The sequence below is a fragment of the Sus scrofa genome, chromosome 9 (genome assembly GCF_054392235.1).
Source record: "Sus scrofa isolate SSC_HxYL_T2T_F1_AM1 chromosome 9, Sscrofa_HxYL_maternal_Yorkshire_Landrace_v2.0, whole genome shotgun sequence".
Lineage (NCBI taxonomy): Eukaryota > Metazoa > Chordata > Mammalia > Artiodactyla > Suidae > Sus > Sus scrofa.
The window spans coordinates 32,392,015-32,824,540 of NC_139391.1; the positions used below are offsets into that span (position 1 = coordinate 32,392,015).

General features: G+C 36.6%; 3 protein-coding genes, 1 long non-coding RNA gene and 1 other non-coding gene across 47 annotated transcripts; 2 read left to right on the forward strand and 3 right to left on the reverse strand.

The window, feature by feature from the left end:
- Positions 1-13,785: 13,785 nt before the first annotated feature.
- On the reverse strand, positions 13,786-120,540 carry TRPC6 (transient receptor potential cation channel subfamily C member 6). 4 transcript variants are annotated; one of them, XR_014815128.1, is made up of 13 exons: positions 120,010-120,540; positions 58,455-59,229; positions 46,801-46,983; positions 44,616-44,780; positions 39,348-39,564; positions 35,141-35,374; positions 32,607-32,871; positions 30,792-30,987; positions 29,566-29,769; positions 27,389-27,460; positions 17,428-17,515; positions 16,105-16,180; positions 13,786-15,383 (listed from the first exon to the last, which is right to left on the reverse strand). XR_014815128.1 is itself a non-coding variant. In XM_003357256.6 (13 exons), exons 1-13 carry the CDS (start codon positions 120,177-120,179, stop codon positions 15,232-15,234), a joined length of 2,796 nt encoding a protein of 931 aa, XP_003357304.4. In that variant the 5' UTR covers positions 120,180-120,540; the 3' UTR covers positions 13,786-15,231. The 4 variants fall into 4 exon arrangements, 3 of the variants coding, with proteins under 3 accessions (XP_003357304.4, XP_084831951.1, XP_084831950.1); XM_003357256.6 differs by having other exon boundaries at positions 17,428-17,511; positions 27,386-27,460; XM_084975825.1 differs by having other exon boundaries at positions 17,428-17,511; positions 27,386-27,460; positions 43,183-44,780.
- Positions 119,709-289,605, forward strand: LOC110255424 (uncharacterized). Of its 2 annotated transcripts, none has more exons than XR_014815131.1 (3): positions 119,709-120,086; positions 121,816-121,924; positions 289,422-289,605. It is a non-coding gene; the product is annotated as an uncharacterized LOC110255424 (long non-coding RNA). The 2 variants fall into 2 exon arrangements; XR_014815130.1 differs by lacking the exon at positions 289,422-289,605 and adding an exon at positions 246,038-246,134.
- Positions 275,873-275,968, reverse strand: MIR9833 (microRNA mir-9833). Its single transcript, NR_128520.1, has one exon. It is a non-coding gene; the product is annotated as a microRNA mir-9833 (primary transcript).
- A 1,422-nt stretch (positions 289,606-291,027) lies between the features above and the next one.
- Positions 291,028-308,427, reverse strand: ANGPTL5 (angiopoietin like 5). Of its 2 annotated transcripts, none has more exons than XM_003129804.5 (8): positions 308,174-308,427; positions 306,337-306,481; positions 303,684-303,787; positions 302,714-302,807; positions 300,205-300,305; positions 297,742-297,862; positions 295,409-295,594; positions 291,028-291,858 (listed from the first exon to the last, which is right to left on the reverse strand). In XM_003129804.5, exons 1-8 carry the CDS (start codon positions 308,267-308,269, stop codon positions 291,539-291,541), a joined length of 1,167 nt encoding a protein of 388 aa, XP_003129852.1. In that variant the 5' UTR covers positions 308,270-308,427; the 3' UTR covers positions 291,028-291,538. The 2 variants fall into 2 exon arrangements, with proteins under 2 accessions (XP_003129852.1, XP_084831960.1); XM_084975834.1 differs by lacking the exon at positions 291,028-291,858 and adding an exon at positions 294,931-295,060 and having other exon boundaries at positions 308,174-308,356.
- A 4,473-nt stretch (positions 308,428-312,900) lies between these two features.
- CEP126 (centrosomal protein 126) lies at positions 312,901-419,253 on the forward strand. Of its 38 annotated transcripts, none has more exons than XR_014815113.1 (13): positions 312,901-313,262; positions 316,884-317,003; positions 336,064-336,209; positions 341,241-341,352; positions 358,361-358,559; positions 362,899-365,047; positions 374,654-374,766; positions 377,662-377,737; positions 386,393-386,457; positions 391,822-391,907; positions 396,067-396,179; positions 399,602-399,670; positions 418,536-419,253. XR_014815113.1 is itself a non-coding variant. In XM_084975805.1 (12 exons), exons 1-11 carry the CDS (start codon positions 313,135-313,137, stop codon positions 391,882-391,884), a joined length of 3,381 nt encoding a protein of 1,126 aa, XP_084831931.1. In that variant the 5' UTR covers positions 312,901-313,134; the 3' UTR covers positions 391,885-391,907; positions 396,067-396,487. The 38 variants fall into 38 exon arrangements, 17 of the variants coding, with proteins under 17 accessions (XP_084831931.1, XP_003129853.3, XP_084831935.1 ...); XR_014815111.1 differs by lacking the exons at positions 396,067-396,179; positions 399,602-399,670; positions 418,536-419,253 and adding exons at positions 379,621-379,830; positions 382,183-382,389; positions 383,312-383,453; XR_014815108.1 differs by lacking the exons at positions 391,822-391,907; positions 399,602-399,670; positions 418,536-419,253 and adding exons at positions 379,621-379,830; positions 383,312-383,453 and having other exon boundaries at positions 396,067-396,487.
- Positions 419,254-432,526: the final 13,273 nt, after the last annotated feature.

Sequence of the window (432,526 nt, forward strand, 5' to 3'; positions counted from 1 at the left end):
TCAAAATTGGACAGTTGATATGAGGAGGGCTCGGTTGGGGTTTAACAGGCAGGTAGGGGGAGGGCTTGTGAAGGGGGGGTTGGTGGAAGGTGGGGTTAGGAAAGGATTGGGGGAAATGAGGACAGGCTTCAGCAGCAGGTAAAGAACAACTTGAAGATGTCAGGAAACCCTGTGTTTGACTCAAGTATCAAATTTAATTATATGCATTCGCCTTGTGGCAACTTCATGCAGTTTGACGGGGCCCTTTTCTTCCTTGAAACACTGGCACTTCTTGTAAAAGACAAGAACCCTCCAGCTGAATACATTTTCGAGGATCTTTCTCTTTTAGGTTTAAAGGGAATAAAACAAAGATCACAGTTTTGTAGGAGAAAAAAAAAATCATGACATAAAGTTAGGTGCACACAGACCCAGGCACCACCATGGGGGTGCAAGTAGGACAGAGGCCTGGGGAGCAGCCTGAGCAAGGAGGCTCACCCCTTGGCCTGAAAGGGAGGACGGAGGTTGGGGACATGGCGGAAGGAACTTAGAGCACGTTCACCTATCAGCTCTCTTCTTTTTTTTTTTTTTTTCTTTTGAGGCCACACCTGAGGCATATAAAGGTTCCCAAGCTAAGGATTGAAGAGGAGCTACAGCTGCCTGCCAACACCACAGCCACAGCAAGGCGAGATCCTTAACCCTCTGTTCGAGGCCAGGCATAGAACCTGCATCCTCATGGATCCTATTCAGGTTCGTTAACTGCTGAGCCACGATGGGAACGCCTCAGCTCTTTTCTAATCAGTTTACAGGAGGGGGACATGAGGATTATATGTAGGAAGGCCTTCTGCATTCCTTAGTGCGGTGTTCTCAACGGCCATGAACTGAGAGGTTTTCTATAATTCTCTTTATCTATAGCAATAGAGTAAATCACTCCCTTACCTGTACTGCATCTTGCAGCTTTCATGCACGGATCTATTGTCATGCTTACCACCCTCTACGATCCCTCATCGGCCTTCTGTATTAAACCGGTCCCGGAGGCGCAGTATTGCGCCACGCTGACCTCACTTCCTCAGCGCCCAGCACAGTGCGAGGCTGATGTTTGTTATCCTTAATTGACTAGAAGGTGGGGGTGGAGAGGGGAGAGAGAGAGAGGTACAAAACTGACTTTCTTTTCATGCTCAGGAGGAAATTAAGAACAGAGCTCTTAGAATCATTAAGTTTCATTTTCCCTCTTGCAGCCCGAAATCTGTTAACTTCAGTTAAGTTTGCACAGACATACAAGTATTAACCACAACCCTACCTCCTCTATAGCCCAGATTGAAAACCAAGGCTCTATCTCCGTAGTTCATAGCCTACACAAGCCAATCTGGGTTTGTACCAGCCACCAGCTGCTCCTTGTCCTTGTCAGACAGAAAAATAGATACATGACCTATACCTGTCACAAATTACAGTGCTCATGCTACCCAGAATAGTACAAGCTGTTCTTTCTTTTCTCAACAGTCAATCAACCTAGATGTGGAAAGCCCATTAGGGCATCTTTGCTGTGCTTCTTCTGTCTCTCTCATCCTCTCATTGCATCCCTGTAAGACGGCCTCCAGGCCCAGCTATTTCTTTTTCTAAGTTAATTAAGGTGGAGGACAGCCACTGCTACTGATGGGAGGTGATTACCCACAGAAGCAGTTTTACCATTACTCTGTCCCACTTAAACTGTTCCATCTTCAGTTTGCCAGGGCTCAGTTTCATCTATTACTCTGAATTTGAGCCAGCTCTTACCTACTCAATTCATCAGGTATTTATGAAGTATTGGCCAGAAGCAGGAGTTGGGTCTGTAACCGCTGGCCAGAAAAGGACAAATCTAAATGTCATCTGTGCTCTTATGTTCACCGTATCACTATGATAGTATAAGGTGGACAGTTCAAGACCAAGGTGGGAGGAGTAGCTAGGGCTGGTCACGGTCACCGGTCACCTGGTTACTGTTGGGAGTATTTAAGCAGAGATTTTCATTGTTCAATCATTTTTTCAACTGGCTGTATTAAGTGCTTACTGGGGGCAGAAGTCCCAGTATTATCCACTGTTTTCCTTCCATGTCCAGTCAGGTGGCTAGATGAGAATTTAGAATTGATGGTGGTGATTGGGGAATGGGGTTAGAGATCATTTGCTATCAAAGTTTAAGCCCTCTGACTCTCCGACAAAACTGGGCAGAGCTGATTATTCGCAAACGAATCCTCCCTGCCGAAAAAAGGAAATTTATTTCAAGAAAGACAGCTTGAGCTATTGTTCTCCTCCTGGGTCTCATTTAGTCATTTAAAAAATATGTTTTAGTGATTTAAAAAATTCTTTTGAAGACTGTTTCAAAGATGTCAAGTTATTCGTATCCACAAAGTTACACTCCCAACATGTTTAAAGGTAAATTTTATTACTGATCTTATGAATTCTGTGGAAAGCGGTTGCAGGGAGTGTCTCTCTGCCTATCTATCTATCCATCGATCCTCAGAAGTTTGGGGACCTCTCAGCTGGACCTCTTCCTGAGGGCAGTTGGGCTAACATCCTAGGAGTGCCCTTCCCAAATGTGCATAGAGGGACAATGGCACCCTCTAGTGGCCGACTTTTGTCAAGATGCTTTCTGTGGCTCTCTTTGCCTGGTAAATTGAAAGACAATTTGTTCTTTACCAGACTTCACCGCTGATGGGTGGGAGCAACTTGACCTGAGTTTGACGACTGCTTCAACACTCTTCCTCTGGAAGACAGTCTCTTCTTTTATTGTTATGTAAAATGCAGGCATAAAGCACCAGCCTTGGCGTTAAAAGGTCTGGAATTAGAATCAGGCTCTCAAGCAAGAGAAATACTCACTCCTTCTTTTCTCTAAACCTCAATATATGGGGACTGTTGTAAAGATTGAAATGAGAAAATGGGTAAGGTATCACATGAAGCACACCCAGAGAAAAATAATACACATTATTAAACAGGGATTATCTAAGGGTACTGCTCACCTATTTTTTCAAATATCAAAGGATCAGAAATCCAACTTTAATAGTCAAATAAGATCTAAACATATAAACATGACCAGAGGGGCACAGTGATTCTTAATAAATCATTTAGTCATCTTTGTAGAGCATTGAGTTAAATGCTCTGCTAGGAGAATTAAACAAAATTTATTCTGTATCCTTATCAGAACCTCCTCTGTGTATATTTTATCAGCTGCAGGGCTCAGCCTCCAAGTTCTTTCTACTGTGGAGTGGGGTTTGTTTTAACCCATATGATAAAGGAATGGAAGAGCATTCTAATCGGAGCATCAGAAAAACCACTCTTTGTTAGCTTCATGTTTGGGGGCCTTTGGAACCAACCAAGGTAAGTATTTCGTCTGTGATCTCGGCACATGGCAATGCAGAGTGAGCGCTGTGGTGGCCTGGGGCTCTGCAGACAATGTTCTCGGGGGCTGTGCTAGCGTGTGGGGTGGAGGCTGAAGTGGGAGCTGAGACATGTTCTTCCATTTGTGCCACACTCTTACGCTCCCTCTGCAGCACCCTTAAACATGTGCAAACTGCCCTCCATCTTCAGGAGCCACCATCAGTCTGTGAACCACAGGCATCTTAACTCCCAACACCTGTGCCACTTCCACAGCCCTGCAGGTTTTACAGACGCTGTGGCTGTGCTATAGGCCTCAGCTACAGCTGCAATTCAACCCTGAGCCCAGGAACTTCCACATGCCACAGGTACAGCCTTTTTCCTCTGAAAAAGAAAAAGAAAGAGCACCCATATGTTAAAAGCACATTATATGTGAAGTTAGGAGGGGAAACTTAGGATCCAGATGCACCGAAGCATAGACAAGATGGATATGTGTGCTTTACTCTGTCTCTGGACCACGCTCCTCCCCCAGCTCCCTGGCAAAGGTCAGCTCATGTCTCAGCCTGGTCTTTGTGAGCCCAGATGCCCGTCCTGATGCCCGTCTTGGAATTATTTTACAGGCATCTCAAAAGTGAGTTGGGTTTCTGGGGAAGACTTCAGGAAGGAAAGGCTGTGGATATCACACCATGACGGACGGAGATGCTCACTCCTAAGACCCTCGAAGATGAAGGGCTGCTTGTACGTGTTCCTATTTAATCCTCACACTGACTTCATGAGGGAGGTGGTTTTCAACAGCTGAGGAAAATGAGCCTCAAGAGACTTCAGCGTTTCTCCACGCTCACATGGGAGGCGGTAAGTGGCCGTGTGGGGTGTCTCGCCACACTGTCTCTGGAGCTCTGTGGGTTTCTCTGAAACACTCTGCCACATATCGGTGCCAGCAGGCTGGGGCTGTTCTCCCTGGTTCTTCATGGGTCCTATCGCCAGCCTGCCTGCACCGTGTCAGTGTGACCTCCTGGGTCTGGATAGAATACCTTGTGGTTTGGCCAGCAGCTGGGCGTAATGGGAACAAAAAAGCCCAAGTCAGATGTAATGTACAAAATGGCAATTAGAGCTAATAATGCTGTATTGTATATTCAAAAGTTGCTAAGAGAAGAGATCTCAATAGTTCTCTTGTCACAAGAAAAAAATGTGTAAGTATTTGTGGTGACGGATGTTAACCAGACTTATCACGGTCATCATTTCACAACATATACAAATACAGAATCATTATGCTGTACACCTGAAACTAACATAATGTGATAAGTCAATTACATCTCAATTTTAAGAAAAAGAATGAAAGAGGAATTTAGAGAGGAAAAAGCCAGAGTAGTCACAGGGTTCCACGGACCCAGAGAATAGCTCCTTCCAGGAAACCGGTCAAGGGCTAATATTTGCTCTCTTCCCCTTAATTGTCAATGAGCTTTCAGTTAGGAAAGTCTTGATTATTCCAAGCAAATGAGAACCCTTAACGTGTGGGATGCTGTCACTGAGGTTGTGTTCAGAGAAGCAGCCTTGCTCTGTGGAGCAATTTAAACACACACACACACACACACACACACACACACATATATATGGGGGGGGGGGTGTTTGGCACCTCACCACAATCTCAATGTCAAGTGTACTTCTCTCCTCCTCACCATAATATCAGAATGTCAAGACTTCTCCCCCCACTCTTTTTCTTTCCTTCTTTTTGTTTCTTTTTAGGGCCACACCTGCAGCCTATGGAAGTTCCCAGGCTAGGATTCAAATCAAAGCTGCAGCTGCGGGCCTATGACACAGCCATAGCAATGCCAGATCCAAGCTTCATCTAAGACCTATGCTGCAGCTTGTGGCAACCCTGGATCATTAATCCACTGAGCGAGGCCGGTAATTGAACCTGCATCCTCAAGAATACTAGTCAAGTCCTTAACCCACAACAGGAACTCCCCTCCCTTCCTCTTATGATAAAGAAACCGAGGCAGCAGAGATAAGGGATGTTTCCTGCTGCTCCTTCCTCCGCAGCAGTTCTGAGAACACTGTGTCACCCAGGAGGGGGTCTTCTCATCTCTAATGTCTTTTCCTGAGGGGATGAAAGGTAATACCCAGACATTTGGGACTAGAATAAAGTCCTCAAAAAGTGAGGGAGAAAAAGAGCCCAAGTCAAGCCAGATGTATCTATTCTCTTACAGGTAGATCCCTATGGTGGCCAGGCAGAGCCCCACTGCATTAGAATCCCGGGTCCCTCACTAGACCCTCAGTGCTGACTCAGCCTGTGGAAGGTTGCTGGTCACTCACATCAAAGTGTTTGGCCAGCAAGTCTTGAGAGGGTCTCCTCTCAAGAACAGGTCTGCCTAAGGCCTGTTCTCTTTGTCCCAGGGTATAGCAAGCCCAGCTGGTGTAGCAAGTGGCACCAAATACATTCATCCAACAAATGGAGTGGATGCTGTCAGTGCTTGTCCACGTGGCAGCTGACCCCTTTACAGCGTATCCCTCTCTGAGGTCTGCGTGCTTTGAAATGCCTGTACTGGATATGCTTTCTGGAGGGCTGCCCTCTAGCCACTGCAGCCTGGCTGAAAGTGCCTGGGAGTTTGCATCTCCCTGGGGCCACCCTTAGCCAAAGACTGGTGGGCCAGCATATGAAAGTCAAGGCAGGACTTCAGAATTCGTCTGCAGGACCAGGTGGGAGTCACACTTAGCAGGCTTTTGCCTGCATCACACAGTTCTGTGGTTTTTCTCCCTCCCTGTCCCATTTTCCCTAACACTTCATCAGTTTGTCCTGGGCCTGGTAGTCGTTTCTTCATAAATCCCTTGCACAGATTCCTTCCAAGTCTTCTGGGGAACGTTCTCTAAGATAGGCTACATTAAAGCAAGCTGTGTGCCAAGCCACAGGTAGATGTCCAATACCAGGTTCCCAGGAAGTGGAAGGAACAATGCTTCAGCCTAAGGGTCAGCTTTTCTGAAATGTATGTTACTTCCACCCAGAAGCCTCTTTGAACGGAAGTGATGTACTCCCCCCGCCCCCACCCTGACTGACGCTCCCCTGGGGGTTTTTCACGGCCTGGAACAGGCAACATGTCTCACTCCTGTGTCTGACTAAGAACTCCTTGAGGGCAGAAACTCTTTCCTGATTATTATTTGAATTCTAAGCAAAACAACTGAATAAACCATCTATTGCTGACACCCACAAAGTCCCAGGAGCCCCTCTGGGCATGAAGAAGCATAAATGGCACAGGAATGAAAACGGCATTAGATGATCCTCTTGTAAAGCACAGGTCAAAACACACTGGCAAGTGAGTCCCAGCTTCATTTCCTGCTTTGCAGTTGGTAAAGAGTTTCAAGATGAATAAATTAAAATAGGCCTCATCAAACTATTGATTAAAAATCAATTATTTATATTGTGGTCCTAGTACTGCTATTGGCAATGGGCATCCAGCACATTGCAATGAATAGAATAGGTTTTAAATTAAAGTCTTATGAGTGGGATTGAATACAATACCCTCCCTAAACCATTTGATGATATTATAAAATGATACAACATTATTAAAATGAGAAGTAGTAAATATATGCCCTGAAATTTTCTTAATATTATTCAACTATGATTCCTTTGCTCAAGGGTGGCAAACATGTGGCATGAGGGCCAATTTTGCACATGTATGGCAAGCAGTGTTAAGTGTCTGTGTTCTTTTTTCCTCCTGATCTCAACAGAGGACTCAGATTCCTTCTTAGCACAATGCTCCAGATACTCTGTACCAACTGTTCAGAGATATGAATTGAAACCTAAATTTCATAAGATTTTATGAGGTTTAAAGGGAGGGATTTAAGACAGGGTAGAAAAAGGAATTTGAAAGCCACATCCCTTCTTTACAATTGCTAACACTGACTAAATGCTTACATGTGCCAGATATGATTTTCTGAGTCTAAGCTGTATTCACTCATTTCATCCTCACAGAAACTTTATGCAGGACATGATTTAGTTGTTGTTGTTGTTGTTGTTGTTGTAGTTGTTTTAATCTGTAGAATTTGGGCAATGAGACTCAGAAAGTTTAAGCAACTTAGAGAAGAGGGCACAGCTGGTAATTGTCAGACCTGGGATTCAAGCCCATATGTTCTGACTCTAGATCCTATTCTCTGAGCTACTAGGCTTAAAAAGAACTAGGAAAAAGGTAGGTAATATATAAAGACCAGGGGAAAAGTTGAAGTCATTGAAAGAAGAAAGAAAGAAAGGAAGGAAGAAAGAGGTGAGAAAAGAAAAACAAAATCCAAATTTGTAAGATTTTTTTCCAGAATCTTAACTCTGCTTTGAAAAATGTTTTTGATCATATATACATGCATATATAGTATATATTCATTATGTAATCATATACAATCATGACAAACTCTATCTATGTATACTGCGTGTGTGTGTCCTTCTATGTATTAATAGTAGCAATATCAGAACATGTTAACATTTTTTGAAATATAAGGAAACACTGAAATTTGATCGTTTCCAATTATTCTGAAGGATAGTCTATTTTCTGAGGAAGAGTGAAGGGTAAATGTCAGATGACTGAATCACAAAACACTGAAAAGGTTAAGGCAAAAGCAGAGCATTGCCATAGTACTTTTAGTCTCAGACATGATAATTAGTAAACAATTTATTCTGAGACTCTTCTGGTGATGATTTGAAAGTCTATTTTCAAGGACAATGATGAGAAAAAGGCAGGGCAGTGAAGATCAAGATTCTCCTCTCGAATGTCATCATCAAGGTTTCCTTAATGATTTAGGAAAAAAATTAGTAATGTTCTGTACATTTACTAGAGGACATGCCTGTCTGTCTACTTTTTACACACTGTCCCTACAGTTTATCAGTCGACAATGACAGAAGTCTAGGGCTTACAGGGTGGGCATTAGAAAAAAAAAGACAAGTTAAACCTTCTTAGATTCTGTATACACCAATATTTCTCTTTGTTTTTACTTCTGTGTCTTAGATAACATTACATATACTTAGGGAATGCTATGACTACTATGAATTTGAAAAACTATTTTAATACTATGACTCATCAGATCTCCTTAGTATGTATAGTTCCCCTTACTATTGAGTAAGTTGGCTATGTGATCAATATCCACTTACGTTGGATTGATTATCCATTTAAAAGCACTAATATTTTGAAAAATCTATCATATAGTTAGTCAGTGTCTCTAGCTATTTACTCAGTTATACAAAGATATCAGCAAAAACTGATTCTAAAATGAAAGCTTTTTTTAGACTTGTGAATAGGTGATATCATCAAATTCATCATCTGAAAATGTTTTTGTTTTTTTGTTTTTTTTTTAATTTTCCCACTGTACAGCAAGGGGATCAAGTTATCCTTACATGTATACATTACATTTTTCCCCCACCCTTTGTTCTGTTGCAACATGAGTATCTAGACAAAGTTCTCAATGCTACTCAGCAGGATCTCCTTGAAAATCTATTCTAAATTGTGTCTGATAAGCCCAAGCTCCCGATCCCTCCCACTCCCTCCCTCTCCCATCAGGCAGCCACAAGTCTCTTCTCCAAGCCCATGATTTTCTTTTCTGAGGAGATATTCATTTGTGCTGGATATTAGATTCCAGTTATAAGTGATATTTGTCTTTGTCTTTCTGGCTCATTTCACTCAGTATGAGATTCGCTAGTTCCATCCATGTTGCTGCAAATGGCATGATGTCATCCTTTTTTATGGCTGAGTAGTGTTCCATTGTGTATATATACCACATCTTCCGAATCCAATCATCTGTCGATGGACATTTGGGTTGTTTCCATGTCCTGGCTATTGTGAATAGTGCTGCAGTGAACATGCGGGTGCATGTGTCTCTTTTAAGTAGAGCTTTGTCTGGATAGATGCCCAAGAGTGGGATTGCAGGGTCATATGGAAGTTCTATGTATAGATTTCTAAGGTATCTCCAAACTGTTCTCCATAGTGGCTGTACCAGTTTACATTCCCACCAGCAGTGCAGGAGGGTTCCCTTTTCTCCACAGCCCCTCCAGCACTTGTTATTTGTGGATTTATGAATGATGGCCATTCTGACTGGTGTGAGGTGGTATCTCATGGTAGTTTTGATTTGCATTTCTCTTATAATCAACGATGTTGAGCATTTTTTCATGTGTTTGTTGGCCATCTGTATATCTTCTTTGGAGAAATGTCTATTCCGGTCTTTTGCCCATTTTTCCATTGATTGATTGGCTTTTTTGCTGTTGGGTTGTATAAGTTGCTTATATATTCTAGAGATTAAGCCCTTGTCAGTTGCATCATTTGAAACTATTTTCTCCCATTCTGTAAGTTGTCTTTTTGTTTTCTTTTGGGTTTCCTTTGCTGTGCAAAAGCTTTTCAGTTTGATGAGGTCCCATGGGTTTATTTTTGCTCTAATTTCTATTGCTTTGGGAGACTGACCTGAGAAAATATTCATGATGTTGATGTCAGAGAGTGTTTTGCCTATGTTTTCTTCTAGGAGTTTGATGGTGTCCTGTCGTATATTTAAGTCTTTCAGCCATTTGGAGTTTATTTTTGTGCATGGTGTGAGGGTGTGTTCTAGTTTCATTGCTTTGCATGCAGCTGTCCAGGTTTCCCAGCAATGCTTGCTGAATAGACTTTCTTTTTCCCATTTTATGTTCTTGCCTCCCTTGTCAAAGATTAATTGACCATAGGTGTCAGGGTTTATTTCCGGGTTCTCTATTCTGTTCCATTGGTCTGTCTGTCTGTTTTGGTACCAATACCACACTGTTTTGATGACTGTGGCTTTGTAGTATTTCTTGAAGTCTGGGAGAGTTATGCCTCCTGCTTGGTTTTTGTTTCTCAGGATTGCTTTGGCGACTCTGGGTCTTTTGTGGTTCCATATAAATGTTTGGATTGTTTGTTCTAGTTCTGTGAAAAATGTCATGGGTCATTTGATAGGGATTGCATTGAATCTGTGGATTGCTTTGGGTAGTATGGCCATTTTTACAATATTGATTTTCCGAATCCAGGAACATGGAGTATCTTTCCATTTCTTTACATCTTCTTTGATTTCTTTGATTAAAGTTTTATAGTTCTTGGCATATAGGTCCTTTACCTCTTTGGTCAGGTGTATTCCGAGGTATTTGATTTTGTGAGGTACAATTTTAAAAGGTATGGTATTTTTGTATTCCTTTTCTAATGTTTCATTGCTGGTATACAGAAATGCAACTGACTTCTGAATGTTAATCTTATATCCTGCTACTTTGCTGAATTTATCAATCAGTTCAAGTAGTTTTGGGGTTGAGTCCTTAGGGTTTTCTATGTATAGTATCATGTCATCTGCATACAGTGACAGTTTAATCTCTTCTCTTCCTATATGGATGCCTTTTATTTCTTTTGTTTGTCTAATTGCTGTGGCTAGGACTTCCAAAACTATGTTGAAGAGCAGTGGTGAGAGTGGGCATCCCTGTCTTGTTCCAGATTTGAGTGAGAAGGTTTTCAGTTTTTCCCCATTGAATATTATATTTGCTGTGGGTTTATCATAAATGGCTTTGATTATATTCAGGAATGTTCCCTCTATACCCACTTTGGCGAGGGTCTTGATCATGAATGGGTGTTGGACTTTGTCAAATGCTTTTTCTGCATCTATTGAGATGATAATTATGATTTTTTATTTTTCTTTTGTTAATGTGGTGTATGATGTTGATTGATTTATGTATGTTGAACCATCCTTGTGAACCCAACCTGGTCATGGTGTATAATTTTTTTGATATGTTGTTGGATTCGGTTGGTTAAGATTTTGTTGAGAATTTTTGGACCTATATTCATCAATGATATTGGGCAATAGTTTTCTTTTTTGGTAGTATCTCTGTCTGGTTTTGGAATTAGGGTGATGGTGGCATCATAGAATGTCTTTAGGAGTATTCCTTCTTCAACCGTTTGAAAGAGTTTAAGGAGGATGGGCACCAATTCCTCTTTATATGTTTGATAGAATTCGCCTGTGAAGCCATCTGGTCCTGGACTTTTATTTGTAGGGAGTGTTTTTATGACTTCTTCAATTTCATTTTTGAAAGTGTCCACAGAAACGTATATGGTTGTTGCTGTAAATACAGAGTAACGAAGAAACTTCAGTCAATCATTCTACATTCTAATGATTTAAGAAAAAAAATGCACTTTCCTTAATGTGCTATCTTTCACAGAGTTCATGGTGAATCTCTAACCTCAGCTACTCACATATAAAAGACTCAGAATATAGTCAGCGTTTTGTATGAAAACAGATGTTTAGCTGAACTTTCAACTTTCATCCCTAGTCGGATACTGAGCTGTACTCCAACACAACTGTTGATGAACTTGCTCACTTGGAAAACTGCTTAGATACGTATAATGCAAAGGTCTGGGTCAGGAATTCATATCCTTTTCTGCTTCTCTCATGACTCCACCTGCACACTCTACATCAAAGGGAGGAGATTTAACTACAATGCAGACCTCACATCCAGAGGTAGGCTGCCATGACTTTCATAAACCCTGCCCGGAACAGGATGACAAAGGATGGTTTCAGAGTGAACACGGAGGCTGTGCTTGTTAGAATCAGATGCAAACCATACTTAGAAGGTGGCACCAGAAGAAACATCTCTGCCTTGGCCTGAAGCTGGAAATTGGGCTAGTGGGTCTATCAGGCATGTGTAAGCCAAGCTGGCTGGTTGGCAAATACTACCTCATAGTCTCTCCCTTTTCATTGAAAACTTACTTTTTTTTGTTTGTTTAAGTTTTTTTTACTATTCACACAGTGATAAGATTCTTTCATACTGGAATAGGGTGGGATAGAGTGTCCAAATAAAGTCAGTCTGTTCTCCTTGCCATGTCACAGCACTGACTTCACTGTTTATCCATTAGTGTCCCATACTCATGCCCAGCTCTTGGCCTTGCTCACACTACCCCCACCTCTTGATCCGCATCTCCATCTTTTATTCTTTTTTTAAATATCTGCAATCCTTTAGTGATTTTTTTTCCATTATAGCTGGTTTACAGTGTTATGTCAATTTTCTACTGTACAGCAAGGTGACCCAGTCACACATACATATATACACTCTTTTTTCTCACATATCATGCTCCATCATAAGTGACTAGATATAGTTCCCATCACCATACAGCAGGATCTCATTGCTTATCCAATATATCTGCAATCCTTTTGAAGCCAAATCTTCTCTTTGCCCATAGCCTTCTTTGACTAATGAGATTGTGTGTCCCTGGACTGGATATATAATGGAAATTTTTTTTTCAGGTACAGCACATTTTCCCTCACCTAGAAGTTGTAATATGAGACAACCACACTCCAAAATAGCCAGTCAAGATCCCAAGTAAGTTCAAGGCCTCCACTGTGAGGCAGGCCTAGGTTTCCTTCAAGGTTCTGAAACTTACCCTATATGCAAGTTATTTTGCCACCAAGAGCCAATGTTTTCTCATTTCTAAAATGAGGATAATAATAATAGTTCCCTCATATAGCTGTTATAAGCATTAAATTAGATCAAATTATATAGCACATGGAAAGCATTTATCACAGTAGCTGGCACATGCTAGGTGCATGATAAACACTTCTTATAGTTGTATTAAGTCCCATTTCTTTACGTGGTTGAAGGATCCTTGAGGACAGACTCATTTGCTATTCCTTTCAATCCCTGGTAAAGTTTTAAGCCAACAGTAGAATGGGTTCATTTTATATGCCTAGTAAAATCATATTGAATTTGTGCTATTTCTCAGCTTCAGGGTAAGGAGAACAGCGGGGAGTAAAACTAGGTAGTAATGTATAAAACCAAGGCTTCATTTTGGTCACTGGTGGTGGGTCTGCCATGAGGAGTGGGCAGGGCTTAGCTCTCAGGGAGTGGCTATATGGTCAGAGCATCACACATCATTGTTCTGTCCTGCTTATGGTACCCAAACTTCCAGAATGTGCCAAATCTCAGAGAAGAAATAGGAGAGAGAGTAGTTTGGATAAACATTTAAACTTCTTAATCACCTAATTTTAAAAAGGTTAAGCTGACCCAACATAAATGCAGAATTTAAAGGCATTGGTCTTGAGACTTTTGAAGGATGGCTCTGCTTTGACCATCCTTTGCCAACATGCCTTGAATTAAGTTCTTACTGGAATTTTTAAAGCCTTTCTTAGAAAATACTCTTGGTTTCTTTTTCCATCTTTCAGTTAAAAGGAAATTAGAAGAGATGTCAGTTCATCTACACTTTGAGGAAAATATGTTGACTTCAGGACATACTCATTTTAAACAACAACAGGTGACACTTGACTAAGTGCCTTTTACTGAGGCAGCCATAGTCATGCATTTTGCATTTCCTAAAACATATCTTGTCAAGTCATCCCACTCAAAAGACACTGGGAAATCTAAACATCTTTTCTAGAATCTTCTGGACTCGGGCCCATTTTGCTGTCATAAAGTGCTCCTTGGCATGGTGGTCAGTCTCTTGCAGGGCACAACACACACACTTTGTGTATTTAGATTATTTTAATTTGCAAATAGTACATAGGGTATGAGGTTGACTTTTACAATTTCTGAATCAAATATCATCACAAAACATTTGAAAACAGACCTTCTCTGTATCACTAAATAACTTCTCCATAAGTAGTACCCATAAATACAAAATCACTGAATATAAAATCTCAGCTATATTTTATCTGGTTACATAAAGGTGTTTCTGATTTAAACTCAGTTGAAGTTGGGGCTAAACAGATTCTCTGACCATTTTATCCAAAATGAAATTAAACATTTGCATTTGAAGCCTCTCTTTTAAAGCAGCAATTCCAATCCATGCCTGGCATCATCTCAATGTTGACAGTCTTTGGGTGGCTGAATGGTGAACCTTCATTTTTTCCTTTTAGTTATTTTAGATATTGTCTTACATTATCAATAAGTAATGGCAACCTCTTGGTAAATGCTCATGAATGCAAATTCCTATTTTCTATATTCTGAGATGAGGGTAGGACATCCTGAGAATAACACGTAAATATTAGCAAATTCCCTCAGCACTTTTTTCCCTTTACATTTGATGCCAAATGTGGGAATTCACCTGTAAAGTCCCTTGGAAATGGCACAATATTGTGCTATAACTGGACCAAATAACCACAATTGTTTGTGGCTTTAATACTTCTCCAATTATGTGGCCAATAATTTTTGTCATGATAAAAAGTACAACATAAAGAGCACTTTTGAGTTCCTATATTGGCTGCAAGAGAAAACAGGACAAGCATTTCACATGTACATTTGCGCGTGCACGCGCACACACACACACACACACACACACACACACACTCTTGAATTATGCTTCCAGAGTTTGGTAAAGGAAGCACTTTTTCATTGATAAGTGCAGTATTTTCAAAGAGATGAATCAGAAAATTTAGGAAGGATTTAACCCCATTTTATATAGACATTATCAATTATATTCTGTGGGGGCTCACTAGGGGAGATGATTAAACAGTGTTCTCTAAATGGCAAGAAATTATTTTTCTCTAGAATTCAAGTCTAGACGTCACCATCAAGGGATCCACAAAGCAGAAAATGCCTGAAATGCCTGAAATCACCATCACAGGAAGTACCACTGTCTGTGTGTCTACCCCAGCCAGCTGAAACGATTCCCAGGCAGACATTACATGGCGACACATCATCACAATAGTCATACCCAAAAAAGCAGTTTACAAAACAAGCACCAAACAACTGTGCATACTTTTCATCATAAACTGCAATCTTTAGCCTGAATGATGAAATTTAATCACCAAAAATATTAAATAGTAGTCCCAAAGGATAGGATGACCCAAGTTATCTTTGAACTTTCTCTTGTTTAAAAGGTGGTTACACTGGCACTTAAAAAAATAAATCAGAAAATAATATGGCTTCAAGTGGACAAATAAATATGAATTTTTAAGAAAGTCTTTGCATTATCTATTGCTTTCCTCTTGATTTGGCCTCATTGATAATTTCTCCCCAAGTTTTCTAATAAGTTCTGCCAGGTCCTCTGAATTCTGAGATTTTTCTTCAAGGAGTTCATAGCGGAGACTTGAGATGTCTTGTTTAATTTCCTTCAGTTCCCCTTTGAAAAACAAGAGTGATAAGAAGTCAACTGTAAATATTTAGTAATATAGAGAAACTAGTGATTCTGGGATAGATTAAAAGCAGTCTTAATTCCATACATATCTGTATTTTGAATCCTTTCAAAGGGAAACACTTTTTAACAGGGCAGGTTTCTGTTTTTCTCAGCTAAGTATTTTGGTCAAAGAAAAGATTCATAGAGAAAACTTAGAAAAAACATCTTCCTTAAGTAAGTGAAAGGGAAACAGGTGGCAAATGTTACAGGGCTTGGGAGCAATGGCCCTCACCAACCCCAACCACTTCCTTCTCCCTCCAAGCCCCCCACAGAAATAACACAATCCGATCATTCTCCCTATCTGCGGGTTTTGCATCTGCGAATACAGAGGGTGGACTGTAGTACTTGGGACTACAAGGGACTTGGCATCTGTGGATTTTGGTATCTGCACAGGTCTTGGAATCAATCTCCCTGCAAAAAATGAGGGATGACTATAGTTGCTTATCTAGCGAGCAGCACCTGTCCCCAACAGTGGAGAAAGAGTCTATTTCCCCAGCATGTAGCAGTATTGATGGTTGGCGAGATCCTGTCTTCTCATACCCTTGAAACTCGCCCTTCCCACGCCCATCTCTCCTCTCCAGCAGTCCCTCAGCTCTGTGGCAGCTCTGCATCAGGCCCCAGGTCCTGGCTCAGGCTCCGGGGCTGCTTGTCCCTGTGTTCAACTCACCTTCATTCACTTCGTCACTCTCCTTATCTATCTGGGCTTGTAATACATATCTTTTAATGAGCCTCTTCATTATTTTCTAGACAGAGAAAGGAGAAATCCATCTTAGTTTTATGTTAACAATAAATCTCTCATTTGGAATAAGTTTCCAAGTCTTTCTCTCTTCAGTAAGCACTTTAGAAGGGACAGCTATGAAAGAATAAGATGATTTATCCAGAGGGGAATGCATTCTATCTCCAGATTTTAAAAAGGAATTTTCACATCACCAGAGCTAAGGACTCAAAAGTTAGCTCTTGAGAAAAGAGTAAGTTTTAGAGTAAACATCTACCTCTCTATGTTCATTGCTTGTATTTTTACTTGAACAATATTCAATCAAGACACAGCCTTTAAGCTGGGCCGGGTCAAAATTGTACAGTTCTGCACATGGAAATGGAAAATTAAGCAAATGCACCCTCATTTATGGTTTTTCCTCTCCATTATCGAGAAATGCAGACAGTTTTGAATTTATACTTTCTAATAATTTAGTTTCAATGTAACAGTAGTTCTCCAGTATCTGGGCTTCTACCATAAAGATGTTGCTTTTTCTACATACTTTTCATGAAAAGTAAGAAGCTTAGCACATATGCTGGGGGTCCTGGGTGGATACATAGCTAATCAAATCTTACTACCTAAGCCCCAAATTAAATGGTAAACAGTAAAATCCCACTTTCAAGAACTTACTCTAAGAATGGTACATAGATAAGTATGTTCATAGTAGTACTACTTGTAATAGTAAAAAAAAAAAAAAAAGTCCATCAATAGGTGATTATTTGTACAAAAGAATATTATAGATCCATCAAAATTGATATGAATATATATTTTATGAGGAGAAAAAATTATTAATCATTATATAAGTATTATTAACTCATCATATAATATTACATATACATTTCTATAATAATATTAAAATATATATAAATTTATATACATACATATAATCATCTGGTAGAATATTCACCAAAAGTAAATAATCTTTATTTCTCAGTGGTGGGGTTTGAGGTGATTTTCAGTCTCTTTATGTTTTTTGTAAGATAGACTTTTTACAATGAACATGCATATTCTAAATTCCATGATGGCAAAACTTCAATCCGTTTTGTTTACTTACATAGCTCTAGTACTTACAAAGTGCCTGGTACATGGTAGTTACTCAATATATATTTTTTGAATTAGTGTACTTTTTGATAGTGAACAAATATCATAATAGGTCATTTGCATTTAGAGAATCACAGTTGGAGTTCCTAATTATTACTGATAACTAGACTCATGTCTTTAAAATTTCATGCTTACCTGATATTGTCTTGGAGGATTATTGAAACTATTTAAATGGAAATCTTCCGAGCTCCTTATACTTGATTGTTTACTGTGCCCAAACTGTAATTTGAAAAGAATTTGACATTGATTCTTATTTAATTTTTAAATAATGTGATGGTATTTTATTGGTTACATATGTGAACAAGTAAGGCCTCATATATATAAATAATCTTATCTAAATATAGTGCCATTTTAACTTAGTTTGCTTGATATTCTGTATTCCAAGGCAAAACATAGACACTCTGGGTGTATTCCACCTCTGAGTAGCTCCTAGAGGTTGTTTAAGGACTCAGACTGTGTGGCTGTCAATTATGTTGACATGAGAGTCATGTTTTAACACTTTCACATATACACCCTTGGAGGTGGAAGAGCCAAACAGGCTGGGAAAATAATGATGGTGATCTCAGAAGTCCACTGATGAGGGATCTCAGAAGTCCATGGATGGTGCCAGCATAACTGATGGCACCATCCACACCTGCAGTAGACTGTGACAAAAAACCTGAAGAAACACCAGGGTACGGCTTTGTTGGGGCGTGGGACTCAGGTGCCAAGAAAGCGTGAATAAATCCATTTGAATTTTAGGATCTGTATAGTATCCTATTTGGGGAGCACTTTTCAAATAATATATTTTCTTGGATAGGCAAATAACAAAGTTAAAGCAATCTGCAAGAGAGGTGGTAAAGTACCATATTAGCATGCTAAGAAGAGGACTAAAAAACTCTTTAAGGCATTTTCTAAAAGGAAAAATGGATTTACAAAGAAATAAATAGAAGAAACTTAGCAAAACATGGCATCTACAAATGTATTGGGGGGGGGATGCACAATGTTTTCCAAGGAAAAAGAAAATTTTAAAGTATTTACGAAGACAGCCATGATTTATATTTCTCAATGATATCTAAGTGGTTGCAGGGAAAGCTCAATGAGACTCAATAAAATCCTTAACTTTAATGCTGTGATGCTTTAGATGGCCACCTGTTGAATTAAAACAGCTATACACACATTCATCCACCAAACAGGTATGTATTGAGTGTCCTCTATATGTAAGGTGCTGTGCTATGTTCTGGGTATTTAATGAAGGTATTTTATGATCTGCTTGAGTTATAATAATAGAAAAATATGACAAGGCCTATAAGATTCAAAAAAGCAATATATAATTATAAAGGTACTGTTTATATAGCATCACTTATTTTTTATTAGGGTATAGTTGATTTACAGTGTTATGTCAATTTCTGCCGTACAGCATAGTGACCCAGTTATACACACACACACACACACACACACACACACACACATGTTCCTTTTTCACACCATATTTCATCACATTCTAGCCCAAGAGATTGGACATAGTTACCTGTGCTGTATAGTAGGACCCCAATGTTTATTCATTCCAAATGTAGTAGTTTGCATCGCCAAACTCCAAACTCCCTGTCCATCCCACTTCCTCCACCCCTCCCTCCTTGGCAACCACATGTCCACTCTCCCTGTCCATGATCTGTTTCTGTTTTGTAGATAGGATCATTGGTTACATATTTTATATTCCACTCATAAGTTATATTATATGGTATTTGTCTTCTTCGTTCTGACTTACTTCACTCAGTATGAGAATCTCTGGTTGCATCCATGTTGCCACAAATGTTGGTATAAAGTGGTACAACCACTTTGAAAAGTATGAGGTTCCTCAAAAAACTAAATATAGAACTACTATATGCTCCAGCAATCCCACTCTTGGCATATATCCAGACAAAACTTTCATTCAAAAAGATGCTTGCACCCCTATGTTCATTGTAGAGCTATTCACAATAGCCAAGACATGGAAACAACCTAAATGTCCATTGACAGATGACAGGATTAAGAAGATGTGGTACATATACAATGAAATAATATTTCCCAGACATAAAAAGGACTAGAGAGTGTCCTTTTTCTTGTAGCTATTTCCATTTTTCTTTCACCCTCTCTACAAAGGTCAGCAAAATGTCCAGGTTTTTTTACATTAACTTTTAAAAATTAAGATAAAACTATACGAGTGACCAAATCAACCAGAGAGGCAGCTTGGATTCTCTAGACGAGCACTGGACTGCTCAAATCTGGCTCTGACACAAGTTAGCTATGAAACACTAGGACTCGGGGAGAAGCTGAAACTCTGTAATCTCTTCTGACAAGGAAAGGAGTGTTCTCTTGACCCCTACGATCCTTCAAATCCTACTTACTAATTTATGTATTTGTGCCACAAATGCAAATATCTTTTTAATAATATTTTTAGTATTTAATTGATCTTAAAATAACATAATTATTCATTTTATTATGACATTATAAAATACAATGATGTTATATCAGATATTATTCCTGGATTTCAAACTATGATTTATACTGTAAAGACATTATTAAACATGATGACCAGAGTCAAGCTCACTTTCATCTTACAGTTTTTATTTATTTTTGGCCATGCCCTCAGCATGTGGAAGTTCCTGGGCCAGGGGTTAAACCCACACTACAGCAGTGACAATGCAGGATCCTTAACCACTAGGTCGCCAGGGAACTCCCATCCCCCAGTTTTTTATGATAAAGGATGGAGGGTGAAGACAGATTCATAATCGGAGAGACAAGCTCTAGACAAAGGACTCTTTGTGCATTACGTCCCTCTATTCGTAAACACACAGCCTCAAGGTTGCAAATCATTAATTTGATGTCCTCTTCTTTCATTAGAGGCCACTAACACATCCAAATGGTGTTCATGGCAATAAGAAAGTGAAAAATTATATTTCTTTGGGATTTTTTCTTTTTTGGACATACCCTTGGCATACGGAAATTTGTAGGCCAGAAATCGAATATGAGTCACAGCCATGACCTACATATGTACTTTTCCAGATTATTTTCCCTTATAGGTTATTACAAAATACTGAGTATAGTTCCCTGTGCTATACAGTAGGTCCCTGCTGGTTATCTATTTTATATATAGTAGTGTGTACAAGTGAGTCCCAAACTCCTAATCTATCCCTCCCTCCCCTTTCCCTCACTTTCCCTTTCCCTTTGGTAACTTTAAGTTTGTTTTCTATGTCTGTGTGGGTCTATTTCTGTTTTGTAAATAAGTTTACTTGTGTCATTTTTTAGATTCTACATGTAAGCAATATCCTATGCTGTTTTCCTTTGTCTGGGTTGCTTCACTTGGTAATTCTTTATTGTGGGGGATTCTATCCTTCTACAATGTTTGCCAGATTCCCTGGCCTCGACCCCCTTGATGCCAATAACAGCTCCTCTCTCTAGTTATGACAGCCAAGAATGTCCCTGGGTATTAGAAATTTACCACAGACCGCTGGTAGTGTGAATTCAAAATCACCTGTCACTGGGAACCACCAGTAGAGACAAATGGTATAGGTCTAAACAGTTATAAATTCATTTGTATCATTTTTATGTGGCTAAAGAAATATGAACTTGGGAGTTCCTGTCGTTCGTTGCACAGCGGAAATTAATCTGACTAGGAAACATGAGGTTGTGGGTTTGAGCCCTGGCATTGCTCAGCAGATTAAGGATCCGGCGTTCCCGTGAGCTGTGGTGTACGTCACAGACTCGGTTCGGATCCCGCATTGCTGTGGCTGTGGTGTAGGCAAAGCAGCTGTAGCTCCGATTGGATCCCTAGCCTGGGAACCTCCATATGTCGTGGATGCGACCCTAAAAATCAAAAAAAAAAAAAAAAAAAAAAAAAGAGAGAAAGAAATATGAATTTTGGTGCAAAAATAACATTTGTTCAGCAGAAGTTTTCTAATAGTTTCTAATGTGTGGTAGGTATTCAACAAATACATGTTTAAAAATTGAGTAATACACAAAAAATAGTATGTAAAAAGAAACTTAACCAAAGGTGCAAGGAAGCATTATTGCCACTTGGTGGCAGAAAATTCTAATTTATATTTGTTTGATGCACAGCTACTAAAATAGATTGGGAGGTCAAGGGAATTCAGTTGGCAATATGAATATCATTTAAATATTAGTGATTTGGATATTCATAGATGGTACTGACATGTATGATGCAATGAGAGTGGGAAAGGGGAGCTTGTCGAGTGGAAGCAGGAAGAATTGGGTGTAAGCTTTGTTTCTAATATGCAAATAATCCTCCAATTCTGAATGAAGAACCACCTGTCCTTTTTTTCCCTCATATATCCTGCATTCTTTATGTTTGCTTCTTTCACTTCCTAGTGATTAGTTTAATATTAGCATCTCTCATCTTGCTGCAGCTTTACTATAGGACTGGAGTTAGGAATACTAAAAACTTGTTTGTTATTCATTAAAAGAACAGGTAAGCCTCAGTCTTCGGAGTTTTTTATGTTGTTGGACATAGTAACAGTTCTGGGAGTCTCCCGTTCCCCACAAGCCTTGAATGGCCTGAGGTGGGATCAAAGCAAGGACCTCAAGAGGTACAGGCGATATGATCAGTCAGCACGTGATACCATGCGGTACAGTGCTGGCGGAGGAGTAAGAGTGGTCGTGCTCACCTTTTCCCACAAACACATCAAAAAAACATGTCTACATGTAAAACGACTTGCACAGAATATCTCTCGAATGCTGGCAGAAGAACTTAAACCTCCAAAGAGGGCAAGAAACTCTTGACATAACTGGGTAGAAAAAAAGCTTTCACTTTGGAATCAAGCAGATGTGGATTTGAATACTGGCTCTGTCATTGTCTGAAATGGGACTTGGAGAAAGTCACTTCACCTCTTTTATCCTCTGGTTTCTCCTGTATAAAATAGGGGGAAAGAAAATTACCTACTTCCTAGAGCTAGCATGAGGATTAAAGAGAGAAGGTGTGTAGAATGGGAGAATGGGTAGCTTGACTTACAGTTGGTTTGGTACAAGTGTCAAGAGCTCTTATTACTATAAGGAAGGGCAAATATCTACCTGTGGCTTTAGGTCTATTTTATGGTTAGTTTTAACCTGTTCTGTTTTTCTTTTCTTTTCTTTTCTTTCTTTTTCTTCTTTCTTTTTAGGGCCGTATCTGCGGCATATGGAGGTTCCCAGGCTAGGGGTGGAATCAGAGCATAGCCACCGGGCTGTACCACAGCCACAGCAACACCAGATCCAAGCAGTGTCTGGAACCTATACCACAGCCCACTGATGTGAGCAATGCGAGATCCTTAACCCACTGAGTGAGGCCAGGAAGGAACCTGCATCCTCATGGATACTAGTTAGATTCATTTCCACTGAGCCATGACGGGAACTCCTAAGCTGTTCTGTTTTTTTCTAGAGATATTTTGCTAAATATTGCTTTTAACTAATGTGTCCATGTTCATGACTAAGTCATTCAGAGAATGAAATAGTCAGTGATTCCTATACCAGATGAGCATTAGAATCCTTTTTTTTTTTTTTTTTTTGGATATTTAGGGTTGCATCTGTGGCACACAGAGGTTCCCAGGCTAGGGGTCTAATTGGAGCTACAGCTGCCAGCCTACGCCAGAGCCACAGCAACGTGGGATCTGAGCTGCTTCTGCAACCTACACCACAGCTTACAGAAACACCAGATCCTTAACCCACTGAGTGAGGCCAGGGATCAAACCTGCAACCTCATGGTATCTAGTTGGATTCGTTTCCACTGTGCTATGACAGGAACTCCTAGAATCTTTTAAGGACTTACTAATAATACACACTTCCAGGCCCCAATACAGAGATTTTTAATTCGATAGACCTCGAGAAGAGGATAGGCAATCTGTACAAAATCATCAGGAGAAGTGGCTCTGGTGATAGTCACAAACTGGAACCACTAAATGTATAATTGCTTCATCAGATACAATGATGACCTGACTGACCTAATTAAAAGTTAACGGGTATAGATCCTGGATATGTAATTGATTTAAAAAACCCTTCACATCTCATTCAATCCAGGGCAAAATGGACCCAAAGTACTAAAATGATATGTTGATGCTCCATGTTGGTCTACTGACTGGGGTGTAAAACCCGCTCTGAAACTGGCAACACGAAGTTGATCTCTTCTAGAGCTGGAACAACACAAATATTCAAGAAGTTCTTTGGCATTTTCAGGTTTATACACACAATGCAGTATGGCAAAAGCTGACTATTACATTATGCCATCTTTTCAGACTGTATACCTTATTTTAAATTTTTAAAAAATTTTTGGCCACCCCATGGCACATGGAGTTCCTCAGCCAGGGATCAGACACAAGCTGAAGTTGTGACCTACACTGCAGCTGTGGCAACACTGGAACCTTTAACCCACTGTGCTGGGCCAGGGATGGAACTGCATCTTGGTGCTACAGAGAGGCTGCTGATCCCACCGTGCCACTCAGGAACTCTCAGACTGTATACCTTAAAAGCTAAAGCTAGCAACCACCTAAGTCAGTGACCTTTGGAGCTGAGGGATATTACAGAAAATAATTTTTAAAAAGGTCTGCTTACTTTGTTTCAAAAAAGTATTTTTATGTGGCTCACCTGAATGATTGCTCTAGGGTAAATGGAACAGATGTGAAGGAGGCAGTTGTGAAGAAAGTTTTATGCAACCTAACCACTTCAAGGAGTCAGAAGATCCCAGTGAAACAGAAACTAAACTGTGTTATTTTACTTTTGACTATACCTATGGCATGTGGAAATTCTGGTGCCAAGAATCGAACCCATGCCACAGCAGCAACCGAAGCCACAGCAGTGAAAACACAGAGTTCTTAACCTGCTGAGCCACCAGGGAACTCCCAAACTGTCATTTTAGATGTAAACTTTATAAAAAAGAATGAGCAAGAGCCATGCAAATTGGGTAAAGAAAAAAACACACCATGACAGTTTTTCTGAGTACATATCAATGTCGAACCTCTTCCAGGAAACCATCCCAGCAACAACAGGCAAAGATGATTGGAAATGATTGCTTTAAAAAACATTTTCACAGAAATACAGTTAATGCATCAAGCAAAAGCAGAAGATGTGAAATGTGCCGCAATTCTGTTCATTGCAAACTTAGATGGCAAAGGAAAATAGACACTTGTGATGATTTGGTCCTCTAGAAATCAAATGCCAAGACAAAGTTAGAAGTATGAAATGTATTCAGAATCATGCCTCTGAAAGATAATGGGAAGTGGGAGCAGAAGGCAGAAAAGGCTTACAGACTGTGAGGCTTGGCTCACCTATGAAAGAGGAAAAGGAAAGAAGATTGAGAAAGTCAGCCAGCCCAAACGGGAGCTCCAGCACAGGCTGCCTGCCCCAGGAGGGGTCCTGCATTGGCCAGGACCTAAAGAGCATGGACATGGCGGTGTCAGTGCAAAAATGTTGCCTGCCATATAAGTAAATAAAGGATGCTGCAGCCATCAAGTCATCGCATCACGCCACCCCAACAGTAAACTCAGAGGGGGCTCAGGATGGAAACAGGATTCCTGCCATCCAGCAGTCAGCCACTAGCACCTCTTCCACTGATGCACCCTCAGGAGACTGGCGATGAGAAAGCATAGGATTCTGGCCCCAGATAGCTGAGGTGCATATTGAAGGACGATTTCAATGGGCCCTGACTTTTGCATCTTCCCATACATAGAAAAGTGCTCAATTCCTTAACTTGAGAAATCTGGTTTCCTTTAAGTAACAGTAAGCTTTTCTTTCTTTCTTTTTTTTTTTTTTTTTTTTTTTTTTTTTTTTTTTTTTTAGGGCTGCACCCAAGGCATATGGAAGTTCCCAGGCTAGGGGTGGAATCGGAGCTACAGGTGCTGGCCTACACCACAGCCACAGCCACAGCCACAGCCACAGCCACGCAGGATCCAAGACTCGTCTGCGACCTACACCACAGCTCACCAACCCACTGAGTGAGGCCAGGGATTGAACCTGCAGCCTCATGGATACTAGTCAGATTCATTTCTTCTGTGCCACGATGTGGATTCCCTAGGTAACAGTAATCTTTTGACTTTCTGACTCCCTGGTCTTTTGTTGCAAAAACTCTCACATATCCTGGATCCTCCCTTACCTCTTGGGAGCAGTACCTCAGAGCTATCTGAGAGCCCGGTGCCCTGGGCTCAAGTCCTTGGTTTGGTCTACCAAATAAAACGAAATTCTCACCTTTTAGGTTGTGCATTTTTCAGCCAGCAGAGGGAGAGCTAAGGGGACTCCCAAAGATACTTGCAACTGGAGGCTGTCCACTGACTAAACCCCTTGAAGCAGGCTCTTTCTTGAAAGAAAATATGAGCCATGCATCTCTGTGGCTATTATAATTAATAGTCATTCAAAAGGGTCTCCAGAAGGTTCAACTGACATTGGAATCAACATTTTATTGATCTAGCACAGAGGTCAGATACTGCGGGCTTAATATTGCTCTTTAAGAGTTTGTTTTAATCTGAGGTTGAAATAAATGCTACTAGAAAGTGTAAAGTAACCCAAGTCTTGTTTAAAAGATATGTATTTTTCATAGAATTAAAACATTTTATTTTCTACATTTTTGGAGAAACTACAAAGAAAATAAAATTACTTGATTTGAAAGATACTGTAGTTTCTATCCTAAAGAAAAAAAGGCATTTTGATCCCACTTGAATTTTTTTTTAATGTTTGTCCAGTGTTTATAGTTATGCACTCATCATGTTTTCAGCACAAATAATTTCTTACTGGAAACTATAAAACCCAACTTACACTGACCTATTTTAGAAAAAAAATTGATTTATAGTCAAGTAACAAAAAGCTGCTTCTCTATAATGAATACTCACATCTGTATAACAGTGTTTGTAATTTACAAAACATCAGCTGAATTCTCCCAAACAATCTTGTGTGATGGGCTGTACACCTTGATCTTGCCTACTCTGTAGATGACGAAATTAAGATTCAGGGAAGTTGCTAAAGTGGTAGAGGTGAGATGAAATACCAGTCTTCTGACTACTTAGTTGAATACTCTTACTATATCAATACGATATCAATACTTAAGAGCATTCCTATTTTGTTGGAGGAGATAAAACTACTTAGCTTAAAAAAACAAAGCAAAACAAAACAGCATCTCTCCTTGGCACTTGTGTCCCACGAGGTGGCCCTGGAGCAGAGTTCTGGCTAATGAGATAGAATAACAGAAATTACTGGAAGGCATCTCTGAAGATGGTGGCACACTGAGCTGGCAGCCCACTTTTCCTTTGCCCCATCCCTTCTTCATGCCCTGAGAAGTGGGTATGATGTCTGGAGGTGTCATCTTGCATCTGACTATGACCAAAATCCAGGAGACTCAGACTCCCCCCTAACTGGCCCTTTACTGCCAACTCTGGAGAGTTAAATGAGAAGGGGAAAAACAACTGTCTTGTTTATACCACCATGAATATTATTTGTTGTGGTTTTTTGTTTTGTTTTGTTTTTTTACTATAGGCAACTGAATGCAAATCCCACCGGATGCATTGCCCTTCTAATCAATTCACTCATAATTTCTCTCAGCAATAAGCATTTATTGGGCCCCTCCTATATGCCTGCTATAAGGATAAAGCAAAAGTCCTCTTCATCCAGGATTTTACCACTCCCAATTAGGGAGCTGATGCAGCTCCAGGGCACATTGCTCATTATAAGCTGTGCTGACTCCAGTAGCCACTGAATTCTCAGGGTGCCCTTTTTGACAGCTTCTTGATTACTGACAAGTAAGGAGGCCCTGCTAAGTGCGAATAGTCTCCACAGCGGCCAAGAATTAAGTTCAGGTCCTTGACAGATCCCTCTATTATTTTAATTTTTCCTTCTTTATCTTATAAGTCCTAAATTCCATTACCCATAAGTATCCCAAAATATGTGTTTAATATCTGTCTTAAACACCTATATAATTCTTTTTACTGATGATTTGGACAGAGGCTTACTTTCACCTCTCAATAATCCTTTGAGCATGGTTAAAATCGTTAATTTTTTTAATGTAGCTACTGTTTCTTGAATTTGCTTCTGAACATTTGATCTCTTCTCGGAGAAGATAAGCCTGATCAGATGCGTGGCTTCATACTTTCAAACGTGATCTTACCTGTTTTTTGTCAAGTGATAGTTTTGAAAGGTCTTCATGACTTCCCAAAATTCCAAATTTCTTTTCTTCATTTCTCTTTTAAAGAGAGAAAGTAAAATGAGTACCATTGCTAATTGTATATTTGGAATTATAAAACGAATTTTACTCTATTCTATATTTTAAAAGCCATCTGGTCTAATTCTCCATCAAGTTTCAATGAGAGAAACATACTCTTTTAGGAGCCTTCCCTTTGGGAAGAACTTAGACATTTCCTTTGGACATGAATTGTCTTAGGTTGCAGTTCCACCCACACTTGTAAACTACACACTTAATAATATTAAGTGAGGGAAATTTTTGCCACTCAACCCACTAAGTTTTGTAAGTTATACATCTGGGAGAGCACCAAAGATGGCATATTTTGCCAAAACTACTGTATAAAATAATCCTAATAACTTTAAAAAGGGCATTTTTACATATATATCTGATTTGATTTTCACAATGTGGATGTAATTTTTATTCCCATATTACAATTGAGGAAATTGGAGCTCAGGGAGCTTAACTTGAAAGTCCCAGGTAGGAAGCAGCAAATACAGCAGGAATTACAACATTTCCCTTTTATTCAATAATAGAATATCATAATTCCAAGGAACCTTTATAATCATTTGGCTCAAGTGTCCACCCAGTGTAGGAAAATCTATAAATTCCTAAAGTTGGTCATCCAGCATTTACTGATTACTCACTAGGATGGGAAGCTCACTATTTCCTACGACAGCCCACCACTTGGTTGAGCAGATCTTGTTGTTACAAATTGGTTTTTTAGGTAGAACTAAAATTTAACCACCTGCAACTTTTTCCCATTGCCTCCCTTCCTATTTTTGAAGAGAGGGAAAAAAAAAGGCAAATGTGTTTCCTTATCTAGATTGGCAATTATAAAGATATTCATTTTATTACGCTTCAGTCCTGCTACTGATGAAGCAGCCAGCCCCTTCACATCCCCACCATGAGACACCACATCGTACCTGTCCCCTTCCGGCCCCCTCCTCTAGAGGCATCTAGTCTTGCAGAGCTACTCGAGGATGAAGAATTCTGACCCCTGCAGAGCTGCTTGCAGGGAGTAGCCTCCCCACCCTCCTCTATTCCACACAGCATTCCATACGTACTCCACACACTTCTGTTTTTTTGGTCTTTTTTTGTCTTTTTAGGGCCGCAGGTGCAGCATAGGAGGTTCCCAGGGTAGGGGTCGAATCAGAGCTGCAGCTGCCAGCCTGTGCCACAGCCACAGCCACTCCAGATCTGAGCCACCACGTCTGTGACCTGCACCACAGCTCATGGCAATGCCAGATCCCTAACCCACTGAAAGAGGCCTGGGATCAAACCTGTGTCCTCATGGATGCTAGTCAGATTCCTTTCTGCTGAGTCATGATGGGAACTCCCTAGATTTTTTTTTTTTTTCCTTGAACTACTTAAGGCCATGCCTGGTCTCCCACAGTACATGTGAGCAATTGATTTCTGAACTTTTCGATGTTTCTTTTTAAATTTATTTTTATTTAAGAGTCTACCAGGTCAAGTCCTAATCAGCTAGCTGTATAAACTGAAGGTACACAATACTGAAACTATAAATTGAGATATTATAAATATACTTAGTAGTATAAATTGGAGGTGAAGTGAGGGACATGTAGCAACAACAGCAAAAATGGGGGTCCAGAATAGCTCTGCCTTCCAGTGCCTATCCAACTTGCACAAAGCATTATTTTAGTTATATTTCATGAATGCTTCCTAAGTTTTTAAGTAGAAAATGTCCAGTTTGCTCCTAATAAAGACATAAGCCAAATGACTTCTGCGCTAAGTGAATACAGTTGGGAATGGATGGACATACCATCACAGATTGCTTCTTTATAAAGGAATGTGGTATAGTGGTTATAATGATCTCAGTGTTTAAAAATAGGAGTTCCCATCGTGGCTCAGCAGGTTCAGGACCTGACACAGTGTTTTATGAGGATGCCTCACTCAGTGAGTTAAGGATCCAGCATTCCCACAAGCTGCAGCTGTTGTCACTGTGGCTGTGGCATAGGCCAGCAGCTGCAGCTCCTATTTGACCCCTAGCCTGGGAACTTCTATATGCTGCAGGTATGGTCATAAAAAGAAAAAAAATCTATCTATTGATCTATCAAATAAAATTTTAAATTATCATGTCAAGTCACCTTGTTCATTTCTGCATCCTCCTGGAAACCCTTTTTATGGCCCTGGAACAACTCGGAAATCCATTTTTTAAGCCTCAGTAAGAGATAAAACAGGGACTTTGGACTTGGCACCAGGTTGAAGGGAACAGGAAGAGTTCTTCCTTCCTCAAAGTAGGAGAACCAAAGTTTGGCCCTTGCAAATTTCCATTCCACATCAGCGTCATCCTACGCAAATAAACATGACAGTTCAGCAAGGAAATGCATACACAGAGTTACTGGGATGCTCAGACCCCAAAGACAGCTCAAAGATTTTTCAAGAATATTAAGGTAGTACCCCCACTCTTTTGCTAAATCTGCCTAAAATTTTACCAGGCTTAGAGAACTACAGATCTTAAAACCTGCATGTGTTTATAAATACACTGAAGTATAAATGTATTTTCCCATATTCTGAAAAACTCTATGAAAAATTATTCACTCTTTTTATTCTTCAGCAGACCACTACTTAGATATCTAACTTGGGACACAAATCAAAATTTCTGGAATAAAAATTTATCACTGTAAATTTGAGAAAGGGTCAAGTTTGACCATCACTCAAAATAAGATTTGGAGAACAGTGATATTTGTAAGTAATAACCTTTTGAAATAAATATAAATTCATGCTGATATAGTATTTCTAAAGGGTTTTAAAATAGCAATAACGAATCACACAACATTTCTCCTTCTTATACCTTAGTATCCCCCACACCACAAGATGTTGTGTTCAGAAGCAATGCATTAAAATTTTCACTAGATTGGAGTTCCCATCGTGGCGCAGTGGAAACAAATCCGACTAGGAACTGTGAGGTTGCGGATTCGATCCCTGGCCTTGCTCAGTGGGTTAAGGATGTAGCATTGCCGTGAGCTGTGGTGTAGGTTGCAGATGTGGCTCGGATCTGGTGTTGCTGTGGCTCTGGCATAGGCTGGCAGCTGTAGCTCCTGTTAGACTCCTAGCCTGGGAACCTCCATATGCCGTGGGTGCAGCCCTACAAGGACAAAAGACAACAACAAAAAGATTTTTACTCGATTACCACATATAAAGTATGTAAAAAGTACAGATATTCTATAGTGTATGTAAAGTTTATAAAGAAGTATAGAAAAAAGGAAAAGAAGAAAGAGAAAACAGTATCCTTTCACTACCATTGCTGAGTTGATCCCTGGAATAGTTAAAACATGTGGGCACACAGTATACAAATGCATAGAGCTTATACCTCTATTTCCTGGAACGAACTGTTGATCATTGCAATTAACATGTTTAGCAAAACAATGACCATCGTAACATTGTAGACTCCGTAAAGAACATAACCGATGTTTTCAATGAATTTGTGATTATAGTTGATGACCACTGATTTCACTTCAGAAAGTCCGAATATAGCCCAAAATAGTGTCTTAAAACTCTCCTCCACTCTGGGGGAAAAAAAAAAAAGTAGAGAAAGGAAACAATAAAGTATACAAATAAATGATAATGGTACCATGATAAAAGTGAGTTTATGGAGTGCTTTTGAAAATTACTAGATATCCATGAGCAAATTCTTAACTTTTCCTGAATCTCAGTTTTCTTTTCTGTAAAATGGATACAATAACTATTTCCAGGATTGTTGCAAGGATGAGGTAAAATTGTGTGCCTGAAACACATAGCTCACTATCTGGCAAGCAAGCACTCAATAAGCGCTACCATAACTTCATGACCACATATATTAACATTTAAATAATCCATGGATTTAAATAATCCATAACTTTGGCAATAGAAATGTTCAATGTATTCTTTAATAAAAACTGTGACATTTGTTAGAGTCCTTTTGGATTTTCTGCTCATCTATACTTCTGCTAATATCTAATACATAGAAAACAATAATATGGGTCTTAAGGTATTTTATGGAAAATATGACAATGTAAATCTAGTCAATGTTACCAAAATCACTGACATGTCTTAGGTAGGAATTTCAATGCTTTAGGCATAATTATTGACCAAAGCTAAGCCTCTCTGCTTAGCCTAGGTGGTTTCATTTCTCTCATAAACTGAACTTCACAGGAATATGGGTAATAATAGCTATACTTTGGTCAATATTTTTCATTATAACACCAAATATCTAATATTTGAGTAATCTATTCCAAACACACTTTATTAAAAAAACACCTGTTTCCATGGTGAACATAAGTCAAAACTCTTGACACTATTGAAAAGATCCAACAAATTGAATTAGGAAGCAGCTCTGGTCAGTGTCCCAGGAGTCTCTGGTAAGCACAAGGTTACAGCAGTTAAGAGCTCAGATGCTAGAGTCAATGGCTTTTCTCCATACTAGCAACTATGCAACATTCAACACATCACTTAACTTTCCTGAAATTCAGTTTCCTTTATTTTGTGAAACAGAGATCATAAAATGATGTGTGTGAGGTAGTTCCTCGCCCTAAAAATGTTAGCTATTATTGCCCAATATTAGGAAGGTGCCTACATTTTTTAATTCTTCTAACTCATTTTATTTTTGTTTTTTTTAATTATTAAAGTATACTTGATTTACAATGTTTCGTCAAGTTCTGCTACACAGCAAAATGACCCAATCACACACATTTCCCTGCGCTGTACAACTCATTTTAAAATCCTCCCACTTTGCTAAAGAGTTACAGAGAATTCTTTACCAAAAGTTTTTATTTTCTTTTTTTTTTTTTTTTTTTTTTTTTTTTTTTTGCTGTTTTTTGGGGGCTGTACCCACAGCATTTGGAAGCTCCCAGACTAGGGGTTGAATCAGAGCTACGGCTGCTGGCCTACACCACAGCCACAGTAATTGAGGATCTGAGCTGCATCTGAGACCTACACCATAGCTCATGGCAATTCCAGATCCCCAACCCATTGAGTGAGGCCAGGGATTGAACCTCATCCTCATGGATACTAGTCGGATTCATTTCTGCTACACCACAACAGGAACTCCCACAAAACATCATTTATCCTAAGGATGTATACGAACACGGCTAAGTTAACATTCAGTTAATCTACAATCTTTGTAATCAAAATATCTGAAAGCACATACGTTGTGAAGGCTTCATTTTGTTTTGCACCAATATAGTAGGAGTAGAGATTGAACATTCCAATCATAAAGGCCACAAATACCATGATGAATATGACCATGAACTTGAAGATGTCTTTTACTGTTCTTCCAAGAGATATCTGCAGAGGTCCAAAGCTTTCATTTGCTGGTAAAATGTAGGCTATTCTGGAGAAACTTAAAACTACAGCAATTGCATAAAGACCTTCAGATATAATTTGAGGATCAGAGGGGTCCCACTTTATCCTGGCTAGGAAAAAGCAAAGACAAGAGATATGGTGAGTTTATTTAAGTTTTTTATTTAGGTAACTTCTTTTGTGGGATTAACAATCCAGTTCTCAATGGAAGTCTCATATCTTAAAGGGCTTCTTTAAGTGTCATGTATATTTGAGCTTCTAAATTTATTGAGAAATGAATTACCTGGTTTGCTGGCAGAGTGTATCAGAATGGTTAAGATGTTCAAACTGTGGAATTCTCAGTATATACAAAAATGCCAGTATCTATCTATTTATTTATCTATCTAAAATCAGCTGGAAGAGGAGTTCCCAGTGTGGCTCTACAGCAGTAATGAACCTGACTAGTATCCAGGAGGATGCAGGTTCGATCCCTGGCCTCACTCAGTGGGTTAAGGATCTGGCATTGCCATGAGCCATGGTTTAGGTCACAGACACCGCTCGGATCTGAAGTTGCTGTAGTTGTGGCTTAGGCTGGCAGCTGCAGCTCCAATTCAACCCCTAGCCTGGGAACTTTCATATGCCACAGGTGTGGTCCTAAAAATAAAAATAAATTAATAAATAATAAAATCAACTGGAAGAACTGGGATAAGTTACTTAACTTTATTTTCTCATCTTAAAAATGAGATAGTATTGCTCCTGCCACTGTCATCTTTGGTAAGAATTCAGTATGTCAATGTATATTCAGTGTTTAAAAAGTGCTTGTCACTAAATAAATGGTAACATTTACTATCTAATCTTAAACTATAATAAAAAATAAGCCCCAAATAAATATCATTATTTAATCATAAACTATAATTACCCTATAATGTAATTTTGGGCTTGTGGAGTACTTGTAGTTATTTTAACTTACTGAAGTAATTTATATCACTCATTCAAGTCTATTTTTATCATAAAAATGTAGTAATTATTCATTTATGAATTTTTCTGGCATTATTACATCAGGTCATCAAAAACCTAATTTAAGAAACCATTATGAAGAAAAATGCAAAGTGTGTAATAAAGAGGAAAAATATAATTATGCATTTGTATTTGCTTATTTGCTGAGAAGTGGAATTAGGAAAGGATACAAGAAACTAATAAAAGCTGTTTCCTTTTTTGCTGTAATTTGAATATAAGTACGATATATAAATACATAGCTGTGACTTTAAAATTCTGCACATTAAAAAATTTTATTATAAAATAATGGCTATATTCCCTGAGCTGTACAGTATATCCTTGTAGAGAAGCCCTCCATTATGCACTAAAAAATATTAATATTAAAATAAATATTAAAATAAATAATAAAAAAGAAATCCCTATGTGAAATAGCCAAAAAAGCCCATAGAGATGTCAATTGAATGTTAACTGACGTCTCATCAGAGGATTCAAAATAAGTGTTCAAAGGGAGTCTATTTTCCTCATCCTAGGTTTATACAAGGAAAGATCTTCCCTAAGCAAAATAGCCGAAGTTCTTTCTATCCCTTTTAGTCACTTTCCACTTGGGGATGTGGAAAGACTTATCTGATTGCTAAACGGGAATGAATAACTGGTAACAGAGCATACTTGGTTCAGCTCTGCCCTCTTGAGAATTCTCCCCTGGTCCCCCAAGGAGGAGTCTCACATGATCAGACATTTTCTGCCATACCCCTCTTTGGGGAAGACTTCCTTGTCCATTGCTGTCTGGAAACTGGAAGATACGTCTGCCTAATCCTGGGGTTCAATATTACTATTGGCTAATAATAGACTCAGAATTATGTCATCCAGCCTATGATGATCTGGCCTCCACATTAGCTTTTTGTTTTATTTGTTGTTTTGTTCTCAAACAACAAACATAAATGTTTTTGCCTTTTTTTTTTTTTTTGGCTTTTTAGGGCTGAGCCTGAATGAGGAAGAGTGGTATTATTTATTGGGGGCCCTCCAAAGCCTCCAATGATTTCCTTGCTTCCAAATAGTTTATATGCCTTAAATGGAAATGGAACTTCAATGTGTACTACTTTTAATCAATGGGGAAAAAAATAAATCCAAGACATAATACAGGCATTCTCAATGAAGTTTGGTGGTTATTCAATTCATCCCAGAGATAAAGTGATATGATTCTTGGGACAAAAAGAGGTTTCCAGCCAGAAGAAATATCAAGGGAAGAAGGAGAAAGCATTTTTCTTCAGATACAGATACTCTGAAGAAGCTGGAAACTAATCAACAATTCTCTGAGAATGGAGTGGTGACCAAACTGCTGCTGATTGCATTTTTATAAGAAAATTCTTCATTTTATAAACTTCTATTGACTGTGTACTAAAAACTCACCCAAGTTGTAGTATTTCACATTGTCTCCCAATGTGACTTTTGTCAAATCCTTCAAAGTATCATTTGCATCAATGATGCTCTGGGCTTTGGAAGCATGCCAAAATGCCATGAATCTTGCAATGAATGATGCTGCAAAGATTGCCAACATTCCAAAATCAAGCATATTCCACAACTCAAACAAGTACTCCTTGGGGCCTTGAGTCCAAATTTCTTTACATTCTGCCCATATCATGCCTGCATGAAAAGGGGTTAACATATCAATTTAATTTCATTCCAGCCTTCACTCGTCAATAAAACAAAATAAATTTGAAGTCTCAGGTTGACATCTAAAACCCTTCAAAATTTGGCCTCATGCCCATCCAGCCATAATTCTCTTATCCCCACAAATCCTAGAGTCCAACAATATCAGTACATTACCTTGAGGCATTTGACAAAGTTCACTCAAACAAACATAAATGTTTTTGCCTTTTTTTTTTTGGCTTTTTAGGGCTGAGCCAGAAGCATATGGAAGTTCCCAGGCTAGGTGGAATCGGAGTTACAGCTGCTGGCCCACACCACAGCTACAGCAATGTGGGATCCAGGCTGCTTCTGTGATCTACACCACAACTCACTGAAACACTGGAGCCCCAACCCACTGAGCACCGCCAGGGATCGAACCCGCGTCCTCATGGATACTAGTCAGGTTCGTTAATGCTGAACCACGATGAGAACTCCATGAATGGTGGAATTATTAATAATGCTGCATAGTGTCTCTAAAACTTAGTGCACTGCTTAGGAGCATAAGTTTTGGAAGCTGATCAGCATGGATTTAAGACTCCGTTCTTCCACTTATTAGCTATGTAATCTTTGGAAAGTTCAACTTTCTAAAACTCGATTGGCAAAATGGGGATGATAGTAGGTTGTACCTACATCATAGGATTGTTAGGAGAATTAAATAATACATGAAAAATGCACGGCACAGTGTTTGGCACTTGAAAAGAATAGCATTTATTGAGCATTAAGCATTTTAAATTTTCTATCACTGGCTCATAGTTTCTTTTGACCCACTGTTGACTCTGAAGAAAGCATCCCTTCACTGTGGATCTGTTGTGCTATTTCTGCCTTCTAGAGAAGAGAATAAGTCTGCTCCTCTGCCTTGAAATTTCTTAAAACAAAACAACCCCCCCCCACCCAGTGTACACATTAAATCTATTCTATAGCAGGGACATATTTACCATTAAACTAATGAAATTTAAGCTTTAAGATACCTTCTTTGCCCAGGCTCCTCTGAGGGTTCTGTTTTGTCTTCTTTTTTACCTAAGTGGTCCAAATAACTAAACTTCTGGGTTCACAGTCCCTAGGTTCCACCCTACCCCACCCTCTAGAGTAAATTTCCCCAGTCCTCGCAAGTGCTGTTCCATGGAGAAGTCACTCACATTTCCGGTTGCTTTCAATTGGGAATGGTCCCTAGTCTGGTCTGCCAATTGTCTCCATGGGGCACACAGAGCCATTCAAAATCCTACAGATATGATCTGGCCAGAGCATGGAACAAGGATGTAATTACAGCCCTTGTCTGTAGTCCTCTCTGTTGGAGAGTCAACCCAGCATTGCTTTTGCTTCCTTAGCAGCTCATGCTGGTCACTAAGTTAAAAGGGCTGCTGAGCACCTTTTCACGTGAAGTGTCTATGGAGCATGTCTCCTCGGCCCTGTGTTCCTGCTACACTTCTCACTGGTTTGAGCTCACCATTCTGCCTTGTCGACATCTCCTGGAATGTCAGTTCCATCATTTAGGCTTTCAACTTTTGTCTACTAAAAGTTATATAAATTTGCTTTCTGTGACCAATCATGTCAGTCTTTTCTCTCAAGCCAACCAGGATCTGACTTAAGTAGGCCACTTCTTATTAATGTTTCCAGAAGGTACAACAACTTTCTTTCAAGAAAAACTTCAAAAAGAAAAATAAATACCAGTGTCAGAAATTGAACCAGGTGTCTAACATATGCTAGAAAGCATCAGCTATCTGTTCTGAATTGTTAGTTTTTTTGCTTTAAATGAATACTATGAGATCATCTCTGAATTTCAAATACAAAGGTTATCAGGCCAATTGTTGCAAGGAAATGCTTTTATTCATAAAATTAAAAGTTAATATTCTTGCCTTAGGTTTCAAGTGAAAAAGGTAGCACTTCCAATGTTTATAATAAAATATTAGTATGAGAAGAATGAGTTATGTTTGATAAAGAGCAAAATGAACAGTACATCTAATCCTTTACATAAAATTTAATGATTTCAAAGTTTAATCTTGAAGTCATATCTTCCTTAATATGTTTTCAGTAGGAAATAACAATTCCATGTAAAACATATAAACTCTTAATGAAGAGTGTCATAATAATAATTATCTGAAATTTGTTAAACACGTCCTATGTTCCAAGTGCTGTGTTACATACTTTACACATACTAACATATATATACATATAAAAAAACGACTAGCATATAGGCTTGCAGCTTGAGATAAAGGCAATGTCCAAATGATAGCTCTTATTTTAAATCAAAAATTCAGAGTGAAATGTAATTTATTTCTTATTTTTCAGGGCCACACCTGCAGCATATGGAGTGCCCGGGCTAGGGGTCAAACTGGAGCTGTAGCTGCCAGCCTACACCTCAATCACAGCAACACCAGATCCAAGCTGTGTCTGCGACCTACGCCAAAGCTCACTGCAGTGCCGGATCCTTAACCCACTGAGTGAGGCCAGGGATCGAACCTGTGTTCTCATGGATGCTAGTGAGATTCATTTCCACGGAGCCATGACAGGAACTCCCACCGTGACCTTTGTAAAATGTGATGGATCATATCAACAACAGATGAAAATTATCTTCTGGCCATGTCACCACCCTTATCTCTCACCACCCACATCCACAAATGAACCTGTGCTCAGGCTGGGCCTAACTCATAATTTTGCAGGTGTTGACGTAGTTTCATATCTTTGTGTCCAACATTCTGCATCCATGCTCTGCAGTGTTCTTACTCCCCCCTAAACACTAGGTGGGTTTAACATTTCTTTATCTTCAAAGTCTCAGACTGAACATACTGTCCAGGAGGCCTCCTCTGCCCTTCCTCATTCAGATTTAGACACTTAATCTGTGTATGTTCATAACCTTCAATTACAGTATTTGGCACATAGGTTTTATTGATTTACCTTTTTTTAATATGAAGATTATTTTCCACACTCCTTTATTTTTTTCTTCTTCAGCCACATCCATGGCATATAGAAGTTCCCAGGCTAGAGACTGAATCTGAGCCTCAGCTGTGACCTACACCACAGCTGCAGCAACGCTGGATCCTCAGCCCACTACACCCAGGCATGGATGGAACCGGTGCCTCCACAGAGCCAAGCCGGATCATTAACTTGCTACACCACAGCGGGAACTCATTTATTGATTTACTTATTGACCTACTCTCCCGAGACTTAACTTCCTTGACTATAACGACTGCATTTCATTCATTTCAGTATCCTTACTACCTAACAAGGGCACTTTGTTGGGTAACTATTAGGTTATGCAACCAATAGTTACATTATTTATTCATTCATAGATTTCTAATTTCAACATCTATTTCATTTATATTATACTTAATGACAAGCCATGTGGATGACTGATTCTAAAGACAAATAGCATAGTAATTAAGACTGCATTCCATTGGTTTCACTTACCATTTGGGAGATGTAAAGCAAATTACTTAATTCTCACATTAATGCTGTAGTACAGATGTTTTTATTATATTAACAATTAGAACACTAAGGCACAAAGAGATTGCTTTGAGTAGTTCTGGGCACATAACAAATGTTCAATGAATGTGTGTGTCTACTACCTTCAGCTCCTATTAAATCTCAACGTGAAATCATGTGATTGTTTTTAAAGTTGAAGTCACAGCTCCCCCAAAATATGAGGGCAGTTTTTCATCCCTAGTAGAGTTTGATTAATACTCTCCTGTTCATTCTCTTCCTGAGTTTTTCTTGTAAATCTAAAAAGAACCAGGGCGTGTAAGGAGACTGTGGCACTAATAATGAACCCAAGATGACTGTGCTTTAAAAACACACACATACAAAATCAAGCTGTGTAGAGCACTGTGCCATGCTGTATACATTTATATAACTGATGTGTGAGGGAATCAGTGTCATTCAGTCCTACTGCTAAGGCTGCAAAAATAAATGATGACAGAAAATCAGTCTTTACCTATTACCCAGGATATAATGAGCATCTCCATCCAAGAGAAGGAGGATGTTTTCATCCTGAACAGCTGTTTTGCATTATCTGTGCTGGTTTCATTAGGAAGGAGTTTGGTGCCTTCAAATCTGTCAGCTGCATTCATGACTAGCAGTCCCAGAAAAATGGTGAAGGAGGCGGCGTGTGCTACAAACTTCATGAATGGTCCACGCATTATCTTCCCCATCTGCCACAACACACATCAAAAGAAACCCTTAGGTTTGTTTTGTATGGTTTGCAAAACATACATGTGTATACACAAGAATAAACAGCTATGCAGTCCAGTGTTCTCCTAAGATAATTACATACATTGTATAATTAATAACAGGATAATAATTCTTTATGCTGGCATAAAATGTTCATCACATTTCTCATTTACATAAGCTGATACTCTTTTCTTTTCATTATAGTTGATTTACAATGTTGTGCCAATTTCTCCTGTACAGCAAAGTGACCAAGTCATACACACACACATTCCCTTTCTTATATTAATATGTTGTTATTCTGGATTGATAATTAAATAAATTTTCTATTAAATGATATTTAAGTTCTTAAAATATTAATATACAAAATAATAGTTTAATAGGATAATGACAAAAGACAGAGCATAGGATCAAGTTTACTCAGAAAAAGCGAACAAATTTAGACCTGAAGTATTGAGGAAACAGCAATGAAAATATTAAACTGTATCTACTTTCCAATGTATACACCTTTGGTTGGCATTTGCCTTGTCTGTTGTCCTCATGTGTATTTCCCTGACAAGGGTGCAAGTCAGGCTTCAAGTGCCGTTGCTATGTTGGTGATGTTGTACATGGAGTAAAAGTCAGGTGTAATAAGAAGAGAACTCCCAGCCGAGGAGAGGACAGCAGGGCAGTTCGCATCACTGTATTGGAAAGATGTCCTGGAACGACATTTAATTGAAAGCCCAACATTTTAAGTTCAGGTTCCAGTTTTGTTCCTTCATTAGCTGAGTGGCAATGAGTGAATTTCCGAAATTATGTGAAAATCAGATTCTTCATATGAATATGGAGACAATAAATGCTCTTGTCCGTCTGGAGTACAGGATTCATTTCCGTCTGAAATGCACAAATTCTAGGTAGGGTGGAAGAATGGTATGTACCCAGCATGTGTCTCTGTGCATTCTCTGGAATGGTAAACAAAATTCAACGCGTGTGTGCAAGAATTTTTTCTTAGAAAAAGGGCCATAGCTTTCACTAGCTTTTCAACTGAGTTTATTATAATAAAAATATATAAATTTATAGTGATACCACCAATATTTAGCCTGGACTTGTATGTGCCAAGTACTGTTTTAAATGCTTTACCTTGTTAATTTCATATAATCATTACAACAACCCAATGGGGAAGGTGCTTCCAAAATGCCCATCTTTTATGGATAAAGAAACTGAGGAAATGAGGTCCAGAGACTTGCTTAAAGGTCACACAGCTCATAAGGGGTAGAGCTGGAATATGAACCCAGACATACTTGTTTCAGGTTTAATGTTTCTATTTGGTTTACAAAACAATTTTATATTTTCTCATAAGGTAACATATGTAAATTCTTAGCGGGAAAAAAGTTTCTAAGATTTTAAAAAGCTAAATGCTATAATGGAAGGAAGGTAGTCAGTGGTCTCTGTTCCTATAAACTTTATCCGTCTATATGGTTTTCAAAATCATAAAAGTTAGAGCTAGAATCAATCACATAGTTTAGTCCCTTCTCTCTTGATATTTTGAATCGTAGCCCAGGCAAAATATCAACAGGTGTGTGCGTGTGTCTTTCTCTAGCTCAATCGCTCAGTTTATCTAGTTTTAAGCAATGGATTCATACATTTAAGTTAAAGTGCAGAGCCAATGCAAAGTTATTTTGTTAAAATTTGCTGTAAAAAGTCAAGTCTAAAAACCATCTTCTATAAATATGATTATTATATTGAGTCAGAGTATTTTTTGTGTTTTTTAAGGCCTTGTTTAAATAGAAGTTAAAACTTTAACTTTTAAATAAAGTTAAAACAAATGGCAGAGAAAGTAGATTTGATTTTTTTGCCTATTGGGCTTAGCTATGTTTTTTTTAAAATATGGACTGTTAAAAAATGAGTATAAATGAGTATTTTTTCATTATGTCATATATAACATTTTAATTCTATATTGTTTTATGATTTATCATAACCATGACTATTTAATCATGTTTTATATGATATTTAATTGTGAGTGTAAGATTTATTTAATCATTTATTGCAAATTTAAATATCTTCCTGGTAAGCAAAGCTATTTATTATAAAACTTAAACCAATTTTTTTTAAATTCACAATTTATCTGACTGTTGTGGAACACTGGGATTGGGACATCGATTGTTAGTAGTGAAATCCATGTTAAAATTATATATTCCCTGCCTTGTCCAGGAGCATCAGAGACAGCTTTCGAAATACAAAATTATCAAAAACTCAAGAGAATGAAAATTAAAATAGGAGAAGAAGAAAAGAAAGGGCTGGGGACAAAAAAAAAAAAAATGGGGTGAGAATAAAGTTGCCCACATTAGAGTGGGCTCCGCATCTGAGACTCAAACTTGAGTTTAACTCTCTGGATGCATCTGAAGCCAACATTCAGCTGTCAAGTCATGGAGTCTGCTCTGCGCCTCACACCTGACCTGGCTCACCTCCCTTCTTCACTGGGTTACTGGTCCTTATGACTCCTTCCTTTTATTCAGAAGGGAGAGAAGAGAATCAAATCAGGCATGCTTGTTGCTTACTAAATGTTCTGGTTTAAAGAAAAATAAACACATAAGCAGAAAACAAACACAAAGTTGGCTGAGAGGAAACTAAGATGGTGTCTGTGTTCGAATATTCACATCTCCTATTTCCTGTGTTTCTCTCTCTCTCTCTCTTTTTAAGGGCCGCACATGTGGCGTATGGAAGTTCCCAGGCTAGGGGTCGAATCAGGGCTGCAGCTGCTGACCTACACCACAGCTCACAGCAATTCCAGATCTTTAACCCACTGAGTGAGGCCAGGGATTGAACCCACATTCTCAGAGATATTAGATGGGTTTGTTTCTCCTTGAGCCACAGCGGAAACTCCTTGTGTTTCTCTTTAAACTAAAGGAGAACCTGGTACCACACAATGGACTTTAGGAGTGGAAGTGAGTTATTCGTTTTAGTAAAATTTGTCATCTACATATTCTGTGATGTAAGCAAACTTCCAAAAAATAACTATAAAGAAGGGGACTTCCCAACGGAACAAGGTGAACAACTAATCTACCTGGAAAATGACTGAAGGTGAGCACTGAAATACTTGTCTTTAAATATTGTTATCATACTCTTTTAAGTATTTATTGATGATCAACTATCTATCAAATTCCAATAGTAACAGAAAAGGCTGAAGTTAGCTTAAGCCAAAATGATTTGAAATTATGGCATGACCTAGTTTTATTGTAATGAGCATAAAACCTATTTGGGTTATGGTGGAAAAAGAGAACACGTAAGGACAGAATTTCTTAAAGAAAAGAACAGACTTGCGGAAAGGAAACCAAACTTTAAACAGAAACAGGGACTCTGTCAAGGTGCGTAAACCTGCAATTTGATCTGGCTTAATTTTCATGGATTCTTTTAATTTTTTTAAAAATAGCATTTTAAATAAAAGCATCAATATAGCTTGAGCAACCTCCCCCCATTAAAAAAAAATCAGTTCTGTAAACTGTAAATAATATTTACCTATACATATTACTAAAGGGAAAAAATGTAAAAGAGATTTTATCATCATGCTTCAAACACTAAATAACAGTCAGTAAAATAGATTTTAGATATGAGAAAAAAAATACCTTGACAGTGTCCTTTTAATTTGATTATTTGCCTCAGTGTTCATAAACGAGGATGGAAAACAGATGCCAGAAAGAAACATGGCCAGGGAAGAAGAAATAGTGAAGGAAATCAGGTTAATTAGAATTGAATCAAAATTTAAGAAATGTGCAACTCTAAGGACTGCCAAAAATAGTCTGTCAATACACCAATACACCAGAAGGCATTATGTTTTGAATCCACTGGATATGGGGAGGGATATTTACCCACAATTACCCACTTTTGAAAAGACATGAATTTAACTGATCACAGAGTAATCACAGGGATAATTCTAAAACTCCCCTCCCCCTACTTCTAATCCAGCCTACATCTCAGAAGACCCAGGAAATGTGAGTAGAAGCAGAACAGAGGCTGCATATATAGATGGAGCCTATGTTCTAGTTAAGGAGAATTTTTTTTTTTGAAGTGAAATCTGTCATTCCTATGAAAAAAAGAAAGAAAACTTCTAACTTTCTAGAAGATAATCCATGCTATAAATTTCTAATTCAAGTAAATCTCACTATTTGCATTTCATTTTCATCCTTTATATTTTATTTATAAGAGTCAACGTTTGGCCTTATATATTTAAGGGAAAATATATATGATGATCGATTTCACCCTCATGAGAAAATACCCAGTTTCCAGCAGTTCCATCATCACCACTGAAAGTAATTATGAAGTTCCCACTATGTAAAAAGAGCTTTGCATCAGCTTCCAACCAAAAGTCATTTAGAAACATTCCTATAAGGTCAAAGCACCAAATATGTGACTAAGTAATAAGAAGAAAATATGTCGGTCATCGTGATATATGTGTTTGCACCTAAATGTTACAAATGTCTGAAAATGAGTCACGCCCATGTAAACAGCAAGTGATTCAACTGGCCTATCTACAGGGCACATAAATAGATGGTTCAGCAGACATTCTAGCCACATAGCTTTAGAATTATTTCAGTCTGACTCTGAGTTGAAACTTAAACAGTTCCAGAAATGTGGCTTCAAAAACATGAGGAGTAAGATTGTTGGCAATGAAGGGCAGACAAATTTCTATGCCTGTTAACAGAATGGCATGACACCATTTTCCCAACTTGTTCTGTCTCACTAATGAAAGCCTAGGTCTGTTTGAACAAGTTAATTTCACCAATGTCTGGGCAGATAGATATGGGGGGAGCGGAAATCAGGCTATTTTACTGTCAGTTTACAAGGAACTCTGTCCCCAAAATAAATATTCTTCACTGAGACAAGCATTCTATTAGTATTTACACAATTATCCTTTATTTATATTAAGGTTTCCCTGGTCATATTAGCTGAAATAAACGCAAAATAAAATCTGTCATCTTGGATTTTGCCAGAGGAAAAATAACAAAAGGAAACATGTTCTTTTAGGATGTTATTTGAGGTCCAGGCTTCACAGACATACCTTGCTGCATGGAGCAAACCAGTAAATGAGAGCCAGGAAGGGCAGTCCGATGGCAACGGCGAGGACCACAAGGAACTTGACTGCCATGGTCTGCTGCCGCAAACCGGAAAGGTTCTCATACCATATGGAGAGAAGCTGCTGTTGACAGTTGGGGTGAGCTACAAACTGGCAGGGCAGTGACAAAACATTTAACAGCATGATTAAAAAAAGACCCAGCATAAACTCATTTCCTGTGTTCTCATGTTTTGTTCTGCTCTTTCCCATGAAAAAAATATTGTTAGAATTAAAGAACAAGTGTAAGATATTGAAATGATGGGCATCCAGCAAGATGGCAAGGGGTTCTAATATGCATTATATACATTAGAAGATTTCATTTTATCCAACTTTTCCTTTATGACTAATGGGCTTTCTTTCAAAGCATAGACAAATTTGGGGAATTGAATATTATAAAAAGAATTATCCATCTTTTACAAAGGGACTTTTACGATGTATTCTTTTTCATCTAGAAGTGATATAAAGGTCCTAGGAGTTCCTCTGTGGCTCAGTGGGTTAGGGATCCGGGGTTGTCACTGCAGCAGCTTGGTCATTGCTGTGGCCCAGGAACTTCCTTATGCTGAGGGCCCAGCCAAAACAAACAAACAAACAAACAAACAAACAAACAAAAAGATACCACTAGTCCAGGTCTAAATACATTTTTAAAAAATAGATAACCTTTTCTGCCCTGACCTAAAATGCTAAACTTATTTTATACTAACTTCCCATTTGTCTACAGGTCTGTTTCCTAACTAACTACTCTATTCCACTGATATTATCTTTTTTATTCATAACCTCTTTCAACTAAGGAAACTTTACAATTAAATTTCAATTTTTATTCTGCAGAATTTTTTATTCTCACATATTTATGCCTTACAAATGAACCCTACATATGACTAAGAGCATTATTTAGTATATAAAAAACAGTGACCTCAAATAACAATTGGCAAAGAATATTAAAATTTTAGACAAAGGGCAGAAAGGAACTACAAATGATTCTTAAGAATGGTTAACCACAAAGATAATTAAAACAAGATACAATGCTTGTCTTCTAGGAGTAAGATTTTAACACTCATTGTGAAAGGAAGAAATAAGCCCTCTCATACACTGCTGGCATGTGTGTAAATTGATGCACCTTTTCTGAAGGAAAATTCAGAATTTTTTTGGGGGGGCGGGGCTTTTTAGGGCTGCACACACGGCATATAGAGGTTCCCAGGCTAGGGGTCAAATTGGAGCTACAGCTGCCAGCCACAGCCACAGCCACAGCAAAGCAGGAGTCGAGCCGCATCTGTGACCTACACCACAGCTCATGGTAATGCCAGATGCCCAACCCACTGAGCAAAGCCAGGGATCGAACCCATATCCTCATGGATACTAGTCAGATTCGTCTCTGCTGTGCCACGAAGGGAATCCCTCAGCAAATGTTTTGAAATAACAAAAACCTAAAGGAAATGATAAACATCCTTAAATAATAAACTGATTAAATGAACCTAACAATTTAAATGAGCATGATAGGCACCCTTTGAAAAGATGAAGTGGCTATTAATTTATTTACTGATATGTGAAGATGCCCAAGATACAAACTTATGAAGAAAAATATAATTCTGATTAACTACTCTTACCATAAGACTATATTAGTTTTATTATAAAACCTATCTTTAAAAACTTTGTTGTTTTTAAGATGTATTACTTAACCTAAGAAAGTAGTCAAGGACAGGGGTTACTGCATGAGGACAGAGACTAAAAATATGCTACAAATAAAGATGCAGGAGATTCAAATGCACTAAAGAAGGAACTGAAGGCACTGGTCTGGAATTGGAACATATTAACAAATGGGAAAAGGGAGTTAAATAACGATGTTCCTACCCCATAACAAACGGCATATAGTTTGAACACACAATATCATTTCTTTATATCATTAGTTAAGTAAAGGAAAATGGCAATCACTGCATAAACAAGTCTAGATTTTAAAGATGTGCATCTCATGTAGGTTAAATACCTCGCAACCAGTGTCTTAGGATTCATTAGAGAACCTGCTTAGGGCACTTAATTAGAAAACCTAGTTCAATCTAATTATGCCAATTCTCATCCTTATTTAGCACCAATAAAAAAAATGGAAATAATGTAAAAGGGGCTTCATGCCTGACCTTACTTTTTTCACTTCATATTTAATGGCAAGTTTTAAACGGCTGAGATTGGGACGACCGTGATCTCCGCTGTGGCGTACTTCAACATCCCCATTCAGAATGGCCTCTACTTCTTCGGTATTTCTGCACAGATCAAGGAGTCCAACCACAAAATCTTTGCACTGCATTGATAGTTTTTTGTAGTCATTCTAGGAGAGACAAAGCAAAGCAAAAACAATAATGTAGAAGTAGCACATTTCACTATGTTACGCTGCAGAACTTATGAGTGACTTAATGGTCGGTAGAGAAAACCCAAAGAAACACTCCCGTTTTAAGTTTACTGGGGTTTTTTATATTATTTTATTTTAATTTTTTTGCCTTTTTTAGGGCTGCACCTGTGGCATATGAAGTTCTCAGGCTAGGGGTCAAATAGGAGCTGTGGCTGCTGGCCTACACCACAGCCACAGTAACACTAGATCCAAGCCACCTCTGCAACCTATACTACAGCTCATGGCAATGCCAGATTCTTAACCCACTGAGAGAGGCCAGGGATTGAACCTGCATCCTCATGGATCCTAGTTGGGTTCATTTCTGCTGAGACACAATGGAAACTCCTAGGTTTACTGGGTTTTTTTAGATGCTTCAATTGATGTTTGCTGAGTGGTCTCTGAAATATCTTAGAACTATAAAGATATTCCTTATATCCTAAAATGTCTCTAAAACATAAGCAAAGTTATCACAAAGTACTGTACTTGCCAAACTCACCTATTGATTCAAAGAGAAATATAAAGTAAGCAAGTCATACTATTTTGCAAACATCATACCTCTTATGTTCGTAACCTCATTACCTAGGCACATAATATGTATTTGCTAGCTCTCTGGAAGACTTTGCAAAACATGTTGGTAAATGTGAGAAACAGACTATTTGGACAGATTCCAGATAAAAGCAAACATATACCACATATCTATTCATTAAACTGTTATTGCAGCACTTTATGTGACAAAGGGTCAAAAGACGAGATCTAATATATGAAGTCTGCAAATTGAGATTCTTCTCTTTGGAGAAAAGAAAGTTTAATGAAAATACTTTCACTGTAATTTATTGCTGATGACCAAATAGTATTTTGTGAGAATGTAGAGAGTACAGATCTTATTTAAACATGAAAAACTCATTTCAAATTTTACATATACCAGGTATTCATGTCTTCATTCAAGTCTTTCTAATATTCCCTTCCTCTTTATGCTCTTAAATTGGAATATGGTCATTTGTAACCTACGGTAATAAAGAAAACCTGTTAGCTAGGACTTGTTGCTTTGGAAGTGGATCATATTATCTCATTTAATCTTCACAGTCATCTCAATCACTGGTTAATGTATCCAAGATCATGCAGCCACAAAGTGTCAAAATGAGTCTCTAAACCTAACCCTGTTTGGTTCTAAGCATTTGTAGAATGCTTTTCTGTTTTGATCTTTGAAGAACTGGGAGGCAAGCCAGGCAAATACTCATCCCATTTTGCATATCAGAAAACTAAGGTCCCCTGAGGTTACGGCTTCAGTGGTGGAGGGAGTTTACTCTTAAAGAAAGCTCTGCAGATTCAGAATTGTCTCCTCCTCCATCTTGATGGCATCGATGTGTTGTAGGATGAAAAGATCCCTTGCAGTGATCAAGAGAGGAGATATGGGCAAATATGAGAGGCTTTGGATGTGAGTCAGTAAGTTAATATTTGGGGGAGTCTACATGGAAAATAGCTTCATCCTGGGTGTGTGCAAAGCACCTACTTGGGCTCCTCCCTGTAAATCACACCAAGTGACCTTTTAATACAGTTTAGTAACTTCTTACCATGCTAGGCTTTGTTAACCGTAGGTTCAAACAGGTTCTATGGCTCAAACTACTTCTAAACAGGTATCCAGTCAGATAGTGGATAGTCAGAGTCACAAAGAAGTAGCTTTACCCCCTTCATGAAACAGTCAATCAAGGTCCTGGGGAAGAACTCTGTGGTGTGGAAATAAATGTCAATGTCCACAGTATATGTGGTGTGGGCATATATTGTCAATGCCCACTATTCTCTAGTAAAGTGGGCAGGAGCTTGGGCTTTTAGTGTTATATATACCTGTAATCAGATCCCAGCTCTTCCATTATTTATTCATATGAGTTCAGGTAAATTAAAATCACTCTATACAAGGTAGGTGCTATTATTATTCTCATTTTACGTATGACAAAACTGAGGCTTGGTGAGATTAAATAAGTGTTAGAGAAATCATACATGCAAAGCACACAGCATTGGGGTAAGCATTTAGCAAGCATTTGATAAAACATAACTACTTTTAACATCAAACGCAGGATCTGAAAACAGGCTGTTTCTTGACATTTGTAAGAACCCATGGAGCTATGACGAAATTTAATGCACCTAGCCTCTCTTGTCTGTAGATGTTTATAGTCCTTCTGGAGACAAAATAATGTTAGACTCAAACCCAATACTCTTTAGAATTCCAATTTCCAGATTAAAGTAGATATTTCAAAGGAGAGTATGATGCTTCAAGTGTAGGGTTAAGACTTTTTAGTTGAGACTACATGGACTGAAAAAGTAAAAGTATAGGAGCTCTGTGCTGTTTAATACCATGACTTAAAAATTATTTCCAATTCACTGCAATTCTCAAGACATATTCTAAGCAAAACAAAACAAACTAACAAACCAAAACCCATTCAAAAAATAAGACCTTGCTTTTGGAAATGCATGCTTTTTTTTCCAACTTGGGAATCCATTTACAAATATTTTCACATTTTAAGTTCTCTCAAGTGTAAATTCACTTAAAATGAGATGGTGGCAGTAGTTCATTAGCCAGATGTAGCACTGTGGCTTTTCGAAAGAAAAATTGAAGCTCGTAGGTTGATTTAATTCTGCCCTTGGCTCACACACACATACCATACATTAGTTAAGTAGAAGTGGGTGCTTGCCTATTAACCTTTGAGTTATAAAGAGATGACTGATTAGTGGGTTAATAGAACAAAGTTTAAAGATTATAAGAAATAAAAAGACCCTGTTAACCTCAAACTCCCAGTCCATCCCACTCCCTCTTCCTCCTCCTTAGAAAATTGACAGAACACTGTAAACCAGCTATAATGGAAAAAATAAAAATCATTATTAAAAAAAATTTAAAAGACCCTGTTAAAATTATCCTTTCAAAGGGTCATCTTATTTGGATTTTACATAATAGAAGGGGCCCAAGTCCTTCTGATCGAAGCCCAGCCTGTGAATGATGTGAAGCTGGTAGCAGTGTGTACTGCTCAATATAAAGAATTTTTTTTTTTTTTTGTCTTTTTGTTGTTGTTGTTGTTGCTATTTCTTGTGCCGCTCCCGCAGCATATGGAGGTTCCCAGGCTAGGGGTTGAATCGGAGCTGTAGCCACCGGCCTACGCCAGAGCCACAGCAACGCGGGATCCGAGCTGCGTCTGCAACCTACACCACAGCCCACGGCAATGCCGGATCGTTAACCCACTGAGCGAGGCCAGGAATTGAACCCGCAACCTCATGGTTCCTAGTCGGATTCGTTAACCACTGCGCCACGACGGGAACTCCAATATAAAGAATTTAATGGCTCTATAAAAAGAATAAAGTTTGCCTCCTAGAATTCAAGAGGAGGGAGGGGGAATGCATGCCTTAATTCTCACTTATCAGCCCTGTGGGCTTTGGAGAAGGGCAGATCTGGATTTGAAACTAGGCGCAGCCACTTACTAGCTGCATGACTTACTTAATCCCCTAAACCCTCAAAATTCTCATGTGTAAGATGGGGATACTATAAGTATCTACTTCCTAGGTTTGATGTGAAGTTTATGTAACACAACAGAGCCAATTTCTTGGCCCAGGGTTGTGTTGAATCAATGGTAATTATTACTGCTGTTATTATTATTATTGTTCTTTTCACTGTTCCATAACACCCAAGTATTCTCAGTACCTTGGCACAAAATTGTGCTAAAAAATATAAAGCCATGATGAGATTCCTGGTGATAAATTATATTTAAACACAGTGAGGTACGGGTAAGTCATTCTGGCTTATACATGAGTTAACTTGAATTTTATGCTAACTAGAATAGCCTGCTTATGACCTGTCAAACATACACTGTACATCTGTGTTAATTATTAAGAAAAGGGGAGTTCCTGTTGTGGCTCAGTAGGTTAAGGACCTAATGTTGTCTTCATAAAGATGTGGGTTCAATTCCTGGCCTCGCTCAGTGGGTTAAGGATCTGGCATTGCCGCAAGCTGCGGTAAAGGTTGCATTTGCTCCAATTTGTCTACTGGCTAGGGAACTTCCATATGCTGCAGGTGTGGTCATTAAAAGACAAAAAATAAAGAGAAAAGGCTGCGTTGACCATAAGTAAAGAATGTCCATGTTAAAAATACATATTTAATGCCTCTCTTCCTGGGATGCCAATGCTGGTACTCTTTCAATGATAAGACTCCCTTCCCGGATGCCAAGACCACACTGACTCCCTGTGCACATGCTAATCTTTTTTTTTTTTTTTTGAACTTGAAGGACTATATCCCTTACTTGTCTAATGTTCTTCATTCTGACAAGATATAAAACAGTGCTGAAAATCATGCAGTTCCCGAGCAGTTCCTCAGAATAATCTGACAGGCTGTCTTCTAGACTATAATCCTCAAGTTGGTTCAAATAAAATTCTTTTTGATTCCTAATGTGTATAGTTTATTAGTTTTGCATCAACACTGGGTATTACTTAAATGTATGGAAAATAAAACAATTATTCCTTCCTTCATTCATTCAACAAATATCCAGCAACCAGTGCTGTAATAAATACCTCTCTCTCACTGAGGCGGCCAATTTTGTAACATGAGATTGTACTTGAAGAGAAAAAAGTATGGAATATCATTATCTAGAGGTCGACTTAACCAGTCATGCTTCTTGGGACTATGACTAACTCTAGGACTTTTCTGCTCTTCAGAATAACTGTCACTAAATGGCATGATGAGCCCTGAGCCCTGTCATAGCCAATGTGAGGATGATTAACAAGCATTTATATGACACCTACTATGTGGGGTTGTGAGGGACATAAAAGGTAATCATACAGTATCTAAAGAAAAGGTAAAAAGGGGTGAGACACAATTTCAAACAGGAATTAAAGACAAACATTTTTCAAAATACATCCATGCTACTGACTTTTGCATTAATGGTTGTCACAGCAGTGGCTACTGATTTAACCTAATGCACTGTTTGATAACCAGTTTTTATTCTTCCCTGTGCATAGAAATTCTCAGGTCCCATGGCAGCTAGGAACCTTGAAAAGCAATGATGAAGGTAAACAGGCACTTCAGGGGCTAAGGCCTCTCAGCATGCAAACTGCTGCATGTAACTTCCCTCCCCAACTGCTGACTTGCCTTACTTAGATGGAAAATTTTTGCCAGAATAGCTTTTTCTCTGCCCATCTATTTAAACTGATAGGAAATTCAAAGGCAGGAACAAACAGACTCATACACTTTACTGCATTTGTTTATGCATCTGCCTCTCTTGAATAGACTCAAATACCCTTCAGAACAGGACTGTATCTTGCTCACCTTTGAGTCCTCACATCCAAGCACAACGTGTGGCACACAGTAGTAATCAAAACTTTTGTTGAATGATGATGAGAAAGGAACATGACTGGGTATAAAACATACCTTTGAACTCTTGCTCTGCTACTAAACAACGATGCTCTTGAAGGGGTCTTTATTTGCTGGCCTTTTGCTAATTTCTCCTAATTATGAAGGATGTAAATGCTGCTATATCATATAGTTAGAGTATAACTCACTACAAGGGAATTCTTATTGTTTGGTACATGCTTGAGATGGGGATAAGTAGTAGCCTTTCTGAAGTTTTTCCAGATCCTTCATGTCCTCCTCAGGGTTGGTAGCTAAACACCAGATGCCTCTGCCATTGGCTTTGAGAAAGGGGAGGATTCTCTCCTGTGTCTGTTTTCAAACTTTTTCTATGTTCTGACATTCAAGATGTTCAAAATTGCCTGGCATTGTTCGAAAAACAATTATATTCTAAGAAACCAACTGAGATAAAAATTGGTTTTTGTTACAGAAAGGCAGTATGACTGCTATCAGACCTTAGCATGGTGATAATGGTGTCACTTGTCTGCTAAGCAGCCTGCAGAAGCATAGGGCAGGGGTCCAGAGCAAAGGGGAAGGAGGAAATGTACTATTTTTGAGTTTTATGAATTATTCCAAATCACTTTTTCATGTATTTAAATGCAAGAAATTCTTTTAAATTATTCTTAATACTCACCTTTTGGATGTATTATTAGCTCGAAAGAAAGACGTCTTGAATGGGCAAGGCAGAAAAGGTTAGTGAGGATTATTCTTTCTAATGTGACTTGGAATGGTTTCTAGGACTCACACTTTTTCTAGGATATTGGCTAAAACACATGGATAAAAATTTTAATGTGTTTTCTTTCAGATTAAATGTGGGTAATTTATTAAGGCAGTTATCAAATCTCATCAGGAAACATTCCAACTATAATCAACTGTCTTTTAAATTTGTTCCATAAATTTTTTAATAATTTATATATCTTACCAAAAATTAAATAAATAATATGCTGGATGCTATTATTTTTACCAGGCTATAACTTTTTCTTTCACTAAATGCATAATAAAAGCATGAACATGATTAATTCCACTAAAAATTCATTTCCAATAAGAACTGTGTCATACATTTAAAATTTATTTTTCAAAATTCATATATATTTGTTATTTTGAAAAATTATGTTCAATTTTATGTGATTTTAAACAAATATACTGCTAATAAATGCAATGGTAACTCTTTCCAGAATATTTTGAATACCAAAATAGACAATTACAGGAAGTAAAATAAATTCTAGGATTTCACATATGCATGTATATGCATATGTTACAAATACATCATATAATATATATTATATATAATACATATGTAATAGGGTGATTTATAAGATATATTCAATAAAAAGCTCTTATATTAGGAATCACTTTTGTGGAGGAATCTGGAATGGAAACACAAGTTCAAGGAGAAAAAGAAAGATGTAGCTATTCTTAATGTTAAAAGAGGAGGTTGTTCACTTATTTTTAAAATAGGTGATGGGGAGCATAGAATCATAGTACTTAGAGGCCCGCAGATACATTTGAAGGAGCAATGTAAGAATTTTACTTTTAGATGATAATATTTACATCATGCAGAAATTATCTCTCTTAAAAACATTTCAACCTAAAAGTAAAAATTCTAGATGTCAATTTTAAAATGTGCAAATGAGCGCAGAAATTTTCAAATGTCTTTCAGGTGAAAAGTAAGCAAAAGAATTTGAAGACCATGAGCAGAGAGGATTGCTTGTGGCCAATACAATCTCTCAGGTCCCTGTGAGGCAGCCCAGGCCTCAGCTGGTCCAGCCTCTAATCTTTGTTTCCTGAGACTCTAAGAGGCTTGACTCCTAAAAATAGGACGTGAAGGATATGTGCTGGTGTGTTTGCAGTATCAGTGTTTATTTTTTTGTGGCAAACTTAGAAATTAATTTAAAAATTTCCTTTATTTTTATATTATTATTTCCTACATGATCATATACACTTGACTCTTGAACAATGTAGAGGTTTGAGGTGCTGATCCTCTGTGTAGCTGAAAATCAGCATGTAACTCTCCAGTGGGCCCTCGGTATCTGCAGTTCTGTAACTATGGATTCAACCAACCTGGGACCATATAGTGCTATAGTCAACATTTAGTGAAAATAAACTATATATAAGTGAACCTGCACACTTCAAACCCATGTTGTTGAAGGACCAACTGTACTCTTCTAAGAATATAAACTGGTACCACTGCTATGAAAAACAGTATGAAAGTTCTGCAGAAAACTAAATGTAGAACTAACATATCACTCAGCAATTACACTCCCAGGCATATATCCAGACAAAACTTTCATTCAAAAAGATACAGGCACCCCTATGTTTATCACAGCGCTATTCACAATAGCCAAGACATAGAAACAACCTAAACGCTCATTGACAGATGAATGGATTAAGAAGCTGTGGTATATATATGCAATGGAATACGACTCAGTCATAAAAATGAACAAAATAATATCATTTGTATCAACATGGATGCAACTAGAGATTCTCATACTAAATGAAGTAAGAAAAAAATTAAGGTATAAATAAAATCACATAATAGAAATATATAAAAAACATATATAAAAAAGACCATATAAAATCATGTATATATGGGATCTAAAATATGGCTCAATTGAACCTATCTACAAAACAGAAATACACTTATAAACACAGAGAATATACTTGTGGTTGCCAAGGAGGAGGGGGGAGGAATTGGGATGGGTGGCGAGTTTGTGGTTGGTAAATGCAAACAATTACATTTAGAATGGATAAGTAGTGAGGTCCTACAGTACAGCACAGGGAACTCTATCCAAATTCTTGGGAGATATGATGGAAGATAATATGAGAAAAATAATGTGTGTGTGTGTGTGTGTGTGTGTGTGTGTGTGTATATATGACTGGGTCACTCTGCTGTACAACAGAAATTGACACAACACTGTAAATCAACTATACTGTAGTAAAAATAAAATTAAAAAAACAAAAAATAAATCTTAAATGCAAAAAACTAAAGTAAGAAAAGAGAAGTTGTGTTTGAAGGGTAGATGAATAGGCTTAGGAAGAAATCCCACCCAAGACACCAATCTCTCTAGCCCTGTTGGGTCCCATCCTATTGTATACTGAGGGTGAGATGCTGGGAACAGGTTTAGCATCACAGCACATCGGTGGTGGGAGGATGTGCTTTCCCTGAGTTTGCACACAAAAGCAATGGCGGCTCATCCTCATATGAGGCTGTTCTTGCCTCTGAGGACCAAACTAGTCTGGAGAGTGAAATTTTTGTTTTACTGTATCATATCTAGTGGGAAAGAAAACATTATGACTTTTTGTTTTGTATTTGTCAACAACTTTTTTAAAAGACCTGCCGTATAGCGCAGGGAACTCTACCCAATATTCTGTGATGGTCTATGTGGGAAAAGAGTCTAAAAAAGGATGGGTATATGTACATCTATAACCAAATCACTGTGTTGTACAGAAGAAATTATAATGACATTGTAAATCAATTGTACTTCAACAAAACTTTAAAAAAATTAAAAGCCAAGAACTAGCCTTTCTCCTTGTGCAGTACAAAAGTATATTCTGAGACATACTTTTTTTAAACTGATACCCTCTTGATAGTAAACTAATTTAATTTGAAACTTATTTTTTAAAGATATTAGGAGTAACATACTATTAAAGAGATTTATGTTTTAAGAAAGATTTATTCTTTTTTTTCCTTTTAAACCATCACAGAGAAAAGGGCATTAACTAAGAAGTAAGCTGGAGTAGAGGCTCTAGGAAACTACTAAAGAGAATGGAACTACACAGAGCACGCGTAAATGGAGGAAAAGTGCCTAATCCATATACCTCACACATGTGAGCAGAAAAAAAAAGTGTGGTGAACAAAAAAAGCAATGTCTGGATCCCTAAATCCTAAAAATCCTAAAGGGAACTTCACATCTTGCAAGTCGTTAAGGGACAATGAAAATTTCATGTTCTGGTTAGATGTGAGTCTTCTTACCTTTGGCCCACTTGCCTCTGAGGACCAAACTAGTCATGCTTTATATCATACTTCCTACACACAGATCTAGATTATAAAATAACTGAGGGCAGGAGTACTGACTGAAATGTCTGTGTTTGTGCTTCATCTGCATCCTCATTCTCAACTCTCCCCGATATATTTGGTACAATTCAGGGGCTCAAAAGATGTAGGCGAGTGAATGAATGAACGAATAAAGAATGTAATATTCTTCAGTGGTTTGGAGAAGGGGGTGAGTAAAGAACGATGCCATAACTGAAATAGAAATGCTGAAGCCTAAGCAGTGAAATTTCATAAAATTTAAATACAATTTTGAATCAGACTTCAAAGAAATCTGAATATTAACCTTAAGTTAATATTTAAGAAATGTTAATCACATTTTGAAGAAACTTCTCTAATGTGAAGATAGCAGAGTCCTTTGATTCACTGATTCCCGGGAGTAGAGAAGTAGGAAAGAGTGAGACAGCACTGTAAGAGATGGTATGGCTGTCCTGCACCCCCAAATGCCAGGTAGTTAGAGGAAAGCCTCCATCCTTCATCCTGTGAGCCATTGGAGGGTTCCAGTCACCAGTTACCTTCCCCTTCCTGCCTGGATAGACAGGACTCCAGGACAGGTGGAAACATGCCAGGCTGGAGTTTTTTCAGTGACAGGTGAGCACCTAGAAACTGCACAGGAGAGATCCCCCCCAAGGCATGAAATGTAAAGACACACTTTCTAACAGCATAGAGAATAGAGAAAATAAAACTAATTGTTTATCTTTGTGAAGTGCTTTATTTGATGAATCAGACCTGATTCCGAGCAGCGTATGGCTGAGTAAAGGAGAAAGGTCCACCCTAAATAACAATAATGTACAGTAGAACATGATTGGCACTATAAGACAGGTCAGGTGACCCGTGGAGGGAATTTAAAGGGGTGTGTGTGTGTGTGTGAGAGAGAGAGAGAGAGAGAGAGAAAGAGAGAGAGAGAGAGAGAGCGAGAGAGAGAGAGAGAGAGAGAGAGAGAGAGAGAGAGACCCTGCACTGGGCATCTGAAATCTTATCCTCTCCAAATGTAGCACAAAGCATGCAGACAATGGCAGCATCTAACACTGTATCTTTTCACCTGCCTTTTATTCAGAGACTGATCAAAGTCCCCTCTAAGTGACTACTCCTTTCAAGTCTATAAGCTTTTGCTTTGGCTGTTATCTTGGCTGAAATACCATCTTACATGTAACTTCCTTGAAACCTACTCTGAATTAAATACCACTTTCTCTGGACTGCTATAGGACATTGCTTATAGCCCTGTTTAGTGGTTTCACTTCTCTTTATACCATATTTATTTGTGCATGTATCAAACACTGACTTCCTTTACCTTATTCATCTTTCTGACTTAAACAGCAGCTGTGAGTATAGCTGACCATGCCCTGAATACAGAAACAGTGTTTCACAGGAGAAAGAACCTGGTTCCTAGAGTACAGCATCCCTGGATTCTGATCCCAGCTCTGTCATTTACCAGTTACAGATCTTGGGCCTTACTTACCTTTCTATACCTCCATTTCTCCACCTGAAAAGGAATTAAGATCTTCTCAAGGTTATGATAAGGATTAGACAAAAATGTAAAATGTCTAGTGTACAGTAGATCATCTCCAAATGATAGCGATCACAATTTTTTACTATAAAGAGTGTGTGTTAAAAGACGTATAAGTTTGCCTACTGTCTACGATACCCAACAGAGTGTGAAGACGGTGGAAGCCTGTAAATACATCTTGGTTGTGACTTATTAAAGACCTCCCTACCTTGGGAGTTCCCAGTGTGGCTCAGCAAGTTTAAAACCCAACATAGTCTCTGTGAGGATGCAGTTTAGACCCCTGGCCTGGCTCAGTGGGTTAAGGATCTGGCATTGCCGCAAGTTGTGGTATAGGTGGCAGATGCAGCTCTGATCTGGTGTTGGGGACACTGAGATATAGCCCTCGACTGCAGCTCCACTTCAACCTCTAGACCAGAAACTTCCATATGCCACAGGTGTGACCTAAAAAGAAAAGGGAAAAAAAGACCTACCTTGAACTCTTTCTCAATGTTGGCCAGCACTGCCAGCTCATTGCTAAGCTCCAAAGCTGTCATGACTGGATCTTCACTAGACAATGACAGGTAAGCTGGGCTTGCCAGGCCTTTGTAGGCATTAATTCTAGATCTGGAGTGGCTGAAGGAGTCATGCTTCTGTTTCTGGTTGCATTCGCTGCACTTGCAGAAATAGTCATGAGGCCGTTCAATCCGAGCACCCTTCCGCAAGAGGGTGTGCACAATTTCAAACTCCTGGCAGTGGGCAGCCAGGATGATTGGAGTCACATCATGGGAGAACCGCGTTCCATCTTCATCATAGGCATAAAAATCATCTTGCTGGAGTTCAGACTGACTGGGGCTGGTTGCTAATCGCTTGCCTTCAGCAAAAGCTGGATGACTGAGAATGGCTTCCACAATCCGCACATAACCTTTACTAATAGCTAAAAGCAAAGCATCCCCAACCCGAGAGAGGTTTTCTTTCTTAAGGAGAAGCTCTGTAATTTCCAGATGCTCGTTGGCCACGGCCAGCTGCAGGGCGTTCTGGCCCATGTAATCCACACAGTTAACATTGAGTGAGAGGCATTCTTCTAACATCTTCCTCACCACTGGGATGTTGCCATATTCAGCTGCATCTAAAAAGCGTTCCTCCTCAATAGATAGGCTTGTTGAGTGATCATTAAACATGTATGCTGGGCCTCGGTTAGCTAGCCTTCTCCCTTTCTCACGGAGAACTGTCTGCCGCCGGTGCGCCAGTCTATTGTCACTGCCTCGGCTGTAATAAAATTGAAAGATTGTGAACAAATCATATTAAGGGCATTTTAGTGTGTCCAGTGACCTGCTACTCATCTAATGCAATCTTCAAGTATGTTAGATGTTGCCTCATCATCTCCAGACCAACTATAATACAAAGGAAGATGAATTTATTTGTTAATGGACTCCAAGAACTTTTCCTTTTAGAAAGCCAAGCACTTTGCAGATTTTGACATTTTAATTTGGGGTGGAGATTCTGACAATTCCTATCATCTTTCTGTGCCATTCACAGAGAGATTAACATGTGTCTTTCAAGCACAGATGGTGTAGATATAAGAAAGCCCCCAAATGTCACCATTATGACATAGAGTGTAAAAATATAAAAAAGGAGGAAAACAGCAAATCCATTCAAGTCAACATGTATTTATTGAGTCTCTCCTATGCCAGGGCCAGGCATTCTATAAGGTTTGGAAAAAACAATGGTTAGAAAAAGAGAATCCTTTCTGTCTTTATAAATCTTACTGTGCAAAGGGAGAAACAGGCAATTAGCACCTTACCTTGTTATCAGCTGTTGGGTTGTCATGAGAGACCTAAAGCAGAATATCTAACCTACCTTCTGGGAGAAGGTGACATGCTGAAAATGGAAGGATAGCAGGAGTCAGGCGAGAGTCTCTCTCTCTCTCTCTCTCTCTCTCTCTCTCTCTCACACACACACACACACACCATGCTTCATGGTCCCTTATCATTTCAGTATAGTTATAACTCTTGTTAGATAGCTATTTACATTCTGACAGTACATGTATTAGCCATAGCTATGATAAGCAGTATATATCATACTCTGGTATCTTTTCTGGTGCTGCTTCCCTGTGTCCTGAAACTCGGTCATTAAAAATCCTCTTTCTGTATCCATATGCTTAATGTTCTATGTACTTAGGACATTCAACAAAACTCTCTTCTCCATCAATACAAATATTCTCTAAACCTTCAACATATTACATGTTGTTTTTTAATCTTAGCTTCTTGAGGGATCTCTCTGTAACCTTCTATTCTGTTAAACTGGACCAGTTGCTGTGTAGACTTGGTGAACATAGGTTGTCTTTGAATCTTCCTCTTTGAATGATCCTTAGCATCATTCCAAGGATTCTCTTTGCTTTGCTTTTGTGTTGGATTCCTTGCTTTCTGTATCCAGATCTTCCTCTTAGTTTCCTCCCTAGAGAATGGAGCTCATGTCCCAGGAGCTGACTGAGAAAGCAGGCAAAGGAAATAAATTTCTTGAAATGTTTTATGTCTAAAAATGACTTTGTCCTACCTTCAAACTTAATTGGTAGCTTGGCTGGGTAGAGAATTTTAGTGTGACAATAATTTTGAAAGCCCTGTTCTGTTAGATTCTAGTTTTTGGTAGTAGCTCTCAAGGAGTGCAATTCTGGAAATTATCTTTGTCTCTGGGGCCCTAGAAGTACATGATGTTTTCTTTAATTGAAGGGACTCTCTTCTCCTCCATCATTCTGGGCACTCAGTAAACCTTTTAATGTGAAAGAGTATATCCCCCTTTTTTTGGAAGAATATTTTTGACTTATTTCTCTCATAATTTTTATTCTTGTTTACAGCATTCTTCATTTCTGGAACTCCTTCTTTTTGGATGTTGGACATTCTGGAATTATCCTTTAGTTTTCTTATCTTTTCTCTCTTATGTTCAATTATTTATCTTTCTGCATTATACCCTGGCATATTTCCTCTACTTTATCCTTGAGCTGTGGTACATATCTTTTGAAAAATCTTTTCTGCTATTACATCTTTAATTTTTAAGAACATCTTTTGTTCTTCAAATATTTCTTTTCATAATCCCTTGTCTGCTTTCAAAGACATAGTATCTTATCTACTTCTGGGGACATCAGTGATAAAAATTCTAACACAGATCAGAACACTTCAGAGAATTTACTCCTAAGTTGCTTTTTCATGTTGGTTTTTATTTTTTAATTTTTAAGTTTGTTTTATATTTTATATTCAATTTTTTTTCTCAAATAACTAGTGATCCTTAGTAGATATCCTTCTCCATTTAAAAAAATAAATATTACTTTTAATATCTTTTCAAAGAGAATATAATTTTCTCCTATAAGAATCAGCCAGAATCTACTGTTGATTTCGGCAAAAAGGTGACTCTTGACTTAGAGGTGAGTTTCTAGAAGAGCAGCATTATTTCTGAGTTAACAGGATGGATGAAGTGGAAGAGACAAGAGGTCATCAAGATTTGTTGCATGAGCAACCATCTATCATCTTCCTTCTGAAATCTTGACCCCTCTTCCCTTTTTCTGTCACTTTTCTGGCTTCTAATAACCTCATTAGCCTTTCACTTCCTTTCTTATCTTCTGAATATATAACCTTCCATAGTTTTTGGTGTAGATAAGAGGAAGTTCAAAGATTAGGGGGAGGGGAGACATCTGCTGAACATGGTAAATGATTTGAAAAAGAAAAACTGTAAAATTAAAGGAGATAAGGGCCAGGATCAGGGGGTTTATAAAAGTGAGGTGAAAGTACTGGGAGTACAAGAAGGATTTTTGTGTAACTAAAAAAAAAAAAAAAAAAAAAAAAAAAAGTTTTGTCCTAGCAAGCCACTAATCCTAAGGAGATATCCTATTTCCTTCTAAACTATTACGGCTTTCATACCTATACCTTCCATCCTTTTGAAGAACAGCAAAAATATTCAAAGAAAATGTTTTCTTCAATTTTAAAGCTTCCCCTGTCTTCATCCTTGATAGCACAAATTTTAATCAGATGCAGTGACATAAATTTCAGATATGTTTTTATAAAAAGGCCTGGATTGTCATCATCTCTTTAGCATGCTGTCAACAGCAAAGCCAGATACTGAATGTTTATAAAGGCATTTAAGACTGTTTTAGGAAGATAGCTATCACATGCTCAATGAAGGCAGTACTCCTTGTATGGGTAATGAGATAAAAGGAAAGCATTTGTACGTTGATAGAACAAAATGCATGTTTGCTGTTTCCTTGCCTTCCCCAACTGCTGCCAACTGCTGCCTAAAGAAGCAAAAAAAGGCTCTAGGTATAGTATTTTGTCACAAGTGGTGCTGCTTAATCCTTGGCTTTCAAACACAAAAGCAAAATGTGCCCAACAGCTTTTAAAATGACAAACATTTGAAGCCTTTCAAGAAAGATACTAGATGTTGCTAGATTATATTATATACCTGAGAATGGATTTTACAAGACTAGATTGTAGAATTGTACATTGACTGCAAATGTAAGCAAGAAAAATCATCTGTTAGAAAGAGGAACAATAGCCCAAAACACTATGTCAACAAAAGAGATACTTCCATTCCAGCTAAAGGGCATGCTTTCGCCAAGTGGGCTCTTGTATTTAAGAGAAATATTTATTAAGAGTTTTCTTCTCCCTTTAGCCATATTTAGCATGGCTGAATTTTTAGTAACCTACATTTTCAAGCCTGGATTTTTACAATTTGTTTTAACACACTACATAAATACTAGTTCTAGGAAAGAGTGTAACCAGCCACTGCCCCCTTGGTACTCAAACACTGATTGAGTTATAAAAGCAATAGTTTTTACATATCTCATTTTCCTGATTCTTTTTGTTGGCAAAATAGTGCCTGTTACCCCAGATAGTGAGAGATGGAATAATCCATCTCTATTGAAAATGCCAGCAACGCAAATTAGCTTCTGAGTCAAATAGACTGTGTGAGGCCAGAGCATGTGCAGTAATTTCCTCTACATCCTGTTCAGATATGATGTGCTTTTATCAAATGGAACTGCTCCTATACAAACTCAGCTCCATATTAGGTATCTAGCTATTCACTTTTATTTTTTGCTTCAAAAATCCTTAAAACATTTAAATAAAGCACAGTTCTACCAAAGCAAAATGTCAAAAACATAAATAGCATGTAACTATTCTAGGCAGCATGGAAGAGCCACAAGAGTAGATTTTAGATTCATCCCAGAAAGATGAAAATAAAGAAAATTCTAGAATGTATATTTTATTACATACACAATTATCCATGGGAAAAATTAGATGTGGTATTTAGAGATTTACAACCAATACAACTAGGAATTTTGCATACTACTTTAGGATGATGAATGATAAAAGTAATTTTATTCTAATTTTATAATGAGGCTGTTTTTTCTCTACTTCATCTCTAGCCATATTTCCCTGTTCCTTCCTTTGGGATTGAGGGATCAATTAACAATTAAGAGTGGTTTTCTTTCCTCCCATGAGAGCAGGGGATCTTTTGACTTATGCACCACAGGATTCCCAGTGCTTAGTGGAAAGGCTCACCATTAAGCACTCCGTACATAATGTCAGATGCATGAACCTCTCTTGTCAAAGGAATAAAAATCAAAGCCAGTTTGTTCTCTATTAAGCCAACAGCAAATCACTATGATACACAACCCTACCAAAAAAACAAAAGGAACATAACATGTAGGTTGAACCACAATGTGTCCTGGAGTACATACATAACAGCTGGCATTCATTTCAAGCAAGCAGCAAGCTCAATAGGGAAGGGAGAAAATTGAAATGCATATTTTAAAATGGCATCCATGCTGGTCCCTGATCCAGAAGTGGAGATTTTCTTGTTCTTAAAGGCAGAGTTAATATTTTCTCACCTCTATCGCTCTCTCTGTCCACCCTTGACACTGCACATAAAGCATAACCACCCATCTTCACTATTCATTACTATTCATTAATTTCAACAAGACAATTCTTTATTTTGATTCAATTAGCTTTGATTTTCCCCATGGACTCCTCTAATTTCATCAAATATCAACTTTCTATTTGATCAGTCACACTCCATCACACCACTGCCTTACTTCTCTGAGAAGCAAAATGATAGAAGCCTGAACTGTTTGTCACTTTTAGTTGGGAGCCAGCAAAAGTGTGACTGAAAAATATCTTTGTTTATTGTTATTACCAGTTGATATCTTGTTTGTATAAATTAGAACCCAAACTAGGTGAGATAATGGAAACATGAGTAAATAATCAAACAGTTACAGAAACTTTACTTTCTGTAAAATAACTAAGTCTGAAATTTCATTATGTCCTTTCAGCCTTCAGCTTATGGTTTAATTTATTTCATGTATCGGGTCTTCCTTCTTCTTTCTTTGATCTATTTTGACACAGTACTCTTGGAAATATTAAAAAGTTTATGTGTAATACAAGACAAAGATATACCAATTATTTCATCAAAGAAAGAGGTTTAAACACTTTGCTTTTATTAACAACAGCCATCATAGTCCTGTGTGTTTACATAAGCAAAGTTTCCCACAGATAACTTCTGTATAATGCAGATTCCAGGCAGGAAAAAGAATACCTGAATTGGGTAATCCAGGGACTTTAATGAAAAGACTAGGAATGTGTTGGCAGAAGCTTGGAAATCCAACATGGCACCACGGCCTAGGGCAGGTTACCCAGGTATAGGACAGTGTAGGCTTAGGACAGCATGGGCACAAGGAAGAAGCAGTTACAAGCAGTTAAATGTGGTAAATATAAGGCAAGGGCCATTTGATAGAGTTTTTGACCTTTGCTTGAGGTTAAGAGTCAACCCTTGAGGAGAGAGCCAGGGGAATTGATAGCCTGGCCTCACTCTCCTATCCTTTAATAACCCATAGGGGTCCTTCCATAGCCCACACCAACCCAAAGCCTGGGGACAAGGGAGCCCATTGATGCAGGCCACACAGGTCTGCATTTGTGCCAACCCCCCAGGTAGAGGACGGTGTACAAAGGATGAATAGCAGACCATAAGAGCCAAGCCAACTATACCCAACACATACCCTACAGATGAATTTGACTTTTCCATGATTATATCCTTTAGAAATCACTGATGAAAACATATGCACAGAGAAAATGGTAAGTGTATAATTTTTATTATGAGTCACTGATGCATCATCAGTTCTCACCTTTCTGAGCTTATTTTTCCCTTCTTTAAGCTATCTGTCAGGAAAGACACCCACATTCAATTTCAGGCAGTCCATTATCTTAAAAAAAATGAGTCTTCACTAAGATTCATCCATCTGCATTTAAGTTAACGTTCATATGAGGCTTATGATGAACAACTCCGGGGGTGAGAAGGAGGGCAATGTGATGTCATAGAAACATTCAGAGTTGTGGAAATTTTGTGTTCAGCATAGGCTGAAGCCTCTGACTGCTGGAGATAACAGTGCTAAAGAAACAGATTTCAACAATGGGTCTGGAACACGCTCTCAAACCTCTGCCTTGCAGGCTAAATCTAACTGCTCACAGTGCAGGTTTAAGTCAATATGAGACAGGCTAGGACATGGGACTCAGGACCATTTGCTAAAGTGGCTGCTGTGCTTGTACTTGGATAAACATCTCCTTGAGTAACAAAATACAAAGAATCTATTAGGGACTAAAAATAACTGCATGCATGTGCAGTAGAGGCAAATTATAAACAAGATTAAAAAAAAAAACTAAAAAAAAAAACACCCCAACTGCCACTTCTGAAAAATGAAGAGCAAAAGCAGGACACCATACATGTCCCCTGCATATAACACCACCAAAGGGGTGAGCAAACCACCTGAGCCACCCTTCTGGCCTGACTCCTGGACCCACCCCTACCCTCATCCCATATTAGGACCCAGCTTGCCTTTCCTCAGGAAGTGAACAAGCAAGGGAACCTATTACTTGTTTTTGCTGTTCCCTGCTGCAGCAGGAGACCCCCAAAAAAATCTTTCCTGAATTTTTTGCCTGGCCTCTTATCAATTTCTGTTGATTAAGTAAGGCCAAGAGGCCAGGTAGGTAACATATATATACCTGGAATGTATCAGAGAGTATAAATATAGAGAAAGATGATTAGAAGATGCGGTGCATTGTTTAATTTATTTAGAAACTGAAATTGTGGAATGCCTTTCTTCACAGATCCAACATGAGTTTAGACACTACTATCAAATCTCACATCCATCATCATGATCTTAACAGTTCGCTCATTCATCAGTTCACATATTTGCTGTCCCAGGCACTTTGCTAAGCACATGGAGCAAGGAATACAGCAAGGAAAGACACTTAAAGCATGGCAGAAGAGAGAAAAGTTTAAAAAAAGTGATGCATGTTACTAAAGAAAAGGTCCAATGTGCTACATAAATGAATAACAAAGAGTTTTCAACTCAATCTGTGGGTTAGGGAAAGCCTTCTGAAGACATTTAACTTGTAAGAAAGAGGGAGAAGTTGGTAGAAGGGATGGAAGAGGATAAAAACCACTCCAGGCAAAGAGAACCATGCCTGCAGAGTCCACAGAGACTGGAAAGATGTCCATTCTGGCTGGAATGTACAGGATTCCCCTCAACAAAGCGACTTCTTATTCCTGGCTCAGTTTAACTAAAGGTTGAGGGCTCAGGGCTGAAGCTGGGGTCTGAGTTCCATTGCTGATCTCAGGTCAACATTTAGCATTTATACCATACAACAGAAGGTAAAAATTTAGATAACTCTCTACGAGCCAAGGATTCTAATTTAGGAGATTCAAGATTCAGAACTCAACTATTGGGTCTCCAGCTCAAGGGTTTTTTCCTGAGGAATTTGGAACTTATATCATTCAAATTCATAAGTTAGAAAAATTAAGGCCAAATTTACAGTTTCTGAGAAGTAAGTCCTTAGGGATCTGGACTTTTGGCAACTCTGTGAAGCTATAGGAAATACCAGGAAGAACATCACTTTGCAGAAAGACAGGCTTTGTTGGAAATCTGGACTCTGCCACTTACTAGCTATATCATCTCTCTGAGCCTCAGATTCCTTAGCTCTAAAATGGGTGGATGAAGGAAATCATTTTTAAAAAAACCTAAAAGACAACCTATGTAATGGGAGAAAATGGTTGCAAACAATGCAACTGACAAGGGCTTAATCTCCAAAATACACAAACAACTCATACAACTCAAAACAACAACAACCACAACAAAATATAACCCAATCCAAAAATGGGACCTTCATAGATAATTCTCCAAAGAAGGACCTATAGAGGATCTACATAGATAATTCTCCAAAGAAGACATACAGATGACCAATAGGCCCATGAAAAAATACTCAACATCACTTATTTTTAGATAAATGCAAATCAAAACTACAACGAGGTACCACTTCACATCAGTCAGAATGGCCAGCATTAATACAAATAACAAATGCTGGAGAGGGTGTAGAGAAAAGGGAACCCACCTACACGGTTGGTGGGGATGTAAATTGGTACAACCACTATGGAAAACAGTATGATGAAAGTTCCTCAGAAAATTAAATATAAAACTACCACATAATCCAGCAATCCCACTCCTGGGCATATATCCAGACAAAACTACAATTCACAAAGATACATGTACCCCAATGTTGATGGAAGCTTATTTACAACAGCCAAGACATGGAAACAACCTAAATGTTCATCAACAAATGAATGGATTAAAATGTGGTACATATACACAATGGAATACTACTCAGCCATTAAAAAGAATGAAACAATGCCATTTGCAGCAACATGGATGCAACTATAGATTCTCATACTAAGCAAAGTCAGCCAAAAGAGAAAGACAAATATCACGATATCATTACATGTGGAATTTAAAATATGGCACAAATGAACCTATCTCCAAAACAGAAACAGACCCACTAATGTAGAGAACAGACTTGTGGTTGCCAAGGGGGAAGGGGGAAGAAGTGGGATGGACAGGGAGTTTGGAGTTGGTAGAGGCAAACTATTACATTTAGCATGGATAAGTACTGTATAGCACAGGGAACTATACACAGTCTCTTGGGATAGACCATGATGGAAGATAAATATAAGAAAAGGGATGTATATATGTATTACTGGGGTGACTTTGCTGTACAGCAGAAATTGTCACAACATTGTAAATCAACTATAATTTAATAATAAAAAATAAATTAAATAAAATGGGTGGATGAGGTGGAGTGGAAAGGATAGCAGTTATTTTGCAGGGTTCCTATGAAACTGGTGTTTTGTGAGATTCAGCTTAATTTGATGTCTCATCTCTTATGGACTTCAAACCCTCTTAATCATAATTGTTCAAAGCTTTCCAGTTTGAAGACGTTCTGTTTAATAAGCAAGGTGGAAGCCAAGCAGTCATTAAATAGCTTTTCTTTCCCTAATGCCATCTCTTAAACATGTACCATGTGCCCCAAACAACAAATTGACTCTTTCTTTTCTTTCTTATTGCTCTGGTACATAAACATGGATAAAAAGGCCTCTTCTTTGCCTTACTTTTTAAAATAAATATTCAGCATATTCTGTAACTCAGCCTTGTTTGCACTGTTTTTAACCTATGTTCTAATCTCTCTTCATCTTCTGATTGTGTATTCCTCTTACCCTTGTACATATGTGCTCTTAAGACCCAAACTCATTTCATTTTCCGAGACCAAGCACAAGCCAGGCACAAAATACTATGAATCTATAAATTAATGAACAAGTAATAAAAGAGTATGAAAGAAAAATTAATGGAGAGCATCTTGTTTTTTCACATTTTCAGGAGTTTCCCAAAAAAACTATTTTATTCCAAATCAAGGACACATTTTTTGCTATACAGTTAGGTAGCATGTCAATTATCATTAAGCAAATGTGTCACAACTGTATCACACAAATTTCCTGTGCTGAGAGGTAAATTTTGAAAAGAAGTGTGTCCTGTATTTACCAAGCAAGGATGACACTTCTTAATGTTTCTGCATCATTCAGCAGCTAAGGGGAAGGTAAACAGACCACTCTGTAGATGTAACCATATTTGCTTTACTTCCTTATTACAGTCTATTTATTTAGAATTTCTTCCACCAAGAAGGATGTCATCTAATTAATAAAAAACTAGGTTTTATTTAGATCACGAATTTGTTGGATAAAATAATTTCATATCTGAATATTAAAGTGGTCGCAAGACTGTGTCAATCAATTTTTATAAACACACTTGATTTAACTATGATCTCCCAATCAGCCTCAATGCTCTCTTTTAAATAGACTGGCCTCTTTGAAATATAGGACAAAGTGTTAGAAAGCATCATAGATAGCAAATGTTGTCCCAATGACTTTCAAAACTAACCTGTACACTTTTTCCCTTATACCATTCCTAACTTCATGTCAAGCTTTTGAAAGCTACGCACCATTTTTTTCCTCATCCCCATGATCAAATTCAAAAATTTTCACCAAATGCCTCAGATTCAGTTGTTTAAAGCACAAATGCTAGAGTAACCAGACATGGATTCAGGGTCTGATCTGCCCATTTGTTGACTATCTGGCTTCCTCCAAATCAGGATAATAATGATCCTGTTTCACAAGATTGGTGGGAGGGTTACACTATTGTACATATTTTACTTGAAATATTTGAAATAAAATATGTACAATATTTTATTTGAAATAAAATAAAATATGTACAATACTGGTATAGGTATGGCTCGTCACTTTTCCAAGTGCTTTGCAAGTCTTAAGTAATCTTAACAATCGTAGGCAGTAAGCACTCATTATTCTCACTGAAGTAAAGATAATAGAAAGCATTTACTACTTGATAAGTGCTCAATAAATAGTCTTAGTTATTATTATTCTACTGTATTTTAAAATAAGTTTTGCTTGTCATAAATTCAAATGTATTTATCTACCCTTGGTGAGAATGAAATATGGCAATTTGGTAGAGTTTGATTTTTTGTATACCAATACAAAAAATTGTGCCAATAAAATTGTAACTACACTATACAGTTACCCCTATTTTTCTAGCTTTACAAATAATATTATATAAAATTTACATAAATAAAATTAAAATGCATGTGAAGTATTGGTAGGAATATAGATTGGTACAGCCACTATTGAAAAAATACGGAAATTCCTCAAAAAATTAAAAACAGAACTACCATATGATTGAGTAACCCACTTTTATATATATATTCCAAAAAAAATAACTATTTCAAAAAGATATCTGTGCCCTCATGTTTACTGCAACATTATTTTCAATAGCCATAACATGTAAAGAACTCTAATGTTTATGGGTGGATAAAGGATAAAGAAAGTTTGATACATATGTACAATAGAATATCAATCAGCCATAAAAAAGAAAAAAAAGGCAAGGGAATCCTGCCATTTGCAGCAATGTGGGCAGATCCCAAGGGCATTATGCTAAGTTAAATAAGTCAGACAGAGAAAGAAAAACATGGGATAATCTCGCATATGTGGCAGCTAAACAAAACAAAACAATAAAAACTTGGACTCATAGATACAGAGAACTTATTGTGTGATTGCGTATCTACATCACATTCTTTACCCATGGACACTAAGGTTTTTTCCGTGTCTTGGCTGTTGACAATGTTGCAATTCACAGGAATATCAAATCATTAGGTTGTACACCTAAAATCAACACAGTCTTATATGTCAATTGTCTCTCAACAAAAAATAAAATAATTTAATATAAATAAAATTACCAGATAAGCTCTTATGAAATATATATTAAATCAATTTGAGGAGTTCTCATTGCCGCTTAGCAGGTTAAGAAACTGACTAATAGTCTTGAGGATGCAGCTTGGATCCCTGGCCTCACTCTGTGGGTTAAGTATGTGGTGTTGCTGCAGACTTCGGCATAGGTTGCAGATGCAGCTCGGATCTGGTATTGCTGTGGCTGTGGCGTAGGAAGGCAGCTGCACTCTGATTTGACCCCTAGCACAGGAACTTCCATGTACAACAGGTATGGCCCTAAAAAAATAAAATAATAAATAAATAACATAAATATTAAAAATAAAGAATAAATTAATTTGACTAGAACTGGGAGGAAGAGAACTGAAAATTACTAAGGTTTACTATGTGCCAATCACTATATTGATGTTATTTTATGTAATTTTCATGGCAGTTGGTGAAGTTGGCTCTGTTACTTCCACATTCCATATGAAGAAATGTTCAGGAATAGACCTGGATTCTAGGAACATTATGTAGAGAGAAAAGCATTGTTTTTTGTTCTATTTTTTAATACAGCGGAAAAAACCTAAGACTAAATACCCTAGAAAAATGTCATGAACTCTCTATGGAGTTCCTAGTTCCTAGAACTAGCTATGATATACAGAACACTCAAATTCATACTAATAACAAGTGGCAAAGCAAGATTGTTTAGGTTTGCAGATGTTGCCTTTCATTTTTTCAATCTTAATTTTATTACTATGACATATGCATGCTGAAAAGAGCTACAATGTTAAGCTTAATAGTAAAATTAACACAATTTACCACCCCTGCCCCCCATCTGCCCTCTAAGAATTAAACCACTGATAACTTTGAAAACTCTGTGTGTCTCTCTTGAATTGCTATCTTCCCATGCACTCCAAGTAACCACTGCACCACTACCTGGCTTATGGGCTAAACATTCTTAACTTTATTATTACAGCTCTTCCATTTTGTATGCCACAATAAGATAGATTGGCTTGGAAAAAATAAGTATATAGCACAATCCTGGTAGAATAAGGAAAGGGAAATATTGCCACTGCTACACTGCTGGGGAGAGGCTCCTACGATAGGAAAAGCAGAGCAGAGTCTGTGTCCATCGTGGCTCCAGCTTTCCTGAGAGTTTACAAGGGCCCCGTGTGTTAGGCAGTGAACAACTACTAGTGAGTCCTGGGAAACACAGGGTTCACAAGAGCTGCAGCATCTGGCCAGACATCTGATGAGATATCTGGCCAGGCTTCTGCTGCTCTTGACTCTGCTCCAAGGGAGTAGGTCATGGCAAACCACATCAGGGGGGAAGGGACTGGCCCTTTTCCTGCCTATTCCATAATGTCTTTAGAAATAGCTTATCAGGAGTTCCCACTGTGGCTCAGTGGGTTAAGAATATGACTAGTATCCATGATGATATAGGTTCAATCCCTGGCCTCCCTTAGTGGGTTGAGGATCTGGTGTTGCTGTGGCTGTGGCATAGCCCAGCAGCTGCAGCTCTGATTTGACCCCTTGCCTGGGATCTTCCATATGTTACACGTGAGGTCCTAAAGAAAAAAAAGAAAAAAATAGCTTATCAGCCGAGGTCTTTCTTTGCTTCGTCTCCTCTTTTGGTCTGCACTTTCTTTCATTTTTTTAGAAGATTTATTTTACTTTATTTTTTATTAATTACACTTTAATAGATTCAGTAGAGTGTAACTTAATAAATATAGTTGACTTACAATGTTGTATTAGTTTCAGGTGTATAGCAAAGTGAATCAATCATACATATAAACATATTCATTCTTTGTCCCATATAGGTTACTGTTGAGTAGATTTTCCTGTGCTATACAGTAGGTTCTTGTTAGTCATCTCTCCTATACAATAGTCTGTATGTGTTATTCCCATACTCCCAATTCCTCCCTCCCCAAAACGGTTTCACCTATGGTAACCATAAGACTGCTTTTGAAATCTGTGAACTTGTTTCTGTTTTATAAATAAGTTCTTTTGTGTCATTTTTATTAGACTCCACATATAAGTGATATTGTATCATTTTTGTCTTTCTGACTTACTTCACTTGGTATTATAATATCTGTATTTTAAAAAACAATTTCACAGGAAAAAAAAAAAACCTGAATTACACTGAAAGCTACATAGTGTGACTAGCTATAGTAACTGGAAAGCTACTAGTTATGCCAAGCCAGGGATGGAATGTGTCTATCTCAGTTTGCAGCTATATTCAACTTTTAGGGGTGTGGCCAATGAGCTTCTATTGAAAGTGGGACTTTCAAGGAAACTTGAGCCATAAGTTACATGACTTTCCTAAAGTAAGGTGATAAGGAAAATACAAAGTCAGTGAAATCAGTGAGGCTATTGTTTTGATACAATACAAAATAAACTTAGTTGAACTAAATTCTGGAGGCTTTGGTATCACGTGAACGAAAAAAAAAAAAGGTTGACTTTTCCATAAAGAAGTTATTCTTACCTTACCCTTTTTTATGATAAAAATGAACATCAGTTCCTATAGACGTAACTCACACCATTTTTATTAACTGCATTGTATGGCTATGCTAAATTTAAAATTGAGAACCCTGCCCAAGGGTCATATTTCCTCTATGCACCTACTCTCTGTGATTCTTTATTAATGCCATCAGTCACTGAGTGAATGTTACTTAAATGTCTGAATGTATGGGATACATTACTGCATCACTTTGATTTTACCCACCAAGGCAATAATGGTAGGAGCACAGACCAGAAGTTTCACAAAGGTACTTGGAAATTGTGTCTTTCAACTTTCTCACTTTTCAGATACCAGTCTTAAGGTTTATTGGAAGAGGAAATGTAGAAAAATTATTTTTAATCATGTAGTTACTTTTCTGTATGAGAAAACTGAGGCTCCAAATAACTTGCACAATTTTTCATAGCTTCTTGTAACCCTGAACTGTTGACTCATTTTCACTCCAAGATGTTATTACCTTAAAAATAAATTTGTTATTTAAAGTTTCTGGTCCTGTTAAGGGATTTTCTTATGATAAAGATCGAATTTAACAAACAACCATTATTTCTCATACATTTCCATTACCGATGCTAATTTTTTCCCCACATAGATTGTGGCCAGATAAAAGTAGAAAAGGCAGGAGTTGGCTGGGTCCATAATCTTCATCCCCTAGCTGAAGCCCAGAGTACTGATATAATCTGTGGGTACATCACTCATTGATATTATTGTGGCACTGAGCCAACTGGGTCATTCAGATGTTCACTACCAATTCAACTTGGAGGAAAGTATCAATTTTCCTCTCTGGTCTTCCATTTTCTTACTTTTAAAACCATCTCTAAGGGCCATTCCAGTTAATACTATATTTGATTCTGTTTCTTTATTTTAAATAAGTAGACTATCTTCGTTTTCAACAGTTTGGAGAATAGAGACTAAGTAGAATAACGTGTAGACTAAGTGGAATTTCTCCTAGGTGAATACCAGGGGAAAACATTCAATAATATGGTGTTTTCTCCAACTTCTGCTTCTCTTATCTTGTTCCCTGTCTTAGTTGATGGCACGCCAATCTTCTAGTTACTCAGGGAAAAACAAAACAAAACTCTGGTGGCATCTATCTTTGACTTCTTTCTTTCTTTTCTACCCCAAAACCTTTTAATTAGGAAATCTTCTCAACTATACCTTAAAATGCATCCACAATCTGAGTACATCATGCTCCCATCCTAGCCCAGGCCACATCATCTAGGTTATTGCAATAGTCTCCATCCTGCTTTTGTTGCCTCCTTGCCATCATCACCACCCAGAAAGCCTATTCTTACCACCACAGTAGTCAGAGAATTGCACTAGGATTTAGCAGATTTTTTTCTTTTTTTTTTATTACAGTTATTTTGAAGTTTGATCATTCTCTGTCTTCAAGTTAAACTATGGGTATGGTTTCTGCAAACTTGTATTTATCCCTTCTTGTTCTTTATTGTTTCTAATATATATTCAAAGCTAGACGGTGGCCACTGTCTTTCATTGCCTGGAATGTTCTGTTCTTTTGTATTCATTATGAAATATTTTAAATAAATTGTAGCAGAAATAAAAATCGATTCCACTAAACTTTGGAGACTAACTCTATCATAAAACCAACCTCAATCTTCAGTGGAGAGTAAAAAAGCAAAAATTCTCTATTTCCCTTTAGATTATACAGGAGTTCATTTCACAAATATTTATTGTTGACTGAAATCAAAACAAAACAAACTGAAAAAGACCAAACTTATTCATTTGAGATAAAAAATGTATCTAACTTTTGACTCAAATACTCTGTTCTACTTGCAGTGATTATTTAAGTCATGTATATGTAAGTGGGAAAAAGTTGTTTAAAAATTTTCAAATTTTGCATTAAAAGATTAAAAATGGATATGGTGATCCCACATGAAATTTTCTGTCGCTCCCATGTCAACATTTGAGGAAAACATTCTTCCTTCTCTCACTTCTCTGCCTCTGTATTCCTTTGTAGTTTTAAAACTATAATGGTTAACTTGGAAGGTATCTCTCTAAGCTGGATGAGCTCTGTCCTTGCCAAAGCCAACATGGGGCTCCTCAGTGACAGCCAGTCTCCTGCCTCCAATTGGTTCATTAGCATTTCTCCAATCTAAAAGTAACCTCTCATTCATATTATTTTTTTATCTTCACTATAGTCTGACTTTTACAAATTAGGGACTGTGGGTTCATCAAGACCACTCAGGTGGGTTTATCGAGATAAGAGGATTTCAGTGTCCATCAGGCCTTTTCTATCCCTGAGATCTGAGTGTATTTAAGCACAAATGTAATTCTATCATATTGCAAGAACTCTGATTTCAAAGCTGGGTTTTTCATTTCATCATTCCTCATTTCCCAAAACAGTAAGTAGCAGGAAGTATGACCTATGTGTATACTATGTTACATATGCAATTTTTATAGAACACAGCAAAATCTGATAACAATTGTTATCTATGGATGGTATAATTTCCTACAGTTCATTTGCAATATTAAAAAAAATTGCTAGTAGGAGATTCCTAACTATAATGACATTTTTGCCTGATAAGAATTTCTTTATTTTTTAATAAAAATTGATTATATTGAAAGTTTACAATATGATGATCTGATACATGTATACATAGTGAAATGATCACTACAGTCAAGCTAATTAAAATATCCATTTACTTACATAGTTACCTTTTTTTTTTTTTATCAAGGTAGGGCACCTGAAATCTACTGTCTTAGCAAGTTTTCAGTACTCAATACAGTACTATTAATTATCATTCTGTGTATTATACCTCTAGACCGTTCATCCTACAAAACTGCAACTTTGTACCTTTTGACCAACATCTCCCCATTTCTCCCACCTCCCTGTCCTTGTACATCGTTGTACTCTATGCATCTGTGACTTCACCTTTGTTGAAATCCACATATAAAGTGAGATAAGTCTGAAACACTTTTTAAATAATTTATTTTTCTTTGATTCAAAATGAAAGTCCCTGCTTCACTCACTTTCCAATTATTTCTCACTTTCTATCCCTTAGAAATGTATATGCAGGAAATTAAGTCTCACTGACTCACTTAAAATAGACAACTGCTTTAAGTATAAATCTTAAAGGAATTATTAAATAGATGAAAATGTGTGAAAGTCTAGTGCCCACTTTTGTTGGCCACTGATTTTTATATAACCATGGAAAAAACAATTAAACAAAATGAAATTAAACACGCAAAGTCAGAAGTTTGTTCTGGGAACAAACACATATGGTCATTAGTATTGAAAGGCAATGTAGGAGAGCATTTTGGCTTTGGAGTCAGATGGAGTTTGATCTGAATCCCAGATTTGGGACCTATTAAGCATGTGATATTGAGCCAGTAACTGAACCACACTAAACAAGAACACCAACCTTGCAGATTTGTTCTAATAAGTAGCAAAAAAATTTAAAATAATCCAGCAAAGATGCTTAGTCTTATAATTTTTAGGATTTGATGACTGACCAAATGGAAAGGACAAGGTAAAGGGAAGAGAGTAGGATGATACTCATATTTCTGGCTTGGAAAAATACATCTGAACTGAAATCTAAAGAATGAGTAAAAAAAAGAGAAGAGTATGTTTAGAAAGAGGGAGTGCATGACCAAGGGGCAGATGATGAGCATGAACATGATATGTCCGTAGAATTCAGGGTAGTTTAGTTACACTTGAGGGTCAAGTGTAGCAGGACAGCTAGAATTAGGATGGAAGGAAAATGGCAGCCCAATCATGAAAGACTTCTTGAGACATAATACTGTGTTTGGACTTAAGCTCGAGGGTTGATGTTGAGACACTAAAAGCTTCTAAATTAGATTTTGAGTAGACGAGAGCAAGGGATGGGAAGGTGGCTGACCAGTTAGGACACTATGGCTAAAAGCTGGATGCAAGACGATGGTGACCTAAAGTAAGGTAGAAGGAATGGGGACTAAGGAACATATCTGGAAAGCCCTCCTGACCTAGGACAGGGGAAGCTACTTCTTTTCTGTGCTCCATAGCCCTTTGTGCTCAGTACCTGCACGGCAGGGTGCTTGCCTCAAAGCATTTTCATCACATAGTAGAATGTAAGGTCCAAGAGGACAAGAAATACGTCTCGTTTCCAGCTCCTCATACAATCTGGGAAGTGGAAAGTATTCAATATATAAACATTAATGAAAAAGTGTAAATATGAATCTCTCTCCCATTATGCACTTCTCCTTTGAGCAATGACTACTTATGGGGATAAAGGTAGACATCACTAAATAATAGAATTGTTTCTTCCAGTAGAGGGAGAACCACTATCATTCCCATCAAAGTTTTAAGTGCTAATTCCTATGTGAAATTATATTAAATATGAACATTAAAGTATGGTATATTTTCTTGTCCTTAGAAGCTTATATATAAGACATACATTTTTAACTTTCAAAAATGTATTATATATTAGTATTAGTTTTCCTTTCTCCTTTTAAAATCAAGATCAATAACCATAGCTATTTTTTACTGAGTTGATTTTTCCAGATGTGTTATTTCTAAATTGTCTTTTGTTTGTATATATAAATCCCTTCTAGAATTTTCTTAATATCAAAAGATGATTTAATTAAATAAGCTTATCTCACAAAGTACAAGAAATGTACATTTTAAACTATAATTAATTAAATTATGTTTCTAATGAGTTATACTATTCACTGTACACATAAACACTGAAGAGATGAAAAAGGCTACAATTTCAAAATATTGTATAGGTATAAGGTTGTGTAGCATTTTATACATCATAGTACTGAAAGTGGAGAAGGAAATATGACTAGCATTATAAGAGAATAGTAATTATAACTTTTCAGGAATAAAAGTAATGCCTTCTTTTTGATTTTCATTTCCTGCAATATATTTATTTTTCTCTGAAATTTGCACTTCTCTTGAAAATGCTAAATGAGGTTCCTCGGTTTTGCAAGGCTCTGTTGAATTATTGCCTCTGAGTCTTGGTTAAACATGTTTTCACCAATTACTCTGAAGTCTAAAAAACACTTGAAACCAGTATATTCAATTAAAATTGAAGACTCTAGGACACTTAAAAAATTTATGAAGCAAAAACTTTGGCTTTACTTATGATTTTATGCTCATAATGATTGGATTCAGCAAGTAAGTGTTCTTATATAATATTGAGAGAAAACATAGATTTCACAATTTACATTTTTCTTTTTTTTTTTCCTTTTTTTAGGACCACACCTGTGGCATACGGAAGTTCCCAGGCTAGGGGTCCAACTGGAGCTGCAGCTGCAAGCCTATACCACAGCCACAGCAATGCCAGACCTAAGCCATGTCTGCGATCTACGCCACAGCTCACAGCAACGTGGGATCCTTAACCCACTGAGTGAGGCCAGAGATTGAACCCACGTCCTCGTGAATACTAGTCAGGTTTGTTACCACTGAACCACAATGGGAACTCTCACAATTTACATTTTTTGATAACAGAGTTCCAATACTATATACCAGGTTAACAAGAGACTATATGCATTTGTGAAGGGGGTGTATATGTGTGTATGTTTGTGTGTGATGTTATTTAATTATTTTCATGGACACTTTACAGCTTTTATAGGAACAATGGTGCACAATTTGAAATTTATTAATTATTCACCTTTATGAAATTATCTGTTTACAAGAGAGCATGTTTTAAAATGAAGTAGCTAAAGAGTTACTCCTTTTAATTTGTTTTTAGTTCTTTAAATTCCTGCCACCACAAATCCTTTCTGGAATGTAATGGGAATATAAAATATTTTAATCTACAGTATCTGTATATCCATATTTATAGCCAGATTTATATATTTATATACCTATATAAATAAATACATTTATAGTATATTTATGTTTTCAATATTTTTAAAAATCAGACTAATTTATTATCCAAATATTAGATTCCGAGATACTGACATGGAAGGATGTCTGCTATATTTGAACAGGAAGCACAATGCAGATCAGAAAGTAGTATATACAATATGATCTTATACTAATATGATCTTATTATGAAATACTTTGGTTAAAAAAATCTTTAAAATACAGATATTACCTTAGAATATTGGCTTCTATGTTACCTGGCTAATACACATAAAGAGTTGCTTAGCTTGGCACTTGGCACACAGTAAACACTCAACAAATGCTTATGATTATTTTCCTATTATTATTAACTCTCCCATTTGTAATCAGTTGTCTCTTGTCATGTAAGTTTATGAGGATATAGGACAACTGCCTTTGTCACGTGGTGCTTTCTTGCCTGTACATATTAGAAAACTATAAACATGCGTAGACATGTGAAGTCATAAGTAAATGTGTCAATAAAAATTCTTTGAGCCAAAAAGGATTTTGACAGATTGAAAAAGTCTTTAGATGTTTCCTGGGAGGTTAAGTTGACCTAAGAGTGTATATTAAGGAATAATTTATACAATAATACCACATACCAGTTGGTTTCAGAAATCATGAAAATATTAATGATTCTTTCCAAGTCACACATCTAGAAATTTCCAACTAATAAGCGAATAGCCCTATTAGCAAGCAGGAGGCATGAACCATGGACAAGAACAGTTTTCCTCCTTTTAACTACTAATGAATTGAATTTCAGTTGAAAATAAGGACTAATAGGTACATTTGCTAAGAAATTCCCATGGATTTTAAATACCAGACTTGTAGATACATAAGAGTTCATTTTGTAACACAAGTTGATAGAGCAAAATGTTAAAAAAGCTTCAAATTTCACAAAAAGCCAAGAAAGATCAGGAAGAAGTTCACATACCGCCAATGATAGGATTAGGGTAATGCATACACAGTCTATTTATTAGGAAGGGTGGAGTGACCAAGGAAATGGGAATCCAGGATAAATACCAGGCAGCACCCTAGCTGTGAAAGCCCTGCCTTTGGAGCACTCTCCTAAGGGGACCTCAGATGGGGCTGCAGCAGCAAAGGAATTAAGTGGCCCATGTAAAAGCAGGAGTTTGCACTGAGCAGTCTTCTTTTTTTCCTTTTTCTTTTTGGGGCCACACCCACATCATAAGGAAGTTCCCAGGCTAGGGTCAATCGGAGCTGTAGCCATTGGCCTACACCAGCCACAGCAATACCAAATCCAGGCTGTGTCTGCCACCTACACCACAGCTCATGGCAACGCTGGATCTTTATCCCACTGAGCAAGATCAGGGATCAAACCTGTGTCCTCATGGATCCTGGTCAGATTCGTTTCTGCTGCACCACGAAAAGAACCATCACTGAGCAGTCTTTTGTCCTTTAACTAGGTCCTCTGACATACATGGTATGTTAAAAATGTTTGTCAATGCAGAATCACCTGAAGGCAAAGTAAAACAATGCTAAAGATTGGACAGAACAGACTATCCCATAAAATTGGATAATCTCAGAATTAGAAGGGATCTTAGAAAACATTTATTTATGAAAGACTTAGATATCACTTCCTCAGTACATGTCGGATGCAATTCTAAACATTACTTTATAAAATAACACAATTGTAATCACAACCTTAATACTATTAGATATGTACTATTAGTATTTCTACTATTAGTATTTCTACTGTCCAGATGAGAAAACCAAGGACCAAGAGCAGAAGTAACCTGCTCATCACACAGCTGCTAAGTGGCAGAGCAGGCGCTGGATGCCAGAAAGTCTGGCCCGAGTCTGTACCCTTCACTTCTTTAATGCATTGCCTTTTATCTAGGTTTGTACACAGGATTACTTTTTCTAGACTATAACAGCCTTTGATAGTGTGTATGAAAAACATACATAGCCTCTGTTCTAAGAAATATTTAGATTCACAATCTTGATTCCAAAAATTTCTTTTGGTTGTACCAAAGAAATGTTATTGGCCAAAACTCTTCCTGATTCCCATGAATATGATGAATGAAGTGGACATAATTTGAAGCTTTTATTATCTTCCATATTCTTAATTAATCCAAATATGCAGGCTCGAATCCACATCCATTCCTTCACTGTCAGTCATTTGGCATCAATATTATGCATTGCTCTCCTTTTTTCATCCCCTATAACTAACCATCCTCACTTCTCCCCATACTCTTTGCTGCACTGCAGTTCAAAATCTTATCCCCAGATTATTGCAGAAGCATCCTAGGTGTTCTCTCTCCATCTCCCCTCTGCCTGTTTTAGCCATATCAGAGATGAGCTGGTCAGGGGGACTTGGGAAGAAACGACTCTGTAGGTTGGAGGTAAGGTGAGCCTATCCTAAAATAGAGGTTTAGTTGGATGGACAACGCCAAAATGAGACCAGTCACTCATGGTGCTAGGGCAAAAGCAGGGTCATAGGTCAGCTCAAGTAACCACACTGTATTTTTGAACCCACATCACATTTATCCTGAAGCTAAGAGGGTTGACCTTCAGAGCTTCTCACTTCTACAGGTGCCTTTCAGGGAACTCTAGTGTTTGTATTCCTAACTTTGTATTCTGTGCTTTCTGACAGGGCCCTTAAAATTACACCAGAATCAGACTCCATAAAGCCTAGATCTTCTCCTGGTTGAAACTATGGCTTTAATCATAGCTTCGGGGAGAAACTCAGTTAAGCTCTTTGGAAAACTGGAAATCAGAGGAAATCCATGTCTTCTGTCCCAGTCTTCTGCCCACCACCCTTGAGGAATTATTGAGGCTAACCTGAGTTTGAGGTAGAATTTCTCTCTAAAAAGGATTTATCCCCTCACCCATGCTTTCTAGATTCCTTGATGCCAGGCTCCACATGCTATCTGGAAACTTCCATTCCATCTATCCCAGAAGACTGCTCTTTTGTACTAAGTCTCTGCAGTTGGGAAGTTCCCTCAGCTCCTGTCTACTGTACGGATTCTACTCTAAGCCCCAATTCCCTTCAACTTCTTATATTATCTGGGCTACTGCCCATGCTCGAGTTTTCATTACAAGACATAACAAGAAGGATTTGATATAATTTGAACCACATTATCCTATAACAAATTCATCTAGAGTTATATATTGATAATGTCAAGGAAATTTAAAAAATAAGTGGCAAAATAATATTATAACAAAAGATCAATAACCCAATTCATTCCTAATCAGCTGAAGCTAACAACCAATATAGCAGTTCCTGCTGTGGCTCAGCTGAAATGAATTACATAATTACAAGTGCTCAGAGTGTTCCTAAGAAGTGCAGGATGCTATACCCTCAGGGATATGTCCTCTAGTCAAGGGTAGTGATCAGCAAAATGTGGAGAAGGTGATATTTAGCTGAAACCAGAAGGGAGAATAAGATGTAGTAATAGGAGGAGAATGCGTAGTAAGAAGAGAAAACAACTCATGTGATGGCTTTTAATATCTTGGCATATTTGAGGAATCAAAAGATGCCCAATAGGACTGGAAGATTAGAGAGGTGGAAGAAGAATGGTGCTTCTGAGAATTCAAGTGTCATCCAGGGGCCATGTTGTTCAGGCCATGGTAGCCACTCCTAGGACTCTGGGAAGCCACTGATAAGTTTAAACATGGCATGCTACAATCATCTTTTTTTAATAGAGATAATTTTGCAATATGAGGAATGGAATAGATGATGGTAAGGTTAGATGTAAGGAAAACAGTTAGGAGACCAGTTAGAGATGTAAGGAAACCAGTTAGGAGATTATTGCAAGTGAGAGACAGTGGTACCAATGGGATGGAGAGGGGTGAATGGATTTAAAAAATACTTGAAAGGCAAAGGTTTTTGTTTTGTTTGTTTTTTAATTTTATTGGAGTAGGAGTTCCCATCATGGCTCAGTGGTTAATGAATCCGACTAGGAACCATGAGGTTGCGGGCTCCATCCCTAGCCTTGCTCAGTGGGTTAAGGATCCGGCGTTGCCATGAGCTGTGGTGTAGGTTGCAGACGCAGCTCGGATCCTGCATTGCTGTGGCTCTGGCGCAGGCCGGTGGCTATAGCTCCAATTGGACCCCTAGCCTGGGAATCTCCATATGCCACAGGAGCAGCCCTAGAAAAGGCAAAAAGACCAAAAAAATTTATTGGAGTACAGTTTAATTACACTGTTATGTTAGCCTCAGGTGTACAGCAGAGTGAATCAGATATACATCTACATATATCCATTATATATCCATTATTTTTTCAGATTATTTCCCAATTACAGAGTATTGAGTATTGAGTAGATTTCTCTGTGCTATATAGTAGGTTCTTATTTATCTATCTCACATATAGTAGTATGCCTATGTTAATCTCAAACTCCTAATATGTCCCTCCCCCTGTTCCCCCTTGGTAACCCTATGTTTCAAAAACTTTTGAGTCTGATCCTATTCTGTGAATAGATTTTTGTATCATTTCTTAGATTCCACATATTAGTGAGCTCATATGATATTTGTCTTTGTCTGACTTACTTCACTTAGCATGATAATTTCTAGGTTGGTCCAGGTTGCTGCAAATAGCATTATTTCATTCTTTTTTATTGCTGAGTAATATTTCATTGTATGTATGTACATACAATATCTTCTTTATCCATTCCTCTGTTGATAAACATTTAAACTTATTCCACATCTTGGCTATTGTAAATAGTGCCACAATGACAACTAAGGTGCATGTATCTTTTTGAATTATGGTTTTCTCCAGATATATGCCCAAGAGTAGGGTTACTGGATCATATGGAAATTTTTTCAGTTTTTTTAAGGAACCTCCTACTGTTTTCCATAGTGATTGCACAAATTTATATTCCTACTAACAGTGTCGGAGGGTTCCTTTTCTCCACACCTTCTCCAGCCTGTATTGAATATAGACTTTTTGATGATGGCCATTCTGACCTGTGGGAGGTGATACTTCATTGTAGTTTTGATTTGCATTTCTCTAATAATTAGATATGTTGAGCATTTTTTCACGTGGTTTTTGGCCATCTGTATGTCTTCTTTGAAGAAATGTCTATTAAGGTTTTGTGCCCATTTTATGATTGGGTTGTTTGCTTTTTTGATATAAAGCTATATGAGATGCTTGTACATTTTGGATTTCATCCCTTGTCAGTTGCTACATTTGCAAAATTTTTCTCACATTCTGTGGGTTGTCTTTTTGTTTATGATTTGCTTTGCTGTCCAAAAGCTTTTAAGTTTAATTAGGTCCCCTTTGTTTATTTTTGTTTTTATTTTCATTACTCTAGGAGGTGGAGCTGAGAAGATATTGCTGTGATTTAAGTCAGAGAGTGTTCGGTCTATGTTTTTCTCTAAGAGTTTTATGGTATCTGGTCTTATACTTAGGTCTTTATAATATGTTTTGAGTTTATTTTTGTGTATGATGTTAGAGAGTATTCTAATTTCATTCTTCTATATGTAGCTGTCCAGTTTCCCCAGTACCACTTAATGAAGAGACTATCTTTTTCCATTGTATATTCCTGCCTCCTTTGCCACAGACTGACTCTAGGTGCATGGGTGGTTTTATTTCTGGGCTTTCTATCCTGTTCCATTTATCTATATTTCTGTTTTTGTGCCAGTACCATACTGTTTTTATGACTGTAGCTTTGTACTATAGTCTGGAGACAGGAAGCCTGATTTGTTCAGCTCCGCTTTTCTTTTTCAAGATTGCTTTTGCTAGTCAGGGTCTTTTGTGTTTCCATACAAATGGTAAAATTTTTTGTTCTAGTTCTGTGAAAAATGTTATTAATAATTTGATAGAGATTCAGTTGAATCTGTAGATTGCCTTGGACAAGTATTATAATTTTGACAATATTGCTGAGTAATATTTCATTGTATTCTTCCAATTCATGAGTAGATTGTATCTTTCCATCTGTTTGTGTCATCTCTTATTTCATTCATCAGTGTCTTTGTTCATCAGTATTTTTCAGTTTGTCAATGTGTTGTATCAGACTGATTTGTGGATATTGAAAAATCTGTGCATTCCTGGGATAAATCCCACTTGATCATGATGTATGGCCCCTTTAATATATCGTTGTATTTGGCTTGCCAATGTCTTGTTGAGGATTTTTGCATCTACGTTCATCAGTGATATTGTTCTGTAATTTTCTTTTTTGTGGTGTCTTTGCATGGTTTTGGTATCAGGGTGATCGTGCCCTCACAGAATGAGTTTGGGAGTGTTCCTTCATCTTCAATTTTTTGGAAGAGATTCAGAAGAATAGGTGCTAATGATTCTCTAAATGTTTGATAGAATTCCTCTGTGAAGCCATCAGGTCCTGGACTTTTGTTTTTTGGAAGTTTTTAATCACAGTTTCAATTTCCCTACTTGTGACTGGTCTATTCACCTTTTCTATTTTTTCCTATTCAGGCTTGGAAGGTTGTACTTTTCTAAGAATTTGTCCATTTCTTCCAGACTGTCCATTTTATTGGCATATAGTTGCTTGTAGTAGTTTCCTATGATCCTTTGCATTTCTGTGGTGTCTACTGTATAATTTCTCTTTTTTTATTTCTAATTTTTTATTTGAGTCCTCTCCCTTTTATTCTTGATGAGTCTGGCTAAACATTTATCAATTTTGTTTATCTTTTCAAGGAATCATTTTTTAGTTTCATTGTTCTTTTCTATTGTTTTCTTCATCTCTGTCTCATTTAGTCTTACCAAAAGCATAAGAAAATAGGTACCATACTAATGTTGCAGATGAGGAAACTGATATTTTAAAAAGTTAAGTACCTTGTCCAAGGATGAAACAAACCATTTAACCAAAGTTAGATTCCAATTCTGTGGGACAGCAAAGCACATACCCTTTCCATTGCTGTATTCAGAATCAATCATGCTTATTTACAAAAAGAAGACTGAAATAAAATAGCTATTCAAAATTTTTTATAAATTACTTTATACAATGGAACACGATGCAGCTACTAGAAAAAACAGAATAAATCTACATGTAGTTACTAAAATAAAAGATTCGGCAAAATACATATACTACTGATTTTTTAAAAATGATGTATAAAAGTATGATAAAATAATCTAACTTTGTAAAAAATTATATATATATATATAATGTGTATATATATGTATATTACACATACACTCATATGGCTGTGTATATGGACATTTTCTGAAAGGACATGTAAGAAAATATCAATGAGTAACTCTGGGTAATAGTATTGATTGTAGGACTTATGCAGGGAGATATGAAGTTTCCTTACTACCTTTCTATATTTTCTAATTGATTTCATGCTCAAATAACACATTGTTATTAAAGGAAAACACTAGTTTTCTTTTTAAAAGATGGTGTGATGTTTATATAAGGAGTAAGGTCTACTTCTAGGAGGAAATGACTACTGCATATATCTACTTTCATCTCCTGAAGTGATTAAAGGGCAAGCAGTATAAAAAAATTAAATGCTTTGTTAGATGAACAGAACTCAGAGCCTAGAAATATACTTGATTTATTCAAAATTTTGGTGAAAAAAAGGATATAACATAAAATTAAGGGAATCATAAAATCAAGGAATTATTTAGTAAAATTTATTAAAATTATTTGAGGCTATTTTTCTTCTTTCTTTCTAACTTGGATGCTTTTAAATTTCTTTTTCTTGCCTGGCTAGGACTTCCAGAACTACTCTGAATAGAAGTGGCAAGAGTCTTGTCTTGTTCCTGATTTTAAAGGAAAAGCATTCAGATTTACACCATTGAGTATGATGTTACCATAGGTTTGTCACACATGGCCTTTACTACATTAAGGTATACTCTTTCTATACCTAATTTTTTGGAAGTCTTTATTATGGGTGTTGAATTTTGTCAGATGACTTTTCTGCATCTATTGAGATGATCATATAATTTTTATCCTTTATTTTGTTAATGTGGTGTATCACAATGATTGATTTTCATATGTTGAACTATCACTGCATCCCAGGAACAGATCCCATTTGATCACGGTGTATAATCTTTTTAATTCAGATTGCAAATATTTTGTCAAGATTTTTGCATCAACATTCATTAGAGATAGTGGCCTGTAATTTTCTTTCCTCATAGCGGCTTTGTCTGGCTTTGGTATCAGGGTAATTTTGCCTCATTTAAGAGCTTGGTTATGTTCCTTCCTCTTTAGTTTTTTGAAGAGTTTGAGATAGATTGATACAAATTCTTCTTTAAATATTTGGTAGAATTCACCCATGAAACTATCTACTCCTGGACTTTTCTTTTTTGAAGAATTTTTAATTACTAAATCTCTTGTTATTGGTATATATAGACTTTCTACTTCTGCATGATTCAGACTTAGTGGGTTATATGTTTCTGGAATTTATCCATTTCTTCTGGGTTTTGGCATATAATCATTCTTAGTAACATCATAATATTTTGTATTTATGAGGTATCAATTGTAATGTCTCCTTTATTTCATCCTATTTATTTGAGCCTTTTCTTCTTTTCCCTTAGTTAGGCTAAACATATCCTTATATATAGAAAATCCTAAAGACTCCACTAAAAATTGTTAGAACTAATGAATGAACTCAGTAAAGTTTAAGGATACAAAATCAATACACAAAAAATGAGCTGCATTTCTATACAATAACAAAAAACTATTTGAAGAAGAAATTTAAAAAACAAGCCCATCTGCAATAGCACGTAACATACTTAGAGATAAACTAAACCAAGAAAGTTAAAGAACTATACACTGGAAACTATGAAACTCTGATGAAAGAAATTGAAGATGACAGAAATAAATAAAAAGGTATTCCATGTTCACGGATTAAATGAATTAATATTATTAACCTCTCCATACAGCAGAAGTGATCTACAGATTCAGGACAATTGCTATCAAAATTCTAATGGCATTTTTCACAGAAATATAAAAACAATCATAAAACTTGTGTGGAACCATGAATGGCCACAAGTTGCCACAGTAATCTTGAGCAGTAAGAGTAAAGCTAGGGACATCACATGTCTTGATTTTAAACTATATTACAAAGCTAAGATAATCGACACAGTATAGTATTTGAATAAAAACAGACACTTAAATCAATGGAACAGAATAGAGTTTCCATAAATAAACCCTCAATATATAGTCATTTAATTTTCACCAAAGTCACCAAGAACCCACACTGGGGAAAGAACAGTCTCTTTAGTAGATGGTATTGAGAAAATTGGATGACAATCTTACATGCAAAAGAATGAAATTGGACCCTTATCTCATGACACAAAAATCAACTCAAAATGGATTTAAACCTTAAATCTCAGAACTGAAACAATAAAATTCCTAAAAGAAACACAGGGAAATGCTCCTTGCCATTGTTCTTGGCAATGACCTCTTAGATCTAACAACAAAAGGCAGTCAACAATAGCAAAAATAAACATGAAAGACTACATGAAACAACAAACTTTCTGTACAGTAAACCATCAACAAAATGAAAAGGCAACCTGCATAATGGGAGAAATTATTTGAAGTGATCTATCTGATAAGGAGTTAACATACAAAATATATAAGGAAATCTTACAACTTAGCGTAAGACCCAATCTATATTTTAAAAAAATGGGCTAAGAACCTGAATAGACATTTTCCCAAAGAAAACATACAAATAGCAACAGGTATATGACAAGATGTTCAACATCATTACGCATTAGGAAAAGGCAAATCAAAACCATAATAAGATACCACCTCATACCTCTCAGGATGGATAATATCAAAAAGTCAAAAATTTACAGATATCTCAAGGATGTGAAGAAAAGGGAACTCTTGTACATTGTTGATGGGAATGAAAAATGGTACAGCCATTATGGCCGTCAGTATGAAGATTCCTCAAAAAATTAAAAGTAGAACCACCATATGATCCAGCAATTTCACTTGTGTATATATATCCAAAGAATATAAAATCAGTATCTTGCATAGGTATCTGTGGTCCCATATTCAATGCAACATTATCCAAAATAACCAAAATATGGAAACAACCTCAATGTCCACTGACAAATGAATGGGTAAATATACACACACATATAATGGAATAGTAGTCATTCTTAATAAAGAACAAAATCCTGTCATTTGTGATATGGATAAACTTTGAGGTCATTATCCTAAATGAAATAATTGAAACACAAAAAGACAAAAATGCATGTTCCCACTTATACGTGGAATATATTATTTTATTGTATTTATTTTTGGCTGCACTTGCAACATGTAGAAGTTTCCGGGCAAGGGACCAAACCCACACTACAGCAGTGATCTGAACCACAGCAGTGATAACACCAGCTCCTCAATCTGCTGTGCCACCAGGGAATATGTTATTTTAAAAAGCTGAATGCATAGTAAGAGTAGAATGGTGATTTACCAGAGGATAAAGCATGGGAAAAATGGGAGACTTTTTTAAATGAAAGAATGAAAGAATGAAAGAATGAAAGAATGAAAGAATGAAAGAATGAAAGAATGAAAGAATGAAAGAATGAAAGAAAGAAAGAAAGAAAGAAAGAAAGAAAGAAAGAAAGAAAGAAAGAAAGAAAGAAAGAAAGAGGAAGGAAGGAGGGAGGGAGAGAGGGAAGAAAGAAAGAAAGGAGGGAAGGAAAAAAGGAAGGAAGGAAGAAAATAGCAAGATTGTTGCTAGGGACTTGGGGGAGGGAATATGGGAGTTACTGTCTAAAGGATAGAGAAATTTGGCTTTGAAAGATAAAAAGAGTTGGAAATATATGGCAATGACTGTTGCACTACAATATGAATGGACTTAATACCACCGAACTGTATACTTTAAAATATTTAAAATAGCTTTATGTATATGTAGTTGACTATAACAAAAAATTAAGTTAAAAATTATGTTAGGATAATAAATCAGCTACAGGGAAAAATATTTACGCCTCATATAATACCATACAACTGAACAAACTTACATGTAAAAAAATATTTGTATGAGTTTTATTTAGCTAACTAAATAACAAACCTAAGGAAATAGCAAAAAAAAAGACAATAAAAAGCTATTCAGTATCTTGAATTAATAATTATAAATTTTGATGGATTAGAACCATAGTGAAAAGGAAGTTCTAAATGTTTATAATAAAGTAATTTCAATAAAATAAAGTGGCAGGAAGAAAAACTATACTGAATAAAATATCAAGGGTTAATTACTATATTTTGAAAAGGGCTTATGTAAAATTTTGAGAAGAATAAAAATTTCCCTAATAAATAGACAATTTACACAGTATAAAATACTATAAGCAAAGCAACACTTGGAAAAATAGCCAATCAACTAATAAATAAAAGCAACTTAAAACTAAAATGAGGTATTATTTTTCACATACAAAATTAGCAATATAACAAACGATATCACCGAAATACACAAAACTAAAGTGAAATCTGTACCCTCCCCTTTTACTGATGACACAAACTGGAACAGCCTTTTTGGAAAATAATTTAATAATATGGTCTATGAATCCTGAAAATATACCTTTTTGTACTTTAGAATTCTCCTTGTTGGAATTTAGCCTAAAAAAGAGTCTAAAGAAAAAAAATGTATGTTGGATGGTTTTCAAAACCCTATGCATAAGAAGAAAAATTTAGAATCAACTTACAAGTGTCCAATAGTAAGGAAATTATTAATCATATGATAATTAATTCTTCAATAAAAAGTTCCCCAACAGAAATTTTATGTCTTTCAACATTATTATAAAAATATACATCATACATGTGAAAAAAGAGGTATATTATATTACATTTATAAAGTACAGAGATATATACTCTGCTATAAAATAATGCATATATATTGATAGGTACAAGAAGGTAACTCAAAGAAACATAATTTGATTTGTAGAAATCAGGTGTATTGATACTTTTTTATTTATGTTAATGCTGTTATGAAAAATAAAAATTGATTTCAACTTCTAATTTATAATATTTTCCATAAGCACGAATATATAATGACATAGGGCAGTTGAAAACTAAATTATTTGTTTATATATAAATGTTTTTAGATACTTTGTAAGGTGATACATCATAAAACAAATTAAGTAAAAATGTAAATGACACAAGCAGAGCAGGTGGTATAAACTTTTTACATTTAGAAAAATGTATTTGGATCAAATGTAGTACTTTTTAATATTCCACATTGATGTATTTCATTTTTATTTAAAAAATAATACACATCGGAGTTCCCTTCATGGCTCAGCAGTTAAAGAATCCGACTAGGATCTATGAGGATGCAGGTTCCATCCCTGGCCTCATTCACTGGGTTAAGGATCTGGCTTTGCAGTGAGCTGTGGTATAGATCACAGACACGGCTCGGATCCCATATTGCTGTGGCTGTGGTGTAGGCAAGCAGCTGTGGCTCCGATTTGATCCCCAGCCTGGGAACTTCTATATGCCATGGGTGCAGCCCTAAAAAGCTAATAATAACAATAATAATGATTAATTATGATTAGGTTCACTTAGGTTCACTTAATACTGTTGTGGGATAGGAGATGATTCCTATATTTTATTGGATTGTAACTTTAAGAAGAAATTGAACCATGTGATTTAAAAATGAAACATTTAATTTTGGCACTGCATTACCCAAAGTTAAATAATCATTATTATTAAGAGCAATTATACAACTACAAATACATAAGTATTTAGGACAAAGAAGGCAGTTTCTATAGCCGAGTTTGCTAGGAGAAAATGCTTTTGTATTTTAGTAATCAAAAAATAGTTTCTCCATATAAGAGCATATTTTCAAGTCAACATAATTCTATTAAAATATAGTTTGATTTCAAACTTCCTAGAAATGAGTGGAGTATTTTAACACTTAATAAATACATTCAGTGAAACTACTAAATGAATTAAAAGGACTGAATATCATAAATTAGCACTCGTTAAACATGACATACTTTAAAGCATTAAACAATATGGCAATTTGGGGCAATAATCTTAAAAAAAAAACCTTTATAAAGAGTCTGTCAAAGAGAAAGTCAAAAATATGTTAGATTTGACCATCTAAACTATTTTTTCTTTGGAGACATAACTTCTTTTTGAAAAATAACTAGTGTCTTTAAATTGCTGTCCTTAGAAATAATATTTAGAAAAACCTGATTTACCATTTTCAAACCTAAGTTAAATTGCTTTTCACTAGTTTCTCATATAGTCCTAAATCCTCAATTTTTTTTTCCTGTGGTAACAAATAATTTTAAAATCACCTTTTCCCCCAATATATTGTCTCTACCAACTATTGGCTCAAAGAGACACCTAAAATCCAACTATTCACAGGTGAGTCTAGAGTTTCTACATATCTTGTGTGCTAGGCAATGACTGCTCTTTGTTCTAAACCATAATTTCAAGGATGCTGGTATAGCAAACAGCCTTGGAAGACATATAGCGTTCGCCTTCCAGAGCACAGGGGCACCCGTGGTTACTGTCCATTACAAAAGATCTAGGTTCCTTAACGGAGGAGTTCCTCTTCTGCAATGCAGCCGTAATACAGCTCACTATGAGGGCAGCACCATCGCAACCTTGTGGAAATGGGGACTTGGGGAACCAATCCCAATGAGATTACACTAGCCACTGTTATTGCTAGGATAATAAACTCTCCTTTATCTCTGACCTAGGAGGTTTGTGTTTTCTACCAGTATCCAGGAAGCTGCGAAAGGTTATCTTGTAAGTCTGCAAGTGAATTAAAATCTCAGATCCTTCTCAGTCCTGGACAACAGTAAGAACATGTAATTTACTTACTATTTATAAATTATTTCTGGGACTTAATTTGTTATGATTTTTTTTAAGTAAACGAAGCCAAGGGCACTCACTGCACATTTTCCAATGTGCAGCCAGTCACCCCTGGCAGTAAGAGACAAAAGAAACAGATGATGAAGAGAAATCAACATAACCCATATTTGAAATGACCTATATTTGAAAAAATAATAACAAAGCCACATGAGGCAGAATTTTCCAAAATTACCTGGCTCTAAATATTTGTATCACCTTCTGTCTGAGAAGTTTATATATCAAGAACCAAAATGGTCCAAGAAGCATTTGGACGAAATAATAAAATTTGAGGCAATCCATTCTGGCACAAAACAGAAACTAAGGAAGTGAGCCAGAAACTTCAAGTTTTGCCTTTGAGACATCTCTTCTCTCCAGTTAAGTTTATTTGTCTCCCCAAACAAAAAGAGAGTAGTGGTCAATACTACAACCACAAATTCTAAAAGAAATTCAGTCTTAGATATGAGAATACCCCATTTTTTAAAGTTCTATCAAATTAAAATTATAAGTGCCTCAACCTTTGTGTATTTCCTCTACAATTCCTTTGATATTATTCTGTATTAGTATTGAGGATGTATCCTACCCCAATAAATGAGGGTCATGTCTAATTCTGGGTTTTGGGCAGTGCCTGGGACAACATATGCGCAAATGTTACTGCGTGAAAAAGAATGATAGTTACAAATATTGTTGGACTTTATCTTTTCTGTTTCAAGCGGCAGAAATGACATGAAAAGTATCAGGACTGGGAAGTCACTTTTTCTCTGAAAATGGAGAAGAAACTAAGTTGTGTCATCTTAATTATTTTTATTCATCTGACTAAGTGATGAAAGTGGAGAAGAAACTCAGTTAACATGAAAAGTGAAGCTTCCTTAAAGTCTGGTTCTGCCTAAAATCAGGAAGTAGGGTGTTAATGTGAAGTAAGACAGGAGACATGGGTGGAACATAATCAAAAAAGATGCAGCCAGTCCCTTCTATGCCTGATGCAGCAGCTGGCACTCAAGACCATGAACCTAAGGTAGTCTTTACCAGTGCAATTACTCTAGCCTGTGAAGTTTAGAATTGAAACAGGCAGAAACCAAATCCCCCCTGAGCTGTATTCTTCCCTATAACCTATCCCGTATCTGCCACTGATAGAGCTTTTTTGTTTGTTTTGTTGGAGAGATTTTGTAACCCTCCTTGAATCTTTTTTTTTTTTTTTTTTTTTTTTTGTCTTTTGTGTCTTATTAGGGTTGCACCCATGGCATACAGAGGTTCCCAGGCTAGGGGTTGAATCGGAGCTATAGCTGCCAGCCTGTGCCACAGCCACAGCAACATGGGATCCAACCCGCATCTGCGAGCTGCACTATAGCTCAGGACAATGCTGGATCCTTAACCCACTGAGCAGGGCCAGGGATTGAACCCTAGTCCTCATGGATACTAGTTGGGTTGGTTAATCACTGAGCCATGACAGGAACTCCCTATCCTTGAATCTTTATTAGAGTTGGTATCCTATTTTAAACAGATGAATAAAAATAATTAAGATGACACCATAGGATGAATTCAAATATCTCACTAACAATTGACTCCTGCTGCCTTGCCCACCTGTTAGATCAGATCCTTTTGGGTACCAGTGTTAGCCTAAGTAATTTGGTCCCATGCCTTTGGACATTATAATCTAGAATGCTCATCAAAACTTTAGAATCAATCTAGATCATGTCCCTAATAGTTTACAGCTTTCTTCCCTTCTCAAACAGCTCACCTGCTAAAATTTCAGGATACATTGTATCAGGTCCACTAAGAATTATAAAATATTCTATCACATATATATCAAAAAGCTCCCTTATTGTATCCATGTCTCCTTTGGCTGCCAGAATTTTTTCTAGAAAAGGAAATACACTCATATGTCATTCTTTCCATAAAAATTCACTTAACATTTGTCATGTCCCAGATGCCAAGCCCATAGCAACAGGATGTATACAAAGGAAAAGAAGACACTTGCAAACAAGAAGCATTTGGTAAACACCTGCTCTGATGCTGTTGTAAGTGTTCATCCTTCAGCAAGAAAAATGTTCACATGAGCATTTTTTTATATTTGGTTTAAATGTTACACTAGAGGTGTGTATAATGGACATGAAAATATAGAAACTGACACACTGAACTTGGCCTGAGGTGGAGCTGAATTTACAGGAAGGTAATTTTAGAGTACATTAATAGGATGCAAAGAGGTTCTATAAGTGAAGAGGAAGGAAGACAGCTTGGATTCCAGGCAACCACAACAGTTTTTGTAATGGAAAGGACGTATGAGACTGTGGACTGTGTCATTTCAGCAGAAAGAACCGAAAGTGGAAATTGCTCTTTTTTTACTTTTAAAAAGAAAATTATTATTAAGAGGTCAGCTTCAGAGAAGCGGAACAAAAAAGTTTTGATTTGCACATATTCATTTAAAAGTTTTTAAACTTTTGCTTGCATATATTTTTATGTTTGGTATATTAACTAGACATCTAAGCTTATTTGAAAGCTGGGCAAAAATGGAAAGTTAATCTATTAAGAGAATAAGCAATAGCCTGAGTATGCTGGAATTCTTCATGTTTCCCATGCGTGCATGACTCTATGTATTATATATGACTCTGTGTAACATATATATGTCTTCCTGGCTCCAAGGAGAAGCACTGGCCTCTAGAGTACCATCTATTCCCCGGCCTTTTTCAGGGGGTGGCTGCCATGGCCAGGCAACAAGAAGAGACAAGTTATCTCTCTCGTGGCCTCCCTTTTCAGCCTCACCCAAACAGTGATAAAAATAAAAAAAGTTTAAAATGAAAATGAAATACAATCAGGAGTTTCTGTCATGGCTCAGTGGTAACAAACCCAACTGGTAACCATGAGGATGCAGGTTTGAGCTCTCACCTTGCTCAGTGGGTTAAAGATCTGGCATTGCTGTGAACTGTGGTGTAGACCAGCAGCTACAGCTCCAATCTGATGAGCCTGGAAATTTCCATATGCCACGGCAGCCCTAGAAAGACAAAAAATAAAATAAAACAAAACAAAATAAAATAAATTTTAAAAATGATTTATTAAGTAAAAATCAGAGTTGTTTTAATCTCCAAGCTCAGACAAATAGCAGCTGGCCCAGCCATCAGAGCTGGATGGTCCCTCAAAAATCCCAGCCCTGTTTCCTTGCCTTGGGAGTAGGCACTAGCCTTCCTGCTCCATTCCCTGTCTTCTCTAAGCATATCTTCTCTGTACTTCAGAGTCTTAAAACAGGCCACAAGGATTCTATTTCACAGATTCGGCTGCTCCAGGCTGCTTTAGTATTTACCCCCTCTTGTTTCCTACTGTTGATGATTTTCAATGTTAGCATAGCTTGGCCTGAGAGTCAGAGAACCCACACTCTGCACCAAGCTCTGTGTTACACCATGGAGATACTGCACAGGACAGGAGAGTTCAGGTTTTAGAGCTCCTTGTCTGTGACTAGTTGTGGACATGGAGTGTGCATTCACTTGGTGATACAACTGACTATTCATAAAATCATCTTTCCTCACCTATTCTTCAAAGCAGGATGCTTTACCCTTGGTGTCAACTGGTCACAGAACATATGGGGGTTGACATCTTATTTCTTCCGTTGCAAATATCTGTCTTTTCAACATTGCCATGTGGAATCCTACTCTTTCACCATGCTGAAATGGACCTTTCTTTTAAAGGCTTCCTCTTGGCTCCCCTAACTATGTTTTCCTGTCTGGGAAGTTCCCGTGTGCTCAGTGTATTTGCTCATGAGGAAGAGTTGAGTTGACATTTCTGCTCAGAGTCACCGATGTGAATCATTGGCTTTTCCCCATCCTGTGTGAGGACCCCTGAGCATGTGGCAAGACCTAACCACATATAAAGCTATGGATAAACATATTACATCCTTTTGAAAGAAGGGGTGGTGGAAAGCTATTTTCTTTCCAGATAAACATGGGAATATTATGGAATAAGATGCAAACTTTTAATCTAAAACAGATGTCAGAGTACATTTGTGCTTACAGTGGGCTGTACCAGATTTCTGTGGGAACCAGTCCTTTTTTTCTTGTGGTCGGGGATATAAAATGTTGAAAATTTTATGTAAATATAATTTTATTCATAAAAATGTGAGAAGCACTATCCCAGCTATTCCCTAGGGAGTGGTTTTCCAAGAAGTTATCTTTATAGATTTTAACATAGTAAATACTTTAAACCTTAATAATTGTGACATATCATGAATATATCTCTAAGTAAAGGTGAACTATTTTTTACCAGGGAGTTAGAATTCCTTGATAATTTGAAGGTATTTTTTATTGTAGTGATTTTTCAAGATCTATTTCTCCAAAACCATCCATTCACTCATTTTTTACAATTCCTTTTTAAAGCAACATCCAGCTATATTATGGAAAAGTAACATCTGTAAGTCCAAGTTGAGAAAATTAAAACCTATATGGCACCGAGAGATACTGACATTCTTTTTTTCTTTTTTTTTTTTTTTTTTTTTTTTTTGTCTTTTTGCTATTTCTTTGGGCCACTTCTGCGGCATATGGAGGTTCCCAGGCTAGGGGTCGAATCGGAGCTGTAGCCGCCGGCCTACGCCAGAGCCACAGCAACGCGGGATCCGAGCCATGTCTGCAACCTACACCACAGCTCACGGCAACGCTGGATCGTTAACCCACTGAGCAAGGGCAGGGACCGAACCCGCAACCTCATGGTTCCTAGTCGGATTCGTTAACCACTGTGCCACGACGGGAACTCCACATTCTTTTTTTCAATCAATAGAGTAGTAGGTCTCATTATAGTGTACATTAGCAACCAAAATTTACTCAACCTCTAATTAAGATTTCATGGAAACTGACCTTTTATTCATTCTAAATCTTTAAAAATTGTCAATCTAAGAGTCAGATCTGGTCTGTAGTCCTTTTGGATCATTTGATGTTTTAAAATCAGAACATTTAACATATAAAATCTTCCTCCTGGCTTCTCTTCAAAAATCAGAGGATTTAAGAACACAGGCCCCTAGTACCTATGGTAACAATTGACCAGGGCTAAGTGGAGACTGCCATTTTTATACATGGCATCCTCTCCAGGTCATCAGGTCCTCAACACCCCTACCTTGAAGAAGAAGGTAGGGGTGTTGGCTTGCCTAAGCATTCAAGTTGGCAAGACTGATTCACTCAATCAGCATTCCATGCATCAGACATTTTTAGATATTGTGTATGACACGCTGTTCTGTAACTAGCAAGTATATTACTAAGCCCTAGCTCCTGCCCTTGGATACTCAAATGTTCCGTACAGCAGATACAGAAATGAATCATTACATTATGGTGTTGTAAAAGCAATGAAAGAGATCTTGATGAGAACTCTGAGGTACAGCAACTCCAGCCTGGAGTGGAAGGAAGGGTGGAGGGAAGGAGTCTCTGGAGAGATACGCCTGATAAAAAAGGAGACGAGGGTAATTCAGGCAGAGTGACTATCCACAGTAGTCATAAGTATCAGTACATTTATTGTGAGAGCACAAAGGCTGGGAAGAAGATGAGGGACATTTGATGTTAGAAAAAGAAAGAAGTCAGACTGTAGAAACCAGTATACTGAATTGTCCCACAGTAAGGTCTCAAATTATATGTGGTGTCAATGAGCAAATCTACATAAAGGACATTACAGTTTACTCTCATGTCTTACAACATGAACATTTTTGTTCACTGTGGATTTAAATCTTTCTAAAATACACAGCATACATCTCCCCTCCCCTTCTTGCTCAGAATGCTCAGTTTACATTTCTTTTTTTTTTTTTTTTTTTTTTTTTTTTTGTTGTTGTTGTTGCTATTTCTTGGGCCGCTCCCGCGGCATATGGAGGTTCCCAGGCCAGGGGTTGAATCAGAGCTGTAGCCGCCAGCCTAAGCCAGAGCCTCAGCAATGCAGGATCCGAGCCGCGTCTGCAACCTACACCACAGCTCACGGCAACGCCGGATCATTAACCCACTGAGCAAGGGCAGGGACCGAACCCGCAACCTCATGGTTCCTAGTCGGATTCGTTAACCACTGCGCCACGACGGGAACTCCCTCAGTTTACATTTCTTTTGATGACTCAAGAATAGTATTATAAACGTCAATGATTATACCATGCTCCCAATAAAATATCAAAGTTGTAAGAAGGACTTTTCCTCCTACACCAGTAATACTCAATTTTATTTTATTTTTTCTTTTAGGGCCACACCTGCGGCATATGGAGGTTCCCAGACTATGGGTCCAATAGGAACTGTAGCCACTGGCCTATGCCAGAGCCACAGCAACTTGGGATCCAAGCTGCATCTGCGACCTACACCACAGCTCACAGCAACACCAGATCCCCAACCCACTAAGTGAGGCCAGGGATTGAACCTGCAAACTCATGGATCCCAGTCGGGTTCGCTAACCGCTGAGCCATTACAGGAACTCTATAATACTCTATTTGAGTAATTCACCTTTAAAAAAATTATATATATATATATATATACAGGCAAATTGAAAGTAACTGAAAAGTAAGAAGAAGCCTCAAGTACCATCTTCTCATTGGTTATTTCTGATACACTATAGGCTAGAAGTAAAGGATCAAACTCATTACAAATACATACATGATGTCTTTTACTTTGGTTGGGATGAGCACTTATAAACTGTAGGCATGAGCTTCACGCCAACACTTTTATTTACTCAGAACAACCACCTGCCCTTTTTTTCTTGTAATTTTTATGCAGACTCTTGAGTATCTTAGCCATCAGTGGCTCCCACCCCTTAATCCTTCTACTTTACATTGTGGTAGGTATCAAAAGGGAGAGAAGCCCTGGGCTGAATAAATAGAATATATGCTGTGTTTATACAAGCCTCACTCCTCTCTCTTCCACTCAGGAAACCATATGAAAGGTATATCAATACAGAGGATTCTAAGGATTACCCTTAAATCTCCTAAAATTTAATTTTTTTTAAAAAAAGAGCAAATTCCTTTAAGATTTTGGCCCTTCAACCTTTGTTATTAATGAATTGCGTGGAGCACACCTCATAAATGCCTAAGATGCACCATAATATCACAAAAGGATGGGATAAGTGAAGTGAACCTGTGGTGAAATAAATATCTTGAGAAACTAATATTCCAAACCTTCTTTGATGATAAGTGGCTCCTAATTCTGATTTCTCCTCCTCCTCTAACTCTCCTGAAATGGATAGGCCAGGTCATAAATGAGAAAGAAAAGTAAGGAATTTAAAAATAAAGCACTGAAAAAAAAAAAAGGTGAAAAGAGGAAGAGAAGAAACCCAGAAAATCACCCAGTTTCAATGGGATTTGCTAAGATTTGAATGGGCAGTTAAACATTTAGTAAAAATAATTTGGGGGCAGTCCCTAAATTCAAGGAGTTTATGACTTCATCCTGAGTCCCAGAATATTGCCAGGGTAAATCCCTTTGCAAATCATGTGTTTTAAAATTCCTTCTCTATTCTCTTTCCTTTTTACTCCTTTCATGAAAATGCTTCTTTCTATACAACCTGAAGTTTATACTTAAATTTTGCCCCAGATATTCCTACCAAAAATCTTAGTTTGCATAATAAGATAATGCAATTCATATTCAAATGTAGGTAGCCACCTCCTGTTCTGAGTTGAAAAGTCATAGGAAGCATGACTTTATCCTTGTTTCTGGCCTTTTGGAATATGATATTGGAAGTGGGTGCCAAAAATATCTTACCAGAGCATATAGAGAGTAAAGGTTTAGAATCTAGATTCTGGAGTCAGACTGCTTGAGTTTGAATCCCAGCTCTGAGAATTACCTATGTGTGACTTTGGGAAAGTTACTTCAGTTGTCTGGGCTTACATTTCTTAATCTACATGGAGATGACAGTGGGTGGAGGTATGATTTTTGGAAAAGGTAAATATGGTGCAGTTGGAGGCCGCAAGGTATACCATGTGACCATGGGTGGGCAGGCTGGGCAGTAGGTGTGGGCCCTGACGTAGAGGCAAGAAGAAGATGGGCTGGGATGTGCTGAGCATCAAAGGTAGCTCAGAGGGAAAAAAATAAAATACCCAGAAAACACAGCCTATTTTTATTATTTTATATTAAAAGTATCATCTTAAACTGCAAGAAGGTCCAATAACCCTACCTCATAGGGTTATAGGGCAGTTTAAATGAGTTAAAATGTGTAAAATGCTTAGGACATAAAGCCAGATACTATAAAACTCCTAGAGAAAAACACAGGCAGAGATTTATATCTCTGACATAAATCACAGCACTATTTTATTTGTATTTTTTGTCTTTTTGTCTTTTTAGGGCCACGCCCACAGCATGTGGAGGTTCCCAGGCTAGGGGTCTAATGGGAGCTAGGGCTGCCAGCCTACAACACAGCCACAGCAACACCAGATCCAAGCCACGTCTGCGACCTACACACAGCTCATGACAACACTGGATCCTTAACCCACTGAGCGAGGCCAGGGATCGAACCCACAACCTCATGGTTCCTAGTTGGATTTGTTTCCACTGCACCATGACAGGAACTCCAAATCACAGCAATATCTTTTTTGATCCACCTTCTAGAAGTAATGAAAAGAAAAAATAAAAATAAAACAATGGCATGTAATTGAATTTAAAAGGGTTGTATGTTTCCTGCATGGCGCTATAGAAATGCAGACTGTCCATCCACACACACTGTAAGGTCCAACTGACTCCCGTACCTCAACCCCCTGGAAAGAACCTAATGTGAGAGAAACTGAGTGGCTCCAGCTATTCTAATATCTTCTGCTGCTAATTTGTTTTCTAACTTGTCAGGCCTTCTACAAATTCTACAAATTCTTCTCTCGAATGTTGTGTAATTGTTCAATATTAGAAGCCATGTTTTGAACACTTCTTTATGTATATTCTAGGTTACATGCATAAGAAATTCTCTTGGGTAGCAGCTCTCAAAATTTGGCATGTATTAGAATCACCTGGAGAGCTTGTTAAACTGCAGGCTGCTGCACATAGAAGTGAAATCTAACAAACAAAAACAAAAACTGAAAGCACAGATACAGAGAACAGAGGGGTGGATGCGAGAGGAAGAGGGTAGAGGGGTGGGCAAAATGGATGAAGTGGATCAAAAGGTAAAAGATTCCAGTTTTACATAAATAAGTCCTGAGGATGTATTGTATAGCATGGTGACTATAGTTACTATTACTGTATTACATATTTGAAATTTGCTAAAAGATTAGAAAGAAAAAAGATTTGTAACTATGCATGGTGACGGATGTTAACTAGACTTATTGTAGTGATCCTTTTGCAATATATACACCTATCAAATCATGTTACACACTTGAAGCCAATATAATGTTATATGTAAATTATAACAGATAAATAAATAAATATTTTATATAAAAGCTTGAGAAACACTAGGGTTTAAATTTTGCAACTCAATGTAAATGAATAAAATTAAAACATTCATTATTGTATAAAAATTTCCATACACAAATACTCCTCTCAGGCTTTAGTAAGCCTCAGTTGACCTATTTATTCAATTTTTTATTCAAAACATAATTATTGATTGTCTGCTATGAGACAGGTGCCACTCTAGGCAGTAGGAATATAGTGAAAAGAGACTCCAGGTCCCTTATTCACTGAGATTATACACTAGCGAGAATACAAGGGGGAAAAGTCAAATAAACATCATTTCAGATAATGGACAGGCAAATACTGGTAAATTAGAGGCCAGTTGACTCTAACCCCCTGTTTCTCACAGCAAAGGACACTTTGTCTTCTCTCTCACTGCCTAGGAATAAATAGTAACAGTGATTATTTCCCTTTTTCATAGCCAAAGACACAGTGAGAGAGAAACCACGTTCCCAGCCTTTAGGTAGGACAAATCTTCTGGCAAGGCAAGACCATGCTTCATTCAACCAAAAACACCTATTTTGTTTTTCACATTTTAAGATCTTTAAAATTAGACTTTATCTTACAGTGGTGATGGCTTCAACTGGATGAAACAGTAACAGCAGCATAAAGCACCACTGGACTCTGAGAGCTGTATAGAGCCTATGGCAATTTAAACACTAATGGTCCAAAGTCAGAAAAGAATACCTTTGTAAAGTATTTAGAATTGTACTTGGCACATAGGAACAGCTCTATGTACTATCTATTAGTGTTATTGTTGTAATTATTCTAATAACAGAAAAATTTTTTCCTTTAAAATTTTATATAGATTTTCTTTTGTTTCGGGAAACTTTTATAGGCTTATCAATACAAAGCCTTCAGGAAAAAATATATTGTAACAATGATGGTTCTGTGAAAATATTTCAAGTAAAAGGAAGTAAAAATTTTTAATTAAAGAAGACATATTTTTAAATTAATGGTGATGAAAATATAATTTTATTTACAAATGTTAATTTTCACAATATATTAGCAGTGACATTCTTTGAGACTATTTTTATGATGAAAGTTTCAGATGTTAAGCTAAAGATATGCGATGGAATATATTTTTTAACATTCTTTTAACATAACGACCCCAAACATCATCAAAGCACTGTTCTAGGTGTAATGCCAAAGAGTGAAATTGTTGGGTTATAAGATATTCTCATCTTCACTTTTACTAAATTTTGCCAATTCTTTTTTTCCTAACAAGGTTGTTTCCCTTTGATGTATACTTCCACCAGCTGGGTATAGGATTTCATTGATGTATATTCTCATAGATACTTGATGTTTTCAAGCTTTTTTTGCCAATTTAATGGATGTCGGACGGTATCTCTTTGTGATTGTTTTGACATTTTCCAGATTATTAATATGACTTAGGATGGTCGTTGGTTATTTGTGCTTCTGCAGCAGTGAGAAAGCTGTATTTTTGCCCCTTTTTTAGGGAATTTATACATTTGTCAGTATTTTATATGCTGTATCTTTTTCAAATCTGTAATCTTCCTTTTCTACTTGTGGTATCTTTTGGTAAGCAGTTCCTTAATTTTTATATATTTAACATTAATTTATGTTTTATGGTTTTTTTGTGTGTCTTAGGAATCTTTTTCTATCCCAAAGTCATTAAAATTTTTAGAAGAAAATGAAAGCAACTGTTTTTCCCCTTAAATTTAAATTCATCTGGAGTAGATTTTTGTGTAGGATGTGAGGTAGAGATCCAAATTCTGCTTTTATATCTCCATAAGAATGTCCAATTTCCCTACCACTATTTAATAAAAAATCAGCTTTTTACTCATTGATTTGCTCAGCCATCTCTTTCATGTAGATGTAATTCTATCAATCAGTCTATTATTATCACAGTAGTCCAATGCTTTAATTATTGTAACCTTAAGATGTATTCTGATATTTGATAAGACAAGTTCTTTCAGATGATTCTTCTTCAGGATTGCATATTGGCTATAATTTGGCTCTTTGCACATCTGTGTAACTATTAAATCAACTTGTCTATTTTCTGGAAAGAAAAAGCCTTTTAATTTTGACTTAAATTATGGTGAATTTATAGATTAATTTTAGGAAAAATAACTGACATCTTTAAAATATCAAGTTTTAATATCTGTAAAAACAGTTTAGTACATTTGTATTTACTGGAACATTTTTTACTGTCTTTCAGTACAATTTTAAATTGTATTGCATTAACGCCATGAGCATTTTAGGCTAGATTTAGTCCCAATGACATAAGTATTGTTTTTTTCAGTGAGCTGTAATTTTCATGATTTCTAACAGTTCATTGCTGATACAAATGAATGTAATTGATTTTATATATTGATCTTATAACACACCAGTGTTGAACTCATATTATTTCTAATATTTGTCTATGGAATTCGGGGCCTTACTATATAGACAATTTATGTTAATAATAGCGGTTTTAGTTTTCATTATTTCAGCTTTATTGTGGTATAACTGACCGTATAAAATTATAAGATATTTAAAATGTACACTGTGATGATTTGACACATGTGTATTGTGAAGGGATTCCCTCTACATAGTTAATCAACACATCTATCACCTCAAATATTTACATATTTATCTTTACTTTTTTGGTGAGAATATTTAAATTCTATTATCTTAGTAGTAAATTTCAATTATACATTACAGTATTATCAACTATAGTAACCATGTTACCTTGGATCCTCAGACTCAGACTTTATTAATCTTATATCTGAAAGTTTATATCCTTTTACCAGCCTCTCCCTATTTCCCCATCCCCTATCCCCTGGCAACCTCTTTTCTACTGCTTCTCTAAATTTATTATTTTTTTATAGTCCACATATAAGTGACACCATGCAAAATCTGTCTTTCTCTGGCTTATTTCACTTATCATCATGTCCTCAAGATCCATCCTATTGTTACAAATGACAGGATTCCTTGCTTTATCATGCTGACTAGTATTCAATAATACATGGAATCTTCTTTATCCATTCATTCATTGATGGACACAAGTTGTTTCCATACCCTGGCTATTGTAAATAACACTGCAATACTTATGTAACAATGGTAGTTTTATTTCTTCCTTTATAAACTTATCATTTTTATTTCTTTCTCTTTTCTTCTGTGCTTGCTAAGGCTCTAGCAACAATGCTTACAGAAGCAAAAATGTGTCAGACTAAGTGAAGTAAGTCAGATAAAGACAAGTATCATATATCACTTAATATATAGAATCTAATAAAAATAATATAAAGGCACTTTTTAAAAAAACAGAAACAAACTCACAGATTTCAAAACCAATCTTATGGTTATCATAGGTGAAACCATTGTGGGGAGGGAAGAATTGGGGGGAGGGGGTTGGGAATAACATATACACACCGCTGTGTCAAACAGGTGATTACTGAGAACCTACTGTATAGCACAGGAAAACCTACTCCGTAGTTTGTAATACCCTATATGGGAAAAAAGAATGGATATATTTATATGTGTTACTGATTCATTTTGTTGTACACCTGAAACTAATACGACATTGTAAGTCAACTATACTTCAATAAAATTGAATTAAAAAAAAAACATTTTTCTACCGCAGAAAGAAAAGGTCAGAATATTTTCGGTAGATTTGGGGTGATTCCTGCTTTGTTGAATTTTATTGGGATACTGAAATTGATCAAATGTTTTTTTCCTTTTTAAATGTTATAATTGAAATGATCATATACCTTTTCTCCTTTGATTTATTGATCTGAGTTAAATATATTATTTACTTGGAATTAAATGCTGAGTTTGGCTTACTGATGTTTTGTTTAGAAAGTTTCTCATTTATGCTGATGAATGAAATTGTTTTATGCTTTCTTTCCTAATACTCCTGTTTTGGACTGTATATCAAGGTTACAGTGGCTCCCCTATATGAGTCCATGTGGGACAGAAGTGATCCATTTTTAGGAAATGTGTTAAAACTTATTTACAAAACTTTCTAAGCCTATCTTTTCTTTATGAGAAGATTTTTATATAGTGATTAAATTTCTTTAATAGTTATGAAACTATTTAGGCCCTCTATATCTTCTTGACTCAATTTTATTTCCCCTCTACCAATTTGTACAGCTGTATACTCTATTTCTATTATTGCATAGATTTCCTTTGGAATTTTACAATGTAGAGTTAATTTTAAGTCCCACCCTTTCCCAGGCAACACAAGGACTTCAGAATTTCTTTAAGTCTGAAAATCCTCTCCAAGTTTACATAAAATTGTTCAGTATTCTAATTCTATCCTCTTTTTAAAACACACGAATTAGGCAAAAGTATTATACTATAGGAGAATTATTATTTAATGTTACCCACCTATTTATCAATTTCATTGCTCTCATTCCTGTGATAACATAGATCATCCTCCTAGGATAAGTTTCCATCTTTCTGAAATATAGCATATATATCCTCTACAAGTTCTTTTTATGTAAGTATGTTGGTAATACACTCTTTTGATTCTTTTCCCCCGCAAATGTCTTTATCTCAAACTCTTTCTTGAAAGGGTATGTTTCTGAATACAAAATATTGATAAGACTTTGGACAGACATTCTCTTATCTTCTACTTTCCATTCTTTACTGTTGAGATGTTTGCTGGGAGAAAATTCTCTTTTCTTGATAGATAAGCTGTACTTCTCTCTCTGGCTGCTTATAAGATGTTTTTAGTGAATTTTGTGTAATGTATTTTTAGTTCTTTATATCTAGGTGTGGATTTCTTTTTATCCTATTTGATATGTGCTGTGGCTCCTCTCTATATGGAGCTTCATACTTTTCATTGATTCTGAAAAAAAGTCATTATTTTTCCAATTGTTTCCTCAACTACATTCCCTTTATTCTTTGCATATGGTACTTTTAATATATGTAAACTGGTCTTTCCAATTCTAGCCTGTATATCTCTTAACCCCTCTCATTTTTTACATTTCTTACATTTCTCTACTGCATTTTAAAAAACTGTTTAGTATCTATGTCCCAGATTATTAATTCTCTTGTTAGCCGCACTTAATCTTCCGCAAATAACTCTGGTCCACTGATGCTTTTATTTCAATAGTATTCTTTTTTAATTTCTGAGGGCTTGCTATTTCTGTTGACTCCCACTCATAATGGTTATTTTCTTGTGTATTTAAGGTAAATTAAATATATATTCACAATCAAAGATTACCAATTTATAGAGAATCTACAGGACCAGGATTAATTGAGGATTATCAGGTCCAAGGCAGAGTCTCCAGACCACGATGCTAACACTGGCACCTGATTTGTGGAATTCTGCCTTTCAAGAGCGCTCGCTGTTCACTGATCCTCTGGTAGAAGCCTAAGACTTGTGCATACGTGTGTTTGCATAGAGGGGTTGGGTTAAAGACGTTCCTTCTTCCTACAAGCACAAAAATACAAATTATGCAGAATCTAGTTGTTTTGTAAAAGGATGACCACCAAGATTATTTATTACACTGTATCACTGGAGGCAGAATCACAAAAGAGTTTTTCAAAACCTTATGATATTCAGAAAAAGAAATCCAGCTAAGTGACAAAAAGTTTATTTAATAGCAATATTAAAGCTTATTTAATACCCTTTCAGAAAAGTTTATCCCATAGAATCTTGAGGTACTTAAAAAGGACAAACTACCTCCATAGTCTCTGAAAATACAGATAATTCAAATCAGGAAGAAGGTCAACAGTAAGATAAAAATAAAATTCAAATAAATTAACTTTCTCTTCTAATTTAAATATAAAATTATTGCATCATGTTTTGATTTAAGAAATAAACTGGAAAGGTAGTTTTTCTCATATATGTTCTCATAAAACAACACATTACTCCTCTGACATCTTAAAAAGCAGAACACATAGGTTCATCATTTAGTCTCCGAAAATATATCAATAATAGCACCTTGTGTTTAGCAGGTATCTGATAAGAATTTGCTGAATTAAAACACACTATTTTTCAATCTATCTCGTAATATCTGATTATTTATATTATCTTAGGAAGAAAATGAATTTTTAATCTCATTTTTGTGCATGGATGAATACACAGTAATGGTTTTCTTGATTGAAATTAGGTTTAGTTCCTAACTCTGGTTTTCACAGTGAATCTAAAGTAGTTGAAACAATAGGTTTCCCAAACTGACTATATATTAGAATCAACTGGGGAAATTTTTTTAAAGTATTATTCCTAGCCATGCCTCCAGATATACTGATTTATTTGGACTCTTGTAATTACTAGAAAATCGATATATTTTTAAAGTATCCAGGTGATTCTAATATATAGCCAGATTCTCAAACCACTGATGAAAACATCTTTTAATTCCCATCATCTGGTGTCCTCATATTCAGATAAGAGGTTGCTGTTTTCTTTGTATTTATACCAGCCAGTATGCAACAGCTTCCTTAAGCAGTATCTCACAGCAGTCCTCTAGTGAGGGTGTATTGTATTCTTCTACAAAAGAAGGAGAATGAGGATAATTTCTAAGTCTCCCTGAGTATAAGGGTGATTGAGATACAATTTGAAAATAATTGGAGTTCCCGTCATGGCTCAGTGGTTGACGAATCAGACTAGGAACCATGAGGTTGTGGGTTCGATCCCTGGCCTTGCTCAGTGGGTTAAGGATCTGGTGTTGCTGTGAGCTGTGGTGCAGGTCGCAGATGCGGCTTAGAACCCACGTTGCTGTGGCTCTGGTGTAGGCTGGAGGCTACAGCTCTGATGAGACCCCTAGCCTGGGAACCTCCATATGCCATGGGAGCGGCCCTAGAAATGGCAAAAAAAAAAAAAAAAGAAAAAAAAAAGAAAATAATTGATCTAATTTCTAGAACACAGGTTACCAGGAAAATCAACTAAATGACTTTGTAAGTTCTACCCAGGCACAATGTGATACAAATCAAAGTTACATTATCATTAACATGTAACTTTTGGACCATTTTTACTTAATCATTTTTTTTTCACTTTCTTGATTTTAAGTTGGATTTTAAGACTTTTCTGGACAAATAAGCTTCGGTCTCAGGAAGTTCAGCTTTCACAAATTCTTTCAAATTAAATAAAAAGTCAAATACTTTTCCTCTTGCTATTCTAGTTAGTACAAAAAAGATTAATCCCCATGGGTCTTCTATCAACACAATGTAAAAAAGTAAATAGCTAATATTCCTATCTACCTATTTATAGGATTATTTAAAAATATTTAACTGGCACAATTTGGGGGATAAAATACATATCACAAAGCTCTTAGAACTCATTAAATGACCTAAACTGCAAGAATATAAAACACCAATACCGCAGTATTTCTGAAAAGGCTAAGATGAAAACATGGTACCCTGAAGGCAAAGTCTTACAAAACTGTATGAGGCCCAGAGAGAAAAGAATTTTAGAGATAAGGCCAGTCCACTGGATTCTCTTTGTCTAAGGAAGACACTATATTCCTTCATCCAGTGAACATGTATTGAGTCTCTGCCAATTGCCAGTCACTGTCAATAGACTGTACTCCTGCCCTCACGGAGCTGCTATTCTAGTGAGAGGAAAAAGTACCAACAATGAGGGTCAAAAGTGAACCAAACAAGCACACAAACAAAACAACCAAATACGAGTTCAAGCACAGGCTCAGATTTTTGAGAGCTATACATTCTTAGGCAAGTTACTTAAACTTTCTGAACTTATTTCCACATTTACAAGTAGAAATAAGATCACCCATCATACAAATTTGCTGTGAGGATCAAATAAGCTAATATAAACAAGACAAAAGACTGGCATAGGTTTATCTGTGTTTTAAAGTTGGAGAACAAAGGTCAAACCTCTCAAATTCTGGACAGATAATAAAGGATATTGTCTGCCATATAATCTTTCATACCTCACCTTCTCTTTCATGTACCTTAACTTGAGCACACCAAACATCATATTTCATTGATTCTAGGCCGCATATTTCTCCTACTTTAATTCCTTTGCAATAGAACATGTCTTATCACCTAAACCTTCTTGCAACACTGCCAGCCAGGTGTCAGTCATTAGCATGAAAGTTTTCCATTGCCACTGCCTGTATCATAAGCAATGGCACCAAAGTTTCAGCATGGATGACAGTGGCTTGAAAATACATCCCAGAAACAGTAGCTAAGCATTCCTTTCAAGCCAAAGAAACAGATACATGTGTGGATGTGCATGTGTGTATTGGGTAGGGTGGCGCATACGTGGGGAACAGTGGTAAATCCGAGTTGTTCAGCTACATTTGGGAACTGCTAAGTCAAAATAGGCTAACTCTATATAACGGTAAAGTCAGTTTAACTGCCTAGCACCTGAAGCCTTTGGTCTACCATGGTTTCTTTGGATTCTTTAAAGAAATGCTGCATCATCGATGTCTTTTGGGGACAGAGAATAAGACTATGTGGAGAAGCATGAACACTGAAAATTCTGAGTTGAAAATAACTCAGGAAAGTTCATCTCTGAATGTGAAGAAGCTTTAGGAATATCTTACTTAACCAAATTTATTTTGTTAAGATTTGCTTTTATATGTGCATAAAGAGTTACAGATGACCCAAATCTATACCTAATTAAGTATAAAGAACTATTTTAGTAATTATAATATAAAATCTAAGATACACTTTAATTGATATCACTTTTTCTGCTTGTTTTTTTTTTTGGAGGCATATAAAATATCAGGGCAGGTTAAAATTGGTAGAAACTTATGCTCTATGAAATGTAGTGGGGGTTCCCAAATATGATGCTTGGCACATCAAAGGAGCTAAGTAAATATTTATGGAAAGAAATCAATGCATTCTTCAAGACAGAATACAGTGTCTGGCCCTGACTGCCCCTTTAAGAAAAGAGGTCCTGCAGAAACATTTTTGGGGGTGGCGGGAGAGGATTCTCACAGTGCCTAGAAATCAGCTTTTCATAGCAATCACTGCCACCCTTCAATCTATTCAATGCAAAATTCTGTTCTTAAGAGATTAACACAGCAATAATAAAAATGAGTTTTATCTGTAACAGTTTAACGGCCTAAAAGAATCTTTAAAAGAGCTTCAGAAATCATGTCATTTCCAATTCTTATCATTACTCTGAAAATAATTTTGGTAGTAATTCCCATGAAGAGAATGCTTCCCACTTTCGTGTGGGGCTTTTGTGCTGACCCATTACACGTCACGACAAAATATTCTTTGTGCCACAACCAGAGCTTCTGTAACTGACACATAAAATCTGCCTTCAATAGGCAATCAATCTTAACATGTCTGTCTACAATATAATTGATTTCTAACAATATATACTTTCAGATGAATACCATGTAAAATGTTAAAAATTATACAAACCCTGCAATGCCATCCCCAGTTTCATACTACCATTTGAGTCATGTCAGTGTTTCTGATAGCATAGAAAGAGTTTCATCCACAGGATGGAGAGAAATAAAAGGTAAAAGAAAGCTTCATCTTTCTTTTTCTTTCTCTTTTCTTTAAAGAGCCATGATAAATTTGTGGACCAGTGGTAAAATGAGTAAGTAATCTACAGATTACTTAGTTTTGATACACCCATAATCTCCCTTTGGTGACAAAGGTAGTTTTTCAAAAGCTAGTTTCACTGTTTATCTAGATAAAAGAATCTTCCATTCCTTCCTTTCTTTATTCTCATTTCTGTCAGCTACTGGGTGTGTAATCCTTGGCAAGTCACTTAACCTCTTTTTTTGCTGGATTTTTTCTTTCTTGTTTTCTTATCTGTAAAACATCAGTGAAACAGAGATTAGAAAACCTCATGTCTCATAGATTTGTTATAAATATCAAGTGAGTTAATACCTGTAAAGCACTTTGAGAAAGGCCTCACTCATAGAAGCCCCTAATAAATCTAGGTGTTATTTTTATTATTACCTGACATAATCATATAAGGTCAACAAATATGAATAAATAAAGAGATTAATGAATTAGGGAAATAAGTGGAATATAAAGCTTGGGATTCAAAGATGATTAAGATTTCAATGGAAAGAATAAGTAGAGGTAAAACATACTTATTACTGCTACTCATAACCTTTCTTCCTGTCTCCGCCCCTCACCAGGGTATCACTTACAGACAACGAGCACAGAATAGGAATCTTGGTTCAATAGCTCAGAGCTAACCAGGGACTTCGCAAGTACTTACAAAAAGAGAGAGGAAAAGGAACAATGACCACACATGCAGCTGTGATGGGCCCAGGCATGATTATGGGATGCTGAAAGAGTAAGGCACTCTCTGCAACTGCCAGCCCCCCTGTCCATGCATTCCAGCCTGCACGCTCAAAAACAAACTGGTTTTTTGTCCATTTGACAACAACTTACCAGCTGTGTGACTTTCTGAACATCTCTTAAATTTCGGGATGCTCATGTGTAAAAGGGACATGGAAAACAGCTAAGTGGCTGTTCTGAAGAGTAATGTACATTTGTATGACAACTAGAAAAGGACCTGCTGCAGAGTTCATGTTCAAGAAATGTTAGTCCCCCAAAATATATGTAAACAGTTTAGATGAGTCCTCTACAGAAAGAGCAACTTGCCTGGAACTGTAAATAACTCTGGTCAACATCATTGCTTCTCTTTGTGCTGGCTGAGTTATCTGAATTAGGTTGAGAACAGTGAGGCTGACATACATATTATTTGGGCATCTATCTGTAATATTTATTTCTATATGCTGCTCGAAATGGACATTCTATAGGAAATGAGATTCAATCCATTCCAACAGCTTAAACAGCATACCCAAGTTTTAGACGCCAAAGTTTAATTGAAATCTGACATACAGATGAGGACTTCTCCATGTACTGAAAGCCAACAGAAGATTCCTAAACAAAGAGCAATCACAAATGGTAATTTTATCCAACTGGATCCAATCATACTTAGCATTTTTTTGTGAAAGAGGGAGAAAAGTAAGAATGGGCTCAAGAAAATGTTTTCCTTTTATAATTTACTCTCTAAGAGGCAAAGATGAATTGCCTTATGAAGTTAAGTTACTTATAACTCAATGGACCTAACTGTCTAGAGAAAAAAAAATTACGTCATGTCTTCCTAGAGGTAAACAAACACTATGTTACAGAATAAATGTGGGCATTTCAGCACATTTAGCAGTAACTCCACAACCTACAATGTTAAGCCCTTATAAAAGATGTTTCCTGGTGATAAATTGTTATTCAGCAGATGGTGATTATTTCAAACCAGGGGAGATTTGGAAACCAAATAGGTGATGGCTGCCATGCAGAACACAGACCTTCCAAGTGGTCAATTAAAAGAGACCCACCACTAATCCAAATGGCAGCTGGGGGAAGATGTTGATTCCCAAATGAATAAGGGGAAGCAGATCCAAAGGTGATTTTGCTTCTTCCCTGCAAGCACAGCAGCTTCCGAACTGCAAACCTTTAACCAAAGTTCAGGGCTTTGCACTGTGATTATAAATACTGGGATTCTCTCTGAATTCTAAACCACTATATATGTTTAAGAAATCATATATCACACATACTCCTTGTGCTTGATTTCATTTTTCATTTGATAAGTATGTTCTTATAGGGAAAATGAACCCTTTGATTTTATTTGGAAATCCCTTATACCACTTTGGGTGTCCTGTTTTTTCAAGGTAATTGTCCCTATGTGTCAGCATGAAGCTATACTTCTGTGGGTAAGTGGTAGGGTCTCTGCTTAAAAGAGCAGACCAATCTAATGTCAATGATTCAGGAAAGAAGGAGGTCCTAGAAAACGAAATGGTGTTTGAAAGGCATATTTTACACTGAATAAAGGGGCGGGGGGGGGGGCTATTCCTTTGTCTGTACAGGCTGAGACTGACTATTAAGAGCTAGACTGTTTGGGAATGGCCTGAGGAGGGGAGGACAGAATGCTCTGTGCCACTTGGAGGAAGCTTGGGGTAAGGCAGGGGTCAGTTCTGATGAGATTCCATAAATGAGCTGCAAGACAGTGAGAGTCAGCCAGGAGTTTTACTCTGTATGTTAATTCTCTTTGGTTAGCCCTAAGCACTTGACAAGTATGGATAAAGATACAGCCTCACCTTTGGTGAGCAGAAGGGAAGAGCCTGAGGCTGGAGCTAAAAGGAGAGCAGCATGGTAGTGGCATAGTGATTAATGACAGATTCCCCGAAGGTGAATCTCAGTGCAGAGGCAGCTAAGATCTGATATCTCCCATACGGACATTCACTCTTCTGCCTTCCTTAGAAGACTCAGATGCTATTTTGTGAAAAGAGGTGTCATCACTTTATTCCTTAATGGAATAGATATTGATCATGTCTTTGTTGAGGAATAAATTCATTTATACCTTCTCTCTGCCAGACACTATGCTAAGCGTAGAGGGATGAAGGACAGCCCCACCTCCAGAGGCACGTGGTCTAATAGAAAGAGATATGGGAACAACTAAATGCAGAAAAGCATAACAGATGTTTGAATAGATATATTTATCAGACATAGGGAAGAAAAAATGATGGAGGGATAACAAGCATATAGAAATGTAATATGATTCAGAGACCTGAGTTTCAAAAGAGCTGTGTACTTTATCCTTAATTATAATGTCAGAAAACATTTTCTAGCCGGCAGTCTGAATTTTTCATTCCTCTATTAATATGGAAATGAGTCCAAAACATATACTTTTTGCCTGGAGAAGGGGTTATGTAGGGGGATTCTATTTACCTGTGGTCTCTGACATTAGGTTCCCTCTCTTAACTCAGGTGTTCGAAGTTTGGGTCCTAGGGCTCATCGATGGGTTTCATCCAAAACCATCCTGAGGGTCAATAAAACTTTTAAAGGATTCATGACCCATTAAAATTTTCTATTAAAAAAGGGCATTATTGTCTCATCACACTTGAATTAAAGTAAATTGAATTAAATTAAAGAATCTCTTTGGGTTTCTCCTAAAACCATGTATTCAATAACCTTTGGAATCCCTTTGTTGTTCATATCTATGTTCAAAGAGACCCTACCAGCAATGGAGCTCTGACTTTGTATAAAAAACTGAATAACTAGAGGGTAAACAATGCTTTATATAAAAGAAAAAGTACAGCTCTTATAAGTTACACATTATATAACCTAGATATCAAGAAACACTAGGAGTATATTTCCATATTTTGAATTTCAAAACTTAGCCATCCAAATCTCATATATTTTGGTTCACTTTCAGTATTTCTTCTTATCTTTAGTGCTCTCCAGTTTCAATATGATAAGTTTAAATGGGTTTGTTTTTCTGTATTGCACTAATATTGCTGTACTTCATAAAAATGAGAATTAATCTTTTCTGGAAAATTATCACCCATTATCTATTCAAATGCCTCTCCCTCATTCTCTATAGTTTCTCCTTCTGGAACCCCTATATTCTTGTTTTTTGGCTCAATAATGTTTATATTTTCCATTTTTTTAGGTCTCCACATTCTGGGTATTACCATCAATTTTACCATGGCTAATCTGCATTTTAACACTTCCAACTGAGTTTTTTTTTTAACTATATTTTTCACTCACAAGTTTTCTATTTGATTTTTTTTTAAATAAGTCTTAGGGTTTAATTTCTTACATATTGTCAATATTTTATACATATTTGTTTTATTTTCTCTTTCGTGTTTCTGTATTATTTCAAGTGCTGAAGGATCCAAAATTGCTGTTATGTTTCATGTTAACTCATCCTCTTGGATTGTACTGTCTGCTAACTTTCATTCTTTTTTTTTTTTTTTTTTTTTGCCTTTTTAGGGCTGCACCCACAGCTTATGTAATCCCAGGCTAGGGGTCGAATTAGTGATGCCACAGCCATAGCAACACCAGATCTGAGTCATGTCTGCGAACCTACACCACAGCTCACGGCATCGCTGGATCCTTAACCCACTGAGAAAGGCCAGGGATAGAACCCATGTCCTCATGGATACCAGTCGGGTTTATTACCACTGAGCTAAGACAGTAACTCCTGCTAACTTTCATTCTTGGTTGATTGTTTTCTTATGTGCTTTGTCATGTTGTACAGCATATCTTTAGCAGAGCTTGCTGTTTTCTTGAAAATCCTAGGCAGTCTAGATTTATACTATTCTTTCAGAATAGTTTTCTTTTACTCTTTCATGAGCTTCAGGGGTATTTTTCAGCATGAAGATTTCTAGGTCAGTTAGGTAGCATAAGAAACAAAAGCAAAAACAGAGTCACATGACATGCAACCCCAAAGAATAAAATTCTTAAGTTTCTTTTCCTCTTACTAGTAAAGTTTCTCATTCTCACTCTGTGCTGGTGGCATATTATTCTAGCCCAGCTTTTCACTAAAATAACGGTCCTTATTTTATGCAGAAGAAAAGGATGTCTCAGATTCAACTCTGTCTCTTCTGGGACCAAGGCCTTAACTTCTCTCTCCGTCATGGGTGTGTATTAGATTCCAACCTCCTGGTCACCCAGAGCCATAATCCCCAGGACAACCACAATCCTAGCTCACAGATTATACATGAATTTTAGCTTCTTTGCTTTTGGCTCATGGTAATCCCTTTTCTTTTTTGCAAAATTGGGTTCTATCATGTTAAAATCATTTTAAGCATCTTATCCAGTAATTCTAGATTTTTGTAACCATAACTTTTTAAAAGAATATCTCAGTCTACTGTTTCACTTTTGTTTACAGTTTACTGTTTCATTATTCATAATTACTCAGTCTTTTCAAGCAGAAATTTAAGTTGGACTGTGTTTCAGATCCTGAGAATTTAGATACACTTAACATTTTTTATGCCCGGAATTCTTTTCCATGTTCTGAAGTGATGGACTAGAGACATATTTTTAGGTTCTAAATGAAGGAATTCTCTGATACACCTCCTGGGATATACCATGTCCTGCCAGCCATGGACCATTTCCTGCTATTCATCATTACAAACTGATAAAAATAGACTGTATTAATCGATTTCCAATTAAAATTTTTGAAAAGGGAGAATTTGAATCTTATTTTTCTTCTAAACACCACTTCAAAAAGTTACTTCTTACACTTAAAGCCTGAGAATATGTAATTGTTCTCAACCAAGGTTATTTGCCACAATTTTCAGTAGCAAGATCCTCATAAATATGTGGAAAAATCTTTCTACATAAGTGAACTATGAAACAGAGTTTTTAGCAACAGTCATAGAATTTATACCGCAGAAATGACAATTTGCCAAAAAATGTGATCTTATAAGGGAAAAATTGCAATGATTTGAGATAATGGCAATACCCATATCTAAAGTATACTAGCGACTGCCACTTTCACAAGTAATATGCCTCCTAGGAAAATATATGCAATTGTTAAAATTATAAGTCAAAAGCATACGGAAGGGCTTATGTGTATTCTCTACCAGAGGGAAGTAATGTTTTTAGTTTTTTTTCTCATAACATCATAGGTGTGAAGTTCTGTTTGTGGGTTAAAATTTCTCAGCTATGTGATTATTCAACTGGAAAAAATAAAAACCTTGCCAGAGGAAACTGATGAAAAGTAACTATAGAACCTTTTGGAAATAATAGATTTGGACAAGACCAAACCCTTACTCAGAAACATGAAACATTCTTAAATTATCGTACCTCTGACATGAAAGAGGGTGCTCATTATGAATTGAGGCACATTAAAATATTTCTATTCAGTCTCCGTGTTGCCAAGGTCTATCCATTAAGAGTGATCCCAGATTGATCCTGGGTTCCTGAACTATGAGGGAAAAAAATGCTTCTTTCTAAATAGTGGATAATATAAAAACTAGATAAATCAATAAGACAGGAAATCATGTTTGAAGAAAGAACTGGGGAAAGTTTTTAGTACAATTTGGAATTACTACTTTATTTAGTCTCTCTGACTGCTAATACATAACTACAAGGTTTTGGAATCAAATTATTTTCCCACACAGTGACATGTGACTACAGAATGATCAGGTGATATAAATAAAAAAAGATATTGTCTGTGGAACAGCCTAATTTTTATTTTTTCATTTTTTTATTTATTTTTTTCTTTGCAAGGAGGAGACTAAAGTCTTTCATATGCAATTTCCCAAGTTTGGGATAGAATCAGAGCTACAGCTGCCAGCCGAGGCCACAGCCACGGCAACGCAGGATCCAAGCCACATCTGGGACCCACACCACAGTGCACGGCAACACTGGATCCTTAAGCTACTGAGCAAGGCCAAGGATCAAACCTGCAACCTCATGGTTCCTACTTGGATTCGTTTGCACTGTGCAAGGACAGGAAGTCCTGGAACAGTCCAATTTTTAGAAAGCAATATAGCTTCTATAAGTTGCTTAACTTACCTGCAGGTAACATTACCAAACATTAGTAGATCACAAATCTAAGTCAATAAAAAAGTCCATCTATGTTTTAAACATACTCTCAAAGCAAATTTGAAAATAGCTGTATTCAGAATATCCAGAATTCATTTTTCTTCTATTCTTTCTTGGCATTTATTTCCTTGTTACTCAAAGAGTGCTCCACAGACCAGCAGCCTTCACATCTCAGAGACTGTTAGAAATGCAGAACTTTGGGATGCACCTACACCCCACTGAATCAGAATCTGCATTTTAATAAGATCCATAGGTAATACATATGCTCATTAAAGTGTGTGAAGCTCTTTAATAAAAGATAAAAATATTTTGTAGTTTAACGTCAGGTTCAAGATTTTTTCGGGGGTAATGACAATGTCCTGGAATTAGACAGTTGATGATTGTTTCCCCAACTTTGTGCACATACTAAACACCACTGAACTGTACAACCTAAATGAGTGGATTTTTTGATATGGGCAAGATAGCTTATTTTTAAAGGGCAAAAAGATAATAGTAAATGCTTTCAAACCATACAACACAAAGATGAACCGAAGAAGTTCCTTTTTTCTTTTTCTTTTATCTAGGGGAAAATTTAGATGCACCATTTTCCGGGCCTCACCTCTTACTGGGAAAGGAATTCATAGCAGGTCTTTGGGCAGCCCTGACCAAGGATCTGAATGATCTGAAGGTGCACCCATCTATCCTGACCTCATCCGCGCCCCCGTGAGAGAGGAGAAAGAGAGAGGTTTCTCTACTGCTGCTTACAGAACTGCTACCGAGAACTGCTTTACTCGGGGAAACCGCATGCCAGTGGATGTGACATGTCAAAAAACCAGAATGCTCAATCAACTAAAGGGGCAAAGAGGCAGAAACACCATCTGCCAGAGGCACTTGTGGTCTCAGGCATGTGGGGGTAGGGAAGACTTCTCCCACATTCAGGCATCTGCTCACCCCTGACACCCTCCCCCCACCCCCCAGGCCAAAACAAACTCTTCAGATTCTTAAATAAAATCTCATCTCGTTCGTAGTTAGAGTGCATAACAACCTTTCCCGCGGCTACAATTACGAATTTCCGCGCCCTGCGCTTGTAACAAGTAGCCTCCCGCGGACGCCCTAGGTACAAGCTTCGCGCTGCCAGTGGGGAAACCTAGAGGTTCTTTTTCTCTGACTAAATGGGTAGAACTCAGAGACAGGGGAGAGGACGTCCTGGGTAAGTCCCCCCGCCTCTCCCCTTTCCCACGCACACCTTGGAACCTTGCAGCGGTCCCGCAGCCGGAGGACCGGTGCGCAGAGGACCTGAAGGGCTACGAGGGCATCGTGCAGACGGAGGGCACGCTGGTTTTCCCAGTTCCCCAGGCGGGAATGCGCAGCAGCGCGCAGGACCCTTAAAGTTCCGGTCACCTCTCCTACAGAGGCTGAGTCACAGGGAGCGCACTTCTAAATAGTCCCCAGCCCAGACCCTGCATTTGGTGTAGGGTCTCTTTGAGGAAGCGGGATTATATCTAGACTGCAAACAGTGCAACACACTTGATCACTTAGAGTGGCATCGGTACCCTACGGTCATTCTCGCACCTACTCGAGGGTGTGTTCCCCAGGAGCCGACCTCGACCCGTGCGATCCCTCCGCTCACTCAGGACCGGGCCGGGGTCGCACGGCAGTGGAAGAACAGACGCCGAGACGCGCACGGAGCTGCGGGTACTCTCTCGCTAACTTACGCCTCCCACCCGCAGCCCGCCCAGTCAGCCCGCGTCGCCCGCACTTACAAGCTGGGGTAGTAACCGTAGGGAAGCAGCGGGGGCTGCGGGTAGCCGTCGTCTCCCAACTCCGAGTCCATGAGCAGGTAATCCTGGCTCTCGTTCCGCCGCGCGCCGGCCCCGGCCGCGACCCGGGGAGAGCCGCCCCTCCGGGGCCCGAACGCCGGGCTCTGGTTCATGGCGGGAACGCGGGACGGGCCGGGGTCCAGCTTCTGGGAGAGACGCCTCAGCAGTTCTAACTGGGACCCGGTGCGGAGGGGTCTGCGTCACCCACCGAACTGGCCAGGGCAGATAGGTGCCCACGGGGCGAGGGTGAGGCTAGGAGCGCGGACGTCCGGCGCGCTGACCTCCGCGAGTGGCTCCGCCGCTGGCTGGGGGAGAAGTCGTCATCTAGAGGGTCGCAAAGGGGACCTTGTCCGGGGCGGGTCAAGCCGAAGGGATCCCACAAGGGAGCGGCTGGGACTCCCGGGCCAAGGGAGAGCAGGCGGGGTGGCGGGTGGCAGCGGAGCCTGAGAGCGGAGAGCAAGAGAGACGGAGCTTAAGAGTTACTATGTCAACGGAGACTCTCCAGCCCTCGGCTCCCGCCTTCTTCCCCCGCATCCTCCGTCATGATCCCACCTTTAAAGGGATCAGAACGACGTTCCAGAAAGCAGCCAAAGCCTCTCGTGTAACCACGACTTTCAGGGCCAAGATGAACTTAAACTAGGTGGAGCAACACAAGCACTTTGGCTGGGGGGGGGGGGGGGGGAAGTGTCTGCTTATTTAGGAAACATACAAATTAAGAACTTTCTAGGAAGCTCCTCTTAAGTAAGACAGAAACAAACAAACAAAAAAAAAAACAAGGAAACCTGTTTTTTAAGAGACAGGAGCCTCTTCTTTCTTCAGATTGACCTCATTTTCTTAGGACATTTTCCCTTCCATTCCCAACCCAGACGTTATTATAACTCTTTTGTTTAAAACGAACAACCCTTTAAGTTCCCAATGCCAGATGTTCCCAGTTCCTGAGCAAGTCAACAAAAATAGGCAAGCCTTTTCCAATAATACTGATAAAGGCCAACAACCTGCTTACTTCAGAGAAAAACTTTCCTTCCCTCACTGCAAATGCCAGAGTTATTTCTCTGCCAGATGTTTCGCACATTTCTGAACTGTTTACAATTTTAAGACTTATGCAGAATCTAGTTTAAGACTTAGTTTTAAATTCTGATTTAATGTTCATATACATGCTAAGTAAAAACAAGGACGAATCAGTATCTGTAGTAGGTCAAGCAGTTGTCAATTAGGAATCCATTCATTCATTCAACAAATATTTAATTGATCCCAATTGTGTGCCAAGCATCATTTTAGGAAGTCAATTTAGCCAGATAAGACACCTCCCCTGCAACCTTCTGTCTGCCCCCTGTCTGCCTTCATAGAGATTTCATGGAAGAGGAGACAGATTAAACAAGCAAATGAGAAATCATCAAAGACAAAGGCTACAATAAAACAAACAAACAAAACCAGGTTGGGAGTTCCCACTGTGGCTCAGTGGGTTAAGAACCCAACTAGTATCCATGAAGATTCGGTTGGTTCCCTGGCCTCACTCATTGGGTTAAGGATCAAACAGATATTGCCCCAAGCTGCAGCGTAGGCCAAGATGCATCTCGGATCTGGCTGTGACAGGTAAGCAGCAGCAACTCTAATTCCACCCCTAGCCTGGGAACTTCCAAATGCTGCAGCCAGTTCAGCCCTAAAATAAATAAATAAGTAAAAAATAAAACAAGTTGATGTGATAGTAGATGGAGAATGACTACTTAAGCAGGTGGCTTTTCCAAGCAGGTACTAGTTACATGGAGATGGACAGAACAGGAGCCAGACATGAGAAGATCAGAAGCTGGTTGCCATAGGAGTGAAGAAAAGCAGGTGGTCTGAAATTCTGCTGATAAAGGTACTTTGGCTTCCCATTTTCAGGTGGACAATTAAATGGATGTTGGAAGTGTGAAAGCAATCAACCTGATAGACGAGAAAAGAGGTCACAAATTTAGAGCTTTCAGCTTTACCAGTACACTAAGAACTAAAGCTCACAGCATACAGGAACCATTGTACGCTGGGGGTCTGGTTCTGTATTTGTCACTGGTATGTGGAATGAGTGAATGAGCGGATAGATGGAAGAAGTATAGAAAAATTTTTTTTTAATTTATGGCCACCAAAATAACATTTACACTGAAAAACTAACCACCATTATTCTGAAGTACATTATTCCTGATTTAAGAGTCTCCTTTTTATGATTTCTAATCATGTGGAGCCATGGTTTAACATTTTTCCTATTGCCTAATAATTATATATAGTAATAACACACACTGCTTGAAATTTGTTTATGGCTTTTGCTGTCTGTCGGAACTCAATAGCTTTGATGCTTGAACGAATTAGTTAGTAAATGTCTAATTTAAATAGTGCCTAGGTAATCTGTTTTGCAACATCAAGTATAGGAAACAGTTTAGTGGAGAAAGTGATATTCAAATGTTTTCAACCTAACTCAAATTCTTTGAGTTAAAGCCAAGTTGGAAAAGATGAGTGGTGTTAGCTGAAGTATTAGTCAGTCTTTAACTTTTTCGTTGTTTTTGGTTTTTTTGGGTTTTTTTAGGGCTGCACTTAAGGCATATGGAAGTTCCCAGACTAGGGGTCGAATCTGAGCTGCCTACCACAGAAATGCTGGATCTGAGCCACGTCTGCAACCTACACACAACTCATGGCAACACCAGATCCTTATCCCACTGAGCAAGGCCAGGGATCGGAATCACATCCTCATGGATGTGGTTTATTACCACTGAGCCTCAACAGGAACTCCTAGGCTTTAACTTAAAAAACAAAAATTGAGGCAGCATTAATTTTCTTGTTATAGTTAGTTGAGCTGTTTGTGCCATTTCTTATAACACTGTTTTTCATTCCCAAGTAGCAACCTTCACACTGAAAAAATTATTACTTATAATTTTATAATGTGTGTAAACTTATAATGTGGCATCAGTTTATCATTTTTCAAGATAAGACATGCTTTTCTCTACTATTTGAAGTGTAGTTAGTACTGGACCAGTAAATCCCAGGGACGTTTCTCCAGGAGGGAGAAGGTGGTTTACAAAGGATTCTAAAGAGTTTGTGTTATGATGAAGTGGATAGCACATTAGATTGGAAGCCTGAAAGTCTGGGTTCTTGTTCTAACCATTCCTCTAATTGAAGCTATACGATTTCAGAGAGGACCTCTAAACTCTCTCTGCTTCTTTTCCTAATCAGTAAGTAGATATGTAATTACTAAGTAACTCTCAATTTCTAACTTTCTGAGTTTTATGCTTATTTGTGCAGTTTTATCTCTTCAATTACATTTTAAAAAACAGTGAAATGAAGACAATGCATTTTTAAATCAAGTGTGGCATGGCTAAGTAGATCTGGAGTCATGAAGAAAGTTGGGTGAATGAAGTCGAAAAAGTAAAAAATGGTTGGATGAATGAAGAAGTAGTTTTCACAGAGCAAAAAGTTGCTATGAAGTTATGTTTACGTAATATGTTTATGGTATTAAAACAAAAAGAAATTCCCTGGTGACCCAGCAGGCTAAGGATCTTGCATTGTCACTGCTGTGGCTTAGGCTGCAGCTGTTGCACAAGTTCAAACCCTAACCCTCAAACTTTCATGTGCTGCAGGCATAGCCAAACAAACAAACAAACAAAAATCAATTTGTAGATCAGAGAATAGAGAAGGTAAGAAGGAGGGATGCCATTAAGAGAGGACTTTCTTTCACCTCATTACGCACACCTGCCTTTTGTTTGATTGATTCATTTTATTATAACACACTATTTGAAAAGTCAAGAAAAAGAGTTGCCCTCTAGAAGGTCTCAGGCTAAGAGCCCAAAGGAAAAGATAAGGGCTACTGGCATCAGGGACAAAAGGTTGAGAAAACATTATTAGATGCCTAATGACTCAAGAAGACAGGGATACATGGAAGACTTTGGGCAGCTGCAGTTTATGAGATGCTGTTGTTGATGGGAAACCACTGACACAAGAGCTTTTCTGGGAAATGCAGTTTGGGATTAGCTGGCCAACAGCTACAAATAATAGGTTAGTCAGAAATGCGTCTGGATAATTCAAAGCATGGAGACCCAGAGTTCTGACTTCTAATGCACGTAGAATCCACAGAAGAGGAGTTCCCATCATGGCTCAGTGGAAACGAATCTGACTAACATTCATGAGGATGTAGGTTCGATCTCTGGCCATGCTCAGTGGGTTAAGGATTGGCATCACCGTGCGCTATGGTGTAGGTTGCAGGCACGGCATGGATCCTGCGTTGCTGTGGCTGTAGCTGTGGCATAGGCCGGCGGCTACAACTCTGATTGGACCCCTAGCCTGGGAACCTCCATATGCCACAAGTGCAGCCCTAAAAAAAAAAAATTCCTGTTTGAGTGAAATAGTTGCAGTTGATACCAGATCTTTAAACCTCAGTTGCCTAATTTTTAAAGCAAAAGATTTGTAATAATTACATTGAACATCTCCAGTGCAGATATTAAAACTTTATTATGTTAAATGTTAGAAATGGAAAGTTAAAATGGCAACCTAGGAGTTCCTGTTGTGGCTCACCAGGTTAAGAACCTGTTTAATATCCATGAGGCTGTGGGTTCAATCCCTGGCCCCACTCAGTAGGTTAAGGATCAGGCATTGCCGTGGCTATGGCATAGGCCAGCAGCTGCAGTTCTGATTTGACCTCTAGCATGGGAACTTTCATATGCTGCAGGTATGGTCCTAAAAAGGAAAAAAAAGGGGGGGGGCAACCTATTTTAGTCTCCTCTTTAATTTGAGTTTTACATAGATATCAAAATTCTAATATCATCATATGGGTATTTTTTTTTGTAAGCTCTCGTGATTACCATGTTTTCACTCAGAATAAGTCTTGTTCAACTAAATTAATCTCTCTTTTAATACAATTCTTAGAATGCGTTCAGTAAACTATTAGCCAGGCATATAATGTAAAAAATGTGGCATATAGAGTAAAAAATGTGTTTGAAACAATGCTATATTATAAAGGTAAACATAGAAACCTCAGTAGTTTTCCTTTATACTAGCAATAGCCAGCCAAAATACAATAAAAGCTACAAAATGTAAAGTGAACAGAAATCAGTTTAACCAAGAAAAAGTAAGACCTATGTAAAGAAAATTGCAAAACTTTACTAAGACCTGATTTTAAAATGAGTCAAAGGCCTACCTCAAATTATGCAATATATTTTATTGATAATGTGATAAAACTGCTATTATAATGTATACGTTAATAAGTAGAATGTAGTATTTTCCTTTCTTTTCTTTCTTCTGTTTAGGGCCACAGCTGTGATGTATGGAAGTTCCCAGGCTAGGGGTCGAATCAGAGCTGCAGCTGCCATCCTATGCCACAGCCACGGCAACATGTGATCTAAACCACTTCTATGACCTACACTGCAATTTGCAACAACACCAATCCTTAACCCACTGAGTAAGGCCAGAGATCAAACCAATATCCTCATGGATGCTAGTCAGGTTATTAACCCACTGAGCAACAGTGGGAACTCCAGGAATGTAATATTTTCAATATTGTCTTTCCCTCTAGGTACAGGTTTTCTCTACTATTAATTTCATCTAAGAATAGATGTGACAAAAGTAAGAAAATTCATTTTTTAAAAAAGCAATGAGATTTGTCTTTCACTGTCTGAGTAGCTTCACTTGATAAGATATTTCTAAGTCCATCTATGTCGCTACAAATGGTATTATTTCATCATTTTTATAGTTGAGTAATATTCCATTTTTTATATGTTCCACAATATCTTTTTCCATTCCTCCATTGATAGATACTTAGGTTACTTCCATGTCTTAACTATTGTAAAATAGTGCTGCAGTGAACATTGTGGTGCATGTATCTTTTTGAAATGTTTTTCTCCGGAGAGATGCCCAGGAATAGTATTGCTGGGTCATGTGGTACTTCCGTTTTTAGTTTTTTGAGGACCCTATACACTGTTTTTCATAGTGGTTGCACCAATTTACATTCCCACTAACAGTGTAAAAGTGTCCCCTCCACTCTCTCCAGCATCTACTACTTACAGATTTTTTTATGATGGCTAATCTGACTGGTGTGAGGTGATACCTCATTGTCGTTCTGATTTGCATTTCTCTAATTATTAGAAATGATGAGCATCTTTTTATGTGCCTTTGTCCATCTGTATGTCTTCTTTGGAGAAGTGTTTATTTTACAGCAGAATGCTATTCAGCCATAAAAAAAAGAATTAAATAAATGCCATTTGTAGCAACATGGATGCAGCTAGAGATTATCATACTAAGTAAAGTAAGTCAGAAAGAGAAGGACAAACACTTATATCACTTATATGTGGAACCTAAAATATGGCGTAAAAATGAACCTATCTACAAAACAGAAACAGACTCATGGGCATAGAAAACAGGTTTGTGGTTGCCAAGGGGAAGAGGGGAGGGAGTGGGATGGAGTGGTATTTTGGGGTTATTGGATGCAAACTATTACATTTGTGATAGATAAATAAGGTCCTCCTGTATAGCACAGGAACTCTATCCAAACTCCTGGGATAGACTATGATAGAAAATAATATATAGATAGAAAAAAAGAATATATAGGTATATATAGATAGATATAGATATAGATGACTGAATTACTTTGCTGTACAGCAGAAATTGGCACAACATTGTAAATCAACTCTAATTTTAAAAAAGGAAATGAAATGTCTATTTAAATTGTCCATTTTTTAATTGTGTTCTCTTTTTGTTGCTGTTGAGCTTCATGAGTTGTCTATGTATTTTGGAGATTAATGCCTGGTTGGTTATTTCATTTGCAAATATTTTCTCCCACTCTGTGAGCTGTCTTTTCATTTGTTTATGGTTTCTTTTGCTGTGGAAAAACTTTTAACTTTATGTCCCATTTATTTTTGTTTTTATTTTCATTACACTAGAAAGTAAATCCAAAAAGTTATCACTGCAATTTATGTCAAAGAGTGTTCTGCCTGTGTTTTCCTCTAAGAGTTTTACAGTATACAGTTTTATATTTAGGTCTTTAATTCATTTAGAGTTTACTTTTGTGTTTGAGAATGTGTTAGAGAATATTCCTATTTCATTCTTTGTTACTGTCCAGTATTCCCAGCACCATTTATTGAAGAGACTGTCTTTGTATATTCTTTGCTCCTTTGTCAAAGATTAACTGACCATAGGTACATGGGTTTATTTCTAGGCTTTCTATCCTGTTCCATTGGCCTATATTTCTGTATTTGTGCCAGTGCTATTCTATTTTGATTACTATAGCTTTGTAGTATATTCTGAAGTCAGGGAGCCTGGTTCCCTCAGCTCTGTTTTTCTTTCTCAGAATTCCTTTAGCTGTTTGGGGTCTTTTGTGATTCCAAATGAATTTTAAAGTTTATTGTTCTAATTCTGTGAAAAATGCCATTGATAATTTCATAGGGATTTCCTTGGGCAGTATAGCGATTTTGAGAATATTGATTCTTCCAATCCAAGAGCATAGTATATCTTTCGATCTGTTTGTGTCATCTTTGATTTCTTTCATCAGCATCTTATAGTTTCCAGACTAGAGTTCTTTTGCCTCCTTAGGTAGGTTTATCCCTAGATATTTTATTTTTAATAATTAATAATGCTATGATGAATATCCTTGTACATATGTATTTTAATATCGTTGGAGGTACATCTTTAGAGTAAATTCCTAGAATCAAGATTGAAAGATCAAAAGCAAGTTCAGAATTCCTTGAATATAAAAACCTATACCTCACTAAACTCCAATAAAATTTAGGCAATTATATGTTCGAATATTGTCCCATCCTCTCCTCTCCTCTCTTTCTGTGACCCAAATTTGTGTATGTTAATCTACTCAATATTGTCCAACAGATCTCTGAAGCTTTATTTTCTTTCACTCTTTTTTCTTATTCTTCTTCAGATAATATACATTCTATTGATCTTTCTTTATGTTCTCAGCTCTTTTCATCTGTCATCTCAATTCTGCTATTAAAACCATCCAGTGATTTTAAAACTTTAAATACCGTGTCATTCCACTGTATGTCCATCAATATTTTTCTTTATATAACTATACCCAGAGCAGCTCCCTTTAAAACCTTGCCTACTAATCCCAGCCTTTGGATCATATCTGTTACATTATCTTTTCCCTTAAAAATGGCCACATTGGAGTTCCCGCTGTGGTACAGTGGATTTGGTGGTGTCTCTGCAGCACCAGGACACAGGTTCAATTCCTGGCCTGGCACCAGCTGCAGTGTAGGTCACAACTGTGACTTGTTTCTGATCCCTGGCCTGGGAACCCCATATGCCACAGGGCAGCCAAAAAAGAAAAAAAAAAAAAAAAAAAGGTCACATTCTCCTGGTTCATCATTTTTTAAACATTTTTTATTTATACTGCAAAGTGTGAATGTTATGTCTTGAAGACTGAAAAAAAGTCTGACAAGTTTGTTTTGAAAGCAGTGTATTTGACTGAAATTAAAGTGCAAACTGTTTCTCCTGGTGGCAGCTCAAATCTCAGTTCAGTTCTTTCATATTTGTTTGTTACTTTGAGTCTGCTCCTTGTATGCATAGGTCAGGGGCCAGCTAAAGACTTGGCCAGAGTTTACTCACATAATTTGAGAATTACCCCACTCTGGCGCTCTATTTCAGGAATCTCCCTTGACTTCCCAGCAGTTGAGTTTGCCCTGAATTTAGCCCTCTGTTCTATAGGCTCTAAATGCTATTGATATTAGAGGTTTACCCACCATACTTGCTGGCTATTTGGGCCTATTTTCAGATAAAAACTGTACAAGGGGAGCACTTATTGCATGTGAACATCTTTTTTCAAGTTTTCACTCCCCTCAAGAAATCCTCAAAGAATTATTCACTCACCCTGAAGTGACTTTGTGTATTTCATGTATTTTGTCCAGAATTAATAGTTGTTATATTTGGCAGATTTGAGTCTGATTGGAATTTAACTTGTGATATTGAAGTAGGCTTAACTGCTGAAAACCAAAGACAAGGAGACAAGAAAGAAAGAAGCCAGTAGAAAAATGACACATTATACACAGGGAAACAATAGTTCAATTAGCCAGTAATTGTTAGATTGTATGTGTGTAGAGGAAGTTACCCTTTCCAATACTTGCATGACTTATTTTATATCTAAATATCTAGTCCATTTTGGAGTTTATTCTTGTGTATGGAATGAAATATGGATTAACTTTTACCTTCTTCAGCATGGTTATCCACTTACCCCCATGGTTATCCACATGGTAGCATTTATTAAAGAAATTTCACATCTGTCCCAGTGTTTTTAGATACCATCTTTATCATATATTTAATTTTCATGTGTACTTGGGTCTATTTCCAGACTTGCTGCTCTATTCCATTAATGTTTGTTTATTCATTTATGTGTTCCAAACTATTTTAACTACAGACAATTTGTAATATATTTTAGTATATTGTAAGACTATTCCCTTCGCATAGCTTTTCTATTCATTGTTTTCCTAGCTATTCTTGTATGCTTATTTTTCCATATGAACTTTGGTATCAACTTTTCTAACTCCAGAAAAAAATGTTTGTTGGTATTTTTATTGGGATCGCATTACAGTTATAAATTAACTTTAGTAAAACTGACATATTTATGAATCTGAGTTATTACATTCAAATACAAAGGATGCCTTTTTAATTCGCTCACATCTATTTTTGTATCTTGCAGAATTGTTTTAAAGTTTTCTTCGCATAATTTTTACACACTTCTTTCTAAGCACATTGCCAGGTTTTAAGATTTTATCTTCCATTATGTTATCTAAATAGTTATTTTTGCTTACATGAAGTGCATTGATTTTTAGGTTAATTTTATATCCTGATGCTTTACTAAATTCTTATATTGTCTCATGTTATCAATGACTCTATAGATTTTTCTAGGAATAGTGTCCCGTTATTTTAGCTAGATATAGATTTTCTATTTTTTCCAAATTTCTATTACCCTAGTTTCCTGTTGTCTAATTACATTGGTTAATATCACGAGTACAATGTAAAATTGTAATGTAGATTAAAGATAAATACATACAAATGTGTGTGTGCACACACACATGCTAAGGAATTGTCCATCAATTTCTGTTTTCTTGAGGTTTTTAATTTTTTTTAAAAAAAGAGGCTTTCCAAGTAACTATGGTGATAATCTTATGATTTTCCTCCTGATATTTATTAATACGGTCCATTATATTAATGGAAATTATTGCTGAACCATTCTTGCTGTACCAGGATAAATCCCACTTGTTCACTGTATATTATGTCCCAAATATGGTGCAGGATTTTTCTCACTAATATTTTATTTAGAATTTTTACACCAATATTCACAAGAGATATTGATCTATAACATTATTTTCTGTGATACAAAAGTAGACATTTTGAAAAGCATTTAGAATATCAACAAAGGGAATGTTTACCTGAGATGTTATTGGTGCTAAAGGAGTCTGCTACATCATACAAAGAAGATATTGGTTAACAAATAAATTAGGTTTTTGGTGATTAGGAAGTGGTGTTTTGAACATTTTGCATCCTAACATGTTAGTTTATAACCATATAGATAGTTACAAGTAAGTTCTTTTCTGTGTTAGTAACGTGTTGGGAGATTGGTTGAGAGTTTGCCTTTGACATTTAATGCGTTGTAATTTTTTTTCCACTAAAATGATAAATAGGCTCCTCACAAGCATATATATGTACTGTTATTTTTCCTTGGACATATTACTGATGTTAAACAAATATAGCTTATGTAATAATTCTCAATAGTTAATCCTCATAATGTTTAAAGCAAAAACTAACAGATATATAAATAGAAATAAATCCACAATCTCAGAGATTTTAACATGGCTCTTTTCATATTTGATATAGAAAATCTTTCTTTGCTGAAAGATATAAAAGAGTTGAACATAATTGGCAAACTTGACCTAACAGTCATATGTAGAACAATGAATTGGAGCAGGAGCCAGAAAACTGGGCTAAATTCTGTCTGTGGTCTGTTTTTGAATGAAATATGAACTAAAAATTGTTTGATACTTTAAAAGATCCGTGAAAAAAGTAAAATAAAGAAAAATGTGTTACAAAGACCGTATGTGACCAACAGATCCTAAAATGTTTATTATTTGGCTCTTCAGAGAATAAGTCTGCTGACTTTTGCATAAACTGTAGAATATACTCTTTATAAGCATACCTGGAATATTAAAATATCAAAGAAGAGCTCATAATGGAAACCAGAAAAAGTTTTTTAATAAATGATAAAAGAACATTGCTGCATCTACTTCTGATATATTCACAAAACTCATTTTATTCTTTCTGAGCATATAAGAAAATAACCCTTGTCAAATTTGTCTGCTGTTAAGGACCATATAAGTAGCTCTAAGGGGTTCTAAATATTTCTGCACATGGGGTCTATGTCCCCTCCCCTTGAATTGGGATTAACTTTAGTGACTCATTTATAATCATTGGAATGCAGCAGAAACAATGATGAGTAACTTCCAAGGAAAGATACAAAAAGGCCTTTCTCTTTCCACTTAACTCTCTTGGGTCACTTGTCTTTGAAGTGACCCTATTGGAAGTCCAAATACCTTCAGACCTTCATACTGTGAAGAACTCAGACCATGTGGAAAAACCTACAGGTAGGTATTCTGGCTGAAAGTCCTGGCTGAATTCCCAGCTGATAACCAACACCAACAGCCAGACATATGCATGGAGACTTCAGCCCTTAGACTTGGGTGACTCTCATCAAGTCTAACCAACTAAGGCACCAGACATTGTGGAACAGAGACGCATTTTCCCTGATGTACCCTATGGGAATACCTGACTCACAGAATCAGGAAACACAATAAAATTTTGATTGAATGCTACTAAGTTTTGGGGTAGTTTGCTATGCAGCAATAGTCATTTGAACACTAACCATAGGAATAGAGGTGGGAATTATACATGCCACTTCTATCCTTAGACATAAATCCCTCTTGCTCTTAAATTCTCTTCCATAGTGACACTCTCAGAGCAGGATGTTTGGTTGGTATAATGATAAGAAGGGAGGAGCCTTGATTTCTAAGGGACCACCTGGAGGAGACTGGTGCATGACACACATTAGACTTAGGAGTGAAAAATAAATCTTTACTGTTCTGAGACACTGATATTAAGATTAATAGCCCATCCTATCTTACTAATAGAAATACATTTCACAATTTAAGAATGAAGCTGAGGCAGAATTTAGGGGAAAATTTGGCTTTAAATTTATATAATTACAGAAGGAAAGTGGTGAAAAAATAGTGATTGAGACATCCCCATCACAATTTGTATTAAAAATAAAAGCAAAATAAATCCATAGGAAATAGAAGGAAATAAATAAGAGCAGAAAATAAAAGAATAAAATTCAATGTAAAAATCAACTTTATTTCAGTAAAACTTTAAAAATGAAAAAATTCAAATATAGAATATTGCAATAGAGAAATATATATAGTAAAAAATCCAATTTTTCAAATTAATGAAATTGATAAATCTAATGCAAGACATTAAGAAGAGAAAGAACAAAAGAGAGCAATTCCAGAATTGTAAAAGGGAATATCACTATACATCTTATAGACTCTAAGAATAATGAGAAATTATTATAAACAAACTTATAACCATATGAAGAATACAAAAATCCTAGAAAAATTCTTCTTATCAAAACTAACACAAGAGGAAATAGGAACTCTTACCAGTCCTAGATTATTAACAAATCGAATCAGATTTTAAACTGTCCCAAAGAGAATAGAGTACCAAAGTGATTTCACTGGAAAATTCTACAGAACATTTCAAAAAACAGTAAGTCCAATCTTGTACCAACTTATCCACAGAATAGTAAAAGAGGATACTATCCAACTACTTGCATAGGACCAACATAGCCTCAATATCAAAACAAACTGGACAATGTAAGAAAAGAAAATTACAGGCAAATCTCCCTCATTACCATGAATTCATGGATCTCCAGAAGCCCAAATACATACAAGCAAGCCACAAACATAAATACCTAAATATCACATACATCATTGTTCCTAGTCAGATTCTTTTCTGCAGCACCACGACAGGGACTCCATAAAAATAACATACATCATGAACAAACTAACTTATCCTAGGAATGTATGGGGGATTTTAACATTAAAAAAATCAAACAAGCTGTCTGCTGGAGTTCCCATTGTGGCTCAGCAGGTTAAGAACCTGACTAGTATCCATGAGGATGTGGGTTTGATCCCTGGCCTCACTCAGTGGATTAAGGATCCAGCTTTGCTGCAAGCTGAGGCATAGGTCACAGATGCGTCTCAGATCCATCATTGCGTGGTTGTGGGGTAGGCCAGTGGCTGCAGCTCCAATGCAACCCCTAGCCTGGAAACTTCCATATGCCATAAGTGAAACCCTTAATTAATTAATTAATTAATTAATTAAAATAAAACAAGCAATCTGCTGCTTTAATAATTTAAAGGAAAAACTCAAAATATCATTCATTTCTTAATTCCTGAGTTTTGTTTTTATTCCAAGTGAATAATTAGGAGTATGGGTAAATATTGTCTAAGATAATCTCAATTTTTCACTCATTTCTCTGTCTCTGCCCTTTGCCATGTGACTTTGTAGTTTCTCCCACTGAAGAAGTGGAGTCAGTTTTCTCATCCTTTGACTCTGAGGTTGGCTGCATGTCTTGCTTTGGCAAGGAGGTATTTATTAGCAGATATGATCCCTTCCGAGACTGGTAAATATGGTTCTGCACTTCCACTTCCTCTCTTGCACTTCTTCAAACATCATATCAACAGTGTTTTCGCCTCCTGGGCTTTGTCCATCCTGCTCTCTCCATCTGAAGAGCTCCTCCCTGTAGATATCTGCACAGCTGACCCCTTTTCTTTGTTCATGTCTCATCAGAGAAGTTCTTTTGAATATCAAAGTTAAAAATGTGTATCCAGTGAAAAAGAAATCCAGGACATCGCTCTCTATCCTGTTTCCCAGTTTTCTTTATAGCACCCAATGCTAATATGTTCATTGTCTCCCCTGATTAGATGATGAGATCTTTGGGTGTGGGGACTTTTTCTATCTTAACGAATTCTTAGGGCCTAGAGAATAATGTCTGGCATCTAGTTACTACTCAAGGATTATTTGCCACATCAAAAATATATCTCAGGTCTTACCAATTCAACCACTTTAACTTTTATTTAATTTAGCAAAATATATTGCACCTCACAACCTGACACTTGTTGGGAGCAGGTAGGTGAAGTGAGGTGGGACTTAAAAGTTGCTAAAAAATGGAATAAAGAGAGTAATTAACCAGAAACCATAGAAAGTACATACTTGCCATTACTCTTTGCATCTATTCTATACACTGAGAGAAACACACACTGAACATTCGTAAAGAGCCATATGAAGAAATGGAGAGGATAGACATATTGAAAATCTGAAGGAAGATCTTGAAAGATATAATGAGTAGGAAATAAAATCATGGATAAAACATTAATGAATAATAATCACAGTATCCAAGGAAGAAGTGAAAAAAGGATCTTCACTTAAATAAACTATATATATGGGGAGGGGGGGGAAATTCGGAAATATCTAGACACAAATATTCAATGTAGAGTGACCTATAAAACCCAGAAATTAAGGGAAAATGTATAAAGCTATCTAGTTTTCTTCAGTTACAACCAAAATATTTACATGTTGAGAATGTACTTGTTTACATAGTTGAATATGTAACTAGACATATTGATAAAGGATTTGTGGTTATAATATGGATGCAACTGGAGAGACAAATAATAGATGCTCAACAATAAATGAATTCTGAGATTTACTTTCAAGGACGTGACTCAACATGTACAGCAGCCTTGTTCATACCACATAGATGCTTTCATAACGTTAATGGAATGACTAGATGTTCAAAAAGAAAAAAAAAGTAACTATGTACAACAGGATAAATAGCTTGCCTAACTGAGCCTAAATTAGTCTAAGCTATTTTTAGTCTGTGATTCTGCCCTAGAAGGCCCCTGGGAATTAGAGGGAAATATGGAGAGAGAAAATTTGTTTTTTCCCAGCTGAATGATACCAAAATATTCCTGAAATGCATTTTAAAAGGCTTTATGTTCCAAAGATAACTCAGTTTCTGTCAGTCAGGAAAATTAAAAGGTGGAAAGTTTATTTTTACAACACAGCATTTCCTCCAGGGACCCTCTCCAGGGTGACTACAGCCTTTTGCCGTAGGTAGTAGAAATAGATGGGGATGTAAATCTGTGAGTATATTAAACATCTATAAGTTAGACTAAGAATCTGATTTTGTTCAGTTTTGGAAAAATTCCTTTTTGATTTTATTTGCCTAGATATCTCTGATCACCCTCTCAAAAGTCCAGATGGTTCTCAGCCCAACATTACTTGCCCAATATATTTGTTTAAAATCTGGAAGTTCCAGTGTGACTAGCATCCATGAGGACACAGGTTAGTCAGCGTGACTAGCATCCATGAGGACACAGGTTCAATCCCTGGCGTCACTCAGTGGGTTAAGGATCCAGACTTGCCATGAGCTGTGGTGTAAGTCGCAGATGTGGCTTGGATCCCACGTTGCTGTGGCTGTGGAGTAGGCCAGCAGCTACACCTCTGACTGGACCCCTAGCCTAGGAATCTTCATATGCCACAGGTACGGCCCTAAAAAGACAAAAAAAAAAAATTTTTTTAATAAAAATAAATAAATTTAATAAAATGTCTTCAGAACTCCAGTTTCTGATCCAGCATTTAAGGAGCTTGGAAGAAGCCCATTCATCCTAACAACAGGTAAAAAGCAGAGCAAACTGAAAAATCAACAATTCTTTTTAGATCCATAGGAGAAGTAAGGTCAGAGCGCAAACTCCTGCTCCCTCTAAATTTGAGAGACCAAGGAGGGAATATAGACAATCACAACTCACTGCAGTGGAAACCTACATGGGAACCAGTGTTGGGGTAGGAAAATCTAACCTGCTATTAACAAATGGCTGGTGGCTTGGTATAGGCAGCATGAGAGAGAAAAACTCCAGGAAACCCAATCATCAGAAGGTCCCCATTTTTGTGAATTTTACCTTCTAAAACTCTACCAGGTACTCCCAGTGAATACAGGAGAAATCTCTCAGTGTTTTCTGCAGGAGAAGTGGAAAGGAAACTATTTTTTAAAATATTCCAGAGCTTTCTTATCTTCTTAATAAGTTCTGGCTTCAATAGATACTAGTTAACCAGGACTTACACTGCTGGTGCTTTATCAGAGCCTACCTGACCTGGGGAAAGGAAATACCTGACTCCAGCTAGATCTAGTCTTCCATATGGAGGAAAGGAAACACTCAACTCCAACTCTTTCTAGCTTCCACATGGGGAATGACTGGAGTGGACTGGAATGCAGTACTCTCCAGTCATCATTCTCACCCGAGTCGGTGGAGTGGGGGGATCTGAGAAGTGAGGAGAACTGAGAAGCCTGTGTGAAGTTCACTCTCCAAAAGTAAAGGCTCATCAGAAGAATGAGACCTAATCATACAGAGCACTTCCCCTTCTCCACATCTCACATTGCCGAAGGCCTATTTATGACCATTACACTTGCCCAGTACACTATGTCAAGCTAAGAAAAAAAATAAGACATACCAAAAGACCAAAAAAAAATAGTTTAAAGAGACAGGGCAAGCATCAGAACCAGACTCATGACAGGGATATTGGAGTTATCAGACCAGGAAACAAATATGATTACTATGCTAAGGACTTGAAGGGATAAAGTACTCATTATACAAGAACATATAGAAATCTAAGCAGAGAAATATAAATTTTAAGAAAGAATCAAAAAAGTGATAGAGATTAAAAACACTGTAACAGAAATGTGATTAGCTTATTGTAAATTGGAAAAAGCAGAGGAAAGACTCTCTGTGCTTGAGACTGTCTCCATGGAAAATTCCCCCAAAATGACAAGCAAACGTAAAGAAGACTGGAAAAAAAAATCAAAACAGAGTACCCAAGACCTGTGGGACAACTACAAAAGGTGTAGCAATGTATAATTGGAATATCAGAAGAAAAAAGAGAAAAGAAGAAATATTTAAAACAATAATGACTGAAAATTTCCCCAAATTAACATCAAACACTAAACCACAGATCCAGGAATTGCATAGAAAAACAGGCAGAATAGACACAATCAAAACCATATACTAGGCATTCCGCTTTTCTATTACAGAAAGTTAAAGATAGAGAAAGGAAACAGAGGGGGAAAATGTCTTACTTATAGATAAATAACAAAAAGTAAAATTACATCCAACTCCTCAGAAATCATGAAGCAAGAATAAAGTGGAGTGAAATATGTAAACTGTTGGGAGAAGAAAACTACCAACATAAAATTCTGTACCTTGTGAAATTTCCCTCAAAAGTGAAAGAGAATAAAGAATTTCTCAAACAAAAAATTGAGGGAATTTGTTGCAGGTGGACTTGCCTTGGATGAAATGTTCAAGAAAAAGGGAATGACTGAGATGCTGGAATAGGAAGATCTTGAGCTCACCTCCTCCCGTAAAATTACAACTATTTGCAGAGTAATGACTAATGAGGAAAAACCAGAACACTAGCAGAAAAGATCTTCTACAACTTAAAATATAAAGAACCTCAATGAGACGGTAGGAGGGGCAGAGATCCACATAGTCAGGATCCATACTCACTATAGGTGACCCAAGCTGCACACCGGGCTCATCAGCCCAAAATTCCTGCACCAAGAAGATGAACTCCCATACTATTTAGCTTTGAAGCCCAGTGATGTTTACTTTCAGGAGAGACAGAAGACACTAAGAAACAGAAACTCCACTCTTAAAGGGTGCACACAAAATCCCTCATGATCTAGGACTGAGGGCAGAAGAAGTAATTTGAAAGGCGCCTAGGTCAGACCCACCTACTGATCTTGGAGCGTTTCCTGGAGAGGGAAGAGCCAACTGGAGCTCAAACTGATGACATAGACATTGACAGCAGCCATTTTGGGAGCTTTCTCTATCACATGGATGCCACTGCATTCTGGAACCTTCCCCCTAGCTTATTAACACTGAGACCTGGCCCTGTCCATAAGTCTGTCTAGTGTTGGGATGCCCACAAGTACTGGGACACCTCAAACAAAGTATCTGGGCAGAGACACAGTCCTACCCCCCAGCAGGCCTACTTCCTTAAGAACCCCTGAGCCCACAGATACCCTGGGACTCTACCCTGTCCTCCAGAAGGCCCAGAACCTAGCCCCACATGCCAGTGCATGGGTACTAGTGCTTGAGATCCCCAGAGCCCCACAGTCAGAGATCTCAATCATTTAATAAATAAAAAAATCAATTGTTTTCCTGTATACCAGCAATGATCAAGTGAAATTGCAATTTAAAAAACCAATATCACTTGTTATAGCACACCACCCCAAAAATACTCAGATATAAACCTAACAAAATATGTTCAAGATTTATATAAGGAAACAGTGATGAAAAAAATCAAAGAACTAAATTAATGGAGAGATAGTCCATGCTTAGGGATAGGAAGATTCAATAGTGTTAAAACGCCATTTCTTCCCAAGTTGATCTATAGATTCAATGTAATTTCAGTCAAAAATTCAACTAGCTATTTCATGGCTATCAAAAGACTTAAAGTTTCTATGAAGAGGCAAAAGAACTATAGGAATACTGAATGAAAAGAACACAGCCAGAAGACTGATATTACCCAACTTTAAAACTTACTAAAAAGCTACAATAATCAAGACAGTATGGTATTCATGAGAGAACTGACCAATAAATCAGTGGAACAGAATAGAGAGCCTAGAAATAGATTTATACTGATGTAGTCAATTGATCTTTGACAAAAGGGCAGAGAACAGAATTTCTTCTTAGTAGATGGTGCTGAAACAACTAGACATCTGCATGCAACAAAAATGATAAATCTACGCCCAAATCTTTCACTCTTCAGGAAAATTAGTCTAAAGTGAACATAAAAATAAGCCCTAAATATGAAGTGCAAAACTATAAAACGCATGGAAAATAATACAGAAAATCTAGGTGACCTTGAGTTTGGCGATGACTTTTTAGATATGACATCAGTATCATGATCTGTGAAAAGAAGATCTGATAAGCTGGCTTCATGAAAATTAAAAATTTCTGCTCTGCAAAAGAATTAAAGAAAACAATTCTTGTCAAAAGAATTAAAAAAACAAGCCACACACTTGGAGACATATTTCTAAAAAACATATTTTATAAAGGACTCTTATCCAAAACACTCAAAGAACCTTTAAACAAATAGCCCATTTAAAAAACAACCCAACTGTCACCATGCTGTACAGCAGAAAATTGACAGAACACTATAAACCAGTTATAATGGAAAAAAATAAAAATCATTCTATTAAAAAAAAAAGACCAGTCGTCTCACCCATGAAAATATACGGATGGAAAATAAGCATTGGTATTTGACTTTTTGTCTTTTTATGGCTGCACCCACGGCATATGGAGGTTCCCAGACTAGGGGTCTAATCGGAGCTACAGCTGCCGGCCTATGCCAGAGCCACAGCAACGCCAGATCTGAATTGTATGTGACCTACACCACAGCTCACAGCAACACCAGATCCTTAACCCACTGAGTGAGGCCAGGGATCGAACCCGCAACCTCATGATTCCTAGTCAGATTTGTTTCCACTGCGCCACAATGGGAACTCCAAGCACTGGTATTTGAAAAGATAATCCACATTGTATGTCATCAAGAAAATGCAAATTTATTATTATTAATATGGGAGTTCCCAGGCTTGGGGTCGAACTGGAGCTGCAGCTGCTGGCCACAGCCACAGCCACGGCAATGAAGGATTCAAGCCACGTCCATGACATACACCACAGCTCACGTGGCAACACTGGATCCTTAACCCACTGAGTGAGGCCAGGGGTCTAACCTGCATCCTCATGAATGTTAGTCGGGTTTGTAATCCACTGAACCACAAGAGGAACCCCCAAGAAAATGCAAATTTCAAAACAGAGAAATACCATTACGTACCTATTAGAATGGCCAAAGTCCAGAATACTGACAACACCAAATGCTGGCCAGGGTTTGCAGCAATGAAATTCTCATTCATTGCTGGTAGGAATGCAAAATGGTACAGTTGCTTTGGAAGACAGTCAGGCATTTTTTAATGAAACTAAACATATTCTTACCGTATGATCCAGCAATCATGCTCCTTGATATTTACCCAAAGAAGTTGAAAAGTTAAGTTTACACAAAACCCTGCACGTGCATGTTTATAGTAGCTTTATCCATAATTGTCAAAACTTAGAAGCAACCACGATGCCCTTCTTGGGGGCATGGTTAAATAAACAGTGGTGCATTCAGACAATAGAATTTATTGTTTCACCCTGGATTTATTACACGGATAAGAGTAATACAAATAGATCGGGGAATTTCTTTATCTGCCCTATAGTTAGTCTGGATCTAGTGCTCTCCAAACTGGTCAACAAAGCTTGAGTTATGTACCTGCTTTTTTCTAGTATCTATTCTTGCCAAAGAGCAAATTTGATCGTGTCTAGGCATTTCAAATTGGGCTGTGCCATCCAGTATAGATGTCATTTGACTTGATCCAATAGCCAGGGAGGCAAATTGCAATTACTTGATTATTTGTATATAAAGAACTACCTGGCACTATTTTCCTCTGAGGGAGATGGTGTAACCAGAGGATCTAGGAACTTCATATTGTTCCCAGAACCTAGGGTTTAGTGGTAAGGCCACAGGATTAGGGCAGAGAATACCTGGATTATTATCCTAGCTTTGTCATTATTTGGACACTCATACTTGGCACATTGTAGATCATAAAAATAGTTAGGAATAAATAAATGGGTTCCATGATTTTGTCTAAGTCTCTTTCATTTGGGGAGGCTTTTTCTCTCTCCACTGCAAAATAAAGTGTTGGATTATTTTATTTCTAAGATCCTTCTAACTCTAAAATGGTATAAACTAAGCTAAGAATGCCTTCCAGAAATCATTCTTACCCTTATTTTAAGCAAAGGTAAGCAAAATGAAATTGATAATTATACCAATTGCCAAGCAAAGATATGTTTAAAACCTTATTTATGTTATATGGGCACTATAAGAGGAAATTCAGTGGTCTGCTCTACCTTGATAACAGCCTCAAATTCCCATTTTACTAAAACAGAAATGTCACAGAAACTTTCCATCGAATTTTCATTTTATAGTCCTCTAGCTTAGGCTTTTTCTTATCCATTTTTTTCATAACTAAATTTTCACGTGATAATAGACACTATGATTTAAGATGGAAAAGATTTAAGGACAGCCTCCACTGCTCAGAGGAAGGGATGGGTGTCTGGCGAGTTCACTCCTTGATCAGCGACAGACCAAAGGTGATAGAGAAGATGCTGTAATGGTACTTTCAAGTCACCAGGGAGAACCATTCAGAGTAGCTTTAAACACATTGCAAAAGCTTTCTAATCCCATCCTACCTTTCTGAATCACCCACAACTCCCTTGAGGGTTTAAAACTCACTTGCTTTTGCACCATGCTCTAACCTATTCACAGTTCTGTGTTCCCCTTTTGGTTGTGGCCCCTGGCTTTCATTTTTCTTGAGTTTGACTTAAGATCCCATTGTTTATCCCAAGGACCTAGAATTCCAGGAGAGTAAATGGCATAGATAAGAGCCATCTCAGCTCAGCTCATGATCTTATCTAAGTGATTGTCACTCTTAGTCTTCACTCTAGCTCCTTCTGAGTTTTGTTTTTCACACTTGGCAGCTTTCCTGCTGGTGAGGGAATGACCCACCAATATCTCTCACATTCCTGTCTTTGCTGTCAGGGACTTTGATAATGTATGGGACACACACAAACACACCCGTTTAAAGAAATGCTCTATTATATACATACCTCAAATTCAATATTGGACAAACCAGTACTTGATCAGTTATGTTATAAAGCTTCTTCACTCTAAAATATAGATTTAAAATAGAAGTTTAGTGCTATGCTTCAATCCAAAATTTGCTTTCTTAGGTGTTCTCTTAGAAGTTCACATATTCACAAATTTTTCGGGAAGACAAACTTTCATGAGGTGCTAGGCTCAGGATGTACCTTGTTTAATGACATTTACAGGTGATATTTACATATGCAAGGACATAAACCTTGCATATCAGCTCTCTTATATTTGGTTTGTTTTCCACAGAGTCTTTGTGGTTCTGTGTCCTCTGTTTTCTCAGTGTGGGCTTCAACACTCCACACAGACAGACTCTGTTTAGAATCCAGTGGAACTGAAAAAGTCCAACAGTCAAGATAACCCAGACAGTCTCAACTTCATTCTGTTTTAAGCTCTTAAACATATTTAAGTCTGACTCTTCTCTCCCTGAAACAGCAAAAAATAAGCATGGGTGACCTTTATTATTCTGCTTAAGAAGAGCCTCTTTCCTTTGGAGCCTCCCCCTGAGGATTTACTGGACATTGCCCCACTAGGCCTATGATCCTTATTTCCTGGATTTGCCTGCTCCCATTCACCTTGGTTGGCCTTTTCATATATATGGGATTAATACTTAAGGGCAAATTTTAAAGTAATTTTTATTTCTCTGAAATGAGGTGACATATTCCTTTAATAAGTCAGGGCTCTGGTGACACTAACATAGATGTTGGGAAAAAAAGCAGGAACTCATTCTCTGCATATTGGTAAGAGGAAATATAGTTTCTGCTCGATACAAAATAGACTAAAAACAAAATGGCTCAAGAGAAAGGAAATAAAGAAGGTGACTCAGAATCTTTAATTCTATTTTGTTCATGACTAAGCATCTACAAACAGCTTTGAAACAACAAATTCACCTTTTCCATTCCTGTTCTCATGTCCTAAAATAAAGTTGTAAGGGCTACCAATTATTGAGCAATTTTGATGTGTACTAGAACTATCTGTACTAGACATTTTTACCCTGATATTTTAAGGAACTTGCTTATCCTACAGTTAAGCTACAGACCTGAGACTTCTAACACAGAGCTGCTTCGAGTCCAAAGCGCATGATCTGGGACACATGGACTTTCCACATTTGTTTACCCCAATCCAAGTGATGAGCAAGGCAGGGTGTGTGTGCTGAGGGATAGTGAGGGATGGAAAACTCCCCAGGATCAGGAGGGGAGTGGCACAGTGGGACATTCCTTAGGTAAGAGAAGTGGGGAGAGAGTAGGAGAGGAAAAGGACTATCAGTAGAGTTTATGGCAGGAATTATTTCCATTTCTTTTCCTGCTTCCCTGACACCCAATTTCCTCTACTGGGGCTTGGTTTTAGAGATTGTGCTTGATTCCAAACACCTGCTAAAGAAAATGCATATATTAATGTTTTCCAATTACTGATTTATGGTGAAATTTTTAATGATCCCAGTCAGGAGAGAAAAATAGAACACTAATGAATTTTGTATTAAACTCAAAGCACCAAGTTGATGTAATAGTCTATATTCTGGAAGATATCTATCCCTCTATTTTTAAAATCATTGCATAAAAATGTTAAATAAAAAAGTAAATGTAGTTTTTAGGATTCATTTTGTTCTGTCTTTGAGACTGGGTGGAAACACTCTTTGACATCCTAGAAGTTGTAATCATAATTCTAATCAATGTTTCGAGCAGATTATTCAGGAAGATAAACCTGGCAGGCATGTATAGAAATGGAAGGATAGAAATGCAGGGGTTGAAGAGATGATAAAGAAGTTATTGCAGTAATCCAGCAGAGGGTTAAGAGCCTATGGTTATATGGTGGCAAAGGAAATAGAAGGGATGAAATGTAAGGCATATTTCAGAGGAAGAACCAGTAGGATTTTGTGCCATGGAAATAAGTAGAAGAAAAAAAAAATGTTAAAAGCATTCAGTGCTCTTATACTTAGCTAAGCAGCTGTAGTACACCTAGCCTGCTTCCTTGAAGTTAACTCTGTAGCTTCAAATTCCGTGAGACTTCCATATCACCTGGAAAGCAATCCAAAGTGTCACCCCACTGGGAATAAATGTACCCTTACAGATTAATAGCAGAGATAGTGCCTGGAGCATAGTAAGTGATTAATAATTATTATTCACTTCTACCTCTGTGATTTTCTTTCAGCTTCAGAACTCTGAATGTAATTGTGGGGAGCTCAGCTCACCAATGTGAATGCTGAGGTCAGAGAAGCTATTCACATGAGTAGAGACTAGTTTTACATGGTACAAAGGAAATCTCAAGACAGGTCAGAGAGCATGAGAAGGGTACACAAGTCCACCCTTTATCAGAAGCACTACTTTATGTCTCATTTAGACAACTCATCAGAGAAACAGAAGAGACAGACAGTATCCTCTTGTGGCCTTATCGATAAGAATACGCTACAGTTAATTTAATGAGATCAAATTGATAAATGTGCACTTGGCCCCTACCATTTGCTAGGTCTTGGGCATCAGAAAATAAATTAGATACATTCTGTCCCACTGGAGCTCCAGTGGGTGAGCAAGATTAGAAGACAACAACATTGCAGAGAAGTATAGAAACTCTTCAGTATGAACCTCACCACTATCAACTTAATATGTGGGATGAAACATTTAGATTTTTCTGCTTTATAATCTACCATTTGAGACAGACATGTTACACAGAGATATCTAAGAAAATTTGTTAGAAATAGAGCTGAATTTTATGATACTATAAATTTTCAAAACAGCTAGGTAAAATTTTATGTAAACTGTCATTTCATTTTCCTACATTTACTGAGTAAATCCATATTTATTTTATTTTACTTCTTTTTATGGCCTCACCCACAGCATATGGTAGTTCCCAGGCTAGGGGTCCAATTGGAGCTGCAGCTGCTGGCCTACACCACAGCCACAGCACTTAGGAATCCCAGCCGTGCCGGATCATTAACCCTCTGAGAGAGAGGCCAGGAATCGAACCCACATCTTATGGATACTAGTCAGGTTCATTACCACTGAGCCACAATGGGAACTCCTCAAGTATATTTTAAATATGATTAAGTCATGAAAACTCTTGAGAGCATCTCCTTTGCATTCCTGTATTATTCCCATGAAAAGTATGCATTTGTGAACCTGAAAGTGCTGTAAAAAATATATCATTTTTTTAAAGTATGGGTTTTAGTGTCTTACTATCCAGATAGATCAGCGGGTAGATTATTAAAACCAGCCACCACTTAAATTTTTAGTACTAAATCTATTTGGCTCTAAATGCACTCAGTGCTCACAAGGCCCTAGCTGGACGCTACAACATACATCTTGCCACTGCCCCTGCTCAGTAATCAACAATGACTCCTTATTGCCTATCCCTTCAATCTGGTTTTCTTAAACATGATCACTGGCTACTTGACTAAACTTACTCTTCCTGGGGCCCCCACAGGAACTTCTGTCCCCCAGGACTGGCACAAGTTTGTGTGCCCAAAGCACAGTGAGGCCAAACAAACCAAAACTAAATATCCAAAGAAAGATTTATTGTAGTCCATGCAAAGAGATGGGTGGCTCATACCCATCCCCCTAAACCCCTAAACTCCCAGAACTGTTCTTGTTTTTTTTGTTGTTGTTGATGTTGTTATTGTTTTGTTTTGTTTTTCATTGTTTTTGTAAAGCATTTTAAAAAGCCAGGTTGGGATGAGGATGCGGGTTGGGGGTCAGCAGTGATTGCAGGGTAAGTGATCAGTTCATGTGCAATTCTCTGATTGGCTGAGGGCGATGTCATAGGGGTTAACATTATCAGTCTTTAGGCTCCTGGGGGCTATGTGTTCATAGTCATCAAGTAGTTAACATCTTCCATTTGGTGGGGGTGGGGTGAAGGCAGTTTCTCGTTTGTAAAACAACTCAGGAAATGTGCATCATATACTGTTTTATCTAGGTACTTCAGATAAGAGCCAAAGCAGAGGATCTGGGGGAAGGGCTGGACCAGGAAGGCCCCACAGGGTTCTGCTCCTCACACATGCAGCACTTTCTCCAACACACACACTCGACATCCGTAACCTTATTCTCCACCCCACCCCACACATTTTACCCACAACAAGTGCTTGTGCCAATGCCAGGCTTACCCTTACATCTTTTTCCCTGGTCTTATTGAAGGCAGAGTGAAGGAATGGAGGATAAACTTTTGCAGCTGTACTTCCCAGTTCAGAGTAAGCTGCCTTCCAGCTGGATTCAGTTTATGAGAGGCTTCCCTGAGTATTGGAGGGGAGAAGGAAAGGAGAAACTAAGGTATTTCTTTCCCTGTCTCTGTGCTAATGGCTCAGAATGGGCAGCTTCTCTGTGACTCCAATTCCTTCTCCATGTCCCCACTGTGTTTCTATCTTTCGCTAGGGACCCTGAATTTAACACAGACTCTCCCCTTCTCCCTCCGCTCCTAGGATGGCAGTGGCTTCCCGTTGCTGGGAATCTCTGGGCTGCCTCCCCCTCCTGCTGTGGCCTTTGCAGGTCTTCCATCACCTGGGTAGCTGACTGTAAACATTACCTTTCCTGTTCTAAACACTCAAAGTGATTTCTGTTTATCTGGTTGAACCCTTACGGATGCAATGATCGAAAAATGGGAGTTTTTCACTGTGTGTCTGTCAGGCACCATACTCTTTATATTTGTATTCTTATTTAATCTTCACCATAATTCAAAAGGGTAGGTTTTATATTTGTATTCCATAGGAAAAAAGAAGTGCTTAATCTCTTTAAGCCCCAAGGTCACAGTTAGTAAGAGTCCAGATTGAAACTAAGGTTTAATTAATTTTCACTTGTTTATACATGTATTCAATTAGATCATAAACGCTTTAGAGTCTTGGTCTGTGGGTATCCTTCTCATGTCTCCTGCACTGTGTTTGGCACAATTGGGAACAGTGTGAATAGAGGCTCAAAAATACTGATTGAGTGAGTAATTGAATAATTCTATAAGAAGTTTCCAGCCACAGAAAACTTGTCTTCTAAGAGCTTGCTTTAACTATTTCAGTTGATTGCTCTCATCCATGTTTCTCATCCCAGGAAGATTTATGAGGGAGTAGAGAATTAGCAAGAGTGGGGAATTTCTACCCGGGGTAGAAATTTTTGATCCTAGGAAAGAGAGGCCACCAGGGTTTATATCAAGTAGCAAAGCCTCAAGTTCAAGAAACAAAGCAAAGCTTTGACTTTAGGAGAGCAAAGCAGAGAAAGACATGGCAACCAGACAGCAGAGACATGCCCTGGATAATCTCTTTCTGAGAAGAACCACAGAATAGTCAAAACAGAGCAGTGCCCAAAGAAACAAAGCTGGGCAGGAATGAGAAAAGAATGCAAGTCCCAGCCAGCTGGCTTAGGTGCAGTACAAGATGCCTGGCAGTGTCCAAAGACCTATCAGAGAGAGAAATTCTGGAACCGAAAGGACTGGACTGACCATCTTCCATAGGAATGACCAATTGTTAGTGTTGCTAAAACTCACACCAAAAAACTTAATCCCTTCCAGTATTTTAGCCCTTTGCCATCAAGCTTTACAAGACCCTTTACAACAACTGGTGGGGGTGACATCATGTCCAGCAGAGCTTCATTACTTTATGAGCACTGCTTGCATATGGTAGCTGACTTGTAGCTGGGTCTGAGGATAAGGATTGACAGCATCCATTCTACTGGGAACTGTATGGTCTTTTATTAAATTTTTCTTTCCCTTTAAAGAGAAATGTGGCACCTTCCCCAGGAATCTCAGAGCTACCAGTATCCATTAGTTGAAACAAAATAGCAAGTTTGTCCTGAGAGATTATTGGGGATGTTGGGACCTACCTTCCACCTTCTCCTTTCCAAGAAAATATTGTCCATTATCTCCCCTGCTTGACCTTGCCTTCCTCTTTGTGTCTCCTTCCCAATGAGATAATAAATTCAAGAAGAAAGAGGAAAACTTAGGAACTGGCTTCATAGCTACAAGTAAAGCCTTATTGAGATGTAATTGACATGTAACATTGTATAAGTTTATTAATTTATTTATTTAGGGCCACACCTGCTGCATATGGAAGTTCTTGGGCTAGGGTTCAAATCAGAGCTGCAGCTGCTGGCCTACACCACAGCCACAGCAACGCCAGATCCAAGCCACATCTGCAACCTATACCACAGCTCATGGCAACACTGGATCCTTAACCCACTGAGCAGGGCCAGGGATCAAACCTGTGTCCTCATGGATACCAGTTGAGTTTGTTACCACTGAGCCACAAGGGGAACTTCACCATTGTATAAGGTGAACAATGTGACCATTCGATACCCATATATATTGTAAAATGTTTACCATAAAAGTTTAACGCATCCTTTATCTCGCGTATTACAATTTTATCATTGTTGTTATTATTGTGGTGAGAACATTTAAGCTCTACTCTCATAGCAGCTTTCAAGTATACATTGCAGTATTGTTAACCGTAGTCACCAGGCTGTATCTTTGATCTCAGAAACTTATTCATCTTATTACTGGAAGTTTATACTGTTTGACTGACACGTCCCCGTTTTCCTCACCCTTCAGTCTCTGGAAACCACCATTTTACTGTCTGTTTCTATGTTTTCACGTGAAATCTGAAAAACACGTAACAGTGAGATCATATTTGTCTTTCTCTCTCTGACTTTTTTCACTTAGGTTAATGCCCTCAAGGTCCATCCATGTTGTTGAAAATGACAGGATTTCCTTCTTTCTCGTGGCAAAATAATATTCCATTGTATACGTATATGATGTCTTCTTTATCCATTTATTCATTAACATTTAGGGTGACTATTATAAATAATGCTGCAGTGAGTGGGGGTGGGATAGGGATAACATTTTGAAATTGTAATCCCATTTCCTTCAGATATATATGCAGAAGTGGAATTGCTGGCTCTATTTAATTTTTTGAGAAAATTGCATATTGTTTTCCATGATGACTCTACCAATTTACATTCCCACCAACAGTAAACAGATTCTTCTCTTCACACTTGTTATCTCTTGTCTTTTTTACTATACCCCTTCTAACAAGCATGGGGTGATAATTCATTCTGGTTTTGATTTGCATTTCCCTGATGATTACTGATGTTGAGTATGTTTTCATATACCCGTTTGACATTATACAAATATAAATATATAAATAATAAAGACTAGAATAGAAAGCAATGAAATAAGAACATTTACTACTTAATATTTAATATTCTTTTTTATTTCTGGGCTCTCTACTCCTGTTCTATTCTATTCTATTCTATTCTATTCTATTGTTTTATGTGTCTCTTATTATGCCAGTACCATATGGTTTTGATCACTATAGCTTTGCATTGTAGTTTGAGGTCAGGAAGTGTGACCACTCCAACTTTGCTCTTCTTTCTCAGGATTACTTTGGCTATTCAGGATCCTTTGTGGTTCCATGTGAATTTATGATTTTTTTTCTTTGCTAGTAAATTTCTTTTTTTTAATTGTTATTTCCCCCAACGCACTTTTTTTTCCCACTGTACAGCATGGGGACCCAGTTACACATACAGGTATACATAATTCTTTCTCCCATTGTTGTACTGCATTGTAAGTATCTAGACATAGTTCTCAGTGCTACACAGCAGGATCTCATTGTAAATCCATTCCATGAGCAATAGTTTGCATTCATTGACCCCAAGCTCCCAATCCCTCCCACTCCTCCTCCCCTCCCCCCAGGCAACCACAAGTCTATTCTCCAAGTTTGTGATTTTCTTTTCTGTGGAAAGGTTCATTTGTGCTGGATATTAGATACCAGATATGAGTGATATCATATGGTATTTGTCTTTCTGACTTACTTCACTCAGTATGAGAGTCTCTAGTTCCATCCATGTTGCTGCAAATGGCATTATGTCATTCTTTTTTATGGCTGAGTAGTATTCCATTGTGTATATATACCACATCTTCCGAATCCAATTATCTGTTGATGGACATTTGGGTTGTTTCCAGCTCTTAGCTATTGTGAATAGAGCTGTAATGAACATGCAGGTACATGTGTCTTTTTTAAGGAAAGTTTTACCTGGATATATGTCCAAGAGTGGGCTTGCTGGGTCATGTGGTAGTTCTATGTATAGATTTCTAAGGTACCTCCATACCGTTCTCCATAGTGGTTGTACCAGCTTACATTCCCACCAACAGTGCAGGAGGGTTCCCTTTTCTCCACAACCCCTCCAACACTTGTTATTTGTGGACTTATTAATGATGGCCATTCTGACTGGTGTGAGGTGGTGTCTCATGGTAGTTTTGATTTGCATTTCTCTAATAATCAGGGATGTTGAGAATTTTTTCATGTGCTTGTTGGCCATCTGTATATCTCCCTTGGAGAAATGTCTATTCAGGTCTTTTGCCCATTTTTTCCATTGGGTTTTTGGCTTTTTTGCTGTTGAGTTGTATAAGTTGCTTGTATATTCTAGAGATTAAGCCCTTGTCCGTTGCATCATTTGAAACTATTTTCTCCCATTCTGTAAGTTGTCTTTTTGTTTTCTTTTTGGTTTCTTTTCCTGTGCCAAAGCTCATCAGTTTGATTAGGTCCCATTGGTTTATTTTTGCTTTTATTTCTGTTGCTTTGGGAGACTGACCTGAGAAAATATTCTTAAGGTTGATGTCAGAGAATGTTTTGCCTATGTTCTCTTCCAGGAGTTTGATGGTGTCTTGTCTTATATTTAAGTCTTTCACCCTTTTTGAGTTTATTTTCATGCATGGTGTGAGGGTCTGATTTTTTAAAATTTCTGTGAAAACTGCCTTTAATAGAAGGAGACACATTACAACAGAACAAGCTCATTTATGGTAAATTCTGTTTATCATCTTACTTTATTTTTACCAGTTCATAAAATAAAAGTGTTTATTTAAAAGAATTCCTAGATGCTTCACAGTTACAAATATTTGGATCTGGTTAGATGAAGATTCAGTGTATCCTTTTATAAAGCTGGTGCCTTAAATGGGAAAAAGGGCCATTTCAGGTTTCCTATCTGGCAGTAGATTGTGATAAGACTCACCTATTTAGGGTATCTCAAATCCCTGATTAGCATTCATGTGACTTGCAATCGTAGCACAGTAAATATCTCATTGAAAATGGTCTGCATTGCTTTCCTCATCATAGTCTTTGTGATGAGGAAAGCTGCACTATACAAGTGCAGCAGAATCAGATGTGAAGATAAAGACAGCCAGTCAGCTTCTCTGTGGCTTATTACTACAGCCCCTCAAACAGTAGAATCTGTATTTCTGGTCCCATTCTATTCAAGGAACTATAAATGGACTTGCCACATCTATTTCACTTGATTTATTCATTATTTTATTCATTAATTTATTCACTCATTCATGTTATCACATATGCTTTGAATGGACTAAGCTGGACCATTTTTGCAGTCACATGGATTTGGTAAATTAAATCCTAATTACAGAATCCCCGGTGATGTCTACATGACAGCAAAACTGTTCAGTGGATGAGCTGACTCCTTTATGTCTGAACTTTCTGTTCCAAATGACATTATTCTAATTTATATCCGTATTGCCTCTCATCTAGACTAGTAGTATGATCATGTCCTGACAAATATCACAGATTGGTTTCCCTAGAAAATGTTTTCTGAGATGGAGTTTAGGATGCAGGGTATTTATTAAGAATTGCCTTTGGGAGTAGCACCTGTGGAAGGGAGGAAAAGGAAGCAGGAGTGAACAAAGAGAGAAGTCAGGCTACAACCAGGTAGAGCTTAAAGACAGCTTGTACAGTCAGGACCACTTACGCTCAGCCCCAACCCCATGGGAAGCTCAGAAACCAGAATGACTCTTCTGAGTTGTCCCAAGTTGAGACAATATATCCAAGCCTTTACATTCCTGCAGAAAGTAACCATTTGATGTGTGTTGTAAGAGGCCTGACTTTGGCCAAGGTAGCTGAGCCAATACATGGCAAGCCTGCCAACTTAATTCTATTCTATTCCATTCCTTTAGAACTATGAAAAGCACTCCCAACGGCATTCCCCCCATTTGAGCACAACCCGCTGTTCACCATTACCAGCTTCCCCCTTCCCCCCTCCCCATTGCAATTCACCACACATTGTATCCAGATTCCCCAGATTAATCTCCTGATAGGCCAGGCTTAGTCCTGATAACTCTACTGCTCAAAAATCTTCAGGAACTTCTATCTAGCCAACAGATTTAATTTGACTTGTTCTCTATTATTTTTCCCAAAACCACCTCTCTTAAATTTTATCCAGATTACTCACGTATGCATCCTCAATTTAACCAAACCATTATTATTAAGCCAGTTCAGACCTCTCGTTGTGGCCAGATGAAGAGTGTGTGTGTGTGTGTGTGTGTGTGTGTGTGAGAGAGAGAGAGAGAGAATAGTGGTGAACAATCTAGAAGGGCATTTTCATGAAACATTGTGGCTCATGCCCCACCCCCATTCTTATCTTTTTTTCTGTTTCTTCTCTGAACGCCCTTCTCCTCAACTTCTAAATGTATGGATCCCACTGTTCTTTAAGACCCAGGTCATTATACTACTTCTTCTACATCATTCCTTATGTATGGAAAGTCCAGGTGACTTTTACGAAACATAATGTTCATAAAATATAATGCAATTTACATTTTATGTGGTTTATTATGCTACAGTGTGCCTCTCCCTTTCCCTCAAAAGTGCTGACTGCCTTGTGTGGGTGATGCTTCAGAGACATCAGAGATGGGGGACTATTTGTCCATGTCTTGAACATCTCAGAGACAGAGGTTGCAGAAAGGAAGACTTGAATAAGACCAGGGGTTCTCTGAAACATAAAACTGGAGTGGAACAGCACCATAAAAATTTAAATCCCTGACAAATTGCACACTTTTGGCAAGACACACTACTCCCTGAATTCAAGGAATAAAGACTCATACCCATTTAAATTTTAATAGTAAACTAAAGAGCCCATAAATTCAGAAGATCTGTGAACTGCATACACCATTTAGAGTTAGGGTTAACATATAAAATGAGCAGGATGGATTAGATGGTTTCCAAGGGTCCTTTAGGAACTATAGTTGGGAGACCTAGGTAATACTTTATATTTGCGTGGTCACTTTGTTGATCATGTTTGCGAGTTCTTTGAGGGCACAGTCTTGACCTTCTTCATCTTTCTATCACTGAAAGAACAGAATCTTAGACATAGAGGATATTCAATGAATGTTCAGTAAGTGTTATTTGAAAGCAATCCCTAATCACAAGTGAGTTCACCATGAAGAAAATTCAACTAGGTATATACTGTTTCAGGTGACGAATTTAATTAGAAAAATGGAATCTTAAAGACTTCTTAGGATATCTTTATAGGTACCCTTTTCATTTTCTCAGCCTCTCAAGAGTTGGCAACTGAAAGGGCCAAACATTTACAGTGTAGAGTTATATACTCATATTCAGTAAGTTTCGGAGTCTAGAGTGAGCTTTCATTACTTTTTTTGGAGGGTAGGGGGAGCATAATTATAATTAAATGATGTTATGAATGTAAAGCTGTAAAACAGTTATCCCAATGTATGGTAAGCATTTCATAAATCTGAGCTGTTTTTACTATTTATTGTTGCTTACTATTTCCATGATATTTGTTTCCAGAAGTTTGATTTTAAATGACATATTTCAAACCCAACTACTATTAAAAGCTCAAGCTATAAGGCAGAATAAGGTGAAGCTGCTCATGCAGAGGGAGTTGCAAGGAATACTGAAGTCTTGTATGCTCAGCTCCTCCATTAGTTTTACAGCCTTGGACCCTACCTGCTTCCAATTATATAGCTCAAAATCAGCACTTTATTAGAAGATCGCTACAGTCGTTTCTGGTTCTGATTTCATGGCTCTGCTATCCAAATCCGTTATGAATCTGGAGCCTCAAACTGCAGGCTAGGAATCCCATTTTTATAAAAGGCTAGACAGAGTTTCATGAGGCTGCCAGGCTACCACTGTACTCTACACACATCCTCTAGAAATGCAGCAGAGATAAATTATTTAAAAACTGAGAAAAGCATTCCATTTTTTCTGAGATGATTGCATATTCAAGTCTCGGGGTTTTGTTTGTTTCACATTAAATAGATGTAATCAATCAGGGTCTTGGGAGACAGCACATTCAAAGAAGAAAGCAAAGAGACTTTTATGAATAAATGATTTAAGAAGCTGTGGGCAAGTCCTGGGACTCCCAGGGAGAAGTGAAGAATCCTGGGACTAGAAATCACAGGAAGCTTCTACCTTCCTTTGGGTTGAAGGAGTAAGGAGAGGTAGCTTTTAACAGAACTCAGCAAAATTTATAGTTGTGAGAGAGGTGTCACATGACAATAATCATGGCATTAGATAAAGGGATGGAGCCATTACAAGAATCCCTAAATAAATACCCCCATCTCTCTCCATTCCCACTTACCAACATCTGGCCAATAAAAGTCACCTCCAAAATCCAACCAGATTCTGGAGAATGAAGGGGTATGAGGCTACGGTTAAAGTAGTCATCTCCTAAGGCACAGAGCTCAGTGGCAAAGGTGGAGAGTGGACTCTTTGAAAAGCAAACAGAAATATCCAGAACATTAAATCATCCTATATTTACACCATCTTTTAAGGCAGTAGGTACATGTTTAGGACATAATACTAGACAAATCCAGGGAGGCTGAGTAAAAAGGCACCAGGAGACAATGCAATAAGAAGTCATTATCTTGAATTGTAGAAGAGATTATGAGAAAAATGATAAGAGAAAAAAGTTGGGACAGTGATATTATGAGCGCTTAGAAGAGGATACATGTGATGAAGATGGAGAATAAAGTGGGAAATTGGTTTAAATATCATAGGTCATAGTATATGCTTAGTTGGTCCAGGAGAAGGTCCTCAATCTGTGGATGCCATTATTGAAAGTAAAATCAAATAATTATTGGCTAATATTGTCATCATGCTTCTTTATTATACCAACTTTACTCTCCATAAGAAATATTCAAGGTCTTGAATTATGGTGTGACCCTAAGAATCGAAAAATAGGAGTCAATATGAGAGTACAGAGAGAAGGAAAATGACAGTTGAAAACCATAAAATAAAGAATAAGAAACATACAAAGCATGGTTTATAAACATGTTCTGTTTTTGCTGCCAAGATAGGCATTTGGGTAACTTATTTAGGATGTTAAGCTGTTTATCGCATGGACCCAGAAGGGAAGGTCATCTTGCAGTTATTGTACGTTCATATTGCTGTCCACTGTATGATGTGGTCTATTTTTAACAGTCTAACAATAGGCAATTTCTGTTGTTTTTAGAGTAGAAATCATGGCTTCCTTCTTTCTTCAGTTAAAAAGAGTTAAAATTTTGGCTCAAAATTCTGAATATAAATTACGCTGTTTCTTTAGCATAATTACTGTTTTAAAGCAATATGCAGCATCAATAAATGCTTAAAATCAACAGAGATAAATGTAGTATTAAAGGAAAAATGCATCGGCCTTTGTTGAACACTTATTTTTTATGTAGTAAATAATTTCCTTTCTCTAGAATTCAATACATATTTTCTCTTTTTTAATCTAATTATTAATGAATTATAATTTATATGCAATAAAATCTGCAACTAATTTTTCTTATGTATACATTCATGTAAACACCACTCCAGTTAAAAAAAATTACAAGAACATTTTCATCACTCCCTATGTACCTTCCCAATCTTAACAGATCAATTTTGTCTGGTTTTGACCCTCATATAAAACAAACCACATACTTATACTCTTTAGACTTCCTTCACTTAACAGAATGGTTTAAGATTCTTCCATGATTCTACACGTCAGCTGCTTATAGTGTATTTACATCATGATCCATTCTCCACTTAGGATCATTTCCAATTTGGGCTATTGTTTTTCAAAAACAATTTTTGGAGCTCCTGTTGTGGCCCAGTAGGTTAAGAATTGGCATTGTCTCTGCATGTGTTTGATCCCTGGCCCAGCGCAGTAGGTTAAGGGTCTGGCATTGCCGCAGCTGTGGCATAGGTCACAGTTGTAGCTCAGATTAGATCCCTGGCTCAGGATTTTGCATATGCTACAGATGCAGCAAAAAACAAAAAACCACTTTCTATTTGCTCCAAATTCTTGGAAATACACTTGGTAATGTCAGACATTTAAATTTTAGTCCTTTAGGAGGATGTGCACTGGTATATTTGCATTTTCCTGATGATGAATGATGTTGACCACCTTTTTACATATTTATCAGCTTTTAGGATATTTTATTTTGCTTGTGTTTAAAAAAATATGATTGTCTTTATTTTTCTTTATGCAGTCTTGATATAAGACCTTGTCAGATCTGTGAATTATGAATATCCTAGCCTACGACTTGCCTTTTCACTTTCTTAATGATGTCTTTTGATGAGCAGATTTTTAATTTTGATAGTGTCTAATTCATTACATACATATTTATACCTATATAATATCTGTATACATCTGTATCTCTCAATCTATAGGTAGGTAGGTAGGTAGATAGATTGATTCATTCATTCATTCTTTCCAAGTGGTCTTATTTGTGCCAGGACTAATCATCTCTCATCCAGCATAACTGAAGATCAACCCAGATTCCTCACATTAATCAGAAGCAAAAGAGGACCCTACCCTGAAGCATTGTCATGTTTTGTTTAAGCCAAAGAGAAGGGGACAGCAAATAAGCCTGAGAAAGATTCATTACAGAAGGTATAGGAAACCAAGGCTAGACCTTGTCTATTCTCACTGACCTGTCTCCTCCACTGAATGACCCAACTTGCTACCTGATACTGACATGCCCAGAACTCCACTTGTTTCTAATGCTATACCTGGTCCCATTTATCACCTCAGGTTTGGATGCCCATGACCAATCAAGAAAGAAATTGAATTTGTGATGACCTATTTGGTCTTGATTTCTGATTGTTGCTGCTCTCTCAACTTTCTTATTTACTCCAAATTTTGTCAGTTTATTGTGAAGGTCCAGCATTTCTCATTACTTATGTAATCTAACCCCTCACTAAAAGTATTCCCAGATGTTGAATATGAAATTAATAGGGCATGAGTATTTATTTCAGTGGCTCTTTTGGGGGCCTAGGGTGCTAACATTGAGTACCTGTTAAGTATGTATTAAGCTGATACAAGCCTAGAAAAAAAGTTTGTTGGATTTTTTTTTTCAGAAAAAAATAGAAGTAGAATTTTCTTTATATTAGGATAATTTATGAGTAATGTATGTATTCAAAATAGTCTAACTTGTTAAGTATTTTTACAGCTCCTGTTTCTAAACATATAGTCAGACAATTCTTAAAACTAATCTCTGTATACATTCTAAAACCTTTGAAAATCTATTTCAGTATAAGAATTTAGGTTGTGTAAGTTAGTTTTTGGCTCAAATTTGATTATGCCCATGATTTAAATGTTTCCAAATTTGTAATAACACTTGAACTGTAATGAATCTGTAGTGGTGTATATTAGAGGGTTTGTTTCAGAGGTGGCACTTAATCAGCACTGCTGACATCTTTATCCACAGTACAAATTTGTGTCCATTATTCACCTCACTGCCCAGTACTTGGGCTACCTGCCATCTAAAGATCAGGCCGATTGCTGAGTAAAACGAGTACTGTGGGAAGCTTCTGAAGTAGCCTCCAAGATCCCCACCTCCTGGCATTCACACCTTGTGTTATCCTCTCCCCTTGAGTTTGGGCAGGACTTTGTGACTTGCCTCTAATGAATGGAATATAGCCAAAATGACTGCATTTCTGGGATTCAGTTATTAAAAGCCTCTGACTTTTATCCTGGAAACTCTTTTGGGCACACTTGCTTTCCCTTGGATCGCTCACTCTGGGGAAGCTAACTGCAGCTTGTGAGGAGACTCAAGCAGCCTAGGGAGAGGTCCATGTGGCAAGGAACTGGATAGCACCCACTGAGGAACTGAGGCCTACCAACAACCACGTCAGTGACTTAGAGGTGAATCATTCTTCTCCAGTCAAGTCTTGGAATGACTGGAACCCTGGGCAAGAGCTTAACCATAACTTCAGGAGAGAACTTGAGAGACATCCAATTAAGTCACACCAATATTTCTAACCTATAAGAAACTCTGAGGTAACCTTATATCTATCTGATTCTGAATGTCTTTTAATCAAAATTCCCAACTAAGAAAAAACTATAGATCTAGATGTTTCAATTGTATCGGACATGTAAGGAAGAAATAATGTTAATCTTTTACAGATTTTTTTCAGACAAAAGGATGAGGCCTCACTGCTTGGCTGCTTTTATGAGGCCTCTACAACCCTGATACATTACAACAAAAGAAGCTTATTGAAAGTATCTACTGTGAACAATGAATATGAATGCAAAAATCCTTAACAAAACATTGGCAAATAGGAGTTTCCTGGTGGCTCAGGTGGTTAAGGATCCGGTATTATCACTTCTATGTCTCTGGTCACTGCTGTAGCCCAGGTTCCATCCCTGGCCTGGGAACTTCTGCTTGCTTTGGGTGGCCAAAAAAATTAGCAAATAAAAATCAGTAATATTTTAATGCTTATTCCCTAAGAATGAAAAGTTGGTGTAGCATTAAAATCTTAATCAATGTTATCAAGCACATGAAACAACACAAAGAAGAATTATGATGATGATCTTGTCAGTAGATTCAGAAAAAGCGTTTAACAAAATTCAACACTATTCTCTCCTGGATTTTACGACTCTATACTCCAGTTTTTCTTAATATCTGCTGGTTACTTGTTCTTCATCTCTTTTATAGACTCTTTCTCTGCTATTTCTAAATGTTGTTCACAGGTCTCCAGCCTAGGCCATCTTCTCTCCACTATCTCGTTAAGTAATATCATTGTCTTCATGGATTTAATTTCCACTCATATTTACAACTCTCACTCAACCTTTTCCTCCGCATTCTAGACTTACATATATAACTGCCTATTTGCATATTCTTTGGGAATACTTAATATTTTCAAAGTTGAATTCATTTCGTACATACTCTCACTCTCCACAAAGCCCATTTCTCCTCTAGTTTCTTCCTTCACAGTAAATGCCTCTATCATCTACCCAACTACTCGAGTCCATGAACCCAATAGCCTATTTGATTGCTTTTTCTTACTCAGCACTCTCTCCTTCCAACTTATCAAATACCATAATTTATGCTTCCACAGTATATCTCATATTTTCTATTTCATCTTGTGTCTATTTTGAAGTGTTTCTTTTTAATACATTTTTAATTCAATAAATTGTCCAACTTATTGTCAAATTTATAGTAATGTATGTTAGTCCATCCTGTATCTTTTTAGGTCTTTATATTGGCAGTTCAATTGCTAATACAAGAATTTGAAGAGGAGTTGTATATTTTTCTTTCTTTCTTTCTTTTTTCTTTCCTTGATCACCTGAACCAGGGGTTTTTTGGGTTTTTTTTTTTTTTTTTTTTTTTTTTTTTGGTTTTGTTTGTTTCTTTGTTTGTTTCAGGGCTGCACCTGCAGCATATGTAAGTTCCCAGACTAAGGGTCAAATCGGAGCTACAGCTTCCGGCTTACACCATGACTGAGCAAGGACCCTTGACCCAATGAGTGAGGCCAGAGATGGAACCTGCATCCTCATGGATACTAGTCAGATACATTTCTGCTGCACCACAGTGGGAACTCCCTGCAGCATGTACTTTTAACTTGTTACATTCTACTAGAATTAAAATTGTACTTTTTTTTGTCATATGTAAGAATCTTGCAACATTATAATTTCACTTCATTCACTCTCTTTTGTGTTATTGTTTTCACATATTTTATATCTGCATATATTATAAACTTTGTTTTATTTGATTTTGTGTACTTTATAAAAATTAAGAGAAAAAAACAGTTTCTATCATATTTGCCCACATATTTAAAATTTCTAGTGCTCTTCATTTGCTCCTATAATCATGATTTGCCATGTAGTGTAAATGTCTTCTAAAGAAATTCATTTAGCATTTCTTATAGTGCAGGACTGCTGGTGAAGAATTCTCTATTTTTTTGCCTAAAAATTCTTACATGTTTTAATTTATCTTTATATATTTGAAGGATATTTTATTGAAGGAATAAGAACTGACTTTCTTTCTCTTCTTTTAGTAACTAAGACGTTTCCTATGTTCTGGTCTTCATTAGATTTTATGAAAGTTCAGCAGCCATTCATATTATTGTTACCCTCTATAAAATTATCATTTTTTCTTATTTTCAAGATTTTCAGCAATTTAACCATAACATACCTAACAATGATATTATCTATGTATCTTCTTTAGATTTTTCTGATCTTCTTAAATCTAAAGATTTGCATGTTTCCCAAGTTGGGAATTTTTCAGCTATTATTTTTAAAAAATATGTTTCTGTCCAATTTTCTCTCTCACCTCTCTTTCAGAGACTAAAATTATATACATGTTGTATTTTCATGACGGTATTGCACTGGTCGCTAAAACTCTGTTCACTTCCTTTTTCTTTCTCTGTTATTTTGGTTCTTCAGAGAAATACATAGATATTTTTCAAGTTCAGATTTATTATTTTGTCCTGTTCAATTTGCTGGTAAGTCCTTGCCGTGAATTTTTATTTTTATATTTTATATATTATTTATTATTTTTATTATATTATTTTATACCTTAGTCAATTTATTTTTCAGCTCTAGAATCTCTACTGAGATGTCTGATTCATTTTGAATGTATTTTAGACAATTTTATGTGCACTTTGAATATAATTTGTAGTTCAGGGTCAAATCATGACATAGAAAGCACACCAATAATTTGAAAGGGAGAACTATAAAGAATTATTAACTAGTTCCAGGGAATTAACTTCTCAGAAATAAAGAGAAGTCTAAAGAATATATAAATAATCTACATAGGGAGCAGCCATTGCCACCAAAGCTGAGGCATGAATAGACATGGACTATCAGTTTCATCTTCAAGACTGAGATTCATACATCATTAGCTTGAGTGTGGCTCTGGCCCACTGGATGGCAGAAAAGCTCATGATGTATTTCAGAGTAGGAATGGCAAGCAGGAAATTACCTGCTGGGATGCTAGCCTAGTGGAGAGACAAGTGGGAAGTTGCCTGGTGAGGTGCTGCCAAAACTCACTGGAAAGCCACCTTCTAGGTGTCATACATTCTGCTGGCTACCTCAAGAATTTTTAAAAAATTAAAAAGCACACCAGAACTAGAAAGAGAAGCTCCTACTACCTACGGTGCGTCACTCAGTACCTTCTATTAACAAAGCTTAACATTATGCCAGCTGGCAAAAGAGAAATGTTTAAAGACTCTTAACTCCAATACCACAAAGCAGGTGGAATTGGGGCTAAGAAACAATAAATAAATAACTTCCAGTTTGCCATAGTTACAATCGCTTCTTTAAATTTCTTACCTACGTTTCAATACCTATCCCAACAGAGGTCATTTCTTTTGACTCATTTTTCTCTTGGTTATGAGTCTCACTTCATGTTTCTTTGCATATCTATTAATTTTTAATATGTACTAGACATCATGGGTGATACACTGCAGAGACTTAGAGTCTGTTATCCTCTGGTTAGTGTTTATTTTTGTTCTAATGGGATGATCATATCAACCTTGTAGAGGCTTGGTTTTATACTTTTCAGAGTGAGTCTCACAGTTTATGCTTAGACCTAGTGTGAACCCTTTATATGTGGCACATAGTCTTTACTCTTCTGACATGAAACTTGTGGGGTTTTGTGAATAGCTTGAGTCTGCCAAGCTATCCAACATGACCCGGCTCAGATTCTAAGCTCTGTCTCCCTTGTAGAGGGCAGCCATTGAAATTTCTTTCAGCCTCTCCTCTGTTGCTTTCTATTGGACTCCTGAGCATCTCCTCTATATCGGGGGTTTGAATGGGATTTACACACAGATTTTTTGAGGCTCTTCTTTCTGTGGTTTCCTTCTTGTCACAATTCCTCCACTCAATTTCCAACCCTTCTGGCAGCCTTCAACTCTGTCTTCAGCTTAAGTCGATAACACAACATCCTTCTGCTTATTTCCAGCTGCTCTGTGCCTTTCGGACTAGAGAGCACCCTCAGGGAAAAAGGCTTATTAAAGTGTATCCCGTCCAGTGAAGTTTTCTTCCTTTAAGGGTTATATCCTTTACAATTTCTTTCCTGATTTTTGTTATTCTCAAATTCCTGAGATGAATGTCTGTGTCACTACTGGAACAAGATGATTTCTAAGGTACATTCTTACTCTAAGGGCTTTGGTTCAACTTCAAGAAGTAAGTAGATTGCAACACACATAGAAATGAATCTCTGCATTTATTGAACTAATTATAAATTATCATTTTCTACAAATATGCATTGTATTTCAGTACATACTAATGGCAGTTCTAGACAGAATATTAATTATTCAGAAGTATAATAAAATGGAAAGATAGGATAAATGTAGATATATTATCATTTGCCTGAAACCTTCTTTCAGAATCAGTAAGAAGTATTACATCTTCATAATAAATATTTAGGCAATTGAACATCCTTATAATATGTTTATGTACATTGAAAAGAGATAAGTACAATTTAAGCATATTCTGCTCTTGAACTTGCATAATCTTCCTCTTTGGAAACCTACAAATGCTTTTACATGAGTGAATTATTGTTTCACCACAATCCAAAGATCTTGTGGGCAAAATGCTGGGTCACATAGCACAGCTGGCAAAAGAGAAGTAATTGGGGGAAGAATTTATTGCTTAGTGACAAGACATCTTCAGTGGCCTGTTTCTTTCCTCTCCTATTAGCTTGTTTGAAGGTTTTTTTTTCACCCCGCACCTATAAGCTGCACATGGCTCCATCTTGCTTAGATGGATCTCTAATAAATTTTAGTCTTAGGTAGTGCTTAATCCAGTTGCCCAAAAAAACGTTAGTAGGAAGTGCAGCTCCTCCATGTGACGGTGAAGGTCATCAACCTTCATCTGAGAAAGGGAAATGCTTAAAGGCAGCCTGTCTGTGTTGCTTTTTTTCTATTTTACGGTGTACTTTCAATGCTTTTCTTTTCTTCTTATTATAAAAATCTTACACACTGCAAGGAAAAGGCCAGAAAACCCATGAAGAGAACATTTTTATAGATGATCCTTAACCTCACCACCTCAAGGTTAAACATTTTGCTGTTTAAACTTATATGCACACTCAAATACATGTATAGTTTCCTCTTTACCCAAGTATAATTCATTACTGGTTTTAGTGGCAGCATGTTTTATGGACACATTAAACACTGTATTATTAATCCTCTAGTGATAAGTATTTTTAGGATCCCAGTATATATATATATATTGCTTTAGGGCCACATCCGTGGCATATGGAGGTTCCCAGGCTAGGGGTCAAATTGGAGCTGTAGCCACCAGCCACAGCAACGCCAGATCCTTAACCCACTGAGCAAGGCCAGGGATCGAACCTGCATCCTCATGGATACTAGTCAGATTCATCTCCTCTGAGCCATGATGGGAACTCCCTATTTTTTAAAATTTTAAATAATTTTTATTTTTTTATTGAGGCATAACTGACAAAATTGTGATATACTTAAATTGTACAACCTAATGATTTTATATCCATAAACAGTGTGAAAGATTCCTGTAATGAAGTTAATTAAGATATCTGTGAACTCACATAGGTACTTTTCTTTGTGAGAATGCTTAAGGTTTACTTTCTTAACAAATTTCAAGTATGCAATACAGTATTATTAACTATGGTCATTCATAATAGACATTAGATCCTCAGAACGTATTCTTTTTAGAAATGAATCTTTGTAACCTTTGACAAACCTGTCCCTACTTCTGCCACCCTCCAAGCCCTAGCAACCATCATTCTACTCTCTCTTTCTATGAGTTTGACTTTTTTAAAAGATAAATTCCATATATAAGTAATACCACATAGTATTTTTCTTTCTCTGCTTATTTCATTTAGCATAATGCTCTCCAGCTTCATCCAGTAATTGGCAGGATTTCCTTTTTTAAGCCTAAATAGTACTTCTTCATATATATACCACATTTTCTTTTTTTCTTTTTTTTTAACAGGTAAAATTAATTTTAATAATGTCGTTAACCTAATATATTCAAAATATCATTTCAACATGCAATCAATATAAAATGTATTGAGCAAGCTTACATACTTTTTTCCATTTTGGAATATACCACATTTTCTTTATCCATTCATCTGTTAACAGGCAGGTTGTTTCCATATCTTGGCTATTGTGAATAATTCCCAGCATATATTTTATTCTTCAGAGGCCTTTTTTAACTGTTTTAATCTAAGTCACTCACTAACACAATAGTTTATTTTAATTCCCTGCAATGCATTTATCATTGCTTGATTTCATGTTTGTCCATTCATTGCCCTGTTCATTGTCTATGCCTTTCTCTAGATTACAAATGACATGAGATTAAGAACATTCTTTTATTCAGTCCTGTCTCCCAAATACTAAGAACAGTGTCATACAAAGTTTTGTAAATATTAGTAGTGTGAATGAAAGCTGAGACTATCATGCCCTGATTGTTTTGAGTGGAGAAGGTGAGATTATTGGCCAGAGTACTTACAGCTTCATACTAGAAACTTACAGGTCAATGTGGGTCAGACATTGGGACAGAGAGGTGAATTTAGAGATGGGATTAAACTAAGGCAATCATCTAACAAAGAAGTGTAATTCCAGGGAAGGGAAATATTTGTAGGATCTCCAGCAACACTGTTGAAAGAGTAAGGAAGGAGATTCGAGGTGACAATGGCAAATAAACATGTGGCAGCAGAAATCCCAGGCAGCTCAATAGAATTCTGATTTTCTTTCCCTTTATCCTGACAATAGCAACCTCAGCAGCCGTATTCCTGGGGCCTCAAAGACCTAAACCCTCGCCCCAAATATTTCACCACTGACTGAGACTCCCACCCAGATTATTTTTGGCATTGGCAAAATTAGGTCCCAAGACCGTTGCCTGAGACCTAAATGGTCTTAGACTTGTACTGGAATATTCTCTGAGAAGAAAAAAGCATAACCTGAGTACCTGAGAGAAGCTGGTAACAGTAGGATCAAAAAATCACCTCCTAAAATACAGTACTCATTAAACACAGTTCAAATATTCACCAAGGACCTACTAAGCACCTAGGATAGTATTGTTAGCTGCTAAACCTCTGGCATGGCCTGAAAAATTGCTGTATTATCAATGTCAGGCTGAGGCTGCAGGTATATAAAATGTGACCTAGACCCAAACAACAAGACATGGCAAGGACTGGGGTGAGTCCCAACTGCAGGTGACAGAGTAGCATGGTAACCAGGAGCAAGGGGACAGAGGACATGACCTGCCCAAACAAGGACCTCACATCAAAGGGAGTGACACAAAAGGGAGTGATCTGTGTCCCTAAATGAAGCCAGTACACAGTGATGTGGATTCCAAAGCAGGCAATAAATCACCAAGTAGAAGGGATACAGGCACTGGGCCAGGACACCAACTCGAGAGTTTTGAGATTCAAGGGGAAAGATGAAGGATGGAATTAGTCAAAAGAAGGTGCAGTCCAAAGTACTGTTGATCTATTTACTGAAAATATTACCAATGCAGGAACTCTGGCAACGATGGGAAAATCAATGCATGGAATGTTGCATGGGGAAGACACCTGGACCAGCCCAGGAAGGAATCAACATGTTTTCAGTGTTTACGTTTGGCTGAATGCAGGCCCAGGTGCATGGTTTCCATAGGAAGCTAGTATTGGACAATGAGGTTCAACATTTTGTCAGGGCAAGCTTATAAGGAGTTCTCAATGCCAACATGGTCAAAAAGGCAAGTTACCACCTGACAGCTATTCTTCTTTTCTTCACTATTAAAAAAAAACAACAACAACAAAAACAAACAAAAAAAACCCTGATTTAATTGAGACAATAATAGCTCCTGTATTTTTCAGCTCTCTCTAAGCTCTGTGTAACTAAGCTATCTGTAACCCTCAGCTACATGTAAAACTTGTCCAAACTGATGGAGTGTTCTTTGGAATATCCAAGAAGGCCTTGGGAGCTGCTTCAGCTGGGTTGAACAGTTTTTCTGTCTGCTTTTCCTCCTTTGTGTTGATGATGGCTGTATCAATAGCCATATTGAGCCATGAGGTGGCCTTAACACTAGAAGCTGAGGCTGGAAGTTATATTAAGAATTAGATAGAACAAAGAGTATAGGCCCCAGATAAATAGGGGGAACTGCCACACTGGTCATGACATACCTTCCGCTGGATTAATCTTCTTTTTTTCACATGAGAAATAAATAAATTCCATTTTGCTTTAGTCACTATTAACCTGCCTTTTCCTTTCCCTAATCTCAGTCAATATAGACAGATTAATGAGTAGGGTGATCAGACTATTCCTTATAATTCCCACCTCCTAGTGTTCATGACCTTATACAGTTGCCTTCCCTTGAGTGTGGGCAAAGCCTGTCACTTGCTTCTAACTAGTAGAAAATGGAAAGGTGAACGGATGTCATTCCTGTTTATATTGTATTTCTAAGACTGTAATATTATTAGCATATTCCCTCTAGAGTCTGTTTCCCTAGCTAACTGTGAAGAAGCAGTCATGCTGGAAGGGCCACCTGGAAAGAAGCTGAGGGTAGGCACTAGGATATGAAAGTGAGCACCACCCAACAGCCAGCAACAACCCCGAGTCCTCAGTCCTACAACCAAAAGGAAATGAATTCTGCTAACAATCTGAGTAAGCTTGGAAGGGAAATCTCCCCTCATCAGCCTCCAAATATTGGCACAACCCAACTTGTACTTTGATTGAAGCTTTTTGAGAGCCCAAGCAGAGAATCCAGTTAAGTTGTCCCCAGACTTTGGACTTGAAGACACCATGAGATAATAAATCTGTTGTTTGAAACCCCTAAGTATGTGGTCATTTTTTACGTAGCAGTAGATTGCTAATACAAGGAATCTAGACTTAATCTATAGTTCTCAAAGTTCTTCATGACTACAGTTCCCCTAAACCTACAAATTTGTCATTCTATTATCCTACAGAATGTGTGTATTTGAAGTCCTCAGTTACCTTGGCTGTACCTATAGTGTGAAAAATAAAAGAAATTTCCAAGAAGTCCATGAAATGCTTTTGCATTCTTCTTCATGCTTTCATTTACACCTTCATCAAATGCAGGCAGGAAAGGGTTAGGGCCCACTCAGGCTTCTTGAGAATGATAGCTGAGTGAAACCCTCTTTTTATTTGCACAATCTGTGGCATGACTGCATTACTGGACAAAAAGTGGATGTTTTGAATTAATGGACTATCTGTACTTAAAAATAAAGAAGTAGAAAAATCACAGATTCATATCTCCCCAAAGATATGACGAACATAAAGTAAACACTGAGATTCTCAGACAAAAAGGTGCCCCAGAACAGCGAAACATTGTTATTAATTAACATAGTTGTAAAATTTCAGGTTCCAAGGAGAGAAAAATCTTGGAAGCAATTATGAAAGTCATTGTAGACTAAAGTCATTTAGATTAAAGAAATATTTCTTTAAGAAAAATAAAACATTAATTATATCCTTTGATTTTCCAAATATGAATAATCCAACTTGCTAGCTCTCATCTATCACTTACTGGTCTTGAAAAAATTGCAGATGACTATTAAATATAGATATTGTCTAACAATATCACCCCAATTGGAATGCATTATATTACATAAACAGTTGCTCTCTCTGTCATAATAACCACATAACATTAATGTCATGGAAATAGGTGAGGCAAAGAGATGCATTCAGTTCCTTTTCAGTTAATAAACAGTAAATTCTAGATAATTAAGCATCTTGGGAGACAAAATTATCCAACAAATTATGTTTTTTGAGGGGGGGCATGGGCATAAATAATGAGGGTTATACATCTAATTTTTTAAAGAACAAGTTCCAAGTATATCAGTTACCCCCATTGGGTTCCAAATGAAGACAAAATTTGTGACCTAGTTGTCAATTTAATACTTACAGCTAAAATAAACCTTTTGACGTAAGGCTTAATATTTGACTTTAAAATATTTTTGCAACCAGAGGAGTTCCCCTTGTGACTCAGCGGTTAACGAACCTGACTAGGATCCATGAGGATGTGGGTTTGTTTGATCCCTGGTCTCACTCAGTGGGTTAAGGATCTGGCATTGCCATGAGCTGTGCTATAGGTCACAGATGTGCCTTGGATCGCATGTTGCTGTGGCTGTTGCTTAGGTCAGCAGCTACAGCTCCAGTTCAACTCCCAGCCTGAGAACCTCCATATGCCATGGGTGTGGCCCTAGAATAGCAAAAAATAAAATAATAAAATAAAATAATTTTTGTGACTAGAACTTTTAACAGCTACAAGCTTTCCTCAAACACATCATATGGCAGCCTTTGCCTCTTCCTCCATCCTTTCACTCCACTAAAAGCAACAAATAAGTAGAAAAATTGGTATGTTAATCCTTAAATATTCCATGTGCGATTCTTTGGAAATAAACTATTTGAATGTAGAAATACTTTTGCCAGCAATCATACATCTTAATTCTGTGATTAATAGAAAATTCCTCCATATTCTGGAACTAGGTTAACCATCAATCTTAGTTGTCAGTTATGGTATGAGTTGTTAATGTTTTGCATCTTTGAAGGACATTGTTTGCCTCATACCAACATGCCACTGAGAGAGAAAATTAATATTGCAAAAACTAAATTTTCACATGCTTCTGAATTTCTATCAAATGAGAATCCCATATATTTTGTGACAGATTACTATTATTTTTGAATTTGAGTATGTGATCACTTTGGGGTATGATTGTTTATTTTAAGTAATTGTCTGTATTAATGACAGTAGTTAATTTTTAAATCTTAACTGATTACAGGTTTTTTAAAAAAGATCATGCTAACTCTTCCAGAAGACGTAGAATGGTTCATAAGTTCTAAAGTGGACAAAAAAAAAAAAATGAAAACACCTCAAAAAAGAATTCAGGGAGTTCCCATTGTGGCTCAGCATGTTAAGAACCCAACATAGTGTCCATGAGGATGCAAGTTTGATCCCTGGCCTTCCCCAGTGGGTTAAAGATCTGGCATTGCCTCATAGGTCGCAGATGCAGCTCTGATCCTACATTTCTGTGGTTATGGGGTAGGGTGGAGGCTGCAGTGCTGATTCCAACCCTAGCCCAGGAACTTTGATGTGCCAAAGGTGTGACCTTAAGAAGAAAAAAATAAAAAAGAATCAGGAGTGTAGTTCAAGGAATGCAACTTTGTGAGAGTGAGAGAGAGAAAGGTTAACTAAGTGGAAACCAGAACCCAAGGAGATATTCAGGTTGCTCTGCTTATTACATAGATTATCCTGAAAGTTACACACCTCCATAAAAACTTTTACTGAAAATACAGGTAACTCTGATGTGTTTATTATTTGGTAATTCATAAAGCCATTTCACATTAATTATCTTGAATTTAACTTCATTATGATCTGGTGACACTGATATTAATCATTCTTATCAGAGAGGAGTTTGTGGTCACAGACTCATAGGTGGCCCCAAAGGGATTAAATCCAAGTATTCTTTCAAAAACTGGTGCATTTTCTTGTATGTAAATGATATCTCAATAGAGTTCATTTTATTTATTTTATTTTTTTCTGGATATTTCCATTTTTTATGATTTTTATTTTATCCATTATAGTTGACTTACAGTATTCAGTCAACTTCTACTGTATAGCAAAGTGACCCAGTCATACATACATATATATATATATATATATATATATATATATATACATGTTCTTTTTCTCACATTATCATCTATCATGTTCCATCACAAGTGACTAGATATAGTTCTCTGTGCTATACAGCAGGATCTTATTGCTTATCCACTTCAAAGGCAATAGTTTGCATCTATTAACCCCAAACTCCCAGTCCATCCCACTCCCTCCTTTTCCCCTTTGTCAACCACAAGTCTGCTCTTCCAGTTAATGAGTTTCTTTTCTGTGGAAAGGTTCATTTGTGCCATATATTAGATTCCAGATATAAGTGGTATTTGTCTTTCTTTTTCAGACTTACTTCACTTAGTATGAGAGTCTCTAGTTCCATCCATGTTGCTGCAAATGGCATTATTTCATTCTTTTTATGGCTGAGTATTCCATTGTGTATATGTACCACATCTTCTTAATCTGTTCATCTATCCATGGACATTTAGGTTGTCTCCATGTCTTGGCTATTGTGAATAGCGCTGCAGTGACATATGGGTGCATGTATATTTTTCAATGAAAGTTTTGATCAAATATATGTCCAAGAGCATGATTTCTGGGTCATATAGTAGTTCTATATTTAGTTTTCTGAGGTACCTCCACACTTTTCCATTGTGGTTGTACCAATTTACATTATTACCAATGGTGTAGGAAGGTACCCTTTTCTCCACACCCTCTCCAGCATGTGTTATTTGTAGACGTACTAATCATGTCCATTCAGGCAGGTGTGAGATGGTACCTCATAGTAGTTTTGATTTGCATTTGTCTAATAATTAGGGATGTTGAGCTTTTTTTTTTTCATGTGCTTGTTGGCCATCTGTATATATTCTTTGGAGAAATGTCTATTCAGGTCTTTTGCCCATTTTTCAATTGGGTTGTTGGTTTTTTTCATGTTGAGTTGTATAAGTTGTTTGTATATTTTAGAGATTAAGCCCTTGTCGGTTGCCTTATTTGAAACTGTTTTCCCCCATTCTGTAGGTTGTCTTTTTTTCATGCTTTCCTTTGCTGTGCAAAACCTTGTCAGTTTGATTAGGTCACATTGGTTTATTTTTGCTTATATTTCTGTTGCCTTGGGAGACTGACCTAAGAAAACATTTGTAAACTTGATGTCAGAGAATGTTTTGCCTATGTTCTCTTCTAGGAATTTGACAGTGTCTTGTATTATGTTTAAGTCTTTAAGCCATTTTGAGTTTATTTTTGTGCATGGTGTGAGGGTGTGTTCCAGCTTCATTGATTTACATGTGGCTGTCCATTTTTCCAAGCACCACTTGCTGAAGAAACCCATGACATTTTCCACAGAACTAGAACAAACAATCCAAAAATTTATATGGAACCATAAAAGACCCAAAATTGCCACAGCAATCCTGAGGATCAAAAACCAAGCAGGAGGCATAACTCTCCCAAACTTCAGACAATATTACAAAGCTATGGTAATCAAGACAGTGTGGTACTGGTACCAAAACAGACATACAGACCAATGAAACAGAATAGAGAACCCAGAAATAAACCCAGACACCTATGGTAAATTAATATTCAACAAAGGAGGCAAGAATATAAAACAGAAAAAGAGTTTATTTTAAAATGCATGGTCCATGGAATCTTTTTAATGTCATCATGATATTGTTCCAAGGGTGTCTCTAACATTGCATTTATTTATTTATATGTCTAGAAAAATTTTTTGTCTACAAGATCACTTCCCTGGAGGAAGAGATTGTGTTATGCATGTTTGTATCTCCTATAACATAAACATAAAACATGGTAATTGCAGATACTCTATACTACTGCCTTTAGCAATGGATTTAAGGGCTTGGAAAATATATGTGTGTGCATCTATGTAGTAAAGTCAGTGTGAAAGCAAAATACAGGTCTAAACAAAATTCAATAAAGACATTACCACTAACATTTTCAGTATGTCAATGCTCATGTCCTTTGGAAAATTCAGAGCTTTGTGGTTTGGAAGAAAACACCTCATAGACTAAATATGTAAGTAATAAATAATTAGCATATCCTAATCCAATTATTTTTGAGCAATGCTTCTCTAATCTTAATCAAAGATTTGTTAAAATGTAGATTCAGAGTTCCTGTTGTAGCTCAGGGAGTTAAGGACCCAACATCTCTGAGGATGAGGATTTGATCCCTGGCCTCACTCTGTAGGTTAAGGATCTGGTTTTGCTGCAGGCTGTACCTGTAGGTTGCAGAGGCAGCTCAGATCCTCTGAGTGTTTCAGTGGCTGTGGAGTAGCCCTCCGCTGCAGCTCTGATTGGAACCCTAACCTGGGAACTTCCATATGCCACAGGTGTGGGAGTAAAAAGAAAAAAAAAAATGTAGATTCTACTTTGGTAGGTATAGGGTGGGTCATGTGAGTCTGCATTTCTAACAAGCTCTGGGTAGTGCTGACATTGCAGGTCCATGTGGTTTCACATTTGCATTAACAAAGTTTCAGGCTAGATACAGAATTATTTCCTTCACATTACACACTTCTCACTCCTTTTCTATAGATACTTACATTTGTACCAAATATTTTGACTTTAATATGTCGTATTTTATATTCCCTCACATATATTACTCTTCAACAAAGCATCTGGTAAAGTTCCGTGGAACAAGTAAACTATATTTTGAGAATCCTCAGGGCATAGTCTGGTCATAAGAGCCTTTGATTTCCCAAATAACTAGGAAGACAGAATATATTGCATCTGAAAATTGCAAAAAAATAGTGTTTTATATAAAATGAGATTAAAATTGGGCCAATTATTTTGGCCATCTACAGAACACTACTGGTACCTACCCTGCATCACAGTAGAAAAGGAGAATGGAATTCAGGGAAATAGGAAGAGAATCCTGGGCTGAAAAGAAGCTAGGGTTTGAGGCAAAGTCAAAAAGAACAGAAGGTACCTCTAAGTCAAATTCAAGATTCAAGGGGCACATGAAGCTAAAACACTCTACTTCTCATTCCCCACTTGCTCTAGTGTGTAACCTTTCTTTTTCCTAACAGCTGTAGTTAGCAGTGAAAAAGGATGTTAACACCAGTGTTTCCATCAAGACATCATGGTGCAATAGAAGCTGCATGCTCAAGCAAGGTGCCAGAGAACACAGTTTACTGACCATAGACTCCTCATCTAGGGTTCCTGATACCACCTCAAGTTTCCATAACAGTACTAGACCTGCCTAAGACAAAGATTTCATCCAAGCACAAGGACAAATTTTACCCTGCTATTTATTCAGCAAATTAAATAGGGAAAGACACAAGATATACTTTATGTAGTCTGGTAGCTTGGGCTGAATTTAAGAGGGCTGTCTTGAAAGAACAATAAGAACAAACAAGAGATGAAGGGTGGAACTGTGATGTCATAATCACAGGTTCAGGAAGAGGCTTCATGTCAGTGAAATTCAGTAACCAGGTTGCACTGTCATCATGTCACCCCACAAAGTGTGGAGAATGGAAGCCCCATAGCTCTTGGCTTCTGGTCCACTGAGCTAACACTAATAAAAAGTTTAATTTTTAAAAATGTTCTAGTAGCTAATAATTTTTAAATTTATGATCTAGCAGTTCTACTTAGAGTGTAAATCTTACCAGTTTAAAATGAATGTACCCTTCAACGTACAAGATAAACACATGGCCTGAAATGGAGAAATGCTAAAAATATTTACATTGCATGCCTGTGTAATCTATTAGGCTCATTGCACAGAACGATTTTCTTTTTCCTCTTAGGACAGAAAAACAAGTCTTGAAAACAAAGCAATGATAAATAGTTATTTAACAAGACAATATTGAAAAAAATGAGTTAACTTATTTCAGATATTTTTAGACAAATCTAAGTATTCCTTTCAGTAATTCCAAGATACTACTTGATATAGATATAGATATATATATCTATATCTATATCAACTTGGATTTGATTCTATATCCAAGTTGATAAACTTCCTTTTAAGCTTCTATTTTCCTACACATATATGAAAAATGTAAATGTTTAAACAAAGTATTGCTTTCCTAAAGTGAAGGTTCCCTATACATTTAAGGTATCAGCAAGATGACTACATATAATGGCTGAATTTTCACATTTTAAGAGAAAGTATGAGCATTCAAATCACTAGTTTCTTTATCACTATGAAATTCAATAACTAACTATTCCACATGTTATAACTTACTTTGAAGAGAATACACCACTTTGGAAGAAAATACCATTTTGCTTAAGTTTCTTAGCCTGATAGTAATGCTGACCATCTTCAAACATATTTCAACAAAATACACTGATGGAAATTCAAGAAAATAGGAACTAAGACAAATTTAGACTTAAGTAGATTTAGATTATCAATATTTTTATTAAAGAACAATAGAGAGCATTAACTAAGAATAGTACTTTTTCTGGTCTCTATTTGAAATAGCAATATTACTTTAAAGAGATTTCACTGTATGCAACATTTTATGAAGAGGATAAGGTGGTTGAAGACAATTATTGTGGAAAGCTTTACTTGAAATCATCTCCTTGTATAAGAAGAGAACAAAGTATCAGATTATATTTGATTTTTTCTTAAAGTTTTTCTTTTGATAAAATTTTCAAGCTAATTAAAATAGGTACTTCTGAATTTATGTGATTCTCTGACAAATATTATCAGGAATTAATAAAGAAGCATTTGACATGCCATTAATATCATGAAAAATATCTAGAAGAGAAATAAGATTAACAGAGTAAACTACCAGCAAAATAATTAACTCCATAAAGTAGATTCAATAATTAAGTTGGAAAACAAGAGAGATACTAGTGTGGGTTGGTTTAACCAAAAATAGCTTTCTTATAGATTAGTACCCAAATCACTAAATTTTCTACCTCTGATCTGTTCTTTTTATAGGTATGAATAATATATTAAACCTACTTTAGGGTAATTTGATCTTTCAGAGCTAAAGCTATTTTACCTTGATCAAAGATCATCAAACAGCATACAGTGAATCTTTTGTAGAGGCACTACCTAGTTAATCATCTGATAAATATGCCATACTGCTTTAGAGATCTTACATTTATGAAAGCTGATGCCTCTCCAGCTGTTACTTTTCTAATTTATTAATTTATTAATTCATTAATATGACAATGAAATTCTGTACTTAGCCATCCATTTTAATTTGCTGTTTCTCTTACTTCTGACTTGCTGCTGGGAAGAGCAATAAAGGAAGAGTCTATTAGAAGAAACTTACATCCTCTTGGATACAACGATTGGCGTAGGGCATCTTCAGTCTTCTGACTCAACTCCTTAATTGCTGTTCTTACATTATTTTACCTTCCTTCCTTCACTCACTCCTTCATTTCTTCCTTTCTCTCCCTCCTTTCTTCACTCCTCCCTCCCTACCTTCCTTTCTTTCTTCCTCCCAAATCAAACATAGCTATTTACTTTCAAAACCTGGCTTTTGCAATTCAAGAGTCAGAAAAAGCATTTTAGAAAAAGCACTCAATTTGAAAATTGCAAGTGGATATGATTGAAATTTTATCATTTACTGGCTGTGTGACTTTGGCCTGCTCCTCTGTTTCCCCATCTATAAAATTAAAAAGAATAAAATTTTTATAAACTCGATATAAATATCAAATTATAAAGCTTACCTGAAAACATTCATGAAACTTCAAAATCTTATGTAAATTAAATACTTATTTTAAATTCTATGTTACCCCAAAGAAGATATTAATTGTCCCTAAATGACTATGATTTTTTAGGATGCATGCCATCATTTGTCTAGTAAAGTGTCTGTAGTTCTCACTCAAAATTTATTTTTAAAGGAAAGTTGGTGAAGAAAATACTTTTAAGATTCATAACTAAACTTAAAATGTTTTCACAATATTGGCTAAGAAGGTTCCATTCACTTACAATTAGGAGTGGTTTTTTATCAATTCAGAAAAAAGAACAAGACTTTGAATAATAAAACGGACAAGTAAGTGTAGTTGGAATGTTGTTAAGAATGAAAACATCTGTGAGCTGTGGTCCAGGTTGCAGATGCGGCTCGGATCCTGTGTTGCTGCAGCTCTGGCATAGGCTGGTGGCTACAGCTCTGATTAGACCCCTAGCCTGGAAACCTCCATATGCCATGGGAGCGGCCCTAGAAAAGGCAAAAAAAAAAAAAAAAGAAGAAGAAGAAAAAGAAAAAGGAAAGAATGGAAAACATATGAGAAAATAAACCAAGGAGATAAGTCTGGGCACAATGAGGATAATGGAGATTAAGAAGAGCTGGGAAGGAATGGGAGGGTCCCCAAGACTCAGGCTTTGATTACATGCTACTTCCCACAATGTGTGGTCATTTCTTATTCATTTATCTCTCTCCCTAATTAAAATGTAAGCAGCTTACTTACAAGAATTATATTTCCTAACCTTCTGTTACCATATATATTTGGTAAGGAACAACTGAGTAGATCAATGGAAAATCTGTTTTAATTTTCTTAAGACCAGATCCAGATGAAGATAGCAGAGTAAGAAGATCCTGAGCTCTCCCCCTCCTACAGACACATCAAAACTAAAACTACGTATAGAACAACTATCCCTGAGAATGACCCAAAGGACAGATTTTCTGTAACTAAAGATATAAAGAGAAGATCACATCAAGACAGGTAGGTGGCAAAGAAAGATTGTGGTCTACTGAGAACCCACACCCTCTATGCAACAACTTACAAGCAGGAAGGATATAACCATGGAGGTCCCCTCTGAGGAGTTGGAGATTTATATCCCATGTTGGGTTCCCAAGACCAGGGAACCTGCACCAGGAAGATGAAATCCTATAAAGTCTGGCTTTGAAAACCAGTAGGCTCACATCCAGGAGATCCAGGAGGATATGGGAAATCAAGACTCCCACTCTTAAAGAGCTGCTGCACAAACTTGCTCACTTTGAGGACCAACAGAAGATGAGTCTGGGTCATTCAATAAGATGTCCCTCAGGGGTAGTGATCTGGTGAAACTTTCTTTGGGGATGAAAATGTTGGGTGGAAACCAATTTTTTTCAACTTTCCTTTGATCTAGCTGGACCAGTGCTAGCTGATGCCATTTCTGTCACTCTCAATCAACCTACCATCATGTGGCCCTTACGAGGTGACTCCCATCCCACCAAATCCATCAGGCAACCCCAGCTGCACTGACTCCCCTCCAGGGCTCCTGGTGGCCCAGCTCTGCCTATCTGAGAGGTGGTCTTTACATACCTCCAAAGTTGCTTCCACACTGGGACACCCATGGCAGAATGGCTGAGCCTCATACACAGATGGACCAGGAACCAGGCCCACCCACCAGGTTGTTCACAGCAGTTGTAGTTGTGCCGTGCAGCCAGTCAGCCTGGGAGCCAACCCTACCCATAAGCATACTCACAGAAATTTCAGTACAACCATGATAGAAGTGTGCAAGCAGTCCACATTGGGGATACACCTAGAACACCTGACTCTGGTGAATGGGGTAGGAATTGTGCCACTGGGCCTCACAATCACCTTCTACATGAGGCCACTCTTTCAAAACTGGGAGACACTATTGATATACCTATTACATAGAAACAAATACAAAGATTTAGGCAAAATGAGGAGACAAAGGAATACTTTCCAAATGAAAGACAAACCCAAACCTCATTAAAATATCTAAATAAAACAGACATAAGCAATTTATTAGAAAAAAATGTTTAAATTAACAGCTATAAATATGATCTCTGAACTCAGGAGAAGAATAAATTAACATACTAAGAACTTTAACAAAGAGATAGAAAATACAAAAGAATCAGTCATGTGTGAAGAATACAATACTTAAATTAAAAAATACACTAGAGAAGCAATAGCAGATTAGAGCATGCAGAAGAACAGCCCAGCAATCTGGAAGATAGGGTACTAAAAATCACACAACCAGAACAGCAAAAGAAAAAGAATCCAAAAAAAAAAAAAAAAATGAGGATAGTTTCAGAGCCTCCTGGGACATCAAGAATACTAATATTTGAATTAAAGAAGGGTCCAAGAAGAAGAGAGAGAAAAAGGGACAGAAAATCTATTTGAGTAAATAACAACTAAAAAATTCCCCAGTCCAGCAAAAGAAATAGACATCTAAAAAAAGAAATAGACATCTAAATCTAGAAATCATAGAGAGTCCCAAACAAGATGAAAACAAGAGGCCCACACCGAGACACATTATAATTAATATATCAAAATTTAAAGGTACAGAGACAATCTTCAAAACAACAAGAAAATAATTTAATTACATTCAAGGAAAACTGCACAAGACTATCAACTGGATTTTTCAGTAGAAATTTTGCAGACCAGAGGAAATACACAATAATTTCACAGTACTGAAAAAAAAAAATTTACAAATAAGAATACTCTTCTTGGAATAGCCAGGACATGGAAACAATCCAAATGTCCATCGACAGATGATTGGATTCGGAAGATGTGGTATATATACACAATGGAATACTACTCAGCCATAAAAAAGGATGACATCATGCCATTTGCAGCAACATGCATGGAACTAGAGAATCTCATGCTGAGTGAAATGAGCCAGAAAGACAAAGACAAATACCATATGATATCACTTATAACTGGAATCTAATATCCAGCACAAATGAACATCTTCTTAGAAAAGAAAATCATGGACTTGGAGAAGAGACTTGTGGTTGCCTGATGGGAGGGGGAGGGAGTGGGAGGGATCGGGAGCTTGGGCTTATCAGACACAACCTAGAATAGATTTATAAGGAGATCCTGCTGAATAGCATTGAGAACTATGTCTAGATACTCATGTCGCAACAGAAGAAAGGGTGGGGGAAAAAACTGTAACTGCAATGTATACATGTAAGGATAACCTGACCCCCTTGCTGTACAGTGGGAAAATAATTTAAAAAAAAAAAAAAAGTGTCACAAACTCTAAAAAAAAAAAAAAAAAAAAAAAAAAGAATACTCTGCTTGGCAAGGTTATTATTCAAAATTGAGCGAGACATAAAAAACAAAAAGGCGTTCCTGTCATGGTGCAGTGGTTAACAAATCTGACTAGGAACCATGAGGTTGCGGGTTCAATCCCTGGCCTTGCTCAGTGGGTTAACAATCTGGCATTGCCGTGAGCTGTGGTGTAGGTCATAGACATGGCTCAGATCCCGAGTTGCTGTGGATCTGGTGTAGGCCGGTGGCTACAGCTCCGATTAGACCCCTGGCCTAGGAACTCCATATGCCATGGGAGCAGCCCTAGGAAAGGAAAAAAGACAAAAAAAAATTAAAGCAATTCATCACCACAAATCAATCTTACAAGATATGTTAAAGAGACTCCTTTAAACAGAGACTTTTTAAAACAAGAAAATTATGGAAGAAAAAAATCTCACTGGTAAATCAAATATATAGTAAAGATCAACTACCTATAAAGCTAGTAGGAAGGTTAGAAGACAAAAATAGTAAAGTTATCTATATTTAAAATAATTAAGTGATATGTAAAATAAAAAGACAAAATATGATGTCAAAACATAAACACTAATAATAAATTGTATAACATAGAAGAAATGGATAAATTCCTAGAAATGTGCAATCTGCCAAGACTGAATAAAAAGAAACAGAAAATATCAACAGGCCAATTATGAGTAATGAAATGGCATAATTAATCAAAAACTTAACAAACAGAAGTTTAAGTCCAGACAGCTTCACAGATGAATTCTACCAACATTTAAAGAAGAGTTAATACCTGTACTTCTGAAACTACTGAAAAAATTAAAGAAGAATGTTTCTAAACTCATAAGTCAATAAACATCCTGATACCAAAATCAAAGACGCTATAACAAAAGAGAAAATTATAGGTCAATATCTCTGATGAATATAGCTACAAAAAATCCTCACAAAATACTAAACTAAATTCAACAATACATTAAAAAATCATCCACTAGGATAAAGTGGGATTATCTCAGAGGTGCAAAGATGTTTCAATATCCACAGATCAATCAACATGAAACTCCATATTTTTAAGAAAAAAAGGATAAAAAGTAAATGATCACCTCAGTAGATGCAGAAAGTAGTTTTGTCAAAATTTAACATCCATTTATGATCAAAACTCTCAACAAAGTGAGAATAGAGGGAAAATACCTCAACATAATAAAGGTCAAATATTGACAAACCCACAGCCAATATCATACTCAAACCATGAACTGAAAGAATTTTCTCTGAGTTCAGGAACAAGATAAGGATATCCACTGTTGCCACTATTATTCCATATGGTACTGGAAGTCCTAGCCACAGTAACAAAATATATATATATTTGGTTCTCAGGCAAGAGTGAAAAGTGAGACTACATCAAACTAAAAAGGTTCTGCACAGCAAAAAGTTTCTAACCTTAAATGGCCAATGTTAGATTACCTTATGAGGTCTTGGATGTGGTATGTGTTACAGTTTGCTTACTTGGTAGAAGGGAGAGTTAATACATTTGGCTGATGTATAAAATCTCTTTGGATGATTGTGTGTTAAATGTGATTAGTAGCCTTTCACAGTGAAATTTATTTCCAGTAACTATTATAGATGGGGAAAAAAATGCCTGTATCTTGGATAAATGCCAACAGTGTGTCTTTTCTGAGGACAGCAATGAATGGCCCTGACCCTGAGTCAACTTAACTGGTATGCCTGGGAAAATGCTAGAGCAAATCATGATAAAATCAATTTGCAAATGCTTCTAAAAGATCATGAATCTGTAAAGGACAAAGCCTGGAAAATTAATCTCATATGGCAGAGTTCAGAGTGACATGAGCTTGACAGATTAAGAAGATATGTTGGAATTTAACTTTTTAAGGTTTTGATCCTTCCTGTTTGAAACCACCAGCCTACGGAAAAAAATAATGGAGGTGAGCCAAGGAAGCAGTGTGTCTTCCTATGCAGCGATCCATGAAATCATGGTGTAAACTCAGCTAAAACCATATGTGGGACATCTGGCAGTGGGGAAAAATGGTCCTGGTCAGTGGTGATTCTATTTTTACATAGGAAGCACCAAACTAGAAAGCAACCATCTTAAGTTTAAAAATTATCCCTTGAATCCACGTCTTCTTCTGGCTCCATTTTTTCTGATCTCATTTACATAAAATTCCTTGAAAGACTTATCCATAATCACTGTTTCCAATTCCTTTTCTTCCATTGCAGGACCAGCTACATAATTCACTGTGCTCAGGGCAAAATAAAAATGTTAAACTCCTTTTTCAAAATTAATAATTTCTAAACAGTGACAGTAGCACATTAAGCCAAATGTGGAATTTATCTAAAAGTGAAGCCTTGTGAAACTGTGCAGATCTTACAACCATGAAGCTGGCCCTCCTCTGTCTTCCAATCCTCCTCCAATTAGTCATTCATCCTCTGCATTTCCACTAATGTAGTTCTTGTCAATGTCTGCAATGATTTTCATTAGGTTAAATCCAGAAGCCAATTCTCTTTTTCAGATTAATGAGTGGAATATAACAGACTGGTCACTCCTTTCTCCTTGAAGAACTACCTTCACCTGATTACAGAACAAACTTCCTCTGTTCTCTGTCTGCCTCTGTCTACCTCACCAGGTGCTATTTCCTTTAGCTTTATCTTCTGGTTCCTCCATGTGGTGGGTTGAACATTGATCCCCCAAAATTATCTATGTCCTAATAGTGGAAACCTATGACTATGTTACCTTACATAGTTACAAGGGCTTTGTCGATTTGATTCAGTTAAGTATCTGGAGCTAGAGAGATTATCTTGGATTATCCAAGTGGGTCCAGTGTAATCACAGGGGTTCTTATAAGAGGGAAGCAGGAAGATCAGAAAGAATAGTAAGTGATGTGATGACGAAAGCAAAAGGTTGGAGTAATATGAGGAAGGGTCATTTTGACCACATTTACCCATTTTCCCCATCTTCATCTCCCACTTCTGGAAACCACCAATCTGTTCTCTGTTTTTATGAGTTTTTATGTTTTTATGGAAGTTTGTAAACTTCCAGTTGTAAGATAAATAAGTTCTATGGGTAAAATGTACAGCCTGGGGACTATAATTAACACTACTGTATTATATATTTGAAAGCTGCTGAGATAGTAGGCTTTTAAAGTTGTCATCATAAGAAGAAACATTGTAACTATGTGAGGTGATAGTTAACTAAACTTATCGCAGTAATCATTTTGTAATATATACATATATCAAATCATTATACATTTAAACTTATAAAACTTTATATGCCAATTATATATCAATAAAACTGGAAGAGAGATAATAAAATACCAGCTAAACATTGATGACTACAAAATTTTATCTCTCTGGATTAGACTTCTCTAAGCCCCAGGTTATCATAGCCAATGGCACACTTGATATTTTCACTTAAATGTCTAAAATGCATCTCAAATTTAACATGTCCCCAAATGTGTGGTTCTTCTGCCATCTTCCTTATATCAGTAAATGACAGCTCCAGCTCAGTTTTTACAGTTTCACAGGCTAAAATCCTCAGAGTCATCCTTGAGTTTTCTCTTTTTGCATATTCCACATCCTGTCAAGAAATCCTCTTTGCTCTGCCTCCAAAAAAAATAAATAAATAAACAAATTCCCAAATCTAACACCTCTTACCATCACCTTTGCTTCCATGCTGGATAATGGAAGCATGGATAATCATGACTCACCTGCAATATTACAGCAGTCTCCTAACTGGTCTCCCAATTCTAAATTTGTTCCCCTATAATCTAAGCTCAATCTAGCAAAATGATTCTCTTACAATATTTGTATTCTCTCATTATTTCACTTAAAACCCTCTAATGGGAAGTTCCCATTGTGGTACAGTGGGTTAAGAATCTGTATGCAGCAGCTCAGGTCACTGTGGAGCCACAGGTTTGATCCCCAGACAGGTGCAGTGGGTTAAAGGATTCAGCATTGCTGCAGTTGTAGTGTAGGTCACCACTACAGCTCAGATTCAGTCCCTCACCTGGGAGCTTCCATATGCTGATATGCTGTGGGCGTGACAATTAAAGACAACAACAGCAGCAAAAACTTTTAATGGCTTTCCATTTCACTCAAAAGTCATAATCCTTACAACAACCTAGAGTCTCAAAAAAAAGAGTTTCTGTCATGGCGCAGTGGAAATGAATCCGACTGGGAACCAAGAGGTTGTGGGTTCAATCCCTGGCCTTGCTCAGTGGGTTAAGGATCCCATGTTGCCCTGAGCTGTGGGGTAGGACGCAGATATGGCTCAGATTTCATGTTGCTGTGGCTATAGCATAGGCTGGCAGCTGTAAGTCCGATTAGACCCCTAGCCTGGGAACCTCTATATGCCCCGGGTGCAACCCTAAAAAGCAAAAAAAAAAAAAAAAAAAAAAAAAAAAAGGGCTCTTCGTGATTTGCCTCCTCTGCTACTCCTCTAACCACCTCTCTACTCACTCTGCTTCTCTTGCACCAGCCTCATTGCTCTTCCTTGAATATTCTCAAGCAAGCTCTTGTCTCAAGGCTCTAGCAATTACTCTTCCTTCTTGAAATACATTACTCACTCTCTTACTTCTTGCAGGTCCTCTGTTGAACTGTCATTTTATTACTGTCACTGTGCTTGAACACTTTCCCTACTCCTTGTCTTTCTTATCCTACTTTATCTTCATAGCTGTATGACCATGTAACACACTGTATGTTTGTTTGCTTGTTTGTTTGTGTGATTGGTTTGTTTAATTCCTGCTACCAGAATATGAGCTCTATTGAGGCAAGAGAATTGATTTGTTCTCTAATATGGTTCCAATACTAGAACAGTAGCTAGCTGATAGAAGGCACTTGAATAACATTTGTTGAATTAAATGGGTGAATAATAGAAAACTAGAAGTGCTTAAAAAAAGAAAAGAGAAAGAAAACTAGAAGTGCTTGATTCACCATTTGCCAATGTCTAACTAACATATTAGTGAAGATCTATGAATAAATCATAACTTAAGCCCACATTTTAAAATGAAATGATGTGCTATTAATACCATCCAGTGTATTTTTCTTTTCAGATATTTTACCATCTTTAAAAGTTTTATTCTGGTCTTTTTTTTTTTGGAGGGGGTATCTTCTATGTCTTTTATTGTCATGCTCAATCCTTTCTATACCTTTTTAGATATGATAAGTGTTTTGGGATAGCTGTTTTAATGTATTTGTCTAATAACTCTTATCATCTGCGTCATTTCTGGGTCTATTTTACTGAGTTTATTTTCTTCTCCTTATAGATTGTGTTTTCCTCTTTCTTTTCATAGCAGATAATCTCTGTTGAATGGCAGAATCTGTGAATTTTATATTATTAGGTATGAAATATTTTAGCATCCTTCTGGAATCCAATAAAATTATTTGGAAACAAATAAATGTCAAGGCTGCTATTAAGATTGGTTATATAGAACCAGAGGAGATTTAATGCAGGGCTATATGGATCTTAATGAGGTAAAAAGCATTGGTAAATTAATCCAATGCCAGATAACATTATAAGATTTCTTCAGTCTGACCATTGGGAGCTTGAATTACTCTACCTCTGCTGGAATTCTTCACCTTCTCCTTTATGGTAGTTCTTATCCTGGCATTAGATAGTTTCCTTATATGCAGGCACTGATCAGCACCTTAGCTGAAGATTGAGAGAAACCCTCTACAGATCTGTGATGTTCTATGTCTCTCCAGTTATCTCCTCTCTGGTATTCTGTCCTAGTATTCTAGCCTCCTTGGTCTCCCTGAATCTTTTTTGCTTTTTTTTCCCCCCACTCTACAGCAAGGGGATCAAGTTATCCTTACATGTATACATTACAATTACATTTTTTCCCCACCCTTTGTTCTGTTGCAACATGAGTATCTAGACAAAGTTCTCAATGCTATTCAGCAGGATCTCCTTGTAAATCTATTCTACGTTGTGTCTGATAAGCCCAAGCTCCTGATCCCTCCCACTCCCTCCCCTCACAAAATCAATATTTCATTGCTGTTATATAGAAATGCAACTGACTTCTGAATGTTAATCTTATATCCTGCTACTTTGCTGAATTTATTAATCAGTTCAAGTAGTTTTTGGGTTGAGTCCTTAGGGTTTTCCATGTATAGTATCATGTCATCTGCATACAGTGACAGTTTGATCTCTTCTCTTCCTATATGGATGCCTTTTTTTTCTTTTGTTTGTCTAATTGCTGTGGCTAGGACTTCCAAAACTATGTTGAAGAGCAGTGGTGAGAGTGGGCATCCCTGTCTTGTTCCAGATTTGAGTGAGAAGGCTTTCAGTTTTTCCCCATTGAGTATTATATTTGCTGTGGGTTTATCATAAATGGCTTTATGTTCAGGAATGTTCCCTCTATACCCACTTTGGCAAGGGTCTTGATCATGAATGGATGTTGGACTTTGTCAAATGCTTTTTCTGCGTCTATTGAGATGATCATATGATTTTTGACTTTTTTTTTTTTTTGTTAATGTGGTGTATGATGTTGATTGATTTGTGTATGTTGAACCATCCTTGTGAACCTGGGATGAACCCAACCTGGTCATGGTGTATAACTTTTTTGATATGTTGTTGGATTCGGTTGGCTAAGATTTTGTTGAGAATTTTTGCATCTATATTCATCAATGATATTGGGCAATAGTTTTCTTTTTTGGTGGTATCTCTGTCTGGTTTGGGAATGAGGGTGATGGTGGCATCATAGAATGTCTTTGGGAGTATTCCTTCTTCTTCAACCTTTTGAAAGAGTTTAAGGAGGATGGGCACCAATTCCTCTTTATATGTTTGATAGAATTCGCCTGTGAAGCCATCTGGTCCTGGACTTTTATTTGTAGGGAGTGTTTTTATGACATCTTCAATTTCATTTCTAGTGATGGGTCTGTTCAGTTGGTCTGTTTCTACTTGATTCAGTTTTGGCAGGCTGTAAGATTCTAGAAAATTGTCCATTTCTTCCAGATTGTCAAACTTGTTGCCATATAGTTGTTCATAGTATTCTCTTATGGGTTTTTTGTATTTCTGCAGTATCCGTTGTGATTTCTCCTTTTTCATTTATAATTTTGGTTATTTGGGTTCTTTCTCTCCTCTTTTTAGTGAGTCTGGCCAGGGGTTTGTCAATTTTGTTTACCTTTTCAAAGAACCAGCTCTTGGTTTTATTAAGTTTCTCTATTGTTTTTTGAGTCTCTATTTTATTGATTTCTTCTTTCATCTTTATAATTTCCTTCCTTCTGCTGACTTTAGGTCTTTTTTGTTCTTTTTCTAGTTCATTTAGGTGGAGGGTTAAGTTGTCAATTTGGGATCTTTCTTCTTTTTTGAGAAAGGCCTGGATTGCTATAAATTTCTCTGTGAGCACTGCTTTCGCAGCATCCCATAGATTTGGAGAGGTTTGTGTCTTCATTATAATTTGTTTCAAGGTATTTTTTAATTTCTTTCTTGATTTCCTCATTGACCCATTGGTTTTTCAGTAGCATGTTGTTTAGTCTCCATGTAGTAGGTTTTTTCTTTCCTTTTCCCATGGTTGATTTCTAATTTCATGGCATTGTGGTCAGAGAAGATACTTGAGATAATTTCTATGCTCCTAAATTTATTGAGATTCGCTTTATGTCCCAATATGTGGTCGATTCTTGAGAATGTTCCATGAGCATTTGAGAAGAATGTGTATTCTGCTTTTTTTGGATGTAGTGTCCTGAAGATATCAATCAAGTCTAACTTTTCTATTGTTTCCTTTAGGATCTCTGTTGCTTTATTGGTTTTCTGTCTAGAGGATCTGTCCATTGATGTGAGGGGGGTATTAAGGTCTCCTACTATGATTGTGTTCTCATCAATATCCCCCTTTATGTCTGTTAAGATTTGATGTATGTATCTGGGTGCTCCTATATTTGGGGCATATATGTTGACGATAGTAACATCCTCTCCTTGGATGGATCCCTTAATCATTAAGTAGTGTCCTTCTTTGTCTTTCTTTATGTCTTTTATTTTAAAGTCTATTTTGTCTGATATGAGTGTTGCGACTCCTTCTTTTCTGTCATGTCTATTGGCGTGAAATATTTTTCCCCACCCTTTCACTTTCAATCTATATGTATCTTTTGTCCTAAGGTGAGTTTCTTGTAGGCAGCATATTGAAGGTTTTTGCCTTTTTATCCACTCAGCCACTCTGTGTCTTTTGATTGGGGCATTCAGTCCATTGACATTTAAGGTGATAATTGATAGATGATTATTTATTGCCATTTGAACCTCGTGTTCCAGTTGATTCTATGGTTCTCCATTCTTCCTTTCTTTCTTTTTCTTTTCTTTTTTTTTTTTTTTTTTTTTTGTTGTTGGATGGTCTCCTGTTATTATCTGCTTGAGTGTTTTTTTTTTTTTTTCATTTTTTGCAAATGCAATATTTGGTTTTGGCTTGTGGTTGCCCTGTTTTTTAAGTATGCTAACCCCTTCCCATAATTGTGTGTTTTAGCCTGATGGTCCTGTAAGTTCAAACACTTCATTACTATATTAAAATTAAGAAGAGAAACATATAAACAAACAAAAAGGGTTATTTATTTCCTAACATCCCTTGCCCACATTTTATGATTTTGATGACTCTTTTTTATTTTTTCTCTTTAATTTTATTTTGTTTGAAGCATGTTCATGATTAAATCTGTATGCTGGCTTATTTGAGTGACTGCTCTCTGATTGCGGTTTCCTCAGTCCTAGTTCTTCCTATTCTTCTTTTTTTTTTTCTTTTCTTTTTTCTTCCCTTTCCTTCCTTTCTTTTTGGTTTAGAGAAGCCCTTTCAGTATTTCTTTTAGCCTGGGTTTTGTGTTGCTATATTCTTTTAGTTTTTGTTTGTTGGAAAAAATTTTATTCCCCTTCTATTTTAAATGATATTCTTGCTGGATAGAGTATTCTAAGTTGCATATTTTTTCCTTTTAGCACTTTAAATATCTCTTGCCATTCCCTCCTGGCCTGTAGTGTTTCTGTAGAGAAATCAGCTGATATTCTTATGGGGGTTCCTTTGTAGGTAACATTCTGCTTTTCTCTTGCTGCCTTTAGGATCCTCTCTTTTTCACTAACTTTTGCCACTTTTATTATGATGTGTCTTGGTGTGGGTCTATTTGGGTTCAATTTGTTTGGGGCCCTCTGTGCTTCCTGTATCTTGAACCCAGTATCCTTTAGATTTGGGAAGTTTCCAGCAATAATTTCTTCAAATATATTTTCCATCCCCTTATCTTTTTCTACTTCTTCTGGAATTCCTATTATGCATAGATTGGCCTGCTTTATATTATCCCATAGGTCTCTTATATTGCTTTCCTGTTTTTTGATTTGGTTTTCTGTCTGCTGACCTGATTGGGTGATTTCCATGATTCTATCTTCCATATCACTGATTTGTTCTTCTGCATTATTCATTCTGGTTTTTACTGCCCTTAGTTCAGTTTGCATCTCTGCAAATGAATGTTCTAGTTTTTCTTGGCTCCTCCTTATATTTTCTAGTTCCTTCCTGAGGGTATCTGCATTACTGTTCATATCTTCTCTTAATTCCTTCAGTATTTTCACTGTTTCTCTTTTGAACTCCAGGTCTTTCAGACTGCAGAGATCTGTTTCATTGTTGACTGTTTTAGGTGAGTTCTCCTTTTGGTTTGACTGGGGGTGGTTTCTCAGCTTCTTCATCTTGCTTGTTGTTTTCTTTTTCCTGAGGGAGTTGTACTCTCTGTGACCGGGCAGTGTTTGCCTTGTCACTGCCATGGAATGTTTCCTGAGGGCTGGCGTTGTTGAGGCAGTGTGGCTTTTCTGGAGTGTTGATGGGGCTAACAGGGTCTCTTTGAAGCAAAGGAGGACTTCCTGAGGGCAGACAGGACTGGGAGGTCCACACCACGATGGTAGCAGATTTCACTTGGTCAGGCAGAGCTTGCTCTGGTGTTTTTAGGCTGTGGGGTTCTTGCAGGGGGTTGGCGGTGTTGGGCAGCTGTTCCTCAAGAGTGCAGCACCCCCTGAGGGCTGGAGCAGCTATCTGGGTCACTGAGAACCCAGGAGGCTCTTCCCTAGGGCAGTCCAACTCAGAAGGACAGCCTGAGAATTATGCAGATCTTTTCACAGTCTGGCCAAGCTTGTTGTAGCTTTTCCGGGCTGCAGGGGATCCTGCCTGGAGCTGGCAGTCCCATACAGCTGATCCATGAGAGCTCGGCACCCTCTGAGGGCTTTGGTAGCTAGCTGGGCCACTGCGAAGCCAGGAGGCTCCTCCCCAGGGCAGCCCGACTCAGAAAGACCGTCCGAGAATTATCCCTGAATCTTGATCTTTGTCTCCACAACTCTGTTTGAGTTCCTCCTTCCTATACTATGGCTTTGGAAACTCCCTACAGGCAGTAAACTGAAGCAATCATAAAATTCTCTTCATTAGTTTCCCTTCACTCAGGGATCACTGTTCTATGCCATCAATTGCCCAATATCTAAAAAAAAAAAAAAATTCATATATTTTAATTGTTTAAGGAAGGAGGGCAGAGCCAAACCTATTACTCCATCATGACCAGAAACGGAAGTCTGTACATCAGACAATTTTGAAAAAAAGAGAAGAACAGGATAGACCACTGGCTTTATTTACCACATATCTCACTTTCTTATGAAAGTACAGTAATTTAAAGAATGTAATAATAGCAAAAAATCTAGGTATGTAGTAGTAGAAAACAAATTAGGACAATACCCAGTGTTTAATTTACAATTTATTGATATATATATATTTGGGCATTCCATATATTTATTTAATCCTCACAGCTGTATCAGACTACTACAGTTTCTCTTATAATGGTGATAAGTAAACTTAGGCACAGAGAAACTGAGTTATTCACTCTGAATTACACAGGTCCTAAAGATGGAGCCCGGACTGAAATAAAGGGATACTGGCTCCAGAGACCATGTTCTTAACCATTAAGCTACACCATCTTTTCCTACAGGAAATGAAGCTCCACAAAAGAGCTCAGACATATACTTAAGCATTACACAGCATTATATAATAAAGGAGTGGCTTTTAAATTACTGGGTCATAAACTTCCATCTTTCCTCCAATAAAAATTTAAGCCCCTGTCTTCCTCAAAAAATTGAAAATAAAAGTATCATATGATCCAACTATCTCACTTCTAGGTATTTATTAAGAAGAATTGAAATCAAGATCTTGAAGAGATATTTACATTCTCATGTTCACTGCAGCATTATTTACAATAGCCAAGATATGGAAATAAAACAAACATCTATCAATGGATGAATGCATAAAGAAAATGTGATATATACACACAATGAAATATTATTCAATCTTTTAAAAAAGTAAATTCTGCAATATCTCACAATATGGATGAACCTTGAGGACATAATGCTAAGTAAAATAAGTTCATTATAGAAGAGAAATACTGTATGATTCCATGTGTATGAGGCACCTAGAACATTCAAACAGAGATAGATTGTAGCATGATGGCAACCAGGGTCTGAGGGGTGAGGGAGATTGGAAGTTGCTATTCAGTATCAAGTTTCATTATGAAAGGTGGTTAAGTCATAGAGATCTGCAGTACAGCGCTGTGTCCATAGTACTGCACTCTATTGTACACTTAAAAAATTAAGAGGGTAAATCTCATGTTAAATGCTCCTACTATAATTAAAATAAAAAAATAAGCCCTATCAATAGTATGATTGCTCCCCGCATCTCAGACTTTCTCAACATTCCTCTGAAAGCCTGAGCCTAAAAGAAGTCCTTGATCATTATTCCTCAGAAGTTGGGTGAATACTGTCTTTATGCTATTTTTGAACCTTCTATCTTCTATATCATTGTCACATGACCAAAATCTGTTTATCTTGTGTGTCCCTATTTTAGAAGGTACTACTTAAACTTTCTAGCTAAAGCCTGCACCCTCGAAAGCAAGAGCCATGTCTTTGTGCCTACCATGCCAGATATACTATAGCTGCTGCAAGTCCCCACTGTGGCTCAGCACTAGTGAGCCTGACTAGTATCAATGAGGATGTGGGTTCAATCCCTGGCCTCACTCAGTGGGTTAAGGATTTGGCATTTCCATGAGCTGGTGTAGGTCACAGACAGGGCTCAGATCCCACATTACTATGGCTGTGGTGTAGGCCAGCAGTTCTAGCTCCAATTCGACCCCTAACCAGGGAACTTCCATATGCTGCAAGTGCCACCTTTAAAAGAAAAAAAAATACTGTAGCTATTCACAAATGTGTGCCAAATTATTGTATTAGTGCCTTAAAAATTCTTCCAGGAGTGAGAAATACTATTATATACACTGTAAAGCTTCTAGTAGTTCATGATAGTCTTATGTTTATCTCCCTGATGCTTACTCAGAATATAGCAGTTTTCATATCCATATTTTACAGCAACATCCCTATACTCTAAAATGATATCAGGGAATTGGCGAAGGTGTTTAGGTATTATTTTGACCTTATTCTAAGAGTCAAGTAATACTACACATTCTAATTTCATATGACTTTTGAGAATTAAATGAGAAAATATTTCTTTCCAAAATTCTATAAAGACTACTTTGTGAGGTAAATCAATTCATTAACATTTTTCAGTTGAGTAAGTCTAGGGTTACAGAATAGGAATGACCTCTCCAAGATCACATAGAAAATAGTAGATAATTAGCAATGTTGAACATCTTTCCATGTGCCTGTTAGCTATCTGTATATCTTCTCTGGAAAAATGGCTATTCAGGTTGTCTGCCCATTTTTTTTTATTATGTTGCTGGTTTTGTTGATATTGAGATGTATGATAAGTTTGTATTTTTTTATATTTAACCCCTTGTTTGTCACACCATTTGCAAACATTTTCTCCCTTTCCATAGATTGTCTTTTTTGTTTTATGGTCCTGTGGCCCAGGGTATGGTCCAGGTGTGGTGACTATCATCAAAAAGTCTACAAATAACAACTGTTAGAGAGGATATAGAGAAAAGGGAACATATGTACCCTATTTGTGGAAATGTAAATTGGTGCAACCACTGTGGAAAATAGCATGATGCAACCTCAAATACTAAAAATAGAATTACCATATGACCCAGCAATTCCACTCCCGGGTACATGTCTGAAAAAAGCCAAAAACACTAATTCAAAAAGATGCATGCACATCAGTGTTCATAGCAGCATTATTTCAGTTGCCAAGGCATGGGAGCAACCCAAGTGCCCACCCACAGATGAGTGGAATAAGAAGATGTGGTGTATATAAACAACAGGATATTACTCAGCCATTAAAAATTCTGCCATTTGCAGCAACGTGGATGGACGTAGAGAATACTGTGTTAATGAAATAAGTCAGACATAGGGACAGATATTATATCATATCACTTATATGTGGAATCTAAAAATAATGCAAATGAAGGCATCTGCAAAATAGAAACAGACTCATAAATATAGAAAACAAATTTGTGGTTACCAAAGTGGAGAAGAAAGAGGGAGAAAAAACTAGGGGTAGGAGATTAATGAATAAAAACTACTGTCTATAAAATAGATAAGCAGCAAGGATATAACACAGGGAATTATAACCATTATCTTTTAGTAACCTATAATGGAGTATAATCTGCAAAAATACTACATCACTAAGCTATACACCTGAAATTAATATACTTTAAATTAACTACACTTCAATAAAAAATTAATAAAAGGAAAAAATTAAAACTAAAAAAAAGAATATAAATACACAGTAATGTTTAAGTATTTTAGACATTCCCCTAAAGGAAAACTGATGCTACCTTAAATACAAGAAGCCAAAAAATGTTATTAAGTACATCAATACGAAATTGAGTAAAACTATGAACTGGTAAAAAAATTAATTAAACAATGGACAGAGTATCTGAATAGATGCTTTTCTAAATACATATAGAGGGCTAACAGGCACATGAAAAGAGTTTCAATCTCCCTAATCACCAGCAAAATACATATAAAAATAAACCATATTGAGATATCACCTCATGCCTGTCAGATTGATTATTATCAAAAAGACAACAAATAACAAGTGTTGGTAAGGATGTGGAGAAAAGGAAACTTTTGGTCACTGTTGGTGGCAATGTGAATTGGTGCAGCGACTATGGAAAGTAATATAAAGGTTTCTCAAAAAATTAAAAGTAGAACTTCCATACAGTCTAGTAAATCCATTTCTGGGTAACTCTCTGAAGAAAAAAATGTTAATTTGAGGGAGATTAAGAGGTACAGACTTCCAATTATAAAATAAATCACAGAAATGAAATATACAGCATGGAAAATATAGTCTATAATATGTAAAAAATCTTAAATTGGAATTATCATGGGGATCATTTCGTGATGTATATACCTATCAAATCACTATATTGTACAGCTGGAACTAACATAATGTTATAGATCAATTATATTTCAATTAAAAATAGACAATAGGGGAGTTCCCGTCGTGGCGCAGTGGTTAACGAATCCGACTAGGAACCATGAGGTTGCGGGTTCAATTCCTGGCCTCGCTCAGTGGGTTAACGATCCGGCGTTGCCGTGAGCTGTGGTGTAGGTTGCAGACACAGCTCGGATCCTGCGTTGCTGTGCCTCTGGCGTAGGCCGGTGGCTACAGCTCCGATTGGACCCCTAGCCTGGGAACCTCCATATGCCGCGGGAGCGGCCCAAGAAATAGCAACAACAACAACAACAACAACAACAAAAGACAAAAAAAAAAAAAATAGACAATAGGAATACCAGAGCTAGGTCATGGTTCTAATGCTATCCTCTGGGGAACCTGGTAGTCCATAGTGACAGGGTATTTTTGCGTGGCTCGGCACTCCAGCTCAAAGTTAAGGCAGCACCTGAAAACGGAGATTAAATTAAGAAATGATCATTAAGAGAAGCTGAGATAAAAAGTCAGGCAGAATACCAACCAGGTTGTTGGTGAGAAAGAGCTCAGGGGAGAGAGGCAACAGGGCAAAAGCTGGAAAAATCATACAAGAGGGAAATTCCAATCACAGCTTGTGAGGCTAAGCTTGGAAGACATCCTAGGCCCTGGGAACTTGGCTTTTTGTTACTGACAGTGAGGAGGTAGTTGTCAAGGACCAGCTAGAGCTCAGATATGCTGCTCTGCACTGCTCTGTGTCATGGCTACCCCACACAGGAGCCCTTAGGGAAAATCATGCCTCTTCACAGTCTTGATTCTCACACTCCCAAGAAGAAAAAAAGTGGAAAGTCAGATTTTTTTCTTCTGTATTTGGGTGTCCTAAAGTGAAAAGTTGAAAATAGTAACCTGAGAAGGGATGAAAAGCAACACTCTCAAGATATATTTACATGGTAAGTTTAGTGAACATACCAACACAAGATATACACTTCTTAAACTTGGGTTTCATGCCCTAAATCTCCCCTCATAACTCATCATATACCCTTCCATCTAGAGAACTTGAACTCATAAAGAATGAATTCAAATGCTTTAAGGAGAACCATCAAATTTATTCTAAATTGGAAACTGGAGTAGGATTTTGTTGCATGGCTACCACTCAATTCTAATTTGGGTATTACTGGCCTAAGACCAAATTTAATTCAAAACATTATTTGAAACAGGGTCAGATTAGGTTTCCTGGTGGTAGAGTTGGTCTCTACCTATCTGTTTCAAGTTTTGTGACAAGTTGGCACACATTTTATGTCTAGTGTATCTATCACCTTTTTGCATAATTTACAGTTGCCTAAGTCTGAACAACATAGCACTGACTTTGTGCTAGACAGGTTATATAATAATTAATATTTTATTTTATAAATAAAACATTTGTTAATACTCTAGTGCAATAAACACTTCCAGGCACAGTAGAAAGAAAACAAAATGTCATGTTATATAGCAGAATTGGAAGAGTTAGACACTGTGTTTCTCAATCAAAGTCTTCTCCAGCCAAGCAATAAATGAAGTTTGTAGAATTTGAAGTGATTTTTCCCAGGATGATGATAAATTGAAGGAAGTAGAAGAGTAAAAATTAAATTGAGAACTTACTAAAGTGAGAATTCTGTAAAACATTTTTTGTTTTACGGTTGTTGTAGATATTCTTCTTTAACAATTTCAATAACTCTGGAAGATATTTATACTTATATCTCCTTTAAAGATGAAAAAAATCCCTGAGTCTCATAAAAGTTCAGTAATTTGATCAGGTAACTTGGCTTTCCAAGTTCTACTCAGGGCTTGAATCCAGATCTGCCTAACTCCACAGCTCAGATTTGGTCCATGCATAACAAAGCAATATGGCAGGTACTGCTGGTTACCCACCAAGCATCCAGTCTCTCTTATTCCTTTTTGATTAATTAAAGTACAATTGATTAACAGTGTTGTGTCAATTTATGCTGTACAGCATAGTGACCTAGTCATATATATATATATATATATATGACATATATATATATATACACACATTTTTTTTCTTATACTATCTTCCATCATGTGCTACCCCAAGAAAGTGGACATAGTTCCCTGTGCTATACAGTAGAACTCCTTTGCTTATCCATTCTAAATGTAATAGTTTGCATCTGCAAACCCCCAAATCCTTGTCCATCCATCTCCTTCACCCTTCCCCCTTGGCAACCGCAAGTCTGTTCTATATGTCTGTGAGTCTGTTTTGTTTTGTGGATAGTTTCATTTGTGCCATATTTTAGATTCTGTATGTAAATGATATATAGTATTTGTCTTTCTCTTTCTGACTTACTTTACATAATATAAGAATCTTAGTTCTATCCATGTTGCTGCAAATGCCATTATTTCATTCTTTTTTTTATGGCTGAGTAGTATTAAAGTGTGTGTGTGTGTGTGTGTGTGTGTGTGTGTGTGTGTGTGCATGCATGTGTGTGTGTGTACCACATCTTATTTTTTTTTTAGCTTTTTTTTTTTTTTTTAGGGCCACACCTGTGGCATATGGAATTTCCCAGGCCAGCAGTCGAATAGGAGCTGTAGCTGCCAGCCTAAACCACAGCCAGAGCAATGCCAGATCTGAGCCACATCTGTGACCTACACCACAGCTCACAGCAACACCAGATCCTTAACCCACTGAGGAAGGCCAGGGATTGAACCCACATCCTCATGGATACTAGTCAGATTCGTTACAGCTGAGCCATGATGGGAACTCCATATACGTCTTCTTAATCCATTCATCTGTTGATGGACGTTTGGGTTGTTTCCGTGTCTTTGCTATTATGAATAGTGCTGCAGTGAACATAGGAGTGCATGTATCTTTTTGAATGAATGTTTTGTTTGGATATGTACCCTGGAGTGGGGTTTCTGGATCATATGGTAGCTCTATATTTTGTTTTCTGAGAAACCTCCATACTGTTTTCCATAGTTGCTGTACCAATTCACATTCCCACCAAAGGGGAAGGAGGGTTCCCTTTTCCCCACACCCTCTACAGCATTTGTTATTTGTTGAATTGTTAATGATGTACATTCTGACCAGTGTGAGGTGGTACATTGTTGTTTTGGTTGACATTTCTCTAATAATTAGTGATGTTGAGCATTTTTTCATGTGCCTGTTGGCCATCTGTATATGTTCTTTGGAGAAATGTCTATTTAGGCCTGCTAACCATTTTTCAATTGGGTTGTTTATTTTTGTTGTTGTTGAATTGTATGAGTTGTTTGTATATTTTGGAGATTAGGCCCTTGTCTTTTGCATCATTTGCAAAGATATTCTCCCATTCAGTGGGTTGTCTTTTTGTTTTTTTAATAGTTTCCTTTGCTGTGCAAAAACCTTTTGAGTTTGATTAGGTCCCATTGGTTTATTTGTGTCTTTATTGTCATTATTCTAGGAAGTAGATCAACAAGATGTTGCTGTGATTTATGTCAAAGAGCATTCTGCCTATGTTTTCTTCTTGGAGTTTTATAGTATCTAGCCTTATATTTAGGTCTGTAATCTATTTTGAGGTTTTTTTGTGTGTGTATGGTATTAGATAGTGTTCTGTTTTCATTCTTTTACATGTAGCTTTCCAGTTTTCTCAGCACCATTTATTGAAGAGACTATTTTTCTTCCACTGTATGTTCTTCCCTCCTTTGTCATAGATTAGTTGACCATAGATGCTTGGGTTTCTATCCTGTCCCATTGATCTGTACTTCTGTTTTTGTTACAGCATCATACTGTTTTGATAAATTTAGCTTTGTATTATGGTCTGAAGCCAGGCAGCCTGATTCCTCTAGTTACATTTTCTTTTTCAATATTGTTTTGGCTATTTGGGGTCTTTTGTGTTACTATACAGATTTTAAAATCTTTTGTTTTAGTTCTGTGAAGAATGTCATTGATAATTTGATAAGGATTGCATTGAATCTGTAGATTGCCTTAGGTAGTATAGTCATTTTAACAATATTGATTCTTCCAATCTGAGATGATGGTGTATCTTTCCATCTGTTTGTGTCACCTTTGATTTCTTTCATCAGCATCTTATGGTTTTCAAAGTGTAGGTCTTTAATTTCTTTAGGTAGGTTTATTCCTAGGTATTTTATTCTTTTTGATGAATGGCAAATGGGATAGTTTTACTAATTTCTCTTTCTGAGTTTTCATTGTTAGTATATAGAAATGCAATAGATTTCTATGTATTAATTTTGTGTCCTGCAACTTTACCAGATTCATTGATGAGCTCTAAAATTTTTCTGGTGGTGTCTTTATGATTTTCTAAGTACAGTATCATGTCATTTGCAAACAGTGATAGTTTTACTTGGTCTTTTCCAGTTTAGAGTCCTTTTATTTCTTTTTCTTCCTTGATTGCCATGGCTAGCATTTCCAAAACTATGTTCAATAACGGTGAAAGTGGACATCCTTGTCTTGTTCCTGATTTGCAAAAAGAAAACATTGTTTGCAGAAGTGCTTTCAGTTTTTCACCATTGAAAATGATGTTAGCTGTGGGTTTGTCATATATGGCTTTTATTATGAGGTAGGTTCACTCTACACCCACTTTCAGAGTTTTTATCAGTAATTGGTGTTGAATTTTGTCAAAAGCTTTTTCTGCATCTATGGAAATGAACATATGGTTTTCATTTTTCAGTTTGTTGATGTAGTGTATCACACTGATTGATTTGTGGTTATTGAAGAATTCTTGCATCCCTGTGATAAATCCTACTGATAATGGCACATGAACTTTTTCATATATAGTTGGATTCGGTTTGCTAATATTTTGTTGAAGATTTTTGCATCTATGGTCATCAGTGATATTGGCCTGTAATTCCCTTTTTTCATGGCATCTTTATCTGGTTTTGGTGTCAGGGTGGCCTCTTAGAATGAGCTTGGGAGTGTTTCTTCCTCTGCAGTTTTTAGGAAGAGTTTCAGAAGATTATGTGTTAACTCTTCCCTGAATGTTTGATAGAATTGCTTGTGAAGCCATCAGGTCCTGGACTTTTGATTTCTGGAGTTTTTTAATCATATTTTCAATTTCAATACTTGTGATTGGTTGATTCATATTTTCATTTTCTTCCTGGTTCAGTCTTGGTAGGTTGTACCTTTGTAAGAATCTATCCATTTCTTCTAGGTTGTCCATTTTGTTGACATATAGTTGCTTATGGTAGTCTCCTAAGACCATTTGTATTTCTGTGGTGTCAGTTGTAACTTTTGTGCTTCTAATTTTATTAATTTGAATCCTCGTCCTTTTTTCTTGATTAGTCTGGCTCCAGGTTTATCAATTTTGTTGATTTTTTTCAAAGAACTAATTTTTTATTTCTTTGATCTTCTCTATTGTTTTCTTTGTCTCTATTTCTGCTCTAATTTTTATGATTTCTTTCTACTAATTTTGGGCTTTGTCTGTTATTCCTTCTCTAGATGTTTTTAGTGTTAGGTTTGGTTGTTTATTTGAGCTTTTCTTGCTTCCTGAGATAAGATTGTATTGCTATAAATTTCCCTCTCAGAATTGTTTTTGCTGTGTCCCATAAGTTTTGGATTGTTGGATATGCTTTATCATTTGTCTCTGAATATCTTTTATTTCCTCTTTGATTTCTTCAATGATCCATTGGTTTTTTTTTAGTAGTATATTGTTTAGCTTTTGGGAGTTGTGAAGCTGTTTTGTTTTTGTTTTTGTTTTTGTTTTTCTTGTAGTTGATTTCTAGTCTCATAGCATTGTATTAGGAGAATATGCTTGAAATAATTTCAATTTTTTTTAATTTAACAAAGTTTGATCTGTGGCCTAAAATGTGATCTATAGAGGAGAATGTTCTGTGTTCTCTTGAAAAGAATGTGTATTCTGCTTCTTTGAGATGGAATTTTCTGTAAATATCAGTTAAGTCTATGTGGCCTAGGGTGTCATTTAAGACCTGTGTTTCCTTATTAATTTCCTGTATGGATGATCTGCCCATTGATGTAAGGGAGGTGTTAAAGTCCCCCAATATTACTGTATTGTTGTTGATTTCTCTTTTAAGGCTGTTCGCAATTGCTTTACATATTATGGTGGTCCTAAGTTGAGTGCATATATATTTACAATTTTTATATCTTCTTCTTGGACTAATCTTTTGATCATTATGTAGTGTCCTTCTTTGTCTCTTGTGACCTTTTTTATTTTAAAGTCATTTTGTCTGGGAGTTCCCCCTCGTAGCTCAGTGGAAATGAAACTGACTAGCATCTATGAGGACATAGGTTCAATCCCTGGCCTCACTCAGTGGGTTAGGGATCTGGCATTGCCATGAGCTGTGGTGTAGGTCGCAGATGCAGCTCAGATATGACTTGCTGTAGCATAGGCCAGCAGTTACAGCTCTGATTTGCCCCCTAGCCTAGGAATCTCCATATGCTGTGGGTGCAGCCCTAAAAAGACAAAAAATGACAACAAAAAAAAAACCAAAATAAAGTCATTTTGTCTGATTTGACTACTGCTACTCCCACTTTGTTTTGATTTCCATTTGCGTGTAACACCTTCTTCCATCCCCTGGCTTTCCATCTGTTTGTGTCCTTAGGTCTGAAGTAGGTCTCCTGTAAACAGTATTATATTGGTCTTATTTTTATATCCATTCAGCCAGTCTATGTTTTTTGGTTGGAGCATTTAATCCATTTGCATTCAATGTAAATATGGATAAGTAAGTACTTATTGCCATTTTATTAATTGTTTTAGATTTTTTATTTTAGGTCTTTTTTCTTCCCTTCCTCTTTTGTCATCTTCCTTTGTGATCTGCTATCTGTAGCATTGCATTTGTATTACTTTTTTTTTATGTGTCTTATTCTATCTTAATAAAACCCAAATGTTAAGGTATCCACTCTCCTCACATCACCATGTAGTTCAGAAGCAAACTCTGTCCCTCATCCAAGGGGTGATTGATTGAATGATCACACCATTCTCCTTTGCAATGATTAGCGAAGGGGAAAATGTAACTCAGTTCTTACCAATAACATAATATTGGGAGAAGTCTGCTGGTGGAAGTGGGATGGGAAATGCTTTGGGGGAAAAGTTTCCTCTTTCTTTAGAGTGAACCAAACAACAAACAATTCATCTTTGGAATATGGTTTTGTCTGGAAACGATGTCTGTAGTTCCTTCCAACAACTTCATACCAAACTGAGGAAAAAGCCTCTGCCAAAGAGGGCAGAGAAGAGGAACAAAAGAACCTTGTAACTAATCAAGTAACTCAGTAACCCTGGAGTCTTCTCTACCTCTGGACTTATCCTTATGAGATAACACAGGTTTTCATTTATTCCAGTTTAAATTCTGGTTTCTGTTAATTGGAGCCTAAAGCATCCTAATGACACAACTGGCTTCCAAGACTACATCCAGCAAGACTTGACTGATTTATTCCTTGTGGATTTCAAGTATAACAGAAGGTCCAAAACTGAAGTAAAGTCATCCAAGTAGGGCAGATGAAGGGGTCAAAATGGCTCAGACTTGTCACCAGGATTTCTAAGTCAGAAGGTGTTGGAAATCAGAGGCCAGGTGGTACAAAGACAGGAACATTTGCAGGAATGAAACCTGGGACTCATAGCTATGTGACCTGGCTGGTTTAATTAGCTGAAGTTGGACCCTGTAACAGACATAAAGAACAGGTGGCCCAGTTCTATCAAGCTGAGGTCATTTACAAGGAAGCAGAAAGGAATTACCTGGCAAGAGCCAAGTTAATTAAAGTCATCTCCTAAGAATTTCTTCTGGGCAGTTAATTTTTTTGTCTAAAGGAAAATTTTGAAAATTAATTATTCCCACAATGACCCTTAATTAGGGATTTAAATTTAATGTACTAAAAATGTTATGTTTCATATTTAAAACATAACAGTTTTAGTATACCTAATATCTCAATGAACAGTCTAAGTATACATGTGATTTAAGTTCTTAACATAATATTCAAATTTATTAGAGGAGGTGGGGTAAGAGAGAGTTAGAGAAGAAAGAAAAATGCTAAGAAATTCTACATCTCAGTCATAGTTCTTGCCATTAGTCATTGTAATTTTTAAAAATTCAGTTTATCTTTTCCAATTGTTTGTATCACAAAGATTGGAATATCATAAACTATTGCATTCTATTCAAAATCAGAAGTTTATCTTTGAGTTCATGGTCAAAGCAAAGAAAGTAAAATAGGACCTATAAATATTGAAAAGTAGGAGAAAGTACGTAATTTCTGGTCATATTATTACTTTGAGAAAAATCATTATATTAACTGAAAAACAATAATAAAAAAGATTTCAGTAAGTTGAAACAATATAGCCAATTTAAGAATCTGGATTACAATTAGAATCTGTAGGGAAGTAATCTACCAAATGGATCAGAATACTTTTAGGTCAGGTGAAAACTTACTTAAAATATGTGGATTCTCCTTAGTTGAAATTTTCAATATGTGGCAAGATACCTCGTAAGGTATGGCCGAATATGTATTATTAACCATATTAATACTTTTTCTTAGCACATATGTACATAAATACTCTTTTAGTAACAAATTACATTAAAGTGAGATTTCTTTTATATTTCTTACCACATAATGATAGACCAGCATATATCCTTGAGCGGGATAAACTATGAAACAAACAAACAAACAAAAACCTAGAAATAACTTATTAGTTCAGTTTGTCCTATAGTAAACTGTTCTCTGCATGAACAAGATAGAGTGGAAACACTGTCATCATTGTATTTTCTCAGGATAATGCCTCTGATTCAAGGGGATTTACAACATCTTCAGGAAAATTCTATTTATAACATTCTATAGTTTTAGGGGCTGTTTTTTGGTTGGTTTTTTTGTTTTTAGCCTTGCCCACAGCATGTGAAAGTTCCCAGGGCTGGGATGGAACCCGTGCCACAGCAGTGACAACACTGAATCCTTAACCACTAGCCACCAGGGAACTCCAATATCTGTAGTTTTGCAACCATCACAGGGTTTAGACTTTTAGTTTACAGAAGCATCACTCAAAGACGTTATACAGTAAGTGTCCTTTGCAGATAATATACTGTCACCAGGAACACTCAATTCAACATCTTAAGATGTTGTCTTTGCCAAAATTTGCTCTTTAACAAAACATACAGTCTCTAGGTCATAATACTAAGAGAAATCAAGGGGAGTAACTTGAATTAGATTAACTTTGGATTTTGAATTCTGGTTCATCTGAGGAAATAAGGTGGTCATCTTCCTAAATCATTAGGGATTAACTTGTAATGTTGAACAATCACTTACACTTCACCCCAGCAATTCTAATTATAGGTATACTCCTTGAGGAAATTTTAGCATATAGTCAATAAGACATGTCCAAGAATCTTGATAGCATCATTTTTCTTACCAGCAAAAATGTAAAATATCCAGCCCTCAAAGTCCACTGAGAGGAGAAGAAATAAATAAGTTGTGGTTTACTTACACAACAGTAAAATGAATTAACTATAGTTGCATGTAAAAACTTTGCTGAATCTTAGGAACATAATACTGATTTTTAAAAAGCACATTTCTGGAGAATTCATATGGTATACCCTATTTTATAAAGCTCAAAATCAAATCTAAACAGTAGTTTCTTTAGGCACACATATGTAAAATTTCAGAAAAGTCATTACCTCTGGTGGGGGAAACAAGGACTAAATGAGGGGAGGCATAAAAAAGCAGGTAAATGTTATCAGCAATGATCCAGAATCTAATTTGGATTGTGGGTTGCGATTAGTCATTATCTCATGCTTTATTTTGTATATATTCTAGAATATATCAAATATTATATTTAAAAGAAAAATAAACATGATTTTTAAATATGATCAAAATTGACTAAATACTCTGATCTGATAAATATTATTCTCCTCTACTATTTTTTTTTCTTTTTATGGCCACACCTGCAGCACATGGAAGTTCCCAGACCAAGAGTTGAATCACAACTGCAGCTGCCAGCTTACCACAGCAACACCGGATCTGAGCTGCATCTGCAACCTATGCGTGCAGCAACACCGGATCTTTAACCCACTGAGCAAGAAAGGTCAGGGATCAAATCCACATCCTCATGGATACTCTGTCAGGTTCTTAACCCACTGAGCCACAACAGGAACTCTGTCCTCTTCTATTTTAATTGTAAAAGGGGCCTTCTCTTTCACATATTCATTTATTTACCCTTCATTTACTGAAGAAATACAACAAATCAAGCACTATGCCAGTTACTAGGAATTCAGAGGTCAATAAAATAGTATCCTGTAGAACTTACAATCTGGTGGAAGAATTTTGACAACATGATGTAATTGTGAATGGGTATGATAAGTAAAATGTATAAAAAATTTCTAGCACATAGTAAGTACTTAAAGTTATTAACTATAATTCTTATTATCACTATTATTATTGTTATTTGAGCTGGGGGGAAAAAAAAAGCTTGAGGACAGACACTGACCACTTGGTATTATTCAAGAGGTATATTTTCTTTCTTACTCACCCCATGTGTACACATGAATGGATGTTTCTGTTTCATGTGGCGCCTCTGAGTAAGCAGAATTTGAAAGGTAAGAGAACAAAGCAAACCAAATACTATTTAATCTAAGCTCTACACCACACTGCCTGTTCTTTTAATATTTACTCTTTTTATAAATGTTTGCCCTCCACTTTAGTTTAATAATTCTAAGAATGCAGTTTCCTCACAGAGTTGTTCTTATCTGTAGAAAATCAAAACTAAGAATAGTTTATGGACCAACTAGGAGGACTGAAAAACAATACATAATATAAGACACTTTTTATTCTGCCTAATGAATCAAATGGCTTTGAAAGCCAGTAGCCAACATCTTAAAGCATTTGGGTAAAGTGAAACACTTTGTCAGATGAAGTGACTTATTCACACATCAACTAATGAACCTTCAGTCTGGGATTAAAATGGGAAGTAAACACAATCTATTAACTAAAGAGTATTAAAGTGAAAATGAAATTAAATTTATCAGATAAAGCTGCATTTTTGTAGAGCAGAATAATCACTATCATCATACAAGCAACTTTGAAAGTTACTTATGGAAACTTATTATTTCCATAATTATTTTATGCAAAATTATTTTATGCAGCTCTCACTGGACAACAACACAAACCATTTTAAACCAATAGCTTGGATGCTAGATGTGCCAAAAAGCCACACAAGTTTCAAGTCAAATCCTCAGCCTAGTAAGTCTCACCAGTGGAAATTCCAAAAATATCTTTACCAAATAGGTAATTAAAAAAAGAAACAAACACAGCCTTTGGCATAGTCCTCCCCCGTAAAGAGATCTGTGAGCATACTCCACACAGGGCCATCTGTTGTTTCATGATGGGGAGATAACAGACAGTTAAAACAAGTAACTAATTCCATTATAGAGAGCAAATCTTTATTCAAAGTTCCCTCATGACATAAAGTTCTAATGGAATTATGTGTACTCTATGCTCTGTTTTACTGGAGTCAGAGGTAAGGAAGGACACTTATTGAGCCATTCTTATCTCCTGGCTTTACTTTCTACAAAGTCCTAAAACAAAAGTGAAATAACCCCTCTAGTGGTAAAATAGGTCAATAGCAAAGCCCAAAGGCCGAGATGGCCTGATTTTGGTATGGAAAGAGAAGAAAACATGCAGAATTATGAGGCGAACAGGTAGGAGATTCATGCTCATAATTGTAGTTGCCTAATAAAATATAGGTGTAGTTGAATTTGAAACACTGAATTTTTCTTAGGATAAGTATGGCCCATAAATATTTGGGATAGACTTATACTAAAATATTAGTTGTTATTTATCCAATATTCAAATTTAACCTGGCATCCTGTATTTTATCTACTAAATCTGTCAACCCTCCTAGTAATGGATTCCAATAATTACACACTAACATGACTCAAAATAGAAATCCTGTGATCAATACACAGTGAATGACAATACATTCACCAACAAATGGTACAAAACGGAGTATGCAATGAATATGGCCGTCTGGATATAGTCAGAATTCACAGAATGTTAGAATTAATTCATTTACAAAATATGCTGAAAACCTGAAGTTTATACCAAGTAACTTTCATTCTGCATATTGAAATTTCATCATTTCTATTGGAAACACATTCAAATGACTTTTCTTCTTTCTGTATAAATTTTCTATTTTACAAAATTAACAGAGAAATACATGTGCATTATTTTAAAAGCTAGAAAATACAGACAAGCTAGAAAATAAAAACATAGTGAATACCCATATTCCAACCAACTTAGAGAAGTATTGATAATATCAGATAACTCTTCACCATATACTATAATCAAATGCCATTAATTAATTGCATTTTAATTAATGTATTCATTCTTTGTTTAAACATTTTTTAAATTGAAGTATAGTTAATTTACAATGCATTTGCTTCAGGTGTACAGGAAAGTGATTCAGATACACATCTATTTATCTGTATCTATATATACATATATATAGAGAGAGAGGTTCTTTTCGATTATAGGTTATTACAAGATATTGATTATAGTTCCGTGTACCATACAATAATTCCTTGTTGTTTATCTAATATATATATATACATATATATATATGTATGTATGTATATAGTAGTAAGTTAATCCTAAATTCATTCTTTTTTGCTCTATACCAGGCCCTTTTTTAAAGCATTGGGAATAGAGCAGTGAACAAAAGACTCCCACATGGGGCTTACCTTCCAGTGGAAGAAGACAGAAAGCAAATAAACAGATAAAAATATAATACATCAGAGAGTAACTGCACAAGAAAAAATAAAGCTAAATGAAGGAGGTATAGAGTGTTAGGAGATAGGATGAGAAATGGTATTTGCCTTGGGTAATAAGGGAAGACCTTCCTGATAAGATAACATCTGAGCAGAGAACTGAAAAATATGAAGGAACAATAATGTGGGTGAAAATATAGGTATGGAGCTCTTGAGACTGTAAAATCTGGGCTCAGTCGGAGGCAGCAGGTGGTTGGTGTGGTCAAAGTCAAGTGATTGAAGGGAAAAGTGGTAAGAGATGAGGTCAGAGAATTAGCATTGCAAGCAGCCCTACACAAGGGGAAATAAGCTACTGAGAGGTTTTAAAGTCTCTGCGGAATCCCAGCACATCTGAGTTCAACAGCATCACTCCGGCTTCTGTGTGGACAGTCTGCACCTAGCAGACGAATCATTCCAAGCTGTCAGGAAGCACTGCTCCCATCTATGCAAGAGATGATAGGGCCCAGGGTCAGGTAGAAGCTGGTGGCAGTGAGGGTCATGAGAAGTGGTTGCATGTGAATATTTTGAAGGTAGAGTTAATAAAAAAGAGGAATGGAGATAATTCTTGCCTGCAAAGGCCTTTCTCTAAGAATAACTGATACTTATTCTCTATTTGTGTGCCAAAATATACCTACACTCAGCTCAACTCTTTACATACCTAACATCACCAGTCTACTCAACAACCCCATGAGGAAACTGAGACTAAGAGAAGCTAAGATATTCGCTCAGGGTCATAGAGTAAGTAAATCAGTAGTCAGATTTGGCTGATACCAAACAATGAACCAACCATACACCTCAAATATATATACAAAGAAATATAAGCTGTAGATTCTAACCTCATGGAGCGTGGGAAAGATTTTAGCTTACTGTATGAAAATGACTTAAATTATCATTGTTTGCCATGTGTGATTGAGAGCCAAATAAATGGTCTGCATTTAAGTAAGTGCTTTGTGAGCCCAGAAGAGTAGGAAAAGGGTGTGACTTAAAGTGCCTGGAAAAGTCGTGGGGGACAATGTACAAGCTGGGCCTAGGAGGAAAGGGAACATTTGGACCAGGTGGAGAAGAGAAGGAAGATATCAAGCAACAATAAAAATAGATCTTATTTAGAAATGAACATGACATTTCTAAGGATAGAGTTGACCTGACTGACCTTGGCTGAAACTGGGGGAAATCAAAGCAATACCCACACTCTTGAAAAACCTGTGCCATCGTAACCAGTTTCATTTGATGAGCTCTTTTAAGCAGAAGTAAAATATATACCAATATCGACAAAAAGAATGTACAGGCTGTAAATTCTCACAGAACCAAAAGAAACAAAAGACCCTTTGCTTATTCATATCCAGGTACAAATTACTTAACAGCCACCGCTCACCATGGGAAATTATAGTTTTGGTTATTGACAGGTCATGGATGATGCTGCGGTGGTGGTGATGTGTGTCAAAATTTACACACTAGAGCTCAGAGGTATAACAAAAGTAAAGTGTTTTCATTTCTCTACCAAAGCACTAAGCTTCCTGCCAAGCACCATCCTGGCATATGGCTGGGGGTGGGATGGGGGCAGAGCATTAAAATGCCAATTAGAGGTGAATCATTCTTTTCTGGTCCAAAATGGTGTTTTTTGATTTAAAAATCCCTTTTGGGAAAATATTCAGCTAATTCAAAGTTCAAAGTATCCATCAGGGCTGTCATTGCTCTCTCAAAAGGACTACCTTCCTCCTTCAGAAGACAGTTTCTGGAAACAGAGTAAAGCTCGTGTATGCCAAGGGAGCTGGAATGGTGGGTACTCCATTCCATCTCTGATTGAGGTCCAGATGGAGAGGAGGTGTAGGGTACATACCACAGCAACTTCATCTTGCCAGGCCTGTAGCTTCTGTCCTTACTACATCTGCTTCTAGAATGTTCAGCTTATGTAACTCATGGTCAGCACCTTTAGCCTATCAGGTGGTTCTTGCCCTTCACTTCCAAACCTCCTATCTCAGTTCCTAGAGGTGCTTCAGTTTCCCTGGGTCTCTTCTTTCTCCATCTGATCTTAGCCTCTCCACTGGCCATGCCACGGCCTCTGTTATGTATGTAGCTAACATGGTCCCTCCATAGTGATGCCATTGGTTCTCCACAAGAGCACCTGAGAAATTCTGTATCCCCCTCCATGCCGTCAAGCTAAGACAGTTTTTAAGAGAGAGAAGCAAACTCTAGCACTCTCTCTGCCTAAACATGCACTGTTATCATTATCATTTCCAACATGTGGCCTCTCCATGTTGGCCTGGGGGCTCCCTGTGAAATGGTCTCCTTCATGAGAACCTAATAGGAAACAATGGTTCAAGCTCTCTCTCCTTTTACATCCCTTCCCCAATCTATCTGAGATTTCTCCCATTCTTCAATAACCTTCTGAGTCCCTTCTTTAAACAATTTTAGTGTGGGATAATTCACATGCCATAAAACTTACACATTTTAAGTGTACAAATCAATGCATTTTAGTAAATGTGTACAGTTGTGCCACCATCACCATAATGCAGCTTTAGAACACTGGTATCATCCTCAAATATTCCTTTATACCCATATGTAGTCTGTCTACTTTCCCACCTGGTTTCCAGTAGCCACTGCTCTGATTTCTGTGCTGGGACGAAGGACTTCCGTATCTAGTATGTTGCGTCAGCTTTCCCACTGAGGACAACTAACAATCAACATTATGTGCATAATGTAGGACAAACAGATGAATGGTAATTTATATGAAAATTACCAGATCAAAATCTGGGAAAATGTGGGAACCCAATAAATAAGAACAGTTTGCCACATTGCTTTTCGCCCTGAGGGCATTTGCCCACATGAAACGATAGCTGAGAAAAAGACAGGGGTTTTTGTGGCTTCTCAGAATGAGGGCAACTAAACCAAAAGCCAGTGCCTACTTCAGGAGGAATCCTGAAACACCACTACCCACTCTTCTTAAGTTGGGTCCCTCAGGGAAAGAGCAAACTAGAAGTAAACTAAAACTTTCTAGATTTACAGTCCAGGTATTATAAGGAAGCTTAACTATTGAACTTGGAAAATCAGACATAAAAAATCATCAACATGTAAGGAAAAAAAAATTAAACAGGAGAAACAAGATAATTGAAACATTCATAAACACTACATCTATTAGAATTACCATGCAAACTATGAAATTATGCTAAGTAGATTGAAAGAAACTTTTTACATCTTGAAAATATCTGAAAGGAATTAGAAACTATACAAAAGTAATGAGACAGTTTGGGTTTGGTTTTTTGGTTTGGTTTCTTTTTTTTTTTTTTTTTTTTTTTTCTTTTTAGGTTTGTACCCGAGGCTAGGGATTGAACCTGCATCCTCATGGGTAATAGATTCGTTTCCACAGAGCCACAACAGGAACTCCCTTTTTTTTTTTTTTCTTTTTTTTTTGAGACAAATTTTACAAAGAGTCAACTAGCTCTTCTAGTTAAAAACAGAGTAACTGAAATTTAAATCTCTACTGTGCATTTTATCCAGTTGTATTGGCAACCTTTTACAAATCCTTATTTTTTCTTTCTCTCTGTTACTCTATCCCTTAATCATCCCAACTTTACTAAACTATGAAATCTGGAAACAAAAGGATCAAAGGTATTGGTATTTCATCAATAAATTTGTCTGAATATAGCTTTGTATGGTTTTTTAATGCCCTTCTTAGAAATTTACATCAAACTGTTGAAAGTAAATAAAATATTACTTATTAAAAAAATTCTGCATTCATGAGGTCACAAAAACCCAGCTGGAACTGGTCACAAAAACCCAGCTAGAGCTAGCTTAAACATATAAGAAAATCATCCTAACAACACTGTGTTCTTACTGAATCCAAGTACAGAATTGTTGCATGACTTCAGAATAAAACAGGAAAAATGGACTCCAATATTATTCCTTCTCACAATCTCCCTTCCTCCCTCCCACATATGTATGTATCTCTCAGCTTCTTGGCTTTACTTCCAGTCACAGAGAGAGAATGACCTCATATTCCCAAAGCCCAGATCTATCACCCCTATCCTCTGTGGGTCAGGGGCAAAATTTTTACTATTCCCAGAAGGATGAGAGATGGAAAAACAAAACACTAGTTCTCCACTATTGAGACAACACTGGTAAAATTCATATAAGGCTCATCTGTAGGTTGTATAGGTCCAATGAATTGTAAAAACAAAACTTGATAAAATTTTTTTCTATCTGTGTATGTGTTATAGTTCACAACAGTTTTAAAGTATCCAAAGAAAAAATTAATATTAATTCCTTAATATATAAAGAACTTCTATAAATAAATTTTTAAACTATAAAAATAAGCAAGGAATTATAATAGAGACATCACAAGAGAAACAAATTGTCAATAAATGAAAATATGCTCACTTTTAATAGAAATCCAATATGCAATTTTAAAAGAAGGCTTTTTTCATCATCCAGCTAGTGAAATTCATGGAGACCCACTATAACCAGAGTTGATAAAGATAAGAGGAAACTGACACTCAAATATATTAGTAGAATATAAACTGTATAGCCATATTAGCGGACAATTTGGCAGTATTGATTAAAAGTAATTAATTACTAAATTTTCAAAGTATATACCCTTTGACCCAGCAATTCAATATCATGCATTCATTCCACAGTTTCCTATTCTTCACGCACAAACAAAAATGTTTAACTAAAGATTTTTACAACTGTGTTATTTGTGATTAAAAAAATAGAAACTTTCTATTTATCCCACCCATTAGAGAATAGTTAAGTTCTATGATACCATGCTATCATGCTACTCTGCAGCAATTTGAAAAAATGAAGACATTTATATACAACAACATGAAAAGATTAAGCATAGTGTTAAGGTATAAAACATAAATTGCCAAATGATACCTTTCAATTTTTATTGAAAACTAAGACTATATTAAGATAGGACAAGCAAAAAGAAGCGACCCTTGAAACAAGAGTTATAATCATCTAGAGTTCCCTTTTGGAGCAACAGGTTAAGGGTCCATCATCGTCACTGCAGCTGCTTCAGTAGTCATGGGTTCAATCCCTGGTCCCAGGACTTCCAGAACTTCCAATTGCTGCAGGTGTGGGCCCCCCCAAAAAAGTTATAATCATCTGATAGTGAGATAAATGACAAGGTCCTGGGACAGGTATAAGAATTAGAAATGTTTCAGTGGGCCAAAGGCAGTAAAAAGCCAAAAGTCTGGGAGCAACAGGAACAAGATAGTGCAGAGGCAGACAGTGGTTTACTATCATCTAGAATATGTTGATCTAATTCTGTGAAAAAAAATGCCATTGGTAATTTGATAGGGGTTGCATTGAATCTGTAGATATTTTAAAATTTGTTCAGAAACACAAAAGACCCTGAATAGCCAAAGCGATCCTGAGAAAGAAAAATGAAGTTGGAGGAATCAGGCTCCCTGACTTTGGACTACACTACAAAGGTACAGCCATCAAAACAGTATGTTACCAGCACAAAAACAGAAATATAGATCAATGGAACAGGATAGAAAGCCCAGAAATAAACCCAAGCACCTATGATCAATTAATTTATGACAAAGTAGGCAAGAATAAGCAAAGGAGAAAAGACAGTCTCTTCAATAAGTGGCACTAGAAAAACTAGGCAGCTACATGCAAAAGATTGAAACTAGAACATTCTCTAATAGCATACACAAAAATAAACTCAAAATGGATTAAAGATCTAAATGTAAGACTGGTTACTATATAATTCTTTAAGGAAAACACAGGCTGAACACTCTCTGACATAAACTGCAGCTGTATCTTCTCAGATCCACAACCTAGAGTAATGACAATAAAAATAAAAATAAACAAATAGGACCTAATTAAACTTAAAAGTTGTTCACAGCAAAGGAAAACATAAACAAACAAAAAAAGACAATCCACAAAATGGGAGAAAATATTTGCAAATGAAGTAACAGACAAGGGATTAATCTCCAAAATATGCAAAACACCTCCTGCAGCTCAATATCTCAAAAAACCAAACATCAATCAAAAAATAGGCAGAAGATCTCAATAGACATTTCTCCAAAGAAGACATACATATGACCAAAAAAAATGCATTAAAAGATGCTCACTAATTATTAAAGAAATGCAAATCAAAACTACTATGAGGTTCCACCTACTATAAGGTACCACCTTACACCAGCCAAAATGGCTATCATCAAAAATTTTACAAATAATAAATGCTGGAGGGGCTGTGGAGAAAAGGGAACCCTCTTATACTGTTGGTGGGAATGTTCATTGGTGCAACCACTATGGAAAACAGCATGGAGGTTCATCAAAAAACTAAAAATAGAACTACCGTATGATCCAGCAATCTCACGCCTGGACTTCTATCTGGAGAAAACCATAATTCAAAAAGATACACACACTCCAATGTTCACTGAGGCAATATTTACAACAGCTAAGACATGGAAGCAACCTAAATGTCCATCAACAAAGGAATGGATAAAGAAGATGTGGTACATATATATACAATGGAATATTACTCTGCCATAAAAATAATGAAATAATGTTATTTGCACCAACATGGATTGAGTTAGAAACTATCATACGAAATGAATTTAGTCAGATAAAGAAAAACATCATATGATATCACCTATACGTGGAATCAAAAAAAAAGATATAATTGAACTTATTTGCAGAGCAGAAACCTACAGACTTTGAAAAACTTACAGTTACCAAAGGGGACAGTTTGGGGGGTGGGAGGGATGGCCTGAGGTTTTGAAACTGGCATATGCATACTGAGGTATATGGAACTATTGGCCATTGGGGACCTGCTGTATAGCAAAGAAAACTCTACCCAGAATTCTAAGGATAATCCATGTGGGAAAAGAATCTGAGAGAGAATCAATGTATGTACCTGTATGACTCAGTCACTTTGTTGAACAGCAGAAATTATTACAGTCTTATAAATTAACTGTACTTCAATAAAACTTTAAAAAAAATTTTTTAAAAAGGAAATTCCCATCATGGCTCAATGGTAATGAACCCAACTAGTACCCATGAGGATGCAGGTTCAATCCCTGGCCTCACTCAGTGGGTTAAGGATTCAGCATTGCCATGAGCTGTAGTGTAGGTCACAGACACAGCTTGGATCCTGCATTGCTATGGCTGTGGTGTAGGCCAGTGGCTGTAGCTCTGTTTCAACCCCTAGCCTGGGAATCTCCATATGCCTATGGGTGCGACCCCAAAAAAAGTTGAAGGCCTAAGAGCCCAGATAACACAGTTAAGTCCCTGGAATTCAGAAAACCCTGTGTTTCTAAAACTACATTAGAGACAGGAACCGGGAAATGAAAGGACAAGTCTTGTACAAAAATCTGCAAAAGTTATTCTAACTAGGGGAATTGTGAATACATCTGCACTCTGACTTTTGTGAAGACAGGAAAAGGAGAGTGATAGTTCATGAGATGCTCGTAGGCAGGAAAAGAACATTTATTCTGAGTATATTTATGACAAAGTAATGCAGCTCAACTACATGGAATAATAACATGCTGTGTTGTGCTATCTCAAGCAAGACTAAACTGAATTTTTGGCTTACTCCTTGCTGACCACAATTGTGCAAAAAAACAGTAAGTTCTACTGAGCAAATGCCTCACATTCTAGACTTTGAGAAATGCACACTCTCAAAACATACTGATTTCAAATGATATGTCCTCACCAACCAGATGAAACAGTAATTGAAATGCCAACAAAAACTTATGCATCAAGTTTTACTTGAAATAAAGAAAGGAATGGAGTTCTTATATCCCCAAAATATTTCCATTAAATCACCATTGCTTTCTCTTAGGCTAGCTGAATTGTCAGTTCAAACTTTTCTGACTCATCAATGCCAATAATTTATCAACCCATAAGACTGAATCTTAGATATAGAAATGTAAAATATATCAGGATAAGAAATATAAAAAGGCCTTAAGAAAATATTAATTGTATCTTGTCTCCATTGCATTTCTTTACTTTCCTGGCACTGTGCATTATAATTTTTTAAACTTTATGACAATTCAGTAGTCAAAATATGGTAACATTATTTTAAATATTATTACCTCAATTATTAGTAAATTAGAATTATATTTTTATTTATTTTTTTATTACTCAGATGAATTTATCATGCCTGTAGTTGTATAATGATCATAACAATCGAATTTCACAGGATTATATTTTTGAACACTCCTATAGGAAAGAAGATGTTCAAAGACATTTTTCTTTTCTTATCAAAATACATTACATACTTGCCTTAGTTTTTGCTGCAATTTGTCCTTTTCCTAATTGATGGTTCACATTTTGATTGAATGTAACATTTTATGTACAGAGTATTTGATTTTTTTTTAATTTACACAATCTTTTGTTTTGGTTTTTCCTATTATCCCAACAAGGTCCTCCTACCTCACATCAAATTAAATATACATTATTAAGCTATTTGGATTTTTTCTTTTCTTTTTTCTTTTTCTTTTTTTTTTTCTTTTTTTTTTTCTCTAGGGCCACATCTGAGGCACATGGAGGTTCCCAGGCTAGGGGTCAAATTGGAGCTGTAACTGCAGGCTTATGCCACAGCAACACTGGATCTGAGCCACATCTGCGATCTAGAAATTGAACAAGTATTGATTGAGCACCTAAAATGAAGTGGCCTATTCAAAAATATAGGATCCTTCAAATGAAAACTGAAACATGCATTCATTAAAATTATGTCTTCACAAACTAAAACATCTGGATGGCTGGTGTTAATTTACAATTTTGTTCTGAATGTTTAGCATTGTGTGAAAGTAGCCACATTTCATATTTAGGTTCACTTTATGAAAGAGAAAGCCATGCAGTAGTCTGTAATTCAGTTTGTATAAGCTCTTTGAATCAACTTCTACTTAACTAGCTCACTGGACTAATCAAACTTTGCTTTCCTGTCTTAGAATTTATGCCAGCTGTGGTAGCAGGCAACTCTGACATATGTCTGCTCTTCTGTCTCACTCAAGCTGAATGCCAAACAAGAATAAATTGTGTTTCTTCCCAAAACTGGTTATTGCCCTTTGTATTTATTATATAATTAATCTATAATTTGATTGAATAGTATGTAAACTGAAGAAATAATGTGAAAAAATTGTTTCTCTGAATAACTCATTGACTGCTTTGGAAAAACAATAAAATTGAGTATAAAATTGCTGTTGATTTGGTTGTGGGAAAAACAGCTTTAAAAAGATAGGGAACAATGGAGTTTCCATGGTGGCTCAGTGGTTAACAAATCTGACTAGGAACCATGAGGTTGCGGGTTCGATCCATGGCCTTGCTTAGTGGGTTAAGGATCCCATTGCTGTGAGCTGTGGTGTAGGTTGCAGATGTGGCTTGGATCCCAAGTTGCTGTGTCTCTGGTGTAGCCCGGTGGCTACAGGTCTGATTCGACCCCTAGCCTGGAAACCTCCATATGCCTCGGTAGCAGCCCTAGAAAAGGCAAAAAGACAAAAAAAAAAAAAAAAAAAATAGGGAACAAAATATAAAAACCTAGGAAGATGTTACCTTCAAAATGCATTGCAGTTTCATTAAATGCTTACCTCACTTGTAAAAAAGCAGAAATAGGAGATGGCAAATGCTGCATTACCGGTAGGATTTATGTCAGAAATTGAATAGAGAACTCCAGGCAGCCAAATTCAGGTGCCCTTTCCATTGGACCTGGAAGAAGCTGTCATTCTTATCATCTTCCATCATACCAGTAAACTGAAATTCACTTACCACTCTGATGAGGCCATGTTGCCTATTAGGGGTCAATACTAGGCCATCCCTCTGCTCCAATCCTCTGTTTGGAGAATACAGTCACACACAGGGAGGAGAGGAATAAGTGGCCAAAGCTTGTTTTTTTTTCTTTTTTGAGAACCAACAAACTGTCTAATACTACTACTAAATTTTTTATATCTCTAATATCATTTAACTGTTACAAGAGTGCTGGCATAGAAAGATTATTCTCATCTTACTAGTGATTTTTTTTTTAAGGCCAGGAGAAGATACATACATAGCCAAGGACCCCTGACTGAGAAGGAGCAGGGTCTGGATTCAGTTCCCATCTCTCTGACTCCAGAGCCTGGCTCTTTCCTCTCCCCCATTTCTTTAGCAAACAAATGCTAACTCTCTTACTATACAATAACAATTTAGAGAAAACTTTACTGCTCTGAAACTCAACCCATTAGTGCAATATAATGAATTTTAGGTAAGTCCATTAGTTCACAAAAGATTATAAGAAAGTGTTTATAAATGAAGTCAAAGAAATATTGTAATAGCACATAGCTTTAAAACATCTACATTTTAAATCTTTAAAATTCATGAGGGTACTCTGATAAACAGATTTACTTTTAAAGTTTTTTAAGTAAAAATATTTTGAATAAATGTCAATAAAACAATGATACTTTTTAGCTAAAAACTTTCCCAATATTCCAGTAAAAATTTTTAAACAATGAAAAACAGTAAAAAATTCCAATTAAAAAGTTTTTTAAAATTCTGTATGCCATACTATATTTTCTGAGGTTTATCCTCAAAAAAGTATATGTTTAAGGGGCTCTTCAAAATGCCTCCTCTACTTAACCAAAGAATCACCTAGTCTTGAACTTATGCCTTGTTTCTAGTTAAACTTATCAACATTGACCTTAAATTTCCCCATGGACTTGTGTGCTTTCTACTCCCTCTTTTGACCATGATTTTTCTTAGTATACTAACATGGATTGGCCAATTCACTTATTCATTCACACCCTCAACTTATTAAAGCATTCATTTGTAGTAGGAGCATTAAGCTTTAAGGTTCTTCTACGTACCTATCACTGTATACTCATGATACAGTGATAAATAAGCATTGTACTAGTCTCTATTTTCTAGTCCCCTTGAAACTATAAGACAGAGGATGTGAACAAACAACTGAATTCTGTCCAGCGAAATAGGAACAAAATAAACCTAAGTTATTGTCATGCCTGGCATGAGAAACCTCTCACTGATCCTCCATACACCCCTTCTTCCTCATCCCCAGGCTGGAAACAGGGATCCAGTGAAAGACTTTGAGTTCCTAGGGGATGATGAAGAAATCTAGTAGAAAGCATCTGAATTCCTAAAACACATGGAAGACCATCATCCAACAACTGTGACTAAGGGACAAATATATATTCTGATGGTGCAGCCTCTGTGGAAAACAACATGGAGGTAACTTGAAAAAATTAAAGAGAGGACTATCATGCGATACAACAGTTCCATTCCACTTCAGATATATACCCTGGAATGGAATCATTGTATCGCGTGGTAGTCCTCTTTAATTTTTTCAGTTCAGTCTGGTTCCTCTTTGGTCCCTGAACAAAGCTGATTTCTAGAGAGGGAATATCCTAAGCACAGGCCTTTCCAATTGTCAACTTAGACTTTGACATATTTCATTTTATAATTTTTCAACCAAATATTTGGCGTATTTTCTTTAGAATAATGATCCCCACTCCCTTTAACTGTTCATTAATGTAATACACCAATTTCCTCTGGGTGAAGTTACCGTTTGAGTCTCTGAAATCTAAAGACATGATTAAAGATAACATAAATAACTATGGTTGGATCCAACTGGAAACCAAACAGTGAAGAATTGCTCTTGAATCTGTGGCAAGACATATAAATCCCAGAGGTTAGCCAGCCCCTAGATCTGTCCCATGGCCTTGAATGCAGATGATAACACACAAGCAAGCTAAGTTAGCACTGACTATGTTGGTCTAGAACAATAAATTCCAATAAGACTGCTCTAAGTTCTGTATACATATACATTATACACACATCTACTCCAAGTTACATTTATTGATATGGAACTTTTGTGTCAAAGGGCATATACTTTTCAAAAAATGCTGTCAAAATGCATTTAGGAAAAGTTCATTCAATTTAAACTCCAACCAATAGTATATAAAGGAGTAGTTTCTATGAACCCACTCCAATATTAAGTATTTTGATTTCTTCTTTACCTTTGACATGATAGAGTGCAATATGATGTCATTTAAAGTTTTTTTCTAATGATTTTGAGTATTTTTATAGCTCTGTTGTTCCTTTGTATTGTGAGTGGTATGTGTGAATTTGAGAAGTTTCTGCATAGAAGCCATCAACTGCCATAAATGTTTTCTGAAAAGTTCCATTTGTCGTTTAAATTAATATATATTTGAATTACTTTATATCCATTTTAAAATAATTTTTCAAATTATCATATATTTGAAATTGGTTTTTTTTTAAATAATTCTGAGTCCAAAAGTTCTTTCCATCTCTACATCAGAAATATGTACTTAAGTTTCCCTCTAAATTTTAATAGCTTTTTTACATTTAACACCATAATATATATGGAATTAATTTTAATATATAGATATTATATATATTCAAATTGTTATTATATTATTTTTTAAACATTGGTTGACTCCTTTTTTTTTCCAATTGCCTGCAATGTATTATTTAATAAAGTCAAACATACGCACATGAGGAATCTTTGTAGGTTACCTTATTGTCCCATTCATCTCTAAATCCTTATGTTAATATCACATTGTTTTGTTGAATACTGGATGTATCAAGTACTTCCACATTTGAATCCATTTACAAAATTTTATTAGCTATCCTTATTTGCTTATTCTTCAAATGAACTTCAAAATTTTATTAGCTATTCTTGTTTATTCTTCAAGAGAAATTTAAAATCACTGCCCATTTCCAAAAATAACCTAATGGAATTACTACATGCGTTTCATTATAAATTAATTTTAATATTGATTTTTAATAATATTTATCCTTTCCATTCAGAAATGCAGAATCATTTAGCAACTCCTATTTTTACAACCCACAGCATACTTTTTTCAAATACATCTTGCTAATATCATATTAAGGAATATAATAGAGAAAACCAATGCAAAAAAGCAAGTAGATGTGTATAGACATTACACAATATGAACAACAACATAGTGATAAATATATTCTCTGGCATTTGAGACATCTTTCTATACTACTTGCTAGTCTTTACTGGTATATTGGAAAACTATTGGCATATATATTTATTTATTACCAGTTTCAATAGTTGCAGCCATGGCAAAAAAACAGATGGCACACTCAAAGAGATGATTGATAAGAATTTCAAAAACAATCTATTGACAAGAGGTGTGAGCAGGGTTAGAAATCCTATAAGAGGTGATGAAGCACCAGGGACTGGCCACGGTGGAAGCCTTTGCCTTGACTAGCCTGCAGGGGCAAGAGCAAGGTGTGGCACTGTGTTTCCAGAATTCAGTAAGGGTTGTAGCTGTGGAAGAGAGCCTCTGAACACATCCACGTCCTGACAGGGAGTAAACAGTAAATCAATACCATGACTTTGTTCTGCTTCTACTCATTGCTCCAGCTGGTGACTCCCATTTGCTGAATCCAACAAAAAGGCAGAAGGGGAGGATCCCAGGTGATATATTTTGAAGAACTCAACCTCCCTACTGAGAAGAAAAGGATAAAGAAGGGCTCTCAAAAGCCAAGTAGATAAGGGAAATAGACAGCATGGATTTTTAACAGAGTTAAAACCTTTTTAATAGAGTAAAAAGAATAAAAGAAGATTTACAAATGTTGACAAGGATAATTACTGAAAATATTGAGTGATGAAAAATAGGTTACAAAATATAAGTTCAGTATAATTTAAGTATATTTATGAAACCCAAAAAGTAACATATACTTTATGCACATAAACCTGTTTATTAAAAATAATACAAAAAAGTAAAAATGTGGAAAGGAAAATTATATGTTAATTTCAGAGTTACCTCTGGGAAGGGAGAGAGTAAACTTTATGGGAATGAGAAGGCTTCCACGTCTATATTATTTTATTAAATTAAAAAAGAGATTTGATACTTTCTAAAAGAGTAGCAGTAAGCACATGAATTCCTGTTACACTTTCTTTTTACTTTTCTGTATGTTTTTGTTTTTGTCTTTTTTAGGGCCACACCCATGATATATGGAAGTTCCCAGGTGAAGGGTCAAATCAGAGCTATACCTGCCGGCCTATGCCACAGCCACAGCAACGCCAGATCCGAGCTGGCTCTGCAACCTACACCACAGCTCAGGGCAATGCCAGATCCTTAACACACTGAGCGAGGCCAGGGATTGAACCCACATCCTCATGGATACCAGTCGGGTTCATTACCACTGCACCCCCACAGAAACTCTGCTTTTCTGTATGTTTGAAGTATTTCATAGATAACTATAAAATTTAAAATTGATGTGAGAAGAAGGGAGGTTAGAGAAGGCAGCTGCATGTTTTCTTGCTTTTACAAATAAAAGATCAGGGTACACAAATGGGAGGGGATTCTTCCAGCAGCCTCTTCTCCATAAACCAAGCTTGTATGTATCTTTCTTAGACCAGGACCATCTCCCTCAGAGTCAGTGGAACTCGGAACCAGATTCTGGCATTTGATTTTCCCTAAACGTTACTTTTAAGTAGTATTGCCAGTTTTTCTCCTTTCCTGAAACTTGATTTTAAGAAAGAATCTAAGATAGCCTATACTGGCTGCTGGTAATGCTGGTAGGCATCAGTTTGAACTGAAGCTGACAAGAATGAATCAGTTCATATGAAGTGTTCTTAAGATGTTGTATGGTAATTTATCTGTTTTTTGTTCTCTTCCTTAATAGCCCATAAGTTTCTTTGGGAAAGAAAACATTTTTATTTCTATTATTTATCTTTGTGTCTTCAGCACTTGTCACAGTGCCTGACATCAATTAAAGCAAGCACCTGTGTTCAAGAGGTAGTGAAAATTTAGAAGTGTAAAGCATTGCACAGTAAAAGGAGCAAAATCAGAAGAAAGAGACTACATATAGGAAAAGAATTTTGAAATAAAGCTATATCTTATAATGAAACACACTACAAATTAGGATAATTTTGGCAATAATTTACCTCCATGTATGGATTAATTATAAGATATAAGAATTATTCTATAATGCGTGCATGTATGGAGTTTATAATTTATGATGTGTTTCAAATGAGCTACATTATGTCCACTGACCAGTTCTATCCCACTGAAGGCTTTCTAACTATTGTCTTTTTCTTGCTTTTTAGTTTCTTTCCCTTCCTAAATTTCAGAATAATGGAAAACGATAAAATTATGCAACAAGCACTTGTATAATCTTCACCTAGATAAAGGCTCCTAATAGCTATTTTCCCCTATTAAGAATTCAATCAATGGGTTATGAATTACTTCTGACCGTCATGTCCCTTAGTCTCCTTTAATCTAGAAGTGACCCCTCTCTCAACACAATTTTTCTGTTCTTCGTAACATTTGCATTTTTGAAGGGTTCAAAGGATTTGTCATAAAATATATCTTCATCTTTATTTGACTGATAGCTTCTTCACTTTTAGATGCAAGTTAAACATTTTTGGCAAAGATACTACTTAGGTGATTCCGCATGTCTCAAAAAATGTCTACATTATTACAGGAAGTATATACTCAGTTTGTTATGATATTAATGATGCCAGATTTGATCACTTGGTTAAAGTAGTATTACTAACTCACTCCTATAAAGACACTGCTTTCTCTTCATAATTAAAAAGTAATCTGTGGATGGTTCTTTGAGACTGAATATTCTATTACCCCAATAAATTTAGTGTCTACTGATGAATCTTACTTAAATCAGTTATTACAGATTCTGCAAAATAATGATTTTCTAATTCTATCACTCATTCTATACTTACATCCTTTTGTAAAGAAGAGTTTTCCCCTCCACACCTTTATTTTAACAGCGTGTAGTCAGATTCTATTTTGTTGTCTTCCATATGTTATAACCATCACCATTATGATTATTTTGATGCTCAAATTGTCCCATCTTTAGCCAGTGGAAGCTCCTTCACTGGCTTCTGAATCATTTTGATGCACCTCCATCATTTTTGAACATTGTTCTTTCTGACCCAGTATTAGCTCCTGACCTGAAAATAGCCTTTACTCTAAGGACCCTGGTTCCTTTTCCTGGGGATGGTGCTCAGATGCTAAAACCTGTGCAGTAAATGTGGTCATTGCTACTGAGGTGTAGCCTAACTAGGTCTCTGACTTATCTCCACTGTTTCTACTACTCCACTGAAATAACCTCAGGTTAGTCTTCTGACAGGCAACTCGGCTTCTGTTCCACAGTTCTTCCCACTATACTCAGAGTGATCTTTCCAGAATACAAGTCTGTTCCTGTCATACACAGGGCAAAACGTGTGTGTGTGCAAACACTCATGCACTTCATGACACACTGAAGCCACTTGATGGCTGCCCTTTGGTTGTAAGATAAACCCTAGAATCATTAACATGATCAAAAACACCTCACATGGCCTGTCTTTTCCCTACTCCATAGTCACATTTTGACCTCACTACCTTAGCCCTAATCCAGTATGACTTGATACCTTTTTAGGAAGAGGAAACTTAGACACAGACATGTACAGAAGGGAGACTGTATGAAGATAAGGGAGAAGATTGCCTTGTTCAGGCCAAGGAGAGAGACCTGGAATAGATCCTTCCCTCACAAATTTCAGAAGGAACCCTGCCAACATCTTGATCTCAGATTTCTAGTCTGCAGAACTATGAGAAAAAAATTTCTATTGTCTAAACTACCCAGTCCGTGGTACTTTTTTACAGCAGCCTTAGCAGGCCTTTTTTTTTTTTTTTTCTGCCTTTTTAGTTCACAAGCATTTAGCACAGAGAATTATAGACACTCATTAAATGTTTTTGTGTGTGTGTGAATTGAATTGATCACCATGTTACGGTGTCTGCCTTCCCAACTAGAACATAAATAACTTTGGCTTTACAATAAGTGCTGAGGTCAAGTTCTACCACCTTACTAGCTGAGTGACTTTGAGAAAGAAAGCAAACCTTAGGTTAAACATGAGGATAATAAGAATCAAACCCATGGGAGTAGTTTGATAATTGAGATACTGAATATAAAGTATTCAACACTGTACTTGAAAAATAGTAAGCACTCAATAAATATTAATGATTACTACTGTATAATTACTATACTATATATGTAACAAAAATATGTTGAGGCAAGATAGAGAAATATATAGAATATTTTTGTGATCCAGTGTAGGGTAGATAACTTTAAACACATTGTACATTTTCCTCAATATCTTAATTATAAGTGAATTGAAGAACATACTAAGCTCCCCTAAAGAAGAATCTCTTTCTTTACTGGGTACTAAAATATTTTTATGGGAATATTCCTGGTTTTGGGCTCTCACAGACAAGATTCATTATGAAGAGACAGATCCCCAGGGTAACACAAGGCCAACTGCCCAGGCATTTCTCCAGACTGACAGGCTATAAAGTTTCAGCTTCAGAAGGAAGGGGTCTCTGAAAGACTAACGTGCTCCCAGATAGTTTTAAGAATAGGACAGGGCTAGGCTGGGGGGAGGTAGATTCAAGCACCTGAACGACATTGTTATTCCCTTCTTTAAAAAATGGTGTTTTTCACACCTGGGTCACCTTAGTGTTTGGATGTAAAACTTTGTATAAAATGAAAGCAGTGAAATATGTATGTTATGGTGAGAACATCAATTTAGAAGTTACTGGGGGCTGTTATTTTTCTTAAACAAACACACATGTATACACACACACAGACATATACACACAGGATAAATCACTGCCCCTCATCTCCTAGACTGCAATAATGGAAATGTAGACTACTTCAAGTAACAAGTGAAATTTATAAACCTTACTTAAGCAAAGAGCAACAGGATTAATCTCCAAATTGTGCAAAGAGCTCATATAGCTCAATATAAAAAAAAAAACCCAAACCCAATCAAAAATAAGCAGAAGATCCAAATAGACAGTTCTCCAAAGAAGACATACAGATGGCCAAAAAGCACATGAAAAGATGCTCAGTATTGTTAATTAATAGAGAAATGCAAATCAAAACTACAACAAGGTACAACCTCACACTGGTCAGAATGGGCATCCTTAAAAAGTCTGCCAACAATAAATCCTGGAAAGAGTGTGGAGAAAAAGGAACCCTCCTACGGTGTTGGTGTGAATGTAAATTGGCGCATCCACAATGAAAAACAGTACAGATGCTCCTCAGAAAACTAAAAATAGAGCAACCATATGATCCTGCAATCTCACTCCTGGGCATATATCTGGAGAAAACCATGATTTAAAAAGATACATGCAGCCCAATATTCATTGAAGCACTGTTTATAATGAATACGACATGGAAGTGACCTAAATGGCCATTAACAGATGGATAAAGAAGATGTGGTGTATATATATATATATATATATATATATATATATATATATATAATGAAATATTATTCAGAGCCATAAAAAAGAATGAAATGATGCCATTTACAGCAATATAGATGGATATAGAGATTATCATACTAAGTGAACTAAACCAAAGACAAATATCAAGTGATATGGTGCATATGTGGAATCTAAAAACAATTATACAAATGAAATTATATACAAAGCAGAAATAGAACCACAAACTTTGGAAACAAATATATCGTTACCAATTTATAGCAATCCAGGCCTTTCTCAAAAAAGAAGAAAGATCCCAAATTGACAACTTAACCCTCCACCTAAATGAATTAGAAAAAGAAGAACAAAAAAGTCCTAAAGTCAGCAGAAGGAAGGAAATTATAAAGATCAAAGAAGAAATCAATAAAATAGAGACTCAAAAAACAATAGAGAAAATTAATAAAACCAAGAGCTGGTTCTTTGAAAAGGTGAACAAAATTGATAAACCCCTGGCCAGACTCACTAAAAAGAGGAGAGAAAGAACCCAAATAACCAAAATTATAAATGAAAAAGGAGAAATCACAACGGATACAGCAGAAATACAAAAAACCATAAGAGAATACTATGAACAACTGTATGGCAACAAGTTTGACAATCTGGAAGAAATGGACAATTTTCTAGAATCTTACAGCCTGCCAAAACTGAATCAAGTAGAAACAGACCAACTGAACAGACCGATCACTAGAAATGAAATTGAAGAGGTCATAAAATCACTCCCTACAAATGAAAGTCCAGGACCAGATGGCTTCACAGGTGAATTCTATCAAACATATAAAGAGGAATTGGTGCCCATCCTCCTTAAACTCTTTCAAAAGGTTGAAGAAGAAGGAATACTCCCAAAGACATTCTATGAGGCCACCATCACCCTCATTCCCAAACCAGACAGAGATACCACCAAAAAAGAAAACTATCGGCCAATATCATTGATGAATATAGATGCAAAAATTCTCAACAAAATCTTAGCCAACCGAATCCAACAACATATCAAAAAAATTATACACCATGACCAGGTTGGGTTCATCCCAGGTTCACAAGGATGGTTCAACATACGCAAATCAATCAACATCATACACCACATTAACAAAAAAAAAGTCAAAAATCATATGATCATCTCAATAGATGCAGAAAAAGCATTTGACAAAGTTCAACATCCATTCATGATCAAGACCCTCGCCAAAGTGGGTATAGAGGGAACATTCCTGAATATAATCAAAGCCATTTATGATAAACCCACAGCAAATATAATCCTCAATGGGGAAAAACTGAAAGCCTTCTCACTCAAATCTGGAACAAGACAGGGATGCCCACTCTCACCACTGCTCTTCAACATCATTTTGGAAGTCCTAGCCACAGCAATTAGACAAACAAAAGAAATCAAAGGCATCCATATAGGAAGAGAAGAGATCAAACTGTCACTGTATGCAGATGACATGATTCTATACCTAGAAAACCCTAAGGACTCAACCCCAAAACTCCTTGAACTGATTAATAAATTCAGCAAAGTGGCAGGATATAAGATTAACATTCAGAAGTCAGTTGCATTTCTGTATACCAGCAATGAAACATTAGAAAAGGAATACAAAAATACGATACCTTTTAAAATTGTACCACACAAAATCAAATACCTCGGAATACACCTGACCAAAGAGGTAAAGGACCTATATGCCGAGAACTATAAAACCTTAATCAAAGAAATCAAAGAAGATGTAAAGAAATGGAAAGATATTCCATGTTCCTGGATTGGAAAAATCAATATTGTGAAAATGGCCATCCTACCCAAAGCAATCTACAGATTCAATGCAATCCCTATCAAATTACCCATGACATTGTTCACAGAACTAGAACAAACAATCCAAACATTTATATGGAACCACAAAAGACCCAGAATCGCCAAAGCAATCTTGAGAAACAAAAACCAAGCAGGAGGCATAACTCTCCCAGACTTCAAGAAATACTACAAAGCCACAGTCATCAAAACAGTGTGGTACTGGTATCAAAACAGACAGACAGACCAATGGAACAGAATAGAGAATCCGGAAATTAACCCTGACACCTATGGTCAATTAATCTTTGACAAGGGAGGCAAGAACATAAAATGGGAAAAGGAAAGTCTATTCAGCAAGCATTGCTGGGAAACCTGGACAGCTGCATGCAAAGCAATGAAACTAGAACACACCCTCACACCATGCACAAAAATCAACTCCAAATGGCTGAAAGACTTAAATATACGACAGGACACCATCAAACTCCTAGAAGAAAACATAGGCAAAACACTCTCTGACATCAACATCATGAATATTTTCTCAGGGCAGTCTCCCAAAGCAATAGAAATTAGAGCAAAAATAAACCCATGGGACCTCATCAAACTGAAAAGCTTTTGCACAGCAAAGGAAACCCAAAAGAAAACAAAAAGACAACTTACAGAATGGGAGAAAATAGTTTCAAATGATGCAACTGACAAGGGCTTAATCTCTAGAATATATAAGCAACTTATACAACTCAACAGCAAAAAAACCAATCAATCAATGGAAAAATGGGCAAAAGACCGGAATAGACATTTCTCCAAAGAAGATATACAGATGGCCAACAAACACATGAAAAAATGCTCCACATTGCTGATTATAAGAGAAATGCAAATCAAAACTACCATGAGATACCACCTCACACCAGTCAGAATGGCCATCATTCATAAATCCACAAATAACAAGTGCTGGAGGGGCTGTGGAGAAAAGGGAACCCTCCTGCACTGTTGGTGGGAATGTCAACTGGTACAGCCACTATGGAGAACAGTTTGGAGATACCTTAGAAATCTATACATAGACCTTCCATATGACCCTGCAATCCCACTCTTGGGCATCTATCCGGACAAAGCTCTACTTAAAAGAGACACATGCACCCGCATGTTCATTGCAGCACTATTCACAATAGCCAGGACATGGAAACAACCCAAATGTCCATCGACAGAGGATTGGATTCGGAAGATGTGGTATATATACACAATGGAATACTACTCAGCCATTAAAAAGGATGACATCATGCCATTTGCAGCAACATGGATGGAACTAGCGAATCTCATACTGAGTGAAATGAGCCAGAAAGACAAAGACAAATACCATATGATATCACTTATAACTGGAATCTAATATCCAGCACAAATGAACATCTCCTCAGAAGAGAAAATCATGGACTTGGAGAAGAGACTTGTGGTTGCCTGATGGGAGGGGGAGGGAGTGGGAGGGATCGGGAGCTTGGGCTTATCAGTCACAACCTAGAATAGATTTACAAGGAGATCCCGCTGAATAGCATTGAGAACTATGTCTAGATACTCATGTTGCAACAGAAGAAATGGTGGGGGAAAAACTGTAATTGTAATGTATACATGTAAGGATAACCTGACCCCCTTGCTGTACAGTGGGAAAATAAAATTTAAAAAAAAAAAAAAAAAAAAAAACAAATATATCGTTACCAAAGGGGAAATAGGGACAGGGAGGAGTAAATTATGTGTTTGGGATTAACAGATGCACACTCCTATATATAAAATAGATAATCAAGAAGGACCTACTGTACAGCACAGGGAACTAAAGTCAATGTTCTGTAATAACCTATATGAGAAAATAATCTGAAAAAATACATATATGTATATATGTATAACTAAATCACTTTGCTGTACACCTGAAACCAATACAACATTGTAAATCAACTCTACTGCAATTGAAAAAAAGAGAAAGCTCCCCTCCTGCAGAGAAAAAGAAAAACAGAAGGGAAGAGAGGTGCAAGGAAGGACCAACTGTAAAATGAGGTAATGAATAATGAGATTCACTGAACTCATCCACCTCCTGAGACAGGCTCAGACGGAAATTTCAAGTTTAAGAAGCACAATCTGGAGTTGCTGTCGTGGCTCAGCAGAAACAAATCTGACTAGTATCCATGAGGACACAGTTTCAGTCCCTGGCCTTGTTTAGGAAGTTAAGGATCTGGCATTGCTGTGGCTGTGGTGTAGGCCAGCTGTAGCTCCGATTCAACCCTTAGCCTGGGAACCTCCATAAGCTGCAGGTGAGGGTCCCCCCGCAAAAAAAAAAAAAAAAAAAAAAAAAAGGAAGGAAGCACCATCTGTTCTCCTAGCAAATTTCAAGAATACAGCACAGTATTATTAACTATTGTCACCAGACTGCACCTCCGGTCTCCAGAACTCCTTCATTTTGCATAAATGAAACTTGGAACATTTTTACCAACATCTCATCCTCCCCATCCCACTCCTAGCATCACTTGTACTCTTTGCTTGTATCAATTTTACTACTTTTGATTCCACATCCAAGTAAGATCATCTCAATAAAGTTGTTATGAAAATTTTAAAAAGAAGCACAATCTGATCCTGCCATCTCAGTTTGAGAAAGCAAACATGGGTAATTTATTAAGTATTTCTTCTTTAAGGATAGACTAGGATGCATCTGTGTACCTATGGGTCCACCTGGTGCTAACAGGTCAAATTTTCCTATAATTAATCAAGAAAATGCTCTAAATCCCATTTGGATAATATCAACTAGCATGCTGCTCTCACAACAGGCCTAGAGGGGCCTGATGCATTTGAAATACTGCAATTCAAAATTATTCTTACTCTTGGAAATAAGATATCCCCCATCTCAAGCTAGTCTTCCAGTTTGTACAATCTATAGGTACACAATCTGCAGAGGCTCCTAAGACTAACAGCTAAATGTCTGAATGCCCTTTCCCAGCCAGTAGGAAAAACACCCACTCCTGTGAGCATGCCATGTCCTAAATTACTTTGCTTCCTCAACATTGTTAGATCCTATTCTATTCCCAAATTATTCCCAGGATTTTTATGCCCAATCAAGACAACTTCCCACCCACCCCGTACGTAAGCCATGGGACATTTACCCCAACATAGAGCACCATCACCCCATCACCTCTTCTTCTGAATTTTCTTTTTTTCTTTTTTTGTTTTTTTGTATGTTTAGGGCTGTACCTGCAGCACATGGAGCTTCCCAGGCTAGGGGTCAAATCGGAGCTGGCCTACACCACAGCCACAGCAACACCAGATCAGAGCTGAGTGTTCGACCTACATCACAGCTCATGGCAATGCAAGATCCCCTACCCACTGAGCAAGGCCAGGGATTGAGCCTTCATCCTCATGGATACTAGTCAGATTCATTTCTGCTGAGCCACTACGGGAACTCCCCTCTTCTCCATATTTTCAAGCATTCTCCTCCTCCGAAGTTTGGAAGATTACACTGAAGAATGAGAGAGATCTTCAGGTACCTTTCTGTTGTAAAGTTTACTGCTTTCTACCGGTACCATTCAGAGAAGAGTACTCTGTGATAGATAAATAAATAAATAAAAAATAAATAAATAAGGCCAATTTTTAAAAAATAGACACTGCTTTACCTTTACATCTGCATTGATGTGCGCTTTAATAAAGATGTGTGTTCATTTCCTTTTAATAACTACATCCTATGACTAATTTCTGAGAAAATACTGTATTACAAACTCCAGGTGTGCCCACAAATGATATCAGAGTATAAACCAGTCATAACTCTTCCTTTAAACTTTAAGTGAGCACAGTACCCATGGTGATGATGCTGAAAGAAAAACATTTTTGTACAGAAGCAAAGACCATTTATGGGAATGTTTGAATTGCTGTTTAGTAAATACAGACACTTGAGAAGAGTCAGCCATAAACTAAAAACCTCGAGTATGAGGGAGTGGGTGGAAAGAACAGCAAGCAGCAGAAGGTTTTCATGACCTAAGTGTAGACAGTTTGTACATGTTGTATCTATTATCATAAATATTTCTACAAGCCATTGAAACAATGATCTCTTTTCTGAAAATGAAAAGTGACTTGTAGATATTTCACCACTCTGTTTGTGATAGATATATTTTTGCATTTCATTGATGATACTTCCTTTCATCATCATTTGAAAACTACTAAACCAAAAATTATATTCGTCAAGGGTAACAAATATTGCTGCTGTTCTGCATTTCATCCCTGCAGCCCACCTTGGATTCCAGATGCAGTTTGGAGCTGCCAACATCCCATCTTAAGCATGTGCATTTATCTCCACTTTTCTAAATCAAGGCCTTTTCAAAGCCGAGGAGCTTGCACAGCCTTGCAAAAGCTCAGCCCAAGAGTATGAAGGAGTTCAAGGCCCAGAGACAGACTCAATCAGTGGGGCATGGGAGCTGGCAGAGAAGTGCCCTGATGTCCTTTCCTTCAGAAGGACAGTCCCAGGAGGTATTCTGTATGGTTCTCAGAGGTTCTTGCAAAATTGTGCCTGCCTCAGTGTCAATGACTCATCATGATACTGGCTCCTTCTCTTTCCAGACTCATTCTCTATGCTCCTTCACTACTACTTCATGGGCTCCTCTCCCAATTAAAGTGCCTGCTCCCTACTTATCTCAGGCTCTGATTTCAGAAGAACTCAAAGACACCAATATCTTAAAACCTAGTGAAACCTAGACAATGGAAATTTGGATTTTGAAACAAAGAGAGTGAGAGCAACATGGAAAAATAAATTATGTAATCATTAAACAAATATATCTATTCAGCAGTCCCTAGGGCCAAGCACTATTCTAGGCACTGGGAACACTGCTCCAGGAACTGACTACTAAAAATATCCCTTTACTGAGTTAATTTTTTTTTTTTTTGTCTTTTTGCCTTTTTCTAGGGCCGCTCCAGCAGCATATGGAGGTTCCCAGGCTAGGGGTGAAATCGGAGCTGTAGCCGCTGGCCTACGCCAGGGCCACAGCAACGCGGGATCTGAGCCACGCCTGCAAACTACACCACAGCTCACTGCAACGCCGGGTCCTTAACCCATTGAGCAAGGCCAGGGATCGAACCCACAACCTCATGGTTCCCAGTTGGATTCGTTAACCACTGCGCCACGACAGGAACTCCTGAGTTAACATTTATAAAGCACTTAGGACTGTGCCCAACACATATTAAGTGGTAGGTGTCTATTAAACAAATAGAAAACAGATAAATGGATGAAATCATAAGTATCTTGATTATATTGCAAAGCTTAAATCATTTCTCAGCTTTATAACAAACTCCGATAGTTTTTTAATTAAAGTTTTTATTTTGAGATAATTATACATTTAATGCAATTGTAAGAAATTATAACAAAAAGCTCCCAAGTACCTTTTATGTGAGTAGCTTAATTTTATTTAATTTTATTTTATAATTATAATTATTTTTTTTTCTCTTTTCAAGTCCACACCCATGGCACATGGAGGTTCCCAGGCTAGGGGTCTCATCAGAGCTGTAGCTGCCGGCCTATGCCAGAGCCACGCCAGATCCAAGCCATGTCTGCAACCCGCACCACAGCTCACAGCAATGCCAGATCCTTAACCTACTGAAGGAGGCCCGGGATCGAACCCACAATCACATAGTTCCTGATTGGATTCTTTTCTGCTGTGCCATGATGGGAACTCCTGAATATCTTAATTTTAAATCTAGTTCTAATCAAAATAATTCAAATCAAATCCTCTCTCTCTCTTTCACTTTGCCTGGAACATGGAATCTAGTGCTTTTACTTTTCTTGAGGTACAGTTTTCATAACAAAATTTACCATATTGTAGGTCAGCTACACTTCAAAAACAAAGAACCTCATAGAAAAAGGGATGACTTATGGCTCACAGGAGCAGAGTTTGGGGAGGAAGAATTGGATGAAGATAGTCAAAAAGTACAAACTTCCAGTTACAAGATAGATGCTTAAGTACTAGGGATGTAATGTATGACATGATAAACATGATTAACACTGCCGTACATTATATATGAAAGTTAAAGTAAATCCTGGGTTCTCATCAAAAGAAGAATTTTTTTTTCTTTCCTCAGTATTGTAACTATAGGAGATGATGGATATTTGCCAAACCTATTGTGGTAATCACTTCATAATACATGTAAATCAAATCATTATGTTGTAAACTTTAAACTTACACAGTGCTGTGTATCAGATATACCTCAATTTTAAAAAAAAGAAAACACAATCAGAGTTCAGGATGATGGCTGAAAAATACTTTCCCTGCTTAAATTTGATAGAACGTTTATCAGTTGCCCATTTTTGACAGTTATGAGTAAAAGCAGCAGCTTCTGTGTTTTACATGCCCCATCTCCCTTCATACTAGCTAAATTCTTCTGTTCATACTTCTGGAATCTGGATCCAAATCAAGGTCAGCCATCTTTTCTTTTTTTTCTTTTTTCTTTTCATGGCCACACCTACAGCATGTGGAAATTCCCAGGCTACAGGTTCAATAGGAGCTGCAGCTGCCTGCCTATACCACAGCCACAGCAACACCAGATCTGAGCCACATCTGAAACCTATGTCACACCCAATTAAAATTCCAGACATCTTAAACACCTGGATCTGAGAAAACAATATGTTTCCAGTCTTCTTCCAAATAGATGAAATATTTCCAAAATATGTAACAAAACAAACAAAAACGTATGCACCAAAAATATGTTATTTAGGGAAAATTATCAAACATCGCAAATATCTTCTGACTTTCATTCTTTTTTTTAATAGTTATTTCCGCAATACAATTTTTTTCTACTGTACAGCATTGTGACCCAGTTACACATACATGTACACATTCTATTTTCGCACATTATCATGCTCCATCATAAGTGACTAGACATAGTAGCCAGTGCTGCACAGCAGGATCTCATTTCTAAACCATTCCAAAGGCAATAGTTTGTATCTATTAACCCCAAGCTCCCCAACAACCCCACTCCCTCCCCCTTCCCCTTGGCAACCACAAGTCTATTCTCCAAGTTCATGATTTTCTTTTCTGTGGAAAGGTTCATTTGTGCCATATATTAGATTCCAGATATAAGTGATATCATATGGTATTTGTCTTTCTCCTTTCTGACTTACTTCACTCAGTGTGAGAGTCTCTAGTTCCATCTGTGTTACTGTGAATGGCATTATGTCATTCTTTTTATGGCTGAGTAGTATTCCATCGTGTATATATACCACATCTTCCTAATCCAGTTATCTGTCAATGGACATTTGGGTTGTTTCCATGTCTTGGCTATTGTGAATACAGCTGCAATGAACATGCAGGTGCATGTGTCTTTTTCAAGGAAAGTTTTGTCCAGATATATGCCCAAGAGTGGGATTGCTGGGTCGTATGGTAGTTCTGTGTACAGATTTCTGAGGTACCTCCATACCATTCTCCATAGTGGTTGTACCAGCTTACATTCCCACCAACAGTGCAGGAGAGTTCCCTTTTCTCCACACCCCCTCCAGCATTTGTTATTTGTGGACTTATTAATGATGGCCATCCTGAGTGGCATGAGGTGGTACCTTATAGTAGTTTTGATTTGCATTTCTCTAATAGTCAGTGATGTTGAGTATTTTTTCATGTGCTTGTATCACTTATATGAGTTGGATTCATTTCTGCCTTAAGGAAAGGAGAAGAAGCAATTAGCACATCTTCAAAGCAAGAGTCACAGAGGTAATAAAATGTTGTATTTGAGGTTCTTAGCTTGTTATCAAGGGTTTTCCAATCCAAAGAGATAAAGACATGTTAGCTAAATTAAGAAATTAAAGTTATTCACACTTTGAAGAATAGAATCAAAAGCCCCATCAAGCTAGGCTTTGTAACAAAATTCCTATGTGCTCATATACCTTAAAATTTCACCTTGTTTTTGGATGTATCAGTTTGAATTTACATGAAAAACACTATTCGTGTTTTTGTGTGATTTGCACATTGAATGAAGAACCGCTATGTTAATTAAATTTTTGTTCTCCCCAGGGAGAATATATACAGAAACAAAATAAGATTTAGAAAAACTGGGTCAATGATAGGCATGAAATGGTTTGCTGGTTTTATGGGTCATTTGGAAGTTTTTCTGATTTTTTTTTTCTGGCAAAGATTTGTAATTTATTGTCTAGGCTCTTCAGCAGGCTTTCTGTATTGTGGGATATTAATGTGTTTTATGACTGAACATAACAGCTGCATGCTAAAAGCACTATTTAATTAAAATAGCCTACAGATTTAACTGACTCTAAACTGAGCTTGAAAAACACCTTTTGTATAACTGCTCTACCTGAAATCACTGAAGACTTCCTAATTACCAAATGAAAGTGTTTTCAACAGCAGTCATGTTGGCAGTATTGATGAGTCTTGATGACATTGTTCTCTTGAATTGTCCAGTGATGTTCTCTACCATTTCTTTATCTGCTTTGGCTTCCACATCCTTCCAGCCATCTTCAGAGATCCCTTTTTCTTTCCTTTATCTGTTATTGTCCACATTCCAAATGGAGTTGAACATCAAAAACATATGTAGGGAGTTCCTGTCGTGGCGCAGTGGTTAACGAATCCGACTAGGAACCATGAGGTTGCGGGTTCGGTCCCTGCCCTTGCTCAGTGGGTTAACGCTCTGGCGTTGCCGTGAGCTGTGGTGTAGGTTGCAGACGCAGCTCGGATCCCGCGTTGCTGTGGCTCTGGCGTAGGCTAGTGGCTACAGCTCCGATTCGACCCCTAGCCTGGGAACCTCCATATGCCGCGGGAGCAGCCCAAGAAATAGCAAAAAGAAAAAAAAAAAAAACATGTATAATAAAAACAACACTTTAAATGTGAGGGGGGAAATGCTAGAAGGAGCTATACAAAACTGTTTTAATAATGGTTGTATTTAAGGTGATAGATACATAGGTAATTTTTTTCTACCTTTCTCTGTTAACCTTCTTTATCTTCCAGTTTTTCTGTACTGAAAAATAAAATAATGTGATTTTCTAAAGTTTTCAGAATAAAATGGAATTCCCTAGGTTCCAGTCTTAATTCTTTTCTTCTTCTTCGTTGTTGTTGTTGTTGTTGCTGTTCTTTTTAGGGCTACCTTTGCGGCATAGGGCAGTTCCCAGGTTAGGGGTCAAATCGGAGCTATAGCTGTCAGCCTCCACCACATCCACGGCAACAAGGGATCTGAGCCATGTCTGCGACGCACACCACACCCTGATCCTTAACCCACTGAACCAGGCCAGGGATCAAATCCGCATCCTCATGGATGCTAGCTGAGTTCGTTACCACTGAGCCACGACAGGAACATACCATTCTTGGTTCTTAATGCTTTTTTCTTCCTACTGTATACATTCTTTTCTGGTAAACACACTTTTCCTCTGGTTTTGGTCAGCAAATCTGCAATACAAATTCTGGCTTTATACAGGTTGTCCTCTTTCCAAAAATTGTGTAAAATTTGAATGTGTGAAAGGCAAATGAAAAGACATAAGTTAAGGGAAATTTACATTTTCAAAGAGCTAAAATTTGTTAAGCGAGCCCTATATATGATAACTTTTCAGATCTGCGTTTATCCTAAGAACTAAGCAAATCAAGCCCAGGCATTTCCACTCTTCCTACATAGATCCACACATGGGTCATAGGGGCCAGAGCAGAATATCTCCATCTTAATGTTCCACGGGCACCTTAAAGAATCCAAATTGAATTCATCCTCCCTCTCCCAGGCAAAAAAGAGACTCTCATAGTTTTACTCTCACCCAATGGCAATTCACTCTGGTGAATTATGGAATATAAAAACTGAGAGAGAGTTAGGGAGTCTAGAATAACTCTCCAGTGTCAAATTTATGCAACGTTCTACTTAATTCTATTTCCTAAACATTTCTACTCTCTATTCCATCCTCATATATTTAACCTAATTCAGACATTCATCATTTCCTAATCAGATTAGTAATCTTGACAGTTCTCCATATTTTCAGTCTTGCTGACGTACCTCCAGACAATCAGTCCTCCACATCATTTTAGGAAGATACCTCTATAATTTTTTTGGCCATGCCCATATCATGCAGAAGTTCCCAGTCCAGGGATCAAACCTACCCCACAGCAGTGAAAACACCAGACCCTTAACCCACTGACCCACCAGGGAACTCCTCTATAATCTAAATTTGACAAATAGCATTGAAAAAAGTATTTATTGAGTACTTGAATAATCAGAATTGGATAATAACTATCCCCAATCTCAAAATGCTTAAAATACATTTGGAGAAAAAAAATGGATACTGGCAAACTAGTCTCATTTTTCCACTTAGACCATTGTATATTTGTAGTATTTTTCCTACTTTGTAAAATAATTCTGTTGCAGTAGACATTTTAAATTGAAAAACATATTAACAGAACTTTTTAATAAATTGATACTTTAACAGGAAAATAACATTTATCATAGTAATATATCCGTTATGGTCTGATAAGGTAAAAACACTGGCAGACTTAATATGCAATTGATGAGTTGGCACCAAGTAAAGATGAAATCATGTTTTAGGGTATGAACAAAAGTTTCAATGTGATTCAGTTGGAGAAAGTCTTGGAAGAGTTATCTGTTATGTGGCTGTTGTAGTAGAGATTTCTGAACACAAAAGTACTGGCCCCACAGCACTGAGCTACCAGGGAATTCCAGCATAGTCACTTAGAGCAGCTGCTAATGCAGATCCTATCTATCTTTTTTTTTTTTTTTGTCTTTTTGCTATTTCTTGGGCCGCTCCCACGGCATATGGAGGTTCCCAGGCTAGGGGTCAAATCGGAGCTGTAGCCACCGGCCTACGCCAGAGCCACAGCAACGCGGGATCCGAGCCGCGTTTGCAACCTACACCACAGCTCATGGCAACGCCGGATCGTTAACCCACTGAGCAAGGGCAGGGACCGAACCCGCAACCTCATGGTTCCTAGTCGGATTCGTTAACCACTGCGCCACGACGGGAACTCCAGATCCTATCTATCTTGTACAAAATAACTTATTTGAAGGGGAATATGTTCTGTAAACAGTGAAGTAAACTCTTTTACTCTAAATTTTTTTGCTACATATATTCAGTTGCTAGCCAAAGACTTGCTAAAAAGGATATTGACACTGATAATGGTAGTAAGTCTAAGGATGATTTATTGTGATTCAAGTGAAAACAATGAATGAGTAAATAAATAAATGGATGGATGGATAGACAGATAAGTGCCAGCAAGTACATCCTTCTACTATTAAATTTAAAATAGCAATTTAATTTTACCAATTACTAGTCATTGCTTTGAATTCCTATCATTGATTTGACTTTTATAACAATTATAGATGTCTTAATATATAAATTTGTTTTTGTTTGAAAGTTATAAAAGAGCTCAAGTATGAAGAGATTTTAACTAGTTTTATGTCCTGATCTATTTAAGAAATACGAGTTTTTAAATTTTGCATCTCATTTTTTTTTCTTTTTTTTTTTTTTTTTGCCACTATGTAGCACAAAGAGTTCCCAAGCCAAGGATCAGATATGAGCCACAGTTGTGACCTACTGTGGCAAATCTGGATCCTTAACCCACTGTATATGGCTGGGGATTGAACCTGCATCCCAGCACTCCAGAGATACCACTGATCCCTTACACCACAGTAGGAACTCCAAGAAATATAATATTTATTAATAAAACCTTTGAAAAATATTTCAGCAAACCTCCTAACCCTCCCAAATTACTTGGTATGCTTCCATGCCTCTGCCTTCTTTCACACCTCTGCTATGAAACTCCAGCCATCCTTATAGATTCAGCTAAGTCACTTGCTCATTCACAGCCCCCGCCCTTCAAGAGTAAATACTCTCATGGGAGGAAGAAAACCTAATCAAGCAAAGAGGAAGGGTGTTCTGTATCTAGGAAACATGATTTTGTAAAGAATGCTTTTGAATGGTTAAAAAATAAAGAGAGGAACTGTAAAAGTAGTGAGAGAAGCAGTGGAAAGAAGAGGCCAATATTTAGGGAGATAGATCCACAAGCTTTGTTGATAGATTGAATATACCTGGTGAAAGCCTCAAAGGAGTTTAACAGACGAAGTGAGCAGAATTTTCAGTGCAAAAGAGAATGCCAGAGGAACCCAGGCTCAGTTTTTCCCCTACTTCCGCACAATCTGAGTTTAATTTCTCTTCTCTGATAGTCTCATCCTCCATACAGAGCACCTTATATTATTTTCATAACCTTGTCCTGTGGTTATTTGTTTATATAATACCTCTTCCCCACCTTTGTTATGCTCTAGGTTTCTGAAGATGAGGAAGGGATAACCTTTTATCCAACTTTGAGTCAGGGATTACATGAGGTGGTTAAAGCAGGAGTGCAACAGACAAGGAATGAGGGAAGGGTAAGGTTAGGGCAGACGGAGAAGTGCCAAAGACAAATGGGTTTTGCAGATTACTACATCCTCTTTTGGCTGTATGGGGACCACATCTACCTAGACTCATCAGACTGGAGTTCTAACACACATCCTCATCAAGGTTTTGAGTAATTGTGAAGATGTGTCTGGTTTTCTGGCAAGCTGAACATCTAGAATTCCTGGCCCTATGATTTGCATTTATGTATCACCTCTCGGGAATTTTTTTATGCACGGAAGCCCCTGCAGATATCTAAAGATAACTAGTAATGACTTCTGTAAACCAAGGGATCTAGAAGGGGACCACAGAGTCAGTGGTAGAGCATTAGCTGTTCCTGGTAATAGAGTTCCCACTGAGGCTCGGTGGGTTAAGAACACAACTAGTATCCATGAGGATGTGGGTTCAACCCCTGGCCTCACTCAGTCAGTTAAGGATCCGGCATTGCCACAAACTGCAGCATGGGTCATGGATGAGGCTCGGATCTGGTATTGCTATGGCTGTGGCATAGGCCAGTAGCTGCAGCTTCCGTTCTACCTCTAGCCTGGGAACTTCTATATGCCACAGGTTCAGCCCTAAAAGAAAAAAAAAATTTTTAGCAACAAAAGTCTTCTGGCTGAATCTATAACAGAAGGGTTATCTTTACAAAATTTCACATTCATCAACTATTATTTTTGTACAACGTTGTAAATTGACTATACTTTTATTTTTAAAAAGTTTTTTAAATTACTATTTTTATTATAAAGAGTAAGGAAAATGGTTACAAGACCTGACTATCATAGAAAGGTCAGGTCCAATCCAGGCCACACTGAATGACCTCTGTATTGAGATGATAGAAGGAAAGCAGGAAAACTGGCAGGACAGTCTCATTGAATGGCATGTGGCCTTTAAAATGACTAATCCCTGGGGACCTGACAGAGTCTGAATCAGCTGACCCACAAAACAAAGTACAAAACTTAACATTTCAGATCAAGTAATTGCTAAAAACTTGAGAATCAGATGGCTTTTATTTTTATTTATTTATTTATTGCTTTTTAAGGCCACAGCCGCACTGTATGGAAGTTCTTGAGCTAGGGGTCAAATTGGAGCTGTAGCCGCCAGCCTACACCATAGCTACAGCAATGCAGGATCTGAGCGGCAGCTGCGACTTACACCACAGTTCACAGCAAAACCAGATTCTTAACCCACTGAGCGAGACCTGGGATCAAACCGGAAACTTCATGGGTAACTAGTCAGGTTCGTTGCCACTGAGCCACAGTGGGAATTCTGAGAACCAGATGCCTTTTAACTTTTCACACTTGCTTCTCTAAATAAAACATAATGGAAGTGCCACAGAGAAAACAAAAATGAATATACATCCTGTGGTATAAGGATTACAGGAGGGATCCTCATGAAGTTAATAGTTTTTGTCACCTTTCAGAGTGGGTGGCAACACTACATCCTTGGTCTTGGAGCACAGGCTTAAATGTCTTCTTGCATTTATTGTAGCAAATAGAAGAAGCTGAATGAGATGAAGAATTGTCGATTTGCAAATTTCCTGTATTGAGCCAACAGATAAAAAAGTGCAAGACTAACTGAGTTCTCAGGGCTAAGAGGACAGACTCTTTGCAAAATAATAATGAGAAAACGGAAAATAAAATAAATTACCACTGTAGACAGATGGCAATTGCAGATGGAAAAATGAGAGGGAAAAATTTACATGATGACCCTGGGCTGCTATAAATAACTTTTCGACTTTAAGATAAGGATTTCAAGGACATGGTAAGAAGTATATCATTGAGACTGGGTTCCTTTTCTAAACTTTTTAGTAGCTCCTACCACACAGCCTACTTGTGATTTTATATTAATTGAACTTAAAACATTCAAATTCTCATTTAGTTCCCCTTTCCGTAAGCAGATTTTTGTTGCCCTCGTTATTCCCAATTTGATTATATTATCTGTCTGCTTTTAAATAATTGGCAAACTCCTCAAATAGCACACATCACTTGTCATATATTTTATCACATCTAATACCTAGCAACAAGAAACATATTTAATATGGCACAAGTCAGGCAATCAGCAACCTATTATTCTTAAGGTTCTGCTCACCACTTTATAGAAAAAAATATCATTATTATCTATTCAGGAAAATTATCATTATTATCTATTCAGGATATTTGGATGCATCTGAGTACTTGAGGCTCTATACTACAATTACTTTTATGGTAAAACAAAAAAAATATACTTCCATTCATCCTTTATTCTGAGTTTGTAGTTTTTAATCACATACGTTTTTATGAGAATCACACAGGGTGTTTCATGACACTGGTTTTACCCCTTTTCCCAGATTGTCAATTTCTCACTTTGTGTTGGCTATTTTCTCTAAACAAAGAATGCTCAAGAATCTGGCATCTTAAAACACCTACATGAACCCACATGCACACACATGTGCGCGCATACGCACACCGATCTTTACCTTACCTCCAAACTGGTCTACCCCTGTGCATCTGCTTAATTTTACAGCAGAATGCTTGGTGTATTTTCTAAATCCATGTACTTTTGTTAACTCACCTTCCATTCATTCTCCTAGCTGCTCTAATCTGACTTTTGCTCCTCTTTAACTAGTTACATCCTAGTTTCCAAATCCTACAAACAATTTTGGAAGCTTACTTTTTTGAAGTCTTGTCTTAGCAATCCTTTAAAAAAATCATCTGAATCAGAATCTTGAACTTGATTTCTAAGGAGCCTGAGCTCTCAGGAGGTGTCTGAGGGAAGAGGTAAATCACTAGCCTCCACTTGATCCCATAGGAAGCTCTGAAACATAAATTGTACGGAAGATTCTGCTCCACCCTGAAGCAAATGATTGGAGACGTTATACTTCACCCCCAACAGACACTGGGGTAACTGTCAGGCCCGGAAGGTAAGTCCCCCCTCATTGCCTAAGGGCAAACCTCCAAAGTGAAAGAGAATCCAGGCAATATGGTGAGGACACTAGTGGCATCTGCTACAACCTTCTTCCCACTTGACACTTGACCATTCTTTTCTTGAAACATTCCTGTCTCTTCCTATTACTGTTCTTTAACCATTATTACTATCCAGAGTTGTTCTTATTTAGGTGATCACATTAGAATGCATGGCTCCAAATACCACTATTATACTGATGGCTTCTGTCTTAGGTCAGGTTCCCTAGAAAAGCCTAAAAACAGGGTCTGTTAAAAGTGTTTAGTGAAGAAATATTCAGAGGAGAAAGGAGGTGAAAGAAGGAAGAGAAGGTGGACAAAATAACCAAGCAAGAGTGCGGTCTTGTCTGAGGACTACCTTTGCTTCGATCCCAGGGAGAAGCTCTGGAATGAAAACAGCATCACAGATTTGTTCTCACCTTAAGGAGAGGAGGCTGTATACCCTTATATCTTCATGGCTACCAGTCACTGGTTTTGGTCTGCCTGGTAGAGTGTAGTGTGAGGGGATGGGGAGAACTTCCCTGTAACCAAAAGCATTCCGATGCCTGAGCTCAGGGCACAGGCATTAGAGTGGCCAAGGACAGACTGGTAGATATTGCCTGAATCATTTCATCCACTTGATAGTGTAGTTCTTCCAAATTGTATGTTTTCTAGTGGTTGTGAAATTACAATCAGATATCTTCACATTTTTATTCATTCCCAGATGTTCATTACTGTGTCTCTTCTCAAGAATTCTTTAGCCTTCATTTTCCACTTTTGTTCCTTTCAGACCCCAGGCAAGCCTGTTAAGCTGTTCACCACTGCCAATGAATCCACGTGTGCTCTTGCCCTGTGCCAATTTTCTCTCCATGCACAGTTCTGCCAACTAGGAGGATTTCACCTCACTATTTCCAGGCCACCCTCAAAAGGCCTGGAGTGAGTCAGTTGTCCATCTTCAGGCGACCTATCTGTGATCAGGTTTACCCTTTTCTTTCTTCCTCACCTGGTCATACGGAACCATCCCCCTACCCTTGTATATAAATTTAGGTTAAAAAGAAGCATCAACATTAGTGGTACATGACAGGTGTCTCTGCCACCTGCTCAAGTAGTTTACTTGTGCCTTCTGCACAAGCCCTAGGATATACAACTCCCATTACACAATGGATATCTTTTCATATGCCTGACTTTATGACTTGGTATATCTAGGAGTACCCAAATTATGATGGGCAATTTTGGACCCATGGTCCCTTAGGCCCCATGGTGCTCATTTTTTCTTGGAGTCCAGTAGCATGCCAAGAGCCGTTGACTGCCATATAGTAGTTGTAAAATGTATAAGGCTTGTCCTTACTGTAGAACTTTACAGGTCTACTGTGTTTCTCCTATTTGGCCTTGCCAGAAACTCCAAACAGCATCTTTCTTTACCACTCTAGAATAGAGGATCTGCTAAATTGTACATCCCTAGCAGCAGAACTACTCATATTGCAAACTAGACCTGCTGCAGCATCATCATCTTGATCTTGATTTGAGTCCCTCTCAAAATGAGGAGGCTTCCATTTCACCAAATAAATTGAGAATTAAAGTACTTCTAAGGGTAGAATATACAGACTACAAAACACAAAGGACCTACCAAGCTCTTCTTTAGGGGTATAAAGTGCAAGGTGCAATAATTGTCTCATATTCTGGAAGAAACTCAAAGATGTACTCCAGACCACTAGATTCCTAAACACTACACTAATGTGGCATGTCTGAATTTTTGTAGGGTTTTTCTCCTATCTTCTGGAGCACAAGTACTTTACCAAAGCATCCAGAAATACTTGCCAGTTCTTGCTCAATAGATCCCATTAACATAATGTCATCAATATAGGGGAACAAAGGGCTTCTGTAGAATGTCCAGGTAATTGACGTCACTTTGAACTAAATTATAACAAATGGTAGAATTAATGGAAACATGAAGATTTTGAAAGTATACTCTTGACCTTTCCTTATGAATACTATCTGTTTCTGATCTTCCTTAGTGATAAGCAAGTAAAAGAACACATTTACCTAGTTGATAATCACATACCATGTAGGTCATGCAATGTTAATCTGCTCTAGCAAAGATACCACAACTAGAGTATTTTACTTGTTTATGAGAGTAGCCCATCATCTGTGAATTTGCAAATGAGACTTCAACCAATCCAACAGGTTGTTCTGAAGCAAGAACTCTTCAGAATTGTCCCAAACTGAGACAAACTGCCCAGGGCTTTAGGTGCCCCCCTATCAGCCAGTCATTGGCAGAATCTTATCTCCTGGGCAAGGTCTCCTTGAACAATATAATTCCCTGAGACCAAGCACAGCTATGTGCTAATAGTAACCCATATTCCCAGCAACTGGGGAAAGTGATACTTAAAAAGAGAGCATCTGGATGTTCCCACTGTGGGTTAGGGAAACAAATCCAACTAGTATCTGTGAAGACACAAGTTCGATCTCTGGCTTCACCCAGTGGGTTAAGGATCCAGCGTTGCCATGAGCTATGGTGTAGGTAGCAGACACAGCCCAGGTCTGGCATTGCTGTGGCTGTGGTGTAGGTTGGCAGCTACAGTTCCGATTTGACCCCTGGCCTAGGAGCCCCCATATGTCACTGGTGTGGCCCTAAAAAGACAAAAAAAAAATAGAAATGTCAGCAGTAAATAAGCACCATCTGCTATGGTCCCTGAATATCATAGGAAAATGGCTTTGTGTTGATAAATTTTTCCTAATCCAGCTTTATATCCCGCCCCCTTGATCTAGTACCCCTCAGTGTCCCCTCACAGTCATACTCTTCTATTTCTTGGCAGTACATGGAAGACCCAGAAGATTCAGAGGAGTTTAAATTTTCAAAGGTTTTGAGGGCATCTGTCCAAACACCCTCATTCCATGTTTCAAGATACCACTCCTTCCTTAGCAGGGGTAACCTTGATTCAGAAGACTTGTCTAGGCTGAGAATTTAACTGTCTGTGAAATTCTTCCACTCCGTGCTTGATGTTCATCTGTGTTTATCCTCCAAATGTAGGAGAAAAGAATTTCTTTAAAGATGTCTTGGAGGCCCTCTGACTCTCACACTTTTCTTTAAATCATTATTTAATAGATCTGAGACTAATCATTTCCTTTTATCAGTCAATCACCGATGCTTATTAACAGCCACAGTCCTTATAGTTATTATTTCTCCAAAACCTCTCAACTGTGAAGTATCACTGCTTCCCCTTCCATGTGTAAGCCATCCCAGGATACCACGGATGAAATCCAGCATTTGCGCTGCTAGCACATATCAAGAAATATCAATAGTCTATTTACCACTAGTGACAGTATCCACTTTGCCATACAGCTGGTAACTATTCCAATTCCAGACTCCCACTGTTACAATCTATTTCATAGCCCAGTACAGGACCTTGTTCAAATTATTTACTGATGTATATGTTAGAAAATTAGCAATAGTGACAGGCTCAATGTTTTTACTGGGCCTACCCTTTCAAAATGTCTAGGGCATAATTTTGGGTTTTCCCAAGTTGATCAATGTGTGTGTGTGCTCTCTGATTTTGCTTCAGAAAATCTCAAAGTCTTTCTACATATTGATTTTTTTTAATATTATGAAATCAAACTGACATGAATGCATATTAAAAATAGATTGAAGAAATGAAAGGCAGTGGAGTACAGAAAAGGAACAAGGCAATTATTTTCAAGCTTATTTTATCGCAACATCATTCATTTCCTAAAGTCAAAAATATTCTGTATCTGTTATTCAGCATAGTTTTGTAAATTGGGGAACTGATTTGCTAAATGTGTTCACAATATTATTTATAAATGAGTCGCTGAAGACTACAAGGTAGTGTATGTTGTGGCATTCTTGGTAAGAAACTGTTTAATACAAAATAATTAAATTCCTAGTTGTCAAAATTAAGTTTTGAAAAATAAGATATATTAATATGTTATTACATTAATAAATGTAATATCAATGAAAGTAACACAAAATATTGATGAATCTATTAATCTTGATTATTCCATAATTCAATCTTCTATTTATTCTTGGACAATCTAAATTACTACCATATCAAATAGCATTGCAAATAGGTTTAAAATATATATGTAGGATTTCCCATTGTGCCTCAGTGGGTTAAGAACACAATGTTGTTTCTGTGAGAATGTGGGTTTGATCCCTGGCCTCACTCAGTGAATTGAAGACCTGGCATTGCCGTAAGCTGTGGTATAGTTTGTAGATGAGGATCTGATCTGATGTTGCTGTGGCTATGGCATAAGACCTAGCTGCAGCTCTAATTTGACCCCTAGCCTCAGAACTTCTAAATGCCACAAGTGCAACTGGTAAAAAAAAAAAAAAAAAAAAAAAAAAAAAAAAAAGTGTGTGCGTGTGTGTGTGTGTGTGTGTGTATAATATATATTAGAATTTACAAGCCACATTACTGAGTAACATGTGAACCTCTTAGGGCAGCGACTACCATATTGGAAGTACTTGAATGTTAGCTATTACTATGTTATTATCTCTAAAAGTAAAGACATATGCAAAGATCCTTAAGGAAAGCGTTAATGGCAATTCATCTTAAATAGTAATACAGTATTTCTCATGAAGAAGCTATGATTTGCCAATCATAACTGACTCCTTATGATAAACCAGTGTCTAGCATTTTTGTTTTGTTTTAATGGGAACAGTCTAAATAAAAAATAATTTCCCAATCATGTTTGTAGTATGATTTGATAAAATTTAGAATATTTTATCAAATTTGCTACATTTAAGCAATTTTTTCTGTTCTTCCTACAGATTATCAATTTATGAACACCATCTCATCAAATCATAAATATCACACGTATTTTAGAGTTTAAAAGGGCATTTATAGCCATCAAATTCAAGTTCCCATTCAGGGCAGAATGGGAGTCTATAACATCTATGATCGGTTCAGCCTCAATTGAAATACTTCCCATGTGATGGATCTTTGTTGTTTTGCCTACTGATCATGTCTTCTCCTTATTCTAGTAAGAATATACATACTTTACTTCCATGCTCCTCCTCTACCTCATTTCACTTTGTATGGCTCTTGGAAAGGAACTTTGCTCTGGGAGTAACATAAATAACTCAGCACTAGCTCATTAGCATATCGAATCCCCCAGCCACAGTAAATGAGATCAGGATAGATATGTGCCCCATATTAATCCAAGAATACGGGAAAGAGTGTCTCCCTTTCCTACCAGTTTATACATTGGAAGATATGGGTCTGAGTTACTGGTGGCTGTTTTGTAGCATTCTTTATTATCTGTGGAACAGAGTAAATTGGGAAGCAGAAATGAAGATGGAGAAAAACAAGTTTTCGATGATGTAATGTGAGCCCTTGGATTATGCTGCACCTGGAATTTTCAGTTGAGTGAGTCAATAAATTTCCTTTTTGTTATTGTGGTTTTGTTTCTCTTTAGGTTTTAGCCAAGGAAGTATTGGGTTTTCTGTCAACTACAAACAGAAGTATGACAACTGACACATCAAATAGGTGTCTTCATAAGTTGCTCTTACTTTTTAGGTGCCATTGAATTGAAGCAAGAATTTTCTCTCTCTCCGTATTCTCTACCCATCACTTCATTTTGAACTTGGGGCTAACTTTAACCTTCGCCGCTAAATTAGGCATCTCTCTGCTGTGTACAGAACTGTTTGGCACACAGGGAACAAACACTATATGAAAATTGACTTACATATACAAGAATTTACATTTCCAATGTTGTATGTAATTAAGATTAATAGTCAAATTGGATTACTAAGTATTGTTAATAGAAATGTCTCTTGCAAGGTTAACTTATTTTTGTCTTTTTCCTTCAAAAATCTATAAAAACATTTAGCAGATAGTGGGTCTCCATTGGAATCAGAAGCCCTTTAAATAAACCATAAAAATATTTCAAATAGTTAAAAATATTCAGATTTTAAAACACCACTGTTCATAATCATTAAAATGATATAAACTGGTAATGAAACCAGTATCTGGAATTAACCAAAATATACTTAGATATAAATGACTAGGAATAATAATATCCCATCATTGAACATCTATATATACTTATTAGAATGTAGGCACTATGCTTAGGGCTTTAATTGTGTTATTTTATTTTATTTTCCTAACAGTCTTTAAGGTAGGTACCAAAAATGATCTCCCTGAACCTCAGTTTCTTCATCTGTAGAATACGGTTAAGAAATTTCCCAAGATTATATAATAATACATCCAAGCAGGCTTACCTCAAAGTCCATGCTCTTCATCTAAAGCTATAACAAATAAATCTATAAAATATAGGCAGGCATTCTGAATGGAAAAATTTTTAAAGAAAAATCTTTTATTTATTATTTAATCAACCTAAATTCTCTTAATTTGCCCAAACACATTCAACCTCTTATAGTGATACTGAAGGGTCTATAGAATGCACTGCCATCCCATAAATATTTTCATGTTCCCTTCCATTTTTTGGCATGATTTCAAGAAACCATAATGAATACTAAATGATGATGTCCGAGAGTACAAAGGAGTTCATAGGTCAAAATAATATGTCAAGAGGCCATGGGAAGAGAATGTTAACCGATTCACTAACTTTTTAAAAACTATTTTAGACTTCTCTTACAGCATGGGGATCATAGATTTCCCAGCAATGATGATAATCTTGCCTCATTCTAGTCTATCCTCCCATTAAGAAAAACTAAATGTAATGTAAGCTAGAATGTGATAAATAATGTAAGAGAAACTCACACAGACGTGAGAAAGTAATCAATTAAAGTTGACGTGGGAATCAAGCTACAACTTTTCTTTTAGGAAAATAAAAGTTTATTTTTAAAAATCAATGTTCTTGGAGTTCCCATCATGACTCAGCAGTAACGAACCCAACTAGTATCCGTGAGGATGCAGGTTTGATCCCTGCCCTCACTTGTGGGTTAAGGATCTGGCGTTGTTGTGAGCTGTGGTGTAGGTCACAGACGCAGCTCAGATCTTGCTGTGGCTGTAATGTAGGCGGGCAGCTGCAGCTCTGATTCGACCCCTAGCCTGCGAATTTCCATATGCTGTGGGTGCAACCCTAGAAAAAAAGACAAAAAAAAAAAAAAATCAATGATTTCCATGCATTTCGGGGTATTTCACATTAGGATGGTGGAGAAACCCCTGGTTTCTCTCCACAGGTGCATCTGTCAGTGTGCACATTCCTGGATCCCAGGGGCACAGTTGCTGTCATTAGTGGGTGATCTACTGACCCCAGGTTCTGGCCACAGTAACTTCCAATAGCTATTCCTGAGGAGTTTTATTCATGATGGCAGAAATTTTCATCCTCTTCCCCCTCCTGAATTCCTGTGTTGAAACATCGTTGGCCCAGAGAAGGAAAACATTCAATAAATAGTTTTTGAATAAACTAAATAAAGACATAGATCTTAGCAATTGCTATCAATTCAATAAATAGTTTTTGAAATAAACTAAATAAAGGCATAGATCTTAGCAGTTGGCATCAACCACTAATGAAAACTGTCTTCAGCACTTGTTTGCCTTAACCACTCTAAATTTCAGGTATTTCTTGCCTCTGGGGCACTTTTTAGATTTCCAGTAACTGGATGGCTCCAGGGTAATTTCTGAGCACTTTCTATTGAGAATTTCAAGAAATAGTCCCTGCTGAGCACTCTAAGATAAAAATCCTACATGCTCCTTGAAACGGCTCTCTGGAATCGATCCAAAATTCTTTGGAATTGTAACCTTACCACAAATCCAAAGACTTATCACAAAGTCACATGGCTAGCTGTCAGTTTCTTATTCATGTGTGCCAACACAGAGCACAGTTCCCCTGACTCTCTAAGGGAATTCTTTTTAGTCAAAGTTATCAGTAATTCAGTTCATCAAATGTGTCCTGAGTGCCTACTATAAGGAAGCATTCTTCCAGATACTTAATATATGACTCATGAATTTCTCCTAAGGACTTCAAACTCAATTAAATATGGAAATTAGCAAAAGCTCCAGATTCCCCTTCACATATGGTTTGATATCTTACATCATACAGTACTTTGACATTCATAAAACAACCTTACACAGATTTCCTAACTTAGAGCTTCTCATAAGTTCTTTGAGGCTTACATAAAATACTTCCATTTTATGGATGAAGAAAATTTTAGAATAAGCATGTTGGCTAATGTCACCCCAACTCCTAAACACCAAAGTGAGCAGAAAAAACAGTGATTGTTTTTTCACCCAGGTCAAGAGACATTTTCCACTGTATCTTTCTGTATGTTCCCAAGGACTGTATTTTTTTTTTTTTTGCGCTGTTATTCTAGGTAGGTATTGATTGATTTATATTTTATTTATGTATTCTATTTTTAGGCACTTCATCTCTTCAAAATACCAGAAATACAGTGTATATATAACATCTTTATATAAGGCTATTTTACATTCTAAAGGGAAAAATAAAACACATATAGGTATCTATAAGCTAAAACAAGAAGTGAAACATGGAGTTCCTGTTGTGGCTCAGTGGTTAACGAACCTGACTAGCATCCATGAGCACGTGGGTTTGATCCCTGCCCTCACTCAGTGGGTTAAGGATCTGGTTGCCAAGAGCTGTGGTGTAGGTCATAGACATGACTCAGATCCTGCATTGCTGTGGCTCTAGCATAAGCCAGCAGCTACAGTTCGAATTTGACCCCTAGCCTGGGAACCTCCATATGCCATGGGTGTGGCCCTGAAAGACAAAAAGACAAAAAAAAAAAAGTGAAACATGCTATAAAAGAGCTCCAAAAATGAAAGTATATGGAAAATATCACTTCCAGCTGGGGAAACAGAAAGTAAGATTGTCTGCAAACAAGACACTAGAAATACGTGACTAAAAACAAAAAATTCCATCTAATGATATTTACAAAACATCCCACTATTTTATTAAGTTACAAGCTAAGGAAAAGACAGAAGAAAACTATGACCCATTTAAAGTTCATGACATTAGTTTGCATCTATTAACCCCAAGTCTATTCTCCAAGTCCATGATTTTCTTTTCTGTGGAAAGGTTAATTTGTGCCATGTATTAGATTCCAGATATAAGTGATATCGTATGGTGTTTGTCAGCTATTGCCTTTGGAATGGATTGGAAATGAGATCCTGCTGTGTAGTGCTGGGAACTATGTCTAGTCACTTATGATGGAGGATGAGAATGTGCGAAAATAGAATGTGTACATGTATGTGTAACTGGGTCACCATGCTGTACAGTAGAAAAAAATTGTATTGGGGAAATAGCAATTTTAAAAAAACTAAAAAAAGTGGATAGTTATTTCTTAATAAAAAATAAAAAAATAAAGTTCATGACATTATTCTTGCATCAAAAAAAAAAAACTGTTCGTGCAATACAAATGCATAAATTCCCACAGTGGCAAGTTGTGGGTGCTAAGTTAATCAAAGATCTCCACCCACCCACCCCAATGCACTTTTCATTGGAGAAAATTTAGTCTAAATTGATAGAAAATTATAAGCTTCCCAGTTTAGCTGAAACCCATCAGAGATAAATCTTTGTCAGCGCTGGAAGAATTATTTCTTCCTGGTTAAACTGCATGTGTTAAGAGTATTTCATATTCTGTTCATTCAGTTGATTACACATAACACACACACACACACACACACACACACACACACACAAATCCTGGCACAGTCATGTACAATCCAAATTTGAATAAACCGTAAGCACATCCTTAGTGCCAACTATAATTATGTGGCTTAGATACCAGGTGGAAACTCATCAGCCAATATTGTCCTCTTAGAGATAATGTGTTCACCAAAAATGTGCTTGCATCAATTAGCCTGTCTTATTTTTCATGTCAATTTCTCTTCCAATTTTAAAGTATTGTGCTGAAACCAAAAAGAGACATGATTTTGTTTTCAAGAGGCAATGCTTTTAGCTAATAGCTATGGTTTTTGTTGTTCTTTTGTGTTTTTTTTTTTTAAGTTATGTCTCTAAGGACAGTTAGTATTTGTTTTGATTTTTCTTTCAATATGTTATTAAGATAGAAGAGAAAATCATTTATTTGAAAAGTTTTAAAACCTTGAGATTAAAAACCCAAATCCATTGGCGTAGAGAACTAGGGGCAATCAAAAGCTTAGAAATAGGAACTCAGATTGAGTGAGAAAAGGAAGTTACAGCAGCACAATTAAGTGAGCCACAAAGCATATAAACTTATTTTGTGACAATAACCAAAATTTGGGTCATTGAGATGTTAAAGGCATTGTAAATAAAGCATTATGGCTATATCTCATATATGTAGAGTGCTTTATAACTTGGCACTTTACAAATATTCACAATTCATAATTTTGGGTGTTTTCTTTATCTACTTCATATTTGAAGTAGGTGTTTTCATTTTTCAGTTGTAGAAACTGAAGCCCAGAAGGCTAGGTATTGAACAAAGTCATAAGTTGAGTTTGTGGAGGAGAAAGGATGTGAAACTTGGGCTTCTGTTTCCCAGTTTCAGTGCCTTTTTACCACCCTACACTCCTGTGGAGTGGTTTCAAAATTTCCAAAAATGAAAGTAGACCTGGCTTTTTTACGAAGGTAAGCCGCAGAATGGAGGGAATGTCCTTCACCCGGAAGAAGGGATCCTGAGCAAGTGGGTCAGAAACTGCCAGAAGCAAATGTATTCATATTATTTAAAATCCTTTTTTAAAATACAAATTAAACATACTCAAAGGAAAAAATTAAAAATTAAAAAAAAATTAGGGTTGGAAAGGCTTGGGGTCACTGAATGACAAATTGAAAGTTAAAGCTGATTTAAGGACATTTTAGGACCAACTGGGTAATAAAATGAGGTTTTTTTATCAATAGCTAATAATGACTGAGGACTTATTTACTCGGCCCTGTACTAAGCATTTTAAGCACACTGCATCACTGAATCTGCACATTATGAAAAGGTACTACTGTGTTCTCCATCTTACAGATGAGCTAATAAAGAGATTGAGGAATTTTCCCAAAGCCACAAGCTGAAAAGTGGCAAAGGCAAGATTTGAACCCTGAAAGTCCGAGTCCAAAGTCTAAAGTCCTAACCACCATACCACCTGTACTATCTACTTCTTAATGAATCCAAAATATGTCAATAGTATACAATTATGTTATTACAATCCTTATTAGGATCCTAAAATAGATATAATCCACACATGCTTTATACGTGGGAAAACTAAATTTTAGAGACTAAGTGGAAAAATTTTAAACATCTGAGTAGCTCCCATCAAAGTCAGAAGAGGAACAGGAGAAAGTGGTCTCACAGGAGGCAGGAAAAGGAGCCTCTTATGAAAGAGGAAGGAAACTGAGAGGAAAACCACACATCAAGTAAAATAGGATATTTAAGCCCCCATATCATTTAATAGTTCATCAGCAACCTGGCAAGAGTCATTTCACTTAAGCCATTTGGGGGAAGGGATATAAATCAAACTTCTAGAGGTGAGTGAATGAATGTGAAGTGAGGAAGTGTCAAAGTGTGAAGGAAAGAGAAGAGGGCAGTAGCTAGAGGGGGACATTGGCTAAGAGTTTATTCCTGACATGAAGGTTTGTTTGATTGTTTGTTTGTTTGTTTGTTTTATGGCCACACCTGTGGCATATGGAGGTTCCCAGGCTAAGGGTCAAATCAAAGTTGCAGCTAAGGCCTATGCCTTACCCAAGGCAACACCAGATCCAAGCCTCTGCAAGCCCAGGAATCCAACCCACATCCTCACAGACACATTGTTAGGTTCTTAACCTAGAGCCATGACAGGAACCCCCACAAAGATGTTTAAACATGTTTAAATGGAGATGGCGAAGACTCTCTGCAAAGGAAGAGATTTAAGCTACACGAATGGGATGAGGTGACCAAAGAAACTAAATCCTGAAAGGGGAAAGAAAGATGGAATTCACAGCATTTGTGGAGGGATTTACCTAGACAGGGTGAGGGCTGCCTATTTCAGGATGTCAAGAGGGGGATTGAAAAAGTGGTTTAAAATACAAATGCTAAAGTATTGGTTTATTTTTATAGGTGAAGAGGAGGAGAGATAAGTGGCGGAGAGCCATCTGAGCATGCAGGGTCATGGGAAGACTTAGGAGTTCAAAGGATGAGGAAACTTACATCAACTAAAAGTACATCAAAGCTTAATTTCAAAACATTGGGCATATGGAATAAGATTAGTAACAGTTTGTCATCTGGGGAAATACAACATGTAAATCTCACCCTATCCCACAGAACACTCATATGTTTTGGAAAATAAGTTTATTAATCTTCTCCCTGTTATTTTAGGACAGGCAAAATTATTGTGAATCATTAGTTATATGGAACTTCTCCCACCATGACATTTTAATTAATTTTTCTTCTAATGTGCCCTGATGGCCTCTCTATATATTCCATTTTTATATAGAAGTTTTAAAGGTTACTTTCCTACAGTTATTACAAAATATTAGCTATATTCCCCATGTTATACGATACATCCTTGAGCCTACCTTACACACAATAATTTGTACCTCCCACCCTTCCACCTTCTATTACCCCTTCCAGCTATCCCCACTGCTAAGCCCTAGTTTGTTCTCTATATATGTATCTGTTTCTCTTTTGTTATATTCACTATTTTTTCTCTTTTTAGATTATACATATAAGTGATGTCATACAGTATTTGTCTTTCTCTTTCTGACCTATATCACTTAGCATAATGTCTTCCAAGTCTATCCACATTGCTGCAGATGGCAAAATTTCATTCTTTTTATGGCTGAGCAATATTCCAGTGTGTGTGTGTGTGTGTGTGTGTGTGTGTGTGTGTCACATCTTATTTATACATTCGTCTGTTGATGGACATTCAGGTTACTTCCATATCTTGGTAATTGTAAATAATGCTGCTGTGAACATTGGGATGCATGTATCCTTTTGAATTAGCGTTTTTGGTTTTTTTCAGATATATTCCCAGGAGTGGAATTGTTGGGTCAAATGGTAGTTCTATTTTTAGTTTTTTGAGCAACTTCCATAGTGTTTTCCACAGTAGCTGCAAAAATTTACATTCCCCAAGAATGATGCAAAAGGGTTCCCTTTTCTCCACGTCCTCGCCAACATTTGTTATTTGTGTTCCTTTTGATGATAGCCATTCTGACAGGTGTGAAGCCATACCTCATTGTGGTTTTGATTTGTGTTTCCCTGAAGATTAGTGACGTTGAGCATCTTTTTGTATTCCTATTGGTCATCTACATTTCATCTTTGAAAAAATTTCTATACAATTCTTCTGCCCATTTTTTTGTTTTGTTTTGTTTGTTTGCCTTTTCTAGGGCCGCTTCCCATGGCATATGGAGGTTCCCAGGCTAGGGGTCCTGTCAGAGCTCTAGCCGCAGCAATGCCAGATCCAAGCCGTGTCTGCGACCTACACCACAGCTCACCAGATTCTTAACCCACTGAGCAAGGCCAGGGATCAAACCTGCAACCTCATGGTTCCTGGTTGGATTCATTAACCACTACGCCACAACGAGAACTCCTCTTCTGCCTATTTTTAAATCAGGTCGTTCGTTTTTTGGATGGTGAGTTGTATGAGCTGTTTAAATACGTTGGATATTAATCCTTTATTGGTCATATTATTTGTAAATATTTGTCATTAGGTTATGTGCATTAGCTGAGTTTCTCAGTAGAAAATATGAAAAAAAGATATTATGAGAATATATTAAAAATGAAGTTAGGGAAAGCATTTTATTCCCATAGTCCCAAAAATGGCTTATATAACTGCATAAATCCCATGAGCTTATAGAATTTGCTTTTGGCCAAAGCTGCAGATGCTAAATAGTTATCCAAATATCTAACCCATCTAGGTTGCCAAAACTAGACTTGCAATCCTTTTGCTTTAGGCTCTGCATCGCTTCAGGCTCTTCTAATTCCTCTTTGAACCACTTAGAATACAAAACTTTTTTTTTTAATAGTTTCAGCAGTCAGTAAGTAAGCAAGTTTTCATGGAAAGTCCAAAATATATAAGAGCAGAATCATAGAAGAAGGGGTCCTTTTCCCCAGGTATGTGAAAAGGAAAGGTTTCACTGTATTCTAGGCATTCTTCTTAACATTTCACATGCATTTTCACTTTCATCTTCATGACCACACTTTAAAAGGTAACTGTAGTAATATCATCCTCCAAGGATGTTTTTACTTAGGTGTTCATAAATTATTAATTATTTAATAGAAAGAGTTGCATCTTGAAATCACTGAAAACAAAAATGCACATTTTAAGCATTTGTATTTCAGAAGAAAAATCAATATACATCTTTTTTTTTTTTTTGTCTTTTATCTTTTTAGGGCCAACCTCATGGCATATGGAAGTTCCCAGGCTAGAGGTCAGAGCTGCAGCTCCCAGCCTACACCACAGCCACAGCAATGTCAGATCTGAGCAGCATCTGTGACCTACACCGTAGCTCACAGCAATGCCAGGTCCTTAACCCACTGAGCAAAGCCAGGGATCAAACGTGCATCCTCATGGATATCAGTTGGATTCATCACTGCTGAGCCACAAGAGGAGCTCCTGTACATCTTATTTTAAACAGTCTAAGAATTCTAATGCATTCTATAATGCAACTTTCCACACCACCAATAAATATTGACATAGTATTGCTTTCAGAGCTAAACAAGATGAAAAACTTATAGGGAAGCTTTCTCTGTTAATAAATATCGGCTTCCTTTCCCTTTACTCCAGGTCAGCAAAATCCCAATAGATAAGTACCCAACTCAATTCTAGAGTTTTATATAACTATTACAGGTTGTTTTTCTGAAAGAATAATTTAAAGGCCTCTAGCTCTATCTGCATATTTTCACACTAAAAATATAAAAGTGAGCAATTCTTCAGCAAATAGAGACTCTTTAGTAAACTGGAAATTTCCAAATAGACCACTCAGTCATTTTCAGTGTCAGTGTATCAATATTTATTTTGGGGAGTTCTCTTCTGATGCAGCAGGTTAAGGATAAGGATCCCTGTTGTCTTTGCGGTGGCTTGGGCCACTACTCTGGTATAGGTTTGATCCTGGCCCAGGAACTTCTGCATACCATGAGTGCAACAACAACAACAACAAAAAGATTTATTTTGAATGTTCTTAATGCGCTTTCAGAAATATGATTTTCTCTTAACATTATTTTCAAATGTGGTTTTTCAGCTCTCGTAAGTGTAATGCTAATGCATTCTTTGCATCATATGATTTCTGTGAGATTGTATCAATCATTTTCCACAATGCAGATTACACTTAAAATGAAATGCAGTGGTAGCCACAAACAAAATACTATTATACAGACCTGTTGCTCTTCCTGAAAAAATTTAACCTGGACTCTTTACAGTTAGTTCTTTACTACAGTGTGAGTGACATATCATTTGGTTTTAGTCCTTTCCTGACTGTGGAAATTGACTCCAGTTTTGGGATTCATAATTTAAGGAAACACGGAGTTCCTGTTGTGGCTCAGTGGTAATGAACCTGACTAATATCCATGAGGACACAGGTTCGATCCCTGGTCTCCCTCAGTGGGTTAAGGATCTGGCATTGCCGTGAGCTATGGTGTAAGTCACAGATGCAGCTTGTATCCTGTGTTGCTGTGGCTGTGGTGTAGGTTGGCAGCTGCAGGTCCAATTAGACCCCTAGCCTGGGAACTTCCATATGCCACGGGTGCGGACCTAAAAAGACAAAATAATAAGAATAATAGTAGTAGTAGTAATAATAATAATAAATAATAACTTAAGAAAACAGTAACTCTTTCTACTTTTTCAGTAAAAAAGATATAAATATTATAAAGGACCCTTGGTTTTTAATTCCCTCTGTGTATCCATACTTGTATATTTTTGTTGAATGCCTGACTTTGCCCTATGATCTAATTATTAAAATCAGCCCTAATAAAGGAATCCATGCTTGGCTGTGATAAATTTAATTGAGACATAGTCTCAACATTTTTTTTTATAATTTAAGTTTTTTTCCAAAAGCTTATTTTGTAGAAATGGTTTTTTTAGTAGGATGGAAATTGATTCCTTATCTAGTCATTTGGTTTCCACTACAACCAAATATACAATGGGTCTTGTCTACAACTTCATTCATTTATGCTTCCTTTCTATACGTATTTCTTAAAAAAGAAAAAGTATACTCACTCAAGAGAAAAGAAAAATGACAATGTGATAAATTAAAGAGAATTATTTTACACTCTTTGTTATTTCATCCACATAGAATTGGTAATCTCGTTTTTAAACATCAAGGAAACAAAGCATCATGGGGGTGGGGGATGTTGAGCAAGAAAACACCTTCGAATTTTCTTTCCTTTTTCCCACTCCCCCCTTCCTCTAGCAACCATGGCTCCTCCTTCCCTCAGTTCAGGAGTATAGGGAGAAGTAGCTCTGATCACACTTGGGAGAGCTGAAACTATGTGGGCAGTTTGGCAGAACTGTCTCAAGACCCAGTGAAGTTCAAGCAATGAGCCTTCTCCCCTCTCTGCCTCATTTAACGAGCCTTCTTACAACTGCCTCCTGAAGCCTGTGCCTTCCCATGTTTTCCTCTATAGTCATCCTTAGAAAAGTCCTGGTTGACTGATAAAGTAGGTCCTTATTCTCACTGAATGGTTGTTTTTTTCCTGGGACCTTTTCACGTGATTCTAAAGTAAAGCACAGCTGCTGCATGCACCCTATGTCTCACACACATATTAACATTTTCATCCTTACATGGATAAGCTACGTAAGGCCCTATAATATGTGAGAAGCAACTTCATTTTTCCACACAATATTAACCGTGTTTCTTAACCCAAGCAAAGATTCCTTCACAAATCAAAAAATCATTCCATTGTCTTAACTGGATATTGCTTATGAGGAAATGCTAACAAGCTTATTTTTTCTCCTTGTATTGTATGTTTGTGCAAGTGAAAACACTTGAATGAATGGTGACGTCAAAGCTTTTACTCTTAGCAGCCAGCAATCTGATGGGGAGGTACAGCTAACCCTTGGGGAAAATAAGGAGAACTAACAGAACACATTCTTTCAGCTGTACTCAGCCAAATGAGGAGTATAGCATCAAAATGCTCCTAAGAAACACAACTTTCCAGCCTCAGTAATTTTATAAGTAACAGTTTTCTTATTATTTTCCAGAGAGAAGTGGTTTATCCTATATTTTAAAGTTATTCTTGAGGGTTGTTTTTCTTTTGTTTTGCTTGCCACAACTAATTCAAATACATTGAGAAATGAAGGAGAAATCTTTCTTACTATTAAATTACATTCTTCCAAAATCATCATGACTTAACAAAGACTCCTGAAAACTTCTGAATATTGTCTTAAATCAGTGGTTCTTTGACTTCGGTGTGCATCAGAATCCTGCAGGGCTTGTTAAAGCAGAACCGGGTGCCCTACACCCAGAGTTTCTGGTTCAGCAGGAGTGAGACGGAGCCTGAGAATTTACATCCCTGACAAGGACCCGGTGACACTTATTCAGGGATCACACTTTGAGAATTATAAGGAACAATAAATAATAGTCTGCTGTATTTATGACAGCACTCTCTCAAATTGATAATCTTGTAATAAGAATTTAACAGTTCAATAGTGAAGAGAAATAGCTCCGATTATGTCCTGAAATGGCAATAATAATTAGTTTTAGTTGGTTTAAAAAATTAACTCTCTTAAAATACAAGGTATGTCAGGATTTCTATAACTAATCAGCTGATGGGACAGCAGTTGTATGCATGTTTCTATCCCAAGGTACCAAGTCAACTTTCATTGTCCTTGGCCTGTGACCTAAACTAGGTCATGAGCTTCTCATTGGAAAGATCCTCAGAGGATAACTAGCCAAATGTCAGGCATGCCATTTATGGAGCAGAGAACATATAAATAGGAGACGCAGGAAAATGAGGGGAAAGGGAGAGCAATGAGAGAATGAGGCCTTGAAAAAGCAAAGCCTCACCTATAATCTGTTATCATGACAATTTGCCTAGTCTGCTAAGAAAGTCTATTCCAAACTATAAGAGTAGATCTTGGCCTGATATTGAAAGGAACATTGCAAGTCTTTGCACTGTGACCACTGTCTTTTTCCTTCCCTTTTTCTACTTCCTAGCAGTGGAAATTTCCTGTTGGTGTTTTTAATTAAACAAGACCACCATCAGGACTACATAAAAGTGATGTATTTCATACGGTCTTAATTAGAGACAATTCATGTTATAACATTTCTGGAGGGAAACTGGCTATATAAGCCAAATATTTTCTAAAAAGCATATTCTTTTTGAAACAGCAATTCTATTTCTTGGAATTTATGCTGAGGGAAATCAACATGAATGTATCTTCAAGTATTTAGCAACATGGATATTTGTCAGAGCAGTGTTTATTTTTAAAACAGTGTAAAAATCCTAAATATCTAATAACAATTTTTTTAAACATTAATATAAGCTACTTAAATATTATGGAAAACTTTGTAGTTGGCATAGAAAGGTATTCAAGATAAAGTATTACATTTTTTAAAAAGTACAAACAGTATGTTCTAAATTATCATTTTAGAAAAATGTATATGTGAATATGTGAATGACCCTAAGTAAACACCAAAATACCAACCTATAATCTCACTATCTAGAGACAACTAATTATTTAATTATTTTTCACTTGTCTAGATTTTTTACCCTAATTTGTATGTCTTATAATACAGAGAATAAAATTTTACAGTTTTAACATTTCAAAATAGCTATGAAGATAATTCTTTATTCTATAAAAGATAAGAAAAATAATTAAGAACTTTATAAGAGTTAATTTTATTTTAACATATAGATAAATTGTTTGGGTCAAGTAAGATCTCATTCAGTCCACGACCCATAAGAAAAAATTTATCTGAGTTCATCAGTGGAAATATTCAATAAGATAATTCAACTGCTTTTCACAACCGAAAACATATTTTTCCGTTAAAATATCCTAGGGGAAATAGAAGCTGAATAGTCTTTAAGGAGAATCACATCATTTTTTTGAAAGCAATTCTTCAGCTATTAGAGTGCTACTAGATTCAATATTTTTTAATAAAAATATACGAACAAAAGATGTATGAGAATTTGTTCATTTTTATTTAGTATCCAGTAGATAATGTTCTAAAAGTTCATGAAAGGTAAATATTCCAATATTCACTCATTAAAGGATATAAATTTAATTTCCTTACTGTGTCCTGAAATATTCTGCATCAAGGTATGGCTAGCATAATTGTTTATAGCATGGAAACTACAACATGCTCAGGAACACAGGGGTATTTGTGAATTTTTTTCCCCTTCATGCTAAAGCATCAGTGGCTAGCCTGCAACACTAACCAGTGTACATGCCAACTTCTGATAGATCTCAAAATGCGAGCGATGGATTCTTCTTGATTTAAAGACTGCCTCACAGCTGGATCCTACCATCTGAATTCTAGTTCAAAATTTCCACTAACTGATAAGTTGTGATTTAATTACTCAAACAATCCTAGATTCTCAAATACCTCAGATGTAACTGTTTGAAAAAAATGATTCAAAAATAAATTCAAAAAAGATAATATCTAAAACATAAGATAATTTCTGGCTCTAGCATTTTTATTCTAGGCATACCTTGCACATTAAATATTCTTCTCTTTGCACAAATTTCAAAGACATGAAACAATTATACAAATAATTTACATTATTCTAGTGGATCCTTTTAAAAATACAAACTGGAAACAATTATAAGGCTATTTATAAAGACTCACTATTGGAAATGGAATTTTCTGTTCCGAAGTAGGCAATGAAAGACAACTTCCGATTGAGAAATCAAAAACTAAGTGAACTGTTACAGAAATCCCAACAAACACTTTCATCTATTTTTAAATTAAAAGTTAAAGCTCATTAGTGACTTGTTTTAAACACTTGATTATAGATTTATTTGATTTTGGTTTGCATGTGACTGAATGTAATCTTCACTTTTTATTTCTTTGTAGGGCCCACTTGCGGCATATGGAAGTTTCCAAACTAGGGGTCAAATCAGAGCTGCAGCTGCCGCCTACACCACGGCCACAGGAACACAGGATCAGAGCCATGCCTGTGACCTACACCACAGCTCATAGCAGTGCCAGATCCCCGACCCACTGAGCGAGGCCAGGGATTGGAACCCTCATCCTCATGGATACTAGTCAGATTTGTTTCCACTGTGTCCCAATGGGAACTCCCTGTAATCTTCACTTTTGACCACTCAAATGAATTTATATCCTTGGTTTTTTTTTTTGTAAAGGAACACTGCTTCTGAAAGTTTCTGGATTGTTATTTAGCTGTTACCTTGAGTCATGGGTATCAGTGCCAAGCAAATATTTGTTAAACTCTAATTCACATAATGTTATACAGACAAAACATAACAAGCAAATATTTATTAAACTCTGTTTTCACAATTCATTCACATACTTTATTACTGCGAGCATCAAATCCTATAATGTTACACAGACAAAACATAACAAGCAAATATTTGTTAAACTCTAAGTTTTCACCATTCATTCACATAATTTATTACTGTGAGCATTAAGTCAGATAACATCACACAGATAAAACATAAATATTCTTGTTTTTTAAGTAGAGAAATGGAGAAACTAAGATTAAAGTTTAAACCAATAATACTCAGTTACCGAGCTTTAATTTTTTAAATAAAAGTTCTTATTTAAACATCACAATGACTGTAATATGTAATTATCCTTTAGATGAAAAAGCAAAAGCTTAAGAATTTTTAAAAGTTGTTCAAGATCTTATAATAGTGGGTTTGGGAAAATAATCAGCTAAATGTAAAAATACCTGCAGTTTATGACTCAATTTATTGAGGCTTTTCTAATTTCAAGTTAAGGGATATTATAAATTCCCTTTTAGGTATTTGGAAGTTTTCCACTTACTATTGTGAAAATAAACATTCTTTTTTTAAATTTTTTAAAAAATATTTTATGGCCGCACTTGGAACATTTGGAAGTTGCAATTGAAAATGAGCCGCAGCTGCATGTGACCTACAGCTGGACGCCACTACAAAGGGCCAGAGATTGAACCTGCACCTCCTCAGCAAAGTGCAATGCAAGCCACAGTAGTCAGATTCTTAACCCATTGTGCCATGGCAGGAACTCCAAACATTCTTATCTTTAAGGTAATTCAAGTATAAATTTGTACCTTGCAAACTAAGGAGTCTTAAATCACTTATTGAAATACTTATTTAGTTAACATGAAAAATTACAATATGCAAAGCATATTTGCATATGTCTATTGAGTCTCCAAAAGTTAATGTTGCTAAGCATATGAATTCTTCCTTCTCAAATATCCTTTATTCATTCACCCACCCATCCATTCATTCCTCCCCCGCCCCCCTCACTATTATAGGCAGTGAGCATACCAAGGACTGAGATAACAAAAGCATTCCCTGCCCCCTGGAGGCTCACACCCCAGTGGAGGAGATGCAGAGAAAAAAATCACTTGAAAAAATATTATAAAATATGAACAAAGCATTTAGTGCCTGAAAAGAGAAAGAAGAGAGTACAAACATTTACTTATATTTCTAATGTACCTTTGCAAGTCCTTTGTCTCTTTAGAATTTGACATTTAAAGTAATGTCTAAAATTCATAACAAAAGCATCAATAATCTCATGGTGAATTTTAGTTTAGACAAAGTAATGACTTTTAGTGTTTTCCATAAGTGGATTTACATAATGTAAAAAATGTTTTATGTGGAGCCAGAAAAAGAAATAGAATTTATATTCTATTTTTTAATTTTATTTTTATAAAAGTATAGTTGATTTACAATGTTGTATAAATTTCTGCTATACAGCATAGTGATCCAGTCATACATATATATACATTCTTTTTCTCATACTATCTTCCATCATGTTCTGTCCTAGAGATTTGATATAGTTCCCTGTGCTATACAGTTGGACCTCATTGCTTATTCATTAAATGTAATAGTTTATATCTACTAACCCTGAACTCCCTGTCTCTCCAGCTCTCTCCTCCTGCCCCTTGGAAACCACAAGTGTCTTCTCTATATCTATGAGTCTCTTTCTGTTTTGGGGATAGATTCACTTGTGCCATATTTTAGTTTCCACATATAAGTGATAAGATATGGCATTTGTATTTCTTTTTCTGACATACTTCACTTAGTGTTAAAGTCTCTAGTTCCATCCATGTTGCTGCAAATGGCATTATTTTTTTCTTTTTTTATGGCTGAGTGGTATTCCACTGTATATATGTAACACATCTTCTTAATCCAGTCATCTGTCAATGGATATTTAGGATGCTTTAATGTCTTGGCTAGTATAAGTAGTGCTGCTATGAACACACAGGTGTATATATCTTTTTGAATTATAGTTTAGTCCAGATATATGGACTAAATAGTAATGTGGCCATTACTATTTCCAATCCCATATTCTCATTGTGTTTTAGAGCTTGAAAGAACCTGATAACACCATTCCACGATTTGTTCTCTAACAAAAGTTGGGGATGCTAGGTGGAGTGGAAAGAGCACAGAGTTACATCTGAGACACTAAGTTGAATGCTAGAGGGGGAGGTATCAGCACATTGTTGGAAAGTTTAGAGAGAGCTCAGATTGAGGTGATATTTGACAGCTAGAACTAGTGTGAGTCCTATGAGAGAAAACTAAATGCCAAGGAGCCTCTGTGTATTTATTATTATACTCCCTACATTAGTTTAAGCAGGGTTAAGTACTTGTGAAATCTGCGCAAGTCTTCAAGTCACCTGAAAAGTCTACATTCCCCACTACCTCTTCCCCTTTAAAGGACAGCTCAAGTATCAGCACCAGCAAAGTTTCTCCAGTCATCTCTGCTCCCACTGATTTTGTCTTAAATAGTCAATGCTGTGTTACGGTAAAGACACAGCTGCCTATATTCACATATAGATCTGCCTCTTATAAGTTACATGAGCTCAAGCAAGTAAAAGCTCAATCTGCCTTTACAAGGGAACTCATATGTGCAGTTTAACTAATCAGTACTCTTCACATTGCTCCATGTGTTATTTTTATCTCTCTAGCTAAATGATAGATTTTTGTGTCTGACAAAATTCTGGAGTAGATGATGCAATTGAATTAAATGCTATTGAAGAATCCATATGTAAATTAAGATTTAAGGCTTGGGAGTTCCCATTGTGGTGCAGTGGAATCCAATCAGACTAGGCACCATGAGGTTTTGGGTTCAATCCCTGGCCTCGCTCAGTGGCTTAAGGATCTGGTGTTGCCGTGAGCTGTGGTGTAGATTGCAGATGCTGCTTGGATCCCGCCTTGCTGTGGCTCTGGTGTAGGCCAGCAGTTGTAGCTCCAATTAGATCCCTAGCCTGGGAACCTCTACATGCCGCCGGTGCAGCCCTAAAGAGAAAAGATATATATATATAGAGAGAGAGAGAGACTTGGAAGGTGTTCCTATATAATAACTTATCTCTAGTTTGAGGCACTTGAATTTGATTTCCCAAATTTCTGCTAGCTCCACAATTCTTTTAGTTAGTGATTTTAAAAAAAAAAAAGCCTAGAGGGATTATGTGATAAGATTAAGAACAAACAGCTATTTCGTTACAGGATCAATTGATTCTGACTTTTACTCTTGTACTCTTTCTCTTATATTAGTAAAGAAAGGCAAGAATTATTTAAATTATTCATGAATGTCTTCACGAATTGCTTCTTAAAAGTCTTTCAAGTACTATTTTCCAAACTCAAAACTACATCAGATATTCTTAGACATCATAGAGGGAGATCTATGAATAAAGTTCATCTATCTATAAGGTGGCTAAAACTTAAAAATACATTCACACTGTAAATATATCTTCTGGAGAACAGGTATTTTTTTGTTTGGGGTTTTTTTGTGTGTGTGTTTTTTGTTTTGTTTTGTTTTGTTTTGCTTTTTAGGGCCATACCTGTGGCATATGGAAGTTCCTAGGCTAGGGGTCGAAGTGGAGCTACAGCTGCCATCCTAAGCCAGAGCCACAGCAAAGCCAGATCCAAGCTACATCTGCAACCTACACCATAGCTCATTGGCAATGCCTGATCCTTAACCTGCTGAGCAAGGCCAGGGATTGAACCCATCCTCATGGATACCAGTTGGGTTAGTTACCACTGAGCCACAATAGGAACTGCAAGGCACAAAATTTTGATACACAGAGTGATCCCCAACCTTAAAAAAGGTAAGAACCACTGATATAAATGATCTATTAAGTCCCTTTTCTCTCTCAAATTCTATGACTCTATCATTAAGTCGGCTAATTATAAACAGCTAGATTTTTGTGGTCAAATATTTCATAATTAGCATGGATTGGAATGCAATACATACTATTTTAAAACTCGGAAAAAGAATGATATTAACTACTATTTTTAGGACAATACTAAAATAAATACCTTCATCCCGTCCAGCTTTGGGTCACTGCATTTTGGAACATAGGGAATGAATGAATCTTGTATTACCACAGAGAGCAATAAAGCATAAACTTCAAAAGTGCTTGAATACAGGAAGGCCATGTCATCTCTTCATGAGAGCAACACACTGCTTTCCAACCATGGGCATCTCAAACTGTGCATAATTATTTATAGAAACATTCTCCCTCTGGTTTGTACTAGATGATTCCTATTTTAAAAAACAAAGACATGATTAATTAAAACCAAAATAGAATAAATTCAGTATAGTAACAAGACACAAATGGTGAAAGATCAAGAGGTAACTCTATCTTCTTTTGAAAAACTGATTAAACTGGTCAAGGTCTCAATTTCCTCTGTCATTAAAAATAAGGAAGTGACGAATCAAATCTCTCCCATTTTTTTCCTCACCTACCAAAATCTTCCCTCAAACTGTTTGTTCCTAGTTGATCAGAAGCTAAAAAGAAAATTAAGAAGACTTAGCAAAGGATGAAGCAATAAGAAGGCTTTCTAGTTCTTCCTGAGTCAGCCTGTCAGAATGCGGTATTTTATTCACAGTGCTACAAATCCTCAAATCACAAAAAACTAATTTGCCTGTGTTCAAAAAGGGAAGTTTAAAAATGCCTTTTGAAGACAAATGATTTGAAGAGTCACAGCTGTTTAGAAAAAAAAAATAGCAGCAAGAGACATTTAGGTATAAATACAGTAAAATTATTCATTTGGACTCTATCACATCAGAATTTGGAGAAGTTTTTGGATTTAGCATATGAGGTAAAGAGTGAAGCACACTGCTCACCAGTGATCAAGTAAACTAAGAATTAAGAGGAAAGGTAGGGGAAAAAAAGCTTTTGTATGTGAATGTTTACATGTTTTTCTATTTTCGATATCATTTAAAATTGTTCAAAGAGGAAAAAGAAAACCCAACATATGATATCTTAGACATGGAAGATTAGCATTTAAATTTTTAACCAAATCTATGTTATCTATAGTTTGTGGGCCAGCACCTATTTTTGTAAATAAAGATTTAAGGGAATGTGGGGAATGGGGGATGATACCAGCTTCACGGCGTCTTATGATGCCCCTCCAAACTTAACAGGACATCCAGTGTTTCACCTGTCAATCATATCCTGATCACCTCTTCAGTCAACAGATTCCAGGTCAGAGAAATGGAATAGGTCCAGATACTGGGCAAGATATTATGTTGGGGTGGGGGTGACTAACTTCCATCTCCTTCTGCTTTTTTTTTTGCCCCTAGTAACACCATGTTTTTTAACCATCTCCATAATTCCTTCAAGGGCAAGCCATTGTGATGATTGCCTTTCAGTCTTACTGACCCTTCCTGTAATTGTGGCCACCCAGCTTCTGGAAGTTAAGCACCAACAACCTCTCTCACTTGCCCTGTCATTTCCACGGCAGGGCCACTCTATGACCACTTTTTCTGCTGTCAACTCTGGCTTGCCGAGAAGAGTCACTACAACATTTTTAAATGGTGCTACTTGGCCTCTCATTGGTGCTTTCCTGATTGTGAATGCATCCCCCAGGCCCTTCAATGAGATAAAATGATTCCCTGTTGGGCCTTGTGGTCTCACATGACATATCTATGTCAGCATGCCTCTTTTCCTGCATCTTTTACTACTTTCCTACAGATTGTCCACTTCGAAACTGGATATTATGTACTCTATTAAACTTGCACTCTAGGAGTTCCCATCGTGGCTCAGTGGTTAATGAATCCGACTAGGAACCATGAGGTTGCAGGTTCGATCCCTGGCCTCGCTCAGTGGGTTAAGGATCTGGCGTTGCTGTGAGCTGTAGTGTGGTTTGCAGATGCTGCTTGGATCCCGCCTTGCTGTGGCTGTGGCGCAGGCCAGCAGCTACAGCTCCAATTGGACCCGTAGCCTGGGAACCTCCATATGCCTCAGGCACAGCCCTGGAAAAAGACAAACAAACAAACAAACAAAAACTTGCACTTTAGAGTATGGTACTGTGGTTGGCATTGAGTGATGGGATTACAGAGACTTTTTTTTTCCTTCATATTTTACATATTTTATAAGATCTTTTCTCAGAATAAGGAAAATAATTTTTAAAGAATAAAAGTGTGAACAGGAGTTCCCGTCGTGGCGCAGTGGTTAACAAATCCAACTAGGAACCGTGAGGTTGCGAGTTCGGTCCCCGCCCTTGCTCAGTGGGTTAACGATCCGGCGTTGCCGTGAGCTGTGGTGTAGGTTGCAGACGCGGCTCGGATCCTGTGTTGCTGTGGCTCTGGCGTAGGCCGGTGGCTGCAGCTCCGATTGGACCCCTAGCCTGGGAACCTCCATATGCCACGGGAGCGGCCCAAGAAGTGTGAACAAAATTAAGAACACTGGAAAAGATATAGGATGCCCTTGAGCAACATGAAGTATGTCTTTCTGTTTTTAGTTTCTATGACAATGCAGTGTTCCAGTTACTATATAGACTGAAGTAGTTTGCATAAGGGCAATAGATGGCAAAAAAACCTAGGAGACCATCTGTGGCACTATTGTGTATGAGCTTAAAAAAAAAATTAAAAGCCCACCAAATACAAGTTGTATTTTTGAAATTAGAGCCAGACTATACTTCTCAGAAAATTCAATTCAGTTTTCATTCTCATCTGGAATTATATCACACCCTCCCCCACTTTAACGGGACTAAATTGATTTGGACCACACAAATAGAAAGTAGGTAGAGCTTTTGTCAATTTCATGCCATATGAATAAATTCCCTATTGACTTATTTTTCAAATTGCAGCTCTAATTTCATAATTTGAAAACGTACTGGTAGGCACAAGCATTGATTACTATTTTCCTTAAAACGCTATATTTAATAGTTCAAAAAAAAAAGTCCTCTGCACCTACTGCCCACACCAAATATCAGCAGAAGCTTTTTTTTCCAGCCACTCATCTTTTTATGATGTGTCCAAACTACCAGAAAATTGCAAAAGAGAACCAGAAAAAGAATGAGGGGAACTACTCCAGAATCATATACAGCCACTGTATTCTCTGTATTTCTCCTAGGTCCTTCTTCCTAGGAGTTTTTAGCAAAGATCTTGCAAAGCCAAATTCTATCGCATCAGCATTCACCACATAATGGTGTTATCATAGCTGACACCAAAGGCAAATAATCGCAGTGGTGCTACACAATATTATTTCTTCCTGCCTCATCTGGTTTTCAGAAGCCTGAATCAGTCATCCCAGTGAGTCACTTCTCCTCAAAATAAAAAAGTCTGCAGAATCAGCCCTCTTTGCTTCATCCTCATCATTACTGTTACTGCAGTGTAAGATTTTGGAGTTAGTCTTGGGTTCAATTTCTAGTTCCCATATGTGACTTTTGACAAGCTACTTAACCTTCTTGAGCCTAGAGTTCATCATCTATAAAATGAGAATATCTCCTATGTGACATATTTATAAAGATAAAAGGTTACATATAGTTAAGTCCTTAGTACTATAAATTGTACAAAGTACCTGCTCAATGAAATGGTGGATAACTTTTGTTTCATACCTTAATGTTTAATCTAACTTTTATTATAAGATATCTTCCTGGGAGTTCCCATCATGGTGCAGTGGAAACAAATCCGACTAGGAACCATGAGGTTGCAGGTTTGATTCCTGGCCTCACTCAGTGAGCTAAGGATCCGGCGTTGCCATGAACTGTAGTGTAGGTCAAAAACGCTCCTCAGATCTGGCATTGTTGTGCCTCTGGCGTAGGCCGGCGGCAACGGCTCAGATTAGACCCCTAGCCTGGAAACTTCCATATGCTGCGGGTGCGGCCCTAAAAAAAAAAAAAGAAAAAAAGGAATCATACTGGGAATTTGAAAAATTACTGATACCTGGATCTCACCCTTAGATTATTTAATTTGTATGGGTGTGACCTAGATGTGAGTGTTCTAGATACTTCCTAGGTGATTCTAATAGGCAGTAAAATTTGCAAATCACTGCTCTAAGCAATTTCCAGGTTTTCTTGACTGTAAGTATACTAAACTAGTATGAGCCCCTTGATAGTTTTTAGTTGGTCCTATAAAATTAAAAGAACTCTAAAGAAATTAAGTTATAAAATATTAGAGTAAATTAATCTTTTCAGTAACTTTATTCTACTTACATGTATACTTGCTTAGTTTATAGTTATAGAAGGAAGCAATAGAATGCAGCTATGCATCAAATATATAAGTTCTTTAACTTATGGAATTGTCCAGGGCCAAAATTTAGCAGCCAATTGCAAAAAGTTTCTGTTGCTTAATTGGTTGGGGAAAGCACCTGATTTTAGGAGTCCCCTAACCAATAAGATTCTGACATATAAAAGAGGGTATTTTGAGCCTTAGAAGTCAATAGTACTTGCATATAGACCACATATAAATTGTCATACAATTAGAGTTAGTATGTATAATTTAGTTTGATTTGTCAATTAAAGACTCATTCTAGCAATACTGTATATTCCTAAAGTCATAAAATTAATGACCTTTTATGGTTTTTCAATAGACATAAAAAGACCAAAAAAATCTTAATGAAATAAAATTATATGGGTGAAATTAAATTTAATCTATGGATTTAATATGTTGTTTCCATCTTTTATAAATTATTTAATCACCTATGATCAGTAATATTTAAGATTATATTGCCATCTGCTGGTGGATAATTTAAGATTATCATGTAATAATGCAATACTTATTTTGTTCCAAAGTAAACTTGACTTTCTGCTGTTGCTTTCAGTGAGTGTATGTTTCACGTTAAAACTTAAAATTTCATAAGAGAAAATCTTTGAACCATTACATAAACCTAGAACATAGTTAAGGCATATCACAAAATATGTTTTGGGGAAATACACAGAAGGAGGATTTTTGAGGAGTATTGATTTACATGCAGGGTTTGGTCCATTGTCCTCCTAGTTCTAAAACTACAATACAGCATGCACCTGGGTTAGCAGAGCTGGGTTTACCCTGAGCTGGGCAGTGTGGGGATGCTGAGAGGCTTCCTGGACCCAGGCTATTACAAGCTGGCCAGAAACTGGATTCTAAGAGGGGCATGTGGTGTTGTGGGCACCATAGGGGTGATATGGGCCACCGACTGGCAGCTGATTCTGGACTGGGTGCTCTACATCAATGAAAGTTTAAGAATGACTAATCAGGGAGTTTCCACTGTGGCTCAGTGGGCTAAGAACCTGGACTAATACCTACGAGGATGCAGGTTCAATCCCTGACCTCGCTCAGCGGCTTAAGGATCTGGTGTTGTCACCAGCTGCAACATAGGTTGCAGATGCAGCTCAGATTCAGTCCCTAGCCTAACTTCCATGTGCCAGAAGTGCAGCCATAAAAACAAAAACAACAACAACAAAAAATTGAGTGATTAATCCAATCAATACCCCTGAAATCTTTCTGTTATCTTATGGCACTGCCTCCTTCCATCTGAGTCTGGGCCAACCCAAACTCTCAAGATGAACCTTGAGGAAACCCACAGTGCAAATTAGGCTTTCAGTGTTTTTGAAAGTAGCTTTGGTGTGTGAGCATACATAACATTAAACCTCCCTTTGAGTGTTCCCTTGTGGCCTAGCAGTTAAGGACCCGGCGCTGTCACTGCTGTGGTTGGATCAGGGCACAGCTGTGGCGTGGGTTGGATCCCTGGCCCGGGAACTTCCACGTGCCACAGGCATGGCCACAAACAAAAAACAAAAAGCAAAAAACCTTGCTCTGAAACTGGAAAAAAAAAAGAAAAAAAAGACTGAAGGATAACTAACCATGTCACTAAACCCAAGTTTAGGTTATCAACAACCAGGAATAGAGATGTATACTTTGGCAAAGGCATTGAAGCAGAGAAAGCAGACAAGATCAGGATGCTTGGGAGTCATGAATAATGCTCACATAATTACAACTGGTGGCAAAGCAGAAAGAAAAGGCATGTGATTACACATATTATACACTTATATTAGGAGGAAAGTTAGGACTTGTAGAAAAAAAATATAGATCATTCTTCCCCTTTGGATGTGGTTGGACTCCTGTTCCTAAAGAAATAAATATGTGGAATCCCTTCCAGCCCATTGTGGCTCTGGTGAAGAGTGAGCTAATCCATGATTAAAATGGGAAGGGCTTTGGGAGTATGCTGTGACTTTCCTCTCTGCAGAGACCTGAGCTGTTTCTCCAGCTCCCTCCCTAACACATAAGGAAGAGAGAACCTTAGACAAGGTTTCAGGCTCAAGACAGGGGTGCTGGGCTCTAGCTGGGTGATGGCCCTTCCTCACTAGCAGGTGGCTTCTGGTATATGAGATGCTGCTGCTTCTCTATATATACATACTGCATCAAGAATTCCTGGTATGCTCTATGCCTTCTCCCTTACCTACCTTATACTTCCTGATAGAAAAAAAAATGGTATATGGATCCTAAAGAAGAGGCCAACATATGTCTCAACTTCTTAAAAGTAGGACCACTCTCTTAGACCTCCTTAGACAGGGTGCTTCCAGCATTACCTCTTAGACAGGGTGCTTCCAGCATTGCTAATGCCAGAGAAACACCTACATGGACTATATCACATACCAAATGCTACCAGTGTAACTTTATAACTTACTATTCTTAGAAATAAAGCATGGACAGTTGCTAGTGTTTATGGCTAGTTTTTATACCAATATTTTTCAATATAGTCTGATACAAGTCACTTCATCTGTTTTCTCTGTATAAAATTAGTTGACCAGACTAAGAAAGACAACTAGGTTTCCTGGTAGGATGGTTAATTTTAGGTGTCAACTTGGCCAGGTCACAGTCCCCAGATCTTTACCTAGAATAATATTCTAGATAGTTGTGTGAAGGTATTTTTAGATGATATTAGCACATAAATCATTAAAACATTTTGGATAAAGCAGAGTACCCTCCCTTAATGTTGGTGGGCCTCATCCAGTCAGTTGAAGGCCTTAACAGAAAGAGAGGGACATCGCCTAATGGCTCTGTTTCTCTGGGGAAACCTGACTGATACACATGGTAATGAATTTATGTCAGCTCAAGTTACAGAGAATGTTCATTTATAGGTCAAAATGAGATCTATTTTTCCCTAACACTTTTCCCCCCATCAAGGTAATTGGCAAAGCCAAGTCAGTCATCAGAAAGGGAGACTGACGTTTTTGAAGAATAAAATATTCTTGGCACTTGATATTATGCTGGGCTTCTTTTGGAAATTAGTACACATTTGCCCCTTTTTTGTTGTTAGCCGATCAGCATCTGGGAAGTTGTGGCGAACACATCCTAAGAGTCACCCTAAAAGTCATGTCTGGAGTTCCCTGTGTTTCAGCAGGTTAAGGATCCAGTGTCATCATTGCTATGCCTCTGATTCCTGCTATGGCACAGGTTCGATCCCTGGCCCAAGAACTTCTGCATGCCATGGGCACAGCAAAAAAAATTAAATAATTAAAAAATAAAAGTCACGTCCTTGTAGCCCTGCTATAGTTTCCTCCCCCAGAGTGTAGGTGGGAACTATGACTCACTTTTGTATCAATAGAATATGGAAAAATGGATGTCACTCTCTTGATTAACTTATATTATTTAAAACTCAGTCTTAGCAAACTGGAAAGATTTTCCAGCCGGCTTTAAGGAAGCAAATAGCCATTTGGGATCTATCTGCCTATAAAGAATGCCATATGTGGGCCTGAGTGCTTTGGTCCTACAACCACAAGGACATGAATTCTACCAAAAACCATAATAAGATTGGAAGAGGATTCTTCCCTCAACAAGATGAGAACTTAGTGCAACTGGCACCTTGACGGGAGCTTGTGAAATCCTGGGCAGAAAACCCAGCTAAGCCACTCCCAGACTTCTACCCACAGAAACCATGAGAAAATAAATGTTTTTATTGTAATTTACTAGGCCTTAGTAATTTGTTAAACAATAATAAGAAACTAACATAGAGGCAGTTCTCATTGTTCTAATCTTGCTCAGAGGTAGCACCCTGGCTCTCACTTTTGAGGCTAAAGGGAATCAGGTATTTTCTGTTTTCCCAATATCAAATTCAGGATTATGATACTAGGTCTGTTCAATTAGGTATTCTCAAGATTTAAAGTCCTGCAAAGAGAACAGATTTGGGGTTGCCAAGGGGGAGGGTGCTGGAGGAAGGATGGAGTGGGAGGTTGGGGTTCCCAGATATAAGCTTTTATACTCAGAGGGGTAAACAAGATCCTACTGTACAGCACAGAGAACTATAGTCAATGTCTTGTGATGAACCATAGTGAAAAAGAATACTTAAAAAGAGTATATTTGTGTGTGTGTCTAAATCACTTTGCAGTACAACAGAAATTAACACAACATTGCAAATCAAATATACCGCAATTAAAAAAAGATTTAAAGTCAGATGAAAGACATGGATATTCACAGCAAACAGTCATAGTGATATTAATTATGTAGATTTTTTTTTTGTTACCTGTGATTTTTGCCATTTTCTATTTGTTAGAAGTGAGTCATTAAGCCCAACCACACTAAAGGTGAGGGGAATACACAAGAGCATGAATACCAGAAAGCAGGAACCATGATATATCAAGGGGCCATCATAGCCCCAGCCTACCACAAATATTGCCAGAGCAGGCATTCAGCATTGGTCTCTGTTGCTGGCAGGCTGGACTTGCAGGGGCAGCAGTGGGTAGATCAGCCTTGGTAAATGAAAGTCCACATTATTGGCTCATACATAGCTCTAAATAATGACCATCAGGCCAACACAGGGATGCAAAGGCTGGCTGATGTCAACTGACTGAATCATTTTGTAATTTTGGTTGTTTAGTAGCTCTTCCACGGTAAACGCTTCCTGGTGAATATTACCATATGATATAAAAATCTTCACATTTTGTGCCCGCTTTAACGTATTCATCCAAACGACTACCCTAGAAGTTCTTGTCTCTAATTTCCAATCTTTTTATTTTCAGACACATGACCAACTGACCAGGCTTCTTGCAAATTTCCCATAAGTTTCCACAAAACGTAGTCATCCTTTGGTTATTCCAGTTACATGTGGTATATCAATTACATCATGCCTACTTCCCTGAACCTTTCAATCCCTCCCTCTATGTCTACATAATAATTATAGCATTTCAACTTCACTCAGCTTGAGCCATTGTGTTTGTCATGCTTATTGACCCATCCTAATGGTAAGTTTGCCTCATTTCCTGGTGTCCTTGCCAGTCTTAAATCTTTTACCACAGAGAGTACTACTAAATAAAATTTCATAGTCATAAATTCTTTCATAGTCAGTTACAGATGTCAGCCCCAAAGTCAAGAACCCTCACTATCTAGTCTCAGGCTTACTCATCCAACTCCTACTGGATACTTCTCCGACACCTTTGGGATGTAGTCCTGCTCCTCCCTTATCCAATCCAACACCTCAAACTGGCTTATTCTATAATTTAATCATGATAGACCTAATGGACAAGACAAAAGGTGGGAAGTAGGTTCTGAGGGGGGCATGTTGCTTTGCAGCAGAAATTTTTATGGATTGTTTTTCAACACATAAAACCAACTAGCTCTTGATAGGAAGATATAGGCCATTTTTGCAGATTCAGAAAACTCTGTGATACCAAAATTTAGGGGGCATCTACCCATCTCAGGTATTGGCGTCCAGGTTCTCTCAGCCAGAGCCCTCAACTCGATAAGACAGATTTACTTTCATTGGGCATTTTAACCATCTTTCACATTCTGTCACTCAGAAAATTGGATCCTGGGTTTGTTCATCTTTTTCTTCCTTTCTGATGCAGGAAATAGACTTTTATTTATATACCATTAAATAAGTCCTCTGGCTTTCACACCTAATTTCAGTTGTCTGCTCAGTATCTTTCTGAAGCATGAAGATGTTTAGCAATAAACATCCAATTCATTTATTCTTATATCTCCTAGTTTCTCCATGTCTCAGACACCTGACACATTGCACCCACTAGTGCTATCCATGGTAGACCATCACAATACACCACCAGTGAAAGTTTGCATGTGCTCCTCCCACCAATAGTGATGGGGTCCTCATTACCAGAGGGGCAATGAGTAATCTAGCTCTAAAATCCAAAATTATCACCTGTTTTTCAGCCCATACCATTTCTGGTACCAGTTGTGGCAGGTTGGGTTTTCCAGAAGCTGAGTCTGAAACTGAATTTAGGATGCAAGCCCAACAAATCTTCTAACGAACAGGAGGGAAGCTCAAGAGTGAGTACTGCTCACCAGAGTTGTCCTGACATATGCTGCAATGCCCAGCCATTTTACCCTGCCTTATTCAGTCACTGGATGTGAGTTTCCCCAACAAGGGCGTGACCTAGGGTGAGGAAGGTGAGTACTCAGGCAGATCCTGAAGGAATTGACAGTTAGAAGCTTTCTGTGTCTTGCCCTCCCCACAGTGGGGCAGTAAACCCCATCAAGTGACCTGGGAAGCACATCTCTACATCTACCACAGGATGGCAGTAGAGGAAGAACTGGGCTGAGATTACAAAAGGGAAATTTATGTGCCAAACTGTTGCAGAATATTGCTACCTGAAGTTGGCAAAATATGGGGAACATGTATGAGATTGGACTTGAAAACATGAAGCTGCTGGACGAAGCAAGTTCTGGTTTTTACCTTAGGCTTTATTTAATGATATGAATATAATTACCAGATTGTAGGTTTAACTATAAAGCTGAAGTAGACAATAGTTGCCTTCTTGCTTCTAAACAAATAGAAATTTGAATTCAAAGTTGGCCCTAGCTAGGTCCTGGCTTCTATACTGTAAACAAATAATTTCTGTCAATTAAGGACTTCATAAGATAGAAATCCTAAGTGGATTTATAAACTAAGTATTAGAGGATCATTACCTAGTCAATTATATCTTTTTAAAGAATGCAGAAGGCAGACCCTCTCCATCAAGACTTCGGAAAGGAACATACCAACAATCTTTAAAGTCCTAGAGCAGTGGTTCTCTGTAGATCAGATATGCTGGTGGGAGATGCTGAAAATTAAGTGACCTTCCTAGTTTCAATGATTAAAAAAAAAAAAAAAAAAAAAAAAAAAAAAAAAAAAAAAAAAGGTCATTCTGAAGTGGCAAAATCAAGTAATAACACTTCATCAGAGAGCGCTGTGGTCCATACCATTCTGTATTAGAAAACTCAGCTTCCTTTTATAGAAAGTATGCTGTTTTGCTTCACTCTTCACCTATACTCAACATCAATAGAGGCTCTTGTCAATAGATAAAATAAAAAGAATAAATAAAAACTCCAAATTGGAAAAGAATAAAATTAGCTTTACTCATAAACACTGTGGTCATCTATATAGGAAGTATAATCAAATATATTAAAAAGTTAGAACTAGTAAGCAGGTTTATTAAAGTTATATGACACAAGATCAATATACAAAATCAATTTTAGGTTGGTAAAAGAAATGATGGTAGGGAGTTCCCATCGTGGCGCAATGGTTAATGAATCTGACTAGAAACCGTGGGGTTGTGGGTTCAATCCCTGGCCTTGCTCAGTGGGTTAAGGATCCGGCATTGCCGTGAGCTGTGGTGTGGGTCACAGATGCGGCTCAGATCCCCGTTGCTGTGGCTCTGGAGTAGGCCGGCGACTAGAGCTCCGATTAGACCCCTAGCCTGGGAACCTCCATATGCCATGGGAGCGGTCCTAGAAAAGGCAATAAGACCAAAAAAAAAAAAAAAAGAAAGAAAAGAAAAAAGAAATGGTGGTAGGTCCAACCGTGGAAAGCAACTCAGCAAGAAACAGTAAGAAGGTACACACAACAATTTGGATGAAACACAAAAAAATTACACTGGTTTTCAAAAGTCAACTTCAGGAGTTCCCTTTGTGGCTCTGCAGGTTAGATATCCGGCTAGTATCCATGAGGATGCGGGTTCAATCTCTGTCCCTGTTCAGTGGCTTAAGTATCCAGCGTTGCTGTGGGCTTTGGTGTAGTTCACAGGCACATCTCTTATCTGGTATTTCTGTGGCTGTGGGGTAGGCCAGCAGCTGCAGTTCCAATTCAACCCCTAGCCTAGGAACGTCCATATGCCACAGGTGTGGTCCTAAAAAGTAAATAAATAAATACATACATAAATAAACAAATAAATAAAATTTAAAAGTCAACTTCAAAACCTTAAAAGAATGCTCTATATGATTTCGTTTATGTAATATTCTTTGAATAGTAGAGAGAAGACCAGCAGTTGAGGAGAGACAAAAAGAAAAAGAGAGAAAGCCTGCTGCAAGGAGAAAAGCCAAGGAATCAATAGCCTCCACTGTCACTGTTTTCAAGATCCCTTCATGTTTACTTGAAGCCACAGTCTTCCTGACACGTCTAATGGAGAATCTTCACTTTGGAGCTCCCTGAAAAACTAGCCAAGTCCTTCTCAGACCTGAAAAGTCTGAGCACAGTCTGAGACTCTTCTTATCTAATCTTCCTTCCTTTACTTTCATGAGTGTCAAAATTATATCACATTCTTTTTCCATTTCTATTCCTGTTCTACTCCCACTATATTTAGCTTTCACAAGTATTGCTCTCAATTAGTTTATTACAGAGGACTCTTTCAGAGGTGATAAGTTGGAACTACTGCCCTTCAAATGCCAAAAAAAGAGCTGATTCAATAACAGACCCACAGATCACTGTGTAAATATTAACACGCAAAGACTTATAGAGAAAATGTCCAGATGTGATGGCTCGGCTGCATGCCCAATTTGTCATTGAATCATGTTTCCCTAAATCTTGTAGACCATGTTTTTGTGGATGAAGGCAATAATCAAGGTAAAGAATGCTGGGCAAACAAACCAATGTCAGTTGAGAGCTTATATACCTACTACTAATAGCCCATTGTCTGTTGAAAATATCTATGGGGAGCTCTTAGCGTAACAAACTATATTTTGAGCCACTGCTACCCATGTGACATTCTGAAAAAACTCAACATTTTGGAGTCCAAACTATGTATTCAAAACTACCCAAGAAATAAGTACTCTATGGCAACAAGAAATAAGTACTCTATGGCAACAAAAAATTGGGTGAATAAACCAACATTTGTCAAAATACCTTATAAGAGCCCTGGGTGAAAATTGTCAAGTCTTAGGATAATGTAAATTTGTCTTTAAAGGAGAGAAATTTACTGAGGAAAAAAATCATTGCTCCATGTGTGATGCTGAGCAGAGGTGTTATTTCAGGAGGAAGGGAAAGAGTGAAAGGATTCTGTACAGATAGTATAGCCTTTGAGAAATGAACAGAAGATTCAACAGATAGATATAAGGCTGGGGATCATACTGACCCAAGATGGACCAATAAAAATGTTCTTCCAGATGGAAGTAGAAATAGGAGTGTTGGTTGAAAACAATTAGAAGCAATTATTTAACATTGCAACTATCTAAAGCAATGAATAAGAATTAAGAAAAACAATAGATTAACCAAAAACTTAAAAGGAAAACTTGACAAATAAGATGTCCATGGGGGCTTTAAAAAGCTGCATAACCTTTCATATGAAGCATGGGAATCATCCTGGGATTCTTCTGGATTCCTGAGAATCTAAAAAGCCATTTGCATGTGCAGAGCTATGTGAATGCCAGGGCTATGTGCATGCTCAGGAAAAACCTAAAAAATCCTAAACTCTTGCTTCTGGATTACCTTGGAGTTTCTGCCCTAGGAGAAAGTGAAGGCTAAGGCAGTGTTGTCAAATGCCTGGCTGAGTGTTGAAGGCATGATCCCAACAAACATACAGAGGCAATCAGTAGAGACTGGGAGCCTTGTTGGTTCCAGGCACCTAAGGAAATCTGTATCCAATCATCAATCAACCACTAAGCTAAGTAGACCCTTGAGTGGCCACACATGAAAATGAATAAGGATTTTTGTAAAACTAGCTCTGAAAACTCACAAAACAAAACAATAAAATATCAAAAACCATAAGCATTGAGAGTAGAGAAGAATCTGAACTCCAGAGTTACCACATTATATTATTTTAAATATCCAATTTTTAACAAAAAAAATTAATAGACATGAAAAGAAACAAAAAATTATGGCCAGTACACAGGACAAAAACAATAACAACAACAAATAAAAACAATCAGTCAACAGAAACTGTCCCTGAGGAAGCCCCAATATTGGACTTAATAAAAAAAATTCTTTAAATTCACTGCTTAAACAAAGAAACTATATCTCAAGACTTACAGGAAAATATAAGAACGATGTCTTGTCACATACAGATTATCAATAGAGAAATAGAAAGTATTTAAAAGAACCAAATGTAAATTCTGTAGCTGAAGAATGCAATAAACTGGAGTGAAGAACGCAATAAACTGGAGTGAAAAATGCACTTCGGGGACCCAACGGCAGATCTGAGCAGGAAGAAGAAAGAACTAGAAAACTTGAATATAGGTCAATTGAGGTTACCTAGTTTGAGGATAGAGAGAAAAATAATGAAGAGAGAGACTCAGAGTCCTGTGGGATACTATCAACAGTACCAACATACTGCATAGTATGAATCCAAGAAAGAGGAGAGAGAAAAAAAGCATTTAAAAATCTGAAGAAATAGTGTCCAAAAACTTTCCAAATTTAATGAGTATCATTAATCTGTATATTCAAGAATATCAAGGAGTTCCCGTCGTGGCGCAGTGGTTAACGAATCCGACTAGGAACCATGAGATTGCGGGTTCTATCCCTGCCCTTGCTCAGTGGGTTAATGATCCGGCATTGCCCTGAGTTGTGGTGTAGGTTGCAGGCGCAGCTCGGATCCCGCGTTGCTGTGGCTCTTGGGTAGGCCAGCGGCTGTAGCTCTGGTTAGACCCCTAGCCTGGGAACCTCCATATGCTGCGGGAGCGGCCCAAGAAATGACAAAAAGACAAAAAAAAAAAAAGAATATCAAGAAACTCTAAATAGGATACACTCAAAGATAAGATAAAAATACTCTAAAATTGATAGCAGTTATGGTTGTACAACCCTGAACATACTAAATGCCATTGAATTATTCTCCATAAATATGTGAGTTTGGGTAATATGTGAATTATATTATAAATAAAGCTGGTTTTTACAAAGAAATTAGGTACTGATACATGCTACAACATAGATAAAACTTGAAAATACTATGCTAATGAAATAAACCAGTTATAAAAAGTCACATACTCTCACATTCATATGAAATGTTCATTAATAGGCAATTCCATAGAGAAAGTAGATTTGTGGTTCTGCAGGTGCTTGAGGAGAAGACAAATGGAGAGTGCCTATTAATGGGTACAGGATTTCTTTAGGGAATGACGAAAATTTTCTTCAATTATGCAGTGGGAATTGTACAGTCTTGTGAATATACTAAAAATCACTGAACTGTATATTTTTAAAGATGACTTTTATGATTTGTAAATTATATCCCATTTCTTTAAAAAGCAACTCCTTCTCCCTCAGAAATTTTCAGTGGTTGAACAAGGTAAAATTATTGTTAAGTTTGTACATGATAGTGATGGAAACTTGGTAAATGAAAATATTTTTTAAAAATATTCATTGGGAAACAGTTATTATTTTGGAAAATGTCCTTTTTGTTTTCTGGTCTATAAATAGCACAAGTTTCAGGTAAAAGAATAAAATGCAATATATAATTTAAAAGACATGACCAGAAGTCAGAGTGTAACTTATATAGGATAATTATGTTACGGCTGGACCAGGACAACCCTATGCTTATCTCTGGGAATGCCTGGAATTCTGGCACTGACTCTTCACCAAAATAAAGGCAGTAAGCTAATGATTGATGATGTGCTGTTTAAAGTTTGAACTCTCCTGGCGTCAGCCTGGACCAGTTTTTTAAATTGATGGCTTATACCCAGTGTAACCAGTAGGATAGCCTGGCTTGGCTACCTAACCAAGAGAGACATAAAAGATGAAGATGGAAACTTGAATTCCTCTCCCCAAACAAAGATCTATCATCACACAACTTTTGGCAATCCAATCTGGAGACAAAACACATCACTGTGCTACACTGGGACAGGGATGAGAAGCTACACTGGGAAGTTTCTTGGACTCCAGAGGCTTGTCTGCACTCTCCTTCTCCTGCCGTGCTATATTCTCTGCCTTTATTGATCATGATCTCTGAGGCCTTGTAAGTCCTGCAATTACCCAAGCTAATGTACTCTTTTTACTAGTAATACATTCCACATGACAAGCCTTTTTTATATAAAAAAGTAAAGGAGAACAAATCTTAGAAATTCTATTCCAGTGAGGCTCTCAAAACCCTGTGAGCAAATATAAGCAGAGAGTATTCCCATCCCTGGGAGAGTGCCAACATATTCAGCAGTTATTCATGTAAAGAGATTCCAAAGACAATGGAAACTCAAACTTGGTTGCCCAATTCAAATCGCCAAAATTGGTCCATTCCATAGACAAAGGTGCAAAATCATATTTGTGAAAGAGAAACTTATGCTACTGAAGAACTTTGTTAGTGAGCCCAAGAATTGAGGGTGAGGCAACCAACCTCTGAACCTAAGAATCTACTTTTAAGTACCAAACCACCTCATATCATCTAGCATCTAGAACACAGGCCTAAGTCATAGACTCTCATAACATTCCAAGGCATTTAAGCAAATTTATCACAAACATCCTCTGATCCCGTCTGGGATCAGAACAGAAATTTACCAGAACAGAAGTTCCCATCGTGGTGCAGCGGAAACGAATCCAACTAAGAACTGTGAGGTTGCAGGTTCAATCCCTGGACTCACTCAGTGGGTTAAGGATCCGGCATTACCATGAGCTATGGTGTAGGTCACAGTTGTGGCTCAGATCTGGTGTTGCTATGGCTGTGGTGTAGGCCGGCAGCTGTAGCTCCAATTAGATCCCAGCCTGGGAACCTCCATATGCCATGGGTACGTCCCTGAAAAGACAAAAGACCAAAAAAAAAAAAAAATTATCTGAACAATCCTGGAGCTCAAACACCCAGTTCAGGAGAATAAAATCCCCCAAAACTGCCCACACAATTTACAGTCAGTTCCTCTCGACCCACCAGAAACTTCCTTACATATAATCCTATCTCTCTGGCACAGATGTACAAATTCCTCCATTTCCCACCATAGACAAAGTATGAGGGATACATGAATCACTATCTTCACAGTTTCGGGGTAAGCTTCATGTGTTTGCCTCTGCTTTTCCTGAGTTCACATTGTCAAGAAAGTCCCCACAGAAAGGTCTAACTCACTGAATTGAATTACCAGACCCAACCCATTTGGATGCTATTTAACCACTCACATTCATTTTATCATGATGACCTGACTACCATCCTTTTCACCCAAATAGTAACCAGTAGAAAGCCTGGCCTGCCACCACCTAGAGGATTTCAACAATATCCTAGTTCTCAGGATACTGGCTTCCATATGTCATCCACTCTCATGACCTTATCCTAGGTCTCACCATCTGGAGCCTTATGGTTCTAAAATCCATGAATTCGGATGGAACTCGGGCCCCAGCAACCCATTCTTCCCACTTGCTTAGGTGAAGGAACAGATGTGCATGCCCTGCAAGATCCCTAATGCAGGGATACCTTCCAGGGAATAATCAGGGCTACTGCAAATCCTTCTGAGCTGTGGATTCGCTTTTCCTCTCAATAAGTTGGTTTTGTTTGTTAATTTTGTAGTGGGAAGGAATCCAGTTAACATTCTGGATTCCTGTTTCCTAGGGGAGAGAGGGAACACTGAGGAACAAGTCTCCTAATACTCTCTTCCAGGAGAAGGCTCTCTCTGATCTTAGTCCAAGTTCCAAGGGGAATGATTCTACTTGCCAAGACAAATGGAAAAATAGTGAAGGAGTTTTGAAAACACACGCACACAATAAATACAGCTGACTTATTCTTCCTCACACCTTTTGTTTAGGACAGACATAAAATCATTTTTCTGCCCAAACTGCTTCCATTTTCTACTCAATATTGGCTCTGTCAGGCCAGTGCATCTCCAGCTGAGAAGCTAAGAGGATCAATGTGCAACCTAAGCCATGAGGTATCATCTGGCTGCTCTTTCAGGCATCTGCCTTTAGTGCCCAGAATACTTATAAACACCGAGGGGACACAGACATCTAGCAGGAGACTGTCTGAATTGGGAATATTTGACCTGAGACAAAACGGTGGTTCACATATGCAGCATATGCTCTATATAGGAATGTATATCTGTTTATATTCATACTCATTTAGAATTAATAGTTAAATTCAAGCACCGCTGTTTAGATTATAGACTTAATTATCAGATTATTAGCTATTTTGCTAATATAACATTTTTGATTTATGATACTAAGTCTGTTTACTTCTTGCATATCTGGCACTTTTTAGGTGTCTTACTTGAGATATTAATAGAGTTTCCCCCCCTAAAAAAAGGTATTTTTATAAAAAACACCCCAAGTGTGAAATTATAGTATTATTAAGATGTAAATTAAATGTATTTTCAAATGTGTTTCTAAGAAATATGTATAACTTACAAGAAATCGAAGTTCTCCTTATTGCATTTGTTTCAGTTTCAGAAGACTAGCCTTGCTGAAATACAAAATGCTTCGGGCATTAGTGGAAAATGAAATACTTAGTCTTATTCCCAGATGTTTAATTCATTAAATTCTTAAATGCCACGTTAACAAGTATCTGACTTTTTAAACTCTGCTTTTATAGAAAACAAAAGGCATGACTATGTTAAATGCATAATACTAGAAATCATTAAATGAAAATAGCCTTTTATAGGCTTCAGTATTATCATTTTTTCTCATTTCTGTTTCTCAGCATTTTTAGTTATGCTTGTTTATTTCAATTGAAAGCACAGGTCCTATGAAACTCTTACATCATTTCTTGGATTATAAGTAACCACTATGAGCCTGATGGCAAGCCTGGTTTAGGGCTGCTTTCAACAGAAAATAAATTCTGTTTTTGTTTTTTCCTACCTACCTTTTATCTTTTATTACATCAACAAATGGCTTTAGAAGCCTTTCTTTATAATGTCACTGAAAACATATTTCAGACTACCATAAGCATTGACTTGTCCTTACTTATAAGAACACTCACTGCACAATAGTACAATGGGGACAAGAAACACATTGGGTGCAGGGCTAGAGATATGTAAGCCTTCATGTGACACTACACTCAGCTGTTTCATCATGGCACAAGGGGTTCAGAAGACCTGTTTTCAGTGGGTGTAGCCAATGTGGTGGAGTAGAAAGACCCTGAGCTCACCTCCTCCACAGACAGATCAAAATTACAAAGTTTTAAGAGCAACTATTGATGAGAAATACCAGAAGACTAACAGAAAAGATCTTTCACACACAAAGATTTAATCACAATGGGGTGGGTAGGGCAAGTGGAGATGCATAATAGTCAAGACCTATACCCCCAGGTGGGCAACAAACTGGAAGATAATTATAAATGCAGAAGCTTTCCCCAAGGAGTGAGGGGTGTATGTCCCACATTGGGCTCCCTAGTCCAGGGCTCCTGCACTAAGAAGACAAGCCCCCATAACATCTGGACTTGAAAGCCATCAGGGATTAATTTAGGGAGAGCCAGAAGTCTGTGGGAAATAGAGAATCCACTCTTAAAGAATGTACACAAAATCTCACAAGCTTTGGGATCCAGGGAAGAAGCAATAATTTGAAAGGAGCCTGGGTCAGGCACCTGCTGATCTTGAAGAATCTCCAGGAGAGGCAGGAAAAAACTGGAGCTCACCCTGGAGACATTAAACACTGGGCACAGCCATTATGGGGAACTCATTCTATCAGATATATATACACACAAAAGAGAAGGAAATTCAAACTCAACACTAAAGACAGTCATCAAATCCCAAGGGAAAAGAGCAAAAGAAGAAGAAAACAAAAAAGAACTACCAAAACAACCCCCCCAAAATTAATAACATGGCAATAAGAACATGCCTATAAAATTATTTTAAATGTAAATGGACTAAATATTCCAATCATAAGATATGGACTGACTGAATGGATGAAAAACAAGACCCATATAAATTCTACCTGCAAGAGACTCACTTCTGATCTGGAGATAAACACAGATTGAAAGTGAGGGAATGGAAAAAGCTATTCCATGCAAATGGAAAAGAAAAGCAAGCCAGAGTAGCAATATTTATATCAGACAAAATAGGTTTTAAAACAAAGACTATAACCAGAGACAAAAAAGGGCACGTAATGATCAAGAGACCAATCCAAGGAGAAAATACAATTATAAATATATATGTACCTATTATAGCAGCACCTAAACACATAAAGCAAATATTAATAGACATAAAGGGAGAAATTGACAGTAAAACAATAATAGTAGGAGACTTTAACACCCCAGTTACATCAATGGACAGATCATTTAAATGGAAAATAGATAAAGAAGGATTGACCTGAACAACATATTAGATCAGATGAATTTAATAGAATTACACATAGAATATTTCATTAAAAACCAACATACACAGTCTCTTTTTAGATGTACATGGAACATCCTCCAGGAGAAATTACACACTGGTCAACAAAACAAATCTCAGTAAATTTAAGAATATTGAAATCATATCAAGTATCTATTCCAAATACAAAAATATGAGACAAGAAATCAACAAAAATTAAAAATCTTCAGGAGTTCCCATTGTGGCTCAAAGGGTTAAGGACCTGATGTAGTCTCTGTGAGGATATGGGTTCAATCCCTGGCCTTTCTCAATGGGTGAAGGATCAGTGTTGCCCCAAGCTGTGGCATAAGTCACAGATGTGGTTCAAATCCAGTGTTGCTGTTGCTGTGGCATAGGCCTCAGATGCTGCTCTGATTTTACCCCTAGCCAACGAACTCCCACATGCCACAAGTGCAGACATAAAAAGAAAAGAAAAAAAAAAACTTCAAAAGACAAAAACACAGAATCTAAACAATATGCTACTAAAAAACAAATAGGTCGCTGAAGAAATCAAGAGAAAATCTAAAAATATCTGGAGATAAAAAAACAAAACAAAACAAAACAAAGCACAGTGCTTCGAACCTTTCCACAGAAAAGAAACTCATGGACTTGGAGAATAGATTTGTGGTTGCCAAAGGGGAGGGGGAGGGAGTGGGATGGATGGGGTACTTGGGGTTAATAGATGCAGACTATTGCCTTTGGAATGGATTATTAGCAATTATATCCTGCTGTGTAGCACTGGGAACTATGTCTGGTCACTTAGGATGGAGCATAATAATGTGAGAAAAAAGAATGTATAAATGTATGTGTAACTGGGTCACCATGTTGTATAGTAGAAAATTGACAGGACACTGTAAACCAGATCTAATGGAAAAAAAACAAAAATCATTATATATAAAAAAGTAATGGGACAGTGCAAAAGTCGTTCTAAGAAGGTAGTTTCTAGAGATACAAGTCTGTTCAGAAAACAAGAAAAATCTCAAATGAACAATATAATCTTACACCTAAAGCAACCAGGAAAATAAGGACAAAACCCAAAGTTAGTAGAAGGAAAGAAATCATAAAGAACAAAGCAGAAATAAATGAAATAGAGACTGAAAAACAATGGAAAAGATCAATGAAACTAACATCTTTCTTTGAAAATAAAAAATCAATAAAACTTTTGCTAGATTCAACAAGAAAAAAATGACAGATCCCCAATGATAGAACCAAAAATTAAAAGAGATAAATAACAACACATACCACAGAAAAAAAATAATCATAAGAGATTACTATGAACAATTGTATGCTGACAAAATGGACAGCCTAGAAGAAATGGATAAATTTTTATAAATGTACAAACTCATAAGACTTAACCAGGAAAAATTAAAAACATGAACAAATCAATTCCCAATAGTGAAATTGAAACTAATTTTTAAAAACTCCTGACAAAAAAATTTCCAGATCCAGATAGCTTCACAGGTGAATTCTACTAAACATTTAGAGAAGCGTTAACACCTATCCTTCTGAAACCTATTCCAAAAATTTCAAAATAAACATTTACTCATTTATTTTACCAAGCTAGCATCACCCTGGTACAAAAAAATAAAATAAAATAAAATAAAATAAATCACAAAAAAAGAAAATTACATGCTAATATCACAGATGAACATGGATGCAAAAATCCTCAAAAAATATTTTGCAAATTAAATTCAACAATGCATTAAAAAGTCATACATCATGATCAAGTTAGATTTACCCTAGGGATGCAAAGATGGTTCCATACCCATATATTAATAAAGAATAAAAATCATGTGATCATCTCAATAGATACTGAAAAAGCCTTTGATTAAATTACCATTCATTAAACTATGGATTTTGAGTGATGAGCATGTGTCAAAGTAGTTTCATCAGCTGTAGCAAATATACCCCTCTGATGGGGGATGCTCATAATGGGGTGTGGCCAGGAATCTATGGGAAATCTCTGTGCCCTTTGCTCAGATTTTTTGTGAACATAGAAATGCTCTAAAAAATAGGATCTATTTTTAAAAATAAAACAAGGAAGAGGAAAATGAAAGGAAATATTTACAAAGTTTGTGTTTTGGTTACAGTAAACTTGTTGTCTTTTGTCTCCATGCCTGTAATTACCATTTTTAAAAAGGAACATGCATTAATTTATAACGGAAAAAATAAACATTTCAAGACTTTTAAAAGCTAAAAGAATTTGACATTCATTTATGATATAAAAAAACTTTCAACAAAATAGGTATAAAGGGAATAGGGACTGTACCTCAGCATAATCAAGATCATATATCACAAGCCCACAGCTAACCAAAAGCATTTCCTCTAAGATTAAGAACAATACAATGCAAGGATATTCACCCTCACCACTTTTAGTCAATATAGTACTGGAAGTCCTAGCCATTGCTTATATATGGAAACTAAATGGCAAAACAAATGAACAAACACAGCAAAATAAAACCATAGTCATAGATATAGAAAACAAACAGGTAGTTGCCACAGGAGAGGGAGTTGGGGGGAGGAAAGAAATATGTGAGAGAGATTAAAAGGTACAAACTTTCAGTGGTGAAATAAATGAGTCACAGTTGTGAAATTTACAATGTGGGAATATAATCAATAATCTTGTAATATTTTTGTATGATTACTGATCATAACTAGTCTGTCATGGTGTAGAATGATTATCACCATATTGTGTAAAAGGAACTGAAATAATGTTGTAGGTCACGTAGACTTCAAAAACAAAAATTATACTTCAAACACAGACAAAAATTATACTTCAAAAACAAACTCATAGAAAAAGAGATCAAATTTGTGGTTATCAGAAGGGGTTGGAGGGAGGGGAATTGGATGAAGGTAGTCAAAAGAGAAAACTCCCACTTATAAGATAAATAAGTAGTTAAGATGTAATGTACAACACAGTAAAGATAATTAGCACTGCTGTATGTTATATATAAAAGTTGTTAAAGGCATACCCGTAGTGGCTCAGCGGCAATAAATTTGTGTAGTATCCATGAGGATGCAGGTTTGATCCCTGGCCTTGCTCGATGGGTTAAGGATCCAGCGTTGCCATGAGCTATGATGTAGGTCCCAGATGCAGCTCAGATCTGGCGTTGATCTGCCATTGATATGGCACAGGCCAGCAGCTCTACAGCCGCGATCCAACCCCTAGAACCCTAGCCTGGGAACCTCCACGTGCCGCGGATGCAGCCTTAAAAATAAAAAAGACAAATAAATAAATAAAAGTTGAGAGAGTTAAACCTCAGACTTTTCATGACAAGGATAAACTTTTTTCTATTTTGTTAATTTTGTGTTGATATTAGATTATGAATGTTCACCAGTCTTATTGTAATAATCTTTTCATGTGTATTTATGTTGTGTAACAGAAACTAACATAGTGTTGTAGGTAAATTATACTTCAAAAACAATCTAATTTTATGATGTATGTAAGTAAAATTATTATGCTGTATACCTTAAATCTATACAGCACTGTAAGACAATAACAACATAACTGGAAGACAAAAAAGAACTCCCCCCCCCAAAAAAAGACCTGTGTTCAAATTCCAAGTCACCTACACATAACCGATATAGATATGGAAGGTATATTTTGAACTCAAATTTTCTTCATCAGGAAAGTGAGAATAATATCTAACTCACGGGACTTTCTGAAGGACTAAATCAGATCTATGAGTAAATACTAAATGTTCACTATTCTTGAATATTCATAATTGTGTATATGTAAAACTGAGATAAACTTTTTCCTTCTGACTACTCTTCAACTCTAGAGAAGTAGGGTACCTTCAAGTTTATATTACTTTATGCTAGAACAAACACATGGGTAAGGCCATTTCCCAGCTTCTGTACAAACACTGGGAAGTGTTACTTTTATAAACACTGACCTGGCAGGTCCCATATTAAGTTAATTTTCATTATAATTCATGATATAATTTCATGTTTTTGACCATTTATCTTCTGTGAATTTCTGGTCATGTCATTTGCCTATTCTATAAGGATTTCTTATATTTTAGAATGCATGATATATAAGGAAGTTTGAGAGCTGTGTTGTGGTTGGCGTGGAAGAAAGCAAATATCCATTCTATAAACTGCTCATGGGAGCCACATGACAAAGAATAGCAGGCAGCCTCTGTGAGCTGAGGGAGGTCCCAGCTCATAACTAGATGGGACACTGGAACCTCGGTCCTACAACCACAGGTAAATGAGTTGTGCCAACAACCAGTGCATTTGGAAGAGGTCCCTCAACCCAGAGGAGAGCTCAGCCTGGATGACATGTTGAGTTGAGCATCATAATACCCTAAGCAGAACTCTGAGATGATAAATGAGTGTCAAATAAAGCCATTAAGTTTGTGGTAATTTGTCACACAGTAATTTAAAAGCTAATATATCTACAATAGACTTTCGCCATCAATGCAAGACCCCATCAATTCTTTTTCAAATAGTATCTGTTCTCTTTGATTGCACTTCCAGAAGTGCTTCAAATTCTCTCAAAAAAAAAAAAAAATCCTGTTGACCATTAATGGCGTCTTTATGTTAAATGTATGGATTGCTTTGGAGACAGATCCAAATAGCCTAGAGGTTCATGGTCTCCCTACTTTTTGTATGAAGGAAGAGGCTCAGTGGATCTGCAGTGGCTCAGTGGAAAGAAAAAGCTGGTACAAGCAACAGAGCTTTAATGAATCAGCTCCCCCATTCAAACAAAGCCACTTTCTCAACCATGAAACCTATACTGTTACAAAAATGACCTCCCAGAATGCACTACTCATTAACATAAATAGGCTCTTCTACCTGCCAGCCGACACATTATTCCTCAATAAAACCTATTTTATAACTGCCAGTGAGGCAGTGTGTTAGTGAACCTCTTGGCATGACCTTACAAAACTACAAATAGAGTTACCATATGATCCTATAATCCTACTTCTGGGCATATATATATGTAGAAAACACTAATTTGAAAAGATACATACACCCCAATATTCATAGCAGCATTATTTACAATAGCCAAGGCAAAGATGCAAACTAAATGTCCATTGACAATGAATGGAAAAAGATGTGAGATATATATATATATAATGGAATATTACTCAGCTATAAAAGGAATGAAACAATGCCATTTGCATCAACATGGATGGAACTAGAGATTATTATACTAAGTGAAGTCAGAGAAAGTCAGACATCTTATGATATCGCTCATATGTGGAATCTTAAAAAAATGATAAAACAAACTTATTTACAAAACAAAAATAGACTCACAGATATAGAAATCGAGCTTATGATTACCAAAGGAAATGGCAGGGGTGGTGGGGGGCGAGAGATTTAGGTGTTTGAGGTTAACATGTACAAACTATTATATATAAAATAGGTAAACAACAAAGACCTACTCTATAGCACAGGGAACTATACTCAATATATTGTAATAACCTATAATGGAAAAGAATCTTGAAAATAATAATTACTTTGCATACTTGAAACTAACACAACATTGAAAATTAACTATCCTTTAATTTAAAAAAACTTTTAAAAGTTCAGATATTAATGTGTTTTAGAATGCAACTGATCAGGCTATAAATATATGTAAATTTATTATGAATAAGAACAAATTTATTAAGCACAACAAAATGTGAAAACATGAAGGACTTTATTTTTACAGTTAAATATTACGGAATCACCTGGAAATAGGTTTTTAAACCATGTGAATTTTATATATTAATCTGTGCAAAATTATCCCCTGTAATTGTAGTCAACAGAAATTATCTAAATTATACACTTAGCCATATCAAATAAATATAGAAAAAATAATTTTAACTTTCCTAAGAATCTGCTGTAAAAAAGGGGGGAAATCTTTTAAAAGCACAATATACTCCAGGTCACCAGTTTCAATTCACTCAAAACAAATTTTATTCTATATTGTTAAAATAGTAAATAGGAAAAGCATACATTAAGCCATGTTTTCCTCTATAAAATTCTACAAAATTAAAAATTTCTAATTAAACTCATAATACCTAGATGTCATCTACAGTTAAATTTTGGCTAATATGTTTGAAACACTCAGTAAAAATGGAAACCATATAAAATCTTTTATATATTATCAAAAATAACTGTGGAGCACTCATTAAAATTTTAAGTGAGATTACTTAAAGTATGGATCGTAAATTCTTCTAATTTTCATTGAAACAGATTTAATCTTGACAGGTGAGTTGTTTTTGGTCCATGTGCCCCATCTAATTCCAGTTGCAAGAAATTTTCCAGGAAAGTTATGAATGCCATTCAGATTTGAGAGCCCACACTGGTTGAACCACCAGCCAGTGTTGTTATGGAGCTGACTGCAGCTCTTCACAGACTGACCATTGAGGAAGCACGCAGGGCGACATCCATCATTATCAACATCTGATGTGCTGAAAGGCACTGCATTTTGATTATCTTCTTTGCAGAAGCCCCGGAATGCATCACCTAGGTAAAATAGAATTTTTTTTTTTTTATGACTAAAGTTAAAGGCACTTTTTGTAATTTTAATTGACTTTTACAATCCTGTTATGCAAAAGCATTGCACCTAAAACTAAGGTTTAAGTTATTTTTTACTAGTTATCATAGTAAAATTTCCCCTCCATATTGCAATATGCCAAAATCTGATAATGAATTCCTCAACATGACAGGCATCTTTAAGTGGACATTTGATATTAAAATCACAAATTACAAAATTGGGGTTTGGCTGTATTACTCTTCCCTAAAGTTTGACGAGTTTATACATCATCATCATCATTATTATTATTATTTTAGGGCCGCACTCGTGGCATATGGAAGTTCCCAGATTAGGGGTCGAATTGGAACTACAGCTACTGGTCTACACCACAGCCATAGAAACATAGGATCCAAGCTGCATCTATGACCTACACCACAGCTCAGGGCAATGCCAGACCCTTAACCCACTGAGGAAGGCCAGGGATCGAACCTGCATCCTCATGGATCCTAGTCAGGTTCATTGACCACTGAGCCATGATGGGAGCTCCTATACATCATTATTTTTTTAACATAGGTCAAAAATAATGATGTATAAACTTGTCATACTTTGGAGACGAGTAATATGGTAACTGGTAATTTAGGAAAAGAAAATAATTTGCACATAATAAATGTTTACACCAGTACCATTTTACATCACTTTAGATAGAGAGATATGGACAAAGGTAAAAACTTCTACCTTTAAGAAACAAATTTATAACAGCCAAAGTTGTTTGATTTTATTTAGGGGTCACCAAGTTTACATTAAATGGCTGATGCCCTCAAGAAAAAAATCAGCTACACTACTGAGGTATGCCTTCTCTTCATGTCTCTCCACAAGAAATACAGACTTATTGGACAGTAGTTAAAACACCACCATATTTTAAAGGCTTGCATTGGACATTCCATGCATGGTATCCCTAGTACTCACAGTAATCTTCAAAAAGTTAGCATCTTGACCAAGGCACCCTAGTTAACTAAGTACCGTGGTAGAAGGCAAGTTTTGTTTGGGGTTTTTTTGAACCACATATTTAAAAGACTTGAATTAGTCCTTTTGTATTTAGATTTCACTTATAGATAAAATTTGCTGATGTGTTTGAAACACTAATTAGAAATGAAGCTATGTGAAATCTTTGAAGAATTCACTTTTTTTCAATATGTTCCAAATGTTTGGCATCTCTTGAGATGTCTTTAAGGAACCTGGAGAACGCAATTAACATCAGTGGCCTATCCTCCCACTGATGATTAAAGCCTCTGACCATGCACTTCACAGGAAACAAAATGTCCACAATGCACGTATTTGCAGGAAGAATATAATCTTCAACACCCACACAGCGCAATACTCTTCAGAAGTTCAGATGAGAGAGATGACACTTACAGAACATTGCCCAAATTATATGATCCCTCCACAGATTATCTCCCTGGTTAAGCCCAACCAACAGAAGGATCATACATTATATGAGCTCCTCAATTGTATTATATTTAATAGATTATTTTTAAAATATAATGCATAGGCCTATTTTTCAAGACATAGCCCATTAAACTCACTGTCATGTTTTCTGTGAGAGTGTAATTAGAAAAGATGACGTTTTGTTTTCTCCAAGAACCCAGAATCAGAAATATTTGTCCTCATGGAACAACTGTGTTGCTCAGATGTTCGAATTTCATATTTCCGTTTTTGCTCTGAGCTCAAAGTCAAATTTGTGGCTCACCTCTACTGAATACCTGATCATACTTAACCCCCTGGTTTTACTGTTTCTATCTTTACTTTCTATTGACACCTTTTTTCTTTATTTTGATTATATTATGTGACCAACATTTGAAAGTTACTTAACAACCTTATTGGGGAAAGGAAGAGTAGGGCATGACAAAATTTAAGGGTTCTGTAATGAAAAAAGTCTTGCCATTTCAAATTGTACCCTCCACTTAGATACTAATCATCTTTTAGAGAAACCCCACGTAAACTTTTCCTAACATCGTATGTTCCACATAGAGATAGTTCTTTACACTTTTAGAGATAAAGCCTCAGAAATTATATAACTCTTTAAAGGTGACCCTATATGTCAAGATTTAAATTTCAGTCTTTTACTTAATATCCCAAGTCCAAACCTCCTCAAATGTCAGAGATTCCAACCATACCAGGCCCTCTTCATGCCCAGTAATTTTCTTCCCTCTGAGCCTTGATTCAAGCTCCTCTCTTTGCCAACATTCATTTGCCAGAAGCCTATCCATTCCTCCAAGTACAGATCCAACAAAAAACCAGTTTGAATATTATGGCAGGTAACAAAATATTGTGTACAGTAAACATAAGAGGTTTCACCTCCAAATCAGAAATCTTGGGCAAGTCAACTTTAACAATGCCAGCATATCCATCTACTGAATAAAAATACCTGGACCCAAACTTACTGAATCAGATTCTGCATGAGTATGTACTTTCAAAAACCACCCCATGTTGAATCTATTAGTTCTTTGTTGAAATCTACCCTTCCAAGAAGTTCTGGATGCAATCAAGTGGAATAACTTTCTCTTTCTTTAACCCCCAAAGCTCTAAACAGTATTCTGTTTTCCTTTTCCTTATTTCCCCCTCTATATTGTGATCCATTCAAGATCTGAGAATATGTAACTCATTTATTTTTTGATTTCTAACACTAAACATACCTAATGAACAAGTACCATTATGAGCAACAGTAGGAGAGCTGAATTTAGTATTAATGCAAATTTAAAATTTCAGTGTCAGGAGTTCCCATTGTGGCCCAGCAGAAATGAATCTGACCAGTATCCATGAGGATGTAGGTTCAATCCCTGGCCTCACTCAGTGGGTCAGGGATCCTGAGTTGCTATGAGCTGTGGTGTAGACTGGCAGCTGTAGTTGCAGTTCGACTCCTAGCCTGGGAACCTCCATACGGTGCAGGTGCAGCCCTAAAATACAAATGAATAAATAATAAAATAAAATTTCAGCATTAAAATATAAATTTAACCTCAAGTATTTTGAAATTGAAACAAATTTTATTTGGAAATGAGTAGATGCACCGAGGTAGAGTAGGGAAAATAAAACCCACTAAACTAGTTGCTCTATCAGTCTGAATTCTTGCCCTGGCTCAGATGTGATGAACTGGGAATCTTGGGCAAGTCATTTAATCTTTCAGGTTTCTTCAACCTGTAGAGTGAGAAGAGTGGAGATCAGCTCTAACATTCTATGACTACTAAACTCCAGCCTCTCAGAACATGAAAATGTAAATACCTTCCCAGACTGCCACACAGACTCTATCTAAATAATCCATTGCAATTACATATAGCAAGCTGCTTTAAAGAGAATAAAGCATTTCAAAATCATGATTATAGCAGAGTTTCAAAACTCAAGACTTAGCCAGTTTTCTCATTCCTCATCTCTTCTGTTATCAGCTGTGTCTCATATACCAAAAGAAATGCATTACTTTTATCTACATCTAATATTGAGTCAACTATATTTAAACCTTTTGGATAATCTTAGGAATAAAAAACTTACCAGCATTTCCTGAATACCGTCCTAAGTGCATTTTAAAAAACCTTGTTTCATCCTCTAGCCAAAAATTGTCATATGATGCATAAGCAAATGTGTCATCTTCAGATTCCAGGGCTACATAAAGCATAAAACTGGTGTTCTTCTGATTCACTATATAAAAAATCTTTTTCAGCCCTAGCCAAAATTCACCTGTTAAAAAAAAGATTTTAAATATATTTTAATACAAATTAAATACAAATAGCCCTTTATTGAGTGCTTGATACAGCTTAGTGTTTCAGTAACTCTGAGATGATATCTCCCCAAATCAAAATTCAAAAATTCATTTAAATAAATCGAGTCTGACCTTAAGGCATGTCAACAAAACACCAGTTCGAATATTATGGCAGGTAACAAAATGTTGTGTACAGTAAACATAAGATGTTTCACCTCCAAATCAGAAACTCCTGATGGAATATTTCCTGAAAATTATCAATAGAAATCTTTTTTTTTCTATCTTTGACAATAATCTTTTGTGAATACATACTTCTTTGTTATAATGCAGCTCATCAGTTACCAATGAATAAAGACGTAATATAGCAACACTGGAGTTTCCCCAGATTAAGGGTCAATATTTCCAAGATGATTGTAGATTCAGGACAAATTATTAAACTCCCTAATTCAGACTGAGTACTTCCTGCATGTTCTAACCAATGGCTTTCTACTTTCTTCTACCCACTGTGGCATAACCTAAATGTGCAGACCCCTGCTCTGAAATATATCCCTCTGCCTGAATAATGAAATTCCTGAAGGAAGTAAGCATCTAGTCAAAACAAACTATAGGGGACAATGTGACAACCTTCAAATTCTTTAAACTACAGCTAAGATACTAAGTCATTCTCTGAGGCTTATAGAGGCATTTTAGCTACATACCCACATAGAACTGAAAAGTATTCAGAAATACAGGAAGAAAGGAGGCATAGGAAATAAGAAAGAAGTACAAGAAGTAAAACTGGTATTTGTTTATTTATTTAAGCCATTCTGTTAGGTGTGTCATAGTCAACTTTTGAGGGCAAAACCTACTACAAAGTATAAATTGTGACTGTATTTCAGTTGTGAAACACAACTCCTTTTGATTGTGACTTTTGATTGACTGTGACTTGTTATTTTTTAATACAAAAATTTTATGGAAAGAGGGATATAATAAATTCATAGTTGAATTCTTTAAAAAAAAAATAAGCCTGCTTAGTTTCAGTCTATTACATTTTCCAATTTAAGTGTCCTTGCCATCTTTCCCCTTTACTCCATCCACAAATTTAACTTGACAATTTTCATCATCCCAAGTTCATTTTTTTACATATGCCAAATACAAAGGAACCTGTTTATGTGAAGTATACCTGCCTGAAGACTTTTTTCGTCAAAACTCAAATAATTTCCCCATACAAATAAGTATTAGGGAAGAAAGATGACAGTTTAGAGCCTGTAGATCTATGACTGCTCAATTCAGAAGGCAGCACTTTCAGAAAATTGGAGGTAATGCTGAGAAAACACAAGTATGTCAACTGCACTCCATAGCATGGCAGCTATTTGGCCTTACTTATGACATTTTATTACATTTTGTGTCCCTTCTAGCATCATTGGCATGCAGTAGGGTTTTTAGCAGTAGGAATAACACCACCACTTACCAAATCCTTGAATGACATTATTATGGGATGTTAAAGATTTTAAATTATACCAACAGTAACTTAACAGCATAAAAATGATCAAAGTCACGTGCAAATGTTCCAGTTAATGTAAAATTCTGCTCTATTCAGAAACGCTGGTGTTTCTACTCACCAATAAAATCGATGTTGCCATGTAGTAATAATGTGAACAGATTTTACAATTCACTTGAGGTTTATATTTTCCATATTTTGAGCATAATGATTTTTATTGATATTTTTATAAAACACTACTCCAGGTTCACATAATTTGAATTTGTAAAAGCCATGTACCCCAATTCTCTATTTCATTTGCTTGTGTAGACAAAGCACAAATCTCAGAAATTTTAAAGTCTCTGATCATTCACTTTTTCATTCTACAAATAGTTATTGAGCATGTGCCAGAATTTATCAATACTTAATAAATACCCAATTTAGAATTTTTACTAAAACCAGTTTTAACAGGTATCTAAAAATAAAGGTTTCCAGATCCCAACTGAAGACTTATAAATAATTTGGCATATAAGCAGAGAGTAATTTAAATCATATTTTTATATTCATAAGGATTTGCTATTTTGCCTAACAATTTGACCAATAGAGACACAATCTATAGGCATAACACCAAAAAGAAGAAAAAGAGAGAAGTAAATAAAATTTGACCTAAAAGATCACCAAATCCATCCAGATAATCACACCACAGCCTTTGGAAATCAATTACCCCATCAATCCTCTTCTGTATCACAGTCCATCCACCTCCTCTGTAATCCATGTCACACATTACCTAAAAAAACCCAAAAGGGCAAAAACATCATACTATTATTTTCATTCTTTGATATAACACTCATACTTCACCCTTAAGCCTGGAGAAGGAGAAGATATTTCCACAGAAAATTTCAATATAACTTATGCCATTAATATATTCAGATTTTTTCATCTCTAGACATAATATTGTTTATTATAAAACAAACAGTTGCTGTCCCTGTATCAGTCATTTTTTAACATATATAAGTGTTTGTAGCATTTTAAGGTTATATTCATTTTAAGGTTATTCCTCAACTCCATAAATATTTTTCAGTTGAGTAATAACAGCACCAATCTGAAGTTGCAGAGTGATATATTTCTTTATAAATGAACTTATTCTTTTAATTAAAACGCTGACTTTTTAAACAGTGTTAAATATGCATGTGTGCTGGTCTTTGATTGCTTTTTTCTCTAAAAGCTTGGAAAGCCTGTGTTTAGGCTGGGATTTTCAGGCAGAAAGACATAATCTGTGACCCATCTCAGTAGGCACTTATAGATGTATCTGTGGTCCACTGTTAAATATCCCTAAGAGGACAAAACCCATAGACGTGACACAGCAAGAAAATCAGAGCAGTCATACCCATTGGAAACTTCCCACACTCAGACAGAAAAAGGCAGTGTGGAGGAAGTTAGGGAACCAACACTTTCCCACAAAAGAGGTAATTATGCATCCCACTCTTCACAAAATTAGAAGCCTTTCCTTTCCACATCTGTTCAGACCTGTTTTTGAATCTGTAAGTAAAGTAATTTAGGTAATTTAAAATTATTTCCCACTTAATTCCCAATTTTTGACATCTTGTCAACAGATGTCAAAAATTAATGTTAGTAACTCTGAGTCAAAGAACTGGTAATATATACTTCAAAAAAATTATTTTATTGTGTAATAAAGACTATCAAGAAGGTATGATATTGATATTATAAACTATCTTATATGCAAAAAAGCAACCAGAAAATTATATATGTATAATTTATATATTAGTATATATAATAATATATTAATAATAAATAATTTCAATAATAGATAATTTCTGGTCAAAATTTCTTCTAGAAATCATGGTTTAAAACTACTAGGAGTAATTTATTTCTTTCAATTTAAGAAATGGATCAGCTTCTCAATCTGTTCATATTTTAGTGAAAGGTTTTTAAATTATTAATTTCTTATACATATAAAATCACTTTTCAGCCAAAGAAAATATAATCACACATAGGAAGAGAAATTAAAGTATTTTTAGCAAGCTTCAAGGCAAAGCACACCATTATTTTTTAATATCCATGAGCTAGTTAAAGCAAATAGGTATTTCTTTTGCATAGTTCTGCCTACTCGAAGGATAATATAACATCTCGCACCAAATGGATTTACTTTAAAGAATGTAACCATAAAAACTCACATATAAAAGTCAAAGATTCTCTAGTTCTTTTACTGGTTTGTGGTTTCAGCAAAGATTTCCAGAAAATAAAAATTATGGAACATATACTAATTTATTTAAATTAAAAAAAATACTGAGTTCCCATTGTGGCTCAGCGGTAACATATGTTGCTGGTGTGTCCCTAAAAAGATAAATAAATAAATATTGGAGTTCCCATCGAGGCTCAGTGGAAATGAATCTGGCTAGTATCCATAAGGATGCAAGTTTGATTCCTGGTCTTGCTCAGAGGGTTGAGGAACCGGCATTGCCGAGAACCACAATGTAGGTCACAGGTGCAGCTCAGATCTGGATCTGGCATCGCTGTGGCTGTGGTGTAGGCCAAGAGCTGTAGGTCCAATTCAACCCCTACCTGGGAATTTCCATAGGCTGCACGTGCGGGCCTAAAAAGAAAAAAATAGAAAAAGGAAAGGAAGAGAAAGAAAGGAAGGAAGGAAGGAAGGAAGGAAGGAAGGAAGGAAGGAAGGAAGAAGAAGAGAAAGAAAGAAAGAAAGAAAGAAAGAAAGAAAGAAAGAAAGAAAGAAAGAAAGAAAGAAAAAGAAAGAGGAGTTCCCATCGTGGCACAGTGGTTAACGAATCCGATTAGGAACCACGAGGTTGCGGGTTCGGTCCCTGGCCTCGCTCAGTGGCTTAAGGATCCGGCGTTGCCGTGAGCTGTGGTGTAGGTTGCAGACGCGGCTCGGATCCCGCGTTGCTGTGGCTCTGGCGTAGGCCAGTGGCTACAGCTCCGATTGGACCCCTAGCCTGGAAACCTCCATATGCCGCGGGAGCGGCCCAAGAAATAGCAAAAAGACAAAAAAAAAAAAAAGAAAGAAAGAAAGACAAATAGTTAAAATTCTAATTGTAATTAAATATATTAGATGCCTATCCTATTCCATATAATAAGCTAATACTTTACCTCAAATGGGTAACTAGATCCTTCTGGGTGGATTATATATAAACCACTTGGTGTTTTTGTGACAGAGCCAATGGTATCTTTAATATCAGTACAATCTAAACCTAGAAAAGTAAAATTAGTTATTTAGGATATATCCACATATACATTTAATACTAAAGTATTTTACTATAGAGAATTGACAGTGCTATCTGAAATTACTATTAAACTTTTCATTAATGATATGATGATTTTAACTTCTTGGAAATGAAAATTTATGTGAACCTTAGAAATAAGAAGAAACTAGATGGATAGATGGAGGAAACTGGATTTATATTTTATAACTATGCATTCTTTTGTCCAGTAAATGATGCCCTTTCAGAAATCTAGGTTTATCTTGAGGCATAACATTTAACAGAAATCTGTATGAATGATAAGTAGAAAACCCAAAGGAATAAGCAGATTAACTACTATGGACACATCCTTTCTACTGTATTTGAAATCTCAGAAATTCTAATGTGTTGGAGCCCATTTACACCCTTTTCTTCAGCAGAGGAAATTATGCTGAGTCTAAAGCCTCCTCAGCTGGCAATAGCTAGAACTGTATGTAGCAAACTATAATCACCTTCTTTAAAGCATTCCACTTCCCATGGGAATATAAATATATATAAATATATATATTTATATAATATATAAATGCATTATATGATTGTAATATTACATTTTACTATAAGGTATATTACGTTGTATTATCTTTTATAAATGTAATAAAATGCATCAATTACCCAGAGAAACAAACATATAAAAAATTAGAGCCAGAAGTCTGAGTTAGAGTCCTAGTTCCTTTCTTTACCAGTAAGAACCTCTAGCTAGGTTACTTAATCACTTTTTTGATGTGTAAAATTGTTATAATAATACTATCTGTTTCATAGTGTTATTCTGACCATTTACATAGCAAGACAAAGCACTTAGCATGGTGCCTAGCATACAATAAATATGCAGAAAATGTCATCTACAAAAAGTTAGCTATAAAAAATGTGTTGCTTTCCCCCTTTATTTCCAGAAGATACAGATTTGTGGACTTTCTCCTGAATTGTTAAGAAACATTTTTATAATGATAAAGATATGAGGTATGATAGAAATTTACAGTGAAGGACTAATCTGAGCTGGAACAACTGCTTTGCCACTACCATCTAAATAAATATGAACAGATTATTTGGATTTTTCTGGGCTCCATATCCTCATTTGATGATCATCATTATCATAGCAAATTCTTATACTGTCTTATTATGCATCAGGCAATATTTAAGAGCTTTTGGTGTTTTTACTCATTTAATCCTCACAACTGTATGAAGTAGGTACTATCAGTTTACTGATGAGGAAACTGATATCGAGGAAACAGTGGCTCCAGGATTCAAAAACAGATGGTCTGACACCTGAGTCCTAGCTCATAGTCACTGTGTTACACTCTCTACACTACTCATTTGGGAAATAAGTTAGCTTTAATAAAACAATTAAAAAAAAAAAACATGTGAAAGTGCCTAAGTACCTGACACATAGGCGATTCTTAGTAACAGTTTATTCTCGTCTCTTTAGAAGGAAAAAAGAATGATCATACACTAGGCCCTCAATAAATATTTATTTGCTTGGAACTTTCTGGTATTCATTCACATCCATAAGATATACAGGGCATTTTTCTCAGAAACCCACTCCTTTAAAAATTAATACTTGGAGTTCCCGTCGTGGCGCAGTGGTTAACGAATCCGACTAGGAACCATGAGGTTGCAGGTTCGGTCCCTGGCCTCGCTCAGTGGCTTAAGGATCTGGCGTTGCCGTGAGCTGTGGTGTAGGTTGTAGTCGCGGCTCGGATCCCGCCTTGCTGTGGCTCTGGCGTAGGCCAGTGGCTACAGCTCCAAATAGACCCCTAGTCTGGGAACCTCCATATGCTGCGGGAGCGGCCCAAGAAATGGCAAAAAGACAAAATAAAATAAAATAAAATAAAATAAAAAATAAAATAAAATAAAATAAAATAAAATAAAATAAAATAAAATAAAATAAAAAAATAAAATAAAATAATACTATACTATATTCCGGTACAAAAAGTACTAAACTCCAGTTTCTTTCTGTCTTAAGTTTCAAATGTTATGTCCCAACTTGAAACCTTTCAAACATGTCAAAAATACTTTTTACAGGTGGGAGGAATTCTGAGACCTTCTTTTCTTCTAACTGAAGAATGATTATTAATAAAATGTAAAGGAAAGTCTGAATTCAGTTATGTAAAATCATGCTATTTTCAACAGATTCAAAATATCTGCATACAGCCATGGCTTTCAAACAGTCAGAAAAGGCTCCCAATTGAGAAAAGTACACATTGTCTGCATTGAAGCTTGCTTAATGGCAGTGTTACTCCTCCAGTCTGTTAGATAATAACATGTATGTTTTAAACAAAACTTCTAAATGCACCAACCAGTCCAGGAAATTTTTTAAGCAGTAAAAGACAAATATGAAAAGGCTGAAATACCAAAGTTCTCACCATGTGATTGAACTGGTCTGTGAGGAAAAGTATCCAGCTGTTTTCTAAAAACTTCTGTAGTCAAAAGGAGAACTCGATTCATGAGTTCATTAACCTAAACACACATGCACACATATAAGCAAATTTATATTTGAACGAAACTCTTTTAGCTTAATTCCATAACTGATATCTTTAAGCCTCTTATAAATCCAGCTTTGAAATATATACAATGCCCATTTTCTGCATTGAATTCCTCACTGCTCTAAGAAAGCAATGAAGGCATAGCTAAATAGCAATCATTAAACTCAGTACTGTTTACCTCCTGCACACTGCTTTCATCTGCCCATTTCTTGCATCTGACTGCCTTTGCAGATCAGTCTTTAGTATCCTGCCTGCTCCTTTGCTGTAATTTCTTATCTGGTCTCTGTCTGCTCTCTCTGCTCTTCCTCAAGTCATCCTCCATGCCAGCTGCCAATCTAAACCTTTCATTTTCCTGCTCAGACATTTGGTGTGGCATGATTTAGTTCCTATTTCTTTAAGTCAGTTTTCCTTATACAGCCTCAACCTCATCAGCCACTCCACCTTTGCACCATCCCTAAACAGTTCCCCAGAAGGGAAAGAATGTCCTACCCTTCTTACCCAACCTTTGTGACCTTTGAAGCATGCATCCATTTTCCATGACTCAGCTCGCAATCTCTGTCATCTAAGAACATTTCAAAATCTCATATCTTGAATTTCTTTTATGAATCTTTCCAAAACTATTCACAACACTTTTAATACATTTTTCTGCTCCCCTAGACTGTATAAGCTTTAATGGATGACCCCTTTTTTGTTGTCACTGCTTTCCATTTGCCTGAGACTTACTATGGTGCCTCTAACATAGCAGGCACTAAGTAGATGTTTGGACATGAAAGCGTTAAAAATTAAATGATTATACCTAACTATATCAATGTACGCATGCAATAGCAACACAATACTAAAAAATCCATACCTGATTGGATAAATAATCCAAGGAAGCTTGCTGCTCATCCATCATATTTCTTAGTAGTTTTTTGGTACTTCGTGTGTAAGAAACAATAGAATTTTGCAAATTTCCTTAAATCATAATAAAATATATCTGCTAAATATTTTATTGTTATAGAAAGCAATTATAGTGAAAAATAATGAATTTCACGTGATTTTGGAATCTATCTAAATACTCAGGATTGCATATTCTAGTTAATAGTTTTTTAACTCAGGATTAATCAAGAAACCAATTGTTCAACACTACTCAATGAAAGTACGCTCACTAATAATTTAGGTTACCCCAAATAATTTAATCTAGTATAACTGAGAAACAACACTCTGAATATCAATTCTCATTTTATAAGATGAGAGGTATAGAAGCAGGAGGTAGAAGACATTAATTCTTACAACATGAGAAAGTAAAAGGTAGTAATTCCACGTCATGAAAGTTAATTTTTAAAATAAATCGCTCCTTTAATTTTTTTTCTTTTTCTTTTTCTTTTTTTTTTTGCTTTTTAGGGCTGCACCCATGGCATATGAAGGTTCCCAGGCTAGAGGTCTAATTGGAGCTACAGCTGCTAGCCTATGCCACAGCTACAGCAACGCCAGATCCAAACCACATGTGCGGCCTACACCACAGCTCACGGCAATGCCAGATCCTTAATCCATTGAGCAAGGCCAGGGATCGAACCCGAAACCTCATGGTTCCTAGTCAGATTTGCTTCCGCTGCACCACAACGGGAACTCTGTCTTTTAATTTTTTTCTATTAATGCTATATTTTTATATAAACAAATTACACACATATATATACACCCATAATAAATCTAATCAAGTTTTGGCTGGATGTTTTCTGGATAAATTTTTACTATATATTTTTCTTCTTAAAAATGTTTTTATTTTGGAAGTTCCTTAATGGCCTAGCTGCTAAGAATCTGGCATTGTCACTGCTGTGGCTCAGGTCCCTGACCCCTATTCTGGGAACTTCCACATATCACAGGCACAGCGAGAAAACAAGGTTTTGTTTTGAAACAATCTTATTTAAAGAATAGTTTCAAAGACAACATGAAGACCTTTTTCTTAATTCTTTTGAGAGCATGCCACCTTAATGCCCCTGGATATTGCAGTGCATTTTTCTTATACCAAAGACGTTCTCTACACCACAGCCATCAAAACCAGGAAATATACATTGACAGCCATTTATTTCTCAGACTTTAGTCAAGTTTATTTAAGTGTACTGATATTGTTCTTTATAACAAAAGGGGCCAAGCATTATTGTAAAAATTACTCATTAAAAGTTTTTTATTTCTATGTTCCTATTTTCACTCTAACAGTAGAATCATACTAATAATTCTTGATATTTTAAAATCTACCTCACCCATGGACTTGGAGAATAGACATGTGGTTAAGAGGGAAGGGGATGGAGTAGGATGGACTGGGAGCTTGGGGTTAATAGATGCAGACTATTGCCTTCAGGATGGGTTAGCAATGGGATCCTGCTGTGTAGCACTGGGAACTCTGTCCAGTCACTTATGATGGAACACGTAATGTGAGAAAAAAATAATGTATACATGTATGTGTAACTGGGTCGCCATTCTGTACAGAAGAAAAATAATAATAATAATTTTTAAAAAATCTACCTCACTCAGCTTCATCTCTCATTTTTACTTTGTCTCTCACTTTCTATTAGATACTTCCTGGATTTAGACATTGGTCTTTTTCTTTTTTTTTTTTTTTTTTTTCTTTTTATGGCCGCACCTGTGGCATATGGAAATTCCCTAGGCTAGGGCTTGAACCAGAGCTGCAGCTGCCAGCCTAAACCACAGCCACAGCAACACCAGATCCAAGACGCATGTATGACCTACACTGCAGGTTATGGCAACACCAGATACTTAACCCACTGATAGAGGCCAGGGCTTGACCATCCTTATGGAGACTACATCGGGTTCTTAACCCACTGAACCACAACAAGAACTCCTAGACATCTGTCTTAATGGGTCTAAAGCTATATTCTTTGGTTTGAGAAACCTGAGATACTTGTGTTACATGTAGAATTAAACAAAATAAAGTAAGCTTTTTATGCTTTCTGACCTAGGAATTACAGTCCTATAAGAACTGGATCAGAATCTCTTCCCTTTCTCTTTTCTTATTCTACCCAGTGTGTACATATAATACATCATGAAAATTACTGCACTGTAACTAAATTGTTCTAGACAAAAACGGAGATTTTACAACTTTTTAATTTTTATGCTTTGCAACATAAATCAGCTGCAAATTTGTATTATACCTATTGCAGCAGTTACTCAGTATATGAACCTCCCCATTCAAAACTGAGGTGAAATTTCCTACTGGTTCAGATGGAAGTAAGAAAATAGCCTTAGGCAAATTGATACTATCAGTGTCTTCTGGCTTGCCCCTTCCTTCTGTGGCCAGTTGATGCCACTGAGTTATATAGGATTTTTTCTTTTACCAAATATTTACAAAGTACCTACCATGTGCCAAACACATAAAACCTCTGACCTAGGATGATGCGGATATATAAAAAATGACCCCAAAAAATGCTAAGTTATATTTTTTCCATCTCTACCCTAGAAGTAATAAATCATATGCCTTTATAATTGTGGTTATTTTTAATACTTACTACACATGAAATGTTTTTCTTCTCGTGGAATTTTACTTTTAACATCACATGATTCCTCACAATCTTCTTTATAAACGGTATCATTACTTTTATTTTCACCTTTTGCATTAGATTCATCCTCTACAATGTTAACTACTGGAGAATCCTTTACGTGAAAAAAATAGAAATAAAAAATATATAAAGTATATTTAATTATCCTATATATGTTATATATCATACATAAGAAAACTATAGAAAAAAGAGATTTCAGGACATACACAAGGATGATCATTAGAAAAAAAATAGTTAATTGGTTAGTTCAAATTTCCACAAACAAATCTTATCAGTAAATTCTGGGTATGGACAATAAGCATATGTTAATTCAATATTTTTGCTCTTTTTTCTTCTCAAATTCTGAAAGGATTTATTTAGCATCTACTTTCCGTTGAGGTGGCTCTATGGCCTTGACCTTTAGTTTTTATACATTTCCAGGTGTGATACAGTGCAGAGCCATCCCTCTTCCAAGATCATGCAATCTGAAGTTCCTTGAATGGAGACCAAGACGTTTCCCTGAGATGCCTACAACATTTCTAAGCCAAAAGGACTTTCTGCCACCCATGATTAGGAGTAATGAGGTGGGGACTGGGGAGAAATGTGGAGGAAATTGTCACTTTTGTATAAACTAAAGTATTTATAGATTTGAAAGGTAAAGTAATGATAGATTTAAGTGGTATCAGTGATAAAAGAAGCATGAAATTTTGTTTTCAAAGACAACAACAGATGCCATTTTAAAAAGTCAACGACTAACTGTATACTGGTGGTTACCAGTAGGAAGAGAGAAGGAGGAAGGGGCAGTACAAACACCACATAGAAAAGAAAGAAAAGAAATGGAAAGAAAGCCAATTACAGTCATTCCAAAGGTATTTGTCCAAAGTCAACATAAATTTCTTTAGTGTTAAAACATTCTTTGGTAGAAGTTATATTATGTAAATAACTCTGTAATTAAAAGAACATAATAACCAAGCTCTGTCCTCTTTGACCTGGATAGGTAGAGAAAGATAAAGAGCTAATCATAAGACAGAAGATATTTGTCCCAAAAAGATACATTTTGTTACATAGATATACTTTCAACTTTTTACTTTTTCCCCTATACTCCTCTAATTGACATACTAGATGTTTTCAAAAACCTAGGTTACAATTATATGTTTTAGCTCTAAATAAGATTCTTAAATTTGGGATATAGAGAATTGTTATTAATATTTCTGTAGCTTTCCTAGAATTTATTCTTGCTTCTGCTTAGGAATTTGATAATGATACAATGGTAAATACATTTTATAACATTTAAAAATTTTTGAATATTTAAATATATAGAGATTCAAATCAACAGTTACTCACAGGACTGCATATACTGTCTTAGCTGTCACTCTGATACTGTTCTAAATAAAATTTTCTAATTTTAAATTTTAAAATGTCCTAGGTAACTAGTCACAAGACTATCTTTGAAATATGAAAGTTTCTAGAATATTTTTTTAAAAGCAAAGTGAATTTTTTTATTACCTACTAGATATTTCATTATCAAAGTTAACCAGAGAGTTGCTGGCTAGTTTTTAACCTAGGCTTCCAAATTCTTTAAAAATTTTGTACAAGAAATGTGTTAAGAGTCAGTCCTCAAATTTATGGTTTCCTAAGTTTAAACATAATATTATTTAAGCCTGTCTCAGCATTTCTAAATAAACACTTAAATTTTCCCATAAATTATATTGAGTTCTGTAATTAATCTTTTCAAACATATAATATGTATCTTGAAAATCACATCATCATGCTTTCCTAGCTGAAATAATGTTGCTAAAATTCTTACCGTAGAATGATGCACACAGTTACCTCGTATAGCTTCTCCACAAGTAAAAATACATAGATTTAAGAATAAGAGCGAGGCTTGGAAAAGATACATCATATTTTTCTTGGTTCGAGAAGTGAAAAATTTCTTCAAATATCAGTCAGCTCTCTGTGGAAAGAACTCCAGTACATAGAGTCTTCAGTCGAAATTTTCTGGAAGGTGTACAAGAAAAACAGAAGCTAGTACTTACTAGTTTCCATGCCCTCGTTTGAAACAACACCCTTCATATGAGAAACAAGGTAGCCTCCACAGATCCTGACATTTGAAGTTATACAAACCCTTTTTTATCACTGCATGCCTGAGTTATAAATTCATGCTTTTGGAATATAGGTAATAGCTAACTAGATAGCTAAATCAAGCAAGCAAGCATGAATTTATAAAATCATCTAGTTTTTAGGAGTCAGAATTTTTTTTTTTTTTTGTCCTTGGAAAAAGTGCCTTTGATAAGGTATACCTCCATAATTGTGAACCAGTTTGCATAAAAATAGTAAGAAAGTAGAAATGAGTGATAGAGTGGAAAGAATATTACACTGGAACTATTTCTACCAAATACTAAGTCAAAAATTAATCAGTTTGGAGATTCAGAATAAATAATTCAGACTTAGGATATTTTTGCAGCTGAACTTAGCTATCAATGATGACCATATCAACCACATTCATGCCAAATTTCTAGGACTCTGATTTGTATATTTTACATCAATAGTGTTAAAACTTCAAAAATATAAGGGCACTATTGTTATTAAATATTGCCACTCTCTGGAAGTTGATAGAAAAATGTCCGTGATGAATTTTTAAATTCACTATGATAGTGGCTCCTACCTTTCATTATATAAACATCCAAAAAGTTAAGAGGAAAAGCAAAACATTCCTGAATCTTGCTTCCTATTCAAGGTATTATTTTCTCCATTTCCTTTCCTAGCCCAAGAACCATATCATAATTTTTATGGTACTAGCATACTGACTGGCATGGTATGGGCACTAAAATATTAATTAATGGAATAATATTATACACGAATTATCCGTTCTCTGACTTTACATCCTTGCCACCCACTATTTAAATGCAAACACTCTTATTTCTTATTATTCGGAAACTTTGTCTCAGTTTCTCCAGTGAGGCAGTGTGGGGTGGTTGGGAGTGGTGGCTCTGGTATCAGAATGCCTGGGTTTGAACCTTGTTCCGGAAATTCAGGCAGAGTTACATAACATCACTATATCTTACTTTCTTTGTAGAATGGGGAGTGTTGTGTGGATTTGATTATTTAATATATGTAATAAATTCACACAGTGCAAGAGAAACAACAACAAGCACTCGAATATTATGTGGTATCATTATTTATTGTCATTATTATCATTATTATTTTATTTGTACTATAATAGAGTTCTAACATTGCTGACAATATTGACAACTTTTAAAATCTATATTAGGATTACACGAGTATATCTTTAATCTTAAATTTCTCATTGAAGTCTTATAAAATTGGAAAGAAGATGGCAGAACGTTAGCAATTTTAAATCAGTCAGACATTAAAATTCTTTGTTCTTTCACAGCTTGCCCAGAAACAAATTCAGGAAATTCTTACTTGAGAAGGAAAATACTTCAGCAGAAAAAGTAATAGCCTCAGTAAGAAAATACTTCAGCAAAAGAAAAACTAGCTTCAGCCAACATCAAAGTGAAAGCTCAAGAAATTGTTCATCACTCGCTGCCTCACATAATTCACAAGATTATAACAATATTTAATTTAGATACATTATGAGAATATGTTTTGTAACCATAAAGTGTTTTTTACATTTTCTTTTGTAAATAGAACATTTGACAACTTACGAAACCATGTTAATGAAGTTAGGTGTCTAATAGGCATCTCACATTTAACATATTTGAAACCTAAATCTTATTCCTTCTCCCATCCTCAGCCTATTCTTCCCCATTTTAGTAAATGGCAATACCCTTTATCCAGTTGGTTCCCATCCCAAATAGAGTCACATTTGACTCCTTTTTTAATTCCACTCACTTACCACAATCATGCATCAACACATCTTATTGGCTCAAGGTTAAAATCTTGAAAACTTTTTGCCACCTCTACCATCCCAGGCCAGTTCTCCATAAACTCTCATTCAATCTACAGTAAAATCATTCAGTCTGGTGCCATTGTTTCTATTCTTATCAACTGTAGCCCAGTTTCCCCATATCCACTAGAGTGATCCTTTTGAAAGGTTAAATTAAATCTTACTCTCCTACTCAAAATTCTCCAATAGCTTTCCCTCTGTTGGAAGTTTTACATTAACGCTTTGTGTACTGCATAAGTTCCCACATGCACTGCTCCAACTTCATGCTCTAGCACACTTCCTTTACCAAATTTATTCTAGATGATGTAGTCTTCTTGCTATTCGTTGAACATATTAAGTACAATTTTGCCTTCAGAGCCTTTTGTACTTGAAGTACCCTCTGGTTTTGAATAATATTCTTCATCCAAATGTTTGCATGGCAACGTCCTTTCTTCATTTGCACCTCTGCCCTAATTTCCCTTCCTTGGAGGCCTTCCTCAGGTACCATTTCTAAAATAGAACTAACATCAGTCTCTATCCCCTTACACCACTCCATCTTTCCTCACAGCACTTTTTAGTACCTAATGTATTCTAGTTGGGAAGAAAAATAAATACAAGCTTAATGAGCATAGGGACTTTGAAGTTTTGCACACTACTGCATCCCAGCCCATAGAAAGTCCTCGGCACATAGTAGGTGCTCAATATTTATTTTCTAAATAAAAGAACGAATTATTTTATGGTTTTGAAGGGTGAAAGAAGTAAGCATTTAATTCTAATACTTCTTTTAACAAAATATAGAGATTTGGGTATAATGTTCTTTTTTATTGCTTGAATCATACTATCTATCCTGCCAAGAGATAAGGTTTATAGAGCCCTCAGGTTATCTTTCTGTTATCCAAATATCTAATCCTTAGGCCTTTTTTCTAGAAACTATACAATTTAATAAAGGGCTATTCCACTTAAAATGTGAAAAATCTGCTTACCACTTTGAAGAAAAAAGAAATAGTTTAAAAGTCAAAAAATAGATTCTGTAATTAAAAATAAAACTGGTAACCTGTATTTAAAATTTCTTTTCTTCTTAGTTATCATAGTAAGGCAACATTTGAATGAAGAATGGTTATTTGAGCAAGCATTTGTAGGCAACTGAGAAACATGCTTTGAAATACTAATAAACTACATATAAAGCAATAAGGTACCTACGAATGATGAGATACCACACTAATAATACAGCAAAAACTAGACTTTCAGGAATAGTAACCATGTCCAAATCCTCCAAACAGCAAACACAACCTTCTCACTTTTATTTGCACTTTACACTCCCCTACTTTGCTTTTTCTCGCTCTCTCAAATTGGCCCTAAAGAAACACACTTGTAATGATAGCAGTGGGAATAAAATCAAAGTAACTGCCTGTGGCTAGCTAGGCAAGTTAAAAATGTGCAAAGATAGCTAATTGTCCCAGTGTACACATTTAGCCTTTCTTTACCAAGATTATATATCCATCCTCTTGGCCTGGCTCTAACAATGGCTTATGTGTTTTGTGTTTTAAGTCAAAAGTGGATTTGCTGTGGCACTTTTAAATCTCAGTCACCAGAAAACATTCCAGTTTGAGTCATTGCATCCAACTTTGCAAAAACTCTGTTTTAGATAGCTTCAACTGGAAAAGTTTATTATCTGAACTCTAAAAATGAACAAATTGATTCACAAAGGCAGAGGCATTTGAATGGTGGGTGAGTGATTTTTATTTGGTTTGTACATTCTGCTTCCAATCTGGGAGGGTGTTTGGGTTTTTTTTTTTTTTTTTTTGGTTTTTTTTGTTTCTTTGTCCCATAGAAAAAGAAAAAAGGTTGGCTGAAACACAGTCAGAATTTATATGTACTTTTATAATGAACTCCAACAAAAAGTTTTAGCCTTTTTCAAATTTTCACTTGGAAAACCTTTAACTGATGACTGAAAAATCCTTTCAATTTTCCATACCCCTAAAACAATTTCAATTATGATGATCTCTTTTGGCATATCTTCCCAGGAGATTTACTAAATTAAATCTGCACTTCTTTACAGGTCGCCGATGCTTTGATGGTCTATTTCCAGAATCTGGAAGCAAGGCTGGAACCATTAAGACTTTGAAATGCAAATGGCAAGGAAGACGACTGCAGACGAAATAGAAGCATCAGGAAGTGGGTGAGAGAATGCAGAGAAGGAAATTTCCACTCCACAAAGCTTTTTAAAAAGAGATGGTGTGTGGGATAGCGATGCCCCAGAAAGACCCCACCCAAAACTCCACACAACAGGACTCGGTAGTTAAACAACAAATCCTACCCTGAATTATGCCCAAAGCAATCATTTCAGAATTCCCATGGTGGCGTTTGCCTGTGTCTGGGAATTGTGCATCTCACTGTTTTTCATCACTCATCATACCCCCATGAAAACTTCCTCATAAAAGGGGAGGAAGAACTGAGTCAGGCTCCGAGGCACAATTCAGCTCTCCGCTCCCACGAAGACTTGGGTCCCCGAGGATGCTAAGAGTTTCTGCCCATCGCCCGCAAGCAGTGCAGAGAAGGCAGGGGCAGCAGGCGCCTCCTATTGGCTGCCTTGGGCGCCCCACCCCCACACCCCGGTTTCCGTCGCGAAGGACGCGGCGTCGGTTGGTTGTCAACATGGCGGCGGCGGTGGGGTCGCTGCCTCTGCTCCTATCTTCGCCAGGCAGGGTCGCCGCCGCCGAAGTTTCCTTCGCCACCACAGCCACGAGCGCCGCTGTGGAAGAACCAGCGCTGCCACGGCCAACCTTCCCGCGCCAGTGAGGCGGAGCCCGAGAGACGGAGGGCTTGGAGGGACCGAAGAGGAAGCCGGAGCTGCCATGACGGAGTCGCTGAGGTGAAAGATGCTGGCCGGGAGGCCGGGAGCCTGCAGCGCTGCCGCGGGACTGGGCACTGAATCCTCTGACACCCGCGTCAGAGCCCCCCTCAGTCCTCGGTTGAGCGGCGGGCGTCGCCGACCTGACGCTTACCTGTATCCTTCCAACCGTGGCTGCCAGGGTTAGCGGTGTTGGAAGCGGGGCCCACCTTTTTTCCTATTAGATGCCCGTCACCACTGATGCAAGGTGATGGAAACTAGCCAGTCATATTAGTGCGGATATGTGCTTTAGCAACTGATTGCTCCCCTTCAACCTAAAATACCGTTTTATCCTATTCTAGGACCGTTTTCCCCGCCTGCTTGTTGTCTCAGCCCCATGCAACTTTGGTGTGCATTTTTTTGTGTGTGAATTTTCGAGTACATCAACCGTGTGTTCCATTGGGATTATTTTCATGCTTTCTAGAATTATGCCATTATGTTTTTTACTTCATATTCTCCATCTCCTGATTAATGATGCTGCTTGGAGAGAAGAATTTCACCAATAAGCAGCATGTTCTGCTTTCCCGAAAGAGTCCGTTTTAACAGCTAACCTTAACACTTCCCTAATTCATTTACCAGAGCCGCTGAAACCTAACGCAGTTGGGTAATTTGTTTTGTTTTCCATCCTCTACCCAGACTGTTGTCAGAGAGACAGCAGACAGAAAGTGAGAAGCAGAGGACTTGGAGGCTTCAGACTGGATTATCTCTAACCTTTCCCTAAGAATTGGTCTAGGCCACCTTTGGTATTGCTGTTGGTTGCATTGTAGAAAATGCACAGAGCGACAGAGTTTTGTTTTCAAAATATGTAAACCATGTTTATTCCTTCAGAAAATGGTGTGGTAATTAGAGTGAAACCTTTGTATTCTCAAAGGACTTGGTAGTGATGGTGCTGTATAATCATCTTCATTCTTGTCAAAGAATGCAGTGTCTTTGCCCCCAAGTTAACCCTCATTTTCTTATCCTTATTGTCTTCCACTTCTGGGATGCTGCAATTGTAAAAGCAAGTCAACAACCAGTTTTCATGTAGTGCCTGCTTTTTGGCTAGGTGTTTGGGATACAACTCTACTGAAGAAAGATATGTACAAGGCTTAACTAATGGTCAAATATCCCTCCTCTGATTATGCTTTCCTCAAGCTTTCACCCTTTCAGTCTTTTCTTTCTTTAGTCAACTTCCTTAACAACCTAAATGAGCTACAATTAGAAAAAGACTAAATTGGGAGAGGAATTGATGAGGATGAGGTGGGGTAGTAGGCTATGCTTTTAAATAATAATCATGTGTTAGTTATCCAGTCCTTCAACTCATAGTATTCTTGGCTTTGTTTGTTGGCTGGTTTTTACTGTCAAGTATATAAAAGTTACCTTCCTTTGAACAAATATTTAACAGTGATTCTTATGGAAATATCTTTACAATAGGTTGTATGAAAAATAAAAATTTAACCAGCCATCTATTTTTTTTTTAATTTGGATGCCATACTTTGAAAAGATACAAAGGCAGAAGCATTTTTTTTTTTTTTTTGTCTTTTTGCCATTTCTTTGGCCACTCCTGTGGCATATGGAGGTTCCCAGGCTAGGGGTCCAATCGGAGCTGTAGCCACCGGCCTACACCAGAGCCACAGCAACGCGGGATCCGAGCCACGTCTGCGACCTACACCACAGCTCAGGGCAATGCCGGATCGTTAACCCACTGAGCAAAGGCAGGGACCGAACCCTAAACCTCATAGTTCCTAGTCGGATTCGTTAACCACTGCGCTACGACGGGAACTCCAAGAAGCATTTTTTTTTTAACTCAGCAGGCAAAATTATATGTATAGACAGAGAGGGGTTTTAGTTAAAGCTAACGATATATAGTTGTCAGAACATTACAAACATATTTGTGATTTTCTTTATGTTCTTATGGTGAGATCTATCTTAAGCACATTAATCAGAGAACAGAGTTGTCTCCATGTGCATCAGAGTCCTGCATACTTCTCACCCCAGCCAAAGCACCTTCTTCCCCTTCTTCCCCTACACTGTTGCTCTTGTACATCCTGAATTGAAGTTACACTTTCTTCCACTGCCATGTTGTGATTTAGTAGTTAGCCATCTTGTTGAAGTCTGACTCCTTCAAATAAAGTGCCTTATTAGAGAAGAATAAGCTAAATCTTTATCCCTTTCTGTGCTAACGAAGAACCAGATTTCCTGCCCTTTTTGTTTCATTTTTATAAATCCTTCAAAAGAAACTTTGAGTAAGAAATATCATGTATTTGAGTGTGTGGGGTATTTGTTTATGTTGAGGTGGTGCAAAGTTTTATAATAAAACAAAGCTAAATGAATTATGGCCAATGGTATAAAAATGCTTAAATAGCAACATGGTTGAAAGCTTCCTATTAGCAAAGTTTCAGATGACTTTGGTTCAGAAACCAAAGTTTCAAACAAACATAACCATTTTGAAATATATGGGTAATGGTTAATATAGTAATGCCATCAATTACTATATTGATGCTGAAGCACTGTAGGATCCTAAAATTAACATTTTGAATTAACAAATCATGTATAGCCTAATTTTTTATTGAATGTATTCTTCTATTTTACAATTAATGTTTATGACATAAAAATCTTGATTAAATAGACTTTTTTTTTTTTTTTTTTTTTTGTCTTTTGTCTTTATAGGGCCTCACCCATGGCTTATGGAGGTTCCCAGGCTATGAGTCTAATTGGAGTTGTTGCTGCTGGCCTACACCACAGCTCACGGCAACACCAGATCCTTAACCCACTGAGTGAGGCCAGGGATCAAACCCGCAACCTCATTGTTCCTAGTCGAATTCATTTTCCCTGCGCCACAGTGGGAACTCCTAAGTAGATTTCTTAAAGAGAATTTCGAACCTCTATTTTGGTGGGGAAAATTTAAATACGCTATTCTAAAAAGTCATGCCCTGCAATATATAACTTCAGAACAATCTCATATGCATGTACTCCTGATGGTGGGGTACTGAAAAATGGTAATTAAATGATCTCTTTTTAAAACTTTAAAATCATTAAAAACAGAAAAATAATGTGATAAATTTGATAAAGGCATTCAATAAAGACAGTTGAAATGTAACTAAATAAACTGGGACATCAATTAACCACATCAATACAACTTAAAGTTTAATTTTATATAATAAATTACAAATAAATGGATGATTAGGAAAACTCAGATACTCCTTATTTGGCAAACTTCTGAATATATATTAGTATGTATGGTTTTCAAGTTATGAATAAATCACTAAACTAATATTCCCAAATTTTCCAATTATATTGCTATTTGATTTTTTAATATTTCAATATGACTTTTATACTATGGATCAAAACCTACTGAAAAGTTTAATTCATTTACTTTCTGTTAGTGAAATATAATTTTAATTTTTCTGTATACATGCCTAAGATATAACTTGTTAATAAGTATTTAAATATTCATATAAAGAATGAAAAAATATGCTTAGTCTCCATATCTAAGCCCATCAGTGTCTAAAAAGTAATTCATTTTTCTCCCAAGGAAAGTGAGATAGATCTTCAGTTCTAATACAAGGCCAGAGGTGTTTTGTTTTTTTTTTTAATGTAAAACACCTGCTGGTCATATACTAACACTAATGTGTACACATGCTAATTTTTCCACAAAAAACCATTACATCATTAGAGTGAGGATGTAATTTATCTGACAGCCCTGACACTCATCAACTAAAGACATAAACCATTTCCTTAACTTTATGCTATCATTAGAGATATGAAAATCCATTTAGAGAAAAATTTAGAAGAAGAGCGCCAAATATTACTGCAGCAACAGAAAATATGTCGAAATCGAGCTCGTAAATATTTTGTGGAGTCAAACCGGAGAAAAAAGTAAGTAATTGTATTTTATTCAGAAACATGGAAACTCAAAGCCATTATAAATTAACCATTTCTCTGCTTTGTACCATTTTATGAACATAGTCATGACTGCTTTATCTATAAAACTGATCAAGATTTGTATGACTTTGTAAAATTTATTGTTTCCTGCCTATAGCACAGTGATAGTCATGTATCATCTAGTTTACTGACCATGACCATAGCAGTCTTTTCTTGTCATAAAATTTCTTATTACAATGTCAAATTGGCTTTTTAAAATGACTATAAAATGTATTCTTCATTTTTATATCATTTTATGTATGATAAAAGATTACCAATTAGCATTTAACCTCTAATAGACTATATTTATAAAATTTTTATATAATCTAATAGAATATATTTATAAAATTTTTCTATACCGCTTATTTATCCAATAAGAAAAACGAGGGATATGTGAATAATGGTAGAAATGTGATTTTATAAATGATTGCTATTTTTTTAAAAAAAGAGCTTTCTAGTATAAATTGGAAGCTAAAGTAAAAATGCAGACCATCCTATCCCTGCTTAATATTTTTCAAAATTTGTTTGAATTGTTAAATTTTTTTAGGCAGAGTGATTATACCATTTTTATTATTGTTTTTGCTACTTTATTCATATTTCTACAATACATGAATAGCAGAAAATCCCTAGAGTTTATTAACTACATCATTGGGCATATGTTGCAAATCCCATTTGGGGAATATGAAATTGTTTACCTGTAATTTTTTTTCTGGCACTACATTCCTCTTTAGGTTAACTCTGTATTGCCTGGTTTAGTTGAAAATTTTTAATGATGCTTATTTTTTATTTTATTTTATATTTGTGTATTTCTATTTTTATTGGTATTCAATAAAGTGAATAGTCGTATGTTGAAAGGGTCATGGGCTTTAGAGTCAGAGATCTAGGTTTAAATCCAAGTTCCATGAGTTAGAGCAAGATATTTAATCTCTTTATGCTTTAGTTTCTCATTCATGATTGGAATTAATACTATCTATTTCAAGGGATTGTTATGCAGAGCAGAAAGGTTATATGAGAGGGGAATAGTTGCAAACACATGCACAAAATATCTGTCACATAGTGCTTCTTCACTAAGCATATTGATTAATTAATATTTGTCAACTGTATATTTTCTAGTTATTGTCTTACTGTATGAAATAGCAGGCTCTCTATGTAGAATTTGATTCATAAAGTTTCTACCTGCCTTCTCTCATTAAACACCTGTAAGATTTCTGTTGTAGAAAATATAGAAGAGAATTTTTGGTTTAAAATTCTAAAAGAACATGTTCCAATACAATTCCATTATATTTTATTTTTTTCTGTCACCCTACAGTGCTGTGGAAATCCACATAAAAATTTTATAGTTTAGTTGTTAGGTGCACAATCCATTTTGTTAATATTTGTATAATGTGTTAGACTTAGGTTTTTTGTTTTTGTTTTTGTTTTTTCGCCTGTGGATATCCAATTGGTCCATCTTCATTTGTTAGAAAAACTACCTATCCTCTATGAATTTTTTTGCACCATTGTCAAAAATCAGCTATGCATATTTATGTGGGACTATTTCTGGGTTCTGTATTAATTTACATGTCTATCCCTCCACCAATGCTATTACATAATTTTGATTACTGTAACTGTATAAAAAGTCTTTGAATTACATAGACTTATTCCTCCCACTTTCTTTTTTAAAATTGTTTTAGATGTTCTAATTCCTTTGCCTTTACATATGAAATTTAGAATAATCTAGTTTATATATGTAAAAAATAGTGCTGGAATTTTCATAGGAATTACATTATACCTGTATGTCTAAGCAGTATGGGGAGAATTGACATCTTTTCTGTATTGAGTTGCCTAATAAATCTACTGAGTTTTTTATTTCAGTTGTATTTTACAGTTTTAAATTTTCCATTTGTTTTTTCTTTTATCTTCTGTTTATTTTTTGAGACTTTCTGTTTTCATTTGTAAACATGTTCATAATTGTTCATTGAAACATTTTTATCATGGTCACTTTAAAATGTTTGCCAGGTAACTGTAAATCCTGTCATCTAGATATTGGCCTATGAATGGGCCTTTTTCATTCAGTTTGAAATCATCCTGGTTCTGGGAATGACAAGTAATTTTCTATTGGAAATTAGACAATGTCATATTATGTTATGAGACTTTGGAACTTATTTAAACCTTCAGCTTTAGCTGGCTCTCTCTGGCACTATCCCAGAAGGGGAAGGGAGTGGAAGGGAGAAGATACTGCCTCATTACTGACAGAAGGAGGTGGAAGTCTTGGTTTACCGCCTGACCTGTGTTGACATCAGCTTGGGGAAGAGATTCCTTATTATTGCTGGGCAGTAATGGGAGTTACAGCTCCTCACATGGTTTCTCTTGACACCACGGTGAGAGTCCTCATTACTGCTGGATGGTAGTCTTGCCTTCTTCCTACAGGGCTCCTCAGATAATATCCAATCAGAAAGAGGTAGGGGCACCTCGTTACTGCCAGGTAGATGATTATCGAGACTCTCCATTTAGTCATTACTAATACTGTGGTTGGGAAGGGCCCCAGTACACCAGGTAGAGATGAAAGCCTACCCTTCTACTGAACTCTGACACCATTTCTGCAGGAGGATTGGGGGTGTCTGATTACAACCTGGCAAGGAGGAAAATGAAATCTAGGCTCCCCCACTCAGCCTTGGCTTGGATGGGAGCAGGACCGAAGTTTTTTCTGTGTTGTTTGGATGAAGTAGTAGGATTATTGTCTAAAAACTTTTTGTTTTGCTGGATTGGCCTTTTTGTTCTCAGGGCTCTTTTTTTTTTTTTTTTTTTTTTTTGGTGATGGTGGTGGAAGTGAGGGGAGGTATGTTTTTTGTCTGAGCCTGTTGACATTTCCAGGTTGCCTGTTTCTCCAGCTCCAAGTGTGGGATATATGAAACCAAAAGAAAACTCAAGAGGCTTACCAGCATGTTGTCTGTCCCTTGGGTCCTGAAGTCCCTAGATAGTTTGCCTCCTTCTCTCCAACTTTCAGACTCATCTCAATTTTTTTTTTAATATATACTATCTAGGATTTTTATGTGTACTTAGTGAAATAAATAGCAAAAAAATCTTTTCACCTCCTCTTTCCAGAAGCAAAATTTATTTCTTTTTGATTTCTCCTTCTAGAAGCTCCCTTGCCTTTCTTCTTTTATATTTTTAATACATTATTGCCTAAGTAAACAAAGGATTGTGTTAGAACTGAACCTAATAAGAATACATGTGAATAAGGACCTAAGAGACTTTTATGATTAAAATTAATGACTTTTAGTTAATCGATATTGACATGTTTATTTTGGCTGATACCTCAGCCTTTAAGAGAAATGAAATGCTATTACATTTTCCCTTTGTGGTATGTACATTACTAATTCTATGTGTTAAATCAGAATATAGAGCTTTGTTGTTTGAGTGTTTTCCACTCCAATAGTGTGTTAAGGGTCATTTTTGATTTTTCATTCATTTTGATTTCCAGTCAAGTGAAAGACTAAGTTGGAAATTTGATATTCAACATAGATTTTTGGGATTTCATAATTTTAAGTCTTGGCAAGTACAGGATTATTACCCTCTGGGACATATATGTTTGTTTGTTTGCCAAGCAATGAAAACTGACAGTATATTTCTGGATTTGGTTTTACTTCTTATAGGATGTTGACTTTGTTGTTACAATGTTATGCTTTATTCCTAAAGACTGTTTTTCTCCAATTGCATTTTAAAAGAGTACTATTTTATCATAATTTTAATTGTCTTTAATTTCTATCTATCTCAAAGTATAGTTGAATTTTAAACTTAAATTTGATTGTGTCTCCAGAAAGTTGTAGTTACATAAACATGAATTATGGTTCCAAACAGAAAAAAAAGTCCAACTTTCCAGTCTGCCCATGTTCCTTGTGACCTCAGTTACTCTTAATTACTACTACTAGAGTTCTGTTGTTAAGGAAAGTTATTGTCATTGTGGTTATTTGTTCCCTTTTTAAGAGTATTTCCAACAGAATAAAATTATACTCCATAGGTTTAGATTCCCAGGAAACTAGAACAAACCATTTGGCATATGGCCATCATTTTATGAGGTGTCTCACTTTGAGCCAATGTGGTCTACATTGATGAGGCAGAATTGCACATGTTAAATAGACCCTTCAGAAGGCACGTTATTCATGGTACCAAATCTATTTTATTCATTACTTCTCTGATCTTTATGATGTCCTTCCTTCTGTTGACTTTAGGTTTTGTTGGTTCTTCTTCTTTTTTTTTTTTTTGTCTTTTTCAGGGCCGCACCCCTGGCATATGGAGGTTCCCAGACTAGGGGTCTAATTGGAGCTGTTGCTGCTGGCCTACACCAGAGCCACAGCAACACCAGATCCGAGCCACGTCTACAGTCTACACCACAACTCACAGCAATGCTGGATCCTTAACCCGCTGAGCAAGGCCAGGGATCGAACCCACAATCTTGTGGTTCTAGTCAGATTCATTAACCACTGAGCCACAAAGGGAACTCCAATATTTGTTCTTTTTCTGATTCTTTTAGGTGGTGGGTTAAGTTGTCAATTTGAAATTTTTCTTATGTTTTGAGGAAGGCCTGTATCACTATGAATGTCCCTCTAAGCACTGCTTTTGCAGCATCCCATAAATTTTGAATTGTTGTGCTTTCATTATCATTTGTCTTGAGGCATTTCTAAATTTCTATTTTGATTCCTCATAGACTCATTGGTTTTTTAGTAGCATGTTGATTAGTCTCCATATAGTCAGTTTTTTCTCATTTCTTTTCCTATGGTTGATTTCTAATTTCATGCTATTTTGGTCAGAGAAGATAGTTGAAATAATTTCTATACTCTTGAATCTGTTGAAGTTAAGTTTTGTGCCCCAGTAGGTGGTCAATCCTTGAGAATATTCCATGTGCACTTGAAAAGAATGTACATTGTGATTTTTTTGGATATAATGTCCTGAAAATGTCAATTAAGTCTAAATTTTCTGTCATTTAGGATATCTGTTGCCTTATTTTCTGTCTGGAAGATCTGTCCATTGATGTGACTGGGGTGTAAATATCTCCTACTATTATCATATTTACATCAGTTTCTCATTTTGTGTCACTGTTTATGTATTTGGGTACTCCTATATTGGGGCATATATATTGATGAGTATAACATCCTCTTCTTCTTTTTTTTTTTTTTTTTTTTGTCTTTTTGTCTTTTCTAGGGCCACCACCCACAGCATATGGAGGTTCCCAGGCTAGGGGTCCAATTGGAGCTGCAGCCGCCAGCCTACACCATAGCAACGTGATATCCAAGCTGTGTTTGCGACCTACACCACAGCTCACGACAACTCCAGCTCCTTAACCCACTGAGTGAGTCCAGGGATTGAACCCGCAACCTCATGGTTCCTGGACGGATTCATTAACCACTGAGCCACAACAGAAACTCCAATATCCTCTTCTTGAACTGATCCTTTTATCATTAAAAAGTGTCCTTCATCTTTTTTTATGGCCTTTGTTTTAAAGTCTATTTTGTCTGATATGAGTATTGCAACTCCTGCTTTCCTGTCTTTTCCATTAGCATGAAATATCTTTCTACATCCCCTCACTTTCAATTTATATGTGTGCTTTGCTGTAAGGTGCCCCTCTTGTAGGCAGCATATTGTAGGCTCTTATTTTTTTTTTTTAATCTGGTCTGCCACTCTATGTCTTTTGATTGGAGCATTCAATCTATTGACAATTAAGGTAATTACTGGTAAATATATATTTATTGCCTTTTTTTTTTTTTTTGTCTTTTTGCTATTTCTTGGGCCGCTCCCGCAGCATATGGAGGTTCCCAGGCTAGGGGTCGAATCAGAGCCACAGCCGCTGGCCTACACCAGACCCACAGCAACGAGGGATCCGAGCCGCGTCTGAGACCTACACCACAGCTCAAGGCAACGCCGGACCCTTAACCCAGTGAGCAAGGGCAGGGACCGAACCCGCAACCTCATGGTTCCTAGTCGAATTCATTAACCACTGCGCCACGACGGGAACTCCTATTTATTGCCATTTTAACTTTTGTTTTCCAGTTGATTCTACATTTCTCCTTTGTTCATTTCTTTCTTTTTTTGGTTGTATGATTTCCTTTTATTTTATGCTTCTGTCCCCTTCTTTTTAGTTTTTGTGAGTGTATTATTTGGTTTTGATTTGTAGTTGCTCTGTTTTTCAAGTTTGTAAACCCTTTCCTATATCTGTTTGTTTTAGCCTGATAGTCAAATAGACTCAAACACATTTTAAAAAAAATTAGAGTCTAGATTTTCTTACTTTCCTCCCCACATTTTATGATTTTGATATTCTTTTTTTACATCTTCATGTTTATCCCTTTTGCTGTTCCTTGTGTTTATCATAACTTTTACAAGTGGTTTTTTTTTTTTTTTCCCTTTTAGATCTGTATACTGGCTTATTTAAATGATTACTTTCCAATTGTGATTTCCTCTATCCTATATCTTCTTACTGCTTTTATTTAGAAGAGACCTTTCAGTATTTCTTTCAGAATGGGTTTAGTATTGCTGTATTCTTTTAGTTTTTTTGTTGGAGAAATTCTTTATTGCTCCTTTTATTTTAAATGATAATCTTGCTGGGTAGAGTATTCTAGGCTGCAAAATTTTCCCTTTTAGAACTTGAAATATGTCTTGCCACTCTCTTCTGGCCTGTAGTGTGTCTGTAGAGAAATCAGTTGATGAGCTTATAGAGGTTCCCTTATAATTAAGTCTTTGTTTTTCTCTTGCCGCCTCTAGGATCCTCTCTTCATCTTTAATTTTTGCCATTTTTATTATAATATGTGTTGGTGTGGGCTTGTTTGCATTCAACTTGTTTGGGGCCCTCTGTGCGTCCTGTATCTTGATATCTGTTTCCTTTAGATTTGGAAACTTTTCAGCTGAAAGTTCTTCAAATATATTTTCAATTCCCTTTTCTTTTTCTTCTCCTTCTGGAATCCATATTATGCATAGATTGGCCCGCTTTATATTATCCCATAGATCTCTTATATTGCTTTTCTGTTTTTTTCATTTGGTTTTCTGTTTGCTGTCCTGATTGGGTGATTTTCATTATTCTGTCTTCCAAGTCACTTATTTGTTCCTCTCCATTATTCATTCTGCTCTTCAATGCCTTTAACTCAGCTTGCATTTCTGCAAACAAATTTTATAATTTCTCTTGGCTCCTCACATTTTCTATTTCCTTTCTAAACTAATCTGCATTACTGTTCATATCTGCTCTTAATTCCTTCATATCCACCTGAGTCTCAGCTCTCAGCCCTGCCCAAGCATCTCAGGCTGTGTCCTGGGGTGGGGGGTACTGATGGTTTTTACAGCTCTCTCTCTCTGCTTTGTCCTCCTCAGTCAAGCTATTACACTTTTCTTCGAGGTTTTGAGGTTCCCTCTTTCTCTCAGCTGATCTCCCTGTCAGTTAGGTGGGCTCCCAGAGTGTGGATTCCTTTCCTCTTTCACAGCTTCCTCTCAGGAGTGCTGGTCCCATCCTGATTCCTTTTTTTCTCTTCTTTTTCTTTCTTTCTTTTTCCTTTTGTTCTACCCAGTTAAATGGAGGGTGTCTTGCCTTTTTGGATTAAAGTCTTCTGATAATGTTCAGTAGATATCTATGCAAATTGTTCTACATGTAGATGGTTTTTTTGGTGTATTTGTGAATGTGAGCACCACATCTTACTCTTCTGCCATCTTGATCCCACCCCCAAAAATCTTAATTTTTTTTCTTTTTTTCAACACAAGACTGTACATACTTTTTCTTCTAGAGCATTCCCCCCCACCATTCTTTTCATGACTGGCCTCCATATTCTGAAAATTTTAGCTTAAATATGCCTCCAGAGAAATGTTCCCTGTTTACTTTATTTAAAGTGAGTTTCCTTGGTTCTCTGTCATAGACCAGAGTTTCTTTACTTTATAGAACCTATGACAGTTAGGGACTTTTTGTTTACTTGGTTTTGTTAGCTTGCCTGAGTAGATTATAAATAACTACATAGACCATATCTGTTTTAGTTACTACTATATCCCCAAGCAGATAAAGTTAAAATAATAGATAGTTTTTATTTTTCTTAATTTTATTGAAATATAGTTGATTTACAATGTTATGTTAATTTCTGATGTACTGAAAATTGGTTCAGTTATACATATGTATATTTTTTTTCATATTCTTTTCTATTATGGTTTATTGCAGAATGTTGAATGTAGTTCCCTATGCTATGCAGTAGGACCTTATTTATCCATCCTATTTATAATTGTTTGCATCTGCTAATCCCAGACTCCCAATCCTTCCCTCCCACAAAACCTCTCCCACTTGGCAACCATAAGTGTATTCTCTGTATCTCTGATTCTTGTTTCATTTGTGTCATATTTTAGATCCCTCATATAAGTGATAACATATGGTATTTGTCTTTCTCCTTCTGACTTCATTTAGTTTTATAATCTGTACATCTATCCATGTTGCTACAAAAGTTCTTTATTCATCTTTTTATTTATTTTTATTTATTTTTATTCTTTTATTTATTCATTCTTTTTATTTTATTTTTTAATTTTATTTTTTAATTTTATTTATTTATTTATTTAATTTTATTTATGCTTTTACTTTATTTTTAGTAATGTCCTAATATTTATTTATTTATTTAATAATAAATATTATTATTTATTATTTTTATTCTATTTATTCTTTTTATTTATTTTTACTAATATCCTAATATATATATACACACACACAAATACTACATCTTTTCATAACTGCTTTTAAAAGTTCTCTGATCTATTTAAAGTTAACATATGGTCAAGCATTCATTCAACAGTTGTTTTTAACATCTACCAGGTGCAGGTCTTTGAGTTAGGAATTCCAAAAATTAAAATTTTAGCCCCTGTACTCAGTGAACTTAGAGTCTAATGGAGGATACTGACAGTTAAATGCAGTTAATTCTTTCAATTTGACAATGAATATTCCAAGCACTATGCTATATGCTATGTGTGTCCTTCTTGTGATACTTAGAATCTAATAAGCAATACTGAAAAGTAAATAAATAATTAAAGTTTAGTGAACAAATACTATGATAAAATTAAGTTGAGGATTCCTTGGGAAGATACGGTTTTGTTATGCGTGGATGTTGGGGATAGAAGTGCTTTAGAGAAAAAGAAAAATTACAAAAAGTCTGTTACATAGTATACAGTATAATAGTTAAAAAACAGATAAAATCACACTTTTGACTCTGTTCTTACACTTACTGATTATGTGACCTTGGAAAAAAGTATTTCTAAGACTCAGTTTTTTCATCTGTGAAATATTCAACTCAGAGAAATGTTGTAAAATAAAACAAGATAATACACATAAAATACCTGTCATATACAATTTCTAACCTTATAGCACTTATAGTAAATGATTATTTTTATTACATCATGTTCACAGATCTCCTTAATATGTAGTAATAAACTTTCCTTTCTCAGCAGCCTTCTGCCAGACTTTCTTTCTAAATCAGTCCCTAGAATCCTGATCGTATCCCCTGTCCAAAATACAAGTCAATTATATAAATACCCACGGATAGTGCCTTTCAGAATAAAGTAAACATGGAATATGTTTTTCCCCTCTAAGACAAAATTAGACTTAAAGCAGTTGAAGATGTGGTTGTATTAGAGACTGTTCCTAAAACCTCAAATTTAGGTAAATATGGATATGAATAAATTTTTAGGTGTATAACAAATTCTCTGCTTGCAGCTTCTAGTTTTCTCTATGATAAAGTATGTGAGGAAGATGTAGAAGGTACTATTGTAAAGAGTATGAAGAAACTAGTAGAAATTTGAATAAGTATAAAGAATGAGGTATAAGGAATCATTCTTACTCCTCATTGTCACTTCTAACTATTGCACTCTCTCTCTTCTTTAAAATCCCCCAGATTTTTTGAAGCATAACCATCAAACTATGTTACTCACCACTTCCTCTTTTATTGTAGCCACCTATAGATCTACTTTTTGTGTCATCCCTTGAAAGTTTTAGCACCTGGCTCTTTTTGTCTCCCTACCACTATTCTAGTGATTCTTCTTTATAATTTTAGTATTTGCTAGACCATCCATCCAATCTGGTGGCCTGTTATTTTCTTGAACTTCACCTAGTCAGCAGCACCTCACCTCAGCTACTACCAATTATTTCTCCGCCTCCAAAATATAAATATAAACTCTCCAATCTATACCTATCTTTCCATGTCACTTCCTCCTAGTACCCTGAATTCAGCAATTTTAAGACTGCACCCCAATCCACTTATCAGCCTTACTCTGTCCATCCCATCCCTCATATCCTCACTTTTATTCAAACATCTTCTCACTCCGTAATCTGTCATTATCATTCCCTTGCATATACCTTTAAATCCCTAATAGTTAATTTCTACCCTTATAACAACCTCTATTCTGATTTCTATCATCAGAATTTATTTTGCCTGTTTTTGCACTTTTGTTTCTGACTGCTGCCTTTTAATGTTGAGATTCATCCATGTTATTACATATATCCGTAGTTCATTCTTTTTTGTTGCTGAGTAATATTACATTGTCAGAATATACCATAAGTTTTGTATATATTTTCCTATTGATGGACATTAGGCTGTTCTCATTTAGGACTATTAGTAAAGCTACTGGCCAAAAGATAATTCAAGATGAAATGGTAAAACATGAAAGAATTGATAAGTAAGAAATTTTTTGTGGATGTGTTTCATTTCTTTCAAGTAAATACCTAAAAGTAGAATTGCTGGGTCTTAAGGTACATGTTTATCTATATATAAGCCAAAAGGGCTAATGATTTTACATACCCACCAGCAGTGTACATGAGCCTCTGTGCTTTCATACCCTTCTACTCAATCTTTTTAATTTTAGCCATATAATAGATATTAAATTGTTTTATTTTACACTTCTCTGAGTAGACATTCCCATATGGTTTTTGTGAAGTCTCTGTTCTAATATTTTTTAATTGAGTTTTTTTGTCATCTTATTGTTGTTGTAAGATTTTTAATGTACTCTGGATATAGTTTCTTTGTCAGAGGTATGTATTGTTAAGTATTTTCTTCCAATCTATGGCTCACCTTTTTATTATCTAGTGAAATCTTTAAGGAGGTTTAAGTTTTTATAAAGTACGTTTATCAGTTTTTTTGTTCTATGGATAGTTCTTTTTGTGTCCTAAAACATTAGTCTACCCCAAAGTTATGATTATAGCTTTCTTGTTTTCTTCCAGAAGATTTTATAGCTTTAGGTATTCAGTTTAGGTTTATCATCTATCTCAAATTATTTGTGTATAGTATGATACAAAAGTTGAGGCTCATTTTTTACCATAAATTGCTCCAGCACCATTTTTTGGAAAAAAGAAAATATTTCTCTCTCCATTTAGTGGCTTTTGCCTCTTTTTCAAAAATCAATGGACTATATATGTGAAGTTTTACTCCGTTCCGTATTCTGCTCCATTGGTCTATATGTCCCATACCAGTAGTGCATTGTCTTGATTATCATAGTGTTATAGGAGGAATTCTCGACAGCGGCCCTGTGGACATTTTGGATGAAATTACTCTTTGTTGTAAGGAGCTTCCTATGAATTGAGGATGTAGAGCAGTATCCCTGGTCTCTACCCACTAGATACCAGTAGCACACCCCAGTCATGATAATTAAAAATGTCTCCAGCCATTGCCAAAGATCTACTGAGGCCAAATTGCCCCGCAGTTGAGATCCACTATTTTATAGTGAAATAAGGTCATAAGCACATTCTCTAATTTGATTTTAATTAAAGACTGTTTTATCTGTTCTAGGTATATTTGCTTTTCTACATATAAACCTTTCTGATTTTGAGTAGGATTGTGATAAAACCTTCCTGGTTTTGAGTAGAATTGTGATAAATAGATCCGTTTAGAGAGAATATCTTAATACTGAGTGTCGCAGTACATGAAATCCGTGAACATAGCATATCTCTCTTTCCCACCCCCCTTTTTTATTTTGTTTTGTTTAATCTTTCTCAGAAGCATTTTTTTTTTCTGGTTTTTGACCCAGAGGTCCTATATGTCTTTTGTTAAATGATTCCCAAGTATTTCATATTTTGTGATGCTATCATAAATGGGTTTATTTAAATTACATTCTCCATTGTTTGCTGCTTATATGTAGAAATACAATTGATTTTTCCATATTAACCTTATATTCTGACAACTGTTTCATTGGTTTCTTTTCTAATTTTTACTAGTTCCTTTCTTCTTCCTATAGAGTAAATTTGTTCCTCTTATAGCTTCTTAAGGTTAAAAACTAAAATGATTGGTATTAAACCTTTTTTTCCTTTTCTAATAGAGGCTTTTAAAATTATAAATTTCCCTCTGAACAGTCTTATAAAGTACATTTAACAAATTTGATATGATGTATTTTCATTTTCAGGTAGTTTAAAATATTTTCTTTCCTTTTGATTTCTTCTTTGACCTGTGGCTTATTTAGAAGTATATTGTGTCGATTTTTAATTTCCAGTTATTTGGAGCTTTCCTAGATATCATAATTTGATTTCTAATTTTCTTTATCAGAGAACACACTCTGTAAGATTTAAATCGTGATATTCATTGCCATTTATGTTATGTCCTAACATAAGATTTCTTACAGTATATTTGAAGAGACAGCATATATGGGTATAAATAGTTGTTTTTGTGTAAACAGCCCCAACATCATAGTAGTTGATAGTGTTGTTTGGATCTTCTATATTCTTACCAATATCTGTTATCTTGTTGTTCTGTCCTTTATTAAGGGGGGGGATATTATACAATATGCAACTATAATTGCGGGTTTATCAGTTTCTCCCTTTAGTTCTGTTTTTGTCATATATCTTGAAGATCTGTTATTAGGTGCATACCCATTTATGATTTTATGTCTTCCTGATGAATTGACCCTTCTATGATTATGAAATACTGTTTTTTGTCTTCTTTTTTAAAACCTACTTCATCTGATATTAATATAAATATAGTTGAATAAATTTCTTCTGCTTTTCTATCCTTTTGCTTTCAACCTGTTTTGCTGTGGTCCTCTTAGGTCTTGCTTTATATCCAGTCTACCAAGTGTTAGTATTAAAAATTGTGGAGATGTGTGAAGGGGCTGAGATTTTTAACCTGCTTGCAAGCTAATGATTTAGTGTATCACAATTTCATATATATATTGTGGCAGGCTAAAAGAAAAACATAAATCCCTAATCCAAAGACATAGATTTTTCCTTAGGAAAAGCAGTAGCCAAAGCAATATTTTGTGTCAGTTCCCCAGCTTCCAGTCCCCAATAGGCAGTGCAGTGAGGGCCAGATAGTATTTACAGTTGCAGCATGGGGTTCACTACAGAGTAGGAACCAGAATATTTGGAATGTCTGATCTTTTACATGGCTGCTTCCCATTCTTCCCAAATGAAAGGGGGTGGTGAGGGAACCTTATCTTTACTGTGGAATGTAAACAAGGAGAGATTTCTATCTTTACTGCCCTAATTGTCTCCAGGAAGAGACTTCTCTAAGCTTTACAGTCCTGGAATGTCCCTTTATACAAACATGTTTTTAACTTGGCTGTAAATGCCTTCACGCAGACCTGGACTATGTAGAAACATAAAATATTCATAGAACATTATCTCCCAAAACCAAGATTCTGCCTTTTAAATGGAATGTTTAGTCCATTTACATTCAATAATTGTTGAAATGGCTTGATTTAGGTCTGTCATTTAACTTTGTTTTCTATTAATTCTATGTTTTTTCTATTGTTTGCCTTTTCTTCCTTGCCTGTCTTCCTTTGACTTAGTCCCAATTTTTTTTTAATTTTGCTTTTTCAGTGACTCTCCTAGGGATTAGTATATGCATCCTTAACTATTTAGAGTTAACAGTGAACCATTTCACATAAAATATAAGAATCTTTCAACATTACAATTCTTTTACCCTACCCTCAGCCCTCACATCCTTTATCATTTCTCTTACATCTACATGCATGTTATAAACCCACAATACAATGTTGTTATCTTTTGTATTAGAGCGCGCCTCAGTTGTCTTTTTAACACTAAGAGAAGAGAGAATTACATACTCTTTTCCATTTACCCACATAATAAGTATGTTTCCAATGTTCTTTATTTAATCATATAGATCCATGTTTCCATCTGGTGTAATTTCCCTTTAGCCTAAGAATTTCCTTCTTATAGTGCAGGACATCTGGCAATAGATACGCTCAGCTTTTGTTTATCTGAAGATAACTATTTTGCTTGCTTTTTTTTTTTTTTTTTTTTTTTCCTGGCCACAACCACAGCATGTGAAAGTTCCCAAGCCAGGGATCAAACCCGAGCCACAGCAGTGATAGCACCAGATCCTTAACCCACTGTGCCACAAGAGAACTCCATTGCCTTCATTTCTGAAAAATAGTTGCACTGAATATAGGGTTCTGAGTTAACAGCTGTTTTCTTTTAGTGTTATAAAAAAGCTATTTTTGTCTTCTGACCTCCATGTTTCTCACTGAGAAGTTAGCTGTCATTCATAGTATTGTTCCCTATTATATAAAGTGGTGGTTTTTTTTTTCCTATGACTACTTTTAAGATTTTATTTTCGTCTTTGGTTTTCAGTAGTTTGACTAAAATTGCCTAGGTTTGTGTTTTTAATATTTATCTTAATAGGAGTTCACTGAGCTGCTTTTATCTGTAATTTAATATTTTTTCACCAGATTTGGGAAATTTTAGGCCATAATTCTTCAGATGTTTTCTGCCTCCTTCTCTTTCTCTTCTGCTTCTGGGACTCCAATTACACATGTATTGTACCATATACACATAATAGTGACCACTTATCACTTAATGACCCACAGGTCACTAAAACTGTTACTCATTCTTTTCCCATCTTGTTCTATTTTTCAGATGATATAATTTCTAATTAATCTGTCCTCAAGTTTACTGACTCTCTTCTCATATCTCTAATCTGCTGTGACAGATTAGAGATATGAGAAGAGTGACTTTTTATTTCAGATATTGTACTTTTCAACTCTAAAATTTCCATTTATTTCTTTTTTAAAATAACTACCATTTATTTCTTCATTATATTTTTATTTTCCTTTAAGTGCTTAAGCTGTAAAAAGTTCACACACATTTGCTATTCTGCATCTACTAATACAAAACCAATGTTAACATCAATTATATTTTATCTTTCTTACAATAGTAATATGATAATTTTTGTAAAATTAGATGAAAACTGTGTTTTCCTTTGATCTAATAGAAGATTATTTAAGGAGTTAAATTAATCCTTTTATAAGTCTTCCTAGTTTCTAACCTGGCTTCCTTGTCCTTAAGTTTTTGCTTGCTGCAAAAGCCCTTCCTTCTTCAGAAAACCATACTGTCTACCAGCAGAGTCTATTAAGATGACTATTAGTCTGATGTGTCCATTGAGCACTTAAGATGTGACCAGTCCAAATTGATATGTAAAAATACACTTAGTACAAAAAAGTATATGAAATATTCTAATAATTTTTACATTGATCCATGGTGAAATGATAAATATTTTGATTATATTGAGTTAAATAAAATACTAAAATTCTCCTGCTTTTCAATGTGTCTACTAGAAAATGTAAAATTAAATTCTCCTTACATTTATTTCTAGCGGACAGTGATGATAAATTGTATCTTAGTATAGAGAGGTTTAGGAGTTCAGTCTGATTGGACAAAAGAGCTTACAGCTGCACTTGCATTGTCCATCACATACAGTTGAGAAAATACCCTCAATATCAAAGGCCTGGGGGGATTTTTATTTTTTATCGTGATAAAATATACATAACATAAAATTTACCATTTTAACCGCTTTTAAGGGTATAGTTGTGACATTAAGTACATTCACATTTTTGTGCAACCCCACCATCATCCGTCTCCAGAACATTTTCATCTTCCCCAGCTGAAACTCTGTACCTGTTAAAAACTAATTCCCCATACCCTTTCTCCCTCCAGACCCTGGCAACCACTTTTGCTCTTCCTGTCTCTATGAATTTTACTGTTCTAGGTACCTCCTACTAGTGGAATTATATAAGATTTGTCCTTTTGTGTTTGGCTTACTTTACTTATCAGAATGTCTTCAGGTTTCATCCATGTTGTAGAATGTGTCAGAATTTCCTTCTTTTTAAGGTTGAATAATATTTCATTGTATATTGATATTACATTTTGATTATCCATTCATCTGTCAATAAATGCTTGAGTTGCTCCTACCTTTTGGCTTATGCTGCTATGAACATAAGTATACAACCATATATTTGAGCTCCTGATTTCACTTCTTTTAAGTATGTTCCCAGAAGTAGAATCATATGATAATTCTATGTAATTTTTTGAGGAATTATCATACCATTTTCTCTAGCAGCTGTTCATTTTACATTTGCACTAGCAAGGCATAAAGGCTTCCAATTTCCCCATTTCCTCATCAACAATTGTAATTTTCTGGGGTTTTTAAATATATGATAGCCATCCTGATAGGTGTACAGTGGATTTTGATTTGCATTTTCCTAATGATTAATGATGTTGAGCATCTTTTCATGTGCTTGTTGGAATTTGTTTATCTTTGGAGTAATGTCTATTCAAATCCTTTGCCATTGTTTAATCATGTTATTTTTGTTGTTGAGTTCTGGGGGTTCTTTATATATTCATTATATCAATCCCTTATCAGATATGTGATTTGCAAATCTTTTCTCCCATTTTGTGGATTGCCTTTTAACTGTTGATAATATTCTTTGGTGCATAAAAGCTTTTGATTTTGATAAAGTCAAATTTATTTTTTCTTTTATTGCCTATGCTTTTGATGTCATGTCCAAGAAGCTATTGCCAAATCTAGTGAAACTTTTCCTCTATGTTTTCTTCTAAGAGTTTAATAGTTTGGGTTCTTTTATTTAGGTTTTTTATCTCTTTTGAGTTAATTTTTGTATATACTGTAAGGTAAGGATCCAACATCATTCTTCTGCACATGGATACTCAGTTTTCCCAATACCATTTACTGAAAAGACTGTCTTTCCTCAAGGACACAAGGTTTTGGCACCCTATGGAAAATCATTTGACCATGCAAGGTTTCTTTCTGGGCTCTCAAATATACTCCATTCACATATAAGTCTGTCTTTATGCAAGTACCACACTACTTTGATTACCATGGATTTATAGTAAGTTTTAAAAGCAGGAAGTGTGAGACATCCACTTTTGTTCTTGATCAAGATTATTTCAGCTATTTGGGGTCCCTTGAGATTTCATACACATTTTAGAATAGATCTTTCTATTTCTATAAAAAAAATGAGATTTTAATAAGAATTGTCACTTTGGATAGCATCAATAGCTTAACAATATTAAGTCTTCTAAACCATGAACTTGGGATGTCTTTGCACTTATCTGTCTTTTTAAATTTCTTCCATCAATGTTTTGTAGTTTCAGTATACAAGTCTTTCACCTCCTTAAGTTTATTTCTAAGTATTTTATTCTCTTTGGTAATATTGTAAATGGAATTGTTTTCTTAATTTACTTTCCAGATTGTTCATTTTAATGTATAGAAATGCAGGTGATTTTGTGTATTGATTTCATATCCTACAACTTTGCTGAATTTGTTTAATAGCGCTAATAGTGTTTTTGTGGAATCTTTAGAAATTTCTACACATAATATCGTGTTGTCTGTGAAGAGAGGAAATTTTACTTGTTTCCAACGTAGATACTTTTTTTTTTTTTTTTTTTTTTTTTTTTTTGCCTAATTGATCAGTGCTATGTTGAATCAAGTTGTGAATGCAGCCTTCCTTGTTTTGACTTGGGGGTACTCTTGAAGGAGATTGTCTTGGGAGGTAAAAATCTCTCCTACCTGTGCTGCAACTCCCACTACCTGCCACCTACCACAGAGGTTGGACCACTTGAAGATCTATAGTCCTATTACCCAAAGTTATAGTTCCCTAAATCTGAGTTATTTAAATTAGAATAATGCTCCAACCAATAGAAAGATGCTTAATAGTAACATATGGCACTAAAAATTTTAAAGCATTCTCGTCAACTTCCCCCGCAACTCCCTTTATTACCAAAGGTCACTGGAGATTTCCCTAAAAGTGAGCTGTAGTCGTGCTTCTTCATTTTTCCCATTTTCCAGAAGATAATTATAAAATCACTAAACATATACATTTTTATGAAAAAAATTAATTCTTTGAGATTAATTCTTTGAATATAGACTCAAATGCCTAGAGGCAATTGGAAATAAATGAAATAGGAAAGTTAAGAAAAATAGGGAATGGTAAGAATCATAGGCAGGTGTTTATAACCATATGTGAATAAGAGTCCAGGGTTGTCAAATCTTTCATATTTTTAAGTCAGGCTGAGAATCAAGATTTTGATGTAAATTTTCTGGATTTTTTTGTTCTTGTCATTGCTTTTCAGGGCCACATGTGCATGGAAGTTCCCAGGCTAGGGGTCCAATCAGAGCTGCAGCTGCCAGCCTATACCATAGCCACAGCAACGCCAGATCTTTAACTTACTAAGCAAGGCCAGGGATCAAACCCTCATCCTCATGGATACTAGTCAGTTTCGTTACTGCTGAGCCACAACAGCATCTCCAGTTGTCTGGATTTTTAACACAGTTCAGGTGTAACATGACTGCCAGTTTCAAACTTTTGGTCTAAAAAAAGAGAAATATTGAGTATTTTCCTGGCTACTCCATAGTTTGCAAGGCAGCTTCTTTTACCAGTGAATTAATTCTTCACACTACAGAAAATAGTGTAGCTTCTTAGGAAAGATTTTTTTCCACAGCAGGGCTTGGGAAATAGAAATGTGAAGTGTGTGCAGGCCTGCTCCAATTAGAAAGAGCCTCATTATAGACCTTCTCTTAGTTGCAAAAGACCTAGGTAAGGTTCTGAAATTACCACTGTGTATTTAAATGCTTAGTAAAGGGTCTTTTTTATTTAAAACTTGTTTCTAAGTAATCAAACTTTTGAAATATGGAAACATTATTATATAATAAATGCATTGTTTTGAAACTATTTTCTGTGTGGAGATTTTTTTTTACTGCCTAATTCTGTTATCTATGTTATGTTTTAAATATAGAGCTTTTGAGGAAAAACGAAAAGAACAAGAAGAAAGAGAATACCAAATCAGAGAGCAAATACTTCAACAAAGAAAACAGAAGTTTGAAGAAGTTACTGAAAAATTCCAGCGTGCCCATATTCCTCTTTCACAGCGGAGGAGAGCAGGTGCCTTAATTTCTAGAGCAATATGAAAACAAAAAAGATAATTATAAACACACTCAACTTGAGTAAACAATCAAATGACAAGTTAAGGAGCCAAGTGGAAATTCAGGCTTAAAAAGATCACTATGCCTTTTGAGTAATAGGACTTTAACCAAATGAAAAATTTGCAATTTGATTTAGGTTTAATTTGAAGAATTAATATTTTGTTACTCTACTGGTAGATCTGGAAAGCTCACAAGTTTAATTTTACTTCATACTGGCTTACAGTGTTTTGTCTTTTTAAAACTAATTTAAATAAAACTGATTTAATATAAAAGAAAATTTAATATTCAGGTTTAGTAAATTAGTTTCACATTCATTTTGACATTTTAGTCAAATTTTTGTTCGAATTCATATTTGAGAGACTGGCAAAATATAAAAAAAGTCCACAGAGTTACATAATCCAACAAATTATGACCAGAACCAATTAAGAATTTTAAATGATTGTTTGATTCTTCAGTATCACATCTACATTTTTTTATGTCTTACATAGTAACACAGAATTAGCATCAAAATGTCAAAATGTCCTTTTTCTTCTAAAGGAAAAAGACAAGCAGAACCTTTATGTGTTCAGCAACACATTGTACTCAGCCCTGGGCTAAACTGAGATAATGAGATACAGAGAAATCTAATTGTACTCTACTATTAAAGATCTCACAGCTTATTTTGGAGATGAAAGTAATATGAACAATTAATGTCAATAAATGGAATTATAATTGCTATGGTAGCAGAGAGTGTAGAGAACTATGAGAGCACAGAGGAAAGAATACTAAACACATGCAGGGACATCAGGGATCGCATCCCTGGGAAAATGTCTTAATTCGAATCTTGAAGAGTAAGCATTTTGCCAAGCAGAGGAAATTTTAATACATCCCAGACATAAGGAATAGCTTTTGCAAATAAATTATTGTATTGCAAATCTAAAGTGTATCCAAAGCATAGGATGGGACAAAAGAGGAGAAAATAATAGATATAAGACTAGAAAAATGAGTGGGAACAATTCTCAAAGAGCTTTGTATACCATGCTAGGAATTTCATATTTATACAAAACATAGTACACTTAAATTTTTTTCAACTGGAAAGGAAGCCAGTGAGAGATCTTACTGAAAGAACAAGATTTTACTGAAACTAAGGGCAGCTAAGTAGCACTGCTAAATACAATGATAGCTTAAATATGATACAGGTTTATGTTTCTTTCATGTAATGTGAAGTCCTCAGGAAGACAGTCAAGAGCTGATTTGATGATTAAGCAGTGTCACTGGGAACCCAGTCTCCTGTCTCTCAGCTCAACTATCCTCAGTATGTGGTTAATAGCTTCACCTTCATGATCACATAATAGCAGCTCTAACTCCAGATATCATGTCAATGTTGTAGGCAAGAAGAAGGAAGAAATGTAAAGGACAGAAAGATGAGGGTATACCCTCTGTTTTCCTAGAAGCCTCCTAACAATATAGAATGTGTTGCTAAGGAATAAAGAGAAAAATAGATATTACATAGGAAACTAAGGGTTTGTGCTAAAATCAGATTTATTTGTTAGAAAAATAATTATAGATAGAACATGGAAGGTGAATTAAAGTAAAGATACACTTAAGTTGATAAACTAGTAGGAGACTATTTCAGTATTTAAGGCAAGAGGCGTTAAGCTGCTACATTAAAGTACTGAACTGGATATAGAGATAGGATGTAATATATTCAGGACAAAGATTTAATTACTAATTTATCAGGAGTCCTGGAAGAAAGACTAGAACAGTACCCTCAGGACTTAGCAGAGAGCCTCACAGGTTTATAGCACTCAATAAGTGCTTTTTTAATTAATTAATTGTTTTGGTGGATTATAATATTAATCAAGGTTACAAATAATGGAGGAAAATCAGTTTAGAGATATGAAAGATCATTTATTAACTTTGATATTTGAGCCTCCTATGGTTCATGCAAATGGGGAAATCAAATCAGCACCTAAAAATATGTATCTGAAACCTAAGAAAAAGATATGGAATAGAAATTATATTTAAGAATCACTGATGAATAGATACATAGTTACTAAAGGAAGCCATGGGGAAAGGTAAAGGAAACCATGGGGAAAGGTAAAATAAATATTGGGTATAAATTGCAGATTGAGAATAGGGCCTAAGATAAAACCATAATGCACACTGGCATTTATTATAAGTGGAGAAATAAAAACTAAGAATGGATTTTGAGAAGTTATCAAGGAAACAAAAGCAGACAAAGAAAATACTGAGCAACAGGCCAAAAAAAAAAAAGTTTTAACAAAGAGGAAGTAGTCAGTTGTGTACCACTGCCTGAGCGTACTTCATCCATAGGTATTATTTTTCCCAAAGGGTCTAGGTACAGAAAGTCAGGAGTTTTAGTAAAAACAAATGACATACATATTCACTCAATGGAATATTATGCAAATATAAAAAATAATGGGGAAACTTTTTATGGACTGATTTGGAAAGATCTTCAGCGGAAGTAAATTAACCATGAAATGGATAAGGTTTAAGTTTCAGGAGCCCTCACTGTCATAGCCCCTAATCTAATTTTATATTAGTAATTTTGCATTATTTTTTCTCTATGACAGCTTCTAAATTGTATAAGCATTATACTCTCATAGAACCTGGACCTACCCCTGATTTTCAGAATAGTTATTAAGTATAAAAACAAGGTCTAGATGAGTACACATGATATTCTTCCTTCTGTATAAGAAAAGGCGAAAATTAGAATATACACTTAGGGAGATCAAGTTGATGCAGTAGGAGGACATGGAATTCACCTTCCCTAGCAAACACATCAAAATACATGTACAAGTGGGAAAAGTCTCACTGAAAACTAAATAGAAACCAGCAGAAAGACTCCAGTACAACTAAGACTAAAAGAAAGATCCACATGGAATAGAGAAAAAATGGAAGAATAGCAATCAGGTTGGAACCTGTGCCCCAGGGAGAAGACTCAGAGAAAAAGGAAGAAGCAGTAATGGGTGTTTGTAAATTGACCTAAGTTAGTTTTAAAGGTAGTTTTTAAGTTCTCTTTGATAGACAACAAGTGATGAAGTTTAATAAAAACAAGTCTCAGACTATAATCTAGCACAAATAAACCTTTAACATTTCACTAAGCTCAGTAAAGTCCCAGCACTCTGTCCTTTTTTGGTGCTCTGACTATAGCTTATGTGAAAGATCCACTCAGACTTACACAGTCACGTTCCAGAGACAAATTTGTGCCTCTGACATGGGGCATTCAGAAATGTTCCTGTATTAACAGCTGATTCAAGACTATTTAGAAGTAAAACTTCAATGCCAGCTGTAAGGATAAAAGCTGTAGGTCACCCTAGATTCTTATTCTCCATTCATACAAGGATAGGGAGTAATTAAAATATGTCTACTAAAGTCCACTTATTTTGAATATCTTTAATTTCAACAAAAGAAATTTTTAACATTCATCAAGCTATACAACGGGCCATTAGTTTTATCAACAAAAAAGTCATTGTGGACCTTGATTATGCTAAGTAGAGAAGCAATCAAAATCTAAAGCTTGATAGTATCTGCCTCAAAAGGATTGGTCCTTTATGATTAGAATATCCAGCAAACCATCCTATAACATTATATTTTTCACTAGTATATTATACAGTTATTCCTTGACTCTATAGAGTTCAAGTGCAGACTAGTCCATACATAATAATATACTGGTTTTGCTTAAAAATTTTAAGGTAAACAACAAACATTACAATAGTGGGAAAATCTCATTTCATATGGATTTTTTAAAGGAGAAGAAAGATTGGTAGTGAAACCAGAGAGTTAATTGTAATATGTGGTGGGAGGAAAGTAATGACTCCTCATAAGAGGGCTGCAGAAGCAGTATCTTTAAAAAGCAGCTGTATTTCACCTAAAACAAGGAAGTGTATACCAAAGTACACAGTGGAAAGTTTGGGGGAAGTGGATACATATGAGAGATAGGGTTGGATTAGAGGTTGTGCACTGTGGTATGTAGATGAGTGTTCATAAAGTGTATGTCAATGAACCAGTTACTTAGCTTTTCATGCTTCAGTTTCTTCAGTTATAAAATGGAGATTCAGATAGCATCTGCCTCATAGGCCTTAGTGCCTAAATTAAATTAGTTAATACATATGATGTGCTTAAAAATAATGTGCATAACAGTAAGTGCTCAGTAAATGATAACTGGTGTTGTTTTGTTTTTTCTTTTTAGGGCCACTCTGCAGCATATGGAAATTCTCAGGCTAGGGGTTGAATCAGAGCTGCAGCTGCTGGCCTGTGCCACAACCACAGCCATAGCGACGCAAGATATGAGCCACATCTGCAACCTATGCTGCAGCTTGGGGCTATGCCAGATCCTTATCTCACTGAGCAAAGCCATGGATTGAACCCACATCATCATGGATACTCTGTTGGAGTCTTAACCCACTGAGCCACAACAGGAACTCCAAGTGGTGTTTTTATATCTTCATAAGAGTATTTATAAATTTTGTCAAAAATTTAAGGACTGTGAGATCAGATATATTTGAGTTTGTATGCTAGACCAAAGAGCTTGGAGATTTCTCAGAGTTTCACTTCTCCAAATAAATATCCTTAGAATTGGTAATGAGAATTTGGGGATTTCTCATTGGGGAATTAGATACCTAAATTTAAAATATTTGTACAATTCTAGGTGTTTCTTTTGTGACTCAGTGGGTTAAGAATCCAGCTAGTATCCACGAGGATGCGGGTTTGATCCCTGGCCTTGCTCAGTGGGTTAATAATTCAGCATTGCTGTGGCTGTGGCATAGGCTGGCAGCTGCAGCTCCAGTTTAACCCTTAGCCCAGAAACTTCCATATGCCACAGGTGCAGCCCTTAAAAGAAAAAAAATACAGATTTATACTATTCTAAAAAATATTTTTTATGAAAGTTTTAAGGTTGTATTTTGTCATTGACCAATTAAATTATATATAGAGATTGTTTAAGATGAAGTGATTCTTTACTATTTGATCTTTATTATGCTCTTAGTTTTTCAAAAATCAGTTCCTCCATTAGAAGAGGCCCTCAAACAAATTCAGGAATCCACCTTAAAATCAGAAGCAAACCTTCTCTCTTCACACAGACCCATAATAAATTGGAGGTAAGTAATTTATGATTATCATGTGTAATTACTAATATACAGTAATAAAATTGCTTTGCTGAGTTTGTAGCCCTTTCCCTCAGTTCCTCCTCACCTCTGTTTTAGAGTTTACTATTTTATTTTCACACGAATTGAGATAGAGTAGTATATAAATTGCTTCAAGAGTAAGTAAAAATTTTAATTTTGTGGTCTTTGCTGTTACAGTGCTGCCTATGTTGAGTAATACTATATGGAATCTATCACAAAAACTGTTTAAAAATATTGATATTGGTTATTCATCTTTACTGAGAGGAAAAAAGTGTTTTGAATTAAAGTGATATAAATTTAGGTAAAAGGGGTAGAAGTGGGATTTTTCCTCACTGAAAATCTTTCCTGGATATCTTTAAAACGCTAACATGCCTCCTGGTTCCCCTCCAGGTTAGTTTAAATGAATCATCTTGAGCAATAGAACCGACCAACCAACCAGAGTACCCTCTGACATCCTCTGTTTTCCATTTATTTATTATAGGTGTTTCTTGATCCTACTGTGTACATCGCAATAGATCGGGCTTTGTAAAGGGGATATAGAGAAGTAGGATATTCTAAAATTCAATCCCTAGATTATAACATAGGAAGTGAAATAATGTTTCAAAAAGCATAGAATAGCACCAAATGTGTAATGATAATAATACTTAATATTTATTTATATAAAGATATCTATAATTCATAGCTAAGTAATATTAACATTTACCTGTATATAATGTTATTTACTAAGGTCCTTCCATTTTTAGAATACCTGTGGCAGTTAATTACCTTGATCAGATATAAGAACAATTAAATTCATTTTCTCAGTCTTTATTATAGTTGAAGAAAGACCTAGAAGACTCTTCAGCAAAGCTTTGAAGAAAATAGGAGTTAATCATGAAACAAGTGGGTAGATGGTACTCCAGACAGAGAGATTAGCATATGGAAAGCCCAAGAGTAGTAGAAGGAATGATGTGTTCTAGTAAGAACATAGCTTAAAAATAGAATGCAAAATACCAGTAGCTTCACTAAATATAAGATTGGAGAGGTAAATGCATCTGTGAACTGAAGAACAGAAACTTTACCCTGAGAGTTTAAGAGGAGTCAATGAAGGATTTTAAGCAAATGGGTAGCAAGATCTACTTTTCTTTTTAAACATATCATTTATTTAACATAAGGTGAACAAGTGTGGATTATTGATTGAAAGACAACAATGCAGGAGGCTATTTCAATATATCTACATGAAATTACATGGGCTAGAGGTCAAGAGAAAGATCTAGGCTTAAAATTTTGAAACCAAAACAGTGGATGAGATCAGCCATGGAGATTTATGTACTATGACAGCAGAACTAAGATAGAATTCTAAAGAATAGCAACATTTAAGGAAGTGAAAAAAAGAGAAGTTTACAGATAGGAACAGAATGGTTGATATCAGTCTACATAGAGAGAGGGTGGAACTAAGGAAGTAAAATGTTTCATGGGGGAAAAAATTTTATAGAGATCAAATGGCTTCTAGGAATCAGCAACAAAAGTTGTATTAGAATACTGGCATAGGAGTTCCCGTCGTGGCGCAGTGGTTAACGAATCCGACTAGAAACCATGAGGTTGCGGGTTCGGTCCCTGCCCTTGCTCAGTGGGTTGACGATCCGGCGTTGCCGTGAGCTGTGGTGTAGGTTGCAGACGCGGCTCGGATCCTGCGTTGCTGTGGCTCTGGCGTAAGCCGGTGGCTACAGCTCCGATTCAACCCCTAGCCTGGGAAACTCCATATGCCACGGGTGTGGCCCCAGAAATAGCAAAAAGACAAAAAAAAAAAAAAAAAGAATAATGGCATAAAACGTGACATTTAAAAGGAGTGATAGAACAATAGCCAGGGGGAATGTAGGGCAAAAATAGGGCTTTTTCCTTTAAGAAGAATTTGATGTTATCATTTCTAAATATGGATGTCAAACTGATGATTAATGGAATTGCAGTCTAGAAAGGTAGAGAATAAAAATGTGAAGTGTTGTAAGTACCTATTATGTGCTGCATGTTGATTAGCAAGGGTTGTACATAGGAATGAGTTATGACCCACTGCCCAAGAAGGGCGTACTGTGTAATGGTAGTTACATCATAAGACATAAGTGGTACCATGTAATGTAGACAGTTAAAGAATTACAAGCAAAGTAATGAAGAAGTACAAAATTTAAACTTGAGAGAGAAGACTTAAAGGATGAGCACAAATTGTCTATGGAAGTAGCATAGATTGACTTTAGGCATGTTTGGGTCTACAATGTTGTTAAAAGCACAAACACCTAAGGAAATAGAACTTGTTCAGAGTAGCAAGAGTGTAGTACATGTTGGTGGAAGGACAGTAGAAACAGTAGCTAGTAGAAATGTAGTTTGAAATCAGATGTGAAATGCTTAAATGTCTAGCTATGAGGTTTTAACTTTATTCTATAGCTAACAGAGAACTAGTGGAGGTTTTTAAAGCAGGGAATAATTAATTCTTTTATTATTATTGAAAAGATAATTGGTATGATTTTTAGAGACTGAAAGGAGTGGAGAGAAATTAGAAGCAAGGAGACCAGAGAAAATTAATGGGAAAATTAGGGATAGGTCATTGTTGCCTAAGTTAGAATAGTACTGTTTTGTATAGTAATAAAAGGATAGATAAATGAATAAAAATATTTTGAGTAGTTAGAAGGAAAGGATGAGAGAGAAAAAAAGAATAAAAGTGGCTCTTCATAGCAGAAAGGAGACATAAATAAGAGTTTGATAATATTGATGAAATAGAAGTATAAGAATTAGAGTATGGGAGTTCCTCAGTGGCTCAGTGAGTTAAGTACCCTGCATTGTTGCTATGGTGCAGGTTCAACCCCTGATCTAGGAACTTTCACATGCTGCTGGCATGGCCAAAAAAATTAAAAAGATATATTTAAAAAAAAAAAAAAGAATTGGAGTGTGGAAGGTGGGAGATCAAGATGGCAGAGTAAGAGGACATGGACATAAGCCCATCTCTCCTGACAAACAATTCAAAAATACATCTACATGTAGAATGATTCTCATGGAAAACTAACTAGAAACTGGTATAAGGACTCCTCTACAACCAAGGTTGCAAGAAAGATACACACATAATCTGGTTGAATGGGAAGAAAAACATCAAGTAGAGACCTGTGCCTCTGGGAAGGGACTAAGAGGAAAAGAGATATCACACAAGCAAACACTCACCCTGGAGAGTGAGCGGGATGAGGCACAGACTGGGTGTGCTAGTTCTGGAGTCCTAGGCATCGGAAACAAGCCCCTTTGGCTGCTCGAAGAATTACTGGGACGTATAGAAAGGCTGGAGAAGCCTGCTCTCCACTCATGAGGAGTGTGCAGGTGTTAGCTTGCCACCAGGCAGAGCAAAGAAAGGTCTGCCCTAGTGGCTGTGACCTTACTATTCTCCCCAGTTAGAGCAGAGTAAACATCAGTACCCCCTCACTCCAGACCACAGCTTAGCACTGGATCTAGGGTGGCAAGGTCCTGGGAAAAGATTCAGTCTAGGGATGCAAAGTCAACAAGGGGGCCCAGAGTGTGGTCCAGGAGGCACAGTGTCTATTATTGGCGTTTATTCAAATAGGACCCCAGAAGCAGCCCAGAATTCTTGTGGCAGTACAGCTACTTAAACTCACATGACCACCATAAAATGCTCCCCAGTCCCAAAAGGCAAACATGCCACCCTACCCACTCCACACCACAGCCTAGTACTAGATCCTGGGGCAACTACAACAGGGGAAAATCAAGTAGATATAATTATGGTTTAAGACATATGAACCCTGTGGTAACCACAAAGTCAAAAACCTACAATAGATACACAACAACAAAAAAGAGAGGAACTCAAGCATTTTGTAAAGGAAAATCATCAAACCACAATAGGACAAATAAAAAGAAGAAATGAACAGAAGAAAAAATGCTGATAAAATGGCAATAAGTAAATACCTATCAATAAATTACTTTAAATATCAATAGACTAAATGCTTCAATCAAAACACATAAGATAGCTGATTGGATAAAAAACAAGATCTTTCAATGTGCTGCCTACAGAGACTCACTTCAGACCAAAAGACACACAGAAAGTGAGGTGATCAAAAAAGATATTTCGTACAAGTGGAAATGACAAAGTGGGGGTAGCAGTACTCATATTGGATGATACAGACTTTAAAACAAAGGCTATAATACAAGACAGAGAAGAGCATTATGTAATGATAAAGGGATCAGTACAAGATGACGATATATACTCTTTAACATATTCACTCACACCCAATATAGGAGCACCTAAATATAAAAGCAAATACTTACAGACATAAAGGGAGAAATTGACAATAATGCAATAATTACAGGAGACTTTAACACTGACATCAATGGACAAATCGCCCAGAAAGAAAATCGATAAAGCAACAATGGTCCTAAATGGCACAATAAGACTAGTTGGACTCAATATTTGCAGGATATAACATTCAAAGACAGAGAATACATTCTTCTCAAGTGAACATGGAAAATTCTCCAGGATAGATCACATACTAAGTCACAAAACAAGCCTCCACAAATTTAAGAAGATATAAAATATATCAAGCATTTTTTTAACTAGAAATAAACTGCAGAAAGAAAAACAGAAAAGAACATACACATGGAGACTAAACAACATGCTACTGAAAAACCAAGGTTTGATGATGTAAAGAGGAAATCAGAAAATACTGCAGGACCACAAAAGGCCGAAAATTGCCAAAGCAATACTGAGGAACAAAACAAGCAGGAGGCATAACTCTCCCAGACTTTAGGCAATATTACAGAGCCACAGTAATCAAGAAGTGTGGTACTAGTACCAAAACAGACATACAGACCAATGGAACAGAATAGAAAAGCCAGAAATAAACCCAGACACCTAAGGTCAATTAATCTTTGACAAAGGAGGCAAGAATATAAAATGGGGAAAAGACAGTCTTTTCAGCAGTGGTGCTGGGAAAATTGGACAGTGCATGTAAATCAATGAAACTGGAACACACCCTCACACCATGCACAAAAATAAACTCAAAATGGCTTAAACACTTAAATGTAAGACAGGACACCATCAAATGCCTAGAGGAGAACATAGGCAAAACATTCTCTGATATCAACCTTACAAATGTTTCTCAGGTCAGTCTCCCAAAGCAACAGAAATAAAAGCAAAAATAAATCAATGGGACCTAATCAAACTGACAAGCTTTTACACAGCAAAGGAAACCATTAAAAAAAAAAAAAGAGTTTATTGAATGGGAGAAAATAGTTTCAAATGATGCAACTGAAAAGGGCTTAATCTCTAAAATACACAAACAATTTGGCAAAAAAGCCAACAACCCAATTGAAAAATGGACCAAAGATCTAAATAGACATTTCTCCAAAGAAGATATACTGATGGCCAACAAGGACATGAAAAAATGCTCAACATCACTGATTATTAGATAAATGCAAATCAAAACTACTGTGAAGTACCACCTCACACCAGTCAGAATGGCCATCATTAATAAGTCCACAAATAACAAATGCTGGAGGAGGTGTGGAGAAAAGAGAACCCTCCTTCACTGTTGGTGGGAATGTAAATTGGTACAACCACTATGGAAAACAGTATGGAGATACCTTAGAAATCTATACGTAGAACTACCATATGATCCAGCAATCATATGGGCGTTTATCTGGACAAAATTTCCTTGAAAAAGACACATGCACCTACATGTTCATTGCAGCACTATTCACATTAGCCCAAGACATCGAAGCAACCCAAATGTCTATCGACAGATGATTGAATTAAGAAGATGTGGTACATATACACAATGGAATACTACTCAGGCATAAAAAGAACAAAATAATGCCATTTGCAGCAACATGGATGGAACTAGAGACTATCATACTGAGTGAAGTAAGTCAGAAAGAGAAAGACAAATACCGTATGATTTCACTTATATCTGGAATCTGATATATGGCACAAATGAACCTTTCCACAGAAAAGAAAATCATGGACATGGAGAACAGAATTATGGTTGCCAAGAAGGAGAGGGAGGAGTGGGAGGGACCAGGAATTTGGGGTTAATAGATGCAGACTATTGCCTTTGGAATGGATAAGCAATGGGATCCTGCTGAATAGCACTAGAAACTATGTCTGGTCACTTGTGATAGGGCATGATAATGTGAGAAAAAAGAATGTATACATGTATATGTGACTGGGTCACCTTGCTGTGCAGTAGAAAATCGACAGAACACTGTAAATCAGCTATAATGGAAAAAATAAAAATCATTATTTAAAAAAATACCTCTGGACAAATGAAAATAGAAACAAAACTTTCCAAAAAATCTATGGGATACAGCAAAAGTAGTTCTAGGAGGGGAAGTCATAATGATACAGGCCTTCCTGTATAAAGGATATAAGAAAAATCTAAAACTAAACAACTTAACCTACTACATAAAAGAATTAGAAAAAGAAGGACAAACAGAGCCCAAAGTCAGCAGAAAGAAGGAAATACTGATATCACTAATATATAGAATCTAAAAAATAATAGAAATGAATCTATATGCAAACCAGAAACTGACTCAAAGACAGAAAACAAACTTATGGTTATCAGTGGCGAGAGAGAGGAGGGGATAAATTAGGAGTATGAGATTAACAGTTACAAATTCCTGTACATAAAATAAATAAGCAACAAGGATTTACTGTATAGCACAGGGAACAATATTCAATAACTTATAATAATCTACAATGCATATAATCTAAAATATATATAATGGAATCACTTTACTGTATACCTGAAATTAACACACTATTGTAAATCAACTATATTTCAGTTTTTAAAAAAGTACTTCCTAGGAGTTGAAAGAAGAATGAAACTGGGAACTAGTTTTTTGAAAAGATAAACAAAATTGATAAACCTGGCTAAAGGTTTATCAAAAAGAAAAGAAAGTGTCCCAAATAAGAAAGAGGAGATACAATGACCAATACCACAGACATACAAAAAAATCATAAGAGAATACTATGAACAATTATATGCCAACAAATTGGACAACCTAGAAGAAATGGACCAATTTCTAAAGATGTATACAGTCTGTCAAGATTAAGTTGAAAAGAAACAGATGAACAGACCAATCATTAGAAGTGAAAATGAATTTCCAGCAAACCAAAGTCCAGGACCAGACAGCTCCACAGTGGAATTTTACCAAACATATAAACAAGAGTTAATACCTGTCCTAATCAGACTATTCCAAAAAATTTGAAGAGCACAGAACCTCTCAAATACATTCTATAGGGCCACACTTACCCTGATACCAAAACCGGTCAAAGACACTATAAAAAAATAAAATTACAGACCAATATTTTTGGTAAATGTAGATGCAAAAAAAAAATCTTCAAAAAGTATTAGCAAAATGAATCCAGCAATATATAAAAATAATCATATATCATAATCACATTGGATTCATTCCAGTGTCACAAGAATGGTGCAACATATACAAATCAATCAATATGATAAACCACATGAACAAAAGGAAAGATAAAAATCACATGACCATCTCAATAGATGCAGAAAAAGCATTTGCTAGAACTCAATGTTTATTCTTGATTTAAAAAAAAAAAAAAAAAAAAACTCTCAGAGTTCCTGTCATGGTGCAGCGGAAACGAAACCGACTAGGAACCATGAGGTTGCGGGTTTGATTCCTGGCCTCGCTCAGTGAGTTAAGGATCTGGTGTTGCCATGAGCTTTGGTGTAGGTCACAGATGCAGCTCAGATCTGGCATTACTGTGGCTTTGGTGTAGGCTGGCAGCTGTAGCTTCTATTAGATCCCAGCCTGGGAACCTCCATATGCCATGAGTGTGGCCCTAAAAAGCACACACACACACACACACACACACACACACACACAGCCTCTCATCAAAGCATGTATAGAGAGAACATAATAAAGGCCATTAATTACAAACACACAGCCAATATCATACATAATTATGAAAAGCTAAAAGTTTTCCTTTAAAATCAAGATAAGAATGCCTGTTTTCACTGCTTCTATTTAACATAATATTAGAAGTCCTAGCCACAGCAATCAGACAAGGAAAAGTAATAAAATTATCCAAATTTGAAGGGATGAAGTAAAGATGTTACTATTTGTAGATTACATGATACTCTATGTAGAGAATTCTAAAATTCTACCCCCAAAATATTAAAACTAATAAATGAATTCAGTGAGATTGTAGGATACAAGATTAATATATTGATATCTTGTCTTTCTATACGCTACTATGAAATAAAATATAGAGAAAATAATCCTATTTTAAATCACCTTAAAAAATAAAATACCAAGGAATAAACTTAACCAAGGAGGTAAGAGACCTATACTCTGAAAACTCTAAAACTTTGATGAAGGAAATTAAAGATAATTCAAAGAAATGGAAATATATTCCATGCTCTTGGATTAGAGAGATAAGTAATATTAATCTCTCTAATTTAAATAATATTAAAATGGCCATACTACTCAAAGCAGTCTATAGATTTAATATAATTTCTCTCAAAATACCCATGACATTTTTTCATAAAACTAGAGCAAATGATCCTAAAGTTCATATAAAATCACAAAAGTACCTGAATTGCCAAATCAATCCTGAGAAAAAAGAACAGAGCTGGCAGAATAACCCTCCCAGACTTCAGACTATACTACAAAGCTGCAGTAAACGAAACAGTATGGTATTGGCACAAATATAGGCACATCAATCAAAAGAACAGAAGAGAGAGCCCAAAAACAAATTCACGTACTCATGGTCCATTAAGCTATGACAAAGGAGGAAAGGATATACAATGGAGAAAAGACTGTCTGTTCAATAAGTGGTGCTGGGAAAACTGTACAACTGTATGTAAAAGAATGAAATCAGAACATTCTCTAAAACCATAAAAGAAAAACTTAAAATAGATTAAAGACCTAAATGAAAGACCTGAAATTGTGAAACTACTAGAGAACATAGGTAGAACACTCTTCGATATACTTCATAGCAATATTTTTTGAATCTGCCTCCTAAATCAAAAGAAATAAGAGCAAAAATAAACAAATGGTAGCTAATTAAACATAAAACCTTTTGCACAGCAAAGGAAACTATTAACAGAATGAAAAGGCAACCTCCTGAATGGGAGAAAATATTTGTAAATGATATGACTGATAAGGGGCTAATATCCAAAATATGTAATCAGCCCATTCAACTCAAAAGCAAAAAAAAAACAAACCCAATTAAAAAACAATCAGGAGACCCTAATAGACATTTTACCAAAGAAGACATACCAATGACCAACAGGCAAAAGAAAAGATGCTAAATATCACTCACTAATAATTGGAGAAATGCAAATCAAAACTATAATGAGGTATCACCTCACACCTGTCAGAATGGCTATCACTGAAAAGATTACAAATAACAAATGTTGAAAATGATGTAGAGAAAAGGAAGCCATTATACACTATTGATGAGAATGTAGATTGGTGCAGCTACTATGGAAAATAGCATGGAAATTGTTCCAAAAGCTAAAAACAGAGCTACCACATGATCGTGCAATTTCACTCCTGGGTATATATGTGAAAAAAATGAAGATACTTATTTGAATGCATTCATGCACCCCAGTGTTCATGATAGCACTATTTAAGACATGAAACATCCAAGTTCCCATGAACAGATGACTGGTTTAAGATGTGTTGGAATATAATGGAATATTACTCGGCCATGCAAAAGAATAAACTATTGTAATTTGCAGCAACATGGACGAACCTAGAAAATACAGTGCTTAATGAAGTAAATCAGAGAAAGACAAGTACTGTGAGATATCACTTATATATGGCATTTAAAAAGCAGTACATATGAATATACATGCAAAAGAGCTACACAGATATAGAAACAAACTTGTGGTTACCAAAGGGGAGAAGGAAAGGGGGGAGGAACAAATTAAGGATGTGGGATTAACAGATACATACCACTGTATATAAAATAGGTAAGCAACAAGGATATACTGCATAGCATAAGAAATTATGCCCATCATCTTGTGATAACATAATGGAGTACAATCTGAAAAAATATTGAATCAGGTGCCATATACCTGAATATAACACAATATTATAAATCAATGATAGTACAACACAAAATTATTTTTTTAGATGAAGTAATGTGATAGGTTTCACATCAAATAAAATGTCCCTTGATATTAAAAAAAAAAAAAGGAACTGGAATGTGGACAGAATGGGGCAAGAAATTTGAGAGGTATCCAGCCATGAGTTTAAAAGGACCTATGTTTAGAAAAGTGGCACTGGAATAGAAAAGAAAGACAGAGGAAAAGATATTTCATGAAAAGAATGGATTATTAATTTGGTGTGTTGTAGAATAAAGAAAATGAAAAAAGCAAAAAAAATCAAAAGAAGCTGAAATTTTAAGTCTTTATAATTGAAGGAATTTGCTGACTTTAAATATTAAAAAGGGAATTCTTGTTGTGGCTCAGCAGGTTAAGAACCCAACTAGTATCCATGAGAACATGGGTTTGATCCCTGGCCTTGCTCAGTGGATTAACGATCTGGTGTTGCTGTGAGCTGCATTGTAGGTCTCAGATGCTGCTCAAATCTGGTGTTGCTGTGGCTATGCGGTAGGCTGGCAGCTGCAGCTCCAATTCAACCTCTAGCCCGGGAACTTCCATATGCCACAAATTGAGCCCTTAAAAATTTTAAAAAGAATGTAATGAAAGGGTATAGGTTTTCCAAGATATTATTAAATTTCATTTGAGCCTTCTGAGTTTGAGTAAAAATCCAAGTCAAAATGTATAAAAGCAATTTGACCTAAGATGAAACTAGAGGCCAAGTCTATAGAAAAATGTTAAAGTCAGAATTATATATGTGGTTGCTCGATTTTCATGTATACTTATGTTTCCCCAATCAGTTTGTACTATTGAGGAGAACAATGGCTAAATCTTAAATTCCCTGTGGTGCTTAGCTCATTGATACGCATGTTGGAGGTATTCAACAAATAATTTGAATGGAGACACATCACTAGCCTAAATAAAAACTCACAGGGTATAAATTTGACCTGAAGCTTAATAGATGAAGTTAATTCATCAGAGACAAACATTGAGTGGGAACTCCAGAAAGAGGGAACAAGTAGTGTATGAAAATGAATGAAGGTGTCAAAGGACATGTTGTATTAAGGAAGCTGAAAGTAGTTCATTTTGACCTGTGTGTACAGTGAGAAGCTGTGGGCAGATAGATTGTTTGGAAAGGAAGCCATGAGTCAAATAATGAAGAGCCTTGATAAGGAGTTTGTCCTAAAAATAGTTGCTGAAAGATTTGAAACAAGCACATGACATTTGTATTTTAGGAATATTGCCAGGATGAGAAAAAGTCAGATAAGACTAAAAATGGAGAAAACAGATAAAATGGTACTTTAGTTAATGAAAACAATGACTTTTTAAGACCTAGTTAGAGATAGAATCAATGTGATTTGGTAGCTATTTAAGAACTGGAAGGTAATTGGAAGAAATCAAGGATAACCCTGGAGATTGGATTTGGTCAGTTAATGGATACTGAAACCATTTATCAAAATAGTGATAAAGAGGTTTAAGGGAGGGATTAAGTGGAAGGATGATGATAAATTGTGAATTCGAGACACTTTGGGGCTATTCTGGAGCCAGTTTCTCATTGGTAAGATATCTGGACCATAAATATAGATATGATAGCTGCCAATGAATTGATAAAGTTAAACCTGTGGCCCAGTACCCGCCAGTGGTGGTCTTGGGTTCAGTTAAACAATTAAACTCCCATGACTACAATAGACCATGTTTGGCTTCAATTAGAAGACATAAAACACTGCATGTTGATAAGCAATATACTTCAGCAGGAGGAATCCTTATGGCATGCTGCAAGTGATGACATTACAATGGGTGCAACATACAGCCATCCTGGGTTAAAAATCTCATGGACCAGACAGGAACCAATATCTTTTGTAATGGCTCCATATGAAGAGCTTCCATGCAAGAGACATGTCCAGTTACAGGAATTACCACACTGAAGAAAACACAAAGCTATATAGCTTCCTATCAGGTATCTGTGATTTATTCAGTCCTCTCAGTACAGATGCAATTCACCAATGAAGAGTCATTTTTTACATAATCAAGGTGCCTGCAGCACAGTTCAAGTCCTGCTAATAATCCAGGGGAACAGAGTTAGAAAGCAAACTCAAATTGAGTTGGTCCACAGAGAAAGAATGGATTTTATTAACCCTTCACTCACATACTTATACAGATAAGATCACAGACAATATAAATAACACAGAGAGTCTGAGGAGATAAGGTCCTATAACTCTCAAAAATTCCAGCATATCCAAGCAAAAAAAAGAAGAGCTCAAGAAAGACCCTGAGAAGGATCAACCAGAGAAGCTGGAAAATAATGAGGCGTGTATGATGATGTGGAAATCAAGAGAATTAAAGTCAGTAAAGGTAGCAGTCACAGATGTCTTGTTTGCAATTAGGTCAGTTAGTTAGTAACTAGCAGAAGTGGTACATTGGAGTAGTAGAGGTAGAAGCCAGATAGCAGTAAATTGAGGAACAAATGGAAGTTGAAGCAGTGAATGCAGTATAATTTAGAGTACTCTATGGAAAATTTTCTCTCAAAAGTAAAGATAACAATTAGAGGCAGGTTTAGGACCTGGGAGAGTTTAGAGTGGTAAAGAAAATTCCACATCATTTAGTATAGAAGTAATGTGCATTTTTGTATACAGGTTTCTTCACTAACAGTTTTCTTATTCTGCATATTGGTTATTATCCTTTGTATTATCAAGTATTTTCAATTAAAACTCTTTTGCCCTGTGAATGAAAGGATAGACTTTTTTGTTCAATGGTGTACAGTTCCTTAGTCTTAGAAGAGATAAAGCCTCAGACAATTTTGACTTCTCTATAGCAAACAAACATATAGTTACCATTATGCCAAATCTGTGCTAGCACCATTATATCACCTTTGTTTTATGAGAAATTATCTCCATTCTAAATTAGAATAATTGTTTCCATTTATTTTTGTAATATACTGTTATGACTATGACTTCATGATATCTGTATCTGTCTATATGTCCACACACATAAATTTTATTATTTTGGAATTCCCTTGTGGCACAATGGGTTAAGGTTCTGGCATTGTCACTGCAGTGGCTCAGGTTGCTGCTGTGACACAGATTCAGTTCCCGAGCCAGGAACTTCCACATGCCACAGTTGCCGCTAAAAACAAAAACAAAAACAAATACTTTTATGTTTTTGTGAAACAACAAATGTATACAATTTATAAAGAGAATACTGTTGTTTACTTATTAAAAAGTTGAACTCTTCTCCACAAATAACTAACAGTATAAAATATGTGAAAATGCTTTGTAAACTATAAAATGTTACACTACAAATATGAAAATTTGGAATATAAGAGCAGGTGTTAAGTTGATAGAAATATAAGTAGTATTATTGAAAATACAATTAAGTTGCAAATACTTAAAGCTATTGTCACATTAAAAATGCATTTCTTGGAGTTCCCGTCGTGGCGCAGTGGTTAACGAATCTGACTAGGAACCATGAGGTTGTGGGTTCGGTCCCTGGCCTTGCTCAGTGGGTTGACGATCCGGCGTTGCCATGAGCTGTGGTGTAGGTTGCAGACGTGGCTTGGATCCCATGTTGCTACGGCTCTGGCGTAGGCCGGCAGCTACACCTCCAATTCGACCCCTAGCCTGGGAACCTCCATATGCCTCAGGAGTGGCCCTAGAAAAGGCAAAAAAAAAAAAAAAAAAAAGACAAAAAGGGTAAAATAAAAATAAAAATGCATTTCTTATACAATATGAACCTAAAAATATTTTAAGGAATAAAGTAGTATCAAGAAACGGTGAGCTTCCAAAGAAGGGGAAGTATATCAGTGCTCAAAAATGATTGTTCTAATGTAGAAAATATTAGTGGTAGATAAAAATAATTTAGGAATTTGGTTTTGTGATCATCTAAAGAAGAAAAAAATTGTATACTTAATTAATGCTCAATGCTTAAGCCTCAAAAAAATCAGAGACTGCTCATATAAAAATAAAAGCTACTTCAGGAAATAATGAGATAAAAGAATATTAATAAAAGAATAATAAAAAATAAAAGTAATCAGCTTTCCGTCACAACCAAATCCTGGTCGCAAAAGTAGTATATTTAATCCTTCTGGTAGATGTAGGGTAAAAGAAGCCATATTTTCCCCATATTTTTATACTTTAAAATGATGTTAGATATCTATCTCCAATATCCATGTATTTGTAATGAGACAGTTGATCCTGATCCACAGGCTACCCTGAGAAATCTGGCCAGAGCTGAGTAGTAATTGATTTCTATCTGCTCTTCATACCAGTACTTTAAACCAGATTTTCTAGCCCATATCTATTACCTATATGACTGTCAGGCTTCTGAGAGGTGAAAATGCTCTAAGATCAAGGATTGAGAAAGGGGAACCTGAATAAGCTATGTATATTTTTGTTAGCTCGTTGAGAGGACACTGACCAGAAGAACATCATGCATGTAACAAAAAATAATATAAATTGAAAGCCTAGAGGCAGCCCAGTAAACCAAAATACCATCTTAATAAGGCTGTCTCTCTACTTCCTGTCCAAATGCTTTTCCACCTGTGCAGATCCATTCCTGCCTGTCCAGCTGTCTCCACACCTGATCCCTACTTACCCTTACCCAATCAGCTGTCTCCCTTACGAGCCCCATTGTTATCCCACCATTCCGAAATTCTTCCTAGCTATCCAACTGTTTCTCCCACCCGCCAGCCCCATAGCCTGCCTATCCGTTCATCTGTCCCCTCTACTCTTCAAAAGACCTTCTTACGAACCCCACTACTATCCCACCCAATCAAATATCTTCCTCGCCCTCCAGCCCCAGTTACTTCCAGCTTTTCAAGCAATTTCCCTCGTCTACCAGTCCCAATTCCTTCTGGCCCACCTGACCATTTACCCCACCCACCCCGAGGTTCACCAATCATTCCTGATTCTGATTTACAAAGCAAGTTATTTTACAAAACTCTGAGACCCAAACGTTTCCTTCCAGCACAGCGTTCTACCCCAACCACTCTAATGCCTGCCCTTGTTCATCGTTCCCTTCCAGCTCGACTGGTTGTTTCCCCAACCCCTTTGGAAGGTCTCCCTGTTTTGAAACCTTCCTGTTTATCCAGTCACCCCCCTCATCATCCAGTCCCCACTCATTCTTCTATCACTCCACTGCCTGAACATCCTCCTATCTTAGATCCTTTTCAGTCAGTCCAGCAATCTGTCTCACAAACCCTAACATTGTCGAATATGCCCCAAGGCTTTGTAGACCATCCATCTACTTCAGTTTTCACCCATCCACCTCCCTGTCATTCTCCATCCTCTTCTTTGTCTTCATCTCCTACTTCCATGTCTTCTTCTTCATCCTCTATACAGTTTTCTTCTTCTCCATCTGTTCTTTCCTCTCCTTCATCTTCTTCTACCTCTCCATTTGTACCTTCTTCATCTATCCCTCTTTATTCCTCTCCTTTGCATTCATCTCCCTTTCCACATTTGCCTCCAACAAATTTAAATTTTCCCTCTCCAATTCCTCCAGTTTCTTCTTCCTTTATGATTTCTTCTTCCTTCCCCCCCATGCTTCACTCTTCCTCTCTTTCTACATCCCCATCTCCTTTTATTCCTATCTATTCTTTCAATCCTCCTCACTGGGGGAAGAAAGTAGAGAAGAGAAGAGAAGCAAGTGGAGTAGAGAAGAAAGAAATAGAGAAGAAAAAATTGAGAGACGACAACTTTAAAGGTAAATAAATTAGTTTATTAGACATTTTGTAGATTTAGCAATTTTCATTTGGGAAGGGTGACTGAATGGGAAGGAATATATAAAAGTAGGAAACCTAAAAGGGAGAAAAACACACTTGAAATGTTCAGGAATTTGTGTTAGATACCTTGTTGCTCTCTTTGATTTCCCTGTGGTCACAAAAGGATAGTCAGGAATCTAATAACCATTGACTTTGGCTATTCCAGTCTGTCCAAATAAAGCTATATTTGGGTATTGGAGATAGATATATGTCACATGTGGCCGTGCATCACCTTCCAAAACATTGTAATCCTCACTGAATTGAGAATAATTCAAATGAATTGGGAATAAATACCCTTGGAATTCAGACTACTGGCCTAATGTAACAGCAGTCAGCTATAGATACACTTCATTGCCATCCCACCTTCCCCCAAAAAAATCATCCTTTGCTTTTCACTTTATACATACACTGAAATGTAACATGCTGTAAGTTTCCAGAAGATGCAAAATTCTAAGAGAAGGTGATGTCATCTGCTGATAATTTGGGGTGGCATTTTAAAACACTAAACATAGACTCTACATTAAAAGTACCCCTTTTATGGCATGAAAACCATGCTTATACTTGTGATACAACTGAAAACAAATATGTTCACTCTCCTCCACAAAATAATATCCAAGCTCTCAAACCTAGTAAAGATGGAAATTCTTGCCTGCGTTGACAAGAAATCTTTATATTTTCTATCTGCTTGAATCTTCAACCAGTTTCTCTATTAGGGTTATAGGGATACCTGTCATCCATGACATCAACTCATAAGTAAGGGTAATGCAGCATATTATTATCCAGATAGGAAGGCTCTTAAAGAACTGAGAAATGACTCTACACATCTATAGGAATGCCTTTTACACCTATCCAAACAATAGAGGGAAAGGATTTAATTATCAAGGCCATGAATAATTTGGCATTCCTACTTGAAGATAGAGTGCTTTATTGGCACTGTAATCCCAAATCCGTTTTATTCTACTATTGACTCCTTTAAATTTCCATTCTACTATGTCTATATATTTCTCCAATATCCTTATATGTGATTATCTGGACACACACAAACACATACTACATGAATATGTCATATGTGTGTTAATTTTATTTAAATTTACTAAACATTCTTGTGTGTGGTTCACAGACCTATAGATAATGTCTTGCCTTCATCATTGTCCAAAAATGACCACAAGCATCAGAAACATCTCATATCCAAAATCAATTGTGATAAAGAAATGAAGGAAAACAGCAAGGCAAACTTGGCTTCTAACAAAGATGCATTCCAGCTTAAACTGGAGGAAACTCAGAAACTCCTAGAAGATCAGCATCTAAGCAGTTTGCAAGTATGAAACTCTAAGTACATTATTATTATTTTAACATCTAGCAGTAATTCTGTCCCATTTTTGCGGTGTTCGCCACTAAAGAAATTTATACTGCTGGCCAAGGGTGTGTTTGGGTGAGTCAGCACAAATTCATCACAGATACTAGTGAAATAAGTTTTTAGTATTTTTTTAGCCTTTTACTCTATTTTTCTCCCTGCTTCCTCTATTCTTTTTACATCTCTCATATTTAGAAAAATATGCTTTATGAATATTATTTTCTGAAAAACATGAAAACTATTTAACAGTATAATGTAATATAAGTATTATTGTTAGAGATTAGATTATAAAAAGCAATTTGAAAATTATAATACATGTGGCTATTAGGTTCTTAATGAAAATATGGTGCAATTATGTAGAAATGTTGTTTTTATTCTGTCTCTATTAGGGCATTTACTTTGTTTTTTTCCCCACAAATGAATATGGATTTCATGCTAGGTTTCCTGAAATGTCCATGCACTTTATTTTTCATGTGTAATTACATTTATGAGATTCTTAGTAGGCTGATATCAAGATTAAATTCATAACCTTGATCTAATTTACCCGTAACTGAGCAGTTGTAGCAAGGCTATAAAAGCAAAGCAGGAGAGGGAGTTCCCATTGTGGCTCAACAGGTTATGGACCCAACTAGAATCCATGAGTATGCAGATTGGGTCCTTGGCTTCACTCAGTGGGTTAAGGATCCAGTGTTGCTGTGAGCTGTAGTGTAGGTCACAGACGTGGCTCAGATCCCATATTGCTGTGGCAGTGGCATACTCCAATTCAACCCATAGCCTGGGAACTTCCATATGCCGCAGGTATGATCCTAAAAAGCAAAGGAAAAAAAAAAAAAAAAACACGAAGCAGGAGACTTCTGGCTATGATGAAGTTCCTTCCTGCCACTTCATTTATATTCTGAATAAAATATATGAAACAATTGTTTTTAGATAATAGAGAACAGGTAGTATAAGATATGATCTTGCAAAACAGGGGAAAGAATGAGGTAAGACATGATTACATGGGTTTTTCAACTGGGCATATCCTCTGGACAAGCCTCAAAAAATTCACAGGTTGGAGTTCCCTTCATGGCTCAGTGGTTAACGAATCCGACTAGGAACCATGGGGTTGCGGGTTCGATTCCTGGCCTTGCTCAGTGGGTTAAGGATCCGGTGTTGCCGTGAGCTGTGGTGTAGGTTGCAGATAAGGCTCGTATCCCACGTTGCTGTGGCTCTGGCGTAGGCCAGCAGCAACAGCTCCAATTCGACCCCTAGCCTGGGAACCTCCATATGTTGCGGGAGCAGCCCTAGAAAAGGCAAAAAGACAAAAAATTTCACAGGTAACCCAACTACCTGTCAAAACAAACAAACAAAAAAGTCTTAAAGAAGATTGAAATCTAGACATACAGCATAATGTTCATAATGTCCAACACTCAATCAGAACATACAGGGAGTTCCCATCATGACTCAGCAGTAATCAACCTAACTAGAATCCATGAGGACGAGGGTTCGATCCCTGGACTTGATCAGTGAGTTAAGGATCCAGTGTTACTGTGAGCTATGGTGTAGGTTGCAGACGTGGTTCAGATCCCACATTGCTGTGGCTATGGCTTAGGCTGGCAGCTGCAGCTCCAAATTCAACCCTTACGCTGGGAAATTCCATATGCTGCAGGTGTGGCCCTAAAAAGATTTAAAAAAAAATTTTTTTAACTTACTACATACGTGAAAAAGCAGACAGCTATGTGACCCATAACCAGAAGAAAAATTAATCAATATAATCAGACACATAAATGATAGAGATAATAGAATTATCAGACAATTTTTTTATTACTCAACGAATTTATTACATTTATAGTTGTATAGTGATCATCACAATCCAATTTTATAGGATTTCCATTTCACAATCCCAGTGTGGGAAACTTATAGTTTTAGAAATTTATAGTTTCCAATTTGTGGAAACTATAAATCCACAAATTGAAGAGGCTCAACAAACTCTAAGAAGGATAAGTGTGCACCCACGTGCATGTGCACACATACCCCCCTCACAAAAGCACATCAGAATTAAATTAAGCTTGGGAGGAGGAAAGATGTGTTACAAGTAGGTAAACAAAGATAAGATGGACCCTAACTTCAAGCCAAAAAACAGTGAAATGTTTTTAAGCTCTAAGGAAGAACATAGATCCTTTATCTAACTGTTTTTCTAAAATGAAGGCAAAATCACCATTTTCAAACAAACAACGGCTGAACACCATTGCACTACACCAGTACCTGCACTACAAGAAATGTTCCTGAAAGTTTTTCAGGCAGAATGAAAATGATAACAAATGAAAACTCAGATCTATAGTGTCAGAAAACAGATTAGTGGTTGTCAGTGATGGGTAGGTATTGACTACAAAGAAACATGAGGGAACTTTCAACATATGGAAGGATTCTTAAATGCGTTTAGTATGATGGTTATAGGTAAATTGTCAAAACCTTTTGAACTCTACATTTTAAATGAGTACATTTTGTTGTAGATAAGTATATCTCAATAAAATTGATTTAAAAACTAAAACACAAAGTACATTAAGTCTAATGCACTTTATATCAGTAACTTACAAGTAAAACTTGAAGTTGATCATAACATTTCATTTTTTACTGGTAGGAAAAATTCTGAGGGAAGAAAAAGTACAGCTTAGTGAAATCAGAAGTTGCTGGACTTCTTTTGAGGTGTTTTGGGAAATGAGGCCATCACAGACTAATGCAAAGAGAAATCTTAAAGTCATGTTCGTCACATATATATCTAGAAGGACCTTCTAACCCAGATTTCTATATCTCATTAAATGAAATCTCAAAGAAATTCATATTAGGGTCATAGAGCTTTTAGGAGCCTCATTATCAATTAAAATAACTCAGTTCCAAAAACAAGCATTGAAGGATCTGTGCTTTGCTTAGAATTAGGTCGAGTGACCATCTCTTTAAAAAGACATCGCAATACTGAAGGAGGTGACAGGCAGAGGGTAAATGCTAGTAATATCAAACACTTATCAATCATTTTCAAATTTTATTTCACAATAATATGTCAATAAGCACTAATAACACAAACTGAAATATATTTATTCTGTAACTCATTTCCTTGGTTTCTCAGTTTATTTTTTGGGCAAGAAAAATAGTAAAATTTTGTTTAACACCAGAATATTTAAATTTTCTAAAATGTGTGTAAAATTTTAAGGGAACTAATTTTCTTTGAGTCCTTTTAAGTTTTTGACTATATTTACAATTTAAAGTCTTCTTGAACTTATTTCGACATATGTGATACAGATTAGTGCATCCTAAATATGTGTTACATGTATGGGAAATCAGAATACTTTTAAATATTGACTATATTTTGAAGTGATCATAAAATTTTATTAAAAACTGATTAAAAGTGATAGTTCTTGGAATTCCCATCGTGGCTCAGTGGAAATGAATCTGACTAGTATCCATGAGGATGCAAGTTCAATCCCTGGCCTCACTCAGTAGACTAAGGATCCAGTGTTGTGGTGAGCTGTGGTGTAGGTTGCAGATGTGGCTCAGATCTGGTGTTGCTGTGGCTATGGCTGTGGCATAGGCTAGCAGCTATAGCTCAGATTGGACCCCTATGCTGCTGGTGGAGCCCTTAAAAAAAAAAAAAAAAAAGGTTCTTGATCCTGAATCTATATTATAATTACCTGGGAATTTATAATTAATAATAATAATACCACCAGTACATGGAGACCCCATCCAAGTATTAAAGCAGAAGGACCCAGTCACTTTTTACAAACCTCCATATGTGGTTCCAACATAGAACCAGAGCTGAGAACTCTGTTTTATAGACCACAAGATTAACTTTATAAAACTATGTAGCCTTACCAATAGGAAACTCATATTAGAGTCATAGAACTTTTAGGAGCCTTATTCAAATCCAGCAAAGGTTTCAGGAAAAAAAAAATATATCATTTATAAATAACTATTTTTTAGAATTTCACATGCTGTTATTAAACCTTTTAAAAAAAACCCTCTATTCTCTGAATAACAATGTCAAAATTATTTTCTAAGCTATAACTATGGCTAGAATAATTGAGTAGTTATTTTAATGTAAAGAGATTAAGGCAAACCCACTTTATTGTAAGCCTTCTTGGCTCTTTTTTCACTCTGAGGATTGCTCCAGGAATACAGATTATTTATATACCTATACTATTTATAGTCATATTACTCTATTTTATATGCCAAGTCAAATGGGGCTCAATAACAATGCTGTGTGAAGTCATTAATTTTGCCACTTAAAATTTTCTAAAATATAAAACAATGTTCTTTTTTTTTTCTTTCAGAAATTTCGTGATGAAGTTAATCAGATAACAAATTCTGAAACCCTCTCAAGTATAGACAGTCTTGAGGCTGGGGAACATGAAGAAATATATTTAACAGTTAATAAGGAACCTTCCACATCAATCCAGCAGCAGAATTCTGTTTCCCCCAAATCAGCAAATCTGCAATCAACTTATCTAAGCTGCTTTGATGAAGATAAGCTGTCATTCTCTAAAACTCATCATATAAATAATTGGCTTACAAATTTAGATGATCCAAATACTCAGACTGTCACACCTTTCTCAGATATTTTAAGTAAACCTAATGTTGCACCATCCTGTAAACACTTCAATAGTAAAGAACAAAATCCATCTGCTCTGAGTAGGACTGTAGAAAGAGCCACAAATACTGCTAATAATTCAGTAGTCTTTGTATATAGTCCACCCATATTTGTACAAGATGAAAAAAGCAAAAAGATCTCTGAAACTAGTGCTGGGAGGACAACTGACTCTTCTGGAACATTCAAAAGAGAGAGACCATTGGTTGCTGAGAGCCCAGCATTTAAGTTCAGCAAAGCCTGGGCCACTCCAGATTCTCTAACCCAGGAAATGGCAGCAACTTCAGACCAAGAGAAATATTCTGAATTAACTCAAGAAAATAGAACTGCTTCAGTTTCTGCTTCATTTGTACCTGTGGCAACGCCTTTAGTTTTGCCATCTGATACACAATCAGCTAGGCCCTTACCAAAGAATTGTATACATATAAAAGAAATCGACCCGGTACAGTGTTCTGATAAGTTAGGGGAATTGAAGGACATTAAAGACGAAAAGATAAAATATTTTACTTGTAGTAAGGAAGAGCTGCCTTTATTTTCAGATAATTTTCAATCTGCCTGTGTACCTCACAACTCTGATTCAAAAGATAAAAAACAGAAAATAGGTGAAACAGCAACTTCATTGTCTAATATAATTTCTAATTGTGACTTAGTTGGTCAGCACAAGAAAATGAAATACAATATTCATGAGAGAAATGGTGTGAGGTTTCTTAAAAGTATCTTAAAGAAAGAATCTAAATACGAACATGATTATTTTAAGGCACTAGTTACAAACCAAGGCTTTAAGTTAGGAAATCAAAAAGCAGCAGGTATCAGAGATAGTATTGAGTTAAGAAAAGAAAAAGGGAAAAATGAAGAAATTCCAAAGACTATTAAAAAACTGAGATGGTTTGATGAAACTGGAGATACAGAAAAAAATGCTGAAGATAGTCATTCACTGAAGACTAGAATAGAAATATCTCAACAGTGCTCTCAACCATTACACATTCAATCTAAAAATGGTGCTGTCAGCAATATAACTAGTATTCCTGCTTCTACTGTAGATGCTGCTGATAGAAAAAAGCCCAAGGATAATTTTATCTCTGAAAATGTTGCTGCTTTAGAAGGATCTGGAACAGACCATGTGCCTTTGAACTGTTTTGTACCTCCAGGTTATAACATTGCTAAACAAGCCTGGCCAGACTCAAAAAAAGAGGAAAGTAAATCCCTTGTAAATAATGGTGATTCTAAAATTCAGAAAGCTAAACCACAAAGAGGAGGAGCAAAAATAATTAGAAGAACAAAATCTGCTAAAGTCCAGTCGGGCTTTATATATACGAACAGAAAAGGCACTGTTATTCGACCACAGTCTGCGAGCAAAGCCAGCACATTTTTACAAGCTCAGGGTAAATTAATACCTCATCCTCCTCCGAAATCTCCATTAAATATTAGGAGTTTCAAAAATACACAAGTATCCCATTGTCAATCAGTAATGCCTGAAAATTCTCAAAACATCAGTATATATAACTATTTTAATTCAAAGCCTATGCTTCCAACAGAACACAAGTTGAATCAGTGGAATCAAGAAAGTAGTCTTCCACTCTCGCATGTTTGTTCTGACTTAGTCACTGTGATACCATCTTTACCATATTGTGCTTCTGAGTGCCACACTTTAATAAAAATAAATCATTCAAATGGCAATCAAATGGTTGCACAGCAAGATGGGACCTTATTTTGCACCCAGAGATGCCCAACATATGAAGAAAATCATCCCTCTGTGACTCTTAAAACTACTAAAGAAGATGTTCCCTTGTGGAAAAGACAGCATAATATCCTGGGTCAAAGTGAAAAGGCTGCTGGTAAGAATAAATTTATATATTTTTATAGGCAAATGTACAACTTTTTAAATTCATGTGAACTTTTTCTCATTGAAGTATGGCAATGGGCGCCTTATAGATATTGATATTAAATAATAATTTAGCTTTATAGAAATAATTATCACCCTTAATATTGTACTCTTGTCTATCTAGTAGCTGACACTTTTGAGAGAATGATCCAACCTTTGCTCAACTAAAATTAGAAACTTTTGCCAGGCTCCATTTTTTTCCACAACTTTTCTTTTTAGTTTAAAAGAGGGAAGACAAAGAATACAGTTTGATTCTTATCCCATTATCATTCGTTATTATCCCCATATTATAGTCAAATTTTCTGTCAGAGTAACCACAGTGTAAAATATTGTTTAAATTATTTTAAATAGGTGAATAAATGTGATTATACTTTTCATTATTATTCTATAAATGTTGTTAAATTTAATTGTTATAAGCAAATAATAGGTATGCCTCACCCTCTGATTCTCTTTCCAAAACAGTGGCAGCTCTACTTTTATCTATATATATGTAAGGTTTCATATGAAGAAAAAATGATAGCATTCCTTTATACCTTTGAAAATTAATTCTCTATAGAATACCGTTGCCCTTGTAGCTGGTTGACTTCTCATGAAGCTTCTTTCCTCCAAGAGAATGGACTTTAGGCTCATAAATTTTCCTACCTGTAGAAATCAGTTACCAGTTCGGAAATAGATAGGATTTGGAAGAAATCAGAAGATGCAACTCTTTTTTTTTTCCCAAAGGTATGAATAAATGTTAAGAAGATGTAAAGAGGAAGTTAACTTAAATATTTAAAACCTTCTTTAATTTGACCATGATATTTGAATTCATCATTCATCAAAAAGATAAATTACTTTTTTATAATTCATCACCATATCCCCAGGGTACCTGGCACTTAGTAGGCACCAAAACTTTTCTTGAACTGAATGGACACAAGCCATATTAGAAGATGGGAAGCTAAGTGTAAAGACTCCAATCCAAACTTAAATTTTTAAATATTATTTCTCTTACTAAATGTTTCATTTTCGTTTTATCCATTAACTTTAGTTTTCACACTACTTCCCCAAAAAATGAAAACACCATGTGGATTTGATATTTCAAAGAAAATTATGATAAATCATAACCATCATAGGTGGTTACCTTTTTAGAGTTCCTCCTACTCTGTGCTAGTTATAGTGCTAAGTGCTTTACATGTATTGTCTCATTTAAACTTCACAACAAACTTAATGAGTACATATTTTTTAAAACCCCATTTTTCAAAGAAGGATATAAAATTGCCCAAGGTGAAGAGCTAATAAATAGAAATTTTGATATTTTTGATAATTGATGTTATTGATAAATTGATATTTTTCATCCAAATATTTGTGGCTCCAAGTCCCATGCTTTTTCTGCTAAAACTGTATAATAGTTATTAAGCAAACATATATCAGAGTCTGAGCTGATCAAGAAAAATATTAGGAAGCATTGTTTCCAAATAGCTTAAGCATAAAAGGATAACATGAAAATTATGTTCTCCCTTTGTATATATATATATACACACACACATATACATACATAGAATCTGCGTAAAACAATATTTTTCTAACATTTAATCAAAGTAGTTCTTAGGGATCTTCGTATAAGGAACACTGGAAAATGTAATGAATTATAAATTTTGTTCATTGTTTTGTTTATATTGAAATATAGTAGATTTACAATATTCTCTAGTTTCAGATGTACATCATCGTGATTCAATATTTTTATAGATTTTACCTCATTTAAACTCATTAAAAAATAGTGACTATATTTTCCTTGTTGCTTATCTGTTTTATACATAGTAGTTTGTATCTCTTAATTCCATTCCTCTATATTGCCCTAACCCCCTTCTCTCTCTTCCCACTGGTAACCATTATTTGGTTCTCCACATCAGTGAGTCTGTTTCTGTTTTGTTATATACATGCATTTTTATTTTTTAGATTCCACATATAAGTGATAGTGTAGAGTATTTGTCTTTCTCTCTCTGACTTATTTTACTAAGCATAATACTTTCAGGGTTCATCTATGTTGTTACAAATGGCAGAATTTCATTCTTTTTATGGCTGAATGATATTCCATTTTATATGTATATAAATATATATACCAAATCTTCTTAATTCATTCATCTTTTGGTGGACACTTGGGTTGCTTCCATATCCTGGCTATTGTAACTAATGTTACTATGAACATTGAGGTGAATATAGATTTTTTCAAATTGGTGTTTTCTTTGGATGTATATCAAGGAGTGGAATTGCTGAGTCAAATAGTAGTTCTGTTTTTAGTTTTTTGCGGACACTCCATGCTGGTTTCCATAGTGACTACATCAGTTTACATTACCACCAGTAGTGTAGACTGTTCCCTTTTCTGCACATCTTCAACATTTGTTATTTGTGATCTTTTTGATGGTAGCCATTCTGACAGGTGTAAGGTTTTGATTTGCATTTCTCTAATAATTATTGGATGATGAGTGTCTTTTCATATTCCCATTGGCCAACTGTATGTCTTCTTTGGGAAAATGTCTATTATTATTCTGCCTGTTTTTCTGATTGAGTTTTGTTTTTTGATCTTGAGCTATATGAGCTGTTTATATACTTTGAATATTAACACTTTATCAGTCATATCATTTACAAATATTTTCTTCCATCAGTAGGTTATCTTTTCATTTTTTGATGATTTCCTTTGCTATGCAAAAGCTTTTAAGTGTCATTGGACTCCACTTGTTTATTTTTGCTCTCATTTCCTTTGCTTTAGGACACAGATCCAAAAAAAAATATTGCTGTGATTTATGTCAAAGAGTATTATGTTTTCTATGTTTCCTTCTAGGATTTGTATTATTTCCAGTCTTACATTTAGATCTTTAATCCATTTTGAGTTTATTTTTGTGTATGGTGTTGGAGAATGTTTTAATTTTACTCTTTTACAACTAGGTGTCCAATTTTCCTGGTACTACTTATTAGAGAGTCGTTTTTCTCCATTGTATCATCTTGCCTCCTTTGTTGTAGATTGACCATAAATATGTGGATTTATTTCTGGGCTCTATATTCTGTTCCACTAATTTTTGTGTTTCTTTTGTGCCAGTACCATGCTGTTTTCTTGTATATGTCTGTACTTCTTAATACCATGATTATATTTAGAAAATATAATACTAACAATACCAAAAACTTCATATGTTCAGTCATTAAAATTTTTTCTCAAAACTGTTTAAATATTAAACATTTCAGGTGAACTGTTTGCTAATACTGGATTATAATCCAAAGAGCATCTATTCATTTTTCTCTACTCTCCTATTTGCCAGGCCATTTTCTTTCTCGCACTTAGTGTGCACAGAGTCAACAATTGTGGAGGGCATCTTGCTCTCTATTAGCATATCCAGAATTCTCCAGCAAAACACTCAGAAAAACTTTATTCCCATGAGACCAATCCATTCAGCTATGCCAACTCCTGGCCTCGCATGTAATTCCTCCCCTGAAAATGACTTTGACGTTTGGTTCACAGTCTTTCTTTATTGGCAGAGTCTCTGCCAACATACTGGTTATTCAGCATTCATGTAAATGAACCATCCAACACCCAGATCTCTCTCAATCCTTTCTCATTTCTAATCAATTTCTGTACCATTCTGCCTCAGGTACCCATTCCCTTTGTCATATTCTGGACTACATCAACATCTATAACTCCTTTATTTCTAAAATCAGTAATTTAACTTACATCCTTCTCTCTGATATTTGATATATATGTGATATTTGTACCAGGATATTTTACACTAGTGGAATAGAATAGAGTCTAGAAACAGACCCATATATTTGAATGTTTGATTTTTGGCAAAACTGGTACTGCATAGGTAGGGAGAAAAAGGCTTGTCTTTTTATTAAATGGTGCTGAGTCAACTGAATGACTATATTTAATTAGTAAAAATGACCCTTATCTCACACCATGCACAAAAGTCAATTCCAAGTAAACTGTATATATGCATATGAAAAGTTAAAAAGAAATGCTTCTAGAAGATAACATAGGGAGTATATTTTGACTTTGGGATGGGAAGAGATTTTTTACACAGACACAAAAAGCACTAACCATTACAGAAAAGACTGATAATTGTACTATAAAATTAGAAACTTTTTTATATAAAACACCATTAAGATATTGAAAGGACAAACTATAGAGTGAAAGAGCATATTTATAATGCATAACATCAACAAAGAGCTCATATCCAGAATATATAAAGAACTCTTGCAATGGATAAGAAAAAGACAACCCAATTATAACAGTTAGGGGTAAATCAGAGAAGCAGAACCAATAAGGTATATTAAGATTTATTGCAATGGATTGGCTTATGTGAATGTGGGGGGCTGTCAAGGCAAGTCTGAAATTTTTAGGGCAGGCCGAAAATAAGAGCAAGAACTCACAGGAGTAGACTAAAATTGCCATTCAGGCAGAATTTTGTATTCTCTCAAAAGAATCTGCTTTAGAGGCCTTTGAATTTATTGAATCAGGTGCATACAGATTATCTAGAACAATTTACTTAAAGCAAAGTGATTATAGACTTTAATAATATTTACACAGTATTTTCACAGCAACACATTAGTGTTTGATTGAATAACTGGGGACTGTAGACAGGTGACATGTCAAAAAGACCATCACATCAATTTTTTTCAAAGGCAAAATATTTAAATTATCTTTTCATAAAGGAGGACAGCCAAATGGTCAATAAACATAGGAAATGATCTCAACCTGAGAGTCTTAAGAAAATTCATATTAAAACAATTAGATGCAACTACATACATCAGAATGGCTAAAGTTTTTAAAATACAATGCTAAGTGTTAACAAAGACATGTAACACCTGAAAACTCATATCTACTAAATTTGTATATATATATATATATCCTATGACCCAGCAATTCCAGACCAGCGGATTGTGTGTGTGTGGCAGAGAGAAAGAACAAGAGGGAGAGACATTCATGTGTAAAACAGAAGACATGTACAAGAAATTTCATAGCAGCTTATAGCCATAATCTAGAATTATCTCCAATGTTCCTCAACACTATAATATATAAAGTGAAATTCATTCATCCAGTGAGATAACAATAAAAATGAATGGCCCACTGCTGAGAAGCAGTAATGTGGATAAATCTCACACCATAATCTATGCAAAAGAAGCCAGTCTTAAAAATGCATATCATGTTCCATTTCTATCAGGTTGAAGAATAGGTAAAGCTATGGATGGTGGTATATGGAACCAGGTGATAAGGAAAGCTTTTTCAGTGCTGGTGATGTTCTATTTCTTAACTTGGATATCTGTGCAATCTGGGTGTGTCCATATAATCTGTGTACTTATAATTTGTTCATGTTTCTGTAGGTTGTTATACTTCAGTTTTTTAAAAAGCTAAATGATGTTGACATATTTAAAAGTTTGAAATCTGATTTCAAAAAGAATGCATTTTTGGAGTTCCTGCCATGGCGCAGCAGAAATGAATCCGACTAGGAACAGTGAGGTTGCGGGTTCCATCCCTGGCCTTGATAATGGGTTAAGGATCTGGTATTGTGATAAACTGCGGTGTAGGTCACAGACGCAGCTTGGATCTGGCATTGCTGTATGCTGTGGTGTAGGCCAGCAGCTGTAGCTCTGATTGGACCCCTAGCCTGGGAACCTCCATATGCTGCTGGGGTGGCCCTAAAAAGCAAAAAAAAAAAAAAAAAATGCATTTTTTTCTTTTCCAGGAAGTATTAAAGATACCTTCAAGGAGGAAAAAAAAATCAATTTCTAGAAAAGATCAAAGATGCAGTTGAGTTTAACTCCCATATTTTATGGATGAGAAAATTGATACACATAATAGTGAGATTATATAGCCCAAGATGACACAGATGGTTGAAAGCAGAGCCAGGATGCTGTATTGCAGCTCCAATGTTCTTAGAATAAATACAGTTTTCATGAGATCAGAAATGTAATGAGACACTGAAGAGAATTATTCTAGGTAAAAATTAGATAGCATTTATTATGTGTCAATCACTATTCTAAGCACTTGATGTATGGAAATAAATTTAACTCTCCAATAACTCTATGAGGAAATGATATTATTCCCCATTTTATTAATGAGAAAAATCAAAGCAGTGAGAGGGCTAATAAATAAAAAAAAACTGTGTAAATCGCATAACTAGTATAAAGTCATAGCCAGGATTTAAAAGCAGGCATTCTTTCTCTAGCATTTGTGCTCTTAATGATTTAGCCATTCTGCTTATTTAAAAAATTATCTGTAAGGGTATGGAGTTAACATTATTGCGGTGATTATTTTGAAATATATATGTGTATCTACTCATCATCTTAAACTTAAGTATGTTACATTGTCAACATTTCAATAAAGCTGAAAAATATAAATTAATTTTTTTCTGCTTTTTAGGGCCGCGCCCGCAGCATATGGAAGTTCCCAGGCTAGGGGTCGAATCGAAACTACAGCTGCTGGCCACGGCCACAGCCACAGCAATGCGGGATCCAAGCCACATCTGCGACCTGCACCACAGCTCACAGCAAGTCTGGATCCTTAATCCACTGAGCAAGGCCAGGGATCAAACCAGCATCCTCATGGATACTAGTTGGTTTCGCTAACCTCTGAGCCATGAAGGGAACTCCTAATTTAATTTTTAAAACTCTGAATAACCACAGATATTTCAGTGATATACATTTATTAAATAGTACATTTATCTATACAATTTGTGGAAAGTACAGAGTAACAAAGGAAGTCATTAATAAGATGGAGAATAGCATGAAGATTTAAAATCATCTTTACTGGAGTTCCCATTGCGCAGTGGTTAACGAATCCGACTAGGAACCATGAGGTTGTGGGTTCGATATCTGCCCTTGCTTAGTGGATTAAAGATCCAGCATTGCCGTGAGCTGTGGTGTAGGTCGCAGACGCGGCTCGGATCCTGTGTTGCTGTGGCTCTGGCATAGGCTGGTGGCTACAGCTCCGACTGGACCCCTAGCCTGGGAACCTCCATGTGCCGCAGGAAAAGCAAAGAGAAAAAAAAAAAAAAAAAAAAAAAATCATTTTTACTAACTGAAATGATAAATCAAAATAAAAGTTCAGTTCAGCAGAAATAACTATAATCATGTATTTACATTCATATATACTCTTTAAGTTCCTCAATTGTGAATGTACTTTACATACAAAATAATGTACAGGGATGGAGTTCCCATTGTAGCTCAGCAGAAACGAACCCAACTAGTATCCATGAGGATGAGGGTTCAATCCTTGGCCTCGCTTCCGTGAGTTAAGGATCCAGCATTGCTGTGAGCTGTGGTGTAGGTCCCAGATGCAGCTCAGATCCCGTGTTGCTGAGGCTGTGGCATAGGCCGGCAGCTAAAGTTCAAATTCAGCCCCTATCCTGGCAATTTCCATATGTCACAGGTGCAGCCCTAAAAAGCAAATAATAATAATAATGTATAAGGAGTTCCTGTTGTGGCTCAGCAGTAACAAACCAGGCCTAGTATCCATGAGGATGCAGGTTTGATCCCTGGCCCTGCTCTGTAGGTTAAGTATATGGCGTTGCCATGAGCTGCCACGTAGGTCACAGACGTGGCTCAGATCTGGCATTGCTGTGGCCCTGGCATAGGCTGTCCAGCTGCAGCTCTGATTCAGCCCCTAGCCTGGGGACTTACATATGCCGCGGTGCAGCCCTAAAAAGAAAAAAGGAAAAAGAAATAATGGTAACAAAATAATGTCCTAGTTTTAGAAATAAGTAATCACTAGTTTAGGTAATAGGTAATTTCAATTATTTTTGAAATCTCGCATGCCTCTCCTCAATTATATTCCCCTCTCTATAAAATGACGCTATATACAATTGTATTTAATTATTCCATGTTTTTCTTTATAATTTTACCACATATATATGTATCTCAAACAATATATTGTTGAGATTTCCCTAGTTTTAAAACTCATAAGTGGAACCATTTCATCTATATTCTTCTATGATTTTGCTTTTTTTCAGTTGATTTGGTTTGGGAATTCATATTATTGATTGGTTTAGCTGTACTTGATTCATATTCATTGTTCTATTACATTCTATTAAAATTGCTATATTACATTCTACAAAAGTTTTCATTCTATTACTGGACATTTGGGTTGCTTTCAGTTTCTTGCTTTTATGAATAATGCTTCTAGGAACAGTTTTGTACATTTACTGATGAACATGTTGCCGAGTCATAGCATATGTGTATTTTCAGCTAGGTTAAGTGTATTTCCATAGGTTTGCCAAATTATTTTCTGGAGCAATATATGAAAGTCCCCTTTACTACATGCTTACCAAAACTCTGATAGACATTTTAATATTTTCAATCATATTATTGAAAAATACTATCTAATTATAATTATTTGCATTGCTCTGATTACTAATGAATTGAGCATTTTTCATATATTTGTGAACAATTTACATTTCCTCTTCTGTGAAATGTCTGCTTTTTGGGTTCTGTTTTTTTTCCCCTTATTGATAGAAGTTCTTTATGTATTCTAGGATTCTGTATCAGTTATATGTGTTGCATGTATTTTCTGCCAGTTGTGATTTGTAGTTTCTCTCATGTTGATGAATAAAACTCACAATGTGGTCTTTTTTTCCCTGCATCTTGCTTGTACATATTTAGTTTGAAGTTATTTTAATTTTACAGAAGAAGAAAGATATTGATCTTGACAGCTGTTCTTTAAAGAAGAGAAAGAGAAAATCCTCATAAAATTAAACCAAAACAAAGTTTACTATAGCTGTTAAAAACTTAATATAATTTTAGGCAATAATAACCAGATATTTGGAAATACTGCTAGACTCTACATTATTTTAGGCACTATATTTTAAGGGCTGTATATAAACAAGCTGGAGTAAATCAGGGCTCTGGAAGGAGGGGTTGGGTCTAAAGACCAATTAAAGGAACTCAAACCAAAGAGACATAATAGTTGTGTACAAATATTTGAAAGTTTATTAGGTAAAGAAGGAGAAAACAGAACTAAATGAAGGGGTTTAAAGTGCAAGGATGTTTTCAGCTCAGCATAAGAAAGTGTTTGAGCTAAAACCACCAGCAGTGGAGAAGGCTACCCCGTGGGACAGTGGCTCCCCATCATTAAACATTCAAGCACAGGTTGAATGTCCACCTCTTACTGATTTAGATCTATGAGTAAGAGGTTGAACTAGTTAACTTCTGAGATCTCTTCTGAAGCTATAATTGCATAAATATATCCAGAATTTTCCATTGTTTAAGAATCCTACAAAATTTTAAATATGTAATGCTTTAGTAAAGATTAGTAGTTTGAGTTTTGATTAAAATTATATCCTTCTGGTGTTATATCCTCCTGGTGTTTAGGTCACTGTTCTAAACTATAAACCCCTCAAAAGCAGAGATTTTGTTTAATTCTCTTAACTGTGCTATGCGCAGTACCCACAAGAGAAGCTCAATAAAAGTTTGTCAACTGAATGAATGAAACTTAGGGTTTTCTCTGCTGTTTGAAGGTAACTTGGAAGTTTAGAGTGGCTATATACTCTTTACTCACTTTGTGTAAATTTTGACATTGTCCTGGCATTTGTTTAAGATTCTGCTGTTACAAGAAGAAAACGAATTGTTGAAAATAAGCAGAGAAATCTTTTAGAGCAAAAAAGACAAAACTCTGGATCTGTAGGACAGACATACAGGGAGCAGATGAATGTAAGTACAGTGTTAGTGAAAATCTCTATTCAATTACTTGGAAATTTACTTGGAAATCAGGATGTATTTAAAGGACCATACTCTTTCTGTAAACTGCACCTCAACAAATTAATATAGCCAAAGCCATTGTGAAACTGCCTGGACTATCTATGCTAGGTGCTTATGCTAGCCTAAATGATCAGTTACTAATGAGTATTTTAACCAACTTTAAGAAACCACATTATTTGTTATTATTTATATTCAACTCTAGGGGGAAATGGAGGTTATTCACAACAAAGTTATTTAAATATACATTTAAAAAAAGAAAAAGAGAAAAGAGCGAGCCATGGAGAAAGGAAGCAACTTTGCTCATCCTGAAGATTAATATTTTTCCATGAGTTTCAATATCCAGTTTGAATCTGAGCTTCCTGGAAGACATGGCAAGAAGGAAAATAAGTATTATATAGTTCTCAGAGTAATGACTTTGAGGTAAACTGTATTAAAAGATATTTTCTATTGAGGATCTTCTATAGGGGGCCTTGAAGTTCATAATTGATATATTCTTATTAACAGTCAACAACTAATAAGGAATTTCATATGCTGTTTGAAATAGAGATCTTCAATAAAAATCAAAGGCATAATAATGTTGATTTAAAATTAGTGGTGCTGATTCTTTGAGAGCAAAGTAAATATGACCTATTATGACATATTCTAGGGGTCTAACTTGATCCAAGAATTGAATTTAAGACATTAAAAAAAATAGAAACGGATGAATGAATCACATTTCACTTGGAATTTCTACTTAAATACCACCTCTCCTGATTTTTTAGCAGAACTGGAAATAGAGTGCCTTACGAAGAATTTATACTCAAGTTAAATGTTGAGGGTCCTATTTGTGTATTGTAGGAACTATTGTTTTTATATGGATAAGATTATTAACATGAAGAATGACTGACCATGATTTAATTTTATCAGCAAAATAAAAGTTAAGATTTTTATTTATGTAATAAATTCTCATTGCCAATATATTCCTACTATTTAAATAACATAGTGCTTAATTACAAACATAACTTCCTGATTATAAATAGAATAATGCCTAATAAGTCCTTTTTAACTTCTGTGTTGTCCACATCAAATATCTCAAAATCTATACAATAAACCAATTTTTATCTTTAGTTTTTATTTTTATTAATATATATTCAATTTAAAATTAAGTGTGTAGTCATAACAAAAAAAAAAGAAAAAAATAAATAAGTAAAAAACCCAAAAAAAAAAAAAAAAGGAGTTCCTGTTGTGGCGCAGTGGTTAATGAATCCGACTAGGAACCATGAGGTTGCGGGTTCGATCCCTGCCCTTGCTCAGTGGGTTAAGGATCCTGCGTTGCCGTGAGCTGTGGTGTAGGTTGCAGACATGGCTCGGATCCCACGTTGCTGTGGCCCTGGCATAGGCTGGCAGCTACAGCTCCGATTAGACCCCTAGCCTGAGAAACTCCATGTGCCGCGGGAGCGGCCCAAGAAATGGCAAAAAAAAAAAAAAAAATGAACAAGCTAAATTTTAAATGCCTGTTACTAGGGCCCTCTCTAAATTAATGTTTATTTTTCTGGATCTTATTCTGTTCTTCTGTGTCTTGCACTTTCACATTCTATCTTCTTGTCTTCAGAATACATTTCTATCTTTTTCCCCAGAAACTTTACTTCCTTTTACATACATATCTTCCACTCACAAACCACTTACACATCTTCCAAAGTCTTGTTAGCTCTAGAATAGATCCTTGTTCCTGAATCAAAACTATGTTTTGAAGTTTAATTTTTTTCTTCCTTATTATTTTGTTTTGCTTTATAGGCTTAGTTTGGGTTGGATTTTGTTTTTACTCAAGAGCATAAACAAGGATTCAGTAACTATAGCATTAGCCCTGTCACATTGTATTAGGAAATATATTTCATCACATTTGATTGTTCCCAACTACTACTTCCACATGGAGAGAATCTAAAAGAGGTCAATGAAAGATAGAAAAAGCACAATTGCCACTTTGTACCAGGGTCTCAGTCCAGGTTGTCTCAAGTCTATAATGGAGATCAGGCAAGGCTATGAGAACTATCAAAGCAAGGCTGTTGTGGAAACCTTCATCAGTTACTCTTCAAATTAGACTGAACAAAAGCTAAGTATAGTCATAGCCAGGCAATTTTATGTGAAAGAAGCAGTCGTTTCTTGAAATGGAACAGAATGGGAGTAAAGAATCGAAGTAGACCATATCCAGGCCATATCCAGGGAAGGACAGCCAGTATGCCAGTGTTCTGAGAGTTTTCTTTTCCCAGTTCTATGCAACATTGAGGCAGCTATTTCTGTTTTAACTGTTGTTATTTAAGACACCTACCTCTTCTTGGCATTAGCCATAATTAGAAGCTTTTGGCTAGTAATTATGATTACCCTTACAATGATACCTTGCCTTTAATTAGCATGTTTTTTGGTTTTTTTGTTTTTTGGTTTTTGGTTTTTTGTCATCCCTGTGGCATGCAGAAGTTGCCAGGCCAGAGATGGAACCTGCACCACAGCTATAACCAAAGCCACAGCAATGACAGTCCTGGATCCTCCACCCACTGTGCCAGAAGGGAACTCCCTTTAGTTAGTACTTTGGATTGCCATCCAACTTACTTCCCTCTTCCAAATGTCCAAAACAATATTGCAACCTGAAAATTTACCAAAACTGACATAAGACATTTTTTAATCTGTGGATATTGTACAAAAGCCTTATTCCAGTAACTCTTGATTTCTGCCCCCAAAAAAGAAGAAAATATATGTTATATGAACAGTGGTAGCTGAAAATATAAACAGCAAATAGAAGTTTTTTTAAAGTTAGTATATATCGTTCATTTTAAATATGGAATTATATTCTGATTTAATATTCTATCTTTATAGAATTTTGGACAAAGTGTCCAGCTAAGTTCAAGTGAGCCAAAACAAACCACAAGGGGTACTTCTAATATTGAAGAAGGTATGTTTTAGTTTAAACATTTTTCTCTTAGCTCTGTTCCCAGTGATTTGTTGTTGTTGTTCTTATACATGTTTTCCCAAGAACTTATAATTACATGACTCTTAAACCACCATTTGGGACCTGAATTTCCCCCACCCTGAACATTTAGGTTGTTGCTAGTTTTTATTTATTCTAAATAGTAATGTATTGAACATCTTTCTACATCAAGTTTTTCCTGGCTTTTCAATATTTCTATATTTATATTCACAGAATTAAAGTTACAGTACTTGGCATGTAATTGGCAGCCAATTAATATTTGTTGAATGAAACTCTATGTATTAAATGAGTACTGGATCAAAGGAAATAAACATTGTTATGGCTTTTAAATAAATATATGTTCCTAAAGTATTTTCCTGAAAAGTATTATCATTCAAAATTCTTCTGGGGTGTATGCCAGCCTGAAGTAGAATCACTTCTATTATTTACTTATACGACAGACAAAAAAAAAAAAAATGGTATATTATTGGTTTTTCTTTGTACATGCTTTTTTTTCCTTTTTTTTTTCTATTTTAGGGCCATACCTGCGGCATATGGAGGTTCCCAGGCTAGGGGTCTAATTAGAGCTACAGCTGCTAGCCTTAGCCACAGCCACAGCAATGCCAGATCCTAGCCGCATCTGCAAACTAGACCACAGTTCATGGCAATGCCAGATCCTTAACCCACTGAGTGAGGCCAGAGATCGAACCCGAAACCTCATGGTTCCTAGTCGGATTAGTTTCCCCTGCACCACGATGGGAACTCCTGTACATGCTTCATAAATATGCTTAATTATTTCTCTTTTTTTAATTTTTTATTTCTGTATGTATATTATTTTTGGTGAATTGTTTCTTCATATTCTTTTTCTCTATAAATATTGGAGTTTAGGGTTTTTTTTACTGATTTCAGCAAACTCAAGAATTCTGATCCTTATGTTAGTTACAAGTGTTTTTACTACTTTATTATTTGCATTTTATTCCACTTATGTTTTACTTTTACATATACAAAACTTATTTTAAATTTTTTTATTCAATAAATGATTATTGAGAGCTAGTCTCCTGCCTGCAACAAAATATATTGGATATACAATAATGAACAAAACCTACAAAAGTCTTGGCCTTGAGAATTTAAAATTTATTAGGGAAGACTGACTTTAAATAAACATGGCTTTACTCTTTTCTGGTGATTTCTCCATTACTCAAAGAAACTTCCCAATGCAGAAATTTAAATAAGTTTATTTTCCCTCTAGATTGCTTTAATGGTTTGACTCATTAAATTTAATTCTTTAACTTCCTTGGAATTTGTTTAAATAGATGATGTGAGGTGAAATTCCAAATTGATTGTAAGCAAAAAAATAATTTGAGTCATCTTTCCCTTCTCTCAAGACTTTGATGCTTCTTTGATCATACGTTCTTTTATTTAATTTGGTCAGTTTACATGCTTTCATTTCTGTTTAGCTGATCATCTAATTTTCTAAAATTTCCTTAAGTTCCTTTTCTCTTACTCTTTTATTTATAACTCATCTTATTACCATTATAAAGACAATTTACATCTTCTCTTTGCACTACCAATGAGTAGCAAAACAAAACAAAAATAATCTACATATACATCATGTATATTTTTCCTTAGTTCAGGTAACACTCTAGAAATTTTTATTACCTCATTGCCATCATTTTGAATGTCTTTTTTTAATTAGGGATAAGAAAATTCTAGATATAGAAGATCCCGATAAATAAAATGCAAAGTTAACAGATTTACTGGTTTCTGTTTGTGAAATGAAACAGAGATATATGTCAGTGAAGTCTGTATAAGGGCTGATCCCAAAGATAAAAAGGGATCAAAGAATAGATAATGTAAAGTTTCTATAGTTTCAGGCAGTACTTCTGAATTTTTGATGGCTGAGAGCCTAGTGAAAGCTTCAGTGCCTGAGGATGAAATTCTAACTGTCATGAATAACAAGCAGCTACCGAAGCCAAACCTGGCTTTAAATAAGACCCAACGATTTAACATCTGTGCATTATCAGCTGAAGAACAGAAAATCCTACAGTCCCTTAATCGTCTCAATGAAAGGTTGTACTGTAAGTATAGAAAAACACGTTATGTAAGAAATGCTATTTTTTGTACTTGGACAATTTTAATTTAAACTTCAAAAGTTGAAAATAAATATAGAAAATATATGCAAATTATCACCTACTTGAATCAAGTACATAACAGTTAAGAATTTACTTGAATATACCGTACTATTTCAGATATACTGTATTCATGTCATTTACGATCATTCCAATTTCACTGGCAGGCTTAACTGTCTTTTGGGAATGTGTTGTGTATACTTCCATTTTAGCATTGTGGCAGGCTAGGTATCTGTACTGACCTTCTATCAAAAACAACCATAAATTCAGGATTAAGTACTTTAAAAATCTTAAATATAGCAATGAGCTTGTAGGAATATAAAAAATTCTTAAAATCAGGAACTAAATAGATAAGAACCTAGAATGAGAAGGAGAGTGCTGCTATGAGCTTTTGTCTTGAAAATATTTAACCCACAGAGTGAAATTGAGCTTTGCTTTTCATGGCCTTACAGAAAAATGGAAACAGGAGACAAAAATCTATTGCCTACCTAAGATGAGTAGTATCATAGAAGATCCTCCTACCCTAAAGTTGAGCCTCTCAAAGAGCTACATCCTACACAGACACACACACCCAGAGAGAGAAAGGGGTGGAAAAATCTTGTGTAACTTAAATTTTAGTATTAAGTAGATAATAAGGGGAGAATATGCAAAGTTTTTTCACCTGTCTCTGTATGTGTAGGATGTAACTCTTTTAAGAGCTTTTGTCAACAGCAGTCTCTTACTAAAAGAAATTCTAGGGAGTTCCCTTCATGGCTCAGTGGCTAACAAACCAGACTAGGATCCATGAGAATATGAGTTCAATCCCTGGCCTCACTCAGTGGGTTAAGGATCCAGCATTGCCGTGAGCTGTGGTGTAGGTTACAGATGCAGCTCGGATCCTGAGTTCCTGTGGCTGTGGCGTAGACCAGCAGCTGTAGCTCTGATTTGACCCCTATCCTGGGAACCTCCACATGCCGCAGGTGCAACCCTAAAAAGAAAAAAAAAATTCTAAAGAATGTGTTTCAGCAAACCAAAAGTAATCTTAGATGGACAGTCTGAGAGGGTAAATTTTAGCAAACATTCTGTAAAACAATAAATGTAATTTTTAAAAAGTAGCATGTGTTTCAAAGAAAAAAAAATTAGAATTTAAATGCCTATCAAAAATAATACATAAATTAGAGACCATAAATGATGTTAAAGTGTACCAGGATTCTTGTATTGTTAAAGAATTGGATAAAGGTATAGATTAACTTTAGATGTTAAAAAATGAAATATGTCTGTGGTAGGATCTGACATTGCCATGGCTGAAGCTTGAGTCCCAGCTGTGGCTTAGATTCAGTCCCTGGCCCAGAAACTTCCATGTGCTGAGGGTGTGGCCTTCAAAAAAAATTTTTTTTTCTAAATAAACCAATGCTCTGAAAAATTAACCACAGTGGAAATTTTAAAGTATTTAGACATGAATAACAATAAAAATATTTTATGTATGGAGTTCCTGTCGTGGGGCAGCAGAAAAGAATCCAACTAGGAACCATGAGGTTGCAGGTTCGATCCCTGGCCTTGCTCAAGTGAGTTGAGGCTCTCGCGTTGCCATGAGCCGTGGTGTAGGTCGCACATGCAGCTCAGATCTGGCATTGCTATGGCTCTGGCATAGGCCGGCAGCAACAGCTCCAATTAGACCCCTAGCTTGGGGACCTCCATATGCCTCCAGCATGGCCCTAAAAAGACAAAAGACAAAAAAAAAAAAATTAAGTATGTGTGTACTTATCAGTGTCTCCCAACCTGGACATTACAGACATTTTGGGTGAGGTAATTGTTGTCAAGGGCTGTACTATGCCTTGTAAGATGTTTAGCAACATCTCTGCCATCTCACCAGAATCTGCCATAGTACCTCCCCATCATGACAAGTGTTTTCAGACATTGCCAAATGTCCCGTGTGGCAAAAAAAAAAAATCACCTATGATTAAGAATCACTAGTATATATGTATTTTCATATATATATATTATTCATATATAATCCATATATATAAATATATGTGTGTTTACTGTGTATATATTCCACTTCTGCCTAAAAAGTAGAGGGCTGGAATGTATCAATCACACTAAAAATAAGAAAAAACAGATAAACAACAAAAATATAGGTTTTCTTGAACCCATTAAAAAGCTGAGATCACAGCACAACCAAGTAGCCTGATATCCAAGGAAAGACAGGAGTTTCCAAGGAGAGACATGATGTGACCATTGACTCCCCTATGACAGAATATGGGGTAAAGAAAAGCCAGGTTCCATACAAGCTGATATTAGGAATTATGCTTAAATTTTTAGGAAATTGCTAAAGGATAATTGTGAACTATTATGAGAACATAAAGCCCCTGGAAGCTACAAACACAAGAAGAGTTCACACTACTCACAAATTCTTTGTGAACCTACACTGTGTTCATGAGAAAAAGAGGGAGCACAACAGGAGACCAGAGAAATCCTCCCTCAATGGTGCAGGCCTGGAAAAGGGGAGCAGTCACAACTCTAGGAAAGGTATGAAGCCCCATGCAGAACCTTCTCTCCTACAGGATAAAGGTCATAAGGTACTGGGTCAGAAGCAACAAACTTCGTAACTGCCCCCAGAGCACAAGTGAAGACTTAGTGGGGGTAGGAGAGGTAAAGGAAATAAGCTTCTACTCTTGGAGAAGAGAGAAGAAGGACGCATGGGCCCAGATCATTAGAGATATCCCACTGTTGGAGGAGGGGCACAAATTGTCTTATACAAAACCACCAAAGATACAAGGCAAAGTTTACTGCCATGGGAAGGAGGAACAAGATGACTAAGGCATAGAGGACATACCTAAGACTCAGATTGGACCAGGACAATGGAAAAACTCCCCTATTCCCCCATCACAAGGCCAGCAGGTACCAAATAACAAGCAATAGAAATTGTCTGGAGAAAGGCAAGAGAATAGAGAGAGTCTCATATTGTGCAGATACACAGGAAAGCAAAAAAGGAAGGCTGAAAGCAGAACAGGAAAATTGAAGGAATAAAAAACCTCCATGACCCTACAGAAGCACAAAATAACACTAGAGGATTTTGAAACCATTGATGTACTGAAGGTAACCATAGCAACAGTAAAACCCAAACCTAACTCAATTCCTAAGTTGTTTAACTACACACACACAAACACACACACACACACACGTAATCTGTCTTTGTCTGATAGAAAAGACATAATGGGCATAATAGAATATATGCCCATTTCTAGACACATACTATTTATCCCGATATCCATTATTCGAGTCCAGCCTTTATCCATAAGTCCACTAAAATTTGAGACAAAAAAAAAAAGGCAAGGGAAAAAACTCACTGTCAAGGGACAAAGTGAGCAACAGACTGAGACACAGAAATGACCTAGACCTTTGAACTATCAGATAGTACTTTTAAATAACTATGACTAATATGTTGTAGTGGAAAAGGTGGACAACGTGGGAGAGACTACAAGTATAAAGAGATAAAGACTTTCAGCTGACACTACTCAGCCATAAAAAAGAACAAAATAATGCCATTTGCAGCAACATGGATGGAACTAGAAACTCTCATACTAAGTGAAGTAAGTCAGAAAGGGAAAGACAAATACCAAATGATATCACTGGAATCTAATATACAGCACAAATGAACCTTTCCACAGGAAAGAAAATCATGGACATGGAGAACAGGCTTGTGGTTGCCAAGGGGGAGAGGGAGGGATGGACTGGGAATTTAGGGTTAATAGATGCAAACTGTTGCCTTTGGAATGGATAAGCAATGAGATCCTGCTGTGTAGCACTGGGAACTATATCTAGTCACTTATGATGGAGCATGATAATGTGACAAAAAGAAATGTATGACTGAGTCACCTTGCTGTACAGTAGAAAATTGACAGAGCACTGTTAACCAGCTATAATGGAAAAAAAAAATCATTAAAAATAAAAAAATAAAAGTAAAAAAAAGAATTTCAGCAGAGATGTGGAAGCCATACAAAAAGTCAAATAGAAATGTGAGAAATAAGAACACTGTAACAAAAACATAAATGTATTTTATGGGCTTGTCAGTATTCTCAACAGAGCTGAGGAAAGAATTGATGAATTTGAAGATAAGAGAGAGAAAGTTTCCAAACTGAAACACCAAGAAAGAAAATCAAAAGGTTAAAGGAAAATACCAGAGCAGAGGATCTAAGAGCTGTGGGACAATATAAACTGGTCTAATAAACGTGATTGGAATCCCAATGTGAGAAATTGCAGACTTTTTTTCTGGGAAAATTAGCTACTGATTGAATTTAGGTAAAAACCCTCTTACATGGGGTGAGAACCTGTCCTTGGGTTCCAGATAGCTATGAACAACTTATGGGGTCATTTCAAAACAAGCTGTTTGTCAGTTCATATTGGAACAATTGGATACCAAATAGAAATAAATTAAATTGAACTATCAAAAAACATACATGAAAATCATTTCAGAGTGATTAAAGATTAAGTGTGAAAAAATATAAAGCTTTTAGGAGACAATATAAGAAAATATTTTCTAAACTTAGGATAAGGAAGGATTTCTTAAATAGAGCAAAAGGAGCATAATCCATAGAGGAGAAAAATAATAAATTTGACTATATTAAAATTAAAAACTTCTCTTCATATCAAAACTCATTAAAAGAATGAAAGACAGGGCACCAAATGAGAGAAAATATTTATAATGCATAGAAAAAGAACTCATACAAAATATATAAAGAACTCCTATAAATCAATAAGAAAAAAAGGCAACTCAGTAGAAAAATAGAGGGGAAAACTTGAACCAAAACTTCACAACAAAATGCAAATGACAATAAAATGCAAATGACAAAAATATTGATAGATATTCAACATCATCAGTAATGCAAAATCTGTTTATTAATGCAAAATAAAATGATGAAATAAATACTCTTCAGATATGTATGAGTTTAAAAGCCTGCAATGTGTTGGCAAAGATGTGCAGCATTAAATTAGTGTAGAATGTTAGTGGGAAAGTAAACGGTGACAATCTTTTAGGAAATGTACTGTCACCACCTAATAAGTTGAATATAAACATACTTTACGACCCAGCAATTTTACTTTAAAGTGCATACCCTAAAGAAAACCCTGTACATGTGTATCTGGAGACATGTATAAGTATTTAGAGATCATATCGTTTTAAAGCCATAAATTAAAAGCATCTAAAGATGGTATATCCATGTGCTGGAACACTATTCACCCAGGTAAATGAACAAATTACAGCTACACACATCACCATGGATGAATCCAAATAACATGATTTTGAGCAGAATAAGGTAAATTACAGGAGAATAAAGATGATACAATAACATTTATGTAAAGCCCATAAACATGCAAAACTAAACAATGTTATTTGGGGGTTGTGTTAAAACTGTGAAGAAACAAAGTCAATTTAGTGAGTTACCTCTGTGGGCAAGGGAAAGGGAGTACAATCCACAGGACAGTGTTCAGGTAGGGAGCTCCAGGGTGCCTCAAAGCTGTGATAATGTTTCATTGTCTTATTCTAGGAGGCTACACAGACATTACCTTCATTATTTCTAAGTAAAATATGCATATGTGTTTTATATTTTTTTGTGTTAATTTCAAAATTAAAATTCTTAAATAATATATTAATAAAAAGTGGGGCCTATAACCACAAAATCTGTAAATTTAAGGTGTAAAATTATGCAGATAAAAAGTGAAAACCTCAAGTCAGTGTTTTTGGAGAGGTTTTTGGGTTTTTTTAACGTTAGATACTTTCACTTTTTTTTTTTTTTTTTTAGGGCCACACTCTAGGCATATGGAAGTTCCCAGGCTAGGGGTAGAATCAGAGCCTAGCCACCAGCCTACACCACAGCCACAGCAACTTGGGATCTGAGCTGCATCTGCGACCTGCATCACAGCTCATGGCAACACCAGATCCTTAACACACTGAGCGAGGCCAGGGATGGAACCTGCGTCCTGATGGATGCTAGTCGGGTTCATTCCCACTGAGCCACAACAGGAACTCCACTTTCACATATTTTAAATGCTTTATGTAAAAGATTCTGCCTGCATTTTTTTTTTCTTTTGCCAGACTCTTGCTGTTATATAGACAAAAGCCAAAACATTGAAAGGCAAGAGTTGACCAAATTACTAAATTTTTTGCACTTTGATAGTTAAATAAATATATCCTCCTTTTTCCTAAGTTGCTTCAAGACTGAAATTTATTTTTTGTTTACATAGAAAAAGAAGAAAGTAAATTTTAAAAGAAAATATAACCTAGCATTTGAATAAAGATTGGTATAGAAGAGTGAAAGTACAAAGAATGCCTTTTTAGCAGCATCAGTTTTATGTGATTATTTTTAATCAAATTTCCTCAATTTCCTCACCTAATATAAGTATGAAGACAGTTTCTAGGAATAGTAGGAAGAAAGTCTCTTGCTCAATTTTAAATAATTTAACATAGAATTTAATATTTGATTAGTCATTCTCTTTCAGTACACATAACTAAATTATGATATAATTATTTCAGATATACAAGAAACTATTTGCAAAAATCCATCCTTCAAAAGTAATTTACAAATAATGCCACTCCTGGTAAGTATTTTCAGAGCTTTTTTTTTCCAGTTTTAAGAAACTTCATGATTATATATGTAAGAATCCTGTAGTGATATTAATTTTTCTTGAGATTGACTTTTAGGGAGTTTTTCCTCTGCAATCACTTTTCAACTTTAAGATGTTTTATTAAAATCAAGCAAATATCCTCTCATTTAAAAAGGCATAGTATAAAAATTTTTGCATCCAGAGCATTTCATCAGTCATGGGAACAGAAACAGGAGGTTAGTGCGCTGCTCTTCAAATAACTTTAGATCTGTAGCCTAATCAGGAGATTGTTAAGGAGTTTACATTGATAATGAGCCCATCGTTACTCATATCCCTTTCACGTTTTCAGAGTTCAAAACTAGACATTACCAGTTGGAATTTTTTTTTTTATGTTTTGTCTCGACACTAGATTCTGCTAAAGATATGCATATAAATGAAAAAGTCATTCCAACCAGAAATTTTCAATCCAACAGGGAGAAAGACATAAATGGATAGTGTAAATAAACAACTGTAGTATAAAGTAAAATTAGACTGTATGAGGCACAATCTTAGGAACACGCAGAAGGAATAAATCATATCTGGCCAGAGGTGATCAAGAGACATTCAGGTCTATGGAAAGGGCATCCTCAAGATACTACCGGCACTCCCACAAGACACAATTTAAGTGTTCAACAAAGAAATGCTATTTTAAAGGTTAATTGGATACTTGCTCAATCATTTTCATCATGTGATTTCATCTGAAATGAGCAACAGGAGAAAGTAAGATTATGCAAGTTCACTTCATTTCTTATTATTTGGTTTTACATAAATGAAGTCATACATGTCATCCACATGTTTCAGATTTTTGCTATGCTCTGGGTTTAGTAGTGAATAATAATAAGAAAGAGGCCATCCCTGCCCTCCTGCAGCTTTCTATTTATCTCTGAGCCTGTGGTTCTTAGAAGTGACCTTTTTGGTGAGGCATTTTTTTTATTAATAGTTATTTCCCCAATACAGTTTTTTTCTACTGTACAGCATGGTGACCCAGTTACACATACATGTACAAATGAACCTTTCCACAGAAAAGAAAATCATGGTGAAGGATTTTCAATGCTGTGATTTGTAGAACTCTTAGCAAAGGTCATTCTGACTCCTGATATATTTTTTTCATGGTTACTTTTTACTTACTAGTTTTGGGGTTTTTTGCTCAATTTTCCATCTCTACCAACTAAGCAATTTAAGTCATTTTTTCAGTGATAATTTTTCTGAGTCTGAATTATGACTGTGACAAGTATTTGTCACTTATGATATTTATGATTCTTATATCACTTAAGTGAGATAATACCTATAGTGATTGAGATCACTATTCTATGCACACTTCAACTCAAGTTGAAAATATTTACTAACCACAGAAAACTGAAGATGAATTATAAATACTACTCAATAGAAGGAGAAAGTTACTAATTGGCAAATTACTCTGTTGTGCACATTGGTGCACTGTGTCATGTTGGTAAAGTATCTAGCTGATAACCAAAAAGGTAGTGATGTGGATTAGGGACTGGTAGGCTTGAAATTATTATTTTTTTTTTATGGCTGCACCTGCAGTATATGGAGGTTCCCAGGCTAGGAGTTCAATCGGAGCTATAGCTGCTGGCCTACACCACAGCCACAGCAATACAGCATCTGAACCGCATTTGCGACCTATACCACAGCTCATAGCAATGCCAAATCCTTAACCCACTGAGCAAGGCCAGAGATCGAACCCACAACCTCGTGGTTCCTAGTCGGATTTGTTTCCACTGCACCACTACAGGAACTCCAAAATTATTTTTATCTTATATCTTTTTCATTCTTTTTGACAGGTGGTAACCATTAGCTTTCCTCAGTCTCTTTATCTCCAAACATGTTACTCTTCCTTATTTTAACATCACTAACATAGGTCAGCAACCTTCCATTTATGTATAAATGGTATAAATTCACAGAATTATTAACTGCCTGTTTAAATAGTTGGTATCAAAATTACTCCATCCCTCTCCTCCACTAAAACTGGATCACTTGCCACATTCTGCATGAAAATATGCACAGTTTATTCTTGTTTGCCCTTTTGTCTGCTGTTTTTATTTTGTTATTTTCCTCTTCGCTTAGATTCCCCAGTTGTTTCCATTTTGCCACACTTTATTCATCGTGTGGATGGATGAATGGATCTATGAAAAAATAGAATGAAATACACAGGATAGGATAGGACAGGAGATGCATACTTAGCGTCACACAAACATACCTTTTAATGAACTGTTTAAATTACAGACATAATACTAGCCCTCTAAATACCTCAATATACATCTTTGTCCTAAGCACAGATATTCTCCTACATAACCACAATATCATCACATCCAAGAAATTTAATGTCAGATATGATATTATCTTATACACACTCCATATTCGAAGTTCTCCAGTTGTCTAAAAAAAGTCTTCTGCAGCTATTTTATCTCTCTGATCCAGGATCCAACCCAGGATTATATGTTCCATTTAGTTGTCATATCTTTAACCTAGAAAATTCTCTTTGCTCTTTTTCAATCTTTCATGCACATTGACACTTTCTGAAAACCCATAATCTGGATTTGTCTGATTGTTGAATATCCCATGATCTGGATTTGTCTGATCGTTTTCTCATTATTAGTTTCAGGTTAGTATTTGTGGTGGATGCAGAGTTTTAAAGTTTAGATTTTTACAGCCCGTTTGTTTTCTTTTTATCAGCTGGCCTTACATCTATCTGTATCTTGCCTTCAAGTCTTTTTTTTTATTTTATAAAACTTTATTTTTTCTTATTTTTTTATTAAAGTATAGTTGATTTACAATGTTTCTTAAAGTTCTATTGTACAGCAAAATGACCTAATCACATGCAGTTCCCCGTGCTGTACAGTAGGGCCCCATTGCCCATCCATTCCAAATTTAACAGTTTGCACCCCAAAACCCCAAACTCCTCATCCATACCATTAGTTTGTCTTTTTATGGCTGAGTAGTATTCCATTATATATATGTACCACATCTTCTCTTTTTTGTGTTCACTTCTATGTCTTTTTTTTTAACTTTATTTATTAAAGTATAGTTAATTTAGAGTGTTTCTGTTGTACAGCAAAGTGACCCAATTATGTCTATTTCCCTGTGCTGTGCAGTAGGGCCCCATTGCCCAACCGTTCCAAATATAACAACTTGCATCCAAAAAGCCCCCAAAATTCCCATCCATCCAATTCTCTCCCCCTTCCCCCTAGGAACCCCAAGTCTCCTCTCCTTGGCCATGATCTGTTTCTGGTTTTTTTAGATAGGATCATCTGTTCCATATTTTAGATTCCACAAATAAGTGATACCATATGGTATTTGTCTTTTTCTTTCTGGCTTACTTCACTTAGTATGAGAATCTCTAGTTCCATCAATGTTGTTGCAAATGGCATTGGTTTGTCTTTTTTATGGCTAGGTTATATTCCATTGTAGATATATACCACATATTCTTAATCCATTCATCTGTCGATGGACATCTGGGCTATTTCCATGTCTTGGGCATTGTGAATAGCACTGAGATGAACATAAAGGTGCATGAATCTTTTTGAATGAATGTTTTGTTCAGAGGTATGCCCAGGAGTGGATTCCTGGATCTATGGTAGTTCCGTATTTAGTGTTCTGAGGTACCCCCATGCTGTTTTCGGTAGTGGTTGTGCCAATTTATATACCCACCAACAGTGAAGCAGGGTACCCTTTTCTCCATAGCCCCTCCAGAATTTGTTATTTGTTGATTTGTTAATAATGACCATTCTGACCAGTGGGAAGTGGTACCTCATCATAGTTTTTATTTGAATTTTTCTAGTAATTAGTGATGTTGAGCATTTTTTCATGTGCCTGATGGCTATCTGTATGTCTTCTTTGGAGAAATGTCTGTTTAGGTCTTCTGCCCATTTTTCAGTTGGGCTGTTTGTTTTTTGTTGTTGTTGAGTTGTATGAGTTGTTTGCATATTTTGGAGATTAAGCCCTTGTCTGTTACATCATTTACAAAGATTTTCTCCCATTCTATGGGTTGTCTTAATTTTTTTAATGTTTTCCTTTGCTCTGCAAAAGCTTTTGAATTTAGTTAGGTCCCATTGGTTTATTGTCTTTATTGTCATTATTCTAGGAGGTTGATCAAACAAGGTATTGCTGTTATTTATGTCAAAGAGTGTTCTATGTTTTCCTCTAGGAGTTTTATAGTATCTGACCTTATATTTAGGTCTTTAATCCATTTTGAGTCTATTTTTGTGTATAGTGTTATAGTGTTCTAATTTCATTCTTTTACATTTAGCTTTCCAGATTTTCCATCACCACTTATAGAAGAGACTATCTTTCTTCCACTGTATGTTCTTGCCTCCTTTGTTATAGATTAGTTGACCATAAGTACTTGGGTTTATTTCTAGACTTTCTGTCCTGTTCATTGGAACATAGTCTATATTTCTGTTTTTGTTCCAGGACCATATTGTTTTGACAGCTGTAGCTTTGAAGAATTGTTTCAAGTCAGGGAATTGCTCCATTTTTGTTTCTGTTTGTTTGTTTGTTTCAATATTGCTTTGGCTATTCAGGGTCTTTTGTGTTTCCATACAAATTTTAAAATATACTGTTTTAGTTCTGTGAAGAATGTCCTTGGTAATTCGATAGGGTTTGCATTGAATTTGTAGCTTGCCTTGGGCAGTAGAATCATTTTGACAAAATTGATTCTTCCAATCCAAGAGCATAGTATTTCTATCTGATTGCGTCATCTTTGATTTTGTCCATCAGCATCTTATAGTTTTCAGAGTATAGGTCTTTTGTCTCCTTAGGTAGGTTTATTCCTAGGTATTTTATTCTTTTTGATGCAATGGCAAGTGAGATGGTTGCTCTGATTTTTCTTTCTGATGTTTCATTGTTAGTATATAAAAATGTAATCAATTTTTGTGTATTAATTTTGTATCCTGCAACTTTGCCAGATTCATTGATTAGTTCTAACAGTTTTCTGGTAGTGTCCTGAGGGTTTTCTAGGTATAGTATCATGTCATCTGCAAAGTGATAGTTTTATTTCTTTTCCAATTTGGATTCTTTTTATTTCTTTTTCTTCTCTAGGTTAGGACTTCTAGAGCTATATTGAATAGTAGTAGTGAAAGTGGACATCCTTGTCTTATTCCTGATCTTAATGAAAATGTTTTCAGTTGTTCACCATTGAGAATGATGTTAGCTGTGGGTTTTTCTTATATGGCTTTTATTATGTTGAGATAGGTTTCCTCTGTGCCCACTCTCCGGAGTTTATATCAGAAATGGGTGTTGAATTTTGTCAAAAGTTTTTTATGCATCTATTGAGATGATCATATGGCTTTTATTTTTCAGTTTGTTGATGTGGTGTATCACACTGATGGATTTGTGGATATCGAAGAATCCTTGCATCCATGAGATAAGTCCCACTTGCTCATGGTGTATGATCCTTTTAATATATATTTGTATTTGGTTTGCTAATATTTTTTTGAGGATGTTTACATCTATGTTCATAAGTGATATTGGCCCGTAGTTTTCTTTTTTTATGGTATCCTATTTAACTGTTTGTTATTTAGAGTCCAGAAAATAGACGTCCAAGCTTTTAGAATTATGTTAAAGCAAGAGTAAATATGTACTGAGTACCTCCCATAGGAATAAAGTGCATGGGCTTTTGATATATTTTGGTCTTTTAAAAGATTTCAAAATTTGTTCCTGAATCTCCATTATTATTTCATATAAGTCAAATTATTTATTATGCAAGTTCTAGAAAGGCAATATATTCCTACGCTCTCTGTATATATGACACAAAAGACTATTTGAACTGTATTGTATTTACCAGGCCAATTGTGTATAGCCTAGTTCCAGTCAATAGATATTTTTCTAAAAAAGACTTCCATCTCTTCAAACAGTGGCAAAAAATCTATTTGGTGTATTTTTTATTTTGAAGATGTTGCAGGTAAGCTTTTTATCAATGCTTTTATTTTATTTTACATTTCACTTCCAATGTTTTCATACCCATATGAACTTAAAGAATTTTGTTTTTAAATTATAATGTGTTATATAATAGCTTTACAAGTTACAAGTATTATGTAGTTAATTCAGAAACTGTATTTCTCAGCCTACCAACATTAATTATATAATATCTACTAGGTACCCTAATACTGAAAACCCAAATGTCAGTGGTTTAAAATTTGAAAAAAGATATCTAATTCTCAGAAATTATATCTCTCTATTAAAATTTACAAGCTGAGTGAAGTTTATGTATTAATCCACTACACCTTATCCCACATGTGCATGGTATTGTTGTTGTTGTTTGTGTATTTACCCCATTCTATTGCTCTTTGGGGCTTTTTCCCTCCACAATGCTTGATGGTATTAATTTGGGTTTCTCAACTCAGGCAGAGAAATAAACTGATATATTCATTCTTGCTAAGGTGTTTAGTATGAATTTTGAAAGACACTTTATCATTTAAAAAAATCATTTAAAAAGATTTAAAACCATTTACATCATTTAAGACCAATATCTGGAAAGAAAAATAATGAATTTCTAACAGTGGGATTTCAGACTCTTTAACACTGAGAGGAATAATTTTAAGCAGGAGAACCTTCTCATTATCTCTCATAGCACTGGCAGTCAGCTGCTTTAGAACAAGTGCTGTTCTGAGGTTTCAGAAAGAGGTTCCAGGGACACTCTTTCCTGTGTCCTTTTCACTGAACACTCATAATCATCTTAATAATAATAGTATTATGACCCCATAGAGCACCTGTGATGATTATATGAGATAATAAGCCATGTAAAGCATTTGGAGTACAGCCTGTAATATAGTATATGCTAAATACATATTATATGGCATAATTATTATTATTGCCACCATTATGATTATCTTACTAGTTTAAATTGTCTCATAAAAAAGTAACATTCCAGGAGTTGCACTATAGCACAGCAGGTTAAGGACCCAGTGTTGTCTCTGCCATGGCATGGGTTCAGTCCCTGGCCCAGCGCAGTAGGTTAAGGATCTGGAGTTGCCACATCTGTGGCGTAGGTTGCAGCTGTGGCTCGGACTCAGTCCCTGGCCCAGGAACTTCCATATGCTGCAGGTGCAGTCAAAAAGAGAAAAAAAGTAACATTCCAGAAAGCACTTAAATGAAATTTACCTGCAAATTATAAATTTCCCTCCTAAAAAACAGGAATTACTCTAAAATCTGTAACAATGTGTAGTCCCACCTGCCTTTCCTCTTAGACTATCAGTCTTCCATTGGCATTACTCTGTTCTGCCTCCATATTTTTCTCATTCTTTGCTGTTTGTGCCAGTTCCTATCTGCACTATTAGTTTTGCCCTAATCTTCAAATCCAACCCTCCAAAGCTCCATTTCAATGTTACTTCTCCCATGAAGCCTTCTGTGACCAAACCAGCTGATATTTTTACCCCCCTCTGAACTTATTACTGTAATATAGCTGGTTTTATGCATATGTTCCATGTATACTTCTGTTAGTTGTCTCTACATGAATAGTCTTCTTTAGAACTATATTCTGAGAGACTGTTTTTCAGCTTATCTGCCTACTTCATGGAAACTTGTGGATACTAGATACTTGAAAATATGGTTGATTTTTATAATTTTTTATACATGGTCTTTGGATGTATAAATCATCCACAGTTTTCAGACTGAATTAAAATGCAGTGATTTATTTGAACCTAAAACTTTTTTAGTATTCTGAAGATTTTTATACTCCATAAAAATACCAGTATTTCTAGGGTTCTTCCAAAGCCCTTTACTGAATGTTAATATTTAATCACTTGGTACTCTTTGTGGCAACTGAACATTGTTGAGCTATAATTAGAAGAAAGAAAACTGACACTTACTGGGTTCTTACCACTGAAAAGCACTGTGCCAAATGTTCTCTCACACATATCCTTTTGTTTAATCTTTTAAGCTTGAGACATCAAGTAATTTTCTCAAGTCTCAGACTATTCAGCAGTGAGCCAGGGTTTATTCTTTCTCATCTTCCCCTCAAAATCTGTTCTGTAATTCTTGTTTCAATTAATGACACCAACATCCACAAATTTCCCAGGAAAGAAATTATACCTCATCCAGGCTTCTCATTCTCCCTTAGCCCTGGTCAATAAACCCTCCTAACAATAAAGTGCATGTCAAATCTACACACTCTTCTCCATTCCTACTGATAGTATCTTAGTTTAAGAATTCATCATGTCTCATCTGAACCATTGCAATAGCCTCTCTATTTGCTCTCTCTGTTGCATCTTTCACACCATCACCACCAGAGTAATCTTTTTAAAATGCAAAGAAGAATATATCACTCTCTTTCTTAAAACCTAACCTCAATAGCTACTCACCTACCTAAAAGGTAAAATTAAAACTCCGAAGAACTACATTCAAGACCTTTTCACCCTCATCTCCTGTTGCTCTGCAGCTCATAATTTACACACTGCTGGTTAACAGGCAGGTCTCCCTGGAACTTAGTAAATGCTTCCAGAGCCCACACCGCTCCCACTGCCTCACAGGACTTGCTCTCTTGAACACCCGCCTCCTACCATTCTTTAAGAATTGACTTCAGCGTCACCCCCTCTAGAAAGGCTTATTCAACCCAAACTTTATCCTATCTACAATTTAGAATTTCTTTCTTTTGGCAAACTTTAGCAGCCTGATTTTGTTTCCGTTTGTAAAAATTAATATATTTGTCTCTTTTTATTCATTGAACAGCTATTGCCTGAGTTCTTACCATGTACAAGGCAGCCTGCTAAGGCTGAGACTAGAAAGAGGAAAACACTTTTCTCAAGTAGCTTACATTGTAATAGAGACAAAACGCAGACAATACGGGATAATAGAGTTGCTGCAGGACATCCTCCAGACATCTGCCATGATTTTTCTGTGTGAAAAATTAAGAATCTTAGAGGCAGAATTTTCACTTTAGGATGTTTTACTTACTTTTTAAAATAAAATAAATTTGGAGTTCCTGTTGCGGCACAGCGGAAACAAAACCAACTAGTATCCATAAGGACACAGGTTCAATCCCTGGCCTCGCTCAGTGGGTCATGGATCTGGCATTGCCATGAGCTGTGGTGTAGGTCGCAGACATAGCTCAGATACTGCGTTGCTGTGGCTGTGGCATATGCCAGCAGCTGTAGCTCCGTTCGACCCCTAGCCTGGGAACTCCATATGCCGTGGATGCAGCCCTAAAAAACAAAAAATAGTAATAATAACTTTAATGAATGTTTAGCAGTTACCTCCCCAAGCAGCTTCTTTAGCCCAATATGTTGTTAAACTACTCCTACTCCAAGTACTTCCTGTAGAAAATAAAATTATTAGATTTTGACCATTTACATGGATTATGATTTTTAAAAATCACCCTTAAGCACATCTTACCAGTAGCAAAGAGTAAAGGTTATGAATTACTATGTATGATGTCTTATACAAAGTAGTAGTCATATGTTGTGAATGATACATATGCAGCATTTGAGAAATTGAATTACAAGTTTAGTCTTATTAAAATCTGTAATCTGTAAGGAGAGCCACTTTATAGATTTTACCTTAAGGTCTATGAATGCTACAGTAAAAGAATATTCTGAAATTATGTTACAGGACAGCCAGCCAAGGACCAGTCTATCTCCTGATGTTGGATCCAGATCACAGAGAAAATGCTGATGAAGTGTAACAGTAACTATAACAGGAATCATTATTTTTGAGATTCTCATGTAAATATATATTTATGCATTTGTTAATTATTAAAACACTATTATAATAAAATAAAGCTGAATCATAACATGGGCAATGGAGATAAATTGACTAATTTACATTTATGCTACAAATTATACTTTATTATGTATTTTATGATAAATACATTTTTAATAAATGAAAATACTTCATTGTTTTTAATGAGAATGCTACTGGAAATAATATCATTATATTTAAAAATAAGATATTTTATTATTCAAATTATGTATTAGCTATAGTTCTAAGCTTGTTTTTCCAAAATTCGTAATAAATTTGCTAAATTACTGTACAGTGGTGTAAAGAATTTATGATTAATAATACCTCTCAAAAAGTAATGCTTACGACTTTGAAGGATCTCTGTACTTTGGAGATGTTACCAATAGGTCTTGTTCTCAATTCTGCATGCTCAGAAATTAAAGTTATCACTTTATCCAGGGGCAGTTGGTCTCTAAAGAACTGACTTCACTAGAAAAGCTCTCAAGGTAGATGGTAAATATAAAAAATAAACTGCAATCCCAACTGGATTTCTTGAATTCCTGATCAGTATATTTTTTTCCCAATAAGAATGCCTACTAGAGAAACCATATTTATATTAGAAGATTTTTTTTAAGAATGGAAATAAAGCCAAAGGTTATATGATCATAAAAATTTTTCATAGAATTATGACAGTCTCATACCTTCTTTTATTTTCCATGAACTATTTCCACTTCATGCTCTCATCACCTCTTATCTGGACTATTTCAAGATGAATTTCTTACCTCTGGCACCAATAGTGCTACTAGAATGGCATTTCTAAAGTGTGAGTGAGATGGCCAGAATGAAAATCATACCAACCCCATCTTAAAAGTTTTTAAAATAAACTTATAGTTACCAAAAGGAATAGCTCAGCTGGGGTCGGGAAGGGGCTAAATTGACAGTATGGGATTAACAGATATACACTACTATATATAAAATAGGTAAATAATAATAAAGATCTACTGTATAACACAGGGAGCAATATTCAATATCTTGTAATAACCTCTAGTGGAAAAGAATCTGAGATAGAATAGATACATGTGAGTACGTATAACTGAATCACTTTGCTATACCCTTGAAACTAATACAACATTGTAAATTGACTTTACTTCAATTTTTAAAATTGAAGTATAAAAAAAAAAGTTTTTAGAGCTTCTCCTCAAGTGGCTACTGGAGAAAATTGAGCCTAGCATATAAGGTTCTTCATATTCTCAGTCCTCCCTGCTTACCTACATCATCTTTACCACCTTTCTCACCACATCACTTATACCAATTTACACAACTCCTTGTAGCTCCCCACATACAACCTGCTATCCCATGCCTCTATGCCTGCACATGCATTACATATCCTTAGCTTGGAATGCCTTCTCTTCCACCCTACTTTAATTCATTCTTTTAAATTCTCCTTAGGTAGAATTTTCTCCAATTTTCCCTAATAATCATCTCTACTACCTCCTTTATATAAACCATGCCCTTTGTACCCTGAACCATAATTATTTGTGTGTATATGTCTTTTCTTCTAGATCAAGAATTTCCTGGAAGGTAAAGATTATCATTCATTTGTGCCTTTAGGAATTAAAATAGCGCATAGTGGCAGATCAAAATAACAAATAAAAGGGAAAAAAGAATCAATTGCTCATAGTTTATCAAGCCCCTACTATGTTCTAGGTATTGCTCTAGGATACAATTAAAGCGATGATATTGAATAGGCAGTTAAATACACAAGTCTGTAATTTGGGTGTGTGGTCCTGAGTGAACACATATGGAAATTGCTGGTATGTAAATGATATTTACAGCCACAAAACTGGGTGAGATCACCTGGAGAGAGGGTAGCTAGAGATCTGAGGAGCCAAGCAAAGAAATTATCTCAAAAAAAGAGGAATCCACTGTGTCAGTGCTGATAGTAAGTTTGGGTTAGATTAAGACTGGAAACTCTTGGAGTTCCTGTTGTGGCTCAGTGGTAACAAACCCGACTAGTATCCATGAGGACAAGGGTTCGATCCCTGGCCTCACTCAAGTGAGTTAAGGATCCAGCATTGCCATGAGCTGTGGTGTAGGTTGCAGACACGGCTCAGATCCTGCATTGCTGTGACTGTGGCTGTGGTGTAGTCTGGCATCTGCAGCTCTGATTCTACTCCTAGTCTGGGAACTTCCATATGCCATAGGTGCGGCCCTAAGGAAAAAAAAAAAAAAAAAAAGGCAAAAAAATTTTAAAAGACTGGAAAATTCCCATTGGATCTGGCTACCTGGAAGTCACTGGTGATTTTGACAAAAATGGCTCAGTGGAGCATTGGGACAAAAACCTAATTGGAATGGGTTTAAGAGGAAATAAACATAATAATAGGATACTATTAGCAATTTTGTGGTTGATAAAAGAAAGTTAGAAAAAAATAAGTGGTCCCCAGAATCATGGTCCCCCAAGATGTCCACGCCCTCCTCCTTGGGACTTGTGAAGTTATTACCTTACTTGGCAAATTAATTACCTTATGTACCTTACTTTGCAGCTACGACTAAGGATCTTGAGATGGAGATATTATCCTGGATTATCTGGGTAGATTCAATTTAATCATAGGGGTCCATATGAGTGAAAGAGTAAGGCAGGAGGGTCAGTGTCAAAGTCAGAAAGAGATTTGAGTATTGGGCTAAATTGGCTGGTTTTGAAGATGGAGGAGGGGACCATGGGCCAGGGAATAGAGGAGGCCTCTAAAAGTGGGAAAAGGCAAGGAAACAAATTCTGCCCGACAGCCACAGCAGTAACACAGTCCTAACAATACCTTGCTTCTAGCACACAGAGAAACCCATTTCAGAATCTGATGTTTATAATTATAAAGTAATAAATGTGTGTTGTTTTAAGCCACTAACTGTGTGGAATTTTGTTACAGCATAAAAGGAGACTTAATATACCATTTTATATAACATAGTCCTGGGTTATGGGGATTAGAATGTGATTGTCTTTGGTGAACCATTATTCTGTTACCATCATCTAGAGACAATTAAATCCACTCAAGGTCAGGGCCAACCAAAAAAGGAAACATGTTATACTTTCTTCTTTGGAGTGTATAAGAGTAGAATTTAGGAAGGCAACAAAAAATTTAGAGCTCAAATTTTACAAAATAGAAAATTGCATGCCTCTATTAGTAAGTATTTTGGACATTTTTTTTATGCCATTGATACAGTTTTGTGAATTGGGATGCCATCAATAAAATGATATTCTACTCGGTCCTGGTAATGTACAGAGTTAGAGGGAAAGGCCTCTGGCCCTCTTGGTGTCCTATCTTTGGTACAGGTGGCTCCAGGTCTTGGAGACATGGGGCTCCTAGAAGCAGGGCAGAACCAGAGTTCAGCAGGTTCCTCGCCAGGGTGCTCACGCCTTCTCCTTTGATTTCAGGCCTGTGGACTGTGACTGTGGAGCATGCTTTTCCACTTCGCTTTGCAAACAGTGAAGTTTGTTCGAATGGTAAATATAATAATAATAATTAAATAAATAAAACAAGATGATATTCCAGTGGGATAAGCAGGCCACATGGGCTTGGAAGCATTCCAAACACCTCAAATGAAAACTAATTTTTATTTTTAAAAAAAGGATTTGTTTTTATATGCTAATATAGATGTATTCAACAGCATCCTACATGCTAAACCACCTCCACAGTTAATAATCCCTAACCTTAATTCCTTTCATTTGTGTATCAAAGAATATCTCTACAAATAAGGAATAGTTAAAATCCAAAGTCAAGCTAGGCCAAAACAGCCTCACTAGTAAGCTAGAAAAGCAGAACAAAATCTCTGGTTTACTAATACTCACACATTATGATATTGTCCTTTTATGAAACTACAGTATGACCAGAATCCCTGTGCAGTATTGACCATAAAACTCTAAAAGAAATGTCAGAACTTGAGGACATCCAGAATATGTTCATTAAATGTGAGAAAAGCAGGATTTTCCACCCTGGCACAGTGGGTTAAGAATCTGACTGCAGCAGCTGAGTCACTACATGGAGGTGCAGGTTCCATCCCCAGCCTGGCACAGTGAGTTAAGGATCCAGCATTGCTGCATATGCAGTTGGGTTGCAGCTACGTCTTGGATTCAATCCCTGGCCCAGGAACTTCTGTTTGTTGCAGGTGCGGCCATTAAAAAAAGAGAGAGGAGTTCCTGTCGTGGCGCAGTGGTTAACGAATCCAACTAGGAACCATGAGGTTGCGGGTTCGATCCCTGCCCTTTCTCAGTGGGTTAACGATCCTGCATTGCCGTGAGCTGTGGTGTAGGTTGCAGACGTGGCTCGGATCCCGAGTTGCTGTGGCTCTGGCATAGGCTGGCAGCTACAGCTCCAATTCGACCCCTAGCCTGGGAAACTCCATATGCTGTGGGAGCGGCCCAAGAAATAGCAAAAAAAGACAAAAAAAAAAAAAAAGAGAGAGAGAGAGAGAGAAGTGTAAGACAAAGAATGGCGATTCCTTGTGAATTAAAGTGAATGAGAATAGCATTTTGCATGCTATAAAGGTGAGGACTAAGTGAGAATGTCTTTTTTTGTTGTTTTTTTTTTTTTTTTTGTCAATAAGTAATGTTTTAATCTGCCCAAAGAATTTTTTTAAATTTATTTATTTTTCCACTGTACAGCATGGGGACCAAGTTATACTTACATGTATACATTTTTTTCCCACCCTTTGTTCTGTTGCAATATAAGTATCTAGACATAGTTCTCAATGCTACTCAGCAGGATCTCCTTGTAAATCCATTCCAAATTGTATCTGATAACCCCAAGCTCCCAATAATTCCCACTCCCTCCCTCTGAGAATGTCTTAATATCTATATTTTTAAATAATGTAAGAAAGAGAAGTGTCTTTTAAGTTTTAAGAAAAAAGAATTCTTTCAAATTGAGAAGGTAAATTTAGAAGAAATCAAAGAAAGCATCCTTTTCCTCAGTGAATAAACTTATAAAACTCACTATGAAATATAATAATCTCTTAGGCAAAAGATATCAAAAAATCAAATGAAAAGTTTAGACACATTTGTGAGAGGCAGAGCTTCTAATAACCATAAGACAAATTTAGACAGGTTTATCTTTAAAATTGGCATCAGAGGAGTTCCCGCTGTGGCACAATTGGATCATTGGCTTCTCTGCCATGCCAGGAAACAGGTTTGATCCCTGGCCTTGTGCAGTGGACTAAAGGATCTGGTGTTGCCACAGCTACAGCATAGGTATTAACTGCAGCTCAGATCTGATTCCTGCAAGAGAACTCCATATGCCATGGGTGTGGACCAAAAAGAAAAAAAAAAAAAAAATGGCATCAGAGAGTACTTGCCTATAAGAGAGAGCATGGAAACACATGTAAATATTTGAACTAAGAATGAGTCTATAAAATTTTTACGTGAAATTTTTTTTAACACATATAGAAAGGGGGACAAATCATAGATATATATACTTTATAACTTGATGAAATTTTATGAAGTGGGCACATCTATGTAACCACCACCCAGATTAAAGACATGGAACATTACTAGTGCCCCAGAAGTATTACACAACACCCCTCAAAGATAATTGCTATTCTGACTTTTATCACTAGAGATCTAGTTAGTCCATTTTGGGAGTTTATATAAATACAATCATACTGGGGAATATATATGTTTAATAATAAAATTGGCATCAGAGAAGATTACCATGACCTCATTTTAAATCTATGTCAGTAAAATGCACCAACACCACTCAATACAAGAACTATAGAGGTAAATTTTCATTTCTAAGAAGAACAAAACCCCATTAGTTGGAGTCAGAATGGCAATTCCTACAAATGTTGATGCTTTTAGAGAAAACTGCATTGTATACATATGTAATAAATACATACACATATATTTTGATAGATTGTTACATGTACTAGATTTTCTCAATTTCATGTAATTTTATCCTTTTCAATTAAAAAATTATTTAAATGTAAAATTAAATATGATTTAGCTTTTATATCTCTATAAACCTTTTATTTAAAAAGTTGCAGGAGTTCCCATCTTGGCTCAGCAGTAATGAACCTGACTAGTATCCATGAGGACATGGGTTCGATCCCTGGCCTTACTCAGTGGATTAAGGCTCCATTGTTGCCATGAGCTATGGTTTAGGTGGCAGATGCAGCTCAAATATGACCCTTGGTGTGGGAACTTCCATACGTTGCAGGTATGGCCCTAAAAAGACCAAAAAAAAAAAAGTTTCAAAAATATGTATTTCTCTTCTTCTTTCTTTGACATTAAGAAATCTGGCTTTTACTATCCACAACTCATGCATTAATCTGTTTAACCTTGGTACACAATGGAAAGTAGTTTCAGAACTGTTATCCCATATACCAATGAGAAACAAATTTACTAACTAAAATACAGTATTTATACCATTCTGTTTGTCTTCAGCCTTACTGATTCACTCAATCAAAGTTGCTTATGTCAGCTCCTTTCTTCCCCCATCCCTTTCAGTGTGGTTTTGTTATTAATTTTAATTGTTAGATTTATTCTTCACAATCAGCAGTCCATGCTGAATTCTTCCAACATTCTGGCTGAAGCTTCTCATACAGTCCTTTTATGGTTTATAGTTCTGTGAGTGTTGACAAATGCATGGAGTTGTGCATCCACCATCACTCTACCATGAAGATTCATCAAGCCAAAAACTCTCTTGTGCAGCTATGAGCAACAACTGATCCATATTTTATTCTTATGGTTTTGCCTTTTTGAAAAAGGGAGTGCTAGAATTAAACCTGTAGTGCTGGATGAGAGTCAAAAGTATAAGCATGAATTAATGCTGTTTTAAAATATATACACAGATAGATGGGTACAAGAACCTAGATATGTATGTGCACATGGATCAGCACACATACACATATTTCCTTGCCCTGTCTACTGACAGGACTGACACTCAGATCTTGGTTTCTAAATACTATTTCTAATAAAAGGAACCAGGGTTTTGAGGAGAGTAATCGATTCTAGAACTGGCACAGGGAAAACACAAGACAGGCCTACAGTAAATAAAAATGGGAACTTTTTTATTTTTGGCTTTTTAGGGCCACACCCGCTGCATATGGAAGTTCCCAGGCTAGGGGTCAAATCAGACCTGGGGTCACATCACAGCCACAGCAGCGAGGGATCCGAGCTGTGTCTGTGACCTACACCATGCTGGATCCCCAACCCACTGATTGAGGCTAGGGATCAAACCCTCATCCTCCTGGATACTTGTCAAATTCGTTTCCACTGTGCAGCAACAGGAACTCCAAAATGGGAATGTTTCAAAAAGACGAAAGATCTAACTAAAAGTGCTTCCAATGGCCAAAGCTGGAGCAGTTTGAGCAGCCAGATAAATCATGATAATATTGTATTATAACCCAAAGAATAAAACAATTATCCATAAATCCATGCTGACATAAATGAATAAATAGGGCAGCAGAGATGAACAACTCTTCTTTACAAAAGAATTCCATTTAATAAACGTAGGTAGAAGAAACTAGGGAAACAAAAATCACATTAGAAAATCGTTACAGGAGTTCCCGTCGTGGTGCAGTGGTTAACGAATCCGACTAGGAACCATGAGGTTGCAGGTTCGATTGCTGACCTCGCTCAGTGGGTTAAGGATCCAGCATTGCCGTGAGCTGTGGTGTAGGTCACAGATGCGGCTCAGATCCCGAGTTGCTGTGGTTCTGGCGTAGGCCAGTGGCTACGGCTCTGATTAGACCCCTAGCCTGGGAACCTCCATATGCCACGGGAGCAGCCCTAGAAAAGGCAAAAAGACAGAAAAAAGAAAATCGTTACAAGATCCACAAATTAATGCTAAAATTAGATGGAAATTTTAAGGAAAAGCAGGATATCTGCATAACCTCAAAGTATCTCACCCAAAGTATTTATTAATTACAAAGGGAAAAAAGTAGTCTTATATTAATGAGACCCTGGCTTCTACCACCTGAACCAAATGATCAAGGTTAAAATTACTAGTAAAAGAACATGTCAATATCATATATAACACACTGAGAAGGGTACATCACTTCTGTAGCATTCGCTCCAAAAATCTATAAACTCAATAGGAGAAAAACAGCACACAAACTCAGACCAATTGAGGACATTCTGCAAAATGCCTGACCAGTACTTTCCAAAAGTGTCAAGGTCATGGAAGGAAAGAACTGTTACAGATTGAAAGAGACAAAAGGACAGAACAAAATGTAACATGATATCTTGGACTGGACCCTGAAACAGAATAAGGACATTAGTGAAAGAAGAAAAAAAAAGGTGAAATCCTAATAAAATTGGTAGTTTAGTTAATAGCATTGTATAAATGTTTTTTTCTAAATTTTAGTAATGCTGCTATGGGTTATATGGGTTGTTAACATTAGGGAAAGCTGAGCAATGGGTATATAGGGACTCTCTGTACTGTCATGATGATACTTCTATAAGTCTAAAATTATCTTAATATAAAAAGTTAAAACATTTTAAACTCTTAAAACACTTAAAGAATTTGTTGTACCATATGTCCCAATTTTTGCTCCAGAAAAAGATGTCACTATGATTACACAAAACATTAAAACATGTACTTAATAGCGTATTTAAAAATTGGAGTTCCCTGGTGGCCTATCATTTAAGGACTTAGTGTTGTCATTGATGTGGCTAGGGTTTGATCCCTGGCCTGGGAATTTCTGCATGCCATGACCAAAAAAAGAAAAATACATTATGCACTTATGTACATAAGTAAGAGTAATCTTCTTACTTACAGGCATGGATAACTTAGAATGATTGAAAGCCATATCCCAAGCCCAACGTCAGTGATGCTGAAAAAGAAAAATCTCACTCTTGTCAAAATAGGAGAAGAGGAGTTCCTGCTGTGGCACTGTGGGTTAAGAAACCTACTGCATTGGCTCAGGTCACTGTGGAGGCGCAGGTTCAATCCCCGGCCGGGAGCAGTAGGTTAAAGGATCCATCATTGCCACAGCTGCGTCTCAGATTCAGCCTATGGCCCAGAAACTTCAATATGCAGTAGGTGTAGCCATAAAATAAATTAAAAAAAAAAAGTATTAGAGCCTCAATGTGCTTAATAGCAAGGCTGTATTCTCTACAGCATCTGCAGGGGTGGTAAAGGTAAGAACTCTTTGGATAGGAAACACACAGACTTTTGGGAGCACACAGAGTACCCCCCTCAGCCTAGCCTGTATCATCCCACATTCACCAAGGTTCTTATGGCCACAAGCCCTCATTTGCTTATGGCATATGTGTTATCAAAATGACAAAAATAACCTTTTTACTCCCCATAGTGGGGAAAAAATCCATTAAGTACTGGTTATTTGAAAGAAAAAAGTCTACATGCAGAGAAAAAATGATTTTTATCTTGCAGTAAAGACCTTTATCTTATAAGATCTAACATTTGTTGAAAGCTTACAATATGTCAAATCCTATGCAAAGTTATTTATATGCAGAACCTCATCTAATCCTCCTAGCAACCCAATGAGGTGTCCATATTTTAAACGAGGGGAGTTCCCATTATGTCTCAGTGGGTTAAGAACCTGACTGGTATCCATGAGGATGCAGGTTTGATCCCTGGCCTTGCTCAATGGGTTAAGGATCCAGTGGTGTGACAAGCTGCAGTGTTGGTCGCAGATGTGGCTCCAATTCCCGCCTTGCCATTGCTATGGCTCTGGTGTAGGCTGGCAGCTGCAGCTCGGATTCGACCCCTAGCCTGGGAACTTCCATATGCCTCAGGTGAGGCCCTAAAAAGAAAAAAGGGTATATTTCAAATGAGGGAACTGAAGTAAGGTGAGGTGAGGCAAAGTGAAGTTGTGCCCAAGTTCACAAAACTAGGAAAAGATAAACAGGAGTGAAACCAAAGTCTATTTGACTTTAGAGCTCATTTAACTCTTAAAATATACAACCAGCTCTCTTTACAGAGCAGAATTTTCTAGATGATTATGAGTATGGGCATAGCTACAAGATTTTAAACAAGGTAAAAATATTTTTTTGTTTGTTTGTTTGTTTGTCTTTTTGCTGTTTCTTTGGGCCGCTCCTGCGGCATATGGAGGTTCCCAGGCTAGGGGTCTATTCGGAGCTGTAGCCACCGGCTTACGCCAGAGCCACAGCAACGTGGGATCCGAGCCGCGTCTGCAACCTACACCACAGCTCAAGGCAACGCCAGATCGTCAACCCACTGAGCAAAGGCAGGGATCGAACCCGAAACCTCATGGTTCCTAGTCGAATTCGTTAACCACTGCACCACAACGGGAACTCCTAAACAAGGTAAAAATATTTTTAATCTTTTTGCAAACATATCTAAAGCAAACATACAACAAAAACTTTTATAAACAAATATATGTACCACTTGGATGGAGAATTATTTAATTTGCCTCATGGGTACTTGGGGCACTTTGAAACTTGACACTAAATCCTTTAGCTTTTGTAGATTGCAGTGGAATGTACTAGGCACTCTGTCTTCTTAATACTAAGGGTGTCAGGGTTAACTGCTAGCCAAATGGCAAACAAAACCACTTTGCCTACTTGACTAGTGTAAGAAAAGGATGGAAGAACACAAATTATGTAGTCTCTGCTGTTTCCTTTTTATGTTTATACATACTTTTAAGAAAGAGATCATTTCTTAAGGGAAAAATAGTATAGAAGAAAAGTATCAGAAATGGAATAGTGAGCATTTCAGTTGTGGCTCAGTGGTAATGAACCCAAGTAGTATCCATGAGGACACGGGTCCAACCCCTGGCCTCGCTCAGTGGGTTAAGGATCCAGCATTGCCTTGAGCTGCAGTGTAGGTTGCATTGCCTTGAGCAGCAGTTCGGATCCCTCATTGCTGTGGCTATGCTGTAGGACAGCAGCTGCAGCTCCGATTTGACCCCTAGCCCTGGAACTTCCATATACCTAGGGTGTGGCCCTAAAAAAGATTTAAAAAAAAAGAAAGGAAGAAAGGAAGGAAGGAAGAAAAAGAAAGAAAGAAAAAGAAAGAAAGAAAGAAAGAAAGAAAGAAAGAAAGAAAGAAAGAAAGGAAAGAAAGAAAGAAAAAGAAAGAAAGAAAGAAATGGGATAGTAAATGATTTCAATTTAAAAAGTCAAGGAATATGTCGCTAAATGAAAAAGCAAATGTTACTAAATGAAACAGTATCAGCCAGATACACTACAACATCAGCTATGTATTTCTAAAGTGAATATCGTTCCCTTAGGAAATATTAGGGAAATATTAGGGAAACCTAAATTATCCTCCAAAATTCCTTTCCCTTTCGTTTTCTTATTTGGCAAAGCCTAACACTCCCTCACAATTAGCAAGTCAAAACACCCTGTTTTGGGGTGGAAATTGGATCCATGCTTTTAGTGGCATGTACAGAAGGAAAAGACAGAAGGATCAATGGAGAGGTTAAGAAATTATCTCATTACAGCATCTGTCTACAGCACTTTCATTTGCTCACTTATTAAATATGCATTTTAAGCACCGTCTATATCACAGACACTACTACAGATAGAGGAACAAAAATGAACATCACAACCTTTACTTTCCAGTAACTCAGGTTTTTAGGGAAAGAGACAAAAGTATAACTGTAAGAGCATTAAACTTGGTTCCAAAAGGAGTGGAATGGAGAAAGCACATACTTGCACCTAACTTTGCCTGGGAAAGTCAGGATATTGGGGCTTGAGTTGGGATTGACCAGGCAGAGAGATGCACAAACAATATTCCAGGAATAGAGAATTGTGTGTACAAGACAATTACATGTACAGCTAAAGTTTCAAGCTGGGGAGTAGCAGGAGATGCAGCTCGAAGGGCTGACTTAAGCCAAATGGAGGTGGCTAACTGCCTTGTATTATCACTGTTGTCTTCTTACTAAACTATAGAACATGTCTTATTCATCAGTATATCCCCAACCCAGTGTATACCAGGTAGTAGATCCTCACATAAGTCCAAGAATGTTTTTACATGTAATTTTATGTCTATCATAATCAGTTGTAAACTAGATCATTCTGTATTAAGCTGTAGTATCTGGTTTGGTTTGTTTTGTTTTTAACAGATGTGATATACTGTCCTCTAGTGGTTATAAAAATAGGCTTTCTATCACAATGAATGCCAGTAGATTTCACACTTTAAAATGCTGGTTATTTTCATGTGTTGGCTATTGTAAATAATGCTGCAGTGAACATGCAGGTGCAGATGTCTTTTTGAGAGAGTGATTTCATTTCCTTCTGATAAATATCCGAAGTAGAATTGCTGGATTATATGGTAGTTCTATTTTTTATTTTTTGAGGAATTCAAAATTTGCTTGGAAGTTAAATTTATTGTGGTAATCACTTTGCAATATATACATTATTTGGTACACCTAAAACTAATACTATGTTATATGTCAATTATACCTCAATTAAAAAAATAATAATGCTGGTTACAACCAATAAGATAGATTCACCCACTGATATCTTGCCACCCAGTCTGAAAAATCAATGGTCTCTGATATGACTTATTTTTAATATATTGTTTGATATATTTACATATATATCACAATATGTTACATAGACTATTGTTAATGATATAATTCATTCTGAAAGTAAATGTTATCCAACTTCTCAAATAGTAAGTTGGTTAAGTTTAATAATACAAATAACATAAATAAAATTCCTCATACATTAATACTAATGATTTAACTGACTAAATATACTATGTTTTCTAATTTATATACATTTTACACTCATTATCTCAATGTCTCTACAACAAACTTCTCTACTTTTACTCTTCAAATACTGAATTTCCTCAAGAATAACAAGATAAATATATGTAATAAAGTTTTTGTTACAAAAAATACAATAAAACACTCAACATGACAATAAGAAAACTTAAATTACGTATATTCATATGATGACCATTACATAACCATTAAGATCATGTTTGTAATGAATATTTTGTGAAAGAGAGAAATAGCAATGATTCATTGCTAAGTTAGAAAAAAAGGCTATGGAGCTACACCTGTAGTGTCTTAACTATGGGAGGAAAAGAATATCAAGAAAGAAAAACCAGGAAATCTGTGCAACAGAATATTACCAGTGGTGGTTTCTCAGTAGTTTATTTTTCAGACTATCTACCGTGTACGTGTATTACTTTTTTATCAGATAAGTAAAAAAGTTCAGCATAAATGAGAATGTCTTCTTTGATAAAAATGTACACATGAGAGGCTAAAGAATGCCCCTTAAAGTCTGCCTTTCCAGATTTCCTATGAAGCTGAATTACAGATTCTCTAACAGTTTTTTCATTTGGAGACAGAGTTAGCTTGTCACAACATCTTTCAGGGCTTTCCTTTAATATTCCTGAAAGGGGGAGTTCCTCTACCTTCAGAATCAGAAGATGAGTAACTAACCCTAAGCTGTCTTTATTTCCCCCTATATATTAATATCAATGAAAATAAACTTTCTAAGAAATTCCTTAGAAAAGTTATATCAGAATGACTTTTGTTCCGTGGTTGGCACTTCTGAAAAGAAAGTATAGGTATAATTAACTAATTTTTTATTTTTTTATTGTTTTGCAGTATAGTTGCTTTACAGCGTTGTCTTAGTTTCAGGTGTACAGCAAAGAATCATTTATGTATATACATATATCCATTCTTTTTCAGATTCTTTTCCTGTATAAGTTATTATGGAATGTTGAGTACAGTTCCCTGTGCTGTACAGTAGTTCCTTGTTAGTTATCTGTTTTATATATAGTAATGTATATATATTAATCCCAAACTCCTCATTTATCCTTCCCCTCCACATTTCCCCTTTGGTAACCGTAAGTTTGATTTTGAAATCTGTGAGTCTGTTCTGTTTTGTAAATAGGTTCATTTGTGTCCTTCTTTTAGGTTCCTCATATAAATAATAGCACATGGTGTTTGTGTCTCACTGTCTGACTAACTTAGCATGAAAATCTCTAGGTCCATCCATGTTGCTGCAAATGGCCTTATTTCATGTAGCTGAGTGGTATTCCATTGTATACATGTACGACTTCTTCTTGAGCCTTTCCTCTGCTGATGGATATTTAATCTGCTTCCATGTCTTGGCTATTGTAAATAGTGCTGCAATGAACATTGAGGTGCACATATCTTTTAGAATTAAGATTTTGCTCTGGATGTATGCCCAGGAATGGTATTGCTGGATCATATAGTAATTCTATATTTAGTTTTTTAAGGAACCTCCTTATTTTTTTCTGTAATGGTTGTACCAATTTAAATTCCCAACAATGGTGTAGAAAGTATTCCGTTTTCTGGGAGTGGTGCAGTGGTTAACAAATCCGACTAGGAACCATGAGGTTGCAGGTTCGATCCCTGGCCTCGCTCAGTGGGTTAAGGATCCAGTGTTGCCATGAGCTGTGGTGCAGGTCACAGACGTGGCTCGGATCCCCATGTTGCTGTGGCTCTGGCGTAGGCTGGTGGCTACAGCTCCGATTAGACCCTTAGCCTGGGAACCTCCATATGCCATGGGTGCGGCCCTAGAAAAAACAGGAGAAAGAAAGAAAGTATTCCCTTTCTCCGCACCCTCTCCAGCATTTATTGTTTGAAGACTTTTCGATGATGGCCATTCTGACTGGTGTGAGGTAACACCTCATTGTAGTTTTTGTTTTGGTTTGGTTTGGTTTTTTGTCTTTTGACGGCTGCACCTGATGCATATAGAGTTTCGCAGGCTAGGGGTGGAATCAGAGCTACAGCTGCTGGCCTACACCACAGCCACAGCAATGCAGGATCCAAGCCACGTCTGTGACCTACACCACACTCACAGAAACACCAGATCCCCAACCCACTGAGCAAGGCCAGGGATGGAACCCACATCCTCATGGATACTAGTCGGGTTCATTAACCACTGAACCATGACGGGAACTCCATCATTGTAGTTTTGATTTGCCTTTAATAATTTAGTGAGGTTGAGCATCTTTTCATGTGCTCTTTGGCCATCTATCTGTCTGTCTGTGGAGAAATGTCTTTTTAGATCTTCCATCCATTTTTTGATTGAACTTTTTTTATATACAGAGTTGCATGAGCTCTTTGTATATTTTGGAGATTAATCCCTTCTTGGTTGCTTCATTTGCAAATATTTCCTCCCATTCTGTGGGTGATCTTTTAGGAAAACAAAGTTTAGTAAAAGCACTATTAATATTACACTACAGAGTAATAAATAGGTAAGCAAAAATAGAATATTAAAGAGTTGCCTTAATGATTGTTATTGCTTATATCTCCTGAAACTTGGGTTATGACCCCCAAAAATTTATGAAAACACTTAAAATATTTTGTAAATCTCCTCCATTTTTAATATTTTTTATTACTCAATGAATTTTATTACATTTATAGTTGTACTATGATCATCACAACCAAATTTTATGCCATTTCCATCCCAAACCCTCAGTGCATCCCCCTACCCTCCAACCTGTCTCGTTTGGAAACCATAAGTTTTTCAAAGTCTGTGAGTCAGTATCTGTTCTCCAAAGAATTTCATCGTGTCTTTTTTAGATTCCACATGTAAGTGATATCATTTGATGCTGGTGTCTCATTGTCTGACTGACTTCACTTAGCATGATAATTTCTAGGTCCATCCATGTTGCTGCAAATTTCTTTCCTTTTAATTGCTGAGTAATATTCCACTGTGTATATGTACCACATCTTCTTGATCCACTCCTCCATCGGTGGACATTTAGCTAGTTTCCATGTCTTGGCTATTGTATATAGTGCTGCAATGAACATTGGAATACATATGTCTTTTCGAGTCATGGTTTTCTCTGGATAGATGCCCAAGAGTGGGATTGCTAGAACAATGGTAGTTCTATTTTTAGTTTTCTGAGGAATCTCCATACTATTTTCCACAGTGGTTGCACCAATTTACATTCCCACCAACAGTGTACTAGGTTTCCTTTTTCTCCACACCCTCTCCAGCACTTGTTGTTCGTAGACTTTTTGATGATGGCCATTCTGGCTGGTGTAAGGTGGTACCTCATCATGGTTTTGATTTGCATTTCTCTAGTAATTAATGATGCTGAACATCTTTTCATGTGGTTTGTTTTTTTTGTTTTGTTTTGTTTTTTTTTTTGGCTATCCATATGTCTTCTTCGGAGAATTGTCAGTCTAGATCTTCTGTTCATTTTGTGATGGGATTTTTTTTTTTTGGTATTGAGCTGCAGAGGTATTTATAAGTTTTGGAGATTAATCCCTTGTCAGTTGCTTCATGTGCGAATATTTTCTCCCATTCTGTGTGTTGTCTTTTCATTTTGTTTAGGATTTCCTTTGCTGTGCAGAAACTTTTAAGTTTAATTAAGTCCCGTTTATTTTTGTTTTTATCATAATTACTTTAGGAGATGGATCTGAGATGTTGCCGTGGTTTATGTCAGAGAGTGTTTGGCCTATGTTTTCCTCTAAGAATTTTATAGTATCTGGTCTTATATTTAGGTCTTTAACCCACTTTGAGTTTATTTTTGTGTATGGTGTCAGGAAGTGTTCTAATTTCATTCTTTTACATGTGGCTGTCCAGTCTTCCCAGCACCACTTATTGAACAAGCTGTCTTTTCTCCATTGTATACTCTTGCCTCCTTTGTCATGGGCATGGGTTTAATTCTGGGCTTTCTATCCTGTTCCTCTGATCTATTTCTGTCTTTGTGCCAATACCATATAGTTGTGATGACTCTAGCTTTGTAATAATAATATGAAATCAGGGAGCCTGATTCCTCCAGCTCCATTTTTCTTTCTCAGGATGGCTTTGGATATTCTGGGTCTTTTGTGCTTCCAAACAAACTTTTAAATATTTTGTTTGAGTTCTGTGAAAAATGTCCTTGGTAATTTGATAGGGATTGCATTGCATCCATAGATTGCCTAGGTAGTATAGTCATTTTGATATTGACTCTTCCAGTCCAAGAGCATGGTATATCTTTCCACATATTTGTGTCATCTTTGATTTCTTTCATCAGCATCTTATAGTTTTCAGAGTACAGTTCTTTTGTCTCTTTAGGTAGGTTTATTCCTAAGTATTTTATTCTTTCTGATGCAATGGTAAATGGAATTGTTTCCCTAATTTCTCTTTCTGATCTTTCATTGTAAGTATATGGAAATGCAGTCAATTTCTCTGTATTAATTTTGTATCCTGCGACTTTCCAAATTCATTGATGAGCTCTAACAGTTTTCTGGTAGAGTCTTTAGGATTCTCTAAATATAGTATCATGTCATCTGAAAATGTAGTTTTACTTCTTCCTTTCCATTTGGATTCCTTTTATTTCTTTTACTTCTCTGAATGCTGTGGCTAGAATTTCCAAAACTATGTTGAATAGTAGTGGCAAGAGTGGACATCCTTGTCTTGTTCCTGATCTCAGTGGGAATTCCTTCAGCTTTTCACCATTGAGAATGATGTTAGCTGTGGGTTTGTCATATATGGCCTTTATTACGTTGATGTAGTTTCCCTCTATGCCCACTTTCTGAAGGATTTTTATCAGAAATGGGTGTTGGATTTTGTCAAAGGCTTTTTCTGCATCTATTGAGAGCATCATATCGTTTTTATTCTTCAGCCGTTAATGTGACGTTTCATACTGATTGATTTTCGGATACTGAAGAATCCTTGCATCCCTGGGATAAATCCCACTTGATCATGATGTACAATCCTTTTAATGTGTTATTGGATTTGATTTGCTAGTATTTTGTTAGGATTTTTGCATCTATGTTCATCAGTGAAATTGGCCTGTAGTTTTCTTTTTTTGTGGTATCTTTGTCTGGTTTTGGTATCAGGGTGCTGGTGGCCTCATAGAATGAGTTTGGGAGTGTTCCTTCCTCTACAGTTTTTTGGAATAGTTTCAGAAGAATAGGTGTTAGTTTTTCTCTAAATGTTCGATAGAATTCTCTGTAAATCCATCTTGTCCTGGACTTTTGTTTGTTGGAAGTTTTTTAATCACAGTTTTAATTTCAGTACTTGTGATTGGTCCATTCATCTTTTCTATTTCATCTTGATTTAGTCTTGGAAGATTGTACTTTTCTAAGAATTTGTCCATTTCTTCTAGGTTTTCTGTTTTATTGGCATATAGTTGCATGTAGTAGTCTCTTATGATCCTTTGAATTTCTGTGATGTCCATTATAATGTCTCCTTTTTCATTTCCAATTTTACTGATTTGAGTCCTCTCTCTTTTTTTTTTTTTTTTTTTTTTTATAAGACTGGCTAACGATTTACCAATTTTGTTGATCTTTTCAAAGAACCAGCTTTTAGTTTCACTGATCTTTTCTATGGTTGTCTTCATTTCTATTTCATAGATTTCTGCTCTGATCTTTATGATTTCTTTCCTTTTACTAACTTCTACTAACTCTAGGTCTTGTCTATCCTTCTCTTTCTAGCTGCTTTAGATGTAAAGTTAGCTTGTTTATTTGAGCTTTTTCTTGTTTCCTGAGTTAGACTTGTATTGCTATAAACTTCCCTCTTAGAGATGCTTTTGCTGCATACCATAGGTTTTGGAGTGTCGTATTTTTGTTGTCATTTGCTTCTAGGTATTTTTTAATTTCCTCTTTGATTTCTTCAGTGATCCATTGGTCGTTTAGTAGTGTGTTGTTTAGTCTCCATGTGTTTGTGTTTTTTGCAGTTTTTCTCTTGTTGATTTCCAGTCATATAGCATTGTGGTTGCTTGATATGATTTCAATTTTCTTATAGTTACCAAGGCTTGATTTGTAGCCCAGGGAGTGATCAATCTTAGAGAATGTTCTGTGCACACTTGAGAAGAATGTTATTCTGCTGTTTTGGAATGGAATGTCCTATAAATATCTATTAAGTACATCTGGTCTAATGCTTCATTCAGGGCCTGTCTTTCCTTGTTGATTTCCTATCTGGATGATCTGTCCATTGCTGTAAGTGGGGTGTTAAAGTCCCCCACTATTATCTTGTTATTGTCAATTTCTCTTTTTAAGGTTGTTAGCAGTTGCCTTATGTATTGTGATGATCCTATGTTAGGTGCATATATATTTAAAATTGTTATATCTTCTTTTTGGATTGATTCTTTCATCATTATGTAATGTCCTCCCTTGTCTCTTAAAATATTCTTCATTTTAGTCTATTTTATCTGATAGGAATATTGCTACTCCAGCTTTCTTTTGATTCTCATTTACAAGGAATATTTTTTTCCATCTTCTCACTTTCAATTTGTATGTGTCCCTAGAAGTGAATTGGGTCTCTTGAAGATAGCATATATTGTTTTTATATCCATTCAGCCAGTCTATGTCTTTTGGTTGGGGCGTTTAATCCATTTACATTTAAGGTAATTATTGATATGTATGTTCTTATTGTCATTTTATTAACTGTTTTGGATTTGGTTTTGTTGCTCTTTTTTCTTCCCTTCTTTTCTTGTTCTCTCCTCCTGTGGTTTGATGACTATCTTTAGTGTTGTATTTGAGTTGATTTTTCTTATTTGTTTGTGTGTCAATTGTAGATTTTTGGTTTGCAGTTACCCTGAAGTTTTGATATAGGAGTCTGTATATATACAAGATTGTTTTAAGGTGTTGGTCTCTTAATTGCAAGTGCATCTCCAGTGTCCTGTATTTGTACCCTCCTCATGATTTCTGATTTAAGTGCTTGGATGATTTCCTATCTTTACTGTATATATGCCTTTACTGGTGAGCCTTGTCATTTGTAGTATTTTTGTTTCCAGTTATGGCCTTTTATTTTCTGCCTAGAGAAGTTCTTTTAGCATTTGTCATAAAGCTGGTTTAGTGTTGCTGAATTATCTTAGCTTTTGCTTATCTTTATAGCTTTTGATTTCTCCTTCAAATCTGAATGAGAGCCTTGATGGGTAAAGTAATCTTGGTTGGAGGTTTTTTCCTTTCATTATGGTAAGTATATTGTGCCACTCTCTTCTGGCCTGCAGAGTTTCTGCTAAAAAATCTGCTAATAACCTTATCAGGGTTCCCTTGTATGTTATCTGTTTCTTTTCCCTAGCTGCTTTCAATATTTTCTCTTTGTCTTTAATTTTCATCAGTTTGATTAATATGTGTCTCAGGGCATTCCTCCTTGGGTTTATTTTATATGGCACTTGTTGTGCTTCCTGGATTTGAGTAAGCAGTTCCTTTCCCATGTTATGTAAGTTTTCGGCTATTATCTCTTCAAATATTTTTTCTGTCCCTTTCTCTCTCTCTCCTTCTGGCACCCCTGTAATACAGATGTTGGTGCATTTAACGTTGTCCCAGAGTTCTCTGAGACTCTCTTTATTTTTTTTCCATCATTTTTCTCTTTTCCATTGTGCATCAATGATTTCCACTAGTCTGTCCTCCATCTTGCTTATTTGTTCTTCTGCCTCCTGTATTCTGCTGTTGATTGCTTCTAATGAATTTTTTATTTCAGTTATTGTAGTTTGCATCTCTGCTTGCTTACATTTTAAATATTGTATTTCTTTGCTCAGTGTTTCCTGTAAACTATCAATCTTTGCCTCCAGTTTATTTCCAATGTCTTGCATCATCTTTAGCATCATCAGTCTAAAGTCTTTTTCCTGAAGGCTGATAATCTCCAGATCACTTAGCTGTTTTTCTGGGGTTTTTTTCTTTCTCCCTTATCTGAGTTATAGTTCTCTTCCTTTTCATTTTTATAGGTTTTTGGTGTGGTGTCCTTTTTACAGACAATAGAGTTGTAGCCTCTCTTACTTCTGATGTCTGCCCCCCAGAGAAACACACGCTGATGAATATTCCCGAGAGCTTTGCCTCCAATGTCCTTCCCCCACAACAAGCTGCAGTCACCCCCTGTTTTCCCAGGAGATCCTCCAAGAACAGCAGTCAGGTCCAACTCAGATTCCTATGGAGCCTCTGCTTTGCCCTGGGACCCAGTGCACATGAAAGTCTGTGTGTGCCTTTCAAGAATGGGGTCTCTGTTTCCCCCAGTCCCATGGAGCTCCTGCACACACGCCCCACTGGCCTTCAGTTATTCAGATGCTCTGGGGGCTCTTTCTCCCAATGCCAGATCCCCAGGCATGGGGACTTGATGTGGGGCTCAGAACTCTTACTCCTGTAGGTGAGTCCCGGTGATACAGTTACTTTCCAGTCTGTGGGGCTTCCCACCCAGGAGGTATGAGGTTGCTTGTATCACGTAATCGCCCCTCCTACCTCTTGATGTGGCCTCCCCTTTGTCTTCTGGAGTAGGGTATCTTTTTGAAAGTTTCCAGTTCATTTGGTTGAAGGTTTTTCAGCATTTGGTTATAATTTTGTTGTTTTTATGAGAGAAGTTGAGCTCCAGTCCCTTAGGGAAGATTCTTATCTCTAGACGCTTCTATCCTTTACATTAAATGACATATATTCTTCAAAAGGCTTCTGATTTTTCTCTCTCTTGGCAAGTTGTTCTACATTCTGAAATCATTCCATCAAATGGTCTATTTTCCTTTACTTTCATCCTCTCTTATTTTTCTCAGTAACTACTGTAGAGTTATATCTCCATTTTTAATATTTTATTATCACATTTTATTGCTTATGAAGTACCTGTTGATTTTTAAGTTTTATTGAAGTATAGCTGATTTACAAGTTTATGATAATTCCTGCTGTACCACAAGTGGTTGAGTTATTCATATACACACATCCATTCTCTTTCCATAATGCCTTTCTTCTAGAGATTTTTATAATACCTAGATACTAAAAATAGAAGTTTAAGTAGTAAATTTTCAAAGAACTGTACTTTTCTATTTATTTTGGGTTTTGTTGGTTTTTTGGCCATGCCCACAGCATGAGGAAGTTCCTGGGTCAGGAATCAAACCTGCACCACATCAATAAACCAAGCCACAGCCATGACGATGCAGGATCTTTAATTTGCTGAGGCACCAGGGAACTCCTCAAAGAACTTTGAAATGAGAGAGAATTTTATACATCATCTATTTCTAACTTGTACTAGTGATAAAATCCAAGTACTTTTAAATCTTTCTAATGACAATCAAAATAAAACCATTATTGCCTTTTTTATTTCTACAGTTCAGCAAAGAAAGAAAAAATAGTTATCTATAGAAAGGGGAGAGCTTTATAAGTTACTGTGTTTATTAGAAATCAACTGAAAGCTATGTGATTTATTTATGTATGTTTTTCTTCATTCAGCACAACTCTGTTGAGTACCTCTAAAATCACCCCTTGGGGACTGGGGACTCCAATAGAGATTAAATACAGTCTTGCATCAATAAATGTGTAGCCATGAGATCTTTTTTTTTAATTCAATGAATTGTATTATATTTATAGTTGTACAACTATTGTCACAACCTAATTTTAGAACATTTCCATCCCAAGCCCCCATCTATTCTTCCCTCTCCCCCACCTTTCCCCTTTGGCAACCATAGGTTTTTCAAAGTCTGTGAGTCTGTTTTTGTTCTGCAAATAAGTTCATTTTTATCCTTTTTTTTTTTTTTCAGATTCCGCATATAAGCGCTACCATATGATGTTTGTCTCTCACTGAGGACCTTCATTTAGTGTGATAATCTCTAGGTCCATCTGAGATCTTAAAGGCTGGTAAACGAGCATTTAGAACAAAGTGTGATAAAGTTTTCAATAAGAGTAACAAAGGTTATGGTGCAAACACACAGGAGTATGTGACCTGGGCTGGGAAGGCAGGTGTCCTGGAGGATGTTGACTACTACACTAAGACATGAAGGGTGGCTTAGACAAGCAAAGATGGAGAAGAGAGAAGGGATAATTCCAGGCATCAGAAACAGCTCATATTAAACTACACCTGCTTTACCTGTGCTTCATAAATCTCCAAATCAGGACACTGAGAGAGCTTCAGGCAAAGAGACCGAATGTACACACAGTTTATCTACACTCCCTCCTAAACCCAATCTAAATGACAAGATTAAAAAAGAGAGAGAGAGAGAGAGAGTTCCTATTGTGGCTCAGCAGTAATGAACCCTAGTATCCATGAGGATGAGGGTTGGATCCCTGGCTCCTCTCAGTGGGTTAAGGATCTGGCATTGCTGTGAGCTGTGGTGTAGGCTGCAGACACAGCTTGGATCTGGCATTGCTGTGGCTGTGGTGTAGGCTGGCAGCTATAGCTCTGATTCGACCCCTAGCCTGGGGAAGTTCCATATGTTGCAGCTGTGGCCCTAAAAAGAAAAAAAAAAAAAAAAAAAAAAGAAGACAGACCAAAGGAAAAGACAGCTTAACCCTTTAAAGGTCATAAAGCAGATGGTCAAGTGGTAAGTAACTTGAATGTCCAAAGAAAGCTAAAACTATGCTATGCTGCAGTGGGAGGAGCCCGAAAGCAAGCCAGTCTGTCCTGCAGAACCACAGAAAGCTCAGGTTAACTGGGGTAAAGTTGAAGCTGACACAGGATTAGTTGAAAGTCTGTTTAAGAAGCAGTTATAGGAGTTCCCGTCGTGGCGTGGTGGTTGACAAATCCGACTAGGAATCATGAGGTTGCGGGTTCGATCCCTGTCCTTGCTCAGTGGGTTAACGATCCTGCGTTGCCGTGGGCTGTGGTGTAGGTTGCAGACGCGGCTCGGATCCCGCGTTGCTGTGGCTCTGGCGTAGGCCAGTGGCTACAGCTCCGATTGGACCCCTAGCCTGGGAACCTCCATATTGCCGTGGGAGCGGCCCAAGAAATAGCAAAAAAGACAAAAAAAAAAAAAAAAAAAGAAGAAGAAGCAGTTATATCCCAAATTAAATTCCTCACACCAAACAGCTATGCAACTCCTTTCTTTTATCAAAGCAGGAAAATTTAACAAACTAAAAATAAAAGAGAACTGCTTTGCTGTGCTAAAGGACATTTAATAATTGCTGTGATACCCTGCTGAGACTCCCCCTTCAGGCCTAAGTAGCATTTGGCCAGGTGGTGGGAATGTGGGCAGCTTGCAGCTCTCAAATGAGTCTCTAGCCATTGGCTTCAGGCCATGAGACTCCTCACACAGGGTCCCACCTGATCCCTAAGGGCAGCCCTTAGCCAGTAACTGGTAAATGTTGGGTATAAAGGCCAAGCGCCTTTGCCTCAAGGCAGGACAATTCTGAAAGGCATGACAATACACAAACAAGAAACAGAAAATAATACTTTTTGAGAAAAAGAAACTGTTTACATCAATGACAAAAATTTAAAGTACGAATAAAGAACCTTTAAAAAGACATGCAAGCTTTTTTCTGAAAGGAAATATATATAATATTTAAACACATTAAAATAAATAAATAAATAAATAAAAGTATATACCATGTCATTGGATTTGAAAATGCACTCTCATACAGATGTCAGTTCTTCCTATTGATCTTAAATATTCAATGCAATTCCAGTCAAAATACTAAAAATCTGTGTGTGGAACTTGCAAGCCAATCTGAAAATTTATACAAATGAAGAGGAGAACAAGAATAGCCCAAATACACCTGTATAAAGAGAACACATGGAAGTACTTGCTTTATCAAATAACAGGACTTAGTGGAAATTATAATTAAGATAATGTGATATTAGCACAGGGATACATATAAAAATCAGTGGACGAGAATAGAGAACCCCAAAATAAACCCATGCAAACAAAGAAATCTGATTTATGACAAAGCAGGCATTACAGATCAGTGGGAGAAGGGCAGAAGTAACAGTCATGGGTGTTTGCTGCTGAGATTTCCCCTTGTAAACCAAAAGTACAAAAAGTGTCCACCATCATTCCATTATACAAAGGGTTAACACTGCAACAGTGTACCCTGAGGGGAATTCAGGATGGGAAAAACAAGATGAAAATTCTGTGCTTTGGATATGTGGGATGAGGGGCACGTAGGTTGTTAAGATGCATATATCTAAGGGAGGATTTCAATGGCCCCAGATTCGTGCATCTTCCCATAGTAGAAAAGCACTAAAATTATTAACTTGAAATATCTGTTATTTGTGATGTATGCTTGGCTACATATATCTCCCAGCCCCTGCCCCCAAAAAATCATATGTACTGACTAGCTCTTCTTCTACTTCTTCAGAGCAGTCCCCTCAGAACTCCTGAGAGGATGTTTCCTGGGCTATAGTCCTCAGTAAGACCTTGGTTGTTTTTCTTTGACACCTTTGAAAATAACTTACATCAAGGAGGATGTTGTCTGACAGCCCCCACCTGTTGTACCTTCAGCATCCACCATAGTGTTCAAACAAATGCTTTGCTCTCCCAGGCGGCTCCCTGGGACTGAATAGTGAGTGGACTAAAAGAGGACCATTCTGGCCCAATGAGGACTCCTCTTGTGGGCAGTCTTTGCTCACAGGTGACTTATTAGCTTGGGCAAGACTTCCTCGAAACTGCTTCTTCCTTCCCTCCTTCTTTTTCAGACATTACACCCACATCATAATATCAAAACTTTCCTAGCCAACCCCTGGTCCTGTTCGACTTTATCTTCACAGATGTGTCCTACCAATAAATCCTGTACATCTCTAATTCCATCTGCTCCTCAGAGGACTGAACTGAATACTTGGTACCAGGAAATGGTCTAAGAAAACAGCCTGTAGGGCAGAGACTGGATCCCTCACTGGCTGGCAAGGAAAACCCCAACCTGATAGAAACATTGGCCACAGATTGTCCTTGGCACAAGATGGTGGCTCAGCTGCTGAATAGTTCACAGATAATAGCCTGGGGAAACATACCTAGCAGAGAAAAGCAGGCTTACCAATGCAGTAACTCAGGCTTTTAAAAGACAAAGGAGGGACAATGCCCACAAGGACAGCAGCTAGATTTTACTAAGTGAATGGAAGCCCTTCAGAAGGATAAAGAGAAACTGAGGGCAGTTAGCAAACAGTTTAAGGCTGAATGTGACAGCTAACATATGCTTTATGCTTGTGGTAGTTCGTCTTACAAAGAGACCCTTTTTTCTGCAGTAGAAGAGAGAACATAGCTAAGGAGCAATCACAGGACTTAATATATAGAGGGAGAAGCTTCAGAGACAAATTCTGTGTTACACTAAGGTCAGAGCGCTGAAACATGGAATGGGGACATCTGGGTGGATGTCCCCCCATATTGAGGCTCAACAAACCTCCAGCTCTGTGCCACTCTCCTACCATCATCCCCAGACTACAGAGGGGAACCACCACTGAAGTTCTTAATCATGCTGGTACCTATCTCACCATACAGATTCTTCTTGCAGATCCTTTAGGCCCAGCAACTCCCTAGCAGTATTGTGCAGGGATTTAATAATAGTTATCTGCCTGTCAGCCAGGAGAGGAAATGGGGGCAACTCTGAAGGGTACTCAATGTTTTGTGATGGTGAAGCCAGGTTAGGGTCTTATAAGGGGTGTTAACTCTTACAGAAAGGGGTGTTATCGCTAAGAATTTCAGCATCAGTTCTCCTCTGTAGTCCAGGCCCAAATGTAGGAAAGGAGGTCACAGAGCCAGGCTCATTAATAGTGGTAGACGTGATTGGCTGTCAAAGTAAGAGAAACCAGGGGGCAGCACTTACCTGCCAGAAGTCAGGGGACCATGGCTACCATAACAACCATCAAGGTTAAAGAGGCAGCTAAGAGAACTTAACTGCCAGAGAGAGAATTAATGGAAATGCAAGGTTTCTAGGGAAAAAATAGCCAGACCTGCTTCAAGGGTAGTACTTAACATTTGCAGTCAGAAGGTAAGAATGAAGTAGCAGGGAGTTCCCATTGTGGCTCAGCAGTAACAAACCCAACTAGTATCCATAAGGATGCAGGTTCAATCCTCGGCCTCGCTCAGTGGGTTAAGGATCCCACGTTGCCGTGAGCTGTGGTGTACATCACAGATGCAGCTCGGATCCTGCATTGCTATAGCTGTGGAGTAGGACAGCAACTGCAGCTCCAATTCAACCACTAGCCTGGGAACTTCCATATGCCGTGGCTGCAGCCCTAAAAAGAAAAAAGAAAAAAAATAAGAATGAAGGAGTGGGAGGCTGAGGACTGTGGTCCCATTAAAAAGTCACAATGCCTTGCTCGGTTCACACACCTGAGCCAATTTTCAGATCTGGAACCATTCAATGAACGGATGGCCAGATCCTCAGGGAGAAGGACCCTGCAATATATCCAACAAATATATACTGTAAAGATACCCCGGAGTTCCCGTCGTGGCGCAGTGGTTAACGAATCCGACTAGGAACCATGAGGTCGCGGGTTCGATCCCTGGCCTTGCTCAGTGGGTTAACGATCCGGCGTTGCCGTGAGCTGTGGTGTAGGTTGCAGACGAGGCTCGGATCCCGCGTTGCTGTGGCTCTGGCGTAGGCCGGTGGCTACAGCTCCGATTCAACCCCTAGCGTGGGAACCTCCATATGCCGCAGGAGCGGCCCAAGAAATAGCAACAACAACAACAACAACAAAAAAAAAAAAAAAAAGAATTTGTAATAAAAAAAAAAAAAAAAGATACCCTCAGTCCTTGCCTAAAAGACTATGTCAGTGAATATACACTGAGAAAAGGGGACTAAACCAACTATTAAGGAGTATTGCACAGGATGCTAGTTTACCATGAAAAGCAGCTAGAGAACCTGATCTACCAAAACTAGGAGTAAACTTAGAAAAAAAGAAAATGAAATCCAAGAAACAAGGTGACTATGGTGGCCATGACAACTCAACTAAAGAAGGATATTGATCAAGGGCCCTAGCCACTGTGCTCAAAAATCCAGCCCGCACTTTCCACTCACTGGTCCCAGTGAATGACTCCATTACTAAAGCAGGCTTAGTCCTGGGAGACACAGAAGTCTTCAGATGGGCCACTGGAAGGCTTAACTTTCTATCCATTTAAAGATCTTTCCCTGAGGGTCAGATGTCTAGTGATCTAGTGGACTCCCTCAGCCTCTCCTGTTCCCTCTCCAAAAATGGACATTTCATTAATAAATTCTTTGCTCATTTAAATCCCAGGTTGTCATCTAGTTCTTGGAAGACCCAGTGCCAACAGAGGAAAAGGCTAAAAAATATCCCCAGGGTGATGGTAAAGGACAATTCCAGCCGTGCACCAGGCCTAGAAAGCAACTGGTTAAGACAAATGCAGAAGCAATGGCTACAAGAAGACAAAAAGGATAGAAAATCTCTATGACTGATGTTATTTATTACTCTGCACTCCAGCAAAGTAAGAATTAGCAATAAATTACATAAAAAAACTAATCAGAAAACTGTAGGGTTTTTTCACATAACAACCAAAACAAGTTGAACAAGAACTAATTATGTTCATAGACATATTGACATGACAACAGCAAAATATTATATTAACATGGTCAATTATTAAATATTAACATGACAAATTAGAATATATTGATAAATGTTTTATAGGCTAAAAAAAGGATGGTGTGGAGAGAAGCACAAAGAACTCTGTGCTACAAGAACTACTGTTGGCGGTTAATGTATCACATATAAAACTGAAAAATCAAGAATGACAGTATAAGCATGTTGCTTAGAAATATGGAGGCCACTATAAAAGAATTAAAAGTGATGATCACTAGGATGAAGCAATGGGGATGAATGCTGGTAATTATTCCAAAAAATGTGTACTTGTAGATTTTTAAGCTATGTGTAGTAAGTTAAAAATAATTTTTAAGAATCAGCAATTTTACAATCATATGTGGAATATGTAAAGTTTTAAAAAATCAACAAAAAGCAAGACCCACAATGTGAATAAACAGGTGATTCATAAAAAAAAAAAACTGAAAATGTGAATTAAATGTAAAAACATTTCATTTCAGAATTAAAGTATAAAAAGTCAATAAAATATTTTCTAGATTTATACCCCAGAGAATTGAAAGCATATGCCTACATAAAATCTTGTACACAAATATTCATAAGCACTACAAAAAAGTTGATGGACCCAAATGTCTATCAAATGATGAATGGATAGGAGTTCCCATCATGGCTCAGTGGCTGATGAATCCAACTAGGAACCATGAGGTTGAGGGTTCAATGCCTGGTCTTGCTCAGTGGGCTAAGCATCCGACGTTACCATGAGCTGTGGTGTAGGTCACAGACATGCCTCGGATCTGGCGTTGCTGTGGCTCTGGCGTACGCTGGCGGCTGCAGCTCTGATTCAACTCCTGGCCTGGGAACCTCCATATGCCACGGGAGCGGCCCAAGAAATGGCAAAAAGACAAAAAAAAAATTTAAAAAAAAAGAATGGATAAATAAAATATGATATAGCCATATAATGGAATATTATTCAGCAAATTAAAAAAGAATGGGCGTTCCCACCTTGGTGCAGTGGGTTAAGAGTCCAACTGTAGCAGCTCAGGTCACTGCAGAGTTGCGGGTTTGATCCCCAGTCTGGTGCAGTGGGTCAAAGAATCCCGGGTTGCTGCAACTATTATTCAAACCCTGGCCCAGAGAACTTCCAAGTGGTGTGGGTGCAGCTATAAAATTAAAAAAAAAAAAAAAAAAAAAAAGAGTGAAGTACTGACAAACTTGAAAACACTAAGCTCAGTGAAAGCAGACAGTCAAAAAAGACACATATTGCATGGCTCTCTTCATATGAAATGTCCAGGAAAGGCAAATCCACAGAGGCAGAAAACAGCTTAGTGGTTGCCAGAGACTGGTGGAAGGGGAAATAGAGAGTTTCTGTTAATAGTATGAAGTTTTTTTCTGGGGTTGCAAAATTATTCTAAAATTATGTAGTAATAATTGTTCGACTCTATAAAGATATTAAAAACCATGGAATTGTATACTTTATAAGGGCAAATATTACGGTAAGAGAATTATATCTCAAAAAAATTGTTATAAAATTAAAACTAAAAAAAAAAAATCCAAAAAAAGGCAATGTGAAATGTACAGCAGAAAATAGTAAGGTTGAAAGAAAAAGAATCAGAAGCCGAAAGCCACAATTCAAGCAAATGTGTATCATGGTTAAATAAGTGAGTGATAAATTATAGAGATCCTCACTCACAGAGTCACACATGGAAATTTATTTCTCAAATTTGGATATGAAAAGTAATATTCCTTCTGATTTTTATATACAAAATATTTACATACTGATTACCAGAAACAAATGTTCAAATAGTTCAAGATAGTTGGGTTTAAAAAAAAAAAATTTTTAGGGCCTAGGGATTAGAACAAAAACCTATGACGATCTATTTCATCAACATAGGGAAGTAGACTGTTTTTTCCTTGGCTTGAGAAGAAAAACAAGGACTAAGCAGGATTTTTTTTTTTTAAATAAACTGTTAAAACCACAGGTTTAGCAAGGAGATACCCCATTTCTAGGACAGTCTAACAGAACTACTCTGATGCAAAAATATTCCCTAGTGTTTATTTAGGTTGCTTTCCAAGTGCACATATTGCCTAAAGTGAGGAAGGTTTTCAAAAGGCTTTTTGCCAAATGAATTGTGAAGGCAAAAATATCATCAAAGACCCAGAGATGCTATCAGAGCATTACAAGAAAAGACCTGGAAGGAGCGCATGGCCAGGAAGCCAAGAGGGCCTTCCTCCAAATGAGTCATACGCCAAAAGCATCATTTTCAACGGAAGAGAATGAAATCAGCCTCTTCCATAAAGCCATCTCCTCACTTTCCAGTTTATTTCCATTACAAACAAGCTAGAAATACATGAGACTTGACTAGCAAGGTTAGTTTTTTAATCATTTGAGGCATATGCATAAATTAGGTATAAACAAAAGGTAATCTCTTCCTAGAAATAGCTGCCAAACTATCTCATATATGACGTTTCACTGATACATACTTTCAGTCAGATCAATTCTTAATTCCTGTAACTTTATCTTTCAGCTCAGGTACCTAATAAATACAATAAAATACAAACACTTTGAAACTTTAAAAAAAAATATGACCAAAAGAAAAGAATTATTTTGAGGAATAGGATATTTAAGCATAGCATTTCAGATCTTCAAAGGCAGGAGTATGTATAAGCTTTCTAAGCAAGCCTAGCTAATGTGTTAGGTCAAGACTGTGAGTTTATTTTTTATCTTCATGAATCAGAAATGCTAGAGCAAAATTAATATCTATATATTATAGCCATACTCTGTTAAAATAGTCTTAAAATAATTGTAAATATTTATATTCAAATATGCTATTTTGAGAATTTCTCATTCTCAAAAAGAAGGATTGAGATTCCTGTTGTGACTCAGTGGTAATAAATATCCCTGGCTCTGCTCAGTGGGTTAAGGACTCAGCATTACCATGAGCTGTGGAATAGATTGCAGACATAGCTTTGTTCCAGCTGTGGCGTGGGCCGGCAGCTGCAGCTCCTATTCGACCCCTGGCCTGGGAACTTCCATATGTCTCAAGTGTGGCCCTAAAAGAAGAAAAAAAAATATTGTTTTTATATCCCACAGTTTCCAGAATACATTTCAAGGTAAAATTCAAACTTCCTATTATTGAAATGTTTCAATATGCTTTCTTTTAAGATTAAAGGCATCAAATAAAAATAATTCAAGTTACAGAGTTCCCACTGTGGTGCAGTGGTTTGAAGATCCAGTGTTGCCACAGGTGTGGCGGCATAGGTTGCAGCTGCGGCTTGGATTTGATACCTGGCCTAAGAACTTCCATATGTCACAGGTGTGGAAAAAATATATATATAAATAAATGATTCAAGTAACAGTTAACATATGTGACCCAACAATAGATTCATAAACTTCATAAATGGAAAAGTAAGACATCTCCAATGAAGTTTTCAGTCAGTTTTTATTAAGGACTCACCTTAGGTCAAGCTCTCATAAATTAAGGTATCCTGGATAATTTTTCAGAAGTAAACAGTGGTGTGCAGTTAAGGACAGCTTTTGGATGAGTTACTATAAAGATAATTTATTGACATTTATAATAAATATGATATCATTGATAATGACCATAATAAATTAACGGCACTTTATTGAGCACTTACAGTGCATCTTGCTAGGCACAGTACAACATCTTTTCATCTAATGTTCTCAAAACCTTATAATGCAGCTGGGACAGTTTTACCTCTTTTAACAAACGGGACAGTGAAGCATAGGGAGGTTAAGAAATTTCCCCAAAGCCACACAGAAAGTGTGACAAGTTGGAATTCTAAACCAGGTAATCTGACCCCAGAACCTACACTCTTAACTACTAGACCATCTCTTGAAATTCACGAGTTTTCCTTTGGACCCATATTGTAACTGTAATTAGATTCAAAAGCTTGTCTATAAAAGCCTAGAAACATATCTAGACAATAGACTACACACATAACGGGACTGATGAACCATTTCAGACCCAGAAGGAATTGCTAACAAAATGGGTGTTTTACCTCTATTTTTAGCGATAGTCTTTACCTTGAAAAAAAGGATTTCAAAGCCAAAGAATCCTCTTTGCAAATGAAATCTTACCCAGCACTTCAACTTTTAAGATGGGGAAGAGTAGGACTTCTCTAATTGAACTAGGAAAGGAAAAGCCATACTCTCCTCCCCAACCCCCCAAATAAACCCCAAGCAGGTCCCCAAAATTTCAGGGCTCCAAGGAATACAGCCTGAAAACCACTAAAGTAGACAGAAATTCCCACAGACCCAGTGGACTGTATTTTCCACAAACCATTGGAGAAAGCGTCTTCTGATATTCTCATAGACAAAACAGATAAATATGGGTTGTAAGAAAGTTACACTCAATGTTCACAGCAGATCTGCCCATCAAGTGGAGGGTTTTCATTGTCATGCCAGAGGATACTGTATCCTCTTCCCATTCACTATTTTTCATCAATAACTTGGATGAAGTCATAGAAGACCTGCTTATGAAATAAAACAGAAAACAGCTATAAATTATCACCAAACTTAAAGAGAGTATAAACTGCAAGAAATTCAGGAATTTGCATTTTAAAACACTGAATATTTTCCACAGAAATCTTTTTAAGTGAGACCTAGCACAAGCGCAGACCCTTGAAAGGAGTCAAAGCATTCAAGACTCCATCTTAAACCTAAACCTCAAAGTGAAGTCACCTCCTCCCTGCACAGAGTTAACTTTCCAGTTGTGTGAATTCCTGCCCTCCTCCCTAGGCTGCAAGAATGGATTGCTCACAAGATCACAGGGAAAGCCAAAATCAAAGAACAGAAAACTAAACTTCAAGGAGACAAGATGATATACAGATTAAATGATCTAGAAACAGATAACTAAAACCAGTGTAAGGAGCCAAGAATTATAAAACCAGGGAGACGGGGATAACCAACCCATGGATCACAAAGGGGAGGTCTGGGTCAAATGTTATTCCTTTGTTTTGCTTATATTAACTGGCCAGAGTGTGGAGCAGGGGCTGACAGCCAAGTTTAAAGGTCCAGAATTGAAACAGACACAATTCTCTCCAGGGTAGGGTGGAATCAGCATTTTCCTGGTTAACCCAATGGGAAGGTATAATAAGTTCTAGGCTATTCTGGAGGTGAGTGCATATTCACACACCCTCTTTCAATCCCAAGCACTAAGCACTCTCACAAATATACTAAGTACTTGAACTGAGTTGGTGTCAAAAGACATCTAATGGTTTTCCACTCTGTATTCTGTTCCCTATCTCAGATTACAGAGTGTGGGATAGAGAGCAGGGTTTCAGCTGGCCAGGTGAAGCCAGGAAGTAGTAGATGGAGTAGACAACCAAGGAACAGACTAATATCTGTGGCAATGTCATAGCATTTGTGAATTCCACAAGATAAAAAACCCAGTGTCTGGTTATTGCTGTCTTTGTCACTGCTTTATGGGAAGGCCAGCATGTATATGGGAAGGCGAGATGAACAGCATCTCTCTAACTGCCCAGTAAAAATAGGTCTATGCTTTGTACTATTAGTAATACCCACATAATGGTGTCTCTGAGAGAATTCAGGGAAGACACATGGAAAATGTTTAGAACAATGCCAGATGGAACAATACATGTTTAAAACTATTAGGTATTATTTTACTATTATACTATCACTATGATCATCTCCCTGGCTTTATCATTCTGGCACCTATCAATCCTCTTTGACAGCCTGTAAATCCCCCAGGTACTGAACAGCTGCTGGGGTGGTGGTATGGAAAGATTACGGCACCATGAAACCAGAATATTTCAGCCCAGATCTGGGATAAGGGCAATGAAAGTTCTAGAAACTATATTTTTGCCATCTTAAAAATTGCTTTCAACAGCCTAAAGTATATCTTCTGTTAATTGCCTTCTCTAGACCAGATAAGTGGTGATGCTTCCTGTAGGCTAGGCTCCAGGGAGTTTGCCTAGTTTGGAGATCAGAATAAGTAGGAGCAGGTAATGGCCTATAATGCTCATTAAATTAGTGTTCAGTAATGGCAGAGTGTCTGATGAAATCTCTACAAGTTGGCAACTACATAAGTGTTGAGGAAGTTAGTTTTGGACTTCAGTAGGGACCATACAACTCAGACCCTGGCCGCCAACTCTTTTTGAACTGAAGTCAGTTTAGGGGATCCCTTTCATTCCCAGGAGGAATCTGAAAATATCCTCTGGCAGGTAACCTTTGATAAGGATTCAAGACCCATGTGGGGTGGGAAGCTGGGATGAGGGTGTTGTTGTATGGACTGACTTCATGGAGGTCTTAGATAATGATGTGGCCAGATTCAGAGGTAAAGAAAGTGCAGACTGTGGGTTTCCAGGAAGACACTGAAAGCTAGAGAGGAATTCATGTAATACATGAGGAAAACACCTGGTCCTCAGAATCCATCCCCAAGTGTAGCTCAAGGGACAGTTTACAGATCACCAGAGCCCCTAGCAGAAAGTGTCCCCAACCAAGACTGCCTCTTCCAGGGTTCGATGAGCAGTTGGACCAAAACTTGCAGTATATTATCATCTTTTTTCTTATGTATGTTTGTGTTTTGTAAATAGCAGGATCATCATCAACATAGCTTTTCTTAGCTGCTCATTTTGCCTAAAGATATATCAAGAAGTTCTTTTCATATCATCAAATAATGTTTTATCAACTCCTTCATTCTGCAAATGTTTACTGGGCTCACACTACGTGTCAGGTGCTATCCTAGCACCAAGGGTATGGTGGTGACTAAGACAGATTAGGCTCTCAGTTTCAGGAGATTTCAGCCTGGTGGAGGAGAAAATAAACAAATAATAAGCAGAGACTGAGAGTGTCAGAGCTTGATAGGAGCTACGCAAAGAATTCAACAGGGTGATGTGATTGAGTGCCTGAGATGACTTTTAATTGCTTGGTTAGAGAAGGCTTCAGTGAAGAGGTCTTAAATTCAGATTGAATGACAAGAGCCAGCCACACAAAGATGAGGGTAAGGAATTGCAGACAAATGGAAAGCTAGCACAAAGGCCTAAGGCAGAAAGAAGCTCAGCCATGAAAGGCCAGGTGACTGAGTGTCTTGGGGAAGGGAGATGAGGTCACAGAGGTTAGGAAGGCCTAGCTCTCCCAGCAGAAGTGAGAGGGATTCAGGGTTCTATTCCAAATGTGAAAGGAAGACATTGGAGGTTATTTTATATAAAGTGTATGTGTGTGTGTGTGTGTGTGTGTGTATGTGTCTTCTTTACTAAGGTACAATGTCAAATACAATAGAACTTCCCAACTTTAAATCTTCAATTTGATTAATTTCATACGTATATACAGTTGTGTAATCAATACCACAAGCTATGATATAAAACATTTTCATCTTTCCAAAAAGTTGTTTTCTGTCTCTTTGCATGAATCCCTTTTCCCCTCACAACCACTCGTCTGCAATCACTAAAATTTTAACTTCCCTAGAATCTCATACTGATGGAATAATGCAGTGAAGTCAATTACATAATTTGCAGGACCCAGAGAAAAATTAAAACGTGGTGCTCCTTGTTAAAAAATTATTAATAATTTCAAGGCAGCAAAAACAGAACATTAAACCAAGCAGAGTGCCCTTCTGAGCATGGGGCCCCACGTGAGTACACAGGTTTCCCTCCCCTGAAGCCATTCAGTAAGTAGTTTTTTGTGTCTGGCTTCCTTCTCTCAGCATGGAGATTCATTCCGTGTTGTCACACGGACCTGTAGTTTGTCCCTTTCTATTGCTGAGTAGTATTCCATTGTGTGAGTGTGCCACAATTTATGTATCTACCAATTAAAGGACATTTGTGTTGTTTCTGTTTTGAGCTGTTACGAATAAAACTGCTGTGAACATTGAAATACTAGTCTTTTTGTACAGTCTTTTGAAGAAATGTTTAAATTTTAACAAAATCCAATTTCCAGTCTTTTTCCTCCATGATTGATACTTTTTATCTCCAATCTAAGAAATATTTACCTAATCCAAGGTAACAAAGATACTCTCCCAACTTCTTTCAGAAGTTTTGCAATTTTAGATTTTAAATTTAGGCCTGTGCTCCATTTTGAGTTAGTTTTGTATGTAGTGCAAAGTATGACTCAAAGTTCTTCTTTTTTTAAACTGATTTATTAGCTAGCTGTGGGAAAGGAACTAAAAATTGGCAAATATCCAAGGAAGCCTAGGATAAGTTAGGTGTGGGTTTGTTGTGGTTTTCTGTGGTTGTTGGCTTTTGTTTTTGCCTTGCTTTTTTCCAATTTATTGAAACTAAAAACAAAACAAA

Bases quoted from the DNA above. Each gene is read 5' to 3' on its own strand.
- TRPC6 (XM_003357256.6), bottom strand. From the start codon at position 120,179: ATGAACCAGAGCCCGGCGTTCGGGCCCCGGAGGGGCGGCTCTCCCCGG. The intron at 17,512-27,385 runs GTAAGATCACGT...TTCAAATTACAG, and splicing joins TATCACTTGACAAAAAACAG to TTTGGGCACAGTAAACAATC. The intron at 16,181-17,427 runs GTAAGCATGAAA...TTCTCTGTCTAG, and splicing joins ATCCTCCAAGACAATATCAG to AAAATAATGAAGAGGCTCAT.
- ANGPTL5 (XM_003129804.5), bottom strand. From the start codon at position 308,269: ATGATGTATCTTTTCCAAGCCTCGCTCTTATTCTTAAATCTATGTATT. The intron at 302,808-303,683 runs GTATGGATTTTT...ATGTGTGTTTAG, and splicing joins TGGATTATTTATCCAATCAG to GTTAATGAACTCATGAATCG. The intron at 300,306-302,713 runs GTGAGAACTTTG...TTACTTTTCTAG, and splicing joins CAGACCAGTTCAATCACATG to GTTTAGATTGTACTGATATT.
- CEP126 (XM_084975805.1), top strand. From the start codon at position 313,135: ATGCTGGCCGGGAGGCCGGGAGCCTGCAGCGCTGCCGCGGGACTGGGC. The intron at 341,353-358,360 runs GTAAGTAATTTA...TGTGGTTCACAG, and splicing joins AGACCCATAATAAATTGGAG to ACCTATAGATAATGTCTTGC. The intron at 379,831-386,392 runs GTAAGTATAGAA...TAATTATTTCAG, and splicing joins TCTCAATGAAAGGTTGTACT to ATATACAAGAAACTATTTGC.